The 491,314-nt window shown below is 45.1% G+C and overlaps 5 protein-coding genes, 5 long non-coding RNA genes and 1 pseudogene across 46 annotated transcripts; 6 read left to right on the forward strand and 5 right to left on the reverse strand.

Moving 5' to 3' along the window:
• Positions 1-25: 25 nt before the first annotated feature.
• Positions 26-14,904, reverse strand: LOC133381145 (uncharacterized). Its single transcript, XR_009761632.1, has 3 exons — positions 14,623-14,904; positions 3,820-4,188; positions 26-168 (listed from the first exon to the last, which is right to left on the reverse strand). It is a non-coding gene; the product is annotated as an uncharacterized LOC133381145 (long non-coding RNA).
• Positions 36-5,786, forward strand: LOC133381140 (uncharacterized). Its single transcript, XR_009761627.1, has 4 exons — positions 36-90; positions 2,036-2,092; positions 2,372-2,409; positions 3,851-5,786. It is a non-coding gene; the product is annotated as an uncharacterized LOC133381140 (long non-coding RNA).
• Positions 14,905-34,113: 19,209 nt separating the features above from the next.
• Positions 34,114-50,749, reverse strand: LOC133381143 (uncharacterized). The gene is made up of 3 exons (XR_009761630.1): positions 50,444-50,749; positions 39,640-40,008; positions 34,114-34,345 (listed from the first exon to the last, which is right to left on the reverse strand). It is a non-coding gene; the product is annotated as an uncharacterized LOC133381143 (long non-coding RNA).
• A 3,794-nt stretch (positions 50,750-54,543) lies between these two features.
• Positions 54,544-86,204, forward strand: LOC133381127 (uncharacterized). Of its 7 annotated transcripts, none has more exons than XM_061619718.1 (18): positions 54,707-54,888; positions 55,273-56,014; positions 57,582-58,940; positions 63,822-63,893; positions 68,586-68,657; positions 70,303-70,351; positions 72,300-72,368; positions 72,648-72,685; positions 73,686-73,734; positions 75,682-75,750; positions 76,030-76,067; positions 77,068-77,116; positions 79,064-79,132; positions 79,412-79,449; positions 80,450-80,498; positions 82,446-82,514; positions 82,794-82,831; positions 84,273-86,204. In XM_061619718.1, exons 3-18 carry the CDS (start codon positions 58,814-58,816, stop codon positions 84,317-84,319), a joined length of 942 nt encoding a protein of 313 aa, XP_061475702.1. In that variant the 5' UTR covers positions 54,707-54,888; positions 55,273-56,014; positions 57,582-58,813; the 3' UTR covers positions 84,320-86,204. The 7 variants fall into 7 exon arrangements, with proteins under 7 accessions (XP_061475706.1, XP_061475702.1, XP_061475703.1 ...); XM_061619719.1 differs by lacking the exon at positions 54,707-54,888 and adding an exon at positions 63,567-63,681 and having other exon boundaries at positions 55,235-56,014; XM_061619722.1 differs by lacking the exon at positions 57,582-58,940 and having other exon boundaries at positions 54,544-54,888; positions 55,273-55,324.
• Positions 86,205-135,435: 49,231 nt separating this feature from the next.
• LOC133381141 (uncharacterized) lies at positions 135,436-156,783 on the reverse strand. Of its 2 annotated transcripts, XR_009761628.1 has the most exons (5): positions 156,397-156,783; positions 155,188-155,249; positions 152,204-152,284; positions 151,202-151,329; positions 135,436-140,694 (listed from the first exon to the last, which is right to left on the reverse strand). It is a non-coding gene; the product is annotated as an uncharacterized LOC133381141 (long non-coding RNA). The 2 variants fall into 2 exon arrangements; XR_009761629.1 differs by lacking the exon at positions 155,188-155,249.
• On the forward strand, positions 155,654-166,021 carry LOC133381098 (zinc finger protein 883-like). 4 transcript variants are annotated; one of them, XM_061619655.1, is made up of 5 exons: positions 155,654-155,697; positions 156,657-156,931; positions 159,915-160,650; positions 161,556-161,652; positions 163,431-166,021. In XM_061619655.1, the coding sequence occupies exons 3-5, from the start codon at positions 159,937-159,939 to the stop codon at positions 164,651-164,653; spliced, it is 2,034 nt and encodes a 677-aa protein (XP_061475639.1). In that variant the 5' UTR covers positions 155,654-155,697; positions 156,657-156,931; positions 159,915-159,936; the 3' UTR covers positions 164,654-166,021. The 4 variants fall into 4 exon arrangements, with proteins under 4 accessions (XP_061475639.1, XP_061475640.1, XP_061475642.1 ...); XM_061619656.1 differs by lacking the exon at positions 155,654-155,697 and adding an exon at positions 156,170-156,346; XM_061619658.1 differs by lacking the exon at positions 155,654-155,697 and adding an exon at positions 159,467-159,508 and having other exon boundaries at positions 156,364-156,931.
• LOC133381139 (uncharacterized) lies at positions 158,327-171,514 on the reverse strand. The gene is made up of 3 exons (XR_009761626.1): positions 171,333-171,514; positions 161,506-161,690; positions 158,327-160,611 (listed from the first exon to the last, which is right to left on the reverse strand). It is a non-coding gene; the product is annotated as an uncharacterized LOC133381139 (long non-coding RNA).
• A 142-nt stretch (positions 171,515-171,656) lies between these two features.
• CENPA (centromere protein A) lies at positions 171,657-192,993 on the forward strand. 8 transcript variants are annotated; one of them, XM_061619763.1, is made up of 7 exons: positions 171,761-172,050; positions 172,744-172,937; positions 176,579-176,770; positions 182,070-182,179; positions 188,680-188,757; positions 190,527-190,574; positions 191,276-191,358. In XM_061619763.1, exons 3-6 carry the CDS (start codon positions 176,584-176,586, stop codon positions 190,572-190,574), a joined length of 423 nt encoding a protein of 140 aa, XP_061475747.1. In that variant the 5' UTR covers positions 171,761-172,050; positions 172,744-172,937; positions 176,579-176,583; the 3' UTR covers positions 191,276-191,358. The 8 variants fall into 8 exon arrangements, with proteins under 8 accessions (XP_061475745.1, XP_061475747.1, XP_061475739.1 ...); XM_061619755.1 differs by lacking the exon at positions 190,527-190,574 and having other exon boundaries at positions 191,276-192,993; XM_061619757.1 differs by lacking the exon at positions 190,527-190,574 and having other exon boundaries at positions 171,761-172,014; positions 191,276-192,993.
• Positions 192,994-196,602: 3,609 nt separating this feature from the next.
• On the forward strand, positions 196,603-239,489 carry LOC133381117 (steroid 21-hydroxylase). Its single transcript, XM_061619702.1, has 10 exons — positions 196,603-196,862; positions 201,072-201,161; positions 211,154-211,308; positions 213,249-213,344; positions 215,236-215,337; positions 217,265-217,351; positions 221,982-222,185; positions 223,592-223,761; positions 236,457-236,560; positions 237,148-239,489. Exons 1-10 carry the CDS (start codon positions 196,640-196,642, stop codon positions 237,408-237,410), a joined length of 1,494 nt encoding a protein of 497 aa, XP_061475686.1. The 5' UTR covers positions 196,603-196,639; the 3' UTR covers positions 237,411-239,489.
• Positions 239,208-397,612, reverse strand: TNXB (tenascin XB). 20 transcript variants are annotated; one of them, XM_061619530.1, is made up of 46 exons: positions 397,443-397,612; positions 354,789-355,239; positions 352,311-352,985; positions 350,225-350,337; positions 345,197-345,350; positions 341,739-342,020; positions 339,625-340,332; positions 336,337-336,666; positions 333,496-333,777; positions 331,410-331,685; positions 324,422-324,721; positions 323,404-323,715; positions 321,321-321,614; positions 319,690-319,983; positions 317,803-318,102; positions 316,328-316,624; positions 312,904-313,191; positions 310,519-310,806; positions 309,029-309,316; positions 307,712-307,999; positions 307,279-307,557; positions 305,143-305,427; positions 303,325-303,624; positions 301,198-301,512; positions 298,465-298,791; positions 295,485-295,811; positions 292,505-292,831; positions 289,524-289,850; positions 286,544-286,870; positions 284,319-284,618; positions 282,359-282,655; positions 278,930-279,229; positions 273,738-274,025; positions 272,990-273,274; positions 255,786-256,100; positions 254,284-254,406; positions 252,488-252,631; positions 252,111-252,230; positions 249,802-249,945; positions 249,171-249,301; positions 248,752-248,884; positions 246,328-246,479; positions 245,296-245,392; positions 243,819-243,980; positions 243,126-243,289; positions 239,208-242,083 (listed from the first exon to the last, which is right to left on the reverse strand). In XM_061619530.1, exons 2-46 carry the CDS (start codon positions 355,228-355,230, stop codon positions 241,988-241,990), a joined length of 12,276 nt encoding a protein of 4,091 aa, XP_061475514.1. In that variant the 5' UTR covers positions 355,231-355,239; positions 397,443-397,612; the 3' UTR covers positions 239,208-241,987. The 20 variants fall into 20 exon arrangements, with proteins under 20 accessions (XP_061475514.1, XP_061475512.1, XP_061475513.1 ...); XM_061619528.1 differs by having other exon boundaries at positions 307,279-307,560; XM_061619529.1 differs by lacking the exon at positions 397,443-397,612 and adding an exon at positions 362,512-362,563 and having other exon boundaries at positions 307,279-307,560.
• Positions 397,613-443,542: 45,930 nt separating this feature from the next.
• On the forward strand, positions 443,543-443,661 carry LOC133382470 (5S ribosomal RNA; annotated as a pseudogene).
• Positions 443,662-491,314: the final 47,653 nt, after the last annotated feature.

The raw sequence follows: 491,314 nt of genomic DNA on the forward strand, positions 1-491,314 counted from the left end.
TAGTATGTGTTTTAAGTTGTCTCCTCATTATTTTGTTGTAGGTCAAGGTGGATCCCCGGCAGTTCCGTATTTTACTTTTCAGAGTCGATGGTAAGTCTTAGGATGGGCAGTAGGGATGGTTCCATCAGTTTTTCATGTATCCAATCTTAAATTCAGCTCTCCTCATTTCTGCAGCAATTTGTGATTTAAAAAAATCCTTATGAAAATTCTCCAGAATTTTAGTGCGAATTTATCCTAATAAACACATTTCTGTACTCTGTTTTGACTAACATTTGCAACAACATAAAAATCCCAGCAGAATGGGAGAGAGAGCCAGATGTTTCTCTTTGGCCCTCAGGAATTGAAATGAATGAAGGGAGGAGGGGAGGGAGGGGGTGTGGAGAGGGGAACGATTCACACACCCACCTAAAAGCATTGGAGCAAAGCATCTGCAAGCACTAGAGATCCGGAGTGAAGACATTTGTTCCTTCCCTTTTCATATTATCAGAGGATTGGCTTAGTACAGATATACAGCGGGAAAACTGTGATAGCTTCTGTTTGCCAGTAACGTCATGTGAACCGTGCAAATTAAAAGGGGATGTGAGTAGCACCAGACCCACAGTAAATCCCCGTGTAGATGAGCCCTATGTTTCATTTCGCATATTGTTTCAGAAACTGCAAATTTGATAATTTGGCTTGAAATACGAACTAAATTTAATTTCTCCTCCATCCCTAGTGGGCAGGGGTGATGAATCCATTAAGGTTTTTAAAAATGCCTGCCAACCCCCAATTGAATTGACTGCCACAGCCACCAGCATCAGGGAGGGGTAGATTGCAGCACTCTCTGCTCTGGTGTCCTAGGACGTTGCTGTCTTCTCTGGTCTAGCAATTTCCCTCCCCGCTGAGGAGCAAAAAGCAGGAAGGAGCGCTCCAATCTATTCTCAATGAGGAAGTAATTTTTTGTGGGGAGGGGAGAGAAAATCACAAGAGCAGGCCAGCGGGGGGGGGCAATGGAGGCTGATGCCTTTTGGTACTGATGGGACAGTTAATGGTAGGCAGAGCCAGGGTTCACAGTAGAAGAGCCAACCAGTCACAGTTTTTCTCCCCATCCGCCTTCCTTGCAAATACGCAGGATAGAAGGCTGCAGGCCTGTGCCCACTTACATGGGAGTAAGCCTCACTGAACTCAGTGGGGCTTGCATATACGTAGGGCTACATAGGATTGTTCTGCATGCACACACATAATGAATGAAAGCAGTCTTCTTTAAACAGTTGACAATTCAGTTCAATGTTGTCCCATCATGGTTCCTAAAATTGACCTCTTATATGGATTCACTGAAATACTACATTTTTAAAACAGTCCTTTTAACTTTGTGCATACACTCATTAAATAAAAGGTCAGTGCAAACAAACAGCCCTTCCAAACAGGCCAGTTTTGTTTGCAGCTACCTGGCAACAAGACAGAGGTTGACCCGCATCTCCCCTTTGACCCACACCAGCCAGGGCAGGCAGTGTGTGTGTGGAAAAACTTCCTCTTTGCTCTGCCTGCTCCCGGCTGGTGCAGCAAAGAGGCCCAGATCAGGCTGATTGCAAATAATGTGAAGGCAGCAAGGCTGGCTCTGGATCCAGATGATTCTGTTGTAGCCTAGCTCTGCCTACTCCCAAAATGCCCCATTTCAGGGGTTCCTGCTGATTATCACTGGTGGGGATACCGCTGGTGGTAAAGCCCATCTATCATTTGGGCAAGCACATTGGGGCACTCTTCACTGGCAAGGCTCCCCGTAGAACCAGGCAGGGCTGGATAGAGTGACACCTCTGCCTATACAACACCCCCCTCCACACAATGGATTGGGGGATTGAACTGCTCTGCCCATCAGATGTATTAATATATTCCATTTGGCTTTGGCTCCACCTACTTTTGCACTTCAGCCACACCCACTTTGGCATGTGGTCCTCAGATCAAAAAAAGAAATTTTGAAGAAACCTTTTAAGCAGTTTTTGTTTCAGTCCGAGAGATGTCCAAGAACCTCAAGTCTTCCCCTCTTTTCTTGTTGCAGGCCAAGATGGATCCATTGCATGTTTTACCATGCAATCAGGATGTTTCACTGTTGGTGGTAAGTCCTAAGGAGCTGCGGTCTTGGGCTTACTCCATTTTGTGGCATTTGCCAAGTCTTTGGCAGAATATTACTTGATGCTACTTGATATCCCGATAATCTTGAATTGTTTCTGTAGCTGACCAAGGCGGGCCCCACCATTAGACCTACCATTAGTAAGATGGCTTCCTCAGGCAGTAGATTTTGGCTGCCACAAAACTGAAATTCGTTTCAATGCTAGCCAGAACTAGAGACCTCCAATGTGCCTCATCTTGTCTCCTTTGTGTTTCCCCCCCACAGGGCATCTTATAATCTCCAAACAAACCTCAGATTTATTGGTAAGTATTCTGGAAATTAAAATGGCAGCTACACAACTACCTGGCCGAGTTTGGAAAGCTTTGGAGTGCTCCCTCCTCTGGAATGCTGTTGAAAGTGCTGCTGCCACCACCACTGCTACTCTCCACCAGATAGGCATGCCAGAGTTTGATGTGGATGAGGGGGTCCATCAGAGGTTACCTTGCCCAAGGCCCCTCAAACCTAGAGCCAGCCTTGGTGTGTATGCAGATCGAGGCGGGCTTCATTCTCAGTGGCCCCCACTGGGTTCCATCAGACGAAATAGTGTGATTGCAACCTAAGATATAGGTTGGAAGAGCATATAGGCCACATCCACACCATGCATTTATTCCACTTCACAGTCCTGGCTTCCTTCAAAGAATCCTGGGAGCTGTAGTTTGTGAAGGGTGCTGAGAGTTGTTAGGAAACCCCTATTCCCCTCACAGAGCTACAATTCCCAGAGTTCTCTGGGAAGAGGGATTCTGTTAAACCGCTCTGGCAATTGTAGCTCTATGAGGGGAACTGGGTTCTCCTAACAGCTCTCACCATCTTTCACAAGCTACACTTCTCAGGATTCTTTGGGCGAAGCCTGGACTGTATAAAGTGGAATAAATGAATAGCGTAAATATGGCCCATGTCTGGGAGAATCCGTGTGTGTGTTGCTGTGAACTCTTAGCGGGAAGTGTGGGATATAAATGCTATTTATAAGACTGGATTGAAATCTCCACCTTCTTCCTGTATATTCTCCCTCTGTGAAAATGTGGACTAGTTTTCTTTGGGGGCAAGGAGAGGAACCATTTCTCTGAATTTTTTGGGTTGAGGTTTACTATTTACTTTTCTGGGTCTCAAGAAGAAGTGCAGATGGCAGAAACCTGTGCGTTAATCCTCACCCCACTTCCCACCAGCCATACTTCCCAAGATGCTTTGGGGGCAACATGGTGTGGCATGATTTGGCGTTGCTGCCAAGGGTATTCCAGGAAGTGGGAGTAGTGGGAAGTTATGGAGAAGGACTGCCTTGTGCCACTGTGAGCGGCATGGGAATTTTGGCTGTGAGTGGCACAGGGAAAAACCCTGGTCAAGGTGTAAGGATCCATACACTAAGCCTCTGCCCCCTCCCCAGAATTATGGAGAAATCCACCCTGAATTTTGTGATGGGTTTGTTTTGCTCCCACCCACCCAAAGAACTTCTGAAAAATAATTTTTTGAAATTTTTGGCACAGCCCTAGCTTTCTGTTAACTTAAGCCTGCGATTCTATGCATATTTACTCAGATGTAAATCACACTGAACTCAATAGGGTTACTCCCACCCACGTATCCCACAGCAGACCCCAGATAAGGCTAACATAAAACTTAAAGTTATAACCAGTTAGAAGAAGTGGTCTTATATATCTTTTGGTATAAGCTCTCTTACTTACCCTATATGACTCTCTCGGATTGTACTTTTAGGAAGTTCTGCTCCTGTCCAGGCCGAGATCCGGTTAGAGATAAACTGAGCCCCTTCGGGAGAGCTTTTGGAAACCTTGGACCAGAGCAATGCCAATGAAGAATCAACTTTATGCTGAAATCAATGCTTTGCTTCTATTACTTGTTCAATCCACAATGTCTGAGGCTAAGCAAAGAGGAAAGCTGCAAGCACTTCTATGCAAAGTCTTTACCATTCTCCTTCCAAAACTCAGGGAACTCCAGGAGCAATAGAATCATGTAACGTTGCCTTATCGTTATTTTGATGGTTATTTCAGTCCATTCCAATTCAGTGGGATTTCCTCGAGTCCTGTATAAAAGGGCTTTTAGGGGGGGAAATAGAAATGAGACACATTATTTATCCCAATCCGGGTGCAGGTCTGGTTTGGGGACTACCTTAGTGGATGACTTGTGGAGGTGCATCCTTTTTGGACTTAGTGGATTCCATACCATTGGCCAAAGCGTCCTTCTTGGGCATCTGTCTGGAAGAGGAAATGGAAGGAAATAGGAAGCTACCTTATACCGAGTCATACCATTGGTCAATGTTGTCTACGGTACACTGACTGGCAGCGGCTCTCTGGGGTTTCATACAGGGAGTCATTCTCAACCTTACCTGGCGATGCCAGGACCAAACCTGGGACCTTCTGCATGCAAAGCAGCTGCTGTACCACTGAGCCGTGGTGGTTCCATCTGACAGATCCCAGAAGATGAGGCCCCGTGGCCAATGCCCTCGAGGTTCATTTGGGTTCCATACTGACCCCTGTACTATTTAACATCAACATGGAACCACTTGGAGAGGTCTTTTGGGGATTTGATCCCATGAACATGTTGACGACACACAGCTCTCCTTTTGCTTTCCATTCTATGCAAAGAAAGCTGTAAAGGTTCAGATTCTATGTTTGAGCACAGTGGTGGGATTGTGCGTTGGCTAACAAACAGACTTAATTCATACAAGACATACAAGACAGTTGGTCCGTAGGAAAGCTGATCCAGAATTAAGCATACAACCTACAGTGGATTGGATTGCACTCTCTTTGAAGTTTGGGGGGGGGGGTTTACAATTGGATCTGTCTTTCTGTTTGAAAATAATGAGTCAGAAAAATAAACTCTGGATGGGTTATGTGTGTATGTGCCCACTCCTCCCCCAACTCATATTTAGCAATAGACCAAAGCAAGCTCACATGTGGTCTTTCCACTAGGTGGAGACAGTATTCTGTATGTTCATGTGATGCAAATGGAGTGTGTTGTTGCCCAATTGTATGTCATGATCGCTGCTTTTTACAACCAAATCCCAGTGTTAATACACAGCCTGAACAACTGCAATGTAACATACTGAATTTGCGCTATTGTAGTTTCTATGAGTAAGTAAAATGATGTATGTTAATATTTATATCTTATATTCTCTACTTGCAAACGCTGGATTTTGCAACCCAGCCCCCCCCTTTATTGGGCTCTAAGAAAATTCTTGCTCTTAAAAGAGGAATTATTTTTCAAAAACCTTTATTGCTGGAACTTCTGCTGACCTCAGTGACCCAGAGATGGTGGTGGGTCTGTAGCAGTTCTTGGTCACTTAGATTCTGTTTTTCTATTGTGGTTTCTTTTTATATCTTTAAGCTCAGATGTGAATTTTCAGTGGACCTTAGTGTGTGTGCGGATAGATGCAATGTGGTTATAAATTTCTACATGCCAAGGTTGCTCCTTAGGATATATACCACTGGAATGTTACAAACACTTTATGTTGTCCTTCTCATCAAATAACCTGTTTCAACGTTTACCTTCTTGGAGGGGGGTTTACATCTGTGCCCTTTCATGGAAGGAGCATTAATACTGTGACAGAACACTTACGGGGCAACATTGCAAAATATAATCTTTTTGTCACATGCTTTTTCTTTACAAAAATAAAATGGTTCTCTCTTGCCAACCTTTGTTGTCCTGCACTTTTTTTCCTGCCAAGTTCTGTATTTCTCTCTTGGGCATTACTTGGTCTCTCTCTCAATTGACCTTAAGGCCACACAGTCCCTTCTCTCAGTCAAAGAGGGCCCAAACAGGTTCTCTGAATGACATGGGATTGGAACAGCAAGGACTCCCCGTGTTATCATCTCTTCTTTAGCCCACCATTAGCAAAGCTGATAGGATCTGTCGCAGAGCTTGGAAAAGTTACTTTTTTGAACTACAACTCCCATCAGCCCCAGCCAACATGGCCACTGGATTGGGCTGATGGGAGTTGTAGTTCAAAAAAGTAACTTTTCCAAGCTCTGCTCTGTGCAACACCAAATAACTTCTAAAATAAAGAGACAAATGAAAGACAAGCAGGCCTAGAAAAACACACCTGGATTCCCTACCCTTTACAATCCTGGTTTCTCTCCCCCCGCTTGCCCTCCCTAAGGATCCTGGGAGATGTAGTCAGCATAGTCAGACTAGCGCTAGAGGAGTCTCTGTTGCAACAGAAACAACTCAGATGTGTGGAAATTCGCCTATTTATTTATGTAGCAGCATCAGTGCATGATGCTCTGTCAGAATGGTGGGACATCTGTTTTGGCCCGAGGGCCACATTGCCTTCTGGGCAACCCTCGGGGGGCCATATGCTATGGTGAAGGGGCCAGAGGCAAATGTGGGCAGTGCAATGAATGTAAATGTTATTTGTGCAGCAGTTTCTACACGCACCCCTCTCTAACCTCCATCCAGGCAAGCAAGAGGCATTATCAGAGTTCAAGATCACATCCCAGCCAGACAAAAACACTGGAGGTGGGCCGATGAGGGGTGTGGCTGGGGAGGGGGTTTCATCTGGTGAAAGTCCAGAGGGCCAGACAGAGAGGCCTGGAGAGCCACATTTGCTCCCCAGCCTGAGGTTCTCCACCCTTACCTTACAGAGTACAAAAGAGAGCAGGTCCCCGCCCAGAGGAGCTTACAACCCACAATGCAATGCTGGGTAAACAGCGAAGGCAGCGGCGCCAAAGGTCAACAGGGAAGCAAGGCCTGGTTATTGCGGTTGCATATGCTTAGGCTTGGTTACAGGTGCAAAACCACCACCATGTGAGAGCCTCCTCATCTGGCCACAGCCTCCCCTCCTTGGCTCTGCCCTGCTTTTAAAAAGCTCGTATTGAAATCAAGGGGAGTCTCTCTCCCCACAAGCCTAACTGTTGAGGCGATGGTGGGAGAGGCTGTGTATGTGGGGGGTCAAAGCTGGGGAATGATGGGGTAGTGGCAGACAGGTAACCTTTTGCCCTCCTCTGTTGCGACTCCCCCTTACCTGCTGAAAACACAGTCACATTTAAGCTTGAAAAAACCCTCCTTTTGGCTCAAGCCTATGCCATGGGGGGGGGGAGGATATGTGCTTGTGCTAATTGTGTGTGCGTGTGTGTGTGTGTGTGTGAGAGAGAGAGAGAGACTGCTAAGTGGCTGTTTGTTTATGATTCAATTCTATGTCAGAGGCAGTATATACCATCTGCTTCTAAAGGCCAGTTGCTGGGAATCGCAGGTAGGGAGAGTGCTCTTGCACTCAGGTGCTCCTTGTGGGCTTCCCATTGAGGCAACTGGTTGGCCACTGTGAGAACAGGATGCTAGACTAGGTGGGCCACTGGCCTGATCCTGCAGGGCTCTTCTTATGGCGAGATGGTCCAAAGATCAGACTCCAAAGCATTAAAACCACAGAGTTCTGGCTCCTAGAGATGGCATCAGAGGGCATGAAAACTGCTGTGATGACCTCTTCCTAACTGGTGGGGAGGGTGGGATTGGAGGTCTGTTCTTGCTGTAGAATAGGTGCTGCATATTCCCAGAGAGAAGAGCTGCAAGTGGAAGACTTCACAGCGAGTTACAGCAAGGAAGGGAAGAGAGAAGCACCAAGAGAGGCAAGGAATCCATGGCTGGAGAGGGGAAAGAGGGCGTAAGGAGTGAGAGACGTCCCAGACCTACTCCTCCAAATCAGGAGGCTTGTGCCTATCTAGCTCCTTCCAATTATGCACAGTCGAATGTAGGGATGTAGCTCATTGGTGGAGTTCATGCTTTCCATGCAGAAAGTCTCATGTTCAGTCCTGGTCCTTCCAATTTAAAGCATAAGAAGGTACCAGGGGAAGAAGGTATCCAGCCCTGCTGGATCAGACCAAGAGGCAATTCTAGTATTCCTTTTCTCCTCTAGGATGCACTCCTTAACATGGTGAGGGGGTTTGAGAGCATCAAAGAAGCTGAGAACAATGCCGTCAGGAGTCTAGACCAAGAGGCTAGACTCCTAGCAGGGGCACCCAAGGTGAAATGGTCAAACCTGAGATACCAGACTAAAATGCAACCAGATTCAGAGGATGGCAATGGTAAACCACCTCGGAATGCCTCTTACCACGAAAACCCTATGAACAGAGTATCCAAAATGCAACACGAGATAGTGCTGGAAGATGAGACCCCCAGGACAGAAGGCACTCATCAACCTACTGGGGAAAAACAACAGACAAGTACGTATAGCACTATGACTAATGATGCAGCAGGGTCAAAGCTGAAAGGAAGCCCAGAGGCTGATGTGCACAGATGCAAAAGGAGAGTCCAGAGTTGTACAATGTACACAATAGGAATATGGAATGTGAGAAGCATGAACCAGGGAAAGTTAGAAATTGTCAAGCAAGAAATGGAACGTATCAACATTACCATACTTGGTGTGAGTGAATTAAATGGATGCAAATGGGACATTTTCAATCAGGCAGATAGAAAACATTTTATGCAGGAAATGAGAAATTAAGAAGAAATGGGGTTGCTTTAATAGTGAGAAGTGATGTAGCAAAAGCAATTAGGAACTATAACGCAAGGTCTGAGTGAGCTATATCAATGAGATTTAATGGGAAACCTATTAACATAACCATCACCCAAGTCTATGCTCCAACGGCAAATGAAGAAGAGGAGGAATTGGAGAGATTTTACACAGAAGTACAGGAAGAAATTCATCACACACCAGAACAAGATGTTCTGATAATCATGGGGGACTGGAATGCAAAAGTAGGGAACAGAGAAGAACTAGAAATTGTGGGGAAATGGGCTTAGGAGATAGAAATTAAGCAGGAGAAAGACTTATTGAATTCTGTGAAACCAATAATTTGTTTCTCGCCAACACATTTTTTGAGCGACCAAGAAGACAACTGTACACGTGGACATCACCAGATGGTCAAATTGATTCTATAATTCCTAAATTGATTCTATAATTGGTAGCAGAAGATGCGAAGTTCCATACTTTCTGCAAAAACAAGACTAGGAGCAGACTGCGGTACAGATCATGAACTGGTCGTATCGAAAATCAGAATAAAGCTAAAGAATGACAACAAAGCACTCATAATGCCAAAATACAATTTAAATAATATCCCAGAAGAATATAAAGAACAAATAAGGAACAGGTTTCAGGCTTTAAACTTAGTTGATAAAGAACCAGAAAAACTATGGATTGAAGTCAGAGACATTATCAGGGAAGAATGCAAAAAGAAAATACCTCTAGTTAAAAAGAGAAAAAGACCTCAATGGATAACTGACAAAGTTCTTAAAATGGTTAAAGAAAAGGGAGGGAAAAGCAAAAGGAGATAGAAACACGGTCAGAACCCTAAATGCAGTAATACAGTAACTAGTACGTAGGGACAAAGAGAACTATATAATAGTTATTGTATAGAAATAGAAGAGAACAACAAAAAAGGTAGAACAAGAGCCCTATTCCTAAAGATTAGAGAAATTAAAGGGAAATTAAAACCAAGAATAGGGATGTTGAATAATCAACAGGAAAACACACTGACTGACCGAGATAAAATAAAAGGAAGATGGAAGCAATACACTGAAGAACTATATAAAAGAGATGCAAGGATGACAGATTCATTCACCGAGGAACCGTATGATGAGGAACCAGAAATTTTAGGATATAAGGTGAAAGCTGCTCTTAAAATTCTTGGAAGAAACAAATCACCAGGAACAGATGGCATTCCAATAGAGTTGCTACAAGTTACTGAGACTGAATCTGTCCAAATTTTGACAAAAATGTGTCAACAAATATGGAAAATAAAACAATGGCCCTCAGAGGGGAAGCGTTCAATATACATCCCAATTCCAAAGAAAGGGGATCCCAGGGAAGGCAGTAATGATCAAACTTAATATCCCATGCAAGTAAAGTAATGCTCAAGATTCTACAACAAAGGCTCTTACCATGTATGGAGTGAGAAATGCCAGATGTCCAAGCTGGATTTAGAAAGGGAAGAGGTACCAAACATATGTTGGATAATGGAATGGCCCAAAGAATTTCAGAAGAAAATCACCCTGTGCTTTATAGATTACAGCAAAGCGTTCGGTTGGGTAGATCATGAAAAACTATGGAACGCTTTAAAAGAAATGGGGGTGCCACAGCATCTGATTGTCCTGATGCACAACCTATACTCTGGACAAGAGGCTACTGTAAGGACAGAATATGGAGAAACTGATTTGGTCCCAGTCAGAAAGGGTGTGAGACAGAGGTGTATTTTTTCACCCTATATGTTTAATCTATATGCAGAACATATCATACGGAAAGCAGGAAAGCGGAAAGATGAAGGAGGTGTGAAGATTGGAGGGAGTAAAGACTAAAGTAATGATAACAGGAGATTAATGTAACTTTAAAGTTGACAATGAGGACATTGAACTTGTCAAGGATTATCAATAGCTTGGCACAGTCATTAATCAAAATGGAGACAACAGTCAAGAAATCAAAAGGCGGTTGGACTGGTGAGGTCAGCTATGCAACCACTAGAAAAGGTTCTCAAATGCAAAGATGTATCACTGAATACTAAAGTCAGGATCATTCAGACCATGGTATTCCCATCTATATGGATGGAAGTGAAAGTTGGACAATGAAAAAAGCAGATAGGAGAAAAAATCAATTCATTTGAAATGTGGTGTTGGAGGAGAGCTTTGCGCATACCATGGACTGCGAAAAAGACAAACAATTGGGTGTTAGAACAAATTAAACCAGAACTGTCACTAGAAGCTAAAATGATGAAACTGAAGTTATCATACTTTAGACACATCATGAGAAGACATGATTCACTAGAAAAGACAATAATGCTGGGCAAAACAAAAGGGAGCAGAAAAAGAGGAAGGCCAAACAAGAGATGGATTGATTCCATCAAGGAAGCCACAGACGTGAATTTACCAGATCTGAACAGGGTGGTTCACGACAGATGCTGTTGGAGGTCGCTGATTCATAGGGTCGCCATACGTTGCAGTCGACTTGAAGGCCCATAACAACAACAACTACTGCCCCACATGCCCCTGTTGGTACATTTTGGTGGGTTGCCAACTTAGGGTGACCCTATGAAGAGGGTTCTCATGGTAAGCAGTATTCAGAGGTGGTTTACCATTGCCTTCCTCTTGGAGCCCTGTTAAGCCTATCAAAACCATCCCTATGTTCTGAGTGAGGGCAGGGCTCTTTCCTTGCAGGCCATACATACGTATATGGCAGCAAAGCATATTCTGGAAGCCGAGCAGTAGGACAGCAGCCTTACATTTTGCTTCTTTTATTTTCTTTATATTATGTCACTCCACTGGCTTGTGTCATGATCTGGTCTGAGACTTTGGCTTACTGGACCTCAAACAGCTCTGAGTGAGTAACTTGCTCCAACAAAGTTGGGAGCGGACTGAGGTATTTTGTGCCTCTGTCTCCAGACTGCCTCCTCCAGGTTCCACCCCGTTGTAGAGAACTCTGCAGAGCCTTAAAGGGCCAACCCTCTGGCATGAAGATGGGCACTCTTCCTCTGTTCCACAGTCTCTCTCTTGGACCACATTCACACCATACCTTTATTCAGGACTGGTGCCAAATGGTGGCCAGGTTGGGCCTTGGCCGAGGTCCCCTGAAGAACCCCTCCTTAGGGTGTGGGGGCAGCACTCCCCTTCTGTGATCCTTGGCAGGGTCGACTCCCGACCCTGCCGCAGATTGCAGAGATGGAGCTCCCAGCCCTTCCTATAGATTGCAGGCCTGCAGCGCCTGCCAACTCTACCTCCCTCCCTTTCTGTGAATGCCCTGCATGCTGTGTGTGCAGCTGCCATCAACCGAGATGGCAGCAGAGGCTTCTCTAAGGGGCTGATGCCCCTCCTGCCATCTTGATTGATGGTAGGCATGTGTGCCATCAATGAAGATGGCAGTAGAGGTATCAGCCCCTTAGAGAAGCCTCCACCGCCATCTTGGTTGATGGCAGTAACCTGCACGCCCAGTGTGCAGGGCATTCACAGAAAGAGACAAGAGGTAGGTGGAACAGTCCCACACGGTCTGTACGGGAGGGGGGGCTGGGAGCAGGGGGCCAGGGCAGGCTGTCACCGGCCCTGCCTTTATTTCACTATTATTCCACTTTAATCATGGTTTCTCCCAAAGAATCCTGGGAACTGTAGATTGTGAGGGGGGTGAGAGTTGTTAGGAGACCCCTATTCCCCTCACACAGCAACAACTCCCAGAGTTCCTTGGGAAGAGGGGTTGATTGTTGAACCACTCTGCTGGATCCCAGAGTCATGACAACTTGGACCGATTCGTGTGTAAGACTACAGAGTGTGAACGTCAGTGGACACAGAATGAGCCTGTTGTTTCAGTGTTGCCCTGGGCTGCTTTCGGGGAGAAGAATGCGATATAAATTTAATAATAAACAAGTGTCTATCTTTAGCTTTGCCTGCGTACACACCATATATTTAAGCCACATGGTTTCCCCCCCAACGATCCTGGGAACTGTAGTTTACCCATCACAGAGCTACAATTCCCAGCACCCTTAACAAACAACAGGTATGGTGTGACATGTTGTGTCTCCAGTTGGCCCTGCTCCAACTTCCCCCCCCCTCAGCCCCCTACCTACCTCCCCTACCAGTGCAGAGACCACCATTGCTATCTTATGGATAAAAAGAATTATTCTACTACCTCTGTATGTGTGTGTTTATTTTTAATGTTGTTTTAGACTACTTAGATGCGCAGCAGCCAAAGCCAGCACCTTGTAGGCGTTTTTTTAAAAAGCAACTGAAATGTAATTGTAGTGATTACTTTTGAGAAAAAGCAATCCGTTACTTTCAGAGCAAATGCAATTGTAACAGTAGTTACTACTTTTTTGGGCCATGTAATTGTAACTGTAATTTATTACTTTTTAAAATTAATCTTCCAAGCTCTGAGTATAAGGCAACTTAAATTCTCTCTGTGACATTAAGGAAGCTCAGCCAATGGCTGACACTTTAGGAAGAACTCAGCCCCAGTTTTAAACTATTACCCCAGATATTTCCCCCCTAGTTTAATTGCTATTTGATACATTCCTCTGCCCAGCTGCTTTTTTAACTTCAGCAACAAAGATGCCCGTCTGCATTACCATCTGTCTACAGCTTTTGATGTATTAACCTCTGCTCCTGAAGAGTTCCAGCTTTTCCTCAAAGCACCCTCCCCACCCCACAGTAATATAGCTGGTCTCTTCCAGATCTCATCCTGTTTATCTAAGTCTTTCGTTTATCTCAGAGTCACGGAACTGGAAGAAACCCAACTGCATTCCAAGCTGAAGCTGAGACAGGATATCATCTAGAGAATCCTCAAGAGAAGTCGCCAAGGAATGACAAGAGATTCTATCCACAAGCTCCCCTCCCCTCAGCTGCTTGGTCCGCAGCTGAGCGGGTCCTACAGGGTGCTTCCAGACAATGTGTTTATTCAGAATTCGTACTGATTTGTCTGTGAGGATGTTAGACGAGGTTGGCTATTTTGTGAGCATTCCTCCTGATTTGTCTGTGGGGAGGTTAGACAATGCGGGTTATTCGATGAGCATTTGTCCTGATTTGTCTCCGGGGAGGTTAGACAATGTCAGCTATTTGACAAGCATGTATTCTGATTTGTTTGTGGTGAGGGATGTTGTGTCAAAACAAGTGTTATCCAACACTTTCCAGTGCATCTGCCCATCACTTTCCTTATCACGAAAAGTCTGATCTTTTTACAAAGTGGGTTTGCTGCGCAAGTCTTCGCAATCAACTATAACCACACAACTTGAATTTGGCGGTATGTAACTGAATCCCACTCTGAAAACAGTGACTGTCTGGAAGTGCCTATAGCTATTTTTTATTTTGTTAACTTAAGAACATTTATAGACCGCTTAATAACACAATAAATAGTTTAAGCAGTCTACAAAAGAAGAGTATAAGCATTGATTTAAAAATGCAGATAAAACCAACATTGAAAAACAGGTAGATGTAATAAAGTTATAAAAAATATCGAGAAGATCAAGAGAATTTAAAAAGAAGCATACATAATAAAATTACATCCGTAATTTTTTGCCAAGGCAAAGAAGTTTTTAGCATGTGTCTAAAACATCACAGCAAAGGAGCTTGCCTGATGTTAACTCCTAGGGATAGCTTTGGATGGTGTCTAACGGGATTCCCCTCTCCTCCGAAAATGTGGTTCTCCCTATGCAAAGTGTGCAATAGGATCACTAACAAACTCCATCTAAAATGGAATATGGAGCTGTGCTACTGCAGAATCAGCTGCTATCAGCGGTATCTTTCATCAGGGGTTTTGTTCAGCAGAAATATCCTCCTCAATCCAATTAAACAAAATCAGCGTTGGAGAGAGTCTGAGGAAATCTTACATCCAGGAAGGGATATTTGGGACTGAAAATACAATATGCTACATGATCTTAAAGGGGCCCATGGGGCAACTAATCTGAGCAAAGCCATCGTGAGGTTGCACCTGTAATTCCAGCATCCATAGCACCAGTGGTGGCCGGTGCCCATTGAGACTGGTAGGGAGGCAGGCAGGGATACTTAACCGTAAGTGAAGCCAAAGCCAATGACAGGCAGAGATACTTCCTGATTGGTTGCTGTACGTGAGAAGGCAGGCAGGCAGGCAGGAGGTGGGCTGATGTAGGTGAGGCAGTGCCCCACTTTTCCTAGTGGACCATCCTCCGATGCTTAGCACTTCTAAATCCTTCTTCCTAGCTGGTCAGCTCCATCTTCATATATTTTGTTGCAATGCCTGCCCAGAAATCACGTGGAACTGCTTCCCCTTTTCTTTTCCTGCCTGGTGCTGCTTCCTTTGGCTTTTTGGGAGTTCCAGCAGTTCCCAGTGACTCTCCTTGCACTTTGACATTATTAAAAAGTAGGCAGCAATTGTGCTCTTGCAAAAATAGCTTTTCTAATTTTTGTTTTGTTTTGTTTTGGCACAGCTGTTTCTTGCATCTTTGAAATATTCTGAAGCTTCTTCAGGTTTTACGAAGAACCAAAAACCAATCCCATGACTGCCACCTACTGTGCTGCTTAGGCAATTGCCCGCAAGTTTCTTTAGTCTTGGGGTCACCAGCCACTGTGGTGTAGTGGTGAAGGTGCTGGACTACGACCTGGGAGACAAGGGTTTGAATCCCCACACAGCCATGAAGCTCACTGGGTGACTTTGGGCCAGTCACTCCTCCTCAGCCTCAGAGGGAGACAATGACAAACCACCTCTGAATACTGCTTACCAAATGAAAAACCTATTCATAGGGTCACCCATAAGTCGACTTGAAGGCAGTCCATGTCCAGTCTATGCTATTTTGTGGGACAGCTTCAAGTACATGCTGGAACTTTAGGTTTGGATTAAAGCGAGCCACACACACGCAAAGGCTATCTAGTCCAGCATCCTCATAGTGGCCAACCAATTGCCCCCAGGAAGCCCACAAGCAGGACCTGAGCGCAAGAGCACTCTTTCCTCCTGCAGTTTCCAGCAACTGGGATTCGGAAGCATACTTCCTCCAACAGTAGAGGGAGAACATAGGCATCATGGCTAGTAATCACTGATAACATCCTCCATGAATTTATCTAATCTCGTGACAGCTGTTTTTATTAGGGCTGCAGGTAACCGTGTTTCCCAGCAGGACAAATAGTGAGAGAGGGATGGCAGCACTTTAAGTCTTTGGCTGCATATATACCATACCTTTAAAGCACATTTAGAACACATGGCTTCCCTCAAAGAATCCTGGGAACCGTAGCTTACCCATCCCTGAACTACACTCTTTAGTACCCTAAACAAACTACAGTTCCCAGGATTCTCTGGGGGGTGCCTCTGAGGATATGAGGAGTGAATTTCCCCTTCATCACCAGAAATGTGGAGCAGCCCCAGATTGCAAGTAAATATCTGGGTTTAAAAAGCAAAACTTTCTGAGTTATAAAGTGCGACTTCCACAAAGTCTGATGCCTTGCTTTTCAGCCTGGGTGTCTGAAGAAAACATCTGGAACATGTTAAACTGAAGTTTGAACCAGGTTGGTGAAGGCTTAATTCAAACCTCCCAGGACAGTCTTTTTTTGCATAGCTATGTTGATCGGACAATATTTTTTACTGCTTAAAATCTTGATTCGGGGGGTGTCTTATTCTGCGCCCAGTACTTCTCATCGTAGCCACAGCTGCAATAAGAGATAATCAACAATTAGAGCAAGAAATGCAAGAGTGATAAAAAGTATTCCCTATTTAGGATTTAAGTGGTAGATTCTTTCTGCTCACACAGGATTCTGCCTCAGGCAAGCGCAAGAGTCCCTCACAGAAAATAAAGTTGGCAACCGTGCAAAATGTAGCTCAGGCGTGGGGAACCTTTGGTCTGCCAGATATTGCTGAACTACAATTCCCATCAGCCCTAGCAAGCATAGCCAATGGCAGGGATGATGGGAACTGTAGTCCAAGAACATCTGGAGGGCCAAAAGTTCCTCATCCCATATGTAGATATATGGGCATGTGGGCCAGAAGAGGCCACCTCTCACTTTTTATTTTAAAAAAGAGAAAAGCTTTTCATTTCTATAAAATAGAGGGCAATTAACAGCCACTGCTGGGAGGTTCTTTGAAATCACACTGCAGTAGAGATGTAAAATTTGCAGAAAAGTTGAAGCCATGGGAAGAAACAAGTTTTTTTCTAGTAAAGAACGTTTTGGAAAATTGGAAAGACACTACATATATTTTTCAGCACCCTTACAGGTCAAAATTCACTTTGTTACTTTAGGAACATAAAACGTATTATATATAATTTGGTTTGTCCATGAAATTATCATGTCTGGTATATTAAAAGTACATTCAAACAATAATTACAAATCAAAATTACTTTTCAAAAATGTTTAGACTTTTGTTACAAATGGAACTACAAACTGCTAAACCTGGCATCTCTTTGATTTTGCCAGTTTATGAGGAGCAGGCAAAAAAAACCCGCAGAAGAAACCATCAATATTACATTTATTTACTTATCTATTCCTTAAATTTATTTAATTATTAAATTTATATCCTGCCCTTCCTTCCAAAGGAGCTGAAGGTGGCAAACACACAAACATCTAAAACATATCTCGAAAAGTAAAACAAAGAAAATTATTGTGTCTTCTGAAAATTATATCTCCTCCAGTCCTCCGTAGTGTCAGACCTAAAACACTCATTTCCAAAGAAACGAGGAAGTTTCCTTCTGGGGCTAAAGATGGGCATTAGGGAGTGATTTTCCTCAGGACTACACCAGGGATGATGAAATGAAAAGGATTAGAGAGATTCAAGAAAGATCCCAATGGCTACTAGTCCTGATGATTGACTATTATCTCCAGAGGCACTATGCCTGTCTGGATACCAGTGATGGGGATCAGGAGCCAGAGAGGCCTGTTGGGTTCAGGCCCCGTTTATGGGCTTCCTATAAGGATCTGGTTGGCCACTTTGGGAAACAGTGCTCATCTAGACGGGCCTTTTGCCTGATCCAGCAGTGCATTTCTTATGCTCATATATGCTTAAGTGGTTAACCCTCCCCTCCATTGGATGGCTGACATCTTGTGCTCCCCTTGCTGGTGCCTTGCTGTGGGTTTCCCACTTGCTCCCTTGTCAGCTTGTTTCTCAGTGCCCCTTGCTTATGCATTGTCTGATTGGTTCCCTGCCCCAATCCCCAGGCCACACCCCTCTCTGTCCTCCTTGTCACCCTCCTTGAGTGTTTTGGTTTGGCACGAATGTGACCTTGAACTCTGATAACGCCTCTTGCTTGCCTGGATGGAGGTGAGAGAGGGGTATGTGAGTATGTGCATAAACTAGCCTACTGCACAAAGTGTACATTCATTGCTCTGTCCACTTTTGCGGCTTGCCCCACTCACCATGGCATGTGGCCATGAAGGGAATGCGGCCCTCAGGCTAAAGCAGATCCCCCACCATTCTAATAGAGCACCATGCACACAAATGGTGCTACAGAAAAAGAAAATAGCCAAAGTGCCACTGATCTCTTAAGTAGTTGTTGCCTGCAACAGAGACTTTTCTAGGAGTAGTCTGACTCTGTTGACTACATTTCCCAGGATGCTTGGCGGGGGTAACCAGGATTCTAGGGGGTAGGTATTCTAGGTGTGATTTTTCTCTCCAGATGTATTCTGATCTTGAGGGTAAACTGAGAGGAAGACCAAGTGGTACCCAAGAGAGAAATAGAGGTCCTAGCAGAGAGAAAGAAATACAGGACAACAAAAGTTGGCAAGAAGGAGCCATTTTATTTTATTTTTGTCAAGAAAAAGTGTCAGAAAAAGCATCAGGTAATTGATTTAAAAATAAATACTCGGAGAAGCTTTTCAAGTGACAAAAGACCATGTTTTGCAAAGTTGTCCCTGTAAGTACTCTACTACAGTATTAATGCTCCCTTCTCGAAAGAGTGCGGATGTAAACATGTTACTTGATAGCCCTCTGCGACTAACAGGTCAGCCCGCTGGCAATAGTGCTCTGCCTTTCCCACGGCAGCCTTTTGGTTGGTGAGAGGGAGAGAAGGAGAAGGGGATGGCAGAAAGGAGGAGACAGAGAAAACAGGCGGCAGAAAGACAGAGAGAAAGGTGGTCTTGCCTACTTTTTATTAGGCCCTGCCCACTTCCAGCTTCAGTCCTGCCTACCACTGACCCCAGCCCTGCCCAGCGCCAGCATGTGACTCTTGACATATATTCTGTAGGGAATGTAGCCCGGGCCTTAACAATAAAAAAAGGTTTCCCTGCTCCAGGCCTTACCACAAACTGTGTAACGTTCAGATTGCATTGCAAGATCTGCACAAGCTCAGAACCCATCTTCACGTGAAAGAAAACAATAAGGAGACAGCCTGAGACATCTGAAGATTCCCAGGGACGTGAGGTAACGTATGAATATGAATGTAAGAAACAGAGAAAGGCCTGGGGGGTGGGGGTTTAGGGGGGCAGTGCCCCACATGCACTTAGAAACCATAGGAAGAGAGAGTGCTCTTGCGCTCACGTCCTGCTTATGGGGTTCCCAGGGACATATTGTCGGCCACTGTGAGAACAGGATGCTGAACTAGATAGGCCACTGCCTTGACTGATCGAACAGCCCGACTGTTCTTATGATCAGACAGCCCAAATGACAGCCTCCAAAGGGTTAAAACCATAGAGTTCTAGTTCCTAGAGATGACATCAGAAAGAATGAAAATAGTTGTGATGACCTCATCCTGTCTGGTGATGTTGAGAGAAAGGACGGACTGATTTTTTCCCTTTTCTTTCCCAGGTTTGGAGTAGTTGCTGCCTGTTCCCGAAGAGGGGAGCTGTAAGGCTTCAAGGTGAGTTAAAGCAATGAAGGAGAGACCTGAATGCAAAAGGGGCGAAGAAAGAGAGAAACGGCAGGAAAGGCAAGGAATCCGCGGCTGGCTGGAGAGAGGAAGGAGGTTGGAAGGATTGAGAGACGTCCCATCTGGTTCCTTTCCATTATGTGCAGTCAACTGTGAGGATGTAGTTCATTGGGGAGTTCATGCTTTCCATGCAGAAGATCTCAGGTTCAATTTTGGCCACTCCAATTTAAAGGATAAGAAGTGCCCTGCTGGATCAGACCAAAAGGCGATTCTAGTCCAGCAACTTGTTCCCACGCTGGTCAATCAGCAAGCCTCTGAGAAGTCCACAAGCAGGACATGAATGCAATACCTCTCCTCCCCTCCGAAAATATGGGGTCTCAGTGCAGTGTGATTTCAAATAACTTCACAACATGGCTGTTAACTGCCCTCAGTTGTGCTTGCCTGTGAGAAGCTTTTGTGCTTATCTTGAGTCCTGTGTTAGCACTGCAGAAAGCAGCTACTGCCTAAAATGCTGATTGCTCCATTTTTATCACTCTTGTGTTTCTTGCTCTGAGGATCTAATACGGGAACTGTGGATATGATGAGAAGAAGGGCTCATCTACAGATCTCTCTCAAAAAGCAGGCACATGCCTTTGGTAAGGTACATTCCCGGAGAGGAGAACCGCAACTGGAAAGCTTCAAGGTGAGTTATTTATGGTATCCTTCTCCTCCATTAAAAAGTCAGCCTGTCCTCCAATCTCCTACCAACCAGTCTTACCTTCACCCCAGATTCGATGTTCCCCAACTGTGGTGCATGGACCACCAGTGGTCCGTGAGCTTCATTCAGGTGGTCCGTGGCATGCCCACATTAAATATTCATATTGATTTTTAATTGAATTCCATGGAATGCAAACTATAATGCAACAAAAGAGAATGTAAGAAATAAAAGCAGTAATAAAAATACTGTTAAAAACCACACTACACCTAGCCACAGCACATGACAATTGCTACACCAGCAGAAAAATCATTAAGTGGCCCACCAAGTCCCTCAGCAATTTTCAAGTGGTCTGTGGGGGAAACAAGTTTGGGAATCACTATCTTAGAACAGAAAGGCTTGTTGTGGTTAAATAGATGTCCAAGTGCCTGGAATCCGTAAGTGGATGGATGGGAGAGAATAGGCTGAAGCTGAACCCCGACAAGGCTGAGGTATTACTTGTGGGAGATAAAAGGAAATTAGGAATTACTGACCTGATGCTTAATGGGGTAAATTTGCCCCTGAAGGACCAGGTCCGCAGTCTTGGGGTCATTCTTGACTCCCAGCTGTCCATGGAGGCTCAGATTACAGCAGTGAGCCAGGCAGCTTGGTATCAATTACATCTGATACGGAGACTGCGACCCTATCTTCCTGGTCATCTGCTCCCCCAAGTGATACATGCCCTGGTCTCCTCTCGCTTAGACTACTGCAATGCGCTCTACGTGGGGTTACCCTTGAAAACGGTCCGGAAATTACAGCTGGTACAGAATGCGGCGGCACGCTTGATCACGCATAGCCGTCGCTGGGATCACATTACCCCAGTGTTATTAGATCTTCACTGGCTACCAGTTGTCTACCGGGCCCAATTCAAGGTGTTGGTGCTGACCTTTAAAACCCTATACGGGTTCGGCCCAGTATATCTGAAGGAACGCCTCCAGAATCACCGATTATGCCGCCTGACAAGATCAGCCTCGCAAGACCTTCTCTCGGTCCCACCTGTGAGAACAGCCAGGCTGGTGCGAACCAGAGAGAGGGCATTTTCTTTGTGGCCCCCACTCTCTGGAACTCTCTCCCTTTTGATCTCGGACATGCTCCCTCCTTGTCCAGCTATCGCCGAGCCTTGAAGACCTGGCTGTTCAGGCAGGCCTACAAGATTGAGACAGAGTAATTTATGAATTAAAGCATGGTTTTTTAATTTTAAAATTTGATGATGTTATTATATATATATGTATTGTTTTATTCTTGTTGTTCGTCATCTAGAGTGTCCCTAACCCGGACAGATAGGCGACTGAAAAATAAAATTTATTATTATTATTATTGTTGTTGTTGTTGTTGTTGTTTGTTGTTATTATTGTTGTTGTTGTTGCTGTTATTATTATTATTATAAATATTGTCTCCAATCTCAAAGCGATCATCCTTTGATTGATGGAAGCTCTGAAAAAGGCTATCACAGCATTTTTTCTGGGGAGGGCATCACTTGGCTCTTACTAACATTTTGAATTCCTTTGCCTTTCAGGATCAGGAATAACAAGGGAGGACCTGGCGGGAAGCAAAGTGGAGGAGAATTTGGAAGCAGGTGGAAGAAGAGACTTCCATGTTGCTTAGTTTGGGACCATTTGATTGGGACAGATCCACAAGAAATTAAGCAGGAACCAGATGAGGGGCTCCAGCAGGGTGGGAAGCCTAGTGGCAGGTGTTCCTGGAGACAACATAGGGCCCTAGGCACAGAGACAAAAACTCATCGCTGCCTCGATCCCAGTCAGGATTGAGAACACTAAAGACTTCCTGTCCACCTTGATAGGAGTAGCTGGTGCCAGGCTGCGGCCTAGGGGGGAAAAGGTGACCCAGGCCTTGGAAGGCATCAGTGGAGAAACCCAAGAGGCCCATGAAAAGCCAGATTCTATGGTGGAAGTGAAGAAAGAGAGTCTGGAGGAGGAGGAAGACTCAAAGATGGAACATCAGCATTCCAGGCACTTTGGATACCATGCGAGCAAGGGATCCCATTTGGACAGGAACTTTGGGTATTTGGGGCTGAAGCCAGGGAGATCTACAAAGCAGAGCCTGGGGGATGCTGAATTCTGGACCGGTTCAATCTCGCTGTCCATCTTGAGCCACTACACTAGCTACACCCAAGGGCCTCCATTTGCATTATGCCAGGATGCCCATCATGTAGAGCCTCCCACACATGATGTCTCAACGCAGTGGGAATCATAGAATAGTAGAGTTGGAGGGGGCCTATAAGGCCATCAAGTCCAACCCTCTGCTCAATGCAGGAATCCAAATCAAAGCATTCCCGACAGATGGCTGTCCAGCTGCCTCTTGAATGCCTCCAGTTTCGGAGAGCCCACTACCTCTCTAGGTAATTGGTTCCATTGTTGTATGGCTCTAACAGTTAGGAAGTTTTTCTTGATGTCCAGTCGAAATCTGGCTTCTTGCAACTTGAGCCCATTATTCCATCTCCTGCATTCTGGGACAATCGAGAAGAGATCCCGGCCCTCCTCTGTGTGACAACCTTTCATGTACTTGAAGAGTGCTATCATATCTCCTCTCAGTCTTCTCCAGGCTAAACGTGCCCAGTTCTTTCAGTCTCTCATAGAGATTTGTTTCCAGTCCCCTGATCATCCTTGTTGCCCTTTTCTGAACCTGTTCCAGTTTGTTTGCATCCTTCTTGAAGCGCGGAGAAATGAACTGGACTCAGTACTTAAGATGAGGCCTAACCAGTGCTGAATAGAGGGGAACTAATACTTCATGTGTATGAGTACTCTGTTTGCCCAGAGGGAGAGGGTGCCCCAGACCTTGGCAGGTGTCATTGGAGAACACCAAGTGGCCTATGAAAGCCTGGATTTTACTGTGGAAGTGAAGGCGGAGACTCTGGGTGAGGAACTAGGACACTAGGGTTGCAGTCCACTTGCTGGTCCCAATCCTCTCACATACTGTCAAGCTAGAATTTAGTTCAATGCCATCTTTGTTTATTTTAGCTAACTTCTGCTTTCTTTCAGTTCTATTAAAGTGTTTAACAAGAAGGTGGGAGGACATTTAAAGGGTAAATATAACAGAAATTAACAGGGAAGCTTGGACTCGCCTACATTAAGGAAGGATTTGCTTTGCCATCGTGAAACTGAGCAGGTGAAAGTTGCTTTAAATTCTACCCATTGGATAGCATTGCTTGGAATAAAAAGAGAGACTAGAGCAGCACTGAGCTCACAAAAAATACATTAATTTCTTGCCTGATATATGAAAGGGCTCTGACAGGAACCTCAGGTATGTGTTGTATAGATCCTTTTATTGCACATCTCTTTAGATGCCTAAGCACAACAGATACTGCAGCTGCGTGAAGAGTCTGAGTCGTACCTTGTTGCTACAGCACTGAGTAGCAGCTGTCAGGGTGCCCCTTTGTCACTACCGGAGTCTGTGAGGAGACAGCTGAACTCCTTCAGCGGTTACAGGGATGTACTTGGCCAGAAAACAGAAAGGGGACTGTTGAACAGTTTTCTAAGATCACATTTGATGCCTAAGGCGTGTGACTAAACCAGAGGTTTTACATGTGGCTGCAAGGGCTCACCAGGAATCTGTCAGGATGTGCTCTGACATGACAGAGAAGAGACAGAGTGACCCCTTGCTTTCTCATGCCACGGCGGGGGAGAGGGGTTTGCGAACATGAAAGCAACTCTTCTTGAGGAGGCGGCGGTGGTGAGGGGGGGATTAGAAAGTATGGCATTTAGAGGGTTAATACTAGAGAGGCCTCTCTGTAGCATTAACCCTTTTAAATAGGGAGCACAATAATACTCAACAGGTTTTTATGATGTTTTTAAGTGTTTTTAGTGCTTTTGTTTGCCGGCCTGGGCTCCTACTGGGAGGAAGGGTGGGATATAAATCAAATAATAAATAAATAAATATTCAGACAGGATCTTTGGCTGTTTCCTCAGAGGAGGCATCCATTGTGCCTTGATAGTTCATGCTGTCTGCATACCCATGGTATGGATTTCTCCTCAAGCTTCTCTAATGGCCATCCCCTCACAGCCAGCTGGGAAGATGGGCAAGAACTGGGTCCTTGGCTGATGCTGTGGTAATATTCGCAGCATGGAGGGGGGTTCAGGGAATGACTCCAACAGCAGGGGATGCATCAACATCAGCAGAAAGGAGAGGGGGCGGCTGGCTCAGCACAGGCAATGCAATTTCTAGGTCCATATTGCAGGATGTATTCATATAAATTCAGGAAAATCATCCACCGGAACGTGTGGAGATCACATTTGAGGAGTCTGCTGGTTAAGGGCCTGTCTCAGGTGAAGCCGTGTAAATGCGCACATAACAGCTAAGGTTTTCTGAGGCTTTATTTTTGGCTGCTGCTGTGTGTTGTTGAGGACAGTGTGGTGGAAGCGTAATGCCCAGTCTCTTGTGAGTTACACATACTGAGATTCCACCTGCTCACAAGCAGTGGCCCCAGCATCTCTCTTCTTTTGCAAGGGGGGGGGACAGAGAGAAAAACTCTTCTACAGTAAAGCAAGCGTGTGTGGAGGAGTATTATTTATGAAAACTGTTCCCACATCCCTTTGAAACCACATTTTGAAAAAAACCTGCATTCACTTAACTCTCACAGCTAACAATTTCAAGGTTGCCAAGAACAGTATGATTTTTTAAAAACTGATGTAGGGCTTGTTCACGCTGGTTTACTGTGCGTTTGCAGCTGTTTGTATTCCCATTTAATCTATACAGTCTACATGACATTATTTATCCTCAAACAACGCCAATCTTTTCCATTGTAAATTCAGGTTCACCCAATATGGGGCTAAGCTAATAAATTGAAGGAAATGAAGCTCCAAACTGCTCCACTCGGGGTCACATGATTTGTTCTGCTTCTCCCCTTTCCGTGCCCACCACTTCCTCCCTGCTTTCATTTCATTTCCGGCAGTGTTTGCAGCTATTTCCGGTGCTCCTGAAAGGAGGAGCGTCACATGATTTGTTCTGCTTCTCCCCTTTCTGTGCCCACCACTTCCTCCCTGCTTTCATTTCATTTCCGGCAGTGTTTGCAGCTATTTCCGGTGCTCCTGAAAGGAGGAGCGTCACATGATTGGTTCTGCTTCTCCCCTTTCTGGGCCCACCACTTCCTCCCTGCTTTCATTTCATTTCCAGCAGTGTTTGCAGCTATTTCCGGTGCTCCTGAAAGGAGGAGCGTCACATGATTGGTTCTGCTTCTCCCCTTTCTGTGCCCACCACTTCCTCCCTGCTTTCATTTCATTTCCAGCAGTGTTTGCAGCTATTTCCGGTGCTCCTGAAAGGAGGAGCGTCACATGATTTGTTCTGCTTCTCCCCTTTCTGTGCCCACCACTTCCTCCCTGCTTTCATTTCATTTCCGGCAGTGTTTGCAGCTATTTCCGGTGCTCCTGAAAGGAGGAGCGTCATATGATTTGTTCTGCTTCTCTCCTTTCTGGGCCCACCACTTCCTCCCTGCTTTCATTTCATTTCCGGCAGTGCTTGTAGCTATTTCCGGTGCTCCTGAAGGGAGGAGCGTCACATGATTGGTTCTGCTTCGCCCCTTTCTGTGCCCACCACTTCCTCCCTGCTTTCATTTCATTTCCGGCAGTGCTTGTAGCTATTTCCGGTGCTCCTGAAGGGAGGAGCGTCACATGATTGGTTCTGCTTCTCCCCTTTCTGTGCCCACCACTTCCTCCCTGCTTTCATTTCATTTCCGGCAGTGTTTGCAGCTATTTCCGGTGCTCCTGAAAGGAGGAGCATCACAGGATTGGTTCTGCTTCTCCCCTTTCTGTGCCCACCACTTCCTCCCTGCTTTCATTTCATTTCCGGCAGTGCTTGTAGCTAATTCCGGTGCTCCTGAAGGGAGGAGCATCACATGATTGGTGCTGCTTCTCCCCTTTCTGGGCCCACCACTTCCTCCCTGCTTTCATTTCATTTCCAGCAGTGCTTGTAGCTGTTTCCGGTGCTCCTGAAAGGAGGAGCGTCATATGATTTGTTCTGCTTCTCCCCTTTCTGTGCCCACCACTTCCTCCCTGCTTTCATTTCATTTCCGGCAGTGTTTGCAGCTATTTCCGGTGCTCCTGAAAGGAGGAGTGTGACATGATTGGTGCTGCTTCTCCCCTTTCTGGGCCCACCACTTCCTCACTGCTTTCATTTCATTTCCGGCAGTGTTTGCAGCTGTTTCTGGTGTGCTCCTGAAAGGAGGAGCATCACATGATTGGTTCTGCTTCTCCCCTTTCTGTGCCCACCACTTCCTCCCTGCTTTCATTTCATTTCCGGCAGTGTTTGCAGCTATTTCCGGTGCTCCTGAAAGGAGGAGCGTCACATGATTTGTTCTGCTTCTCCCCTTTCTGGGCCCACCACTTCCTCCCTGCTTTCATTTCATTTCCGGCAGTGCTTGTAGCTAATTCCGGTGCTCCTGAAGGGAGGAGCGTCACATGATTTGTTCTACTTCTCCCCTTTCTGTGCCCACCACTTCCTCCCTGCTTTCATTTCATTTCCGGCAGTGTTTGCAGCTATTTCCGGTGCTCCTGAAAGGAGGAGCGTCACATGATTGGTTCTGCTTCTCCCCTTTCTGGGCCCACCACTTCCTCCCTGCTTTCATTTCATTTCCAGCAGTGTTTGCAGCTATTTCCGGTGCTCCTGAAAGGAGGAGCGTCACATGATTGGTTCTGCTTCTCCCCTTTCTGTGCCCACCACTTCCTCCCTGCTTTCATTTCATTTCCGGCAGTGTTTGCAGCTATTTCCGGTGCTCCTGAAAGGAGGAGCGTCACATGATTTGTTCTGCTTCTCCCCTTTCTGTGCCCACCACTTCCTCCCTGCTTTCATTTCATTTCCGGCAGTGTTTGCAGCTATTTCCGGTGCTCCTGAAAGGAGGAGCGTCATATGATTTGTTCTGCTTCTCTCCTTTCTGGGCCCACCACTTCCTCCCTGCTTTCATTTCATTTCCGGCAGTGCTTGTAGCTATTTCCGGTGCTCCTGAAGGGAGGAGCGTCACATGATTGGTTCTGCTTCGCCCCTTTCTGTGCCCACCACTTCCTCCCTGCTTTCATTTCATTTCCGGCAGTGCTTGTAGCTATTTCCGGTGCTCCTGAAGGGAGGAGCGTCACATGATTGGTTCTGCTTCTCCCCTTTCTGTGCCCACCACTTCCTCCCTGCTTTCATTTCATTTCCGGCAGTGTTTGCAGCTATTTCCGGTGCTCCTGAAAGGAGGAGCATCACAGGATTGGTTCTGCTTCTCCCCTTTCTGTGCCCACCACTTCCTCCCTGCTTTCATTTCATTTCCGGCAGTGCTTGTAGCTAATTCCGGTGCTCCTGAAGGGAGGAGCATCACATGATTGGTGCTGCTTCTCCCCTTTCTGGGCCCACCACTTCCTCCCTGCTTTCATTTCATTTCCAGCAGTGCTTGTAGCTGTTTCCGGTGCTCCTGAAAGGAGGAGCGTCATATGATTTGTTCTGCTTCTCCCCTTTCTGTGCCCACCACTTCCTCACTGCTTTCATTTCATTTCCGGCAGTGCTTGTACCTGTTTCTGGTGTGCTCCTGAAAGGAGGAGCATCACATGATTGGTTCTGCTTCTCCCCTTTCTGTGCCCACCACTTCCTCCCTGCTTTCATTTCATTTCCGGCAGTGTTTGCAGCTATTTCCGGTGCTCCTGAAAGGAGGAGTGTGACATGATTGGTGCTGCTTCTCCCCTTTCTGGGCCCACCACTTCCTCACTGCTTTCATTTCATTTCCGGCAGTGTTTGCAGCTGTTTCTGGTGTGCTCCTGAAAGGAGGAGCATCACATGATTGGTTCTGCTTCTCCCCTTTCTGTGCCCACCACTTCCTCCCTGCTTTCATTTCATTTCCGGCAGTGTTTGCAGCTATTTCCGGTGCTCCTGAAAGGAGGAGCGTCACATGATTTGTTCTGCTTCTCCCCTTTCTGGGCCCACCACTTCCTCCCTGCTTTCATTTCATTTCCGGCAGTGCTTGTAGCTAATTCCGGTGCTCCTGAAGGGAGGAGCGTCACATGATTTGTTCTACTTCTCCCCTTTCTGTGCCCACCACTTCCTCCCTGCTTTCATTTCATTTCCGGCAGTGTTTGCAGCTATTTCCGGTGCTCCTGAAAGGAGGAGTGTGACATGATTGGTGCTGCTTCTCCCCTTTCTGTGCCCACCACTTCCTCCCTGCTTTCATTTCATTTCCAGCAGTGCTTGTAGCTGTTTCCGGTGCTCCTGAAAGGAGGAGCGTCACATGATTTGTTCTGCTTCTCCCCTTTCTGTGCCCACCACTTCCTCCCTGCTTTCATTTCATTTCCGGCAGTGTTTGCAGCTATTTCCGGTGCTCCTGAAAGGAGGAGTGTGACATGATTGGTGCTGCTTCTCCCCTTTCTGGGCCCACCACTTCCTCCCTGCTTTGATTTCATTTCCAGCAGTGCTTGTACCTGTTTCCGGTGCTCCTGAAAGGAGGAGCGTCATATGATTTGTTCTGCTTCTCCCCTTTCTGTGCCCACCACTTCCTCACTGCTTTCATTTCATTTCCGGCAGTGCTTGTAGCTGTTTCTGGTGTGCTCCTGAAAGGAGGAGCATCACATGATTGGTTCTGCTTCTCCCCTTTCTGTGCCCACCACTTCCTCCCTGCTTTCATTTCATTTCCGGCAGTGTTTGCAGCTATTTCCGGTGCTCCTGAAAGGAGGAGCATCACATGATTGGTTCTGCTTCTCCCCTTTCTGTGCCCACCACTTCCTCCCTGCTTTCATTTCATTTTCGGCAGTGTTTGCAGCTATTTCCGGTGCTCCTGAAAGGAGGAGTGTGACATGATTGGTGCTGCTTCTCCCCTTTCTGGGCCCACCACTTCCTCCCTGCTTTCATTTCATTTCCGGCAGTGCTTGTAGCTGTTTCCGGTGTGCTCCTGAAAGGAGGTGTGTGTGTGTGTGTGTGTGTGTGTGTGTGTGTGTTTCATCATCAACAACAACCAAATACGAGGGTGAACTGAACAGCAACTCTGCAGAAGAAAATCTGTGTTCTAAAGGTGCTACTCTGTAGTTTAATAAAACTAAGCAAACATCAGTATTTGTTTCCTTTACCTTAAATAATATTCACTTAATAGTTTTGCCTGACGATATTCTGGATTAGACATCAGATGCCTAAATTCATAACAAGAAGCAAAAACTCTGAATTCCTGACAACTAAATTGTAGTCCACAATTTGTCATAACAGTATGTGAAATGCCCTGTCTTGCAAAACATTGCTTTCCTAGCAAGACTAATATATGCAAACCACTGGCTCAGCACTAATGGGGATGAGAGCTGCTGCTGCCACCATCTGGTGAGTAATCACCATCATTTTTTCCAGATGATATAAATAGAGGTGCAACATGCATCAGTATGTACACATTCAATAAGACGTTGAGAGTGGAGGCTGTGGGAGCCCAGTGTTAACAGGAGAAGAAATATGCAAGGACTTAATGGTAAGAACTCCAGGGGCTGTAGAAGAATATGTCCCCATTCAGAGAACATTTGTGAAGAAAAGATAGAAAGGAAATTTTGGGGACCAAATTTTTTGGGGTGTCCATATGCCTCAGATTGTCTCATTATTATTTTATTGTAGATCAAAGGAGATTCCACATCCGAAGTATGCAACCTGGCCCTCATAGAGTTGGTGGTAAGTTCTCAGAAGCACTTGTGTCTTGGGGATATTTGTACTTCTATTCCTGCTGTTTGTCACATCAAGTTGGGTGGTTGAGTAAGGTTTAAAAAAATCAGCATGCTGGGGAGATATACACTCCTTGGCAAAGCCAGAGATGACTTCTTCAAGTAGAGAAAAGCAGGAGGAAAAATAAATGATTTATGAACTATAAAGCCAGAGAAAAGCAGAAGGAGGAAGTACCATTTTTATGAGACGTTTTACTCAAGCAGAGGAAAGCAGAAAGAGGAAAGATGATTTATGAACTATAAAGACAGAGACTTTTTACTGAAGCAGAGAAAAGAAGGAACAGTGATTTATGAACTATAAAGATAGACTTTTACTGAAGCAGAGAAAAGAAGGAACTATGATCTATGAACTATAAAGACAGACTTTTTACTGAAGGAGAGAAAAGAAGGAACAATGATTTATGAACTATAAAGACAGAGACTTTTTACTCAAGCAGAGAAAAGAAGGAACAATGATTTATGAACTATAGACGGGCGAGACTTCCGGGAAGGGTGATTCGCCTGTGCTGCCTCTGAGACAAGCTCTTGTTTTAGATGAAATTTTTTCAGCTTTAATCAGTCAGAATGTTTTTTTTTTGACTGGTTAAGATTTTCTCCCGGCCAGGGAGAAACGTGAGATTAACCACAAAGCCTGTTTTTGTTGGGAGGACTGGATTTCATTAATTTATGAGAGAAAGTTCAGCCAGCGAATGCCGGACGGACTTCCATCAAAGCTCTTGCTGATTAAGCGACACGTTTATCTTTTCTTCAAAGAAAAACGAACTAACAGGCAAGCATCCTTCTTTCCATTTTTTTTTACTTGGTTTAAATTGTTGCACCAAAAAGAGATTTGTCAATGAATCAGCTATAAAGAACTGGGTGAGTTAAAAAATTTCTCTTTCACTCACGAAACTAAGGAGGAAAGAAATCGAAAAAAGCTTATCTTTGTTTTTATTGCAAAAAGCGGGCCTGGAAGTGCATTCTAAAGATATTAACGGAAGAGGGATTTTTATTTCAAGGAGGGAAAAAAATAAATTTGATTTATGAACTTTGGAGTATCATGTCTGGAACTATTTTTTTTTTTGGTCTATTTCATTTTGACGAATCTGCTTACTCACGACGCCACTAACTGTTTGAAGCTGGGAACTAAACTTGTTTTGTTTTCCTGAATATATAAGAGATGAGACAGGCTGTATTGATGTCTGCAAGCCTGAAACATTAACCCAATTGTGGCTGAAATAATTTTTTGTTTTTGTGGTTTTAAGAATGACAACCAGGAAAGTGACTGAGACCATGGAAGAAATTATGTTTCAGAAAATAATGAGTGAGATTGTGATAATGAAACAAACCCTGAGACAGGGCAGACAGGAGATGAAAATTGAACTTAGCAAAATGATGCAGGAGTTTAAAAAAATAGGGGATTCTGTGAAAGAGGATTTTGATGGGATTAGAGATGAGAAAAGAAAAATTAAAGGGAAGATACAAGCCATGGAGACTGGAACAAATGAGGAATTGGAAAAAGATCTGGAGTTTACGGATGTTAGAAATAAAGTTTACTATTTGGAATTCAACGTTGTCTCTGAAGAAACTAATGAAGATATTAGTGATAAAGTTATCAACGTCTTGGATAATTTTCTTGACTGGAATGATGTGATGGAGCTTGACATAGAAAAAATCTATGGAATTAATTACAAATATGTGACAGTGGAAAAACTCTTAAGAGATGAGCCAGTGCATTTTGTAAAAAAGAAGAGCAGAGAAGTGACTTTACAACAATATTTCAGCAACATATTTAGAATTGATGGCAAGGACATATTTGTGAAGGGGGAAATTCCCATCAGACTCTTGTTATATGACTATGGCTATGACAGCAAGATCATCATGAGATACTGATAATGGATGAGTGGATACTGAAACCACTGGATTTAACAGGACTATTGAAGATGGAAGATGGAATTAATATTGGTAATGGAAGAATGGTTATGGAAATTATTGGACCTAATAGATTCGACGAGATGGATTAATCGATATGTTTATTGGGATTATGGCTATGACAACAAGATTATTATGGGATACTGATAATGGAAGAATGGCTACTGAAATTACTGGATTTAACAGGATTATTGAAGATGGAAGATGGAATTAATATAGATAATGGAGGAATGGCTATTGAAATTACTGGACCTAACAGATTTGAATCAAGATGGATTAAGCGACATGTTTATTTGGAGAAAAATTGAAAGATATATCTCTCAAGGAATTGAAATCTCTTTTGGACTTTTTGTGGAAAGAATAAAGTAATGTTTATGAGATTTGATGATTAATTAAGATAACTACTGGAGGAAAGTGATTTTGTAATATAATTTTAGAGACAGGATTGTTATATATTGTAGACCTATGGTTGATCTGCGACAAATCGGAAGTCAACATTTTATTTTTTTTGTATAATTGTTTTTGTTTTGTTTTGTTTTGTTTTTGAAAATTTGAATAAAAATTAATAATAATAATAAAAAAGATTTATGAACTATAGACAGATACTGTTTACTCAAGCAGAGAAAAGAAGGAACAATGATTTATGAACTATAAAGACAGAGACTTTTTACTGAAGCAGAGAAAAGGAGCAATGATTTCTGAACTATAAAGACAGAGACTTTTTACTCAAGCAGAGAAAAGAAGGAACAATGATTTATGAACTATAAAGACAGAGACTTTTTACTCAAGCAGAGAAAAGAAGGAGCAATGATTTCTGAACTATAAAGACAGAGACTTTTTACTCAAGCAGAGAAAAGAAGGAACAATGATTTATGAACTATAAAGACAGAGACTTTTTACTCAAGCAGAGAAAAGAAGGAACAATGATTTATGAACTATAAAGACAGAGACTTTTTACTCAAGCAGAGAAAAGAAGGAACAATGATTTATGAACTATAAAGACAGAGACTTTTTACTGAAGCAGAGAAAAGAAGGAACAATGATTTATGAACTATAAAGACAGAGACTTTTTACTCAAGCAGAGAAAAGAAGGAACAATGATTTATGAACTATAAAGACAGAGACTTTTCACTCAAGCAGAGAAAAGAAGGAACAGTGATTTATGAACTATAAAGACAGAGAGTTTTTAGTCAAGCAGAGAAAAGCAGAAAGAGGAAAGATGATTTCTGAACTATAAAGACAGAGACTTTTTACTCAAGCAGAGAAAAGAAGGAACAATGATTTATGAACTATAAAGACAGAGACTTTTTACTCAAGCAGAGAAAAGAAGGAACAATGATTTATGAACTATAAAGACAGAGAGTTTTTACTGAAGGAGAGAAAAGAAGGAGCAATGATTTATGAACTATAAAGACAGAGACTTTTTACTCAAGCAGAGAAAAGAAGGAAATATGTTTTATGAGATGTTTTACTCAAGTAGAAGAAAGCAGAAGGGGGGAAATGGTTTATGAACTATAAAGTCAGAGACTTTGTACTCAGAGAAAAGCAGAAAGGGAAAATATAATGATTTATGAGTCGTTTTACTCAAGCAGAGGAAAGCAGGAGGAGAAATAATAATTTATGAACTATAAAGCCAGAGAATTTTTATTCAAGCAGAGAAAAGCAGAAGGAAGAAAAGTAATCATTTATGAACTATAAAGTAAACCAGAGAGTTTTTACTCAAGCAGAGAAAAGTTGAAGGACACAAAGGATTTATGAATTATGAAGCTAGAGGATTTTTATTCAAGCAGAGAGGAGAGCAGAGATTTTTTGCTCAGAGAAAAAGAAGAGAGATTTTTTACTCAGGGTGCGGGGAGAAGAGTTTTTGAGCAAATGTCTTTCAACTCTAGTGAGCACTAAGGGTATAAGGGTATTCAGGTACCTCATTTATTTCCTTATTTTCTTGCAGGTCTACCTGAATCCCATACTGTGGCATATTGTAATACGCACCTAGGACTTTCCATAGTTAGCGGTAAGTCTGGGGAAGCTGAGATCAGGGGCAGGCCTTTCTTCATGCTGTTTATTAAGTATTTTACTACTGTGCTAATAACCACAGAGAGCCAGTGTGGTGTAGTGGTTAAGGTGTTGGGTGTTGGGTGAGACCAGGGTTGGAATCCCCACACAGCCATGAAGTTCACTGGGTGACCTTGGGCCAGTCACTGCCTCTCAGCCTCAGAGGAAGGCAATGGGAAACCCCCTCTGAATACTGCTTACCGTGAAAACCCTATAGGGTCATCATAAGTTGGAATCGACTTGAAGGCAGTCCATACTTCCATACTTCATAATAACCACAAACTCACCTTTGGGTGGTAATAGTTTTACAACCAGAGAATATTTTTTATAATAATTGGAAAAGAGAACGTGTAGAACAAATTCATTCCAACTCTGGGGTCTTTTGCATGTTTCAAGTTGTCATCCTCTTGTTTTTATTTAGATCAAGATGGATTCCAGGCTTCTGTATATCTTCCCATACAATCTGGACATTGCACAGTTTGTGGTAAGGCCTCAAGAAGGGATGGAAGTCCTTTTTACCCAAGGGCCACATTCCCTCAAGGGTAATATGCCAGGGGCCACATGCTGGCAGTGGGCAGAGCTGGAGCCAGTGGTAGGCTCTTTGAAGACTCTTTGAAAAAAAATTAAAGGTTTTGCTGAGACTTGTATTTCCTGCATATCTTATGATGCAGTCTTTACATTCCACAATTGGTAGCAAGGTCTAGGGAATTAGGGAACCACTCTAATGAAGGACGTTTCCACGACTCAGATGTATTTTCTTTCTTTCAAAATTCTGGAGCTAATAGGTTTGAAATTCACTGTGATTATTGCATTATCAGGTGTCAGCAGTCAGTGGATCTGGTGCCCTTGGGGACTGGTGGGGCGGAAGGCAGGGAGCCCAAGAGTAGGCGGAGCCAGAGCCAGTGACAGGCAGAGTCCACTAATTCTCATCTTGTCCCCCATCCTCCTCCCTGATGAGTTCTACAAGGGCAACACTGGGGCAGAGGAGGAGGAGGAAGGTGGCAGCCAGGGCCACCCCCTGGACTGGCTGTAAGCGAGAAGGGCAGGCAGGAGGAGTCTGGGTGAGGGCAGGCTGAGGCTGGTGGGGCAGAGCCCCATTTGCCCCAATGGAGCAGTCTCCCCTGAACACTGGCTGACCTGATACTTGAGAAGGCTGTCTCTCCTCCTTCCACCCCTGCACCCATTTTGGCTTTCCCCACCTTTTCCTCACCTCTCCTTGACCTTATCTCCCTCTAGACTCCCCTCACTCATATTAACTTATTCCAATGGATGCAGGATCCTTACCCCCGGCATTGAGAATTGGGCTGAAGACACACTTGTGGTTGTATTGGTTTCAGCACGTCTCCCAATTGTGTTTTGTGAAATGGGAGACACACGACATTAGTCAAACTCCACCCGTTTTTACTCCAAAACCTGGGAAATTGGAGATCGATTACATTTTACCTTGAAGTCAGTTTTGCACAGGCTTCAAAACTGATTGGTCATCAACCCCCATTGCCATTTCAGGTGTGTCCAATGGAAACACTTTGCAGTAGGCTCAGGCCAAGACATTAATTGGCCCAATACTTTGCTGTGAACAGTCCTAAAAGGTCTGACATCAGTAGTGGGGAAAGGAGATGTGTCCAGCCGTGGGCAAATACATTTCAAACTGCAGCCAGACAAGAGCAGTCTTGCTGCTTTTGAAACAGCTAGTGTGCACATAGCCCTAGATATTGCCATGATAATACCATTGCATATCCGTTGTCAGCACCGTCAAGTACTAAATGTTATTGCGTGTCAACAGTTAAATATTGCAAAACATCCATAGCCAGCTAATAAATAGGGAAATGACTGAGCTCTGGGGGTTAAATGGAGAATCCATTATTTATGTATTTATTATTTGATTTATATCCCGCCCTTCCTCCCAGCAGGAGCCCAGGGTGGCAAACAGAAACACTAAAAACACTTTAAAACATCATAAAAACAGATTATTTGGAGAATATATGAGTCCTTAAGAGAATATTGCCTCCCAAAATCTGCAAAGGAGAATTTTGATGAGAATATTTTTGGAACAAAATCATTCCAGCTCTACAGATGAGTGTGTGTAGTATGTGTTTTAAGTTGTCTCCTCATTATTTTGTTGTAGGTCAAGGTGGATCCCCGGCAGTTCCGTATTTTACTTTTCAGAGTCGATGGTAAGTCTTAGGATGGGCAGTAGGGATGGTTCCATCAGTTTTTCATGTATCCAATCTTAAATTCAGCTCTCCTCATTTCTGCAGCAATTTGTGATTTAAAAAAATCCTTATGAAAATTCTCCAGAATTTTAGTGCGAATTTATCCTAATAAACACATTTCTGTACTCTGTTTTGACTAACATTTGCAACAACATAAAAATCCCAGCAGAATGGGAGAGAGAGCCAGATGTTTCTCTTTGGCCCTCAGGAATTGAAATGAATGAAGGGAGGAGGGGAGGGAGGGGGTGTGGAGAGGGGAACAATTCACACACCCACCTAAAAGCATTGGAGCAAAGCATCTGCAAGCACTAGAGATCCGGAGTGAAGACATTTGTTCCTTCCCTTTTCATATTATCAGAGGATTGGCTTAGTACAGATATACAGCGGGAAAACTGTGATAGCTTCTGTTTGCCAGTAACGTCATGTGAACCGTGCAAATTAAAAGGGGATGTGAGTAGCACCAGACCCACAGTAAATCCCCGTGTAGATGAGCCCTATGTTTCATTTCGCATATTGTTTCAGAAACTGCAAATTTGATAATTTGGCTTGAAATACGAACTAAATTTAATTTCTCCTCCATCCCTAGTGGGCAGGGGTGATGAATCCATTAAGGTTTTTAAAAATGCCTGCCAACCCCCAATTGAATTGACTGCCACAGCCACCAGCATCAGGGAGGGGTAGATTGCAGCACTCTCTGCTCTGGTGTCCTAGGACGTTGCTGTCTTCTCTGGTCTAGCAATTTCCCTCCCCGCTGAGGAGCAAAAAGCAGGAAGGAGCGCTCCAATCTATTCTCAATGAGGAAGTAATTTTTTGTGGGGAGGGGAGAGAAAATCACAAGAGCAGGCCAGCGGGGGGGGGGCAATGGAGGCTGATGCCTTTTGGTACTGATGGGACAGTTAATGGTAGGCAGAGCCAGGGTTCACAGTAGAAGAGCCAACCAGTCACAGTTTTTCTCCCCATCCGCCTTCCTTGCAAATACGCAGGATAGAAGGCTGCAGGCCTGTGCCCACTTACATGGGAGTAAGCCTCACTGAACTCAGTGGGGCTTGCATATACGTAGGGCTACATAGGATTGTTCTGCATGCACACACATAATGAATGAAAGCAGTCTTCTTTAAACAGTTGACAATTCAGTTCAATGTTGTCCCATCATGGTTCCTAAAATTGACCTCTTATATGGATTCACTGAAATACTACATTTTTAAAACGGTCCTTTTAACTTTGTGCATACACTCATTAAATAAAAGGTCAGTGCAAACAAACAGCCCTTCCAAACAGGCCAGTTTTGTTTGCAGCTACCTGGCAACAAGACAGAGGTTGACCCGCATCTCCCCTTTGACCCACACCAGCCAGGGCAGGCAGTGTGTGTGTGGAAAAACTTCCTCTTTGCTCTGCCTGCTCCCGGCTGGTGCAGCAAAGAGGCCCAGATCAGGCTGATTGCAAATAATGTGAAGGCAGCAAGGCTGGCTCTGGATCCAGATGATTCTGTTGTAGCCTAGCTCTGCCTACTCCCAAAATGCCCCATTTCAGGGGTTCCTGCTGATTATCACTGGTGGGGATACCGCTGGTGGTAAAGCCCATCTATCATTTGGGCAAGCACATTGGGGCACTCTTCACTGGCAAGGCTCCCCGTAGAACCAGGCAGGGCTGGATAGAGTGACACCTCTGCCTATACAACACCCCCCTCCACACAATGGATTGGGGGATTGAACTGCTCTGCCCATCAGATGTATTAATATATTCCATTTGGCTTTGGCTCCACCTACTTTTGCACTTCAGCCACACCCACTTTGGCATGTGGTCCTCAGATCAAAAAAAGAAATTTTGAAGAAACCTTTTAAGCAGTTTTTGTTTCAGTCCGAGAGATGTCCAAGAACCTCAAGTCTTCCCCTCTTTTCTTGTTGCAGGCCAAGATGGATCCATTGCATGTTTTACCATGCAATCAGGATGTTTCACTGTTGGTGGTAAGTCCTAAGGAGCTGCGGTCTTGGGCTTACTCCATTTTGTGGCATTTGCCAAGTCTTTGGCAGAATATTACTTGATGCTACTTGATATCCCGATAATCTTGAATTGTTTCTGTAGCTGACCAAGGCGGGCCCCACCATTAGACCTACCATTAGTAAGATGGCTTCCTCAGGCAGTAGATTTTGGCTGCCACAAAACTGAAATTCGTTTCAATGCTAGCCAGAACTAGAGACCTCCAATGTGCCTCATCTTGTCTCCTTTGTGTTTCCCCCCCACAGGGCATCTTATAATCTCCAAACAAACCTCAGATTTATTGGTAAGTATTCTGGAAATTAAAATGGCAGCTACACAACTACCTGGCCGAGTTTGGAAAGCTTTGGAGTGCTCCCTCCTCTGGAATGCTGTTGAAAGTGCTGCTGCCACCACCACTGCTACTCTCCACCAGATAGGCATGCCAGAGTTTGATGTGGATGAGGGGGTCCATCAGAGGTTACCTTGCCCAAGGCCCCTCAAACCTAGAGCCAGCCTTGGTGTGTATGCAGATCGAGGCGGGCTTCATTCTCAGTGGCCCCCACTGGGTTCCATCAGACGAAATAGTGTGATTGCAACCTAAGATATAGGTTGGAAGAGCATATAGGCCACATCCACACCATGCATTTATTCCACTTCACAGTCCTGGCTTCCTTCAAAGAATCCTGGGAGCTGTAGTTTGTGAAGGGTGCTGAGAGTTGTTAGGAAACCCCTATTCCCCTCACAGAGCTACAATTCCCAGAGTTCTCTGGGAAGAGGGATTCTGTTAAACCGCTCTGGCAATTGTAGCTCTATGAGGGGAACTGGGTTCTCCTAACAGCTCTCACCATCTTTCACAAGCTACACTTCTCAGGATTCTTTGGGCGAAGCCTGGACTGTATAAAGTGGAATAAATGAATAGCGTAAATATGGCCCATGTCTGGGAGAATCCGTGTGTGTGTTGCTGTGAACTCTTAGCGGGAAGTGTGGGATATAAATGCTATTTATAAGACTGGATTGAAATCTCCACCTTCTTCCTGTATATTCTCCCTCTGTGAAAATGTGGACTAGTTTTCTTTGGGGGCAAGGAGAGGAACCATTTCTCTGAATTTTTTGGGTTGAGGTTTACTATTTACTTTTCTGGGTCTCAAGAAGAAGTGCAGATGGCAGAAACCTGTGCGTTAATCCTCACCCCACTTCCCACCAGCCATACTTCCCAAGATGCTTTGGGGGCAACATGGTGTGGCATGATTTGGCGTTGCTGCCAAGGGTATTCCAGGAAGTGGGAGTAGTGGGAAGTTATGGAGAAGGACTGCCTTGTGCCACTGTGAGCGGCATGGGAATTTTGGCTGTGAGTGGCACAGGGAAAAACCCTGGTCAAGGTGTAAGGATCCATACACTAAGCCTCTGCCCCCTCCCTAGAATTATGGAGAAATCCACCCTGAATTTTGTGATGGGTTTGTTTTGCTCCCACCCACCCAAAGAACTTCTGAAAAATAATTTTTTGAAATTTTTGGCACAGCCCTAGCTTTCTGTTAACTTAAGCCTGCGATTCTATGCATATTTACTCAGATGTAAATCACACTGAACTCAATAGGGTTACTCCCACCCACGTATCCCACAGCAGACCCCAGATAAGGCTAACATAAAACTTAAAGTTATAACCAGTTAGAAGAAGTGGTCTTATATATCTTTTGGTATAAGCTCTCTTACTTACCCTATATGACTCTCTCGGATTGTACTTTTAGGAAGTTCTGCTCCTGTCCAGGCCGAGATCCGGTTAGAGATAAACTGAGCCCCTTCGGGAGAGCTTTTGGAAACCTTGGACCAGAGCAATGCCAATGAAGAATCAACTTTATGCTGAAATCAATGCTTTGCTTCTATTACTTGTTCAATCCACAATGTCTGAGGCTAAGCAAAGAGGAAAGCTGCAAGCACTTCTATGCAAAGTCTTTACCATTCTCCTTCCAAAACTCAGGGAACTCCAGGAGCAATAGAATCATGTAACGTTGCCTTATCGTTATTTTGATGGTTATTTCAGTCCATTCCAATTCAGTGGGATTTCCTCGAGTCCTGTATAAAAGGGCTTTTAGGGGGGGAAATAGAAATGAGACACATTATTTATCCCAATCCGGGTGCAGGTCTGGTTTGGGGACTACCTTAGTGGATGACTTGTGGAGGTGCATCCTTTTTGGACTTAGTGGATTCCATACCATTGGCCAAAGCGTCCTTCTTGGGCATCTGTCTGGAAGAGGAAATGGAAGGAAATAGGAAGCTACCTTATACCGAGTCATACCATTGGTCAATGTTGTCTACGGTACACTGACTGGCAGCGGCTCTCTGGGGTTTCATACAGGGAGTCATTCTCAACCTTACCTGGCGATGCCAGGACCAAACCTGGGACCTTCTGCATGCAAAGCAGCTGCTGTACCACTGAGCCGTGGTGGTTCCATCTGACAGATCCCAGAAGATGAGGCCCCGTGGCCAATGCCCTCGAGGTTCATTTGGGTTCCATACTGACCCCTGTACTATTTAACATCAACATGGAACCACTTGGAGAGGTCTTTTGGGGATTTGATCCCATGAACATGTTGACGACACACAGCTCTCCTTTTGCTTTCCATTCTATGCAAAGAAAGCTGTAAAGGTTCAGATTCTATGTTTGAGCACAGTGGTGGGATTGTGCGTTGGCTAACAAACAGACTTAATTCATACAAGACATACAAGACAGTTGGTCCGTAGGAAAGCTGATCCAGAATTAAGCATACAACCTACAGTGGATTGGATTGCACTCTCTTTGAAGTTTGGGGGGGGGGTTTACAATTGGATCTGTCTTTCTGTTTGAAAATAATGAGTCAGAAAAATAAACTCTGGATGGGTTATGTGTGTATGTGCCCACTCCTCCCCCAACTCATATTTAGCAATAGACCAAAGCAAGCTCACATGTGGTCTTTCCACTAGGTGGAGACAGTATTCTGTATGTTCATGTGATGCAAATGGAGTGTGTTGTTGCCCAATTGTATGTCATGATCGCTGCTTTTTACAACCAAATCCCAGTGTTAATACACAGCCTGAACAACTGCAATGTAACATACTGAATTTGCGCTATTGTAGTTTCTATGAGTAAGTAAAATGATGTATGTTAATATTTATATCTTATATTCTCTACTTGCAAACGCTGGATTTTGCAACCCAGCCCCCCCCTTTATTGGGCTCTAAGAAAATTCTTGCTCTTAAAAGAGGAATTATTTTTCAAAAACCTTTATTGCTGGAACTTCTGCTGACCTCAGTGACCCAGAGATGGTGGTGGGTCTGTAGCAGTTCTTGGTCACTTAGATTCTGTTTTTCTGTTGTGGTTTCTTTTTATATCTTTAAGCTCAGATGTGAATTTTCAGTGGACCTTAGTGTGTGTGCGGATAGATGCAATGTGGTTATAAATTTCTACATGCCAAGGTTGCTCCTTAGGATATATACCACTGGAATGTTACAAACACTTTATGTTGTCCTTCTCATCAAATAACCTGTTTCAACGTTTACCTTCTTGGAGGGGGGTTTACATCTGTGCCCTTTCATGGAAGGAGCATTAATACTGTGACAGAACACTTACGGGGCAACATTGCAAAATATAATCTTTTTGTCACATGCTTTTTCTTTACAAAAATAAAATGGTTCTCTCTTGCCAACCTTTGTTGTCCTGCACTTTTTTTCCTGCCAAGTTCTGTATTTCTCTCTTGGGCATTACTTGGTCTCTCTCTCAATTGACCTTAAGGCCACACAGTCCCTTCTCTCAGTCAAAGAGGGCCCAAACAGGTTCTCTGAATGACATGGGATTGGAACAGCAAGGACTCCCCGTGTTATCATCTCTTCTTTAGCCCACCATTAGCAAAGCTGATAGGATCTGTCGCAGAGCTTGGAAAAGTTACTTTTTTGAACTACAACTCCCATCAGCCCCAGCCAACATGGCCACTGGATTGGGCTGATGGGAGTTGTAGTTCAAAAAAGTAACTTTTCCAAGCTCTGCTCTGTGCAACACCAAATAACTTCTAAAATAAAGAGACAAATGAAAGACAAGCAGGCCTAGAAAAACACACCTGGATTCCCTACCCTTTACAATCCTGGTTTCTCTCCCCCCGCTTGCCCTCCCTAAGGATCCTGGGAGATGTAGTCAGCATAGTCAGACTAGCGCTAGAGGAGTCTCTGTTGCAACAGAAACAACTCAGATGTGTGGAAATTCGCCTATTTATTTATGTAGCAGCATCAGTGCATGATGCTCTGTCAGAATGGTGGGACATCTGTTTTGGCCCGAGGGCCACATTGCCTTCTGGGCAACCCTCGGGGGGCCATATGCTATGGTGAAGGGGCCAGAGGCAAATGTGGGCAGTGCAATGAATGTAAACGTTATTTGTGCAGCAGTTTCTACACGCACCCCTCTCTAACCTCCATCCAGGCAAGCAAGAGGCATTATCAGAGTTCAAGATCACATCCCAGCCAGACAAAAACACTGGAGGTGCGCCGATGAGGGGTGTGGCTGGGGAGGGGGTTTCATCTGGTGAAAGTCCAGAGGGCCAGACAGAGAGGCCTGGAGAGCCACATTTGCTCCCCAGCCTGAGGTTCTCCACCCTTACCTTACAGAGTACAAAAGAGAGCAGGTCCCCGCCCAGAGGAGCTTACAACCCACAATGCAATGCTGGGTAAACAGCGAAGGCAGCGGCGCCAAAGGTCAACAGGGAAGCAAGGCCTGGTTATTGCGGTTGCATATGCTTAGGCTTGGTTACAGGTGCAAAACCACCACCATGTGAGAGCCTCCTCATCTGGCCACAGCCTCCCCTCCTTGGCTCTGCCCTGCTTTTAAAAAGCTCGTATTGAAATCAAGGGGAGTCTCTCTCCCCACAAGCCTAACTGTTGAGGCGATGGTGGGAGAGGCTGTGTATGTGGGGGGGTCAAAGCTGGGGAATGATGGGGTAGTGGCAGACAGGTAACCTTTTGCCCTCCTCTGTTGCGACTCCCCCTTACCTGCTGAAAACACAGTCACATTTAAGCTTGAAAAAACCCTCCTTTCGGCTCAAGCCTATGCCATGGGGGGGGGGGAGGATATGTGCTTGTGCTAATTGTGTGTGCGTGTGTGTGTGTGTGTGTGAGAGAGAGAGAGAGACTGCTAAGTGGCTGTTTGTTTATGATTCAATTCTATGTCAGAGGCAGTATATACCATCTGCTTCTAAAGGCCAGTTGCTGGGAATCGCAGGTAGGGAGAGTGCTCTTGCACTCAGGTGCTCCTTGTGGGCTTCCCATTGAGGCAACTGGTTGGCCACTGTGAGAACAGGATGCTAGACTAGGTGGGCCACTGGCCTGATCCTGCAGGGCTCTTCTTATGGCGAGATGGTCCAAAGATCAGACTCCAAAGCATTAAAACCACAGAGTTCTGGCTCCTAGAGATGGCATCAGAGGGCATGAAAACTGCTGTGATGACCTCTTCCTAACTGGTGGGGAGGGTGGGATTGGAGGTCTGTTCTTGCTGTAGAATAGGTGCTGCATATTCCCAGAGAGAAGAGCTGCAAGTGGAAGACTTCACAGCGAGTTACAGCAAGGAAGGGAAGAGAGAAGCACCAAGAGAGGCAAGGAATCCATGGCTGGAGAGGGGAAAGAGGGCGTAAGGAGTGAGAGACGTCCCAGACCTACTCCTCCAAATCAGGAGGCTTGTGCCTATCTAGCTCCTTCCAATTATGCACAGTCGAATGTAGGGATGTAGCTCATTGGTGGAGTTCATGCTTTCCATGCAGAAAGTCTCATGTTCAGTCCTGGTCCTTCCAATTTAAAGCATAAGAAGGTACCAGGGGAAGAAGGTATCCAGCCCTGCTGGATCAGACCAAGAGGCAATTCTAGTATTCCTTTTCTCCTCTAGGATGCACTCCTTAACATGGTGAGGGGGTTTGAGAGCATCAAAGAAGCTGAGAACAATGCCGTCAGGAGTCTAGACCAAGAGGCTAGACTCCTAGCAGGGGCACCCAAGGTGAAATGGTCAAACCTGAGATACCAGACTAAAATGCAACCAGATTCAGAGGATGGCAATGGTAAACCACCTCGGAATGCCTCTTACCACGAAAACCCTATGAACAGAGTATCCAAAATGCAACACGAGATAGTGCTGGAAGATGAGACCCCCAGGACAGAAGGCACTCATCAACCTACTGGGGAAAAACAACAGACAAGTACGTATAGCACTATGACTAATGATGCAGCAGGGTCAAAGCTGAAAGGAAGCCCAGAGGCTGATGTGCACAGATGCAAAAGGAGAGTCCAGAGTTGTACAATGTACACAATAGGAATATGGAATGTGAGAAGCATGAACCAGGGAAAGTTAGAAATTGTCAAGCAAGAAATGGAACGTATCAACATTACCATACTTGGTGTGAGTGAATTAAATGGATGCAAATGGGACATTTTCAATCAGGCAGATAGAAAACATTTTATGCAGGAAATGAGAAATTAAGAAGAAATGGGGTTGCTTTAATAGTGAGAAGTGATGTAGCAAAAGCAATTAGGAACTATAACGCAAGGTCTGAGTGAGCTATATCAATGAGATTTAATGGGAAACCTATTAACATAACCATCACCCAAGTCTATGCTCCAACGGCAAATGAAGAAGAGGAGGAATTGGAGAGATTTTACACAGAAGTACAGGAAGAAATTCATCACACACCAGAACAAGATGTTCTGATAACCATGGGGGACTGGAATGCAAAAGTAGGGAACAGAGAAGAACTAGAAATTGTGGGGAAATGGGCTTAGGAGATAGAAATTAAGCAGGAGAAAGACTTATTGAATTCTGTGAAACCAATAATTTGTTTCTCGCCAACACATTTTTTGAGCGACCAAGAAGACAACTGTACACGTGGACATCACCAGATGGTCAAATTGATTCTATAATTCCTAAATTGATTCTATAATTGGTAGCAGAAGATGCGAAGTTCCATACTTTCTGCAACAACAAGACTAGGAGCAGACTGCGGTACAGATCATGAACTGGTCGTATCGAAAATCAGAATAAAGCTAAAGAATGACAACAAAGCACTCATAATGCCAAAATACAATTTAAATAATATCCCAGAAGAATATAAAGAACAAATAAGGAACAGGTTTCAGGCTTTAAACTTAGTTGATAAAGAACCAGAAAAACTATGGATTGAAGTCAGAGACATTATCAGGGAAGAATGCAAAAAGAAAATACCTCTAGTTAAAAAGAGAAAAAGACCTCAATGGATAACTGACAAAGTTCTTAAAATGGTTAAAGAAAAGGGAGGGAAAAGCAAAAGGAGATAGAAACACGGTCAGAACCCTAAATGCAGTAATACAGTAACTAGTACGTAGGGACAAAGAGAACTATATAATAGTTATTGTATAGAAATAGAAGAGAACAACAAAAAAGGTAGAACAAGAGCCCTATTCCTAAAGATTAGAGAAATTAAAGGGAAATTAAAACCAAGAATAGGGATGTTGAATAATCAACAGGAAAACACACTGACTGACCGAGATAAAATAGAAGGAAGATGGAAGCAATACACTGAAGAACTATATAAAAGAGATGCAAGGATGACAGATTCATTCACCGAGGAACCGTATGATGAGGAACCAGAAATTTTAGGATATAAGGTGAAAGCTGCTCTTAAAATTCTTGGAAGAAACAAATCACCAGGAACAGATGGCATTCCAATAGAGTTGCTACAAGTTACTGAGACTGAATCTGTCCAAATTTTGACAAAAATGTGTCAACAAATATGGAAAATAAAACAATGGCCCTCAGAGTGGAAGCGTTCAATATACATCCCAATTCCAAAGAAAGGGGATCCCAGGGAAGGCAGTAATGATCAAACTTAATATCCCATGCAAGTAAAGTAATGCTCAAGATTCTACAACAAAGGCTCTTACCATGTATGGAGCGAGAAATGCCAGATGTCCAAGCTGGATTTAGAAAGGGAAGAGGTACCAAACATATGTTGGATAATGGAATGGCCCAAAGAATTTCAGAAGAAAATCACCCTGTGCTTTATAGATTACAGCAAAGCGTTCGGTTGGGTAGATCATGAAAAACTATGGAACGCTTTAAAAGAAATGGGGGTGCCACAGCATCTGATTGTCCTGATGCACAACCTATACTCTGGACAAGAGGCTACTGTAAGGACAGAATATGGAGAAACTGATTTGGTCCCAGTCAGAAAGGGTGTGAGACAGAGGTGTATTTTTTCACCCTATATGTTTAATCTATATGCAGAACATATCATACGGAAAGCAGGAAAGCGGAAAGATGAAGGAGGTGTGAAGATTGGAGGGAGTAAAGACTAAAGTAATGATAACAGGAGATTAATGTAACTTTAAAGTTGACAATGAGGACATTGAACTTGTCAAGGATTATCAATAGCTTGGCACAGTCATTAATCAAAATGGAGACAACAGTCAAGAAATCAAAAGGCGGTTGGACTGGTGTGGTCAGCTATGCAACCACTAGAAAAGGTTCTCAAATGCAAAGATGTATCACTGAATACTAAAGTCAGGATCATTCAGACCATGGTATTCCCATCTATATGGATGGAAGTGAAAGTTGGACAATGAAAAAAGCGGATAGGAGAAAAAATCAATTCATTTGAAATGTGGTGTTGGAGGAGAGCTTTGCGCATACCATGGACTGCGAAAAAGACAAACAATTGGGTGTTAGAACAAATTAAACCAGAACTGTCACTAGAAGCTAAAATGATGAAACTGAAGTTATCATACTTTAGACACATCATGAGAAGACATGATTCACTAGAAAAGACAATAATGCTGGGCAAAACAAAAGGGAGCAGAAAAAGAGGAAGGCCAAACAAGAGATGGATTGATTCCATCAAGGAAGCCACAGACGTGAATTTACCAGATCTGAACAGGGTGGTTCACGACAGATGCTGTTGGAGGTCGCTGATTCATAGGGTCGCCATACGTCGCAGTCGACTTGAAGGCCCATAACAACAACAACTACTGCCCCACATGCCCCTGTTGGTACATTTTGGTGGGTTGCCAACTTAGGGTGACCCTATGAAGAGGGTTCTCATGGTAAGCAGTATTCAGAGGTGGTTTACCATTGCCTTCCTCTTGGAGCCCTGTTAAGCCTATCAAAACCATCCCTATGTTCTGAGTGCGGGCAGGGCTCTTTCCTTGCAGGCCATACATACGTATATGGCAGCAAAGCATATTCTGGAAGCCGAGCAGTAGGACAGCAGCCTTACCTTTTGCTTCTTTTATTTTCTTTATATTATGTCACTCCACTGGCTTGTGTCATGATCTGGTCTGAGACTTTGGCTTACTGGACCTCAAACAGCTCTGAGTGAGTAACTTGCTCCAACAAAGTTGGGAGCGGACTGAGGTATTTTGTGCCTCTGTCTCCAGACTGCCTCCTCCAGGTTCCACCCCGTTGTAGAGAACTCTGCAGAGCCTTAAAGGGCCAACCCTCTGGCATGAAGATGGGCACTCTTCCTCTGTTCCACAGTCTCTCTCTTGGACCACATTCACACCATACCTTTATTCAGGACTGGTGCCAAATGGTGGCCAGGTTGGGCCTTGGCCGAGGGCCCCTGAAGAACCCCTCCTTAGGGTGTGGGGGCAGCACTCCCCTTCTGTGATCCTTGGCAGGGTCGACTCCCGACCCTGCCGCAGATTGCAGAGATGGAGCTCCCAGCCCTTCCTATAGATTGCAGGCCTGCAGCGCCCGCCAACTCTACCTCCCTCCCTTTCTGTGAATGCCCTGCATGCTGTGCGTGCAGCTGCCATCAACCGAGATGGCAGCAGAGGCTTCTCTAAGGGGCTGATGCCCCTCCTGCCATCTTGATTGATGGTAGGCATGTGTGCCATCAATGAAGATGGCAGTAGAGGTATCAGCCCCTTAGAGAAGCCTCCACCGCCATCTTGGTTGATGGCAGTAACCTGCACGCCCAGTGTGCAGGGCATTCACAGAAAGAGACAAGAGGTAGGTGGAACAGTCCCACACGGTCTGTACGGGAGGGGGGGCTGGGAGCAGGGGGCCAGGGCAGGCTGTCACCGGCCCTGCCTTTCTTTCACTATTATTCCACTTTAATCATGGTTTCTCCCAAAGAATCCTGGGAACTGTAGATTGTGAGGGGGGTGAGAGTTGTTAGGAGACCCCTATTCCCCTCACACAGCAACAACTCCCAGAGTTCCTTGGGAAGAGGGGTTGATTGTTGAACCACTCTGCTGGATCCCAGAGTCATGACAACTTGGACCGATTTGTGTGTAAGACTACAGAGTGTGAACGTCAGTGGACACAGAATGAGCCTGTTGTTTCAGTGTTGCCCTGGGCTGCTTTCGGGGAGAAGAATGCGATATAAATTTAATAATAAACAAGTGTCTATCTTTAGCTTTGCCTGCGTACACACCATATATTTAAGCCACATGGTTTCCCCCCCAACGATCCTGGGAACTGTAGTTTACCCATCACAGAGCTACAATTCCCAGCACCCTTAACAAACAACAGGTATGGTGTGACATGTTGTGTCTCCAGTTGGCCCTGCTCCAACTTCCCCCCCCCTCAGCCCCCTACCTACCTCCCCTACCAGTGGAGAGACCACCATTGCTATCTTATGGATAAAAAGAATTATTCTACTACCTCTGTATGTGTGTGTTTATTTTTAATGTTGTTTTAGACTACTTAGATGCGCAGCAGCCAAAGCCAGCACCTTGTAGGCGTTTTTTTAAAAAGTAACTGAAATGTAATTGTAGTGATTACTTTTGAGAAAAAGCAATCCGTTACTTTCAGAGCAAATGCAATTGTAACAGTAGTTACTACTTTTTTGGGCCATGTAATTGTAACTGTAATTTATTACTTTTTAAAATTAATCTTCCAAGCTCTGAGTATAAGGCAACTTAAATTCTCTCTGTGACATTAAGGAAGCTCAGCCAATGGCTGACACTTTAGGAAGAACTCAGCCCCAGTTTTAAACTATTACCCCAGATATTTTCCCCCTAGTTTAATTGCTATTTGATACATTCCTCTGCCCAGCTGCTTTTTTAACTTCAGCAACAAAGATGCCCGTCTGCATTACCATCTGTATACAGCTTTTGATGTATTAACCTCTGCTCCTGAAGAGTTCCAGCTTTTCCTCAAAGCACCCTCCCCACCCCACAGTAATATAGCTGGTCTCTTCCAGATCTCATCCTGTTTATCTAAGTCTTTCGTTTATCTCAGAGTCACGGAACTGGAAGAAACCCAACTGCATTCCAAGCTGAAGCTGAGACAGGATATCATCTAGAGAATCCTCAAGAGAAGTCGCCAAGGAATGACAAGAGATTCTATCCACAAGCTCCCCTCCCCTCAGCTGCTTGGTCCACAGCTGAGCGGGTCCTACAGGGTGCTTCCAGACAATGTGTTTATTCAGAATTCGTACTGATTTGTCTGTGAGGATGTTAGGCGAGGTTGGCTATTTTGTGAGCATTCCTCCTGATTTGTCTGTGGGGAGGTTAGACAATGCGGGTTATTCGATGAGCATTTGTCCTGATTTGTCTCCGGGGAGGTTAGACAATGTCAGCTATTTGACAAGCATGTATTCTGATTTGTTTGTGGTGAGGGATGTTGTGTCAAAACAAGTGTTATCCAACACTTTCCAGTGCATCTGCCCATCATTTTCCTTATCACGAAAAGTCTGATCTTTTTACAAAGTGGGTTTGCTGCACAAGTCTTCGCAATCAACTATAACCACACAACTTGAATTTGGCGGTATGTAACTGAATCCCACCCTGAAAACAGTGACTGTCTGGAAGTGCCTATAGCTATTTTTTATTTTGTTAACTTAAGAACATTTATAGACCGCTTAATAACACAATAAATAGTTTAAGCAGTCTACAAAAGAAGAGTATAAGCATTGATTTAAAAATGCAGATAAAACCAACATTGAAAAACAGGTAGATGTAATAAAGTTATAAAAAATATCGAGAAGATCAAGAGAATTTAAAAAGAAGCATACATAATAAAATTACATCCGTAATTTTTTGCCAAGGCAAAGAAGTTTTTAGCATGTGTCTAAAACATCACAGCAAAGGAGCTTGCCTGATGTTAACTCCTAGGGATAGCTTTGGATGGTGTCTAACGGGATTCCCCTCTCCTCCGAAAATGTGGTTCTCCCTATGCAAAGTGTGCAATAGGATCACTAACAAACTCCATCTAAAATGGAATATGGAGCTGTGCTACTGCAGAATTAGCTGCTATCAGCGGTATCTTTCATCAGGGATTTTGTTCAGCGGAAATATCCTCCTCAATCCAATTAAACAAAATCAGTGTTGGAGAGAGTCTGAGGAAATCTTACATCCAGGAAGGGATATTTGGGACTGAAAATACAATATGCTACATGAGCTTAAAGGGGCCCATGGGGCAACTAATCTGAGCAAAGCCATCGTGAGGTTGCACCTGTAATTCCAGCATCCATAGCACCAGTGGTGGCCGGTGCCCATTGAGACTGGTAGGGAGGCAGGCAGGGATACTTAACTGTAAGTGAAGCCAAAGCCAATGACAGGCAGAGATACTTCCTGATTGGTTGCTGTACGTGAGAAGGCAGGCAGGCAGGCAGGAGGTGGGCTGATGTAGGTGAGGCAGTGCCCCACTTTTCCTAGTGGACCATCCTCCGATGCTTAGCACTTCTAAATCCTTCTTCCTAGCTGGTCAGCTCCATCTTCATATATTTTGTTGCAATGCCTGCCCAGAAATCACGTGGAACTGCTTCCCCTTTTCTTTTCCTGCCTGGTGCTGCTTCCCTTGGCTTTTTGGGAGTTCCAGCAGTTCCCAGTGACTCTCCTTGCACTTTGACATTATTAAAAAGTAGGCAGCAATTGTGCTCTTGCAAAAATAGCTGTTCTAATTTTTGTTTTGTTTTGTTTTGGCACAGCTGTTTCTTGCATCTTTGAAATATTCTGAAGCTTCTTCAGGTTTTACGAAGAACCAAAAACCAATCCCATGACTGCCACCTACTGTGCTGCTTAGGCAATTGCCCGCAAGTTTCTTTAGTCTTGGGGTCACCAGCCACTGTGGTGTAGTGGTGAAGGTGCTGGACTACGACCTGGGAGACAAGGGTTTGAATCCCCACACAGCCATGAAGCTCACTGGGTGACTTTGGGCCAGTCACTCCTCCTCAGCCTCAGAGGGAGGCAATGACAAACCACCTCTGAATACTGCTTACCAAATGAAAAACCTATTCATAGGGTCACCCATAAGTCGACTTGAAGGCAGTCCATGTCCAGTCTATGCTATTTTGTGGGACAGCTTCAAGTACATGCTGGAACTTTAGGTTTGGATTAAAGCGAGCCACACACACGCAAAGGCTATCTAGTCCAGCATCCTCATAGTGGCCAACCAATTGCCCCCAGGAAGCCCACAAGCAGGACCTGAGCGCAAGAGCACTCTTTCCTCCTGCAGTTTCCAGCAACTGGGATTCGGAAGCATACTTCCTCCAACAGTAGAGGGAGAACATAGGCATCATGGCTAGTAATCACTGATAACATCCTCCATGAATTTATCTAATCTCGTGACAGCTGTTTTTATTAGGGCTGCAGGTAACCGTATTTCCCAGCAGGACAAATAGTGAGAGAGGGATGGCAGCACTTTAAGTCTTTGGCTGCATATATACCATACCTTTAAAGCACATTTAGAACACATGGCTTCCCTCAAAGAATCCTGGGAACCGTAGCTTACCCATCCCTGAACTACAATCTTTAGTACCCTAAACAAACTACAGTTCCCAGGATTCTCTGGGGGGTGCCTCTGAGGATATGAGGAGTGAATTTCCCCTTCATCACCAGAGATGTGGAGCAGCCCCAGATTGCAAGTAAATATCTGGGTTTAAAAAGCAAAACTTTCTGAGTTATAAAGTGCGACTTCCACAAAGTCTGATGCCTTGCTTTTCAGCCTGGGTGTCTGAAGAAAACATCTGGAACATGTTAAACTGAAGTTTGAACCAGGTTGGTGAAGGCTTAATTCAAACCTCCCAGGACAGTCTTTTTTTGCATAGCTATGTTGATCGGACAATATTTTTTACTGCTTAAAATCTTGATTCGGGGGGTGTCTTATTCTGCGCCCAGTATTTCTCATCGTAGCCACAGCTGCAATAAGAGATAATCAACAATTAGAGCAAGAAATGCAAGAGTGATAAAAAGTATTCCCTATTTAGGATTTAAGTGGTAGATTCTTTCTGCTCACACAGGATTCTGCCTCAGGCAAGCGCAAGAGTCCCTCACAGAAAATAAAGTTGGCAACCGTGCAAAATGTAGCTCAGGCGTGGGGAACCTTTGGTCTGCCAGATATTGCTGACCTACAATTCCCATCAGCCCTAGCAAGCATAGCCAATGGCAGGGATGATGGGAACTGTAGTCCAGGAACATCTGGAGGTCCAAAAGTTCCTCATCCCATATGTAGATATACGGGCATGTGGGCCAGAAGAGGCCACCTCTCACTTTTTATTTTAAAAAAGAGAAAAGCTTTTGATTTCTATAAAATAGAGGGCAATTAACAGCCACTGCTGGGAGGTTCTTTGAAATCACACTGCAGTAGAGATGTAAAATTTGCAGAAAAGTTGAAGCCATGGGAAGAAACAAGTTTTTTTCTAGTAAAGAACGTTTTGGAAAATTGGAAAGACACTACATATATTTTTCAGCACCCTTACAGGTCAAAATTCACTTTGTTACTTTAGGAACATAAAACGTATTATATATAATTTGGTTTGTCCATGAAATTATCATGTCTGGTATATTAAAAGTACATTCAAACAATAATTACAAATCAAAATTACTTTTCAAAAATGTTTAGACTTTTGTTACAAATGGAACTACAAACTGCTAAACCTGGCATCTCTTTGATTTTGCCAGTTTATGAGGAGCAGGCAAAAAAAACCCGCAGAAGAAACCATCAATATTACATTTATTTACTTATCTATTAATTAAATTTATTTAATTATTAAATTTATATCCTGCCCTTCCTTCCAAAGGAGCTGAAGGTGGCAAACACACAAACATCTAAAACATATCTCGAAAAGTAAAACAAAGAAAATTATTGTGTCTTCTGAAAATTATATCTCCTCCAGTCCTCCGTAGTGTCAGACCTAAAACACTCATTTCCAAAGAAACGAGGAAGTTTCCTTCTGGGGCTAAAGATGGGCATTAGGGAGTGATTTTCCTCAGGACTACACCAGGGATGATGAAATGAAAAGGATTAGAGAGATTCAAGAAAGATCCCAATGGCTACTAGTCCTGATGATTGACTATTATCTCCAGAGGCACTATGCCTGTCTGGATACCAGTGATGGGGATCAGGAGCCAGAGAGGCCTGTTGGGTTCAGGCCCCGTTTATGGGCTTCCTATAAGGATCTGGTTGGCCACTTTGGGAAACAGTGCTCATCTAGACGGGCCTTTTGCCTGATCCAGCAGTGCATTTCTTATGCTCATATATGCTTAAGTGGTTAACCCTCCCCTCCATTGGATGGCTGACATCTTGTGCTCCCCTTGCTGGTGCCTTGCTGTGGGTTTCCCACTTGCTCCCTTGTCAGCTTGTTTCTCAGTGCCCCTTGCTTATGCATTGTCTGATTGGTTCCCTGCCCCAATCCCCAGGCCACACCCCTCTCTGTCCTCCTTGTCACCCTCCTTGAGTGTTTTGGTTTGGCACGAATGTGACCTTGAACTCTGATAACGCCTCTTGCTTGCCTGGATGGAGGTGAGAGAGGGGTATGTGAGTATGTGCATAAACTAGCCTACTGCACAAAGTGTACATTCATTGCTCTGTCCACTTTTGCGGCTTGCCCCACTCACCATGGCATGTGGCCATGAAGGGAATGCGGCCCTCAGGCTAAAGCAGATCCCCCACCATTCTAATAGAGCACCATGCACACAAATGGTGCTACAGAAAAAGAAAATAGCCAAAGTGCCACTGATCTCTTAAGTAGTTGTTGCCTGCAACAGAGACTTTTCTAGGAGTAGTCTGACTCTGTTGACTACATTTCCCAGGATGCTTGGCGGGGGTAACCAGGATTCTAGGGGGTAGGTATTCTAGGTGTGATTTTTCTCTCCAGACGTATTCTGATCTTGCAGACAGCCTTATCAACATCTTAAGAGGTGGACTCAAAAAAAGAGAATGCAATTTCTAATTGTGTCATTTATGAATCCCTTCTTTGACTGACACAAGAGTCTATGTGGCCTTTGTGGCAATGAGTTGCACAATAATTGAGGGTAAACTGAGAGGAAGACCAAGTGGTACCCAAGAGAGAAATAGAGGTCCTAGCAGAGAGAAAGAAATACAGGACAACAAAAGTTGGCAAGAAGGAGCCATTTTATTTTATTTTTGTCAAGAAAAAGTGTCAGAAAAAGCATCAGGTAATTGATTTAAAAATAAATACTCGGAGAAGCTTTTCAAGTGACAAAAGACTATGTTTTGCAAAGTTGTCCCTGTAAGTGCTCTACTACAGTATTAATGCTCCCTTCTCGAAAGAGTGCGGATGTAAACATGTTACTTGATAGCCCTCTGCGACTAACAGGTCAGCCCGCTGGCAATAGTGCTCTGCCTTTCCCACGGCAGCCTTTTGGTTGGTGAGAGGGAGAGAAGGAGAAGGGGATGGCAGAAAGGAGGAGACAGAGAAAACAGGCGGCAGAAAGACAGAGAGAAAGGTGGTCTTGCCTACTTTTTATTAGGCCCTGCCCACTTCCAGCTTCAGTCCTGCCTACCACTGACCCCAGCCCTGCCCAGCGCCAGCATGTGACTCTTGACATATATTCTGTAGGGAATGTGGCCCGGGCCTTAACAGTAAAAAAAGGTTTCCCTGCTCCAGGCCTTACCACAAACTGTGTAACGTTCAGATTGCATTGCAAGATCTGCACAAGCCCAGAACCCATCTTCACGTGAAAGAAAACAATAAGGAGACAGCCTGAGACATCTGAAGATTCCCAGGGACGTGAGGTAACGTATGAATATGAATGTAAGAAACAGAGAAAGGCCTGGGGGGTGGGGGTTTAGGGGGGCAGTGCCCCACATGCACTTAGAAACCACAGGAAGAGAGAGTGCTCTTGCGCTCACGTCCTGCTTATGGGGTTCCCAGGGACATATTGTCGGCCACTGTGAGAACAGGATGCTGAACTAGATAGGCCACTGCCTGGACTGATCGAACAGCCCGACTGTTCTTATGATCAGACAGCCCAAATGACAGCCTCCAAAGGGTTAAAACCATAGAGTTCTAGTTCCTAGAGATGACATCAGAAAGAATGAAAATAGTTGTGATGACCTCATCCTGTCTGGTGATGTTGAGAGAAAGGAGGAACTGATTTTTTCCCTTTTCTTTCCCAGGTTTGGAGTAGTTGCTGCCTGTTCCCGAAGAGGGCAGCTGTAAGGCTTCAAGGTGAGTTAAAGCAATGAAGGAGAGACCTGAATGCAAAAGGGGCGAAGAAAGAGAGAAACGGCAGGAAAGGCAAGGAATCCGCGGCTGGCTGGAGAGAGGAAGGAGGTTGGAAGGATTGAGAGACGTCCCATCTGGTTCCTTTCCATTATGTGCAGTCAACTGTGAGGATGTAGTTCATTGGGGAGTTCCTGCTTTCCATGCAGAAGATCTCAGGTTCAATTCTGGCCACTCCAATTTAAAGGATAAGAAGTGCCCTGCTGGATCAGACCAAAAGGCGATTCTAGTCCAGCAACTTGTTCCCACGCTGGTCAATCAGCAAGCCTCTGAGAAGTCCACAAGCAGGACATGAATGCAATACCTCTCCTCCCCTCCGAAAATATGGGGTCTCAGTGCAGTGTGATTTCAAATAACTTCACAACATGGCTGTTAACTGCCCTCAGTTGTGCTTGCCTGTGAGAAGCTTTTGTGCTTATCTGAGTCCTGTGTTAGCACTGCAGAAAGCAGCTACTGCCTAAAATGCTGATTGCTCCATTTTTATCACTCTTGTGTTTCTTGCTCTGAGGATCTAATACGGGAACTGTGGATATGATGAGAAGAAGGGCTCATCTACAGATCTCTCTCAAAAAGCAGGCACATGCCTTTGGTAAGGTACATTCCCGGAGAGGAGAACCGCAACTGGAAAGCTTCAAGGTGAGTTATTTATGGTATCCTTCTCCTCCATTAAAAAGTCAGCCTGTCCTCCAATCTCCTACCAACCAGTCTTACCTTCACCCCAGATTCGATGTTCCCCAACTGTGGTGCATGGACCACCAGTGGTCCGTGAGCTTCATTCAGGTGGTCCGTGGCATGCCCACATTAAATATTCATATTGATTTTTAATTGAATTCCATGGAATGCAAACTATAATGCAACAAAAGAGAATGTAAGAAATAAAAGCAGTAATAAAAATACTGTTAAAAACCACACTACACCTAGCCACAGCACATGACAATTGCTACACCAGCAGAAAAATCATTAAGTGGCCCACCAAGTCCCTCAGCAATTTTCAAGTGGTCTGTGGGGGAAACAAGTTTGGGAATCACTATCTTAGAACAGAAAGGCTTGTTGTGGTTAAATAGATGTCCAAGTGCCTGGAATCCGTAAGTGGATGGATGGGAGAGAATAGGCTGAAGCTGAACCCCGACAAGGCTGAGGTATTACTTGTGGGAGATAAAAGGAAATTAGGAATTACTGACCTGATGCTTAATGGGGTAAATTTGCCCCTGAAGGACCAGGTCCGCAGTCTTGGGGTCATTCTTGACTCCCAGCTGTCCATGGAGGCTCAGATTACAGCAGTGAGCCAGGCAGCTTGGTATCAATTACATCTGATACGGAGACTGCGACCCTATCTTCCTGGTCATCTGCTCCCCCAAGTGATACATGCCCTGGTCTCCTCTCGCTTAGACTACTGCAATGCGCTCTACGTGGGGTTACCCTTGAAAACGGTCCGGAAATTACAGCTGGTACAGAATGCGGCGGCACGCTTGATCACGCATAGCCGTCGCTGGGATCACATTACCCCAGTGTTATTAGATCTTCACTGGCTACCAGTTGTCTACCGGGCCCAATTCAAGGTGTTGGTGCTGACCTTTAAAACCCTATACGGGTTCGGCCCAGTATATCTGAAGGAACGCCTCCAGAATCACCGATTATGCCGCCTGACAAGATCAGCCTCGCAAGACCTTCTCTCGGTCCCACCTGTGAGAACAGCCAGGCTGGTGCGAACCAGAGAGAGGGCATTTTCTTTGTGGCCCCCACTCTCTGGAACTCTCTCCCTTTTGATCTCGGACATGCTCCCTCCTTGTCCAGCTATCGCCGAGCCTTGAAGACCTGGCTGTTCAGGCAGGCCTACAAGATTGAGACAGAGTAATTTATGAATTAAAGCATGGTTTTTTAATTTTAAAATTTGATGATGTTATTATATATATATGTATTGTTTTATTCTTGTTGTTCGTCATCTAGAGTGTCCCTAACCCGGACAGATAGGCGACTGAAAAATAAAATTTATTATTATTATTATTGTTGTTGTTGTTGTTGTTGTTTGTTGTTATTATTGTTGTTGTTGTTGCTGTTATTATTATTATTATAAATATTGTCTCCAATCTCAAAGCGATCATCCTTTGATTGATGGAAGCTCTGAAAAAGGCTATCACAGCATTTTTTCTGGGGAGGGCATCACTTGGCTCTTACTAACATTTTGAATTCCTTTGCCTTTCAGGATCAGGAATAACAAGGGAGGACCTGGCGGGAAGCAAAGTGGAGGAGAATTTGGAAGCAGGTGGAAGAAGAGACTTCCATGTTGCTTAGTTTGGGACCATTTGATTGGGACAGATCCACAAGAAATTAAGCAGGAACCAGATGAGGGGCTCCAGCAGGGTGGGAAGCCTAGTGGCAGGTGTTCCTGGAGACAACATAGGGCCCTAGGCACAGAGACAAAAACTCATCGCTGCCTCGATCCCAGTCAGGATTGAGAACACTAAAGACTTCCTGTCCACCTTGATAGGAGTAGCTGGTGCCAGGCTGCGGCCTAGGGGGGAAAAGGTGACCCAGGCCTTGGAAGGCATCAGTGGAGAAACCCAAGAGGCCCATGAAAAGCCAGATTCTACGGTGGAAGTGAAGAAAGAGAGTCTGGAGGAGGAGGAAGACTCAAAGATGGAACATCAGCATTCCAGGCACTTTGGATACCATGCGAGCAAGGGATCCCATTTGGACAGGAACTTTGGGTATTTGGGGCTGAAGCCAGGGAGATCTACAAAGCAGAGCCTGGGGGATGCTGAATTCTGGACCGGTTCAATCTCGCTGTCCATCTTGAGCCACTACACTAGCTACACCCAAGGGCCTCCATTTGCATTATGCCAGGATGCCCATCATGTAGAGCCTCCCACACATGATGTCTCAACGCAGTGGGAATCATAGAATAGTAGAGTTGGAGGGGGCCTATAAGGCCATCAAGTCCAACCCTCTGCTCAATGCAGGAATCCAAATCAAAGCATTCCCGACAGATGGCTGTCCAGCTGCCTCTTGAATGCCTCCAGTTTCGGAGAGCCCACTACCTCTCTAGGTAATTGGTTCCATTGTTGTATGGCTCTAACAGTTAGGAAGTTTTTCTTGATGTCCAGTCGAAATCTGGCTTCTTGCAACTTGAGCCCATTATTCCATCTCCTGCATTCTGGGACAATCGAGAAGAGATCCCGGCCCTCCTCTGTGTGACAACCTTTCATGTACTTGAAGAGTGCTATCATATCTCCTCTCAGTCTTCTCCAGGCTAAACGTGCCCAGTTCTTTCAGTCTCTCATAGAGATTTGTTTCCAGTCCCCTGATCATCCTTGTTGCCCTTTTCTGAACCTGTTCCAGTTTGTTTGCATCCTTCTTGAAGCGCGGAGAAATGAACTGGACTCAGTACTTAAGATGAGGCCTAACCAGTGCTGAATAGAGGGGAACTAATACTTCATGTGTATGAGTACTCTGTTTGCCCAGAGGGAGAGGGTGCCCCAGACCTTGGCAGGTGTCATTGGAGAACACCAAGTGGCCTATGAAAGCCTGGATTTTACTGTGGAAGTGAAGGCGGAGACTCTGGGTGAGGAACTAGGACACTAGGGTTGCAGTCCACTTGCTGGTCCCAATCCTCTCACATACTGTCAAGCTAGAATTTAGTTCAATGCCATCTTTGTTTATTTTAGCTAACTTCTGCTTTCTTTCAGTTCTATTAAAGTGTTTAACAAGAAGGTGGGAGGACATTTAAAGGGTAAATATAACAGAAATTAACAGGGAAGCTTGGACTCGCCTACATTAAGGAAGGATTTGCTTTGCCATCGTGAAACTGAGCAGGTGAAAGTTGCTTTAAATTCTACCCATTGGATAGCATTGCTTGGAATAAAAAGAGAGACTAGAGCAGCACTGAGCTCACAAAAAATACATTAATTTCTTGCCTGATATATGAAAGGGCTCTGACAGGAACCTCAGGTATGTGTTGTATAGATCCTTTTATTGCACATCTCTTTAGATGCCTAAGCACAACAGATACTGCAGCTGCGTGAAGAGTCTGAGTCGTACCTTGTTGCTACAGCACTGAGTAGCAGCTGTCAGGGTGCCCCTTTGTCACTACCGGAGTCTGTGAGGAGACAGCTGAACTCCTTCAGCGGTTACAGGGATGTACTTGGCCAGAAAACAGAAAGGGGACTGTTGAACAGTTTTCTAAGATCACATTTGATGCCTAAGGCGTGTGACTAAACCAGAGGTTTTACATGTGGCTGCAAGGGCTCACCAGGAATCTGTCAGGATGTGCTCTGACATGACAGAGAAGAGACAGAGTGACCCCTTGCTTTCTCATGCCACGGCGGGGGAGAGGGGTTTGCGAACATGAAAGCAACTCTTCTTGAGGAGGCGGCGGTGGTGAGGGGGGGATTAGAAAGTATGGCATTTAGAGGGTTAATACTAGAGAGGCCTCTCTGTAGCATTAACCCTTTTAAATAGGGAGCACAATAATACTCAACAGGTTTTTATGATGTTTTTAAGTGTTTTTAGTGCTTTTGTTTGCCGGCCTGGGCTCCTACTGGGAGGAAGGGTGGGATATAAATCAAATAATAAATAAATAAATATTCAGACAGGATCTTTGGCTGTTTCCTCAGAGGAGGCATCCATTGTGCCTTGATAGTTCATGCTGTCTGCATACCCATGGTATGGATTTCTCCTCAAGCTTCTCTAATGGCCATCCCCTCACAGCCAGCTGGGAAGATGGGCAAGAACTGGGTCCTTGGCTGATGCTGTGGTAATATTCGCAGCATGGAGGGGGATTCAGGGAATGACTCCAACAGCAGGGGATGCATCAACATCAGCAGAAAGGAGAGGGGGCGGCTGGCTCAGCACAGGCAATGCAATTTCTAGGTCCATATTGCAGGATGTATTCATATAAATTCAGGAAAATCATCCACCGGAACGTGTGGAGATCACATTTGAGGAGTCTGCTGGTTAAGGGCCTGTCTCGGGTGAAGCCGTGTAAATGCGCACATAACAGCTAAGGTTTTCTGAGGCTTTATTTTTGGCTGCTGCTGTGTGTTGTTGAGGACAGTGTGGTGGAAGCGTAATGCCCAGTCTCTTGTGAGTTACACATACTGAGATTCCACCTGCTCACAAGCAGTGGCCCCAGCATCTCTCTTCTTTTGAAAGGGGGGGGACAGAGAGAAAAACTCTTCTACAGTAAAGCAAGCGTGTGTGGAGGAGTATTATTTATGAAAACTGTTCCCACATCCCTTTGAAACCACATTTTGAAAAAAACCTGCATTCACTTAACTCTCACAGCTAACAATTTCAAGGTTGCCAAGAACAGTATGATTTTTTAAAAACTGATGTAGGGCTTGTTCACACTGGTTTACTGTGCGTTTGCAGCTGTTTGTATTCCCATTTAATCTATACAGTCTACATGACATTATTTATCCTCAAACAACGCCAATCTTTTCCATTGTAAATTCAGGTTCACCCAATATGGGGCTAAGCTAATAAATTGAAGGAAATGAAGCTCCAAACTGCTCCACTCGGGGTCACATGATTTGTTCTGCTTCTCCCCTTTCCGTGCCCACCACTTCCTCCCTGCTTTCATTTCATTTCCGGCAGTGTTTGCAGCTATTTCCGGTGCTCCTGAAAGGAGGAGCGTCACATGATTTGTTCTGCTTCTCGCCTTTCTGGGCCCACCACTTCCTCCCTGCTTTCATTTCATTTCCGGCAGTGTTTGCAGCTATTTCCGATGCTCCTGAAAGGAGGAGCGTCACATGATTTGTTCTGCTTCTCCCCTTTCTGTGCCCACCACTTCCTCCCTGCTTTCATTTCATTTCCGGCAGTGTTTGCAGCTATTTCCGGTGCTCCTGAAAGGAGGAGCGTCACATGATTTGTTCTGCTTCTCCCCTTTCTGGGCCCACCACTTCCTCACTGCTTTCATTTCATTTCCGGCAGTGTTTGCAGCTATTTCCGGTGCTCCTGAAAGGAGGAGTGTCACATGATTGGTTCTGCTTCTCCCCTTTCTGTGCCCACCACTTCCTCCCTGCTTTCATTTCATTTCCGGCAGTGTTTGCAGCTATTTCCGGTGCTCCTGAAAGGAGGAGCGTCACATGATTTGTTCTGCTTCTCCCCTTTCTGGGCCCACCACTTCCTCCCTGCTTTCATTTCATTTCCGGCAGTGTCTGCAGCTATTTCCGGTGCTCCTGAAAGGAGGAGCGTCATATGATTTGTTCTGCTTCTCCCCTTTCTGGGCCCACCACTTCCTCCCTGCTTTCATTTCATTTCCGGCAGTGTTTGCAGCTATTTCCGGTGCTCCTGAAAGGAGGAGCGTCACATGATTTGTTCTGCTTCTCCCCTTTCTGGGCCCACCACTTCCTCCCTGCTTTCATTTCATTTCCGGCAGTGCTTGTAGCTATTTCCGGTGCTCCTGAAGGGAGGAGCGTCACATGATTGGTTCTGCTTCTCCCCTTTCTGTGCCCACCACTTCCTCACTGCTTTCATTTCATTTCCGGCAGTGCTCGTAGCTGTTTCTGGTGTGCTCCTGAAAGGAGGAGCGTCATATGATTTGTTCTGCTTCTCCCCTTTCTGTGCCCACCACTTCCTCCCTGCTTTCATTTCATTTCCGGCAGTGTTTGCAGCTATTTCCGGTGCTCCTGAAAGGAGGAGCATCACATGATTGGTTCTGCTTCGCCCCTTTCTGTGCCCACCACTTCCTCCCTGCTTTCATTTCATTTCTGGCAGTGTTTGCAGCTATTTCCGGTGCTCCTGAAGGGAGGAGCGTCACATGATTGGTTCTGCTTCTCCCCTTTCTGGGCCCACCACTTCCTCCCTGCTTTCATTTCATTTCTGGCAGTGTTTGCAGCTATTTCCGGTGCTCCTGAAGGGAGGAGCGTCACATGATTTGTTCTGCTTCTCCCCTTTCTGTGCCCACCACTTCCTCCCTGCTTTCATTTCATTTCCGGCAGTGCTTGTAGCTGTTTCTGGTGTGCTCCTGAAAGGAGGAGCGTTACATGATTGGTTCTGCTTCTCCCCTTTCTGTGCCCACCACTTCTTCCCTGCTTTCATTTCATTTCCAGCAGTGTTTGCAGCTATTTCCGGTGCTCCTGAAAGGAGGAGCGTCACATGATTTGTTCTGCTTCTCCCCTTTCTGTGCCCACCACTTCCTCCCTGCTTTCATTTCATTTCCGGCAGTGTTTGCAGCTATTTCCGGTGCTCCTCAAAGGAGGAGCGTCACATGATTTGTTCTGCTTCTCCCCTTTCTGTGCCCACCACATCCTCACTGCTTTCATTTCATTTCCGGCAGTGCTTGTAGCTGTTTCTGGTGTGCTCCTGAAAGGAGGAGCGTCACATGATTGGTTCTGCTTCTCCCCTTTCTGTGCCCACCACTTCCTCCCTGCTTTCATTTCATTTCCGGCAGTGTTTGCAGCTATTTCCGGTGCTCCTGAAAGGAGGAGCGTCACATGATTTGTTGTGCTTCTCCCCTTTCTGTGCCCACCACTTCCTCCATGCTTTTATTTCATTTCTGGCAGTGCTTGTAGCTATTTCCGGTGCTCCTGAAGGGAGGAGCGTCACATGATTTGTTCTGCTTCTCCCCTTTCTGTGCCCACCACTTCCTGCTTTCATTTCATTTCCTGCAGTGCTTGTAGCTGTTTCTGGTGTGCTCCTGAAAGGAGGAGCGTCATATGATTGGTGCTGCTTCTCCCCTTTCTGTGCCCACCACTTCCTCCCTGCTTTCATTTCATTTCCGGCAGTGCTTGTAGCTGTTTCTGGTGTGCTCCTGAAAGGAGGGGTGTATGTGTGTGTGTGTGTGTGTGTTTCATCATCAACAACAACCAAATACGAGGGTGAACTGAACAGCAACTCTGCAGAAGAAAATCTGTGTTCTAAAGGTGCTACCCTGTAGTTTAATAAAACTAAGCAAACATCAGTATTTGTTTCCTTTACCTTAAATAATATTCACTTAATAGTTTTGTCTGACGATATTCTGGATTAGACATTAGATGCCTAAATTCATAACAAGAAGCAAAAACTCTGAATTCCTGACAACTAAATTGTAGTCCACAATTTGTCATAACAGTATGTGAAATGCCCTGTCTGGCAAAACGTTGCTTTCCTAGCGAGACTAATATATGCAAACCACTGGCTCAGCACTAATGGGGATGAGAGCTGCTGCTGCCACCATCTGGTGAGTAATCACCATCATTTTTTCCAGATGATATAAATAGAGGTGCAACATGCATCAGTATGTACACATTCAATAAGACGTTGAGAGTGGAGGCTGTGGGAGCCCAGTGTTAGCAGGAGAAGAAATATGCAAGGACTTAATGGTAAGAACTCCAGGGGCTGTAGAAGAATATGTCCCCATTCAGAGAACATTTGTGAAGAAAAGATAGAAAGGAAATTTTGGGGACCAAATTTTTTGGGGTGTCCATATGCCTCAGATTGTCTCATTATTATTTTATTGTAGATCAAAGGAGATTCCACATCTTCCTGCGTATTGCTATCCGAAGTATGCAACCTGGCCCTCATAGAGTTGGTGGTAAGTTCTCAGAAGCACTTGTGTCTTGGGGATATTTGTACTTCTATTCCTGCTGTTTGTCACATCAAGTTGGGTGGTTGAGTAAGGTTTAAAAAAATCAGCATGCTGGGGAGATATACACTCCTTGGCAAAGCCAGAGATGACTTCTTCAAGTAGAGAAAAGCAGGAGGAAAAATAAATGATTTATGAACTATAAAGCCAGAGAAAAGCAGAAGGAGGAAGTACCATTTTTATGAGACGTTTTACTCAAGCAGAGGAAAGCAGAAAGAGGAAAGATGATTTATGAACTATAAAGACAGAGAGTTTTTACTGAAGCAGAGAAAAGAAGGAACAATGATTTATGAACTATAAAGACAGAGACTTTTTACTCAAGCAGAGAAAAGAAGGAACTATGATTTATGAACTATAAAGACAGAGGCTTTTTACTGAAGCAGAGAAAAGAAGGAACAATGATTTATGAACTATAAAGACAGAGACTTTTTACTCAAGCAGAGAAAAGAAGGAACAATGATTTATGAACTGTAAAGACAGAAACTTTTTACTGAAGCAGAGAAAAGAAGGAACAATGATTTATGAACTATAAAGAGAGAGAATTTTTACTCAAGCAGAGAAAAGAAGGAACAATGATTTATGGACTATAAAGACAGAGACTTTTTACTCAAGCAGAGAAAAGAAGGAACAATGATTTATGGACTATAAAGACAGAGACTTTTTACTCAAGCAGAGAAAAGAAGGAACAATGATTTATGGACTATAAAGACAGAGACTTTTTACTCAAGCAGAGAAAAGAAGGAACAATGATTTATGGACTATAAAGACAGAGAGTTTTTACTGAAGGAGAGAAAAGAAGGAGCAATGATTTATGAACTATAAAGACAGAGACTTTTTACTCAAGCAGAGAAAAGAAGGAACAATGATTTCTGAACTATAAAGACAGAGACTTTTTACTCAAGCAGAGAAAAGAAGGAACAATGATTTCTGAACTATAAAGACAGACTTTTTACTCAAGCGGAGAAAAGAAGGAGCAATGATATATGAACTATAAAGACAGAGACTTTTTACTCAAGCAGAGAAAAGAAGGAACAATGATTTATGGACTATAAAGACAGACTTTTTACTGAAGCAGAGAAAAGAAGGAACAATGATTTATGAACTATAAAGACAGAGACTTTTTACTCAAGCAGAGAAAAGCAGAAGGAGGAAAGATGATTTATGGACTATAAAGACAGACTTTTTACTGAAGCAGAGAAAAGAAGGAACAATGATTTATGAACTATAAAGACAGAGACTTTTTACTCAAGCAGAGAAAAGAAGGAGCAATGATTTCTGAACTATAAAGACAGAGACTTTTTACTCAAGCAGAGAAAAGAAGGAACAATGATTTCTGAACTATAAAGTCAGAGACTTTTTACTCAAGCAGAGAAAAGAAGGAACAATGATTTATGAACTATAAAGACAGAGACTTTTTACTCAAGCAGAGAAAAGAAGGAGCAATGATTTATGAACTATAAAGACAGAGAGTTTTTACTCAAGCAGAGAAAAGAAGGAACAATGATTTATGAACTATAAAGACAGAGACTTTTTATTCAAGCAGAGAAAAGAAGGAACAATGATTTATGAACTATAAAGACAGAGACTTTTTACTCAAGCAGAGAAAAGAAGGAGCAATGATTTATGAACTATAAAGACAGAGACTTTTTACTCAAGCAGAGAAAAGAAGGAACAATGATTTATGAACTATAAAGACAGAGACTTTTTACTCAAGCAGAGAAAAGAAGGAACAATGTATTATTTATGAAAACTGTTCCCACATCCCTTTGAAACCACATTTTGAAAAAAACCTGCATTCACTTAACTCTCACAGCTAACAATTTCAAGGTTGCCAAGAACAGTATGATTTTTTAAAAACTGATGTAGGGCTTGTTCACGCTGGTTTACTGTGCGTTTGCAGCTGTTTGTATTCCCATTTAATCTATACAGTCTACATGACATTATTTATCCTCAAACAACGCCAATCTTTTCCATTGTAAATTCAGGTTCACCCAATATGGGGCTAAGCTAATAAATTGAAGGAAATGAAGCTCCAAACTGCTCCACTCGGGGTCACATGATTTGTTCTGCTTCTCCCCTTTCTGTGCCCACCACTTCCTCCCCGCTTTCATTTCATTTCCAGCAGTGTTTGCAGCTATTTCCGGTGCTCCTGAAAGGAGGAGCGTCACATGATTTGTTCTGCTTCTCCCCTTTCTGTGCCCACCACTTCCTCCCTGCTTTCATTTCATTTCCGGCAGTGTTTGCAGATATTTCCGGTGCTCCAGAAAGGAGGAGCGTCACATGATTTGTTCTGCTTCTCTCCTTTCTGGGCCCACCACATCCTCACTGCTTTCATTTCATTTCCGGCAGTGTTTGCAGCTATTTCCGGTGCTCCTGAAAGGAGGAGCGTCACATGATTGGTTCTGCTTCGCCCCTTTCTGTGCCCACCACTTCCTCCCTGCTTTCATTTCATTTCCGGCAGTGTTTGCAGCTATTTCCGGTGCTCCTGAAAGGAGGAGCGTCACATGATTGGTTCTGCTTCGCCCCTTTCTGTGCCCACCACTTCCTCCCTGCTTTCATTTCATTTCCGGCAGTGTTTGCAGCTATTTCCGGTGCTCCTGAAAGGAGGAGCGTCACATGATTGGTTCTGCTTCGCCCCTTTCTGTGCCCACCACTTCCTCCCTGCTTTCATTTCATTTCCGGCAGTGCTTGTAGCTATTTCCGGTGCTCCTGAAAGGAGGAGTGTGACATGATTGGTGCTGCTTCTCCCCTTTCTGTGCCCACCACTTCCTCCCTGCTTTCATTTCATTTCCGGCAGTGTTTGCAGCTATTTCCGGTGCTCCTGAAAGGAGGAGTGTCACATGATTTGTTCTGCTTCTCCCCTTTCTGTGCCCACCACTTCCTCCCTGCTTTCATTTCATTTCCGGCAGTGCTTGTACCTGTTTCTGGTGTGCTCCTGAAAGGAGGAGCGTCACATGATTTGTTCTGCTTCTCCCCTTTCTGGGCCCACCACTTCCTCCCTGCTTTCATTTCATTTCCGGCAGTGCTTGTAGCTATTTCCGGTGCTCCTGAAAGGAGGAGCGTCATATGATTTGTTGTGCTTCTCCCCTTTCTGTGCCCACCACTTCCTCACTGCTTTCATTTCATTTCCAGCAGTGCTTGTACCTGTTTCTGGTGTGCTCCTGAAAGGAGGAGCGTCATAAGATTTGTTCTGCTTCTCCCCTTTCTGTGCCCACCACTTCCTCCCTGCTTTCATTTCATTTCCGGCAGTGTTTGCAGCTATTTCCGGTGCTCCTGAAAGGAGGAGCGTCATATGATTTGTTCTGCTTCTCCCCTTTCTGTGCCCACCACTTCCTGCTTTCATTTCATTTCCAGCAGTGCTTGTAGCTGTTTCTGGTGTGCTCCTGAAAGGAGGAGCGTCACATGATTTGTTCTGCTTCTCCCCTTTCTGGGCCCACCACTTCCTCCCTGCTTTCATTTCATTTCCGGCAGTGCTTGTAGCTATTTCCGGTGCTTCTGAAAGGAGGAGCGTCATATGATTTGTTGTGCTTCTCCCCTTTCTGTGCCCACCACTTCCTCACTGCTTTCATTTCATTTCCGGCAGTGCTTGTACCTGTTTCTGGTGTGCTCCTGAAAGGAGGAGCGTCATATGATTTGTTCTGCTTCTCCCCTTTCTGTGCCCACCACTTCCTCCCTGCTTTCATTTCATTTCCGGCAGTGTTTGCAGCTATTTCCGGTGCTCCTGAAAGGAGGAGCATCATATGATTTGTTCTGCTTCTCCCCTTTCTGTGCCCACCACTTCCTGCTTTCATTTCATTTCCAGCAGTGCTTGTAGCTGTTTCTGGTGTGCTCCTGAAAGGAGGAGCGTCATATGATTGGTGCTGCTTCTCCCTTTTCTGTGCCCACCACTTCCTCCCTGCTTTCATTTCATTTCCGGCAGTGCTTGTAGCTGTTTCCGGTGTGCTCCTGAAAGGAGGGGTGTGTGTGTGTGTGTGTGTGTGTGTGTGTGTGTTTCATCATCAACAACAACCAAATACGAGGGTGAACTGAACAGCAACTCTGCAGAAGAAAATCTGTGTTCTAAAGGTGCTACCCTGTAGTTTAATAAAACTAAGCAAACATCAGTATTTGTTTCCTTTACCTTAAATAATATTCACTTAATAGTTTTGCCTGACGATATTCTGGATTAGACATCAGATGCCTAAATTCATAACAAGAAGCAAAAACTCTGAATTCCTGACAACTAAATTGTAGTCCACAATTTGTCATAACAGTATGTGAAATGCCCTGTCTTGCAAAACATTGCTTTCCTAGCGAGACTAATATATGCAAACCACTGGCTCAGCACTAATGGGGATGAGAGCTGCTGCTGCCACCATCTGGTGAGTAATCACCATCATTTTTTCCAGATGATATAAATAGAGGTGCAACATGCATCAGTATGTACACATTCAATAAGACGTTGAGAGTTGAGGCTGTGGGAGCCCAGTGTTAGCAGGAGAAGAAATATGCAAGGACTTAATGGTAAGAACTCCAGGGGCTGTAGAAGAATATGTCCCCATTCAGAGAACATTTGTGAAGAAAAGATAGAAAGGAAATTTTGGGGACCAAATTTTTTGGGGTGTCCATATGCCTCAGATTCTCATTATTATTTTATTGTAGATCAAAGGAGATTCCACATCTTCCTGCGTATTGCTATCCGAAGTATGCAACCTGGCCCTCATAGAGTTGGTGGTAAGTTCTCAGAAGCACTTGTGTCTTGGTGATATTTGTACTTCTATTCCTGCTGTTTGTCACATCAAGTTGGGTGGTTGAGTAAGGTTTAAAAAAATCAGCATGCTGGGGAGATATACACTCCTTGGCAAAGCCAGAGATGACTTCTTCAAGTAGAGAAAAGCAGGAGGAAAAATAAATGATTTATGAACTATAAAGCCAGAGAAAAGCAGAAGGAGGAAGTACCATTTTTATGAGACGTTTTACTCAAGCAGAGGAAAGCAGAAAGAGGAAAGATGATTTATGAACTATAAAGACAGAGACTTTTTACTGAAGCAGAGAAAAGAAGGAACAGTGATTTATGAGCAGTCAGTGGATCTGGTGCCCATGGGGACTGGTGGGGCGGAAGGCAGGGAGCCCAAGAGTAGGCGGAGCCAGAGCCAGTGACCGGCAGAGTCCACTAATTGTCATCTTGTCCCCCATCCTCCTCCCTGATGAGTTCTACAAGGGCAACACTGGGGCAGAGGAGGAGGAGGAAGGTGGCAGCCAGGGCCACCCCCTGGACTGGCTGTAAGCGAGAAGGGCAGGCAGGAGGAGTCTGGGTGAGGGCAGGCTGAGGCTGGTGGGGCAGAGCCCCATTTGCCCCAATGGAGCAGTCTCCCCTGAACACTGGCTGACCTGATACTTGAGAAGGCTGTCTCTCCTCCTTCCACCCCTGCACCCATTTTGGCTTTCCCCACCTTTTCCTCACCTCTCCTTGACCTTATCTCCCTCTAGACTCCCCTCACTCATATTAACTTATTCCAATGGATGCAGGATCCTTACCCCCGGCATTGAGAATTGGGCTGAAGACACACTTGTGGTTGTATTGGTTTCAGCACGTCTCCCAATTGTGTTTTGTGAAATGGGAGACACACGACATTAGTCAAACTCCACCCGTTTTTACTCCAAAACCTGGGAAATTGGAGATCGATTACATTTTACCTTGAAGTCAGTTTTGCACAGGCTTCAAAACTGATTGGTCATCAACCCCCATTGCCATTTCAGGTGTGTCCAATGGAAACACTTTGCAGTAGGCTCAGGCCAAGACATTAATTGGCCCAATACTTTGCTGTGAACAGTCCTAAAAGGTCTGACATCAGTAGTGGGGAAAGGAGATGTGTCCAGCCGTGGGCAAATACATTTCAAACTGCAGCCAGACAAGAGCAGTCTTGCTGCTTTTGAAACAGCTAGTGTGCACATAGCCCTAGATATTGCCATGATAATAGCATTGCATATCCGTTGTCAGCACCGTCAAGTACTAAATGTTATTGCGTGTCAACAGTTAAATATTGCAAAACATCCATAGCCAGCTAATAAATAGGGAAATGACTGAGCTCTGGGGGTTAAATGGAGAATCCATTATTTATGTATTTATTATTTGATTTATATCCCGCCCTTCCTCCCAGCAGGAGCCCAGGGTGGCAAACAGAAACACTAAAAACACTTTAAAACATCATAAAAACAGATTATTTGGAGAATATATGAGTACTTAAGAGAATATTGCCTCCCAAAATCTGCAAAGGAGAATTTTGATGAGAATATTTTTGGAACAAAATCATTCCAACTCTACAGATGAGTGTGTGTAGTATGTGTTTTAAGTTGTCTCCTCATTATTTTGTTGTAGGTCAAGGTGGATCCCCAGCAGTTCCGTATTTTACTTTTCAGAGTCGATGGTAAGTCTTAGGATGGGCAGTAGGGATGGTTCCATCAGTTTTTCATGTATCCAATCTTAAATTCAGCTCTCCTCATTTCTGCAGCAATTTGTGATTTAAAAAAATCCTTATGAAAATTCTCCAGAATTTTAGTGCGAATTTATCCTAATAAACACATTTCTGTACTCTGTTTTGACTAACATTTGCAACAACATAAAAATCCCAGCAGAATGGGAGAGAGAGCCGGATGTTTCTCTTTGGCCCTCAGGAATTGAAATGAATGAAGGGAGGAGGGGAGGGAGGGGGTGTGGAGAGGGGAACGATTCACACACCCACCTAAAAGCATTGGAGCAAAGCATCTGCAAGCACTAGAGATCTGGAGTGAAGACATTTGTTCCTTCCCTTTTCATATTATCAGAGGATTGGCTTAGTACAGATATACAGGGGGAAAACTGTGATAGCTTCTGTTTGCCAGTAACGTCATGTGAACCGTGCAAATTAAAAGGGGATGTGAGTAGCACCAGACCCACAGTAAATCCCCGTGTAGATGAGCCCTATGTTTCATTTCGCATATTGTTTCAGAAACTGCAAATTTGATAATTTGGCTTGAAATACGAACTGAATTTAATTTCTCCTCCATCCCTAGTGGGCAGGGGTGATGAATCCATTAAGGTTTTTAAAAATGCCTGCCAACCCCCAATTGAATTGACTGCCACAGCCACCAGCATCAGGAGGGGTAGATTGCAGCACTCTCTGCTCTGGTGTCCTAGGACGTTGCTGTCTTCTCTGGTCTAGCAATTTCCCTCCCCGCTGAGGAGCAAAAAGCAGGAAGGAGCGCTCCAATCTATTCTCAATGAGGAAGTAATTTTTTGTGGGGAGGGGAGAGAAAATCACAAGAGCAGGCCAGCGGGGGGGGGGGGGCAATGGAGGCTGATGCCTTTTGGTACTGATGGGACAGTTAATGGTAGGCAGAGCCAGGGTTCACAGTAGAAGAGCCAACCAGTCACAGTTTTTCTCCCCATCCGCCTTCCTTGCAAATACGCAGAATAGAAGGCTGCAGGCCTGTGCCCACTTACATGGGAGTAAGCCTCACTGAACTCAGTGGGGCTTGCATATACGTAGGGCTACATAGGATTGTTCTGCATGCACACACAAAATGAATGAAAGCAGTCTTCTTTAAACAGTTGACAATTCAGTTCAATGTTGTCCCATCATGGTTCCTAAAATTGACCTCTTATATGGATTCACTGAAATACTACATTTTTAAAACGGTCTTTTCAACTTTGTGCATACACTCATTAAATAAAAGGTCAGTGCAAACAAACAGCCCTTCCAAACAGGCCAGTTTTGTTTGCAGCTACCTGGCAACAAGACAGAGGTTGACCCGCATCTCCCCTTTGACCCACACCAGCCAGGGCAGGCAGTGTGTGTGTGGAAAAACTTCCTCTTTGCTCTGCCTGCTCCCGGCTGGTGCAGCAAAGAGGCCCAGATCAGGCTGATTGCAAATAATGTGAAGGCAGCAAGGCAGGCTCTGGATCCAGATGATTCTGTTGTAGCCTAGCTCTGCCTACTCCCAAAATGCCCCATTTCAGGGGTTCCTGCTGATTATCACTGGTGGGGATACCGCTGGTGGTAAAGCCCATCTATCATTTGGGCAAGCACATTGGGGCACTCTTCACTGGCAAGGCTCCCCGTAGAACCAGGCAGGGCTGGTTAGAGTGACACCTCTGCCTATACAACACCCCCCTCCACACAGTGGATTGGGGGATTGAACTGCTCTGCCCATCAGATGTATTAATATATTCCATTTGGCTTTGGCTCCACCTACTTTTGCACTTCAGCCACACCCACTTTGGCATGTGGTCCTCAGATCAAAAAAAGAAATTTTGAAGAAACCTTTTAAGCAGTTTTTGTTTCAGTCCGAGAGATGTCCAAGAACCTCAAGTCTTCCCCTCTTGTCTTGTTGCAGGCCAAGATGGATCCATTTCCAAGGCTACAGCATGTTTTACCATGCAATCAGGATGTTTCACTGTTGGTGGTAAGTCCTAAGGAGCTGCGGTCTTGGGCTTACTCCATTTTGTGGCATTTGCCATGTCTTTGGCAGAATATTACTTGATGCTACTTGATATCCTAATAATCTTGAATTGTTTCTGTAGCTGACCAAGGCGGGCCCCACCATTAGACCTACCATTAGTAAGATGGCTTCCTCAGGCAGTAGATTTTGGCTGCCACAAAACTGAAATTCGTTTCAATGCTAGCCAGAACTAGAGACCTCCTATGTGCCTCATCTTGTCTCCTTGGTGTTTCCCCCCCACAGGGCATCTTATAATCTCCAAACAAACCTCAGATTTATTGGTAAGTATTCTGGAAATTAAAATGGCAGCTACACAACTACCTGGCCGAGTTTGGAAAGCTTTGGAGTGCTCCCTTCTCTGGAATGCTGTTGAAAGTGCTGCTGCCACCACCACTGCTACTCTCCACCAGATAGGCATGCCAGAGTTTGATGTGGATGAGGAGGTCCATCAGAGGTTACCTTGCCCAAGGCCCCTCAAACCTAGAGCCAGCCTTGGGGTGTATGCAGATCGAGGCGGGCTTCATTCTCAGTGGCCCCCACTGGGTTCCATCAGACGAAATAGTGTGATTGCAACCTAAGATATAGGTTGGAAGAGCATATAGGCCACATCCACACCATGCATTTATTCCACTTCACAGTCCTGGCTTCCTTCAAAGAATCCTGGGAGCTGTAGTTTGTGAAGGGTGCTGAGAGTTGTTAGGAAACCCCTATTCCCCTCACAGAGCTACAATTCCCAGAGTTCTCTGGGAAGAGGGATCCTGTTAAACCTCTCTGGCAATTGTAGCTCTATGAGGGGAACTGGGTTCTCCTAACAGCTCTCACCATCTTTCACAAGCTACACTTCTCAGGATTCTTTGGGCGAAGCCTGGACTGTATAAAGTGGAATAAATGAATAGCGTAAATATGGCCCATGTCTGGGAGAATCCGTGTGTGTGTTGCTGTGAACTCTTAGCGGGAAGTGTGGGATATAAATGCTATTTATAAGACTGGATTGAAATCTCCACCTTCTTCCTGTATATTCTCCCTCTGTGAAAATGTGGACTAGTTTTCTTTGGGGGCAAGGAGAGGAACCATTTCTCTGAATTTTTTGGGTTGAGGTTTACTATTTACTTTTCTGGGTCTCAAGAAGAAGTGCAGATGGCAGAAACCTGTGCGTTAATCCTCACCCCACTTCCCACCAGCCATTTTGATGAGAATATTTTTGGAACAAAATCATTCCAACTCTACAGATGAGTGTGTGTAGTATGTGTTTTAAGTTGTCTCCTCATTATTTTGTTGTAGGTCAAGGTGGATCCCCGGCAGTTCCGTATTTTACTTTTCAGAGTCGATGGTAAGTCTTAGGATGGGCAGTAGGGATGGTTCCATCAGTTTTTCATGTATCCAATCTTAAATTCAGCTCTCCTCATTTCTGCAGCAATTTGTGATTTAAAAAAATCCTTATGAAAATTCTCCAGAATTTTAGTGCGAATTTATCCTAATAAACACATTTCTGTACTCTGTTTTGACTAACATTTGCAACAACATAAAAATCCCAGCAGAATGGGAGAGAGAGCCGGATGTTTCTCTTTGGCCCTCAGGAATTGAAATGAATGAAGGGAGGAGGGGAGGGAGGGGGTGTGGAGAGGGGAACGATTCACACACCCACCTAAAAGCATTGGAGCAAAGCATCTGCAAGCACTAGAGATCCGGAGTGCAGACATTTGTTCCTTCCCTTTTCATATTATCAGAGGATTGGCTTAGTACAGATATACAGGGGGAAAACTGTGATAGCTTCTGTTTGCCAGTAACGTCATGTGAACCGTGCAAATTAAAAGGGGATGTGAGTAGCACCAGACCCACAGTAAATCCCCATGTAGATGAGCCCTATGTTTCATTTCGCATATTGTTTCAGAAACTGCAAATTTGATAATTTGGCTTGAAATACGAACTGAATTTAATTTCTCCTCCATCCCTAGTGGGCAGGGGTGATGAATCCATTAAGGTTTTTAAAAATGCCTGCCAACCCCCAATTGAATTGACTGCCACAGCCACCAGCATCAGGGAGGGGTAGATTGCAGCACTCTCTGCTCTGGTGTCCTAGGACGTTGCTGTCTTCTCTGGTCTAGCAATTTCCCTCCCCGCTGAGGAGCAAAAAGCAGGAAGGAGCGCTCCAATCTATTCTCAATGAGGAAGTAATTTTTTGTGGGGAGGGGAGAGAAAATCACAAGAGCAGGCCAGCGGGGGAGGGGGCAATGGAGGCTGATGCCTTTTGGTACTGATGGGACAGTTAATGGTAGGCAGAGCCAGGGTTCACAGTAGAAGAGCCAACCAGTCACAGTTTTTCTCCCCATCCGCCTTCCTTGCAAATACGCAGAATAGAAGGCTGCAGGCCTGTGCCCACTTACATGGGAGTAAGCCTCACTGAACTCAGTGGGGCTTGCATATACGTAGGGCTACATAGGATTGTTCTGCATGCACACACAAAATGAATGAAAGCAGTCTTCTTTAAACAGTTGACAATTCAGTTCAATGTTGTCCCATCATGGTTCCTAAAATTGACCTCTTATATGGATTCACTGAAATACTACATTTTTAAAACGGTCTTTTTAACTTTGTGCATACACTCATTAAATAAAAGGTCAGTGCAAACAAACAGCCCTTCCAAACAGGCCAGTTTTGTTTGCAGCTACCTGGCAACAAGACAGAGGTTGACCCGCATCTCCCCTTTGACCCACACCAGCCAGGGCAGGCAGTGTGTGTGTGGAAAAACTTCCTCTTTGCTCTGCCTGCTCCCGGCTGGTGCAGCAAAGAGGCCCAGATCAGGCTGATTGCAAATAATGTGAAGGCAGCAAGGCAGGCTCTGGATCCAGATGATTCTGTTGTAGCCTAGCTCTGCCTACTCCCAAAATGCCCCATTTCAGGGGTTCCTGCTGATTATCACTGGTGGGGATACCGCTGGTGGTAAAGCCCATCTATCATTTGGGCAAGCACATTGGGGCACTCTTCACTGGCAAGGCTCCCCGTAGAACCAGGCAGGGCTGGTTAGAGTGACACCTCTGCCTATACAACACCCCCCTCCACACAATGGATTGGGGGATTGAACTGCTCTGCCCATCAGATGTATTAATATATTCCATTTGGCTTTGGCTCCACCTACTTTTGCACTTCAGCCACACCCACTTTGGCATGTGGTCCTCAGATCAAAAAAAGAAATTTTGAAGAAACCTTTTAAGCAGTTTTTGTTTCAGTCCGAGAGATGTCCAAGAACCTCAAGTCTTCCCCTCTTGTCTTGTTGCAGGCCAAGATGGATCCATTTCCAAGGCTACAGCATGTTTTACCATGCAATCAGGATGTTTCACTGTTGGTGGTAAGTCCTAAGGAGCTGCGGTCTTGGGCTTACTCCATTTTGTGGCATTTGCCATGTCTTTGGCAGAATATTACTTGATGCTACTTGATATCCTGATAATCTTGAATTGTTTCTGTAGCTGACCAAGGCGGGCCCCACCATTAGACCTACCATTAGTAAGATGGCTTCCTCAGGCAGTAGATTTTGGCTGCCACAAAACTGAAATTCGTTTCAATGCTAGCCAGAACTAGAGACCTCCTATGTGCCTCATCTTGTCTCCTTGGTGTTTCCCCCCCACAGGGCATCTTATAATCTCCAAACAAACCTCAGATTTATTGGTAAGTATTCTGGAAATTAAAATGGCAGCTACACAACTACCTGGCCGAGTTTGGAAAGCTTTGGAGTGCTCCCTTCTCTGGAATGCTGTTGAAAGTGCTGCTGCCACCACCACTGCTACTCTCCACCAGATAGGCATGCCAGAGTTTGATGTGGATGAGGAGGTCCATCAGAGGTTACCTTGCCCAAGGCCCCTCAAACCTAGAGCCAGCCTTGGGGTGTATGCAGATCGAGGCGGGCTTCATTCTCAGTGGCCCCCACTGGGTTCCATCAGACGAAATAGTGTGATTGCAACCTAAGATATAGGTTGGAAGAGCATATAGGCCACATCCACACCATGCATTTATTCCACTTCACAGTCCTGGCTTCCTTCAAAGAATCCTGGGAGCTGTAGTTTGTGAAGGGTGCTGAGAGTTGTTAGGAAACCCCTATTCCCCTCACAGAGCTACAATTCCCAGAGTTCTCTGGGAAGAGGGATTCTGTTAAACCTCTCTGGCAATTGTAGCTCTATGAGGGGAACTGGGTTCTCCTAACAGCTCTCACCATCTTTCACAAGCTACACTTCTCAGGATTCTTTGGGCGAAGCCTGGACTGTATAAAGTGGAATAAATGAATAGCGTAAATATGGCCCATGTCTGGGAGAATCCGTGTGTGTGTTGCTGTGAACTCTTAGCGGGAAGTGTGGGATATAAATGCTATTTATAAGACTGGATTGAAATCTCCACCTTCTTCCTGTATATTCTCCCTCTGTGAAAATGTGGACTAGTTTTCTTTGGGGGCAAGGAGAGGAACCATTTCTCTGAATTTTTTGGGTTGAGGTTTACTATTTACTTTTCTGGGTCTCAAGAAGAAGTGCAGATGGCAGAAACCTGTGCGTTAATCCTCACCCCACTTCCCACCAGCCATTTTGATGAGAATATTTTTGGAACAAAATCATTCCAACTCTACAGATGAGTGTGTGTAGTATGTGTTTTAAGTTGTCTCCTCATTATTTTGTTGTAGGTCAAGGTGGATCCCCGGCAGTTCCGTATTTTACTTTTCAGAGTCGATGGTAAGTCTTAGGATGGGCAGTAGGGATGGTTCCATCAGTTTTTCATGTATCCAATCTTAAATTCAGCTCTCCTCATTTCTGCAGCAATTTGTGATTTAAAAAAATCCTTATGAAAATTCTCCAGAATTTTAGTGCGAATTTATCCTAATAAACACATTTCTGTACTCTGTTTTGACTAACATTTGCAACAACATAAAAATCCCAGCAGAATGGGAGAGAGAGCCGGATGTTTCTCTTTGGCCCTCAGGAATTGAAATGAATGAAGGGAGGAGGGGAGGGAGGGGGTGTGGAGAGGGGAACGATTCACACACCCACCTAAAAGCATTGGAGCAAAGCATCTGCAAGCACTAGAGATCCGGAGTGCAGACATTTGTTCCTTCCCTTTTCATATTATCAGAGGATTGGCTTAGTACAGATATACAGGGGGAAAACTGTGATAGCTTCTGTTTGCCAGTAACGTCATGTGAACCGTGCAAATTAAAAGGGGATGTGAGTAGCACCAGACCCACAGTAAATCCCCATGTAGATGAGCCCTATGTTTCATTTCGCATATTGTTTCAGAAACTGCAAATTTGATAATTTGGCTTGAAATACGAACTGAATTTAATTTCTCCTCCATCCCTAGTGGGCAGGGGTGATGAATCCATTAAGGTTTTTAAAAATGCCTGCCAACCCCCAATTGAATTGACTGCCACAGCCACCAGCATCAGGGAGGGGTAGATTGCAGCACTCTCTGCTCTGGTGTCCTAGGACGTTGCTGTCTTCTCTGGTCTAGCAATTTCCCTCCCCGCTGAGGAGCAAAAAGCAGGAAGGAGCGCTCCAATCTATTCTCAATGAGGAAGTAATTTTTTGTGGGGAGGGGAGAGAAAATCACAAGAGCAGGCCAGCGGGGGAGGGGGCAATGGAGGCTGATGCCTTTTGGTACTGATGGGACAGTTAATGGTAGGCAGAGCCAGGGTTCACAGTAGAAGAGCCAAGCAGTCACAGTTTTTCTCCCCATCCGCCTTCCTTGCAAATACGCAGAATAGAAGGCTGCAGGCCTGTGCCCACTTACATGGGAGTAAGCCTCACTGAACTCAGTGGGGCTTGCATATACGTAGGGCTACATAGGATTGTTCTGCATGCACACACAAAATGAATGAAAGCAGTCTTCTTTAAACAGTTGACAATTCAGTTCAATGTTGTCCCATCATGGTTCCTAAAATTGACCTCTTATATGGATTCACTGAAATACTACATTTTTAAAACGGTCTTTTTAACTTTGTGCATACACTCATTAAATAAAAGGTCAGTGCAAACAAACAGCCCTTCCAAACAGGCCAGTTTTGTTTGCAGCTACCTGGCAACAAGACAGAGGTTGACCCGCATCTCCCCTTTGACCCACACCAGCCAGGGCAGGCAGTGTGTGTGTGGAAAAACTTCCTCTTTGCTCTGCCTGCTCCCGGCTGGTGCAGCAAAGAGGCCCAGATCAGGCTGATTGCAAATAATGTGAAGGCAGCAAGGCTGGCTCTGGATCCAGATGATTCTGTTGTAGCCTAGCTCTGCCTACTCCCAAAATGCCCCATTTCAGGGGTTCCTGCTGATTATCACTGGTGGGGATACCGCTGGTGGTAAAGCCCATCTATCATTTGGGCAAGCACATTGGGGCACTCTTCACTGGCAAGGCTCCCCGTAGAACCAGGCAGGGCTGGTTAGAGTGACACCTCTGCCTATACAACACCCCCCTCCACACAATGGATTGGGGGATTGAACTGCTCTGCCCATCAGATGTATTAATATATTCCATTTGGCTTTGGCTCCACCTACTTTTGCACTTCAGCCACACCCACTTTGGCATGTGGTCCTCAGATCAAAAAAAGAAATTTTGAAGAAACCTTTTAAGCAGTTTTTGTTTCAGTCCGAGAGATGTCCAAGAACCTCAAGTCTTCCCCTCTTGTCTTGTTGCAGGCCAAGATGGATCCATTTCCAAGGCTACAGCATGTTTTACCATGCAATCAGGATGTTTCACTGTTGGTGGTAAGTCCTAAGGAGCTGCGGTCTTGGGCTTACTCCATTTTGTGGCATTTGCCAAGTCTTTGGCAGAATATTACTTGATGCTACTTGATATCCCGATAATCTTGAATTGTTTCTGTAGCTGACCAAGGCGGGCCCCACCATTAGACCTACCATTAGTAAGATGGCTTCCTCAGGCAGTAGATTTTGGCTGCCACAAAACTGAAATTCGTTTCAATGCTAGCCAGAACTAGAGACCTCCTATGTGCCTCATCTTGTCTCCTTGGTGTTTCCCCCCCACAGGGCATCTTATAATCTCCAAACAAACCTCAGATTTATTGGTAAGTATTCTGGAAATTAAAATGGCAGCTACACAACTACCTGGCCGAGTTTGGAAAGCTTTGGAGTGCTCCCTTCTCTGGAATGCTGTTGAAAGTGCTGCTGCCACCACCACTGCTACTCTCCACCAGATAGGCATGCCAGAGTTTGATGTGGATGAGGAGGTCCATCAGAGGTTACCTTGCCCAAGGCCCCTCAAACCTAGAGCCAGCCTTGGGGTGTATGCAGATCGAGGCGGGCTTCATTCTCAGTGGCCCCCACTGGGTTCCATCAGACGAAATAGTGTGATTGCAACCTAAGATATAGGTTGGAAGAGCATATAGGCCACATCCACACCATGCATTTATTCCACTTCACAGTCCTGGCTTCCTTCAAAGAATCCTGGGAGCTGTAGTTTGTGAAGGGTGCTGAGAGTTGTTAGGAAACCCCTATTCCCCTCACAGAGCTACAATTCCCAGAGTTCTCTGGGAAGAGGGATTCTGTTAAACCTCTCTGGCAATTGTAGCTCTATGAGGGGAACTGGGTTCTCCTAACAGCTCTCACCATCTTTCACAAGCTACACTTCTCAGGATTCTTTGGGCGAAGCCTGGACTGTATAAAGTGGAATAAATGAATAGCGTAAATATGGCCCATGTCTGGGAGAATCCGTGTGTGTGTTGCTGTGAACTCTTAGCGGGAAGTGTGGGATATAAATGCTATTTATAAGACTGGATTGAAATCTCCACCTTCTTCCTGTATATTCTCCCTCTGTGAAAATGTGGACTAGTTTTCTTTGGGGGCAAGGAGAGGAACCATTTCTCTGAATTTTTTGGGTTGAGGTTTACTATTTACTTTTCTGGGTCTCAAGAAGAAGTGCAGATGGCAGAAACCTGTGCGTTAATCCTCACCCCACTTCCCACCAGCCATTTTGATGAGAATATTTTTGGAACAAAATCATTCCAACTCTACAGATGAGTGTGTGTAGTATGTGTTTTAAGTTGTCTCCTCATTATTTTGTTGTAGGTCAAGGTGGATCCCCGGCAGTTCCGTATTTTACTTTTCAGAGTCGATGGTAAGTCTTAGGATGGGCAGTAGGGATGGTTCCATCAGTTTTTCATGTATCCAATCTTAAATTCAGCTCTCCTCATTTCTGCAGCAATTTGTGATTTAAAAAAATCCTTATGAAAATTCTCCAGAATTTTAGTGCGAATTTATCCTAATAAACACATTTCTGTACTCTGTTTTGACTAACATTTGCAACAACATAAAAATCCCAGCAGAATGGGAGAGAGAGCCGGATGTTTCTCTTTGGCCCTCAGGAATTGAAATGAATGAAGGGAGGAGGGGAGGGAGGGGGTGTGGAGAGGGGAACGATTCACACACCCACCTAAAAGCATTGGAGCAAAGCATCTGCAAGCACTAGAGATCCGGAGTGCAGACATTTGTTCCTTCCCTTTTCATATTATCAGAGGATTGGCTTAGTACAGATATACAGGGGGAAAACTGTGATAGCTTCTGTTTGCCAGTAACGTCATGTGAACCGTGCAAATTAAAAGGGGATGTGAGTAGCACCAGACCCACAGTAAATCCCCATGTAGATGAGCCCTATGTTTCATTTCGCATATTGTTTCAGAAACTGCAAATTTGATAATTTGGCTTGAAATACGAACTGAATTTAATTTCTCCTCCATCCCTAGTGGGCAGGGGTGATGAATCCATTAAGGTTTTTAAAAATGCCTGCCAACCCCCAATTGAATTGACTGCCACAGCCACCAGCATCAGGGAGGGGTAGATTGCAGCACTCTCTGCTCTGGTGTCCTAGGACGTTGCTGTCTTCTCTGGTCTAGCAATTTCCCTCCCCGCTGAGGAGCAAAAAGCAGGAAGGAGCGCTCCAATCTATTCTCAATGAGGAAGTAATTTTTTGTGGGGAGGGGAGAGAAAATCACAAGAGCAGGCCAGCGGGGGAGGGGGCAATGGAGGCTGATGCCTTTTGGTACTGATGGGACAGTTAATGGTAGGCAGAGCCAGGGTTCACAGTGGAAGAGCCAACCAGTCACAGTTTTTCTCCCCATCCGCCTTCCTTGCAAATACGCAGAATAGAAGGCTGCAGGCCTGTGCCCACTTACATGGGAGTAAGCCTCACTGAACTCAGTGGGGCTTGCATATACGTAGGGCTACATAGGATTGTTCTGCATGCACACACAAAATGAATGAAAGCAGTCTTCTTTAAACAGTTGACAATTCAGTTCAATGTTGTCCCATCATGGTTCCTAAAATTGACCTCTTATATGGATTCACTGAAATACTACATTTTTAAAACGGTCTTTTTAACTTTGTGCATACACTCATTAAATAAAAGGTCAGTGCAAACAAACAGCCCTTCCAAACAGGCCAGTTTTGTTTGCAGCTACCTGGCAACAAGACAGAGGTTGACCCGCATCTCCCCTTTGACCCACACCAGCCAGGGCAGGCAGTGTGTGTGTGGAAAAACTTCCTCTTTGCTCTGCCTGCTCCCGGCTGGTGCAGCAAAGAGGCCCAGATCAGGCTGATTGCAAATAATGTGAAGGCAGCAAGGCTGGCTCTGGATCCAGATGATTCTGTTGTAGCCTAGCTCTGCCTACTCCCAAAATGCCCCATTTCAGGGGTTCCTGCTGATTATCACTGGTGGGGATACCGCTGGTGGTAAAGCCCATCTATCATTTGGGCAAGCACATTGGGGCACTCTTCACTGGCAAGGCTCCCCGTAGAACCAGGCAGGGCTGGTTAGAGTGACACCTCTGCCTATACAACACCCCCCTCCACACAATGGATTGGGGGATTGAACTGCTCTGCCCATCAGATGTATTAATATATTCCATTTGGCTTTGGCTCCACCTACTTTTGCACTTCAGCCACACCCACTTTGGCATGTGGTCCTCAGATCAAAAAAAGAAATTTTGAAGAAACCTTTTAAGCAGTTTTTGTTTCAGTCCGAGAGATGTCCAAGAACCTCAAGTCTTCCCCTCTTGTCTTGTTGCAGGCCAAGATGGATCCATTTCCAAGGCTACAGCATGTTTTACCATGCAATCAGGATGTTTCACTGTTGGTGGTAAGTCCTAAGGAGCTGCGGTCTTGGGCTTACTCCATTTTGTGGCATTTGCCATGTCTTTGGCAGAATATTACTTGATGCTACTTGATATCCTGATAATCTTGAATTGTTTCTGTAGCTGACCAAGGCGGGCCCCACCATTAGACCTACCATTAGTAAGATGGCTTCCTCAGGCAGTAGATTTTGGCTGCCACAAAACTGAAATTCGTTTCAATGCTAGCCAGAACTAGAGACCTCCAATGTGCCTCATCTTGTCTCCTTGGTGTTTCCCCCCCACAGGGCATCTTATAATCTCCAAACAAACCTCAGATTTATTGGTAAGTATTCTGGAAATTAAAATGGCAGCTACACAACTACCTGGCCGAGTTTGGAAAGCTTTGGAGTGCTCCCTTCTCTGGAATGCTGTTGAAAGTGCTGCTGCCACCACCACTGCTACTCTCCACCAGATAGGCATGCCAGAGTTTGATGTGGATGAGGAGGTCCATCAGAGGTTACCTTGCCCAAGGCCCCTCAAACCTAGAGCCAGCCTTGGGGTGTATGCAGATCGAGGCGGGCTTCATTCTCAGTGGCCCCCACTGGGTTCCATCAGACGAAATAGTGTGATTGCAACCTAAGATATAGGTTGGAAGAGCATATAGGCCACATCCACACCATGCATTTATTCCACTTCACAGTCCTGGCTTCCTTCAAAGAATCCTGGGAGCTGTAGTTTGTGAAGGGTGCTGAGAGTTGTTAGGAAACCCCTATTCCCCTCACAGAGCTACAATTCCCAGAGTTCTCTGGGAAGAGGGATTCTGTTAAACCGCTCTGGCAATTGTAGCTCTATGAGGGGAACTGGGTTCTCCTAACAGCTCTCACCATCTTTCACAAGCTACACTTCTCAGGATTCTTTGGGCGAAGCCTGGACTGTATAAAGTGGAATAAATGAATAGCGTAAATATGGCCCATGTCTGGGAGAATCCGTGTGTGTGTTGCTGTGAACTCTTAGCGGGAAGTGTGGGATATAAATGCTATTTATAAGACTGGATTGAAATCTCCACCTTCTTCCTGTATATTCTCCCTCTGTGAAAATGTGGACTAGTTTTCTTTGGGGGCAAGGAGAGGAACCATTTCTCTGAATTTTTTGGGTTGAGGTTTACTATTTACTTTTCTGGGTCTCAAGAAGAAGTGCAGATGGCAGAAACCTGTGCGTTAATCCTCACCCCACTTCCCACCAGCCATACTTCCCAAGATGCTTTGGGGGCAACATGGTGTGGCATGATTTGGCGTTGCTGCCAAGGGTATTCCAGGAAGTGGGAGTAGTGGGAAGTTATGGAGAAGGACTGCCTTGTGCCACTGTGAGCGGCATGGGAATTTTGGCTGTGAGTGGCACAGGGAAAAACCCTGGTCAAGGTGTAAGGATCCATACACTAAGCCTCTGCCCCCTCCCCAGAATTATGGAGAAATCCACCCTGAATTTTGTGATGGGTTTGTTTTGCTCCCACCCACCCAAAGAACTTCTGAAAAATAATTTTTTGAAATTTTTGGCACAGCCCTAGCTTTCTATTAACTTAAGCCTGCGATTCTATGCATATTTACTCAGATGTAAATCACACTGAACTCAATAGGGTTACTCCCACCCACGTATCCCACAGCAGACCCCAGATAAGGCTAACATAAAACTTAAAGTTATAACCAGTTAGAAGAAGTGGTCTTATATATCTTTTGGTATAAGCTCTCTTACTTACCCTATATGACTCTCTCGGATTGTACTTTTAGGAAGTTCTGCTCCTGTCCAGGCCGAGATCCGGTTAGAGATAAACTGAGCCCCTTCGGGAGAGCTTTTGGAAACCTTGGACCAGAGCAATGCCAATGAAGAATCAACTTTATGCTGAAATCAATGCTTTGCTTCTATTACTTGTTCAATCCACAATGTCTGAGGCTAAGCAAAGAGGAAAGCTGCAAGCACTTCTATGCAAAGTCTTTACCATTCTCCTTCCAAAACTCAGGGAACTCCAGGAGCAATAGAATCATGTAACGTTGCCTTATCGTTATTTTGATGGTTATTTCAGTCCATTCCAATTCAGTGGGATTTCCTCGAGTCCTGTATAAAAGGGCTTTTAGGGGGGGAAATAGAAATGAGACACATTATTTATCCCAATCCGGGTGCAGGTCTGGTTTGGGGACTACCTTAGTGGATGACTTGTGGAGGTGCATCCTTTTTGGACTTAGTGGATTCCATACCATTGGCCAAAGCGTCCTTCTTGGGCATCTGTCTGGAAGAGGAAATGGGAGGAAATAGGAAGCTACCTTATACCGAGTCATACCATTGGTCAATGTTGTCTACGGTACACTGACTGGCAGCGGCTCTCTGGGGTTTCATACAGGGAGTCATTCTCAACCTTACCTGGCGATGCCAGGACCAAACCTGGGACCTTCTGCATGCAAAGCAGCTGCTGTACCACTGAGCCGTGGTGGTTCCATCTGACAGATCCCAGAAGATGAGGCCCCGTGGCCAATGCCCTCGAGGTTCATTTGGGTTCCATACTGACCCCTGTACTATTTAACATCAACATGGAACCACTTGGAGAGGTCTTTTGGGGATTTGATCCCATGAACATGTTGACGACACACAGCTCTCCTTTTGCTTTCCATTCTATGCAAAGAAAGCTGTAAAGGTTCAGATTCTATGTTTGAGCACAGTGGTGGGATTGTGCGTTGGCTAACAAACAGACTTAATTCATACAAGACATACAAGACAGTTGGTCCGTAGGAAAGCTGATCCAGAATTAAGCATACAACCTACAGTGGATTGGATTGCACTCTCTTTGAAGTTTGGGGGGGGTTACAATTGGATCTGTCTTTCTGTTTGAAAATAATGAGTCAGAAAAATAAACTCTGGATGGGTTATGTGTGTATGTGCCCACTCCTCCCCCAACTCATATTTAGCAATAGACCAAAGCAAGCTCACATGTGGTCTTTCCACTAGGTGGAGACAGTATTCTGTATATTCATGTGATGCAAATGGAGTGTGTTGTTGCCCAATTGTATGTCATGATCGCTGCTTTTTACAACCAAATCCCAATGTTAATACACAGCCTGAACAACTACAATGTAACATACTGAATTTGCGCTATTGTAGTTTCTATGAGTAAGTAAAATGATGTATGTTAATATTTATATCTTATATTTTCTACTTGCAAACGCTGGATTTTGCAACCCAGCCCCCCCCTTTATTGGGCTCTAAGAAAATTCTTGCTCTTAAAAGAGGAATTATTTTTCAAAAACCTTTATTGCTGGAACTTCTGCTGACCTCAGTGACCCAGAGATGGTGGTGGGTCTGTAGCAGTTCTTGGTCACTTAGATTCTGTTTTTCTGTTGTGGTTTCTTTTTATATCTTTAAGCTCAGATGTGAATTTTCAGTGGACCTTAGTGTGTGTGCGGATAGATGCAATGTGGTTATAAATTTCTACATGCCAAGGTTGCTCCTTAGGATATATACCACTGGAATGTTACAAACACTTTATGTTGTCCTTCTCATCAAATAACCTGTTTCAACGTTTACCTTCTTGGAGGGGGGTTTACATCTGTGCCCTTTCATGGAAGGAGCATTAATACTGTGACAGAACACTTACGGGGCAACATTGCAAAATATAATCTTTTTGTCACATGCTTTTTCTTTACAAAAATAAAATGGTTCTCTCTTGCCAACCTTTGTTGTCCTGCACTTTTTTTCCTGCCAAGTTCTGTATTTCTCTCTTGGGCATTACTTGGTCTCTCTCTCAATTGACCTTAAGGCCACACAGTCCCTTCTCTCAGTCAAAGAGGGCCCAAACAGGTTCTCTGAATGACATGGGATTGGAACAGCAAGGACTCCCTGTGTTATCATCTCTTCTTTAGCCCACCATTAGCAAAGCTGATAGGATCTGTCGCAGAGCTTGGAAAAGTTACTTTTTTGAACTACAACTCCCATCAGCCCCAGCCAACATAGCCACTGGATTGGGCTGATGGGAGTTGTAGTTCAAAAAAGTAACTTTTCCAAGCTCTGCTCTGTGCAACACCAAATAACTTCTAAAATAAAGAGACAAATGAAAGACAAGCAGGCCTAGAAAAACACACCTGGATTCCCTACCCTTTACAATCCTGGTTTCTCTCCCCCCGCTTGCCCTCCCTAAGGATCCTGGGAGATGTAGTCAGCATAGTCAGACTAGCGCTAGAGGAGTCTCTGTTGCAATAGAAACAACTCAGATGTGTGGAAATTCGCCTATTTATTTATGTAGCAGCATCAGTGCATGATGCTCTGTCAGAATGGTGGGACATCTGTTTTGGCCCGAGGGCCACATTGCCTTCTGGGCAACCCTCGGGGGGCCATATGCTATGGTGAAGGGGCCAGAGGCAAATGTGGGCAGTGCAATGAATGTAAACGTTATTTGTGCAGCAGTTTCTACACGCACCCCTCTCTAACCTCCATCCAGGCAAGCAAGAGGCATTATCAGAGTTCAAGATCACATCCCAGCCAGACAAAAACACTGGAGGTGGGCCGATGAGGGGTGTGGCTGGGGAGGGGGTTTCATCTGGTGAAAGTCCAGAGGGCCAGACAGAGAGGCCTGGAGAGCCACATTTGCTCCCCAGCCTGAGGTTCTCCACCCTTACCTTACAGAGTACAAAAGAGAGCAGGTCCCCGCCCAGAGGAGCTTACAACCCACAATGCAATGCTGGGTAAACAGCGAAGGCAGCGGCGCCAAAGGTCAACAGGGAAGCAAGGCCTGGTTATTGCGGTTGCATATGCTTAGGCTTGGTTACAGGTGCAAAACCACCACCATGTGAGAGCCTCCTCATCTGGCCACAGCCTCCCCTCCTTGGCTCTGCCCTGCTTTTAAAAAGCTCGTATTGAAATCAAGGGGAGTCTCTCTCCCCACAAGCCTAACTGTTGAGGCGATGGTGGGAGAGGCTGTGTATGTGGGGGGGTCAAAGCTGGGGAATGATGGGGTAGTGGCAGACAGGTAACCTTTTGCCCTCCTCTGTTGCGACTCCCCCTTACCTGCTGAAAACACAGTCACATTTAAGCTTGAAAAAACCCTCCTTTCGGCTCAAGCCTATGCCATGGGGGGGGGGAGGATATGTGCTTGTGCTAATTGTGTGTGCGTGTGTGTGTGTGTGTGAGAGAGAGAGAGAGAGAGACTGTTAAGTGGCTGTTTGTTTATGATTCAATTCTATGTCAGAGGCAGTATATACCATCTGCTTCTAAAGGCCAGTTGCTGGGAATCGCAGGTAGGGAGAGTGCTCTTGCACTCAGGTGCTCCTTGTGGGCTTCCCATTGAGGCAACTGGTTGGCCACTGTGAGAACAGGATGCTAGACTAGGTGGGCCACTGGCCTGATCCTGCAGGGCTCTTCTTATGGCGAGATGGTCCAAAGATCAGACTCCAAAGCATTAAAACCACAGAGTTCTGGCTCCTAGAGATGGCATCAGAGGGCATGAAAACTGCTGTGATGACCTCTTCCTAACTGGTGGGGAGGGTGGGATTGGAGGTCTGTTCTTGCTGTAGAATAGGTGCTGCATATTCCCAGAGAGAAGAGCTGCAAGTGGAAGACTTCACAGCGAGTTACAGCAAGGAAGGGAAGAGAGAAGCACCAAGAGAGGCAAGGAATCCATGGCTGGAGAGGGGAAAGAGGGCGTAAGGAGTGAGAGACGTCCCAGACCTACTCCTCCAAATCAGGAGGCTTGTGCCTATCTAGCTCCTTCCAATTATGCACAGTCGAATGTAGGGATGTAGCTCATTGGTGGAGTTCATGCTTTCCATGCAGAAAGTCTCATGTTCAGTCCTGGTCCTTCCAATTTAAAGCATAAGAAGGTACCAGGGGAAGAAGGTATCCAGCCCTGCTGGATCAGACCAAGAGGCAATTCTAGTATTCCTTTTCTCCTCTAGGATGCACTCCTTAACATGGTGAGGGGGTTTGAGAGCATCAAAGAAGCTGAGAACAATGCCGTCAGGAGTCTAGACCAAGAGGCTAGACTCCTAGCAGGGGCACCCAAGGTGAAATGGTCAAACCTGAGATACCAGACTAAAATGCAACCAGATTCAGAGGATGGCAATGGTAAACCACCTCGGAATGCCTCTTACCACGAAAACCCTATGAACAGAGTATCCAAAATGCAACACGAGATAGTGCTGGAAGATGAGACCCCCAGGACAGAAGGCACTCATCAACCTACTGGGGAAAAACAACAGACAAGTACGTATAGCACTATGACTAATGATGCAGCAGGGTCAAAGCTGAAAGGAAGCCCAGAGGCTGATGTGCACAGATGCAAAAGGAGAGTCCAGAGTTGTACAATGTACACAATAGGAATATGGAATGTGAGAAGCATGAACCAGGGAAAGTTAGAAATTGTCAAGCAAGAAATGGAACGTATCAACATTACCATACTTGGTGTGAGTGAATTAAATGGATGCAAATGGGACATTTTCAATCAGGCAGATAGAAAACATTTTATGCAGGAAATGAGAAATTAAGAAGAAATGGGGTTGCTTTAATAGTGAGAAGTGATGTAGCAAAAGCAATTAGGAACTATAACGCAAGGTCTGAGTGAGCTATATCAATGAGATTTAATGGGAAACCTATTAACATAACCATCACCCAAGTCTATGCTCCAACGGCAAATGAAGAAGAGGAGGAATTGGAGAGATTTTACACAGAAGTACAGGAAGAAATTCATCACACACCAGAACAAGATGTTCTGATAATCATGGGGGACTGGAATGCAAAAGTAGGGAACAGAGAAGAACTAGAAATTGTGGGGAAATGGGCTTAGGAGATAGAAATTAAGCAGGAGAAAGACTTATTGAATTCTGTGAAACCAATAATTTGTTTCTCGCCAACACATTTTTTGAGCGACCAAGAAGACAACTGTACACGTGGACATCACCAGATGGTCAAATTGATTCTATAATTCCTAAATTGATTCTATAATTGGTAGCAGAAGATGCGAAGTTCCATACTTTCTGCAAAAACAAGACTAGGAGCAGACTGCGGTACAGATCATGAACTGGTCGTATCGAAAATCAGAATAAAGCTAAAGAATGACAACAAAGCACTCATAATGCCAAAATACAATTTAAATAATATCCCAGAAGAATATAAAGAACAAATAAGGAACAGGTTTCAGGCTTTAAACTTAGTTGATAAAGAACCAGAAAAACTATGGATTGAAGTCAGAGACATTATCAGGGAAGAATGCAAAAAGAAAATACCTCTAGTTAAAAAGAGAAAAAGACCTCAATGGATAACTGACAAAGTTCTTAAAATGGTTAAAGAAAAGGGAGGGAAAAGCAAAAGGAGATAGAAACACGGTCAGAACCCTAAATGCAGTAATACAGTAACTAGTACGTAGGGACAAAGAGAACTATATAATAGTTATTGTATAGAAATAGAAGAGAACAACAAAAAAGGTAGAACAAGAGCCCTATTCCTAAAGATTAGAGAAATTAAAGGGAAATTAAAACCAAGAATAGGGATGTTGAATAATCAACAGGAAAACACACTGACTGACCGAGATAAAATAAAAGGAAGATGGAAGCAATACACTGAAGAACTATATAAAAGAGATGCAAGGATGACAGATTCATTCACCGAGGAACCGTATGATGAGGAACCAGAAATTTTAGGATATAAGGTGAAAGCTGCTCTTAAAATTCTTGGAAGAAACAAATCACCAGGAACAGATGGCATTCCAATAGAGTTGCTACAAGTTACTGAGACTGAATCTGTCCAAATTTTGACAAAAATGTGTCAACAAATATGGAAAATAAAACAATGGCCCTCAGAGTGGAAGCGTTCAATATACATCCCAATTCCAAAGAAAGGGGATCCCAGGGAAGGCAGTAATGATCAAACTTAATATCCCATGCAAGTAAAGTAATGCTCAAGATTCTACAACAAAGGCTCTTACCATGTATGGAGTGAGAAATGCCAGATGTCCAAGCTGGATTTAGAAAGGGAAGAGGTACCAAACATATGTTGGATAATGGAATGGCCCAAAGAATTTCAGAAGAAAATCACCCTGTGCTTTATAGATTACAGCAAAGCGTTCGGTTGGATAGATCATGAAAAACTATGGAACGCTTTAAAAGAAATGGGGGTGCCACAGCATCTGATTGTCCTGATGCACAACCTATACTCTGGACAAGAGGCTACTGTAAGGACAGAATATGGAGAAACTGATTTGGTCCCAGTCAGAAAGGGTGTGAGACAGAGGTGTATTTTTTCACCCTATATGTTTAATCTATATGCAGAACATATCATACGGAAAGCAGGAAAGCGGAAAGATGAAGGAGGTGTGAAGATTGGAGGGAGTAAAGACTAAAGTAATGATAACAGGAGATTAATGTAACTTTAAAGTTGACAATGAGGACATTGAACTTGTCAAGGATTATCAATAGCTTGGCACAGTCATTAATCAAAATGGAGACAACAGTCAAGAAATCAAAAGGCGGTTGGACTGGTGTGGTCAGCTATGCAACCACTAGAAAAGGTTCTCAAATGCAAAGATGTATCACTGAATACTAAAGTCAGGATCATTCAGACCATGGTATTCCCATCTATATGGATGGAAGTGAAAGTTGGACAATGAAAAAAGCAGATAGGAGAAAAAATCAATTCATTTGAAATGTGGTGTTGGAGGAGAGCTTTGCGCATACCATGGACTGCGAAAAAGACAAACAATTGGGTGTTAGAACAAATTAAACCAGAACTGTCACTAGAAGCTAAAATGATGAAACTGAAGTTATCATACTTTAGACACATCATGAGAAGATATGATTCACTAGAAAAGACAATAATGCTGGGCAAAACAAAAGGGAGCAGAAAAAGAGGAAGGCCAAACAAGAGATGGATTGATTCCATCAAGGAAGCCACAGACGTGAATTTACCAGATCTGAACAGGGTGGTTCACGACAGATGCTGTTGGAGGTCGCTGATTCATAGGGTCGCCATACGTCGCAGTCGACTTGAAGGCCCATAACAACAACAACTACTGCCCCACATGCCCCTGTTGGTACATTTTGGTGGGTTGCCAACTTAGGGTGACCCTATGAAGAGGGTTCTCATGGTAAGCAGTATTCAGAGGTGGTTTACCATTGCCTTCCTCTTGGAGCCCTGTTAAGCCTATCAAAACCATCCCTATGTTCTGAGTGCGGGCAGGGCTCTTTCCTTGCAGGCCATACATACGTATATGGCAGCAAAGCATATTCTGGAAGCCGAGCAGTAGGACAGCAGCCTTACCTTTTGCTTCTTTTATTTTCTTTATATTATGTCACTCCACTGGCTTGTGTCATGATCTGGTCTGAGACTTTGGCTTACTGGACCTCAAACAGCTCTGAGTGAGTAACTTGCTCCAACAAAGTTGGGAGCGGACTGAGGTATTTTGTGCCTCTGTCTCCAGACTGCCTCCTCCAGGTTCCACCCCGTTGTAGAGAACTCTGCAGAGCCTTAACGGGCCAACCCTCTGGCATGAAGATGGGCACTCTTCCTCTGTTCCACAGTCTCTCTCTTGGACCACATTCACATCATACCTTTATTCAGGACTGGTGCCAAATGGTGGCCAGGTTGGGCCTTGGCCGAGGGCCCCTGAAGAACCCCTCCTTAGGGTGTGGGGGCAGCACTCCCCTTCTGTGATCCTTGGCAGGGTCGACTCCCGACCCTGCTGCAGATTGCAGAGATGGAGCTCCCAGCCCTTCCTATAGATTGCAGGCCTGCGGCGCCCGCCAACTCTACCTACCTCCCTTTCTGTGAATGCCCTGCATGCTGTGCGTGCAGCTGCCATCAACCAAGATGGCAGCAGAGGCTTCTCTAAGGGGCTGATGCCCCTCCTGCCATCTTGATTGATGGTAGGCATGTGTGCCATCAATGAAGATGGCAGTAGAGGTATCAGCCCCTTAGAGAAGCCTCCACCGCCATCTTGGTTGATGGCAGTAACCTGCACGCCCAGTGTAAAGGGCATTCACAGAAAGAGACAAGAGGTAGGTGGAACAGTCCCACACGGTCTGTACGGGAGGGGGGGCTGGGAGCAGGGGACCAGGGCAGGCTGTCACCGTCCCTGCCTTTATTTCACTATTATTCCACTTTAATCATGGTTTCTCCCAAAGAATCCTGGGAACTGTAGATTGTGAGGGGGGTGAGAGTTGTTAGGAGACCCCTATTCCCCTCACACAGCAACAACTCCCAGAGTTCCTTGGGAAGAGGGGTTGATTGTTGAACCACTCTGCTGGATCCCAGAGTCATGACAACTTGGACCGATTCGTGCGTAAGACTACAGAGTGTGAACGTCAGTGGACACAGAATGAGCCTGTTGTTTCAGTGTTGCCCTGGGCTGCTTTTGGGGAGAAGAATGCGATATAAATTTAATAATAAACAAATGTCTATCTTTAGCTTTGCCTGTGTACACACCATATATTTAAGCCACATGGTTTCCCCCCCCAAAGAATCCTGGGAACTGTAGTTTACCCATCACAGAGCTACAATTCCCAGCACCCTTAACAAACGACAGGTATGGTGTGACCTGTTGTGTCTCCAGCTGGCCCTGCTCCAACGTCCCCACCCCTCAGCCCCCTCCTCCTCCTCCTGGGTCTCTTCCTTCTCTCCCCTCCCACTAATAACTGCCTCTTTCAGCCACCATGTCTTTTTGTGACATCACAGGCATCCTGTATCCAATGGCAACAGCTGGGAAGGCATAAGCACAACCTCCCTCGACTGACAATTGTGCAGGCACCTCAGCTGTAATTTGTTTTATTAAAAAGTCTACCCCTCATGTGTGTTGATACCAGGGAGGGTTGTGCCCTAACACCAGAGTATTTGATCCCTTGTTACCTATCCTAAGAAAAAAAGATGGACACACACTTCTTTAAAGATAGTTTTATTTTTTACTTTTTAAATAAAAGTCCAACTTGTAACAATAACAAATCACAATCTCCTTTATAATAATTACATAAAATAACAGCAAAAATTAGTGATAATTTGAGCCTCTGATCATTACTAACAACAAACATCGATTTCAGGGGAGCCATACTTTCTCAACAATTTGTTATAAGATTATAGTTAATGGTCTCTCGTTCACTATTCCATAATTCCTTAAACTTTTGCCAGTCTTGTTCAAATTTCTCCTCTTTTCCCCATTTCCAGTACATTTATTTCTAAGGTCATCTCAGCTGGCTGATGTCAATAGATGGACCTGGCAGAAAGCAGCAGATGGTTGCCAAATGATTGCCTGCTTCCATCCGCCAGTTCACTGCCTCCATGTGCTGGCCGCCATGGAGCCTGCCTGTGAGAGGAAAGTAGAATAGTTATTTCGGTGTGGCTCAATATGGGCTCATTGAAGAATTGAGCAGGGGCAACCTCTCTCTCTCTCCACCAGATGGTGATGGGACTCATGAAAAAGAGCTTTCTACGACTTAGAAGTTCTTAGAGATTTCCAGCTTGGAAAAGACCAAGCGATGTTGAATGTCACAGCTGTGTTTTGTTGAGGAAGGGTGGAAAGGGGACCCGGGGTGAACGAGGAGAAAATGAAACTGCCCTCACTTTGCTTAAGCTCTGCAGTCCTCTTCATAGCTTTCCAGGGAAGTCTTCAGAAAATCTTGCCAGCTGCAGACATCCCTAGGAGGAAAAAATGCAGGGACAGTGAGTGGGATGGCCACCATCCGACAGCATGACCGAGGCACCTCCACTGGCTTCTGCCTGCCAACTTCATCCACTAGCTTCAGCCTGCCAACTTCAACGGGTTTCATCTATTCATGAATATTCCCCGGTTTCTTTTCACACACCACATACACACACCATTCACCTCAATTACTTTCAAAACCTCCACACATAAAACATACACCAGCAAACATCCATGCAGAACACCCATAGACACATTCACTCTTCATTCCCTCTGAATTCACATTCATGCCCTGGCTTCAATCCACAAACTGACATGTTTTCTGTCACACATCACATTCATTCTGCATCCTGACTCAGGGCAGCCTCTGAATGTGCATAAGTACACCATACGCCTCAATTCTTCATCAACTCCATTAATTTACATTCATGCCCCACTTAAGTCCAACAGACATCCATGAAGAACACCAGTCGTCACTTTCGCTCGTCATTCACACTCCATTTGTTTACATTCATAGCCCAGTCCAACAGACATCCATGAAGAATGCCAATGGACACATTCACTCATAATTCCCTTTCAATTCATCCACATTTGTGGCCAAGCTTCAGTCCAACAGACATCCATGAATGCCAGTGGACACATTCACTCATCATTCACTCTGTGTTCGTTCACATTCGTGGCCAAGCGTCAGTCCAACAAGCATCCATGAAGAACGCCAGTGGACACATTCACTCGTCATTCCCTCTTCATTCATTCACATTTGTGGCCTGGCTTCAGTCCAACAGCTATCTATGAAGAACGCCATTGCACACATTCCCTCTTCGTTCCCTCTTCATTCATTCACATTCATGGCCTGGCTTCAGTCCAACAGGCATCTATGAAGAACGCCAGTGGACACATTCACTCGTCATTCACTTTCCGTTCATTCACATTGCCAGTGGACATTAGTGGCCAAGCGTCAGTCCAACAAGCATCCATGAAGAACGCCAGTGGACACATTCACTCGTCATTCCCTCTTCATTCATTCACATTTGTGGCCTGGCTTCAGTCCAACAGCCATCCATGAAGAACGCCAGTGGACTCATTCCACTTGTCATTCACTCATCATTCATTCACATTCATGGCCTGGCTTCAGTCCAACAGCCATCCATGAAGAATGCCATTGTACACATTCACTCTTCATTCACTTTCTGTTCATTCACATTCGTGGCCTGGCTTTAGTCCAACAAGCATCCATGAAGAACGCCAGTGGACACATTCACTCGTCATTCACTCCCTATTTATCCACATTTGTGGCTAAGCTTCACTCCAACAGACATCCATGAAGAATGCCAGTGGACACATTAACTCGTCATTCACTCTTTGTTTATTCACATTCGTGGCCAAGCATCAGTCCAACTAGCATCCATGAAGAACGCCAGTGGACACATTCACTCATCATTCCCTCTTCATTGATTCACATTCGTGGCCAAGCATCAGTCCAACTAGCATCCATGAAGAACGCCAGTGGACACATTCACTCGTCATTCCCTCTTCATTCATTCACATTTGTGGCCTGGCTTCAGTCCAACAGCCATCCATGAAGAACGCCAGTGGACTCATTCCACTTGTCATTCACTCATCATTCATTCACATTCATGGCCTGGCTTCAGTCCAACAGACATCCATGAAGAATGCCATTGTACACATTCACTCTTCATTCACTCTCTGTTTATTCATATTCGTGGCCAAGCATCAGTCCAACTAGCATCCATGAAGAACGCCAGTGGACACATTCACTCGTCATTCCCTCTTCATTCATTCACATTTCTGGCCTGGCTTCAGTCCAACAGGTATCCATGAAGAACGCCAGTGGACACATTCCCTCTTCATTCATTCACATTTGTGGCCTGGCTTCAGTCCAACAGCCATCCATGAAGAACGCCAGTGGACTCATTCCACTTGTCATTCACTCATCATTCATTCACATTTCTGGCCTGACTTCAGTCCAACAGGCATCCATGAAGAACGCCAGTGGACACATTCCCTCTTCATTCATTCACATTTGTGGCCTGGCTTCAGTCCAACAGCCATCCATGAAGAACGCCAGTGGACTCATTCCACTTGTCATTCACTCATCATTCATTCACATTTCTGGCCTGGCTTCAGTCCAACAGGCATCCATGAAGAACACCATTGCACACATTCACTCATTCACTTTCCATTCATTCACATTCATGCCCTTGCTTAAATCCACAAATATCCAACAGCTTCTGTCGACTGGCTTCTGAAGGAGAACTTCAACCAGTATACATCCACAAATATCCGCCTGTTTCAGCCTTACGACACACACAGGCTTCCAAATGCGAACTCTACCATCTTCCACCCACCAACATCTGCCAGCTTCCACTAGGTCCGTTGCCAGGCATCAGCCTGCTTCCGGCCATGGGTATCAGCCGCCATCAAGCAATAAAACACGCCACCCACTCAGCAAGCAAACTTGCCTTCTCATCTGCTCCACACTGTGTCCCAATGCTAAATGGTTGCCTCACTCCAACCGCTAAGTCACCTCTTCCACATGGAAGATGACCAACCAACACTGAATGGCACAGCCATTGCCCACTGCATTCTGTTGGAGAAGAAAAAGTCCTTCCCCCCTTGGTCCACTGGCTTTCCCCACTTTTATAGCCAGTCATCTGCCATGTCCTTTTGTGACATCATAGTCAGTCCACAGCCAATGGCAAGAAATGGGGAGATGCTGCCATAACATTCCCAGACCTCACAATTCTGGCTGCACCTCAGCAGTGATTTCTTTGTTTGCTTTTTTATTATTAATAACAAGAATAAACCATCATTGACCACCAGGGTGCAGCACACCAACTGGGCTGTTTTATAAAGCTAACTGACACTTGCTACTGTAGCAATACGGGGGATTTTCCCACGTACGTAAAAATATTTATTTTCTTTTTTTCCCTTTTCTGTGTTTATTTATTTAGAAGTTTTGAAAAACATATATATTCATCAACAATCTCAACAATACTACTTTACCCCATCCCCCCCCTATAAATCTTCCCTCTTCCCACCTACTTAAAAATAGTTCTATGCCATTTTTCAGGTGAAAATCACAAGGCAGTGAATGTAAAAATAGTAAAGCAACAGGCATCAATTAACCCTATAGACTAGAAAAGGCGAGTAAGAGGCGACATGACAGAAGTGTATGCATGGCATGGAGAAAGTGGGTAGAGAAAAGTAATGCACTCTACGTGGGGCTACCTATGAAGACGGTTCGGAAACTTCAGCTAGTGCAAAATGCTGCGGCCAGAGTTCTCACTGGGACAAAGAAATTTGACCATATAACACCTGTCCTGGCGCAGCTGCACTGGCTACCGATATGTTTCCGGGCCAGATTCAAAGTGTTGGTTCTTACCTATAAAGCCCTAAACGGCATCGGACCGCAATACCTGATGGAGCGCCTCTCTCGCTATGTACCTACCCGTTCACTACGCTCGACGTCGAAGGCCCTTCTCCGGGTTCCAACCCATAAAGAGGCCCGGAGATCAACAACTAGATCTAGGGCCTTCTCGGTGGTGGCCCCCGAACTATGGAATGCCCTCCCAGACGAGATACGCCTGGCGCCTTCTCTGTTATCTTTTCGGCGCCAGGTAAAAACTTACCTTTTCGCCCAGGCTTTTTAAATTTTGTAAATTTTTAAATATTTTAATTTAACATTTTAAACTTAATATGATCTTAATTTAAATCTCAATGGCAATTTTATTAATGTTTTATAATTGTACTATATATATATTTTTTTCCACACTTGCTCATATTTTAATTGTGATTTTATTTGTTGTACACCGCCCTGAGAGCTTTCTGCTATAGGGCGGTCTAGAAATGTAATTAAATAAATAAATAAATAAATAAAATATCTGGTTGGCCACTGTGAGAACGGCATGACGGACTAGATGGCTCACTGGCCTGATGCAGCTGGCTCTTCTTATGTTCTATATAATAATCAGGGGTGTAGTCGTGCAGAGTCTTGTGGGGTCTTAGACCCTTTATGTTTTGGGGAGCAGGGTCCCAGCAGGGTCCCTACATCTCAAGCATCCTACAAGCCAATCAGCATGAAAGGGGAGTGTGAAAGTACAAGGTGGGGAAACTTTTTGAAAACAAGATCTGTCCACCCTTTGGGATAAGATGGTGCTCAGGTAGCCCTGTGGCAGTGGTGGGCAGGAGGAAGGGACCACCTTAACACGCACACTTACGGAATTCCCTCTTTGGTGCTGTGCACCTGCCCCCCTCATTATTAATCTCTCAGCAGAATTTTAAAACGTTCCTGTTCACCCAGGTATTTTAAAATTGAAATATATTGTTTCGGGGAACTTTTGACTTTATGTATTTATTTGCCTTCAGTTTTTTGTTGTCTTAATAACATACATCAGTCTATCACAAAGAAATAAAATTATTAATCATAGGTAAAGACACAACAAACCCATAATCACACAATCCAGAAATAATAATGGTGCAAGACATACACTTAAAAGAAGGATAATTTAATCTTGAAATGATTTAGCTAAGAGGATAATTGATTATTTTAAATGTTTTTTTCAAGTCTAATTTTTTGATCGTTGTATTGTTTGCAGCTCACGGCTCCTTTGGGAGGGAGGGCTGGATAAAAAGCCCATTACAGGTGGCTTGAAGTATTTTTCACTATCTGAAGCAGCCTTCTCCAACTTTGGGGGGAATGTCCCACAAGACCTGGAGGGCTGAACGTTTTCCTCGCTTGTAAACAGATTACCACGTCTGAGAATTTCTCAACGAGGAACTCAACGAGTTAAAGCGACAGAGTTAGGATGGGTAGAGAAGCCAGTAGGACTATTGGACCGCCCTGATTCTCCCCTCTCTGTCAAAAAACAGCCTTTGGGGTTGGTCTGAAGTTGGACTTTTGGAATGCAGGATCCCAGCGGGGGCTGAACATTTGAGAGAGGCGAGAAAACATGGAGATCAATAGGAGCGGGAGGGTGTGAGAAATAAGAAGCTGTTTTAATTCTGTAGTCAGACGAGTGGTCCACCAAATAAAATCACTGAGGTGGTAATGCCTCTGAACAGAGACAGAGTGCTTTTCTCCAGGCACTGAAAAAACACTAGAAATAGGGCCTGTCTAAAATGTGACAGGAGCAAATTCCAAAGAGTAGGTGCCACCACACTAAAGGCCTTCTTCCTCTATCGGACGGAATGGACCTCTGGATGGTGGCTGCAGGAGTCCCTGTCTTGCAGAGCGCAGTGATCGGTTGGTCCAGAGCTTGGAAAAGTTACTTTTTTGAACTACAACTCCCACCAGCCCAATCCAGTGGCCATGCTGGCTGGGACTGATGGGAGTTGTAGTTTAAAAAAGTAACTTTTCCAAGCTCTGCGGTTGGATATATAAGGGGAGACAGGAATCAAAAGAACTGAATCCATGCCACCTTCAATGTGATTTGCGTTTCTGTGTCAGCTGCAGGGGCCTTTGGAAGATGAGGCTGTGGCTTCCCCCAAGTAAGAGGAGGATCTGTTTCATATGAGGATACAGCTCTCCACGGAGGCCAAGCAGGAAGTCAGCTTGCTGGGTAAGGATCAGGATGGGAGCAACTGCCTGGGATGTTATCAAGGCCAGTTGTTTCTGCTGCCTGGAGATTGGAGAGAGCCGGCGTGGTGTAGTGGTAGAGTGTCAGACTAGGACCTGGGAGACTCGGGTTCCAATTCCAATTCAGCCATGAAGCTCATTGGATGACCTTGGGTCAGTCACTGGCTTCTGTCAGCCTAACCTACCTCCCAGGGTTATTGTGAGGATAACATGTGAAAGGGAAGAACTTTGAGCTCCTTGGAGGAAAGGTGGGGATATAAATGTAAGTCGTATTTTTATTACTGAAGTGTTTGCCACCCCAGGTTCCTTAGGGAGGAAAGGTAGGATATACATTGAATAAATAAATTTAAACAAAGAATAAAAAAGCAAATTCACCAATAGAAAAAAGTGGAAACTGCAACAATATAGCTTTAACATTATTTATAAAAGCATTTATGTACTGCTTAATATTTCAAAAATTTCCAAGCCATGTCTCCTGTCTCCTCCCTGCTGAATTCTACAAAGGCAACACCATGACTAAGGAGAAGGAGGAGACTGTCAGCTTTGCCACCTCCTGGACTGGTTAGGAATCAGAGGTAGGCAGCTGGGGACTGGCTGAGGGAAGACTGAGCTTGGTGGGGCAGTGCCCCATTGGACCTAATGGACCAGCCTCCACTGGGGGCAGTATATGCCTCTGAATGCCAGTTGCTGGGAATCACAAGTGGGGAGAGTGCTACTGCACTCAGGTCCTGTTTGTGGGCTTCCCACTGAGGGCCCTTGGACACCAGATGGCGACACACACCCCAGGGCGCTCATGTGCATGCTTTAATGCACCTGGTCGCACTACCTTTGCATTGCCACATCAGCGCACATGCCTGCCATTAACCAAGATTGTGGCAGGGGTGTCAAAAGTCTCCCAATGCCGTTTTGGGTGATGGCAGGCGTGAGCGCTGATGAGGCCATGCCCCTGTTGCCATCTTGGTTGATGGCAGACATGCGACGATGCAACAGGAGGTGCAACTGGGCTATTTAAGTGTGTGCCGGCTGCACACGCCTGTGGTGATAGTGTTGCCTGGGACAGTGGAGGTCCTACTCCACGATCCGCTCCAACATCCAGTTGTGCCCCACAACCTGATGCTGGCGGGGATTGTAGAGCAGGAGCTCAACCCTCATAACTGCAGGGGCCCTCGGCCAGTGCCCAACCTGGCGACCTGCTGGTGCCGGGCCTGGATCTGGATGGTCATTGTGAGAACAGGATGTTGGACTAGATGGGCTTTTGGCTTGATCCAGTAGGGCTATGAATCACTCAGCAACTCACCTTTTTTAAAAAAATTAATCTTCTGCTGGTCAGTTTGCTTTGTTTCTGTGGTTTGAGTATCTGTTTTTCCCTTATGGGGTTTTGATTCATGCAGAGATTCTCTGTTTGTTCCAATAGACAATAAACAAATGCCACAGAATGAAGAAGGAATTCTTGAGCTAAAAGTATGCAGGCAAGCTGATGTTGATGGAAGCCCAGTGGAAAGAGCCAAAGGGCAGTATTCCCAGGGTCATGGGATAGAAAAGATGCCTGGAAGACAAGAGGCATCAGAAAATAGCCAGGAAAACCACCTAGGGAAGGCAGTCTTGTGTTCTGCAAAGGCTGATGAAGGTTTAGATGAGCAGACATCACGGCAGGAAATCTACACATGTCAGGGAGAAAATACCTTTCAAGTAGACAGAAGTCTCATCAGAGCTTTGACCTTGCTAAGAATCAGAAAATGCAAATGGAAGAAAAATCACATCAGTGCCCATATCGTGGAAAAATCTCCAGTAGGAGAGTACACCTACTAAGCATTCACAGGGCAACCCATGGACCTTACGAATGCAGTGAGTATGGGAAAAGCTTCAGTGGGAAATCGCACCTTTTTAGGCACAAGAGAAGTCACACAGGAGAGCGGATGCATGGGTGCTCTGAGTGCGGGAAAGGCTTAATTTTTAAAACAGATCTTTTTAGGCATATGAGAATCCATACGGGAGAGAAGCCATACGAATGTTCAGAGTGCGGGAAATGCTTCAGTCGGAAACAGAATCTTATTACACACAGGAGGACCCACACGGGAGAAACCACATGAATGTTCTGAGTGTGGGAAAAGATTCAGCCACAAAGGAAACCTCATTACGCACACAAAAACTCATACAGGAGAAAAGCCCTATGAATGTGTGGATTGTAGGAAAAGCTTTACGCAGAGAATACATTTTCTTAGGCACGAATCAATCCACCTGAGAGAGAGAACCATCAAGATTGTCTAAACCGTGGCAGACATTGATTGGTGCTTACCAAACATAAGGGAATATACCCATGCACCAGAAAACAAAAGAATGGTTGGCATGCAAGAAAAGATTCTTCAGTTCTTCTGGTTTTTGTAAACATCAGGAAGTGCACATCAGATTATCCACACCAGAATGAAACTTTAGGGATGTTCAAACTGTAAAAAAAAGGTTGCAGCTCAAAACCTAAGCCCTGTAAAACTTTGGACAGTTAAACTATGGAATTCACTTCCACAGGAGGCAGTGATGACCACCAACCTGAATGGCTTTAAAAGAGGATTAGACAAATTCATGGAAGATATGGCTATCAACGGCTACTAACCCAGATAGCTGTGTTCTACTCCCACCAGATAGGGTGGGGAACCCTGTGGCCCTCCAGATGCTGCTGGACTCAAACTGCCATCAGCCCCACACAGCATGGCCAACAGTCTGGGATGATGGGAGTTGTAGCCCAGCAACATGTGAAAGGCCACAGGTTCCCCATCCTTGGGGTAGAGGCTAGCCACACGATTAGCAATTTTGCTGAACCAAAGAAGAAAGCAGGTGGGATATAAATGTGCAATGGTAATAATGCCAGTGTTGAATGCAGTACATATGCCATCTGTAATGTAAGAGTAGCCAATGTGGTGCCCTCCAGCTGTTGTTGGGACTCCAACTCCCATCTGTCCCAGCCAGCATGGCTCAATGATCAGGGATGAAGGGAGTTGTAGTCTAGCAACTACTGGAGGGTGCAACATTGGTTAGCCCTGGGGTAATGAAAGAGACAAACTGCACTGACTCCTGTTTCTATGTATGTCTGCACACACCTCATTGAATCCAGTATAATTGCCAAAAGGAGCTTCAGTTCCATTTGTCAAATGCTTTTGAAACATTAGTTCAGCTCTTGCACAGGCCTGTTACATCAATGATTCATCCAGGGATCAGTAAATAATTTTTGACATGTAAAAATGAGAAATATAATTCAATGCATGTGGTAATTGGAATAAGTTGCTTCTTTCACTGGATTTTACATTTTCCACATGTCATGTTGCACATAACTCTGTTGAGTTTGGGATAGTGGGCTCAGCAAGGTGCTGTTGGCCAGTTGCTGTGTTGCAGTTGGTTGGTTTGGTTAGCCAGGAATGGTGGTGGTAGTGTCCAGAATGTTCCTTCAGCTCCTGTCTGGTATGTCCTCATTCAGAAAAAACAACAGAGAGCCTCAGAGCCATTTAAGAACTAGTAGATTTATTGGCCCATTCTGCACATAGCTAAACCATGGTTTAGTGCTGTGAGAACAAACCTTGGCAAACCTCATGTTCACATGCTCCCCGCTTCCCTCCTTTGCCATGGCTGCAAGGAAGAGATTGGAAGCGTCTGCTTTTAAGCTTCCTAGAGTTCCCCATTACGACTGAAGTGGGGGGACTCTCATTAGTTTAAATAACTATGGTTTGTTAACAAACCAGGATCATAAGCCATGGTTTGTTTGAACAAACCATAGTTTAACCGTAGCTCTCCCAAGTTTGGATATAACAGTGAACTCTGGTTTAAAAACAGATGCTTCTGATTTCAGCAGCCACATCAGAGGGGAGGGGGGAGAGTATGAGTCTGTCGCTTGTTGCGATAAGACTAAAGCGCCTTTGTGTCATAAGTTTTCATGGATAACAACTTCCTTTGTCAGATTCGTGATGCGTTGTTCTCAGTTGGCAGAAGAGGCCTTCACATGCTTGCTTGGATAAAGTTCTTTATCTGATATTTTCTCCTTCATGCCACAAGAAAAGTGTTAAAACAAATAAGTGAAGTCTAAGAGAGGGATGAAGAAAACTGTGGCCCCTCCAGATGTTAGACTCCAACTCCCATCAGCCCCAGCCAGCATGGCCACCAGTTAGGGATGATGGGATCTGTAGTCAGGCAATTTCTGGAGGGCCACAGATTCCCACTCCTTGGTTTGAGACAATGAAACACTCTGCCGGCCTAGGACATTGATCTTCAACTGGTGGGTCAGGACCCACTATTGATCTGAGGTGGGTCTCAACAACGGAACTACCACTGTGCAAACGTATGATAAAAATTAAGAAACGAATACGATTTTTAGTTTGAGTTAAAGTTGTGTCCTGGGTCTGAAAAGTACTGGACTGGGGCATGGCTTGTGGAGCTGCGTAATGGCTGCCTAATCTCCCTGCTCTGCTTCCCCCTGGAGTAAAACAACCCCGGCACTAAAGACTCTAAATATTCCCATTGAAAACTCTGAAACCCCTCGGGGAATGATTCCGACCCCTCCTAGAAATAAAGAAGGAGATTTAACGGGCTATTTTAAGCCACTAGACAAAGACGGCCCAAGTGCAGCTAAGAAGCCTGCGTTAGATAATATGTTTCCAGGCCAATGGAAGACGACGCCTCAGGAGGTAGGAGCTAATGCCCCACTTTCAAAAGAAGACTTGATAGCTCAATTAAAATTCTTTAAAACAGATATGGAAGATAGCTGGAATGTTGCCCTGAAGCCTTTACAAGATAAAATTGAGGCATTTGGTGAGCGACTTGATAACATAGCAGCCTCAGCATCGGAGGCTTTAGATTTGGGCCTAACATGCAGCGGACATTTCAATTCTAAAGCGGGAAAATCTAATTATCAAAAATAAGGTTGAGGAATTACAAAATCATGCAAGTCGCTCGAACATTCGTTTTAGAGGAATTAAAGAAGGAGCAGAAGAACATTCTCCCTCAATGGCATCATTTATTACCGCATGGTTGACTACCGTCATCCCAGAATTTGAACTCGTTCCTTCGGATTTGGAACGTGCACACCGGGCAATAGCAGCCAAACCTTCGGGCAAAGCCCCCCCAAGGGATATCATAGTATGCTTTGCAAGGTACATCAAAAAAGAAGAACTCATGCAAAAAGTAAGAAAAATGAAGGAACTGTTTTATGACAATAAAGCAGTCATGGTGTTACAAGATCTATGCCCAGAAACTTTGCAGAGATGCAGGGACTTTCGACTGATAACAACTGCTCTTCAAAAAGCAAACGTTAAATACCACTGGGGCTTCCCATTCAGGCTGCTAGTAACAGCCAACTTCTTTCGGCATCTACATTGGGAGAAGCTCGGGGTTTGCTCACAGCATGTAACATAGAACAGCTGGATATCGCAGAATTGGAAGAAACAACAGGACAACAAGGCTCCCTCACTGTTAGAGGAACGAGATGGGAAAAACAACACACAAGGGGAACGCAGCGTAAGCATGACACTCTGCAAGAGGAATAATCACATCCACTTTTACAAAATCGTGGCTAAAGTCAACACACTGTTCCTTATATGAATGACCCCTTGTGGCTTTCATCATAATTTCTACTTTCTCTTGGGGAGACAGAGATCGCAGGAACAAGAGATTATTAAAAAAAGAGAGAGAGATAACTTTAACTATTTTCATATATATATGCTTTAGTGCTAAGGGGTCAGACTGAGGGTTCATGGGGGGGGGAATAACTTCTTATACCATGGAACTGAATCTAGTTTTATTGAATGATACTCTGGGGGGGGGATAGGAAGATATTGACAGTATTTGTTTTGATCTTCTTGTAGTCATTGCCTGGTAATATAGTGCTTATAGCACCTTGGGCCAAAAAGCTTGAGCCAGTTGGCACAAGCACTAGCCAGGCTATAGTAATCTGGGCTAGCCTACTTTGGACCCTCCTTTGGAAGGGAAATTTGTTAAGATTTTACTATTTTGAAGAAATGGCTATTAGTGAAGTTGTGGAGGGGGGGAAGGACTAGGGGATGTTTGGGGGCAGGGGTGGGTACTTTGCTGCCGAGGGAAATATTTTTTTAGTCAATCAGTTGCATCATTTTAGGTGTGGTTAAACTGCAGAAAATCTTTTGATGAAAGCCCAGTAAGATGAACAATACAAAAGTAGTGACCCTGAATGTTAAGGGTTTAGGAAATGTAATTAAAAGAAGGCACATACTTTCATATGTTAAACAAATGCATCCTTCTGTTCTGTTTCTACAAGAAATTCATAATCCCAAAAAACCAGAGACTATTAAAACATGCCTATTTTGGAAATAATAATAAGAGCTTCAGTCAAAGGGACACCCTTAGTAAACATGAAAACTCATACAGGGGAGAAACCTTATAAATGCCTGGAGTGTGGAAAGAGCTTCAGTCGGAGGGACACCCTTACATTGCATCAAAGAAGTCACACGGGACAAACCTTATAAATGCTTTGAGTGTGGAAAGACCTTCAATCGGAGTAGCAGCCTTAGTTTGCATCACAGAACTCATACAGTGGACAAACTTCATAAATGCTTGGAGTGTGGAAAGAGCTTCAGTCACAATGGCCACATGACTTTGCATCAAACAACTCACACCTTATACATGCCTTTAGAGTCAAAAGAGCTTTTGTCAGAATGGTCATCTTCAGGCACATCAAATGATCCATAAAATGCTTGGAATGTGGAAGAAGCATTAAGCTATGTTCCACTTTTTCTGTGCATCAGAGGATCCATACAGGGAAGCAGGGCTATCAACAGGATTTTCTGGGCTTGGTATACTGTATGTGGATTGGGACCTCTACTGCACTCCCCAAAGACACAAATTTGCATAAAATTTGCATACACTTTATGTCAAATGCAAATTTGTAGCCTCTTTTGCAAATGGGAGTGGAGCACCAAAAATAATCCAGGGGTCACACTCAAATAATAAGCTATCCAACAGAAAGAATATCAAGAGGTGACGCTTTCACTATAATACTATACTATTAAAAGGCAGACGTTAATCTTTCTGCCACATTATAGCTATTCAAGGCATGACAGCCCTGCTCTCTTGCAATACCAACCCTAAACCATGCAAAGAACTCACGTTTCATGAGTTATAAGTGAATTGTGTTACTGTAGGTTTTTCATGTGCTGATCTTAGGCAAGATCAGGTTTGGTATTTCCATTGGAGGGAATCAAAATTGAGTTAAGATATCTAATAGTATCCCCATGGACTTTTTATCTCTAGATCAGTGATTCTCAAACGGTGCACCCAGGCACACTGGTGCGCCCTAAGAGGTGGCTAGGTGTGCCTCAAATATTATGAAAGTACATTTTAAAAATGAGAAGAAACCCATTTGTATAGGGTAATAGTTTTCTATAGTTTAAGTTATTTTTATTCATAGTTTAAAATATATTAATATATTTTTAATTTTGTACACAAAGTGCGCCAGAAATTTTTATATGTTTTACAGTGCGCCGTGAACCAAAAAAGTTTGAGAACCACTGCCCTACACCAATGATGGGAAGCTGTGGCATTCTAGATATTGCTGGAGTCTAGACTACAACTCCCATGATCTGTGCCCATTGATCATGCTGCCTGGGGCTGATGAGAGTTAGAATCCAACAGCATCTGGAGAGTCACATGTTCTCCATTCCTGCCCCACACCATTTAGCAAGTGCACTGTTTCCTATGCCAAATACAGTTTCTCTCATCAATCCACAGAATATCCAGTGTTTCTGCCCCATAGCTTCTGACAATACAGAAGGCATGGTACGTACATGACATCTCATGGGATATTTTTTCATATTTCCATGAGGCACAGATGGTTCAGGTCTCTCATCCTGTCCAAGGTAATGGACAATTACTCTGCCTACACTTCCATCAGGCACTTCATATGCATATCTGTGGAACAACACTTGCTCTGCGTTAAATAGTCTTTGAAAGTATATCTTTCGTACCCCTTGGCAACAAATGCCTTCCTTTTTGAATCCATTTGTACTGATCACATCTCCATTCATCTTTTTTATGTTTGTGGCCTCCGTAGCTATAGACAAACAGCTGCCCACATTTTGGCTTAGCAGCTGGGAGAGTTGATATTTTCCCTGCTACTGGGTTTTCCAAAATCTCAAGAGCTTCAAATGGTGAAAGTTGCTCAAACGTACGCATGTATACTACACTCATGGCTTTTCTGCTGTAGGTAATGAGAGAAGACACTACTTGCTGCCACTGAGGCACCTCCACAGTATAAATATAGCATACCTGGGCTGCTGCCTTTTTGGTCTGAAAAAAGGGATCATCCTGTCTCTGCAGAGACCAACAGATCTTATAGTGCCCCTAGTGGGAAGAAGAGTAAACTGCAGCTATTCTATAGCACCAAAAGCTATCTGTAGTTGCATTCAATACTAGTATAGCTTACTACAAAAACCTTGCTAGGAAAGAAAAACAACAATATACCATATTGTTTATAGTATTATAGCCCGGAACAGGTATCGGAATGTGGTCTGCGCAGAGGTTTTGTGTCTGAGCCCAAGCACACAAGAGCACTTCTTGGGACCCGTTTTTTTCCTGTGATAGCACATCTATTTCACAGAAGGCAAATTCAATTTCTCTCCCCCTTCTGCCAGCCGACTTGCCCCTCCAATCTCTCTTTCTCTCTCTCTCCCCAATTCACCAGCCATTCGCAACCTGGTAGCAGCACCAATAGTGCTGCTTAGAGGACCTACAAACAGCAAGAAAGGGTATTGCTGATCACCCCAGAGGTTCCTGGGTCATCCTGTGTTATCTCCCATTTCCCAACAAAAGGAGAGGCAGCAACACGTGGGACTGGTGAATTTGGTGGGTCTGGCTCGGTGGGAAGTCACTGTTCTGGGCTGTTTTACGTAGAAACGTATAATAGCCCGGAACGGGTATCGGAACGTGGTTTTCGTGGAAGTTTTGTGTCTTATTGCATGAATCTCATGTAGTCGTGTGGGACTGGTGAATTTGGTGGGTCTGGCTCGCTGGGAAGTCGCCGTTCTGGGCTGTTTTACGTAAAAGCGTATTATAGCCCGGAACGGGTATCGGAACGTGGGTTTTGTGGAAGTTTTGTGTCTTATTGCATGCATCCCATGTAGTCGTGTTGGACTGGTGAATTTGGTGGGTCTGGCTGATTGGGAAGTTGCCGTTCCAGGCTGTTTTACGTAAAAGCATATTATAGCCTGGAACGGGTATCGGAACGTGGTTTTTGTGGAAGTTTTGTATCTTATTGCATGCATCCCATGCAGTTGTGTGGGACTGGTGAATTTGGTGGGTCTGGCTGATTGGGAAGTCGCCGTTCCGGGCTGTTTTACGTAAAAGCGTATTATAGCCTGGAACGGGTATCGGAACGTGGTTTGCGTGGAAGTTTTGTGTCTTATTGCATGCATCTCATGGAGTCATGTGGGACTGGTGAATTTGATGGGTCTGGCTGATAGGGAAGTTGCCGTTCTGGGCTGTTTTACGTAAAAGCGTATTATAGCCCGGAACGGGTATCGGAACGTGGTTTTCATGGAAGTTTTGTGTCTTATTGCATGCATCCCATGTAGTTGTGTGGGACTGGTGAATTTGATGGGTCTGGCTGATTGGGAAGTCGCCGTTCCGGGCTGTTTTACGTAAAAGCGTATTATAGCCCGGAACGGGTATCAGAACATGGTTTTCGTGGAAGTTTTGTGTCTTATTGCATGAATCCCATGGAGTCACGTGGGACTGGTGAATTTGGTGGGTCTGGCTGATTGGGAAGTCACTGTTCCGGGCTGTTTTACGTAAAAGCGTATTATAGTCCGGAACTGGTATTGGAACGTGGTTTTTGTGGAAGTTTTGTGTCTTATTGCATGCATCCCATGGAGTCATGTGGGACTGGTGAATTTGGTGGGTCTGGCTCGGTGGGAAGTCGCCGTTCCGGGCTGTTTTACGTAAAAGTGTATTATAGCCCGGAACGGGTATCAGAACGTGGTTTTCGTGGAAGTTTTGTGTCTTATTGCATGCATTCCATGTAGTCGTGTGGGACTGGTGAATTTCAGAGGTCTGGCTCACTGGGAAGTCGCCGTTCCGGGCTGTTTCATTTCATTCCGGAGGGCATTTTGGTTGTTAAAGGGTTAATCAAAAATACTATCGGAATGGTTTTTGTTCCTAAATGTTGTTCTCAAGTGTCTCTAACACATCCCAGTGTTTTTGGCATCAATTTATTTTATAAAGGGACTGTTCCGGCCTGTTCCGTTCCGTTCCGGCTTTTACACCGTTCCAAAAAAAGCAAGTGTTCTGTCAGAGAAGCTACAGCTAGGCAAGGACTTACGTTGATGCAGGGGGTGTCAATAGAAGAGGCGAAAACAGCAGCAGACCATCCAGCCTCTCACACTCCCTCTCTTTTTCTCTCTTCATTTCTTTATAAGTGGGATGATGGAAGCCAAAGTTAAGGCGTATGATTTAAAGTGACGGGATGATGGCCAGTCACTGCCTCGGCTCATCCAGATGACTGCAAAATGTGTGACACGCCCGCTATGTGTGTTCATTATTTTTCGGTCGTCCAAATGACGTCTGGTGCTGTTACGCATTTTCGCGGGTTAAATCCGCTCCTTGCAATACCGGCAAAAATGCGATTTGCTGTTTAAAATCAGGAATCATCCGCTGTGCCTTCAGGAGTTAGGATGCAATACCGCGGACTTTACAGCTGATGGATGGTTCTTGGGTGTTTCCCCTTGCCCCTTCTCCTCATTCCAGCCAATCACGTATCTGCACTTTTGCACATGTGCGAGAATAAGCCCAGAAAAATTGAACCAATCATCGCAATGGTGGGGTGTTGGGGGGCGGTCTGCAACTACTGCGCAGATGCATTTTATTTTTTGCCAGCCTGCAAACTGGGCAGCCGCTCTGGGTGGGATCTGCAATGCACAGCAAACGAGAAAGGGGGGATGGTCGGTTTCAGCGTGCCTCCAGGAAAGGCTTGTCAATTTCATTCTACTTGCTGGGGTTTTTGCTTCAAATCAGAAAAGCATACATTGGTTTAAGTGTAATATTGCAAATGCAAACAAGAAAAGAGCTTCTGGTTGGTTTCAAGCCTGCTCCAGAAAGCTTTGTCAATTTCATTCTCTGTGGGAAGGAAAGGGAGGAGGGGGGGACACATGTTTCTTGTTTTTCTGGAGAAATAAGTGCATTGCCAGTGTGTGTATCTCCTTAAATATCAATAAAGGCAGAAAAGCATACATTTGTTTAAGTGTAATATCACAAATGCAAACAAGAAAAGGGTGTCAATTTCATTCTCCGTGGGAAAGCAGGCGTGAAACCGACCAGCAGCCTTTTCTTCCCAGGCAAGAACTCCTTTACAGCCATATTGTGCTTCGTTGCAAAGGGGGAGAGGAGCATACGTAATTTTTTTGCTGACCAATTGGTTGATAGGGGGAGGTTTTAGAGGCGGAGCTTGGAAAAAGCAAAAAGAATGTAGGGGTCTTACCGCTGCGGGTGCCGGTGCAAAAAAGCATTTTTTTTAATTGGGAAAGAGCGAACTAAAAGGCAAAGTGAGGACTATCAGATGACAAACCGAATATGGAAACCGTGGATTATCCTGCTCCGTTTGGATAAGCCCTCAGCCTCATGAAAACCCTATTCATAGGGTCGCCATAAGTCGGAATCGACTTGAAGGCAGTACACACACACAATCTTTACAAAACAGCTCTTAGTGGTGCTCCAGTTGTGGATTGCTCTTTTTCAGAAAGTTTTGTCTGGCATCTGCCTGTCGTTTTGATGCCTGGCAAAGGCCTTCTTATTTTCCCAAGCTTTTTTTAGATACTATTTTAATGCTGCTGACGGTTTTATACTGTTTTTGTGTGTTTTAGGTTATTTTTCTTTTCTGTATTTACACTTTAATTGACTTAATCTTTTTGGAAACCACCCTGGAAATTAAGTGAAGGGTGGTATAAAAATAGTTATAATACATAATAAGCCTAGTATTATTATGTTACATAGTGGTGATAGAAGCACTGACGCTAGAGGAAGTGGCTTACCAAGGGAGTTCATGGCAGAGGTGAGATTTGAACCAGAGACTTCCTGATTTGTAGCTCAGCTACACTATACTAGTTATCAAATGTCTCTAAATTGTGCCAATACCAAGAAGGGCTAGTGAAATAGCCACAGTACTTGGGTACTGCTTTTAGCATGTTTGTTGCTATTTCACACTGTTTCTTAGGATTCACTTGTACATTTTATTTGTATGTTAGCAGCGGCCCCTTCTTTTAGAGTACTATTACTGCTAGGTGTGGTTTGTACAAATATATCTTGGCAAGCAGGTAAACACTCATAGGAGCATAAGCTGTCTTAAACAAGATCAGATTATCAGTCTGTCTAGCCCAGTATTATCTGCTGTAACTGGCAGCAGCTCTCCAGAGTCTTAGCCAGACGTCTTCCCTGTCACTAATTACCTTTTTTCCTTTCTGATTCTTTTAATTAGAGATGCATGGATTTGAACCTGGAACCTTCTGCAGCCTCCCCATGCCATGCCAAAGCAAGTGGCGGTAGGTAGACATTTCCATTTTGTAGAGTTGTCCAATTGACTAAGGATTGAAAATCCCAAGGATGCTTTTGTTTTGCTTTTGGGCTAGTTCCCACCCTCATATATATGTCTGTGTACAGTAGGTGAATACACAGTTTTTGTGCTAGGGTCTGACCCAGGGTGGGTTGGGGGAGAAATGCTGGATGGCTTCACCAAGGTATGAGAAAAGTTAATTTCAATGGTTGGCAACTTTAGCAGATACATGGACAAGTGTCAAAACAGTGATATCGAATCTTCCAGAATACTTGTTTCCTTTGCAATCATCCTGTCATAGAGCCTGTGAAAATTGAAACACCGATGGGTGGATATAGTTTGCATGTAGTAAAGTGGTGATTTTTAAGCATGTAGTGGCTAAGGCTGCAATCCTGTATGCACTTACTTGAGAGTAAATCCCACTGAACTCAGTTGGACTTGCATCTGAGTAGGCATGCATAGGATTGCACTGTGCATTTTTTTACTATTGACTTCTGCTTTGATGCTCCTTTAGAAAAGAGGAATAAAGCCATTATGTAATCACGTTCTGGCGGAGGTCTCTTGAAAACAAAGCATCATACTGCTGTGATAATACTAAACAGTTTTTCTGTGTTTTCCCTACATAATTAAACTAAAGAATCAATATGTGTGGCTACAACACACATTGCAGTTTCTAGATTTAACAACATGCCAGCACAATTGTTTGTATGTGTTAAAAGGCCAGAGAGCTTCAGCTATGTGACAGTATACAAATGCTATAAATAAATAAATAAAAGTAAACTGCCATACAGTGGTGTCAGTGTAAATTCTGAAGTGCAGGCATTCTTTCTGACAACCCTGATAGCCCTCCTTCCTTAGCCATGCCCCTTCTAAAATTGTACAACAAAAATTAATTTTTGACCAATGCAGACATTATGGCTTTAATACCAAACCAGCTTTTTTCCCACCACCCTCTTGCTTTGCTTAATTTTCAGCCTAAGGAAGACTCCTGGTGGACTCACTATTTGGTGACATTTTGGTTTGTCTTAATAAAGGGGGTTTGGTTGTTTTTGTTTTCAAAATAAAAGTAGCGGTTTAGCCATACATGCTAATATCTGCTTAGCTTACGTGATGGATTTCTGTTTGAGAGAAGCTTATTTATTTGGCAAATAGTGCTCCAGAAAATGATATCATTGACCCTGCTCCACCACACCACTGCTGCAATATATCATCCCATTGTGGCAGCCATAGGTGGGAGGAAGTGCAAGGAATTGCCACTCTGTCTCCAGGTCTAGAATAAATGGTATGATCCTGGCTACAGTAGGCATGAAGGGGTCCTTTTTCAATGGAACTGTGGCCCTCCAGATATTGTTGGAGGCCAGCATAGCCAATGCTCGAGGGTCTTAGGAGTAGTAGTCCAGCAATATCTAGAAGGCCATAGGTTCCCCACCCCTTGCTGTGGGACACACAGAGCCTGGTTGTCTCACCTCCACATTTGACATCCACATGAAGGTACTCAGCAGGCCAGAGATTTATGGAGAGTAGATATCCCTGTCCAGCCCTAACCTCTCTGCTTAATCAAGGACAAGTTTCTGTTCCTAGACTAGGTAAAGGTGCCATCTGGACAGGAATATGGGATACACATTCTTTCTGTTTTCCATAATGGCCTGGTATTGAATTTTCTTTCTTTTGTGTGCTGTACCAGTGCTGGACTATCTTGTTATGACTGGAAAGCCTTGTCTATGAATTGGGGGTGGGAACCTTTGAGCTTCCAGATGTTACTAAACTACAATTCCCATAATCCCTAGCCAGTGTAAATGCACCATGAGAGCAGTAACTGAATGTGTAACCTCTTTGCTGTTTCTTTAAGCATGTGCTTACAGGGCACAGTGATAAATGTATTAACATCTCTTTGTGCATTTGATTTTTGGTCAGATTTTACAGTTAACTAACAGGGCATTATGCTGTTAATGTAATTTATATCTGCTAAATTTGTCTTCTGCTGAACCAATTTCTTCCTCGTATAGGAGTGTGTAAGGTTTGGAGTGTCGAGAACTTCTTTTTATAGAGTATGGTGAAGAGTTGAGTGTAACTCGCAAGCCTGAAGAGTCTTATACCAGCCAAACATTGGTCGAATGAAAGATGATGAAATACACAGTTTGTATACCACCTCTGGGACAGATCTGACAAATCTCTCGTGAATCTGTGATATACTGACATTTCGGTAGAGTGTGGTCATCTCTGTTGATCTTTTTGCCTGTGGGTTTGTTTGTTTATACCATTTATAGGTCATTCTATAACAAGTTCTTAGGGTAGGGGCTCTGCCTTTTTTATTATGCAATCATTTGTTTAAATTCTCTCAAGCATTAGCAGCTGGTGTAGATAATCTTTAACTTGTATAACATCACAATCTTACCTTTCCTACAGTTTCTTAACTGTTAATGGCTTTGCTGGGTACGCCAATGCAGGCGTCCATTCCTCTGCAAATAGCAACTTCAGGAAGGCAATTTTCATCATGATTATGGTTGGTGTGTGTGTGCAAATTAAACTTTCCCCATCCATCCCAGCTGCTACTTTCAACCCCCAAAGCTGCTATTTATGTTTTTTAAAAAAATAACTTGCACATTAATTGTATTCACTCAGGTAAAGTTGCATCTAGCTTTGCCCTTTAATTGGTCCATTGAAAATTAGGATGGTTAACCTGTATCTGTGGGACTGACAAAACACAATCTTATGGGTTTGTCTTCTCTGATCAAGAAGTAATATGTCAGGGGAAGCAGGGTAGTATTGTACAAATTAACAGTTGAGACTTCACTATTTTGTCATCAGGGTTTTCTTCAGAATCGACTCTCCAAAATATTTTATCAACAGCTCTTCAATCCCTGTGTAATATACCCCACGCATACCAACTTTTCTGTGTTTTTATTTAAAACAAATGGAACTCTTTCTGTTTTATTGCCTCGATTATTTTAGCCATAATAAGGAGTTGAAATAGCAGAAACAATTGGCCCGGAATTACAATTCTCAATTCTCTCGTGGAACATAATGGGTTGGGCCAGCAAACTCAGGGAGGCGGACCTGAGCTCCTTTTTTAAAGATTTTAAGATTGTATGTTTGCAGGAAACCTGGGTAACGAAAGATTATTCTTTATCCCTTAGGGGATTTCAAACCTTCTTGAGCCTGGCAGTTAAACTTAAACCCAAAGGCCGGGACAGAGGCGGTCTTAGCTTTCTTATATCAGTGGATTTGCCGGTAAAGACACAAGTATTGAATACGAACTGCGCGCAATACATACAGGGGCTGAGGCTAGGTGGATCTCCTGTGGGCCCCCTTATTATTCTAAATGTCTACTTCCCACCTGCTTTAGCAAGGGGGGTTGATGCAGGGTGTGTTTGGGACCACTTAGCAGAATGTCTAACCCAGTTGGAGTGCAAGTTCCCTCACGATAGACTAATTTTATGTGGTGATTTTAACGCCAGGATGGGGGGGTTCAGGGATGGTGGAGGGGATCTCGAATCAGGGCCCCGCTAGCATGATGCCCGTGCGATAGAGTTTCAAAGGACCAAACCTCCAACAAGCAAGGCTACAAACTTGGGGACCTTACTCGGCAGCATCAACTGGTGTGTTTACATGGTTCCCCGATAGATGTTTCCAAAGGTGCTTTTAAGTTCCATACTGTCAGGGGGGCTAGTGTGATCGATCATATATTTGTATCATGTGCCCTGTACCCAGAAGTGTGTAAACTGGAGGTGCTAGACAGAATCGAAAGTGACCATTTTCCCCTTCTGGTCATCATGAATCAGAGTCAAGAGCCCCCCGCTGATCCTTTACTAAATTTGGAGGGAATTCAAGTAGCCGAACGGAGGGTGTCTTGGTCACTGGTATTACACTCGTTTGTCTCTCAGCTGCTGGGCAGCTCTGTCCTACTCGCACTTAGGCACAAATTCTTGGAAACAGAGACTAATGTTATTGTTCGGTATTATAAAAATACACACACAGAAATAGGAATTAATTTGGTTGGTCCTATTTCTTAGCAGAGTTGTAAAAAATACAAGCAGCGGAATGAGAATGTAAACCAGCCCACCTTTCTCTATATAAATAACAACAGACACAAACCTTTAGGTAAAAGAAAAAAGAACGTTTACTTACAACCTCATATGTTTAGAAGAACATAGGCTTTAGCTTAGAAGAAAGAAAATATAGGTCTCAGTCCATCTTGGTGTTGGTAATGGATGCTCTTAGAGAGAGCATCATGCCATGCGGCCTCTGTCAAAGGTAGGAAGATCAGCAGTGATGGAGAATATTCAAAAACCCCAGGACAAAGGAGAAGGAAGTCAGGTAACTAAACCCCACCCATTAGGAAGTTACATTATGGTAAACAGGTACATGGGATATTCCCCAAATATCCCTTAAAGTGACCATGCAATATTTGTTTACTCTAACACTCCTCCTCAAATTTGCATGCATTAATCTAACAAGCCCATCTTGACACGAAGTCTCTGGAAACAGTCTCTTGGTAACGGCTTTGTCAAGATGTCAGCTGTCATCTCTGCAGTTGGACAGTAGTTCATCTTGATGAATCCTTTCTCTGTCAACTCACGTACAATATGATATTTTATAGCTATATGTTTAGTACGTGGAGTGATTCTCTCAGTCTGAGAAAGTCTAATACAACTTTGGTTGTCTTCCATCACCTGGATAGGTCTGTGCACCTTTATTCCAAGGTCCTTTAGTAGTCTGTTGAGCCAAATGGCTTCTTTGCAGGCTTCTGCAGCAGCTATATACGCAGATTCTGTGGAAGAAAATGCTATTATGTCTTGCTTGTGACTAGCCCAGGAGATAGGTCCATCTCCATACATGAACAGAAAGCCACTAGTTCAAGCATCACACAAGCTTTGGATCACAGCTGGCAATCTCAGCTTAAAGTCCATAGTCCCTTTCAAGTATCCGGCCACCCTTTTACAGCAATCCAGTCCTCTTGTGTGGGTGTGCTAGTTTTCCTACACAGGATCCCTACTGCACTTGCTATGTCAGGTCTGGTGTTTGTGGTCAAGTACAAAAGCTTCCCTGTTGCTGTTCTGTACTTGTTATTATTTGGTAAAGGTTCACCTACATCATTGTCTTTAAGAAAGTCTGTTGCCTTAGGCGTTGCTACAGGATAGGCATCCTTGAGTTCTAGAGTCTCTAAAAGATCAACAATCTTTTGTTTTTGGTTGAGTAGGTAGGAGCCATCTGCTTCCCTTTCAATCTGGATGCCTAGGTAGTATGTTGCAGTGCCTAGCGCTTTGATTTCAACTTCTTTGTTCAAATGATGTACAACTTCTCTGTAGTCTTGATCTCTTTGAGTTGCCACGATCAAGTCATCGACATAAATCAGAATATATGTCAAATGTCCATCTTTGCTTCTGGTGTACAGGCATTGGTCTACATCACCTTGCTTGAAGCCTAGCTCCTTGAGCATTTTATCCAGTTTCTCGTTCCAGGCTCTTGCAGCTTGCTTGAGTCCATACAGGCCCTTTTTAAGCTTGCATACAAGATGTGCTTGCTTCTGGTTCACGAAACCTGGAGGTTGTTGCATGTACAACTCCTCTGTTCTCCATGCAGAAAGGCAGTCTTGACATCGAGGTGTCTGACGTGCATCTGTTTGGAGGCTGCCACACTTAGTAACATTCTTATTGTGCTGTGTCGGACAACAGGAGCAAAAGTAGCATCGTAGTCCTCTCCGTATTTCTGCAGGAAGCCTTTGGCAACTAGTCTTGCCTTGTAGCGTTCAGTTTCTCCTCCTGCATCTTGCTTCACCTTGAACACCCCTCTGCATCCTATGGCTTTCTTGCCTGGTGGAAGTTCTGTCAGGGTCCAAGTCTTATTCTTGTGCAGTGCATCCATCTCCTCCTGAGCGGCTTTTCTCCACTGAGCGCCCTTGGATGCTGGCATCTGCTTGATCTCCTCCCAAGTTGATGGTTCTCTGGGTAGCGCCGACCTTGCGAGGCAGGACAGGCGTAGAGGTGGTACACCCTTGTTGGCTCGCGATGAGGATCTGGGAGCTTGTTCTGGAATCTGGTCTGGCTCTGCAGCATCTTCCAGTCCAGTCATCTCGTCATTCTCATCTGCGTCTGTACCTCGCTCAGCTTCATAATCACTTTCTGCAGTCTCTGCCTCTTCCTCTTGTTTAAGGCTTGGATCAGGTTGTGCAGATCTCTGTGATGTCACTGGTATTTCGTATGTGGGTGCTGGGATATCTATAAGAGATTGGACGTGGTGTTCTTGCTCTTCGGAGAAATCTAGCACAGTCCCTCTTTTGTCAGCTCTGCTTCGTTCATCGAAGTAGACAACGTGTCTTGTGCTGACTTCACCTGTCTTTAGGTTCATAACTCTGTAGCCTTTGCTACCAGGAGCATATCCTATCAAAACAGTCTGTTCTGTTCTAGCAGCTAGCTTCTGCCTCTTTTGTTTTGCTATGTAGGCAAAAGCAATGCTTCCAAACACTCTGATATGTGCCAGGTTTGGAATCCTGCCATGCCACAACTGGAATGGGGTGTGTGTGGTGCCCTTGGTTGGCAATCTGTTCTGGATATACATTGCAGCCACGATCGCGTCACCCCACAGCCTTTTGGGTAGATCAGCGTCAGCAAGCATGCATTTTGTCATTTCCAGAAGAGATCTAAATCTCCTTTCAGAAATCCCATTCTGCTCTGGAGTATGACTGACAGTCCTCCTGTGCAAAATGCCTTGTTCCTCCAGGAAACTTTGTGTTTGGTGCGATATAAACTCACCACCGTTGTCACTTTGTAGAGCTTTCGGCTTCCTTTCAAATTTTGTGCTCACCATGGAGATGTATTTCTTCAGCATCTCATGTGTTTGACTCTTGTCCCTCAATAAGTAAGTCACACAGTACCTTGAAAAATCATCCACAAAAATTAGAACATATCTATTCTCCCAAGTGAGGGTACATTAAATGGTCCACAGAGGTCACTGTGTATGAGATCTAGCACCTTGGTGCTTCTCTTTTCAGTCCTTGGTGGAAATGAGGGCCCAACACCCTTTTCCTCAATGCAATTTACACACCTGCTTGCTTTATCATGGTTCTGTTGGTTTACCTTGATACCTGTGGCAAGGTTCTGCTTTTGTAGCTGTAGGATCGCCTTTGGATCACGATGTCCCATTCGCCGGTGCCAAAGTTCTAGGCTGGTCTCTTCCTTGTCCACCATGGCTGTGTTTGCTTGTTCAGCTGTAAGACTCAGTTCATAAACACCATCATTTTCATAAGCTAGTGCAAGCAATTCATCATCTTTGGTCGCTGTACACTTTCCATCCTGGAAATGTATTGCAAATCCTTTCTTGTCTAAAGCTGAGACGCTCAGCATAGTGCAATTTAAGTCTGGGACATATAAAACATGATTTGCCACATTTACTATGGTTTGATCGGATACCTTGCACCTGAGAGCAATGGATCCAGATCCATTAATGTTCATATATTGACCATTGGCAGTCTGGATTCTTCCTTCAGTATCACTGTTTATTTCATCAAATAAACCTTCATTGTAACAACTGTGATTTGTACATCCACTGTCTAAAATCCAATTGTTTGATTTTTGTTTGTAATTATTAGCCACAAGGCTTTTGTGCGTTAAAAGGAAATTTCTTCCTTTGGTTTCTTTGGATTCCTTTCTGCGAGGTCCCTGCTTATCCTTAGATGAAGCATGCTGCCTTTGTTCTCTTTGTTTAAAATTGGGAAAGCTGCCACTGGCTGTTGAACTTTTGGGTGAGTCACAGTCCCTGGCCAGGTGGCCACGCCTCCCACATGAAAAACAGCATTGTGATTGGCTCTTGGGAGGGCTTTTCCCTTCCCTTTATCCCTGCTAGCCAGGTAATTTGATCCATTATCATTTAAGTCTCTCTGAATCAAACATTCTTCTCTGAGTTTCGCAAGAGCTTGTTCAAAAAGAATCTCAGGATCATGGTTTAGAAGAGAAAGGATCAAATCTCTTTCCAAGGGATCCCAAAAGAAAACCCAACTTCTGTTGATGGTTAAAATCAAGCCCAGCCAATTTCAATTTGTTAAAAATAAGCAACAAGGAAGTGATATGTTTTTCACAATTTTCCTTTGTGTGCAGTTTTAAATTCACTATCTCTTTAATCAACATGGTTTGGCATCTAAAGCTTTGAAATCCAAAAGCTGTTTGAAGTTTATCTAGCATCTCTTTGGCACTTTTACAGTCATTTAAATAAACAAGTTGTTCATCCTTCAGAGAATCATATATTATAGCTTTTGCAAGAGAATCTTTGTCCTGCCAAGCACTAGCTTCTTGGTCATTCCCTTCTGGTTTAGGATCTTGAATACAGCAAATGACTTTCTCTGCTGCTAAAATAATCATTATTCTACTCTTCCACTGGTCAAAATTAATAGCAGATAGTTCAGGCATTCTTTTTGAAAAACCTCTATTGCTTTGCTGATACGTTCTTCCTGGTCTGAGAAGAGCTTTTTTGTTATGCTAAACAACTCAAGGAAGTAACAGCAGCAAAAATAGTCTCTTTTAAAGTTGGTGCCTGACACAGAGCAAAGGGGGAAAACAAAATACGCAAAAAATGCTTAAAATAAAACCCGAAAAATCTGGTTTAATTCTCAACTATTTCTGGGCAACATAACCTGTTCGGTATTATAAAAATACACACACAGAAATAGGAATTAATTTGGTTGGTCCTATTTCTTAGCAGAGTTGTAAAAATACAAGCAGCGGAATGAGAATGTAAACCAGCCCACCTTTCTCTATATAAATAACAACAGACACAAACCTTTAGGTAAAAGAAAAAAGAACGTTTACTTACAACCTCATATGTTTAGAAGAACATAGGCTTTAGCTTAGAAGAAAGAAAATACAGGTCTCAGTTCATCTTGGTGTTGGTAATGGATGCCCTTAGAGAGAGCATCATGCCATGCGGCCTCTGTCAAAGGTAGGAAGATCAGCAGTGATGGAGAATATTCAAAAATCCCCCAGGACAAAGGAGAAGGAAGTCAGGTAACTAAACCCCACCCATTAGGAAGTTACATTATGGTAAACAGGTACATGGGATATTCCCCAAATATCCCTTAAAGTGACCATGCAATATTTGTTTACTCTAACAGTTATCGAGTCCTATCAGTTAATTTCTGCCCAAATGAGACCCACACTGACTCAGAAAAAACAGTTTAAGGCCTTTTGGTGTAGAGGCAATAGATGGTTTGACCAGGATTGCAACTGTGCCAATAGATGTTTTGTGAATTATGCTCGGTTGGCTATTAGGAATCCTGGGGCGTTCGTCCAAGACCGCTTGGTGCACCTGCAAGCTGCCTACAAATCACTGATAAAAAAGAAAAAAGACATCTACGCAAGATCACAATGGCTTCAATTAGAACTAGCGATTAGGGATTGAAATGAGCGGCTCTTTTGGGACCTAGTGGCTAAAGGGATGCGGGCATACAACCAAGTAGTAGTTGGCCAAATTCCGGCATCGGTCTGGTTTGAGCATTTCAGTAGGCTCTACACGGATGCGATTGCCAGGGACGAACCCAGACTTCCCCTTGAGCTGGATGACCTCCCGTGGTGGCCTCCAGTCACAGTGGAGCAAATTGGTTCTCTTATTGCTACATTAAAGCTGGGTAAGGTGCCAGGGGAGGATATGCTACCGCCTGAACTCTTTAAAAACTTTCCATCATGGTGGGAGCCCATCCTGGCCAAGCTGTTTACTTTTTGCAATACTACTGGGATATTCTGTGAGGGATGGAAACAGAGTATTGTTATCCCTATCTATAAGCAAGGGGAGAAACAAGACCCGAGTAATTATTGACCCATTAGCTTATTGGATATTGGTGCCAAATTATACAACAAACATTTGCTGATCAAACTAGAAGAATGGGAAGCAACAAATCAGGTCATTTGTCCGGAACAAGTGGTGTTCAGAAAAGGGCAAAGCACCATCGACCACTGCTTCACCCTCTACTATGTAGCCAGACAGAGCATCCAAGATCCCACAACACATCTTTATGCTGCTTTTGTAGATTTGGCGGCCGCCTTTGACTCGATTGACAGATCACGAATGTGGGCCAAGCTCGCTAGAACTGATATCGATAAGCGGTTGGTGTTCTTAATTAAGGAACTGTATTCTAACACAAATGCTAGAATTAGAGTAGGCCCATCTGGCTCTCTAACCGATCCAATAGCGGTTGACAAAGGGGTAAAACAAGGCTGCCTTCTAGCCCCGGCCCTATTCAACCTCTATCTCAGTGATTCTCAAACGGTGCGCCCAGGCACACTGGTGCACCCTAAGAGGTGGCTAGGTGTGCCTCAAATATTATGAAAGTATATTTTAAAAATGAGAAGAAACCCATTTGTATAGGGTAAGTAATAGTTTTCTATAGTTTAAGTTATTTTTATTCATAGTTTAAAATATATTAATATATTTTTAATTTTGTACACAAAGTGCGCCAGAAAATTTTTATATGTTTTACAGCGCGCCGTGAACCAAAAAAGTTTGAGAACCACTGCTCTATCTTAATGATATAGTCTCGGAATTAGTGGGACCGACCTTTTTCCCGCCTACGGTGGGGAATAGGAAAGTCTCACTGCTTCTATATGCAGACGACATGATCCTGCTATCAATTACTTGCGTCGGTCTGAGGAGACTGCTGCTGAGTCTAAATGAATACTGCAAACAGGAACATCTTCAGATCAATTATGCAAAAATGAAGGTAATGGTCTTTGGGAAACACCACCAGAAATTTAAATAGTCCATTGGGAATTACCCAGTTGAACAATGCCGTACCTTTAAATATTTAGGTATCCAGTTTCAGGATACTGTTTCCTGGAAACAACAGCTCGCCTCCATGAAAACCATACCATTAAGAACATCTGGAGCGGTCCTTAGATTCTATAGGTCTACTGGTGGTAACCTGGTGGCACCGGCACTGAAAGTCTTCCAGAGTAAGGTCCTGGTGCAGATCCTGTACGGGCCTGCAGTATGGGTCTGGGAGGAGTCTCTTTTAGCCAGTATTGAGACCATCCAAAATAGCTTCCTCAAAAAGCTCTTACAGCTACCCTATGGAACCCCCACGGCGTTTCTCTGAGCAGAGACCGGGCTGCCCCCAATCAGTGCGCGCATCCATAACATCCTGCTTACATTCTGGGGACCGATAATAAACGCTCCATCTAAGATAATTCTGAAAGCCTGCTATATGTCAGCTTCGTCTGACAGAGGATGGCTTAACAAACTCTTGTCTGTGCTCCACAGATATCACATCTCGGACCAGATTATACATTCACAGAGTAGAACTAGGTTCTGGGAAGCTATCGTCTGTCACTGTCAGTGGTTGGACAGATTAGCGATTGCCAACTCTAGGTTTTCTAAGTGGTATGGCTTAAGTATGACCAGCAGAGGGCAAGCTATTTAACTTACCCCATATCAGTCCAGCTGAGGCAAGCCTTTACAGCACTTAGGATGCAATCGATGCCTAGCTTGGTTCTGACCAGATGCTACCAACAGGTGCCTTGGGAGCAACGCCTATGCATATGTGGAGCTGCGGTGGTTGAGGATTTGCCCCACTACCTTTTGGACTGCCCTCCTTACGCACATCCAAGGGAGAAATTTCTAGGTGACTTGATTAAACAGCAGAGAGGCAACCAGGACGCAATGTTATTTCCTTTCTTTTAGCTGACAATGATCATTTGGTTACTTATAGGGTAGCCCATTTTGCCTTGGCGGCGCAAAAGCTACGGGTTAAGCATCATGCCATGCTAGAGTTTCGAGGGTAACCAGACGGCTCCCCGTCTATTGTGTTAAAACCTACAATATCAAGTGTAAGTGATCTTCCTTTCGTAGAGTTTTACCAAATATATGTGTCTGTGATGTTTATAATGGTTCTATTTTTAGTATAGTATTGTTAGTATTCTACTGAGCGATTTTAATAAGTGTGACGACTGTTTGTTTGTACTTGCGATGGCCTATGGCCATGCAATAAAATTTACCAATACCAATACTACTTTTTGAAGTACCAAAGTTTGCCCGATTCAGATGCCATGGCATACTATAATTCTCACAAAGGAGGGAGTGTGGGAACTGGAGCATGCAAAGGAAATGAGGCAAGTCCCAGACACAGCCCCAGTAGCCAAACCAAACCATGATCTCCTTCATTTCAGCACAGGTATCAGGTATTATGAAGTACTTCACAGGGTCTTTGTTCTAGTCAGCCAATCACCGGGCACAGAAGTGTCTGCTCATTTGAATATGTAGCCTTATATAAGAGTACATATTCACTGTAGATTCATACATTTACAGGCAACTTTGTACAACAAACAAAATGGCTTCAAGGAGACCAATGTGCAGGAGGCCACGATATAGGGTAAAGGCCAGACGAAGGCACACTGTTTGAAAGAGATCTGTGAGATCTGTAAAAAGATACAGAAGGCGAAAGCCACCAGTGAGAAGGATTGGCAACAAGTCTACAAAAGGACTCCAGACTAGGAAGATCAAAATGACCAGAGAAGCATGGAATATGTTGAATATGTACGTTGATGGAATCCACAAAAAAATGTCTGAGGAAGCAGAGCGTCTCCGAAGTATTTCTTTGGATGTACAAACTGCTTTGAAGAAAGTCATGCCAAAGAAACATACCAGGTGAAATGCTTCTAGCAAGACTCATTAGAAAAGATATCCTTTCCCTTCTCTATGGCTGGTTTTAGACAGAAGAGGAAGAGAAGGGAAAAGAACAGACACCAGCCTGAGAGAAATAACAATCTTCTGCCTGCCTAAAAAAAAAAGATCAAAAGGCCTTCAAACTGCCAAGGAATCCTATAACCTACTACTTTTTTTAAAAAACCAGCCTCACTACCAACTATTATTTGATGAAGAAGAATGTGGGAGAGACCGAACCCATCACCACAACAACATTGCCATCATAATAAAATCAACCTTCTGTTAAGGTATTTTCTGTTACGCATGGAAGCGACTATCAGACTATGATAAACAGATATCAGAAATACCAGAGACTTTCCATCTTTGTGAATCTGAGTCACCAGGAGAGGGAGGGAGAGGGAGAGAGAGGGAGAGAGAGGGAGAGAGTGAGAGAAATGGTTTCATGGAATTGTACCACCCCTGACTTTGATTCTCCAAATCATTTCACTGATACTTCTTGACAGTAAGTCCTAATGAACTCATGGGGCTTACTTCTGATTAGATCTGCACAGGACTGCATTAGTACTTTGATATCTCCCCTCCCAGTCATTACACTTGCATTACATTTCTTGACTATAATGAGCTGGAGGAGCAATCTGCTGGCTTTGTAAAAGTGTTTTGTTTGTAAAGATTCATTGCTGTTTACTATAGTGGTGGCCCCCAGTGAGTGGTGAAGGAGGAGGCCATTTTGATTTTTTCTAAATTGAAAAAGCATATCAGAATAGAGATACCTGGGAAAACAAAATAGTGGCCACTCCAATTCTGTTTTATCCCACAAAAGAATTCCAACTCACCCCACAAAGCAGCTAATTTTGATGTGAGTGAATGGCTGTCAGTTGATCCAGCCTATCTCTGTTTCTGCTTTATAAAATCATGAAGGATGATAAGCCATCACTGATAAGACGTAATTCACACATTATTTCTGATCACAAAAATAGCAAATTGATAACATGGTTGTATGAAACAGCTTTCAAATTTATTTCTCATGGACTGAGGGTTTTTAATGTGAATTCTGTGAAAATGAAAAGATTCTATTAAGGACCAACAGGCTTCATGTTACCATATGCTGAACATTCCATTTTTGTTATTCCTGTACGCAAATAAAAACTAGGAACAATGCAACAACTGAAGACTGTAATTGGAATCTTCAGTCTACAACAAACAGGGGAACTTTTTTGGCTTGGTGGGTCATGTAAGAAACGTGGTTTTCCTTAAGGGAAAAACCCCCTATGAGACCCCAAAATGGTCCCCTGTGGAAGACCCACAACAGAGACAATTGTGAAGCAGTTTCAAAGCTTTATTTCGTTCTTGCAAGAGCGGGTGTCAACCACAAGGCAGACACACCCAAATGACATTGGTACAAATCTTTTATCCTCTAGCCCAACGCTTCATGCCCTCCCCTGTTTCCTCATTGGACAGAGTACTTCAGGGTTCACAGCCTATCAGAGCCACCTGTCCCTGTCACATGAAACTCCTCCCCTGTTGACATCTCCCACTCCTCAGTTTTAGGCTACCTTATACCCTTATTTATTATTTTCCATATAAGGTATATTGCTCCCCCTCCCTTCCTCATTAACTAAGCATAAAAACTCCCTTTACGTCAAGCAAAGTAATGAAAGAATAAAAACCTTATCTGAATCAGCCAAACGTGAATCCCCTGTCTATATTAGAACAGATTTTAACCACAAACAGATCTCAACTGTCTGTGTCCAAGATGGTCATCTTACCTCATTCTATCTTTACAGGAGAAAACCCCCCTTTTTGCTTAGCAACACTCATTTAAAACATTAAGCAAAGCAATTAAAGAATGGAAACTTCATCTAACTCAATCAAGCGTGGATCTTGTTTTCTATTTTAAAATGAACTCTATCTAAAAGACAAACAAAGCAGCTACAGCTTGATCGGTTATGTCCTGTTTAAAGAAAAAGCCCCTTAACTTTAATCTCTATAAAATATCTACTATAAGCAGTCTATAATCCTTATTAACTATTTATTCGTAGCAATAAAATCACATATTTTATTTATCCTTAGAATATTCTGAAAAACCAAATATTACATTTCTCACAATTCCCCCTCTTTTATTTTATTCTTTTTGTTGTCTTTTTCATAACAAATTTCTTAGATTTCTGATGAACTCCTCTAGCATGATTTCACATTGATTTTCCTGGGAAAATGGAGGATCTTCTTCTGGTTCTGCTAAGAGTAACATATTTTCGTTATAAGGAGGGGGTTCCATAGGCATTTGTTTGGTCACAGCTGTTTCTATTACTCTTTGTGCTAACCCACGTATACATGGTATGATGCAACATCCCACAGCAGTCAATACTCCCGCCGCTACTATTAGTGAGGTGCATAGGGATATGATCCATCCTTTCCATTTCCCAAACGTGGATTCTAACCATCCAGTGAGTGGGTCGTCTATCCCTGAGTTTTCTGCTAACTCTTCAGCTAGTGTGGTAAGGCCCTGTAATGCTTTAGTGATGGTTCCATCTGGTGCAGTATTATTCGGGATGAATGTGCAACAGTTACCCCCTAACATTACACAGACCCCTCCTTTTTCTGCCAGGATCATATCCAGCACCATCCTGTTTTCCCAAGTCATCCTGCTTGTGGCATCTAGTTGTTCTGCGATTCCTTTTACAGCATCTCTAGTATAATTAATGAAACGCTGCTGATTATAATATATATAATTGATCCAGTCCATATTTTTGTTTATGGTTGCCCACCAAAACAGAGTTGACTCAAATCCGGCTGCAATCTGGTTCCTAGCCTTGAATTCATTAGGGACCCCTCGTGGGACTCCAATTGAATCTATATAGATGTTTTTGGTCAAAGGAGGTGCTCATGGCTTCCCTCTTACTCCTTTTGCTGGGGTTTCTTTCTCTTTTAAATGCAAGGGTGAATGGTATTGCCAATTGTACAATAGCACATATCCCCGTCCAATTTTCAGGGAGAGTGTTTCTCAACGTTCTTCCTCCACAGTACCACCATAAGTCTGCCCTAGCTACCGTTAGATGAGAATAGTTGCCTGTCTGATCTCCTGTCACATTTAGAGTGTTGACACAGGTACTCAGCGTTCCTACTCGTCGATTCAGACCACTACCTTCTCTCAGGAGGCAGGAAGAGTGGTTCTGATTAACTTGGGGGAATTACGCAGTAATGGCGTCCTGACAAGTAAGCTCCGTAACAGCTCCAGAGCTCTGAGGTTATTTTGCCTATTTTCTCCTTTTTGCCATCTTCTCTGAACTTTTCTTAGTCTCAGTCTTATCATAGACTCTTGATTAATGACTTTTGGCTCCTTGCCCTGTGCTGCACTTAGTGGAATTGTGTCGTCTTTTAAGAACCAACCTTTTATCAGCCAAGGCCGAAGCTCGAACGGCTAAATTCTCTCTTTATGTTTTACTCATTGACTGTTTTATTTACTTTAATCTTTTTAACCTTTTTATTGTTTCGGCTGGACCATTTTCCATGCAGTGACATTATTAGATATTTTTATCATTGTTTTACTTTGGAAAGACTCTGCACTCAAAGATACCCCACACTTAAAGGGATACACTCATCTCCAAACTCTCAATTATTCGTGCTAATTTTGGACTTTGAATGGCTTTGACGAGAAACCAAAGGAAGGCACTTGGGATCCCCCTTCAAACCCAACCTTTGAAGAAAATACAGAACAAACAGGAAAAGAAAAAGAAAAAGGGAAAAGCTAAAGCTCCTAATCTACCACATCTTCATATACCTCCTGATATCCAACATACGCCACAACATATGAGGGATTTAAAGGGGCAATTACAAATTACTCAGTTCTTTCTCTCTCCTAAGTCAGAGGATATATCGAAGATCCCTCTCCATGATTTTCCTATGAATCACGATTGGTCCATCTTACACCCTTTTTTAAAAGACGCTAGTGAATTTATTTCTAATTCCTCCTCGGCGTTAACTCTGGCAGAAGAAATAGCTTTTGTGGAGTCAGCCTTCGGTAAGAGCTCTACTCCACAGGTTTTATCCATCGAGCCATCCAAGATACCAATGGACGTAAGTGTTAATAACGCCGAATGTTCGACACAAAATACTGCTGACACCTTAACCTCCGGGCCAAATGTGGGCAGCCCATGCATGACATTAAGATCTACTGGAAACAACGAGGGGCAATGCTGACCTGGCGCGATTGAAGATCACCCCCCTGATGTATCTAAGGATCCCACTCACAAGTCGGTAAACGCAAGTCAGTTAGCAAAAGAAATTAGCCCAGCAGTATTAGGCTGGCTATTTATGCTTGCTTTTGACCTTGACTCCATCAAGTCGTCATTACTCGAAAGTAATCGTCTACTATCACTGTTACTTAACTCACTTGGGAGTAAGGACTCTGTTTCGTCAGTTGCCCACCCTTCAGCTCCTACTCTTCCCTCTCCGTCAATGACACAAGAGATGCCAGTAAATAATAAACCTAGGGTTAAATCTGGTTGCTCCAGGAAAAATAAACCCAAACGTAGGCAAAGTCGTGCACAGAACTGTAAGAAAAAGGAACCCTGCAACGTGAAGAACTACAAACATTCTATGGGTATGAAAATGAATTTTAAGAAGTTATTTGCCCTACTGGAACAACCCCAAATCTCCATCAAACACTCTACCTTGTCAAAACCTTCAGCTCCATTACCTCGGAACGCCAATGCCGTACGGATCACTACGGATAGGGCATATATAGGAGATAGCCCCCTACCCTCTCAACTAAAGAAATCTTCGATCGAGAACCACTCACCGATCTCCGATTCTTTTGATATATCTTTTACTTTTCAGAAGCAGGCTTCTTCACAATCTGCTCTCCCGCAGGACCCGTGGTCCGATGTGCTTTTAAGACCTCAACCGCCTCCTTTACATAGGACTAATCAATGGAACCTAGTTCTGGACCCTTTACAGTTAATATTCAAAAATTTCCCAAAACCCCCTGGTCTACAATCACAATCTGAACGCATTACTTACTTTTGCAATTTTTTCAAACCAAAATTGGCACTTTTCCCTTCAGACATTCTTCAAATTCAATACTTATTTTTTAATGGTATCAAAGCTCGTGCCTTGGTTCATTTTTCCTCTTGCCTTACAGCTCATAAAATGTTATCCATTAGATCTTCATCAGCTAATCTAGGAATAACTATTCATAGATTCTTTAAAAATAGAGCAGTGCCTGTTCCCCTGCTTACTAGTTCCACACTACTTAGAAATTCTCCCCACTCACGGTCTAACTCTTCACTCCCATAGGAACCTCTAATTGACCTTGCTTATGTTTCTTCTCGCCAGGACATGGCCCCTAAAGCTATTCAGACATCAGAACCAACTTTGTTAAAGCAGTTTTCTAACCACTCGTTTTCTGCGGAAGAGCTAATACTCATAGATTCTTTTAGCTCACTACCGGTGGTAAATCAGAATGAGATACTGGATAGACTTGATCGTTTAAAAATCCATCTTAACGCCCTCATACAACGAACCTTATCTCCCTTAGAAAGATCTAAACCTACTGTTAACTTAGAGCCAACGATTAGGATCTTAAAAATAAGACAGCCTCCGATTCTTAATGTTCAACAGGACGTTCAATCAGTTCCGGTGAAGGGCTCTTCACCCCCCCAGTCCTCTCTTCAAGAGAAAGACACGAGGAATATGGAGAAAGCTGTCCTTTTCCCTATTTTAGATAGAATTATCCCAGAAAACTCTTCCTACGAGCTTGCAAAACGCGCGAAAATTGATCCCCCAGGGCTCTGGGCTAAAATGCGCTTTCTGTCACCTGAGGAAAGGGGATCTCCCAATCCCATTCTTGTCACTAACTTATGCCCACCTCTTAATCATAATGCTCCCCCAGTCACTCTACCACATTTAGCTGACCCTCTAATGCAATCCCCAATGGTACCTTCAATCCAAAATGGGTGTATTGCCCCCTCATCACTTTTCAATGAGATTAGTTCCATCTGACCCATCTCTATTATCTCCTGGAATGTAAACGGCTGGGAGAATAAATGTCAAGACACTGATTTTACAGAGTTTTTAAAGAGCTTTACAATCATTTGCTTACAAGAAACGTGGGCTACTTCCCCGGATAGGATGACTCTCTCAGGCTATCTTTCCTTTTCTAGCCCTGCGATCAAGCACTTTGTGAAGGGTCGCCCTAGTGGGGGTCTTACCACGTTTATCTCAAACACCTGGGATGTATCAATTGAACATCTCTCCTCAACTCTTTCTAATTTCAGTTTGGTGCTTAGGATAAGAGGCCTTTGGGACGAACCCATGATTTGCTTTAATGTTTATTTTCCTCCTTCTTATGATACACCCTCTGGTTATACTATTTTATGGGACAAGTTGGAAGAGGCCCTTTCTCAACTTGAGGCCCAGTTCCCGAATAACAGAATTCTCCTGTGTGGAGACTTCAATGCAAGAATAGGCAACTCTTGGCCCTATAACATCAACTCCTCTAATCAGGATCCCCTCTCTCAAAATGTCTCTCATCATAAGTGCCTGCAAGACCTAAAGTCAAATAAACAGGGCCCTTTGCTGATCGAACTTGCCCTATTACACACACTGGAAATTTTGAATGGCTCCTCATTTGACCTTTCTTTTGGTTCTTATACCTACTGGTCAACTCACGGAGTAAGCCTAATTGACTACATGTTAGTGTCCCAAACGCTGTTATTGGATATCACTGATTTTAAAGTCGAACTCAGGACAGAGAGTGATCATTTTCCTCTCCTTCTAAGACTTAAGATTTCCAAGAGTAATATTTCCCTCTTGCCCCTTGCGGGGGCTTCCATGGTAGAGAGAAGAGTTTATTGGTCAGAGAAGTTAAGTCCTTTTCTTGCATCCTTATTTGGGAGCAACACCCTTCAATCAATCTGCCAGGAAGTCCTCGACGAATCTTTAGACCCCTTATTAGCCTTTCAAACAGTTCTCTCTATACTTAGGCCTTACCTTACCTATAAAAACAACGCCCCCCCTAGAAAAAACCACACACGCTCTTGGTTTGACCAAGAGTGCAGAACAGCAAAAAGAAAGCTTAAGGCCTCTCTCTCCCTGTCCCTTAAATTTCCGACTCAACAATCTCTCTCTCTCTTTAAATTAAAGAAGGCCTCTTATAGAAGCCTTCTCAGACAAAAAAAAATAGATTTCGCAGAATCCTGCTGGCAGCGATTAATCAACGCTATTTCCGAAAACCAAGAGCGCCAATTTTGGCAATTGGTAAAGGCTGGGTCTCATTTTATTACTTCCTCTAAGGTGGAGCACATTCCGGCCTCAACTTGGTATGCCCATTATCTTGGACTTTTTTCTCCACCCACGACACCGCATAACATCCCTTTTGACCTGGACATTACGAACACGCTGCCGTGGCCCCCTGTGAAAGCTCAAGAAATCAGACTCCTCATTGACTCACTGAAAATCTCCGGGAGAAGATTTTCTTCCCCTTGAAGTTTTCAAACAATTTCCTGAATGGTGGGCCCCCTTCTTGGCAAGTTTATTCACGAGAATAAACGACTCTGGTATAATACCTGAAGGGTGGAGATGTAATATTATTATCCCTATTTATAAAAAAGGTGATCCCTCCATACCTTCAAATTTTCGTCCGATCAGTTTGTTGGATGTTGCCTCCAAACTCTACAGTAAATTTCTTCTCAATAAGCTTGTAGACTGGGTGGAATCTTACCAGATTATCCACCCTGAACAAGTCGGCTTTCGAAAAGGTTCTTCCCCAATTGACCACTGCCTAACTCTCCACTTCTTGGCAAAACAAAGCATCACTGGTCCCACAAAACATCTATATGCTGCTTTCGTCGACTTGGCCGCAGCTTTCGACTCGGTAGACAGGAATGCCCTATGGCTTAAACTGTTCAACTTGAATATTGACCCTCATCTTTTATTCCTTATTAGAGCTCTATATAATAACACCTATGCCTTAGTTAGAACAAACCATTCTGGAGCTCTGTCTGAACCGATAGCAGTAGAGAGGGGTGTTAAGCAAGGTTGTCTTTTAGCTCCTCTGCTTTTCAATCTGTTCTTAAATAACATCATCCCCGCTCTATCTGGCCCTCAATATTTTCCACCTTCCATTGGGCAAAGGAAAGTGTCGGTGTTGTTGTACGCCGACGATATGGTCCTTCTTTCCTTAGTTCCCATTGGACTACGGAAGCTGCTGAGAAACCTACAGTCCTTTTGTATTGGAGAAAAGCTGAAAATAAATTACGATAAAACGAAAGTCTTAGTCTTTGGGAAGAGATTCGAAGGCCACCGTTGGCATATGGCAGATCATCAGATAGAGCAGTCCCGAGAGTATAAATATTTGGGAGTATACTTCTCGGATACTCTCTCGTGGAAATGCCATCTTCAAGATATTAAATCATTAGCGGCAAAAACAGTGGGTGCTATTCTAAAATTTTATCGGTCTACAGGCGGTAATCAGATCCTTCCAGCCTTAAAAATCTTTAAAGCTAAGGTGCTCCCACAGATAATGTACGGAGTCTCCGTTTGGGGATGGGACAATAGGAATATAACCTTCCTAGAGTCTATCCAAAACAACTTTCTTAGGCGCTTATTGTCCCTTCCCCCGGGTACATCAGCAGCAATGCTACGGGCAGAGACAGGCCTCCCCCCGCTGTGTGCACATTTACATCTTACCCTCATGAAATTCTTTAGATCTACCTATGCACTCCAAGTCAGGGAAATCCTAAAACTCTGTCTTGATCACCCCTTTTCCTTCAATTTATGGGGTTGTAAATTAGATGATCTGATACATAGATATCATATCTCTCTACAGGAATTTACCTCAATTCCAAATAACAACTGGCTCCGTTAGGTTGTCTTTCTCCACTCTATGAATTTAGACAGACTAGCTTTAATCAACTCTAAGGTTGCCCCTTGGTTTTGGAGGTTTAAGTTTGACTACCAATGTTCCTTATACCTTATACATCCCTCCCTCTCGCACTTAGACAGGCTTTTACTGCTCTACGTTTTTTCTCTCTCCCTAACGCCGATAGAGAGGGCCGGATCTCTGGAATCCCCAAGGATCAAAGGTTCTGTATTTGTGGCTCTAATAAGGCGGAGGACCTTCCTCACGTAATGTTTTACTGTCCAATCTATAAAAATCCCAGATCCAGATTCCTTTGGAAATGGACAGATACCTACTTGCTTAATTCAGTAGAGGACAAAATAACCTTCCTATCGTCTGACTCCAATTTGGAGGTGACCTACAATGTATCCTTGTTCGCAATTGCTGCGCGAAAACTTCGAGCTAATTATAATCCGTCTTATGAAATAGATGGGTTGTATTCATGTAATAGTTAGGGATTCGTTGTTGTCTGTTTTAACATTTTGTTTTAAATCTATATAAATTTTACTGTACCTGTTTTATGCACTTGTGTTGGCCTATGGCCCTGCAATTCTTAATAAAGTAAAGTAAAGATTAACTTGGGAAAACGCCGGAGGTGTTTTTATGTCATTATGGTTTAAAGCTGGGAAGCGTATAGAGAGTTCCTGACATGTCTCATTTCCCCAGGCATTCTCATGTTGGTATAAGTCTAACAGGCAACTTATTTCGATGGTACTGTCCTTCTCTCCTATAGGAAAGGGAGTTATCTGTGCTATTGGTTTGCCTGCTGCACAAGCATAGCAGTTCGACTATATATTTTACCCATCCTACCCAGGCATTTTATTTCTCCATATCCTGTCTCTATTTTGAATATAAGCACACGGGCTAGGACTGTCCTAACCAAACTGCAATTTAGACTCCCCCTACCTTCTTATGAACTCCCTGTCTCGCCCCTCTACCTCCCACCAAGCTTCTGCTGGCTGCCTTCCCCCTTCTTCCTCTGTTTGTTAAGGCAGAATATGCATATGTTCCTAGCCTGTTTGTCTTCCATCTCGCCCCTGGTGTTATAGAGGGTGTTGAGGCAGGGTTGTCCTTCCTCACTGTCCTCGCCTAACAACAGGACATTGGTCAAGTGAGCGATGTAACTGGAAGCCAGGCGCAGTGTCTCAATCTTGGAGACGGGCTTAAGGGGAATGAGGGTGCGGAGAGCCATAAAGGCCATATTAATTTTCTGGGTCTGGACCTTCTGGCGGGCATTGGCTGCCTGTCGCTGCCTCACCATTGCTTACAGCAAAAGAGATATAAGAAAATGATTACAAGGCAGATACTTATTATAAATCCCACTATTTCAAAGAGGATGGAAATCATAGGGACTACAGTAGTATTATACATTCCACCCAACTTTTATTTCTACTGATATGGTACCAGTCGCCAACCTGGAAATATAGGAATCCCCAAAAAGAAGAAGAACAATCAACAGCAGTCCAAGGACACCTCTGGCGGGAGAGGAAAGTTAAAGCAAACTAAGAACTTAAAGAAATCTAAAAACTATAAAAATTCTGAGACTGTAGCACCTAAAAAAATGAACTTTAAACCGTTATTCAAATTGCTTGATTCACAAAGATCGGATTCCAAGTTAAAAGAGGAAGCTTTCCATCTTTCATCTAAACAAAACAGACAGCAGATCACTCCCACTAAACATTCCTTGGGAGATTCATTTAATGAAACTACAACAACATTGGGGGAAGAGAGCTTTATCACAGAGGATACACAAATGGACAGGAGGACACGTCTCATTAAAACGCAACCTCGACCTTGGAAACTGGTTTTGCAACCAGGGAAACTGGTAATATTGTACAACTCTAAGGATTCAAGAAGATGGCCCCCCTTTCCAAGTGTGCCTTTATTGGATAAGTTTTTTGCTCATTTTTTACATCCTGGACAAGCCATCAATTACATTAAATCCATGATAAACATATCTACTAAAACTGGAGTGTGGCGGCTAATAGTGACATTTCACTCCCCGGTAATAGCTAACCAGATATTTCAGATAAGAGAGGAGCTACATTTCAGAGGCCTTTTGATTCAACGCTACTATATTAATTCTTCTGCCCCAGAACCCTTATGGTCTTATTTTGGGAGAGCAGAGAGTTCTTCCCACTTAGAGTCTGAGATAATTGTGAATTCTGATCACTCTCGGGTTGAGGAACGAAATCCATCGTCTTCTGTTCCGACCTTGTCGCTGTCGTCCTTGCTGGTTGAGTTGGAGCCGGAGGAGGCTCAACTTGCCTCTCTATACTCCCAACTATCAGATCTGGAAAGAGACATGGTGATTCAAAAGCTCTATTATTTGATACAACGTCTTACAAACTCGAACCAACAAATGTGCTCCATTGGGGATATGTCTTCTTCCTTCACCTCTGAAACAACCTCCATTTCATCCATGGCACCCCAGGCCCAGGTTACAACTTTGAAAGCAGGACCATCCTCAGGAGCAGTCTTCAATGATAGCCGAGGTATACTCAATCATATTGAAGAGATACATTGACCTCCCCAATCTAGGTTACTCCAGTCAGATGAGGTAACCCAGCCTACCTGTAAGCGTTCTACCTCATTGAAGACGGATTCTCCATTACATATATTATCCTGGAATATAGCAGGATGGTCATCTAAACAAAATATTCCAGACTTTATTAACTTTTTAAATCATCAAGATGTAATCTGCTTACAGGAAACCTGGAATACCACGGAGTTGAACATAGATGGCTTCAACTCTATAACTTTACCAGCTGTCCACCAAATAGAAAAAACTAAGGGACGCCCTAAAGGAGGCCTGGCTATCCTTATCTCTACAGCATTAAATGTCCGTTGTAACAAAATTCCAACATGCAATAACTTTGCCATGGCTGTTCACCTGACTTTTGATAAAATGTCTCTTCTATTAATCAATGTATATATCCCCCCTGCTACTTCTAGGTCACTTACGGATCAGTTGTGGGAAGACTTTATTATACCACGGAGTTGGAGTCCCGATTCCCTGGAGCCTTGGTAATTATCCTGGGAGATTTTAATGCTAGGATAGGCCAGAACAATGAGACCCTTCTAGCTTCTAAGTTGTGGAGGGGGGAAACTAACACACATCTAGTTCCTGAGCTAGTGAGAACCTCCAAGGATTGTAGCGTCAATTATCAAGGAATTTGTTTATCCCGTATGGTTGGCAGCCATAATCTTACCATTTTATATGGATTAAAGCCCCTTGACGCTTGTGCGGAGTACACATACATATCAAATAGAGGAAGCAGCGTGATCGACTACGCGATCACGTCCCCCCATCTTTTGAATTCGATTACGAATTTTTCGGTTGGCATGAGATTGTACAGCGATCATCTACCCATTTCTCTCTCATTGCATTTAAAGGTGAACTGTAGGTTAGCGGCAGAATATAATCCGGCCATTAATCAAATGTATTTTAAATACAAACGACCCATGTGGACCTCATTAGTTGCCTCTAAAGTAGCGGAATTTATAGCATCTCCCTTGGCTAAGAACATACAGGAGTCTTTTGGAAATTCTTCCGATCTCACTCAATCTCTAAATGCATTGGACTCTCTGGTTGAGTCATTTCAACCTTTGCTAATACCGAATAATGTGCCCACTCGATCAAACGTGTGGGATGACTCGCATAAATGGTTCGACCAAGAATGCCTTAATGCAAAGAGACAACTGAGAAACATATATCTATGTTATCGTCATCAAAATGCTAGAGTCTTGCCAGAGATATATTATATAACTAAAAGGAACTACAAAGCCCTTATAGTGACCAAAAAACGACAAGCAATACAATCGGGGTGGGAGTCCTTAAGACAGGCAGCCAAAGATAGCAACTCCAAAAGGTTTTGGTCTCTAATTAATGGCTCCATTAGACCTTCTAATTTTGCCCCTTGTAACATCCTTCCAAATGTCTGGGAACAATATTTCATGGATTGTCAAAAGGATTTTTATCGCTCGTCCCCAAAGATTCCGTTTGTTGACTATGAATCCTTTCCCTTTTGGCCACCGGTTACACAATCAGAAATACTTGATTTGATTAAAAACCTAAAACTGGCCAAAGCTCCAGGTGGTGATAATCTTCCCCTGAGCTTCTAAAAACACACTCAGAATGGTGGGCGCCTATTTTGGCCAATCTTTTCACTCTGATTAATAATAAGGGACATTTTCCTCAGGCATGGAAGGAAGCCATTGTAGTGCCTATTTATAAGAAAGGTCCCAGGACTGAGCCGGCTAGTTATAGACCAATTAGCCTACTATCGGTGATCGGGAAATTATATGCTAACTATCTAAAGAACAAACTATCCAACTGGATGGAGGAGGAAAATGTACTGGGAGTGGAACAGGCAGGTTTTAGGAGTGGTAGATCGGTCATGGACCACTGCCTGTTACTAAGTCATCTTGCCGAAAAATATAGAAATCAGGTAGGGAGTGGTCTATACGTTGTTTTTATTGACCTGAAGGTGGTGTTTGACTCTATTCCACGGGATATACTGTGGGCCAAATTGGCTAAAACAACTATCGATAAGAGATTGTTGTTCTTGATTTATAAGCTGCACCTGAACACTCCCCTTCGTGTCCGCTGTAGCCAAAAAGGAGATCTCTCCAACTCAATTATCATGTCAAGAGGGGTGAGACAAGGCTGTGTGTTGGCCCCGCTCCTTTTTAATCTCTTTCTAAATGATTTGGCCCCCAAATGTTTTTCACCTGACTTCCACTCGCCTAAAATTAAAGGAAGCAGTTGTCCTATTTTGCTTTACGCTGACGACGCGGCCTTGCTCTCTTTTTCTAAAGTTGGCCTCAAACGCTTGATTAGAGTTTTTATGGATTATTGCTCAGAGAACGCATTAACAATCAATTTCTCAAAATCTAAAATTCTAGCGTTTACAAAATCTTCCTTAACTCCCATGTGGAAAATTAACGGCCACTCTATTGAGCAAGTTAGTGCTTACAAATATCTAGGTATTTTATTCCATTCCTCCCTTTCTTGGATGCCACACATCCGTGCGGCAGTTGCGACGGCCCGAACATCGATGAAGTGCTTAGTACGCTATTTTTATAACAAAGGGGGGCAATATATCCCGGCAGCTATACAGGTATTCACAGCCAAAATTCTATCCCAACTATTGTATGGTGTCCAGATCTGGATACATGCGTTCAATCCCATGGTTGAGTCAGTGCTGTCCATCTTCTTACGAAGAATCTTTGGAGTTCAAAGATGTGTTTCAAATGCTGTGTTAAGATTGGAAGCGGGATCGTGCTCAGTAGAATGCCAAGCATGGTCCCTAGCTTTTAATTTTTGGACTGAAATTTCTTATATATGCCTGTCAGGTTACCTGTCAAGTCTTGGAGAAGACGGGCTCCTATCCAGCTGGATGAAATGCTTTTTAGACAAGCTGCCCTACTTAGGCCTTTCATTAGAATTTCTTTCCTCCCAAGACCTTGATAGGGCTAGGCAGATTATTAGGGATAGGCTCCATGACACTGATAGACAATCAAGAATTCAGGCCGCATCCAAAGTATGTTCCCCCCTTCATCATAAACTGGACTTCCACTTTTTAAAGTACGCGGCATATCTAGATGTCTTAACGAATCCCAAATACCGATTAGCCTTTTCTAAGGCCCGCTTCAATTGTCTGGAGTCTGCGCTCCTGGAGGGTAGATTTAAGGGCAAGCCCTTAGTGCAATGCCTCTGTCTGTGTAGGGAAGGCTTAATAGAATCTCTGCCCCATATCCTCTTTGCTTGTCCACTATATGCTGAGGAAAGGGATCTATATATTGTACCCTTTATGCAAAATCATCCCAATAGATCTCCTGAACATTGGATGTCATGGCTTCTATCTGGCAATAATAGCTCTCATTTGATTTCAGTTGCTAAGTATTTTTATGCAGCCCAACGTAAAAGACAGTTATTTACTATTAACCCTTCTATGTAATTGCTTAATATTACTAGTACTAGTTTAGTGTTAATTTTAACAATATGTTTGCAACTGGTTGTAAATTTTATTCTCCTTGACGGGTCGTTGACCGTAATAAAGTATCGTACGAATCCCGCTCCCGGGGTATCCTATCAAGAGTGGGTCCAATTTGAAGGGGTATTATTGCCAAAACTTGTGGTTTTATTTGTCCAAGTTTTCTGTATGATAATACTATTGGTTGTATTCCTAATTCTCTGATAGGAAGTGTTTTGGTCTATAGTACTATGGATACCCTGCTTCCCATCTGCTCATTTCTTCTTCCCTCCTTACTTCCTCTGGAGTCCAGGAGCTATTTTGTAGTTCGTCTGTGAAATTCCACTCCTTTTCACACTGATTACACTTTAAAGTATTTCGATGTTCCCTTATTCCTAATTTTCCTATGCTTTGCCAACCCCAACCTTTTTCTCCCCACCTGAAATTATATAAGGGGAAGACTAGGTTTTGCCCTTTATGATATGTTATCCAATATCCTTGGTCCCCCTCTCCCCACAAGACTATTAGCTGTTTCTTTTGGCAATATTCTGCCTGATATATTTTAAATCTTACGTGTGGGCACGGGGTCCTAAACCAAGTTTCCTTCCATTCCCACCCTGAACTCCAAGTATCTAATTCTGGAATTAGTAAAGTCTCAAATCTCTCCTTATCTGTCCAGTTTTGATCCTCTGACTCAATCCTCCAGTGGTCTTCCGCAGGAGTAGCCGTGGTGCTTGTCCTGGGATTTCCGTCTGTATTGTACTGGTCCACGTAGTGGGTAAGGAACCTGGTTTTACTCTAGTGTAATGAGTCCAGCCTTTTTTAGGAACACCCAGTCTCCTGGCTTTGTCTCATAAACAGCGCTCTCCCTTTTTCCTTAAAGAAGATATAGAAGAAAATAGTGCCAGTACATAATTTTTCATAAACTGATCCTTAGTTCCAAAGGTTAGTGCTTTTGCCACACCCCTAAATATAGTAGTCCATAATCTCCAACTCATATATACAGTAACAGTTACAACATGTATAACAGCCATAATATATGAACATGCAAAAGGAGGGTCAGACTATAATGAGTCCTGAAACCCTGGGCCATGAAGTGAATGTCCACCATCCTTGTCATGACCCAAAACAAAACTGAAATGTTCTTTTGCCCAATACTTGTTGTTTATCATTATGTATTGGGGCAATAAATGTGTATTATTCTTAACATAAAAATACAAATAATGTTAATACCATGATTATTTCTGATATTATCCTAAAGTACCCCTTTAACTATAAGAGAGTAATCTAAATACTCCATTTTACCTTATTTCTTAGTAAAACAAAGGAGAGAATTCCCCTAGAGTGAAATTCTCACATAAATAACCGACACTGTTTTGCCATGAAATTTACATATAACCCCCTTTTCCTGGCAAAACAATATGAGCATAAGAATCCATTGAATGGGTAACATCAGTCTAGGTCCACTGGTCCAGGCAGTTGGCCACCTGCCACATCCATCGGACCAGACACAATAACTTTTCCCCCTACAAAGGACTCCAATATTTAACACTTATTATTATCAAACTTAAAACCCACACTGGTTTTATAATTATATTGCCCCTTATTCTATAACGTTGTCATAAACAGGCACTTCCTCCTGGCTCTATAGATAGAAATCCGTCTGTGTTGGCACAGAAGCAGTTCTTTTGTGGGCAGTTTCTAAAAAGTTGGTCTTTTCAGCCTGTGCTGGAACAATTTATCAAACTACTAGTTTCTCCATATTAAATATTAAAAAGTAGAGGTTGTGTTTCAGGTTCTTTCTCTCAAGCCAAATATCAGGCTGTAGTAAAAAAATAACGCACGCATGTGAACCTTCCCCCGAGCGATCTGCTCAGCTGGGAAAGTCCCTGCCACTCAATTGAGAGAGAGAGAGACTGAAATGAAGTAATCTCTTCAACTGGATGTTACCCTAACAGTCCATTCAGATCTGGACTTTCCAGATGACTGTTGGACTGGATTTCAAGGAAACTGGCACAGCTGAAAGTCCACTTCAGTAGACGCCCAGGTGTGAAGTTTCTACGGTAGGAATACCTTTTAGTTTCTTAAATATCTCTCCTTTACTTTTTATAAACTAACATTAATATGATTTTTATCCTATCAAATGATTCAAGTATACACATGTGCCAATTCTGTATACAGAATTTCTCAATGTTTTTCATCTAACAATTTACCTTAAAATTGTGTTTGATTTAGCAATATTCATAACACTATTTCCTAATTAAATCAGTCAAATTCATTTATATCTCATTCTCCTTATATGTGTTTACTATAGTCATGACTCCCCTTTCTCTTCTCATGACATTGTTCACTTTCCTGGGAGTATGTACTTATAACCAAATACTGCCTATCCCAATTATTTTTAATCTTGAGTGAGTGTCCCCACTCAGGCACTACTTCACAACTACTGAGAAACATTCCAAGTTTTCCTAAGAACCTGAATATTTATACATAAATCCTTACTCATTAGACAACAAAGGGGTAGGATAGAGTAATTTCCCTCAAAAGGGATATACATGTAAAATCATATGGCAGTTCCAATTTTTTTAAAGTAATTGGCCCTACACTAATAACCCAAATAAAATTTATATTCACCCTATAACTTATCAGAAGTTTAATAGGCTCTCTTCTCATTTAGGGGGACCTAGTTGTCAAAACTGGAAAACCAAGTCCTACCTTCCAAAGCCATTTTAATGATTTTAATTCTAAATCAAAGATTCTTTCTTCTAGGAACTGTTGCTTTTTGCTTTAAGTGCTTATATGAGTATGCCACAAAGATAAGAATTCTACTGGAAACATGCCATATTTCTCATCGGCCACACAAGGCCTTCTCTCAGTCCCGCCAACCAAATCAGCTAAGTTGGTGGGAACTAGAGAGAGGGCCTTTTCAGTGGCGGCCCCCACCCTCTGGAACTCCCTCCCACAAGATCTTCGGCACGTCTCTTCCCTGAATATGTTCTGCAAGGCCATAAAGACCTGGCTTTTTCAACAGGCTTTTGGGACTTCTGGGGAGGCTTAATGTTCTTATGTTTCAAATGCCTCCTACTCTGTATTCTGCTGTTATTATAATTTATAATTTATATTGTTATAGTGTATTTTAGTGTATTGTATTTCGCTATATTTACTATATGTACGTCGCCTAGAGTGGCCATTGGCCAGATAGGCGACACACAAATTAAATTTTATTATTATTATTATTATTATACATTTTGGACATTTTACTTTCTTATTTTCTGCTGCAAAAATGACAAGTGGGTAAAACTGACCACCTTTATACACATTTTACTTCTTTTTGCTCTCAGTTTATTTTTCTCCACAACAAATCCTCGATAATGTTTGGGATATCCTTACAAAATCCAGAGGATGGGTTGTGGGGCTTATCTTAACTTGGGTGCATTAATCTTGGTCTGAATCCTAATATGACCTCCTGCACTTGGTTCTCATTTTCAAATTCCACTCTTTATCTAACAACTTTCTCCAGCTCTCAATTGAAAACACTGGAGTGAAGGGAACAGCCTTCTTCTAAATTTTCCTTTTCTTCCTTTTCCTTATTTAATTCGTTTTCTGTGGTTGTGGACATTACCTATCCCACACCACCCTTTCTAACACATGTATAATGTCCAGACCACAATTCTCACCCTTATTGGATCCTTAAATTAATGGCCTTGACTTAACTTCACAACATTGTCCATCTCTTTTGTCACATCCTTAATTCCCAACACCCACAACACCAAATGATTATTTAAACCTACTTTTCTAATTGTTTTATTTCCTGTTTGATGAAACTGGGGACAATTTCTATAATTGGTACTGATGGAACTAATATATTAATTGTGATTGGTTCTGACTATAAGGCAGTTTCTCTTGCCTTTTTAATTAACTAACTTGTTTAGTTACTGTATAAACACTCATACATCCATAACTTGTATCCCCCAGTGACTTCCTTTGTGTAGAATAGTCATTAATATTGTATCAGGCTCTGTTTGAGTTGTTGCAACTTTACTGGAAGTTGATGAGGGGCCAGAGGGAGCTATGGATGGACTGAGGGAGACCATCAATTTATCCAAATTAATCAGGTCTACTCCAGGCAGTTCCCTCAGTTCTATATTTCCTGAATAGGGTGGAGGGTCCCAGGGAGGACTTTTAGATTTCTCTACCTCCCTTGTCTTTTTAGTTGGTTTATTTGCACTTGAGTCTCTTCAAATACTGGCACATCAAAATGCTTCACCTTTTACTCCTGTTCCTGATAACTTACAAGGTGACAGATTCATACCTTTGGGGATGCAATTCAATGATGATCTGGCAGCTCCAGTGTCTATTAGAAACACTACTTCTTCCTCCCAGGGTCCCACTTAACATTTGTCAAGATTTCCCGGTGGGGCCCAGTTTTAGGGAATCCCTGACTTCCCTATTGTTCATCAAAGGCCATTAGTGATGCGTTATTTTCCTCCTTCTTTAAGTCAGGGCATTCTCGTTAGAAGTGTCCAAATTTCCCACATAACCAGCATCCGGCCTGTGGGCCTATCCATTTCTGATTGGGCTCTATGCCTGATCTGTTGGTTCTACCCCTCCCTCTGCTTCTGAATCCATGTTTAAGTTCATTTTGATTCATTGTTTTAACCTGGTTCTTTGTGATCCTTAAGAACATAAGAACATAAGAAGAGCCTGCTGGATCAGGCCAGTGGCCCATCTAGTCCAGCATCCTGTTCTCACAGTGGCCTACCAGGTGCCTGGGGGAAGCCCGCAAGCAGGACCCGAGTGCAAGAACACTCTCCCCTCCTGAGGCTTCCGGCAACTGGTTTTCAGAAGCATGCTGCCTCTGACTAGGGTGGCAGAGCACAGCCATCATGGCTAGTAGCCATTGATAGCCCTGTCCTCCATGAATTTGTCTAATCTTCTTTTAAAGCCATCCAAGCTGGTGGCCATTACTGCATCTTGTGGGAGCAAATTCCATAGTTTAACTATGCGCTGAGTAAAGAAGTACTTCCTTTTGTCTGTCCTGAATCTTCCAACATTCAGCTTCTTTGAATGTCCACGAGTTCTAGTATTATGAGAGAGGGAGAAGAACTTTTCTCTATCCACTTTCTCAATGCCATGCATAATTTTATACACTTCTATCATGTCTCCTCTGACCCGCCTTTTCTCTAAACTAAAAAGCCCCAAATGCTGCAACCTTTCCTCGTAAGGGAGTCGCTCCATCCCCTTGATCATTCTGGTTGCCCTCTTCTGAACCTTTTCCAACTCTATAATATCCTTTCTGAGATGAGGCGACCAGAACTGTACACAGTATTCCAAATGCGGCCGCACCATAGATTTATACAACGGCATTATGATATCGGCTGTTTTATTTTCAATACCTTTCCTAATTATTGCTAGCATGGAATTTGCCTTTTTCACAGCTGCCGCACACTGGGTCGACATTTTCATCGTGCTGTCCACCACAACCCCGAGGTCTCTCTCCTGGTCGGTCACCGCCAGTTCAGACCCCATGAGCGTATATGTGAAATTAAGATTTTTTGCTCCAATATGCATAATTTTACACTTGTTTATATTGAATTGCATTTGCCATTTTTCCGCCCATTCACTCAGTTTGGAGAGATCTTTTTGGAGCTCTTCGCAATCCCTTTTTGTTTTAACAACCCTGAACAATTTAGTGTCGTCAGCAAACTTGGCCACTTCACTGCTCACTCCTAATTCTAGGTCATTAATGAACAAGTTGAAAAGTACAGGTCCCAATACCGATCCTTGAGGGACTCCACTTTCTACAGCCCTCCATTGGGAGAACTGTCCGTTTATTCCTACTCTCTGCTTTCTGCTTCTTAACCAATTCCTTATCCACAAGAGGACCTCTCCTCTTATTCCATGACTGCTAAGCTTCCTCACAAGCCTTTGGTGAGGTACCTTGTCAAACGCTTTTTGAAAGTCTAAGTACACTATGTCCACTGGATCACCTCTATCTATATGCTTGTTGACACTCTCCAAGAATTCTAATAGGTTACTGAGACAGGACTTTCCCTTGCAGAAGCCATGCTGGCTCTGCTTCAGCAAGGCTTGTTCTTCTATGTGCTTAGTTAATCTAGCTTTAATAATACTTTCTACCAGTTTTCCAGGGACAGAAGTTAAGCTAACTGGCCTGTAATTTCCGGGATCCCCTCTGGATCCCTTTTTGAAGATTGGCGTTACATTTGCCACTTTCCAGTCCTCAGGCACGGAGGAGGACCCGAGGGACAAGTTACATATTTTAGTTAGCAGATCAGCAATTTCACCTTTGAGTTCTTTGAGAACTCTCGGGTGGATGCCATCCGGGCCCGGTGATTTGTCAGTTTTTATATTGTCCATTAAGCTTAGAACTTCCTCTCTCGTTACCACTATTTGTCTTAGTTCCTCAGAATCCCTTCCTGCAAATGTTAGTTCAGGTTCAGTGATCTGCCCTATATCTTCCACTGTGAAGACAGATGCAAAGAATTCATTTAGCTTCTCTGCAATCTCATCATCGTTCTTTAGGACACCTTTGACTCCCTTATCATCCAAGGGTCCAATTGTCTCCCTAGATGGTCTCCTGCTTTGAATGTATTTATAGAATTTTTTGTTGTTGGTTTTTATGTTCTTAGCAATGTGCTCCTCAAATTCTTTTTTAGCATCCCTTATTGTCTTCTTGCATTTCTTTTGCCAGAGTTTGTGTTCTTTTTTATTTTCTTCATTTGGACAAGACTTCCATTTTCTGAAGGAAGACTTTTTGCCTCTAAGAGCTTCCTTGACTTTGCTCGTTAACCATGCTGGCATCTTCTTGGCCCTGGCGGTACCTTTTCTGATCTGCGGTATGCACTCCAGTTGAGCTTCTAATATAGTGTTTTTAAACAACTTCCAAGCATTTTTGAGTGATGTGACCCTCTGGACTTTGTTTTTCAGCTTTCTTTTGACCAATCCCCTCATTTTTGTGAAGTTTCCTCTTTTGAAGTCAAATGTGACCGTGTTGGATTTTCGTGGCAATTGGCCAGTTACATGTATGTTTAATTTAATAGCACTGTGGTCACTGCTCCCAATCGGTTCAACAACACTTACATCTCGCACCAGGTCCCGGTCCCCACTGAGGATTAAGTCCAGGGTTGCCGTCCCTCTGGTCGGTTCCATGACCAACTGATCTAGGGAATAGTCATTTAGAATATCTAGAAACTTTGCTTCTTTGTCATGACTGGATATCCTTAACGGATAACAATTCCCCTCATAGTTTCTCTTCCAACATAATGCATAATCTGATTCTTCCTGTGAGAACGGTTCTTTATTGTTCACAAAGAAATTTAAACGTTGACAAAGCCAAGCCTCAGAGGCTCCAAATTTGGGCCAAAATATGGCTGGGGGTTGTATGGGTTGGCTTGGCCATTCAAAACAACAATATCTAATCATTTTCTTCTTGTCCTTGTCTTTTGTACAAGGCAAGTCTTCCCATACTCTCAACATTAGTCCCAATGGACTTTCAGGTGGTATTTTAATATTCTTTGTACTTGGGACTGGACTTTTGGGAGAAACTTTCTTAGTCTTACTCCCCATTTTATTCCTTAATCAGATCTTCTTTCACTCTTTTCTTTTCACTCACTTCGTCTCTCTCCAGACGTTTTCCTCGAGGAAGTACCGAAACGTGAATTGAGACTCCGGACTCACTTTTGCATTTAAAACGTGTCTCAGTCACTCACATTCAGGTCTGACACACACTCACACCACACTCACACCCTATTACCAAGGTCAGGGAGACTTGAACTCCTCACACCCTATTACCAAGGTCAGGGAGACTTGAACTCCTCACACCCTATTACCAAGGTCAGGGAGACTTGAACTCCTCACACCCTATTACCAAGGTCAGGGAGACTTGAACTCACACCCTATTACCAAGGTCAGGGAGACTTGAACTCCTCATACCCTATTACCAAGGTCAGGGAGACTTGAACTCCTCATACCCTATTACCAAGGTCAGGGAGACTTGAACTCCTCATACCCTATTACCAAGGTCAGGGAGACTTGAACTCCTCATACCCTATTATCAAGGTCAGGGAGACTTGAACTCCTCATACCCTGGCTTTTGACCACCAAGATAATACTTGCACCCTTAGTAGTGGTTTTCTTACCTTAGTCCATCGACGGAGTCTGTCTGGTCACTTCTACGCGTATCTAGGCGGCGTGCCTACCGTTCCAGGCCTTTACTTTCAAGGGACTCACACCCAAAGAATTTCCCCGATTCACAATGTCTGGTCTATCAAATTATGTCCTGGGATGTTTTGTCAGTGGAGTAGTCGGACAGTCCTTTCGTCCCCTAGGACCGTTGAAAAGGTCAACGGGACGCATCTTCCTATAGGGCAGTCAGGACCCCCAGTCACCCCAAAAATAAGGTTATCCCGGACAAGCCCCCATTTGTAAGAAACGTGGTTTTCCTTAAGGGAAAAACCCCCTATGAGACCCCAAAATGGTCCCCTGTGGAAGACCCACGACAGAGACAATTGTGAAGCAGTTTCAAAGCTTTATTTTCGTTCTTGCAAGAGTGGGTTGTGATGTTCCTATATTAATGTATATATGGTAAGTGTTGTTGTTTTAGAAGATACATGGTAAGTGGAGTGAAAGAGGAGGGGGAGTGACTGGGCAGTAGAATGCGAGATGATTGGCTGAGTGTTTAAAATGGCTGAATGTATAAAAGGAAGAGTGAGAGTCGAATCTGGGGGGGAGAAGAGAACTGAGTGGATTGCTTGGTGGGGTTTAGAGAGTTGTTTACCAGGAGGGAGGTGGAGTTCGGATTAGTATTGAGTAAAACCATATGCTTATGTGCCTTAAGAAGAAATCTTGTTAATCTTGTTAGCTTTGTTATCTTTAATAAATACTTAATTTGGTTTACCAAAGGCCTGATCCTTGGCTGGAGTTTCACAGACCAGAAGGGAGGGTAAGGTAATGACCAAGGCTGAAGGGGAACTGTAACAAATGGTGGCAGCGGTGAAGAGAATAACAATACCAGTATTCAGAGTCTCTGGGAATACTAGTATTGGGACGTTACTGGTGGTTGCCTAGCAGGGGGATCTGTTGAGATCTGTGCTAGAGCGGATAGGTAAACCATAAGAGAGTGCGGTCCGGACTGGTGGAGTCCCTGGTGGTGCCTAGAGACAGGCAGTAACCACGCGCAGGTAGGAACCTGACAGGGAGAGCCAGGGAAGGACGCATCACACGGGTGTCTACCAAAGGGCGGACACACCCAAATGACATTGGTACAAATCTTTTATCCTCTAGCCCTATGCTTCATGCCCTCCCCTGTTTCCTCATTGGACAGAGTACTTCAGGGTTCACAGCCTATCAGAGCCGCCTGTCCCTGTCACATGAAACTACTCCCCTGTTGACATCTCCCACTCCTCAGTTTTAGGCTACCTTATACCCTTATTTATTATTTTCCATATAAGGTATATTGCTCCCCCTCCCTTCCTCATTAACTACGCATAAAAACTCCCTTTACGTCAAGCAAAGTAATGAAAGAATAAAAACCTTATCTGAATCAGCCAAGCGTGAATCCCCTGTCTATATTAGAACAGATTTTAACCACAAACAGATCTCAACTGTCTGTGTCCAAGATGGTCATCTTACCTCATTCTATCTTTACAGGAGAAAAAAAACCCTTTTTGCTTAGCAACACTCATTTAAAACATTAAGCAAAGCAATTAAAGAATGGAAACTTCATCTAACTCAATCAAGCGTGGATCTTGTTTTCTATTTTAAAATGAACTCTATCTAAAAGACAAACAAAGCAGCTACAGCTTGATCGGTTATGTCCTGTTTAAAGAAAAAGCCCCTTAACTTTAATCTCTATAAAATATCTACTATAAGCAGTCTATAATCCTTATCAACTATTTATTCGTAGCAATAAAATCACATATTTTATTTATCCTTAGAATATTCTGAAAAAGCAACATATTACATTTCTCACAGTCAGATCCTTATTGCACCCCACCTCCATGGGTTAACTTTGACAAGTGGGTGGGATAACTCACATGTCAACATTATGATGTCACATAATTGACAGGTGAGTTGCCCTGGCCACCTGTCAAAGTCTGTTGCACAGAGTTTCGTGAGCACCCAACAGCCACATGGTTATCAGGCACATAGGAGCAGCACGGAGCTGATTCCACTGAAACCACTGCTAGCAGTGAGCGGATTCAGTGGAAATTGCTTGTTGTTACTGGAGCAAGGCGTGCTCACCACACCAATCGGGTGGCCTTCCTCCAGCAAGGAACAATTGGGAGCTCACTTTGAACTCCAGATTGTTCCTTTGTAGCCACATTAGTACATGCCCTACACCTGATGTCACATATGTTGGAGGAAGAATGTTGGAATTGCTTTTTAATATATATATTTTTAAACAGTATTTTTTTAAAACCCTTTTTAAAGATGTTTTTAAAGTTGTTTTGTTTTGGTGTATTTAAAGGTCTGTTTTTATGATGTTTTGATGTGTTTTTAGCGCTCTTGTTTGCCACCCTGGGCTCCTGCTGGAAGGAAGGGTGGGATATAAATAAAATAATAAATAAATAAAATAAATAAATATGTAACGTCAGGCTAAACGGAGACGCCTGGCAAGCTAAATTTGACCTGTGGACCAGAGGTTTCCCACCCAACTTACAGCATATTATAGGCATACACACATTGCTATACAGGTAAGAAAACAATAGTTTGTGGCTGGGCTATATATAAATAATCGCTTCTTAAGGACAAAGCAATCTGAAAACTGGAGTCCAGCAAACATGCAAGTGACATTTCTTCCCATAAAATATATGGCCTAAATCAGCACTGAACTGTTTTCTCTCAGATCAAGTTACTGAGTTGCTTCCTAACTGATGCAGCTTTCCATGACAAACTGTAGGGGTGGATCCAAGAAAGATTCCCCAAGCAGGTTATTTGATTCCCAGGATTTTAACATTTTACATGAACACCCAGTTTTGATACTATACTTTTATCATGTATGCTTCTATAGTAATCACTCCAAAAACATTTCTAGAAGACCATAATTAGTAAGTCCTATAATTCTGAGGAATTGATTCCCGATTTTGAGCCATAGAGGTTAGTCCTGGTTCCTGGGCATTAGTTTCAGCTCAAAGGGAAACTGACACATGTTCCAGTTTACCAGGAAATACTTATTTTGATGTAATGCTAAAAACAGATCATATGTGTGAACCTGATCTGTTAAACGTGCATCAAGAAACAGGTTAAACCCTAGATATATACAAAGCATTTGATTGTGTACACTGGCCCCTTTTAACAGAGGGAGCAAAAAGAGTGAATTTTGGAAAGCGATTTTTAACCATTTTAAACCAAATTTACTCACCTTCTACAGCAGTGATTAGGATAAATGGTAGAAATTCTCCACTATTTACAATCTATGGAGGAACGAAACAAGGATGACCTCTCTCTACTCTCCTGTTCTTGATGGTGATGGAACCTTTAGCACAACATCTGAGACAAAACCAATATATTAAAGGAATACAAATAAATCAGGATACACATCTTCTCCGTATGTATGCTGATGACATGGCATTGACAATGACCAATCCTTCAGAAGCTGTACTCCCATTAGAGACAGAATTAGAGCAATTTGTGGGGGTTTCTGGCCTACAAGTTAAACTAACAAAATCGGAAGCAATGTGCTTCCACTTATCTCCAGAGACTCAGCGCTAATTCTCAGCTGCTCTGGGCATTTGTTTGTGCCCAAAGCAGCTACGATACCTGGGAGTGCAAGTGCATAGAAATAAACTATTTATGGTTAACTACAGACCAATTTAGTATGTATTAAAAGCTGAAATGAATAAGTGGGCTAAATTACAACTTTCACTATCAGCAAGGATCTCCGCAATAAAAATGACATTTTTACCTAAGTTAACCTTTTTATTTCATGCACTCCTTGTTCACATCTCGGAAAAACAATTAAAGATTTGGCAAAAAGAAATCGAACAATTTATTTTTAATAAAAAATTACCCAGAATTAAAAAAAAATTATATTGACAATTCAAAAAGGGGGGTGGGTGGGGAATTCCACACTTAAAACACTATTTTGATGCCAACCAATCATATCATCTTATTTTTATAATATTGGATAATAAAACAAAAAGATGGGTTCAACTAGAAAATATTTTAGTGAAAAGTATTCCATTAGGGATAATACTCTTCAGAAAACCCTCAAAAACTTTGTTACAACAATTAAAAGAAAATCCATTCACTAATACTTTACTACAAAGCTGGAAAAGATGGGGAAAATATCTTTTATCTAAGACATCATCTATGACACCACTCTTTTTTCACCCAGAATTTTATAATACCAATAGATACTTACCTTGGCAGCAATGGAGAGAGAAGGGGTTTTATCGTCTTCGTGATTTTTATGTTGGTTCCCCAATAACACAGCAGGCCTTTACTGGAGGGACAAAAACGTCAATGGCTACACTGGAGACAGTTAGCAGACTTTATACACCGTCCCAACATTAAAGAAGCAGGAAGGACAAGTTTATCCCCCCTTGAAAATATTATATTGGCAGCAAGAGACAGAGATAGGGGTATTGTGAAAAAAATTATCAACTTTTATTAGATAAAGAAGGAGAGAACTTATCTGGATTAAAGAAAGTATGGGAAGGTGATTGGCAAGTAGAAGTTGAGGAGGAAGAATGGAAAAAGTTTTGGAATAAATCTGGTGAAAACCCTTCCAACCAAATAAGAGAAACCATGTTAAAAATAGCCCACAGATGGTATTTGACACCAACACATCTGTCTCGAATTAATCGGATACACTCCCCCAGATGTTGGAGAGGATGTATAATGGCTGGAACGTATCACCACATGTGGTGGGAGTGTGCCTCAGTGCAAAAATTTTGGACTTTAATCTTTAATGAAATTGAAATAATCATCTCCAAACAAATAGACAGAACACCACAATTGGCATTTGAATCTATTTGAAGGAGCAAACAAACGTATAATCTACAAAACTCTATTAGGCCATTTACTGCTGGCCGCCAGAATTACTATAGCTACGCACTGGAAAACATTACAAGGAGCTACAGTAGATTATTGGTATAGGCAAACATGGTATCTTGCTTTCTTGGAAAAATTAACGATCAAATTGAGAGTATCCCAAGGTATCACCAAGAAAGACAATTTCTATGAAACTTGGTATCCATTTATAGTCTATGTAAATCAAAAAGAACACAGTAGAGAACCTCTACCACATTACACTCGAATCTGGAAAGCCTAACATTGTATGTGAGTTAATTTTGTCTTTTTTGTTTCAGTATTTATAAGTTGATAAGACAATGATAGGTGCTTTAAAAACTCATATTGATATATGTATGTGACCTATATTTGTTTTTTGTTTTTAATTTTATCTTAAGAATTTTCTAATCTCTATTATATATGGGCTTTAAATTCAATATTCTGCAGCAAATGGGAGGGAGAGTTTCAGGTTTGTTCTGGTTATATAAATTTTCTTTTTATGTCAGGCAGCACTCGTGTTTGGAGGCTGTAATTAATGTGTAATTCTGTATAAAAAAGTTAATAAAAAATGAAAAGTACTGGCCTAGGAGACTTCTCCTTCTCCCAGGTGGAGATCTCCACATTTGAGGGCCAATGTCATGCAGTGTCTCAAGACACTGCAACAGCCATGTGATTTCCCCCTTCATTCCAAAGTAAAGCCTGTACCCTCTTGTCAAATACCCTCTTTTTTAAAAATTTTAAATGTTTATTTAAGCAAATAAACTTAACGTGTATACATTGTTTCTATGTTCCACTTCTTGATTAAACAAAGATGCACATTGCACATCCATACCCAGGCCCGCCCTTAGCATGTGCAGGGCCTGGGGCAAAAGCATAGTTGCCCCCCCCACATTCTTTCTCTCTCTATATATATATTTAGAGAGAGAGAGATTTTATTTACGAATATATGTAATTATAATATTTACATATGAGGCTAACAACCTATTAAATACAAATATGATTACCTTCACTTCAGGGAATAGGCCTCTAGTCTTTAGATAATAATTGGAGAACAATCTAGTGTAAATGTTCCCTGCCTGAAAACCGTTCACACACAAGGAGATGTGAGGGCATGAGAGGAAACCAAAGGGGGAGAAGCCCAACGGTTCCTCAAACAGAAAAGTTGGGGAAAAAGGACAAAACAAAATGGCGTCTGCTGAAAAGAGCGGGAAAATTTAAAACAAAATGGCGGCCCAGCTGAAGAACTAAGGAGCAATGGTGGCCGTAACGTTGCCAGAGGCTTCCAATGGTTTTTTGCAGAGAGGGAAAACCACCTACGTTTTCCTAAAATTAAGCAAAAATAAGCCACCACTGCAAGAAAAACAAAAGGCAAAAAGCAGCAGCCGCGTCCTCCTTACAGCCGTAGTAGCAAGCCGGGAGGGGGCACCGCCGCGGACTCCAACGGCGGGAGAAAAAACGAGTCAGGAGGCGATGGCGCAGCATTGGACATCTGACGGCCGCAGTAGCGAGCCGGGAGGAAGAAAACCTCACTACAGAACGCTCTAAGCGATCCGGTAACAAAGGCTGCAAAAAGGGAACCTAGATTCCCTAGCGATCAAAAAATACAGAGCCGCCACCGCAGCTGGAGGAAGCTCCTAGCAGCCAGAACAAAGCAAAATTGCCCCTGCAGCCTGAGTAAAAGTGACGACAAGCAGGGCTGGGAGGAGGAAAAAACATCTCTGCCTGATGGGGAACAGCTGCCGCCGCTGCCCCCAGCGCAGAAAGGGCGAAGGAAGGGAGGGCAGAAAAACCAATAGGGAAGACAAAAACAACAACAACCCCCCAAGACGCTCCAGTCAAAACCCAAAAGCTCGAGAGAGAGGGGGGAAAACAAGTGGAAACACAACCAGTCCCAAACACTCTCTCACTGACAACATACACACACAAACTTAACTTTTGGCTTCTCACTCTATATATGCAGATCACCAAGTGCAGGTCGCCCAAAGTGCTGGGCCGAGGACAACTGCCCTGCTTCCCTTTGCCTAGCACTCTTATACCCATCATGGCTCCCGCCCCAGCATCCTGGGAACTGTAGTTTCCTAAGGGAGCTGAGAGTTGTTAGAAGGCCCCTATTCCCCTCACAGGGCTACATTTCCTAGAGTAGCTTTACAATCAATCCCTCTTCCCAGGGAACTCTGGGAATTGTAGCTCCGGGAGGAGAATAGGAGTAGCCTAACAGTTCTCATCACTGTGAACAAACTACAGCTCTGAGGATTCTTTTTGGGGAAGCCGTAACTATTTAAAATGATATAAGAGTGCTTTGAATGGATGGTGTGGGTGAGATCACACACATACCCTTTTGACTGGCCTCTGTCAGTCCCTGCAGCCCTTCCTCTTCTTTCCAACCTGCTCCTCTTCTTAGGGAATAAAAACAACAGCAACAAACAAGTAAAAAACCAGTTATTTGGACCAATAAAATTTCCTAAAGTAGTTGGCAAGCTCTTGAATTCTCCAGTCTTCAAGTTAGATGTTAAGCAAAAGAGAAGTGTTGGGAGGGGGAGTGTGGAAAAAGGAGCTAGGCATGATTTTTAAAAAGCCCTAAACTGTGCAATTCTTAGCAGCCTTTAAGAGACCGTGCTGGAGATCTTAAACCAGATGTATGGGACCTCACACCTGGAGGTTGAATGCGGCCCTCCAGGCCTCTCTATTTGGCCCTTTGGAACTCTCCTCCTGCCCATTCCTCGCTGTTTCCCCTCTCCGTGTTTTTGTTTGAGTTCTGATAATGCATCTTACTTGTCTGGATGAAGAGGGGGATTGAAGCGATAGTTGTCTAAGTGTATGTAGAAACTAGGCTACTGTACCAAGGTAAAAATGGCATTTATTGCTTTGCCTATGTTTGCATCTGGCCCTGCCCACCACTGGCATGCGGCTCTTGGAAGGTTGCCCAGAAAGGAATGTGGCCCTTGGATCCGAAATGGCTCCCTATGACTGCAAGTAGCCAAGGCAGGCAAGCAAAATATCTTCTTTCCTTCTCCTTCACAACTCAGTTACCTAAATTCAGCTTCTGAACCTCTCCAGGTACACTGCCTGGAGATTTTGTTTAAAGTATTAAGAGGTATATAAATGCTTTGCAATATATAAATAATATGAGGGAGCTCCCTGTGTGTGTATTTTTAATAATCTTTTTGAAGCCTGCAATCCAATATGCTCTTAAAGGTAAAGGTGTCCCCGCACTTATAGTGTGAGTCGTTTCTGACTCTTAGGGTGATGTCTTGCAACATTTACTAGGCAGACCATATATATGGGGTGGGATTGCCAGTTCCTTCCCCGGCCTTTCTTTACCCCCCAGCATATGCCAGGACGGTACTCATTTTACCGACCACGGATGGATAGAAGGCTGAGTGGACCTCGACCCCTTTTACCGGAGATTCGACTTCCTCCTTCCATTGGAATCGAACTCCGGCCATGAGCAGAGCTTTGGCTACTTCTGAGTAGCCATGCATAGAGTTGAACTGTAGGTTTATTATTTTTACTACTACTACTACGGCAACGTTAATATCCTACCTTTCCTCCAAGGAGGTCAAGGTAACCTACATAGTCCTCTCCTCTCCGTTTTACCCTCACAGCAACCCTGTGAGGTAGGCTAGGCTGAGAGATAGTGACTTGGGCCCAAGACAGGTCCTGCAGTGAGTTTCATTGGCTGAGTGGGGGTCCCAGTCCACCATTCTGACCACTTCCTAGATAGAAAGTACCGCGAAGCAACTTCATAAGAAAAACATCACGAGCCAATCTCATATACGAAAACGAATTCTCTTCCTTTGCAGCTCTCTTCGTGAGAAGCTCAAGGGGTTAAGGGCACCGAGCTGTCTCTTCCTAGAGGAGAAGGAGCCAGCACACACGTGGCTGAGGAAAGGATGTGAAAAGAGAGATCGAGAGAAAGCAGTGAGGTCACTTTCCTGCTCCACCTTCTCCCCTTCCTGGGGTGAAGCTTCCTTTTTGGGCTGCCGGCCTTTCTCTCCCCATCTTTTGTAGGAGCAGTTGTGGGGAGCTGCAGAATACCAAAGGCTGAAAAACCTGCCAAGGACGGTGGAAGGAACCGGTGAGTTAAAAAGAGGAGGAGCTGATAGGATCCAGATTCGTGGGTGGGAGGGGAAAAAATCAGGAGAGCCGTAGCTGTTGAGAATGAAGTGGATCAGCAGGGGGGAAATCCAGATGTTTTGTTAGTCTTCTTGATGGAGGATTGTATTGGTACTTAAATTGGCCGACATCATACGGGGAAACGTTCTGACTATCGATTATTGCCCTAGATATGCGAATAGGAAACTCGATTCTGGAGAAGAGCAGTGGCTCAGTGGGCACAGGATCTGATTTGCATGCAGAAAGCCCCTGGCATCCCCAGGTAGGGCTGGGAAAATATTCTCTGCCTGAATCCCTGGAAGTCCTCTGCCAGTCAGTGAAGACAGTAATGAGTAGATGGACCCATGGCCTGACGCGTTGTAAGGCAGCTTCCTGTATTCCAACACTACCGCAGCAAACGGGGGTCATATAGATCGATGGGTAGAGTGTCTGCTTTGCATGCAAAAGGTCCCAGAGTCCATCCTCCGGCATCTAGGGCTGAGAAAAGATCCTCTGCTTGACCTGGAGAGCTGCTGCCAGTCAGTGTAGACAATACTGATGGACCAATGGTCTGACTTGGTATAAGGCAGGTGTGTATGTATGTCCTCTGGATCTTAATGGAGACAGGAGTGGCCCTTAAATGCATCTTACAGTACACTCTTAGCTATGTCTACTCAGAACCTAGTCCTGTTGAATTCAGTGGGCCTTACTTCCTGGTTAGGACTGCAGCCTTAGACGTTTACCCAAGCTTTCCTGGAGTCTTGATGTACAGTTTTTAATTTCTTGTTGTATACACTGCTCAGTGTTATTTGAATATACAAAAATTTCATTTTTTCATTTTGTTTTTATTGAAACCTTATTGAATGCTGCTGTTGTATTTTTATTGTTTTTATGTAAACTGCATAGATATTTTTATTATATCAAGCCATATAAAAACATTATAAATAGGCCTAGCCAGCATTGGCAATTGTCAGGGATGATGGGAGTTGTAGTCCAGCAACACCTGGAAGGCACCAGGTTGGCTACCCTTGCTTTAGACCAGTGGTCCCCAAATGTTTTTCCCCATAGACCACTTGAAAATTGCTGTGGGTCCTGGCAGAAAATTTGATTTTGCATTCTGCCTGTTGTAGCAATTGTTATGTTCTGTGCTAGATGTTGTGTGATTTTTACTTGGAACTGATTCCATAAAGGAAGCCACAGACCTGAACTTACAAGATCTGAACAGGGTGGTTCATGACAAATACTTTTGGAGGTCGCTGATTTATAGTCGTAATCGACTTGAAGATACATAACAACAACTATATTTTATTGTATTACAATTTGATTTCCATAGAAATACAATATAGGAAATAAAAGAAGCAATAAAATTACTGTTGGGGGCCTTCTTGGTAATTCCGCCGCCCTTAGCAGTTTGGGGGATGGTGTCCTGGAAAAGGGCCTTCTCTGTGGCAGCCCCAAGTTATGGAATTCCCTCCCCACAGAGGTGCGTCTGGCACCTTCACCTTACAGTTTTCAATAGATGCTGAAGATGCACCTCTTTGCCCTGGCCTTTCACACCTAAGGTGCATGTTTTCAGGACTCGCCCTATTCTTGTGATTGTAATTTGTTTTAATTGCTCTAAATATTGAATTTTAAACTGTTGTAACCTGCCCTGTGACCCCTTGGGTGAAGGGCAGATAATAAATTAATATATATATATTAAAATTCGATATGGCTATGTAATGAGGTGGATGTGCCTGTTGTCTTAAATAAAGTTCAATGTTTAGTGTAATATTTGTCAGCTGGAGTCTTAGGTCAGATTCAGCATTCAAGGCTCTTTCTGGGAGGAAGGGTGGGATAAAAAATTAATAAATAAATAAGGCTTTACAACGCATTAAAAAGAACTGTGCATGCTGTTCACAGCTGCTGCTCCCACCAATCTCACAGGCATGCTGTGGACCACGTGCACAGAGCTTGTGAACCGCCCATGGTCCTAGACCACAGTTTGGGAACCCTTGCTTTAGACCACAGGAAGCTGCCTTATACCAAAGCAAGTGGTTGGTCCATGCAGCTCAGTATTGACTATACTACTGGAGGTGGCTCTCCATAGTTTTGTACCGGGGACATATCCTTTCTTACCTGGAGATGCCAGGGACTGAGCCTGAAACTTTCTGCATGCAAAGCAGCTGTTCTACTGCTGAGCAGTGGCCCTTCCTTTCTCCATTGCCAGCCCTTCTGCCATTAGCTTCACCGTTAGCTCGCACACCTCCTTTCTCTTTTGTTCTTTGCCAATAATACAATGTAAGAAAAGTATTACAATTTGGCAGAATTCAAATTGCAATACAATACAAGAAATAAAAGATGCAATTTTTAAAATGAATATTTAATGCATCCACTCTGTGGACCATACTTTGGAAACTCCTGGAATACAGAGTTGGGGCAAGTTAGATCTCAGTGGGAGGGTCATTCCACAGGTACAGAGCCACCATCAAAAAGACTCTTCCACAGATGCCCACACTATGTGCTTCATTTAATGCAGAATCCACCAGGAGATCCCCTTCTGTTGATCTTAATTACATGGGTAAGTTGATACGGGAAAAGGCATTTTCTCAGATACTTGGGACCCTAGGCTGTTTAGGACTTTAATGTGAACCTGAGTGCCTTGCATTGGGCCCAGAAAACAATTAAATAATTATGACTCTTGCAAAGAAATAACACTCACTGAAGTGTCAAAGCAGTTTCCCAGAGCAGCACAGTTTTAATTATCTTAACTGGCTGTTTAATGATCTTGTGGCTGCAAGGGCTGTTTTGAGGGAGACATAGCTCCAAACATCAGCCAGATCCTGGCTTTTCCCCTCCAAACCCAGTGGGAACTGAGAGGGATGCTTTGTGTGTTTGAGGGAGACCGTTATTTGGGGGGGTGTCCCAAACTTATATTGCTTTCCATTTTTAAAATTTAAACTGTTTGAATTTCTCTTCCCATCCAGGAGCCGTAAGCCCGGAGTCAAAATGGAGAAGCGGGTCTCGTCAGGACCCAAATTGGGGGCCAGATTGTCAGCGGGAGAAAAAGATATTCGCATTGTCCAAGTTGGGCTGATTGGGGAAGTGCTCACTGGGGTTACTCCGCCTCAGATTAAGCAAGAACCAGAGGAGGGGATTCAGGATCACTGGGAAGCCAGCAGGGAGGAGGAATTCCTGAAGAGGGCAGCACCATCCCTGTATTCCGGGTGGGGAAACTCACAGTTGCCTCAGTCCCTGTCAGAGGATAATACCACACGATCCCGGACCTGTTTCAAGGGAGTCCAGTGGTCCAGGGGAGAAGCTGCAGCCCAACCCCTGCTAGGCCTGAGTGGCAGAGAAGGCCACGAGGTCTATGAAATCCCGGATGCCTCGGTGGAAGTGAAGGAGGAGATCCTGGACGAGGAGGCTCTCAACATGGAGATGTGCTGCCAGCGCTTCAGGCACTTCTGCTACCGGGAGGCAGAGGGCCCCCGCAAGGTCTTCTGCCAGCTCTGGGAACTTTGCCATCGGTGGCTGAAGCCCGAGAGGCACACCAAGGAGCAGATTCTAGAGCTGGTGATCCTGGAACAGTTCCTGATGATCTTGCCTCTGGAGATGCAGTGTTGGGTCCGGGAGCGGGGCCCGGAGACTGGCAGCCAGGCGGTGGCTCTGGCAGAGGATTTCCTGTGGCAGCCAGAAAGCAGGGAGAGATCGGGACAGAAGGTGAGAACAGATTATTCAGTTGGAAAGGATCCTAGAGGTCATCTAGTCCAACCCGCTGTTAAACACTTCTGGTGGACCTTCTGATACCTTCTGCATGCAAAGCAGTTGCTCTACCACTGAGCCATGGCCCCTTCCTTGGTATAACTAACTTAACTGCCCCCCATTTTGCACCTGGTTCTGATTGGTGGGAGCTGGGAATTGGTGGCCAATGACTTCAGACGAGTGTTTGGCTCTTCAGCTGTAGACAGATTTTAGTGAATGGTGTGACGAATTTGTTGGGATGGTGGAGTCCTAATTAAATTTGGCTTTAGCCGCCTCATGTTAGGCCAACAGTGTTGTCTTTTGTCTACATACTTTGGGGATCGTTGGGATCGGTAATTTTTGAGAATGAGGGAATGTTTGAGTGTAGGTTGATCGAGGAATGGACGTGTGAAATATTGAGTGATTTTGATGTATACTATAAGACTTAATTTTTTCTCTTTTTTTCTTTGCAAACCTATTTACAATGTTTTCTGATGAAAAAGCAGTATATAAATACTTGAAATAAATGAATAGTGGACCTCATGGGGTTCTTGTTAAAAACAAACAAAGAATGTCTCATAAACCATATAGCTCACTGGGTAACCTTGGGCCAGTCACTGCCTCTCAGAGAAAGGCAATGGTAAACCCCCTCTGAATACCGCTTACCATGAAAACCCTATTCATAGGGTTGCCATAAGTCGGAATCCACTTGAAGGCAGACTGTTTCATTTTTTCATGTGTGTGTGTAGATAGATAGATAGATATAAATTGCTTTTTAGTATATGTGATTGTTTTAACTGTTAATAAGTGACATAAATAATCACTCACACATACATTTCTTTAAAAAAAAAACATCCTCTGTGTTGTCCTCTTTTCTGTTGCAGCCACCGGAGGATTTGGATGGTTCTGTTCCTGGTTCCCCGAAATCAGAGCTAGATCCATCGGACATTGTGAAGATTGAGCTCCCCATGGATGGTGATGGTGAGGAGTCCATGGATGGGCTTCAGGGGTTCAGTGAACTGGGCACACACAAAAAAACAATTTCCAATGCAATAAAATTTAATTTAATACAATTTATGTATTCATTCATAGGGGTCCATAACTTTCACCAAATTCTTAGAGGGATCTGTGCCACAAAAAAGGTTAAGAACCAGTGATCTAAGTCAATACTGTCTGTGCTGCCTCGCAGCAGCCCTTTGAGAACTTTTGAGAAGTTGAAGATGACCGAGGTTTGAACCCTGGACCTTCTGTAGGCATAGCATTGTTGTTGTTGTTATTATTATTCTGCAGGCATAACAATAATAATAATAATAGTAATAATAAATATTAGTTGGTTGTTACCAAGGTCTCCAAGTGACTTACGTTTAAAATAAACTCTGGGTAGTATTCAACTGTTTGTGCTAGTGCAAAGATTAGTGGTAGTGCAACAGGATTTTCCAACTCTCCGCCCTCCCCCGTGTACACCCTGTGCCACCCCAAATCTGCTCCAGAGGGTTGGGGAAATCCCCAGAACATATTTAGGGGGTGCACAGAGGAGGAGAGGGTGAGATTGGTCCATCGTGCAAGGAGAAATCATTACGCTGACAGAACCTTAGCCTTAACCCATAAATATATTTCACGCTTATAAGAAATCACTCTTTTAGTGTGTCAGCACCTACACTTTGGAACTCCTTGCCTATGGACATCTGGCAGGTGTCTTTGGTGTACTCTTTTCGGGGCCTGCATCAAACATTTTTGTTTAGGCAAGCTTATCCAAGTATGTAGACGTTGACATGTGTTTTAATTTGTAATATTGGCATAACTGCTGATTTTAACTTCTGAGTGTTTTTTGAATACTTGTTTATAACTGTCTTTTATTGATAATTTTTATTTTTTAATTTTTTGTAAACCACGTAGAGGTTCTATTTATAATCAAGCAAGATATATATTTTTGTTAAATACATGGCTGGTATTCAGCTAAGTCTTACTCAGAGTAGAAATTAATGAACCTAACTTAAGTCGTATCTATTCAGTTCTAGTATTGGATACCACCCGTACATTAACATTTACATACAAATACTTCACATTTTATACATAAACTGTCTGCAAAGCCACAAGAAGCTTTGGCAGCATACCAACAGCAGAACAAAATCATTTCAGTCCATCAAAAACCTGGGGGAAAACGTAAATGTTTTAACTGGCACTGGAAAGGTATCAGTGAAGGTGCCAGGCAGGGCTCCCTGAGGAGAGCATTCCACAGATGGGGAGCCACCACTGAAAAGACATTTTCTCCACCACTGAGCTACAATTTAATGCATGGAGACAACTCCCATAAGCAGCAGGAAAAGTAGCATTGCACACAACATGCACGTCATTTTTGGGAATTAGATGACAGCTCTTTGCAAAGAGAATTTGTGATAATGGGAAGGAGTAGTATCCAGTGGTTAGACCTTGCAGAATGGTCCTGGGTCCAGTCTCTGACATCTTTAGTTAAAGAGGTGAAAACAACTCCAGTTGGGAAATATCCTTCTCTGCCTAAGATGCTGGAGAGCCAGTCAAGGCAGACCAGGGATAGGGATCATGTGGCCCTCCAGGTGAGATTGGACTCTGTCTCCCATAAGCCCCAGCCAGCATGGCCAGTAGTCAGGAAAGATGGGCTGACGAGAGTTGTAATCCAACAAAATGTGAAGAGTGGCAGGCTGGGGAAGGATGACAGAGAGCCCCCTTTCCCTGTAGTATGCAATATAACTCCTGTCGTCATTGTTTGCTTGTTATTCCAGGAGGCAGTGACCAGTATATTCTTGGGGAAGCAGCTGGTTTGCAGGAGGGAATGTACAGCAGTTCAGCGGAAAAGGCAGGCCTAGACCATCTTCCCAAGAGCCAGAAGACGCAGCTGAAAGAGAAGCTGCACAAATGCCAATATTGCGGGAAGATCTCGGATTGCCGAGCCCACCTGGTTATCCACGAGAGGACCCACACTGGCGAGAAGCCACACAAGTGCTCAGTCTGTGGCAAATGCTTCACCCGGAAAGAGTCTCTGATTATACATGAGCGATTCCATACCGGGGAGAAGCCATACAAATGCTCGGTGTGCGGCAAAACCTTCAGCGATAAGATAGGCCGCCTGATCCACGAGAGGACCCACACCGGCGAGCGACCATATAAATGCTCCGAGTGCGGGAAGAGCTTTGGCACTCGCTGTAACCTCCTGAGGCACAGGAGGGTGCACACAGGAGAGAAACCGTACAGGTGCGCAGATTGTGGGCAAAGCTTCCGGTATAGGCCGCAGCTGGTGATCCATGAGGGGACCCACAAAGGGGAGAAGCCCTACAAGTGCACAGAGTGTGGGGAGAGCTTTAGTCAGACCCGGCATCTGGTCATTCACAAGTGGACCCACACAGGGGAGAGGCCGCACAAATGCTCTGTGTGCGGCAAAAGCTTCAATCAGAAGTCGGACCTTATTACACACACGAGAACCCACACGGGCGAGAAGCCATACGTGTGCACCAGCTGTGGGAAGAGCTTCATATCCAGCTGTCAGCTCAGAAAGCATGAAAGGATCCACACGGGGGAGAAGCCATACCAGTGTTCCGAGTGTGGCAAGTGCTTCACTTACAGCTCCCACCTTACAACGCACAAGCGGACGCACACAGGGGAGAAACCATACCAATGTCCGGACTGTGGGAAATGCTTCATTTCCAGCTCTCATTTCACTGCCCACAAGAGGACCCACACCGGCGAGAAACCATATCAGTGTTCATACTGCGGGAACAGCTACATCCAGAGATCGCAGCTTGCGAAACATGAGAGATCCCACACAGGAGAAAAGCCCTATATATGTTCAGAGTGCGGGCAAAGCTTCAGGTGGAGCCAGGGGCTTAAAAAACACATGCGGACACACACTGGCGAGAAGCCGTACAAGTGTCCAAAGTGTGAGAAAACATTCTCCAGTTCCTCTAACCTTTCCAGACACCAGAAAATCCACACAAGGGAAAAGCCATGAAGGTTGCTTAGGAGATAGAAAAGACTGCACCAGGAGAAGCCTTTAAGGACAATGTTATCACCTGGCCCTCAGAAAACAATACAGAAAAGAAAGTGTTTGCATGTGGTGTGGTGCAAAAATATTACAGAGAATTTACCCTGTAAATACAGTCTCCGCAAACCTTGATTGGGGCCCAGCTGCTGTGGTAACTCCCAATAATAGTCATCAGAGAATCCAGTGCGATTGCTGAACGTGGCTTCACCACGTTGCCAGCCTTTCATACCTACACATAGGATTGGGCACTGAGCAGTTTGACACCAGCACTTACAGCCAGTTGCTGAACAATTGCAGACATCTGGGGAAGGACGTTCTGGCTTCTACCACAAGCTAGGCTGCCACTAGGAAATTATGCTGTCCCTCCCTCCCTCCCTGCCGTGGCCAGGGGAAAGCCAGCGTGGCCTCTGTTGCTTCTGTAGCCAGAGGACACTCTGTGCTCCAATGGCCAGCTGTCCTCTGACTGCAGGAGCAAGGGGAAGCACACTTTGACCTTCACCAGTGGAACAAGGGCTGCTGTTGGCTTTTTTATTGCTTAAGGTTAGGGATGGTGAGCCTGGTGGCTCTCCTCAGATGTCCCTGGACTCTAATTCCCATCAGCCCCAGCCAGCATGGCCAACGGTCAGGGATGATGGGAGCTGTAGTCCGACATCTGGAGGGCTCCATGTTCCCCCATTTCTGATTTAGGGTGCAATCCTTATCTGCACTTACCTGGAAGTAAGCCCCCTGAGCCCAAGCAGACTCTGAACAGACAAGTATGGAATTGCACTTTTCAGTGTGTCACAAGCTAGCCTGGAAAGATAGCTTAACTGAAAAGTGTGTGCGATAGTAAGGGATCTGAGAGCTTTAGACTGCAATCTGAGCCATGTCTACTTAGAAGTAAGTCCCATAGAATTCAGTGGAACTTACTCCCAGGTGAGCTGGGTTCAGATTGCAGCCTTCACTTAGCTTGTTCAGCACTGGTATCTAAGAGGTTGTTGCTGGATTTAAAAAAATAAAAAGTGGTGGTGGTAAGGAACTGGAAGGTGTTTTTTTAACAGTTCTCTTGATGAATGTACACAACTGCTTTGTGGGACGGAGTGGGGGGGGAGACAATATTCCATGCCATTGTATTATAGTGGGACATTTTACAGTTTGCCATTTGTATATGCTTACATTATTGCAAATGTTTGTTTCTCAGCCGCTGTGATCTGCTCAGAGCTGAGGGCTGAATGAAGCTAGGAGGCTGTATGTACAAACTTACAGCACTTCTAGATTTTAGCTTCTGCAGCTGCATTGACTGTAGGTTTTGTGTTAATATTAACTCCAGATCCTCATTAAACGCAAGAAGCTGTATCATGTGTCTGTCATGGAGTGGGATGCTTATTGCAAATTTTAAAATCTGTCCCTACCTCCAAGGGGCTCAAGGTGGCATCTGTGCTGTTCCCTCCATCCCCATCATATAATAACCTGGTGAGGTGAATTTGGTTGAAAGACACATAGGAAGAGCCCCCCTGGATCATGCCAAAACACCCATGAGCACAGGTCTTCCTTGTTTGGTTACCTTTGTGATAGCTAGTTGGCTACTGTGAGAACAGGATGCTTGCCTAGAGGGGCCTTTGACCTGATCCAGCAGGACTCTTATGTTCTCCTTTACATTCCATGAATGGAGAATGTGCTTTTTGGGAGCAGAATTTGTTTTGGTCATTTTCAATATCTTTTTAAAAACAAGCTTCTGGCCCTTGCGGTCACGATCATATTCTTGAAAATGTGTGGGTTATTTTCATGTTAGTGCTATTGTGAGAGTCAACTTGGTGTAATTGTTAAGAGTGTTGGATAAGGATAAGGGAGACCTGGATTCAAATCCCAGCTGGGCCAGGAAGGAAGTGCTCACTCTCAGCCTAATCTACCCTGCAGGGTTGCTGTGAGGATAAAATGGAGGCAGAAGGAGAGAGGAAGGATGGGATTAAAATGAAATAATAATAATAAAAACCCGGCCTGGGCATAAAGGCAACAGCCCTTTCCCTACTGTTGTTTCCACTGGAGATGATACACATAGCTCAATGGATGACATGCTTTAAGACAGGTGTAGGAAACCTTTGGCCCTCCAGATGTTGCTGAACTACAACTCCCATTAGCCCCAGCTAGCATGGCCAATGGCCAGGGATGATGGGAGTTGTAGCTCAAGAATATCTGGCAGGCCAAAGTTTCACCGCACCTGCTTTAAGAACGCAAGAGCCTTCCTGGCAGGCCAGTGGCCCATCTAGTCCAATATTCTGTCTCACAGTGGCCAACCAACTACCTAAGCAGGACCTGACTGCCCTCCCCACTAGTGACTGGGGGAAGGGCCTTAGCTCAGTGGTAGAGCATCTGCCTTGTATGCAGAAGGTCCCAGGTTCAATCCCCAAGGGCATCTCCAGGTAGGGCAGGTAGAGACCCCCTGCCTGATATCCTGAAAAAGGCTTTGTTGGTTATGGGGTCAACATCTTTTCTAGGAAAGCCTTTGCAGGGAAGAAGTGTTCTACAAGTCATTATTTATTAACGACTTGGATGAGGAGGTACAGAGCATGCTAATCAAATTTGCAGATGATACAAAATTGGGGGGCACAGCTAATACCATGGAAGACAAAACAAAATTCAAAGGTACCTTGATAGGCTGGAGCATTGGGTTGAAAACAACAGAATGAAATTCAACAGCGATAAATGCCAAGTTCTACACTTAGGAAAAAGAAACCAAATGCACAGTTATAAGATGGGGGATACTTGGCTCAGCAATACGACATGTGAGAAGGATCTTGGAATTGTTGTTCATCACAAACTGAGTATGAGCCAACAGTGCGATGTGGCTGCAAAAAAGGCAAATGCTATATTAGGCTGCATTAACAGAACTATAGTTTCTAAATCATGTGAAGTATTATTTCCCCTCTTTTCAGCACTGGTTAGGCCTCATCTTGAATACTGCGTCCAGTTCTGGTGTCTGCACTTCAAGAAGGATGCCAGCAAACTGGAACAGGTTCAGAGGAGGGCAATGAGGATGATCAGGGGACTGGAAACAAAGCCCTATGAGGAGAGAGTGAAAGAACTGGGGATGTTTAGCCTGGAGAAGACTGAGGGGAGATATGACGGCAGTCTTCAAGTACATGAAAGGTGGTCACACAGAGGAGGGCCGGGATCTCTTCTCGATCATCCCAGAGTGCAGGACGTGGAATAATGGGCTCAAGTTGCAGGAAGCCAGATTTCGACTGAACATCAGGAAAAACTTCCTGTTAGAGCCATATGACAATGGAACCAATTACCTAGAGAGGTAGTGGGCTCTCCAACACTGGAGGCATTCAAGGGGCAGCTGGACAGCCACCTGTTGGGAATACTTTGATTTGGATTCCTGCATTGAGCAGGGGGTTGGAGTTGATGGCCTTATAGGCCCCTTCCAACTCTACGATTCTATGATAAGTCAGTGCTACAGCTGAGAAGATCCTTTCTCCAGTTGTCACCTGCCTTAACTTGGATGGCAAGGCACCTGGAATGAGGCCTCTGAAGATGACCTCAGTGCATGGGAAGATGGATATAGAGCACAATCCTCTATGAAGTTTGTACGGTCCCTTCAGTAGCAAACTTTTACAAAAGTCCCACAAGACATTTTTATTTCAATCCACTTTTTATTAATTAATTGCTGTGCCTTACTGATGTTTCAACTGCCCATTTTAAAAAGGCGTCATTGTAGATTTTAAATGGTAGATTTTATATGTTTTTATGGCTGTTTCTGTACTTCGCCTGGTCAAAGGACGATTGTGCTGAAAGGCACGATAGAAACCTTTTAATAAGCGAAGGCTTATCAGGAGTAACTCCCACTGAGTTTTAATGGGGCTTACTCCCAAGTAAGTGGAGTATAGGATAGAGCAGCGGTTCCCAAACATTTCCCCCCATGGACCACTCGAAAGTCATGGATGGTCTTGGCAGACCACCTAATGATTCTTCTGCCCTTGTAGCAATTGTAATGTGCTGTGTTAGGTGTTGTATGATACTTAATTGTATTTTTATTGCTGCTTTTATTTCTTATATTGCATTTTATTGTAATTAGGGTTGCCAGGTTCTTGGCCTGAGACTGATCCTGTATCTTTAGGAGAAGAGAAAGTCAGCCAAGTGCAGGTGTTCTTGCAACCCTGTAATGGGAAAAACCACAAGGTGGAATTCTCCCTTTCCCCTCCACAACTTTTAAAGATACAGAAGACCTCTGGGAGTCTGGGCCCGGCCTCCCAGAGGTCATCTGTATCTTTAAAAATTATGCAGGGGGGAAGGGAGAATTCCACCTTGTGGTTTTTCCCATTACAGGGTTGCAAGAACACCTGCACTTGGCTGAATTTCCCTTCTCCTTTTTTTTTTAATTAATTTTTATTCAAATTTTCAAAAACAAAAAAAGACAAAACAAAAACAATTATACAAAAAAAATAAAATGTTGACTTCCGATTTGTTGCAGATCAACCATAGGTCTACAATATATAACAATCCTGTCTCTAAAATTATATTACAAAATCACTTTCCTCCAGTAGTTATCTTAATTAATCATCAAATCTCATGAACATTACTTTATTCTTTCCACAAAAAGTCCAAAAGAGATTTCAATTCCTTGAGAGATATATCTTTCAATTTTTCTCCAAATAAACATGTTGCTTAATCCATCTTGATTCAAATCTGTTAGGTCCAGTAATTTCGATAGCCATTCCTCCATTATCTATATTAATTCCATCTTCCATCTTCAATAATCCTGTTAAATCCAGTAATTTCAGTAGCCATTCTTCCATTATCAGTATCCCATAATAATCTTGTTGTCATAGCCATAATCCCAATAAACATATTGATTAATCCATCTCGTCAAATCTATTAGGTCCAATAATTTCCATAACCATTCTTCCATTATCAATATTAATTCCATCTTCCATCTTCAATAGTCCTGTTAAATCCAGTGGTTTCAGTATCCACTCATCCATTATCAGTATCTCATGATGATCTTACTGTCATAGCCATAGTCATATAACAAGAGTCTGATGGGAGTTTCCTCCTTCACAAATATGTCCTTGCCATCAATTCTAAATATGTTGCTGAAATATTGTTGTAAAGTCACTTCTCTGCTCTTCTTTTTTACAAAATGCACTGGCTCATCTCTTAAGAGTTTTTCCACTGTCACATATTTGTAATTAATTCCATAGATTTTTTCTATGTCAAGCTCCATCACATCATTCCAGTCAAGAAAATTATCCAAGACGTTGATAACTTTATCACTAATATCTTCATTAGTTTCTTCAGAGACAACGTTGAATTCCAAATAGTAAACTTTATTTCTAACATCCGTAAACTCCAGATCTTTTTCCAATTCCTCATTTGTTCCAGTCTCCATGGCTTGTATCTTCCCTTTAATTTTTCTTTTCTCATCTCTAATCCCATCAAAATCCTCTTTCACAGAATCCCCTATTTTTTTAAACTCCTGCATCATTTTGCTAAGTTCAATTTTCATCTCCTGTCTGCCCTGTCTCAGGGTTTGTTTCATTATCACAATCTCACTCATTATTTTCTGAAACATAATTTCTTCCATGGTCTCAGTCACTTTCCTGGTTGTCATTCTTAAAACCACAAAAACAAAAAATTATTTCAGCCACAATTGGGTTAATGTTTCAGGCTTGCAGACATCAATACAGCCTGTCTCATCTCTTATATATTCAGGAAAACAAAACAAGTTTAGTTCCCAGCTTCAAACAGTTAGTGGCATCCTGAGTAAGCAAATTCGTCAAAATGAAATAGACCAAAAAAAAAAATAGTTCCAGACATGATACTCCAAAGTTCATAAATTTGTTTATTTTTTTCCCTCCTTGAAATAAAAATCCCTCTTCCGTTAATATCTTTAGAATGCACTTCCAGGCCCGCTTTTTGCAATAAAAACAAAGTTAAGCTTTTTTCTATTTCTTTCCTCCTTAGTTTCGTGAGTGAAAGAGAAATTTTTTAACTCACCCAGTTCTTTATAGCTGATTCATTGACAAATCTCTTTTTGGTGCAACAATTTAAACCAAGTAAAAAAAAAATAGAAAGAAGGATGCTTGCCTGTTAGTTCGTTTTTCTTTGAAGAAAAGATAAACGCATCGCTTAATCAGCAAGAGCTTTGATGGAAGTCTGTCCGGCATTCGCTGGCTGAACTTTCTCTCATAAATTAATGAAATCCAGTCCTCCCAACAAAAACAGGCTTTGTGGTTAATCTCACGTTTCTCCCTGGCCGGGAGAAAATCTTAACCAGTCAAAAAAAAAAAACATTCTGACTGATTAAAGCTGAAAAAACTTCATCTAAGACAAGAGCTTGTCTCAGAGGCAGCACAGGCGAATCACCCTTCCCGGAAGTCTGAATTTCCCTTCTCCTAAAGATACAGGATCAGTCTCGGGCCAAGAACCTGGCAACCCTAATTGTAATACAGTTTGCATTCCATAGAATTCAAATTGTCATGGCCAGCACCAGGTTTCTGGGGGCCCATGGGCAAAGGCTATCAGAGGGCCCCTTGCTCTCTTGCTTTCCTCCTCAAACCACCTCCTCCCGCTTGGCCTCACCCTTTTAAAGCAAAACAAAACCTGAACAGAAAGACGGGTGGCAGAGGAATCAGACAGGAGAGACAGAGAAGGAATGCCAAACCTCTGTGTGTAAGTTCATTGGGGGCATTCCTGCCATGGCTCCAGAGTGTCTGCTGCTTGCCCTGCAGCAGAGCACGCCATGCAAGGAAGCCTCCTCTTTCTCTGCTCCTTCATGATCCAGCCTGGCTTGGAGCTGCTGCCACTGCTTTTTCTTTCTGCCCTTCTCTTGGAAGGCATTTAAGGGGTTAATATCACAGAAATTAGGAGGCAACTAGCCTAAACAATCTCAACATCCGCAGTGAATGAGACAGTTGCCAAGTTGAGGAGACACTCTGGGCTCAGCTTTTCAACTCTATGGTATCAACCTCTCAATTTCCCCCTCCACTCTTGTGAATCAGAGAAAAAGAGAAGCGGGGGCGACACTTCCTGTCTATTGGAATAGGATAGAATCGGCAACAAGCAGCAGCAGATCCCATTCCGCTGGTAAATACAATTAAAAATTAACATGAATATTTAATATGGACATGCTGCAGACCACCTGAAACTCGCGGACCACTGGTGGTCCATGGACGGCAGGTCAACAACCTCTGGGACAGAAGTCGCAGGCTGGAACTCGAACCATTATATTATACCACCCTGTTGCTGCTTAGAGGCCTCTGCTTGGGTGCAGTTGGAAAAAGAGAGCCCTAGACTGATGGGACTGTAGTGACAATGCGACCTCCAAGCCTACTTCCTCCTCAGAAGTAAGCCTCACAAAATTCAAGGGGACTTATTTCCAAGTAAGCATGCACAGTGAGATGGCAACTCTTGCATCCCAATCCCATGCCTCTGTACTCCGGAGTGAGAGGCACTGAGTGTAACAAGAGCCAGTGTGGTGTAGTGGACTGGGATGTGGGTGCCCTAGGTTCAAATCGCAACTCAGTCACGAAGCTCACTGGGTAAACTTGGGCTTGTCTCTCAGCTTAACCTACCGCACGGGGCTGTTGTGAGGATAAAATCAGGAGGGGGAGAACCATGTTTGCATGCCACCTTGAGCTCGGAGGAAAGGCGGGATATAAACTTAATAATAAATACAATTAAAAATATCACCTATCAGCCTATTGAGATCTACCTTTCCATTCTGAGAAGTTTTTTTTTCATTCAGAATATTCGGCCTATTAAGAGAGAGAGAGAGAGAGAGAGAGAGAGAGAGAGAGAGAGAGAGAGAGAGAGAGAGAGAGAGAGAGAGAGACCACTCAACATTCCAGCTCCTTTCCTCACGTTCTAATTGGCTCCCAGGAACCCAATCAAAGGCATAGAGCTTGGAGGCAGTCCGGCGGGCGAGGGAGAATAAAAGGTTTCTGTCTTGTCCGTCCTATTTTAGCTTCGATTAGACCAACTTCCTGCCCCTCTCTCAAAATCAACCAATCACTAGGAGCGATCAAATGACGTAACAAAGCCTTCCTTATCCCCCATTCTCATTGGCCATTTAGTCTGCACCGCCCGCCTACTTCCCACCCCTCGCTCGGTTCGAATGACTTTGCCGATTCGAACGGCGCCGTTCGAGGACTGGATTGGTGGACGGCCCGGAGAGGGGCGGGGGCTTGAGACGTGGCGCGTTGTACGAATTTAGCGGAAGAAGGCGAAGGGGAAGAAGAAGCTTTTGTCAGAGTCGCTACCGCAGGAGGTGAGGAGCTTTGCTTTCTTTCTTCCCGCTCTCCCGCAAAAGGAACACTGTGACGTCACAGCCACTATTGTTATAAGCTCCAGCGTCGTCCTGACGTCCAAGTGGCGGCTTTTCCTTTGGCCACTTCGGAGACCCCCTACCCCTCTTGGGTTGTGACCAGCTCGTGAGAGTTCATGCACGATGATGTCTCACATACCATTTCCAGAGGAGGTTCTTTGTGTTCCCACCTGACCTGGCAAAATACTTAGGAAACAGAATTGTGACATAATTGGTGTGTGTGCGTGACACCTAATATAGTTTAATTTTGCTATAATTTAATTTTACTGTAGTATATTGTATGGCTACAATGTGGTTATATTAATGATAATAATGATATTTCAGTTTCGTTGACATACAGTTCTGTATCTGTGTGTGTGTGTTTGTCTCTGTATTGCTGTATTAGGGCTTGTCACCAGATTAGAGAAATCTTGGCTGGTTTACAGTGCAATTCTAGCAGCCTGTCTAGATTAGGAGTATGTCCAACTGAATCAAATGGAGATTATTCCCATGTAAATGTGTACAGAGTTGTAGCTTTGCTGTATGCAGCCATAATCAGCTAAAACTTGTAAACTTAGGTGATAGTGCTATGCAGTTACCTGGAATTAATGCCCATTGAAAACAGAGGGATTTACTTCAGAGTAAGCTGCATGTGAAAGAAAACAATTGTTCTAATGGGAAAAAACACCCTATCTTCCTTTAGGTCAGAGTTGAGCAGAAGGTAGACTGGAATGTTTACAAGTTCTCTGGGTGATTTGAAGTAGATTGGCAAGAGATCTTGACTCATTATCTACTAAAAACAACAACTAAAAAGCTTAGTTGTTAACATTTAGTTGAGAGCTAGCATGGCAAAGTGTTCAGAGTGCTGGATTGTGACCTGGGAGACCAGAGTTTGAATCCCCACCCTGGGCAAGCCACCATGTTTCTGCCTAACCTACTTCACAGGGTTGTTGTGAAGATAAAATAGAGAAGGGGAGAAAAATGCACACCTTGAGCTCCTTGGAGGAAAGGTGGGATATAAATTGTTTTAATGTTTTTAATTGCTGTAAACCACCTCGAGAGCTTCGGCTATGGGGCGGTATACAAGTGCAATCAATCAATAAATTCAATAATAAATAAATATAAATAGAACAAAAAAGAACTCTGTGTGGGAAATGGAACATAGAAAACTGCTTTATTCTGAATCTAGTTTAGTATGGTCTGTTCTGACTAGCAGCAGCTCTCCAGGATTTCAGACAGTTGACTCCCCTAGCCCTACCTGGAGATGGCAGAGATTGAGCCTTGGATTTTCTGCATGTAAAGCAGATGCTGTACCACTGAGCTTAGTTCTATAATAATAATAATATAATAATTTTAATTTATAAGTCGCCTATCTGGCCGATGGCCACTCTAGGCGATGTACACTTCAGTTAAAAATATATCATAATAAATACAGTACAACAATAAAACAGTAAAACAGTGACAGTTCAGAGTAGCAGGCAATTAGTCAAAAAGATTAACCCTCCCCGGAAGTCCCAAAGGCCTGTCTGAAAAGCCAGGTCTTCAAGGCCTGGCGGAATACATTCAGGGAAGGGGCATGCCGAAGATCATATGGGAGGGAGTTCCAGAGAGTGGGGGCCGCCACTGAGAAGGCCCTCTCTCTAGTTCCCACCAGCCTAGCTGTTTTAGTTGGTGGGACTGAGAGAAAGCCCTGTGTGGCTGATCTTGTCGGGCGGCATAATTGGTGGCGTTGGAGGCGCTCCATCAGATAAACTGGGCCGAGACCGTGTAGGGCTTTAAAGGTTAATACCAACACCTTGAATTGGGCCCGGAAAACAACTGGGAGCCAGTGCAGATCGAACAGCACTGGGGTGATGTGCTCCCGGCGACGACAGTTTGTGAGTAGTCGAGCCGCCGCATTTTGTATAAGTTGTAATTTCCGGACTGTTTTCAAGGGTAGCCCCACGTAGAGCGCATTACAGTAGTCCAAACGAGTGGTGACCAGGGCATGTACCACCAATGGGAGCTGATGAACAGGGAGGTAGGGTTGCAGTCTACGTATGAGGTGTAATTGATACCAAGCCGCCCGGCTCACTGCCGAAATCTGAGCCTCCATGGACAGCTTGGAATCAAGGACAACCCCTAGGCTGTGGACTTGGTCCTTTAGGGGCAATTTCACCCCGTCAAACATCAAGTCAATATCTCCCAACCTTCCCTTGTCCCCCACGAGTAGCACCTCGGTCTTATCAGGATTTAGCTTCAACCTGTTCCTTCCCATCCATCCAATTACAGATTCCAGGCACTTGGACATGGTCTCCACAGCCAACTCTGGTGAGGATTTAAACGAGAGATAGAGCTGAGTGTCATCTGCATACTGGTGACACTGCAGCCCAAATCTCCTAATGATAGTCCCCAGCGGCTTCATATAGATATTAAATAGCATGGGAGAGAGGATAGAGCCCTGTGGCACACCACAACTGAGAGGCCAAGGGTCTGAAACCTCCTCCCCCAATGCTACTTGTTGATGCCTATCGGAGAGAAAGGAGCGGAACCACTGCAGTACAGTGCCTCCTATTCCCAGTCCCTCCCAGTTCTGGTACTGATAACACATTCCTGGCTGGAGCTTGTGCTCAGAGGCACCCTGATCCTGCACTCTGTGTCTGTTCTCTCCCACCATTGCTTTGCACATGGCTGCAGTTAGTGGTCCTTAATTCTTAAGAAACTCAGGTTATCATACTTTGGACACATAATGAGAAGACCTGATTCACTAGAAAAGGAATGCTGGGGAAAACAGAAGGGAGTAGAAAAAGAGGAAGGCCAAACAAGAGATGGATTGATTCCATAAAGGAAGCCACAGACCTGAACTTACAAGATCTGAACAGGGTGGTTCACGACAGATGCTATTGGAGGTCGCTGATTCATAGGGTCACCATAAGTCGAAATCGACTTGAAGGCACATAACAACAACAACAACAATTCTTAGCATATGTCCACCTGACTGAGCCATTGTTTTGTGCCTGACTCTGGGTGGTGGATCTTGTGGGATCCTAATAAGTAGATCATCCAAAGCCTGAAGCCATCATACTTCAGTTCTAGGTGATATACGCATGTGTGCGATCAAGCATTTTTGCACAAAGTTTTCCTTGCTCTTCCTTCTATAGCGGTGGTGGTGATGGGATACTTCTTCTGTGATAGTGCTTGCTGTTTGCATTTTAAAACACTTGTCAAAAGAGAATTCATGGTGGAGGACAGGGCTATTAATGGTTATGATAAGGCTGTGACGGCTATCCTCTGCCTCCAGTGTCAGAGGCCCCTGCCTCTGAATGCCAGTTTCTGGGAATCGCAAGTGGGGGAGAGTCATGCTGTTGTGCTCAGGTTCTGCTTTTGGGATTCCCAGAAAAAGCATCTGGCTGGCCACTGTGGGAAAAGAATTCCAGACTAGGTGAGCCATTGGCCTGATCCTGCAGGGCTCTTCTTAAGCTTGTATCTGGTGGGCTGCAGAAACATACCAACAATCAATCCAGACCAACATCCAGCTGCTGCTCTTCCTATGTATGTTTGTTTATGTCCCCCAAATCCTTGCCTGCTCACCGAGCCGAGCTTAAGATTATTATTGTCCTTGTTAGGCACCATGCGGCATTCCCCAGCAGCCGGCCCCAGTTCCAGGCGAACCCCCTCAACCCCTCCACGCCGGGGACGACGTCCTGGAACATCTCCACGCTGGGGACAACGTCCTGGAACATCTCCACGCCAGGGACGGTCACCCCGAGCTTCTCCACGCCGTCCTCGCCGGGAGCAACCCCGAGAAGAAGAGGCAGGTAAGAAGCGATGAGTCCTAACATTTCCGGCAAAGGTCAGCTGACATGCAGAAGAGAGTGTTGAACGTCCTCTGCTTCAGGGGTGGTAAACTTTCTTCCGAGGGGCTCATTCCCTCTTGGCTTCTATGTTAGTGGTAGGCAGAGCAATGGATGCAAATTGAACCTTCGTACACAGTAGCAGCTAGTGGCTCCATGGCAGTAGAATCCGCTCTGGGTTTCAGTCCGAACTTTCAAGGAGCTGACCAAGGTAGTGCCTTGCACAGCTCCTTGAAAGTTGTGGACTAAAACCGGAGTGGATTGCACTGCCCCACTGACATGGAGCCACCAGCCGCCACTGTTTGTACAGTAGGCTAGCTCCATCCTCCATCCAAGCAAGCAAGAAGCGTTATCAGAGTTCAAGGACATATTCCAGTCAGGCAAAAACATTTGAGGAGAGTACAAAGCAGGACCGGTGAGGGGGTATGGTCTGGGCAGAGTGGGGAGAGTTCTGAGGGCCAGATAGAGACCCGGAGGGCCACATGTGGCTCCCAGGCCTAAGGTTCCCCATCTCTGCTGTACTTCATCTGGAGCCAGCCCTAGGATAAATCCTACCCTTGGTGAGAAGTATGTGAGTGTGTGTGTCCCCTGTAATCACTTTTGCAACTTTTGGCAAGTTGTGTGGCTTGTGCAAGATTGCAAAGCCGAGCAGCATAACAAGATTTCATTATATCCTTTCATAATAGCTTCCAGTCCCTCCCCCTGCATCCCCACCCCTGTTTTAAAAAAGAAAGGTGATATTTAGTTCAATTCTGAAAACAAAACCGGGGAAAATCCCCTCATGTCCTTGGTGGTGCAAGGGAACAGGAAGACCAAACTGAAACTTGCCTTTCATCGAGTAAACATTTTGAGAACATGGAATCCCTAGGGATTAGAAGTCTTGGATGGTGGGCTGAGCCTTTAAAGTAAGGCTAGACAAGCCCCCACCCCGAGATCTTACCTTGGCTTTGGGTATTTTGAAATATTTTCTGGATCTTGATTAAAGGGACTCTCGTTGCTGTTGGCAGCTGCCACCTCTCCTTCATGTGGAATAAACCTGTAAGATGAGTTAGGAGGATTGATGAAAGTTGGCGACAGATCATACGACTGGCGATGCATTGGTGTTTTTAGTGGGGTTTATTTCCAAATTATGTACACGCGGGACTGTGGCGGGATAATCTTGATTGGAATGGTGCCTGCAGTCTGGGAGTAATTAGCACTGGGTTTTAACTCAGATAAACTCTCAGCTTTCAGTGGCTTTCCAGGGTCCTAGGCAGAGAGGTCCTCCAGCCTCTCCCGCTACCTCACCCTGGCCTGCTATTGGAGATATTCTAGCTCGGGTGGTATTGAGGTCCATGTTCCTTCTGTTGCAGGGGGTGGAGGGTAGTGAACATAGAGAGCCAGTGTTGTGTAGTGATTAGAGTGTCAGACTGGGGGTTTGGGAGGCCAAGGTTCAAATCCATGCTCAGCTATGAAGGTCACTGGGTGACCTTGGGCCAGTCACTATCTTCCCTCAGCCTAAAATACCTCACAGGATTGTTTTATGGATAAAATAGGGTGGGGGAGGACCATGTTTGTAAGCCATCTTGAACTCCTTGGAGGAAGGGTGGGATAGAAATGTATTAATAAATAAGAAGAACCTGACTGATCAGGCCAGCATCCTGTTCTCACAGAGGCCAACCAATTGTTCATGGGAAGCCCATAAACAGGACCTGGAGAGTGCAAAATGCACCCACCCCTCCTGCAGTTTCCAGCAACTGGTATTCAGAAGCATACTGCCTCCACCTGTGGAGGCAGAGCATAGTCATCATGGCTATTACTATTATTATTACTATTATTATTACTATTATTACTACTACTATTATTATTATTATTATTATTTGATTTATATCCCGCCCTTCCTCCCAGCAGCAACCCTGGGCCGCAATTGATAGCCTTATGCTTCATGAAATCCTCTTTTAGATCCGTCCAAGTTAGTGGCCATTTCATTGCCTCATGTGGGAGCGAATTCCATAGTTTCAGGCATCCTATTCTTACAGTGGCCAACCAGACGTTTCTGGGAAGCCCAAAAGCAGGACCTGAGCACAAGAACACTGTCTACACTTGTGATTCCCAGCAGCCAGCATATATTGCCTTTTATAGTGGAGGTAGAACATAGCCGTAGTGGGTGGGGCCATAAGTGGGCGGAGCCATGCCTTCCATCTCTTTCTCTCTCTTTTTTTTCTAACATCCCTTTCACTCTTTCTCTTTGTACAGTGAGGTGCTGTGGGAGGTACATATTGCTCTTTACATACTGAGGTCTACTTCATCCCAGAAGATGGAGTGATGGCCATGAAAATGGATAGCTTTAAAAGAGGCTTAGGGGTGGGGGACCTTTGGCCCTCCAGTTGTTGCTGAACTACAACTGACATCATCCCTGGCCATTGGCCATGCTTGCTAGGGCTGATGGGAGTTGTATTTCAGCAACATCTGGAGGGCCAAAGCTCCCCCACTCGCAGCTTAGACAATTTCATGGAGGATGTCATCAAAGGCTACCAGCCTTGACAGTTATGTTTTCCTTCTACTGCCAAACACAGTAGGCCTCTCTAAGCTGGAATTGCAAGTAGGGGAAGCGCTGTTGTGCTCAGGTTTCTGCTTTTGGGCTTTCTGTAGGCATCTGGTTGGCCATGGCGAGCACATTATGGCTGGACTAGATGGGCCTTTGATCCAGCAGGGCTCTCCTTATCTTCTCATGTCTGAACTAATAACTTGTGGAAGGCTTATGAAATTGGGCCAAGGGCCATAACCTGGCCACTTTTATCCTAACTGGAGATGCTCGAGACTTAACCTAGTTCCGTATACATTGCTACACCTCTACTTTTGCTGGATAACTACAGTAATAGGCACATCCTGCCTTCACTTGTGGTTTTCAAACCATATTTCTATGACATCTGGGCTGGTATCTTGTAAATAAGCCCCCAGATGTTATCTTGCAAATATTTTCCCTAGCCTGTGTTTCCTTGTGGCTGCAGAAGAGGGTAGGGGGAAAAAGCCTTCTTACAAACGGCCTGGTGGAGAAAGGATGGGGCAACCTGTCCCCACTCTGCCAGAAGCCGCGTTTTCATGCTGCTGGAAGACGAAGAGTGACTCTCCTTCCTCCGCAGCTAGTCCAAAAAGGGGAGGTGTCTGTAGCTCAGTGGGTGGAGCATCTTCTGTGCACACAGAAGGTCCCAGATTTTGCCCATATCATCTTCAGGTACAGCTGGGAATGACTTCTTGTCTGAATCCCTAGAGAATTGTTGCCGGTCAGTGTATACCAGCCTTTGTCAACCTGGCTCCCTGCATCTGCTTGAACTACGGCTTCCATCAGTCCCAGCCAGTGCTGGCTGATGGCAGTTGTAGACCACAACAGCTGCAAGGCACCAGGTTGGTGAAAGGCTGGTACATACAATGCGAAGCTAGATTAACTCTGTATAGGGCAGCTCTCTCACTGTTCCTGTGTAAGTGAATGGATGGAGTGATCCGTGCCTCCTCCACCAGCCTGCTTACTCGTCTGCATCCCCTCTATTCAGCACTGGTTAGGCCTCATCTTGAATACTGTGTCCAGTTCTGGTCTCCGCACTTCAAGAAGGATGCAGACAAACTGGAACAGGTTCAGAGGAGGGCAACAAGGATGATCAGGGGACTGGAAACAAAGTCCTATGAGGAGAGACTGGGCATGTTTAGCCTGGAGAAGAGAAGACTGAGGGGAGATATGATATCACTCTTCAAGAACATGAAAGGTTGTCACACAGAGGAGGGCCGGGATCTTTTCTCGATCATCCCAGAGTGCAGGACATGGAATAATGGGCTCAAGTTGCAGGAAGCCAGATTTCGACTAGACATCAGGAAAAACTTCCACGACAATGGAACCAATTTCCTAGAGAGGTAGTGGGCTCTCCAACACTGGAGGCATTCAAGAGGCATCTGGACAGCATACTTTGATTTGGATTCCTGCATAGAGCAGGGGGTTGGACTTGATGGCCTTATAGGCCCCTTCCAACTCTACTATTCTATGATTCTATGAATTATTGGTCGCCCATGGTTACCAGGTGAGCTGTCAAATACAAGACAGCCTCATAAGGTTATCAGGGGTTCTTCAATGGGGTTCTTTAATTTTTCCTTGAAAGGCAGCAGGCCAACCGCTACCAATTCCTCCCCACCCCCAGAATATGCAGACCCAGGTGAATTATGCGATGCACTCTCACTTCTCCTAGGGCAACAGTGAGGCCTTGGACCAGCACTCCACATGAACTCCACATGAAAATTATCTTTGCTCCAGCAGAAATCCAGACTTGACTACTTCAGTGCATTCTGCGTGGTCTACCCCTGAAAACTGCTTTGAAATATGGCTGTCAAATTAACTGGAGCTCGCTGGAGTAATCTTGTCTTGCCAATACTAGAAGATCTGTGACTGTGAAATTAATAGGAGCTTGCCAGAATGATCGTAGCTTTCCAATACTAAAATATCATTGTTGGTTTCCAATTTGATTCCAGGTGCAATTGCAGGCCGTTCCCTCTGTTTCCAATTTCCAGGCATGACTGCCATTGCTTTTGTAGCATCCCATTCGCATAAGAGGTATTGGCAAACTTGGAGGAACCCTGAGGTTTGCAGAAGCACAAAAACTCTTTAGAAAAGAAAACATAAGATACTGCTCCACCCAAGAAAACCCATCCCAGCGAGGACTGAGTGCTCAGTTGCATTGGAATGCTGGCGGAATGTGTCGCTGGGGCAGGGGGGCGACAGAAAATCAGGTGGGAAGGGGAATGCAATGGTGCGTTGTGGAAGAAGGCGTGGCTGGCTGAAACAGTGAAGAGAAGCATTCCGCACTGCAACCTTTTATTGCAGGTCCCACTTATATTGCCCGAAGCATCTTCTGGGGCCAAGGGACCTCACTTCTGAGTAACCACAGCTCACCCTTAGACATCAGGGATTAAGGGGCAGAGCTCCTGAGCTAGAGAGTTTGATCTTTCAGGACCCTCAGCACCACTCTGAGAACCTAGTGGGGAAATTAACTTCTCCCGGGCACTAGATACTCTTTCTTGGTATCCCTACTACTGGTGCACCCCCCAAACTCACAAATCTCTATTCCCTTCACATGCCTTCTTGGGCTTGTCTACGCCTTCTTTAGTACAAAAAAAAAGAGAGCAAAGATAGCCATGTGGGCCCATAAGAAAAAAGTTACAACATCTGTAGTTGAGCAACACTTTTCCTTTCCGGCAATTGACTCTGCATGCTCTGTTTAATCTCCTACTTTTTCTGCAGGCCGCCGACGTCGGCGAAGGTACCGACCTGGCCAACGGGCTATGCTGGAGATCCGGAAGTACCAGAAGACCACCAATTTGCTCATCCGGAAGCTGCCCTTTGCCCGTGTGGTGAGTCTGTCTGCCAGTATAATGGTGGTGGTGGTGGTAGTGATGGGGAGCCTGGTGCCCACCAAATGTTGTTGGGTTATACCTCCCATCAGCCACAGCCAGCATGGCCAATGGCGAGGAAAAATTGGAGTTGTAGTCCAGCAACTTCTGGAGAGCCACAGGTTCTCCATCCCAGTGGCATAGCATTGCCCCAGGCCTGCCTCTGGCATCCTTTTTGCTTTCCCTTGCCTGTGGGGTTCATAGAACAATAGAATGGTAGAGTTGGAAGGGGCCTATAAGGCCACTGAGTCCAGCCCCCTGCTTAACACAGGAATCCAACTTAAAGCATACTGGACATGTGGCTGTCCAGCTGCTTCTTGAAGGCCTCCAGTGTTGGAGAGCCCACCACATCCCTAGGTCATTGGTTCCACTGTCATACCACTCTAAGAGTTAGGGAGTTTTTCCTGATGTTCAATTGAAATCTGGCTTCCTGTAACTTGAGCCCATTATTCTGTGTCCTGCACTCTGGGATGATCGAGAAGAGATCCTGGTCCCCTTCTGTGTGACAACCTTTCAAGTACTTGAAGAGTGCCATCATATCTCCCCTCAGTCTTCTCTTCTCAAGGCTAAACTTGCCCAGTTCTTTCAGTCTCTCCTGATAGGGTTTTGTTTCCAATCCCCTGATCATCCTTGTTGCCCTCCTCTGGACCCATTTCATTTATTTGTGCGTGTCTGTGTGTGTCACTAGGTGCTTTATTTTTTTGAAACGGGCGAGGACCCCATGTCCTCTACATGTTGGACTCCAGCTCCCATCAGCCCCAGCCAGCATGGCCAATGAACAGGAATGATGGGGAGTTCTAGTCCTGCAACATCCGGAGGGCCAAAGGTTCCCCAGCCATACTAAAACATTTATTCCCCGCCTTTCCTCAGTGAGCTCAAGGCAGCTAACAGAATGAGTTAAAACAATGGCTTCATACAGCCTTCTCTGACCTGGCGCTGTCCAGATATTGCAGGACTGCAATTCCCATCAGCCCCAGCTGTGTGCAGGGGGGGAGAGGACGGGTAACTTCCATTGCGTGTGTGGAGGTCTGTTGCATGACTGGAACAGCAACGTCGGAGACAACTAAGGTACCTGCTCACTATCAATGGGCAGGGAGTTCCAGAGTATAAGTGCCACCACACTAAAAGATCGATTCTTCACAAGTGTGAGGGTCTCGCTCCTGTCATCAATTGTGCTGCAGCATTCTGCAGTTCCTGGGCCAAGTGCAGGGAAACCTCACAGATTAGATCTTTGGATTCTTTGCCACCTTCTTAGTGAGCCTGTCCTTAGGCATGTTTGAGTGGGCACTGGCCCAGAAAAGCAGCCTAAAAATATTTGCTTGTTGTTATGTGTCTTCAAGCTGATTACGACTTATGGCGACCCTATGAATCAGTGACCTCCAAAACCATCTGTTATAAACAACCCAAATATTAAACATTCCTCATCCTCAGCTTTCCCAGAAAGATTCCTTCCACATTTACCTGTACCATTTTAGACGCAAGACATCTCAACTGGGATTACTTTAAAGTTGACAATGAGGAGACTGAATTTGTCAAGGATTATCAATATCTTGGCACAGTCATTAACCGAACTGAAGGCAATAGTCAAGAAATCAGAAGAAGGCTAGGACTGGAGAGAGCAGCTATGAGAGAACTAGAAAAGGTCCTCAAATGCAAAGAAGTGTCACTGAACACTAAAGTCAGGATCATTCAGACCATGGTATTAAATTTATATTCCACCCTTTCAACATGGTAAGCACTAAAAAATCTTAAACAAAACATCAGAAAAACGTCTTAAAAATGAAACATTTTAAAAGCATATTAAAAATATTTTTAAAAACATCTTAACCAATTCCAGCACAGATGCAGACTGGGATAAGGTCTCTACTTAAAAGGCTTGTTGAAAGAGGAAGGTCTTCAGTAGATGCTGAAAAGATAACAGATATGGTGCCTGTCTTATATTTGGAAAATGGAAATGGGCTGCCTTCAAGTCGCTCCCGACTTATGGAGACCCTACGAATAGGGTTTTCATGGTAAGTGGTATTCAGAGGGGGCTTACCATTGCCTTCCTCTGAGGCTGAGAGACAGTGACTGGCCCAAGGTCACCCAGTGAGCTTCATGGCTATGTGGGGATTCGAACCCTGGTCTCCCAGGTCGTAGTCCAGCACCTTAACCACTACACCACACCGGCTCTCATCTTATATTTAAGGGGAGGGAATTTCAAAGGGTAGGTGCCACCACACTAAAGATCTGCTTCCTATGTTGTGCGGACAGGACCTCCTGATAAGATGGTATCTGCACGAGACCCTCATCTGCATAGCGTAGCGATCCACTGGATATATAGAAAGGGTGAGACAATCTTTCATGATGCAGCCCTCCAATTAGATCTTTTTCCTTCTCATCCCCCCTGCTCCGGTTTCCCCAACTTTCAAGAAGTGAAGATTTACATTTTGTCCACATGGTGGTGCCATTTGTTTGATAAGTAGTCACAGGAGCTTTGCAAAGTGTTCTAGCCCTTGTCCTTGAAAGCTTTTTTAATAAAATAAAAAGTGGTACAATCTCTGGCTGGTTGCTGAGTTGCTGATGCTTTCACCTTTAACCTAAATCTCTCTCTTTCTCTGTAGTTCTAAAGCCATTCTTTCTTGCCTTGGGCTTTGTGGATAGGAGCGAAGAGCTGCAGGTCCCTTTTTTACTTCTTCCATTGTCCTGAATATTTCTAAATAGTCCAGCATTTTTCCATCCACCTCTTTCGTCTCCTCTTATTTTAAACAGAATGTGTCCGATTCCTTCAATTTCTTTATTCCTCATAGGATCTGTTGTCTTGATCAGTGCCTTTTCAAACTGCTCCAGGGAACCATTTTGGTGATTAATGGGTTAAAAGGAAAATCACTTACTTAACTTTTTTTAAAAAACCAAAAAAACACACCAGCAGATCATTTCATCAACTATTTTTAAAATGTTGTTAACCCAGATTTCTTTGTGAGAGGAAGAAAGTTCCCCAGATGAGGAGTTCTATCTTCTCAACAACCCTGTGAGGTTGGTTTAGGCTGAGGGGTGGTGAGGTGGCCAAGACCACTCATTGAACCACATGGCTCTGAGTGAAGATTTGAACTCTGGTCTCCCCAGCCTAATTCGAGCACTCTCTCTGTGGGCTAGTTCTTCTTTTTCCAATTTTTTTTTTTGTTGCTCTTAAAGTGTGATGTAGGCATGCATGTAACTCTGCCCCTTTCCTTCTCTCTTTGACCTGCTTGCCTGTGAGAGAGAGCCAGAGTGAAGTTGGGTAAGCGTGAATCTTTTCTATTTCTACCCGTTTTTGCGAAGAGTTACTTCCTGCTTTCTTGAAGGCTTACTCTGATAAAGTACTGGAACCTCTGGGGGTATCTGGTTTGTTTGAATGTATAGTTCATTCTGTCCCAAAACTTCAAGGTAAGTGATAATTTGAAAAACCCATTGTGTGTGTGTGTGTGTGTGTGTGTGTGTGTGTGTGTGTGTGTGTGTGTAGAAACCCACCATAGCTGTCATATTTATTTTTATTTTATATAAAATGTTCAGGCATAATCATAGCAGTTGTTGATTACCTCCATCGATGATTCCCAAACTTTTCTTTCCCCACGGATGACTTGAAAAGTGCTGAGGGTCTTGGCTTGGTGCTTCATTATTTTTCTGCCTGTTGTAGCAATTGTGAGGCTCTGGGCTAGATGCTGTATGATTTCTAATTGTATTTTTACTGCTTCTTTTATTTCCCATGTATTGTATCTTATTGTGTATTGAAAAATGGAAATGGACCGCCTTCAAGTCGATCCCGACTTACGGCGACCCTATGAATAGGGATTTCATGGTAAGCCGTGTTCAGAGGGGGTTTACCATTGGCTCCCTCTGAGGCTAGTCCTCCCCAGCTGGCTAGGGCCTGCTCAGCTTGCCACAGCTGCACAAGCCAGCCCCTTCCTTGTCTGCAACTGCCAGCTGGGGGCAAGTGGGCTCCTTCAGACTATGCAGTTTGCCCACGGCTGCACAGGTGGCAGGGCACGTAACCCCTGAGCCACTCACTGTGGGGGTGATCTTTAGCTGGCCCTTGACACCCAGGAGACACGAGCGGGGATTTGAACTCACAGACTCTGGACTCCCAACCAGGCTCTCCTCCCCGCTACGCTATAAGAAAAATACAATTAAAAATCAATATGCATATGTTAATGTGATGGATGTGCTGTCTCCCATCTTCAACCACAAGTCCACAGACATGGTGCAGACCACCTGAATGAAGTGTGCGGACCATAGGTAGTCCATAGACCACATTTAGGAACCCTGACCTCTTAATAAGAGAGAAAATAAATGATTACACATATACACATACACACACACACACAGACATTATCATGACATGTGTTAATGACATTCTAGCAATTCAAAATATCCTGTAATCCCAATAAACAGCGATTGATCAATAACATGTTTAACCCAGTTCATTCCAACTAAAGTAGAACTTTTTCCCTGCAAATAATGAAAAAGTGTATCCAGACAACTGATGTTCCCTACAGTTTTTGCTCCTTCTCCGCTGTTGATCCAGTGAGTGAATTGGCCACTTCGTACGGTACAATCCTAAACTTGTTGTCACAGAGGTTAAGCCCCGCTGAGGTTATAAGGAGGGGCCTTGCACCATAGTAAATGTGCTTAGTACTGCACTTAGTCTCTGCCCTCTCTTTATTTCCATTCCTGATTCTTGTAAACACTTGGCATACTTTAGGGTACAGGCTGCTTGGACTGTGCTTTTTAGCTGTTGTTGTGCTAAGTGGTGTGTGCAAGGGGAACCCCATTACTCTGCTAGCTGCTTTTGTGACACTTGGTGTTTTTGTTTTTTGGCCAGGTTTTATTCATGATCTCTTTTGTCATTGCATACCAGGGATAGCCAACGTGTTGCCCCTCCCCCAATTCTTAACACTGCAACTCCCCACATAAACCAACCCGGATCCTGCAACTATCATCTGAGTGTGCCTCCTCCAAGGGAGATGAGGAGGGTGCTTATATGAGAACGAGCCTTCTCAGTGGTGCTTATTCTCTCCCCAGGGAGATACACCTAGCACTATTATTTTCAATTTCTAGGCACCAGGCAATAACATTTTTATTCATACAGGCCTTTGGACCTTAATTTTTGCCTTATCTATATCTGTGTTACTGATGAGCATTTTGGGATGTTTTTTCTTGTTTTTAATGTTTGCTTTGTAAGTTGCTTTGGGTTCACCTTTCTGGAAAAAAGCAACTAATAAATGCAATTTATCATCATCTCTGACCATTGGCCATGGTGGCTAGGGCTGATGGGAGTTGGGAGTCTGACAACATCTGGAGGGCATCATGTTGGCTACCCCAGTTCTACAAACAAGTCTGAGCCCACTTGCCTAGATATAAATTGCATTGAGATCTGCAGGGCTTCCTTCTAAGTCAGGGATAGCCAACATGATGCCCCCCAAGTGGTGTTGCATTATAGCTCTCATCGAACACCTTGGGCTCCTTTTCGGGAGGGAGGGACATAAATGTAACAATAATATCTATATTCTGTCCTTCCTCCCAGAAGGAGACTGGGGTGGCAAACAAAAACACTAAAAGCACTTTAAAACATCATAAAAAACAAAAGACTTTAAAACATATTAAAACAAAATATCTTTAAAAAAACAACTTTAAAAGCAATTCCAGCACAGATGCAGCCTGGGATAAGGTCTCTACTTAAAAGGCTTGTTGAAAGAGGAATGTCTTCAGTAGGCACAAAAAGATAACAGAGATGCCGCCTGTGTAATATTTAACAGGAGGGAATTCCAAAATGTCAGTGCCACAATACTAAACGGTCATCCTAGTAAGATGGTATCTGCAGGAGGCCATCACCTGCAGAGTGCAGTGATCGACTGGGTATATAAGGGGTAAGACAATCTTTCAGGTACTGAATCTTGGTCCCAAGCGCCAGCACAGCCAATGGTCAGGGATGATTGCAGTGGAGGCTAATACCCATTTGAATTTGTTGGGTGGAAATCAGGGAAGCCAACAGTAGGGGGTGACAGAAAAATAGCTGGTGAGGCTAGAGCCAATGATAGATGGAGCGAACTCATTCTGGTTTGGTTCCCATCTTCCTCCCCCCGGTTGAGTTCTACAAGGGCAAAACTGAGGAGGAGAATGCTGACAGCCAGTGCCACCCCTGGACTGGTTGTATGTCATGAGGCAAACAGGTATGGGCTGGCCATGACCAGACTGAGCTTGGTGGGGCAGTTCCCTACTTGCCCTAAAGGACTAGCCTCCACTAGGTGATGGGTGTGGTAGTCCAGCAACAACTGGAGGACACCACATTTGCTATCTCTGTTCTAAGCAGGCATGTACCGGATTGCACTGTAAGTATTGTTCCATGGTGCAGGCTTGTATATCTGGAAGAGAGAAGATCATTTTGTGGATCTGCTGCCCTGCTGCGTTTCTGATCTTTCTGCTGGTTTCTCCCCACCCTGCAGGTGCGTGAGATCTGCCTGGATTTCACCCGTGGGGTTGACATGCAATGGCAGGCTATGGCTTTGATGGCTTTGCAAGAGGTAAGTGCCGAGACGGATGAGAAGGAAGGGGAGCAGTCTGCGGCTGGTTGGCCACTGTGAGAACCAGATGCTGGGCTCGGTGGGTCTTCGCCCTGATCCAGCTGTGGGGCTCTTCTTGTGTTTTTGTACTACCTCCTAAATTTTGCATCCTTAATGGCACATGACACACAGTGAAACCATGGGATTTGCTCCCACAAGAAGCAGAGGGCCTGCAATGTGGATGGCTTTAAAAGAGGGTTAGACAGATTCATGGCGGATCAGGCCACCAGTGGCTACTACCCATGATGGTTATGTTCTGCCTCCATGGTTGGAGGCAGGATGCCTCTGAGTACCAGCTGCTGGCAATCACAAGTGGGGAGAATGGTGTTGCACTCAAGTCCTGCTTGCGGGCGCCCCAGAGGTATCGGGTTGGCCACTGTTGAGAAAACAGTGCTGGACTAGATGGGTCTTCTGTCTGATCCAGCGGGGCTGCTCTTTCGTTCCTGTGATTTGGAAAGTAGCTAGGTTGATCTACGTGGTTTTTGCCAGTTTGGCAATAATAATAATAAAAACCTCCCACCATCCACCTGTTGTTTGTGCTGCCATCTCTGCGTAAGGAGATCTAACAAAGTGCCAAGCAAACATGACCCTCTTCCTTTGCACAAATAACAGGGGCTGGGAGAGGTGGGATGAGGAGGATGGACTAGGAACACTGACTTTGCAGGATCTGAGATGGGAAATCTTCCCCAACCCTTCCTGGAAAGGCCAGGCTTTGAACCTGGGACCTTCTGCATGTGAAACAGGTGCTCTGTCCACTGAGCTACAGCCTGTCCCTGGAAGGACCTGTGAGCTTGGTTCCGATATTGATCACACACACTTGGGCTGAGCATGTGCTCAGAGGGACATGGGCCCTTAATTCTGTGCCTACCCCTGAGCTACGGGCCCTTCCATGTTGCTTCCACCATTCCTGGGGTCCTGATCAAAGTGCCCCCCTCCCCTTCCAGGTTGCTGTGCAGCATATAGCAGTGGAGACGGGAGGTTGCCATGGAAGCATGACCCCCTTTGCTCTGTGTAGAATCCTTGGGAAGGAAGGGAATGGCACAGCCGTCTCCATTCCCAGGAATGTAAGAACATCAGAAGAGCCTGCTGGATCAGGCCAGTGGCCCATCTAGTTCAGCATCCTGTTGTCACAGTGGCCAACTCAGTGGGAAGCCCACAAGCAGGACCTGAGCGCAACAGCACTCTCCCCTCCTGCAGTTTCCAGAAACTGGTAGTCAGAAGCATACGGCCTCTGACTGCAGAGGCAGAGCATAGCCATCACGGCTAGTAGCCACTGATCGCCTTATCCACCATCAACATAAGGCTCGCGAGGACTGTCAGCTGATCGTTGGTGTTTGCAAAGCCCTATGCTTTGCCCACATGGATTTGTTTCAAGCTGTGCGGACAAAGGAAATCACTGCACCTGGTGATGTCATGTGATTGGCAGGTGTGGCCCTGCCCACCTGTCAAAATGTCCCATGGGTCTTAGGAGGATCTCTCTGTGCAAAAAGGCTAATAGTCTTGCATTTTACATTCGAGCTATGAAACCCTCCTCTCCAGCCAGCATACAAGTGGTGGCTTCTATCCTTTTAGCAGGCTATTGACAAAAATGGCCTTCTGTCAAGCACACTGCTGGAGGAAGAGGTGGCCGCCTTAGAATCATAGAAAAGTAGAGCTGGGAGTTTCTTATAAGGCCATTGAGTCCAACCTGCTGCTCACTGCAGGAATCCAACTTCATGCATCCCTGACAGGTGCCTGTCCAGCTGCTTCCAGTGTTGCAGAGCCCGCCACTTCCCTAGGTAATTGGTTCCATTGTCGTACCACTCTAATCATTAGGATATTTTCCCTGATGTTCAGCTGAAATCTGGCTTCCTGTAACTTCTTGCTCCCTCCTTTCTCCACACCATACATGATTTTATGTTTGCCATTTTCTGGTGCCATTCAACATGGTTCCAGTTGGGGGCAGGGGCATGGGGCAGGGGCCCTTTCCTCATGTCACTGTTGCTGGTATTCTGTCCCTCCTCCCCCATAAGAGCTGTGGGCTCAACCTCTTTAGCAGGGAGCCTGACCCACTTGTCCAGGGTCCCCACATAGTTTAAAACCCTGCAAGACCAGCATTCTACTCCATGTAGGCTCCTCTTGTGATTTAAAGCAGTCTCCCCACTGAACTTCCACCCCTATCTTGTGGAGGACTGTGAGGCTGCCAGTTGTGACACAAGGGAGTGCACCTGACTTGGACCTGGAATTGGTGGTGGTGGTGAGACAGCCTGAAAAGCGCTGTTGGGGGCAGTAAATTCCCTAAGCCAGGGATGGGCAACCTGCAGCTTTCCTGATGCTGTTGGGCTCCAACTCCCATCAGCCCCAGCCAGCATGGCCAATGTTCAGGGATGATTGGAGCTGTAGTCCAGCAATGCTGGGGGCATGCACAGTTTTCTAGTCCCTGCCATAAAATCGATAATAGGATGCCCCCCCCCTCTCTCTCTCCCCCCCCCTCTTCAAGGCCGCTGAAGCGTTTCTCATCCACCTGATGGAAGACGCTTACCTCTGCGCCATCCATGCCAAGCGCGTCACCCTCTACCCCAAGGACATTCAGCTGGCTCGGCGGATCCGTGGCATCCAAGAGGGCTTGGGTTAGCTCCCCTCTCCCTGTCTCCCTGAGCTGAGAATGCCTCTCCCAGGAACCAAAAGTCACAAGGAGCATCCCAGAAACCACAACACACTCCGGGACCTGCTTCGGAGGAGGATTGCCTCACTTGGGCCCAAAAGCACCTGTGAGGGGGAAGAACAGCCCTGATTCTTCTTTTTTGCCTCTTTGGAACTCTGAGGAAAGTTGGGCCTTCCTCCTCCGCTTTCATTATTCCCCCTTCCCCACCCCTTAATAACTAATATGGGACTCTGTATTTGTTGGTGGGGAGAGGAAGTTCATTGGATTGATGTCAGCTGTGTGAAGGGGGCGTAATACTGACTGGGCCCTATTCAGCCCCAAGTGAAGTACTTTAAAAGCCCCATTTGACTTTCGTGAGGGAATGATAAAGCACGTGATTTTAAATGGAGTGTGTGGTGTTTGTGTGCACCAACCTGTGGCCCTCCAAATGTTGCTGCACTACAGCTCCCATCATCCTTGACCATGCTGGCTGGGGCTGATGGGAGTTGGGAGCCCAGCAACCTCTGGAGAAGCAACACAGGTCCCTCGCCCCTGCTTTTAGATCTTTCTCACAGAAACCACTGGGGCTTAAAGTTTCAGTGAGATTGTACCCATAGTTTTTACTTAGGCCCCATCGGCACTATCCATTTATAGCATTATCATGCCACTTTAAGTAGCTATGGCTTCCCCAAGGAATCCTGGGAATGGTAGTTTGTGAAGGGTGCTGTTAGGAAACCTCTCCCTTGACAAAGCTACAATTCCCAGAGTGGTTTAACAGTCAATCTCTCTCTTCTCGGAGAACTGTAGCTCTGTGAGGGATTTCCTAATAACTCTCAGCACCCTTAATAGACAACAGTCCCCAGGATATTTTTTTGCGGGGGGAGGCATGACTGTTTAAAGTGGCATGACACTGCTTTAAATGTATAGTGCAGATGGGGGCTTAGAGTTTTAAACAATTGCTTTCCTTTTCTAACATGAGATTTTATCTTGCTGCCAATGAGGGTTTTTCCATGTGCTGCTGTCTCTCCCACCCCAGTGGACTCTCTAAGTACGCCTTCGCCAACCTAGTGCCTCTCCACCGAGGTTTTGGACTACAACTCCCATCAGCTCTAGCCAGCATGCTGGCTGGGGCTGATGGGAGTTGTAGTCCATACCTGGGCGGGGGCACTAAGTTGGTGAAGGCAGTTCTAGAACCTTCCATCGTCATCCTGCTGATACTCCGCCACCCCTGTTATCCCCTCCCTTCTCAGCTTTCCATTTCACCTCAGAAATGAGAACGTTAACAGGAGAGGGATAGGAGAAGCTCTCTCCCCAGCCAGATGTGAGAGGTAAGCAACCTCGCCTCATGGCTCATCCCTGCTTGGAAACTGCAGAGTGAAAATCCTGTCACCAACCTTGCAGGTGACTCCTGTGCAGAACAAAAACATGCAGGCTCTTTTGTAAATGTACAACAAACACTCACCTGGCAAGGGGGGAGAGAGAGATACACAATGGGCGAACTGAAACTGTTTTCATTCTATCTTTTGTTAATGTTTTGTGTCAAATTTTGAATAAAATGGGTTTGAACATTTCTACATCTTGCCTGTCCTGCGTGTTTAGGGTGGCAAGGAGACCATAAATGTGCTTGATTCACTGGCATAAGAACATAAAAAGAACCTGACAGGGCTTTGTACACCAAAACCAGAACCTTGAACTTAGCCCAGTAGCTAATGGGCAGCCAGTGCAATTCTTTCAGCAGTGGGGTGACATGTTGGCGGTACCCTGCCCCAATGAGCAGTTGTACTGCCACGTTTTGCACCAACTGCAGCTTCCGGACCAACCTCAAGGGCAGCCTGACATAAAGCGCATTGCAGTAATCCAGAATCGCCTTCCTCTTCCAACAAGCCTTTGAAGTAGAGATCTCCCAGTCTGCACCTGTAATTGGATTGGTTTTAAGTTGTTTAAATTGTTTTATCACTTGTGTGTTTGCTGTCCTGGGCTCTTTTGGGAGAAAAGGTGGGATATAAATTTAATATAATGAATAACAGAATCAAAAGGCCATCCTGAAGTGCAGAAACCCCAGACCGACAGCTTGCCCTCAAGAGCAAATAAAGGCCAGCTGAGCCCTTAAATGGCTGCCCACTGAGCTCATCCGGAGGAGTGCTGTTAGTTGTCCCCTGTGTTACAGAGTCCTGATTGGCCTCAAATAGAAGTTGGGCATTTAGTGTAGCCAGTCGCGTGTTGTGGAACACTCTTCCAGCAGAGATTTGGCAATCATCCCATTGCTTTTGACTTGCAGGCATGTTTAAACGTTCTCAGAATGAGCCAGTCATTCTTGCGATTACTGTTTTTATACCTTATAATTTATTGCACTTGAGTGTATTGTACTTTGATATTTTATGAGTGGGCGGTCTATAAATATTTTTATAAATAAAAGAGTTCAAATACCCCCCAAAATTAGGGGAAAATACTTTTCCCCCTCCCTAAAGAAAGCGCCAAAACACTTGGCAAATATTCTCTAGGGTGAGGGAAGACAAGCTCTTCCTCTTTTCAACAACTTTTATTTTTATTTATTTCATTATTACATTTATATCCCATCTTTCCTCCAAGGAGCTCAAGGTGGCTATAAACATGGTCCTCCCCCCTCCTGATTTTATCCTCAAGCACCCCTATGTGGTAGGTTAGCCTAAGAGACAAGGACTGGCCCAAGGTCACCCAGTAAACTTCATGGGGAAGCAGGGATTTGAACTTTGGTCTTCTAAGCCCTAGTCCAGCACTCTAACCACTACACCACACTGGCTGTCCCATCTTGATTTATTTTTAAACCAGAAGGCTTACAGGGGAAATTATAATTTTAATAGATTTTTTTCTAGACCATCTTTTATGGTGTACATATGCCCCCCCCCCGCTAAAACCCTGAAATTATTCATGGCACCAACACTTCATCTTCAGAGGGTGTGAAAAAAAAGCTTGCTCTTCTCTGACATTTCCCAAGGTTAAAACCATGGTGAAAAGTGTTTCTGAAGTGATAACCCTTTGTTGCCATGTCAAGGGCAATTGCAGGAGGCCATTTGGAAACTCTCTTGCGTCCATGAAATGTTAAGTCTTTATTGAATGGGTTTTGTTTTGAAAAAGAAATAGTGTGCTTATCTGGCCATGAGAACTCAAGACTCAGGTGATTTATTTGAACCAAATTTGGTACGTAGGACTCCTCTAGGACAAGGTGCTTTTAGCTGGATAGACACAGCAGGAAGTTGGGGAAACTGGGGGTTTCTGGGCTAATATGGGGGAGGAATTGGTACCCATCTCTGCGACTAATGCTCTGATTGACATGAAATTTCATACAAGATAACATAAGCAGAGACTTGCAGGATCAGGCCAAGGCCTATCATAGCACAAAATCCTGTTCTTACTGTGGCCAACCAGACGCCTCTTGCAAAGGCCCTCAAGCAGAACTTGAGTGCAACAGCACTACTCTCCTTACTTGCAATTCCCAGCAACTGGAAATTGCAAGCAAGGCATCCTGCCTCCGACAACGGTGGGAGAACATTGGAAGCTGCCTTAAACTGAGTCAGACCACTGATCAGAACTGTCTACACTGACAGCAGCTCTTCAGGGTTTCAGACCGCGGACACTCCCAGCACTGCCCGGAGATGCCAGGTGTTGAACCTGGGAGGACCTTCTGCTTGCAAAGCAGATGCTGTACCCCTGAGCTATGGCCCTTCCATTATGGTTAGTAGCCATTGATAGGCCTTATCCTCCATGAGTTTGTCTAAACGTTTTCTTTCTAAAATTATCCCGGTTTGATCTCAAAACACTGGTGTACATGTCATTGGAAACATCTCACTAGAACACTCTTCTTCAACCTTGGGTCCCCAGATGTTGGATTACAACTCCCATCATCCTTGGCCATTGGCTAAACTGGCTGGGATTGATGGGAGTTGTAGTCCAACAACATCTGGGGACCCAAGGTTGAACGACACTGCTCTAGAAGGTATTGAAAAGCCCCTGTTCTGAACACTGCATAGTGAGTACACATTTTCTATTATTATTTGATATGGGATTAAGATGGTGGCCATGCATCTAGGCTACTAACTGCAGAGTTTTGTCCCTTCTTGCATGAACATTTGATCACAAGTAGGGTGGATTGTGGTGATGTGGAATCGAGACACCACACTGCTGCATCACTTCCCTCCTGGTGTCAGCACATGTGCCAGAGCTCTGTGGTATGGCTTATGAGCATAGGCGGGCTTAGAGGACAGTGGGGCCGGAGTTTTTTGTGGGGCTCAGAATGTTGGGGCTCTACCTTGCAAGGGTGGTGGTGTTTTCTGAGCTCCTGCGGAGCAGTGCTTCTGGAGGATTGGCAGTGGCCCAAAGCTGATTTGGGGTGCACATTCCTAGCTCTTAATTAATGTCTGCATTCATTGGGTGTTCTGGCATGGAAGGGCCGTGATTGGCAGTGCCTTGCATCCAAAGGAAGCATTGGGCCAGAGGCAGTTGTAGAACGCACTCTCCCAAATATGAGGGTGCACGATAAGGGGTGACCCAAAGCTTATTAGGAACAGAGGAAGCTGCCTTATACTGAGTCAGACCCTTGGTCCATCTAGCTCAGTATTGTCTACACTGACTGGCAGTGGCTCCCAAGGGCTTCAGGCAGAGGGGCTCTCCCAGATCTGTCTGGAAATGGTGGCGATTGAACCTGAGACCTGATGCCTGCAAAGCACATACTCCACCACTGAGCTCCAGCCCTTCCCCAACATTCACACCCCCAATTTAAAGGAGAGTGTTGGGGAAAGTGTCTAATTGGATGACAAAGCCAGTAAACCTCCCAAATGTCAGAATAACAACCCCACCTCCCTTTTTCTCTAAAAGAACCTACTACGCAAAGCATTTCTGCAGGACAGACATTTTTTAAAATCTTCCCATGTACACGGAACCCAAATAACGGGCTCAACAGCCCACACTAAGGCCCTGAACCGGCTGACTTGACAGTGTTTTTCCCTTGACTGAAGAGGAGGAGGGGGGTGCTATTTATGGAGGGGGGGAGGTCTCTTGTATGGCCTGGAGATAACCTTTGCCCCAGATGCGCAGCAGAGGTTTCTGTTTGCGGGGGTTGGAATGACTGCAGTCTGTGGGTGGAAAATATTGTGTGGGGTGGTGCTTTCTGTCCCTCCCCGCCCCCAAGCCTCCATTCATGTCCCTGGATATATATCCGTTAGGCCTCATTGCACCCACATAGCAATGCTTACCGCTACACTCCTCCTGCTTCTGCTGGCTATAGCGGTGCTGAGCAGGCGGCATGTGGGCCTCTGCTGGTGGAAGGACTCGAGGGAGCTGCCTGGCCCTTGGGCTTTGCCCTTTGTTGGCAATCTCTTCCACATGTTCCATTCCGACCTTCCCATCCACTTCCTTGACTTAGCCCAGCGATATGGACCCATCTATCGCCTCCGCCTTGGGAACAAAGGTGAACCTGAGGACCTGGCGGGTGGCAGGCCTGGGATGGGGGTGGATGGGCGCTGCAGTCGGCAAGGGTCAAAACCTGTTCCCCAAGGCACTGAATTAAGTCCTTTACCATTTTATATTATCTGGCAATGTTACTATCTTGCTGCTGCTGGGTGGTGGTGGTGGGTTGTCTTTCTTTTTTGGCCTTCTTGTTTCTACATTTTAATTTTCAAAGATCACATTTATTTTCCTGTTTTTGTGGTTGTTACTCCTTTTTTTTAACGATTAGCCAATATATTTAGACATATTCATATAAGAAATTTTTACACATAAAGGTGATAACAACACAAATATTGATTCTTGTTTTAAAAATCTGTAAGTTTTTATATTCTTAATTCTACATTTTAAGTTTTAGAAGATAACATTTACTTTCCTTTTATTTTTTTTAATTAGCCACTTTATTTATACATATCCATAAATGAAAATACATATGACATTGCAATAATGCAAAGTATTTTAAAAAAATGCAATGATTTCTATTATTTTCATAAAACAGGGAAATAGAATGAGAATACAGAATTCCTTTTGCCCAAATCAAAGAAAAATGGTAATTTAATGAGTTTTAAGAAGATGAAACAATACCCTGCATTTCCTGATTTGATTTTGATTTAATTGGAGTATATTACAAAAAACTTCCAGTTATCTGTGTGGATTATCTACTGTCCCAGAGTGTATTTGAAGTGAATGATTTTTTAAAAAATGATTAAATCTTGGCTTTTTTATTCTTGTTTTGTATGCCACTTTTTGAATAACTCTTTAAATAGAAATGTAGCTTTTTGTATTAAAGTCAACAGCAATGGGGAGCCTATCCATTAGAACAGACCCATTAAAATCAGTGGACATCTATTGATTTCAGTGAGTCTATTGTGAGTATGATTAATGCTGGATATTACCCATAAAGTTTTGTGTTAAGCAAGATCCCTTTTCTGAGCAGAGCCCTTGGTAAGCTACTTATTTGTTCCTTATTTCCGTAGTAATTATAGCTTCTGAATCTAAGAAGCTGCTTTATTATACACTGAATTAGTTCAAAATTGGCTGTTCTTTAAAAAAAAAAATTGAAATATTTTTATATTATCAAGTAAATTCAGTGTAACATTTACAAGAATATGTCAAAAATACTTCTTGTTTGTAATATATGTAAGAAGAAAACTGAGCAAGTTATAGCAACATATAATCAATACCCACGCATGAAATACCTAGGTCTCCCTTAATATACCAGACCACACAATCCTAATTATTTAAAAAACAAAGAGTCCTGTGGCGCTATAAAGAACTGTTATGGAATAAGCTTGCATAGATTACAATCCACAAAAATTAATGCCATAATAAATGTAAGTCTTTAAGGGACCACGAGACTGTTGTTTTTGCTGCAAACCCCCTAGAATGTGGCTGCCCCTCTACACATTGTTCCAATTATTTAAGTTTTCCGGATATTCTTCTTAATTCCATAGCATGACTATGGAATATTAACAATTCCAAATGGCTCCTGTCCTTTCCCAATCAGATCTTAGTGTTCCAATTTCCTTCAAAGGACAGGCAAATAAAATTCTGGCCAGTGTTAAGTAGGTATGTTTCCTGTGGTTGCATTTTTGTTTTGTTTGGAATATTAGCGTCATTAACATATATCAACCAACTGGGTGCCATTCTAACTGGGTAAGTTAAATTAATGATCTTGAGCCAATCATTTCTTAATCATAATGAGCCAATCATTTCTTGCTTTTCTGTGGCAAAACTACCTATTCTGCCTCTGCAGGGGCTCTCCACGGTTTCAGGCAGAGCACCTTATTCTCCTTGTCCCTGAGAGCATGCCATTGATGCTGCTGACCCAGGGTCCTTTACCAACTGAGATAGCAGGGATTTAACTTTGGATCTTCTGCTTACCAAAAAAAGGTTTTATACCTGAGTTATCACCACTCTGTACATTCAACAATCTGTCTGCACTTTCCGGAAACAACTGAGGACATTTTTGTTGTGATAAACTTTCCCAGCTGGACGAAAAGGTTTCTGGGTGCCCACTTGGTATTGTTTTTGTTTTGTTTTGTTTTTAAATGACATTATTGGAGTTACTATATACTACGAATATCAGTATAGGACACAAAATATGCATTTAATACAAATGTTAAAACATTTAACCATGAACAGTGGTCAAGGCATTGTTAAGAGTGTTAAATATACAAATAATGAAATATCAACTAAAGAGTCGGGTCAGGCGCAAAAAGAATAAAGAAAAAAAACTTTTTGAGAAAATCAAAGTTTTCTGTTCTATTTGCAGAGCGTGCCAGACCACTGAGTCCATATTTATTGCCTGGGAGGCGTATCTATATTTTTAGTTGCAGTCATCCAGTTGTTATAATTTTCATAAATTCAAAAAAAAAGTGTATTTGTCCAGTTAGATATTCTGTGTGGTTGCCTCTGTTTCACCCTAGATTTTTTCCCTCCTGACACACACACACACACACAAACACACACTCACTCACACGGTACTGTCTCTAGTGCAGAGATTACCTGAAGTGGAATAAGGATGATGGGGATCTATTGTAACACATTTTATTTCCACTATGTGGCATTCTTTTTATCTGCTGCTTTCTGCATTGTTTAAAACTTTTTAAAGCTATTTTATTGCATTTTGTACATCGCTTGGAGACGTGTGGAAGGTGATTAATAATAATAATAATGTTGCATGCCACCCCAATCTCTTGAGTGGTGAGTTTTCTAGGGGTCCCTGCGCTTGCCCAGGGTTTGGTTGCCTTGGGAAGAAGATCAGCGGAGACTGTGGTGTCTTTATGAAATATGGTTTATTTATTTACACACATTCCAACCCGAGCTTAGGATGGAGGGGTTCAAGGCATCAGCAGTCCAATATCCAGCTTTTCCATCAGGGTTACAGGAGGCATCCTACAGCCATGGTGCAGAGAGCCAGTCTCTCTGCCTGCCTCCAGTTCCCAGCCTTTCTTAGACACAACTCACTACACAAGCCACTACTAGGCTCCAGAGGGGTGGGGGGAGGCTCTCCTGAAGAGTTTCAATGACAAAAGGGTCTCCCTGGCCCATTCACCAGTTGATGGGCACCTGATAGACCCATTAACCCACCTGGCCACTCTATTAGATTAACAAAAGAAACTCATCTGACCAGCAGAGCGGGTTTCTCAACCCCAGGCACAGGATTCCAAATAAGAGGCTGGAAGGGGACTCATAGAAATTATCCATCTCAACCCCAAACCCATAACAATAAAGATGATGATGATGATGATAATACAAGGATTTGGGGGTTTGATCATTTCATTAAAACGATCTGCCCTGAATGTCTCACAGCAGAAGCATAAGAGACATAGAGTGGTGCAGTGGGTTAGAGGGTTGGACTAGGACCTGGGAAACCAGGGTTCAAATCCTCACTCAGCCAATGAACCCCACTGGGTGTCTGTTGTCTCTCAGCCTAATCTACCTCACAGGGTTGTTGTGAGGATAGCATGGGGAGAGGAAGAACAATTTACATCTTGAGCTTCTAGGAAGAAAAGTGGGATAGAAATATAATGGTAAATACATTTTAAAAATTCCACCACCACTCATGTAAATTTGGAGGGTGTGTGTTACATCTCACACATTTTACTCTTTAGAGTGTGTACAAGTAGAGGAAGAGACTATATTTCCAGGAGGGTTTTAAGCAGAATTTGTATAAAACTGGGGTGTTGCTAGAAACTAATAAACTGCATTATACAAAACAGACAAAAGAAAGGTACTTCTTCACACAGCACGCAGTTAAACCATGGAATTTGCTCCCACATAAGACAGGAACAGTCACCACCGTGGATGGCTTTAAAAGAGGATTAGACAAATTCATGGGGGGGAAAGCTATCCATAGTCGGAGGCGATATGCTTCCGAATACCAGTTGCCAGTAGCCGCAGGAGAGACGAGTGCTCTTGCACTCAGGTCCTGCTTGTGGGCTTCCCATGGGCATCTGGTTGACTACTGTGAAAAGAGGATCCTGGCCTAGATGGGCCACTGGCCTGATCTTCTGATGTTCTTATGTATGTCTTTTGCAACTGGCTGTGCTATTGCGGGTTGTAGTAAAAACTGGAAAAAAGAAAACACCAAAGTTGATTTGACAAACCTGCCCACTCGATATAAGCAGCTTTTCAACCTCTCTTTCTTTCTGCCTTTTCTCTCTGTTAGACATTGTGATTCTGAACAATTCGGATCTAATCCATGAAGCGCTGGTGCAGAAATGGTCTGACTTTGCCGGACGGCCTCACGGTTTTGTTGGTAATCTTGGCTGGATGGAGAAGATGTGCATATAAAAGCTGTTTGGAACACAGCAACAAACCATGGCTGCTTAAAAACAAACATGATTTTATAGCCTAGTTTGTTTTTCTCCCCTATATGTTGTTAGTAAACAATTTCCTGAGTTTGAAGATAACAGGAACCACAGTAGGGTTGCCAGGTTCATGGCCTGAGACTGATCCTGAATCTTTAGGAGAAGAGAAAGTCAGCCAAGCGCAGGTGTTCTCGCAACTCTGTAATGGGAAAAACCACAAGGTGGAATTCTCCCTTCCCTCTGCACAACTTTTAAAGATACAGAAGACCTCTTGGTTGCCAGGCCCAGCCTCTAAGATGTCTTCTGTATCTTTAAAAGTTGTGTAGGGGGGAGGGAGAATTCCACCTTGTGGTTTTTCCCATTACAGGGTTGCCAGAACACCTGCACTTGGCTGACTTTCTCTTCTAAAGGTACAGGATCAGTCTCAGGCCATGAACCCGGCAACCCTAAAACACAGTATATTCAATCACCTTGTCTCCTGAACGGGGATGACCCTTAGGCTCATGCTTGTAACAACAAGCCTTGGCTTATTGTTACATCTGAACCTGACCATAGAGTCAAGGAGAGAATGCTGAGAGTTGTTAGGGGACCCCTCTTCTCCTCACAAGGCTGCAATTGTCAGAGTGGTTTCAGTCTCTCTTCCCAGAGAACTCTGGAAATTGTAGCTCTGTGAGGGGAAAAGGAGTCTCCTAGCAAGTCTCAGCACCCTTAACAAATTAACTTCCCAGTATTAGCCATGACAATTTAATATGGAATAATAATGGAATAAATGTATGGTGTGAATGTGGTCACTGTGCCAATGCCCCCCCCCGGAACAATATGTTTATTGTAAAGTTTTCAAATGCATAGAATGACAGAATATAAAGTCCAACAGCTGAAGAAAACGACCCCAATTCAATCAACCAATCTAATAATAACATTAAGAGAGAAGAAGAGAGAGAGAAGAAAAAGGGGGAAGGAGAAGCAGAAGAGAAGATGGAGAGCAAATTGCATTGCAAATGTTGAAAGTCACTTTCTTTTACTGTGAGGGAGTTCTGAACCAGTTTTGAACCATAATCCTCCTCTTCCTCCTCCACCACTATGAATTGACTTTGCAAATCAGAGAGAGCAATGTGCGTTGAATACTTATCAGCCACAAAAGAAATACAATTTAGTGCTGAGTGCAGAATACAGCTTCCTAACAATTTTGGATGCCAAGCTTCTAGTCCTTCAGCTACCCAAGAAAGTACAGTGGGGGTTGTAGTGGAATAGAAACATACAGCTCTGGGACTTTTTTGACAGCAGGAGCAACAATGTCATTTGCCCTGAGATGCAAATTGAGGCTATGGCCCCATCTGTACTATATATTTTGTTATGTGCCTTCAAGTCGATTCCAACTTATGGCGACCCTATGAATCAGTGACCTCCAAGAGCATCTGTCATGAACCACCCTGTTCAGATCTTGTAAGTTCAGGTCTGTGGCTTCCTTGATGGAATCAATCCATCTCTTGTTTGGCCTTCCTCTTTTTCTACTCCCTTCTGTTTTTCCAAGCATTATTGTCTTTTCTAATGAATCATGTCTTCTCATTTTGTGTCCAAAGTATGATAACCGCGGGGAAGCACCATGTTGCAAGTCAGTTCAGGGAACACAACATCTTGGCCTGTCCCTGTTCCCCGGGAGCCTTCAGCAACAAGAAGCAGTCAAACAATAGCCAAGGACTTGGATGAGATCTATGGGGAGGATTTATCATTTGACACAGCATCAAGCACTCTTAACTTTTCTAAAATGCCATGCAACTGACCTCCAGTTGTCTTTTTTTGTTTTCTAAATCTAGTTCCCTTTTTCCAATTTAATCATCGTCTTTGCTGATAAGGATAGCCTTTCTTTCTTTCTCTTTTGACTAGGTCTTATCAGTTTACATGTTTCCCAAGGCGTTTTGGGGGCCCCAGGTGGAAAATCCAAAGGGCATCCTCTCCCTCTCCTTCCTCCAGCACTCACCCATTCCTCACATTTAATTTGGCCCCCTGAACCTCCGCCTCTTTGCCCTCCATATTTTTTACCACAGCACCTCATGTTGCTCGCCTTTGGCAATTAAGGTCTTTTTTGTGGAACCTATGCCCCTTCTGTTTTGTTTAATCTCGACGTCCGCTTGGAGTTGCTTTACTTGCTTCTATCATTGTATAGAAATTGTTTTTACTTGTAAGGTTATAACAGGGGTAGACAACGTGGTGCCCTCAGATGTTGCTAGACTATAACTCCCATCATCCCTGGCACTTGGCCATGTTAACCAAGGCTGATGGGAGTTGGAGTCCAGCAACAGCTGGAGGGCACCACATTGGCTATCCCTGGATTATATTATAATAAACTGCCACATGACTTTATAGGGAAGGTCAGGTAAGTCATCGTAGAATAAATTAATTGATTAATTATTGCACCACTAAAAATAAGAGTTGTAGGTACAGAATTTCAGCCTGAAAGATAGAACAGGAACACTCTGCACTGCAACACTGTGCAGGCCAGACTTTTTAAAAATATACCTGTCTAAATCAGGGGTTCCCAAACTTTCCCCCCCCCACAGATCACTTGAAAATTGCTGAGGGCTTTGGCAGACCACTTAGTGGGTTTTCTGCTGGTTTCAGCCATTGTAATGGGTTGTGCTGGATGCTGTATGATGTTACTTGTTACTTGTACTGTATTTTATTTATTTATCTATCTATTTATTAAATTTATATCCCGCCCTTCCTCCCAGGAGGAAACCAGGGTGGCAAACAAAACACTAAAAACACTCTAAATCATCTTAAAAGACTAAAATATATTAAAACAAAACATCTTTAAAAACACATTAAAAAAATCTTTATAATATTTTTTTAAAAAACACTTTAAAAACACCTTAATAAGCAATTTCAGCACAGACGCAGACTGGAATAAGGTCTCAACTTAAAAGGCTTGTTGAAAGAGGAAAGTCTTCAGTAGGCACTGAAAAGATGACAGAGATGGTGCCTGTCTAATATTTGAAAATGGAAATGGTGATCTTTAGCTGGCCGTTGACATCCAGGAGACACGAGCAGGGATTTGAACTCACAGACTCTGGACTCTCAGCCAGGTTCTCTTCCCCACTGCTACACCAGCTGCAGGTCTAATATTTAAGGGGAGGGCATTCCAAAGGGTCAGTGCCACAGCACTAAAGGCCTGCGTCCTATGTTTTGCAGAACAGACCTGATAAAATGGTATCTTCAGCAGGCCTTCACCTGCAGAGCTTAGTGATCAAGTGGGTATATAAAGTGTAAGACTATCTTTCAGGTATCCTGATCCCAAGCAGTATAGGGCTTTGTTAACCAAAACCAGAACCTTGAACTTGGCCTGGTAACTAACAGGCAGTTGTTGTTGTTATGTGTCTCCAAGTCGACTACGACTTATGGCGACCCTATGAATCAGTGACCTCCAAGAGCATCTGTCATGAACCACCCTGTTCAGATCTTATAAGTTCAGGTCTGTGGCTTCATTTATGGAATCAATCCATCTCTTGTTTGGCCTTCCTCTTTTTCTACTTCCTTCTGCTTTTCCAAGCATTATTGTCTTTTCTAATGAATCATGTCTTCTCATTATGTGTCCAAAGTATGATAACCTCAGTTTCATCATTTTAGCTTCTAGTGATAGTTCTGGTTTAATTTGTTCTAACACCCAATTATTTGTCTTTTTTGCAGTGCATGGTATCCGCAAAGCTCTTCTCCAACACCACATTTCAAATGTTGATTTTTCTCTTATCAGCTTTTTTCACTGTCCAACTTTCACATCCATACATAGAGATCGGAAATACCATGGTCTGAATGGTCCTGACTTTAGTGTTCAGTGATACATCTTTTCATTTGAGGACCTTTTCTAGTTCTCTCACAGCTGCCCTCCCCAGTTCTAGCCTTCTTCTGATTTCTTGACTGTTGTCTCCATTTTGGTTAATGACTGTGCCAAGGTATTAATAATCCTTGACAAGTCATGGCTTCTGTCAAAGAATCCCAGGAACTGTAGTTTGTGAAGGGTGCTGAGAGTTGTTAGGTGACCCCTATTCCCCTCAGAGAGCTACAGTTCTCAGAGTGGTTTAACAATCAATCCCTCTTCCCAGGGAACTCCAGGAACTGTAGCTCTGTGATGGAGTTAGGGGTCTCTTAACAACTCTCAGCATCCTTCACAAACTATACTTCCCAGGATTCTGTGGGGGAAACCATGACTGTTTAAAGTGGGATAATAGTGCTTTAAATGTAGAGTGCATATGGGGCCCAACCTAACAGTTAAAAAGCATGGGGGGGGAGAGGGGAAAGGACAGATCTCAGGCCCTCTTGGCCACCCCCTAGCGATACCCCTGCCTGTGCCCCTTAAGCTAGCACTCAGGTGCTGTGGAGGTCCTTCCTCCATTGCCAGCATTGAACATTGAGAACAAAGTATTGGCCTTGCAAATCTATTATGACGGTAAAAGCAGCATCTTTAGTACAAAGGTATGCTCCGGTATGGATAAGGATAGCCTTTCTTTCTTTCTCTTTTGACTAGGTCTTATCAGTTTGCATTGTCTCCATTTTGGTTAATGATTGTGCCAAGATACTGATAATCCTTGACAAGTTCAGTGTCCTCATTGTCAACTGTAAAGTTGCATAAATCTTCTGTTGTCATTACTTTAGTCTTTTTGACGTTCTGCTTTAGTCCTGCTTTTGTGCTTTCCTCTTTAACTTTCATCAGCATTCGTTTCAAATCATTACTGGTTTCTGCTAGTAGTATGGTATCATCTGCATATCTTAAATTATTGATATTTCTCCCTCCAATTTTCACACCTCCTTCTTCTTGGTCCAATCCTGCTTTCCGTATGATATGTTCTGCGTATAGATTAAATAAACAGGGTGATAAAATACACTCCTGTCTTACACCCTTTCTGATGGGGAACAAATCGGTTTCTCCATATTCTGTCCTTACAGTAGCCTCTTGTGCAGAGTATAGGTTGTGCATCAGGACAATCAGATGCTGTGGCACCCCCATTTCTTTTAAAGCATTCCATAGTTTTGCATGATCTACACAGTCAGAGGCTTTGCTGTAATCTATAAAGCACAGGGTGATTTTCTTCTGAAATTCCTTGGTCCGTTCCATTATCCAACGTATGCTTGCGATATGATCTCTGGTACGTCTTCCCTTTCTAAATCCAGCTTGGACGTCTGGCATTTCTCGTTCCATATATGGCAAGAGCCTTTGTTTTAGAATCTTGAGCATTACTTTACTTGCATGGGATATTAAGGCAATAGTTCGATAATTTCTGCCTTCCCTGGGATCCCCTTTCTTTGGAATTGGGATGTATATGGAACGCTTCCAGTCTGTGGGCCATTGTTTAGTTTTCCATATTTCTTGACAGATTTTAGTCAAAATTTGGACTGATTCAGTCTCAGTAGCTTGTAGCAACTCTATTGGTATGCCGTCTATTCCTGGTGATTTGTTTCTTCCAAGTATTTTAAGAGCAGCTTTCACCTCACATTCTAAAATTTCTGGTTCTTCATCATATGGTTCCTCTGTGAATGAATCTGTCATCCTGGCATCTCTTTTATGGAGGTCTTCAGTGTATTGCTTCCATCTTCCTTTTATTTCATCTCAGTCAGTCAGTGTGTTCCCCTGTTGATTATTCAACATCCCTACTCTTGGTTTAAATTTCCCTTTTGTTTCTCTAATCTTTTGGAATAGGGCTCTTGTTCTACCCTTTTTGTTGTCCTCTTCTATTTCTATACAGTAACTATTGTAATAGTTCTCTTTGTCCCTACATACTAGTCGCTGTATTGTTGCATTTAGGGTGTTTCTATCTCCTTTTGCTTTTGCTTTCCTTCTCTCTTTAACCATTTGAAGAGTTTCTTCAGTCATCCGTTGGGGTCTTTCTCTCTTTTTAACTAGAGGTATTGCCTTTTTGCATTCTTCTCTGATAACGTCTCTGACTTCATTCCGTAGTTCTTCTGGTTCTCTGTCAACTAAGTTTAAAGCCTCAAACCGGTTCCTTATTTGATTTTTATATGCTTCTGGGATGTTATTTAAATTGTATTTTGGTGTTATGATTGCTTTGTTGGTCGTCTTTAGCTTTACTCTGATTTTCGATACGACCAGTTCATGATCTGTACCGCAGTCTGCTCCTGGTCTTGTTTTTGCAGAAAGTATGGAACTTCTCCACCTTCTGCTACCAATTATATAATCAATTTGATTCCTATATTGACCATTTGGTGATGTCCATGTGTATAGTTGTCTTTTCGGTTGTTCAAAAAATGTATTCACAAGAAACAAATTATTGGCTTCACAGAATTCAGTAAGTCTTTCTCCTGCTTCGTTTCTGTCTCCTAGGCCCCATTTCCCCACAATTCCTAATTCTTCTCTGTTCCCTACTTTTGCATTCCAGTCCCCCATGATTATCAGCACATCTTGTTTTGGTGTGTGATCAATTTCTTCCTGTACTTCTGCATAAAATCTCTCCAATTCTTCTTCTTCCGCATTTGCCGTTTGAGCATGGACTTGGATGATGGTTATGTTGATAGGTTTCCAATTTAATCTCATTGATATCACTCGCTCAGACCTTGCATTGTAGCTCCTAATTGCTCTTGCTACATGACTTCTCACTATTAAAGCAACCCCATTTCTTCTTAATTTCTCATTTCCTGCATAAAATATTTTGTAGTTGCCTGATTGAAAATGTCCCATTCCCGTCCATTTTAGTTCGCTCACACCAAGTATTGTAATGTTGATGCGTTCCATTTCTTGGTTGACAATTTCTAACTTTCCTTGGTTCATGCTTTTCACATTCCATGTTCCTATTGTGTGTGTTCTACAACTCCGGACTCTCCTTTCGCATCTGTGCGCATCAGCCTCTGGGCTTCCTTTCGGCTTTGACCCAGCTGCGTCATTAGTCACAGCGCTACTCGTACTTGTCCTTTGTTCTTCCCCAGTAGCTCGGTGAGTGCCTTCTGACCTGGGGGTCTCATCTTCCAGCACTATCTCGTGTTGCATTTTGGATACTCTGTTCATAGGGTTTTCGTGGTAAAAGGTATTCAGAGGTAGTTTACCATTGCCTTCCTCTGAGTTTGGATGCATCTTAGTCTGGTGTCTCAGCTTTGACTATTCCGCCTTGCATGCGCCTGCTAGGAGTCTAGCCTTTTGGTCTAGCCTCCTGACGGCATTGCTCTCAGCTTCTTCAACACTCTCAAACCCCCTCACCACGTTAAGGTGCGCATCCGAAGAGGAGGAGAGGCAGTACAAATTGTAAATCAATAAAATATAGTATAAGAAGTAAAAGAAACAACAAATATCAATATGAATATTTAATGTGGTGACGTGATGGACCACCTGAATGAAGCTCACAAACCACTGGTGGTCCATGCACCAGAGTCTGGAAACCCCTCATCTAGATAGCACACACAGATACACACAACGCAGTTACAAACTGTTAGCGTTTCACAGGAGGGTTTCAAGCATATACAGGGAAATTTAGGTTTGTGCAATTAAAGTGGATTAAAGCCCTCGTATCGCCCTAGCACAACAAATCCACTTTTTAAAAGAAACAAACGTTTTGTGGTTAGGAAGTGATGGGGAAATGGTCATATAAGCTAAGGGCCCATCCATACCTTACCGCAAAATCTGCATTTTCCACATTCGGTTGGTGGCTTTGAGATCCATACATGTCCTGTTTGTGGTTGGATTATTGTGAAATCTACCTCAGATTTCTGCAATTTCCTTGCACAGCCATTTCTCCAGGCGCTGGCAGCTCCTCTCGCACACACGCCTCCAACCTTTCCTCCTGCACTTTCTCTTCCACAGCTGGCACACACGGGGCGAAGAAATCCATCAACAGTGGCTGTTCTCCAGTCTGTAGTTCATCTTTCCCAGGACCCTTTCTTCCTCCTGCACTGCTTCTTTAACAGCAGACACACATGGGGCAGAGAAATCTATCAGCAGCATCTCTTCTCCAGCCTCTACCCCACTTTCTTCCAAGGCATCTTCCTCTTCATTTTCCAACCTGCCCTTCTTCAACTCTTGGGACTTCACTTTCCACTTTCTGCTGTCTTCCCCCCTGGCAGGCTCCTGGACAATCAAGGCCTCTTTGCCCTCCTCCGCTACTGACTGCAACTCCTCACAGTCCAAGCCCTCCAGCTGCCCATCCATTCTCTGGATCTCTTCAGCCAGCCCAGTCTGGGTGCTCTGCAGCTGGACTCCTGGGTCACTCTCAACCCCTTGCAGAGACTGATCAGGCAGCGCTCTCACCTCCTCACATGGGGTCTCCTTTTTCTCTCCAAAGGGGCTTTCCATTCTCCCTCCAAATCTCTGGTCTTCCTGTTGCTCTCGTTGCCTTTGCTGCTGATCTTTCTCAATCTGTTCTGCTTGCTGCTGGAACATCAATTCCTTCTGTTTCAGGAGTGCTGCTAGTTCTCCCTCCATCTTGAGTCAGGCACACCTTGCTCCCAATGCTTCTTCCAGGAAACTCAATCCCACTCCGACACCAGTGCAGCGCACCACCCCAATCTCCGAGCGGTGAGAGATCTCCAGGGGTCCCTGCACTTGCCCAGGGTTTGGTTTCCTTGGAAAGAAGGTGAGCAGAGACTGTGGTGTGCTTTAGGAAATACGGTTTTCATTTACACACATTCCAACCTGAACTTAAGATGGAGGGGTTCAAGACGTGAGCAGTCCAAAAGAGCTTGCTTTTCCATTGGATTAGGAGGCATCCTGAAGCGATTGTTAGGGAGCAGGCCTCTCTGCATGTCTCCAGTTCCCAGTCTTTCCTCTAACTAGCTAAAAACACAGGCCTCTCTTAGACCCCAGGAAGGTGGGGGGTGGGCTCTCCTGAAGAGTTTCAATAGCAATAGGATCTCCCTGGCCCATTTTCCTGTTAATGGGTACTTAACAAACCCATTAGCCCACCTGGCTATTAGATTAAGAAAGGAGACTCATCAGGCCAGCGGAGCAGGTTTCTCAGTTGCAGAGCCCACCTCCAGGTGCAGGGTTCCAAATCAGAGGCTGGAAGGGGACTCATAGATATAATCTATCTCAACCCTCAAACCCATAACATTTTATCTGAACCCCTTAGAGTTTTTCACGATTAAGCAGTATACCCATTCTCTTAAGTAAAACATAAAATAAGAGCCCCAAATCAATTTTAATTTTGCAACCTGAAGTTGCCGATATGTGATTGAATCCCACCCATAAGATGGTGACAGTATTGATAGAAGAATCTGTCCATTTTGGTTCTCTCAGTTTCTCTTTTTTCTAGTCTGAGGCTATAAGCACACTAGTCGCCTACAGCAAAGTGTTTCCATTGGCCACACCTGGATGGGAAATGGGTTGATCTGCCAATCAGTTGTGAAATCTCTTTGAAGTGAATTAAAAAACACTCCAGCTGCTCACATCAGGTTTTACAGTAAAAAGGGGCGGGGTTTGCTCCCATTTTCAGAAGAGGGAAGTAGAGATGCACTGAAACCTGCAGAACAATGTGTGTCTCTACCCTTAAATTCAATTCTCTCTATTTCCACACATTGCAAATTTTGTTTTAAAAATCCTCATGAAAACCTCTTGCAACATTTGAGTGTGAATTTCTTCCAATACCACCATTTTTGTATGCAGTTTGGACTAGTACACATATTTTTGTAAGCAATTTCCCCTCACATAATTCGCATGCTATTTTCCCTAACATATTTGTTTATTTAAAGTCATACCCCACCCTTCCTCATATAGGAGCCCAGGGTATGTATTAGGGTAAAGTATGCGTAGAATATATATATATGCATTCATACGCACACATTTACCCTAATATATTTACTCATCATTTGGCTGGAGAACTGCAATGCAGAATTTGGAGACGTGCAAATTGGGGAGCAAGGCAATGTTTTGCACGGTGTCAGAAAGTGTGAATTAGTTAGGTTCACCTTGGAAAGTGAACTGAAGTGCTTCCCCAATCCCTCCCTGCAGGAAACCTTATTTCATATGGAGGCAAGGATCTTTCCTTGGGCAACTATACCCCAGCCTGGCGCTTGCAGAGGAAAATGACCCACGTGTCTTTCCAGCGTTGCCTGCGGGGAAACATGGAGCAGATTGTGCAGACCCAGGCCCGGTACCTCTGCAAGGTGAGTTGCAAGGCAGGAGTTGCGTCTGTTCATCTGTATGTTTTAAAGGCAGGTGAGTATTATTTCCCCACCTATTGCAGATGGTGGTAGGGTTGCCAGGCTCAGGGCCTGAGACTGATCCTGTACAGGCGGGCCCCACTTGTATGGCAGCTTCTGTTCCGGACTGCAGCTGAAAAGCGGAAACCGCCGAAAAGCGGAACCCATAGACAATAATGGTGCGCGTTGCGCGAAAATGATACGAAAATGGCGCACAACGAGAAAAAACGCCGTAAAGGCGGAACAAGCGCGTTAAAGCTGGGACTTTCCGCATTTGCGCAACACCGCATTAGCGGAACGCCAAGAAGCGAAGCACCGTAAAGCGGGGCCCGCCTGTATCTTTAGGAGAAGAGAAAGTCAGCCAAGTGCAGGTGTTCTCGCAACACTGTAATGGGAAAAACCACAAGGTGGAATTCTCCCTTCCCCCTGCACAACTTTTAAAGATACAGAAGACCTCTTGGAGTCTAGGCCCAGCCTCCAAGAGATCTTCTATCTCTTTAAAAGTTGTGCAGGGGGAAGGGAGAATTTCACCATGTGGTTTTTCCCATTACAGTGTTGCAAGAAAACCTGCAATTGGCTGAATTTCTCTTCTCTTAAAGATACAGGATTGTTCTCAGGCCCTGAACCTGCCAGCCCTAGATGGTGGGAATTGAGGCTGAGGGAAAGTGCCTGGCCTGGGGCCAGCTAGCATAGCATTGGCAGAGGTGAAATTCGAACCAGGCCCCATCTGTGCTGTACATACATGAAAGCGGCTCTATACCGCTTTAAATAGTCATGGCTTACCCCAAATAATCCTGGGAACTGTAGTTTGTGAAGGGTGCTGAGAATGGTTAGAAGTCCCTGATCCCCCTCAGAGAACTACAATTCCCAGAGTTCCCTGTTTGTTAAGCCACTCTGGGAATTGTAGCTCTGGAGTGTTCTCCCCCTCTCTTTCTCTGGTGCACCCCCTAAATCTGTTTGGGGGCTTTCCTCCCAACCTTCCGGAGCAGCTTTTGGGATGGCACAGGGGGAGGAGAGGGGGAGGAAAGTCTTGTTATGCTAGCCGTAATCACACAACTATTTAGTTGAACACCGCCTGTGGTTACTCATGTTCATTGACTTCAGTCGGCCTACTCTGAGTAAGACTACCATCCAGAGATTTCTGCACGCTGCAATCAAGGCGAACAAAGGGCATTATCGACATTCAAGGGCACGTTCCAGACAGGCAAAAATCCTCCAGAAGGGCACGGAGAAGGTGGATGGTGTGGCATGGGGTGGGGAGATTGCCTAATGATAATCCCGAGGGTCAGATAGAGAGGCCTGGAGGGCTGCATTGGACCACAAGGTCCCACTGTATTTTAAGTTCAGAGTGATATCTCCAGAAGGCTGGGTTCGTGTAGCGCAAAACTTCCTTATATCCAGAGCTTGGAAAAGTTACATTTTTTGAACTACAACTCCCATCAGCCCCAGCCAGCATGGCCACTGGATTGGGCTGATGGGAGTTGTAGTTCAAAAAAGTAACTTTTCCAACCTCTGCGAATATCTCTTGGCTCCCTTCTGATGATGTATGTTCTAAGCAGCAGAGGCTGGTCCATCAGGGCAAATGGGGCTCTGCCCCCACCAACCTCAGTCTGCCCTCAGCCAGCCCCCACCTGCCTGCCTTCTCACTGGCAAGCAGCTGGGGGGGGGCACTGTCAGTCAGCTTCCTCCTCAGTTTCAGTGTTGCCCTTGTACAGTTCAGCAGGGAGGATGATGGGGGATAAAACAAGAATTAGTTAGCCCTGCCTGTTATTGGCTCTGCCTCTGCCTGTCATCAGCTCTGGCTCTACCTCCTGTTGGGCTCCCTGCCTTCTGCCGTAGCCATCCCAATGGGCACCAGCCGCCACTGATTCTAAGAGATATGTTTCGCTTTTGGCTCTTGTCAGGTTTTCCACAGTTATGACGGGGAACCTGTGAATTTGGCTCGAGATTTTTCCTTGCAAGCCTGCTGGATCATCTGCACTGTGTTGTTTGGGCCTATGGTGAGTAGGAATGGACAAATCTGTCAGTTCTGGTTCCTCTCAGTTTCTCGTTTTCACATCAAGGAAAGTACTTAAGAGAATTCATCAGGATTGTAGTGTGTGTTTCCATTATATATAAATTGCCTCTTACACATGTGCCAAGGTGATTTACTAACATATAAAACAGCTGAAATAGTTTTTAAAGTGGAAGAAAAAACAGTGGAAGGTAGTACAAAAACAGTACAAAATGAACAAAAATGGCAGAGATTTTTTCATCTTGGAAAAATTTCTTGAAATAAAAATGTTTTCAGGTGTTTCTGGAAAGTATAGATGTGCGTGTCACAAGTTTGCCTAATACATACATTTTTGTAAACTCTCAATGTGATGCATTTTGGAGGTTATTTTAACAAACATATGCATTTTTATGTATGTTTGCCCCCTAATACATGCATTTTTGTACACCTTATTTGTTTGGAGAACTGTGTCATAAAATCTTGAAGGTAGTCCCCTGTCCCTATGGCTGGTCATCTCCAGGGATGTTGGAGAATTCCGAAAAAACGGAAATGGAAGTTGGAATTGCTAATGTTTCCATATTTCTCCCATGTTAGGAACAAAAATCAATCCAGTGGATACAATCGATATTCACTATTGGTGTTGCTTTCAATCTGCAAACAATACAACACTGATTACATTCTGGGAGGAAGGGTGGGATATAATAACATAATGACAACGTAATTTAATTAGTTATGTAAATTATGCGAGCGGCGTAATTCTGCCACAGCTGACAGCATGACGAATAATGTCGCTTTTGGCAGCAGACGAATGGAAACGGTGCTGCACGTGACAACTGCAGAGCAGAACAGAAAATGACCCCTTTTTGTATCCCTAGTCATCTGGTGCACCAGCAGGGAATGCGCACTTTCCCTCTCTTCCCACAAGGTCGCCTTCCCTATTAAACCACTTTTGCTGTTGAGAGACAACCCTGCTGACCCCGCCTGCTGCTGTTCCTGCCATTTCTGGCAGGAAGGGCGGGATATAAATCTAATTAATTAATGTGCCTTCTCCAGTAATGAGAAGACATGATTCACTAGAAAAGACAACAATGCTGGGAAAAACAGAAGGGAGTAGGAAGAGAGGACATTGAACTTGTCAAGGATTATCAATACCTCGGCACAGTCATCAACCAAAATGGAGACAATAGTCAAGAAATCAGAAGAAGGCTAGGACTGAGGAGGGCAGCTATGAGGGAACTAGAAAAGGTCCTCAAATGCAAAGATGTATCACTGCACACTAAGGTCTGGATCAGAGCTTGGAAAAGTTACTTTTTTGAACTACAACTCCCATCAGCCCCAGCCAGCTGCTGGGGCTGATGGGAGTTGTAGTTCAAAAAAGTAACTTTTCCAAGCTCTGGTCTGGATCATTCAGACCATGGTATTCCCGATCTCTATGTATGGATGTGAAAGTTGGATAGTGAAAAAAGCGGATAAGAGAAAAATCAACATTTGAAATGTGGTGTTGGAGGAGAGCTTTGTGCATACCATGGACTGTGAAAAAGACAAATAATTGGGTGTTAGAACAAATTAAACCAGAACTGTCACTAGAAGCTAAAATGATGAAACTGAGATTATCATACTTTGGACACATAATGAGAAGACATGATTCACTAGAGAAGACAATAATGATGGGAAAAACAGAAGGAAGTAGAAAAAGAGGAAGGCCAAACAAGAGATGGATTGATTCAGTAAAGGAAGCCACAGACCTGAACTTACAAGATCTGAACAGGGTGGTTTACGACAGATGCTCTTGGAGGTCACTGATTCATAGGGTCGCCATGAGTTGTGATTGACTTGAAGACACATAACAATTTAACAACAACAACTCCATCCTGACCCTGCTCTTTCCTCCATTGCAGGATGCTTCCACTGTTGAAGAACTGCTAGACTGCATCTATAAGCTAGTGGAAAAGTGGAGTGCAATTTCTGTCCAGGTGGTGGATGTGCTGCCCATCCTCAAGGTAAGGGGAGGGCGTTGAGCTAACCGGCTGAAAAAAGCAACACTGAAACCTTGTTTTGCCTCAGGTCAGTTTCATGTTCCTTGTGCTTTCTTAAAACAACATTATTGACAAGGAAACTGTCCGAGAGATGAGCCAGGAAGTTCTAGTCGAAACACGTCACTGTGCAGCTCGGGCGAGAGAGCACCTTAGCAATTTGCAGAGCACTTTGCTAACACGGCTCAGGCTCCTCTGGAAAGTGCAGTTTGGTGTTAGAACAAACTTTTGGAGATCTGAGCTTGCCAGATCAACCCAAAGCGTTTGGCAGAACTAGCCTGGCCCTTTTGACAAGCTTATTTATTTATTTGTGACATTTAACAAAGAAGGGAGTGAGAGAAAGAGGAAAAAAGACAGGAAAAAAGCACGATGAATACATATTGTCTGCTCACACTGAAAATACAACAGCATCAGTAGTTCCATCTAAAATTGAGCATATACTGTAAGTCGATATAAGTCTCCCAGATGTCCAAATAGGTATCCACGTGAAACTGATGTTTATATGTTTAAATGTAGCAATTTAATGAAATGTAGCAGTGAGGCCCTCGGACCATTGCATATTAGCTGGCGGGTGTTTATCCGTCCAGGCTTGAAGTATAGGTCTCTTGGCAACCAGAAGGGCTCACAACATCCACTTTTGTTGTCCTTTTGACAAGCTTTGCAAGACCTCATTGATTTCCTGAGATAAATGCACTGGTATCTGAGCTCCTGAGAGACCTCACATCTAAAGTCTGCTTGCAGAAATTTAGATCTGAGCTGCTAAGTGGCTTGTTAGCTGTGACATTTGCTTCTCTGTCAGCAAGTTAAGGAGACAATCCCTGGGTTATAAGATCATAGGAATATAAGACGAGTCCTGCTGGATCATAGAGTCATAGAATAGTAGACTTGGAAGGGGCCTATAAGGCCATCAAATCCAACCCCCTGCGCAATGCAGGAATCCAAATCAAAGGATTCCCGACAGATGGCTGTCCAGATGCCTCTTGAATGCCTCCAGTGTCGGAGAGCCCATTACCTCTCTAGGGAATTGGTTCCATTGTCGTATGGCTCTAACAGTTAGGACTTTTTTCCTGATGTCCAGTCGAAATCTGGCTTCCTGCAACTTTAGCCCATTATTCCATGTCCTGCACTCTTGGACGATTGAGAAGAGATCCTGGACAACCTTATCATATTTCCCCTCAGCCTTCTCTTCTCCAGGCTAAACATGCCCAGTTCTCTCAGTCTCTCCTCATAGGGCTTTGTTTCCAGTCCCCTGATCATCCTTGTTGCCCTCCTCTGAACCTGTTCCAGGATCAGGCCAAAAGCCCATCTGGTCCGGCATCCTGTTCTCACAGTGGCCAACCAAAGGCCTTTGAGAAGCTTGCAAGCAGGAGCAAGCTCAAGATATTCCTGAGCACCAATGATCAACTAATTGCTAGTACTTTGTGGACTGTGGTCTTGCCCGCACTTTCAAGCCCTGCTGGTTAAAGCAGGTCACCTGATGTCATTGGCAGTTGACTGACAGGTGGGCAGCCCTGGACCCTTTAGATGTCACTGCTGAGCACCCTCATCCCCTTTCATACTCCTCCTGATTCCCTTTTCGTGTCCCTCATGTAAGTGGTATGGTTTGTTAATGTTCTATGGCAAATCCTTTCCCCTCAGAAAATGGAATGCATACATTTTACAGGAAATGGAAGAGGGGCTTCTTCAAGGTCATGGACACTGTTTGTTCCTTGGCATTTACAACACTTGGGAGGTGTGAGAGCGTTTGCAACACATGTTGCCTCCTGTGATGTCACATAATGGCCAAACACTGAGAGGCAGGAGTTGTGACTCAGAGATATGACGAGTGTGTATTGTGCATGTCTGAATGTTTTGTGTTGAAAAGCAACCACATTCCAAGCCCCTTGCGCTCTAGGTATTCCCCAACACCAACTTGCGGCATCTACTCTCCTATGTCAAAGCTCGGGATGCCTTTGTCCAGCGGGAGATGAAAAAACACCAGGTGAGAATTTGGATGCTGGGAAGTGGGGTTGTGGAGTCTCTCGTGGGGATCTCTAGCAGGTGGCTTAGAAGGGGGGAATGCTAAGAACAGGGACCAATTTTGTTTGCTTTGAAAGGTAAATATGTTTCTTTCACACTTTCCAAACCAGTATGAAAACAGAAACACAGCCATCCTTCAAAATTCACACTGCTCCAGATTTTGCCATGGAGTTCTCCAGTCGAGAATTGTGTACAAAAATGCATAGAATGGAGTGAAAATAACATAGAAAAATGCATTATATTAGGGGACATTGGCTTGCAAGCACAGGCAAATTCTTCAGAACTGCATACAAAGATGTCTATATTAGGAGAATTGCTGACAAATTTACATGAAGGTTTTTTTAAAAAAAATGTGAACAGATGTTGAAATGCGGAGCACTGAGCATAAGACTGGAAAAATGAGAAACTGAGATTAAGCTGAAATCGACCGATTCAGCCATCCCTAACTTGGAAGCAGGACTCCTGGGGATTCTGGAAAAAGGCATCGTAATTTTTTCAGGTGGAATCAAATTGTCCCCCTTGCCTTTGATTTAGCAGATGCCTCTGCTAACAGAAGAGGGTGGGAGGGGATTTTTGGCCATATCTTTCTCCCCGCCTGCAGCCTCCTGAAAACTTATGCCAGAGACCTGAGGGGCCCATGCCTCTGTTAGCAAATGCCTCTGCTGGGTCAAAAGCCCTTCTGTATGAATCATGCCAGGCTGTCAATCCTGAGGTGTTGGTAGCTGTTGATAGTGAGAACCAGGGATGGAAATCAGAGCCAAGTAGGGCCACATTATGGGTTGTTATCGCTGTGGGGAGTTATGCTGGGAGGTTAGAACAAGCCAAAGTCAGGAAAGGAAAGGTAGCAAATGTTCCATTCCTGGGCAAGGTCCTGGAACGAGTGGTTGCAGGCCAGCTCCAGACCCTCCTGGATGAGACCGGTTATCTGGATCCATTTCAGTCGGGTTTCAGGCCTGGTTTTTGCACGGAAATAGCCTTGGTCGCCCTGTATGATGACCTTTGTTGGGAGAGAGACGGGGAGTGTGACTCTGTTGATTCTCCTTGATCTCTCAGCAGCTTTCAATACCATTGATCATGGTATCCTCCTGGGGAGACTGGCTGAGTTGGGAGTGGGAGGTACTGCATTGCGGTGGTTCCGCTTCTACTTGGCAGGTCGCCTCCAGAAGGTGGTGCTTGGGGAACATTGCTCGGCACCCTTGACTCTCCAGTATGGGGTTCCGCAGGGGTCAGTTCTGGACAGGGATAACCTGGCTTCAGTTGTCCATGCTCTGGTAACCTCCAAATTAGATTACTGCAATGCACTCTACGTGGGGCTGCCTTTGAAGACGGTTCGGAAACTGCAGCTTGTGCAAAATGCAGCAGCCAGATTGGTAACAGGGACCAGACAGTCCGAACATATAAAACTGATTCTGGCCCGCTTGCATTGGCTGCCTGTATGTTTCCGAGCTGAATTCAAGATGCTGGTTTTGACCTATAAAGCCTTACACGGCTTGGGACCACAATACCTGATGGAACGCCTCTCCTGATACGAACCCACACGTACACTACGCTCAACATCTAAGGCCCTGCTCCGGGTGCCTACTCCAAGGGAAGCTCGGAGGGTGGCATCAAGGGAGAGGGCTTTCTCAGTGGTGGCCCCCAAATTATGGAATCACCTGCATGACGAGGTGCGCCTGGCGCCAACACTGTTATCTTTTCAGTGCCAGGTCAAGACTTTCCTCTTCTCCCAGGCATTTTAGCATGTGTTTTAAATTGTTTCAAATTTTTAAATTGTGTTTTAAATTGTTTTTAAAATATGTGTTTTAAATTGTATATTTGTTTTAATGTTTTTGGTTGCTGTAAACCGCCCAGAGAGCTTCAGCTATGGGGCGGTATACAAGTGCAATCAATCAATCAATCAATCAATCAATCAATATTGCTGCCCAGGCAAAGTCCCAGAATGGTCAAGAGGTCTTTGTAGCATTTGCTGTTGGAGAGAGCCAATGGCCAGCCTGGGTGGGCAGAGCCACTGCAGGACCTGGAAACACTTGAGGGCTGGGGGAAGTTCTTCCTGCACGTAGGCTCACCCCACAGGACAGAAGCATGCAGAGCCATGGGTCTCCCAGCTTTAGCCCTGGAATCTCCTCATACAGTCTTCTTGAGTGCCAACAGTGTTCCCGGTGTCTTGGGAAGGGCACATCCCCCCTTGCCAAGAGGTCTGATCATTTATTTATTCATTAAATATCTCTCCCGCCTTTCCTCCCAAAGGAGCCCAGGGCAGCCGACAGCACCGTAATGAAACAATACGGTTCAAATAAAATGAAAATGTTTAGGGCCCCTCCAGACTGGTGGGTTCTTTTGTTGGATTTGCTTTGGTGAGTGTCTTCTGCAACATGTCCTTGGCACAAGAATAGCACATTAGTGGTGGATATATACTGGACCGTCCACACATCGTTCTGCTTGATTAGTTGTTCTGTGATGCTTCCCCAGGGTTGCCTCATTATTGCTGTCTGGAGGGGCACTTTTGCGCTACAGCACAACAAAAGCAGGACCGTCCACACACCCTAGAGCAGCCTGTCCCAACTAGTGGGCCACCAGATGTTGTTGGACCACAACGCCCATCTTTCCTGACCATTGGCAATGCTGGCTGAGGCTGATGGGAGTTGTGGTCCAACAACACCTGGTGCCACTAGTTGGGAAAGGCTGCCCTAGAGCATGTGCAGTATAAAAAGTTACAGAATTTCAGCACGAAGCTAGGAGGGATGTGCACTGATTGGAAATGAAACCGTATGTGTGCCCCAAAACTTTTGCAAGCACAAAGAGTATTGAAAGCAGGATTGCATGTAACCGCTCCAATACCCTCATGAGTGCAAATCATCATGAATGCACAATAAAAACGACCTCTGGGCCCTTAAATCATTTAACAACTTTGTTTGTTTGTTTATTAGATTTGTATCCCGCCCTTCCTCCCAGTAGGAGCCCAGGGCTGCAAAAAACCTTACAAACAGCTAGAAACATTTAAAAACAGCCAGATACCCACACCACTGATAATGTCAAGGGTACAGAGAGTGGAATCTTTCAGCCATCAAATTCCCAGGTGAACAGGAGCGGTTTTAACTTCCTCCTGAATTGTGAATAATGTGGGAGACAGACTTACCACACTAGAGAGAGCATTCCACAAATGGGGAGCCCCCACCGAGAAAGCTCTGTCGTGGAGGTAGAGATTGGATTCCGCTGGGGATCTTGCATCCCTCAGAGAATGTGTAGATGAAGTCTTATGTCAGAGGTTAGACGTCCTCTGCGGGTGAAAAACCTTTATGTGGAAACTTGAGAGACCTCCAACACAGTAGGGGTGCCTCAGACTTCCCTAAAACAATAAGCTCTAACCCAGTTAGGGTGGCTCTTTGCACGCGTACCTAGACACAGTGGCAGCTGGTGGCTCCATGTCAGAATAAAACCCGGAGTGGATTCCACTGCCCTGGTGACATGGTGCCACTGGCCACCACTGCCCAAAGTAGACAGTATAAGGTTCAAGTTTCTTTTAGTTTTACTCTTTTACGGTTTAACAAAAATAGTTATTAGTGACTGGATTATTACAAGTAATAAAAATCAGAAAATGACTGTAGTCTACAGTCAGCTTTTATATCCATTCCCTCTTCTTAACCATATCCCAGATTGATTTGCTGGCAGGCAAATGCACACTCTAAAAAATTAGTGCAAAAGAAAAGCCTTTTTCTTTCTTCCAGCCTCAACCTCCCTCCCACCCCCCGTCTTACTCACTGATTCCCCATCTCCAAGACTCGCTGAAGCCTCGGCTCGGTGTAAGTCATAATAAATTAGGCTTCCATGGAAAGTTTCCAAGGAAACAGTGCTTTGATAAAGTTCACACTGTCCCAGTACTGGCTCCATTAACAAAAGTTCACGGCAAACTCCCAAGCAATACAGACAGGGCCGCCTCTGCGAAAAATAATGCCTTCAGTGCCCCCCCAGTCAGCTTTGCAGGACTACACAGAGGGTTTATGGGGCCCGATGCGTGTGTGGACTTTATTATCATTATTTATATACCGCTTTAGTTAATTATTACTTACATAGTGCTTATGGCGTTCATAGTGTTCGAAGTGCTAAGTGCTTGGTAACGTCTCAAAGTCAAGCTCTGTTCCGCTGATTTTTACCTAGTGGAAATGACATCAAAGTGGCAACTGAGAAAGAAACATACTTGGAAGCTAACGGAAGGAAGATAATTTTTGTAGTTAGTACCCAAACAATCTGTGGAACCTTGACAAGATGGTTAGGGATGCTTGTTGCCACCCTAGCTCACTGCAGACAGTACGTTCAAAAAACACAGCCGCTGAGCTCAGCTTGGCACTCCCCTCAGCTCAGCGCCCCAGGCGGCTGCCCAGCTCATCCACCCCGAGGCCAACTCTGACTATGAATGCGCGTCTGCTTGTTTCCACATGGCGTAAATACACGACATTTAATTTAGCCAGGGCAGTTCAGGCCTGTAATACTTGGTTGAGCAGAAATGGAAGTGGTCCTAGCAGTCGAGTCCCTCTGGTTTTGCTTGGGCATTAACTGACTCCTTTTGTCATGCCGCGCACCCTTCACTCTCCCAGGAGTCCCACCATCCCTCAGAGGGACAGGATGTGGTAGACCACATGCTACAGTTTCTGCGAGACCACGGAGCCGGCAAGTCGAGGGACGCTGGCCTTGAGCCGGATCATATCCACATGGCCATTGTCGACATGCTCATTGGCGGAACCGACACCACGGCTACCTTGCTCACCTGGGCTGTGGCCTTTTTGGTGCATCACCCGCAGGTAGGACCCAGGGCTGGGGGTAGGGGTGGGGCAGAAATTCGATCCAGTTCACATTTAAAGGCAAATCTACCTAATTTAAATTTGTATATTTGTTTTTAATGTTTTTAATTGTTGTAAACTGCCCAGAGACCTTCAGCTATGGGGCAGTATACAAATGCAATAAATAAATAAATAAATAATTCTAACTTTCCAAAACAATACTTGGACTGAAACGCAGCCATCCATAGAATGTTACAGTGCAATTCTTCAGCCAGAGAGTTGAAGAACTGTACAGAGCACCTTGAATACTCACCTTGAATATAAGATGAATTCTTCTTGCTCATGTCCAGCTTTCCCATTACGCAACCCAGGACACTTGTCTGAAGTGATGTGCCAGGGGATGTGATGAAGCACCACCCCCATCCTTGAATAGCCACCCCATTGCTTGTCTGTGTGACTCATGGCACCCCAGTGCCTCACTCTAAGGTGGCCCTTGACAGGACCCATGCTGCCACAAAACCTGTTTAAGCTTTAGACAGTGTTTGCCAAGCAGCTGGGGGTAGCCATTTTGCCCTGGTTATGTCTCAGTCTGAAGAAGGACCCTGTGGATGGAGAGTCCTTCCTCAGAGTGAGGCATTGTAGGCTGAGAGCCTGTAGGCCTGCTCTGTGTTGCAGCTGAAAACTTGTGGATGAGGGAAGAGGAGGAGGAGGAGACAGTGAGTGGCATTTTCTGGGCTGCCTTGGGCAGCTGGTTGCCTTTAACAGGTGCTGTACTTGCTCAGATTAAAGGTCCACCTAACCCAGAGCTGTGGAACTTGTGGCCCTCCAGATGTTGTTGGATGGCAATTCCCATCAACCCCTGCCAGAATGGGCGACATTCAGGGATGGAGGGCATTGTCATCCAACAGCATCTGTATAATCCATTGATGTAATCCATTATCTATGATTTGTTTAATCCTCTTTTAAACCCATCCAGGTTGGTGGCCATCACTGCCTCTTTTGAGAGCAAATTCCATAGTTTAACTAGGTTGGAGCTGTGTGAAGAAGGTCTTTCTTTTGTCTACCCTGAATCTTCCAACATTCAGCTTCATTGGATGTCCACGAGTTCTAGTTTTCCAAGAGAGGGAGAAAAACTTTCGCCATGCCATGCCATGCATAATTTTGTACACCTCTATCATGTCTCCTCTTACTCTCCTTTTCTTTCAACTAGAGAGCTTTGAGTGCTTTTGTCTTCCTAGAACTTGCTCTTGAATGTGATAACTTTTGTTACAAATTCATTCACATGTGAATTTGCACAATTAAGGCCTAAGATGTTGAATTTGCAGGGAGTGGTATATCTCAAGTTGTGAGGGTCGAAAAATCTGCGGAAATGCTGAGTTCTGCTTCCTTCCCCACCCATTGATTTGTTCCCATCTCTGCCATTCCAGATCCAGGAACGAATCCACAAAGAGCTGGCGACAGTTGTAGGAACCGATCGTGACCCCACCTATAGGGATCGGGAGCATCTGCCCTACTTGAATGCCACCATCCTGGAGACCTTGCGGATGCGCCCCTCGGCAGTCCTTGCTTTGCCCCACATGACCATCCGTGACACAAGGTACCAGATTTCTACCAAGCCCTATCCAGGAGTAGGGATGGGACCCATTGGCCAGTGCCACTTTGAAAGCATTCCGTCGACCTAACAGGCAATATCGATTCCAGTTCGTCCTTTGTCCGCTATCCACTGCTTTTACTGATTCATTTTCCCCTCCCCAGAAATATTGATATTTTAAAAGGATATATGAAAGAAAATATCAATTTTTGGGGGGGAGGGGTAATCAATATTTTGAAAGAAATCCTCCTTCTCCTCTGTGGTGAGTCTGTGACTGTGGCTAGTCAGTTTTCACGTTAGAAAGCAGAGACTGACTCTTTTCCTTTCGGAAAGGAAAGGAGGAAAGCAGATTTCAGTGCCCCCCACCTCCTACTCAGTGAGCCCTGAGTCCTTAACATGGGCGAGGCTTGACTTGCTTCCTTCTGCTTGGAGGGGATGAGAGAGAGAGAGAGAGAGAGAGAGAGAGAGAGAGAGAAACCTGTATTGCTGTGATGTACTATGAGTAAAAAAAGAACTTCATGTTCGAGGAAATATTTGAGGGTGAAAATCCAGTGTTGGAGGAAAGCCGCTGAAGTTCAGAGCAAACAGGATCACTCTGCAAAGATGGAGAGTATGCAGACCATTGAAAAATCTGGCACTAAATCCAAATTCATTGGAATTCTTGCCCATCCCGAGAAGAGAGTTGCCAGGGAGGGGTTCTCATTGCTGGCCCACCTCTGGCACCTTGCATGTCTCTGTTTACACCCCACACTCCCTGGATACACATCCATTTGTGTGGGTAGGGACTGGGGAGAAGTTCGATTCAGGTCACACTTAAAGCTGAATCTATCAAATACACACTTTCTGAAACAATATGAGAATCAAAAGCTCCAAAAGGATCTCTCTCAGAACTGAATGAATGGGTGGTAAAATGGCAAATGCAATTCAGTGTAAAGAAGTATAATGTCAGGCATAATGGAGCAAAAAAACATAATTTCATATATACAAGCATGGGATCTGAACTGGTGGTGACTGATCAGAAACTGAGACCTTGGGGTCAGAGTGGACCCAGTGTGTGGCAGTTGTGAGAAAGGCAAATTCCATGTGAGGGATCGATAGGAAAGGTATTGAACATTATTTATTTATTTATTTATTTAATATGTCACCTAATGGGAGCTAGTGCAGTTCTTTCAGCAGTGGGGTGATATGTTGGCGATACCCTGCCTCAGTGAGCAGTCTCGCCACTGCATTTTGCACCAGCTGCAGCTTCTGAACCAACCTCAAGGGCAGCCCCACATAGAGCGCATTACCATAATCCAGCCTGGAGATTACCAGTGCATGGACAACAGTGGTCAGGCTATCCCTGTCCAGAAACTGCCGCAGCTGTCTTACCAGCCCAAGCTGGTAAAAGGCACTCCTAGTCACTGAGGTCACCTGGGCCTTTAGCGACAAAAATGGATCCAGGAGCACCCCCAGACTACAAACCTGCTCTTTCAGAGGGAGTACAACCCCATCCAAAGCAGGCAACTGACCAATTATCCAAACTCAGGAACCACCAACCCACAGTGTCTTCGTCTTGCTAGGATTCAGACTCAGTTTATTGACCCTCATCCAGCCCACCACCAGGTCCAGGCAGCGGTCCAGGGCTTGCACAGCCTCTCCCATTCAGATGTTACAGAGAAATAGAGCTGAATATAATCAACATATTGCTGACACCTCACCTCAAATCTCCTGATGACCACTCCCAAGGGCTTCATATAGATGTTAAACAGCACGGGGGATAAGATGGTACCCTGTGGCACCCCCCAGCATAGCTACCAGGGTGCTGAAAGACAATCGCCCAGTGCTATTCTCTGAAAATGACTCTGGAGATGGATCGGAACCACAGTAAAACAGTGCCTCCAATACCCATCCCACCACATCAGCCCTGAAAGATACCATGGTCAATGGAATCAAAAACCACCAAGAAATCAAGTAAGAATAACAGGGTCCCACTCCACCTGTCCTTCTCCCCATAAAGGTCATTATCAGGGGACCAAGGCCGATTCAGTCCCATAACCAGGCCTGAACCCAGACTGGGATGGGTCAAGATAATCTGTTTCATCCAAGAGTACTTGCAATTGCTGCGCCACAACCCTCTCAGTCACCTTCCCTAAGAAGGGGGGGATATTTGCAACCGGTCGGTAGTTGTCGCAAACCAATGGGTCCAGGGTGCGCTTTTTCAGGAGCAGTTGGATCACTGTTTCTTTCAGGGTGGCTGGAACCACTCCCTACCACAACAATGCATTAACCACACCCTGGATCTATTAATTTATTGGATTTCTTAGTCGTCCACCTGGCTGGCCATCCAGCCACTCTGGGCGACGTACAAAATGAACAAAATAACACAAAATGACACGCCAATACAATAACATTAAAATCTAAAAGCGATAATGATAAAATCTAACCCACCCCAAAGGCCTGCCTGAAGAGCCAGGTCTTCACGGCCCGGCGGAAACTCATTGTACAGGAGGCCTGGCGGAGATCATTTGGAAGGGAGTTCCATAGGGTGGGAGCCACAATTGAAAAAACCCTCTCTCTAGTCCTCGCCAGTCTAGCTGTTTTGACTGGTGGGATAGAGAGAAGGTCTTTTGAGGCCAATCTTGTTAGGCGGCATAGCTGATGATGCTGAAGGTGCTCCTTCAGATAGACTGGGCCAAAACCGTGTAGGGATTTAAAGGTCAAAACCAACACCTTGAATTGGGCCCGGCAATCAACTGGTAGCCAGTGCAACTCTCTGAGCACTGGAGTGATGTGATCTCGCCGGCGGCTGCCTTTAATCAGTCATCTACTCAGTCATCCCCCCTCGGCAAGCTTTAATAAGCCAAGAAGGGCAAAGGTTGAGAGGACACATTGCCGGCTGCATCATCGCAAGCACCTTGTCCACATCATCAGGCCGCGTCAAATGAAACCGTTCCCAAGAAGTTTCAGCAGATGTTGCACTGGACACCTCACTGGGGACTACAGTAGATGTGGATGGGGCATCAAGACTGCTATGGAGGCGAGCAACTTTACCCTCAAAGTGCCTTGTAAACAATTCACAGTGAGCCTCCGAAGGGTCTAAAGCTCCATTTCCTGGAGTTGATGTCAACAGACACCTGACAATATGGAAAAGCTCCACCAGACAGCTACTTGAGGATGCGATGGAGGCAGAGAAGTGGGCCTTCTTTGCTGCCCTCACCGCCACACAGTAGGCACACAGTTATGATGTTTTACTTCAGCCTGATCAGCCTCACAGCAGGTCTTTTACCACTTTTACTCTAGCTGTCATCCAGCCTGTTTCACTGCTGTACCAAAGTGCAAACCAGGCTCCACAATGCCAGAGGGCAATGTGATGCTTCCTTCCCTGGCTCTCCCTGTCAGGTTCCTACCTGCTCGTGGTTACTGCCTGTCTCTAGGCACCACCAGGGACTCCACCAGTCCGGACCGCTCTCTCTTATGATTTCTCTCCCCGCTCTAGCACAGATCTCAACAGATCCCCCTGCTAGGCAACCACCAGTAACGTCCCAATACTAGTATTCCCAGAGACTCTGAATACTGGTATTGTTATTCTCTTCACCGCTGCCACCATTTGTTACAGTTCCCCTTCAGCCGTGGTCATTACCTTACCCTCCCTTCTGGTCTGTGAAACCCCAGCCAAGGATCAGGCCTTTGGTAAACCAAATTAAGTATTTATTACAGATAACAAAGCTAACAAGATTAACAAGATTTCTTCTTAAGGCACATAAGCATATGGTTTTACTCAATACTAATCCGAACTCCACCCCCCTCCTTCTTCACTCTCTCCTGGCAAACAACTCTCTCAAACCCCACCAAGCAATCCACTCTTTCTCTTCTCCCCCCATTCCACAATTTACCACCTCACATTCACCCAGATTTATCTGTCATCCTTTCATTTATACTGTCAGCCATTTTAAACATTCAGCCAATCATCAAGCATTCTATTGCCCATTCACTCCCCCTCCTCTTTCACTACTTACCATGTATACTCTAAACAACCAGCACTTACCATATATACATTAATATAGGAACATCACATTTCCCCCCCCTTAAACAACAGCAGAGTATTATTCCTGTTCCAGGATTTATACGTTGTGTTAACAAATAAAAGTCTCTATGGGGAAAATGTCTTTCTTTGTTCCTCTGTCTGGTCACGTCACTGCAGTCCCAGCCACTTGCCTGGAAAGTCCATCGGCCAGTACATTGTCCTTGCCTTTGATGAACTGGAAGTCCACTTGATAGTCCTGTAGGGCCCAGGACCACCTCTGCAGCATAGTGTTATGGCTTTTCATAGTCTGCAACCATAACAAGGCCCGATGATCCGTAGTCACTGTGAATCTTCGTCCCCACACGTATGGGCGCAACTTGTTCAGTCCCCACACGACCGCTAGGCACTCCTTCTGGACCGACGAATAGTTTTTCTCCCTCGGCGTCAGCTTGCGACTCAGGTACGCCACTGGATGTCTGGTGCCTTCTCTCTCCTGCAGCAAGACGACTCCCAGCGCCAGGTCCGACGCATCTGTAGCCACGATGAATGGTTTCTCATAGTCTGGTGCTATTAATATGGGTCCTTGGCACAAGGCTTGCTTCAGTAGATCAAAAGCCTTCTGACATTCATCCGTCCATACCACACGCTCAGAACACTTCTTCTTTGTTAATTCATGCAAGGGGGTTGCTATTTCCCCAAAATTTCTCACAAACTTCCTATAAAATCCAGCCACACCCAGAAATGCCCTTACTTGTTTTTTGGTTAAGGGGATCGGCCACGCTTGTATTGCCTCCACCTTGCTCCATAAGGGGGTGATTTTCCCACTCCCCACCTTATGTCCTAAATAGATTACTTCCTTTCGTCCAAACTGGCATTTCTTAGCTTTTATTGTGAGGCCTGCTTTTCTTAAGGCCTCCAATACTGTTGTCAGGTGTTGGACATGCTCAGGCACCGACTTGCTAAAAATGGCCACGTCATCGATATAGGCCACTGCAAAATCTGACATGCCTCGCAACACAGTATTGATTAGCCTCTGAAATGAACTTGGTGAGTTCCTTAGTCCCATGGGTAAGGTCACAAACTCATATAACCCACCCGGTGTACTGAAGGCAGTTTTGGCTCTGGATTGCTCATCTAGTTCCATTTGCCAAAATCCTTTACAGAGGTCTAACGTAGAGATAATGGTTGCTGCCCCCAATAACTCTAACATTGCGTCTACCCTGGGCATAGGATACGCATCTGGGACAGTAATTTTATTGATTAGCCGATAATCAATGCAAAACCTTGTCGTTCCATCTTTTTTCGGAACCAGGACAATACTTGAGGCCCAGGGACTGATGGATTCCCTGATCACTCCTAATTCCAGCATATCTTCCACCTCCTTTTTGATCTCATTCAAAACTTTCCCATTCACACGGTACGGAACAGATCTGATTGGGGCATGATCTCCAGTATCAATGGAATGTATAACTATACTGGTTCGGCCAGGTTTGTTGCTAAACAGATTCCTATAGGTTTTCAAAACTCTCAGAATCTCCTCTTTTACTTCCTCCTTCACCTCCTCTGATCATTCCACTTGATCTACCCCTCCTTTGTCTTTGCTTTCCTGTACCAAATCTGGAAGTTCAGGCCCACCCCTCAGGGAATAAGGTAACTTGCAACACCTGTACATTCCTGGTATGGTAAGGCTTCAACATATTTACATGAACCACTTTGCTTTTGTTTAATTGGTCTGTGGTGATTACATACGTCACTGTGTCAAGCCTTTCTCTGATGGTATATGGTCCTTCCCAGTTAGCCTGTAATTTGTCATGTTTCCTGGGTATGAACGCCATAACCATATCTCCCACATCATACACACGTTCCCTGGCTGTTCTGTCATACCAGTAACTTTGTTTCTGCTGAGCTTGACTGAGATTCTCTTTCACCACTTCCATCATTTGTTTCACTGGTTCACATTCATCCTTTCTCTCAGCAGGCATCCACATTCTATATAAAATCCCATTCCCACACACTACTTGATTCCTCAGTTTGTCAGTGAAAGGAATCTGTTGGGTCAGAGCTTGTTCCTTTATTTGATTCAAACTGATATCTTTATGCAGCTCTTCCCTGAAATGCTCTGTCTCTTCCCCAGAGACCAGCTGATACAGTTTGTCTCCTTCAGCAGGCCTGCTAGTGGTTGCTATGGTGACCTGAGGCTGGTTAACAGATTCCACCCTGTTTGTTTCAGCCCCCCTTAATATGGCTTCTTTTTCTCTGCCAATTTGCTGTCTGGTCACTACATATATCTTTCCTTGGGCTCCCATTACATCTCTTCCCAGTATTACTGGTTCTTGTTGCTGGGCATTAATGCCTACTTTATATCGGCCCTCTCGGCCTCTCCAAGTCATTTCCACCAGGGCCACAGGCAAACTTTCTGGTTGACCCCTCACTCCTTGGATAGTCACAGTTTCCTGAGGTAATATTACCTCAGATTTTATTAAATCTGGCCTCAGTAATGTCTGAGCAGCACCAGTGTCAAGCAATGCCCAATAATTTGCCCCTTGTACACTCACTTCCTCTCTCAGACTTGAATCAAGGTCTGTTACTTCTGTCCAGTTTATCTGGCAGAACTGAACCTTTTTCGCTGTTTCTAAAGCCTTGGGCTCTGTTTTCACTGCCCTTGTCTGAGCAGGATTACTACTGGGGTTGGCAACCTCACATTGAAAACATAGGTGCCCCTGTCTACCACATTTGTAGCATAATTTCTCCTCACTTTTAGGGTACACAGATCCACTCTGGGGTGTCCTGTGCCCTTCAGATTTTACTGGAGGACTCACTCTCTGTGGTACCACATCCCTTCCGCCAGCGTTATATGGTCTGGGTTTAAAATCTCTTGATGTTTTCCCCACCCAGCCAGTTCTGTTGGAGGCGAAGTGATCCGCCATCTCTGCGGCCTCCTGCACAGATGTAGGGGAACGGTCCTTGACCAGGAGCCTTATTTCTGGTGGTAAATGATGGTATAATTGATCCAATATCATGAGGTCTTTCACCTCCACAGACTGAGCTTTTGCAGTTGTCAGCCATTTCCCAAATATGTCCATCAGTTTTGCCCCCAGCTCCACGAAAGACCTCCCTGTCTGTATGTGGCAGTTTCTGAAAAGCTTTCTAAAATAATCAGGCCCCAGTCTGAATCTTTTAAACACTGCTTCTTTGAATTCAGCATAGGTGACGGGCCTGTCTGAGGGAAAATATTGGTATACCTCTGCCAATTCCCCTTTGATCAGGTTTGATAAATACTGCATGCATTTATCTTCAGGTAGCCCCCACAACTGAGCTGCTTTTTCAAAGGTGCTGAGGTAAATTTGAGGATCTTGACCAGGTTCATAGACAGCAAAGTCCTTTGGAGTAATTTTTATTTTTGCTCCATCTCTGTCTTTCCTTGCCTCCTCAGAGTGAAATTTCTCTCTATCAAATTTTAACTTTTCTACTTGTAATTCAGCATCCAATGCTCGTTGCTTCTCCCTCTCCTCAAACCCCAATCTCATTCTGTCAACTTCCAACTCCCGCTGTTTATCTTTTTCCTCAGCCTCAAAAACCTGCTGCTTTTCTTTCTCATCAGCCTCCCTCCTCAATCTCTCAGCTTCCAACTCCCTCTGTTTGTCTTTTTCCTCAGCCTCCCATCTTAACTTCTCTCTCAAGTACTCTATATAAGCGGGATTGCTTAAATATCCTTCTGGGGTCTCTTCCCTGACAGGTTGTTTTTGCTGGGCAGTTGCAAATCCTATAAGTGCTACCCTCAGTTCATCTACCTCTTTACCCTCGTGAGGTAAATTGAATGTTATGCACTTCTCCACCAGCTCCTCTCTTTTCATTTTTATATATTCAGCCATGGTCACTCACTCTTTGCCACACACTCTTTGCCAGTCACTCTCACAAGTAATCTTGTTTTGTTATTTCTGTTTGCCACACCACTGGTAGGGATTCTCTAGTATTCATATCTCACTGCTACAGACAACACCTGTGACGTATTCTGTATTCGTATCTGGATTCTCTGTTGTTCGTATCCCACCGCTACTGCCACCACCGGTGAGGCGTCCTTCCCTGGCTCTCCCTGTCAGGTTCCTACCTGCTCGTGGTTACTGCCTGTCACTAGGCACCACCAGGGACTCCACCAGTCTGGACCGCTCTCTCTTATGGTTTCTCTCCCTGCTCTAGCACAGATCTCAACAGATCCCCATGCTAGGCAACCACCAGTAACGTCCCAATACTAATATTCCCAGAGACTCTGAATACTGGTATTGTTATTCTCTTCACCGCTGCCACCATTTGTTACAGTTCCCCTTCAGCCTTGGTCATTACCTTACCCTCCCTTCTGGTCTGTGAAACCCCAGCCAACGATCAGGCCTTTGGTAAACCAAATTAAGTATTTATTACAGATAACAAAGCTAACAAGATTAACAAGATTTCTTCTTAAGGCACATAAGCATATGGTTTTACTCAATACTAATCCGAACTCCACCTCCCTCCTGGTAAACAACTCTCTAAACCCCACCAAGCAACCCACTCAGTTCTCTTCTCCCCCCCAGATTCCACTCTCACTCTTCCTTTTATACATTCAGCCATTTTAAACACTCAGCCAATCATCTCGCATTCTACTGCCCATTCACTCCCCCTCTTTCACTCCACTTACCATGTATCTTCTAAACAACCAACACTTACCATATATACATTAATATAGGAACATCACAGGCAACATGCCTCATTAAGAGCCCATCTCATCGTTCCGCAGCATGACAAGGTTTCATCAGGGAACCTGCTCTATCTACTGGGAATCAATCCAGTGGATTCCATTAGTCTCCGGGGGCAGACCATCTTAATCTGTTCACTACCCCTGCAGGGGAGGATCGGAGCCATAAGTCTAAACTTCACCAGGAAGTGGTCTGATCATGACAACGGGGTGACATCCACCCCCCCATCTCCAGACCATCCCGTCCTCCACCTGGAGCAAAAACCAAATTGAGGGTGTGTCCTGCCCCATGTGTCAGGCCGGTGACAACTTGGGACAGCCTTATGGTCATCGTGGAAGCCATGAAGTCCCGAGCCGGAACTCTAGAGGCAGCCTCAGCATGGGCATTGAAATCACCCAGGGCTATCATTCTGGGCTCCTCCAATACCACAGCTGAGATGACCTCTGTCAGCTCAGTCAGAGAAGCTGCTGGGCAGCAGGGTGGACGGTACACCAGCAGCAACCCTAGTTTCCTGTCTTCTTGGCCCGACACCAGGAGCTGGACCTCACAGCCAGCTTCAAGTCAAAGTGGTTTCCTGGTGACAGAGATGGAAGTTCTGTAGACCACAGCAACTCCCCCCCCCCATCCCTGCAGCCTGTGCTGGTGCTGCACCGAGTAACCAGGTGGGCAAAGCTGGATCAGATCAAATTTATTTATTTATTTATTGCATTTATATACCGCCTCATAGCCGAAGTTCTCTGGGCGGTTTACAACAATTTAAAACATTAAAAACAAGTATGCAAATTTAAACCATACCAAAATAAAACCCATAAAAACCGATAGGCGAGTTAAAAAAAATTCTTCACTGGAGGAAAAACCACTGAACTGCCCATCACTTCATGTAGTTTGGCCCTACATGTTTAGTTTTTATTGGCCTGTTCCATGTGTGTATGTGTGGAACTTCAATTCCAGATAATTATGATACAAATAAAACATTTCCGCACTGGAGTGAGGAAAATGTGTCAACTGAGACTCGAGGCAGTCTTGTCTAATGCTATTTTGATATACAACAGGCCCAGAGTCCCTGTTTTTATTACCTGTAAAAGACTATCAGAGAAAGCATCAGCTGTTCTTACACTTCTGAGGTTTGGCCCCTTCACTTGCTATTCCAGAAAGAGCAGTTTGATTGCAGTTTCTCAGTCATTATCATTTCAAGATGCTGTTTCCAGGACTGGGCAGTTTCATTCAGGCTCCATCTTACAAACATCTACACACGCAATCCACTTTGCTGAAGAGAGCAATGAAATACAAAGGAACAACTTACATGAACAACAGTAGCCAGACATGTGCACGCAGGACCAGGCTAGAACCATGTCAAACTTCTAATGAATTTTAAGAACAGGTGCATGGGCTCTTACCTAAAACACCTGAAGGCCAAAGTCGATGAGATGTTAGCTCCAAATCTGTGCCCTTAAGTGCAGGATCTTTAAAAACACAAATTGCCAGTATGGTGGTGGTGATCATGATGGGGGCTTTAATCCTTTGCTCCTCTCCCCGCTGTATGGCCCCAATCAGGATCAGGCCCCCATACCAAAATTTGCAAAGGAAAATAACCCCCTGTTGAAGTGAATGCGAGTTCTACCTCCATGTGCTTGTAAATATTGGAGGGAAGACAAACCGGGGAGAACAAAGGGTTAAAGTCCCTCTACCCTCATGTGGGGGTCTCAGTCCAGTGCAGGCAATTTGGGCTCTTTAAAAGACCTGCAGTTAAGGGCACAGATATGGAGCTAATGCTGTCATCTAGTTTGCCCATAGTCTTGAAGGCCCTGGTTTAAATAAAGAAGAGCCAATTTTAGACATTTCCACAGCGGAGACCACAAGTTAATGGGTTGTATTCAACTATGTCCTACTCAGAGAAGATGCACTGAAATGAATGAACCTAACGTAATCATATCTGTAAACTTCTGAGTAGCACTAGCATTGAATACCAGCCAAACGTTAGATAATAAAGCAACACATAGTGTTGTCGATTTGTACCCAGCCGATCACTGCACTCTGCAGGTGAGGGCCTCCTGCAGTTACCATCTTATCTGGAAGTCCGTTCCACTCAACATAGGAGCAGACCTTTAGTGTTGTGGCACCTACCCTTTGGAATTCCCTCCCCTTAAATATTAGACAGGTGCCATCTGTGTTATCTTTTCTGCGCCTACTGAAGACCTTCCTCTTTCAACATGCCTTTTAGGTAGAGATCCCAGTCTGCATCTGTGTTGGATTTGCTTTTTAAGATGTTTTTAAAGCTTTTAAAAATATATATATATTTAATATTTTGTTTTATGTTTTTAAAGATGTTTTCTTCCCAGCTCACCCACCCAGGTCTTGGTAATACACACCAAATCGGCATGATTAAATCATGGGTGAATGTGGTCTTACTGTGTAAAAAATAGACACAGACCAGTGGGCACAGCAAATGATCAGTGAGGAACTTGTCCATGGGAGGAGTGGGAGTGAGGAACAAGCCGTATATAGCCTTGCCCTTGTCTTCTATGGTAGTTCACCACCTCCCCATGGCTATACCTCCCTCTACCCATGATCACTGAAATTGGGGTGGCATCGCCCATGTGCCTCCTGACTAAGACTCCTCCTAAATAACTGGTATGGACCCGACAAGAGCCCACCAGCAAAACCTGCCTGAACCAGTTATCCCAATAGGCCTCTGAGAGAATTGGGAACAGTCAGACCCACTCAATATCTTTCATACTGGGCACATCTACTCCCCCCCATCTCATACCCAGGGAGGGCCAGCCTTCTGCCAGTTGCAGACTCTCACACTGAAGGCATCTGGCGACTTTTTCCTATCATTCAGTTCACTGCACAGGCCTCCCCACTACCAATCTCCTCTACATTGTTTTTTTTAAAACAGAAGGTGGTAATGCCCTAACCCTCAGGTCTCCCCAAGGGATGACTCCCTTTGGTGTTGCCCCTTCAGTGGAAGCCCTGCCAGCAGCCCTGCCGCCCAAAAGCAGCCGGGCTTTTATGCCCCCTGATCCAGCCAGGAGCTGCTGCAAGAGGCTGCAAGATTGGTTGCAGCCTCTGTCTGGATTCAGGGTCAGGCAGAGGATTCTAGTCCTTACAGCACTTACCAGGGACATCAGCTGTCTCAAGAGACAGCAACCCAGAGCAGTGAGCAAGCAAGCAAGCACCCAGATACTCAGGTACTCACACCCCAGGGCAGGTCTTCTCCAGTCCCCCTAGAGTTCCAAGGACCCAAAGGGCAGCTGGGCTTTTATGCCCCTTGACCCAGCCAGGAGCTGATTGCTACAAGATTGACTGCAGGCTCTCTCTGGATTCAGGGTCAGGCCAATATCATAACACCATTATACAAATCAGCGCGATTGCATTTGGAATTGTGTATAGTTTTGGTCCCCACACAGCCATGAAGCTCATTGGGTGACCTTGGGCCAGTCACTGCCTCTCAGCCTCAGAGGAAGGCAATGGTAAACCCCCTCTGAATACCGCTTACCACGAAAACCCTATTCGTTGGGTCGCCATAAGTCGGGATCAACTTGAAGGCAGTCCGTTTCCATTTTTCTGGTCACCTCGCCTCAAAAGGATACTGTAGAGCTGGACAAGGTTCAGAAAAGGGAATGATGGCATTCAGAGTCTGTTGCACTTTCAACAGCATCACTGGAAATGTGACAAGGTCTAAATTTCAGAATTTAGCTCAGGACAAAAAAAGTTATGGGGGGGTGAAGGGAAGGGGAAATGCTCAGTTTGCCGGTTCCAAATCTGGTAAAGGGGAGTTCACCCATCACTATGCATTATACAATCAGGACTGTGCAGCCTTGGTGTTATATACAGATAGTACTGGATGTCTAGGCTCTCTCTGAGCAGATGGTCCTGGCAGAGGGGAAAGAAAGGCAAGCCCCTGAATCTCGTAAGATGACGTGGGCTAATTCAATTTTTTTCCTTCTCCCTCCACCCTCAAGTTTGTCGGGGTTTTCCATTCCCAAGGGCACAACAGTCATCGCCAATCTCTATGGGGCCCATCATGCTGAGAGTACATGGAATCGCCCCCTGGAGTTCAGACCAGGTATTGCTGTGTGTGTATGTGTAGCTATAGGTATATGTGTGTGTGAGAGAGAAAGACTGTGTGTGACGAAGCGAGAGAGAGAGACTGATGAGAGAGAGTAGAACTGTCATAGGTAAGAGGAACTGGGAGGGAGGGAGGGAGGGAGAGACTTATATCTGTGTGACTTGAGGGGGTGGTGTGTGCATGCCTGTGTATGTGAGACTGAGGGAGAGGTTGTGTGTAATGAGAGAGAAAGAGACTGTGCCAGTGACAGGGATGTGAGAGGGAGACTCAGTGTTGGGGTGTGCTACTGAGGGAAATAGGCTGTATGAGTGAGTGAGAGAGACTGTGGAGACTGCAAGAGAAAGTGTATGCAAGAGAGAGACAGAGAAAATAAGTGACTGTGGGGGACTGAAAGCGATTGTGGAGAGGGATCAAGAGAGAGACCACATTCTGGATATGTGCGCATGTGTGACAGAAATTTTATGCAGATTTGTGCATGTGGGGCCCATGCGCGGAATTATTTAAGTACCCAGCAACACCCCTGGTGGATCCTTTCCCTGGGTTGGCAGCGCCCTTTCTGACATGATCTGTCTCTTCTTTCCTAGAGAGATTCCTGGAGGACGACACTTCAGGGGAGGCCCAGCGGCATCTGGTGCCGTTCAGCTGTGGGGCACGGGTCTGCCTGGGGGAAGCACTGGGGCGCATGGAGTCTTTTGTCTTCCTTGCACACATCCTGCGGGATTTCCAGATACTGCCCCAATCCCCTGGATGCCTCCCTGACCTCAAGGGACAATTTGGGATGATTGTGCATTGCAAGCCATTCATGGTGAGGCTGGTGCCCTGGGTGGTGGCTGATCCTGCAAAATGAGGCCTCTCATTGTGGGAGAGTGAAGGCCCCTCCCTCACCTGCCCTGGCCCTCTCTTTCCATGCCCAGTGCAACTCTCCTAACGTACAGCCAGTGTGGTTTAACACTTAGGGCATCAGACCTGGGAGAGCAGAGTTCAAATCCCACTTGGCCACTAAGCTCATTGAGTGACCTTCGGCCAGACACTGTCTCTCATTCTAACCTACCTCACAGGGTTGTTGTGAGGATAATATGGAGTGGGGAGAACCAAGTAGACCGCCTTGAGCTCCTAGGAGGAAAAGTGGCAAATAAATGCAACAAATAAGTAAGCTCTAACTAAATTTAACCCAAACAACATGTAATGTATGTTATACTAGCTTTTTATCCTGAACTTTTTATTCATCCAAGTCTTTTAATCTTGTGTTTTAAACCAGGATTGAGGGTCTCTGTGGCCTTCCAGACGTTGCTGGACTCCAACTCCCAACATCCGTGACCGCTGTTGTTCCACACTGACTAGGGCTGACGGGAAGTGGAGTCCAGCAATATCTGGAGGACACCAGCTTGGCGAAGGCTGCCTTCAGGCTTCACTGTTTTAAAGTGGTTTTAAATAAACCATATGCCATCATCACTCTCTTATTGTGCTTGTAAGCTGAGCTGCAAATTGTTTTGGTCCGTCTCTGCTAGAAAGGAAGATCTTATGTTATTATTTTTTGTCAGTCCTGTATTTTTAAAATAATTAAGATTTTTTTATGTTGTTAAAAAAAATAAAGGTGTCCCCGCACTTGTAGTGCGAGTCGTTTCCGACTCTTAGGGTGATGTCTTGCGATGTTTACTAGGCAGACCGTATATATGGGGTGGGATTGCCAGTTCCTTCCCCGGCCTTTCTTTACCCCCCAGCATATGCCGGGTACTCATTTTACCGACCACAGATGGATAAAAGGCTGAGTGGACCTTGACCCATTTTACCAGAGATTCGACTTCCTCCTTCCGTTGGAATCGAACTCCAGCTGTGAGCAGAACTTCGGCTGCGTTACCGCCGCTTACCTCTCTGCGCCACGGAGGTTGTTAGCCACCAGCAAATTTTATTGATTTTATTTTATTATTTTATTTTATTGATGGGTAGCCTTATCAATTTAATTAAATAACAAGAATAATAGAGCTTAATGTGCCCCAAAAGATACTCCAAAGTTGTGTCTTCAAACCTGCTTTGTCCCCAGACCTTTCCAACGTTGCTCCCCAGATGTTTTGGGCTCGCCATCTGTTCCCAGGGCCAATGGCTGAGATCAGCAGGGCCAGGCACTCACACCTCTGCAGGGAAACCACCACCAAAAGGCCCCATCCTAGCTGCTGCCAGTGCTGCTTCTGACCATTGCCACCCACTCATTCACACACACCCTCCCTATGGCCCAGAGGGGAGAGCAAGTGAGCAGTGACAGTGGCCCATGCCCTGCTGCATACTGTGAGGAGCCACCCCCTTTCCACCAGGCTCCTCCCTCCAAGTCTCAAGAGACCAACCATCGTATTTGTTTCTCAAAATACTGCACAAGCCTATACAAGTTACATAAGAGCCCTGTTGGATCAGGCCAAAGGCCCACCTTGTCCAACATCCTGTTCTCTCAGCGGGCAACCCGATGCTCCAATGGGAGGCCCAAAGTAGGACCTGGACACGCAGTACTCTGGGTCTCCACCTCCCACCCTGCAATGTGCAGCAACTGGTATTCAGAGGCGCATTGCCTTTGACAGTGGAGTTGTGAGCCCCTGAGCCAAATGCCCCTTTCACAAATAGAAGAGCAGCAAAAGAAAGACATGATTCTCTCTCCTTTTAATTTTTTTATTTTAAACATTTTCTCACAAGGATCTAAAAATAACTTCCCCCCCAAGCGCTTTGTATAGAGAATTTTTTTACCCCAACCCCCTAAAAATTAACACTGTACAGCCTGCCCCTCCCATCCCGTGCAGATACCCTGCCCTACTTTAAATGGAGTTAATGGCCGCTTCTGCCCCATCAGGAAAGGAAAGGAGGGGGGTGGAGTTCAGATTAGTATTGAGTAAAACCATATGCTTATGTGCCTTAAGAAGAAATCTTGTTAGCTTTGTTATCTTTAATAAATACTTAATTTGGTTTACCAAAGGCCTGATCCTTGGCTGGGGTTTCACAGACCAGAAGGGAGGGTAAGGTAATGACCAAGGCTGAAGGGAAACTGTAACAAATGGTGGCAGCGGTGAAGAGAATAACAATACCAGTATTCAGAGTCTCTGGGAATACTAGTATTAGGACGTGACTGGTGGTTGCCTAGCAGGGGGATCTGTTGAGATCTGTGCTAGAGCGGGGAGAGAAATCATAAGAGAGAGCGGTCTGGACTGGTGGAGTCCCTGGTGGTGCCTAGAGACAGGCAGTAACCACGAGCAGGTAGGAACCTGACAGGGAGAGCCAGGGAAGGAGCGTCACATGTGGCCTCCCTGCCTTGCTGCCCCATCAGGGGGAAAAAACACCCTTTCCTGTGACCTGTCCCCCTCCCCTGCTCCTGTCTCCAAAGTGCTAAGGGCAGGTGCTACTATTTAGAGGGCCTTCAGACACCGTATGCACAAGTCCACTTGTCCCATCTTTCTTCAGATCTTGGCCAAGGAGCTACTGACGATGATGGTCAGAAAGGTGCAGAGTGCACAATGTGCGCAGCTGGCTTTTTACAACGAGAGCAAAAAACAGACAGCAAGAACTGAATATCCTGCCAGGGAGATTGGAAACATCTCCTTGCCTGCCCTCCTCATACTCTTTCATCTCAGTTGCCTAGGAGTTGGATGAGGCTTGTGCTCCCATTTTGAAGGGAAGCAGCTCAGTGGTAGGGAGCATCTGCTTTCCCTACAGGAGGACAGGTCCCAGGTTCAATCCCCCATTCAGTCCCCAGGAAGAGCTGGGGAAAGACTCCTGCCTGAAACCCTGGAGGGCTACTGCCAGTCAGTGTAGGCAATACTGAGCTAGATGGACCAATGGTCTATCTCAGTATAAGGTAGCTGCTTCCATTCCTAGTAACCAAGATGGGCTCTCCAGCGTCTGTGTGGGGAGGGAGGCAGAGGTGCAGGAGGGCTGAGTTGGTTGTGATCTGGGGCCAGTTTTCAATGGCAGTGGTGGAACAGAGGACCCTGACCCCTTTATAGTCTGCAAAGGCTCCCTCAACTACTCTTTTTAGAAGGCGACAGGGGAGGCACAGTTCGGCTAAAAATGAGGGGAGGGGATACGGCAGTGGGGCTTGTGGAGTTCAAGATCCCCCCCTATCTTTGCACATACAAGTCAAGCAGTGCTGTAGTTTGCTTCAGAACTGTTACACAACTAATTTTTTAACAAATCCTAGTATTCTGACCATGGCTTTCTGTTGTGCTCTTGCTGGCTTCATCTCATTCATTAAAAAGAAACACTTCGAGAACAGATTTCCACTTATCACTTCATCTGGAGCTTTATCAGAATGTTTAACCCAGGGCTGTGGACACCTGTAGCCCTCCAGAAGTTGTTGGACCACAACTTCCATCATCCCTGGCCCTTGGGCTGATGGGAGCTGGAGCCCAACGAGAGCCAAAGATTCCCCATACCCGATAGGGACAGCAGAATCATCCTTGCCTGCCAGCTGAAATCAGTTGATGGTTGGGGGTGTCTCTTCAATCCACATTGGTCAGCTCTGTTTTCATTCTGTGATCTTTTAAACTGACTTCTTACCTCCTCATTCCGTTCTTCTATTTCTGTCCATTCTTTACGAAGATTAGTTTAGGGGAGGGATTGAGAGAGGGGACAAAAGAGTCAAAAGCTTTAATGTGGAGGTGAGGGGTGGGCAGGGTACATAGCTTCAGTTCACAAGATTCCCGGGAGGGGCAAAATAAATGCCTAAAAATAAAAAGTGCTTTTAACGTTAACCTGCTTTCAGCAACTGTTTATGAGTTTATCTCCTTTCTGAATAGTATTTGGGGGAGAGGAGATGTGGACCGTTGGTGAAGCCGAAGAGGGAAGGCTGGCTGGGAATGATTATGAGATACAACTTCTGTGGGAGCAGGAACCTGGGCAGGAGTGGGGTGTGTGTGTGCGTCAACAACTGGAGGATCCTGGGCCAAAGTCCACCCCTTTGAAGGATATGAATTGGCCTAGCTAGTTTTGCTAGCTGAAAGAAGCATCGTAGAGGAGAAAATGGTTTTGCTGCCAACCCATTTTAGGGACTGGGGCGTTGGCCAATCTGCCCTCACTCCCTTATCAGTGGCTCTCTAGGAAAACTAGTTGCTAACCAGGTTGCTGTACAGCTATTCTGCAACATGATCCAAACGATTCCAACCCGCTCAATTCTCTTTCTTCCATCGTCGTGGACTCCCTCTGGGTTCTGTGCATCCACGTCATCTTGTGGCCGGTCAGCAGGAGAAGGGAAAAAAGAATACTACCAGGTGCTTTTTAGAAACATTTGTCCCTTTTCTTTGTTTTGCTCCATCCATCTTCTTTTCTCAGGGGAAATTAAGGCAGGGTGTGAGATCCCGTTGTGGAGGGGTAGTTGCTAGATCTTGCTCCTGCTTCTCCCTCCCTCCTCTGCTCTCCCCCTTAGTCAGTTCTGCAGCCTCCTTCCTTTGCTCACGCCCGCCGCAGCTGGAAGCCCCGGGGTCGTAGTTTCATCTCGGTGAAGGGGATGGAAAACTCAAATCCTTTCCAGTTAAACCAGCTGACGCCCTTGGATAAGAGGCAAAGAAAGAGAGTGAGAGGGCAGCAACAGGTGGGAAGCAAGGAGTTGTACACAAATGTAGGAATAGCCTATCTCCTGATAAGAGAGAATCAGTGTGAAGAAAAAAAGGCAAGACTAACGGCTCTATCTGCACCATGTATTTAAAGCACTATTACAACCATTTTAATCAATCATGGCTTCCCCCAAGGAATCCTGGGAACTGTAGTTTCTTAAGGGTGCTGAGAGTTGTTAGGAGGCTGCTGTTTCCTATACAGAGCTACAGTTCCCAGAGTTCCCTGGGAAAAGGAACTGATTGTTAAACCACTTTGGAAATTGTGGCTCTCTGAGAGGAACAAGAGTATCCTAAGGTACTCAGTACCCTTAGCAGTCTACAGTTTCCAGGGTTCTTGGGGGAAGCCATGACTTTAAATGTATGGTGCAGATGTGGCCAATTATGTGTGCCTGAAAAGAATTGGAATGAAGAACTTAACCTCTGGCCCTCCAGATGTTGTTTGACTACAACTCCCATCATCCCTGACCATTGGCCATGCAGGCTGGAGCTGATGGAACTTGCAGTCAAGCAACATCTGGAGGGCCATAGGTTCCTCATTCCTGTTATGTGGAATTAATTTCTGCAGGCATGGGGAACCAGTGGCCCTCTGATTATGTTGGATTACATTTCCCATCAGCCTCAGCCAACATGGCCAGTGATCACGAACAATGGGAGTTGTAGTCCAATGTCACAGGCTCGCCATCCCTGACCTAGAGGGCTGGTTGTCCACTGTAAGATGATCCTGGATGAGATATGCCTTTGTTTTGATACAGGAGGGCTCTTCTTATGTTCTTAAATTTTTAACAAAGGCCCCATGCTTTTTGACAACTCCACAGGCGGTAGAAATTGGGAAAGTGATGCTTCCCCATTCTACATTAGGAACGGCTTCACCTGTTGAATGCCTGCCCGTCTCTCAACAGTTCAGAGCATGTTTTTTAAATAAGATGTAACTGCCCTTTCCTCCTCCCCCTGCGCACACTTGCCCATCTTGCGGATACCTGGTGGTCGCGGCTGTTCCCATACAGCCCGTTGAGGTTGGTATAGTGGCAGTTGCGGTACCACCATGCACCGCGATAAGAGACAGCACATGGGATGATGAGCCTGTTAGGGTCGCGGTCCCGGGCGGAGAAGACGCTGCCAGAGTGGTAGGTGAGAGCATCGCCTGTACAAGTGAGAAAGGGGAGAGAAGGGAAAATGGAAAACGGAGGATGAATCTTCTACCTTAGGCCTGTGCCCAGCCTGGGATTATTTAACCCTCTGTTTTTGCCTTGTGGGTCTCCTTGACTCATGCACACTCAACCCTCCCCCACACACACACGCAAATCTATGGAGCACATTGGCAGGTATTGTTATGTATCTTTGAGCAGCAGCCAGAGCATCTAGGGAGAGGGAGAAGACTTGTTAAAAGCCTTTTAACCATGTTGGAAGATGCAGGACAGCCAAAAGGAAGTCCTTTTCCACACACAACACAGTTAAAGCATGGAAACTCACTTCCAGAAGAGTCGGTGATGGCCGCCAACTTAGATGGCTAAAAAAGGATTAGGCCATCTATGACCACTAGCCAAAAAAGGCTGATTTTGTTGCCAAAGACTTCCCAGTCAGGTTTAACTGTGCGATCTGAATTTGCTAGTATGTGATCGAATCCCACCTGAAAATAGAAACAGTCTGGAAGCACTCCCAGTCCCACTCACCAGCCGTGCCACTGTAACCACCCACGTGCAGGCGGTAATAATCGGCAGGGGGATCCACGCGGAAATTTTGGTAGGTGGCATAGACAGACTCATTCCTGGCACGGAGATCCACGCGCAGCTCAAAGTCCCTTGATGATGTCAGCTGGTGCAGAGCATCATTCCCTGGAGAGCAAGCAGAAGAGCCGGATGGGTCCTGTTTTGCCCCTCCTTCTCCCCTCCCCCTGCAACACGACGGTAACTTAGCCTTTGCATGTTTCATTTCCTTTGGAAAAGAGGCTGATGGTATCTTTGTGCAAATGAGAATGGCCCTTTTCAGTGGTGGCTCCCTGTTTGTGGAGTGCTGTTCTGAGGGAAGCACATCTGGTGCCATCCATCATTGTCAGCCTTTAGGCACCAGGCAAAAATATTCTTATTTGCTCAGGTTTTCATTTTTGAATCAAGAGGGTTGTTACATATGTCAGTGGCCTTTGTTGTGCTCGTTCTTGATTGGGCTGGGTAGGACTTGTTCCTTTTAAATATATTTTCGGAAGATTATTTTAGTCTTTACTTACTGTTCTTTTTAGACCTGATTTTAATGTTTTTGTTATTTCTATTTTTATTGTGTAAGTTGCTTTGAGATACCTAAGTGCAAAAATGTGACTAATATAATAAATAATAACAAATGACTCAATTTATAAATAATTAAGTCACTAATGCTATGAGAGACAGCGGCTTGCCTGAGACCACCTATTTTATCTCTCTATATCCTGCATTTCTATAGTGGAGCCTAATAATACACCGAGTGAGTTCATGGCAGAGGTGAACTGTGAACCAAGGGCTTCCTGCTGACAGCTCCGCCTCTCAGCCACCGGGCCGTTAGCTCTCTGGAAGCTTGGGGTGGTGGGGGGTAGGAAGCAAGGCAGTGTGGTTAGCCTACTGCAGGGCTGGGGGACATATTTTTAACCCAAGAGCCACATTCCCTTCTGGGCAAACTTCTGGGAGCCACATATCAGTGGTGTGTGGGGCCAGAGGCAAAACTGGGTGGGGCAAGGAATGTAGATGTTACTTTTGTATTGTAGGCTAGTTTTTACACAGCCTCACACGCACACCTCTATCCTTCATTCAGACAAGCAAGAGGCATTGACAGAATTCAAGGAGAAATTTCAGTCGGGCAAAAACACCCAAGGAAAGTGTCAAACAAGGCCAGTGAGGGATGCGGCCCAGGAAGTGGAGGTGTGGCCTGGGGAGAATCTCAACAGCCAGAAAAAGAGGCCTGGAGGGTCACCTTTGGCCCTCAGGCCTAAGGTTCTCCATCCCTGGTCTGTTGGCTCATGTTTCAGAGGCCTGGTTTTAAATCCCAGCTCAGCGCTAAAAGCCTTTTCTCATGCCATGTGCTCGCAGCCTCTTCCCAGTTTAAAAAAGACAGTAGCAACAAAAGGGCAACAACATCCTGTGATATGGATGGAAGAAATATAATCCAGCATCGCGAAGTACATACCTAGCCAAAATTCCCGGGTAAGGTTGCCAAAGCCGGTGGCATAATCCTGCCAGTCACGCCAGAAATCGGTTTCGCCATTCATCCGACGCTGAAAGACCTAATGAGGAGGAGGAAGAGGAGGTGGTGAAGGAAGAGCAAAATGGCAGGCAGTTTGTGCATGTGTGTCAGCAGACATCCTTGCTGCCCAAATGATCTTTTGATGTGTTTATGTCTGCTGTGGGTAAATAAATAAATTTCACATCAGGGTTGTCCAAACATTGGAATTTCTCCTCCTCCATAGATTATTCAATCCAAGCCCTTTAGCGTATATTTGTTTTGCATAATTTATTCCATTAGTCACAGGGACTGGCAAAGGGCTACGTGGAGCATTGACGTCATGCCCCTGGCTTGAAATCTGCTCAGCTCCCATCAGCTTCTGAAATGTCCACCAGCCGTAAGTTTCCAAGCTTTGTTTTGCAGTCTTAGGGGCTAGAAATTTTATTAATGGAAACAAGGATTCTCAAGGTGGTGTATTCTGCTTCCAACACAATCTTGGACAATACAAGTTGTAGAAATGCAGAAACCACTGTGGGATGGGTGAATCTATTTCTGAAATCTATTTTCTGTGCCACTTTTGAGGGTTGTGGTGATGATGATGATGACTATATATACACACACAAACATTAAAAACTATATCCAGTTCTACATATTTTGTTGGATATGTTGTATCCAACTAAAAAAATGTACTGCCTTCAAGTCGATCCCGACTTATGGCGACCCTGTGAACTGGGTTTTCATGAGGCTGAGAGGCAGTGACTGGCCCAAGGTCACCCACTGAGCTTCATGGCTATGTGGGGATTCGAACCCTGGTCTCCCAGGTCGTAGTCCAACACCTTAACCACTACACTAGACATGCTGAAATTAATGGACCTGAGTTAATCATGTCCATTCATTTCAATGGGTCTATTCAGAGTAGGATTAGCATTGAATACACGTCTGAATATGTTTACCCATAATTCCATTCCCCCCTCCAGCCACACCCTTCATACTTACTATCCAGCCTCCTCCATCAGTCTCCATGTCACAGTACACCTGCAAGGGGCGGTCCTGCTTGCCCCCAAGATAAATTGTCGTCGTCCTTGAGGGTCCTGGCCCATTCAGGCTCTCCTCTGCGCAATCCCGAGGAAAGGGGTATATCAGATGTCCTGCCGTGGAAAGAAAAGATGACCTGTCAATGGCTGTTCTATAGGCTACCTGCATACTCATTCTCAGATTGCTGATCCTTCTGTAGCCAAAATGGTGCTATCCATGTGCACAAGCAGGAAGTATCAGGAGGCTCTAGGGAATCCTAAGGTTTGCAGAACTTTACGGGGGGAAATTCAGGAGCCCTCCCCCAAAAAAATCTCACTGAGGACTGATGGACAGAATGATGACTTGCTGTTGAGAGGTGAACAAACAGGAAACTGGGGAGGAGGGTGGTGGTGGAATGGAGTATTCTGGAAGAGAGCATGGCCAGTTGGCTTGAACCCTGAAGAGAAGTACTCCATACTGCAACATTTTATTGTATATCCCACTTGTCAGCCATAGAATATAACAGAAGAACCTCCATTTTCAGGAGTAGTACCCCTCTGAACACCAGCTGCTGGGGACACACATTTAAGGGCTGGCTCGCATCTTGCTTATGAGCTTCCCAACGGCTTCTGAAGCCTTGCTAATGTTCAAGAAAAAGTTAGATGAGACGGGCCCTGGGTTTTACTTAGCAAGACAGTTCTTAATCCAGATGGACTATGAGCTATTGTGCTGTCAAAATAACATCAGCAGAATCTTGCAGCACCTTAAAGACAAATTTTATTATGGCATTAGCTTTTTTAAGGTGTCACAAGACTATGTTGATTTTGCTGCAACAGACTAACATGGGTACTCCTTTGAAAAGGTAGCCCTTTAGAGGCAAAATGCCATAGATGCAAGGGGAGGGCTTCTAGGGATGAGCCTAAATGTTTCAGAAAAATAATTTTCTGACATTTTTTCAAGTTCCTCCTGAACTGTTGGAGAATTTCATCTTCCTCTGGTGAACATTTGGCGAATTAACATAAGAAGACTCTGCTGTTTCAGGCCAGTGGCCCATCTACTCCAGCATCCTCTTCTCACAGCGGCCAACCAGTTGTTCATGGGAAACCCACAAGCAGGACTTGAGTACAAAGAATACTCTCGCAAATTACGCCATCTAATAATTTTGGGTGCAACCGTTGATCCAGTTTAAATTTTGCTCAGTATTATTTTAATATTGTTGAAGGAAGCAATGGGCTGAGCCCCTCCTCTTTACTTCCATTGCTCCTCGGCTTATCCCACTGCTGCCTTTGTCTATCCATATGAAGGAGCAATAGACTTTGATTCAATATAAGTAAGCCAAAATGTTCCAGAAACTGTGGAATGGGGGAATGGGCCCGGTCCTGCCTTTTTACAGACAGGGCAGAGGGTAGCCCCGGTTGACAGCCTCCTCGCCCTCCACCTTAGTCTCAGGGTTGCCCTTGTAGAACTCAGCAGGGAAGAGCAAGATGGGGACATAACGAGAATCAGTTGGCTCAGCCTCTCATTCACTCTGGCTCCATCTACTGTTGGGCTCTCTTCATTCTGCTCTGCCAGTTCCAATGGGCACCAGTCAACACTGCTCAGAAGAGATTTTCGGATAAAAACTGTCCTCACATCAGAATATTCAGCAAATTGCCCCCATCCCCAATTTCACAACCCACAAACAGTGCAGAGACTTTTGGGAGCCCATTTTTGCTCAGCCCTAGAATCTTTCCATTCTGCAACATAAAGGGATTGAGCGTGTGGCACCAGTTTCTAAGAACGCAAGAGTGCAGCCACTTGTTTCAGAAAATATAGCAGTCCCTTCTCCTCTTCTAGGAGTGTGTTCACATGTGAGGCTTAAAGTAACGGTTTATTTATTGTACCTAACAAATTTTGTATACTAGTTGATTGTCAACAGAACTTCTAAACGGTTTACAAAAAATAAAGCAAACATTAAAGCTGACAATAAAAGAAAAAGTTAAAAACAGGAATTAATAAAAGTTAAAATCAACAGTTAAGCTAAAAACAGATTAAAACAGACGTCAGCTTCTATATGTCTGAATAAGCTTGCTTGAACAAAAATGTCTTTAGAAAAGAGTACAACAAATGTACCTGTCTAATGTCAATAGGCAGGGAATTCCAAAGTGTGGGCCTTGCCACATTAAAAGGTCAATTTCTTACAAGTGGCAGAATGAATATTATGTGGCACACCTGTAACATTTTTGACCTTTATTTTCACATTTGAATTTCATCACTGCACAACAGAAACTGGGAGAAGAGGCATTTGCGTATTCTTTCCAGTGCTGGTTTTGCAAAGCAATTGAAGCCTCATGTGTGCAAGCACCCTAGGAGGTTCTATAAGCTGCTTGATGACAGGAGACTGCAGGAAGCTGGAAGAGCTATTACCGGTGGTGAAGGAAGTGGAGGTGGGGGCTGTTGGTGTGCCTCTCCTCAGCGCCTGGACTTGAACCTGGTACCGGCTGGAAGGAATGAGGTTCTGGAGTTTGTGCGAGGTGACAGAAGCATCCAAGGGGATCTCCTGTGGAGCAGATAATAATGGGCAAGGAAAGACCAAACCAGCAATAAATAAGATGTGAAACATACACAGATCATGACCTACAGTCTTGTCCCAACCGTTCGTGCTTCTACCATAGCTGGGAGCATTCCCAGCACCAATATCTGACAGATGAATGGGCCAATGAGTCTTGACACTTCATATATTCTTGTTGGGGAATTGTTTGGGAGTGTATTCCTATCCCTGGGAATTCTCACCTCTCGGGGAGCTGTGGAGCACATAACAAGAGCAATGCCACATGGCCAGGTACCTTTGATTGCCCATACGGGGTTTTATAACTTAGCAGATATCCCTCAGGAGGAGCGCGGGGTGGTGACCAGACAAGATGAGCACTGCGGGGCGAGATGTCAGTAGCCTGGAGATCCCGGGGTCCATCTGCTCCTGGAGAATGAAGAGGTAAAGGGTTAACAATACCCCAAAGCAATAAAGAAGTATGCACCTAACGTGAGGAAAATTTCTACCTCTCCTAGTTCATCATGTCCCTCCCAGCGGTATAAGCCAGAGGGACCGAAGAGGAGCCCTGTTGGATCCATTAGGTAGCAATGAAATGCCCCCTTGCGATTCCCAGTAACTGCTGTTCAGAGCAGTGGAGACTGGTGGCACTGATGTCAGTGGGGCGGTGTATCTGCACTGGGTTTTAGTTCAAACTTTCCAGGAGCTGTCCACAGCAGGATGTGGATTCACTGCCCCACTGACATCAGAGCCACCAGTCTCCAGTGATACAGAGGCATTGTGCCTTTGTCAGTGGAGGGAGAATATGCTCAGAATGCGTCTCCCTCCCAAATTAATTTCATTTCTTCCAGTCTCCAATGGCCGCTTTTCATTCCCCCTTTGTGAACCTCTGAATTGACCCTCTCTCCTCCCCAGCCCCATCCACATACCGGTGGTGAAAGTGGCGCTGATGGGAGAGCTGCGGTTTCCATCTCTCTCCCCGTAGACGCTGGCCCGATATTCTGTGTCCAGACGCAGGCCTGATAGTGGCAGCTGGTTCCGGTTCCCTGGCACTGACTCGGAGACCCTCGTGCCTGGCAGAAAGAGAGAAGAGGGTGCATTATACAGGAAGGCCCTTTGTCAAGTAGGGAGAGGCCAATCTGTCCGTGACAGTTTCTCTCAGTTCCTCATTTGCCATTATTAGGTTCAGTTCCTCAAGTCCCCCAATCGCTTTGTGATATTTTTTAAAAAAAACAGAAAGTCCTCATGAAAACACATTGGCATTTTAGTGAGAATTTCTCCTAATATACAGTATACGTTTGCATGCAATTTTGCCTTAAAATTCACCGTTTTGCAAAGCATTTCCCCCTGAGATAATGCAGTTTTGCATGTTATTTTCATGAATATTCACATGTTTATGCACACTTTATCCTAATACATGCAGTTTTGAACACATTACTTGGCTGGAAAACTGCATTGCAAAATTTGGAGCAGTGTGAATTTTGAAGGATGGCTGTGTTTTGGTTCATGTATTGGTAATGTGGAGTTTGGTTCATGCGGTGCTAAGTGTGAAGTGAGTAGATTTGCCTTTCAAAGCAAACTGAACTGAATTTCTCCCCCATCCCCAGTTTCCTACCTCCAGGAAGCCCATAAGAAGGGCATGAAGGCAAGAGCCTTCCATCACTGCCTGCCCCCACCTAAACTGGTATTCAGAGGTGCACTGCCTCTGAATGTGGAAGTTCCATTTGGAGCTGCAGACAAACTTGTCATCTGTGGTTTAATTTCTAACCCTTTTAAAAAGCTTTCTAGTTTTGGAGTGGGCAAAAACGTACCACTTCACAACTTCCATGGCAAGCATGGGGCTATCTCAGTTTGTCACTTATCCAATACACAGGGGCAAGGCACACACTCAGTCTAGTCTTTGACCCAGGACTGGATGAGGGTAGTCTGGATGCTGGGAGGGAGGGGTGGGGTTTGAAATTGCCTTGTTGTCATGGTCAGACCACGTCCTGGTGTAGTTTGGTATGATGGCACCAATTCCTCCGCCACCTATTAACATGGTCCACCCCCAGAGACTTATGGGATCCAATGGACTCCTGGATGCTCTGAGGGATGTTCCAGTAGGCAGCGCTGGCAATCTTGCCCAGGCCCTAGTCTTGCTACGGAATGGTGAGGCACAGTGGACTATCAAATCAGTCACACCGGACTCCCCTCTTGGCACAAATGCACCTGGGAATCTACCTCTACTAGTGGATCTCTGGGTGATTTATGGTAGATCAGCAAGGGTTTCTGACTCCCAATTGTGTAACAGCAGCAGCAACAAAAAGCCCCCCACTCTCTAAATTAGGCTGCTAAAATGAAGAGCCTTTTTTGGGGGGGGAAACAGAAGTGGGTTTTTTAATGTGTGAAATGTTTTAATGTGCAAGCTCAGTTCTGATACTGAAAACAAATTCTTAATCTGGACCATGTATTAATATTAGTATTATTTGATTTATATCACACCTTTCCCGTAAGGAGCTCAAGGTGGCATGTATGGTTTTGTCCCTCCCAATCTTATCCTCACAGCAATGCTGTGAGGCAGGGTAGGCTAAGACATGGTCACTGGCATGTCATGTGAGCGTCATGGGCAGAGTGGGAATCTGAATCCTGGTTTCCCAGGTCCTAGACTGGCACTCTAACCACTACACCCTGTTCCTTAATTATGAACCTCTTTCTACCTCCCTGAGCCACTATTTTGCATCCAACTAAGTTAGAAGTAAACTCATTGAAATTAACGAACCTAGGTTACTTATTATTTTAAATGGGTCTATTCTGAGTAGGGCTGACATTAGATATGATCTTCTGACTCCACTTGGTGGACCTCGAGCATCTAGTAAAAACAAGCTACTAGCCATGATGGCTGTGCTCTGCCACCCTAGTCAGAGGCAGCATGCTTCTGAAAACCAGTTGCCGGAAGCCTCAGGAGGGGAGAGTGTTCTTGCGCTTGGGTCCTGCTTGCGGGCTTCCCCCAGGCCACTGTGAGAACAGGATGCTGGACTAGATGGGCCACTGGCCTGATCCAGCAGGCTCTTCTTATGTTCTTATGTAATGCAGCAGACCCAGGAGCCCAAGCGCTGCCCACCCTTACAGTAGCTTAGCAGCCATTATCACCACATCGCATGGCCACAAATATTATGAACTAGCAACATGCTCAGCTTTGTCCTTCCTGGATGGGACAAGGAACATCATTCCCACCCCTGTGCAAATCCCCAAAGCTCACCCCCAGCCGGTCCATAGGTGACAATGTAGTTGTTCATCTCAGCCACAGCAGGATGCCATGTCAGCACGGCTGATGAGTCAGTGACGCTGACAGCGCGCAAGTCAGCAGGACCGTCTGGAACTGGGAGGAGACAGGAGGCTACTGAGGGAGGTGCAAGCTCCCAGCATATCCAGGCAAAAGGATCCCAGGAAAAAAGGAAGGGGAAGATAACCTTTTCCTTTACCCTGAAACCCTGGAGATACACTGGCATACCAGGCATGATAGACCAATCGGTCTGACTTAGACGTCATATAAGGCTGCTCCCCAAAGTGGGTTCCTGCTTCTTGGAGGAGGCTAAAAGTGATTGAAGAGACTGTCGTTGCATAACAGTGACATACCTGTGGTGACGTAACCCACCAAGGGCTCGCTCTCTTCAAACCCACGAAGAGACATCACAGTGACCTCATAGCTGGCGCCAGGGGTCAGATCCTCAATGGTTGTTTTGAGCTTGGATCCATCCACAATTATGCTTCTCGGCTCACCTGCAACAGAATGACTAGATCTCAAATCTCTCCACGAACCGGCAGGACAGCTTTTGCCCTCCGGATTCAGCTCCCATCAGCCAGCATGCTGGGTGGGCAAAGGCCAAGACTGCTGGCCTCGGGTGGGTGGATGGCAACAGCATGACTGTCACTAGGGACAGGCAAGTCTGACAACTGATTTCTCTCAGGTTCTTATTTTTCCAATCCTAAATTCAATTCTCCACATTTCCACATCAATTTGTGATTTAAAAAGAAAAAAAAATCCTCCTGAAAATGCATTAGCATTACTTAGGTGGAGAACTGCTTTGCAAAATTCTGAGTGTGGATTTTGAAAAATGGTTGTGTTTCAGTTTGCTTATTTTTTTGGAAAGTGCAAATGAGGCAGATTTGCCTTTAAGTGTGAACTGAATCAAATCTCTCCCCCAACCCTAACTACCATGAGAATATCTGGTAAAAATGTAAGCAGTGGGTTGAAAAGACTGAAAACTGGGGCACAATTCTACCCACGCCGTTTATTGGACCATTGATTCTCTACCAAAGCAGGGAGATTTCAGGGACTTGCATGGGCCAATGGGGCAGCCATATATTATCCCCAGCAATACCTAGGAAAGTAGGAATGATGCTATGACGATGTAGTGTCATTCCTAGGGACGTGCCAGCCTTCAACTTCACACTATGTGCCAGCTGAGCAAGCAGCTCCTTGGAGCAGTGGTTTGGCACTTGAAAAGGTTAAAAAATTGGGCTCCTGCTGGGAGTAAGGGTGGGATATCAATTAATTAGTTAAATAAATAAATAAATAAAATGGTGGACATAGGAAGCTAGGAAGCCACCTTATACTGAATCAGACCACTGATGCATGCAGCTCAGTTCTGTCTGTCTGTCTGAGAAAGAGAGAGAGAGGTTATCCAATGAATAATCATGAAAGAGAACTGCCATGTTAGGGGGCAATGTGCCTCTGCTTGTCAAGTGCTGGGGACAGTCATCAAGAGGGATGGGGTCCTTGCCTCAGGCATCCATAGGTATCTGGCTGACCACAGCTAGGAGCTGGCCACTGGGCCAGATATACCTTTTGGGCTGATGCCAATTCAGCATGGCTTATGGTACCCCAGCCCACAGAACCAAGTTTAGTTAGGAACATAGGAAGCAACCTTATACTGAGTCAGACCGTTGGTCCATCTAGTTCAGCACTATCTACACTGACTGGAAGTGGTCCTGTAGAGTCTTAGAGAGAGGGCATTCTTAGCCCTAACTGGAGACACTGAGGACTGGAACAGGGACCTTCACCATGCAAATCAGATGCTCTACCTATCATGAACCTTCATCCAAGTGACCTCACTGTAAATATCCACCCCGTCTAAACACTTGCCCCTCAAACTTTGTTTCACACCCTGCTTGATATTCAGACAGAGTTTGTGCCTCCTTCACCCTCCCAAAGGTTACAAAAGCAAAAAATAGCCCTCTGAAAATTGCTGATGGACTGCAGAATTGGTGGCTCTGATGTGCTGCACCTTGAACAGCTCCTTGAAAGTTCAGACTAAAACCCGGAGCGGATTCACTGCCCCACGGACATCAGAGCCATCCGTCTCCACAGGCAGGATAGCGAGAAAGCTGGTAATGCCAGCCCCCCAGGAACACAGGCTCCAGAGCCTCACCTCCATCCGAGGGCTGGAAGGAAACTTTGTAGTGATCGATGCGAGAGGACGGTGGTCTCCAGTTGGCCACGACGGAGGTCTCGCGGATGTCACTGAACCGCAGGTCCCGAGGACTCTCCAGCTCTGGAGGGAGAGAAAGAAGGGAGCCGATCATTTTGTTACAATTGCAGCTGAGCAAGGTTGGAAGGAGCTGTCAGTTGTGGTTCTCTCAGTTCCTCATTTTTCCAATCTTAAATTTGATTCGTGACATCTCTGCAGCAACTTGCGGGGGGAAAATTTAAATCCTCATAAAGATTCTTCAGCATTTTAGTATGCCTTTCTTCTAATAAACACATTTTTGCATCAGTTTTGACTAATGTACACAGTTTTTGCAAATAATTCATTCTAATATGATGTATTTTTGTATGTTACTTCCATGAATATATTCATTTCTATGTACACTTTCACCAATATGTGCAGTTTCGTAAACACTGCTTGGCTGTCAAACGGCATCACAACATTCAGATCAGTTTGAATTTCCAACGATGGCTGTGTTTCAGTTTTTATATTGTTTCAGAAAATGGAAATTTGATAGATTCAGCTTGAACTGTGAACTGAATCGAATGTCTCCCCCCCATCCCTACATGTGAGGTTGGAGTTCCACAATCAGAACTCTTCATGTAATGTTTTTCCTTTAAAAAAGAAGCAAAAGTGAGGAGACTGAGTTGGTTTTGGGGTGCTGCTGCAGCATGGGAGAAAGGGTTGGATGAGCCCCCCCCCATGCTGTGACCCTGAGCCAAATTGGCTGTTTTTTTTCAGAAGAAACTAATGCTGGGATTTCCAGTTGTGGGATTCCAACATAACACATACTTTGGCCCTCGGAGTACAAAACAATACCCACGCTTTGGCACCTGCCTCTCTCTTGCTCACTGCCCCCCTCTTGAAATCCTCCTCCCTTTCTCTTGGGATTCACTGTGGCCAGTTGGGCTGACCACAAAGGAAAGAGAGAAATGCCAAAGATTAATTCCTTGGGTCTCACAAAGGAAACCACAGCTGGAAGCCAGCCGAATTCTGTGAGCCAAGCCAGGGCCGCAGCTGTTGGGTTGCTTGCTGCTGTTGCTGCTTTCCAAAAGATCAGTCCAGATCTTTCAACACATGGCTTCTGCATTCACCCCTTGCTGGCCCTTGTAGCACCGGTTAACTGGTGCAGTTTGATAACTGCAGCTGGTTGCATTGAGTTTTGGTGGGGATATGTGTGACTGAACTCTGTACTTTTTGAAAGCATTATGAAACAAAAAAAGCTGAGCCAACTTAGGCCACATCTGAACTATACATTTAAAGTAGTATCATGTGATTTTAAACATTTATAACTTCACCCAGAGAGTCCTAGGAAGTGTAGTTTGTGAAAGGTGCTGAGAGTTGTTAGGAGATCCCTGTTCCCCTCACAGAGCGACAATTCCCAGAATGGTTTAACAGTCAGTCCCTCTTCCCAGGAAACCAGGTGTCATGTCTGACTTTGTTACCTAGCCCACTTGTCCTTGCCACTGTGTTGATATTGGCCACTTCTGACCCATTTCTGACGCCAGAGACTGCAACGCTGTATTCAGTGTTAGGTGTAAGGCCTCGAAGCAAGGCTGAGCGGTCATGCCCAGGCACATTCATTTCCTTGGCTGGTGGAGGGCTCCTCCCACTTCCCAGAAGGGAGTCCTTGTATCGGATCTGGAAGGAATCAAACCCTCCCTCTGGAGCGTCCCATGTGAGTTGCAGCGTAGTGGGCGTCACCTCAGAGACAACCAGGTTTTCAAGCACAGGCTGTTCACTGGGCACTTCTGAGAAAGCTATGGGAGAGAGGGTAGAGATAAGTGAACGGGCAACTAAATGGCAAACAAAGTTTACATTAAACATACAGCAGGGATGGATTATTATTATTATTTATTATTATTTATTGCACTTTTAGACCGCCCTATAGCAACAGGCTCTCAGGGCGGTGTACAACAGGATAAAAACACATTTAAAACCAGCGAATGTGAATACAACATATAAATATAAAACACATTAAAAACAGATTAAGACAAAATTAATAAAAATTACAATTAATTAACTGTAACATTAAAATTAAAACAAGACTAAGATGAATCTGTCCATTTTGGATTTCCTCCGTTTCTCATTTTTCCAATCTTAAATTAAGCTCTCCACATTTCTGCAGGAATTTGGTTTTTTTTAAAAAAATCCTCACAAAAATTTGCTAGCACTGTTGTGCAAATTTCTCCTGATAACCACAGTTTTGTATGCAGCTTTGACTTATACACATTTTTGTAAGCAATTTTCCCTAATGTAATGCATTATGGTATTTTCACTCATCTATGCATGTATACACTTTTCGCTAATCTATGCACTCTTGTCAACATTAGTTGGCTGCAGAACCACACTGCAAACTTGGACAGATGCATATTTTGAAGGATGACTATGTAAGGCTCCATACATACCAACCGTACACTTAAATTCCATGGCTTCCCCCCCCCGAACATCCTGGGAACTGCAGTTTACCCCTCTCAAGGCTACAAAGCACCCTTAGCAAACTACATTTTCCAGGATTCTTTGGGAGAAATCAAGAGCTTTAAATATGCTTTCCATGAACAGTGTGTCTGCAGCTGAAGATTCAATTGCTAGACTGATCATTCTTGGCTCTTGGGCCAGCCCTAGAAAAAGGACTCCAGTCTTTGATAATTGAAGGTTTGGGACAGAAAATGTAACACTTCTGTTTCCAGATGAAAGCTTTGGGCAGAGCTAGAAATGAGTTGCATGAGAAGGATCTCCTATGGATTAAAAACAAACAAAGCAGGTACAGGGCACAGGCTAGAGATGGGGGAGAAATTCTGTAAAATTAATACTTTCTGAAGCAATATGAGAACTGAAACACAGTTATCCCTTGAATTTTGCACTTCTCTGAATTTTGCAATGCAGTTCTCCAACCAATGTTTACAAAAATGCATATACTAGAGGCAAGTGTGCATTAAAGTGAATATATTAGCAAAAATAACAAACAAAAATGAATTATATTAGGAGAAATGGCTTGAAAAAATGGGTATGTTAGTCAAAACTGTACATTAGGAGAATTTTGCACTAAAATGTTGAAGAATTTTCATGAGGATTTAAAAACAATTCAGATTGTTGCAGAAATGTGGGGAACTGAATATAAGATTGGAAAAATGAGAAACTGAGAGAACTGAAATGGACGGAACATTCCATCTCTAGCGCTGGCAGGATTCAAATCCAGACCTTAGTGCTGCCTGTCTTCCCAAATGAAATGGCCCCTTTCCTAATAATCCTCACCCTGGAATTCACCTTTTGTACTGCATTGTTTTAAAATGTTTTTATGTTGCTGTACACAGACCAGATGTTTTGCGAGAGGGTGGCATAGAAATACTTTTATATCAAACATGGGGACTAAAACACCAACACTGGTGAAGGGTCAACATCCTCCACCATACTTGAGGGCAGCAGGTCTTTTTAGGTCACTTCATGTGGAACACATAGCTCTGTCCTCCAACACCCTGTCACAATTCCCTGTCCCTAAGCATCTGCCCACTGAGGCAGGCGCCTCACTCTGCCTAATAATAGAGCCAGCCCTCTTCTTTCCCAGTGTATCCTGGGAATGATTATTTCAGACAGCTGAGAGGATACATGGGTGAGAGAAGTGCAGAGCCCTCCCCACTACTTGCTTGCAGCTTACCTGCCCATAGACCCTTTCCCCTTCCGCCAAGCTCCATTATTGGAAGTGACCTCAGCTGGGGTAAAAGCAATTGGTGGTGGTTGGTGCCTGCAGGGAGCTAATCAGTGGGCAGGCCTGGGAGAGTGTTTTGCATTCCTCACCCCCCCATGCCTCTTGGCTGTTCAACACAGAGAGAGAGAGAGAGAGAGAGAGAGAGAGAGAGAGAGAGAAGGGCAGATTTGTGCTTTAACCTGCTGGAGCTATATGTCTAGGTTGTCCCTGGGTCAGTCCTGTCTGCAGCTAGCCTAAAAGGCATGGCTGATTCTCCAGCTGTGCCTCTCACCCCATTCCGTCCTTCTGCTCTGCAGCAGGGCTGGCCTTGACAAAGGAATGTATGGATGAAGACGCTTGCCTTATTTTTCAAGTGCACAAGCAGAATGCACACGGTCAGCACATTTTTTTCCTTTGCGTAAAAACCAAACACAAAGTCTGCTGCTGTCAGCTCATTAGTAAGTGGCTTGACTCGTTTCACCATTAATCTCTCCACACATTTCTACATTTTGCGTGCATCCTGCCCCTTTGATGAGCACAGGCTGTTTGCTCTGAGTCAGTTCTTTTCTTTTTGAAGATGAGGAAACGGAGCCAGATCCAAAGTCAAATCTCACCATCACTCTGCCGCATGAGCACATTTGCAGTGAGGATTGCTTGTCAAGGGGCATAGAGAGAAAGAGAAATCTCTTGCCTCTCTGGGCTGTGGGAAGCCTTGGAGAGCTTTTAGGAAGGGCCCATCATGCTGTGGTAGAACAGCAGCTTGCATGTAGAAGGTGATCACATGGAAGATGATTGCCTTCCCCCCATATGTTTAGGAGAGGCTCTTCAAGTGGTGCCTCATGCCCCCAAGGTCCACTCCATGGTAGGGATAGGCAAATCTGTCCATTTTGGTTTTTCATTTTTCAAATCTTAAATTCATTCTCCACATTTTCACATCAGTTTCTGATTTATTTTTTAACTTTTTTAAGTCCCCTGTCTGTTAGTTTCATTGGATGACATTTCACCCCCTGACATGTTCTACTATCATGACAAAGGACTAAAACGTTTTTCTAAATATACCATCTGCCACATGTAATTTTCTGAATCTCTGTCATATCCAGTTTTAGTCATCTTTTTTTCTAAACTGAAACATCTTTCCTTGTAAGGAAGAAAGAAGATCCCAAGTCCAGTCTCTAGTTAAAAATAGATCTCAGATACCAGAGTTAGATGGACAATGGTCTGACTCAGCAGAAGGCAGTTTCACATGTCCAAATGTTTTCCTTGGACATTATCACTGGTATAAAACCATGAAGGTCATGAACAAGGCCACCAAAATCACCAAGGGGTGCCAGAGCAATAGGAAAGGTTGCAATGCTTGGGGTATTTAGAAAGAAGATGAGTAGGGCAGAGCATGCCACTGTCCCTGGAAAACTGGTAGAAAGTATTATTAAAGCTAGATTAACTAAGCACATAGAAGAACAAGCCTTGCTGAAGCAGAGCCAGCATGGCTTCTGCAAGGGAAAGTCCTGTCTCAGCAACCTATTAGAATTCTTTGAGAGTGTCAACAAGCATATAGATAGAGGTGATCCAGTGGACATAGTGTACTTAGACTTTCAAAAAGCGTTTGACAAGGTACCTCACCAAAGGCTTCTGAGGAAGCTTAGCAGTCATGGAATAAGAGGAGAGGTCCTCTTGTGGATAAGAAATTGGTTAAGAAGCAGAAAGCAGAGAGTAGGAATAAACGGACATTTCTCCCAATGGAGGGCTGTAGAAAGTGGAGTTCCTCAAGGAGCGGTATTGGGACCTGTACTTTTCAACTTGTTCATTAATGACCTAGAATTAGGAGTGAGCAGTGAAGTGGCCAAGTTTGCTGATGACACTAAATTGTTCAGGGTTGTTAAAACAAAAAGGGATTGCGAAGAGCTCCAAAAAGACCTCTCCAAACTGAGTGAATGGGCAGAAAAATGGCAAATGCAATTCAATATAAACAAGTGTAAAATTATGCATATTGGAGCAAAAAATCTGAATTTCACATATACGCTCATGGGGTCTGAACTGGCGGTGACCGACCAGGAGAGAGACCTCGGGGTTGTAGTGGACAGCACGATGAAAATGTCGACCCAGTGTGCGGCAGCTGTGAAAAAGGCAAATTCCATGCTAGCAATAATTAGGAAAGGTATTGAAAATAAAACAGCCGATATCATAATGCCGTTGTATAAATCTATGGTGCGGCCGCATTTGGAATACTGTGTACAGTTCTGGTCGCCTCATCTCAAAAAGGATATTCTAGAGTTGGAAAAGGTTCAGAAGAGGGCAACCAGAATGATCAAGGGGATGGAGCGACTCCGTTACGAGGAAAGGTTGCAGCATTTGGGGCTTTTTAGTTTAGAGAAAAGGTGGGTCAGAGGAGACATGATAGAAGTGTATAAAATTATGCACGGCATTGAGAAAGTGGATAGAGAAAGGTTCTTCTCCCTCTCTCATAATACTAGAACTCATGGACATTCAAAGAAGCTGAATGTTGGAAGATTCAGGACAGACAAAAGGAAGTACTTCTTTACTCAGCGCATAGTTAAACTATGGAATTTGCTCCCACAAGATGCAGTAATGGCCACCAGCTTGGACGGCTTTAAAAGAAGATTAGACAAATTCATGGAGGACAGGGCTATCAATGGCTACTAGCCATGATGGCTGTGCTCTGCCACCCTAGTCAGAGGCAGCATGCTTCTGAAAACCAGTTGCTGGAAGCCTCAGGAGGGGAGAGTGTTCTTGCACTCGGGTCCTGCTTGCGGGCTTCCCCCAGGCACCTGGTTGGCCACTGTGAAAACAGGATGCTGGACTAGATGGGCCACTGGCCTGATCCAGCAGTCTCTTCTTATGTTCTTATGTTCTTATGTTCTCTCTGTCTCTGTCTCTCTGTCTCTCTCTCTCATAATACGAGAACTCAATGGGGTCTTCCAATGACGCTGGATGGTGAGAGATTCAGGACCAACAACAGGATGTACTTCTTAACACAGTGCAGAGCTTGGAAAAGTTACTTTTTTAAACTACAACTCCCATCAGCCCCAGCCAGCATGGCTACTGGATTGGGCTGATGGAAGTTATAGTTCAAAAAAGTAACTTTTCCAAGCTCTGACACAGTATGAAGTAATGGAATTTGCTGCCATGAAAATGGCTGGGCAGCTTTAAGCAGAGCCTGATGGATCAGGCCAATGACCTCTCTAGTCCAGTATCCTGTTCTCACAGTGGCCAACCAGATGTCTCTGGGAAGCCCACAAGCAGGACCTGAGGCACAGCAGGACTCTCCCCTCCTACAGTTTCCAGCTACTGGTATTCATAGGCATGCCACCTTCAACTATGGAGGCAGAGTATCATTGACAGCCTTGTCCTCCATGAATTCTTCTCACCCTCTTTTAAAGCGCTCCAAGAGAAAGGCACATGATGATCCAGGGAGTGGTTCTTTTTTTAATTATTATTACTGAAAGTTAAAGAGAAAAGCACAAAAGCAGGACTGCAGCTGAACATCAAGAAGACTAAAGTAACGACAACAGAAGATTTATGTAACTTGGACTTCCGGGAAGGGTGACTTAGCCTGTGCCTGCTCTTGAGACGGGCTCCTGCCTCAAAAGAAGCTTATTCAGATATATCAGTCAGATTTTTTCTTTTTTTGACTGATTAAACTTCTCCCGGGTAGGGAGAAACGAAGAGATTAACCTCAAAGCCTATTTTTGTTGGGACGACCAGATCTCATTAATTTATGGGACGAGGTCCAGCCGACGAAGGTGGGACGGATTTTTAACAACAAGCTCTATCTGGAAAAGCGAACGTTCATCTTATCTTCTAAGAGAGAACGCACTAACAGGCAAGCACCCTTCTTTCTATATTTTTCTTTTACTTGACTTAAATTGTTGCTGTTTAAAAGAGATTTGCCAGACTGATCGGTTTTTGACATCTCACTGGGGAGCCATAACTTCTCTCTGCTACTCACTAATTAATAGCTTATCTCTGTTTTTGTTGCAAAAAGCTGTCCTGGATTTGCATTCTAAAGATATACACAGAAGAGGGATTTCTATTCCAGATTTTTATTTTGAAGAATATTATATTGTCTGAGACTACTCTCTTTTTGGTCTATTTTATTTTGACGAATCTGTTTTCTGACGACCGCCATTAATTGTTTCGATCCTGGGAACTGCATTTTGTTTACTTTAGCATGGAGAGATAAGGCTGTCTGCTCTGTTTATACTGTGATGTCACCAAGTTTGGAGTATTAACCCAATTGTTGCTGAAATAAGAAGTGGTTTTCCTATATTTTTCTTTTAAAATGGCAATTAAGAAAGTGGCTGAGAAGCTGGAAATAACTATGTTTCAGAAAATAATGGATGAGATTGAGATAACGAAACAAAACCTGCGACAGGGTTGTAAGGAGCTGAAAATTGAATTGAGTAAAATGAAGCAGGAGATTAAAGATATAGGGGTCCCTGTGAGAGAGGTGACCCTGGAAGGGGTCCCTGTGAGAGAGGAGACCCCGGAGATTGGAACAAACGTGGAACAGGAAAAAGATTTGGAGTCTATGGACTTTAGAAACAAAATTTATTGTTTGGAGACACAGGAGACTGGAACAGGGGTCCCTGTGAGAGAGGAGACCCTGGAGACTGGAACAGGGGTCCCTGTGAGAGAGGAGATCCCGGAGATTGGAACAAACGTGGAACAGGAACAAGATTTGGAGTCTATGGACTTTAGAAATAAAATCTATTGTTTGGAACTCAATGTTATCTCTGAAGAAATTAATGAAGATTCTAGAGATAAAGTTATCAATGGCATGGATAATCTTCTGGACTGGAATGATGTGATGGAGCCCAATATAGAGAAAATCTATGGAATTAACTGCAGCCATGTGACAATGGAAAAACTTTCAAGAGATGACCCAGTGTATTTTGAAAAAAAGAACAGAGATATGATTTTACAGCAGTATTTCAGCAACCTATTCAGAATGGATGGCAAGAAAATATTTGGGATAGAGGTAATTCCCATCAGACTCTTACTATATGACTATGGCTTTGACAGCAAGATTATTATGGAATACTGATAATGGAAGATTGGATACTGAAATTACTGGACTTAACAAGACTACTGAAGATGGAAGATGGAAAATGGAACTAATAGGGATAATAGAACAATGGCTACTGAAATTACTGAACCTAACAGATTCTGATGTGATGGATTAATTGAAATGTTTATTTTGACTATGGTTATGACAACAAGATTATCATAATTAGTAATGAGATGGATTAATCGATATGCTTATCTGGAAAAAAAAAATTGATAGATATATTTCTTAAAGAATTGAAACCTTTCTTTGACTTTTTGTGGAAAGAATAAAGTAATGTTTATGAGATTTGATGATTAAGTAAGATAACTACTGGAGGAAAGTGATTTTATAATATGACTTAAGAGACAGGATTGTTATATATTATAGACTTATAACTGATTTGATCTTTGACAAATGGGAAGTCAATATTTTACTCTTTATTTTTTATTTTTGTTTTTTTTTTCTTTTTTTCTTTTTGTTTAACTATTTTTGATTTTGTTTTTTGTCTTTGAATGTTTTATGATTTTGTCTTGTATGTTTTATGAAAATCTGAATAAAAATTATTGAAAAAAAAAAAAAAAAGATTTATGTAACTTTAAAGTTGACAATGAGGACATTGAACTTGCCAAGGATTATCAATACCTTGGTACAGTCATTAACCAAAAAGAAGACAATAGTCAAGAAATCAGAAGAAGGCTAGGACTGGGGAGGGCAGCTGTGAGAGAACTAGAAAAGGTCCTCAAATGCAAAGATGTATCACTGAACACCAAAGTCAGGATCATTCAGACCATGGTATTCCCGATCTCTATGTATGGATGTGAAAGTTGGACAGTGAAAAAAGAGGATAAGAGAAAAATCAACTCATTTGAAATGTGGTGTTGGAGGAGAGTTTTGTGCATACCATGGACTGCGAAAAAGACAATTTTTTAGAGAACAAATTAAACCAGAACTGTCACTAGAAGCTAAAATGATGAAACTGAGGTTATCATACTTTGGACACATAATGAGGAGACATGATTCACTATAAAAGATAATAATGCTGGGAAAAACAACAGGGAGTAGAAAAAGAGGAAGGCCAAACAAGAGATGGATTGATTCCATAAAGGAAGCCGCAGACCTGAACTTACAAGATCTGAACAGGGTGGTTTATAACAGAGGGTATTGGAGGTCGCCGATTCATAGGGTCGTCATAAGTCATAATTGAGTTGAAGGCACATAACAACAAGAACAGCAATTTTCTCTTTAATTGGTGACCTTGTGACAAATGGCAAATCATCAGGAACAGGGAGAAGATCATTCATTCATTGGCGATCACCCGTGGCCGAGTAAGATTGTCATCCAAGATAAGGTCTTTGCTTGGAAGATGCCTGTGCCTGAATTTGTTTTATGTGGGGAGATCGGTGCACGACGATCAACACACAATCTTGACAGAAAAAGGCTGTGATCCAATGGCATGGATACCACGACGATTGGAAGTCTTTTATCTGCTGCAGCCTTCATCCGCCTTCACAACCATTGTAACATACACATTGTTATCCTCCACCTGTTCTGCCGTTAAGGACTTTCTTGGATCATTCTTTGTCTGGTTCCTCAGCCTTGACCTTACCACCTGCTAGGAGTACATGACTCCTGACGGCATCGCTCACAGGGTTCATTGGAACACGCAAGCCCACTCACCACTACAAGGTAACAATCCAGCGAGGGGAACAGGTGAAAGGGTGGGGGGTAGAGGTAGGGAAGGGAAAAAGGAATTGTGTGGAAAAGCAGCGAAAAAGTGTGAAACCACAAAGGGGAAACAGAGCCTTGGGAAATCATGAAACCAGTATATCTGAAGGAACGCCTCCAGAATCACCGATTATGCCGCCTGACGAGATCAGCCTCACAAGACCTTCTCTCGGTCCCACCGGTGAGAACAGCTAGGCTGGTGCGGACCAGGGAGAGGCCTTTTTCTGTTGTGGCCCCCACCCTCTGGAACTCCCTCCCTTTTGATCTCAGACATGCTCCCTCCTTGTCAAGCTTTCGCCGAGCCTTAAAGACCTGGCTATTCAGGCAGGCCTACAAGATTGGGACAGATTAATTGTATGTTATATGAACTGAAGGATGGTCTTTTAGCTTAAATTTGGTTGTGTTGATATATATATGTATTGTTTTTACTTTTGTTGTTCGTCACTTAGAGTGTCCCTAACCCAGACAGATAGGCGACTGAAAAATAAAACTTATGATGATGATGATGATGATGATTTAGCTCAGGGCCAGCTCCAAGATTAAGGGGCCCAAGAGCAAACTGCAGTCTGGTGAGCCTCCTCCTCTATTGGTGATCCCAGATGGGATTACTTTGAATCAGAGATAGCTGCCAGTGGCAGCACTGGATGTCTGATGCCCACCATTTGGGGGAAGTTCCATGGCTCAGGAGTAGAATGCATGTTTTGTGTACAGAAGGCCCATGTTCAATTCCTGGAATCTCCAGGAAGGCCTGGGAGAAGGAGGCTACCCCACACCCCCATCTGAAACCCTGGAGAGATGGTCTGACTCAGTATACAGCAGCTTCCAACATTCCAACTTAATTTTCCCCAGTTCTCGAGAATGATGCTACGTCAGAGGCATTGTGGGAAATTGTGCGAAATATTCTTTCTTTCTAACTGATAATCTAAATGAAAATCAGATGCTGCTGCTCTGAATATGGGGCTGGGGGGGAAGGACAGGTGTAGGTAGTGGGCCTTGTCAGGGTGCTGATGATAACCCTGATTTAACTTATTATCGTAGTGTTCTTTCATAAAACTGGGCTGGGTCTAACATTCGGCACAGTAAGGCGGCCCACCTCAGACAGCAGGTTTGGAGTACATGGAATTCAGCTTTAAAGCCACTTGGTCTGCTGCACACATCTCTCTACCGCTGCTTACAAAATAGTATGATGAGATGAGGGGTTGGTCTGAATTATCTGTCAGAGATCCCCCTCAACCCAGTGACTGGTTATAAAAAGAGATTGCTGAAGAAGAGGTCAACATGGTTGGGACAAATTTAGTCTGGCAAATTGCTTTTTGTTGGGAGGATGGGACTTTGCTTAGTTAAAGAGATGGGCAAGTATGAGTGATTTCTTGCCATAGGAGATAATAGCCAGAGATCCTCTGGAGGGGGCATTGTGATGTTCCTATATATTAGTGTATATATGGTAAGTGCTGGTTGTTTAGAGTATACATGGTAAGTAGTGAAAGAGGAGGGGGAGTGAATGGGCAATAGAATGCTTGATGATTGGCTGAATGTTTAAAATGGCTGACAGTATAAATGAAAGGATGACAGGTAAATCTGGGTGAATGTGAGGTGGTAAATTGTGGAATGGGGGGAGAAGAGAAAGAGTGGATTGCTTGGTGGGGTTTGAGAGAGTTGTTTGTCAGGAGAGAGTGAAGAAGGAGGGAGGTGGAGTTCGGATTAGTATTGAGTAAAACCATATGCTTATGTGCCTTAAGAAGAAATCTTGTTAATCTTGTTAGCTTTGTTATCTTTAATAAATACTTAATTTGGTTTACCAAAGGCCTGATCCTTGGCTGGGGTTTCACAGACCAGAAGGGAGGGTAAAGTAATGACCAAGGCTGAAGGGGAACTGTAACAAATGGTGGCAGCGGTGAAGAGAATAACAATACCAGTATTCAGAGTCTCTGGGAATACTAGTATTGGGACGTTACTGGTGGTTGCCTAGCAGGGGGATCTGTTGAGATCTGTGCTAGAGCGGATAGGTAAACCATAAGAGAGTGCGGTCCGGACTGGTGGAGTCCCTGGTGGTGCCTAGAGACAGGCAGTAACCACGAGCAGGTAGGAACCTGACAGGGAGAGCCAGGGAAGGACGCATCACATGTGGTGGCAGTAGCGGTGGGATACGAACAACAGAGAATCTAGATACGAATACTAGAGAATCCAGAACAGTGGTGTGGCAAACAGAAATAGCAAAACAAGATTTCTTGTGAGAGTGACTGGCAAAGAGTGTGTGGCAAAGAGTGAGTGAACTCAAACACCATAGCTGAATACATAAAAATGAAAAGAGAGGAGCTGGTGGAGAAGTGCATAACATTCAATTTACCTCACGAGGGTAAAGGGGTAGATGAATTGAGGGTAGCACTTATAGGATTTGCTACTGCCCAGCAAAAACAACCTGTCAGGTAAGAGACCCCAGAAGGATATTTAAGCAATCCCGCTTATATAGAGTACTTGAGAGAGAAGTTAAGATGGGAGGCTGAGGAAAAAGACAAGCAGAGGGAGTTGGAAGCTGAGAGATTGAAGATGGAAGCTGAGAGATTGAGGATGGAAGGTGCAGAGAAGGAAAAACAGAGGGAGTTGGAAATTGAGAGAATGAGATTGGGGTTTGAGGAGAGGGAGAAGCAACGAGCATTGGATGCTGAATTACAAGTAGAAAAGTTAAAATTTGATAGAGAGAAATTTCACTCTGAGGAGGCAAGGAAAGAGAGAGATGGAGCAAAAATAAAAATTACTCCAAAGGACTTTGCTGTCTATGAGCCTGGTCAAGATCCTCAAATTTACCTCAGCACCTTTGAAAAAGCAGCTCAGTTGTGGGGGCTACCTGAAGATAAATACATGCAGTATTTATCAAACCTGATTAAAGGGGAATTGGCTGAGGTATACCAATATTTCCCCTCAGACAGGCCCGTCACCTATGCTGAATTCAAAGAAGCAGTGTTTAAAAGATTCAGACTGGGGCCTGATTATTTTAGAAAGCTTTTCAGAAACTGCCAGATACAGACAGGGAGGTCTTTTGTGGAACTGGGAGCAAAGTTGATGGATATATTTGGAAAGTGGATGAGTAGTGCCAAAGCTCAGTCAGTGGAAGAGGTGAAAAGCCTCATGATACTGGATCAATTATACCATCAGTTACCACCAGAAATAAGGCTCCTGGTCAAAGACCGTTCCCCTACATCTGTGCAGGAGGCCGCAGAGATGGCGGATCACTTCGCCTCTAATAGAACTGGCTGGGTGGGGAAAACATCAAGAGAGTTTAAACCCAGACCATATAGTGCTGGAAGAAGGGATGTGGTTCCACAGAGAGTGAGTCCTCCAGTAAAATCTGAAGGGCACAGGACACCCCAGAGTGGATCTGTGTACCCTAAAAGTGAGGAGAAATTATGCTACAAATGTGGTAGACCGGGGCACCTACGTTTTCAATGTGAGGTTGCCAACCCCATTAGTAATCCTGCTCAGACAAGGGCAGTGAAAACAGAGCCCAAGGCTTTAGAAGCAGCGAAAAAGGTTCAGTTTTGCCAGATAAACTGGACAGAAGTAACAGACCTTAATTCAAGTCTGAGAGAGGAAGTGAGTGTACAAGGGGCAACTTATTGGGCATTGCTTGACACTGGTGCCGCTCAGACGTTACTGAGGCCAGATTTAATAAAATCTGAAGAAATATTACCTCAGGAAACAGTGACTATCCAAGGAGTGAGGGGTCAACCAGAGAGTTTGCCTGTGGCCCTAGTGAAAATGGAATGGAGAGGCCGAAAGGGCCAATATAAAGTTGGTATTAATGCCCAGCAACAAGAACCAGTAATACTGGGAAGAGATGTTATGGGGGCACAGGGGAAAATATATGTAGTGACCAGACAGCAAATTGGCAGAGAAAAAGAAGCCATATTAAGGGGGGCTGAAACAAACAGGGTGGAATCTGTTAACCAGCCTCAGGTCACCATAGCAACCACTAGCAGGCCTGGTGAAGGAGACAGACTGTATCAAGTGGTCTCTGGGGAAGAAGCAGAGCAATTCAGGGAAGAGCTGCATAAAGATATAAGTTTGAAGCATAGAAAGGAACAAGCTCTGACCCAACAGATTCCTTTCACTGATAAACTGAGGAATCAAGTTGTGTGTGAGAATGGGATTTTATATAGACTGTGGATGCCTGCTGAGAGAAAGGATGAATGTGAACCAGTGAAGCAATTGATAGTACCTAGCAAATACAGAACCCGATTTAATGGAGTTTTGAAGGGCATGATAAGAAGCTATGTTCAAGATCACCCACAAGACTGGGATGAACGGTTGGGATGCTTCTTATTTGCATACAGAGAAGTCCCTCAGGAGTCAACAGGCTTCTCACCCTTTGAACTAATGTTTACTAGAAAAGTGAGGGGACCTTTGGAACTGCTAAAAAATTCGTGGGAAGGAACTCTGGGAGAGTACAAAACTTCTGTAGTAGATTTTGTATTGGAATTCCGCAATAAATTAACATCAATGATGGAAGTAGTGAAAGAGAATTTGAGTCATGCACAGGAGAAGCAAAGTTACTGGTATGACAGAACAGCCAGAGAACGTGTGTATGATGTGGGAGATATGGTTATGGCGTTCATACCCAGGAAACATGACAAATTACAGGCTAACTGGGAAGGACCATATACCATCAGAGAAAGGCTTGACACAGTGACGTATGTAATCACCACAGACCAATTAAACAAAAGCAAAGTGGTTCATGTAAATATGTTAAAGCCTTACCATACCAGGGATGCAAAGGTGTTGCAAGTTACCTTATTCCCTGAGGGAAGTGGGCCTGAACTTCCAGGTTTGGTACAGGAAAGCAAAGACAAAGGAGGGGTAGATCAAGTGGAATGGTCAGAGGAGGTGAAGGAGGAAGTAAAAGAGGAGATTCTGAGAGTTTTGAAAACCTATAGGAATCTCTTTAACAACAAACCTGGCCGAACCAGTATAGTTATACATTCCATTGATACTGGAGATCATGCCCCAATCAGATCTGTTCCGTACCGTGTGAATGGGAAAGTTTTGAATGAGATCAAAAAGGAGGTGGAAGAGATGCTGGAATTAGGAGTGATCAGGGAATCCATCAGTCCCTGGGCCTCAAGTATTGTCCTGGTTCCGAAAAAAGATGGAACGACAAGGTTTTGCATTGATTATCGGCTAATCAATAAAATTACTGTCCCAGATGCGTATCCTATGCCTAGGGTAGACGCTATGTTAGAGTTATTGGGGGCAGCAACCATTATCTCTACACTAAATCTCTGTAAAGGATTTTGGCAAATGGAACTAGACGAGCAATCCAGAGCCAAAACTGCCTTCAGTACACCAGATGGGTTATATGAGTTTGTGACCTTACCCATGGGACTAAGGAACTCACCAAGTTCATTTCAGAGGCTAATCAATACTGTGTTGCGAGGCATGTCAGATTTTGCAGTGGCCTATATCGATGACGTGGCCATTTTTAGCAAGTCGGTGCCTGAGCATGTCCAACACCTGACAACAGTATTGGAGGCCTTAAGAAAAGCAGGCCTCACAATAAAAGCTAAGAAATGCCAGTTTGGACGAAAGGAAGTAATCTATTTAGGACATAAGGTGGGGAGTGGGAAAATCACCCCCTTATGGAGCAAGGTGGAGGCAATACAAGCGTGGCCGATCCCCTTAACCAAAAAACAAGTAAGGGCATTTCTGGGTGTGGCTGGATTTTATAGGAAGTTTGTGAGAAATTTTGGGGAAATAGCAACCCCCTTGTATGAATTAACAAAGAAGAAGTGTTCTGAGCGTGTGGTATGGACGGATGAATGTCAGAAGGCTTTTGATCTACTGAAGCAAGCCTTGTGCCAAGGACCCATATTAATAGCACCAGATTATGAGAAACCATTCATCGTGGCTACAGATGCGTCGGACCTCGCGCTGGGAGTCGTCTTGCTGCAGGAGAGAGAAGGCACCAGACATCCAGTGGCGTACCTGAGTCGCAAGCTGACGCCGAGGGAGAAAAACTATTTGTCGGTCCAGAAGGAGTGCCTAGCGGTCGTGTGGGGACTGAACAAGTTGCGCCCATACGTGTGGGGACGAAGATTCACAGTGACTACGGATCATCGGGCCTTGTTATGGTTGCAGACTATGAAAAACCATAACACTATGCTGCAGAGGTGGTCCTGGGCCCTACAGGACTATCAAGTGGACTTCCAGTTCATCAAAGGCAAGGACAATGTACTGGCCGATGGACTTTCCAGGCAAGCGGCTGGGACTGCAGTGACGTGACCAGACAGAGGAACAAAGAAAGACATTTTCCCCATAGAGACTTTTATTTGTTAACGCGACGTATAAATCCTGGAACAGGAATAATACTCTGCCGTTGTTTAAGGGGGGGGAAATGTGATGTTCCTATATATTAGTGTATATATGGTAAGTGCTGGTTGTTTAGAGTATACATGGTAAGTAGTGAAAGAGGAGGGGGAGTGAATGGGCAATAGAATGCTTGATGATTGGCTAAATGTTTAAAATGGCTGACAGTATAAATGAAAGGATGACAGGTAAATCTGGGTGAATGTGAGGTGGTAAATTGTGGAATAGGGGGGAGAAGAAAAAGAGTGGATTGCTTGGTGGGGTTTGAGAGAGTTGTTTGTCAGGAGAGAGTGAAGAAGGAGGGAGGTGGAGTTCGGATTAGTATTGAGTAAAACCATATGCTTATGTGCCTTAAGAAGAAATCTTGTTAATCTTGTTAGCTTTGTTATCTTTAATAAATACTTAATTTGGTTTACCAAAGGCCTGATCCTTGGCTGGGGTTTCACAGACCAGAAGGGAGGGTAAAGTAATGACCAAGGCTGAAGGGGAACTGTAACAAATGGTGGCAGCGGTGAAGAGAATAACAATACCAGTATTCAGAGTCTGACGTTACTGGTGGTTGCCTAGCAGGGGGATCTGTTGAGATCTGTGCTAGAGCGGATAGGTAAACCATAAGAGAGTGCAGTCCGGACTGGTGGAGTCCCTGGTGGTGCCTAGAGACAGGCAGTAACCACGAGCAGGTAGGAACCTGACAGGGAGAGCCAGGGAAGGACGCCTCACAGGCATGTATTTTTTCTCCCTTCCCTGACTGGACACAATGTCATCAAGATGTCTGTGTGTGTGAAAGAGGACAAGACTGACCATCCTGGACTGAGTCTGAAAAAGACACGGAAGTTTGAATTGCTCTGAGTGAGAATCCAATGCTACAATGTTGAAGGCTCCTTCAGAAATCTGATGAGAAGTAATTATCTGTTGATGTTAATGCTGTGAAAATGGCCATCTTATGCTCAGCGTATATATGTGCGTAAGCAAACTTCATATCACAGAAATGCTGTAAGTGAGGTCTCGGTCAAAGGAAAGCAACCCTAGATACACACTGGTACCCCTGAAACCTCTCACTGCTTGAAGATTGTGGTGCAAGTTAACAATAAGACACCCCTGCAACACAAGTTGCAAAGGTACCTCTACAGCAACAAAGCTCACTACCTATTTGTACAGTTGTCATCACACTATTGTCGCAAGATCAGGGACAGCATCACCGTAGCCTTCCCTTTGCTTGGGAGGAAAATGTAACGTGTATGAACCCTTAGTAGCTGCCAGAGGATCATCTGCTGCCTATAATGAGATTAAATGAATACCACAGGCTGCTAGTCATGATGGTTTAATGCAGAGATGAGGAACCTGTGGCTCTCCAAATGTTGCTGGACTACAATCCCCATCACCCTTAACCATTGCTCATGCTGGCTGTTAATGGGAATTGGAGCTCAACAACATCTGGAAGTTCCCCATCCCCGGCTTAATGGCTCTTCCCTGCTCAGAGGCACCCGGCTGCTGTATACCAGCCACTGGGGAGAAACAGCAGGAGGAAGTTATTGGCATCATGCCGTTTGGGGCCTTTGCAGGGGCATCTGGTTTGCCACTGCGGGAAACAGGATTAGATGGAGTTTTGCTCTGATCCAATGAAGCTTTTCTTTTGTTCTTAAAATTAAACAAGGATGGGATTAGAAGAAGCAGTGAAGTGGGAAGGAGAAAATAAAAAGAAAGGACACAGAGAAGAGGAAATTGATACAAATGTGAACATAAGAAGGCAGATCTATAAATGGTTCTGGAATGGAAGATGTAACAACAGGACAGCGATTCAGACAATGTACCTGTGACAGCATCAGTAGAGATGGGTCCAATCTGCTTCTTCCCAGAGATGCCGTAGAGGTTGAAGTTGTATCTGTGGGAAGTCATCAGGTCAGAGATGACAACTGTGCGGGAATCAGCATCAACTGGTATTGTCTGGAGCTTTTCTTCAGCATCCTTGTACTGGATGAGGAAGGAGTCAAATTTCCCAGCAGAGATGGTCCATGAGAGGCGGACAGAGTCCTGGGTGACCTCAGAAATGGAAAGGTCCCCCAGTTTGGGCCGGATCTCTGGTTCCTTCATCCGAGCTAGAACAAATAAGATATTTATTATTAATTATTATTATTATTATTATATACTACTTAAATGCCAAAATGGGTGTGAATCATGCTGTTCTGTTATGCAAAGCAGGTGATAAGCCCTGATACAGGCCATTAAACAGAAGAGCAGTAGTGGAATAAATGATGGGAAATTATAACAATTGCAGAGTAAACAACGCAAGACAAGGAAAACTATGTGAGTTTGTTCAACTTCTTTAACTGGTAAAGATATGAGAATCCAGCTCTTGGTGAACAATTTGGATTCTTTGGGTAAAGGATTTTAATTTCTTAAGAATATATCCAGTCCAGCCAGATATATCCATAACTATTCCATAGATATGCATAGGCATTGGGAATGTCAAACAGAAAGGTTCTCAAGGGGGACTACAATAAAGGGGGGAAATCAGGGTGCTGGCAGTAATACCCTTCCCAGGAATTCTGGGTCTCTGACCTGTGACTGCTTCAGTGGAGATGGGTCCAAGGCGCTTCCGTCCGGAGATACCATAGAGGTTGAACTTGTATCTACGGGAAGGTACCAGGTTGGAGACTATGATGTCACGGGAGCTTCCATCCACAGGCAATGCCTGAGGCTTGCCCTCTGCATCTCGGTACTGAATGATGAAGGAGTCAAAATTCCCAGAGGCGACACTCCAGGACAGATGGGCAGATGTGCTGTTAATGTCAGAGGCTGAGAGCTCCCCCAGGGTGGGCTTTGGAGGGACTGGTTGTACGGGAGTGGCTGGGGGTAGAAAAGAGAAAAGCAGAATGTGTCATCTGCTGGGCTTTACTGGGAGCCTTTCCCTTACCTTGACAATCTCGTTTGTCTAAAAAGTAACAGCTGTGTTAATCTGTAGCAGCAAAGATTGCAAAAACCGCAGACAGCCATGCAGGTCCATTGGGAAAACTCCAAAAGTGACAGATACCTTTCTGAGATGTGCATACCGCAAATCAGAAAAGATACCGCCAGGGCCAAGAAGATGCCAGCATGGTTAACGAGCAAAGTCAAGGAAGCTCTTAGAGGCAAAAAGTCTTCCTTCAGAAAATGGAAGTCTTGTCCAAATGAAGAAAATAAAAAAGAACACAAACTCTGGCAAAAGAAATGCAAGAAGACAATAAGGGATGCTAAAAAAGAATTTGAGGAGCACATTGCTAAGAACATAAAAACCAACAACAAAAAATTCTATAAATACATTCAAAGCAGGAGACCATCTAGGGAGACAATTGGACCCTTGGATGATAAGGGAGTCAAAGGTGTACTAAAGAACGATAAGGAGATTGCAGAGAAGCTAAATGAATTCTTTGCATCTGTCTTCACAGTGGAAGATATAGGGCAGATCCCTGAACCTGAACTAACATTTGCAGGAAGGGATTCTGAGGAACTAAGACAAATAGTGGTAACGAGAGAGGAAGTTCTAAGCTTAATGGACAATATAAAAACTGACAAATCACCGGGCCCGGATGGCATCCACCCGAGAGTTCTCAAAGAACTCAAAGGTGAAATTGCTGATCTGCTAACTAAAATATGTAACTTGTCCCTCGGGTCCTCCTCCGTGCCTGAGGACTGGAAAGTGGCAAATGTAACGCCAATCTTCAAAAAGGGATCCAGAGGGGATCCCGGAAATTACAGGCCAGTTAGCTTAACTTCTGTCCCTGGAAAACTGGTAGAAAGTATTATTAAAGCTAGATTAACTAAGCACATAGAAGAACAAGCCTTGCTGAAGCAGAGCCAGCATGGCTTCTGCAAGGGAAAGTCCTGTCTCAGTAACCTATTAGAATTCTTTGAGAGTGTCAACAAGCATATAGATAGAGGTGATCCAGTGGACATAGTGTACTTAGACTTTCAAAAAGCGTTTGACAAGGTACCTCACCAAAGGCTTGTGAGGAAGCTTAGCAGTCATGGAATAAGAGGAGAGGTCCTCTTGTGGATAAGGAATTGGTTAAGAAGCAGAAAGCAGAGAGTAGGAGTAAACGGACAGTTCTCCCAATGGAGGGCTGTAGAAAGTGGAGTCCCTCAGGGATCGGTATTGGGACCTGTACTTTTCAACTTGTTCATTAATGACCTAGAATTAGGAGTGAGCAGTGAAGTGGCCAAGTTTGCTGACGACACTAAATTGTTCAGGGTTGTTAAAACAAAAAGGGATTGCGAAGAGCTCCAAAAAGACCTCTCCAAACTGAGTGAATGGGCGGAAAAATGGCAAATGCAATTCAATATAAACAAGTGTAAAATTATGCATATTGGAGCAAAAAATCTTAATTTCACATATACGCTCATGGGGTCTGAACTGGCAGTGACCGACCAGGAGAGAGACCTCGGGGTTGTAGTGGACAGCACGATGAAAATGTCGACCCAGTGTGCGGCAGCTGTGAAAAAGGCAAATTCCATGCTAGCAATAATTAGGAAAGGTATTGAAAATAAAACAGCCGATATCATAATGCCGTTGTATAAATCTATGGTGCGGCCGCATTTGGAATACTGTGTGCAGTTCTGGTCGCTTCATCTCAAAAAGGATATTCTAGAGTTGGAAAAGGTTCAGAAGAGGGCAACCAGAATGATCAAGGGGATGGAGCGACTCCCTTACGAGGAAAGGTTGCAGCATTTGGGGCTTTTTAGTTTAGAGAAAAGGCGGGTCAGAGGAGACATGATAGAAGTGTATAAAATTATGCATGGCATTGAGAGGGTGGATAGAGAAAGGTTTTTCTCCCTCTCTCATAATACTAGAACTCGTGGACATTCAAAGAAGCTGAATGTTGGAAGATTCAGGACAGACAAAAGGAAGTACTTCTTTACTCAGCGCATAGTTAAACTATGGAATTTGCTCCCACAAGATGCAGTAATGGCCACCAGCTTGGATGGCTTTAAAAGAAGATTAGACAAATTCATGGAGGGCTATCAATGGCTACTAGCCATGATGGCTGTGCTCTGCCACCCTAGTCAGAGGCAGCATGCTTCTGAAAACCAGTTGCCGGAAGCCTCAGGAGGGGAGAGTGTTCTTGCACTCGGGTCCTGCTTGCGGGCTTCCCCCAGGCACCTGGTTGGCCACTGTGAGAACAGGATGCTGGACTAGATGGGCCACTGGCCTGATCCAGCAGGCTCTTCTTATGTTCTTATGAGATGACCAATTAAAGGCTGAAACAGACATAGAAGACTTGAGGGGATCTCCTAAGATCTTCTCCCATGCTTTAAAGGCCATGTTGTGGTGGTGGTGAGTTATTTTATTCATGTAACAAAATTCATATACTCCTTGATTGTAAATAGAACCTTTAAGCAGTTTACAAAAAGTTCCAAACTTTATAGAACCATTAGTGCTGGGGGAAGAGGACATTTCACCTCTTCTCCCATGCCATCTCCCTCATCCATATTCCTTCACTGCGTCAAGCCCACTGACAAAGGAGGGGGCTCACCAGTGCCCCCTCAGACCTGGAGGGATCCGGAGCCAGCTTTGTTCTTGGTAGCTGATGCCTTTTCCTAGTTTGTTTTTATTTTGCCCTTGGGGGGTTGCTGGGGTCACCTTCACAATTATTAGTCTGAATGGCAAAAGTTACCAGTCTTCAGATTTTAGACCAAGTCCCTAGAGGGTAAATCTATGAGGGGGTAGGGGAGAGGTTGCCCCTCCTCACCAGTGCATAACATGCTAGTAAACGCACACACATGAACATTAAGGCTACTTTTGAGTAGACACGTACAGGTGCACCATGTTGTCCACAGAGCTTGACCTCTCACATGTTCTGGCTGGTATGGTTCATTCTAAACTCTTGAAAACATATTAAGGGACACATACTTTTTTTTCATGGAGTGTATCTTTAACCAACAGAACAACTTCTTCATTTCCTTTAAAATCATTGCAACACGGGCTATACTGGAGAGTAAATGAATATCATGCAGCAGGGGGAGCAGTGTCTTCGCAATGGTGAAGCAGAGCATGTGTGTGTGTGGGAAGCATTCAAGCAGTGATCCAGGGTTTAGAATAAAGAGGAATATTATAAGTAGGTAAGAGTATCCTAATGAAGTGTTGAATCTGTGAAAAGTTCTCAAAAGGACCATAGCTCAGTGGCAGAGGGTCTTTTTCTTCACACAGAAGGTCCACGGTTCAATCCCTGGCATCTCCAGGTAGGGGTCAGAGGAACCCTTGTCTGAAAACCTGGAGGGCTGCTGTTAATCAGTATAGACAATACTGAGCTATTGTCCTGATAGTATAAATCAGATTCCTATGTTGATAATTATGCAGGTCAGAAAAAGCTGAAGACGAGTCAAAAACAAAAGTCATAACATCTCCAGTGCCCTCATTGACTCCGTGACTCCGCAATGGCATCTGATTGGCTCAGCTCACTGCCTTGCTCAGTGAGCCCTGGGAGAAATGATTTAAATTAAAATGGTGGGCAAATTGCTGGAGCCTCAGCTGCTGGCACAGTGTTACTCTTGGCTTTTGTTTGTTTGCGAACCTCCTTGGCTTTTCTTCTTGAAATGAAAGGTGGTATATAGATTATTGCTACTGCTGCTGCTACTCCTCTTGCAGGGGTGCACCAGCAAGCACCCTTGCCTGCTTTCATGTTTGCGCACCTCAGGCAACCAGCTGGGAAAAATGAAATGTGCCATGCCCATTCTTGCTGACCACGGGACAATGGTGGCAGCAGGGAAGAGGGTTCAACTACTGCGTTCAACTAGTGGGGGCCAGCGTGGGATAGTGGTCAGAGTGTCAGACTGGGACCTGGGAGACCAGGGTTCAAATCCCTGCTTGGCCATGAAGTTCATACCCTACCTCACAGGGTTGTTGTGAGGATAATATTAGGAGGGGGACAACTGTGTTTGTATGCCACCTTGAACTTTTCTTGAAAGAAAGGTGAGATATAAACAAACAAACAAACTAGGGTAGTGGCCAGCTCAGAGAAGAGCCTCTCCCCCCAGAAGGCATCTTGCCTGGTTCCGCTTAGAACGTGGTAGTGCCTCTTTCCACCCCTAACCCAGTGCTTTTTTGGTAAAAAAATATGAGGTGCTGGTACTCATATCTTGGTAATAGTGTTGTGGGTGCCAGTACAAAATGGCTGCCATGGGCAGCAAAGAAAGCAGTGCCAGCACTCTGTACCGCTGAGTGCTGTCACAAAAAAAGCCTTGCCTTAGCCTAAGCATCCTTAAGGCAAGGCAGCTTGGGTATGATGATGTTTTGTAAAATCCTCCAACATTTCATGGATAAAAATGACATGTTTGTAACCCCCCTTGCAAATATGCCATTTTTATCCATGAAATGTTGGAGGATAATAATAACTGAATGTGTGGCCAGGAGCTAGGGAAAAAAGCAGGAAAATGAATTTCTGGAAGTGAAAAACAGAGCGCAAGGTTATAGGGGTGACAAAAACAGACTGGGGAAGTAAAAGTGATGGTACAGAGTTAAATTTCAAGGGGCCCTTTTTCTGTCAGCCCATGCTGTGGAAAGATCAGATGTCATGGTTGATCCACCTACTGTTTGTGTGTGTGTGTCCCCAGTGGCAATCTGAAATCAACAACAGGAAAAACTCATCAGAGCCCACAGCTCTCAAGATGTGCTATTGGGGAGCAGGCAGAGCCATTTTTGTGTGACCCTGAATGAAAAATCACAATGAGAAGGAGAGAAATGGTTGCTAGGTGGCCACTGAACTACCATGGCTGACCTGTGATGGCCTCTGTGGAGATGGGCCCAAGACGCTTGCTGCCAGAGACGCCGAAGAGGTTGAATCTGTATCTGTGAGAGGGGACCAGATCATGAAGCCGTAGTGAGTGCAAGCCACCATCCACGGGCAAAGCATGGGGTTTGCCGTCCGCATCCCGGTACTGGATGATAAAGGAATCGAAATTCCCAGTCTCCACAGTCCAGGAGAGGAGGAGCGATTCTGAGGTGATGTCATGGGCTGACAATTCTCCAAGCTTCAGCTGAGCTGTGGTCTTACCAGGTTCAGTGCTTGGAGCAGGGCCTGGAACAGAAATACGGGATGCTGGATTGAAAATGTTTTAACAATAGGACTTAGCTGTGGAGAAGGGTGACTAAGACTGTCACATGAAGGGATATCAGTGTTTGAATGGGGGTGGGGAACAAAGGGGGCCTGGCCCAAATACATTAAAAAAACATTGCCAATTTGTTTAGCTTAACAAGAATATAAAGAACAAGGAAACAATGAAAGTAATTGAAAAGAGAGGTTATAGGATTATATAGCATATCTTTTGTTAATTTTTGAAAAAACAAAAACAAAACTACACATCTACTTTAAACTGACTTCAGTTTCACATCGTAATATATTGTGAGCAAAATGGTTGACTGGAAGGATCTTGATTTACAAAGGAAATAAACGGGTGCCACTTTGTTTCAGTGTTTATGTCTGAATTTTCTCCATTTCTCTTTTTGCCTTTCACCTTCTTCTTTTCTCTCTCCGTCTTTTTCTCTTGCTTAACCCCCACCTTATCCCTTACCCCCCAATGGTGTTGGTGCTGCTACATTAATGGCCATGACTAACCCAGGTCCATTAATGTAAGTGGGTCTAATCTGAGTAAGTTAGTCACTACAACTCATTGTTTTTAGAAGGCTATCGGGGGAGGGGGGAGTTGGCCTAAATGGGGAGGAGGGGGGTCAGCTGTATTGTGGATTTCATTAAAACCCTCTACGTTTCCTCTCATAATTTGAGCTGTGTAGGATATTATTCAATTACTGACAAACAAAGAGATATTCCAGCCTTTCCCAACCGGTGTGCCTCCAGATGTTGTTGGACCACAACTCCCATCAGCCTCATGGAGTTGTGGTCCAACAACATCTGGAGGCACACTGGTTGGGAAAGGCTGAGATATTCGTTCACTGCGGATACATGATAGTTGGCCTCTGGTACACCTTGTCACGGACAAAAATTGAGATATACTGGGAAGTGATGGAACAGTTCCTAATATGGAGACATGAAGGTGGTGAGAAAACACTTCAGGAATTGGGATACATATTACTTTTTAAAGAAGCGTGACACACTGGGGGGATAACATCCCCTCTGGCACTGCCAGGGCCTCTCAGGAGAAGAGAGCTCTGAGGAGTTAGGCCTTTCTCAGAGCGCCCCTTAGGAGCTGAGGCGTCTGGCCAAGGGGGGAGGAAAACAGAAGACTGAGGAGGCATGCTGAGGCCAGCCTTCAAATGTCAAGCAAAATGGGTGTGGAGGAGAAAGGAGCAGATAAGTTCTCTCCTGTCAAGGCCCAAGAAACCAGGGAAAGGAATGTGCAGAGCTGTGGAGAGGCTGGAGCCAGTCACCGGTGTAAAAGATGCACTGCCATCTGCAGGAATTTCTCCAGGGAAGAGAAGTAAAATACTGAAAGGGGGATCAGGTTAGTTTCTCATTCACACAAAAATGAGAATAGTGTCAGGACATTTTGCCTCTTAGGCTCTACAAATGCTACAAACTTGCTCATTTTTTTAAAATGAAAGGTGGGGATATGGGGATTATGGTTAATCTGGAGAGGGAGTTTACCTCGGTCCCCATGGATGCCCATGAACACTGTGAGAAGTGTCTGTGAATTACGTGTGGGAGATGTTTGTAACTACAGATGGAAATTTCTGTCAGTTTCGATTCTCTCTGTTTATTTTTCCAGTGTTAAATTCAGTCCTCCACATTTCTGCAGCAATTTGTGATATTTTTTTTAAATCCTCATGAAAATTCTCCAACATTTTAGTGCAAATTTCTCCTAAGCAACACATTTTGGTAGGCAGTTTTGACTAATGTACACATTTGTGCAAGCAGTTTCTCATATAATGCATATGTTATTTTCACTCATATATTCATTTTTATGCACATTTCTCCCTAATATATGCATTTTTGTAAACATAGTATGGCAAACTGCCTTGCAAAATTCAAATAATTGTGAATTTTGAAGGATAGCTATGTTTCAGTTCTCATATTGTATCAGAAAGTGCAAATTTGATCGATTCAGCTTAACATGCAAACAATTGAATTTATCACCCATTCCTATTTGTTGTACAGGCTGAGGCCTAATTCTGACTGAGACCATAAACCCTGTACTACCTCAGGCCATGGGATAGTAGGCTCATGTGACTGAATGCTGCCCCATACAAAAAATATTGCCACAACTAGCACATGCAGGGACAAGGATCTGGGCCTAGCTGAAGAATGAATTTTCTACATGGAGGGAGCATTCCCTCAGGTGAGTCTCCTACCACTCATCACCTATGGACCCAGGCGTTTACTATTGCTGAGACAGGGTTACCACCCCAGGGAGAACTAGGCCAAAGCCTGCAAACAAGAAGAGGAAGTTTATATCAGGACCGGAAAGGACAGTGGCCAATCTCACAGCAGAGAGGCAGAGCAAAGCCAAGACTTGGTTAATTTTCTCCCTTCTGACAAAAGATGCAGTGGTTCATAGGGTAGTTTGTCTAGCTGATTCCTGGCAGAATGGTGGTTTGAATCCACCTGTGGCAAGATGGCCGTGGAGGAGAAAGAAGCAGATAAGCTCTCTCCTGTCAAGGCCCAAGAAACTAGGGAAAGGTTTCTTCCTCACCTTAACAGCTCTCTGAGTGGAGGGAGGGTTGTATCCAACTGAGTAGATCCGATTAAATTAATGAACCTATGTTAGCATGTCCATTAACTTCAATGGGTTTACTCTGAGTAAGATTACAATTGGCTACAACCCAGAGTCTGAAAAAGAGATACACTGGCATAGTTTTTAGACTGTTGGACTAGGATCAGGGAGAACCAAGTTCAAATCGCTCCTCAGGCTTATGGAGTTTACAAATCTATCTTAAAGGGTGGTCACCATCTTTCAGCCTAGCCTACCTCACAGGGTTGTTGTGAGGATAAAATGAGAGAGGAGGAACCATGTACGCAACTTGAGGTCCTCGGAAGAAGGGTGGGATATAAATGTGATTAATATACAGTGTAAGCATTTAACAGGAATGAATAGTTTGTTAAGCTGAAGTCACAGTTTCTGTGAGAGACACGCATTTTGGGGAATTAGATCTCTCATAATGCAGCCGCCACTCTCCTAAGGAAGGAAAAAAGGTTAGTCAGGGGAAAAAACGGCTCCACCAAGAAACCACCATAGTGAAGGTGCCATCTGACCTGTAACAGCATCTGTGGAGACAGGACCAAGACGCTTGTGTCCGTAAATGCCAAAAAGGTTGAACTTATATCTGTGAGAAGGAGCCAGGTTTGGGATTGTGACATCACGGGAATCGCCACTTAGGGGCAACACTTGAGGCTTGCCCTCTCTGTCTTTGTACTGGATCAGGAAAGAGTCAAAGTTGCCTGCAGGGACGCTCCAGGACAGACTGACAGAGTTGCTGGTGGTGTTGGAGACAGAAAGATCATCTAGTATGTGCTGAGGAACACCAGTTTTTATTGGAGCTGGTTCTGAGGCTAGAGGGGAAGAGAAGGTGCAGAGTGAAGAATAAAAAGAAGCAGATTCTTGTCACAAGTTGAAAGCCTAAAATGTTGTGTTATTGTTTTAAAACATTGTCAAGACACCTTAGCTGGGAGAACCTTGATGGATAAAGTCAACCTGCTGGAGAGAATCAGAAGAGGTAAGTGGGGTTGAGCTTGGGGAAGTGGAGGGAGACTTGGACCATAATTCCTTTCATCTGAGAGATGGGACGGCACTTGTGGCCTTTTAGAGGCCCCATCTGCACTATGCATTTAAAGCAGTATCATAGCACTTTAAACAGTCATGGTTTCCCCCAAGGAATCCTGGGAGCTGTAGTTTGTGAAGGATGCTGAGAGTTGTTAGGAGACCCCCTATTCCCCTCCCAGAGCTATAATTCCCAGAGCAGCTTAACAATCAATCCATCTTCACAGGGAACTCTGGGAATTGTAGCTGTACGAGGGGAACTGAGGTCTCCTAACAACTCTCAATACCCTTTACAAACCACAGTTCCTAGGATTCGTTGAGTGAAGCCATGACAGTTTAAAGTGGTATAAAACTGCTTTAAATGTATAGGTTTTTTCTCTGAAATTTCTTTTTTTCCTGGGCCTTAACAACTCTAGATGTGACAGAAAATCTTTGTTAGTATAGATTGCTGGCCACCATAGATTAGCTGCATTTCATGGTGTTTATGCAATGACCTAAACCAGGATGAAAATGTGTGGCCATCCAGTTATTATTGGACTCCAACTCCCATCGTCCCTTACCATTGGTTATCCTGATAGGGACTGATGGGAGTTGAACATCTGGAGGGCCACAGATTCTCCAATCCTGACTTAAACTTATATGCTCTAATAGGCCTGGCTTGTGCTTTATGTGAACTGACTGTGGTTCAACCAAAATGGGAGAGGCAGGTTTGCAAAAATGTTCATCAGAATAAAAAGTTCCCTTCCCCTCTTTTCATAATTATTTTAGGGATCATTGTAAAAGGTCTAAGAAATTGTTTGACAATCCCTGATTGGTTAGTATCACCATGTGATCAAACCCCAAAACATTCTGCTTCATTTGTCCATAATGTTAGCATGTACCTAATTATAATGTATGAATACATAGTGCCCAGGATGTGACCCCAATTGGAGGAGACCACTCGAGGAGGAATGAAACAGAAAACAAATGACTGCCAAAGTAGCAACAGAGGGGAAAGTGTGGGGAAAGGCTATCTGCAAACATCTGTGAACAGCCAAAAAAAGGGAGGGTTGGGAGTGTTTTCTTTCCCCATCCCATTGCTAGTTTTTAGGTGAAAATTTAACCTGGAGACATTCAGCTCAATGTTAATAGGTTCCTGGGAACATGTCTCAGAATTCTGTGGCAATCACTGAGGGTTTCTACAACAGAGCATGTCAATATGGAAATCCTGGAGAATGTTCTCTGAAGATAGACAGTTTGAAAAGCACTGCCTTAGACCAAGATGCCTTTCTGCTTTTCAATAGAAGAAGCTCCCCCTAACACATTCCTTTCCTTTCATGCACCTGTTACAGATACAGGGGCTCTGTCACTAAAAACACCAGGAAGCCATAAGGGAGAGCCATAGTCTTCATGAAAATAGTGTTGATGTGCTCAAGGAGAAGGGCATTCAGGGACCCAACAAAAGCCTCTGCTGACCTGTGACAGCATCAACTGAGACTGGCCCAAGGCGCTTATGGCCGGAGACTCCAAAGATGTTGAATTTGTATCTCTGCAATGGTGTGAGGTTGTAGAGGTGGAGGGAGCGCATGGTGCCATCCACAGGTAAATTCTGGAGCTTCCCTGCTGCATCCTTGTACTGGATGAGGAAAGAGTCAAAGCTTCCTTCCTGGATGGTCCAGGAGAGGAGAAGAGAATCTGGGGTGACCTCAGAGACTGTGGCGTCTCCAAGGCTGGGTTCCGCCTCCTTCACGCTCGGCTGAGTTGTTTCTGTTGCAGCTATAAAAATAGAGAGGAAGATGGTGGAGGAACTTGGGATACAATTTCTAGGAAGGAATGTGACCTTGGGGTCAAGGTTATGGTGCTAATTTTTCACCAGAGGCCTCTACAAGGTGCTTGTTTAGCATCAAGAGCAGGGAAGAGAAAATTTCAACATGCAGAAATCATGCAAATCCCGCCTGGTGTATGAATCTGTTTTTACTTCAGGGCAGCCTTGCTTTCTCCCACACACTTCCCGTTGAGAGCAATGGAATGTCAAGTCCAGTCTTTCCTAGGTACGGATGGGTGAATCTGTCAATTTATGTGTCTCTCAGTTTCTCATTTTTCCAATCTGAAATTCAGTTCTCTACATTTCTGCATCAGTTTGAGATTTTTTAAAATCCATTTGACGATTCACCAGCATTTTAGTGTGAATTTCTCCTGAAATACATTTTTCTATATAATTTTGCCTAATATATGTATTTTTTCCAAATAATGTTTTCCATGATGTTTATATTTTGCCCTAATAATGCATGTTGTATATTTCCACAAATATATGTGTTTTTATGCACACTTTACCATAGTATATTCAATTTTGCACATAATAGTTGATCACAGAACTGGAGTGCAAAATTCAGAAAAGTGCAGATTTCAAAGGATGGCTGTATTTCAGCTCACATATTGTTTCAGAAAGTGTGAACTGGGCAGGTCGCCTTTAAATGCAAACTGAATCAAATTTCTTCTCCATCCCTACTCCCAGGGGGGATTTGCTGTACTGTATTCAAAGTAGCTGCTCCAGGCTATGGGCAGCTCAATTACCTGCATTTAAAAAGTTTAAAGGACAGAAACAAAGGTAATGTTACAGCCCTCAGACCACATCAGAAGTTCTTTCTTTTTTGTTACCTTTGTGTTCCTGTGGAGATTTTTTAAGGATTTTCACTTTAAAATCCACATAGAAATGGAATGACATGGGCTTAGTCCTGTCCCCATTCAGAACTCGGATGGACAAGACTTTAATGGGCCCATCTATCCCTAACAAGATTGTTCTCTATCTTGTGATCAGAATGGTATAATTGTAGCTGTAATGGCAGCTAGATCCTATTTAGAACAGAACCACTGAAATTAATAGACCTTAGTTAGCCAGAGTTATTAATCTGAATGGGTCTCCTCTACGTAGGACTAGCATTGGAGGCAACCCAATGTGCTGCATCTCATTGGCTGGATTTTAGCATTTATTTTATTATTTTGTTTTATATTGTGTTTTTGTTTGTCGCCCAGAGAAAACATGCTTTGGAGGTGACCCATAGAAATGAATGATGGTCATTTCACTCCCAGTGTAGAAAGTGCTAGGTTCCAGAGATTCCAGCAACATAGGACACCAGATTGAAGGGAAGTTAGTTCCTCACTAAAGAGGGACTCTGTTTCTGATATTCCCAATAGCAAACTTTGGATTTACTATCCACCATTCTTTAAACCTATGTTAAATCATAAGGTCTAGAAATGTGCTTCTTTTTTTCTGAAGCTGGATTCTGTGTCCAATACTTCATTATGAACTTTTCATGCATTCTGTGGACCTGTGCCATACACTGAGCCCTACTGGAAGAAGGGAATGAAGAGATAAGTCCCAGGGTATGGTCTGAGGCACATGAGGCCAGCTCCCAGCTGAAGCTAAGCAGGGTCAGGTCTGGTCAGTGCTTGGATGGGAGACCACCTGGGAACCATATGCAAGCCGCCTTGGGTTTCTATCATGGAAAGAAAGGTGGGGTATAAATGTAATAAATAAATAAATAATAAAGAGGAAAAGGAGATAAGACAGGGAATGAGCCTTCCAGAGGCTTTCAGAGAAGAGAGGTTGACCTAGAACCTAATAAATAGAAAAAGCTGAGTTAAAGAGCAGCAAGGGTGAAATCCATTGTCCCCCCCCCTCCCCAGGAGTTGCTGCTGACCTGTCGTCACAGCATTGGCAGAGATGGGTCCGAGACGCTGGTTTCCAGAAGTACCATAGAGATTGAACTTGTATTTGTGAGCGGGGACAAGGTTGGGGACAATGACCTCACGGGAGTCTCCTCCGACAGGAAGCGCCTGGGGCCTTCCCTCTGCGTCCTTGTACTGGACAGAGAAAGAATCAAAGCTTCCCACGGGGACACTCCATGAGAGACGGGCAGTGTTACTGGTGACCTCGGGGACCGAGAGCTCCCCCAGGCGGGGTTCCGTTCCAGTAGGGACCTCCTGGTCCACCTCTCCTCCCGCTCCTGGCTTCTCGTGATCTGTGGCTAGTGATAAAATGAAAATGGTGAGTGAGAGAATGGTGCCGGGATATTATTGCAATATTGAGCATAAGATTGAGGGAGGAATCACATGCTAGCAGAGAAATTTGGGACACCAGGGCATGCAGTTTGAAATTTCTCATGTTAACATGCAAACTGCCACGGAACAGCTAGAGCAAGATGTGGAGTGTCTGTATGCTGCTTCCCCTTGCAGTGATCTATCAGTGCCATACGCTGGACCATGAAGTTCTCAGATCTGCGTAGGGATGGAAAGATCTGTCAATTTCAGTTCTCTCAGTTTCCCATTGTTCCAATCTTAAATTTAGTTCTCCACATTTCTGCAGCAATTCCCTTTTTTAAAAAAAGACATCCTCATTAGGCTCTGGAGCAAGTTCAGAGAACCTTTGTACTTCCAGATGTTGCTGAACTACAATTCCCAACTGCTCCAGCAAGCATGGCCAATGGGCAGGGAGGATGGGAACTGTAGGTCAGCAGCATCTGGAGAACCAAAGGTTCCTCACACCTGCTCACTCAGACCAAACATGGGCTCCCCCTCACCTGGAAGTTCTATGATGGTCAGGTTGGAACTTGCCCCTGAAGGAGCAGGTTCATAGCTTGGGGGTTCTCCTAGAACCATCTCTGTCAATTGAGGTTCAGGTAGCCTCGGTGGGACGGAGTGCCTTCTACCAACTTTGGTTGGCGGCCCAGCTACGCCCCTATCTGGACAGGGATAATCCGGCTTCGGTTGTCCATGCTCTGGTAACCCCCAAGCTAGATTACTGCAATGTGCTCTATGTGGGGCTGCCTTTGAAGACAGTTCAGAAACTGTAGCTTGTGCAAAATGCAGCGGCCAGATTGGTATCAGGGGCCAGACGGTTCGAACTAATAAAACCGATTCTGGCCCGCTTGCATTGGCTGCCTGTATGTTTCTGAGCTCGATTCAAGGTGCTGGTTTTAACCTATAAAGCCTTACACAGCTTAGGACCACAATACCTGATGGAACGCCTCTCCCGACACGAACCCACCGGTACACTACACTCAACATCCAAGGCCCTCCTCCGAGTGCCTCCTCCGAGGGAAGCTGGGAGGCTGGCAACAAGGGAGAGGGCCTTCTCAGTGGTGGCCCCCAAATTATGGAATGATCTCCCTGATGACGTGCACCTGGCACCAACACTGTTAACTTTTCAGTGCCAGGTCAAAACTTTCCTCTTCTCCCAGGCATTTTAGCATGTGTTTTTAAATTTGTATATTTGTTTTTAATGTTTTTAATTGTTGTAAACTGCCCAGAGAGCTTCGGCTATGGGGCGGTATACAAGTGCAATAAATAAATAAACAATCAAACAAATAACAGTAGGACTTCTGCATAGGTGGAGCCAGAGATAGAGTAGCTGAGAAGTATCTCCCCCCCCCAAGTAGCTAACTTCTACCTGCCTCCCCCCCCATTGCTGGACCCCTGTGGCTACTGGAAGGAAAGGCATTTTTCTCATGCTTCCTCCTCTCATTTTTCTGTGCTGACTTCTCTGCCACCTCCCTCGCCTCTCACCCTCTAGCTCTCGGTAAAGAACTGTGACCTGCCTGCTGGGAAACTAGCATAACTGTTCCGCCCCTCCTAGTGAACTATTTTTGACTAAGGCCCAGTGCTGATATGGGCCAAATATATTTATACAATACTGCCACTTTCAGCATGACAATCCGGTTTTCAGGCATATCTTCCATACCTTCCACCTACATAGTGCATCTGCTCCAGGTATTTCCCCTAAGAAGCACCCAGCTGGTGAGGTCTGCACCATTATACAAATGGGGCTTGTCAGTGGGGGCTGATGGCCCCATGTCAATGGGGCAGTGGAATCCGCTCCAGATTTGCTCAGCACTTTGGACAGCTCCTTTAGCTCAGACTAACACCCAGTGCAGATTCCACTGCACCGCTGACATGGAGCCACCAGCCCCACTGGTGCTTGTTCAGAACAGGGCTTCCGGGTTTTGCGGAAGGGAAGTTAGTTCCACACTGAAGAAGTCACTAATGTTTTTTGCTGATTTTTCAACCACTGCTTTTAAAATCAATCTTCAGACCCAGAAGGACTAGATATGTGCTTTTCCTTTCCATGTCAATGAATGAAATCCAAGGAAGCTGAATTCTGTGCTCATTATGCACTTTCTGTCGGCATTTCAGTGGATCCATGTCATGCACTCAGCCCTGCCTATCAAGCAGCGGTGGCTGGTTTCTGATGGGACTGGAAGGGTGCAACACAGGAGGCCAACAGTAGATGGAGCCAGAGACATGACAGGCAGAGCCCGCTAATTCTAATTTTGTCCTCATCTTCCTCCTTGCAACACAGAGACTGAGAAGGAGGGAGCTGGCAGTCAGCATCCCCTGCTGGACTGGTTCTAAGTAAGAAGACAGACAAATGGGGGCTAGCTGAGGCCAGACTGAGGCTGGTGGGGAACCACCCCATTTGCCCTAAAGGACCTGCCTCCACTGCTGTAAGGGGAAGGGAATGAGCAGATGAGGAGGAAAGAAAGGAAGACATACGGCGACTCCCAAAAGGTTTTACTGAACAGAGGCTGACCTAATAAAACCTAACAATGTGGAAAAGCTGAATGAAAAGGGTGAAAGCAAAAGTATCCCCCTCCCCCAATTTCCCCAGGAGTTGCTGCTGACCTGTCGTCACAGCATTGGCAGAGATGGGTCCGAGACGCTGGTTTCCAGAAGTACCATAGAGATTGAACTTGTATTTGTGAGCGGGGACAAGGTTGGGGACAATGACCTCACGGGAGTCTCCTCCGACAGGAAGCGCCTGGGGCCTTCCCTCTGCGTCCTTGTACTGGACAGAGAAAGAATCAAAGCTTCCCACGGGGACACTCCATGAGAGACGGGCAGTGTTACTGGTGACCTCGGGGACCGAGAGCTCCCCCAGGCGGGGTTCCGTTCCAGTAGGGACCTCCTGGTCCACCTCTCCTCCCGCTCCTGGCTTCTCGTGATCTGTGGCTAGTGATAAAATGAAAATGGTGAGTGAGAGAATGGTGCCGGGATATTATTGCAATATTGAGCATAAGATTGAGGGAGGAATCACATGCTAGCAGAGACATTTGGGACACCAGGGCATGCAGTTTGAAATTTCTCATGTTAACATGCAAACTGCCACGGAACAGCTAGAGCAAGATGTGGAGTGTCTGTATGCTGCTTCCCCTTGCAGTGATCTACCAGTGCCATACGCTGGACCATGAAGTTCTCAGATCTGCGTAGGGATGGAAAGATCTGTCAATTTCAGTTCTCCCAGTTTCTCATTGTTCCAATCTTAAATTTAGTTCTCCACATTTCTGCAGCAATTCCCTTTTTTAAAAAAAGACATCCTCATTAGGCTCTGGAGCAAGGTCAGAGAACCTTTGTACTTCCAGATGTTGCTGAACTACAATTCCCAACTGCTCCAGCAATCATGGCCAATGGGCAGGGAGGATGGGAACTGTAGGTCAGCAGCATCTGGAGAACCAAAGGTTCCTCACACCTGCTCACTCAGACCAAACATGGGCTCCCCCTCACCTGGAAGTTCTATGATGGTCAGGTTGGAACTTGCCCCTGAAGGAGCAGGTTCATAGCTTGGGGGTTCTCCTAGAACCATCTCTGTCAATTGAGGTTCAGGTAGCCTCGGTGGGACGGAGTGCCTTCTACCAACTTTGGTTGGCGGCCCAGCTACGCCCCTATCTGGACAGGGATAATCCGGCTTCGGTTGTCCATGCTCTGGTAACCCCCAAGCTAGATTACTGCAATGTGCTCTATGTGGGGCTGCCTTTGAAGACAGTTCAGAAACTGTAGCTTGTGCAAAATGCAGCGGCCAGATTGGTATCAGGGGCCAGACGGTTCGAACTAATAAAACCGATTCTGGCCCGCTTGCATTGGCTGCCTGTATGTTTCTGAGCTCGATTCAAGGTGCTGGTTTTAACCTATAAAGCCTTACACAGCTTAGGACCACAATACCTGATGGAACGCCTCTCCCGACACGAACCCACCGGTACACTACACTCAACATCCAAGGCCCTCCTCCGAGTGCCTCCTCCGAGGGAAGCTGGGAGGCTGGCAACAAGGGAGAGGGCCTTCTCAGTGGTGGCCCCCAAATTATGGAATGATCTCCCTGATGACGTGCACCTGGCACCAACACTGTTAACTTTTCAGTGCCAGGTCAAAACTTTCCTCTTCTCCCAGGCATTTTAGCATGTGTTTTTAAATTTGTATATTTGTTTTTAATGTTTTTAATTGTTGTAAACTGCCCAGAGAGCTTCGGCTATGGGGCGGTATACAAGTGCAATAAATAAATAAACAAACAAACAAATAACAGTAGGACTTCTGCATAGGTGGAGCCAGAGATAGAGTAGCTGAGAAGTATCTCCCCCCCCCCCAAGTAGGAACTTCTACCTGACTCCCCCCCCATTGCTGGACCCCTGTGGCTACTGGAAGGAAAGGCATTTTTCTCATGCTTCCTCCTCTCATTTTTCTGTGCTGACTTCTCTGCCACCTCCCTCGCCTCTCACCCTCTAGCTCTCGGTAAAGAACTGTGACCTGCCTGCTGGGAAACTAGCATAACTGTTCCGCCCCTCCTAGTGAACTATTTTTGACTAAGGCCCAGTGCTGATATGGGCCAAATATATTTATACAATACTGCCACTTTCAGCATGACAATCCGGTTTTCAGGCATATCTTCCATACCTTCCACCTACATAGTGCATCTGCTCCAGGTATTTCCCCTAAGAAGCACCCAGCTGGTGAGGTCTGCACCATTATACAAATGGGGCTTGTCAGTGGGGGCTGATGGCCCCATGTCAATGGGGCAGTGGAATCCGCTCCAGATTTGCTCAGCACTTTGGACAGCTCCTTTAGCTCAGACTAACACCCAGTGCAGATTCCACTGCACCGCTGACATGGAGCCACCAGCCCCACTGGTGCTTGTTCAGAACAGGGCTTCCGGGTTTTGCGGAAGGGAAGTTAGTTCCACACTGAAGAAGTCACTAATGTTTTTTGCTGATTTTTCAACCACTGCTTTTAAAATCAATCTTCAGACCCAGAAGGACTAGATATGTGCTTTTCCTTTCCATGTCAATGAATGAAATCCAAGGAAGCTGAATTCTGTGCTCATTATGCACTTTCTGTCGGCATTTCAGTGGATCCATGTCATGCACTCAGCCCTGCCTATCAAGCAGCGGTGGCTGGTTTCTGATGGGACTGGAAGGGTGCAACACAGGAGGCCAACAGTAGATGGAGCCAGAGACATGACAGGCAGAGCCCGCTAATTCTAATTTTGTCCTCATCTTCCTCCTTGCAACACAGAGACTGAGAAGGAGGGAGCTGGCAGTCAGCATCCCCTGCTGGACTGGTTCTAAGTAAGAAGACAGACAAATGGGGGCTAGCTGAGGCCAGACTGAGGCTGGTGGGGAACCACCCCATTTGCCCTAAAGGACCTGCCTCCACTGCTGTAAGGGGAAGGGAATGAGCAGATGAGGAGGAAAGAAAGGAAGACATACGGCGACTCCCAAAAGGTTTTACTGAACAGAGGCTGACCTAATAAAACCTAACAATGTGGAAAAGCTGAATGAAAAGGGTGAAAGCAAAAGTATCCCCCTCCCCCAATTTCCCCAGGAGTTGCTGCTGACCTGTCGTCACAGCATTGGCAGAGATGGGTCCGAGACGCTGGTTTCCAGAAGTACCATAGAGATTGAACTTGTATTTGTGAGCGGGGACAAGGTTGGGGACAATGACCTCGCGGGAGTCTCCTCCGACAGGAAGCGCCTGGGGCCTTCCCTCTGCGTCCTTGTACTGGACAGAGAAAGAATCAAAGCTTCCCACGGGGACACTCCATGAGAGACGGGCAGTGTTACTGGTGACCTCGGGGACCGAGAGCTCCCCCAGGCGGGGTTCCGTTCCAGTAGGGACCTCCTGGTCCACCTCTCCTCCCGCTCCTGGCTTCTCGTGATCTGTGGCTAGTGATAAAATGAAAATGGTGAGTGAGAGAATGGTGCCGGGATATTATTGCAATATTGAGCATAAGATTGAGGGAGGAATCACATGCTAGCAGAGACATTTGGGACACCAGGGCATGCAGTTTGAAATTTCTCATGTTAACATGCAAACTGCCACGGAACAGCTAGAGCAAGATGTGGAGTGTCTGTATGCTGCTTCCCCTTGCAGTGATCTACCAGTGCCATACGCTGGACCATGAAGTTCTCAGATCTGCGTAGGGATGGAAAGATCTGTCAATTTCAGTTCTCTCAGTTTCTCATTGTTCCAATCTTAAATTTAGTTCTCCACATTTCTGCAGCAATTCCCTTTTTTAAAAAAAGACATCCTCATTAGGCTCTGGAGCAAGGTCAGAGAACCTTTGTACTTCCAGATGTTGCTGAACTACAATTCCCAACTGCTCCAGCAAGCATGGCCAATGGGCAGGGAAGATGGGAACTGTAGGTCAGCAGCATCTGGAGAACCAAAGGTTCCTCACACCTGCTCACTCAGACCAAACATGGGCTCCCCCTCACCTGGAAGTTCTATGATGGTCAGGTTGGAACTTGCCCCTGAAGGAGCAGGTTCATAGCTTGGGGGTTCTCCTAGAACCATCTCTGTCAATTGAGGTTCAGGTAGCCTCGGTGGGACGGAGTGCCTTCTACCAACTTTGGTTGGCGGCCCAGCTACGCCCCTATCTGGACAGGGATAATCCGGCTTCGGTTGTCCATGCTCTGGAAACCCCCAAGCTAGATTACTGCAATGTGCTCTATGTGGGGCTGCCTTTGAAGACAGTTCAGAAACTGTAGCTTGTGCAAAATGCAGCGGCCAGATTGGTATCAGGGGCCAGACGGTTCGAACTAATAAAACCGATTCTGGCCCGCTTGCATTGGCTGCCTGTATGTTTCTGAGCTCGATTCAAGGTGCTGGTTTTAACCTATAAAGCCTTACACAGCTTAGGACCACAATACCTGATGGAACGCCTCTCCCGACACGAACCCACCGGTACACTACACTCAACATCCAAGGCCCTCCTCCGAGTGCCTCCTCCGAGGGAAGCTGGGAGGCTGGCAACAAGGGAGAGGGCCTTCTCAGTGGTGGCCCCCAAATTATGGAATGATCTCCCTGATGACGTGCACCTGGCACCAACACTGTTAACTTTTCAGTGCCAGGTCAAAACTTTCCTCTTCTCCCAGGCATTTTAGCATGTGTTTTTAAATTTGTATATTTGTTTTTAATGTTTTTAATTGTTGTAAACTGCCCAGAGAGCTTCGGCTATGGGGCGGTATACAAGTGCAATAAATAAATAAACAAACAAACAAATAACAGTAGGACTTCTGCATAGGTGGAGCCAGAGATAGAGTAGCTGAGAAGTATCTCCCCCCCCCAAGTAGCTAACTTCTACCTGCCTCCCCCCCCATTGCTGGACCCCTGTGGCTACTGGAAGGAAAGGCATTTTTCTCATGCTTCCTCCTCTCATTTTTCTGTGCTGACTTCTCTGCCACCTCCCTCGCCTCTCACCCTCTAGCTCTCGGTAAAGAACTGTGACCTGCCTGCTGGGAAACTAGCATAACTGTTCCGCCCCTCCTAGTGAACTATTTTTGACTAAGGCCCAGTGCTGATATGGGCCAAATATATTTATACAATACTGCCACTTTCAGCATGACAATCCGGTTTTCAGGCATATCTTCCATACCTTCCACCTACATAGTGCATCTGCTCCAGGTATTTCCCCTAAGAAGCACCCAGCTGGTGAGGTCTGCACCATTATACAAATGGGGCTTGTCAGTGGGGGCTGATGGCCCCATGTCAATGGGGCAGTGGAATCCGCTCCAGATTTGCTCAGCACTTTGGACAGCTCCTTTAGCTCAGACTAACACCCAGTGCAGATTCCACTGCACCGCTGACATGGAGCCACCAGCCCCACTGGTGCTTGTTCAGAACAGGGCTTCCGGGTTTTGCGGAAGGGAAGTTAGTTCCACACTGAAGAAGTCACTAATGTTTTTTGCTGATTTTTCAACCACTGCTTTTAAAATCAATCTTCAGACCCAGAAGGACTAGATATGTGCTTTTCCTTTCCATGTCAATGAATGAAATCCAAGGAAGCTGAATTCTGTGCTCATTATGCACTTTCTGTCGGCATTTCAGTGGATCCATGTCATGCACTCAGCCCTGCCTATCAAGCAGCGGTGGCTGGTTTCTGATGGGACTGGAAGGGTGCAACACAGGAGGCCAACAGTAGATGGAGCCAGAGACATGACAGGCAGAGCCCGCTAATTCTAATTTTGTCCTCATCTTCCTCCTTGCAACACAGAGACTGAGAAGGAGGGAGCTGGCAGTCAGCATCCCCTGCTGGACTGGTTCTAAGTAAGAAGACAGACAAATGGGGGCTAGCTGAGGCCAGACTGAGGCTGGTGGGGAACCACCCCATTTGCCCTAAAGGACCTGCCTCCACTGCTGTAAGGGGAAGGGAATGAGCAGATGAGGAGGAAAGAAAGGAAGACATACGGCGACTCCCAAAAGGTTTTACTGAACAGAGGCTGACCTAATAAAACCTAACAATGTGGAAAAGCTGAATGAAAAGGGTGAAAGCAAAAGTATCCCCCTCCCCCAATTTCCCCAGGAGTTGCTGCTGACCTGTCGTCACAGCATTGGCAGAGATGGGTCCGAGACGCTGGTTTCCAGAAGTACCATAGAGATTGAACTTGTATTTGTGAGCGGGGACAAGGTTGGGGACAATGACCTCACGGGAGTCTCCTCCGACAGGAAGCGCCTGGGGCCTTCCCTCTGCGTCCTTGTACTGGACAGAGAAAGAATCAAAGCTTCCCACGGGGACACTCCATGAGAGACGGGCAGTGTTACTGGTGACCTCGGGGACCGAGAGCTCCCCCAGGCGGGGTTCCGTTCCAGTAGGGACCTCCTGGTCCACCTCTCCTCCTGCTCCTGGCTTCTCGTGACCTGTGGCTAGTGATAAAATGAAAATGGTGAGTGAGAGAATGGTGCCGGGATATTATTGCAATATTGAGCATAAGATTGAGGGAGGAATCACATGCTAGCAGAGAAATTTGGGACACCAGGGCATGCAGTTTGAAATTTCTCATGTTAACATGCAAACTGCCACGGAACAGCTAGAGCAAGATGTGGAGTGTCTGTATGCTGCTTCCCCTTGCAGTGATCTATCAGTGCCATACGCTGGACCATGAAGTTCTCAGATCTGCGTAGGGATGGAAAGATCTGTCAATTTCAGTTCTCTCAGTTTCTCATTGTTCCAATCTTAAATTTAGTTCTCCACATTTCTGCAGCAATTCCCTTTTTTAAAAAAAGACATCCTCATTAGGCTCTGGAGCAAGGTCAGAGAACCTTTGTACTTCCAGATGTTGCTGAACTACAATTCCCAACTGCTCCAGCAAGCATGGCCAATGGGCAGGGAGGATGGGAACTGTAGGTCAGCAGCATCTGGAGAACCAAAGGTTCCTCACACCTGCTCACTCAGACCAAACATGGGCTCCCCCTCACCTGGAAGTTCTATGATGGTCAGGTTGGAACTTGCCCCTGAAGGAGCAGGTTCATAGCTTAGGGGTTCTCCTAGAACCATCTCTGTCAATTGAGGTTCAGGTAGCCTCGGTGGGACGGAGTGCCTTCTACCAACTTTGGTTGGCGGCCCAGCTACGCCCCTATCTGGACAGGGATAATCCGGCTTCGGTTGTCCATGCTCTGGTAACCCCCAAGCTAGATTACTGCAATGTGCTCTATGTGGGGCTGCCTTTGAAGACAGTTCAGAAACTGTAGCTTGTGCAAAATGCAGCGGCCAGATTGGTATCAGGGGCCAGACGGTTCGAACTAATAAAACCGATTCTGGCCCGCTTGCATTGGCTGCCTGTATGTTTCTGAGCTCGATTCAAGGTGCTGGTTTTAACCTATAAAGCCTTACACAGCTTAGGACCACAATACCTGATGGAACGCCTCTCCCGACACGAACCCACCGGTACACTACACTCAACATCCAAGGCCCTCCTCCGAGTGCCTCCTCCGAGGGAAGCTGGGAGGCTGGCAACAAGGGAGAGGGCCTTCTCAGTGGTGGCCCCCAAATTATGGAATGATCTCCCTGATGACGTGCACCTGGCACCAACACTGTTAACTTTTCAGTGCCAGGTCAAAACTTTCCTCTTCTCCCAGGCATTTTAGCATGTGTTTTTAAATTTGTATATTTGTTTTTAATGTTTTTAATTGTTGTAAACTGCCCAGAGAGCTTCGGCTATGGGGCGGTATACAAGTGCAATAAATAAATAAACAATCAAACAAATAACAGTAGGACTTCTGCATAGGTGGAGCCAGAGATAGAGTAGCTGAGAAGTATCTCCCCCCCCCAAGTAGCTAACTTCTACCTGCCTCCCCCCCCATTGCTGGACCCCTGTGGCTACTGGAAGGAAAGGCATTTTTCTCATGCTTCCTCCTCTCATTTTTCTGTGCTGACTTCTCTGCCACCTCCCTCGCCTCTCACCCTCTAGCTCTCGGTAAAGAACTGTGACCTGCCTGCTGGGAAACTAGCATAACTGTTCCGCCCCTCCTAGTGAACTATTTTTGACTAAGGCCCAGTGCTGATATGGGCCAAATATATTTATACAATACTGCCACTTTCAGCATGACAATCCGGTTTTCAGGCATATCTTCCATACCTTCCACCTACATAGTGCATCTGCTCCAGGTATTTCCCCTAAGAAGCACCCAGCTGGTGAGGTCTGCACCATTATACAAATGGGGCTTGTCAGTGGGGGCTGATGGCCCCATGTCAATGGGGCAGTGGAATCCGCTCCAGATTTGCTCAGCACTTTGGACAGCTCCTTTAGCTCAGACTAACACCCAGTGCAGATTCCACTGCACCGCTGACATGGAGCCACCAGCCCCACTGGTGCTTGTTCAGAACAGGGCTTCCGGGTTTTGCGGAAGGGAAGTTAGTTCCACACTGAAGAAGTCACTAATGTTTTTTGCTGATTTTTCAACCACTGCTTTTAAAATCAATCTTCAGACCCAGAAGGACTAGATATGTGCTTTTCCTTTCCATGTCAATGAATGAAATCCAAGGAAGCTGAATTCTGTGCTCATTATGCACTTTCTGTCGGCATTTCAGTGGATCCATGTCATGCACTCAGCCCTGCCTATCAAGCAGCGGTGGCTGGTTTCTGATGGGACTGGAAGGGTGCAACACAGGAGGCCAACAGTAGATGGAGCCAGAGACATGACAGGCAGAGCCCGCTAATTCTAATTTTGTCCTCATCTTCCTCCTTGCAACACAGAGACTGAGAAGGAGGGAGCTGGCAGTCAGCATCCCCTGCTGGACTGGTTCTAAGTAAGAAGACAGACAAATGGGGGCTAGCTGAGGCCAGACTGAGGCTGGTGGGGAACCACCCCATTTGCCCTAAAGGACCTGCCTCCACTGCTGTAAGGGGAAGGGAATGAGCAGATGAGGAGGAAAGAAAGGAAGACATACGGCGACTCCCAAAAGGTTTTACTGAACAGAGGCTGACCTAATAAAACCTAACAATGTGGAAAAGCTGAATGAAAAGGGTGAAAGCAAAAGTATCCCCCTCCCCCAATTTCTCCAGGAGTTGCTGCTGACCTGTCGTCACAGCATTGGCAGAGATGGGTCCGAGACGCTGGTTTCCAGAAGTACCATAGAGATTGAACTTGTATTTGTGAGCGGGGACCAGGTTGGGGACAATGACCTCGCGGGAGTCTCCTCCGACAGGAAGCGCCTGGGGCCTTCCCTCTGCGTCCTTGTACTGGACAGAGAAAGAATCAAAGCTTCCCACGGGGACACTCCATGAGAGACGGGCAGTGTTACTGGTGACCTCGGGGACCGAGAGCTCCCCCAGGCGGGGTTCCGTTCCAGTAGGGACCTCCTGGTCCACCTCTCCTCCCGCTCCTGGGCTCTCTGTCTCATCATCTGTTATTGGTAGAATGAAAACAAAAATGACAAGTGAGGGAATAATGCTGGGATAATATTGCAATAGCCTTTGGCCTTCTTGTCTTCTACTAGAAGAGGAGCAGGTACATTATATAAATCCAATAAATGAAATAAAATAAATACTATATGAACAAAGGATAGTGAGTGAAAAAAGCTTGTTATATTACAAAATTATTAATTGTCAAGCATATAATCTGTTATAATTGTCACAAGTTGTACTAAAAAAATGAAGTGTTTTCATTATGTACTGGCAGGGCCGGCACCAGACATGACTGGGCCCGCAGCACCCGCCTGCATGGCCCGCGTCTCTCTCCCGTTGCTGTGGATGCTGTGTGCACTGCATGCACATGCCTGCCATCAGCCAAGTTGGCGAATGGACATCAGCCCCTTAGATGGCAGGCATGTGCATTCAGCATGCATAGCACTCACAGCAACGGGAGAGGTAGGTGGGGTCTGTGCTTGGGTTTATTGAAGCCCACATGGTCTGTATGTGGGGTGGCTGGGAGTTCCCTTTCTGTGATCGGTGGCAGGGTCAGGAGTTGATGCTGCCGCAGATCGCACAATAGGAGCACTGCCCTCCTGCCCTAGGGAAGGACCCTTCAGGGGCCCCTCTGGGCTGCAGGGGCCCTCTGCCAGGGCCCAACCTGGCCACACTCTGGTGCTGGCCTTTGTACTGGTGTAACAAGGTGCAAGAAAATCTAAATCCATACACAGTATTAGGAATACTGTGAAATATTTGTTGAAGTAATCTGTATATTTTATCTGGCAGGGTATACAGATATGTTTTATTAATTATTTTATTCATTTACTTAATGCACTTAATGCTGTATATATTTATATTCAAATAAAGTGTCAGATCTAAATTTTTGTAAAAAATGGACTAGGAATGAATCTCTCAATGTTGGTTTCTCTCAAATTATTGTTTTTCCAATCCTGAATTCAGTTCTTCACATTTCTGCAGCAGTTTGCACTTAAAACAGACAAACAAATCTTTGTGACAATTCATCAAAGTTATAGTGCACATTTATCCTAATATAATCATTTTCATATTCACGCTTGTCTAATATTTGCTGCCCTGGGCTCCTTTTGGGAGGAAGGGTGGGATATAACATTTAATAAACAAAGAAATAGAATGCATTTTTGTATATTATTTTCAAGGATAAATGCATTTTAATGCAGACTTCCCTCTAATATATGCATTTTTGTACACATTTTTTGCTTGGAGGGTTGAATTGCAAAATGCAGAGAAGTCTGAACTTCAAAAGATAACTGTGTTTCGGTTCACGTATTGTTTTGAGAAGTACAGATTAGGTAGGACTGAATTTCCCCCCAGCCCTCCTAATGACACTATAGGTTGAATCCAGTGTTAGCTCTACTCAGAGTAAACCCATTTAAATTAATGGAGATGAGTAACTTAGGTCTATTAATCTCAATGGGCACACTCTGAGTAGAACTTAGTTGGCTATAACCCAGTAAGTTCCCAGTAGTCCCTCATTTGAAGGGGGCTAAAAGTATGACAACACTCTTATCACTCAGAGAAATCTATCCATCTATTTACCTATCTACCTATCTATCTTTAGACAGATCTGCTAACTAAATAACCCTCCATTCATATCTCAACCCTCCAAGAAAGCTGATGCCACAACAAAACTTGGTACCAGTTTACCTTACCGCATTTGTGCCCATTTGGCCACTTCAATCTGTGGAATATAATGTCCATTCCACATTTGTGGGGCATTTATTTATTTATTTATTAGATTTCTATCCCACCCTTCCTCCCAGCAGGAGCCCAAGGTGGCAGTTGATCTTTTATTGATCTTTTAGTATGGCAGCAACAATTCTCTGGAACCCCCTGCACATTGATGTTAGGCAGGCACTTTCATTGTACTTTGATGCCTGCTAAAAATGTCTTTGTTTCATCAAAACTACCCAGAACATGTCACTTTTTTATGTACATTTGTTTTTAAAATCTTGGTTTTAAAAAAATCTTTTTAAAAGGCTGCTTTTATCTGTATTTTGCTAAGTTTATTTAAAAGTCTCTTTCTATTGCTGTTAATGAATATTTGTTATCATTTTATGTAAAGTGTGTAAAGAAATTTTAAATTATTGTTATTAACTGGAATATGAAACAGTCTTTGTGCTGTTGCAAGGCTCTTGGTTGTTGTTCCCTATACCTTGTATGTCTCCACCCTGCTGGGCCTGATGCAAGGAAAGATGGACCTTTTTGCTGGCCCCTTTCCTTCAAATTAGAGCTGAAACCAAAGCAGTAAGGAAGGAGCAAGTGGAGGGAGAAAAGAGAGAAGTGGAGAGGACAGCTGCCTGTAGCCTTGAAAAGAAGGTGAAATTACAGAGAGAATGGCCCCAGTTTTTAGATCCTCTGCTGACCTGTGACAACAATGACTGAGCTTGGGCCAACATGTCTGCGTCCAGACACACCGTAGAGATTGAATTTGTATCTGTTGGAAGGCACCAAGTAGTCAATCAACACCGAGTTGGTCTCCTTGTCTATAGGCAGTGCCTGCAGTTTGTTATCAGCATCATTGTATTGGATCAGGAAGGAGTCAAAGGTCCCGGTGGGGATGTCCCAAGAGAGACGGACAGAATTGCTGGTCACATCAGAGGCAGAGAGTTCTCCCAGGTCAGGCTGTGGGGGTGGTGTTCCTGTTTCCTTCTCCTCCACTTCCTGTTCTGTCAATGGAGCTGTTAAAAAATAATGAGGAGAAAAGTCAAGAGTTTATGATGGTGGAGCACAACATCTGCCATCAATGAACTTCCAGCTGTGGGATGTGTATGTAAAGTAAAATGTACTTTAGGAAGGGGAAAAATACTCAGGCAGACGTGGTTTTGTTGATTTTGCTTGCAGGAGACTTAGGATAGCTATACCTCCACCAAACCCACTGGATTAGGGCTGATGCAGTCCTAATTCAAAGTAGCAGTGTGGATGAGAGGAAGGATCAAAAACAAAGTCAGACTTGGGCAAGGTACATGACTGGTTAAAGAGACAATGTCTTCTTTCCAAAAAGGCTGGCGGAAATTAATTGGTAGATGAGAAGCCTGCAGCAAGCTGGACTGAAAATAGCAACACAGGGTAGAGGTTGAGGTGAAATAAATTAATTTCAGGGGAAATTCCCTAGGAATGTAACACAAGGAGCACAGATCCCATAATAAACCCCTGTCTGGATGCACCCAAAATGTTGCAGTGTGTCTTCCCTACCTCCTAGCAAAGGTGCTCCTGTTCAGGTTCCAGCTAGCCAGCCATAACCTCTTTCAGCAGGCTACTCTATTCCCCTTTCCTCATTTTTTCTTTTCCACATTCCATGGCTACTGGGGATGCTCAGTTATCATTAAGATTTGGGGTGGGAAGTGCACCTTTTATTTTTTAAAATATCTTTTTATACTTCTAGAGAACTTGGGATTTCCTCCAGCATGCCACGTGAGGTTCTTGTTATTTCAGGTTGGCTGATGAAGGCCTTTCTATTCTAGCAGGCTTTTGGTAGTGTTTTGCTATGAAGATTGTTTTTAATCTGTTCTGTCTCCCTCTATTGTATTTCACTGATGGTGTAGCTTTATTGAAAGACTAGGCAGGGTAAACATTTGCTTATAAATGAATCAACAAACACATCAGTTAACCACTGGAGCCAATTCCTCATGCCGTGGAGATCTTTTTATTATTTATATATTTATTAAATTTATATCCCTTCCTTCCTCAAAAGGAGCCCAGATCTTCTCCATTATCTCACTGATCCCAAATTGCTACATGCAGCTTCTTGCTGTGCTGTTTAATTTCTCAGAGAAAATGTGCTCTGCTTGATTTGGTTTGATTTTTTAAAACAATCTCCTGTGTACCAAAATGACTCGAGGCTTGGTCCCAGCTAGGGAGGGGCAAATCTGCCAATTTTGATTTTTCTCAATTGATAATTTTTCCAATCTAAAGTGATTTGTCCAATCTAAAGTTTGTGATTTTTTAAAAATCCCCATGGAAATTAAACAGCATTTTAATGGGAATTTCTCCTATTCTTTGCAAATCAATTTTTCCTAATATAATGCATTTTTGTATGTTGCTTTCACTGATATATGCATTTTCATGCACTTTACCCCAGTATATGCATTTTGGTACACTTTACTTGGCTGCAAAATTCAGAGATGTATAAAGTGCAAGGGCTGTGCTTCGGTCTGTGTATTGTTCTGGGAAGTGTGACTTAGGTAACTTTGCCTTGAAATGCAAACTGAATCAAATTTCTCCCCCATCCCCAGCTCAAGCTTTTAAAAGCAAACTATTAATCCTCCAGCAGAGGAGCGAGCAGCCCATTTACTTTGGTCACATAAACACCATATATTTAAAGCACTGGGTGCTGGGAATGGTAGCTGTGTGAGGTCACCAGCTTTAACAAACTACAGTTCCTCAGATTCTCCATGACTCGGAAAGTGGCATAAGGGTGCTTTAAATGTACGGTGTGGACAGGAGACTTTTGTCTGCGGGAGCTGGGCAAATGGTGCATGTGCACTGCTGACCTGTGAAGGTGTCAGTGGACACAGGGCCAAGAAGCTTGCCCCCTGAGATGCCGTAGAGATCAAATCTGTATCGCTGGGAAGGAGACAGGTTAGGCACGATGACCTCATGGGAACCACTGTCCACAGGCATGCTCTGTAGCTCGTCCTCTTCACCTTCGTACCGCACAAGGAAGGAGTCAAAATTCCCAGTTGGGACACTCCAGGAAAGACGGACTGAATTGCTGTTGGCTTCTGAAACAGAAAGCTGCCCCAAGCTAGGCTCGTTCTGTCCATCTTCTTCTCCTCCTTCCTCCTTTTCAGCTAGAACAGAAAAGGTGGAGGGGAAAGGTCCCATTGGTTTAAGAAATATCCCACTTGGATAATTTTTCTATAAAGCACAGGAAAGAAAGCATGAACAGGCTAACCCATCCCAATGGGAGGAAATTCCTGCAAGATAACAGAGAAGCAAATAAGGCAGCCAAGATGTGGTGGTGCCTGGTGGTGTTCCTCCAGCACAGCTCCTTGTACCCCTGAGCAGGGCCGGTTCTAAAGGGCAGCCAGGTGGGGCACTGGCCTGAGGGGCCCTCCGCTCCCCTTCCGTGATCCGAGCACCATCCGCAGATCGCAAGGCAGGAGCTTCCGCCTGCCCGCCATTCCCTTGCCCCACCTACCTGCCTTTTAGCATTGCCCTTAATGAAGATGGCGGCCACGGCTTCCCTAAGGTACTCAAGCCGCTGCCGCCATCTTAGTTGATGGCAGAGATGCGCGCGCGTAGCACGCACGTGTGCCACCAACAAAGATGGTGGCGGAGGCTTCATCCCCTTAGGGAAACCGCGGCCACCATCTTCATTAAGGGCAATGGTAAAAGACAGGAGACAGGTAGGTGGGGGGCGTGGGGGGGCTGCGCACGCATGTGCACATGCACACACACCGGGGCCCAGGGCAAGCTGATGCCCAAGGGCCCCAGCATGCCTGGAGCCGACCCTGCCCCTGAGCAAGAAACCTGCCCATTATAGGAGAGAGGAAATGAGAAATTAGGGAATAAGGATGGCAGGAGCTGTCAGTTTTGGTTCTCTCAGTTTCTCATTTTTTCCAATCTTAAATTCAGCTCCCCACATTTCTGCAGTAATTGCCATTTTTAAAAAAATCCTCATGAAAATTAGCATTTTCTTGTGAATTTCCTTGCCCCAAAAACACACATTTGTATGCAGTTTTCACTAATGTGTATATTTTTGCAAGAAAAGTTTCCCTGATAATGCATTTTAATGTTGTTTTCACTAATAAATGCATTTTATGCACACATTTCCCTAATATATATATATATTTGTAGATATCGCTTGGTTGGAGAACTGCATTGCAAAGTTTGGAGAAGTGCCAGTTTCAAAGTATGGCTGTGTTTTGATTCTCATATTGTTTCAGAATAGTGTGAATGTCAGAGTTTTGCTTTGAAATGTAAAATGAATTGAATTTCTCCCCCATTCCTATTAGGGAATAGGGAAAACAAGAAAACTAGTTTCAGTTCTGCCATTTGCCAGTGCGCTGTCCCCTTGTATATTTGGTGTGTTTTTTTTGTTGCATAAATGCAGCAAGTCCCAAAGTATTGCCTCTTCACAAGGACAGTAAATTCTGTATAAAAACATCTTGCAAATGAGGGAAGCTTTTTTTAAAAAAATGCTGTAAGAAACAAAACGTTAGAGATTGTAAAACAGATGTGGGCTGCTGCAGACACAGCTTAGAAGACAAGAGAAAGTTATGGAGAGGATTTGCTTCTCTCTTTCCTTTTCCACCTTTTAGTTCCCTGGAGAAAAGGAAAAAAAAGAGGTCTTTGCTTCCGCTGACCTGTGGTGGCTTCAGAGGAAATAGGGCCAAGACGCTTCCGACCGGAGATCCCGTAGAGATTGAACTTGTATCTGTGGGAGGGAGCCAGGTTAGGGACAGTGACCTCCCGAGATGCTCCCTCCACAGGCAGTGCCTGGGGTTTGCCCTCTGAGTCCTTGTACTGGATCAGGAAGGAGTCGAAGCTCCCACTGGGGACAGTCCAGGAGAGAAGAGCAGAATTGCTGGTGACATCTGAGACAGAGAGCTCCCCGACGCTGGGCTTCATTTTGTCTTCCTCCTGCACTGCTGTAACCAGGAGAGAAAACAGGAATTAAATGTATGTATGACCAGTACACTAGGTTCAGAGGTGAGCAAATTAGATTTGACAGTCAGGGTGCTGAGTTTGAATTCCACCATTCTCTGCTGGGGATTTTTGTAAGTGACAGTTGAGGAACACGGCGAGTCAGATACAGGGCAAATGCATGCTAGAGCCTTAAATTGCTTTAATAGTCACTCCCTCTCCACTAGGGATGTTGGAGAATTTTTATGAAAACTGAAAAGAAAGCAGAAATTGATGCATTTTCCATGGCTGTCTGTGGCCAAGGATGGAAATCTGTCAAATGAATGTGATGGGTGTTCATTCATGCTGTTGTTGTTTTTAAGTCCACTAACAATATTTAATGACTTTTTAAACATTTTTGACATTTCCTTTACATTGAAATTAATGTAAGTGAAGTAAGTTACGTAAACAGTTAAATAGCAGACAGCGTGATGAATAATGTAGTATTTGGCAGAAACTGACTTGTAGCAGAATGAAAATAGTGCTGATTGTGACAAATACAGGTCAGAGCACAAATTGCTGCTTTTGTCCATCCCTACTCTTCACAGGGAATTGCATTTATTATCACAAATCTACCTGTTCAAATGCCACAGGAGGAAAAACAGCTGTAAGGGGGATATGAAACATGGCTGGCAGGCAATGGTGGCTGGTGGCTCCATGTCAGTGGGGCAGTGGAATCCGCTCCGGGTTTTAGTTTGAACTTTCAATTTGCTGCCCAAAGTGACATGGAGCCACCAGCTGCCATGGCTGGCAGGGAAGGGTCAAACACTTTCTCCCCTTGTCAATTTTCTGCTCAAAATGCACCAACATACAAACACCACCAAAACTGCTTTTTCCAGGGCTCGCAGCAGGATTCAGGGGGCTCTGGAAAACTCCTTTGCTTGGGCCCCCCAGCAGCAGTGGTCTGCTTCCCCTGACAGCAGCAACAGTAGCAGCAGGCCACTCTCCCCCATATGCCAAGCTCATCTAACTGCAGGTTGTACAGGGTGGCCCAGTGGTAGTGGGGGCACCCTAGCGAAGGCATCAGGAGTAGGGTTAGGCCTGATTGACTGGACCCGCCAGCATGGCAACCCATCATCGTCATCATCATCATATCCCGCCCTTCCTCCCAGCAGGAGCCCAGTGCGGCAAACAGAAACACTAAAAACACTCTAAAACATCTTAAAAACAGAGTTTGAAATATGTCCTAGTTTCAGCTACAGCAGTGGGACTTCCCAAGCTCTCAGACTTCCCTGTGCTAGCACCAGGCCTGATGCTTTTCTTTCTAAAAGAGACCATCAGGGAGGGTGGAGCCATTGCCTGTAGAGTCTCTTGTGGATTTCAGCCTGAAATGTGGGAAATTGCTTGGCATAGCCTTACTCATGCCTAGGGTTGGACAGCCTTGTCAATTTCACTTTCTCTCTTGTTTCTTTTCCCCCCAAATCTGAACTTCACTTTCCCCCCATTTCTGCATCAGTTTCTGATTTTTAAATTTTTTTAAAAAAATTGTCAGCATTTTAGTATGAATTCCTCCTTTTTTGTGTGTAGTTTTGCCTTATACATACTTTCATAGTATACTTCTGAGCAATTTCCCTAATCAAAGGCCTCTTTGTATGTTATTTTCACAAATATGCATTTTTATACACACTTTCCCCATATTTGCACATTTTTGGCTGAGCTACACTGCAAAATTCAAACGTGCAAATTGTGAAGGACGGCTCTGTTTCGTTTCAGTTACACATTGTTTCGGAAGTACAAATGTAGCAGTTTTGCGCAAAATGTAAGTGGAGCCAAATTTATGCCCCATCCCTGTTCATGCCAAAGGGCCACGTGCTGACCTGTGACTGTATCAGCAGAGACGGGGCCAAGGCGTTTGCGCCCTACAAGCCCATAGAGGTTGAACTTGTATCGGCGGGCAGGGGACAGGCCGGTGATGGTGGTCTCAAGAGTGCCTCCTTCCAAGGGCAGCGCCTGGGCTTTGCCTTCAGCATCCTTGTACTGAATTAAGAAGGAGTCAAAGTTTCCTGTTGGAACAGTCCAGGAGAGGCGGACAGACTCGCTGGTGACATTAGAGACAGAGAGTTCTCCCAAGGTGGGTGCAGCCCTTATTTCTGCTGCTGCTATAGTAGAAGAGAGAGAGAGAGAGACTAAGAATGATTCATTTGTAAGCACCAACTTAGCTTCTGTGATCAATCTATGAATCACTCAGTAAACGGTTCTTCCATAAAATGGACAGGAAGAGAAAGTTAAGGCACTTCAAAGGAAGCTCACCTGTGACAGCGTCAGTGGAAATGGGGCCAAGGCGCTTGCGGCCGGTGAGTCCATAAAGGTTGAACTTGTATCTGCGGGAAGGGACCAGATTGGGGACGATGGTCTCACGGAGGGCTCCTCCCACTGGAATTGCCTGAGGTTTGCCCTCTGAGTCCTTGTACTGGACCAGGAAAGAGTCAAAGGTCCCCATGGGGACTGTCCAGGATAGATGGATGGAGTTACTGGTGACATCAGAAGCAGAGAGCTCCCCAAGGCTGGGAGGAATTGGTGGTTCCTGCGGAGGTGATGCTGGAGGGACGAGAGAATGAGACTGGTAAACAAAGATTCTCCCAGGTGGGGCCAAACAGTTTAGATGATAAGAGAATTGAGGGGCTACATTACAGAGATTTATAATGCAATGCATGGTTTGGAGAAAATGTTTAAGAGAGAATTTTTTCTCACTCATAGGGATGGGTGAATCTGTCGATTTTGGTTTCCGTCATTTTTCTACTATTAAATTCAGTGCTCCCTATTTCCACATCAATTTGTGATTTGTTTTTTAAAAAGAGTCCTCATGAACATTCATAAGCATTTTAGTGCAAATTTCTCCTAATCTACATATTTGTATGTAATTTTGCCAAATATTTATTTATTATTCGATTTCTGTCCCGCCCTTCCTCCCGGCAGGAGCCCATTATACATTTTTACATTATACAATATACATTTTTGCAAAGCTATTTCCCCAAATATAATGCATTTTTGTATGTTATTTTCACAAATATATAAATTGATATGCAACATTTACCCCAATGTCTGCATTTTTGTACATTTTATTTGTCTGGAGAGCTGTATTAGAAAATTCAGAGAAATGTGAATTTCAAAGGATGCCTGTGTTTCTATTATGTTTCAGAAAACATGCTTTAGGTAGGTTTGCTGTTAAAGTGAACAGAATCAAGTTTCTCTGCCATCCCTGCTCTCTCATAATACTAACTTAGGGACAAAACGAATGAACTCAGGGGCATCCAGGGAAAATAACTGGGGAGACTCCGGGCAGATGCTCTACCACTGAGAGACCTTATACTGAATCATCATACTAATTTAAAGTCACCTTATACTTAGTCAGACCATTGGTCCATTTAACTCAGTATTGTCTACACAGACGGGCAGCAGCTCCCCAGGGTTTCAGGTAGGAAATCTCTCCCAGCTCTGCTTGGAGATGCGGGGATTGAACCAGGGACCTTCTGCATTCAAAGCAGCTGCTTTACTACTGAGCCACAACCTCATGGCCATTTATTAAGGATGAAAAAAGGTCTGTGGAACCCCCTCCCCCTTGCTGACCTGTGACAGTGTCCGCAGACAGTGGGCCAAGACGCTTGCGACCGGAGACTCCGTAGAGGTTGAACTTGTATCTACGGGAGGGAGTCAGGTTGGGGATGGAGACCTCACGAGAAGCTCCCTCCACAGGCACCACTTGGGGTTTGCCCTCTGCGTCCTTGTACTGGATCAGAAAGGAGTCGAAGCTCCCAGTGGGAACAGTCCAAGAGAGACGGACAGAATCGCTGGTGACATCTGAGACAGAGACCTCCCCGAGGCTGGGCTGAGGAGGTGGCGTTGTGGGTAATGGAGCTGAAAGAGAAATTGAGGATATACATATTGTAATAGAATTTGGGGGTTGAGATGGATGGTGACTTTGGGTCCCCTTTCCAGCCTCTGGTTTAGAGTCCTGTATCTGGGAGATGGGATCTGCAGTGGAAGAATCCTGCTCTAGTGGGCAGACTAGTTTTCGGACTAGTGGTCAGACAAAAAGTACAACCAGAAGTACTTTTTTCACACAACAAATCATTCCTTAGTGGAATTCAGTGCCACAAGATGTGGTGATAATGTCCAGTTCATTAGATGACTTTAAAAAGGGCTTTTGACAAATGCATTCCAATGTTCAGGCTGTGAGTGTTGATGCTTTTGTAGCCAAAATGGCACCACTCACTCACAAGAGAGAGGAACTTGCAGGTTTGGGGGAACCCTGAGGTTCACAGAAGAACCATTTTTTTTAGAAAAAAAACCCCTAAAAAGTAGAAGGAGGACCTTAAAACAGTCCAATGAGGACTGAGAGGGCCTGGAATGCTAACTGTTTGGGGGCGGGGGAATAGAATGGCATGGCTGGAATCCTGAAGAGCAGCTGTTCATACTGCAACATTTGGTTGCTGGTTCCAGTTTGTCGGCAGCTATTAGCAATTACAGCTAAATGGAGCATCCATGTTCAGAGGCAGAATGCCATTAAATGCCAGCTGCTGAGCAGCAACCTCAGGTGCTGCTTCAAAGCTTCCTGGAAGCATCTTGGTGACAAGTATGATCAACATTATGTTGAGCAAGATAAATCTTTACCTGTCCTAGCAGTGTGGTTCTCAGAAACATCGGAAGCTGCCTTGTACCGAGTGAGACCATTGGTCCATCTGGCTCAGTATTGTCTATACTGACTCGCCACAACTCTCTCCCAGCCCTACCTAGAGAGGCCACAGACTGAACCTGGGATCTTCTGCATGCAGAGCAGATGCTCTACCACTGAGCGACCTTATACTGAATCATCATACTAATTTAAAGCCTCCTTAAACCTAGTCAGACCATTGGTCCATTTAACTCAGTATTGTCTACACAGACGGGCAGCAGCTCCCCAGGGTTTCAGGCAGGAAATCTCTCCCAGCTCTGCTTGGAGATGCGGGGATTGAACCAGGGACCTTCTGCATGCAAAGCAGCTGCTTTACTACTGAGCCACAACCTCGTGGCCATTTATTAAGGATGAAAAAAGGTCTGTAGAACCCCCCCTTGCTGACCTGTGACAGTGTCCGCAGACAGTGGGCCAAGACGCTTGTGACCGGAGACTCCGTAGAGGTTGAACTTGTATCTACGGGAGGGAGCCAGGTTGGGGATGGAGACCTCACGAGAAGCTCCCTCCAGAGGCACCGCTTGGGCTCTGCCCTCTGCGTCCTTGTACTGGATCAGAAAGGAGTCGAAGTTCCCAGTGGGAACAGTCCAAGAGAGACGGACAGAATCGCTGGTGACATCTGAGACAGAGACCTCCCCGAGGCTGGGCTGAGGAGGTGGCGTTGTGGGTAATGGAGCTGAAAGAGAAATTGAGGATATACATATTGTAATAGAATTGGGGGGTTGAGATGGATGGTGACTTTGGGTCCCCTTTCCAGCCTCCGGGAGTTGAGATCTGCAGTGGAAGAAACCTGCTCTAGTGGTCAGACTAGTTTTCTTTGTTAAACTAATAGTACTGGCCAAGTTAATCTGTGAACAAATGGCTCCCCTTGTTAAAACAAAAAGGGATTGCGAAGAGCTCCAAAAAGACCTCTCCAAACTGAGTGAATGGGCGGAAAAATGGCAAATGCAATTCAATATAAACAAGTGTAAAATTATGCATATTGGAGCAAAAAATCTTAATTTCACATATACGCTCATGGGGTCTGAACTGGCGGTTACCGACCAGGAGAGAGACCTCGGGGTTGTAGTGGACAGCACGATGAAAATGTCGACCCAGTGTGTGGCAGCTGTGAAAAAGGCAAATTCCATGCTAGCAATAATTAGGAAAGGTATTGAAAATAAAACAGCCGATATCATAATGCCGTTGTATAAATCTATGGTGCGACCGCATTTGGAATACTGTGTACAGTTCTGGTCGCCTCATCTCAAAAAGGATATTCTAGAGTTGGAAAAGGTTCAGAAGAGGGCAACCAGAATGATCAAGGGGATGGAGCGACTCCCTTACGAGGAAAGGTTGCAGCATTTGGGGCTTTTTAGTTTAGAGAAAAGGCGGGTCAGAGGAGACATGATAGAAGTGTATAAAATTATGCATGGCATTGAGAAAGTGGATAGAGAAAAGTTCTTCTCCCTCTCTCATAATACTAGAACTCGTGGACATTCAAAGAAGCTGAATGTTGGAAGATTCAGGACAGACAAAAGGAAGTACTTCTTTACTCAGCGCATAGTTAAACTATGGAATTTGCTCCCACAAGATGCAGTAATGGCCACCAGCTTGGATGGCTTTAAAAGAAGATTAGACAAATTCATGGAGGACAGGGCTATCAGTGGCTACTAGCCGTGATGGCTGTGCTCTGCCACCCTAGTCAGAGGCAGCATGCTTCTGAAAACCAGTTGCCGGAAGCCTCAGGAGGGGAGAGTGTTCTTGCACTCGGGTCCTGCTTGCGGGCTTCCCCCAGGCACCTGGTTGGCCACTGTGAGAACAGGATGCTGGACTAGATGGGCCACTGGTCTGATCCAGCAGGCTCTTCTTATGTTCTTATTTAAGATGTGAAAGCATGTAGCTAAGAGAACATCTGTTGCCATAGTAATAAGGGCATCACTCTCCCTTCACCTGACTGGGGCCAGGATGTGGTCTTTGTATTAGTGTGAGTGTAGGTGAGGCTGGGAAGCTGGAAAGACACACAAAGAGGCTTGCTTGCTCTCTGTGTTTGAATCTCAAGCCATGGCTTTCGGGTGCCTCCCTGGAATCCTGATGGGGAAGCAAGATATTTTGGACTGTTAATGCTGTAAACCCCTCCATCTTATGCTCAGGCTGCATATGTGGGTAAATAAACCATAGATCGCAAAGACACCATAGTCTCCACTGACCTTCCTTCCAAGGAAACCAAACACTGGGTAAGTGCTGGAACCTTTGGAAGTGTCAGAGATTGTGGTGCATGCAACAATATTGGGGGAAGCAAGAGGTGGGGTGGAGGCAGAAGGAAGGGGAGAAACCTACCAATGGACACACATTGCTATCAGGCCCTCCTTATGGACTCTGTGTTATCTAGTTGGCCTTGAGATAATTGCTTCACCTTCAGATCAGGTGCTTTACTTTTTTAATAATTTTTTTAAAAACCCACATGCAACATCTGTCAAATACGGGCAAAGGTTTTGCCCTAATGATGAGCTGTGGGGTCATTCATCCCTTAAAAAGGGAAAGCATTTATTGAGACATTTGGGCAGGAGGTCTATTTTATTTACTTATTTAAGTATTTCTCTACCGCTATATAATATATTAGGGTGATGTACAACAATAAGACATTAAAGACACCATTAAAAACAATACAAATAATCATTAAAGTGACTGGCTAATCAAAATAAATAAATACAAAATAAACAGCTGCAAACGTCTGGAGTTGTAATCTAAAACATCTGGAGGCCACTATGTTGGAAGAAGTGCCATTGCTGACCTGTCTCTGCTTCAGTAGAGATGGGGCCCAGACGCTTTCGGCCTGAGACGCCATAGATGTTGATCTGGTATCTGTGAGATGGGGCCAAGTCATGGAGGTGGAGAGAGCGGAGGCCCCCATCGATGGGGAGGACTTGGGGCTTGCCCTGAGCATCTCGGTACTGGATGATGAAAGAGTCAAAGTCCCCATCCTCAACAGTCCAGGAGAGATCGAGGGAATTTGGCATGGCATTGCTAGCTGTCAGCTCTCCCAGTCTGAGTGGCAGAGTTGGTTTCTTTATCGGTGGGGCTGGAACAGAGAGATGACCAAGGACTCAATGAACACCATCAATGAACGCCATCCAAGAATTGCTCATTGCTACTTATCGCCTATGCCAGAGCGTGTTGTGCTCTGCCCAGGGCTGGAGTCACCATTTGGCATCCTTGGGCAGTTGCCAAGACCCTTACAGGCCCTACTGCTGATCGCCTGTCACAAAAATGTAAGAAGAGCTCTGCCTCTGACCATGGAGGCTTAGTAGCCACTGACAGCCTGATCCTCCATGAATTTGTCTAATCCTCTTTTAAAGGCATCCATAGATGCATAAAGCTACATAGAGAGCCTGCACCCCTTATTTGTTGCCTCCTGGCCTGGCACTCTGAAAAGCGCCAGGCAAATGGATCTAGCCAACTATTTAATCTGCACAGTGCCCCTGGCCTAGTAGCATTTGGGGGCTTTGAGGAAAATGTCAAGGGTAGCTAAAGCCTGTTCCTCCTCCCAGCACTGCTTGGAATGCTGCCTTTGTACTCGGATAAGCCCACCAAGGTCCATTTACAGAGGAGGAGGCCCACCTGAGGACACTTAGCCCAGTGCCCCCTCAAACCTGGAGATTGCCCTGCTTCTGCTTCTGTTAATATCTAGGACTGAAGACCTGGCTGTCCCTTTCTTTGTAGCTCTTCAAAAGTGATCGCTCTGTGACCCTTGTTTTGGATTGCTGCATTTTGTTTATTTAAATGAGGGGTGGTGTCCTGGCTCCCAACCAGAGAAGCAGAATCAGGACCTGAAGACTGGATTTTGCATAGATTTTATTCCAAAGGTTAGCACAGGAACGTAGCATCAGAACATACTAGGCATGAATCAGGATACAGAACAGCAGCAGGTGCAACTAGGCTGTGGAAGCAACAGAAAGTTGTCGCAACAAAACTCTCACCCAAGACACCCAAACAGAAGTGGGGGGGGTGGGCCCTCTACTAGCACAGGCTAAACATAGCACTTTCCAGACTTTGAAGCAAGGTGGGGCTTCTCCTGGGAAAAGAGGATAATTTCTCAAAGTTATAATCATCTCTTCTCCCATCTGCGTGACCTTGGGGAAATTGTCAGCTCTGACTCTGAGAGATTCCCCCTCCTTATGTCTCTTGAATTGTTCAGCAGATTCATTAAGGCCTGGCTGCTGAACAAATAAGTCTGGGCTAGGTGCCACAATAGACTACATTTCTCAGGTGAGGGGGGCTGCTCAGGCCTTCCTCAGCAGAAACACTAACAAGAGCACTGGCCACAGGGCTGACAGTGGTCTAAGGAAGCATGTCCTCTGTGGTCTCCACATACCCCTCTCCAACATCTGCACCCCCGTCCCCATTCTCCCATTCCTGCCAAATGTTCTTCATGGGTCCCATGACAGGTGGAGAGCCAAGGGCCACATTGTCTCATGGGAAACCTTTGGCTGCAAGCCAGTGGTGACAAGAGTGAGTGGAGCAATTGATGTGACTCTTACCCTTGTAAAGTAGACTACATTCTAGTCACACACAAGTCAGAAGTTTACACACACACACACACACGTAGGGTTGCCAGGTTCATGGCCTGAGACTGATCCTGTATCTTTGCCAGGCCCGGGCTCCAAGAGGTCTTCTGTATCTTTAAAAGTTGTGGAGGGGAGAGGGAGAATTCCACCTTGTAGTTTTTCCCATTACAGAGTTGCAAGAACACCTGCATTTGGCTGACCTTCTCTTCTCCTAAAGATACAGGATCAGTCTCAGGCCATGGACCTGGCAAGCCTAGCGCACTCTCTCTCTCTCACTCTCCTCCATCCAAGCAAGAGGCATCATCAGAGTTCAAGAATACACTGCAGCCAAGCAAAAGCAATTGAGGAGGGTGCAAAGCAAAGTGAGGGGAATGGCTTAGAAGACAGCATAGCCCAGAGCAGGGCTGCGGAACTGGATTTGGCCAGAAGGCCAGACTGTTATTCCCCCACCCCTCGTGGGCCAAGTTAGATAGGTGGGTGGAGCCACCTGTCAATCACAACAATGACATCTGATGGCCTTTTTTGCCTGCAGGGGTTTTGCCACTGCACAAGAGAGCACTTTGAAAGGGACTTGCGAAGATCCAACGATCAACTGATTGTCAGGTCTTCAGAAGCCCCTTTCAAAGCACTATCTTGCCCAGGGCTTTGCACAGGACTTTGCAGGCACCATTGATCAGTTGATTGGCTGAGTCAGGTTTTTACCTGCTCCACACTTGACATCATTGTCAGATGTAGGGCAGGTGGGTGTGGCTTGGACAAAATGACCTCATAGCCCAAATGAGAAAGCCTGGCAGGCCTAATTAGGCCTGTGGGCTGGATGTTCCCCACACCTGACCTAGGAAAAGTGCTGAAGGCCACATAGAGAAGCTGGAGGGCCACATTTGGTTCTTTGGGCCTGAAGATCCCCACCCTGATTTAAAACACGGCAAAACTGCTTTGGGGAGGTTTATGATGTCATGGGGACCAGCCAATCACTGCTGTGCACAGCTGGCTTATTGTGTCAGGTATATTTAAGAAATAATTATTTTTATTTATTAGTTTCATTTTGTACTCTGCCTTTCCACATAAATGAGGCCAAGGTGCCTTACAACAGGAAAGCAAAGAGCCCCAAAACACAACGAAAAAAATCCAGAATCAATACATCATCACAATAACAACTAGATGCTAATGCATTTCAAAACATAATATGACAAACCGAATAAATAATTCATTTTGATATTAAAAAAAATGTGGAAAATGCACTCCCAGAGCACAGCGGCCATTCTGCTTATGTATGTTTGTAGGCACACTGAACCTGCACGGGGGTCCCAGCTGCAGAGGCACCACCTCTCCTGAGACAGAAAGGAAAGGAGAAAACGGATTTTCATGGAGGACAGGGCTATCAATGGCTACTAGCCATGATGGCTGTGCTCTGCCACCCTAGTCAGAGGCAGCATGCTTCTGAAAACCAGTTGCCGGAAGCCTCAGGAGGGGAGAGTGTTCTTGCACTCGGGTCCTGCTTGCGGGCTTCCCCCAGGCACCTGGTTGGCCACTGTGAGAACAGGATGCTGGACTAGATAGGCCACTGGCCTGATCCAGCAGGCTCTTCTTATGTTCTTATGTTCTTACGGATCCCACCGTTAGATTGTGGTTACTGTGGCTGCAGCTGACCTGTAACAGCATCTGTGGAAATGGGGCCGATTCGCTTGTGACCAGAGACTCCGTAAAAATTGAACTTGTATCTATGGGAAGGCACAAGGCTGGAGACGGTGACCTCGCGGGAACCTCCATCCACCGGGAGGGCCTGCGGGTTCCCCTCAGCATCTTTGTATTGGATCAGGAAGGAGTCAAAATGCCCAGTAGGGACGGTCCAGGAGAGCCGGAGTGAATCGCTAGAAACATCATGGGCTGAGAGTTCCCCTAGGGTGGGCTGTGAGGGCAATACTTCTTTTCCATGCGGTGACAGTGCTGCGGTTAAAACAAAGAGGAAGAGGAAGAGGGGGGTGGAGATTGAAGTACAGCATGGTGATCTGAAACACTTCTGTTCCTGCAAAAACTAAGTTGTGATTAGAAGAACACAAAGGTTTCCCAGTCAGGTCCCCATAAACTTTAGGGCAACTAAGGCAGCGTGGGGACCCTTTTTTCAGCCCAAGGGCCACATTTCCTTCTGGGCAACCTTCTGAGGGCCACATGCCAGGGATAGGTGGGGCCAGAGGCAAAAGTAGGCAGAGCAATTAATGTAAATTTGATCTGCATATAACACACTTGCTCTACTAGAGTTACAGAGCTGGGGGGCTACATGGCATTATGGGGGGGATGCCCCCTCCCAGTTCTATGTTTAAGAAAAGAAAAAAAGCTGCCATCACCTTCCCAGGTTAGTCCCTTTCTCACCTCAACATTTCTACCATTTATATCCCCCTTTTCCAAACTGCCATGAAATGAGTGCAAATGGGGCTGCAAAAGTGGTGGTGGAAGCACTTTCAGCTCAACGTGGAGATAAATGTAATAAATAAATAAATATCCCTCTGCAGCCAGGTTATCACTCAGGCAGATGGTGGGGTGGGGGGGTAGGGGGAAAGCAGGAAACCAAGGGGTAGCAGGGGGAAAGTTAATACCCAACGTATTTTGGACCTCTCAGGTTCTTCAACAGGGAGTTTCAAATACAGAAATTCGTTCTTTTGTTACATGGTGGGTTGTATCCAATGCTTACCCTACTCAGAATAGACCCATTGAAATTAATGAACCTGATGCCCATTCACTTCAGTGGGTCTACTCTGAGTAGAATGTAGTGGAATACAACTCGCGAGCTCCTCTTTCTTTTTCTTGGTCCTGAGAGATCCGAAACTTGTTACATATTAAACTTTTCCCCATCACCCCTTTCCTTCCTTCTCCCCGGCCCTCACTTACTTGGGAATCCCCCTCCCATTTTGCTGCACATATCATTTAGGCAGAGAAGTTTTTCTCTCCCTCCCCCACCCTGCAAAGACCCTGAGGATGTAGAGGTTGAAAGGTATGCCTGAAAGATAATGGAAATTCATGTTAGGATGTATCTTCCTCCAATGTTGCAGTCATCCCCTGAGGAAGAAAGTAGAAAAGTGAGCCTAGAAATAATCGCAGCTCAACTGGCCAGTTCATCAGCTGCTGACCTGTGACAGCCTCCACCGAAAGGGGGCCATAGCGCTTGCCACCGTAACGTCCATAGAGGTTAAACGTGTATCTCTGGGAGGGCTCCAGGTTTGGGACAGTGAGTGTGCGGGAAGCACCATCCACGGGCAACCACTGCGGTTTCCCCTCAGCATCTTTGTACTGGACTAGGAAGGAGTCAAAATTCCCAGTTGGGACGGTCCAGGAGAGACGGGCTGAGTCACTGGTGATGTCAGAAACAGAGAGCTGGTCCAGGCTGAGCTGGGTGATGATTCTTTCCGTGGTCACCACTGGCGACGTTGCTGTAGTGGCCAAAATAGAGAGAAATTGTCACCCCATTGAGGCGGGGCAAGACTTAGGGCAGGAACCTTTGTCCACCGAAGGGCCACACTCAACTTTCTGAGGGCCATGTGTGAGTGGTGGCCTTGGCCAGAGGCAAAAATGGGCAGAGAAAGGAATACAAATGTTACCTTTGCAAAGTAGGCTTATTGCGATAGGCACACAGTTGCCCTTCTTTGTCCTCCATCCAAGCAAGCAGGGGCAATATCAGAATTCAAGGCCACATTCCAGTCAGGCATTGAGCAGGGGGTTGGACTTGATGGCCTTATAGGCCCCTTCCAACTCTACTATTCTATGATTCTAAGAAATACTTGGGTGCACAGCAAGGCCAGTGAGGGCTATATGGCCTGGGGATAGTTCCAAGGACCAAACAGAGAGGTCTGGAGGCCTGCATTTGGCCCGTGGACCAAATGAAGTTCTCTGACCCTGAGAACTCCAGTGAAGATGAATGTTGGAAGATTCAGGTTAGATAATGGAAGTACTTCTTCACACAGCGCACAGTTCTGAAATTGGCTCCTATTTGCCTTCTGCTACAAGCAGAAAAAGGTTGTCCCCTAAGCTCAGTCCTGCAGATAAGATGTTACATGAGTTGCATTGTTTCCATTGTTGATTCCATGCTGAATTTTACCCTAGCTCATAGGTAGGTGTAGGCCCAGCACCAGTGAGCTGGCACTGACCAAGAGCCCCTGTGGCCCAGAAGGGCCCTTAAGGGGCCCCTCCTTAGGCTGGAAGAGTGGAGCTCTTGCTTTGTGATCCACACCAGCATTGTGGGGCTCATCAAACAGGAGCTCCACCCTACCAGGAAACACCCCCATGCAGGCAGCGTGGCCTGAAATAGGCCTGCTCACCCCACCCACCTCCCATGTCGCTGTGTGAGCCCTAAGGGGTTGAGGCTCCCGCTGCCACCTTGGGTCATGGCAGGTGTGCTTGTGCACAGCGTGCTAGCATGCTGATGCAGTGACATGGGAGGAAGGTGGGCCTATTTAAGCCTACACCACTTGCATTGGGAGGGGGTGTTGGGGAGCATGACAACGCAGGCCCAGCCATGCCTGGTGCTGGCACTGGGTAGGTGCATCATCCTGTTGCTTGGAATGGCAGGCAGGCAAGGATCAGAAACAATATCCTTTACAACAGGTGTGGGGAACCTGTGGCCCTTCAGATCTTGTTGGACTCCAACTCCCAACAGCTCCAGCACGGCCGATGGTCGTGAATAATGGGAACTGTAGTATAACAAGATCTAGAGGAACACAGGTTCCCCATCCCTGCTTTACAAGATCTGTCCAGAAAGGCATTATGAGGAAATTAGTCCCTTTTTAATGAAGTACTAATTTGCCAAGAACAAACCCCAGAAATGGGTGCTTGATCAAGGGCACCACTAAGGGTTGCCCCAACTGTATGAGATTATGGTTTAGGGCCTGTCCCTTGAAAAAAGTTGACACTGCTGGTGAATTGTAAGTGTCTTCTTTTCTCCTTTAAGGAAGCAAAGAAGTTAAAAAGAGGGATTGTTCTCATTTCTCACCAAGCTGATACATGCTTTGGAAGCTGCTGACCTGTGGTGGCATCCGTGGATATGGGGCCTGAGCGCTTGCGGCCAGAGACTCCATAGAGGTTGAACTTGTATCTGCGGGAAGGAACCAGACTGGGGACTATGACCTCGCGGGCACCCCCCTCCATAGGCAGTGCTTGGGGTCTGCCTTCGGCATCCTTGTACTGGATCAGGAAAGAGTCAAAGTTCCCAGTAGGGACAGTCCAGAAGAGATGGACAGAATCACTGGTGACATCAGAGACCAAGAAGTCCCCCAGGCTGGGCTGAACAGCATCTCCCTCCGTCACCCTAGAGGATGCTGTGCAGAGTTAAATAGATAAAGAGATAGTGACTGGTTAAGCCAGTGGAGATGGTTCACATTGTGTAGTTCCTAAGAGATGTAAGGAAAAAATAATAACAACTAACAACTTTGAGAAAAAAGGAAGAAACTCTGGGCACAAACGTTCTTTGGTTTCATCCATGTTGTTGCCATTTAAGATATTGATTATCTAAATAATAGATTAGGTTTTGGGAGGGTTAGAACATTTTGTTAATGGGCACACATGTGCCTATGTCTAGTACCATAGGAGGTATTCAATACTAGTCCTATGTAGAGTAGACCAACTGAAGTTAATGGGCATGACTAACTTAGATTCATTAATTTCAACAGGTCTACTCTGAGTAGGACACAGCCCCGTGACTTAATTTTATTGGAATGGGATGCATCCATTGTTAGTCCTACTCAGAGTAGGCCCAAGGAACATAATGAACATGATTGAGCCCATTAATTTCAGTGGGTTTACTCTCAATAGAACTTGGTTGGATACAACCCAGAGTTAGGAAATATGAATAGGTTATATCTAAGTTCTACTCAGAGTAGAGTCATTGAAATGAATGGACCCAAGTTATATGTTCACCGCCCAGAGAGCTGTTGCTAGTCGGGCGGTATATAAGCTTAATTAAATAAATAAATAAATAAATATGTTAATTTCAGTGGGTCTGCTCTGAGCATTAGATACAACTCAGCATCACTAGCTTGACTACATAAATATCCATTTAGTTCAACACACTGCCAAGGACGCATGCTCACCCATCCTTCAGTTTGCCATCACATTTCCCCAGCAACAATATATTGCAAGTTGAGCACCAGGGTAATGCAATATACACATGACTGGAGTGTTGTTCTGAGTAATGACATCTGGAACCTCTGCAACAAGTGAGAAGCAACTGTGGAACCTATTGTTAATGGACAAGCACCTGCACATTTATTGCTTTATAATGTAATTGGCTGGAAAGGCTCTCCAGGGACTCACTGGCAACAAGCACAGTACAATCGAGGCAGGAAGGGAAATATGGAACACAAAGAAAGCACTTGTGTGAATTGGCCTCAAGGTGATGGATACAGAGAAAGGTAGGGATGGAGCAGGGGGTGGGGAAAGAAAAGCAAAAGATAGATAGGAAAGAGGAGGAACAGACAGAAGTTGGAAGAGGTTCGTGTCACAAGCACTACTATAAGACTAAGAGCTCAGCAAGAAATTCAAGTGTGAGGTGGTCATTATTTTCTGACACCACTGTTGACCCCTGAGGAAAGAAGGAAATTAAAATGGGAGTGCAATTTCTGGAATGCCTCCAGCCAAGTTGACTCTTCCTGCTGACCTGTGGTGGCATCCGTGGATATGGGGCCAGAGCGCTTGCGACCAGAGACTCCATAGAGGTTGAACTTGTATCTGCGGGAAGGAACCAGATTGGGGACGATGACCTCACAGGCGCCCCCCTCCACAGGCAGTGCTTGGGGTCTGCCTTCGGCATCCTTGTACTGGATCAGGAAAGAGTCAAAGGTCCCAGTGGGGACAGTCCAGGAGAGATGGACAGAATCACTGGTGACATCAGAGACCGTCAACTCCCCCAAGCTGGGCTGAACGGCATCTCCCTCCGTCACCCTAGAGGATGCTGTGCAGAGATAAAGAGATATAGTGACTGGTTAAGCCAGTGGAGATGGTTTGTGTTGCATGGTTCCTAAAGGACGCAAAGGGTAAAATATACATGAAGCAGGAACAGATTTGAGAGGAAGGAAGAAACACTGAGCAGAATGGTCCTTCGGGTTATCCATATTGTAGCAATTTCTGTCATTGATCACCAAAATGTGTGCGGCTTGGGGAAGTTTGGATCCTATTATTAATGGGCAAAGATATTCACAGTGTGCATCTGCTTTGGATGAAGCCCAGAATACTAAACTGAAACGCCCCACGCTTCATAAGGAATATAGGGAGCTGCCTTGTCGTGAATCAGAGTACAGATATACCTGGAGATGCTGAGGATTGAACCCGGGACCTTCTCCATGCAAAACAGATGCTCTACTACTGAGCCACTGCCCCTTCCCCTATACCTCAGGGCAGAGCTTGGAAAAGTTACTTTTTTGAACTACAACTCCCATCAGCCCCAGCCAACATGGCCACTGGATTGGGCTAATGGGAGTTGTAGTTCAAAAAAGTAACTTTTCCAAGCTCTGCCTCAGAGATATTTGGATCACCTCTGCAGTTAAGCAGCTCTTATCCAAAGCAGTCTGAAGTGAGGCAGGTTGTTCCTGAACCTTCAGGCCTACTCTGGAGGGTGGTTTTTCATTTCAGCTCTGTCATTCATTGGCGATCACTCGTGCCGGAGTAAGATTGTCTTCCAAGACAAGGTCTTTAAGAAATGAATACAGTTTTGAATATTCCACAGGCAAGCTCTTTGTAGAAAGAAAATGCCAGGGACAGAAGGTGTGTGTGTTTGTGTGTAGTTTTGTGACTGACATCTCTAGGTTCCAGTCAGAGTGTGACTTTGCCAGGAGGAGGAGCCAGCAGGGAGGGGCAGCACCATCGACCTGAACTCCAGGCTGTGGTGTCACTGCTGCCTACTGAGACAGTGAAGCAGCACAGGGATGAGGGAAGGCGGTTGGATCCTGTGCAACAAATAAAGAGCCCTTGGAGAGCTCCTTGAAAGTTCACACTAAAACCTGGAGTGTATTCCACTGCCCCAGTGACATGAAGCCACCAGCCCCTGCTGTGGAGCCACAAACTCAGGGAGTGTGTGAATTGGCCTCAAGTTGATGATGGATGCTAAGAAAATAGGGATGGATGAATCAGGCAATTTTGGTTTTTCTCAGTTTCTCATGTTTCTAGTCTTAAGTTCAGTTCTTTATATTTCTGCATCAGTTTATGAATTTTTTTGAAAATTCATCAGCACCAGTGCAAATTTCTCCTAATGTACACACCTTTGTATGCAAGTTTGCCTGACATACACATCTTAGCAGGCAATTTCCCCTAACATACTGCGTGTTTGCATGTTATTTTCACGAAAACATGCCTTTTATGCACACTTTCCCCTAATAGTCACATGTTTGTACAAGTTATTTTAATTGAGAGAACTGCATCAAATTCAGAGAAATGGAAATTCTGAAGGGCAGCTGTGCTTGGGTTCACACATTGTTTTGGAGAGTGCAAATGAAAATCCCAGCAACCAAATGTCTACTCCATCCCTAAGAGAAAAGTAGAGATGGAGGGGGAGAGAGGAAAAGCAAATGACAGGAAAAAGAAGAATGAGACAGAGTGTTGGCAGACCCATGGCAGCTACTGCAAAAATAAAAGACATTTAAACATCCGGCAGCTACTTCTGACACCAAAAATGCCCCTTGAAGTAACAAAAAGGTGGGAGCATAGTTTCTGAAAAGCGTCCAGATAAGTTGACTCCTGCTGCTAACCTGTGGTGGCATCAGTGGAGATGGGGCTGGAACGTTTGCGCCCAAGGACACCATATAGGTTGAACTTATATCTGCGGGAAGGAACCAGATTGGGGACAGTGACCTCACGGGAGCTTCCATCCACAGGTAGTGCCTGAGGTTTGCCCTCTGAGTCCTTGTACTGGACCAGGAAAGAGTCGAAGCTCCCAGTGGGGACAGTCCAGGAGAGACAGATGGAATCACTGGTGACATCAGAGGCCCAGAGCTCCCCCAGGCTGGGTGGAGTCAATATTGTCTCATCCGGCCTCTCTGTGATTGTTTCCTGAGATTCTGCTGCAAGGGTCAAACAAACGAGAACAACTGAAGTGAGCAACACTTATCACTTTTGTCTACCTCTTGTAGCTTACAAAAAGACCTTTAGGAAGAAATAGTAAAAACAATAATTGGACAAAAAATAAAAAAAGTTTTAAAGACCTTGGCTTCCCCCTCATATCCCCCAAAGGATCTTGAAATCTGTAGCTTTGTGGACACAGTGAAATTTCTTTTAGCTATCTCCAATACCCTCATAGAACTACAATTCCCATGGCTCCTTAGTAGTATTGTAATTCCCATGACTTCTTAGAATTGCTGCAATTCCCATGGCTCCTTAAGAGAACTACATACTTCCTTAGTAATACTGCAATTCCCATGGCTCCTTAATAGATCTACAGTTCCAATGACTACTTAGCAGTACTGCAATTCCCATGGCTCCTTAATAGAACTACAATTTCCATGGCTCCTTAAGTTAGGAGTAATGACAGTAACAGAAGCTTGCAGCTCATTTAACTTTGTAATGAGAAGACATGCCCTGTGAAGTAATCCCAAAACAGATCCACTACTCTGATGACATCACTGAAAGAGATGGAGTTTCAAAGTTTTAGGATTAAAATTGCGGTCCATCTTTTTCTGATCTTGCAATCCAAAAAGGAGAAAGAGGATGGGGTGCTCCACCATTCAGAAAAGGCATATATATGGACTGAATGCTTCTTAAGCTGCTAACCTGTGACGACATCAGCTGAGACAGGTCCAAGAAGCTGGGTCCCAGAGATTCCATAAAGGTTGAATCTGTATCTTTGGGAAGGAACCAAATTAGGAACGGCGATCTCACGAGAATCTCTGTTTATGCGCAGGGTTTGGTCATTGCCCTCCGGGTCTTGGTATTGGAGCAAAAAGGAGTCAAATCTGTCTGTGGGGACATTCCAGGTGAGACGGACAGTGTTGCTGGTGGCATCTGAGACAGAGAGGTCACCAAGGACAGGTTCTGGCATGGGCTCAGGCACAGGCTCTTCTTCCCGTGATGCTGTTGTAGGGAAGTAATGCAAACTATAACCAAAGATAGCAGCAGCCCTTCGTAGGCTTAGAGAGTCACACATTATGTTTCTAAGTTTGCAATCTCATGCCTGCTTTCCTGGGAATAAATCCCAGTGGATTTGGTAGGAATGATGCCTGAATATTTAGGATCACACTGTAAGTGTGCATCTTGAATGACAGCCTTATACTGGGGGTTTTGATTGTTTTTGTTTTGCCTGTTGGAAAGGCCCAGAGTGCTCATGTGGATAATTACTCAGCAGGAGATGCTGTTGGGAACAAATAGGCTTTGCACCACAAACACCGGCACTCTGTCCCCCTTTCTCTACTCCCCCCCCCGTTTTATCTAAGCCATTGGGGCAGTTTCATGTTTACATTTACAGTGCTATGACCTTTGGCAATATCAGGTCTATATAGGCTACGGATGCCCGAGTATGTCAGTTTTGATTTCTCTCTGTTTCTCATTTTTCCAAGTTCAGTTCTCCACTATTCAACAAAAGGTTTTTAAACATCCTCATAAAAAGTTGTCAGCATTTTTGTGTGAATTTCTTCTACCTATCTTATATGTAATTGTGCCTATTACACACATTTTTGCAAAGTGATTTTCCTTAATACAATGCATATTGTATGTCCTTTATGCTAATATATGCATTGATATGCACACTTCACCAGAGTAGGTGCATTTTTTGTTCGCGTTAATTGGCTGGAGAACAGCATGGCAAAATTCATAAAAGTGCAAGTTTAAGAACATAAGAACATAAGAAGAGTCTGCTGGATCAGGCCAGTGGCCCATCTAGTCCAGCATCCTGTTCTCAGAGTGGCCAACCAGGTGCCTGGGGGAAGCCCGCAAGCAGGACCCGAGTGCAAGAACCTCCTGAGGCTTCCGGCAACTGGTTTTCAGAAGCATGCTGCCTCTGACTAGGGTGGCACAGCACAGCCATCACAGCTAGTAGCCATTGATAGCCCTGTCCTCCATGAATTTGTCTAATCTTCTTTTAAAGCCATCCAAGCTGGTGGCCATTACTGCATCTTGTGGGAGCAAATTCCATAGTTTAACTATGCACTGAGTAAAGAAGTACTTCCTTTTGTCTGTCCTGAATCTTCCAACATTCAGCTTCTTTGAATGTCCACAAGTTCTAGTATTATGAGAGAGGGAGAAGAACTTTTCTCTATCCACTTTCTCAATGCCATGCATAATTTTATACACTTCTATCATGTCTCCTCTGACCCGCCTTTTCTCTAAACTAAAAAGCCCCAAATGCTGCAACCTTTCCTCGTAAGGGAGTCGCTCCATCCCCTTGATCATTCTGGTTGCCCTCTTCTGAACCTTTTCCAACTCTATAATATCCTTTTTGAGATGAGGCGACCAGAACTGTACACAGTATTCCAAATGCGGCCGCACCATAGATTTATACAACGGCATTATGATATCGGCTGTTTTATTTTCAGTACCTTTCCTAATTATCGCTAGCATGGAATTTGCCTTTTTCACAGCTGCCGCACACTGGGTCGACATTTTCATCGTGCTGTCCACTACAACCCTGAGGTCTCTCTCCTGGTCGGTCACCGCCAGTTCAGACCCCATGAGCGTATATGTGAAATTAAGATTTTTTGCTCCAATATGCATAATTTTACACTTGTTTATATTGAATTGCATTTGCCATTTTTCCGCCCATTCACTCAGTTTGGAGAGGTCTTTTTGGAGCTCTTCGCAATCCCTTTTTGTTTTAACAACCCTGAACAATTTAGTGTCATCAGCAAACTTGGCCACTTCACTGCTCACTCCTAATTCTAGGTCATTAATGAACAAGTTGAAAAGTACAGGTCCCAATACCGATCCTTGAGGGACTCCACTTTCTACAGCCCTCCATTGGGAGAACTGTCCGTTGATTCCTACTCTCTGCTTTCTGCTTCTTAACCAATTCCTTATCCACAAGAGGACCTCTCCTCTTATTCCATGACTGCTAAGCTTCCTCAGAAGCCTTTGGTGAGGTACCTTGTCAAACGCTTTTTGAAAGTCTAAGTACACTATGTCCACTGGATCACCTCTATCTATATGCTTGTTGACACTCTCAAAGAATTCTAATAGGTTACTGAGACAGGACTTTCCCTTGCAGAAGCCATGCTGGCTCTGCTTCAGCAAGGCTTGTTCTTCTATGTGCTTAGTTAATCTAGCTTTAATAATACTTTCTACCAGTTTTCCAGGGACAGAAGTTAAGCTAACTGGCCTGTAATTTCCGGGATCCCCTCTGGATCCCTTTTTGAAGATTGGCGTTACATTTGCCACTTTCCAGTCCTCAGGCACGGAGGAGGACCCAAGGGACAAGTTACATATTTTAGTTAGCAGATCAGCAATTTCACATTTGAGTTCTTTGAGAACTCTTGGGTGGATGCCATCCGGGCCCGGTGATTTGTCAGTTTTTATATTGTCCATTAAGCCTAGAACTTCCTCTCTCGTTACCACTATTTGTCTCAGTTCCTCAGAATCCCTTCCTGCAAATGTTAGTTCAGGTTCAGGGATCTGCCCTATATCTTCCACTGTGAAGACAGATGCAAAGAATTCATTTAGCTTCTCTGCAATCTCCTTATCGTTCTTTAGGACACCTTTGACTCCCTTATCATCCAAGGGTCCAATCGTCTCCCTAGATGGTCTCCTGCTTTGAATGTATTTATAGAATTTTTTGTTGTTGGTTTTTATGTTCTTAGCAATGTGCTCCTCAAATTCTTTTTTAGCATCCCTTATTGTCTTCTTGCATTTCTTTTGCCAGAGTTTGTGTTCTTTTTTATTTTCTTCATTCGGACAAGACTTCCATTTTTTGAAGGAAGACTTTTTGCCTCTAAGAGCTTCCTTGACTTTGCTCGTTAACCATGCTGGCATCTTCTTCGCCCTGGCGGTACCTTTTCTGATCTGCGGTATGCACTCCAGTTGAGCTTCTAATATAGTGTTTTTAAACAACTTCCAAGCATTTTCGAGTGATGTGACCCTCTGGACTTTGTTTTTCAGCTTTCTTTTTACCAATCCCCTCATTTTTGTGAAGTTTCCTCTTTTGAAGTCAAATGTGACCGTGTTGGATTTTCTTGGCAATTGGCCAGTTACATGTATGTTTAATTTAATAGCACTGTGGTCACTGCTCCCAATCGGTTCAACAACACTTACATCTTGCACCAGGTCCCGGTCCCCACTGAGGATTAAGTCCAGGGTTGCCGTCCCTCTGGTCGGTTCCATGACCAACTGGTCTAGGGAATAGTCATTTAGAATATCTAGAAACTTTGCTTCTTTGTCATGACTGGAACACATATGCAGCCAGTCTATGTCCGGGTAGTTGAAGTCACCCATTACTACCACATTTCCTAGTTTGGATGCTTCCTCAATTTCATATCTCATCTCAAGGTCTCCCTGAGCATTTTGATCAGGGGGACGATAGATCGTTCCCAGTATTAAGTCCCTCCTGGGGCATGGTATCACCACCCACAACGATTCTGTGGAGGAGTCTGCCTCTTTTGGGGTTTCGAGCTTGCTGGATTCAATGCCTTCTTTCACGTATAGAGCGACTCTGCCACCAATACGTCCTTCCCTGTCCTTCCGATATAGTTTATATCCAGGGATAACCGTATCCCACTGGTTTTCTCCATTCCACCAGGTCTCCGTTATGCTCACTATATCAATGCTCTCCTCTAAGACCAAGCACTCCAGTTCTCCCATCTTGGTTCGCAGGCTCCTAGCATTAGCGTACAGGCACTTGTAAGCAGTGTCTTTCTTCAAGTGTCTTTGGCACTTGTGGTTAGGCCTGTGGTAATTTTGCTCTTCTGTGTTCCAGTCATGACAAAGAAGCAAAGTTTCTAGATATTCTAAATGACTAGTCCCTAGACCAGTTGGTCATGGAACCGACCAGAGGGACGGCAACCCTGGACTTAATCCTCAGTGGGGACCGGGACCTGGTGCGAGATGTAAGTGTTGTTGAACCGATTGGGAGCAGTGACCACAGTGCTATTAAATTAAACATACATGTAACTGGCCAATTGCCAAGAAAATCCAACACGGTCACATTTGACTTCAAAAGAGGAAACTTCACAAAAATGAGGGGATTGGTAAAAAGAAAGCTGAAAAACAAAGTCCAGAGGCTCACATCACTCGAAAATGCTTGGAAGTTGTTTAAAAACACTATATTAGAAGCTCAACTGGAGTGCATACCGCAGATCAGAAAAGGTACCGCCAGGGCCAAGAAGATGCCAGCATGGTTAACGAGCAAAGTCAAGGAAGCTCTTAGAGGCAAAAAGTCTTCCTTCAAAAAATGGAAGTCTTGTCCGAATGAAGAAAATAAAAAAGAACACAAACTCTGGCAAAAGAAATGCAAGAAGACAATAAGGGATGCTAAAAAAGAATTTGAGGAGCACATTGCTAAGAACATAAAAACCAACAACAAAAAATTCTATAAATACATTCAAAGCAGGAGACCATCTAGGGAGACGATTGGACCCTTGGATGATAAGGGAGTCAAAGGTGTCCTAAAGAACGATAAGGAGATTGCAGAGAAGCTAAATGAATTCTTTGCATCTGTCTTCACAGTGGAAGATATAGGGCAGATCCCTGAACCTGAACTAACATTTGCAGGAAGGGATTCTGAGGAACTGAGACAAATAGTGGTAACGAGAGAGGAAGTTCTAGGCTTAATGGACAATATAAAAACTGACAAATCACCGGGCCCGGATGGCATCCACCCAAGAGTTCTCAAAGAACTCAAAGGTGAAATTGCTGATCTGCTAACTAAAATATGTAACTTGTCCCTTGGGTCCTCCTCCGTGCCTGAGGACTGGAAAGTGGCAAATGTAACGCCAATCTTCAAAAAGGGATCCAGAGGGGATCCCGGAAATTACAGGCCAGTTAGCTTAACTTCTGTCCCTGGAAAACTGGTAGAAAGTATTATTAAAGCTAGATTAACTAAGCACATAGAAGAACAAGCCTTGCTGAAGCAGAGCCAGCATGGCTTCTGCAAGGGAAAGTCCTGTCTCAGTAACCTATTAGAATTCTTTGAGCGTGTCAACAAGCATATAGATAGAGGTGATCCAGTGGACATAGTGTACTTAGACTTTCAAAAAGCGTTTGACAAGGTACCTCACCAAAGGCTTCTGAGGAAGCTTAGCAGTCATGGAATAAGAGGAGAGGTCCTCTTGTGGATAAGGAATTGGTTAAGAAGCAGAAAGCAGAGAGTAGGAATCAACGGACAGTTCTCCCAATGGAGGGCTGTAAAAAGTGGAGTCCCTCAAGGATCGGTATTGGGACCTGTACTTTTCAACTTGTTCATTAATGACCTAGAATTAGGAGTGAGCAGTGAAGTGGCCAAGTTTGCTGACGACACTAAATTGTTCAGGGTTGTTAAAACAAAAAGGGATTGCGAAGAGCTCCAAAAAGACCTCTCCAAACTGAGTGAATGGGCAGAAAAATGGCAAATGCAATTCAATATAAACAAGTGTAAAATTATGCATATTGGAGCAAAAAATCTTAATTTCACATATACGCTCATGGGGTCTGAACTGGCGGTGACCGACCAGGAGAGAGACCTCAGGGTTGTAGTGGACAGCACGATGAAAATGTCGACCCAGTGTGCGGCAGCTGTGAAAAAGGCAAATTCCATGCTAGCAATAATTAGGAAAGGTATTGAAAATAAAACAGCCGATATCATAATGCCGTTGTATAAATCTATGGTGCGGCCGCATTTGGAATACTGTGTACAGTTCTGGTCGCCTCATCTCAGAAAGGATATTATAGAGTTGGAAAAGGTTCAGAAGAGGGCAACCAGAATGATCAAGGGGATGGAGCGACTCCCTTACGAGGAAAGGTTGCAGCATTTGGGGCTTTTTAGTTTAGAGAAAAGGCGGGTCAGAGGAGACATGATAGAAGTGTATAAAATTATGCATGGCATTGAGAAAGTGGATAGAGAAAAGTTCTTCTCCTTCTCTCATAATACTAGAACTCGTGGACATTCAAAGAAGCTGAATGTTGGAAGATTCAGGACAGACAAAAGGAAGTACTTCTTTACTCAGTGCATAGTTAAACTATGGAATTTGCTCCCACAAGATGCAGTAATGGCCACCAGCTTGGATGGCTTTAAAAGAAGATTAGACAAATTCATGGAGGACAGGGCTATCAATGGCTACTAGCCATGATGGCTGTGCTGTGCCACCCTAGTCAGAGGCAGCATGCTTCTGAAAACCAGTTGCCGGAAGCCTCAGGAGGGGAGAGTGTTCTTGCACTCGGGTCCTGCTTGCGGGCTTCCCCCAGGCACCTGGTTGGCCACTGTGAGAACAGGATGCTGGACTAGATGGGCCACTGGCCTGATCCAGCAGGCTCTTCTTATGTTCTTATGTTCTTATGGACAGCCAACATCAGTCAACTTTGCCCTGCCACTTGGCCAGTCTCTCCCTCCCTTCAGCCAATCAGAAGGTGACTCAGGGAGGGCTGATGATCAGCTTGTGGGCACCAGAGAGGGAATGCCTCCCCACTAGCCTCTCACTGACTAGACACAAAGACAGATTTAACTCCACATACAGTCATGCCCCGGGTGAAGCAAAAACCAAACATTATCTCCTGGTGAAGTAAACAGGTTATAAGGGGAGAGAGAGACCACTTTTTTTCTCCAAAGCAATATTATACAGTAGTTGGTGGTAGGTCCTCTGCTGACCTGTGGTGACGTCTGTTGTGGCTGGACCGAGACGTTTGCGATTGGAGATGCCATAGAGATTGAACCTATATCTGTGGGAAGGAACCAGGCTAGGGATGGTGACTTCGCGGGAATCCCCCTCCATGGGCAGCACTTGGGGTCTGCCTTCAGCATCCTTGTACTGGACCAAGAAGGAATCAAAGCTCCCTGAGGGGATGCTCCAGAAGAGACGGACAGAATCGCTGGTGATATCTGAGGTGGAGAGTTCTCCTAAGCTGGGTGGGGCTGTCCGTGGGGCTAGGACGAAGAGCAAAAAGAAAAGATTTTGGTTTTGTTTTTTTAGAACTGAGCTAAGCATGGACAAATGGATCCATTTCAGTTTATCTCAGTTTCTCATTCTTCCAGTCTTAAAAGTTCAATTCTCCACATTTCTATATCACCTTGCAATTCTATAAAAATGTCCTCACAGAAATTTGACAGCAGCTTAGTGCAAATTTCACCTAAGTAAAAGTGTGGATTTCTGTTATAATGCCAGCTCCCAGTGAGTGGCAGATGAGGCAGCCATTTTGAATTCCATAAAATTCAATACCTTCAAACATAACCATTAAGCCTAGAAACTTGCCAAGACTAGGGATCTCAGAAGGCATAGCTTTCAGTTGTGCCTGGTATTCATCACATGCAGCACTGTTTCCATTCTGCTGCATTCACCTTCTGCCCCAAACTATGTTATTTGTATCACTGTCCACTGTGGGAAAATTAAGTAAGTTATGTAATTAATTACATAAATTAAATTGTCATGATGTTATTCACCCCATTCATTCCAATGCAAAAGAAATACAATGCAAATATGTGGTGGTGGGGGAATGTAATCAATTGCATATCATTTGCAGACTTGTTTGATTTCCATTCAGGGCATGGGATGAATAAGCAAACTTCTGCAATTTCCACTCCCGTTTCTGTTTTCACTGGAATCCTTCAACATCCCTAGCTGAGATTTACAGTATCCTGTGCTCAGTGCCACATTATGTGTGTGTGTGTGTTTGCGGGTTTTTTGCAGAGTTACAGTCCTGTAAAGGTTAGAAAAGCCCAGAAATTGCAGGAGCATTTGAGAAAACACAGAGATTCCAGCAGACTGGGCTGTCTTCAATTAAAATTAAATTTTGCACACTTTACAAAAGTGAGGTGTGACAGAATTCACAATCTGAATATTACTTCTGAAATTCTGGAGATGTTCATGCTTTCATTTTTGACATCTGACCTTGAAGAATTGTTTATAAAAGTAAAGTTGATTAGAGTTAAGATAATAATATATCATTTCAAACACTCTGTAAAAGAAAAAGAAAAAATGGATTCAACAGCATCCATAACTAGCAATGCTGAAGTACACAGTCTTTTTAAGAGAAATCTCACTGTAACAATCTATAACATAATGTAATATAATCGTCATCAACATAACTTGATTCAGCAAACTTGGCAAGGCATTGTTATTGTTGGAAAAACCTGCCTCATTTGTTTTTGCCCAACAGTAGCATTGCCCCAGGTGCGTATTTGGCTTTGACATAAAAAAGGGTATATAAGCAAATGGGACCCACAATGAAATGTTGTGGTGTGGAGTGTCCTGTTCTGTGTTTGGTTAGTCAGTCAGCCAGCCAGCCAGCCAGCTATACCCCTCATGAAAATTCCATTCTTTCCCCCTTCCCATCCAGTTTTCTATTCCCCCCCCCAGTCAGCATTCCATTTGTCCTATTCAGGCTGGTTTGGGGGTTTACCCTTCAAGTTTTTTCCTAAAGGTTTTTCCTTTTTTTACTTCTTCCCCCAAGCCACCTGACACCTCCTCCTTTTGCATGGATGGTGCCGGTTTGGCTACATAAGCAATGGCATTCATGCCTGAACAGTGGAAATAGAAATGGAGAATATTATTTACTTATATCATAAAATTTTATATCCTGCCCAGGATTTTGTTGTTGTTGATTAATATTTGCAAGCCAGTTTTTGCTTCTTCCAAGCCAGTTTGAGTTAAGAGTATTCACTTGGGATTCCCCGTCTCAAATTCATTTCAGCTCTAAAATGCAAGAGCATGCCGACATTCTGGAGATCCATTGCTCACCTGTGACTGTCTCAGTGGAAACCGGGCCAACACGCTTGCGGCCTACGAGTCCGTAAAGATTGAACTTGTATTTTCGGGAAGGTGCCAGGTTAGAGACAGTGACCTCCCGGGAGCCCCCATCCACAGGCAACCCCTTTGGCTTGCCCTCTGCATCTTTATACTGGATCAAAAAGGAGTCAAAGCTGCCTGTGGGGACGTCCCAGGAAAGGCGGGCAGAGTTGTCTGTGACTTCCGAGACGGAGATCTTTCCCAAGGTGGGTTTCTCTGCTTCCGGTGCTGGGGCTAAAAACGAATCAGAGGAGAAGAGGAGGATGGCTACTGAACTCTTAGGAAGAAGAGAAGTTGATGGGGAAAATATAATTGGCCAAATTTCCAAGTTCTTATTTTTCTGCCCAGTCTTCCCAAAATTCTTTTATTTCTGCTATTTTTAATTATCGGGGGGTTTTATGTTTTAATACTGTTTTATTATCTGTGTTATGTTTTCTGTTCTCTTTCAGTATACTGCTTGGTTATTCTCTGAATAAATTTTTGAAATAGATAAATAAATTAAATACAGGCGACTAATAAAACAAACTCCATTGCACAGGAGGGAAGGGGCGTAGCTCAGTGGTAGGCAGGGGTGGAAAGATCTGTCACTTTCAGTTTTCTCAGTTTCTCATTTTTCCAATCATGAATTCAGTTCTCCAAATTTCTGCAGAAATTTGATTTTTTTAAAAAAAAATCCCCATGAAAATTCTCCAGCATTTTTGTGAGAATTTCTTCTAATAAACACATTTTTGTAGGCAGTTTTGACTAATGCATACATTTTTCAAAGCCATTTCTCATTGTATCGCATTTTTGCACAATATTTACACTCATATATTCATTTTTATACACACTTTCCCCTAATATATGCATTTTTTAAACACTGGTTGGTGAACTGCAACGCAAAATTCAAATAAGTGCAAATTTTGAAGGATGGCTGTGTTTCGGTTCTCATGTTGCTTTGGGAAGTGTGAATTTGGTAGATTTGGCTTGATCATACCCAAAAAATTAAAACAAAAAAATCTTTAAAGCACATGGCTTCCTCCCAAAGAATCCTGGGAACTATTGTTAAGGGTGCTGGGAATGGTAACTTTGTAAGGGGTAAACTACAGCTCTCAGGATTCTTTGGGGGGGGGAGCCATGTGCTTTAAATGTGTTTTAAATGTATGGTGTGTAGGCAGCCTAATTTGGGACGGGATTGGGAGAAAAGGAAGGTTTTCGACATACAACATACGATGAAAACATAACCATGTTGCTTCACTTCTAAGGGAAGAGGATTCCACGGAAATGGTGCCCCAGTGCTAAAGGCACGTGCTCAAGTTGCAGCATGCTTTACCCCAGGGGCGTGTGGAACCATCCCTCGTCACAGCCAAGTACTCTCATATCATATATAAAAACACAAAACTAAAATACAGTAAATGAGACACTGAGAATAAAAGCCAAATGATTCACTGTAGCAACACAGAGACCAATTGCAGCGGCAGCTCTTGTTAGGTCACCCCTACAGCAGGGTTAGTTAAGACCAGCATGGTCCCAATTCCCACTGCAAGGCCGTTTCCCACACACCATGCCCACCTGCTCCTCAGGATGGAAAGATCTGCCAATTTAGGTTCTCTCACTTTCTCATTTTTCCCGCCTGAAATTCATTACTTAATAGTTCTGCAGCAATTTGCATTTTTTTAAAAAAATCCTCATGGAAATTCTTCAGCATTTTAGTGCGCATTTTTCCTAATACACACATTTTTGCATGCAGTTTTGACCAATGTACACATTTTTGTAAGCACATGTCTCCTAATCTAGTGCGCTTTTAGGTGTTTTCACTCATACATTCGTTTTTATGCACATTCTCCCCAACAAATGCATTTTTGTAGACACTGTTTGGATGGAGAACCGCATCACAAAATTTGGATAAATGTGAAGGATGGCTGTGTTTCGGCTTTCATACTGTTTCAGAAAGGATTTGAAAAATTAACTTTTAAATGTGAACTGAATCGAATTCCCCCCATCCTTACCTGCCCCACACCTGACATCATGGGGCTGATGGGAATGGTAGTCCAATGACAACTGAAGGGCACCAGGTTGGCTACCCGTGAACCAAGCCAAACCGGTTATGCACTTTATTTACAGCAGTAGCCAACCTCACATCCCACAGAAGCTCACAAGCAAGACAGATGGAAGCAGCCATGCTCTGTTGCTTGACACTCCCCCCCACATCTCATAATCCTGAGAAATGGAATAGAGACTGGAGTTCACCATGCCAAAACACAGAAGCAGGCAGCTGTACACCAACATATTTATCTGGAAGAAACATAGGAGTAAGTGGATCTAGTGGTGCTCCATATCAGTGGGGCAGTGGAATCTATTCCGGGTTTTAGTCCGAGCTTTCAAAGAGCTGTCTAAGGTGCTGAGCCCTTTGGATAGCTCCTTGAAAGCTTGGACTAAAACTCAGAGGGAATTCTACTCTGCCACACAGGGAGCCATCAGTGGCCACTAAATGGGTCAGAAAACTTCCTGGAAGACGTATTATATCTTCTTTTTGCAGATTCTGAAATGAAGTATGGGAGGCCTAGAAAAAGAAAGGTGATCAGACATAGCTGGGTAAACTAGGACCATGGCTCAGTGACGGAGCACCTGTTTTGCATGCAGAAGGTCCCTGATTCAATCTTTGGCATCTCCAGTTAAGGCTGGGAAAGAGTCGCTGCCTGAAACCCTGAAGAGCCGCTGCCAGTCAGTGTAGACAATACTGAGCTAGATGGAGCAATGGTCTGACTCATTATAAGGCAGTGTCTTAAATCCGGGGAGCACAGAGTGATGTACCTGTGGATGCTTTTGTTGTGACAGGAGGACTGTAGATCCCGTTAGGTTTCTCCCCACTTAACTCCAGTTCATAGTCTGTATTGGGACTCAAACCCATCACGGCGACGCTTCTCTCCGTCCCTGGTACTCTGATTTCCCTCGGGGGCGCACTGGATTTGGGGTCCCTATACTGAAGGGAAAAGCTGCTGAAGGAACTGGGTGGGGCTGACCAAACCATGCGGAGGCTGTTTGGAGAGACGTCAGTCACCGTTAGGTCCCTCAATGGCACTTCTGGAGTTAGCGTGGGACTAGGGACGGTTTGGATCTCAGCAGCTGAAGGCGATCCTGGAGCTGAAGGGAGAGAGATGTGGGGTGAGAGAACCTCTTTTCCAGCAGCTTCCTTCTCCTCCTGCCTGGCTTTATACCAGCTAGCATACCTCTCCACCCCCTAGACTTTAAAATAAGAAGGGATGAGAGGATCTGCCGGTTTTGGTTCTCTCCAATTCTCCTTTCTCTAGTCTTAAATTCAGTTCTCCACATTTCTGCAGCAATCTACTATTTATTTATTTAAAATCCTCATGGAAATCAGTACAAATACCCGTGGAAATCAGTACAAATTTCTCCTAATAATGCAGTGCAGTGCAGTTTTGACTAAAGTACACACTTCTGCAATCCATTTCTTCTGATATAATGCATTTTGTATGTTATTTTTCACTAACATATTCATTTGTATGCAGACTTTCTCCTAATATATAGTAGGGCCCCGCTCATATGGCGGGTTCCGTTCCAGACTCCCGCTGTAAAGCGGAAATCGCCATAAAGCTAAACCCATTGACAATAATGGGACGCGTCGCACGAAAATGACGTCAAAATGGAGCGACGGAAAAAAACCGCCATAAAAACGGAACAAGCGCCTTAATGCAGGGACTTTCCCTCATTGAAAGCCGCCGCATTAGCGAATCACTGTAAAGCGAAGCGCTGTAAAGCCAGGCCCTACTGTATGCATTTTTGTAAACATTCTTTGGTTGGAGAACTTTATCACAAAATTCAGATACGTGCAAATTCCAAAGGATGGCTGTGTTTCAGTTCTCATATTGTTTCGGAAAGTGTGAATTTGATAGGTTTGGCTTTAAATGCGAACTGAATCAAATTTGTCCCCCATCCCTAGTCTTGACTTACTGTAATACATTATACTGGGGAGTACACTTCAAGGCTATCTTAATACTTCAGCTGGCAAGAAATATGCCAGTCCATACCCTTCAAGATATGGATCACTGACTGCACAGCCCAAGAATTTCCTGTACATTCCCTTCACCCAGGCAGAACGCCTTCTTGAGAAGAACCCTGCCCCCTCCACACACACACACACACACACACACACACACACACACACACACACACACACACACACACACAAAGGTATCTCAGTTAATTTCAAGGCGGACACTTAGAAAGGCTGAGCTGTGGATGGTGGGAATAGCAACTGCATGGACTGGTTTGATGGATATGTGGCAGAAGCTGACATTGCTGCAAAAGAAAGTGGGAGAAATACAAATCTTTCAGCGACACAGAAACAACACGATGGAAACAGCTTGGGAGGCCTGCTTTGCCTAGAGGAAGAATGGAGCAGTTAAACACACAAAAGTATGTCCAGACACTCTTGACCAAAGTCCGTGTGTGACTGTAGCTGGGGGAAAAAGGGAGGGGGAAATCACATGACAGGGAGGAGTTAGTGCTGAAACAACTTCACAGAAACATAACATTCAGTGAAATTTCAAAATTCAGAGGTGAAAAAATTGAAATTTCATTTTTGAGGGTCACTTAAAATAACAAGAACTTTTGGGCTTCCTACTAAACGTTCAAGGTGTGGTCTTAAGCTAAATAGCAATACTTTGCCAGTGTTGAGGCATGTTTAGAGTACTAGACCTAATTATACAATTATTTATAAATTTCATAGAGAAATATGGGTTTCACAAGGTGATGTTGGGCTAGTTACTATCTTTTAGTTTAACTTACCTCACAGAGTTGTTGTGAGGATAATAGGGGGTGGGGATCTGTTTTTTAGATGGAAAGGCAGGATAAAAATGTAATAAATATATAGGATTACAGCTGAAGCTAGTTTTACTCAGAGTAGACCCACTGAATATAATGGACACTGCTAACTTAAGGCCATTAATTACTCTGAGTAGAACATAGTTGGACACAACCCACAAATTAAATACTTTACAGTCACCCTATTTTTCTTTCTAAATATCATTTAAACCTAACATTGTCCACGATTGGGATTGTTATAAACAATTTTAGCAATAAGTGTTTTCTTGCCAGCAAATTCATAGGATGTGGGGTGCGGGAATCTGTAGCCCTCAAGAAGACCTTGTTGGACTACAGCTCTCATCATCCTCAACACCATTGGCCAGCTGGCTGGGGCTGATGGGAGTTGGGAATCCAACAGTATCTGGAAGAATGCCACAGGTTCCCCACTCCAGTTTTGTGGCTTGAGAATCCCACCACAATCTGTCATAGTTTGTCTCGTAGACTTTCAAACGATGTTGTGACAACACAGAACACAGACCAAAGGCAGACACATCGGCTGCAAAAAGCGGAGCGTGTGGAGCACAAAAAACAGACTGGACAAAAACTGTGGGAGCTGTGAGCGATTGTATTATTCGGCTGGAGGAAGAAGGAGATAATTAGTTGGTGGACACTGTGACATCCGTGGTGAAGAACAACGGAGGTGAGAGGTAAAACAAAGCTGTTGTTTAGGGGGAAAAAGAGAGAAGACAATTAGCCGGCCGGTGTCTGAATGACTTTCTGGAGCAGGGGTGGGGAACCTCCACAGTTCTCTGTCCAGCCCTTGGACTCTCCCAGGGCCACACCTTCTCTCCCAAGGCCACAACCTTCACCAATTGTGTTCCAAACCCTCCTCAAGTGCTTTTGCCTGCCTGGAATGTGTCCTTGAACTGTGATAATGCCTCTTGCTTGCCTGGATGAAATGTAGCCAATGGTAGAATAGATACCGCATCAATATCTCTTCCTACTTTTCTCCTCTGGCCTTGCCCATCATTGGAATGTGCACCTCCCCCCAAAAAAAGGTTGTCTATTAGGGAATGTGGCCTTCAGGCTAAAAGAGGGGGAGGGAAGGTTCCCCACTCCTGTTCCTGAGAATGTGAAAGCGGCACACGTCTTTGTGGCACTCAAGTTTGATTTGGCGGCAACACAGATAAGGCATGTGATGGTATACAATAGTTAAAGGCAAAAAAGGAGATAGCGAACCACCCTAGGAGCTGGACATCCTACCAATCCTGGTACCTGTGGAGGTTATAAAAGAGTATGACTTGGAAGAGTGTCCTTTCACCACCCCATGGATTTCCACATGGTAGGTTGTGCCAGGATCCAGTCCAGTGATAAGTGCTGTGGAAGCATCTCCAGGCACCATAAACTCCCCTCCTTCTCCACTCCCTGTATTACGGTAGCGGATAACCACATTGTCAGAGACCCCCCTCACACCATCCAAGGACACCTCAATGCCATCTGAGGAGCTGGCTACCACTGCTGGTTTGGCATGATCTGGACGGGAGTATCCATCTGAGTAGGCACTGTCTGCTTCCCCAATTGGGAATTCCCTTTTTGGAAGTGAATCATCCATCTCTTTATCAAGGAGGTCCTTGACCTTCTCTATGACTTCTTCTGGCTTCCGGAGGATTAGATAGAGGTATATGTCCCTGGCCACAGTCTGTATGGTCCGATTGCCATGGAGAGGGAAGTTTGTGGCCCAGAGATAGCTCTCCAAACGCTCTAGGAGGGTCCCATTGAACGGAGAAAGCTTGGCTGAGATGTTTTCCGTCATTTTCTTCATGAAAAGCTCCCTAGCTTTGGTGGTGTTGGAAAGGGCACTGCCTGGGTGTGGCTTGATGCCTGGCTTCCTGGATCCAGGCCTGGTGAAGGAATTGTCAGGCTCTAGATGGGAAGAGGGGGATGGTGTTGAGTAGCGGCGGATGGGTTGGCTCGGAGCTGGTGCTGGTGGGATCAAAAACGGAGGCAGTTAAGGCAAAGGAGGGTATGGAAATGAACAACAAAGGTGGGATGCATAGGAAGTGGGAAATCAAGTGGAGAGGTAGAGACCCCCACGTGGTCCAACTCCCCAGTTCCCCCCCATCTCCAAAGCAGCCCGTACTGAGAGTTGGTACCCCACAGAAGGGACATGCTTGCTATCCCGTTCTCCAGTGCCTGCCTTGAGCTTTCATTCACATCAGCTGTAATAAAAGAGATGGAGTTAGTTTGCGCCCTCATGGCCCTTCCATCTGTTAGATCTTCAGAGACCTGTGAGCTGTAAAGAGAAGGGACAAACAAGGGATGAAATTTGGTGGGGAGGGACACCATTGTAAGCCACTGCAGCTGTAGAAAGAAAGGAATGAGATAATAATTATTGGAGAAAGAAGAGAAAAATATACCATTATGCTGAAAGACCAAATGTCTTTGATCTGCTTCCTTTGATTACCCTTTGGCACTCACTCAGTTTCCAGGCAACCTACTGGCATGCTGTTTCACCAATCTGGACTCCAGGTTTTGGGCAGGGCACCCGCCACACACCCCTTTCCTTTAGTGAGTCTACCTCCTCACGGCCATTATCACCAGCTTTAGCGGTTCCCCATTGTTGCTACCGCTCTCTTACTTGCTTGGTAGATACCCAATGAGCAAGCAAGCAGTGGCATCTACTGCTCCTCAGTGGTGGTTGGTGCCCATTGAGACTGGCAGAGTGGAAGGCAGGGAGCCCAAACAGGAGGTGGAGCCAGAGCCAATGACAGGTGGAGCCAACTAATTCTATTTTAGTCCCCATCCTCCTCCCTGCTGAGTTCTACAAGGTGCAACACTAAGGAGGAGGAACTGGACAGGTAGGACCATCTCCTGGACTGGTTGTAAGGAAGAACGCAGGCAGATGATGGCTGGCTGAGGGCAGAATGAGGTTGGTGGGGCTATGATATGGAACCCTATGATTCCGTGATTCAGGGGAGCTGTTTACTTTTGTTTCAGGTTTTTTTCCCCCTCATGTTCCTGCGTAAGCATCCATTCAGTGCTGTTTCAAAACAGTCTTTCCTTTGTTTTAACACTTTGAAAAGTGCTCTGAGAAGGCGACAGTGGCTTTGAGACTGATAATAGATCCCAGCCAATCAGTGTTGTTAAAAGTCCTGCACTGAGAATGGCAGGGGACTGACAAAAGGGCTGGCCAGTGAGCAATGTTCACAACCTTGCTCTGAGAACTCTGCTTCTCTTTGTCCTTCCTTCTTTCCAAATCACGTCTTGTTTTGGGAAGTGCAAATTAGGCAGGATTCACCTTGAAATGCAAACTGAATCCACTTTATCACCCCATCCCTAGTTGAGACAAGAGACAACCCCAGCTCCCGGTCATCATCCCAGGGCCCTACCAGTAGTGCTGACAATGATGCTGCTGCCTCGGCTGTTCTCGCCATTCTGGCGGGCAATCAGGGTGATGCGGTATGGGGTGTTGCTTTCCAGATCTTCCAGGGTGACGCTTTCAGGCTCTGCTGGCAGCTCCACACGCTTTGGGGCTTGGGTGGGCTGAGTGGCAACCAGAGGCACGTAGCTTAGGATGTAGCCATCGGGGCGGGAGGCAGGTGGTTCCCAGTCCAAGGTCACAGTGTTTTCTGTCACCTGAGATGAGTGCAGGTCAAGGGGAGGAGCCACTCCTGGGAGGGAGGGAGAGAGAGAGAGAGAGAGGAGAGAGAGATGTGCATGGCACACAAAGCACTAATGTGGGAGAGGAGGACACATAGAGTCAGCAGGAGATGAGTTTTTGCAGATTGAAAGTAGCAAGTTATGAGCAGCAGGGGTGTGGAATGGAGCACTTTGTAAGTGAGGACTAGAACTTTGATTTGTTGATCCAGGGTGTAACAGGAGGTACAGGTGTATTTAGTGCAATTAAAGATGTGAAATGCAGGAAAAGGTGGTATAGGAGAACATAAGGAGAGCCCTGCTGGATGAGGCCAATGGCCCAGCTAGTTCAGCATCCATTTCTCACAGTGACCAGCTGGATGCCTCAGAGAAGCCTGCAAGCCAGACCTGAATGCAACAGCACTGCTCTCCCCACTTCTGATTCCAGCAACTGGTATTGAGAGGCATTTACTGCCTCCAACAGCAGAGGTAGAACACAACCATTATGGCTAGATCCCATTTTCATAGAATCATAGAATAGTAGAGTTGGAAGGGGCCTATAAGGCCATCCAGTCCAACCCCCTGCTCAATGCAGGAATCCCAATCAAAGCATTCCCGACAGATGGCTGTCCAGCTGCCTCTTGAAGGCCTCCAGTGTTGGAGAGCCCACTACCTCCCTAGTTCATTGGTTCCATTGTCGTATGGCTCTAAAGCCATCTGCATTGGTGTCTGTCTCTGCATCTTGTGGATGCCCATTCCATCATTTAACTACGCACTGTGTAAAGTAGCACTTCCTTTTTTCTAGCCTAAATCTCCCACCATTTATTGGATGACCCCCATTGGGTCCTAGGACTTATCCACATGGGAGCATAACTTCGCGTTAAAGACGCTGTTTTTACCTCCGTTTTCTGTTTGCACAGTCTACAGTTAGGGATCAATGCCAGCTGTAAACAGGGTGTTTTCTAGTCACACTTGAGAGAAAGCATCAATCATGCAGTTTCCTAAAGACCACACCCTCTAATTTAACATTTCCACTCCCCTCTGTTCACCTGGCAACTGAGCATGCTCAGTTTGTTCTACCATAAGTTTCATTTTAAAAAAACAACAACCCGGAAGTGCGATTATTTGTATTACAGATGAAATACAAATCTTCGTTTGAGCAGTGTTATCCTTTTGTGCATAGGTAAGGGGGGGGAGAAAATAAAGACACCGTTTGCAGCAACGTAAAAGAAGCTTGCAGAACAGGAGAGAGAAGTGGAAGTTTCTCTTCAGCCCTCAGGAAATGAAATTAAAAACGGGAGGAGGAGGGAGTGGGAGTGGAGAGGGGAATGACTGACACACCCACCTAAAAGCATTGGAGCACAGTGTCTGCAAGCCCTAGAGATACAGAGTGAAGACATTTTTTCCTTCCCTTTTTGGATTACCAGAGGATTGGGTTAGTATGGATTTATAGCGGGAAACTGTGTGATAGCTTCTGTTTGCCAGTAATGTCATGTGAACCATGCAAATTAAAAGGGGATGCAAGTAGCACCAGACACACAGTAAAACCCTGTGTAGATGAGCCCCTAGTGTTATGTGAGAGGGAGAAAAATGTATCTCTGTTCACTTTCTCCACGTCATGCATAATTTCAAACACCTCCATCATGGTTCATGCCTCCCCAGAACTTTTCCTCAGAGGGGAGTTGCCCCAGATCCCTGATAATTTTAGCTGCTCTTTTCAGCACTTTCCCCAATTCAACAACATCCTTTCGGATGTGTGATGAGTTGATCAGTTCTGGACACAAGTGCTGCATACATATATATCCTGGCTAGACAGCCAGTGTGGTGCAGTGGTTAGAGTGCTGAACCGTGGGAAGGGCAATAACACAGTGGGCAGAGCATCTGCTTTGCATGTAGACAGTCCCTGGTTCAATCCCAGGCATCTCCAGGTAGGGCTGGTAGTGCCCTCTGCCTGAAACCTTGGAGAGCCCCTGCCAATGTGTACAACACTGAGCTAGCCGGACAGTTAATCTGACTTGGTATTAGGCAGTTTCCTATGTTCCTAACCTGAGATACCAGGGTTCAATCCCCGCTCAGCCATGAAGTCCACTGCTTGACTATGGCCAGTTATTGCCTCTCACTCTAACCTACTTCACACAAGTGTTCTGAGAACAAAAACAGGTGTGTCCATGAATACCATCTTGAGCTCTTTGAAGGAAAGGCGGCGTATAGGAGAGCCAGTGTGGCATTGTGGTTAGACTCCTGGGCTAGGACCTGGGAGACTAGGGTTCAAACCCCCACTCAGCTACATGAAGCATCACTGACTCTCAATCTATGGATAAAATGGGGAGGGGGATAACCAAATATACCCCCTCGAGCTCTTTGGAAGAAAGGTAGTATATAATAATAATAATAATAATAATAATAATATACCCACATACAGAAATTTACACCGAACGTAAAAGCATGGGTAAATCCTGCTGTCCTGTCTTTCCCAACCTTTGGGTTGCCGGATGCTGCTGGACTACAATTCCCATAATTCCTGACCATTGGCCATGCTGGCTGGGGCTTATGGGAGTTGCAGTCCAACAACATCTGGGCCCAAAGGTTGAGAAAATCTGGCCCTATCTAGTCCAGTATCGTGTTCTCACAGTGGCCAACCAGATGCCTCTGGGAAGCCTGCAGGCAGAAACAGAGCACAACAGCCCCCTCCATACTTGTAATTCCCAGCGCATGGTATTCAGAGGCGTGCTGCTTCCAACTGTGGAGGCAGAGCATAGCCATCTGGGCTAGTAGCCTTTATCCTCCATGAATTTGCCTCATTCTCTTTTAAAGCCATCCAAGTTGATGGCCGTCACTGTCTCCTGTGGGAGCCAGTCCCATAGTTTAACTGTCCGCTGTGTAAAGAAGTCCTTTCTGTGATGTGTCCTGAATCTCCCAGCATTCAGCTTCACTGAATGTCCACAAGGTCTAGTGTTGTGAGAGGGGGAGAAAAAATTTCCCCTATCCGCTTTCTACACCACATGCATAATTTTATATATCCTGCGCATGTACACTCCCATACCTGGATTGGGAACATGCTGCAGTGCGTAAGCTAGTGTTCTTAGGCATGAACAAAAAAAAGGAAAATACAGGCACACCAGCAAGGCAAAGTTAGAGACGAGAGAGAGAGAGAGAGAGAGAGAGAGAGAGAGAGAGAGAGAGAGAGAGACATGCTGCTCAGGTTACATACGTGTACGCACGGGCTGGGTAACGGGGGGTCCGTAGCTTTGCCCCTTTTCTGCCCGGATAGTGACAAGGTATTCCTCCCCCGGTTTCAACCCTCGGCGTTCGAAAACCGTCTCAGTGCTGGGCAAGCGTACAGATTCACCTACCACCTGATCATGCTGTACATTGGAGGAGAAAGGGGCAGTGTAAACTCACTGTGCCAATAAGAAATGGCCAAAGACACCTCCGAGTGCTCGACTGAATTGCTGCACTGCCCGCTACCTCATGCTGTCTCATGAAGCCACAATTCCCAAACGAGCCAGGCCTTATCTGGAGTGCCACCTCCAGTTCTCGGCACTAAAGTTTTAAAAAGAGTGCAGGTGAATTGGATTGGGCTCAGAAAAGAGCAACAGAGATGGCCAATGGTAAGGAAATCAAGCCCTAGGAGGAAAGGTTGAAGGAACTGGGCATATTTAGCCTGAACAAGAGGAAAGACTGAGGATGGACATGATGGCACTCTTCAGATACTTGAAGGGCTGTCAAAAAGAAGAAGGCAAAGTCTTGTCCTCTGCTGCCCCAGAGGGTAGTACTACACAGCTGGTGTTGTGTAGTGGTTAGATTGTCAGACTGGGACCTGGGAGACCAGCGTTCATATCCCCGTTTGGACATGAAGCTCACTGGGTGACCTTGGGCCAGCACAGCCACTCAGCCTAACCTACCTCATAGGGTTGTTTTGGGGATAAAATCAGGAGGAGGAGAACCATGTGTGTACACCACCTTGCACTCCTTGGAGGAAAGCTGGGATATAAATCTAATCATCATCATCATTATCTAATGGGCTTAAGCCACAGACAGTACTGGCACATCTGGTGGAGCAGAGCCAACCTCCTGGCCCTGGCATCGCTGCTGCCTACAATGGGAATGAAGTGAGGTGAGTACGAGGCAGCACAGTTCCACTGGCAGGACTGCTGCCACCAATCTGGTGCTCCCATTGCTGCACCCATCCAGCCCCACTCCGCCCCAGCACTGTCCATATACGCAGCAGCAATGACAATGTCGAGAGGGCAATGCCACCCCACCTCAAGCACCACTACTGGGTTCGCAGGATGGGAGATTCCACCTGAACGTTAGGAGAAACCTCTTCATGGTAAGAGGAGTTGAACAATGAAAGCGATGACTTAGAAGGGGTGGGTGGGACATCTCCCTTACCAGATGTCTCCAAGCAGTAGAGATGGGAGAGAAATTAATTCCGGTGGCGGAAATCTCGCTCCGAAGACGATCGGAGACTGGTTAGAGCAGCAATAGCGGCCTACCAAGTGGCAATAAAGACAGCAAAGAAAGATTTCTTTGCTGCCTGTATTGCATCCGCAGAATGTTGTCCCAGGAGATTGTTCCAAGTGGTCCGTAGCCTGGTCGGTCCAGTTGCTCAGGACCCCATGGAGCACTCTAAAGCCTCCTGTGACGCGTTTGCAAAACATTTTGCTGACAAAATCGACTGTCTGAAGAGCTCAATTCCGTACGCTGTGGACACAGGAAGCAGGCCAGAGACGGCCAGTTGCTATCCGGTCCAATGGGATCGGTTTCAGCCTCTTCCCTCTGAGGAAGTGGACAAGGTGCTCTCTACTGTGAGACCAACCACCTGTTTGTTTGACCCTTGCCCTACATGGCTCATTGTGGGCTGTAGAGAGAGACTGAGCGATGGGATCAAGGCGGTGGTAAATGCTTCCTTGGAAGAGGGTGCATTGCCATCTGCCCTCAAGGAGGCGATAATAAAGCCCATCTTAAAAAAGCCCTCCTTGGATCCCCAAGATTTGAATAACTTTCGCCCAGTCTCCAATCTACCATTTCTGGGCAAGGTGATCGAACGTGTGGTGGCCAAACAGTTACAGACACACTTGGAGGAAGCAGATTACTTAGATCCATTCCAATCGGGCTTCAGGACTGGTCATGGAACTGAAACAGCCTTGGTCGCTCTGGTGGATGATTTGAGGAGGGCGTTGGATAGGGGAGAACACTCATTCCTCGTCCTCCTTGATCTCTCAGCGGCTTTTGATACCGTCGACCACGGTATCCTCCTGGGTCGCCTGGAGGGAATGGGAATTGGAGGCACTGTTCTACAGTGGTTCCGTTCCTATCTCTCTGACAGGCACCAGCGGGTGGCATTGGGAGAGGAGGTTTCAGACCCTTGGCCTCTTAATTGTGGTGTGCCACAGGGCTCTATCCTCTCTCCCATGCTATTTAACATCTATATAAAGCCGCTGGGAGCTATCATCAGGAGATTTGGTTTGCAGTGCCACCAATATGCAGATGACACTCAGCTCTATCTCTCATTTAAGTCCTCACCAGAGGTGGCTGTGGATACCATTTCCAAGTGCCTGGAGTCCGTAAGTGAATGGATGGGAGGAAACAGGCTGAAACTGAACCCCGACAAGACCGAGATACTGCTTGTGGGAGATAAGAGAAGATTGGGAGATATCGACCTGGTGCTGAATGGGGTGAGATTGCCCCTAAAGGACCAGGTCCGCAGCCTCGGGGTCGTTCTTGACTCCCAGCTGTCCATGGAGGCTCAGGTGCTAGCAGTGAGCCGGGCAGCTTGGTATCAGTTACACCTGATACAGAGGCTGCGACCCTATCTTCCGGTTCATCTGCTCCCACGAGTAGTGCATGCCCTGGTCTCCTCTTGCTTAGACTACTGTAATGCGCTCTACGTTGGGCTACCCATGAAGACGGTTCGGAAATTACAACTGGTACAAAATGCGGTGGCACGGCTGATTAAGAATGGCCGCCGCAGGGATCACATCACTCCAGTGTTAGAAGACCTACACTGGTTACCAGTTGTCTACCGAGCCCAATTCAAGGTGTTGGTATTAACCTTTAAAGCCCTACACGGTTTCGGTCCAGTTTATCTAAAGGAGCGCCTCCAGCATCACCAAATGTGCCGCCTTACAAGATCAGCCTCACAAGACCTTCTCTCGGTCCCGCCAGCGAAAACAACCAGGCTGGTGTGGACTAGAGAGAGGGCATTCTCGATTGTGGCTCCCACCCTCTGGAACTCTCTCCCATATGATCTTCGCCATGCCCCCTCCTTGGTAAGCTTTCGCCAAGGATTAAAAACGTGGCTATTTCAGCAGGCATACAGGATCCCTAGCAAATTTTAGTATATAACGTACAGATGTGGGTGGGTTGATTAGTTGAAGATTGTATTTATATGTTGTATTTATATTGTATTTACTTGCTGTATCTATTTTAATTATGTGCGCCGCCTAGAGTGGCCATTCATTCGGCCAGATAGGCGACATAAAAATAAAATTTTATTATTATTATTATTACTATTTCAATGCAAACCCATCCCAAAGCAAATATATGAACTGAAGCATGGCTGTCCTTCAAACTTCACACTTTTTTGTATTTTGCGATGAGCTTCACCAAACAAAAGTGTGTAAAGAAATGTGCATATTATGTCATCAAAAATGTGTATACTGGTGAAAGCAATATGCAAAAATGTGTCCTCTTAGGGAAGATGGCTTGCAAAACGTACATATAAGGCAAAATGTTGTGTATCAGGAGAAATGCATGAAAATGCATATTCATTTTTGTATCATTTTTTTTTTTTAAAAGCAAACTGGTGCAGACATGGAGTGAACTGAACTCAAGACTGAAAAAATGACAAACTGAAATTGATGGATTTCTCCATTCCTATAAAGCAGAGGCTGGTCAGCCATTGCAGATGCTCAAGCTCTAGGTTTCCGGCATCACACAGGAAGCTGGACTAGAAAGCCTAGGAAACCTCTTCCAATTCTATGATTCTATCGTTCTAACTGTGTGCCACAACATGCAAGGAAACTGCTACTGCACAATGAGACATTAATTAACTGACTGATCACAGCGTCTGTGAACCTAATGCAACTACCCAGAAGAGGGTGCTTATTGTGTCTCTGCCTGATTTATTGTTCTGGCCTTGCCTCTTTCCAATTAGTAGTAGAGGAAAAAGAGGGTTTTGCTGTAAAACCATAAATATCATACACCAAAAATAATGAAAGTTGTTGTATTTTCTTTTATTTCTTTCTTCATAAAAAAACTTTTTCTTCATAAAACTGCCCAACGCGTTTCGGCTTTGGTTAATAGCCTTCGTCAGGGGACTTCACTTCTCCTAGTGACATCTCTTTCTTACTGTCATTCACTTTGTTCTTCTAGGAGAAGTGAAGTCCCCTGACGAAGGCTATTAACCAAAGCCGAAACGCGTTGGGCAGTTTTATGAAGAATAAGTTTTTTTATGAAGAAAGAAATAAAAGAAAATACAACAACGTTCATTATTTTTGGTGTATGATATTTATGGTTTTACAGCAAAACTCTCTTTTTCCTCTACTACCATTTGTTCTTTGACCACCATCTGCACTTTTTCATCCTCTTTCCAATTAGACCATGCTGGGGCAATAATCCTGACACTTTTCTGTATCAGGTGTGATTGAAGCTTTCCCTCACTCATGATGCAAAGAGAGAATTATACATCCTCAGCGAAAATAGCTTGTTCCATTTCTGCAAGAGTCAGTACTCTCTCTCTCTCTCTCTCTCTCTCTGTGTGTGTGTGTGTGTGTGTGTGTGTATAACAGAGGCAGACACTTGGCAATCATCTAGAATGATCTAAAGCTGAGGTATGATTTTGTTCTTAATAACACTCAAGCTGCTAGACCACAGTGACACCAGCAGGTTCAGTGAGAGGTGTTTCTACCTGAGTCAATCTTCCATTTAGGAAGAGCACCCAGCATAAAAATTCAGGCAGAAATACAGCACATGTGTGTCTGTGCACATGTGTGAATGGGTTTTTGACCGGGAGGACAAACAATTCTTAGCTTTATAAATTTTAAAAGTACATTTTAAAGGGGTTGCACAAAGAAACTAATCAGCCAGAGATTCAGGACCAACAAAAAGAATGTCCTCCTATACACAGTGGTTAGGTATATATTTAATTTATGGAAATTGCTGCAACAAGATGTGATTTCCACCTCCCCCCTGTTTCCCTGGAAACACAATATCCCAAGGGATGGCTGGTTACCGTGGGAATCACATTGATTTCATAACCATCCACAGGTATGCCCGGGCGGTTCCATTCCAGGCGGAAGGATGTTTCATCTCGATTTGACACACGGACACCAATGGTTGGAATCTCTGTTTAGGCAAGGAGAGAGGGAGAGGCAGAGAGAGGGAGAGGCAGAACAGAGTAAGAAACTGAAATATCTAACTAAAATAAATAAATAAAAATATATCTACCCATCATCTTCTCACACACATCCTCCCTGAAGCTTCGCCCCAAGTGGTGTCCACCTGAACCTCAGGAGGCCTCAGCAAGAGAAAAGGCCTGCTGCCTATGATGGCATGGATGTGCATGCACTGATTTCTATGTATAGATGTAAATTTAGAGAAAAAAGTACAGGATTGTAGTCCCCTAAATCCTACTCAGAATAGACCCACTGAAGTTAATGATCCTAGGTTAGTCATGTCTATGAACTTCAGTGGGTCTACTTTGAGTAGGACTAGTATTGAATAACTCCCCAAAGCAATTGAAATAGAAACACAGTAAATCACACCATAGAAGGAAAGATTGTGACCAGGGAATCAGTGTGCCCTGGTCATAGCCTTTTATGTTCATCTCAAAGTAATTTACAACATACCATAAAAAGCTAAAAATATAGCTTTAAAAACAATATAAAAGACCACTATGGATAAGTCCAAAAACAAAGCAAAGTGAACACCTCAGGTGTTCCACCAGTGGGAAAAGCTTGTTTAGTGTGCTGTCCAGACACTAACTATTGATTAGCAACTTCAAGGCCCCTGCCCCGCTCTCTCTTCTTAGGGTTCTATATCTTTAAACCAGCATTGGATTGGACAGCCCAAATAAAGGACCTCTTCAAACAGAGCAGCGGTAGCTAATTTGTGGCCCTCCAGATTATGCTGAACTACAGCTCCCATTATCCCTGACCATTGGCCATGCTGGCTGGGCCTGATGGGAGTTGTAGTTCAGCAACATCTGGAGGGCCACACAGGTTAGCCATCCGAGATAGAGGACTACCCTCTGTAATGCAGGCCACACGGCCATCCTAAGGCTGCTCCTCCGCATGCTTAGTCTGAACAGAATCTGCCCAGTTTCCAAAGAGCAGCCCTTTTATTTACTTAGCCTGACTATGTCTACTTAGAAGTAAATCCTGCTGAATTCAATAGGGCTTACTCCCAGGAAAGCAGGGCTAGAATTGTTGCCATACTTATTTGTAAAAAAAACAACACATTCAACTTTTCAGTCTCAAAGAATCTCAAGGCGCAACAGTTCAAAGCTAAGCAATAAATGCTGAAATGGAAATCTACAATTCAGTACATAAATCACTCCATCTTTCACCACACAGCTGCTATATGGGCTAAGGCTCTTAAATGAAACGAAATAAATAAATAAGTCAAAAAGCTTGGAGGAAGAGGAAGGTTTTCATCTGGCACCGAATGGTGACCAATGTTGGTGCCAGCTGAACCACAGGGGTATTACCACTGAAGAGGTTCTTTCCTGATCCCCAGCCCCAAAAACCCCAAGAGGGGGACTTGCTTATTGCAGTATGAGAAAGACAAAGGTCATATCCATACCATACATTTAAAGCACATGTTTTACCACGTTAACAGTCATGGCTTGCCCCCAAAGAATCCTGGGAACTGTAGTTTGTTTGTCACAGGGCTACCATTGCCAGCACCCTTAACAAACTTCAGTTCCCAGAATTCTTTGGAGCAAACCATGACTGTTAAACTGGTATAAATGTGTTTTAAATGTATGATGTGGATGTGATAAAAAAGTACAGGTACTCTTCTCATCTTTTGTGAGAGAACTTAGCCTGCTCCCCCTTTTCAGTGTTTTATTCCCCCCCCCCCCTTGCTGCCTGGAAAAATCCCTACAAATGCTCATGCCGACAGCCACTACTTCCTTGTAAAAACAAAGGTTTCCTCTCACATTGACAGACTTCAGGGTTTGACCTGAGGTATCAGGGGGTTTGTCTCCTCTTCGCATTCTGTCAGGGAACCAGTAATATACCTTCAGGGTGAGAAGCTAATCCAACGCTCAAGTTGCTAGGCTATAGCGATTTTAGCCTGAGGTGTTTTCTACCTACCTATGGAACAATCATCTCCAGAAAAACCGTCATGGCAAAGACACACTCCGTTCTGGCACTCTCCGTGCCCGTTGCAATCCTCTGGACATGCCAGCTGGCTGCAGTCTGGCCCAGTGTATCCTTTGAAGCAGGCGCACACTGCTCCCTTAAGGCAGCGCCCTCTCTGGCTACAATCATTGGGGCAGGTCTTGGTGCCACAGGCCGGGCCTGTAAAGCCTGTTTCGCACACACAGCGTCCATTACGGCACTCTCCACGCCGGTTGCAGTTACTAGGGCAGGCCCGGGACCCACAGTCAGGCCCAGAGTAGCCTGGGTTGCACACACACCTCCCTGACACACACTGGCCATGGCCCTGGCAGCCCTCGGGGCAGGCCGGATCAGCACAGGAAGGACCAACGTATCCCGGGAAGCAGGTGCAACGCCCGTCCACGCAGCGGCCTTGGTCATTGCAGTCGTCTGGGCAGGTAGGTGGCTCTTCGCAGTGGGTACCCGAGTAGCCAGGGCGGCACTGGCAACGCCTGTTCACGCATTTGCCACGCTGGGGGCCACCACACCCTCCTGGGCAAGCTGGCTCAGCACAGGTGGGGCCGCTCCAGCCTGGCTCACATTCACACACGCAGCGAGAGACGTCGAAGGAGCCATGGTGTGAACATAAGGTGCGGATGTCTGTTTGGCCTAAAGGAGGGAATGGGAGAAATAGGGAGGGAGAGAAGGGGGAGTGATTGCACATAAAGTAGGTCACACATAAACATCTAATTGGTTTGTTTATGTTAATGTATTATATTTATATCCTGCCTTTCCTCCACGGAACTCAAAGTGGCGTACATGGTTCTCTCCTACCCTAATTTTATCCTCACAACAACCCTCCAAGGTAGGTTTATCTATTTTTATGTATTACATTCATATCCTGACTTTATTTGTATTTATTTATTTGTCAAAAGTATTTATATACCTCCCTCTCATACAAGACACCAGAGCAGCGTACAGCCACATTAAAAAAAATTCAAACCAGTACAGAACAATCATTAAAATGACTCACTACACAAGAAAATTTTAAACAACTGCATAGGCCTGTTGACATAAAAAGAGACATCTGAAGACTTGCAGTGAGGATGCCTGATAAATCTCTGCTGGAAGAATGTTCCTCAGCGTGGGAACGGCAACACTAAATGCTGGACTAGGGACTGGTCCAGGACTAGGGATAGGATCCATTGGCTGGTGCCAGATTGAAAGCATTTTTCAACCTAACAGGCCAGTATCAATTCGAGTTTGTTGTCTGTCCACTAGCTACTGCTTTTACTAATCAATTTTTCAAATACATGTACAGAAGCTGATCAGACTGGCAGCTGAAATTAAATACTGGCAACAGGGCAGTGCCCTTTGACACAGCTGAAGGTAGCAGGCTAGCTTATGAGGAACAGCGGGTGGCCTGCTTGGTAGTCACATAGAGCTCTGACCTCCAACACCTTGCTGATCTTCCCCTCAGCGTCTGCTGCTTGAGGCGTCTGCCCCACTCTGCTTAATGGTTGGGCTGGCCCTGTAGAGGAGGCCTTCAAGTACTTAACTTCTGTTAAGTAAGATACTTGGCCACCCTAACCTCAGGAGAAGCTGAAGGTGAGAAGAAGAGAGTGAGAGAAGGAACGTTTCCGTTTCTATTCTACCACTCTTCTTTCCACACAGGCCATTTGTCTGCTAAAGATCCCATCCCTGCCCCAGGAACTTTTCTCTCACATGGGAAAAGATATGCAGATCTGGCACCTCCCCTGCCCCTCAGTAAATAAATGGGCAAACAGCCCAGGATAGAAGAATCAGAAAATGGGACAAGGATAAAACATTGCAGGGTCCCCCGTTGCTACAGTAAAATATAAAAAAGGGAGCTGAGAGACTTTTCCCATTACGTGATGTCTAGTTTGTCCAACAAAGGAACATAAAAGGCTCCCTTGTACTAAGCTAGACCAGGCCATAGGTCCATCTACCTTAGTATCATCTGGCAGTGGCTCTCTAGGACTTCAGATCGAGTTCTCTCCCATCTCTACCTGGAGATGCTGATCCTGGGACCTTCTGATGCAAACATATTAAGCTGCCTTCTACTGAGTGAGACCATTGGTTCATCTAGCTCAGTACTGTCTACACTGACTGGCAGCGGCTTCCCAGTTTGCAGGGAGGAGTCTCTCAGCATTACATGCAGATGCCAGGGATTGAACCGGGGACCTTCTGCATGCAAACATAGGAACATAAGAAGTCGCCTTATACTGAGTCAGACCATTGGCCCATCTACCTCCATATGGTCTACACTGACTGGTAGCAGCTCTTCAGGGTCTCTGACTGGATTCTGTCTCAACCCAACCCAGAGATGCTGGGGATTGAATATGAGACTTTCTGCATGCAAAGCAGGTGCTCTGCCAATGAGCCAAGGCATTTTTGTCAGATAAAAGTACTGTACTTATCTTCGTGCACTTTCTTCTTCCGAGGCCTTACCTGTACTGGCCTGGGAACTGGCAGTCGCAGGGCAGCATCCTCCCCCAGCTTGGCAGGTGTCCCGCAGTGCCCGCACTTCATTCTCTAGTGCCTGCAGCCGTCTCAAGAGGTCCTGTGTGTCCTCGGTGCCAGGCGGGCACCCGCAGGCCTGCGTGGGCAGATTGATGCGGTGGGTGAAGACCACATGCTCTTGATCGGGCCCTTCCAGAGTGTGCTCGTACAGGCCTCCTCCCCGGGAGGACCCGGGAGGACCCAAGGCCTCTTGTGGTGCAGGGGAGGCCCCCTCGGCCTCGGGGCCCTCTCCTGCCAGCTTTATAGTGTAGACATGGGAGAAAACAGTCGCGTTGGAGCGGATGAAGGGATGGGGCAAGTGTGCTTCCCAAGAGGTCCCCAGCCAGAAGAGGAACAGAAGGAAGGAGAGTGTTCTTGGTGGCCTCCTCATGTTCTAGACCTGTGAGTGAAGGGACCACAAAAAAGAATAAGAGTGGATGAAGACCCACCAACTTGAGTCTGAATCCCGTCAAGATGGAGGCACAGTGGGTGAGCAGTTCCCACATCCGGGTAATTGAACAATGTTGCCGGAGTTGTACTCCCTCTGAAGGAGCAAGTTCATTGTCTGGGATGTTGCTGGGCCCATCTATGTTGCCAGGGGCACAAGTGGTCTCAGTGGCTAGGAGTGCCTTTTACCAGCTTCAGCTGGCAAGGCAGCTACGGCTGTTTCTCTACCGGGATAGCCTGAACACTATTGCCCATGCACTGGTAACCTCCAGGCTGGAGTTCTGTAATGTGCTCTATGTGGGGCTGCCCCTGATGTTTGCCTGAAACCTGTAGCTAGTAGAAAATGCAGCCGCACTACTGCTCACTGAGGCAGACTATCACCACCACGTTATGCTGCTGCTGCAAGAATGACACTGGCTGCCATTGAAGACGGCTGATTAAGTTGAAAGTGCTGATTCTGGTTTACAAAGCCGTATACAGCTTGGGGCCAGGATACCTAAAAGATCACCTCACTCTCTTATATATCCAACTGATCACTGCGTTCTGCAGGAGAGCGCCTCCTGCAGATACCTTCCCATCTGGAGATCTGTTCCATACAATGTAGGAATTTATACTTTTGTGCGGGGGCACCGACCCTTTGAAATTCCCTTCCAGTACATCTCAAGACAGGAACGGTCTCTTGTTTATTCAGAACTTCTCAGACTTAAAAATGGAGGTGTCTGTATCCAGAGTATGTATCGGTATTGGATATGAAATTGTTTGTATTTTATTTTTATTGCTTTTTAAATTGCAATTTCATTAAGAAAACAAAAAAAAAAGGAAAGGAAATTATATTCAGTCTTTGGCCGCATCCACACCTTACATTTAAGGCACCATTATACCACTGTACAAGTCATGGCTTCCTGCAAGGAATTCTGGGAACTGTAGTCTGTGAAGGATGCTGAAAGTTGTAAGGAAACCCCCTATTCCCCTCAGGGTAGTTTAACAACCAATCCCTCTTCCCATGGAACTCTGGGAAGTTAGGGGATGGGGCATGGTACTGTAGCTCCCTAACAACTCCCAGCATTTCTCTAACTCTCAACATCTCTCTAGAGATTGGTCCATCGGTCAATACAAGCATTTCTGCTTGACTGATGGAACAATCTCCTTTCTTCCTCCCCACATGCTCTTCTGGAGTGTCTCCCAACCTTCTGGAACAGGGGGTGCAGGGATGGGGGGGGAGTCCTGTTGCACTAGTGGGAATCCTTCTGCTACCTTCCACTAGTACAACAAGTTAGTTGAATATGACCCAGTATTATTACACAAATGGTTGAGACAGGCGAAATTGCTGATTCGCAGCTGCTATACTTCATTAGCTCTCATTTAATAGCCAAGAGAGTGATGGTTCTTTTGACTAAAGCTACAGCGGGAAAATATAATTGTCCTACAATAGGTTATCAACAGTTCAAAATATATGTTTAAGGTTTTTTTTCAATAGGCTACTCTTCTGCCCAAACTTCCAGGGTGGCTTAGAAAGATAAAACAGAATAAAAACAGCAAACAGCAATGTCAATAAAAGCACCAGTTTTAAACATTCAGCATCAGTAGCAGAATCCATTCTGAGTTTTAGTCCGAATTTTCAAGGAGATGTCCCAGGTTGAAAGTTCAGACTAAAACCCAGAGTGGATTCCTCTGCCCCACTGACATGGAGCCACCTGCCGCCGCTGTTCAGCATAACATATCCCCCAGTAGCTGCAGTGTGTGAAATGGCAGGGTGTGTACAATGAATAATGCATGCCTACTTAGTAGGGGAAGGGCCATAGCTCGGTGAAAGAGCATCTGCTTTTCAGGCGGAAGGTACCAGATTCAATCCCTGACATCTCCAGGTAAGGCTGGAGAAAACCCGAAGCACTGCTGCCTGTCAGTGTGGACAGTACTGCGGCAGATGGACCAATGGTTTGACTCAGTATAAGGCAGCTTCCTCTGTTCCTAGCAGTTGATCTCACTGCGTCCAATGAGGCTTATTCCCTAGTTGTGTGTGCTTACGGCTGCAGCCTTGCGCCACAATCCTAGGCAAGTCTACTCACCATCAGAAGTATCCAATTAAGTTCTACTCAGAGTAGGCCCATTGAAATGAATGGCCCTAAGGTAGCCATGTCTATTAAATTCAATGGGTCTACTCTGAGCAAGACTAGAATTGGATACCACCCACTGAGTTCAATGAAATGTACGGATGGGGGAGAAATATTCTGGGCCAGCCCTGGATGCAACCAGGAATGGAGAAAAAGTGTGATTTGCTTTGCATTTTAATGAGAAACCACAGAATTTGCACTTCTTGAACAAATACATGGAACAAAACACAGCTGCCCTTCCAAATTCACATCTCCAAATTTTGTGATTCAGTTCTCCAGCCAAACAATGGCTCAGAGTAGACCCATTGAAATTAATGAGCCTAAGTTAGTCATACCTGTAAACTTCACTGGCTCAACTCTGGGTAGGGCTAATGCTGCACACCACCCAAGGAGTTCAGAAATACGTATGTTAGGGGAAAGTGTGCACAAAAAACTATGTATTCATTTGGGTGGAATCCATTTGATTCGGTTCTTATTCCACCCACCTTCCAGGCGCTTCTAGTTGGGGTTCATTCAATTTCTGCTTTCCCCATTACCGAATCACTTTTTTCCCTCCTGAGAAATAACACTGGTCCTACTGTTCTTTCACTGAAATGCCCAGGTGGGCGCAGGAGCAACCCAAGCGCCTCTCACTAAAGTGTTCCTTTTTTCTCTCAACCCCCAATTTCCCCTTCTCTTCCCCCCTCTCTGCCTGCCCCCTTCCTCTCTGCAGATTCCTCCATTGTTTTGTGCCTTTTATGTTTTCTCTCTCCTCTCCAAGTGTGTGTGTGTGTGTGTGTGTGTGTGAGAGAGAGAGAGAGTGAGGCTTATCTCTCCCTTTTCTGACCCTTCCTTCCTCCTCCTGCTGTTTTGAGGCTCTGCAGAGAAAGAGAAAACCTTTCACACAGAGACACAAGAAAGGGGAGAAAACCGATCACTTGAGGTTGCACATCTCCTAGTGGTCCTGTTTATCTTTGGATGCCTCTCTCATCAGCTCCTTGGCTAGGGTAGCCCTCTCCTATTCCTGTTTATCTATCAGTAAGCAACTCCCTGTGATTTTGCTATGATTTCTTTCTGGGTTAAGTGTGTATAGGATGACAGCAGTGCAGTGAAAGGTCTGTGCATTTACTCAGAAATCAGTCCTACCAGGTTCAGTGGTATCTGTATAAGATTAGGATCATATCCTTAATTTGATGTTACACTTTAGACTCAAGTCCGACCCCTTTTCAGTCTTTGTGCCTCGCACTCTGCAACTAATTTCCTCACTTGCCTGACATTTCTGTGGCTGCTGCTGCTGTTCCCTATAATACAATTTATAATGGCTTTTAATGCATCTCCCAGCTTTATTGATCTCTGGCCCAGGATCCAAAGCAGAGCAGCACAGAAGCCCATGGGACTTCATGTGTAAGTTTGCAAAGGGGGGGCTAATAGCAGAGGCAGAGGCATCAGTCGGGCAAAGGGAGAGCCTGCCTGCCTAGGTGATATTCAAAGTAGTGGTTTACAATCCGGAGTTGGGAAAATCTGCAGAGGTTGCAGGCAACAAAGTCGCTCCATTAAGCTTGCCCATGTGTGGAATGGAACAAACTTCAGTGTCAAGTTTGAAATTTGAGAAATTCTCAGCCATCCCTAATATTCATGAAAATAACATACAAAGTGCATTATGTTCAGGAGAATAGCTTGCAAAAGTGGGTACTACATATTAGTTAAAACTTCATACAAAAATGTGTTTCTTCAAAGAAATTGGCACTAAAATGCTGACAAATTTCCATGACAGTTTAAAAACACAATAGCAAATTGCTGAGGAAATGCGGAGAGCTGAATTTAAGACAGGAAAATTGAGGAACTAAGAAACCCAGATTGGCAGATTCATCCATCCCTAGATACAACCCCATTTAAAAAAAAAAATCCCCAGAAGATAAAAATAGAGGGTGTTTCTTTTAAGGAAAGAAGTTTACCAGAGACAAGTAAACAGCAGATAGAGGCTGTTCCTACTAAATAGGGGCAAGTGTGTAGTTGAGGCCCAGCCAAATTCACATCTGTTAACAGGTATTAAAATTTTTCTCCCTCCCTTATACATACACAATCATACACACAATCACATACACACAGAGGCTGTGCCTTAATGCAACTGTGGCTGGAGTAGCCTAACAAGGGCTGGTTTTCAAGCTTGCTCTTGCAGAGCCTCAACTGCTGGATAGCCACCAAGGGAATTATTGAGCACAACGTGGATATCGCTTGTCATATTGATGTGAACAGCAGAAATGCAAACAAAGGCCTGACAGAGATCCCAGAGTACTCGCCAAAACTGGCAGTTGAGAAGCAGGAACAGCAGCGGAAAAAACAAGCCATGGGGTGCTCTGAAATGCAAGCAGAGACATGGCTGAGAGTTGGAGATGGTGGAGGAAGCCAGCAGGGAGGGAGGGACGGAGAATGGATTAGATAAGAACAAGCCAGAGCAAATGGAGGGAACAGAGTCTTATCCTCTAAACTTCCTTATGACAACAGCCGCAGCCGCACCTTATGCAGCAACGGACTCAGCTGCTTCCTTATGCAGAGCCACTTCACATGCTTTTATTCACTGACTGATTTAAAATATTTCTAAACTGCACTTCCCATCTAAAATCACAAGGTGATGTACCGACTAAAACCACAGTGTTACGATAAAACCACCAAAAATGTCAGTAAGGGTTAGTCGGCAAAGGATGTTAGATTTGAAAAGCCTATCTAAATAATAACAGTTTTTAGAAGACATCTAAAAAGCAAATTGAGACGACTCCAGCAAGGAGTTCCACAGGGCAGAGCCAGCCACACTAAAGGCTCAGCCCCTGGTAAAGTCCAGTGGAACCTCAGGAGACCACCAACAATGCCCCATCAGAAGACCTCAGTGATCAAGGAGAAGCATAAGGAATCAGATGGTCTTTAAGGTCCTTTGAGCCCAAGTTATTTAGGGCTTTGTGAATTAACATTGAAGCTGGCCTGTTAGCAGATTGGTAACCAGTGCAGCTTTCTCAGCAGTGGGGTAATGTATTACCAGCAACCTGCTCCTGAGAGTAGTCTGGACATTGCATTCTGCACTAGCTGCAGCTTACAGACCAGATGCAAGGACAGCCACACATAAAGCACATTACAGTAACTGAAGCAGGCTCTCCCGATCCTGGATCCGTCATTGTCACTGGCGGTTCAAGTGGCCTCGCTCATCTGGAGTGCCTGTTCCCAGCTCTGGCTGGTTCACCAGCTACAGCCTCTTTGGGGCAGAAATGACTTGGCCACTTTGCTCCATGCTCTGGTAACTTCCAGACTAGATTATTGCAATATGCTCTATGTGGGGCTGCCCTTGAAGATGACTCAGAAACGTCGACTGGTCCAAAATGCTAGTCCCGATTACTGGCTGGGGTTCCATATGGAATTCACATAACCCGTTTTAAAATATCTGTACTGGTTGCCAGTTCATTTCTGGGTCCATTCAAGGTGCTCATATTAGTATTTAGAGCCCTAAATGACTTAGGTGCCAAATATCTGAAAGACTGCCTCCTTCTCTACAGACGTCAGGCACTCAAGTCCTACTTGCGGGCTTCCAATGTGCATCTGGCTGGCCACTGTGAGAACAGGATGCTGGACTAGATGGACCACTGGCCTGATCCAGCAGGCTCTTATGTTCTTATATTCGTGTGACCTTCTTGAGTACTAAGATCAGCAGAGGGAGTCCTTTTGGTAGTTCCACCAGCCCCGGATGTTCGGGGATATGTGTGTGGAAGCCCAGGAGAGGGCATTCTCTGTGGCAGCCTCCAAGCTGTGGAAAATATCTGGCAGCTTCATTGTATAGTTTTTGTCATACATTGAAGATGCACCTTCTTACCCTGGACCTAAGACACCTGAGATACGTGCTTTTAGGAGCCACCCAGTTCTTCTCTGTAATTTGCTTTTAAATGATTTTCAACAGAGGCATTGCTGGGGGGGAAGGCATCACAGCACTCTGCAGTATTGACCCCTCCGGTGAACAGCTGATCAGCAGACGGGGCAATCCTGTGTGGGTAATACCCTGCAAATTGCTTTCCTAAGGAAAGTGCCTTGCAACCCCCCCCCCCCCGGGATTGCTCCCTGACCTCAACAGCCGAAGAGCCCGGGGAGCAAACCTGGATGATTCAGGTTTGCAGTGGGCTTTCCTGTAGGAAGTCACCTTGCAAACCACCACCTTCAGGATTGCTCCATGGGCTGTTGGCCAATGAGCCAAGGAAGCGAACTTGGGCAATGCAGGTTTGCAAGGTGCTTCCCTGCAGGAAAGTGCCTCACAAACCAGCACCCACAGTGAGCCTGTGGGTTGGTGGTGGAGCTCAGGCAGAAAGAACTGTGGCTGCATCTTTGCCCCGCCTGATGCCCTGCCTCCTGACAGCTGCAGGTCACTCTGGGTCATCAGTCCAACCAGGAGCCATACATGGCTGTCAAAACCCTATTCGGCCAAGGTCCAAATGGGCCCGATTTGGCTCAGGCCTCGGCCAAATCTGGGTGCACATCCCTACCATCTAGCTCAGTACTGTCTACACTGACTGGGAGCAGCTCCCCAAGGTTCCAGGCAGGGCTGCGAGAGACCCCTGCCTGAAACCCTGGAGAGCTGCTGTCAGTCATTGTAGACAATACTGCGCTAGAAGGACCAATGGTCTGACTCAGCATAAGACAGCTTCCTCTGTTCTTACATTGCTTTCGAATTGCCACCTGGTTTTCCCCAGTTGGGCTAGTCTGGCTTTAACAACCACATGACAGCATGGAATTGAGCAGCTGAAGCTTCCTCCACAGCTACAGCTCTGTGCCAGGGGAGGGGGGAAGAAAGCTTAACCAATAGAATTTCTGCCTGCTACACAGCTGTTCAAGAAACTGGAGTCCTGCCAAGGGAGGGGGGAAATGGTGTCGACCCTATCCTGAATTAACCTTGCTCTACAGAGAGGGAATTAACATTTCCCCTCACAATTCGGGTCAACGCACTGCTGGAATCCATGTGAGTTAACAAACATCTGAGCTCCAGAGAAAGCCTGCACCAAATTTATTATTATTCCAGCTGTTGGCCTGAAGTGCTGCTATTTTCCAATAATTTTTTTTCTGGACTTCCCTTCGTTCCCTCCAGGGGCTGCTCCCTTACTTACTGCGAGTAAATTAAACGCCTGTTCTCCTCATGTTATATGAATAGCCTCTTACAGAAGGACCGAGCAAGGGAACCAGGCATTGCGCGTCTTCCCTCCATTTCCTCCTCTCCCCCACACCCGGCCATCATCCCAAAGCCCAGCAATTAGTCCCCAATCCTTTCTGAGAGGATTTGACAGCCTGGCCTGCCAGCCACTCCCCTCAGCCTTCAGTTTAACAAGCGCTTCTTTACCAGAGTTATTTCAACCGATGCTGTAAGCAAATCCACACATTCTTCCCACCCCCATGTACTGGGTGGGGGCAGGAGCATTCCTGCCACAAGCCAATTCTGTCACCTCACCCCACGCCCAGCCTGAAGGGGAATTAAATAAGACTCTGAACTGGGACAGAACGGGAGAAGGCCTCAGTGCCAAGGGACTCTTCTGAGGATACAGTTAGTCTGTCTAGGGTTGCCAGGTCAGAAGCATCCCAAAACCTGAGATTTTAGGGGCGGGCCCAAGTGATGTCACGGGGCGGGCCTGAGTGATGTCATGGGGTGGGCCCGAGTGATGTCATTAAGCATGATACATTAAGCATCAGTCACAGTTGCTTGGGCGTACAATTAAAAGAAAATCTGTCTGGAAATTAAGCTAGACATCTTAGCTAAAACATGGAGCCTGGGTAGGGAACATTTAATCTAGTCTACTTGCTTTCGGCAAGAAGGGTTGAAGTGCCTTCAGGCCAGGCCAGTCACCAGAAGGCCACTGTAGGAAGAAAGGAGCCTAGTGTTGTGGAGATGTTAGATGGGAGCATTCGGGAGTAAAGATGAATGCCCCTGAAGGCTGCAATTCTAAACACACGTACTAAGGGACTAAGCCCAATAGAACTCAACAGGACTTACTTCTGAGTAGATAGAGTTTGGATTGTGCTGTTGGTAAAGCTTGACTAGAGATCCTCTGCAAAGACATCCATATCCAAGCAGGGTTGGCAACCCCCTGCCTGGAATGCACTACCCTTATCTTTTAATGTGGCTGCTTCAAACTTTACAGATTTGACCCTTCACTTCAGAAAGAGGTCTGAGAAATGAGTAAGAGTAAGAAGATTCTCTACCCTTTCTGTCTGCATAGATGCCCTCATCCTTCCCCTGTGCCCAGCAGAAGCTCTGGGCCAGGTGGGATGCAGTGGCATCTCATAGAGGACACCCTCCCCTTTCATGGGGTGTATGATTTGTCCTGGCCCAGAGCAGATTTTGGGGTGGGCACCCCCAATTACTTATTTTTCCTGTATGTCTTTTTCTGCTTTGATTTTGTATAGATGCCCTCATCCTTCCCCTGTGCCCAGCAGAAGCTCTGGGCCAGGCAGGACACAGTGGCATCTCATAGAGAACACCCTCCCCTTTCATGGGGTGTATGATTTGTCCTGGTCCAGAGCAGATTTTGGGGTGGGCACCCCCAATTACTTATTTTTCCTGTATGTCTTTTTCTGCTTTGATTTTGTATAGATGCCCTCTTCTGTACCCTGCGCCCAGCAGAAGCTCTGGGCCAGGCAGGACACAGTGGCATCTCGTAGAGAACACCCTCCCCTTTCATGGGGTGTATGATTTGTCCTGCCCCAGAGCAGAGTTTGGGGTGGGCACCCCCAGTTACTTATTTTTTTCTACGTGTTTTTGTCCATTTTGATTCTGCATAGATGCCCTCTTCCGTGCCCTGCGCCCAGCAGAAGCTCTGGGCCAGGTGGGACGCAGTGGCATCTAATAGAGGACACCCTCCCCTTTCCTGGCGTATATGATTTGTCCTGTCCCAGAGCAGAATTTGGGGTGGGCACCCCCAGTTACTTATTTTTTATGATTTTATGACATTATGTATTTATGATAATATTAGAAGCCTGATGATTTTGATTGCATAAATGTATTGTTATTCTTGACGGGGAGAGTCCCCCGATCACAGTGATATATCATACAGGGTATCCCAACATATATTTTGGGGTTCAGAGACATGTTAATTTGGTTTGAAGTTGCTGTAGTTGTCAACTCTTCTTTTTTAGTGTTTTGAACTTTCAAGCAAATAAGGAACTGGGAACTAGGAACCAACTTCAGCGTCGTTATCAGTTAAATAGATTAAACAGTTGTGGGGGGGCCTGACATTTTGGTGTATATCTCGGGAACCAGACCACCTAGAAACTTAATTTTTTTTTAAATTGAAGCTGAGAGTCCGGAGATTAAGGGGTGTTAGCCGGAGAGCCGGGGGCCCCCAAAAACCGGAGACTCCAGCCAAAAAATGGAGACCTGGTAACTCTAAGTCTATCAGTAGTGTATGGGGGATGCACTCTTAGTATGATCTGAAAGGCCTTGCACCCTGCATGTAGGATTGTCACCACTGAATTTATGTTTATTTGTTTATTATCACCAGATAGTACAGTTGGAAGAGGTCTATGAGGCCACTGAGTCCAGCCCTCTGCTCAGTGCAGGAATCCAAGTGAAAGCACATCTGACAGGTGGCTGTCCAGCTGCCTCTTGAAGGCCTATAGTGTTGGAGAGCCCACCACCTCCGCAGGTCATTGGTTCCATTGTCGTACTGCTCTAGCAATTAGGATTTTTTTCCTGATGTTCAGCCAAAATCTGGCTTCCTGTAACTTGAACCCATTATTTCCTGTCCTCTGGGGTGAACGAGAAGAGATGTTATTACATTTAGATGCCACCTTTCGTCCAAGGAGCTCCAAGTGGCATACAAACATGTGTGTCCCTCCCCTCTTGATTTCATTCTCACAAGAACTCTGTGAGATAGGTTAGGCTGAAGGATGGTGACTGGTGCAAGGTCACCCAGTGAACTTCACGGCTGAGCAGGAATCTGAAGATATTTTTATGGTCTATAGCTGCCAGGGAGGTTGGAGTATTCTGTCAGAAACAGGAGAGGAAATTTCCTGTAGGTCACATGTTCGTAGGTCAAGAGTGGAAATCACACAAGCAAATACGAGCTATCTTTTTTTAATCCACAAATTAACGCTATTTTCTGCATTGCTTTTTGGCATTGTCCTTCCACTGAAATGCATTAAAATTGATTAAGTTAACCTCACAATGAATTCCGTTAACTTTGGCCGTAGCCAACAGTGAGATCAACAATGTAGGTTTTAGCAGAAGCTGAACTGTAGCAGAACAGAAACAGCGTTGATTGCGACAAACACAGGATAGGTTGGAGATCCCTGCCTCCTTACATCCCTGTTAGCAGCAGCCCTGTAAACCAAATTTTCAGAGGCGAGGCTTTTCTTGGAATGGAAATAAGTGATGGGGAGTTGACACCTGCTACATTTCATGGCACAGGAGCAGGACAGTGTGTGTGTGTGTGTACACACTCCAGCTTATATTATTATGGGGAAAAGCATCTCCATCTGTACACCTGCTTTCCCCAAACTTCACATAATGATATAAACCTCTGTCATCTTTTTTAAAACCAAGGGGGGAAATCCACAAGGTTTACTTGTTTTTAATAAAAGCTGATGTGCCCCCCCCCAATTATATTGGCAAATTAAGTGGTTCATCTACTCCAGGGGGAGAGGACCTGTTTCAGCCCAAGGGCCACATTCCCTAGGCAACCTTCCACGGGCAATGTACCAGTGGAGGGCAAGGAGCCGGGGGCAGAGGAATGCAAGTACATTCTACCTTTGTGCAGCAGGCTCATTTCAACACACATGGACATGCCCCTCTCTTATCCTCCATCCAATCAACCAAAAGGCATTATCCAAGTTCAGTGACCCATTCCAGTCTGGCAAAAACACTCAGGGAGAGTGTGAAGCTGGACTCGTTGGGGATGTGGCTCGGGAGGGGGCATGGCATGAAGAGGACCCCAGGGCCGGACAGAGAAGCTTGGGGGGCTGCATGTGGCTGAGGTTCCCCACCATTGTATCTATTTCTAAGTCACCTATTCTTGTGTCTTGTCTGAAGGTCCTTCCCTGTCTCAGTTCTTTTTCGGTGGAGATACCAGGGATTGGATTTGGGACCTTCTGCCTTCACAGAATGGTAGTGAGAGAGCAGAGCATGTTCAGGCATCCACTCGGAGCCCACAACCCAGCAGGGAGGACACTGACAAGAGCCCCCGTGACCTTCTCCTTCTTTCCACCATTCAGCCGCTTGCCCATCCGCCTCTCTTTCTGTCACAGAGGGGACGAGCGAGCAAACGATGGTGGAGTGTTGGGGGAGGAATTGTCACTACCTGCTTGCTCAGTGGCTCTGTCTGGCAAACAAAAGCAAGAATGAGGCAGAGGAGCAGCAACAGCTGGCAACAGTGAGGGGGAGGGGGTGGATCAAAAATGGGGAAACTCAGCCTGACGGAGACAAAGGCACCCAAGCTCTCTGTGTCTGGCCCTCAGGACTCTTATTTTATTTATTTATTTATGATACTTATTAGTCGCTTTTTCCCCAAAATGTAACTAAAGCAACTTACAAAAAAGAAAAATATATATCTCAAAAACATATACAGAATAAAGATAAGAGTACAAAAGCATACCAACCAAAACTCAATACCATAAATAGAACAATACGATAAAAATCGCAACACACAATACAACTCAAATATACATTTTCTGCTACCCCCCTTCTGTCCCCAAAACTCAGAAATTACTAGTTCAACCATCGTAGCCAAGAACACCACCACCACCCCCGGCTAAGGCTAAAGGGAGCCCCACTTCAGGTATGTTTGGGGGCAGAAGCCAACCTTGGAAACAATCAAACAGGGCGCTGCCGCGTTGGAGATGGAGCCAGGGCGTCTCCGCGTGCCAAGCAGGGGGTCTTATTTTATTTGTAAAAGAGAAGAGATATCCTTTTTATACATATAAAAGCCCTCTAGTTGACTCAATTAGCACAATTTTTAAAAAGAAAGGGGGGAAATAGATATTCCACAGCCAGAGTTTGCTTTAGAGACATTATTTTGTCTCTTGGAGACCAGAGGCAAACACACGCAAGTAAAGGAAGATAATGTCTCATTCCAGAAGCCAAGTTTGGATTCTCCCCAGGCCACGTCCCTTGCTGGCCCTGCTGTGCACCAGATCCCTGAGCTCTGATCATGCCTATTGGATCCCTGGACAGAGATGTTTGAACTTGTGTAGAAACTAGCCTAGTGTACAAAAGGAAATTTTACATGTGTTTCTCCACCCACTTTTGCCTCTGGCCCTGCCCACTACTGGCATGTGGCCCCCTAGAGGTTGCCCAGAAGGGAATGTGGCTCTTGAGCTGAAAATGGTTCCCCATCCCTGGGGCAGACACACTGAGACAGGGGGGCATTGAGTTTGCCCAAATGCCCCCCCTCAGTTCTAGAGTCAGTGTTGAAATAGGACTGGGAAAGAGCCCTGGGTTCAAATCCCCATTCTAGCCACGTAGTTCCCTGAGTGATGTTAGGCCAGTCATTATCTCTCACTATCTTTCCACAAGGCTTTTAAGTAGAGACCTTATCCCAGTCTGCGTCTGTGTTAGAATTGCTTTTAATATGTTTTAACGCTTTTTTTTAAAGATGTTTTTATACATGTTTTCTCTTAATAAGTTTTAAAGCATGTTTTGTTGTCATATATTTTAAAGTATGTTTTTATGATGTTTTAGAGTGTTTTCAGTGCTTTTGTTTGCACCCCCTGCGCTTTTACTGGGAGGAAGGGTGGGATATAAATCTAATAATAAACAAATAAATAATCAACTTCACAGTGTTGTTGTGAAGATAAAGAGGAGAAGGAGAGCCCTGAGGCGCTTGGAGAAAAAGCAGGATATAGATAAATAAATGGCCACAGAGCAATGGCCCCTTTGTTAAATGCACATAAAGACAATACAATATGGATATTATTCCCATCTGGCTGCGTATTAACAATCAGCTAGATTAGCACAGCTGTTACGGGTGAAGACACACTGTAACATTTTAAGTGGTTTTAAGCACACAGTACGGGACCCAGAAGACAAATGCCTTGAAATGCAAAAAATGTGTATCCAAGCCACTCTGACCGCACTTCAAACATTATGTATGTCTTCATCCTCAGGGAGCAAATGTGTAAACCGTAAACCTCTGGTTCAAATCTTATCTCTGTCAAGCACGCCCTGTGTGGCCTGAAGGAAACCGCAATTACATCGTTTAGTTTTTCTGAGGTAAAAAAAAAAGAATGCCCCAGTGCTTTAGACTTACCTCATAAGGGATTCGATCCAACTCCTTGATCCCTGATTTCTATAACATTACAACATGCACATCTGGGATTTGGGGGGGGGCTTCTCAATCTGCTTGTGTAACTTCCAAGAGGAGTTGGACCCTGGTTGGGGGCACATCTGGAGCCCATGTGGTGTGAATCTCTTTGGGTGCATCTCTGGGTTTAATTAAAAGGGCCCTCAATGTGTTAATTGTCTTTAACCTGCTGTGGCACACACAGGGCCCATAAAAATGGCCACTCCAAGCCACCTATTCCTGTGGTAATGCTTTGATACCTCCTGCTTTAAAACAACAACAACCAGGATTATGAGGTTCCAATTCAGAGTTTACAGTTTTCCCAACCTGGTTCAGGAAATTCTGCCATTGTTACTAGCTGTTACTCCTCTGCCTTCATCATTGCCTTTGTTTGCCACGCAGAGCCAAAGAGCAAGCCAGGCATTGACATTTCTATAAACAGGCAGAGTATACATATTTGTAGGCAGGTTTGATTAAAGTACACGTCTTTTGGAAGCAATTTATCCTAATATAATGCATTTTTATATGTTACTTTCACCAATATATTATTTCACTGGTATAGTGAGGGAGGGCCAGTTAGGGATGGGGGGGAAATTCAGTTGTCTGCATTTAAAGCTGAATTTATCAAATTCCCACTTTTCAGAACAATATGGGAACTGAAACACAACCATCCTTCAAAATTCGCACTTATCTGAATTTTCTGATGCAGTTCTCCAACCAAGTAGTGTTTACAAAAATGCACATGTTAGGGGAAAGTGTACACAAAATGAATATGTTGGTGAAAATAACATACAAAAATGTATTATATTAGGATACATTGCTTGCAAAAATGTGTACATTAGTCAAACCTGCATACCAAATTGTGTTTATTAGGACAAATTTGCACTAAAAGGCTGGAGAATTTTCAAGAGGATTAAAAAAAAAATTAGCAAGTTGCTGCAGAAATATGGAGAACCAAATTTATGATTAGAACAATGAGAAACTGAGAGAACCAAAATGGCCAGATCCTTCCGTCTCTAGGCCCAGCACAGCTTGATCTGTCTGGGCCACTCCCTAGCAACACTCCTCTTCCTGCCAGAGACCTCTGCGCTTCCTCAGAAGCTTCTCAGTGGCTCCTCAGATAGAAGTGTGGCAACAGCTTGGGGAAGGGCCATAGATCAGTGGGTAGAGCATCTGCTTTGCATGCAGAGTGACCCAGGTTCAGTCCCCAGCAGCGCCAGGTAGGGCTGGGACAGACAGACCCCCTGCCTGAAACCCTGGAGAGCTGCTGCCAATATGTGTAGACAATACTGAGTTAGATGCACCAATGGTCTGACATAGCTTTAAATTAGTATAATGGCTCAGTGTAAGGTAGCTCAGTTCTTGAGCATGTGCTCTGCATGCAGAAAGTCCCAGATTCAACCTTTAGCATTTCCAGGTAGTGCTAGGAAAACCCTGGCCTGAAATGCTGGACCACTGCTGCCAGTCAGTGTAGGCAATACTGAACTAGATGGACATATGCTTCGACTCATTACAAGGCAGCCTCCTGTATTTTACATAGAATGGCTGCAGTTTAGCAACAGAGCATCTGCTTTGCCTGAAGAAGGTTCCAGGTTCAATTCCTGGCATTTCCAAGTAAGGCCAAGAATGTCCCCTGCCTGAAGCCCTGGGGAGCTGCTGCTAGTCAGTGTAGACAATACTGACCTAGATGGGCCAATGATCAGGCTCAGTACAAGGCAGCTTCTTATGTTTCTTTATTACTTTTCATCCGTACACCATTTAGTATTCTAAGTCTTGGGAAGGTAGGGGGAGATCCAAATAGCTAGCCTTGAAAACATGACAGGGAGTGAAAGTACATGCAAACTACATCCAGACAAACTGTAAAATAAAATAAAATAAAAAACTTCAGGTTGCCTGAATGCCCCTTTGGGCAGCAGTGGCTGTTCAGGTGGCTCCAACCTCTGGTTCATCATCTTGAGAGGGCCCCACCTGTGCACCCCATCTTTGCTCGAGGGGTGCATGAAATCCATCCCCTCTGCAGTTCACCATCCTCACTCTGTCCTCCAAAAAAGCCTCCTCTCGTATTTGCGCAAACACAGCTCGATCTTTGAGCAAAAAGGAGAAAATCCCAGACCCAGATTAAACAACCACAGTCTTAATCCTCCTGTAAACAATCCTTTGGCTCGGGAAACAGAGATCTCTTAATGAAGAGACCCTAAGCAGCCAGCTCTAACGGTATCCTTCAGATCAGTGCAAACAGCTTCGGATTCTGCCACAGATCTCCCTCCTCTCTTAATCCCAGTGTAAAATTAGAACCACCCCCTCCCCTCCAAAAAAAAAAAAAATCCGCTTGAGAGCCCCTCTGTCCAAGGGACTTTAGGTGTCCATAAGAGGGGCCAGCTTGGCTGTTAACATGATTGCAAATGGGCTCGTATCATATCCAACTTGATGCAGTACAAAGGAGGCTTTCAAACTGTTTCTGGAGATTAACAGCAAAGGCTGGCCCACTAGGGCAAATGGGGCACTGCCCCACCAATCTCCGTCTGCCCTCATCCATCCCCACCTCCCTACACTTATCCTTACAACCAGTCCAGGGGGTGGCAGCAGTGCCTGTTCCCTTCCTCTTCCTGAGGCTTAGAGTTGCCCTTGAAGAACTCAGCAGGGAGGAGGAGGAGGAGGGCAACACTAGAATTAGTTGGCTCTGCCTGTCACTGGTTCTGGGTTCACGTATGGTTGGTCTCCCTGCCTTTCACCCTACCAGTCCCAGGGGGCACCAGCCACCGCTGTTGAAGAACTTAAGATTCCTTAAAAGCTAAGTGGAGGATCTCAAAGATAATGGATAGCAGACAAGATTCTCCAAGACAGCAATCCAGGAGTGATTTCTCTACCCCTGCAATGTGCAGTCACAGAGGAGTGTGTGCAATCTAGGACAGCGGTTCCCAAATGTTTTTCCCCACGGACCACTTGAAAAGTGCTGAGGGTCTTGCCAGACCACTGAATGATTTTTCTGCCTGTTGTAGCAATCGTAATTCCATAGATTTCAAACTGTGATGCACTCAAAGGCAACATAAGGAATAAAAACAGCAATAAAAATACAAATACACATCAATATGAATATTCAATGTGAAGGATGTGCCATTTCCCTTTTTCAACCACAAATCCACAGATACGCCACAGATCACCTGAAGGAAGCTCACGGACCACTGGCAGTCCACACAGACCACAGTTTGGGAACCCCTGATCTAGGATACTCTTGCAGTTCATCCAATGGAAGGCCCAAACAGACTCACTAGTAACCATCATAAACTGAGTATGCATACAGCCCTAGAGCAGGAACAAGCAGACTAAGATGATGGAGTGAAGACGGGTTCATCTAGCTCAGTATTGTCTACACAGACTGGCAGTGGCTCGCCAGGAAGGTGGCCATTTACACACTGCCAAAAGAAGAAGACATGCATCACCACAAGAGAGGACAAAGACTTGCATAAAATGCGCATGTGTCCATTTTTAAGCAAATTTAGAAATCATTACTATAATTTAAATAGAAATACAGTACATCTCACCTAGCAGGAAAGACTATAACAAGGGGACCTGCGTGCCTGCTCAGTCTCCTGTCAGGGAGTTAACTGTTGATGGGCAGCTTGATGGCCCTTCTTTCTGCTCTTGATCTTTAAACTGGGCTTGGACTGGGCAGCCCTTCAAATAGAGGACTATCCTCTGTAGAGTAGGACATATGACCACCCTTCTCTGAATATGGGACCTTTTGTATGGAAAGCTCGTGTTGAGCCACTAAACTATAGACTCCTCCCCTTCATGCTTATGGGATCTACTTTGTCTCCCACCCCCAGTCATAGTAAACCATATATTGGCTCTGCAAACCATGGTTTGGTGTGACATGTGAACCATTTCAATGTGGAAAGGATTTTTTGATGGTAGCAAGTGTGAAAATCACTGGAAGTTGACCTTAAGAGCCACCTTGTGGTATTCAACCCAGGAGCCCATCTAATCAGGCGCTAGGGTTGCCAAATTTTCCAACAGCCATTGAAGGTGTGCCTTTAACACCAATAGACACTAGAAGAGCATAATGCTGTGAAAAACGTCAAACTGCCAAGCCAGTGAAAAAGCCAGTAGTAGAAATTTAGTAGACATTTAAATGGACATTTATTAAAAACATTCCTGTTTCTACTACTGGCTTTTTCATTGGCTTGGTGCTTTGAGGGCCCCCCCTTTTTGTTACTGTTGTTTTTGGGTGCCTCCCCCCTCACCTCCTTGTGTGAAAAACGTCGCCAGCTGTCTTCTGCAGCTTAGGAATCTTATGAAAAGCACGAAAGCAGGTAAAGCCATTTGCTGGGTCAGATGGCAACCCTATCCAACAGCCTGTCTTAGCCAGAAATATATCACCTGGGAAGCTGGCACATGGGGCATAATTTATTATTTATTTAATTAATTAATTTGTACCCCGCCCTTCCTCCCAGCAGGAGCCCAGGGCAGCAAACAAAGCACTAAAACACTTTAAAACATCATAAAAACAGATCTTAAAATACATTACAACAAAACAGCATTAAAAACATTTTAAAAAACAACCTTAAAAAACGGGTTAAAACATTATTTAAAAAACATATTAAACAATTCTGACACAGATGCAGACTGGGATACGTCTCAACTTAAAAGGCTTGTTGAAAGAGGAAAGTCTTCAAAAGGCGCCAAAAAGATAGCAGAGATGGCGCTTGCCTAATATTCAAAGGGAGGGAATTCCGCAGGGTAGGCGCCTAATGAAAAGATCCATGCCTTAGGGCAGAAATGGGGAAGCTGTGGACCTCCCAATATTGCTGGACTCCAACTCCCATCAGCCCCGGCCAGCATGGCCAGTGGTCAGGGTTGATGGGAGTTGTAGTCAGCAACATCCAGGGGATCCACAGGTCCTCCATCCCAGCCTTAGCATGTCTCTGCAGTATCACCAGTAATTAGGGATATACTGCCCAGAACATGAAGGTTCCATTCTTAGCTGCTGTACATATCAGCTATCAACAGACCAGGTATTTATCCAGTCACTTTAATTTAAAGCAGAGCTGAACCAAAATGTATCTGCAGACATTTTTCTGAGTTTTTTAATATTTTTCTCACATCCCCAGAAAAAGTCCACTCTGCAATTTTTTTCTCTGAACGCTATTTTTTTTTCTTTCATTTATGAAGGGCACCCTTCCCCCACCTCTACCCCACAATGCCCAGGAATGACACCAGGTCTGGGGCCCTGCAGAGGATGCAAAACGGTGGGCCAGGCAGCCAACGAAGTTGTGCAGCAACTATGAACCTCAGGAGAAATGGAAAGCTGTGGTAGTGCCGCTGCGAATGGTGGGCCCCATACCTCTTGGCAGTGGAGGCTGGTGGCTTGCTTTGGAACTTGGACAGCTCCTTGAAAGTTCCAACTAAAACCCAGAGTGGATTCACTGCCCCGCTGACATTGGAGCCACCAGCCGCCACTGCCTGTTGGAAAAAACCCAGTGAAATGGTCTCTACAATTTCTCAGTTCACAGAGTGGAGAATTTTGGGAGTCTGTTTGAACACAACTCTAATGTAAAGCTATCAATTTGTCACATATAAGAACATAAGAAGAGCCTGCAGGATCAGGCCAAAGGCCCTTCATGGTCCAGCATCCTGTTCTCACAGTGGGCAAGCAGATGCCCATGGGAAGCCCACAAGTAGGACCTCAGCGCAAGCGCACTCTCCCCTCCTGTGGTTTCCAGCCACTGGTCTTATTTATTTATTTATTGCATTTGTATACCGCCCCATAGCCAAAGCTCTCTGGACGGTTTACAACAATTAAAAACATTAAAAACAAATATACAAATTTAAAAACACGTTTTTAAAAAGCAATTTAAAAACACATGCTAAAATGCCTGGGAGAAGAGGAAGCCACATTCCCATCTGGGCAACCTTCCAAAGGCCACGTGCTAGTGGTGGGTGGAGCCAGAGGCAAAAGTGAGTGGAGCAACAAAATTTACATTTAACCTTTGTGCAGTAGGCTACACATATTCGCACACTCCTCTCTTATTCTCCACCCAGGCAAGCAAGAGGCATTTTTGGAGTTCACAGACCCATCCCAGTCAGGCAAAAACTCTCAAGGAGGGTACAGTGTGGCCTGGGGAGACGGGGTGTGGCCTGGGGAGAGTTCTGAGGGCCGGAGAGAGAGGCCTGGAGGGCCGCATTCAAGCCCCAGGCCTGAGGTTCCTCACCCTTGCTATATATCTATAGCAAATCTTAACATTTCAAATGCTAGTCCTTATGGAATCAAAACAACAACACCGAGCATATTCAGGGGAACCCCGAAGTTTGCAGAAATATGAAAATTCTTTAGGCAAAAAAACCCTCACGAGGCAATCTCCCCACCTACAAATAACACAGCCCAGTAAGGACCAGGGATGCTCAGTGGGCACAGAAAGCTGACTGACCACTGAGGGGGAGGCACAGAAACAGAAATAGGGGAAATAGAATAGAGCATCCTGGAAAGAGGGCATGGCTGCCTTGCTGGCCAGAACCCTGCACAGGAACACTCAACACTGCAACGTTTTGTCGCAGGCCCCCACCTGTGTTCCAGTGGCCATCATGAGATCCTGCACTGCGCATGATTGACTTACTCCTTATTTATTGTTTTATTTCAGTCAACTCCCTGGGACAGCTGCCTGTCCAGGCACTGAAAAAGCAGGCGGAAAATGTGAGTCAGGCCAGGCACCACCTCTTGCCCTGGCTAACAGGCCCCTTTCACAGCAGGGGCGGCTGTTGCCAGGAACATCAAAACATGTGCATGCCGTTTGGTACTTGTGCGTGAAGATGCCCGGGGGAAGGAGAAGGGGGGCCCACATTGTCCAGGCCAGCAAACCCACACGTTTCCAGGGAATTTTTCCCATGTGGCCAAAATTTCCCAAAACCACATATTAAATTAATTATATTATTATAAATGACATGAGGAGAGGCAACAGAAACTCTCCTCCCCTCTCTTACAAAACTAGAACCCGGGCAGTGGTAGTTGTGTGGGAAGGTGAGGTGTCACCCAGTGAAAATGACTAGGGTTACGTTTGACACGGGGAAATGCAAGTACTTCTTCAGACAACATGTTGTCAAGCTTATGCTGGCACAAGATACAGTGACGACTACATAAAAAGAGCCCTGCTTGGTCAGCAACCTGTTCTCACAGTGGCTGACCAAATGCCTCTTGGGAAAAAGCCCACAAGCAGGATGTCAGCAGAGGAATGTCAGGCATTCCAGATTAAAAGGGCAACAGGAGTAAAAATTGCCAATGTTCCCTTATTTGTGCCATGTCCAGAACAATCCAGTGAATATGATCAGTATTTGCTATTGTTGTTGTTGCTTTCAGTCTGTAATTGATTGCTTTTTTTCCCATTTGGATTACATTTCTTTGGCACTGAATGAGGTGGAATGATGGGATGATAGCATAACTTAATGTTACGTTATGTCAGTTATGTCATTTTGTCACAGCAGAGACAGAGAGAGAGAGAGAGGAAGAATGTCGTTGTTGGCAGAAGATGAGCTGCAGAGGAACAGAAACGGTGCTGCAAGCGACACAAACCAGGCAGAACAGAAAATGATGCTGTTTTACATCCCTCTGTTAGCGCAATGGTGTCCTCCCCACGCACAATTCCCAGCAGGTAATAATCAGAGGCATATACCACCTCTGATGCTGGAGGTAATGTATAGCCATCATGATTAGTAGCCATGGATAATATAGCCTTATCCTCCATCAATCCCTGTTGAAACCCCTTTTTAAGGCATCCAAAAGTTTCTTAAAGCTTCTAAAGGCTGTTAGTTCAAGGAGAGCTTTGAGGGGGGGAAAGCATGCGTGTTTATTTATAACACGCTAGATTAATAAATCCCATGGTAATGCTGAATCATACACATTATTTTCTCCTTTTGTAAAGATTATGTCATTGCATTCCTTTTCTTTTTCCTGCTTCTTTAGTTTTATAATAATTCGCTTCAAAACAAATTTATGTAGGAACACAGGAAGCTGCCTTACATCAGGTCAGACCATTTGTTCATTTTGTCTACACTGACTGGCAGCAGCTTTCCAGGGTTTCAGAGAGAGTTCCTACCCGGGGAGATACCAAGAATTGAGCCTGGGACCTTTTGCATGCAAAGCAAATACTCTACCACTGAGCTATGACCTTTCCCATCACCTGCTATCTTGTTTTTTCCCTAACTGGAGATGCCAGTTAGGCACCTCCTGCATGCAAAACATGAGCTCTAACACAGAGCTATAACCCTTCCCTTGGAGGCAAAGGCTATCAGTGGCTATTAGTCACAATAGCTAAATGAACTCTCTGTGTTTAGAAGCAGGATACTAGAGCTGTACACTGGATTTGGCCAAAGCCTGAACTCAACTGGACGGATTCAGGGAGTATTTGGGCTTGGGCTAAATCAGGTCAAGAAAGGCGACTCAAGATCGTCCTGGATCGAGTTGGGCTGCCCAGAGTGATCCAGGGCTGTCATGGGGTTGGGGCATCTGGCAGGAAGGCTGCATGGAATGTGCTGGGCAAGCAGACCCCAGCAGGAAGACCCGGGGGAAGGACTGGCATTATTAAAAAGGGAAATATAACAAGCTTAGGCTTGAAACCTGCCCCCCTCTTTAAAAAAAAAAAAAAAAGAAATGTAACTACAGCTGGACGATCAAGGGCCTCACGTTGGGGCCATTCTGCAATGCACCGGGGTGCCTTACGGCCTGCATGCTTCAGCAGCTGCTGGACTGACTCCCAGCTGCCTCCAGCTCTAGCCAGCTCCAGCCCCTACGAGCTGTTTACTGTGTGTGCTAAATTCTTTTGTGAAAAGACAAGGTCCCCACCCAAAGCCGTCACTTTCTCCAAGGACAGCAACAAGGACGGGAGAAAGGATCCTGACCCTTTACATGCCAAGGGGTTGCTGGTTTGGGGCAAACTCAGGAAGACCTGGAATTGGGGGGGGGAGAGAGAGAGGGATGGGCACATCTGTTGATTCTGGTTTCTCTCCGTTTTAGTGCAAATTTCTCCTAATTTTCACCTTTGTGTATGCAATTTTGCCCAATGCACACATTTTTGCAAAGCTATTCCCCCAGAATAAAATGCATTTTTGTATTTTTTTTCCACCACTAATATATGCATTTTTATGCACACTACCCTAGTGTATACATTTTTGGATACATTATATTTGCTGGAGAACTGCATTGCAAAATTCAGGGAAGTTAAAATTTCAAAGGATGACTATGCTTTGCTCCACATATTGTGTCAAAAAGTACAAAATAGATAGGTTCAGCTTTTAAGTTTGAACTGAATTGAACTTCTCTCCCTGTCCCTAGTGAGAGAGGATGGCATCAGCAGACCATAGGATGTGAAGTCTGCTTCTCTTCCCACTGCGGGGTCAGCAACTCCGTTGCAGTATCGACTGAGTTAATGATGATCACATATACCCCAGGCTTACATGGCATCCCCTTGATCTCGTATCTCTTCCTCTCTCTCCTCACCCCCATCAGCTAGAAGCTGGTTGTAGCTTACAGCTTCACACCAACAACGGTTGCAACTTGCAAGGAATAAGTCTCATCCTGCATCCAAGACAGCCTCTGTGCCTGTAAGGGCTGCGTCAAAGAGAGGATTCCAACAAGTGGCTTTTCCCAACATGAAACTGGGGGCGAAGGGAGAAGATGCACCTGGCTGACCTCTCTCTGTTTACATTGCTCTGAACATGGATCACTTCTGGATGGTCAGAGCAGCTTCCCAGTGGAGCCAATTGCCAAGCTTGGTGGGCTGCCCCTCTCGGCAGGCCCTCCATCAGAGGCTGGGCAGGTGTGCGTTGGGGATGCTCTAGTCTGGGGTTCCCTAGATGGCCTTCAAGAGCCCCTTCCAATTATATGGGAAATTTCGCTCTGTGAGGGGGTCTCCTAACTCAGCACCCTTTACAAACCACAGTTCCCAGGATTCTCTTGGAGGAAGCCATGAGAGTTTACAATGGCATTACATTGCTTTAAATGTAAGGTGCAGGTGGGGCCTCGTTCAAATTAGCCTTTGCCCCCAATTTCAAATACTGAGGGGGAAGGCCTCCCTCTCCACCACTGTTACCACCTTCCCTATAATGACACCCCTCCTTCGACTCTCTCTCTCTCTCTGTCTGGCTGCCAAGTGGGTTCCAAACACAGCAACATGGAGAGAAAGGCTCTTTCAGGGCCTATTTCCTCGGGAAGCAAAAAGGTTGGACTGACGCCCTGAACCGACAGCCTGCAGACAAGAGGCTTCTGTCTGCTCCACCTTCTACTTCAGTTGCTCTGTTACTTTCCCTCCCCCCGGCTCATGTTCATGCCTCCTTCCCACACAGACATCCCCAATGTGGACCCTGGAGGAGGCCTGGAACTAGGGATGGGTGAATCTTGTCAGCACAGGCTTCTCTCAGGGTTGTCTTCAACTAAGTCCTACTCAGAGTAGACCCATTGAAATTAAAGAGCCTAAAGTCATCTTGTCCATTAACAGCAATAGGTTTACTCAGAGAGTAGACCCAGCATTGAATACAACTCTATGCTTCTCATTTGTCCAGTCTTAAGTTCAGTTCTCCACATTTTTGCAGCAGTTTGCAATTTTTTTAAAGTCCTCATGAAAATTTGTTGGCATTTTAGCAGTCCCCGGACAGCAGACTGAGGAGCAGGCACACACCACTTGTTCACTGTATTGTTCTCCACTATGGAGAGATGTGTTACTAATTATTTCTAAATGTGTGTCTATACATCTCAGTTAGGATTGTGCAAATCACATATTGACAAGGTACCTCACCAAAGATTCCTAAGTAAGCTTAGCATTCATGGAAGAAGAGAGGTCCTCTTGTGGATCATGAATTGGTTAAATAGCAGGAACCAAAGAATAGGAAGAAATGGACAGTTCTCCCAGCGGAGGGCTGTAGAAAGTGGAGTCCCACGAGGATCCGTATTGGGACCTGTGCTTTTTAACTTGTTCATAAATGATCTAGAATGAGGGGTGAGGAGTGAGGTGGCCAAGTTTGCTGAGGATACTAAATCATTCAGGATTGTTAAAACAAGAAGAGATTGTGAAGAGCTCCAAAAGGACCTCTCCAAACTGAGTGAACGGGAAGTAAAATGACTAATGCAATTCAGTGTAAATGAGTGTAAAGTTATGCATATTTGAGCAAAAAAAATTAATTTCACATATAAGCTCATGGGGTCTGAACTGGTGGTGACTGACCAGGAACGAGACCTTGGGGTCGTAGTGGATAGCTCGATGATGATGATGCAGTGTGCGGCAGCTATGAAAAAAGGCAAACTCCATGCTTGGAATCATTAGCAAAGGAATTGAAAATAAAACTGCTGATATCATAATGCCATTGTATACATCTGTGGGGCAGCCGCATTTGGAATACTGTGTACAGTTCTGGTCACTTCACCTCAAAAAGGATATTGTAGAGTTGGAAAAGGTTCCGAACAGGGCGACCAGAATGATCAAGGGGATGGAGCAACTTCCCTCTGAGGAAAGGTTGTAGCATTTGGGCCTTTTTAAGTTTAGAGAAAAGGTGAGTCAGAGTTGACATGTTGACATGTTGTGCATGGCATGGAGAAAGTAGATAGAAGGAAGTTTTTCTCCCTTTCTCATAACACTAGAGCTCGAGGACATCCAATAAAGCTGAACATTGGAAGATTCAGGAAAGACAAAAGAAAATACTTCTTCACACAGTGCATAGTTAAACTATGGAATTTGCACCCTTAAGGGACAGTGATGGCCACCAATTGAGATGGCTTTAAACGAGGATTAGGCAAATTCATGGAGGATAAGGCTGTATCAGTGGCTACTGGTCATGGTGGCTATGTTCTGCCTCCACAGTCAGAGGCAGCTTGTCTCTGAATACCAATTGCTGGAAGCTGCAGGAGGGGAGAGGTGCTCAGGTCCTGGTTCTGAGCTTCCCATTGAGGGATCTGGTTGGCCACTATGAGAACAAGATGCTGGACTAGATGGGCCATTGGCCTGATCTCGCAGGGCTCTTCTGTTCTTATCCTCTTTGTCCTCTTTTATTTTTGGCAGTGCAGAAAGGGCCACCATAGTTAAATGGCAGAATATAAATAATTCCAATAAACATGTAACTAAATTAAATTAGGACCCATAATTTGTAGATACTGCCCTCTCCAACCTGGTGCCCTCCTGATGTTTTGAACTCCATCAGCCCTGGCCAACATGGTCAGGGATAATGGAAACAGAAGTCCATCAACTTTGGGGGGGATATCAGATTGGTGGGAGGCTATAACAGAAGACAAGACAAGGTGCAAAAGTAGGTATCTACACACCTGTCACCTAGAGGTCACCTGAATGGTCCTCCAGTCCATCCATCCTCCATAATTACCTATAGGAGCGACTATACATTTCCTGGAGTTGGTAAGCAAGGAAGTACTCTACTCTTATGCTAGGCAATGAGAATATAGGAAGTTGCCTTATACTCAGTCAGATAATTGGTCCATCTGGCTTGGTATCATCCACACTGACTGGCAGCAGCTTTTCCAGGTTTCAGACAGGAAGCCTTTCCCAGGCCTATCTGGAGGTGCTGGGGATTGATCCTGGGACCTTCTGCATGCAAAGCAGATGCTCTATCGCTGAGCTATGACCTGTCCTCTGAGAATGGGTGGCAGCATTTACCAGGGTAATTAGACAGCTAGAGCAGAGGTGACAAGTCATCAAAGGTTCACAGGTGATATTTTAAAGTGGCTTTCAAATCAGTTGGGAGAATGTTCTGTGGCCTGAGTTCAAAGCCGTGACTATTTTGGGTGGCTTTGCAGTCTCTCTGCTCCTTCCCTTGTAAAACGGGCAGTATTAAATGTACATCTGTGCAGGTGGCATGAAATCTGGGGGAAATTAACATGTGGAGGAGGGGCTATATAATATCCTTGCTTATGTTTGGGTTCAGGAGAGGTTTGCTGTCTCTATAGCATCCTAAAGCCTGACATGGTGTCATAGGACTGTCAACTTCCCAGAATCAAAACTCTTATCTATGGGTAGGGATGAGTGAATTGTCAGTTTTGGTTTCTCTCGCTTTCTCATTTTCCCCCAGTCTTAAGAGCAGTTCAAGTTTCCACATCAGCTCACCATTTATCTGTTGTTAAAGCCCTGATGAAAATTCATCCACACATTTGTGCAAATTTCTTCTAATACGCGTTTTTGTTTGCAGTTTTGCCTAATATACACATTTTTGCAAACCAGTGTTCTCTAATATAATGCATATTTATGTTATTTTCACCAGCATATGGATATTTATGCACACTTTACCCTAGTAAATGCATTTTTGTATACATGACTTGGCTGTGGAATTGCATTGCAAAATGGGAAGAAGTACAAATTTTGAACTTTGTTTGGGTTCACATACGGTTTCAAGAAGTGGTAGATCATGAGGCTTTAAGAAAAACTCATGTGGAAATGTGGAGAATTAATCTTAAGATTGGAACACAGACAATTTGAAACTGACAGATTTGCCCATCCCTACTGGTCACCCTCCAAAATAGCCTATTTGGGCAGCCATGTGATGGTGGTGCAGAGCTTGTTGCCAGGGATCATCCCCAGAGCCCATTTCTCTTGCCCACATTTGAGACCAGGAGCATAACAACTGTAGAAAGAATACTTCCGAGCATGCATGAAGTTCCTTTCCTTCCTCTTGGAAACAATAAGCAACAAGATACAAGTGGAAATTTAAGGGGGAAACTTTCAGAGGAGAGGGTGCGGTTGCAAGGTGGGCCTGTGCAAAGGAAACTCTTATGTTTAAAATAGGAAGCAAGAACCACCCATGATCCTTGCCAAATAACCTTTGCATTGACCCAAACCATGTCTATCCTCCTAGTGTGTTCTCTATATCAAAAACAAATCCTTCTAGACTTTACATGTGAATTTGTATCCATTCGTGCCCCACAACCATCTGCTTTAAAAAACAAAACAAAGCCCCAAAGTCCTACTGAGTTCAATGAGCCTCACTTCTGAGCAGACATGGATAATTAGGAGTGCATCGCAAGGACTGCAATCCTAGGTACATGTAATTGGGAGACATCCCCAGTGAACTCAGTGGGAATTTCTTCCAAGTAAACAGGCAGAGGATTGATGGCAATTAATCACCTGCCCTTCTGACTCTGTCTCTGCAATCACATCCCCAAAGTAAGTCTCTAAAAGGACACTGTAGAGCTGGAAAGGGTGCAGGGGAACAAAATGCACATCCAAACTGGTCGGGGGGCTAGCGCACTCTCCCTTAAGAGAGTTACAATTTGGGGGGCTGTTCAGGGTTTTTTTTAATGCAAGTAAGAGAGGGGACCTGCATATAAAATTATGCATGTTGTGGATCAAGTGGATAGAAGTCCTTTTCCATCTCATAATACTAGAGCTCAGAGTTATCCAATGGGAGAGTCAGAAGACAGAAAAGGAATGAGTGCATAGGGCAAGGGTGTGGGATCTTTTTTGGCTTCATTCCCTTCTGGGCAAGCTCCAAAAGCCACATGCCAGGGGTGGGCAGGGGCTGGAGGCAAAAGGATGTGGAGGAATTAATACAAATTCTACCTTTGTACAGTAGGCTAGTTTCTATACATACCTCACTATCCTTCAGCTGGGGAAGCAACCAAAATCTTTGTGCTCCTAGCCTGGTCCTGCTGCTACTGCACTGCCTGGGGCCATGGTTTGGATGGTAAGCCAAGAACAAACCTTGGTTACAGCTGATGGTTTGCTTGGAGCTAGACAAACTGCAGTTTGGATGACACACTAAGCCAAACCATGGCTTAGCCCTAGGTAGTGCAGGTTGTGATCTTCGGTCCAGGAAGCTGCATGCCTGCTCATTCACCCTAAGCCATAGTTTAGTGTTACACAGGGTTTTTTGGTTAAAAAAAAGAAAAAAGAGGTGCCACCAGTACTCATATCTTAATAAAAGTGCCATAGGTGCCAGCACAAAATGGCTGCCATAGACATAAAAAAGTGCCAGTACATATTGGTGAGGAATATCACACACATACAGAAAAGCAGTGGCATTGCATATGCATTGGGTCAAAGTATTTAATGTAATATTTAGTTAGAATTATTTAAAAGGGCGAATCAGGCAAATTCTGGAGGATAAGCTAAACAATGGCTACTAGTCAATATATTGCCTCCAGGATCAGAGGCACTATATGTCAGGGAACATGAATTAGTAGGGAGCAACAGTGGGGAAATCTGTTGCGCTTGCTTGCGGGCTTCCCATCGGGTCATCTGGTTGGCCACTCTTAGAAAGAGGGTGCTGGATCAGACGGGCCATTGGCCTGGACAAGTAGGGCTCTTCTTACGTTTGGAGAAGCCCACTGAGGCTGTTTCCAAGGGGTACTTTGCCTCTCTGGATCAACAGAGCCTGTGGGAGCGGAGCGGCCACAGGCACCACTCACACGCACGTGGCAGTCTCACATCCTCAGCAGCTGAGCTCAGTTACCTGGAGCCTTAGCGAACGTGCTTGGCTAGTCAGCTGAAACATGCATGCATGCTAAATGAAACTCTCCTTCTGACTTCACAAATAATAAAATCCTGACTTCACTCAAAAATATGTTTTGGAAGCCAGCCCAGATAGCTTGCTTTTACCAAACGAAATCAAACAAAATTGATGATGCAGAGAGTTTTGTGTCTATATGTGTGTGTATGTGTATGTTTATTAAAAAGAATTGGTTGGGGGATTTGTGTGTGTGTGGTCAGTTGGTATTCCTAAGCGCTTCAACCATTCCTTTCTCACGCATATCCATGCTCCGGCCATAAGTCCATCTCTCCACCATTCCATCCACACATTGATCCGTGCACCTAGCAACTTTCATAACACATGAGAGCTGAAGGCCCATTGGAACATTCTCATTTCTTTTGAAAGACCACAATGTACAGCACTGCATAAAAAAATGTACAGCAGTTTCCCCAAAAACTGTCACACACAGGACCTCCCTACCAAAGAATCCTCAGAACTGTAGTCTGGGAGGATGCCCTACAGCAGCCTTTCCCAACCAATGTGCCTCCAGATGTTGTTGGACCACAACTCCCATCTTTCCTATTTATTTTAAAAGTGCATTTGTTGCTCTAGAGTGATTTAATTGGTCGGTAATTAATGCTTTAATTATCTGTCAGGAATGCTTTGATTTGGATTCCTGCATTGAGCAGGGGGTTGGACTTGATGGCCTTTTAGGCCCCTTCCAACTCTACTATTCTATGATTCTAATTGCACAAACCTAAATTTACTGCTGTGCGGCTGAATCCTTCCCTGCAAAACAGTGGCAGCCTGAAAGCATCCATAAGTTAAGTGTCATGTGTTCCTTATACCCAGAGAGTTTTGAAAGTTCTGGAATTTATACAAAGCTTTTAAGGAGATGCATGCTGGTTGACAATGTATTTAAAAAGGGAAATTTATGATATCCAAAATATGTGATGTGTGTGTACTGGGTGGTAAAGAAAGTATGCTTTTCAAGTGTGTGTTTCAAAAAATAAGCCTTTAACCGGCCATGAAGATGAAGGACACCTTAGAGACGCATCAAAATGATTAACGGGCAGATCCCCCTGATTAAACTTAATCCAGTTTTGTACTCCTATGCTCTGTCCCTGGTTTGAATTCTTGCAGTCGCCCCTGATCCACATTGAAGGGGCATGCTGTTATTATGGCTAACCCATGGCGTCTGTGCCAATGAATGGATGAAGCCAACAGCTCCTGTGTGAGAAGGCTGGCTGCTTTCGTTGTGGCTTGTCTCTTTGCCAGAAGAGCTTCGCTGAATTTGGTATCTCCTGTACTGCCAGTGTGGGTTTGGGAGTTGCATCACCTTTAATGCAGGCTGACTGGCTGAAGACAAGGCTATAGGATAAGGCAATGATAGGGAAGCTGTATGGCCCACCCGGTGTTGATGGGTTGCAACTCACACCAGCACCACCAGCCAGCATGGCCAATGGCCAGCGATGATGAGAATAAATGTCCAGTAATTAGGAATGGGGGAGAAATTTGGTACAGTCTGCATGTAAAGGCAAACCTATGAAATTCACACTTTCCGAAACAATCTGGGAACAGACATACAGCTGCCCTTTGTAGGAATTGGCACTGCGTTGGATTTTGCAGTGCAGGTCTCCAGCCAAGTCATGCGTACAGCAATTCCTATACTAGGGTAACGTGGGCATTAAAATGCATATATTACTGAAAATATCATATGAAAGTGTTATGTTAGGGCAGCCTTTCCCAACCAGTGTGCCTCCAGATGTTGTTGGACCACAATTCCCATCTTTCCTGACCATTGGCAATGATGACTGAGGCTGATGGGAGTTATGATCCAACATCTGGAGGCACACTGGTTGGGAAAGGCTGCCCTACAGTCTAGGAACAGCTGCCTTGCTCCAAGTCAGACCAGTGGTCCATCTAGCTCAGTATCTTGTATATGGACTGGCAGTAGGCATGTGCTAGAATTCCACCCAGTTTGGATCAGTTACCAAATTTTCCATTAATTTGCTTATTCTCTATTGCTGCATATCAGATGTTGATGAAGTGATTTTTCCATGGCTATTTTCAAAAATGGATGTTTTGTTTTTTTAAAGCCTCTGAAACATCAATATTAAGAATGATCGTTTTACTGATTTCTTTTCATTCATTGATACTTCCTTTCAAAAGATCGACATTTCCTCTAAAATTGTCAAAATAATCCATATTAATATCAATATATTTTGAGGCTAGCAGACAAAATGTAATTAACACTGGCCTGTTAGGTCAACAGGATGCTGTCGAACCAGCACCGGCCACCAGATCCCATATTTAACCGGAAGCGGCTCTCCAGAGTTTCAGGCAGGAAGCCCTGCCTGGAGATGCCGGTGATTGAACCTGGAACCTTCTGCATGCAAAGCAGATGATCTACCACTGAGCTATGGCCCTTCCTGTATTAAACATCTCCACACGCACAACTGCTGTGGTACTTCCTGGGGAGAGGAATGACTATTAAACCAGCTGGTGCAGCCCCGTCTAAACTTACTTCGAGGTGAAGTCCCGCTGTGTTCCTAAAAAAGTGTGCACAGGATTACAGCAAAAGCCCGTAGTGCAGACTTATGGCTCTGATCAGCCCCAAGTTTCCCGAAATCCGTAGAAATTCATTAAACAAAACAGGACTGACTGCTTATAAGAAGAGCCCGTGCTGGACCAGGCCATGGGCCCATCTAGTCCAGCATCTTGCTCTCACAAGTGGCCAACTAAATGCATCTGGGAAGCCAACAAGCAGGACTTGAGCTCAACAGCACTAGTCTCCCCAGCTGTGATTCCCAGCAACTGGGATTCAGAGGTGTGCTATCTCCGAGGGAGATCATAGCCATTGTGGCTAGTAGCCATTGATAGTCTTAATTTTAATCCTTAATACAGAGAGGTCTGGAGGACTGCCTTTGACCTCCCCTGAGCATGAGGTTCCCTACTCTTCCGGGATCTCTTCTCGATCGTCCCAGAGTGCAGGACACGGAATAATGGGCTCAAGTTGCAGGAAGCCAGATTTTGACTGAAAATCAGGAAAAACTTCCTAACTGTTAGAGCCATATGACAATGGAACCAATTACCTAGAGAGGTAGTGGGCTCTCCGACACTGGAGGCATTCAAGAGGCAGCTGGACAGCCACCTGTCGGGAATGTGTTGATTTCGATTCCTGCATTGAGCAGGGGGTTGGACTCGATGGTCTTATAGGCCCCTTCCAACTCTACTATTCTATGATTCTACTCCTGGTCTACACTGACTGGCAGCAGCTCTGCGGGGTTTCAGGCAGAGGATTTTTGCCAGCCTTACCTGGAGTTAAGGAGGATTGAACCTTCAGGGCAAGGGTCGTAGGTCAGTGGTAGAGCATCTGTTTTGCATACAGCAGGTTCCAGGTTCAATCCTTGGCAGCATCTCCAGGTAGAACTGGGAAAGACACTCTGTCTGAAACCCTAGAGAGCCGCTGCCAGTCAGTGTAGACAATATTGAACTAAATGGATGAACGGCCTGATTCAGTGTAAAGCAGTGCCCTGTGTTCCTATGGCCTTCTGCATGCAAAGCAGATACTCTGCCACTGAGCTACCCAGGGCCAGAGACAGGTCTGCTGTCATATTGTTTTTGAGTTTGTAACGTTTGTGTGTGTTAGTATTAAATTGGAAACTGTCTTGCCTGCCTTGGCAGAAAAGCAGTATATAAATGAACTAAACATAAATAAACACTCAAGAGCAAATATTATAGTGTTTTTCCCCCAGGGGAGGAGATAGAAGCCCTTTGTTTAAAGTGAATGGTATAACCCCTAGCAAACGTAGCAATAGCAGTGCAATGCTGTCCAAATTAAGGAAAATCACAAAACACCCATTGATTTAAATGGGGGAGGGCTGTAGCCCATGCCTGCAAATTAGGCCACCTTGAAGTCAGCCTTTTGGTCCTAAAACAAGAGGTCCCTGGTCTCCCACACTCACATACCCTTTTACCGATATAGTCTGCTCTTTTGACTTCAGCTGAGTATGGAAGCAGTTATTCAGTGGAAGAGGCACTCTTCTTTTACCAAGACTCTCTTCTCTTTTGATGGATGGAGTTATTCAGGTGGGAAAGGAAATACACTTTGTATGTGCTCTGAGGCACTTACCGAGATGCTCTGCTCTTTTAACCTCAGCTGAGCAGGGATGGAATTATTCAGCAGGGAGAGAAACAATCTTTGCATGTGCTCAGAAGCACTCTCCTTTTATCAACACTCTGCTCTTTTGTTCACAGATGGATGGGATGGAGTTTTTCAGGAGGGGAAGGAAGCACTCTCTGCATGCGTATTATTACATCCACAGTTTCCTGATCCTGAAACTACATTCCTGGAGGGTAATGCAATCCCTGCCCACTGCAGCTCCTGGTTCTAATTAAGCTCTGCTCAAAACCTTTTCATCCTAACTGATGTTTTTCCTTGGAGTTTCGTATTTGGAGATAAACTGATTGGCACACACCCCTATTTACACAATTGCATTTCCTCTTGTGTATCTTTTATTTATTCCTAGGCCACTTTTTGGGGCAATGCCTAGTGGCATCTGTATCTTATTCTGTGCAAAGCTATCTGTAAACTATGACTAATTATCCCCCACTCTGCACCTTGCCTCTTGTGGGCTGGCATAACAATAGAACATTTCCTCTTTCAACAAGCCTTTTAAGTTGAGACCTATCCCAGGCTGCGTCTGTGTTGGATTTGCTTTTTAATATGTTTTTTTAAACAAAATGTTTTTAACCCTTTTTTAAAAAGATGTTTTTCAAGCTTTTAAAAAAAATGTTTTTAACGTTTTGTTTTTAATGTATTTTAAGGTCTGTTTTTATGATGTTTTAAAGTGTTTTTAGCACTTTTGTTTGCGGCCCTGGGCTCCTGCTGGGAGGAAGGGAGGGCGGGATATAAATAAATAAATGGCCAAGAGTGTTTCCCCATTTTGCTGTCATTTTGTTTTTTATGACCTTATGAAAATTCGTCAGCATTTTAGTGCCAACTTCTAATAGACATGTTTGCGTGCAGTTTTGCAATGCAATCCCCCTCCCCCAAACAATGCGCTTTTGCACATTGTTCTGGCTCATTTTCACATTTTTATGTATACTTTGCCCCAGCTTATGCATTTTTGTACACATTTCTTGGCTGAGAAGTGCATTGCAACATTCAGAAAAGTGCACATTTTGAAGGACGGCTGAGTTTCAGTTCGCGTATTGTTTTGGACAGTATGAATCAGGTAGGTTTGCCTTTAAAAGCAAACTGAATTGGATTTCTCCCATTGTCTCCCACTGGAGGTAAATTTGGCTCCGTAGGTCTCTCTGTCTGGTCCTGAAGACTCTCCCTTGGCCTCACCCCATCCCTAGGCCATGTCCCCTCTCCACAGGCCACAACCCCTCACCGGTCCCTCAGCTCTACGATCTTCTTTGGGTGCTTTCGCCTGGCTGGAATGTGCCCTTGAACTGTAACGATGCCTCTTGCTTGTCTGGATGGAGAGGTGTCAGGTGTATGTGTAAAAATCTTTGATCTTTGCATGGCTGGGATGTAGCTCACTCTACAAAACAAAAAAGGCACATCCAGTGCTCCACCCACTTTTACCTCTGGCCCCGCCCACCACTGGCATGTGGAAGGTTCCCCACAAAGGCTGGAAAAGGCCCCTCGCCCCTGCTTTACGCAGAATCATCAGGTCAGAATGTGTGCTGTAGGGAGGGAGGGAAAGGTCTGTCTGTTTCGGTTCTCTCAGTTTCTCATTTTTCCAATGCTAAATTCAGTTCACTACATTTCTATAGCGAGCTGTGAATTTTTTTTTTAAATCCTCATGAAAATTCTCCACCATTTTAGTGCAAACTTCTCCAAATAAGCACATTTTTGTAGGCAGTTTTGACAAAGGTGCACATTTTTGCAAGCCATTTCTCATCATTTCATGCCTTTTTGCATGTTATTTTCACTCATGTATTCATTTTTATGCACACTTTCCCCTAATATATGCATTTTTGTGAATGTTGTTGAGTTGGCAAACTGTGTCCCAAAATTCTAAGAAATGCGAATTTCAAAGGATGGCTGTGTTTCGGTTCTCTTACTGTTTCGGAAAGTGCGAATTTGATAAATTCTATTTGAAATGTGAACTGAATTGAAACCCTCACCCACCCCTAGCCGCAGGCTTATCGCGAATAGGAATCCTACCTAAAACTGCTTTGTAATTTTCTCTAAAAAGGAACAAAGAAGGACCGGGTGGAGGAAACTCTCTGGTCCAGCCCTTCCTCTCCAAGGATGGCTAACAGGGATTGGAAGCAACCTGATTGCTGCAATCTCTTGTACACTGCTTAACTGGGAATAATTGAATTCACTGGAGCTTACTTCTGTGTAAACATTGGATCCAAGCCATCCCCCGGACTCAGGAGTGAGTCCATCAGCATGAAGCCCAGCCAACATCAGTCCCTCCAAGCTACTTTCAACACACAGCACTGTATGCAGGGATGAGGGAGAGATCTGATTCCGTTTGCATTGAAAGGCCGACCGACGTAATTTGCATGCTGTAAAATAAACGCAAGAACTGAAACGCAGCCAGCCATCGAAATTCACACTTCTCCCAATTGTGCAGCCAAGTCACGTGTACAAAAACTTTTTTTTGCCTGCGTTGGGGTAAAGTGCCCATTAAAATGCCTATATTAATGAAAATAGCATACAGAAATGAGTTGTTTTAGGGGACATTGCTTTGCAAAAATGGGTACATTAGGCAAAATTGCATACAAATGAATATATTAGGAGAAAAAAGGAACGAAAATGTGGATGATTTTTGTGAGGACTCTTTTTTTTTTAATGCAAACTGATGTGGAAATGTGGAGCACTGCAATGAAGATTGTAAAAATGGGAAGCTGAGAGAAACTGAAAGTGGCAGATTCATCCATCTGCAGAAGGTCCACAATATAATCTCCAGGCCCAACAGCTAAAAAAAGGGTCTCAAGCAAAGCATCAGGGAGTAGGAAAGACTCCTCCCTTCCCAAGCACCTGGAGTATCTGCTGCTTAGCGTCTGAGTGACTCAGTAGAAAGCAGGAATGGGAAGCTGTGCCTCTCCCCACGATGCTGTTGGACTACAACTCCCTTCATCCCTAACTGTGGGCCATGCTGGTTGGGGCTGATGGGAGTTAAGAGTCTAGCAACATCTGAAGGGCTATAGGTTCCCCGTCAGTGGTGTAGTCATCCAGGGTCTCAAGGGGTCTTAGACACCTTTTTTTTTTTTTAGGACCAGGGTCCCAATGTCTCCAGCATCTATGAGGCAATCAGCATGAAAGGAGAGCGTGTTAGCCACTGGGAAAAGTCTTCTAACATGCTTTCTTGTCCTTTCCTGCTGATTGGAGCCAATCAGAGTGAAAGGAGGTGAGTCAGCCACTGAGAAGACTCTTTTAAATAGCTAGCACTCTCCTCTTTCGTGTTATGGGCTCCTAGGGATGTCTCTTGTGGGAAAAGGCATTAACAAGGATCTCATTCTCAACGCAGCAGCAAAAGGAGGGCTGTGGCTATGACTATCATGAAGGGAACCTGCACTTCTGAATTTGCCACACTACTGTTCCCCATCCTTTTTATCTATTATTTCTTTATTTGTTTGTTTGTTTGTTTATTATTATATTAGATCTATATCCCACCTTTCCTCCAAGGAGCTCAAAATGGTGTATACTGTTCTCCTCCTCTCCATTTTATCCTCACAACAACCCTGTGAGGTAGGTTAGGCTGAGAGAGAGAGAGAGAGAGAGAGAGAGAGAGAGGCAGTGACTGGCCCAAGCTCACCCAGTGAACTTCATGGCCAAGCAGGGATTTGAACCCTGCTCTTCTAGGTCCTAGTCTAAAACTTTAGCCACTACACCATGCCAGCTCTCCAAAGGGCTGAATGAAACAGGAACTGAGGAGGCCAAGTAAGATGGTTGGTTTACCTACTTGATTGTTGTCCACCCTCACTGTCAGTGGCTCTGCAAGATTTCACTTTCCCAGCCCTACCTGGAGATGCCGCGGATTGAACCGGGGACCTTCTGCATGCAAACCAGATGCTCTGCCATTGAGCTGCGGCCCTTCCCGTGAAGTTGTTTTGCATAAAACAGTTTCAGATGTTCCTCTAAGGCCTCCGCTGAGTGATGGAATTCACAAAGCAATACCCTAAACAGCATCCCTTCAATTATATCTCCACACTTAATAATTAGAAAGTTGTATTTTTTCTGCATCCAAAAGCAGAAGACTTTGGACCCAAGCCCCCCATCTCCGTCCCACAACCTGCTTCTCAGTTCCTGCCTTCCCTTGGGACCCTCTGCTCACAGATGTTAATTCACTTACAAATGCTGGAATGTCTGTGCAATCATCAATTACTGTTGCTGGGAACACAGGAAGCCGCCTTATACTGAGTCAGACCATTGGTCCATCTAGCTCAGTATAGTCCACACTGGCTGGCAGCCGCTGTCCATGGTTTCAGGCAGGGAATGCTCCCAGCCCTAACTGGAAATGTCGGGGATTGAACCTGGGACCTCCTGCACGCATAGCAGATGCTCTACCCCTGAGCTAGGGTCCCTCCCTTGCTGGCATTGGTCACTATAATGATTTTGCATAGGGACATTAGAAGCTGTTCATCTAGAGGCAAAGCCCGGGCCAAAACTCAAGAAATCATCTGCCAGTCAGTTCAGACAAGCCTGAGCTAAATGGAATACTGACTCAGTGTAAGGGGGCTTCCTAATCCTGTGAAGAAGCCGAGGCTGGAGAGTTTGCTCAGAGCCATCCAATGAGCACCAAACTAAACACCCCAGCCATCCAATGGAGGCTGCTCTGTTAGGGCGAATGGGGCTCTGCCCTCAACCAGCTGCCGCCTGCCTGCCTTCCTACTTAACAACCAGTCCAGGGGATGGCCCTGGCTATCAGCTTCCTCCTCCTCCGTCTCATTATTGAACTCAGCAGGGAGGAGGATTGGGACAAAACTGGAATTAATTGGCTCTGTCTGTAATTGGCTCTGATTCCGCTTACCATTGGCTCTAGTTCTGCCTATCATTGGCTCTGGCTCCACCTACTGTTTAGGTTCCCTGCCTTCCGCCCTACCCGTCCCAAAGGACACCAGCTGCCACTGCCACGGGCATAGAACTGCCTCACTGAACTAGGCCAGAGGTATAATAAAGGGCGAAGAACCCGAGGGCCACGTTTCCTCACAGGCAACCTTCCAGGGGCTATATTCTAGCCGTGAGTGAGGCCAGAGGGCAAAGCAGGCAAATGAATGGATGGGACTCTTCCCTTTGCTGCATTTCAGTGAAACAAAAGTCAGAGGGTTCTACCAACACACGCAGCACCTCTCCATCCCCTATCCAGGCAAGCAAGAGGCATTATCACAGGTCATGGACGTATTTCATCCAGGCATCCCATTGGGGATGCTGCTGCAATGGCTTTCCTGCGTCAGCAATGGGTTGGACTAGATGATCTCTTGGGCACCTTCCAACTCTATGATGCTATCTAATTAGCCATCATTCCTCACTAACCTGTTCCTCTCCCTCCCTCCCATCTCCTCCCTTCCTTCACCCCTCTCTCTCCCTCTTGCTCACATCTGTGCTCTTAGGCAGGTGGGGCTGCGTTGCTTTCCTGACTTCCAACACCGTGGGTCACTGCTGCTTGCCAAAGGGGAAGGGCAAGGTGTGAAGAGCTCAGGGCAGCGTGGAGAGCAGCAGCGAAGCCAATCCAATGCTCCGAGGGCCCCCTGTGGCCAGGGCCAGATTACGCTGAGGAGGCCCCCTAGGCTTGGTGTTTGGGGGTCCTTCTCCTTTTAGGCAATATTTTTCTCAAACCCCTTACAATGAACCCTGCCTATACATACAGTATGCACGCCACAAACCGCGAAGATTAAAAACAGCAATCAATACTAAATATCTGCGCAGTGCGCAGGCACAATGAGATTATGGAACATAAAATGCTTAATGGACCGTTTTTATTTGGCTGGTGTGCATTATGTCTTTTAAGCCATCCTTTTAGAACATTATGCAAAGTGCAAACATTTTCTTTTTGTACATAATGAAAAATCAATAATTTTTTTTAGCTTATACACGGGCCCCCAAGAGCTCCGGGCCCCTAGGCTTCAGCCTACTAAGCCTAATAGATAATCCGGCCCTGCCTGTGGCATCATGCTGAGTTCCCCATGCCTCCCCCTCTCCCTCTCGGTAAGCTGAAGTGATTTGCAGTGTTGGGAAGCCCAGAGAGCGACACAGCCCCATCTGTGCTGTCCTGCCAGCAGCTACTGCTCTCAGGTGATGTCTGTCTCTCCCAGCACGATCTGATTAACCACTTCCCCACTTCCCCTGCTGTCAGTCTCTCCAGTGCTCTGACCCAAACAGTAGCTTGTTACAAGGGTGACCAGATGCGAAAAAGGACGGGGCTCCTACACCTTTAATAGTAATGTACCTGCTGAAATCCCCTCCTCTGCACAACTATTAAAGGTGCAAGAGCCCGGTCCCCTTTTGCACCTGGCCACCCTATCACCAACTCTTCCATCCACCTTTCTGACAGATCCAGCCACCATATTTTATCTAACCTTTACCCTACCCCTACTTGATTATCTAGGCTTCCCTATATCCCTGCATCTCTGCCCCCCCCCCCTTGCTTTCATCCTTCCCTCCTACACCTTCAACTCAGAATAACACTTCAGGCATTAGATGAAGCAGACTGTAGTCCACAAAAGCATAGGCCATTACACATTTGTAAGGTGGCACAGGGCTCTTTCTTGTTTGTGCTGCAACAGACTCTGACGACTGCCCCTCTGGAAATTATCCACTCTTGTAATTCACAAGAACGTGGAAAACTGACTTATACCAAGGCAGATCATCGGTCCATCTAGCCCAGTGTTGTCCACACTGGCTGGCAGAAGCTCTCCAGAATTTCAGTCACAGGACACTCCTGACCCTACCTGGAGATGTCATTGGGGATTGAATGTGGGACCTTCTGCATGCAAGGCAGATGCTCTACCCACTGAGCTATGACCCCTCCCATAGCTACTTATCTTCTACTTATCTATTATTCTAATACAGTATAAGTACCCTTCCCCGCCCCAGCTCTCCCTTCTTCTCCTCCTCCTTTAGCATGTGTGCTGTTTTACTTTCCCTCCCTCTTCAGTTGCATCAATCTGAAATTATTCTGCCCAATCCTAATTTCAGAACATAAAAAGAGCCCTGTGACTAAACGTGGGGTCCCAGCCAGATGCCTCTGAAACCTTAGCAAGCTGGACATGAAGGGAACTGCCTGCCCCTCACACCAGCATGTGATGTCTAGGGCAGACTTCAGGCCTGTCAGATCTAGGGATGAAAGAATCTGCCACTTTTGGCTCTCTCAGTTTCTCTTTTATCCCAATCTTAAATTCAGTTCTCCACATTAGTTTGTAATTATTATTTTTTAAAAGCCCTCATGAAAACTCATCTGCATTTCCGCGTGAATTTCTCCTAAGACGGAACACATTTTTGTATGCAGTTTTGACAAGCATACATATTTTCGCAAGCAAACTTTCCCTAACACAATGCGTTTTGGTATGTTATTTCCACTAATAGATATATTTATAAACACTATTCCCCCCCCCCCAGATATATATGCGTTGGTGCACACGTGGCTTGGCTGGAGAATGGCAATGCAAAATGTGGAGAAGTGCCAATTTCCAAGGATGTATTTCAGTTCATGTATTATTTAGGAAAGTGCAAATTAGGTAAATTCACCTTTAGGTGTGAACTGAATCGAATCTCTCTCCCATCCCAGTCAGATCTACTTTGTCTCTTCCTAGTGCCCCAAGATTATAGATGAGAGACAGATGCAAAGGACGTAGCTCTAAAGAACTGGGTACCTCTGAGAACATGCCACAGGAACCTAGGACACTGTCTTATTCTGAGAGACCATTGGTATTGTCTACACTGACTGCCAGCAGCTCTCCAAAATTTCAGGCAGGGTTCTCTCGCAGCTCTACTTGGAGATGCCAGGGATTGAACCTGGGACCTTCTGCATTGCAAAGCAGATTCTTTGCCACTGAGCTATGGCTTCTCTGAGCTTGAAGGTTTGTCTTCAAGACCAAAATTGAACCAAACTGACACTCCTTTCATACTAAAGTCCATGCCTGCTTACCTTTCTTCATTTCATTGCCCCAATTAAAGGGGGAAAAGTGGGCTTGCTGTTGCTAATGTTATTGAACAATTGGTATTCCAACCCCCTTGCCAATGTACTGTAAAAATCACCCAGAGATCTACATGTAGATCCTGATCTACCTTCTGCCCACAGCAGGCTTAATGATCCCCATCTCTGGGTTTGGAATGCCACTTTGCTCTCCTGGGTGATGGTCTTTGATGAAAGAGGTGTTTCCCCAACATATTCTCATAAGCTGTCTGACTACACCTGAGGAATTATAACTTTATAGATAAGACACAACTGTTCCTGATCTTCTTGTCACTGTAGAACTTTACTGAGATTATGGACACCCAGTGACACTTCTTTCATGACTATGCACATGACATTTCTTTCATGACTATGTTTTAAATTTTTGTCTATGAATTTAAGCTTTATCTATAACATAGTTATGCATGCAGTAAACACCTTTTTTTAAGAAAAGCCATCTGTCTACACTAGAGACCATCATGATGGGCTAGCCTGCATCTAATGCTTGTCCTCCTCGGAGTAGACCCACTGAAGTTACTGGACACGGTGACTAACTTTGATTCACTAATTTCGGCAGGTCTGCTTTGAGTAAGACTAGGCACGGGATACAACCAGTTGTTGCAGTAGTAAACTTCATGCATTCACTATGTCCCTGTGTCCAACAGTGCTGTCTTCTTTTGCCTCCCATTTCTGACCTCACTATAAACCTTCTCTGGGTGACCCTACTAAATCTCTCCCCCTCCCCACTCATCCATCCATCCACCCAGTCTCTTTCTCTCCATCTGTTGATTCAGTTATCACTTTCTCTCTCCCCCCGATTAATTCACACAAAATTCCTGTGTAGAGACACATTTATGGAGGTTAACAAACATGTCCGCACCAGTGTCAAGCATCAGACTTGCTCATCTGCCCCTCTCTCTTGCCTGCCTGTCAGTCTCTCTCACATACACTCTCTCTCGTTATCGCTGCACACACATCCTGAAATCCTCCAGTTTCCCAGCGTGCCCATTCATTCTCTGCACAAAGTCCTTCCTTTACCATTGCAGCTGCTCAGCAATCCTTTTAGGAAAGGCCAATACTTTTCCCAGGTCTGGTGCTCTGCGGAGCATCTGTCACCACCGCCCTCCCCAGAACTTCCCCATGTCAGCTCCCTCCAACACGGAGATCCCTCCTTACTTGCAGAAGTTTGATGCTCAGGCTGCAAAGGAGGGAAGAGCTGCACTCGTCCGCTGCCTCTCTGCTTTGCTCCCTCTCTCTGTCTGTCTCTGTCTCTATCTCTCCTGCCCTGGAGAGAGGAGGCGAGAGAGTGTTGGCCGTTGGATTTCCTGGCTCAGGGCAGCACTGGGGTGTGAGCAAGCATATGTGCATCACTCACACACACGCACACTCACACACAACCGTGCACACACACACACACACACACACACACACGAGAGACTCATTGACTCCTTTGCTTCTGCCTGGTTTGGAAACAGAGGCAGTCAGACACAAACGCCATGAGATCATAGTGGGAATCGCTGATAACTATCTTGGCACTGAGCTTCAGATGCCTTCAAAACCCTCCTGTTCCAACACACTTGTTCTTGTCTTGTTCTTTTGCACTTTGTCTCCCCCTGCCCAAAAAAATCTCTTTCACCTTCTCATACTTCCTCTCTCTCTGTGATGCATGGCCCCCAACCATTCTAGCCTTTGATCCTTTTCACGGGAACCATCCCTCTCTCTGTCTGTTCATCAGTCTCTCTCACCCTTGTCAAGGCTCCACACCATGCCTAAAAGCTCCTTCACACGCAAACACAATCTCCTACAGAGCTCTTGCTTCCATGTAGAGAAGATCCCAGGTATAGCATGTCACGCAATGTGTAGTACATGCGTTATGTACGAACATAAGAAGAGCCCTGCAGGTTCAGGCCAAAGGGCCATCTAGTCCAGCATCCTGTCCTCACAATGGCCAACCAGATGGAACGCCTGCCAGAAGGACACTCTCCCTACTTGCGATGCCCAGAAGCAACCGGTATTCAGAGGCACAGGCCGCCACGACAGTGGAGACAGAACACAGCCATTGTGGCTAGTAGCCACTGAAAGCTGTATCCTTCATGAATTTGCCTAAACTCCTTTTAAAGCCATCCAGGCTGGTGACTATAACTGCACCCTGTGGCAGTGAATTCCACAAGTTAACTATTGGGAAGCTTCCACTAAACACAGCTTCCCATTTCATGTACACACAGCAAGATAAATATGGGCACACACCTGCTGGGAGGAAGGGCAGGATATAAATCAAATAATAATAATAATAATAAATTTATTCGTTTATTTTGAAGTCTGAAGGTAGCGGGGTTATCCCACTTTTCAGATGAAAAGAGGCTCCAGGGCACTTGCACACCGTCACTATTTTGGGGTGGGATTCAATGAAATAATGCCAAATTCAGATGGTACAATTAAAGTTGATTTGGAGCTCCTGTGCTTCTCTAAAAAATTAGACTTTTTTTTCAAATTAGGAAAGTGATGGGGAAGAGGTTGATCAGTGTTTATCCTCCAGGTTTGAAGTATGAGTCTCTTTGCAACCTTAAGGGCTTGCAGAATCCACTTTCATTGTCCACCTGTTAGTTCCTACGTCACAGGAATATAATTTAAAAGTGTTTGTGAGCATCAGCAAATATCAAGGTTTTTTCCACAACAAAGTTAATATGAACAATCATTCCTGACCAGAAAGATGATACCATGTCTTATGCCTCAAAGAGGCATTATCAACTTTACCTCACCAGCATTTATCTGAACTAGCCAAATCCTTCCTATAAAGGCATTGTGGAGTCCAGTACACTTGGAACATCAATTTTTGTTGAATCAATCTCCATTTTAAATCTAAAGAAATACTAAATATAATGCTTACACAATTTTCCATTGACTGAGCTGAATGGAACACACTAACTTCCGATTCCATCTGTCTCTAAGATCCTGAATATCCAATTTACAAAATCCCAAGAAACATTTACAAACAACTACTATGGCTTTAGCTTTCTGCAAAGATCCAGTTATTTCCTCCAGCAGCACAGGAGATGCTTAGGCACTCAAAACTGACAGTCCATAAACAGTCAACAAAAGGTGCTGTAGTTAAAGATATTGTCATTCAGCACTAGCAGGTAAGTGGTATGTAAACCGCAAACATGAAAATGATTAAAAAATCTCTATCAGATCCTGTTAACTGATGCAATGTACAAATCCCACTATCAGCTCACTTTTTCCACAAAAAGGATTCCCTCTCTATTTTCAAATCCAAGTCACCCTACAGAGTTAAATTAAATGGGTCAAAGTGTATCTTTATATGTCACACCTCCCTAGGCACTTAAATTGTAGGTGGAAATAGTCCTTTCCTTTTCGCTAATGCTATTCATGTACGTAGACCACAACACTATTCATTCAATCTTGCCAAGCTTATATGAACTTCAAGCTTGTATGAGCTAAAAGTATACACTAAGATCTGGACAATTAAATCCTTCTCCCATTATTGATAACTGCATATTTTTCAGTGAAAAATGTGAAAAAGGAGGTAGAGAAGTTCCCTAAATAAATGTCCGAAATGCCACATGAAGTTTTTGAATATATAAAGCAATACCATGAAGCACATAAATGATCCCAAATACTAAGTTGAGAGAGATCTCTGTCATCAATCTACTTAAATTCAGTTTCATCTCCACGCTGGTGGAACAGTTTGCTTACAGCTACATTAAATTCCGCCCACAGGGCCAGATGCACCTCAGTAGGGAAGGATTTCCACATACAAGGAACCATAACTGAAAAGGCCCTTTTCCAGACCTCCACACTACATACTTCATACCGTACAGAGGCCACCAAATGGGCCTCATCTGTTGATCTTAGAGCATAGACAGGTCCATTTGGCATATTCAATGCTAGTGTTGAAGTAAGATTCAGTTGCCAGTCCAGTTGGCTTATGTATAGGGAATGGGTATGGGAGGCACCATCTTGTCCATTGCCTCAGGTGGCAAAATGTCTTGGGTTGGCCCTGTTTGTAGATGGCCTTCTCAGCCTGCTGTGTTATGCCAGATTTGGTATAGAGATGGGGACATTTGGCATACTGTAGCTAACTGAGGAAAAGCAAGACCCATCTATACATACACCACTAATAAACCTACCAGTAGGGATGAGAGAGAAATTCAGTTCAGTTCGCACTTATTTGCACTTTCCAAGATAATAGTCAAACCAAAAACACAGCCATCCTTTGAAATCCAGACTTCTCTGAATTTTGCAATGCAACCCTCCAGCCAAATAATGTATATAAAACCACATATACTAGGGTAAAGTGTACTTATAAATGCATACATTGAGGAAAATAACGTACACGATGCATTATATCCAGGGAAACTGCTTTTAAAAAGGGTGTATATTAAGCAAAATTGCTTGCAAAAATGTGTATAAGAAGAAATAGGCAGTAAAATGCTGAGGACTTTTTTAAAAAAAATCACGGATATGGAAATGTGGAGAACTGAACACTTAAGACTGGAAAAATGAGAAACTGAGAGAAAGCAAAACTGACAGATTCTCCCATCCCAGCCTGCAACATCCTTCACCAACCTGGCACCATCCAGATGTTATTTGACTACAGCTATCAGCCCCAGCCAGCACAGCTGATGGGGGACCTATACTCCAACATCTGGAGGGCACCAGATGAATGAAGGCTGATCAACACAGAGAATTATCCAGTTATGATACAGCTGTTACAAATAACAGAGACAGGTCACCAAGCTGCTGTCACTGACAGGTGGCTGTCCAGCTGCCTCTTGAATGCCTCCAGTGCTGGACAGCCCACTACCTCCCTAGGGAATTGGTTCCATTGTCGTACCGCTCGAACAGTTGGGAAGTTTTTCCTGATGTTCAGTTGAAATCTGGCTTCCTGCAACTTGAGCTCATTATTTCGTGTCCTGCGCTCTGGGATGATTGTCTTCTGTGTGACAACTTTTCAAGTGCTTGAACATATCTCCCCTCACTCTTCTCTTCTCAAGGCTAAACATGCTCAGTTCTTTCAGTCTCTCTTCATAGGGCTTTGTCCACAGTCCCCTGATCATCTTCATGGCTCTCCTCTGAACCCGTTCCAGTTTGTCTGCATCCTTCTTAAAGTGCGGTGTCCAGAACTGGACGCAGCACTCAAGATGAGGCCTAAAAAGTACTGAATAGAGGGGAACTAGTACTTCACACAATTTGGAAGTTATACTTCTCTTAATGCAGCCTAAAATAACATTTGTCTTTTTTGCAGCCACATCGCACTGTTGGAGATTCAGCTTGTGATCAACAACAATCCCAAGATCCTTCTCATATGCAGTACTGCTGAGCCAAGTATCCCCCATCTTGCAACTGGGCATTTGTTGTTGTTTTTTCCTAGGTGTAAAACTTTGCACTTAGCCCTGCTAAATTTCATTCTGTTGTTTTCAGCCCAGTGCTCCAGCCTATCAGAAATTTGAATCTTGTTTCTGTCCTCCAGGGTATGAGCTACTCCTCCCAATTTTGTGTGGAGTAGATCATCTGTAGTGATGAATGTTTTGGGTGGCCTACAGGCCAAGGCAATAGCAAGTCCTGGAGAGGCACTCCTGCAGGTGGAAAATACTGGTGGTGGAGGAGGATGGTGGAGAAACCATTGTTATCACTGGAGCACGTTTCAAGCAGGTCAACGTGAGGCCGTTCCCAAGTTGTGTGAAACTCATCCCTTTTAGAAACATTTCTTGCAAAATTGGCCTTAAAATTCCTGTTGCTTTTTGTTCTCTTGCCGTTGCATATGACGAAAGAAATACAAGATACACACACACATATACAGTATATGCAACCCCCCTAAGGTTTGGGGGCCCTAGGCAGTGGCCATGGGATGCTGATTCGCTGTTCAGGATGGGGAAATAAAGAACAGCAGGGAAAGGGGGAATGGAAGAGAGTATCCTGAAGGAGGGCTGGGCTGACTGGGTGGCAGTGCAATCCTAATACATGCTGACTCAGTAGTAAGCCCCATTGAATTCAATGGGACTTACTCCAAGTTAAGCAGGTATAGGATTGCAGCCTGAAACACGGAACAGGAATACTTCACAGTGCAACATTTTGTTGTAGGTCCCACTTTGAGCCCCTTCACGCTGCTTTTTGGGGGATGGGCAGGTCTCTTCTGCAACATGTCGTTGATACAATAACAGTGCATTAGTGGTGCGTTTATACTGGACCATCTGCACATCGTTCCACTTTATAAGTTGCTCTGCTATGGCTTGTTCTGCAATTGCATTGTTGTCATCTGGAGGGTCACTCTTGTGCTCCAGTGCTCCAAAGCAGGACAAAGCAAACCCCAAAACTTCTGTGGTATGCAAAGTTAAATTTTACTGCAAAATTTGGAGAAGTGCATATTTTGAAGGATCTCTGTTTCAGTTCATGTTTCAGGCAGTGCCAACGAGTTTCATATTAAAATGTGAACTGGACCAAATGTCTTCCCCCTCCCAGTGAGAGCACTGCTTAATTCCCCTAGATGAGGTGAACTCTCCTTTAGTGTCTCCCATTGACTGGTCAGGCTTCTAGCCCCTAAGCCTGTGGGCTATAAGGTTTATAAGAGCACTCTTGAATCCCTCAGGTTGAGAAGGCTTTCTGTTATTCCTGCCTCCACCCTGCTGTTTCAAATGGTTGTTTTGATTGTTTGGTCGTTGATTTATTGTAATTTTATTGGGAGATATCTAGCGTTAATCAAACGCAGAGCTAGGGATGGGTGAGAATTTCGATTCAGTTCGCATTTCAAGCAGAATCTATCAAATTCGCACTTTTCAAAACAATATGAGAACCAAAACACAGCCATCCTTTATAATTCACATTTATTCGAATTTTGGGATGCAGTTTGCCAACTAAACAATATTTGCAAGTGTGTGTGTACTGCCTTCAAGTCAATTCCGACTTATGGCGACCCTATGAATAGGGTCTTCATGGTAAGTGGTATTCAGAGGGGGTTTACCATTGCCTTCCTCTGAGGCTGAGAGGCAGTGACTGGCCCAAGGTCACCCAGTCAGCTTCATGGCTGTGTGGGGATTCGAACTCTGGTCTCCCAGGTCATAGTCCAACACATTAACCACTGCACCACACTGACAAAAATGCATATATTAGGGGAACGTGTGCATAAAAATGAATATATGAGTGAAAATAACATGCAAAAAGGCATGAAATGATGAGAAATGGCTTGCAAAAATGTGCACCTTTGTCAAAACTGCCTACAAAAATGTGCTTATTTGGAGAAATTTGCACTAAAATGGTGGAAAATTTTCATGAGGATTTTTTTTTAAAAAAAATTGCAGATTGCTGCAGAAATGTAGAGAACTGAATTTAACATTAGGAAAGTGAGAAACTGAGAGAACCAAAATTGACAGATCTTTCCATCCCTACTCAGAGCAGACTCACTGAAATCAATGGAGTTTGAAGCTACTTTCAATGGGTCGACTCTGACTTAATAGTAATGTCATGCATTGTCAGGAGTGCAGTCCTCCAGGGTCCTGTGGGAGGGTCTTAGATACCTTACGGTTTTTGGGAGCAGGGTCCCAGAAGGATCCCTTTGTCTTCAAAGTCCTTTCCCGCTGATTTGGAGTCAATGAGAGTGAAAAGAGGTGAGATAACCACTGAGAAGACTCTTCTTAGTAGCTAACACACTCCCCTTTCATGCTGATTGGCTTCTGGGGATCTCTGTTGTTGTGGCAGAAGGTGTGCATGGGAAGGACTGAGGAGTGTGGAGACGACGAGGGAGGGCAATCAATCAAAGGAAAGTGGAAAAAGAGGTAAGGGAGAGAAGAATGTGGGCTGAAGATCTCTCTCTCTCTCTCTCTTTCTCCTGCATGGCCTCCAGCTGTTTGTTAGCAAGGATCTTATTCTCAACCCAGCAGCAGAGAAAGGGGGGTGGGAGAAGGGGGTGGTTTTGTTTCAGCCCAAAGCCAGGAGAAGGGTAGGAGGAGGGAAACAAAGAAAAAAACATGTTGAGGGGAAGTGTTTGCACGTGCGTGAGGGTGTTTCAACTTTTAGTGATGTTGTATTTATTTGTTTGTTTGTTTGTTTGATTCATATGAAATAAGCATGAAGGCACCCCTCCCGCTTTTTGTTCACTATATCAGTATTCAGAGGTATACTGCCATTGCACATGGAAGTTTCATTTGTTATAATTGATAATAGTCTTCCATTTGCTTTCCAATTATCTGAGATAATAGTTGATAAACCTAGGGAAAGGATGTGGGCGAGGAGGGCTATGGCCTGGGGAGCATCCCAAAGGCCAGAGAGAGAGGCCTGAGGTTCCCCGTCCCTGGTATAGGTCTTTTTGTAACCACCAAAGATGTGACTGGCTGTGTCAAATCAGTATGTTTAGTTCAGCTGCCTCACCATTCCTGGCCTTAAATACTTCTCCATCTCTTTCCTCTACCTTCCTTTTCCTATATGTGAATTTCCCACCCACCATGGCCAATCTAGACATCCATATTTCCCATGAAGATTTGTGCTGAAGTTCAGCATTCTGCAATGGAATTTTATGTTAGAATGTTTGTGAACATTCCATGGCAGGGTGCTAGTGGTGGTAAGGGGCTGACAAGCTCATTTCTGTCCACTCAGGGCCTTTTAAACAACTTATGTAGTCTAGGCTTTTCAATTTTTTTAATCTGTGTTTTAACTTTGAAGATGTGGTGAGTTTCCCCCTTTTTTCTTTTTGTATTAATGTAAATTTTCATTTTGTATGCAAACGCTACAATTAACTTAATTTGGAAGGGTTCTTGGAGGTCATCTAGTCCAACCCCCACCCAGGGCAGGATCTGCAGTGCAGGATGCAACTGCAGCCTCCCTGACTGACTGCTGCCCACCCTCTGTTTAAACACCTCTAATGAAGAATATGTCACCATCTCCCAAGGCAGTCAGGTACACTGTTAAACAACTGAGCTTGTATCATTAGGGAGTTTCTTCTAAGACTTAGCTGAAAACTGCTTCCATGCAATTTCAACCTGTTGGTTCTAGCTGTGCCCTCTACAGCAGCCTTATCTCAGCCTTTGGGTCCCCAGATGTTGCTGGACTACAGTTCCCATAATTCCTGACCATTGGCCATGCTGGCTGGGGCTGATGGGAGTTGTAGCCCAACAACCTCTGGGGACCCAAAGGTTGGGAAAGGCTGCTCTAAAGTAACAGAAAACAATTCTGCCCCTGCATCTTAATACAAGCTCTGGTGGATCAGGCCAAAGGTCCGTCATAGTCCAGTATCCTGCTCAAAGTGGCCAACCAGTTGCTTCTGGGAATCCTGCAAGCAAGACCTGAGCGCAATAGCACTACTCTCCCCACTAGTGATTCCCCAGCAACTGCCTCCAACAGTGGGGGCAGAACATAGCCATCATGGCTAGTAGCCACTGAGAGCCTTATCCTCCGTGAATTTGTCTAATCCTGTTTTCACCCTATCCAAGTTCGTGGACACCACCACATCTTGTCGGGGCAAGTTCCACAGTTCACCTGATCAATGAAGTTCATGAAATTCAGGAGAAGGTGGCATAAAAACAGAAGAACACAAGAAGAGTCTTGCTGGATCAGGCCCATGGCCCATCTAGTCCAGTTCTCACAGTGGACAACCAGGTGCCTCTGGGAAGCCTGCAAGCAGGACCCGAGCGCAACTGCCACTCTCCCCGCTTGCGATTCTCAGCGACAGATACTCAGAAGCATACAGCCTCTGACACTGGACGTAGAACATAGCCATCATGCCTAGTAGCTATAGACAGCCCGCAATATCTCCTGCATGACAGCCCTTCCAGAAAGCCTGCTTGTTCGCCTACGTCATACAGCTGACTGGCTTCGAGCACCATCCGGGAAACAGATCCACAGCCTTTTCTCCTCAAGGAACCGTTGGCTCTGATCTCGGTCTCACAATGAAAATGTGTTCCTTTCTTGTGAAGAATGTATCGGGTCTTGTAGTAATAAGCAATGGAATGAGCTGGGAAGGAAGAGAGAGATAGAGGAATCTGGCTTCCCTCCATCATGTTGTTCAGTCTCCGCTTGTCTCTCTGTCCAAACCTGTCTTCCCCCTCCTGAGTCTTTCACTATTTCCTTCCAATATGTGACCTCATCCCTTTGTCCAGGAAAAATCACGACAAGCACCACTGGGGGCGGTAGGGCGGGGCAGTCTGCGGGGAAGGAGGCCAGCGGTAAAGGGTAGACGGGGGGGGGAGAGCAAGTCACAGAGAGGGCAGGTGTGAGGTGCAAACTGTGGCTAAGGAGGCGGGAACTATTAAGTCCCGTTCACCTAATTCACAATTCCTGAAAGGATACACCAACCAGTACTCACCTTTCCCCATCAGTATGCAATTTTTTAAAAAATCCTCGCAAAAAATCAGTTTAGTGCAAATTTCTCAAAAAAATGCATATTTTTGTGTGCAATCTTGCCTAACATACACATTTTTGCAAAGCAGTTTCCCCTAACATAACACTTTCATATGATATTTTCAGTAATATATGCATTTTAATGCCCACGTTACCCTAGTATAGGAATTGCTGTACGTATGACTTGGCTGGAGACCTGCACTGCAAAATCCAACGCAGTGCCAATTCCTACAAAGGGCAGCTGTATGTCTGTTCCCAGATTGTTTCGGAAAGTGTGAATTTCATAGGTTTGCCTTTACATGCAGACTGTACCAAATTTCTCCCCCATTCCTAATTACTGGACATTTATTCTCATCATCGCTGGCCATTGGCCATGCTGGCTGGTGGTGCTGGTGTGAGTTGCAACCCATCAACACCGGGTGGGCCATACAGCTTCCCTATCATTGCCTTATCCTATAGCCTTGTCTTCAGCCAGTCAGCCTGCATTAAAGGTGATGCTACTCCCAAACCCACACTGGCAGTACAGGAGATACCAAATTCAGCGAAGCTCTTCTGGCAAAGAGACAAGCCACAACGAAAGCAGCCAGCCTTCTCACACAGGAGCTGTTGGCTTCATCCATTCATTGGCACAGACGCCATGGGTTAGCCATAATAACAGCATGCCCCTTCAATGTGGATCAGGGGCGACTGCAAGAATTCAAACCAGGAACAGAGCATAGGAGTACAAAACTGGATTAAGTTTAATCAGGGGGAACTGCCCGTTAATCATTTTGATGCGTCTCTAACGTGTCCTTCATCTTCATGGCCGGTTAAAGGCTTATTTTTTGAAACACACACTTGAAAAGCATACTTTCTTTACCACCCAGTACACACACATCACATATTTTGGATATCATAAATTTCCCTTTTTAAATACATTGTCAACCAGCATGCATCTCCTTAAAAGCTTTGTATAAATTCCAGAACTTTCAAAACTCTCTGGGTATAAGGAACACATGACACTTAACTTATGGATGCTTTCAGGCTGCCACTGTTTTGCAGGGAAGGATTCAGCAGCACAGCAGTAAATTTAGGTTTGTGCAATTAGAATCATAGAATAGTAGAGTTGGAAGGGGCCTAAAAGGCCATCAAGTCCAACCCCCTGTTCAATGCAGGAATCCAAATCAAAGCATTCCTGACAGATAATTAAAGCATTAATTACCGACCAATTAAAGCACTCTAGAGCAACAGATGCACTTTTAAAATAAATAGGACTGCTTGCAGTAAGGAAAGTGATGGGGAAATGGACTAGAAGGCGGGATAATGATTGACTGACAGGAAGTCATATGACCTCCATACAAGCAAATCAGGATGAATGCTGAAGAAATAATGGAAGTTGCATAACCTTTGCTCAAACTTTCTGAAAAAGGATCAGGACAAATGCTCAATAAACAGGCAATCTGATCTACGTCAAGCCAGACTGTTGGTCCCTTGTGCTCGGTAAAGTCTACATAATGGGCGGGTAAACGTTTGCATCCCAAGGGCAGCATTCCCTTCTGGGCAACCTTCTGGGGGCCACATGCAAGTGGTGGGCAGGGCCAGAAGGAAAAACGGGTGGAGCAATGAAAGCCAATTTTACCTGGGTCCAGTTTCTACACACCCTCACGCACCCCTCTTTATCTTCCATCCAAGCAATCAGGAGGCACGATCAGAGAACAAGGACACAGCCCAGCCAGGCAAAAACACTCAAAGAGGGTGCAAAGCAAGGTCAGGAGAAAGGGTGTGGCCTGGGGAGAGGGTCAGCCCCCTCCCCAGTCTACACTGATTGGCAGTGGCTCTTCAGAGTTCCACACAGGGGGCTTTCCGAGCTCTGGCTGGAGATGTCAAGGACTGAGCCTGAGCCCTTACGGATGCAAAACATGTGCTCTACCATTGCGCAATGGCTTCTCCCCAGCAATGTGCTGAGATGCAATTCCATACACCGATCGTCGCCTTCCGCTTCACGGTAGCTAACCTGGGACCGGGATAACTCTCACCCCCTGGTTTAAAGGGTCACAGTCACTACATTGAGGCAAGCTGGTTCAGTCAGTAAATCTGCTGATCCACGTGTACAAAGAAAGGGGCATGCAGATGAGCAGTGTAAGATTGCAGGAACATAAGAAGAGTCCTGATGGGTCAGGCCAAAGGCCCATCTGGTCCAGCATCCTGTCCCCCGCCCCTGCCCCAGATACTTCCAGAAGAAGTACAAACACACCAGCAGGGCCTGAAGGCAATATACCTCCCTCTCCTCTTACTCATGTGTGTGTATATACATATGTATATATATATATATATATGTATGTATTGTTTTCCACCAGAAAAAGTCCCCAAGATTTACAACCAAAGTAAAACCACAATAATAAAAAATCATGTAAAAATGTTTCAGTCATAAGAACATAATCTAATCCAGCATCCTGTTCTCACAGTGGCCAACCAGATGTCTCTGGGAGGCCCGCAAGCGGGACCTGAGCGCAAGAGGGCTCTCCCCACCTGTGATATCTAGCAACTGGTACACAGAGGTATATTGCCTTCGACAGTGGAGGTAGAACCAGGGGAGGCTGGTGCCCATTGGGACAGGTAAGGTGGAAGGCAGGGAGGCCAACAGTAGGGGACGCCAGAGCAAATCGGTGGTGAAGCTACAGTCAATGACAGTTGGAGCAACTTTTTCTGATTTTGTCCCCATTCTCCTCCCTGCTGAGTTCTACAAGGGCAAAACGGAGAATTAGGAGGAGGAGGAGGAGGCTGACAGCCAGTGGCGTACCAAGGGTGGGGTGGGGGTGAGGCGGACCGCCCCGGGTGCCAGCAATAAGGGGGTGCATCCGGCTCGGACTCCTGGGTCTGACCTCTCTCACTGCCGAGGGGAGGGCTTCTGGAGGAGCACCCCCGCCCCTCCAGGGCTGCTGTCCTAAGGCGAGGCGGCTGGGCGTGGAGAGTCCACGGGGCAGAGAGGAAAGTGCCCGGTGCGCACGTGCCCCCTTGGGCATCTAGCTGCCGGCCGAGGCCTGCGCTCCTGGGTCTCTCTTTCTCTCTTTCTCTCTCTCTCTCTGGAGAAGGGAGGCTGGGAGCCTTCAGGATCACCTCGGAAAGAAGCGGCCGGGCGAGGACGCTTTCTCGCGGGTTGGATGAGCCCGGCAGGCAGGAGAGTCGGCAGGTCTGGCGGTGCTTGGCGGAGCAGAAGGGATGCCCTCGGCGCTCTCCTCGCCGCTGCGTCGCCCTTTCCTTCCTGCGCGTTGCCCTGGGCGCAAGACAGTGCGCAGGGATTCCCCTCCCCGCCGCGAATGACGAAGGATCCTGCAGCGCCTGCAAGCCTCGTGCATCTGGCGTGGCACCGGCTTCCCCACAGGCCGCTTCACCAGATGCACGAGGTGTCCTTCCTCAGCCGGCAGGTATACGTAGGGTACAGGAAGCTGCCTGACACCCAGTCCAGGCGCTGGTCTATCTAGCTCAATATTGCCTGCACTGACTGGCAGTGGCTCGCCAGCATCCCAGACAGGGCTCTCTCACTGCCCCACCTGGAGATGTGGGGACTGAAGGTGGGACCGCCCTTCCCCTGCACAGGAGATGCTCTGCCTTTCCCAGGGGTGCCCCTTCCCAGATGGTCTGCCATGGCGGTAAGGGTGCTCCTGATGGACACAAGGAGCTGTTGTGGCCTGAGTCGGACCACTGGGCATTCCAGCTCAGTATTGCTCACACAGGCTGGCAGCAGCTGCCCAGGGTTTCACGTGGGATATGTCCCAGCCCTAACAGGAGATGGCAGGGATTGAGACTGGGGCCTTCTGCATGCAAAGCAGGTGTCCTGCCACTGAGCAACCACCCTTCCCCCCCCCCAGGGTGTACACATTTCTTTTCCCTTTGCACTCTCATGTATATGTACCTGCTGACTCAGGGTAACATTGATGAAGTGGACTCCAGTCCATGAAAGCTTATCCCCCTCAAAAACTCTGGAGATTTTTAGGGTCCCACAAGGCTCTAGATTGCTTTTGCTGAACAGACTCACGGTTACCCGTTTGGAAGACTTTAACATTGTGACTAGAGTAGCTTGCATAGTCAGGAAAGGCTCCTGAGGGACAGCCATTTGCACCCCAGGCGAAAAGAGCCGCTGTGCCAGCCTGACACTTTTTGTGCTTGGAGGACAGGCCTGGGGGCGGGGGCAGGGCAGAAGAGTTGGAACTCCGCAGATGGGGAATGTTTTTGCCCCATCTTGATCCCCTGTCTTAGGTATGGTGAACCTTTGGCAGCCCTCCAGAGGCTGCTCAACTGCAACTCCCATCAGCCCCATCATTTCCCTTGCTGCAAATTCCTTTGGAAAAATCTGTTTCTTCTCTCATAATGGTCCACTCTTTAGCAGAGCTTGGAAAAGTTACTTTTCTGAACTACAACTCCCATCAGCCCAATCCAGTGGCCATGCTGGCTGGAGCTGATGCGAGTTGTAGTTCAAAAAAGTAACTTTTCCAAGCTCTGCTCTTTAGAGAGCCTCTCTTCCTGTTAGGGTGGTGGGGAGAAACCATTTATATAGTGACTAAACATAGCAATGTGTATCTGTTGTATGATACACTCTGAGTTCTTGATTGATTGATGGGAAGCTTTCTCCATCTCTCTCTCTCTCTCTCTCTCTCTCTCATCTCTTTAAGTGGTAGTTGGTACTACACATTCCTGTGTTTAAACAGTAGATTCGAAATAAACAATGATAGCACATTGTAAAGACAAAGAAACAGAACTTGAGTTACTTCAATTCTGTCATTTATGACCGCTTGGAGTGTTTATTTGTGTTTAAAAAGTAAAACAATACGAACTGCAAAGTGTAATATTTTTGTTTGGTAAGTGCAAATTTTAGTTCATACATGAAATATTTTACTGAATTTGAATAATGTCTTTAAAACTGAAATTTATTCTTTTTTAATTGTTAATTGTTTGTTTTAAAACTAAAGAACAAATCAAGAAAATAAAACATTGCATCAGGGGTACGATTTAGTAGTTAGCTAAATTGTACCTTTTGCAGATGTTTCGGTTTTATTAAAATTCACTTATTAGTTACTGGACAATTATTTACATAAAATATTATTATATCAGACTGTAACCAAAGGATCAAAGTTCAAACTGTTAGGTAGATATAAAAACTATTGAATAAATGGTTGTGCTTTTTTCTGCAGGAACTTGGAGGAAGTTTTTGTCGTATAGAGGAGGGGGGTGTTAAAAAATTATCCGCCCCAGGTGTCAAATACGCTAGGTACGCCACTGCTGACAGCCACAGCCACCCCTGGACTGGTTGTAAGTAATGAGGGAAGCAGGTGAGGACTGCCAAGGACAGACAGTGCCCCACTTGTCCTGAAGGATTAGCCTGCAATGGTGAGAACATATGCATTATATTCCTATGATCCTTGAGAAACATATTCAAGGATACAATAAGAGGGTTCATCCCCAGCAAAAACAACGCACCCAACCGAAGGCGAACACCAAAACAAAACATTCAGTCATTGGTGCCACTGAAATGCTGTCCAGCCAGCCTTTAAAAAGCCATCTAAACGCATTCCGATCATCACATCTTGTGGCTGTGAGTTCCATAAGTTCATTGTGTGTTGTATGATGAAGCATTTCTTTTTGCCTGTCCTGAATCTACTGCCAATCTATTTTATTGGGTGATTCTCAGCTTCTATCTTTTTAGAGAAGCCTGTCACATGTCCCACCCCACCCCATCCCACCCCCATTGGCCATCTTCAGTTTAAACTTTAGTTTCTCATTATAGGTGAATTGTGTGAGAGAGTGTTGAGACTTAGAGGAGGAGAGGTTTATGGCAACAGTGCTATTTCAAAACTTTGTGGTACAGATTCAGAACATTTTGAAAGGAGCTTGTGCTTTGGATATATTCCTGGTGGGAGGAAGCAAGGTTATTTTAAGAGTATTTGTTGTGGTTACATTTTCAACATCAGAATAACTATAGTCATAATGCAAGCCAAACAGTCATCACTCAGTCCACCCTAATTTTTGCCTTCAGCCATACTTAACAAATGCCCATTTAACTGTTTATCACAATCGCCACTTATAGCCAGATTAGATGCAATGCTTAGGCAGCCATGTGTTATTTATTTATTAATTATTAGATTTATATCCCACGTTTTCCTCCAAGGAGCCCAAGGTGACGTTCATGGTTGTCTCTCCACTGCAATTTATCCTCACACCAACCCTGTGAAGTAGGTTAGGCTGAGAGGCAGTGACGGGTCCAAGGTCACCCAGTGAGCTGAGTGAGGATGCAACCCCCGTCTCTCAGGTCCTAGTCTAATACTCTAACCGCTACACCACATTCAAGTATTTGTCCTGTCCATGAATAAAGCAGGTGGTGGTGGGTCTACTTTTTACCATACAGGCTACATGCAGTTAAGGTGCTCCTTTATGCATTGCTCAAAAAAGGGGACAAAAGTGGACTATAATTTGCATACAACTTGCATATTCTGTTTTTTATATATGGATGCAAATATAGAAATAATTACTATAATTTACAATACATGTCACCACCATAGTGGGGAACAGGACTGTGGCCAGGTGACCAGTGTGTGGCTGCTCAGTCTGCTGTGTGCCGGCATTGCTAAATGTTGATGGGCAACCTCAAGGCACCCCCTTCTTAGGCAACCTTTATCTTTAAATCAGCGTTGGGCAAGGCAGCTCTTCAACCAGTAGCTGCTTGACACTGGGTGTCCACCATGTTTTATCTTCCACAATGCAATGCCCAGGGAATGCTACTGGACACAGTGGCTGCCAAAGGGAAGGGCTAGCTCAGCAGCAGAGTGCCTGCTTTTGCATGCAGAAGGTCCCAGGTTTGACCCCTGGCCTTTCCAGCCTCCTCTCTGAAACCCTGGGGAGCTGCTGACAGTCGGCCGACCCTGTAGCCACCTTTCCTTGTTAGGTGGGGCAGCCACATTTCTAGGTGGGGCATGGGGGGGGCGCATAGTCCCAGCCAATCAATCCCTCCCTCACTGGTGGAGAGGATGTGAGGGCCAGGCCAGAGGAAGGGAAAGGCAGTGACCTTCCCTGTCACTCCTTCTCCATCCATAGATTGTATCAATTTACATTCATGAAGTTTAATCCGTTGGATTGCCGTTTTTAGAGAGATCCCTGGTGATTGGAGGGAGTTATCAACAGAGGGCAAATTATGTCCCCTGAAACTTGCGGGACGGTGTAAAAGCCGGAACGGAATGGAACAGGCCGGAATGGACCCTTTATAAAAGATATTGATGCCAAAAACACTGGGATGTGTTAGAGACACTTGAGAACAACATTTAGGAACAAAAACCATTCCGATAGGATTTTTATTAACCCTTTAACAACCAAAATGTCCTCCTGAATAGAATGAAACAGCCCGGAACGGCGACTTCCCAGTGAGCCAGACCCACCAAATTCACCAGTCCAACATGACTATATGGGATGCATGCAATAAGACACAAAACTTCCACGAAAACCATGTTCCGATACCCATTCCAGGCTATAATACGCTTTTACGTAAAACAGCCCGGAACGGCGACTTCCCAATGAGCCAGACCTCCCAAATTCACCAGTCCCACATGACTACATGGTATGCATGCAATAAGACACAAAACTTCCACATAAGCCACGTTCCATGCAATAATACATCTTTCTGAACAGAGCCCAGAACAACACCTGAACCAGCCAAGTCAATCAAATGCACCAGTCATGTATAACTGTATGAGTCAATGCTCTGGGCCACAAGCTTTCACAGCAACCACTTTCACTTGCATACACACAAGCAAAGATCTGTGCTATGCGCTCCAATTGTTTTCAATGGTATATAGCCAAATATAACTTCAGTTAATTTAACAACAGAGACAAATTTCATTTGATGTCAAATTTAAATTGGTACTGCTGAAAGTTAAGGGCACACTTCTGTATTTTTGTGAATACTTTGATTCTCTTATGTTATTGTAATATATATTAAATATGACCTTTCATTCCAACGAGCGGTAGTGTTTATTTATAAATTATACAGTCATCTACACAAAACATCCTGAATGAAATGTTGATAGCATGCAAATTTAACTGCAAAACAAATTGCTCCATTAAATATTGTTACTTAGTTGGCAGCTCTAGTAATGATTAATGAGGTATGTGTGTGAAAACAATATAGTACATTGTTGTTTTTCTTTCCTAGCAAGGTTTTTGTAGTACACTATACTAGTATTGAATGCAACTACAGATAGCTTTGGGTGCTAGAGAATAGCTGCAGTTTACTCTTCTTCCCACTAGGGGCAATATAAGATCTGCTGGTCTCTGCAGAGGCAGGATGATTCCTTTTTTCAGACCAAAAAGGCAGCAGCCCAGGTATGCTATATTTATACTGTGGAGGTGGCTCCGTGGCAGCAAGTAGTGTCTTCTCTCATTACCTACAGCAGAAAAGCCATGAGTAAAAGCCAGCTGACTTGCCCTTCCAATCTCTCTTTCTCTCTCTCCCCCCAATTCACCAGCCATTCGCAACCTGGTAGCAGCACCAATAGTGCTGCTTAGAGGACCTACAAACAGCAAGAAAGGGTATTGCTGATCACCCCAGAGGTTCCTGGGTCATCCTGTGTTATCTCCCATTTCCCAACAAAAGGAGAGGCAGCAACATGTGGGACTGGTGAATTTGGTGGGTCTGGCTCGGTGGGAAGTCGCTGTTCCGGGCTGTTTTATATTGAAGTGTATTATAGCCCGGAACGGGTATCGGAACGTGGTTTTCATGGAAGTTTTGTGTCTTATTGCATGCATCCCATGTAGTCATGTGGGACTGGTGAATTTCAGAGGTCCGGCTCACTGGGAAGTCACCATTCCGGGCTGTTTCATTCCATTCCGGAGGGTATTTTGGTTGTTAAAGGGTTAATAAAATCCTATCGGAATGGTTTTTGTTCCTAAATGTTGTTCTCAAGTGTCGTTCTCAAGTGTCTCTAACACATCCCACTGTTTTTGGCATCAATTTATTTTATAAAGGGCCCATTCCGGCCTGTTGCGTTCCGTTCCAGCTTTTACACCGTCCCGAAACTTGCACCATCATTTCAGCTTGGCCCAAAACGAGAACTTAAGTTACTGAGTGTTTGCCTGCTTCGGATTGGTTACCTTCTGTTGAGCAAAAGATAATTCTTCTGAGCATGTGCTGAGTATCTCCCCCTGTTCCTCCAACCTCTCTCTGCGAATGTGCATTTGAAAAGGCAGTACTTTCCTTACATGCAGTTTGGAAGCTGGGGCAGGGTCACACTCCCGACATTGTTATATTCCAACTGTGTACATTCCTATGGGCCAGTTCTAAGCACTGAGGGTCCTGGCTGGACTCCCCAGCTTCTGCTCTCTGTGGGGCCAGTGTGAAGGGATGAAAGGCCCAAGTGAAAGTGGAGAAAAGGGTCTCTCTGTCCCCAGTGGTCTGGAAAGCCCATCGCCACAGCCAGGCCTTCCAGGAACAGCCCTTCAAAGAGGAGTGGCGTTTGCTTTGGCCAGGAAAAGGGGTCAACACAGACATTTGGGGGCCTCTGATCCCAACATCACGTCAGACAGGGGCCTAGAGAGGAACCTGGGAAAAGGAAGGGTGGTATTAGTGGGCCAAGGATAATTACTGGGGGAAAGTGAAAGGAGAAGGAAACAAAATTTGAACGAGGAAACTGAATAAAGTTCTTTGATTCTGTTTTGCCCTCCTCCCCCACCATCCCTGCCAGTTCTCAACCTACTTTAGGCCACCTTGTACCAAGTGTAGGATCCATACCTCGAGACAAGATTTAGCGTTGCCTTTTTTATTAATTAGCAGCGACAACAACTCATTTTCGGCTGGAGCGTCTTCAGCCAGTAACACCACGCTCCAGGGATCGTCTCTAAATTCCTGTCCCAATGCTTCTTCTCAGGAAATGTCTCCAAATTGCCAAAATCATCACAACCTCTTTCAGGGGAACCCAGGAGTTTTGGTGTCCAGTTTGCCATTTCTCCCCTCTAGCCCGTACAGACCCCGACACCCTGCCAGAGAAACTTGTCATGTTGAGTCTCCTCAGCCCACACACGGTTCTAATGTTTCATTCTGTCTTTCCAGGATCTCCCCCCTTCTCTCTCTCTCTCTCTCTCTCTCCACCTCATTTTCATTCTCTCCTTTTTGCCGTGGACGTGGATCCAGCTGGACCCCAGACAACTGGATGCAGGACGCTTTCTCCTGCTCCAGATCCCAGGAATATACAACGGGAGCTGAGCTCATGGATAAAAATATGTCTGCGAGTCTCCAAGGGAAAGGAGAGCAAGAAAACAAGAGTGTGAGAAAGGGAAAGTTCAAGTGCAGGCTGGAGCTGGGGGTCAGGGATGAGGAGGGATTGGCTGACGGGGGCATGGTTGGGGTAGGGGGGATGGGGTGGTCAGACAAAGCAGGGTGGAACTGTGCTTAGTTTCCAGGTGCCAGGGTTTTAGAATGTATCTGGTAGCAACATCCTCTTGCTGCTCAATTCTGTAGGAAAAGCACTTTACACACGCTCAGAGGCACACTTTGCTGTGTTCTTGACTGACACATTCTTTTTTTTCTTTTTTTTTTATGGACCAAGAATCTGCTTAAGCACTGGGCAGCAACAGAAACACAACAGGTCACATTTTCCTCATCAGCGCCAGCCAAAGAGTCTCCTTTGGATTTTCTGCTTCTCAGGCAGCTTGTTCAAAATATTGCCTGTTCCTTAATAGCCAGAGTGTCTGCGGTGGTTCAAAGGTTGTACCAGGACCAGGGAAACCCAGGTTCAAAGTCCCCTGTCAGTCATGAAGCTCACCAGGTGATCTCGGGCCAATCATTGTTCTCTTAGCCTAGCCTACCTCATAGGGCTGTTGTTAGGATAAAATGGCAGGAGTGGGGGTAGAGAATCATGGACACCACCTTAAGCTCCCTTGGGGGAAAGTGGGCTATAAATTGAGTCAACAACTGAAAGAGGTAGCAATCCGAACTTCAGCCAGAATGGCCGAAAGCTGAGGTGAAGAGAGTTGCCCTGCCTGTTAGGAAGCAACTGAGGGCCGTTGTCAGAGTAAACTCCTGGTATATGCATGTGGGGGAACCCACCATCAAAATGTCATCAGACAAGGCCCTTAGGTTTCCAAGCTTGTTTCCGTGGCAACCCAAAGGCCACGAGCCAGTGTGGAAGGGAAGGTCTGTTTGTCCAGACGGCTGTTGCCGAGTGACCTTTTCCGTCAGCTTGTTGTAAGCTCAAGCATGTCCCTGTGGGAGTCTTGTCTTTGGATTTTTGACACAGAAAGCTGAGGGAAGGCTCATGTTTTACTGGTCTTGGCTTGGCCTGGGTATACAACCTGGGGTCTCTCTCTCTTTGAGGGGATACCCGCGCAGCAAGGGAATGGGGTTGGAGCCAGCATTCCTGGCTTGTTTTCCAGGGAGCTGTCAAAGCATGAGCCTAGCCAGAGGTTGCCAGGAATTGGCGGAGCCAGAAAGATAATAAACCCTGCACCAAAGACCCTGGGAGTTGCCATCATCTCTGGCTGAGCCCGAAGAGACAAGGGAGGTGTGTGTGTGGGGAAAGAGATGTATCTATTTCTCTGTGCAGCCTGAACAGGGAGCTACTCCAGCATGGGAGAGGCTCCCTCTAGAGGTCAGACACTTAGGCCACTGATCCCAAGCTGTGCTTCAGCATGCCAAAGCTTTGAGGCAGTGGTTTGGAAGAGTTTCTCCCTTCAGGGAGCTTTTTAGTGTTATTTATTTGTTTATTTTCGCTAGGGTAGCCTCTGAGTTCCCTCCATGGGAAAACAACTTGTCTTCCAGGGACCTCTGAGCTTCCGCAGAAGCTTTTCAAGGCCTCCTCAGGAAGATGCAGCCTGGGAAGGGCCGTAGCTCATTGGTACAGCATCTGCCTTGCTCTGTTATCTCCAGGTAGGACTGGGATAGACTCTTGCCTGAAGCCCTAGAGTACAAGGTGCCTTAGACTGAGTCAGACCCGCTGGTCCATCTAGCTCAGTATTGTCCACACTGACTGGCAGCAGCTCTCCAGGATTTCAGGCAGAGGTCTCTCCCAGCCCTACCTGGAGATGCCGGGGATTGAACCTGGGACTTTTGGCATGCAAGGCAGATACTCTGCCACTGAGCCGTGGCCTTGCCCAGTCACGAAGTGGATCTGGTAAGAAGGCACCTGAGGAAGTGACCTCATTCTGCCTAATGTAGGGCTTCTCCTGATGCCCTTCCCCCAGCCTCTCTTTTGCCCCCAACCATAGTCGGAGGCAGCATCTTCCAAATATCAAACCGCAGGAAGGGAGAATGCTCTTAAACTCAGGTCCTCCCTGTGGGTTTCCCATGGGCTACTGCCTGGTCACTGTGAGAACAGGATGCTGGACTAGATGGGCCATTGGTCTGATCCAGCAGACACTTCTTATGTCCTTATATTATGTTCTTATGATTCCATGAGAGCCAGTGTGGTGTAGTGGGTAAGGTGTTGGACTATGACCTGGGAGACCAGAGTTCGAATCCCCACACAGCCATGAAGCTCATTGGGTGACCTTGGGCCAGTCACTGCCTCTCAGCCTCAGAGGGAGGCAATGGTAAACCCCCTCTGAATACCGCTTAACATGAAAACCCTATTCATAGGGTTGCCATAAGTCGGAATCGAGTTGAAGGCAGTCCATTTACATTTTTATGACTCCACTTGGTAGTTCTAGCGAGAAACACATATAGCCCTCAAACTTGATCACTTTTGTTCTAGAGGGCAGGACAATTATGAGTTCCAGTCAGATTAGCCAACACATTCAGCATGAGCATATGATGTTACAGTGCCCCAGAAACCTTTATCATAGACAGATCAGTGGTGATGGGGAAAGCTATCCAGAGTCAGTTTAAAAACAAACAAACATGTCAGCCTACTGACAACAGCTTGCCTGTTGGCCTTCCATATTTTATTCATTTAAATAATTTTTATTCCATTCTTCAGCCAAAAAATGCTCCCAGTGCACCTTACACAAGATCAATAAAATCTAAAAGGCACAACAGAAAAGGAAAAAGAAACCCTGGTGACTGGAGAGCCAGGGTTGTTCCACTGTACCCCATGGTGGGAGCTTCAGCCCTCCCTATCTGGCCATTAGTGCTCCACCCTAAGCCATGCCCACTCTACCCAGACCACGCCCCTCACCAGCCCTGCTCTGCCCTCTCCTTGAGTGCCTTTGCCTGGCTGGAATGTGACACTGAACAGCAGTAATGCCTCATGCTGCCTCAGCAGAGGATGGAAAGATGTGTGGGCCTAGAAAGCCACAATTTTTGCATGGCTGGAATGTAGACTTCTGTACAACGGTAAGAATCTGTTGCTCTGCTTACTTTTGCCTCTGGCCCCACCCACTCCTGGCATGCGGCCCCCCGGAAGATTGACCTCGAGGAAATGTGGCCCTTAGCCTGAAAAAAGGTTCCTCACCCCTGTACATCTTTTCCCTTGCATGGTGATACATTAGTCACAGCAGTAAGGACTGTGGTGCAATTGCTAGGGGGGCTGCGTATATGTTGGCGAAAAAGAGGAAAGGTGTTTCCAAATAGAGAGGGTGCTGATTTGCATCCAGTTTGCATATACTAATTCCTATGTATTAATGCAAAGCTGGAAATAATAGCAGGGAACAAGACTGTGACCAGGGTGCACCTGCTCAGTCTGCTGTCCAGGTGCTGCTAACTGTTGATGAGCATCTTCAAGGCTCCCTCCCATCCTACTCTCCCTTCTTAAGGGTTCTTTATCTTTGAATGGGACTTGAACTGGAGGTTGCCTTCAAAGAATCCTCAGCAATGTAGGACATATGACCCACCTAGCATTTGGTAAGGATAAGCATATCTGCCCATTTTGGTTTTTCACGTTTCCAATCTTAAGTCAGTGCTGTTTTCGCTAAAAAAAATGAGGTGCTGGTACTTGTGCCTTCATAAAAGCTCTGTGGATGCCAGCACAAAATGGTTGCCGTGGGCAGGGAAATAAGAGGTGCCAGTACTCCGTACCAGTGAGTTCTGTCACAAGAAAAGCCCTGAGTTCAGTATGCTTCCATATGAGCAGAGCTTGGAAAAGTTACTTTTTTTGAACTACAGCTCCCATCAGCCCAATCCAGTGGCCATGCTGGCTGGGGCTGATGGGAGTTGTAGTTCAAAAAAAGTAACTTTTCCAAGCTCTGCTATGAGTCTGTGATTTTTTTTTTAAAAGCACTCATGAAAATTCAGCAGCACTTAATGCAATTTTTTCTCATATATACACACTAGGCGGTTCACCCCTGTGCACTTTGTGTGCTACCCCCACCCCAAGTGCTCCCAAACCACACCACCCCCAGCGTTCACAAACCACTACCACTCTGGTGCTCCCAACCCTCCCAAGGCACTCCACTCTCCTCGCCAGCCTCCTTGCAATGCCCCCAGTGCCTCCAGGCATTGGTGCATGTCAACCACGCCATGGGCCTGTTCGTGCTCCCTGGCCACTTGCCTCATCTGTTCTGCTGCCACCCCATGCCACCTCCTCCCCTAGACAAACTCCACCACTGTGCAGTGTGCTTAGGCCGCATACCAGCTTCCTGCCCAGGCGATTGCTCCCACCTAGGTCACTTGCCCACTAAGGCCTTCACCACCACCTTGCCTGCTTGCCGAGGTGGGCGGAGCAAGCGGCATGCAGGTGTGGGAGGCAGAAGTCTCCATGCTGTAATTTCCAGTGCCACCTTCTGGGGGGTTGCAAACTACACAGCATGACACATTTTTATTGTGTGTGTGTATCTATATATATCTTTGTATGCAATTTTGCCTAATATACACTGTTTTTTGCTTAGCAATTTCCCCCAATACAGTAGGGCCCCGCTTCCCAGCGCTTCACTTCCCGGCGTTCCGCTAACGCGGCGGCTTTCGTTTTCTATTTTAAAACTGATTTTTGCTCTTTTGCGACGTTTTTGCGTCGTTTTTGCGTGACAGCCCCATTATAGTCTATGGGTTCCGCTTTACGGCAATTTCCGCTTTACAGCGGGGGTCCGGAACGGAACCCGCCATATAAGCGGGGCCCTACTATATAATTCATTTTTAAATGCAAACTTTACCATAGTATATGCATTTTTGTACACCTTACCTGGCTGGAGAACTGCATTGCAAAATTCAAAGAAGTGCGAATTTCAAAGGATGGCTGTGTTTCGGTTCAGGCATTGTTTTGGGAACAGCAAAATAGGCAGGTTCATCTTTAAATGCAAACTGAATCAAATATTCTCCCCCATCCTTGGCATTTGCTGAACATTCTAACAGACACTGGAGGAATCAGCAACTCTGTATTTTGCTGCTTTGAAGGAACAGAGTGTTATGTGTGTGTTTGGAAACATGGCAGTCGAAACAATGTCAGTCAGGCTCGTTGAAAAAACAGCTTAGCCTTGCATTTGTCAGAAGCTGCCTGCTTTTTAAATCAGGACCCAAATCGAGGCCTCTGTAGAAGAGGCCAGTTTTGGAAATTGCAGCACGATGGAGCTTGGGAAGGAAAAAACAGACCCAAAATAACAACAATAACAATATGGAATCCCACCTTCCTATCCCAAAAAAGGATCCTTCTCTTTTTCCTCCAGGCCTGACATCATTCCAGAGGGAAGGATAGAAAGATCTGTTGGTTTTGGTTCTCTTCGTTTCTCATTTTTTCCAATCTTAAATTCAGTTCTCCGCATTTCTGCAGCAATTTGAGAATTTCTTGTTTTTAAATCCTCATGAAAATTTATCAACATTTCAGTGTGAATTTCTCCTAATAAACACATTTTCGTATGCAGTTTTGACTAACATGCACATTTTTGCAAGCACGTTCTCCTAACGTAATGTATTTGTGTATGTTATTTCCACTCACATATTCACATTTTCCCCTAATCGATGCATTTTTGTAAACGTTCCTTGGCTGGAGAACTGCACTGCAAATTTGAATATGTGCAAATTTGGAAGGACGGCTGTGTTTCAGTTCTTTTGTTTTGGAAAGTGCAGATTTAATAGATTTGGCTTTTAATGGAGACTGAGTTGAATTTCTTCCCCATCCCAACCCCCAGATAAGCCATACATATTCCAAGCCATGATTACATGGCAAAAAGAGCATGTTTGTTGCCTCAGAGCCATTATCACTGGTAATTTACACCACAGATGGATAACCGAAGAACATAGGAAGCTGCCTTATGCTGAGTCAGTCCATTGGTCCGTCTAGTTCAGCTGTGGTAAACTTTTGGCCCTCCAGATCTTGCTGAACTACAACTCCCATCAGTCCCAGCAAGCAGAGCTTGGAAAAGTTACTTTTTTGAACTACAACTCCCATCAGCCCCAGCCAGCATGGCCACTGGATTGGGCTGATGGGAGCTGTAGTTCAAAAAAGTAACTTTTCCAAGCTCTGCCAGCAAGTATGGCCAATGGCCAGAGATGATGGAAGTTGTAGTTCAACAACATCTGGAGGACCAACGGTTCCCATGCCTGAGACAGCTCAGTATTCTCTATGCTGACTGGAGTGTGTGCCTTTAGCTCACAGGAACTGCTTCCCATATGACTGATTGGAACACGGGAAGTAGCCTTATAACAAAGTAGACCTTTGGTCCTAAGAACATAAGAAGAGCCCTCCTGGATCACGACAGTGGCCCATCTAGTCCAGCATTCTGTTCTCACAGTGGCCAAACAGACGCCCATGGGAAGCCTGCAAGCAGGACCTGAGTGCAAGGGCACTCTCCCCTCCTGCGGCTTCCAGCTACTGGTATTCAGAAGCATACGGCCTCCGACCATGGAGACAGAGCATAGCCATCGTGGCTATTAGCCATTGCTAGCCTTATTTATGAATTTGTCTAATCCTCTTTTAAAGCCATCCAGTTTGGGAGGCATCATTATATCCTGTGGGACTGAAGGCCATAATTTAACTATGCTCTATGTGAAGAATATTTTTCCTTTGTTCTGAGTCTTCCAACATTAAGCTTTGTTAGATACGAGTTCTAGTGATATGAGAGAGGGAGAAAAACTTCTCACTCAGGCCAGATTATTTTATTGCAGGCACCAACCAGCTTTTCTCTGAAGGGTTTCCCCTGTTTTATTTCATTTTCTAACATGGCTGATCGCTGTACCAAGAAAACCCAAAGATTGACCTCAGCACATAATGATGGAGGCATGAATTTAACAACAACAAAAAACAACTTGACTTGCCTAATTTATTCTCACAACAGCATTTGGCCTTTTGCAAATCTCAGAAGAATTTGGCTAAACCCACAAATTTGCTCTCAGCCATAAATTACGCGAGGCATGTAACAACCGAGAACATAATAATAATTTTGATCTGCATAATTTATTCTGACAGCAACATTTTCAGCAACCGTGCCAAAAAGAATAAAAAAGGGCAATGAATTAAAAAGGGTCTGTGGGGGAGAAGAGGGAAAGGGGCCTGCCCTGTGGAGCAGAGATGCGGAAGGCAAGAGGGAACTATTGCACAGAGCAGAAGCCCACGCCCCAAATGAAAGCCCTGCTCTAGAAAGGCTGCCTTCTCAGTTTCTGAACTTGCAGCAGACACTGCCTACAGCAGGTGGGAGGAACCTCAAGCCAAGGGGCCAAAAGCAGCCCTCCAGAGCTTTCTGTATGGCCCTCAGGAGAACTCTCTGCAGGCCACACTCCTCACTGTTTCTGTACTGCAGAAAAGCAGTATATAAATAAACTGCAATGACGATGATGACGACGTTGCGGCTCCCATTCCAAAACACCCCAACAAGGCTTCTCATTCAAATAAAATGGAAAATGGATTGCCTTCAAGTCGATCCCGACTTATGGCGACCCTATTGTGAGCAATAAAAACAATCAATGCCTTCCTGTTAAACATTACCTCGCTACTCGTGTAGACTGACTTTGCCTGTTAAACTGGTTTTACAGGTCATAAAATGGCGCTGGGCAAGGAGACAACGCCCGAAGGGAGAAGGGTGGAAAAGTGCCAAACAAGCCTTATATGGAAAAGTTTGGGAATGAGGAAATGGGCTGGCTAAATAGATAATGTATGCATGAGGCATGTGGTGCAAAAGGTATAAAGCCTGGCTGCGTCCAGGAAGTGGCAGACTCGGCCTGGTTCGTTTCTCCACTTGCGCAAGTGTTTCAATAAAACTTGGTTTTGCTTTTTAAAGTCGTTTCGTCGTTCCTTGAGTAATATTGGAACACTGTACTTGGGAGCGAACCCTCGCCTAACAATCAAAGTAATATTGTGGGCGTTTATTACAAGTGGCGACCACGAAGGGACAGGTTTCTGTGCGCCGCGGCGTCCCGGGGCAGCCCCCGAACAGAAAAGAGCGCTCCGGACCCCGTTGAGATCCGTTCCAGGAGGGAAGCGATTGTGCTGGGGCACCGGGGCTGGCACCGAGCCTCTCCATAGAAATCGAAACGAGCAAAACCAAGTTTTCGGGAAGGGTAAGTCGCCTGGAAGGGCTGAAGGCTTTGTGTGTGTGAAAGGGTGTGAGTGGATGTGCGCATGAGACGGGAGGTATCCTAACGGTTATCCCAAAGTGAATGTGGACCGGCCAGTAGTGCGGTTCCCACGTCCTCGTGAGAGGCTGGGCCACGACAGCAGGGAAGCAAAAGTCATCTGTTCAATTGTCTGTTCTGTGTAGGGTCGGGAGGAAAAGGGATTGAAAATATCACCTGTACACCGACTGGGAGAAGGGAATAAGGATACAGACAGACGAGGTGGTCACCTGTAGGGTTGGCTTTGTCTCAGACACCAGTACCACGGAATGGGTCAGGGTGCATCAAAAGCGACTGGCAAAGGGGCCCCTCTTAAGACCAAACGCAAAAACCAACAGACACTGGCAGTGTGGTCCAAGACGCCACTAGAATGTATTTTGGGGAATTTTCTACATTTTAAGATTTCTGTTATTTCTTCTGGGGGGCCGGTGCCTACCCCAGAGAAATTAGAACAACTTTGTATGATTGATTGGGTGGAGTTGGGAATTTTCTGGCCGCCGGGAGGAACATGGGATCAAAAGAAAGTTAATCGCCTTGTCTCCACTCTGTATGATGCCTTACCGGAAGCGGCCGATTCCTGGCATTATGCAGAGGGCTGGCAGGCGATCAGTCATCACCCCCCTGAAGAATGTGCGCTGGAGATGGTCGGGACTCAGTGGAAGGGGAAGGCTACAAGAAAGCCGGTCCTTAATGATACCAAGGATTTTCAGATCCAGGGAATGGTCGGTAGGCGCCCACCTCCACAGGATGGGGGTGCGGGGGGCCCTCTGGCGGTTATAGAGAACCCTCCCCCTCCGGCTATTCCTCCCCCTAATCCACCCCCTTATTTGGTTCAGCCAACCCCGACGGCGCCCCCTAGCCCGTATGATGACTTACACCGCACTTTGGAAGAGATTGCAGCGTCTCAGCGGGCCCGGGATAGGGAGACTGAGAAGATGCTAGATTTATACAAAAAGCTGGCAGAACAGAAGAAAGATTCCTTGCCAGAAGCAACGGCAGAAAAACGCCGTGAACTTTTTGAATGATTGAGACAGCCTGATGGCCCTATGCAGTTAAGGTGTGGGAAGCAACTCCCAGAGTATCCATTTACTTCCCTAGATTGTGACCGGATGGGCCCTCGAAGGTATAGGTCCGGCTCTGTGTCGGATCTACCGACTTTCCTGGCCCCTATGTGGGAGGTATTGGATGCAAATGCACAAGTCGCATTTGTACACGCACCCTTTTCGACCTCTGATTTGTTTAACTGGAAAAATCAGATGCCAGGACTGAGAGAGGATCCGGACAAGCATTATCAAATGTGGGATTCCATTTTTGTTAACCACCATCCTACTTGGGCGGACATTCAAACCTTACTGAATATGCTGCTAACCCAAGAAGAAAAGGGTCTGGTTCTGTCCCAAGCCCAAACAGAGGCGTTAAGAACCCAGCGAGCGGGAGCAAATGCAGCTGATTTAGCTCCTGCTGTGGTACTGCCCAGAGAAGATCCTGGTTGGCTTCCCACCCCGGGAGTGCCACACCCACAATTAAATAACTATAAGCGGCTGATTTTGTATGGAATTCAAAATGCCATCCCAAAACCCATGAATATGGCAAAGCTGTATCAGGTGCAACAGGAATCCAAAGAAACCCCCTCTCTCTTTTTGGAAAGACTGACAACCGCCATGCGGAAGTTTACCTCCCTTGACCCACAGGCACCTGAGAACCAGCGCTTGTTGGTCACCCTGTTCATTGGCCAGAGTTGTAGTGACATTAGACGAAAGTTGCAGAAAGTTGAAGGTGTCATGGGAATGGAATTAGGACAAATCGTGGAAATAGCATACAAGGTGTATGTGAATTGCGATGAACAAGTTAAGATGGAAGAAGGCAAGGTGATGAAGAAGCAATATGGAATGATGGCTGCGGCCATAGCAGAAGGAGTGAACCAGGCGACCCAAGGGGGGCAAAGGAGTCGTCCCCCTCCAAATAGGCCAATGGGGCCTAGACCCCGTTTGGTCCAGGACCAGTGTGTATGGTGTTTGAAGCGTGGACATTGGGCAAAGGATTGCAGGGGGGATAAGGCTCGAACCCCGGTAGAATTCCGGAATGCGGAACATAAGCTGTGGCAGGAGGGAAAAGCAATGGAACAACCCTCAGGAAGATCCAAAGAGGTTCCAAGGGAATTGGCCCAATGGGAGGATAGGGAGGACTCAGACTGAAGGTGGACGGGATATAAGGGGGGCCCGAGGGAAGAACCCATGCTAAAATTAATGGTTAATGGAAGCCCCTTAAAAGGACTAGATACGGGAGCTTCATTTTCAATGATACCTCGAGCCTATTCCCGTCATAAGATACCCCTTACCTCCCAAGTTACCACCGTGATGGGAATAGAAGGAAATAAGCAGAAGATACCAATGTCACGGCCCGTAAAGGTCGCCTTTCATGATCAAGGGGCGGAATTCAGCCATCAATTTTTGATTTCACCAAATTGCCCCCTCCCCATTTTCGGCCGCGACGTCTTAAGCAAGTTATAAATTCGTATCGAATTTGAGAATGAGCTGCATGTGCAAGTTCCTAAACGAAATGAGTGTGCCTTTCAAATGGCACTAGCAGGAATACAGGAAAAACACCCCCAGCAAGAGGACTTGAGGATCCCGGGCGTACATCCAGATGTGTGGGCAAGGAAGGACAATCCGGCAAGGGCAAAAAACGCCATTCCAGTAAAGGTGAAGCTAAAGCCCGGGACCGCTCCAACACCAGTGAAGCAGTTTCCTTTGAGAGCCGAGGTTCGACAAAGTCTACACGAAATGATTACCTTGTTTCTAGAATATGGATGGGTGTACCAAACGACCAGTCCCCATAACACCCCAGTATTTGGAGTCCCAAAAGAAGGACAACCAGGACAGTATAGGCTGGTCCAAGAGAATAATCAACGAAAAGATCCTCGAAGACGTGCCTGTGGTTCCCAACCCCCATACCCTCCTATCACACGTTCCAGCCACATCAACTACATTCACTGTTCTGGACCTGAAAGACACCTTCTTCTCCATCCCACTACATGAAGAGAGCCAGAACTTGTTTGCCTTCCAGTGGGAAGACCCAATGGGGCCACGAACCAGCCAGCTCACGTGGGCCGTGCTCCCTCAAGGGTTCATAAGTTCTCCAAGTGAATTCACAAAAGCACTGCAGAAGGACTTGTCAAAATGGTACGCAAAAGGAAGACCGTCCACCTTGTTGGTTTATGTGGATGACTTGCTGATATGCAGCCCAACGGAAGAAGCCTGAGAGGAAGATGGGAAGCATTTGTTGAATTACTTGCATGACTGCGGGTACCGAGTATCGAAGGAGAAGGTCCAGTGGAACCTGAGAGAAGTGACCTACTTAGGATACCAAGTCTCGGCTCAAGGTCGCCGGCTGTCTACCGAACGGAAGCTGGCTATCTGTGCTGTCCCACCACCACAAGATATCAAAGCATTGAGATCCTTCCTAGGATTGACGGGGTTCTGTCGACAATGGATCCCGGGGTACAGCGAGTATGTTGGGCCGCTGTACGAGTTGCTCAAAAGGGAGTCTAAGTGGCATTGGACTAAGGAGTGTGAGAAGTCATTTCAGAAAATTAAGAACGTTTTGCAACAAGCCCCTGCCCTTGCCTTGCCAAACGGAGGTAAGCCCTATAGGTTATATATTGCAGAATGAAAAGGCATGGCAATGGGAGTGCTGACACAGAAAATGGGACCCGATCATCTCCCAGTGGGGTATTACTCATCCAAATTGGATCCAGTAGCTCAAGGATGGCCTGCTTGCTTGAGGACCATGGCAGCTGCAGCAGTGATATTAACGAAAGCTGAAAAGATCATGATGGGCGCACCAGTGACAGTTCTTGGCCCTCATGATCTCCGAAGGATCTTAGGAGAAGCAGCTTCAAAGGTCTTAAGCCCAAGCTGCCTGACCCAATATGAACAGCAACTACTGGGTCGCCCTGACCTAACGTTAAAAACCTGTAACACCTTGAATCCAGCAACGCTCTTGCCAGAGCCGGGAGAGCTCGAACATGATTGTATTGAGGCCCTGGAAATCATGTTGTGTCCAAGAACTGATCTAACAGACCAACCAATAGAGGGAAGGCATGTGTTTATTGATGGCAGTTCCCGTGTGATAGAAGGGAAACGCAGAACAGGATATGCAGTGTGCGAGGACATGAAGATTCTAAAAAGTGCCCCTTTGCCGTCAACATATTCAGCCCAAGTCGTGGAATTGATGGCGGCCATAGAAGCATTAAGGATGATGAAAGGGCAGAATGTGACCATTTATACGGACTCTAAATACGTATTCCAGACGGCCCATGCATTTTCAATGATTTGGAAAGAACGAGGGTACGTAAAAAGCGGAGGACAACCAGTGGAACACCGGGAGCAGATTATTCAATTTTTGGATGCTATCCAGGAACCCAAGAAGGTGGCGATCGTGCATGTATTAGCTCATGGAAGGGATAAGAACCCGGTATGGAGGCAAGGAAACCAATACGCGGACCAAAAGGCAAAGGAAGCGGCACCTGAAGGTGATAGTGCCAAGGTAGAATTGTGCGCAATCCAATTGCCTCTCCCCACACGAGCACCGGAGTACTCTCAGAAGGAGGAGGAAAGAGCACGAAGTCAAAAGGCTATCCAGTTGGAAGCTGGATGGTGGCAATTGCCAACGGGACAAATCGTTATCCCGCGGCAAATCCTTCGTCAATTGGTACAAGACCTACACGCGCAGACGCACCTGGGAGGAAATGCACTAGGGGATCTTCTAATTCGCCAGATCATTGCGCCAGGATTATATGAAGAGACGAAGAGAGCTGTGTTAAGTTGCGCTATATGTGCCGCAGTCAACCCGGCACCGAAGCCCCCTGCACCGATGGAAGGGAGACAATGGGCATATTATTCTTTTCAGAGGTTGCAAATTGACTTTGCGGAATTGCCTCGCAATCAGGGCTACAAGTACTTGTTGGTGATTATCGATCAATTAACGGGATGGCCAGAGGCGTTCCCCACCCGTAATGCCACTGCAAATACGGTCGCTAAAATCTTGCTGAAAGAAATCATCCCAAGATATTCTTTGCCAGAGACTTTTGAATCCGATCAAGGCCCCCATTTTGTGAGTCAAATTATCAGAAACATCAGTTCCGCTCTGGGGTTCGAATGGAAGCTACATACCCCTTGGCGGCCTCAGTCATCCGGTCAGGTGGAACGCGCTAATAGGACAATAAAGACATTGTTAACCAAGATTTGTCATGAAACATCATTGAAGTGGGTGCAGGCTCTACCTTTGACTTTAACCATTATGCGGAATACTCCCCGGGGAAAGACTAAATTGACACCATTTGAGTCCCTTTTCGGACGACCTCCCCTTGAGTCTCGGCCCCAGACAGGAAGGGCTCCCAAGACAGGGGATATAGGCACAAAGCAGCTGAGAGGATATGTAATTGCCTTGCAGGATGTTCTCTCTTCTCTCCACAGGCATGTTCGAGAGTTCCAGAGACTTCCGTTGAATTTGGCCATTCACGAGTATCGACCTGGTGACTGGGTTCGGATCAAGCAGTGGAAAAAGGAACCACTCCTACCAACTTGGGGACCCGAGAAGCAAGTCGCCCTGGTGACGGAGGCAGCAGTAAAAGTGTTTGGAAGCGATAAATGGATCCACGTTTCCCGCGTAAAGAAGGCTTTTGAACCACTTACTGTGGAGGATCCAAAGGAGAGGGTAGCGAAGGACCCTCCAACTGGAGGGGTGAAAAATCAAGAACCCGAAGATAAGAGGTCTTCGAGGGCCATACCAGGCTCTGACCTGAAACTCCGGCTGAGACGACAGAAGAGTGTTTGATTATAGAGGCGGCCCAGTTACCCTCCGTAGTGCTCCGTCGAATTCGCATTTATGAGTAATTTATCACGGAAAGTGATATTTAAAGTAGTTCCAAATCCCGCAGCTATAAGATTAAATACAGGACAGTCTGTTATTGTATATTGTCAAGGTACCCTCCCAATTCAAATCTATCAGTGGATCATAATAATTAAGACTTTCTTGTTCGCAAGATGAATGTGGATAAGATAATAAGATTTGTAATTTTGGGAATACTCTTAAGTATAACATTTCTATATTGGCATCACAGGATGGATAGTAATTCAAAATCTAAACGGGACAACCGGTCAACACTCACAAGCAATTTGTTTATAAGTATGGCTCAGCAAGTATCTCGAACTTTCAATTTGTCCAGATGTTGGGTTTGTGGGAATCTTAAAGGTTTTGCTAAATGGCCTTGGATGGCAATTCCTCTAAATCCAAAGTGGTTACTCAGTAACAAGAGTGATGTCCATAATGGAACTGGAGAATGGTCTACCAATCATACCTGGGATCTGACATGGGTTCCAATTGGCAGATATTGTCTCCAACAAAACATCTCCACAGGCAATTACATTGGAACTAGTAGATGTAATTGGACGCTGGGATGGCGTGAGTACTGTGCCATTGGTAATTGTCCGGTTACAAATTGTACTACATTCGCCTCCCAATGGAATAACACACATGTCCAACTCATAAATGGGACGTGGTGTTCATGTATCCCTGATGCGCGTAATTGGAGTTCGTGTAGATCCAAGTGTGAAGACACAGATATTCAATTGAATGAGTGCCAAGAAAGGAACCTAACGGTTCCTATGGTCTTGAAAAATCAAGGTTGGCTATGGAAGCACCTTAATGGAACTGTTATTATGGGATTTCCAAACTATTGGGCAGCATGGAATCAGACCAATAATGATACTACATGTACTTACAGAAGTGAATCCCGATTATGGAAGTGTGACTTTATTTTAGGACAAGGATACCGCATTGTCAGAGGCCCTCTTGGCTCAAGGGATACGTATTATATTCCCTATAATAAAAAGTCTCCAAAATTACATACGGTCCCCATGCCAGCATTGAAAGGCCACTATTGGATTTGTGGTCAAAGGGCCTATGCAATCCTTCCCTTGAATTGGACTGGCATTTGTTACGTTGGAGTTATACAGCCACTGTATAGTATAAAAGGTGGAAATGTTAGTCCATTGATCCCCGTGTTCGATGAGGAACCGTCACAAAGAGAAGGACGGTCAATAGATGTTAGTCTAGCAAAAGGACAGGGTAATGGGTGGGGCGATACATGGCCACCCGAAAGGATCATTGCGACTTATGATCCTGCCTCTTGGGCACAGGATGGTACATATGGGTACAGAACTCCAATCTACATGTTAAACAGATTAATTCGATTACAAGCTGTGGTAGAAATGATTACAAATCAGACGGCAGAAGCTTTAACATTGCTTGCTGATCAGTCAACCCAAATGAGAGAAGGAATCCTCCAGAATCGGTTAGCCTTAGACTATTTACTGGCAAAAGAGGGTGGAGTCTGCGGACTCCTAAACCTAACTGAATGCTGTTTAAAAATAGACAACAATGGAGAGATTGTGATGGACATAGCAGATAAAATAAAGAAGCTCGCACATGTACCAATACAAACGTGGAAGGGAATTGACTTGGGTGCTTGGAGTTCTTGGTTCAACTGGTTTGGAGGAATGAAAACGATGATTGTATTAATTGTTTTGATTTTATTAGGATGTATGCTTTTGCCTTGCTTAGTGCCAATAATAATGAATGGCATTCGTAGTATAGCTGATAATGCAGCAGCCAGAAGTAGTATGCAAATGTATGGAAAATAATGTATCAAAGGGTATATGGTGAAGAGCGTCTTCAAGATGCCAACATGGAAGAATCCATGTAATTAAAATTCCATGGGTTCTTAAGGGGGGAATTGTGAGCAATAAAAACAATCAATGCCTTCCTGTTAAACATTACCTCGCTACTCGTGTAGACTGACTTTGCCTGTTAAACTGGTTTTACAGGTCATAAAATGGCGCTGGGCAAGGAGACAACGCCCGAAGGGAGAAGGGTGGAAAAGTGCCAAACAAGCCTTATATGGAAAAGTTTGGGAATGAGGAAATGGGCTGGCTAAATAGATAATGTATGCATGAGGCATGTGGTGCAAAAGGTATAAAGCCTGGCTGCGTCCAGGAAGTGGCAGACTCGGCCTGGTTCGTTTCTCCACTTGCGCAAGTGTTTCAATAAAACTTGGTTTTGCTTTTTAAAGTCGTTTCGTCGTTCCTTGAGTAATATTGGAACACTGTACTTGGGAGCGAACCCTCGCCTAACAATCAAAGTAATATTGTGGGCGTTTATTACACTATGAATAGGGATTTCATGGTAAGCAGTACAGTAGGGCCCTGCTTTACAGCGATTCGCTAATATAGCGGTCTCAATTAGACTAAAGCCCCACTCATACGGCGCTTGTTCTGCTTTTATGGAGGTTTTCGGGCATATCATGCCATTCTATTCAATGGGTTCCACTTTACAGCAGTTTTTGCTTTACAGCGGGGGTCTGGAACGTAACCCGCCGTATGAGTGGGGCCCTACTGTATTCAGAGGGGGTTTACCATTGCCTCCCTCTGAGGCTAGTCCTCCCCAGCTGGCTAGGGCCTGCTCAGCTTGCCACAGCTGCACAAGCCAGCCCCTTCCTTGTCCGCAACTGCGAGCTGGGAGGAAACTGGGCTCCTTGGGACTATACAGCTTGCCCACGGCTGCACAGGGGGCAGGGCACGTAACCCCTGAGCCACTCACTGTGGGGGTGATCATTAGCTGGCCCTTGACACCCAGGAGACACGAGCGGGGATTTGAACTGCCAGGATGGCATCAGGAAGGCTAAAGCTGAGAATGAGCTGAGGCTAGCGAGGGATGATATAAGCAACAAAAAAACTTTCTTCAGCTATGTCCATAGTAAAAGACAGAGAAAAGAAATGGTGGCTCAGCTACTCAATGAGGATGGCAAAATGATAACAGATGACAAAGGCAAAATTGCTCAATTCCTACTTTGGCTCAGTCTTCTCCCAAAAAAGGGTCTATGACCCTCCTGGGAAACAGAAGGGGCAGGATTAGAACTTGAGATTGATAGAGAAATGGTCAAGGAATACCTAATCACTTTGAATGAGTTCAAATTTCCAGGGCCCGATAAACTGCATCCTCGAGTATTGAACGAACTGGCTGAAGGACTCTCAGAACCGCTGTCTATTATCTTTGCGAAATCATGGAGGACTGGTGAAGTGCCGGATGACTGGAGGAGAGGTAATGTTGTCCCTATCTTCAAAAAGGGCAAAAAGGAGGAACTGGGGAACTACAGACCAGTCAGCCTAACATCAATCCCTGGAAAAAACTCTGGAGCAGATTATAAAGCAGTCAATCTGTAAGCACCTTGAAAGCAATGCAGTGATTACTAGCAGCCAACATGGATTTATGAAGAACAAATCCTGCCAAACTAATCTTATCTCATTTTTTGATCGGGTAACCTCCTTGTAGACTATGGGAATGCTGTGAACATAATATATCTCGACTTCAACAAAGCTTTTGACGAAGTGCCCCATGATACTCTGATTAGCAAGCTAGCTAAATGTGGGCTAGATGGAACAACTATCAGGTGGATCCACAGTTGGCTCCAGAATCGTACTCAAAGAGTGCTTATCAATGGTTCCTTCTCAAACTGGGCAGAAGTAACGAGTGGGGTACCACAGGGCTCGGTCCTGGGCCCAGTGCTCTTCAACATTTTTATTAACGACTTGGATAAGGAGGTACAGAGCATGCTTATCAAACTTGCAGATTATACAAAATTGGGGGGGGCATAGCTAATACTGTGGAAGACAGAAAGAAAATTCAAAGGGACCTTGATAGGCTGGAGCACTGGGCTGAAAACAGAATGAAATTCAGCAGGGATAAATGCAAAGTTCTACACTTAGGAAAAAGAAACCAAATGCACAATTATAAGATGGGGGATACTTGGCTCAGCAATACGACATGTGAGAAGGATCTTGGAATTGTCGTTGATCATAAGTTGAATAAGAGCCAACAGTGTGATGTGGCTGCAAAAAAGGGAAATGCTATATTAGGCTGCATTAACAGAAGTATAGTTTCCAAATTGCGTGAAGTACTAGTTCCCCTCTATTCAGCACTGGTTAGGCCTCATCTTGAGTACTGCGTCCAGTTCTGGTCTCCGCACTTCAAGAAGGATGCAGACAAACAGGAACAGGTTCAGAGGAGGGCAACAAAGATGATCAGGGGACTGGAAACAAAGCCCTATGAGGAGAGACTGAAAGAACTGGGCATGTTTAGCCTGGAGAAGGGAAGACTGAGGGGAGATATGATAGCACTTTTCAAGTATTTGAAAGGTTGTCTCATAGAGGAGAGCCAGGATCTCTTCTCAATCATCCCAGAGAGCAGGACACAGAATAATGGGCTCAAGTTGCAGGAAGTCAGATTTTGACTGGACATCAGGAAAAACTTCCTAACTGTTAGAGCCATACGACAATGGAACCAATTACCTAGAGAGGTAGTGGGCTCTCTGACACTGGATGCCTTCAAGAGGCAGCTGGACAGCCATCTGTCGGGAATGCTTTGCTTTGGATTCCTGCACTGAGCAGGGGGTTGGACTTGATGGCCTTATAGGCCCCTTCCAACTCTACTATTCTATGACTCTGGACTCCCAGCCAGGCTCTCCTTCCCACTGGGAGAGGAGGAGATGATTAATTCAGGAAAGCTCAATACAGATTTTGGCAGGTTACTGGGTTCATAAATCAAGAGTCTAAGAGTAGGATCTGAAACATGACCACATTTCTTTGGATGCCTGAACTGTTCAAGAGTGGACAGGTCTCCTTGCCTTTCCCACCTAGCTTTAAAAGGGCAAGGTGTGGCAAGCTCATTCGCGGGATTCTCATCCCAAATAGGAAGGCCGGTACTTCAGCGTGGAGGAAGCCAAAACTGCTGGTGCCAGTGGAAGTGGCGCCAAGTCCTGGGTGACAAAAGAGTGAACTGCCCCTGGGCGCCTCCTCCTTCTGCTGTGACACCCTTCCCATCGACTTGGTGTCTTCCTCGGTACCCAGTGATGCATCTTGCTCTGGGGGCAGGGCAGGGACAAAAGCCGTCACCTTCATTGCCCCATCCCTGAGGCAAAGAGGCTGGGTTCTCATCCTCCCCCCGGGCTAACTCCAGCTCACTCATCTCCTCTGCATCCTCTTCCTTATACTCATCTGTCAAACACTGCCACTCCAATCCAGACCCTGCTGGCACTGAGGGGCTCATCAGGACAATAATTACAATTAAGTTGTTGTATCCAGTGTTACTGTTGACCTGTTAGACATAAGAACATAAGAACATAAGAAGAGCCTGCTGGATCAGGCCAGTGGCCCATCTAGTCCAGCATCCTGTTCTCACAGTGGCCAACCAGGTGCCTGGGGGAAGCCCGCAAGCAGGACCCGAGTGCAAGAACACTCTCCCCTCCTGAGGCTTCCAGCAACTGGTTTTCAGAAGCATGCTGCCTCTGACTAGGGTGGCAGAGCACAGCCATCACAGCTAGTAGCCATTGATAGCCCTGTCCTCCATGAATTTGTCTAATCTTCTTTTAAAGCCATCCAATCTGGTGGCCATTACTGCATCTTGTGGGAGCAAATTCCATAGTTTAACTATGCACTGAGTAAAGAAGTACTTCCTTTTGTCTGTCCTGAATCTTCCAACATTCAGCTTCTTTGAATGTCCACGAGTTCTAGTATTATGAGAGAGGGAGAAGAACTTTTCTCTATCCACTTTCTCAATGCCATGCATAATTTTATACACTTCTATCATGTCTCCTCTGACCCGCCTTTTCTCTAAACTAAAAAGCCCCAAATGCTGCAACCTTTCCTCGTAAGGGAGTCGCTCCATCCCCTTGATCATTCTGGTTGCCCTCTTCTGAACCTTTTCCAACTCTAGAATATCCTTTTTGAGATGAGGCGACCAGAACTGTACACAGTATTCCAAATGCGGCCGCACCATAGATTTATACAACGGCATTATGATATCAGCTGTTTTATTTTCAATACCTTTCCTAATTATCGCTAGCATGGAATTTGCCTTTTTCACAGCTGCCGCACACTGGGTCGACATTTTCATCGTGCTGTCCACTACAACCCCGAGGTCTCTCTCCTGGTCGGTCACCGCCAGTTCAGACCCCATGAGCGTATATGTGAAATTCAGATTTTTTGCTCCAATATGCATAATTTTACACTTGTTTATATTGAATTGCATTTGCCATTTTTCCGCCCATTCACTCAGTTTGGAGAGGTCTTTTTGGAGCTCTTCGCAATCCCTTTTTGTTTTAACAACCCTGAAAAATTTAGTGTCGTCAGCAAACTTGGCCACTTCACTGCTCACTCCTAATTCTAGGTCATTGATGAACAAGTTGAAAAGTACAGGTCCCAATACCGATCCTTGAGGGACTCCACTTTCTACAGCCCTCCATTGGGAGAACTGTCCGTTGATTCCTACTCTCTGCTTTCTGCTTCTTAACCAATTCCTTATCCACAAGAGGACCTCTCCTCTTATTCCATGACTGCTAAGCTTCCTCAGAAGCCTTTGGTGAGGTACCTTGTCAAACGCTTTTTGAAAGTCTAAGTACACTATGTCCACTGGATCACCTCTATCTATATGCTTGTTGACACTCTCAAAGAATTCTAATAGGTTACTGAGACAGGACTTTCCCTTGCAGAAGCCATGCTGGCTCTGCTTCAGCAAGGCTTGTTCTTCTATGTGCTTAGTTAATCTAGCTTTAATAATACTTTCTACCAGTTTTCCAGGGACAGAAGTTAAGCCAACTGGCCTGTAATTTCCGGGATCCCCTCTGGATCCCGTTCTGAATATTGGCGTTACATTTGCCACTTTCCAGTCCTCAGTCACGGAGGAGGACCCGAGGGACAAGTTACATATTTTAGTTAGCAGATCAGCAATTTCACCTTTGAGTTCTTTGAGAACTCTTGGGTGGATGCCATCCGGGCCCGGTGATTTGTCAGTTTTTATATTGTCCATTAAGCCTAGAACTTCCTCTCTCGTTACCACTATTTGTCTCAGTTCCTCAGAATCCCTTCCTGCAAATGTTAGTTCAGGTTCAGGGATCTGCCCTATATCTTCCACTGTGAAGACAGATGCAAAGAATTCATTTAGCTTCTCTGCAATCTCCTTGTCGTTCTTTAGGACACCTTTGACTCCCTTATCATCCAAGGGTCCAATCGCCTCCCTAGATGGTCTCCTGCTTTGAATGTATTTATAGAATTTTTTGTTGTTGGTTTTTATGTTCTTAGCAATGTGCTCCTCAAATTCTTTTTTAGCATCCCTTATTGTATTCTTGCATTTCTTTTGCCAGAGTTTGTGTTCTTTTTTATTTTCTTCATTCGGACAAGACTTCCATTTTTTGAAGGAAGACTTTTTGCCTCTAAGAGCTTCCTTGACTTTGCTCGTTAACCATGCTGGCATCTTCTTGGCCCTGGCGGTACCTTTTCTGATCTGCGGTATGCACTCCAGTTGAGCTTCTAATATAGTGTTTTTAAACAACTTCCAAGCATTTTCGAGTGATGTGACCCTCTGGACTTTGTTTTTCAGCTTTCTTTTGACCAATCCCCTCATTTTTGTGAAGTTTCCTCTTTTGAAGTCAAATGTGACCGTGTTGGATTTTCTTGGCAATTGGCCAGTTACATGTATGTTTAATTTAATAGCACTGTGGTCACTGCTCCCAATCGGTTCAACAACACTTACATCTCGCACCAGGTCCCGGTCCCCACTGAGGATTAAGTCCAGGGTTGCCGTCCCTCTGGTCGGTTCCATGACCAACTGGTCTAGGGAATAGTCATTTAGAATATCTAGAAACTTTGCTTCTTTGTCATGACTGGAACACATATGCAGCCAGTCTATGTCCGGGTAGTTGAAGTCACCCATTACTACCACATTTCCTAGTTTGGATGCTTCCTCAATTTCATATCTCATCTCAAGGTCTCCCTGAGCATTTTGATCAGGGGGATGATAGATTGTTCCCAGTATTAAGTCCCTCCTGGGGCATGGTATCACCACCAACAACAATTCTGTGGAGGAGTCTGCCTCTTTTGGGGTTTCGAGCTTGCTGGATTCAATGCCTTCTTTCACGTATAGAGCGACTCCGCCACCAATACGTCCTTCCCTGTCCTTCCGATATAGTTTATATCCAGGGATAACCGTATCCCACTGGTTTTCTCCATTCCACCAGGTCTCCGTTATGCTCACTATATCAATGCTCTCCTCTAAGACCAAGCACTCCAGTTCTCCCATCTTGGTTCGCAGGCTCCTAGCATTACCGTACAGGCACTTGTAAGCAGTGTCTCTCTTCAAGTGTCTTTGGCACTTGTGGTTAGGCCTGTGGTAATTTTGCTCTTCTGAATTTATATCCTGTGCCCCTGCTCTCACAATGCCTACTTCTAGGCCTACCCCTTTTAAAATTTCATCATTTCTTTGGTTTTTATCCCAGGGGGGAGGCTTATTCCGAACCGGACCTTTCTCAGCTCCTGTCGGGTTTCCCCCCTCAGTCAGTTTAAAAGCTGCTCTGCCACCTTTTTAATTTTAAGTGCCAGCAGTCTGGTTCCATTCTGGTTCAAGTGGAGCCCGTCCCTTTTGTACAGGCCTGGCTTGTCCCAAAATGTTCCCCAGTGCCTAACAAATCCAAACCCTTCCACCCGACACCATTGTCTCATCCACGCATTGAGACTGCGAAGCTGGGCCTGTCTGGCTGGTCCTGCGCGTGGAACCGGTAGCATTTCAGAGAAAGCCACCTTGGAGGTCCTGGCTTTCAGCATCCTACCTAGCAACCTAAATTTTGCTTCCAGGACCTCACAGCTGCATTTCCCCATGTCGTTGGTGCCAACGTGCACCACGACCACTGACTCCTTCCCAGCACTGTCTACCAAACTATCTAAACGACGGGCGATATCCGCAACCTTTGCACCAGGCAGGCAAAACACCTTGCAGTCTACACGCCCATCACACACCCCACTGTCTATGTTCCTAATGATCGAATCACCCACTACAAGGATCCCTCCACCCCCTGGAGATATATCCTCGGCACGAGAGGATAGCTGCTCATCCCCCAAGGAATGGGTCCCTTCTAAGGGATCGTTTCCCTCTTCCTCAGCTGGATGCTCTCCTTCCCCGAGACCATCGTTCTCCATGATAGCAGGAGAGCTATCATCGTTGGAGTGGGACGCAGCTATAACGTCCCTGAAGGCCTCCTCCACACACCTCTCTGCCTCTCTCAGCTTTTCCAGGTCCGCCACCTTGGCCTCAAGGAAATGAAGTCGTTCCCGGAGAGCCAAGAGCTCATTGCACCGAGAGCACACCCACGACTTCTGTCCAACAGGCAGATAGTCGTACATGCTGCAGGTGGTGCAAAACACTGGAAAGCCCCCACACCCCTGCTGGCTTCTTACCTGCATAGTTTTGTTTAAGGTTTATTACGTCAATGGGTTGGAGACTGCGGTTTAGTTGAGGTCAGGGAACAGACGGGCAGAGTGGGGGGCCCTGGCCTCCTCACCCTGCTGCTGAACTCGCTCTGCTGCTGAACTCGCCTTGATGCTTTGTCAGCTGGGGCTCCCTCTAGCTCGTGGAGCAGGCTCCCTCGCTAGGGTGCTCTGACTTTATATGTGTGGCTGGTTCCTCCCAGCTACTGCTGCCAGCCAATGATGTGTTACTTGAGGCTGATGGCTATCAGCTGGGGCTTAACTCTTTAGTATTCTCTCAGGCTTCCTTCCTGAGCGAGGGGCGGGGCTGTTTAAGCTTTTGGCTGCTTTTAATCTCAGCAAGGGGCTGCGCCTTCCAGGCAAGTCTTTTGTGTTTGTTGTTTTCCCACCTAGAACAGCCTGACCTTTCTTTAACCTAGGGAAACAGAGCTTGTGGTTGTGTTTCAGAAAGGCTGAAGCTGCCCTTTTTAGCAAGGACTGAGCTGACTCTCTCCCTGTATGTGTCGGTGGAGTTTCCTTTTCCCCCTTCTCTCCGACTGGAATTTAGCCTTGTTTACAGTGTCCCCTGAAGCTTTCCTGCTAGGGTGGTGTTGAAACCTAGCTTTCTATAGGCTTCCTTCTCCTAGGATCTGTCTCCTAAGATATAGGTTCTTTCAGGATTTGGCTCCTAGCTCAGGGTGACCTTGGGCTGCCCTTATTAGTTATTGCTCTGAGCTGTTTTACTTCAATTAAATAATGGAATAAATGGGAGCTACTTACCCTCTTTTCACTCTGCTGCTTAACTCGCCTTGATGCTTTGTCGTCATGAGTCATGCTTCGGGCACATGGGGGAATAATAATAATAATAATAATAATAATAATAATAATAATAATAATAATAATAGCATTCTTTCTGGTGGGGTGACCAATGCAGAACCCACAGGTGTCACTGTGCACAACAGTAACTCACAGCACCTTTAATTGGTCTAAGTAAATATCCCCCCCAACCAAAAAAACCCAAAGGTCCACAGTGCACAGGAGACTGCTGTTCCTACTTAGTTCCTCTTTGGACTGGCTCAGCCTCTCTTCCGCTGAGCGTGCCCCCTTAACCATGACCACGTTTCTTTGGATGCCTGAACTGGACACCCACCTTCCCTTCCGTTCTGAATAGAGGAGAGGGGCAAAGAAGTTCTCCCTGTGAGCCAGCATAGCAGTGGCTGATGTAGGTCTCTTTCCCCCCATTGTTGGGGATTCTGATGGTATGGGGGGCAGTCATGTCTGCATCGTTTTGTGGACCTGTCCATGCGTATCCGTGGACATTTTTTTTGGCGGCGGGCAAACTGAAACACTGAAAGAAGTCCGGAGCAGGCTAATTTCTCACATGCAAAAAATGAGAGCAGTGTCTATCGATTGGGTGACCTTGGGCCAGTCACTGTCTCCCAGCCTAACCTACCTTACAGGGTTGTTGTGAGGATAAAATGGGGGGCAGAACCATGTTTGTACATCCCCTTTAGCTCCTTAGAGGAAAGGTGGGATATAAATGTGATAGTAATAATAATAATAATAATAATAATAATAATAATAATAATAATATATTTCCCCCCTCATATCTCAGGTTCTCCAAATGCTTGAAACTTAACTTACCCTTTTTTTTTAAAGAAAGCTGGGGATCCGGGGAGAGCAACTGTCCAACTCCACACACACCCTCCTTGGATGACCATAGTCCCATCAGCAGTGGAGGCTACTGCTTCAGGGCTCACGGGGCACTGCCCCAGCCACCTCAGCCTGCCCTCACCTGCCTGTCTTCTTACTTACAACTAAGGAGGGGGGGATTCAATTCAGTTCACAATTACAGCCAAATCTATCAAATCTGTACTTTCTAAAACCATGTGAGAACCACAACACAGCTATCCTTCTAAATTCTCACTTGTCTGAATTTTGCAATGCAGTCCTCCAATCAAATTTACAGAAACGCACATATTAGGGGGAAGTGTGCATAGAAATGAATGTGAGTGAAAATAGCATACACAAATGCATTATATTTGGAGAAATTGCTTGCAAAAATGTGTACATGAGTCAAAACTATGGTCCCAGGCTATGGTCCGAAGGCACATGAGGCCAGCTCCCAGCTGAAGCTAAGCAGGGTCAGGTCTGGTCAGTGCCTGGATGGGAGACCGCCTGGGAACCATATGTAAGCCGCCTTGGGTTTCTACCATGAAAATAATAAATGGAATAAATAAATAAATAAATAAAACTGCATACAAAATTGTGTTAGGAGAATTTCACATTAAAATGCTGTAAGATGTTCATGATGATTAAAACAAAAGATTCTCAAACTGCTGCTGAAATGTAGAGAAATGAATTTCACATTGGGAAAATGAGAAACCAAGAGAACCGAAATTGACAGATCTTTCCATCTCTACTTACAACCAGTCCAGCCTGTCAGCTGCCTCCTCCTCCTCCTCCTCCTCCTCCTTTGTCTGTGTCACCCATGTAGGGATGGGGTTCGCTATCTGATCCCATTCCATTTTTCAGATTGTCAAATGGGCTGCCCATTTCTATTCACTATAAATTTTGTTCCGCTAGTTATGATTCCTGGTTCTCCTTTTTTTTGGTCGTTATTTTTTCCTGAAAAATTACGTAATTTTCTCTGTTTCTCTGCCAGGCCCAGCCTCCAAGAGGTCTTCTGTATCTTTAAAAGTTGTGCAGGGGGAAGGGAGAATTCCACCTTGTGGTTTTTCCTATTACAGGGTTGCCAGAACACCTGCACTTGGCTGACTTTCTCTTCTGCTAAAGGTACAGGATCATTCTCAGGCCCTGAGCCTGGCAACCCTAACCACAATATATAATACAATCATCATATTCAAAATCAAAACTGTATATATTTACATTCCTTTAGTTCTGCACTCATAGATGTATATGAAATCTATAATAAAGCACAAATTACAAATTACAAATAAATAAATATTCATAAAATATCAATATGTTCAGTGTTGGCTGGTGTCCAGCTGGGACTGGTAGGGCAGAAGGCAGGGAGCCCAACCGGGGTGTAGTCTGGGGTCTCGGGGGATCTTAGAGCCATTATTTTTTGGGGACTGGGGTCTCAGCAGGGTCCCTTTGTTTCCAGTGTCCTATGAGCCAATTGAGCCTACTGCCATACTACCCTCAACATGTCCGATCGCATCTGATCTTGGAAGCTAAGCAGGCTCAGGCCTGGTTAGTACTTGGATGGGAGACCACCTGAGAATACCAGGTGCCGTAGGCTTAGAGGAAGGCAATGTAAACCACCTCAGAATACCTCTTACCATGAAAACCCTATGAATATATCCAAAAAAGATTTGTAGGGTCGCCATAAGTCGTAATTGACTTGAAGGCATATAACAACAACAATGAGCAAATCAGCATGAAAGGGGAGTGTGTTAGCCACTGAGAAAACCCTTCTAAAATTCTTCCTTGTCCTTTCCTGCTGAATGAAGCCAATCAGAGTGAGAGGACCTGAATGAGCCCTAGAGAACACTCTGCTCAGTAGCTAACATGCTAATTGGCTCCTAGGGGCGTCTGTTGCAGTGTGAGAAGGCATGCGCAGGAAGCACTGAGGAGTGTGGAGATGATAGCGGAGAGCAAGCAAGCGAGTGAAGGAGGGTGTGTGGCATGACTATCATGAAGGGACCCTGCACTTCTGGATTTGCCACCACACTACTGGCAGCCGAACAGCAAGTGGAGCCCGATCCAATGACAGGCAGAGACCATTCATTCTAGTTTTGTCCCCATCCTCCTCCCTGCGGAGTTCTACAAGGGCAACACTGAGACTGTGAGGAGGAAGCTGGCATGCAGGGGCACCCCCTACACTGGATGAAAACAAGAAAGCAGGCAAGTGGGGGCTGGCTGAAGGCAGAGGGAGCATGGTGGGGTAATGCCCCATTCACCTCCACTGAATATGTTACAGTAATCATTTGATCGCTTATTCTTTCAGTGGAGAGAAGGTGTCGGACGATTGTAAATTAAACTCTTGCTTCATTTGGCTGACAAAGGGGAGCCCTGCCTTTTCAAATTGCTCTTTTTTTACAGCTTCCCGTCTCTTAATTTCACTAACTCTGTAAGCTTTGCTATGTTTGCAACATACCACACCTTTGCTGAGCCATTCTCCTTCAGTGGCAATTTGAGCAGATTGCCATTTTGCAGCCAGCAACATTTTGGCTACTCTCAATACATTTCCAGCTGAAGGAATATGATTTAGTTGAACCCCATTTCCTAGATATCCCCACAACACTTGCATGGGATTTAACGATCCTTTCGCTACCTGCGGGATATCAGAGCAATGCTCTATCCAGTACTGTTGAGGCTGCAGCATAAAAATAATAAAGCAACATAGAGTTCCAGAACCAGCCCTGCCATTAGGCAGAGGGAGGCAGCTTCATTATGCAGCAGATGCTAGGGGGACAAGGAATGGCAAGATATTGGGGGACAATGCTTTATGTGCTGTGCTGGCCTCTTGCCTTCAAGTGCTGGGGCGTGGGTGTGTGGCTGTTCCATCACCAGTGTGATCCCATGTTTATCCATCTATTTAGTACTGCAGAGAGCCAGTGTGGTGTAGTGGTTAAGGCAGCCTTTCCCAACCGGTGTGCCTCCAGATGTTGTTGGACCACAACTCCCATCAGCCTGGCTGAGGCTGATGGGAGTTGTGGTCCAACAACATCTGGAGGCACACTGGCTGGGAAAGGCTGGGTTCAGGTGTTGAACTATGACCTGGGAGACCAGGGTTTGGATCCCCACACAGCCATGAAGCTCATCCTCAGAGGAAGGCAATGGCAACCCCCTCTGAATACCGCTTACCAAGAATACCCTAGTCATAGGGTTGCCATAAGTCGGGATCGACTTGAAAGCAGTCCATTCCATTATTTACTACTGCCACCCATCCAACCAAATTAACATAAACAATAAAATACAAAATACAATTTGCAATAAAAACATGAAAACCAAGAACAAATGAATAACATCTGTCAGTCTGGTTGGCTACTGTATGTGGAAGGGAAGGGGCACCATCTTGGCTGAGTGCATGGCATATATTTAAAACACATTCACACACACATACAGAGAGAAAGAAAGAGAGAGACAGAGAGAGTATCCTGGGGACAATAGTTTGTTAAGGGTGCTGGGAATTGTAGCTCTGTGAGGAATAAACTACAGTTCCCAGAATTCCTTGAGGAAGAAATGTGCTTTAAAGTGGAGAGCCAGTGTGGCACAGTAGTTAGAGTGTTGGACTGGGAGCTGGGAGACCAGGGTTCAAATCCCCACTTGGCCATGAAGCTCACTGGGTGACCTTGGGCTAATCATTGTCTCTCAGCCTAACCTTCCTCACAGGGGTGTTTGTGAGGATAAAATCAGGAGGGGGAGAACCATGTTTGTACACCACCATGAACTCCATGGAGGAAAGGTGGGGTATAAATCTTCCTGTATAATAAAAATGCAAGACGTTACAACATCACGGTGTAATAATGTGACATAGTGTAATGACATGACATAGTATGACATCGGAGCATGTGCAGAGGATGGTGGCAGGGCTGCAAATGAGTCATCAAGGAAACAAAGATGGCTGGCATGGGAGCGAGGTGACCAGGTGGCTATGGAGTGGACGAGCGAGGCAAGCGCTCTGGGGTAGACAAGCGAGTGAGGCAAGCAGCTGTGGGACTGATGAACAAGGAGTGGACAAGCAAGGCAAACAGGAATGAGTGAGTGAGGTGAGTGGCTGTGGGGCAGAGGAGTGGTTGTGGGGCAGACAAGCAAGATGAGCGAGGCGAGCAGCTGCAAGGTGGATGAATGAGGCAAGTGGCTGTAGGGCAGACGGAGAGGTGGACAAGTGAGACAAGCAGTTGTGGGGTGGACAAGCAATACAAGAGAGGTGATCAACTGTGGGGCAGATGAATGGGGTGGACGAGCCAGGCGAGAGGCTGTGGGAAGGATGAGCAAGGCGAGCAGGGGGCTGTGTACCAAGCAGGTAAGCAGCTAGGAGACAAGTAGAGAGGCAGCCTGGAAGGGTTTGTGTGTCTGGGAGGATGGGGGGAAAGGTTTAGGAGTGTGCCTGAGAGACTGGGGAGGAAAGATTTAGGAGAGTGCCTAGGAGGACGGGGGGGGAGGTTTGTGAGTGTACCTGGGGGGATAGTTTGAAAGTGCCGGGCGAGTGGTTTGTGAGTGCTTGGGAGAGGGATGGCTTGAGAGTGCCTTGGGAGGGGATGGTTTAAGGGGGCCTTAGCAGGTGCAGGAGATTAAAAGGGAAGGGCCAAGGGGCTACCATGGGGGGAGTGTCAGCTGGTGAGGGGTATAGAGAGTTTGGTAAGTGGTGAAGGTAGGTGGGATTGGTAAGCGAAGCAAGCAGGGGTGTAGCCCCTAGTGTAATAACAAATAAATATATATGCTTTAAATGCATAGGCAGCAAAATGTGTTGGGCTGGCCCTGTAGACAGCCACAGCACAGAACAACCAGAAAGCAGACTCAGAATGAAACTGGACATAATGTTAATTGTGTGAATATCATTAACCTGCATTTATTTGGTTATGGAAACAGTAGCCAAGGGAAAGCTTCAGGCCCAGTGGAGGGGAAGTTTAACTCCCTCCCTGCCACGGTCCAGACCAAAAAAACAAACTCTTTCCGAAGATGCTATTTGCATTTCAAGGGAAGCCTGATTCTCTCAGGAATGTGTGAAGAATGTCCCGTCATCCATTGCTATGAGACCTTCAAGCACTGCTGGGTGTAAGTAAGTAAGTGACCTCAAATTTGTATCCAGCTGTTTATTGGTTCAGAACCTGGAAGGGATCATCTCAGGGCCAATCCAGAGATGCAACAAGGTAGCCATCCAGATAAAGATAGGTGCTCTTTTCTCTGCATGAAACAGCACTTGGGGAGGAGGGGAGCAGACCTGTCCTCCTGCTCCTGTCTTACAGAAGCGGCTCCTCAGGTGCGGGGGAGGGGCAAGGCGTCAGGAAAGCCAGCCCCGTGCAAGCACACCAGCAGGAGTTCCAGACTGGCTCTGCCAGTGGATTTGCACCGTGCCAGCCTCTCCGCCACCTTGTCCCTCCCTGGCGATCCACCTGTTGAGAGGACAGGAAAGCCTCTCCGCCCCACCTCACCATCTGCTCCTGCCCTGAATGGGAAGTGGGATGGGTAGAAACCTCTAACTATTTTCAAGGATGCATCCCAGGCAGGCAAACGCACTCGAGGAGGGCACAGAGCACTGCTAGCAAAGGGTGCAGCCTGGGGAGAATCCTGAGGGCTAGACAGATAGTCCTGGAGGACCACATTTGGTCGCTGGGCCTGAGGTTCCCCACCACCCCACGAGAACATTTTGTTGCAGCTCCCACTCATGTAAAGTAATAGACCCCCCCTCCTGTTTTCTATGGGCACGGGGCAGGCACGTGGATCGGATGCATGTGGCTGCCTCACCCCGTCTCGTTTAGTCTTTGTGGAGGCAAGGCAGCTTAAGGCCACCAAGGAGGGTGGAAACTGTCGTCCATGACAAGCAGCTCTCAGAGTTTCCTGGCCACCGAAGGGCGAACGACTAAGCCTCTTTTGGAAGCAAAGGCTCTCCTGTCACTTCCACCCTGGGGAGCCCTGGCGAAAATAAGATGGGATTAGATCACCCGGAAAATATCCGTAGCTGGCAAACCGCAAAGACTTCACAGCCTGGCAGATGATGGCAAGGTAAGGCCTGCAGCCGCTGTATGGAAAGAACAGAGCCCAGAGTTTCATATTCCCTTTCCTCAAGTGTCAGGAATACCCGGAGCATCTGAATCAGAGCTTGGAAAAGTTACTTTTTTGAACTACAACTCCCATCAGCCCAATCCAGTGGCCATGCTGGCTGGTGCTGATGGGAGCTGTAGTTTTAAAAAAGTAACTTTTCCAAGCTCTGATTTGAATATAGGAAGCCACCAGTCACATCACTGGTCCATCAAGCGCAGTATTTCAGGAAAGGGCCCTGGCTCAGCAGCAGAGCATCTGCGTTGTGTGCAGAAGGTCTCAGTTTCAATCCCTGGAACCTCCAGGTAGGACAGGGAGGGACTCCTGCCTGAAAGCCTGGAAAGCCACTGCCACTCAGGGTGGACAGAACTGAGCTTGATGGACCCAATGGTCTGACTCGGTATAAGGCAGCTTCCTGCATTTCATTCAATCATAACAGGAAGCATTTCATGTGATATAAAGACACCCCACAGAGGAGAATGCCCCTTGCTTCTCTGCTGTATTTAGTTATTTATTCACAGAAGCATTTCTATACCAGGATACTGGGATAGTCTGACCACTGTTGTCCACACACTGGTAATCTCCAGGCTAGATTACTGTAATGTGCTCTATGTGGGGCTGCCCTTGAGGTTGGTAGCTGCAGTTGGTGGAAAATGTAGCAGCGAGACTGCTCACTGGGGCAGGGTATCGCCAACATGTCACCCCACTGCTGAAAGAATTGCACTGGCTGCCCATTTGCTACCAGGCCAAGTTCAAGGTTCTAGTTTTGGTGTACAAAGCCCTGTACAACTTGGGACCAGGATACCTGAAAGTTATCCCTTATAAACAGCTGATCACTGTGCTCTGCAGGTGAGGGCCTCCTGCAGATACCATCTTATCAGGAGGTCCTTTCTGCACAATATAGGAAGTGGACCTTTAGTGTGGCGGCACCTACCCTTTGGAATTCCCTCCCTTTAAATATTAGGCAGGCGCCATCTCTGCTATCTTTTCGGCACCTGTTGAAGACCTTCTTCCTTCAACAAGCCTTTTAAGTTGAGACCTTATCCCAGTCTGCATCTTTGTTAGGATTGCTTTTTAATATGTTTAAAACCTTTTTTAAAAAAAAATGTTTTTAAAGATGGTTTGTTTTAATGTATTTTCAGGTCTGTTTTTATAATGTTTTAAAGTGTTTTTAGTGCTTTTGTTTGCTGTCCTGGGGTCCTGCTGGGAGAAAGGGTGGGATACAAATCAAATAATAAATAAATACACCGCCATATCGTAAAATATCTAGGCAGCGTACACTGTTAAAACATAAAACATCTTTAAAAAAAATACAGATAATTATATTGAAATGATAAATTGGGGGAGCATTGCAGAGCAACAAATAAAAGTGGAATGATGTGTCGATGGGCCAGTACAAATGCACCACTAATGCACTATTCTGGCTCCAGCATTGGGCCAGGTAGGGCACTAACCAAGGGCCCAGGAACTCAGAGGGGCCCCTCAATAGCCCCAGCCCAACCCTGCCGGCTGATCCAGCTGATGGATATTGTCTTAATATCAAACATAATTTATTTACTGTATAATTTATTTATCTGTAGAGAAAACATAATGCTTTCATCTCCAAAAACAGAAGTATGAAATGGGATTATAGTACAGAGACCCAAGGGTTCATTTTAGCTGTGTGGGATGGTCTTGTCCATTCAGTGATGAAGAAATGGCATTTATCATTCCAAAATGTTGTACTGTTTTTCTTTGACAATAGGGGGTTGCCATATCAGTCAAGAGTTGTTTTGGTTTAAAGAGGGCCAAAAGGGAGTAGGAGTGTGGTTTGCGGGGGTAACCAAGGAGAAAAGGGCCCACTGATAGCCTGAGCCCAAGGACTCCCAGAAACCTGGAGCCAGCCGCACGCACACTTCAGAGCAGTCTGAAGGGGCCCTAAGTGGTGCATGTGAGGTGAGAGGCCTAACACTTGTAACGATGAAACTTTAGCTACCAGGCTTACAAAGGGTGTGGAGAACTCAGAAGCCGTGCATTACAAAGTTATGAAAACCCTCTTGATTTGATTCCCAGCACATAAAACCAGGAGCTTTGGCATGCTTCAATCCAACACCCCCACAAACACACACACACAAAGACTTCTGCAGCTCTCTGGATGCCTTTGCCCTTTGCCCTTGAAGCCAAGAGTCTTGCCAGGAAACGAGGACTTTTGAGTTTGTTTTGCTGCAAACGGGAAGGAAAGATGACAGGAAGGAAGGAAAAGCCCCCCTCCCGCAGCATTTATTGACCAACCAGCCCGTCAGTTGCTAGGGCAACCAAACATCTGCATCATGACTCCAGATGTTGCTGCATCCAGATGCCATAGCGATGGGATGAGGCAATGCACGAGAAGGCTCCCTGAGTTAATAGGAAATTAATGAGCAGCACATGAAAAGGAAACGGACAGAGACAAGGGGGAAGGAGATGAAGGGGAAATGGGGAGACTGAACATCCCCAGATCATGCCTTCATCGCCCTTTCTCACCCAGGCATCAGGTTTTCTACTTGTTGTGTGATATTTCCAAGATTCAGGCTGGGATTGTTCTCTATAATTAGGGCATATGGATAAGTGCTAACTTGCCATCTTGTTATCTGTGAAAAATTTTGTTTACATGGGAAGGAATATGGAAGACCACCAGTTTGTTTTTTTAAGTGAACATAAACATAATCGGGGGGGGGATCCAAAAGTAACAGCAGACTGATGCCTTGATAATGGTCAACTACTTGGAACTGGTCCAAAATGCAGCGACCAGGTACCTGGCTGTGGTTTCATTTAGAGCTCATATAACCCCCATATAAAAAAAGCTGTACTGGTTGTCAGTGTGTTTCCAGGCCTAGTCAAGGTGTTCCCATTGGTGTTTAAAGCCCCAAAAGACCACCCCCCATCTCTACAGGCCCACTTGGGTGTTAAGACTGGCAGAGGGGGTTCTCTCAGTAGGAAGACCTAGCTGGATCAGGCCAATATGTCCCATCAAGTCCAGCATCCGTTTCTCACAGTGGCCAACCAGATGCTGTTGGGAAACCTGCTAGGTGGACCTGAGTGAAATAGCAACTTTCCCTGCTGGTGATTCCCAGCAACTAGCATTCAGAGGCATACTGCTCCCAGCCGTGGAGGGAAAACATAGCTATCGTGGCCTGTTCCACCACCCTCAGAAGTGTGAGGAAATGGTGGCTTGGGAAAGGACCTTCTCTGTGGCAGCCCCTAAATTGTGGAACTCTCTCCCCACAGAGGTGGTGCCACCATTATTCAGCTTCTGCTGCTGAAAATGCCCCTCTTTGGAAGGGCCATAGCTCAGTGACAGAGCACCTGCTTTGCATGCAGAAGGTCCCAGGTTCAATCCCCAATGGCATCTCCAGGTAGGGCTGGGAATGTCCCATGTCTGAAACCCTGGAGAGCTGCTGCCAGTCAGTGCAGACAATACTGAGCTAGATGGGCCCATGGTTCATTCCTATGCATCTGTCATCAGGGACAACTTTTGAGGGAAGGGCCGTAGCTTAGTGGTAGAGCACCTGCTTTGCTTGCAGAAGGCTCCAGGTTCAATCCCCGGCATCTCGAGGGCTGCCTAAAATCCTGGAGAGCTGCAGATCTACTTTGTCTCTTATTAGCAGGGCTGGGGGAGAAATTTGATTCAGTTCATGATTAAAGGCAGACATACCTACTCCACACTTTCCCAAACAAGATATGGACCAAAACACAGCCATCTCTTGGAATTTGCACTTCTCTGAATTTGGCAGGGCTGTTCTCCAGCCAAGTCATGTGTACAGAAATACATATACTAAGGTAAAGTGTGTAAATAAATGCATTTGTTAGTGAAAATGACATACAAAAATGCATTATAACAGGGGAAACAGCTTCACAAAACTGTATTATTTATTATTTTATTTATTTATTTATTAAATTTATTAGTTGCCCATCTGGCTGGTTGTCCAGCCACTCTGGGCTACGCACGACATAAAAACATACGGTTCACATTAGAGCCTTAAAATTCCAACAATATTAGGCAAAACTGCATACTAACGTGCAGGTTAGGAGAAATTCACACTAAGGCTGTGTGCACATGTAGCCTTTGAAATGTACAGGGGTCGCTTTCTCACTACGCGCTCTTTTGTACATAGCAATTTGTAGTTTTACACATCTTTGCCCAATAACATCATCTAAAGCGGCAGCTAGGGATGGAAAGATCTGTCAATTCAGTTTCTTTCCGTTTCTCATTTTTCTAATCTTTTATTTTCCATTTTCCCAATCTTAAATTTAGTTCTTCACATTTCTGCAGCAATTTGCCGTTTTTTAAAAAAAGTTATGAAAATTTTCAGCATTTTACTGCAAATGTATCCTAATAAATACATTTTATATGCAGTTTTGACTAATGCACACATTTTTGCAAGCAATTTATCCTAATACAATACACGTCTCCATGTTATTGTCACCAATATATCTTCCTTTTGTGCACACTTTCCCCTGATCTGTGCATTTTGGTAAACATTGCTTGGTTGGAGAACTGCATTGCAAAATTTGGATGAGTGCAAATTTCAAAGAATGGCTGTGTTTCGGGTCTCCTATTGTTTCAGAAAGTGTGGATTTTATTGCTTTGACTTTGACTTCAAATCCAAACCGAATTGTAATGCTCCCCGGTTCCTAGAGCGAACAATATCGAGCTCTGATTCTGCTTCCTATATTTCTAACAGGCCTATGTTACAATTATGGATTGCTCCACTCTAGATTGCATTTGAAGGGATGTCACTTGGAGAACAACTGTACCTCCGTCATGGAGCACCTGCCTTGCATAAAGAAGGTCCCAGGTTCAATCTCCAACGAGGGCTGAGCAAAACTCCCATCTGAAACCCTGAGGAGCTGCTGCCAGTCCGTGTAGACAGTATTGAGCTACATGGACCAACGTTCTGACTCGGTATAAGGCAGCTTCCTATGTCAGCTTTGTTCCTAGGATCTGGCACAGCCATATAGACAGGAACTGCTTCTAGGCAGACAAATATGGAGCCCACATTACAGCCGCTCCCTTTTTATCCTGTGCTTCCTCCACAGAAGCCTAAATTGGGATTACCTCTTTTCTTCCTTCAAATACCAGGATTTTAAATTATGGTCTTTGGCCACGTAGCATTTTCTGGAGTCTATTAGAGTCTGGTCCAGTCAGAACTGTCCTGCAAAACCCGATCCTGGCCTCTTGGGTAGAGTCGAAAGAGTTCTGGAGGAAACAAGCTCTCAATGTGATCAGCAAGATGACTTGTGACGCTACTGAATGTGAGCCAACATTTTTTTACTTGGGGTTTATATAAAGGGTTCCATTGCCAGCAAATATTTAGAGCTGATTATACAGCCACAAGAGTGGCTGTATAGTATAGTCAGCATAGAGTTTTTGCATTCCGCAATGTTAAATTGAAAATACCCCCAGTGCCATTCTGATGCTTCCCATAAGCTCATTTCAAAACAAAACCTTACAAAACATATAGTCCTGAACTCAGAAACCCTTGCTAAACAACCCACTCAATTTTCATGGCAATGCACAAAACAGTCAGAGAGAATCGAGAGTTCAAAGTGTAAAAAGGGAGAGAAAAAATCAGACCCCATTTGGACTTTTTTCTGTCAGAGTTCTCATAATCTGTTGAAATTCATTAAAAATCAGCCATGTTCACAGCGTACCTGTAATCTTATTATTGACCTTGCCCCATGCTCTGACCTTCATTTTCTGCAGTTTAAAAGTTAAAAAAATGTCTCGCTGATTTTTAATTAATTTAAGAACTTTTGGCTTGAACTCAATGATAATGTCAGGCATGCTCAGTAAGAACCAACTGTCAGTGTTCTAAAAGCCAGACTCACAGCGCTGGGCTTGGCTAATCAGGGGGACACACCTATGCCAGACCTTTATTTCACTTTAGACAGTCATGGCTTCCCCCAGAGAATCCTGGGAAGTGTAGCGTGTGAAGGGTGCCGAGAAGATACTCCTATTCCCCTGACAGAGCTCCAGTGGCCAGAGTGGTTTAACAGTCAGCTGCTCTGATTGAAGCTCTGTGAGGGGAACAGGGCATCTCCTTGCAACTCTCAGCACCCTTCACTAATTACACTTCCCAGGATTCTTTGGGAGAAGCCATGACTGCCTAAAGTGAAATAACAGTCTGGTGTGGATGTAGCCAGGGACAGCTTTCGTTTAAATTTGGGTGGGAGGCTACATGTGACTGCTGTAGAATAAAAAGGTGGGGGAAACCCTGAAAAAGAATGATACTGTTCATAATGTTTTCCTTTTGGAAAGGAAAGGGGCTTCCCCTGTGCCCAGTGCCCACCCACCCAATCTCCTCCCCTCCCTCTCCCCTCCCTGCCCTCCTCCCCCTACCCCTCTCCCAGGTCAGTAACCCTATCCTAAGCATGATTGCACAGGAGTAAATCCCACTGAACTCAAAAAACATGCAAATGATCAAACCTGCCCTTCCCTCCTCCTCCCTTCTGCCCCCTCCCTCTTACCCCTTCCCTCTCCCTTCCTTCACCCCTCCTTTCCCCTCCTCTTCCTCCTCCTCCTTCCCCTCTCCTCTGCCCTCCCCCTCCTCCTCCCCCATGGTCAGTTTTACCTATCCTAGGACTACGACCTGGGAGACCAGGGTTCAAATCCCCACACAGCCATGAAACCTGTCTTGTTTCTGTTATTTGGGCTGACTGCAGGTGTTGCCACCACTCACCATATGCTCAGAGGCACATGTTACCAAATTCTTCCAAGCTACACAAGTGGATTGGACTGTGAAAGACCAACCCAAATTGTGTTTTCATTTGACAAATTTGTAGGGCAGTACAATATCTCAGAGAGGAGGTCAGGTCTCCTGCTCCGCTGGTGCATTCACGATAGCTGCCCAATTTCCTTGACAACTCACATTGCTTCCTCTTGGAAGAAGCCCCATTGCTGGGGAACCGCATAGCACAACCAGGAGAAGTGCAAATTTTGCATGATAGCCATATTTTGATTTACATATGGTTCAGGAAATTGTGACTTAGGGAAATTCGCCTTTGAAAGCGAACTGGATCAAATTCCCCTCCCCTTCTTGCACCCACTGAAATTATGAAGAGATTCTAAAGCAGTGGCTCCCAAACTTATTTCTCCCCCATGGACCACTCGGAAATTGCCTATGGCGTTGGTGGTCCACTTAATATTTTTTCTGCGCTGTTCTAGATGCTGTGTGATTTTTAATTGTATTTGTGTTGTTTCTTTTAGATCTTATGTCGTATTTTATTGTATGGGGGGCTTTAATCCAGCAGTTGGCAGACAACTTGAACACTCGACAGGACACGGTTTACAGAATCTAGCATCACTATCAGGCATAAACTGGCATGGTTACTCAAGCAAAGACATAGTCATGACACTTGACATGCCCCTGAATCCCCTTAATAAAGGACACAGTGGGCACAGCTACGTTTGCAGGGCTTTCCTCTCAGCTCAGGGCAGGGCAAGCAAGTGGGTATTCCTATGGATAGGATGGCTAATGGGGTCGATTTGTTTGTACCTGAGCTACTGATGGCATGTCTGTGGTGATGGAGGTGGGAACAACCCTTCTAGACCACCTCCAGCTCCACTTCTGGCAACACCTCCTGAACTGTGGGTGGACCCACAACAGAGCTCCTGAGCTGCCATGGGCAGTGCAGCTAAAGAGGCTGGCAACTTAACCCCATCACCCACATTGGCATCAACCTCAGACACAGGGATGTCAATGGACAGACTGCTGGGCTCCATCCCAACATCCTCATCCACTGTGCCTAGACCACTGGGCCTCTCCCCTGGATCCCAAGCCTCCTCCTCCTCCTCTGACAAGTCCTGCCAAGAATTCTCCCTGGGGCTCATGGCATTCTTGGCTACTCTACAACCAGTTTAGCTGTCATGGCATCCCTCAAAGAACCCTGGGAACTGGAGATGGGTAAGCATGCTAAGAACTCCCGGAGAGATGGAATGTCTATGAAACCAATATTAGTGTATAGGAATGGGAGAGAAATTTGATTAAGTTTGCATGTTAAGGTGGGCCTACCTAATTCACACTTATTGCAAACCCAAACACAGCCATCCTTCGAAATTCGCCTTTCTCCATATTTTGTAATGAAGTTCTCAAGGCAAGTAATGTGTACAAAAATGCATATACTGGCATGAAGTTTGTATAGGAATGTAAATATTAGTGAAAATAGCATACAAAAATGCATTATAGTAATGCAAAATCGCTCTGCAAAAATGTGTATATTGGACAAAATTGCATACAAACATATATATTAGGAGGAGTTAGCACTAAAATGCTGATGGGTTTTCATGAGGCCTTTTTTTTGGTTAATTGCAAACTGGTGTGTGATGTGGAAATGTGGAGAACTGAACTTACGATTGGAAAAATAAGAAACTGAGACATCCCTAGCAGTGCAGGTATATTTTGTGGGTTGGATCTAGAGTTTACATGAGTGTTTCTAGATCTGTGAGGTGGATCTAGAGTTCCCATGGGACATTCCCACTAAAGGAACAGGAAAGGCATTTTTTGCTGATCTGTCCTTCTTCCTACAGCCCACTGTACCTCTCAAAACTCTTCTCTGGAGGGTTAAGGAATCCTCCGGAGGAGTGTAAGAGGTAGTACAGAGGAGAGGGAACATTGGCCAGTATCACAGTTTGCATTCCATAGAATTCAGACTGTAGCACCATAACACAACACAAGATATCAAAGAACCAAAGCAACTGCAATTAAAAATCAGTATGTTCTCCTTTCCTGTGAGTTGTATGATGAATTTAGAAGGAAGTTAATCTCCCCTTTGTAAACTGCTTTGCCTAAGGGCAATCCTGCCAATCTGGTGTCGATCTGTTTAAGTGATGTGTCATCTTATGTCACCACTAATGTTGCAAAGTTTTTTCTCATTACAATGCAAATTAGGAAATGTTGCCAGCCCGCTCCTTAAAGAATTATCTATGGGCCTCAGGAATTCTGGTGGTTTTGTCTCTTAAGTATTTTAATCTTTTATACTGTATGTTTTAATATGTGGTCTGTGACCGTAATAAAATGATTCATTCATTCAAAAATCAATATGAACCTTTAATGTGGACATGTTGTGGCCTGTGAACCATCTGAATGAAGCTGGCATGACTGGTGGTCAATGGACCACAGTTGAGGAACCTGTGTTCTAAGTTGTTATGTACCTTCAAGTTAATTATGACTTATGGCTTCCCTATGAATCAGCAACCTCCAATAGCATCTGTTATAAACCACCCCGTTCAGTTCTTGTAAGTTCAGGTCTTTGGCTTCCTTTATGGAATCAATCCATCTCTTGTTTGGCCTTCCTCTTTTTCTGCTCCCTTTTGTTTTGCCCAGCATTATTGTCTTTTCTAGTGAATCATGTCTTCTCATTATGTGTCCAAAGTATGATAACCTCAGTTTCATCATTTTAGCTTCTAGTGAAAGTTCTGGTTTAATTTGTTCTAACACCCAATTATTTGTCTTTTTTGCAGACCATGGTATGTGCAAAGCGCTCCTCCAATACCACATTTCAAATGAGCTGATTTTTCTCCTATCCGCTTTTTTCACTGTCCAACTTTCACATCCATACATAGAGAACAGGAATACCATGGTCTGAATGATCCTGACTTTAGTGTTCAGTGATACATCTTTGTATTTGAGGACCTTTTCTAGTTCTCTCACAGCTGCCCTCCCCAGTCCTAGCCTTCTTCTGATTTCTTGACTATTGTCTCCATTTTGGTTAATGACTGTGCCGAGGTATTGATAGTCCTTGACAAGTTCAATGTCCTCATTGTCAACTTTAAAGTTACATAAATGTTCTGTTGTCATTACTTTAGACTTTTTGACGTTCAGCTGTAATCCTGCTTTTGCACTTTCCTCTTTAACTTTCATCAGCATTCATTTCAAATCATTACTGGTTTCTGCTACTAGTCTCAAGGAGGCAGTAGTGAGACCTCTTTTGAAGAAACCTTCTTTGGACCCAGATGTTCTGAACAACTACAGGCCGGTGGCGAATGTCCCTTTTTTGGGCAAGGTCTTGGAACGGGTGGTTGCCGGCCAGCTCCAGGCGCTTTTGGATGAAACCGATTATCTGGATCCATTTCAATCCGGTTTTAGGCCCGGTTTTGGCACCGAAACAGCCTTGGTCGCCCTGTATGATGACCTTTGTCGGGAGAGGGACAGGGGGAGTGTGACTCTGTTGATTCTCCTTGATCTCTCAGCGGCGTTTGATACCATCGACCATGGTATCCTTCTGGGGAGGCTCGCGGAGTTGGGAGTTGGGGGCACTGCTTGGCAGTGGCTCCGCTCCTACTTAGCGGATCGTCGCCAGAAGCTAGTGCTTGGGGAACACTGCTCGACACCCTGGACTCTCCATTGTGGAGTCCCTCAGGGGTCGGTCTTGTCCCCCATGCTTTTTAACATCTACATGCAGCCTCTGGGTGCGGTCATCAGGAGTTTTGGAGTGCGTTGCCATCAGTACGCTGATGACACGCAACTCTACTTCTCCTTTTCACCTTCTTCAGGTGAGGCTGTTGATGTGCTGAACCGTTGCCTGACCGCGATAATGGACTGGATGAGAGCTAATAAACTGAAACTCAATCCAGACAAGACTGAGACACTGTTGGTGAGCTCTTTACCTGCCCAGATGGTGGATGTTCAGCCTGTTCTAGATGGGGTTACACTCCCCTTGAAGGAACAGGTTCGTAGTTTGGGGGTCCTTTTTGACCCTTCCTTGTCGCTTGAGGCTCAAGTGGCCTCGGTGGCGCGGAATGCGTTTTACCATCTTCGCTTAGTAGCCCAACTACGCCCTTATCTGGACAGTGACGATCTCGCCTCTGTTGTTCACGCTCTGGTAACTTCTAGATTGGACTACTGTAATGCGCTCTACGTAGGGCTGCCCTTGAAGACCGTTCGGAAACTTCAGCTAGTGCAAAATGCGGCAGCCAGGTTGTTGACGGGGACCCATTGGTCCGTGCATATAACACCTGTCCTGGCCCGTTTGCACTGGCTACCTATTCGTTTCCGAGCCAGATTCAAGGTGCTGGTTTTGACCTATAAAGCCTTACACGGTGTGGGACCGCAATATCTGATGGAACGCCTCTCCCGCTATGAACCTACCCGTTCACTTCATTCAGTATCTAAGGCCCTCCTCCGGGTACCAACCCATCAGGATGCCCGGAGGATTGTTATTAGATCTAGGGCCTTTTCTGTGGTGGCCCCCGAACTATGGAACAGCTTACCTGAGGAGATACGCCTGGCGCCTACGGTACTTTCTTTTAGGCGCCAGGTTAAGACCTGGTTATACTCCCAGGCATTTTAACGTTCATGTTTTATATTTAATGTTTTTATTCTACTTTGTTGTGATTTTGTATGTTTTATTGTAACTTTGTATTTTAACTCTGCTGTTCACCGCCCAGAGAGCTATTCGCTATGGGCGGTCTATAAATAAAATAAAATAAAATAAAAATAATAAATAGTATGATATCATCTGCATATCTTAAATTATTGATATTTCTCCCTCCAATTTTCACACCTTCTGTTCTAAAGCACCGTGCAGATAAGGCAGAAAAAATGGAATCCTCTTTCGAGGATGGGTGGGGAGAGCTTTCTGGAAATTTGAGATATGTTTTATAACATTTATATCCTGCCCTGCCTCCCAAGGGAGCCCAGGGTGGTAAACATACAAACGATAAAACAATTAAAAGGTCTCAAAACAATTCCAAGACAGATGTAGACTGGGAAAGATCTCTACTTAAAAGGCTTGTTGGAAGACAGGAAGGTCTTCAGCAGCTGCCAAAAAGAGAACAGCAATGGTGCCTGATTTGTGGACAATGCTAGATCATAACAGCCACGTTGGTTTCTGTGGATTCTTAACCTAGGATATGGTCTAAATTCATCTCCACCTCTGCTTATATAAGGACTAGTACGACATTTCTCTTTATTTGTTCTTTCTGCTTACTGCTGGAGACAGATCTGAGAAAGTGCAAGTGTTTATGTGTTCAAAAAGGTTGAGGAACAGCCATGACTGCTTCTTCATCCCAGCAGCCCAGAGTCACAGTGTGTCCCGACATCTGATTCAAACCTAGCACAATCTGTTTGAATTGAATCTGTCGGCAGCACACACCTCCATCGCCAACATTGTTGCAAGCTGTAGACCAGGGGTGAGCAGAAGGCAGATCAGGAGCTACTGGTACATCATGGGGTGATTTGCAACAGATTGGCAAGAGATTTTGACTCAAAACATTTAAGGATAGCAAGAACGAAAAGGCACCTCTCCCTCCCCCCCCCCCGTTCTAAATTAGGTTGCTGAGATATAGAAAACTTGGGGGGGAAATAGGAATGGGTTTCTGCATGCAAGGACTGAGAGGTCAGTTATGGCCCTGAAAACAAATGGCTGGGCTGAGCATAGAGAAGGGGGAGAAATGTGATTCGGTCTGCATTTCAAGGGGAACCTACCTCATTTGTCCTTCCGAAACAATATGGAAACTGAGGCACAGCCATCCTGCGAAATTTGCATTTCTCCCAGTTTTTCAATGCAGTCCTCCAGCCAAGCCAGGTAATATAAAAATGCATAGACTAAAGCAAAGCATGCATAAAAATGCATACATTCGCAAAGCTTATAAAAATGCATGATATTGGGGGGCATTGCTTTGCAAAAAATGTGTACAGCAGGCAAAACTCCAGGCAAAAATCCACGCAGGAGGAGTACTTTGCACTAAATGCTGAAGATATTCATGAGGATCTTTTTTTTTTTTTTTTTAAAGAATTTTCAAACAAATGGAAATGTGGAAAACTGAACTTAAAGACTGGGAAAATGAGGAAGGGAGTGAAGATGAAATGGACAGATTTACTCATCACTAGCTTCACAGGTGTGCTCAGAGGCATCCTGGTCTTTAATTCTAAGTGGAGAGAAGCCTACTTGGGTCACCAGTTCGCATCTGGCTTTGCTTGGTGGTTCTCAAGGTTCTAGAGAAAAAGAAAAGCAGATCTATCTAGCCCGAGCTCTGCATAGGTGAAGGCTTTTCCATTCGTCTCTATTACACCCACTTTTGTTGTTTAAAAGATTTCTGGAGGATTCCAAGGTTTGTTTGCAACTTTTCGTGACATTTTCTTTGGTTTGTTTATAAGATTTCTTACCTGCCCCTCACCGTAAGGACCCAGGGTGGGGTACAGCAATCTGATCATGCCATTAAAATCAAGCAAAAGAAGTAAAATCAAGCAAAAGAAGAAGTAAAATATTTATTTATTTATTTATTTATTTTATTACATTTTTAGACCGCCCTATAGCAATAAGCTCCCAGGGCGGTGTACAGCATGATAAAACAGGTTAAAATACAAAAACACAATAAAACATAATTAAAAATTTTCAATTTTAAATTCAAAATACAGTTATTTTAAAAATTCAAACAATTGCAAGCAAAAGCAGTACAGTATAAGTTAAACAAAGCAAAAGACGTGGGTCCCACATACATTCCTTAAGTGTCAGAGGACAGGGTACAACTTCCTTATACCAAGTCAGACCATTGGTTTCTCTAGCTCAGTATTGTCTACGCTGACTGGCAACAAACCTGAAGCCCGCCGCAGACATCAGATGCTGGTGTGTGTGAGGAGGGGGGACTGTTGCCTTCACGTCTGTCTTGTAAGTTTCCAGAGACATCTTGGCCACCGTTTCAGGCAGAATGCTGGAATAGATGGACCCTGGGTCTAGTAGCAGGACTGTTTTGTTTATGATCTGAAATTACAATTGTATGTGTACTGCCTTCAAGTCGATTCCGACTTATGGCGACCCTATGAATAGGGTTTTCGTGAGGCTGAGAGGCAGTGACTGGCCCAAGGTCACCCAATAAGCTTCATGGCTATGTGGGGATTTGAACCCTGGTCTCCCAGGTCGTAGTCCACTACCTTAACCACTACACCACACTGGCTCTGAAATTACAGTTAGATAGGATCATTTAGGACGGGTATGGGAGGGGCTGAGAGCCAGCATGGCATAGTGGTTTGAGTGTTGGACTATGACCTGGGAGACCAGGGTTCGAATCCCCACACAGCCATGAAGCTCACTGGGTGGCCTTGGGCCAGTCACTGCCTCTCAGCCTCAGAGGAAGGCAATGGTAAACCCCCTCTGAATACTGCTTACCGTGAAAACCCTATTCATAGGGTCGCCACAAGTCGGGATCGACTTGAAGGCAGTCCATGAGAAGGGCCATAAGGGCTCAGTTGCATTGCAAAATTTGGAGAAGTGTAAATGTTAGCCTATATTTCAGTTATCGTCGCGTTTCAGAAAGTGTGAATTAGCATGAACTGAATCAAATTATCTTCCCCATCCCTACTTGCAGGTTAATGGCCCTGACAGAAATAAAGGTTCCCTACCTCTGCAGAAGGTAGTATTACCTAGTTGGGCTTCTGGGCAGCCTCTTGCTGGAGAAGGAGCGCTTCGAAGGTGCTGCTCCAAGCAGCCACCTCTACTGTGAAACTATGCGCCTTAACCACAAGCCCCACAATTCCCTGCAGGAAATGGGGCTCCGCTCATCGTTTGTAGCCTATGACCTATGGGCACCGTCAGTCACTTCTGGGAAAGGTGCATGGCTTAGTGATTAGGCAGCCTTTCCCAACCGGTGTGCCTCCAGATGTTGTTGGACCACAGCTCCCATCAGCCTCAGCCAGCATTGCCAATGGCTGAGGCTGATGGGAGTTGTGGTCCAACAACATCTGGAGGCACATCGGTTGGGAAAGGCTGGATTAGAGCATTTTCTTTGGACGCGGAAGGTCCCAGGTCCAATCCTTGTCTAGGGAAAAGACCCCTGCCTGAAATCTTAGAGAGTCTCTGCTAGTCAGTGCAGACTAATAACCAGTCAGTTTCACTTCTCTCCCTTTCATAGTTTTCTAATCTTAAATTAAACGTGGGTTCACCACATTTGTGCAGCAATTTATGCATTTTGTTTTGAAAATTCCCTCCCCTACATTGCCCCTTGGAACGTCACTGCAACATGACATACAATCATTGCAAGGCATTATGGGGATTTCAAAACGGCAGCCACCAGGACAAAAAATGGCTGTTAGTCAGTTTAATGTCCCTGGCCCACCAACTTCACCACCCTGAAAACAGCTAGAATCCCCTCTCTGTAATTCATAGAGTCACAGAATGGGATAATACAAATTGTGAGGGGGGGGGGTTGCTACAGCACTAGTGATAATTCTTAGTATTCCTAGAGTGCTTCCAAATAATTAAAGTGCCTTATGTACATCAGTCTGCCTGTGCTTTAAGATCAGCAGGTGAGGCCCTCTTAGAATCACAGAATAGTAGAGTTGGAAGGGGCCTATAAGGCCATCAAGTCCAACCCCCTGCTCAATGCAGGTATCCAAATCAAAGCATTCCCGACAGATGGCTGTCCAGCTGCCTCTTGAATGCCTCTTGGTGGTCCCTATGCCAGATGAAGCATGGGGGTGGGCCGGTGGGGGCCCAGGGAAGGGCCCTTCAGTGGTAGCTCCTCAGGTGTGGACCTCCTTCCCTGCTGAAGTGCCTCTGGCCCCCATCTCTTCATAGTTTTAGGCAGTTGGTTAAGACACAACTTTTTCAGCGGGCGTTTGGAGGAGGAGGAAGCTGATTAGACAAATGGATTGGACGTTGCTGCCATTAGTAAATGGCTATTTAGTGATCTGTTGTGACCTGTTGTTTTGTTATTGTTGTAAGGACTGTGTTATTTTAAGAATTTTATGTATTATTTTATCTGATTTGACTTTGCTGCAAGTCGCCCACTCAGTGGCTTGTGCAAAGGGTGGTATATAAATCACCTAGAGCCACCGTGGCATAGAGGTTAGAGAGTTGGACTAGGGCCTGGGAGACCAGGAGTTCAAATCCCCACTCAGCCATGAGGCTCACTGGGTGACTTTGGGCCAGTCACTGCCTCTTAGCCTAACCTACCTCACAGGGTTGTTGTGAGGATAAAATACAGAGCAGGAGTATCATGTATGCCACCTTGAGCTGCTCAGAGGAAAGGTGGACTATATAAATGTCATTAAAAAAAGATTCCCTGTAACCCTTACAATAGCCCTGTAAGTCAGGACAGCATGATTTCTTGTAAACCGCCCAGAGGTTTTGTTACGATACGAACGGTATCAACATTTGGTTAAATGAATTAAAGAAATAATTATCCTTGGGTTCTGTCCACTTGCGATTCCCAGCAACAGGTGTTCAGAGGCATACCGTAGAGGTAGAATGTAGTAGCCTCCATGGCTAGTAGCCACCGATACCCCTTAGCTAGCCACTGCAGAATACCAGCTCTGTTTGGGCCCTGCTACTCTCCCCCCCCACACACACACCCCTTGGAAATGAAAGCACGCCTCTCCTCCTCTTCTTTCATGCCCATGCAGGTAAACCTGAGCCAGGGCTTGTGACTCACAGAACAGAGAACATGGAATCAGAAAGAAAAACAGGGCAATAAAACCCTCGCCTCGCCTCACATTGCACCGTATGTGGCCCATAGGGCTTGGATGTCTTTTCGCAGAAGGGGCCTGCCCTATGGCAAACTCACAGAGAGGGAGAGGCAGCTGGAGAGGGGGACGGGAAGATGAGACTGAGATTTATTTATTTTTTCCATTATCTTGTCCAGGGTGTTTGTGTTGGGGGTATGTGTGTGTGGGGGGGAGACAGTGTCATGCAAAAGGTCCCTAAGGGCGAGTTAGTCACACACTGCAGGGAAAAGAGATGAGATCAGCTCCTGAAGCAGAGTGTTTGTGTATGGGGAGGAGGATATTTGGGGGAGTCAAGGAGAACGAATTGACTGCACCTCTTTGCCAGCTAGGAAGGCGACTTGCTAGATTTGGGAACAAAATAAACATAGCTGTTTGCCTCGCTGGCCAAAATCAGAGTGAGGGACCAGGCTCCAATCTATCCCCTTGCCAACATGAGCTAGCCAGAGGCCTCCGGGAAGGAATCTCACTTTACCACAAGTGTGGCATGAACGCCAAGGGCGCCTCTCCCGTCCGCCTTTGGTTGATTCCTCAAGAAATGTCAATTGCACATATATATTTTTGAGATGAGGTGGTGGTTTGAAAAGAAAGGAAAGGATAACGGGGAAAAGAGGGAGGTGATCCAGACTTAGTCATGTTTCGAACAGTAGACCCATTCATAGCTGGAGTCCCATTTATTTCCATGGGTGGAATCAAAGCAGGAAATAAAAGAATTTATGTATGTGTACGTATATATGTGTGTATGTATGTTATGTATACACACACACCACAGTCATTCAGGTCTAGATGAGCAGGAAAAGGGTGGATTAGGAAATGGCAGAGGAAGGTGCCCCCCTTTGTGGAGCGCGCACACACACACACTTGTGATTTTTTTTAGGCCACTTGTGATCCCTCTCCCCTCAGAACCAGAGTGTTGTTTTGCTCTGCACATTTTTTTAACACTTAGTGCTTTTATGATTTAACAAGTGTCTGGAGAGTTGCACTTTCCCCCCTTTTTTAGATGGTTGTTCAGCACTGTGAGGATTATGCTGTGGGAAAGTGTGTTGTTTTTCTTTTAAAAATGCATACATTTTAATAATAACCACCAACAGTATTTCTGGCCACATAAGGAGAGCCCTGCTGGATCAGGCCAAAGGCCCATCTAGCCCAGCATCCTCTTCTCACAGTGGCCAACCAGATGCCCCAATGGGAAACCCCCAAAGAGGGCACGAGAGCTACAGTCCTCTCTTATTCACGTTCCCCAGTGACTGGCACCACCTAGGCACAAGAGGGAGGTATAAAGAGGCTTGGGGGAACCCTGAGGTTTGCAGAATAATAATAATTAAAATCTGGGGTGGGGACTAAGTGGGGACCCCTCCAAACAGCCCAGTAAGGACTGAGTGTGCTCAGTGGTGATGACTAGTTGGGGAGGGGAGGAACTGGAAAACTGGTTAGAAGGGGAATGGAATGGAGTATTGTGGAGGGGAACATGGCTGGTTGATAGGAACACTCCACGCTGCACTACTCCCTTACATCGTTTTCTGAGGAAAGGTATATCGCTCTCACCTGCAAGATTTGATTCAGGATCGCTCTTGCCCTGCCAAGCTTTTGGGGGGTGGGCTGGCACTACCTTTCCAGGCATTCATCTGAAAATGTGATGCATGTGTGTTTTAGTAATGGAAAAAATGGAGAGTTCCTAACATGTAGGTTTTAGAATCAAGGCCAAGGAATTTGGAACACTAGCCTCCTGGGAAAAATATATGGGAAGGGCCGTAGCTCAGTGGTAGAACATCTGCCTTGCAAGCTGAAGGTCCCTAGTTCAATCTCTGGCATCTCCAGGTAGGGCTGGAAAATGCTCCCTGTCTGAAACCTAGAGCTTAGAGCTGCTGCCAGTCTGTGTAGACAGTACAGAGCTAGAGGTACCAATGGTCTGACTTGATATAAGGCAGCTGCCTATATTCCTAAATCTAGAAGAGTCCAATTTAGAAAACATCTCATAATTTGACTCCTAATTATGCTTTGTGGAAATGGGTTCAGGGACCAGCTACTGGTCAGCCAGCTATCAACCATTTTGGTCCTCACTGGACCCTGTGGACTTCCAGATCTAATTGTTTCATTTTTTGGCAGGAATCAAACCAACTGGGGGACGGGGGAGGGATGTTCATATGATGTGTGAGTTTGTACGATGCAGATTCTCAACAATGTTGTGGAGTGCACAAGGTCCTATAAATATCTGACTTCCAATTTTGTAGCTCAGCTGAACACGTCGTTCCACTTGTTAGCTGATGTTGGGGCTTCCCCCCCCCTCTCTCTCACACACACACACCTACCTTTTGGGGTTTCGCTCCTGTTGAACACACCAGGCTTCCTCAATCACATTTACTAATCAGACATTACCTGGAGCAGTATGGCCAGTTCTGAACAGAGGAAGCTGACTTACTGAATCAGACCATCCAGCTCTGACTGGCAGCAGCTCTCCAGTCTTTCAGACAGGGAGCCTTTCCCCCAGGCAGCCTACCTAGAGATGCCATTGGGGACTGAACCTGGGACCTTCTGCATGTCGCTGAGCGAAGGCCCTTCCGCGAGTACCAAGAGCCGGATGAAAAGAGTTGGAGAGATGCGTTTAGGCCCCAGGCTTGAGGTACCTCATTCCTGGTTTATGTGATAACAGTGTAGGCCAGCCAGGGCCTCAGGCAACCCTAGTCCTGAATAGACATCGCTGGCTGGTCCTCGAAGGCTGTTCCTTCAGCTTCTGTTTGGGCCCCATCTTGCCCCAAGGGAGGCGTTAACATTGCCTCCCCATAGGGGGGGAGGGAGATCGCCTTGGAAGAACAGGGTGTACTGTCTGACTCTTTCTAGTGTGACTCTCGGTAGAGATCATCCGTCAGGCAAAAGAGGCCGAGGTGGCGCTGAAGAGAGTAGGAACCTCATCAGGGTGAGTCAATCTTTGGCTGAGTCCTCCTGTTCATTCCTTGCTTGTTTGTTGTTTCTCTAACAACACAGACAAATTCCATGTGCTCCCAAATTGCATCGCACCAAAAATTAGGAAGAATTCAAAAGAGGATTCCCAAGTTCTTCGGTAATGGGAGAACGGACAGGGTGGGGCAGGAGTTGAGGAATGAGAGTTCACTGGGAAGCAATTTAGACTGGGGGCATTTGCTGCCGTTGCAACCTTTAATTTTTTTTTTCCTGACAAGGATCCCGTGCCTTCTGCAGGTGCAAGCCACAGACAGAAATGCAACAGGTGTAGCATTCCCCCTCACCCTCTGCTGTGATCCAAACTTCTCCTGTTGAGTTTCTGCCTGCGAAAAGCACATGATCTGTTGGAGTTGGAGGAGAAAGGTTTTGACAGGAAAGCCAGCAGGCCGAGCGGAAATAAGATTTATGTAGTTGCAAGAGAGGTTTGCGAAAACAAACCGACATGGATCATCAGGTAATAAATTTAGTTTGCAGATCAGACAATGTTCTCCAGTCTTCTGAGGAATTAGATTTTGGCGCAAATGTGCTGCAGTACAGCTGCACCAGCAGCGGACCTAATTATCTCTCTATAAAAGTCAATTGCTAACATCCAGTCCCACACTTCCAACATTCCGTCACACTTTAGTGTGACCAATAAACAGCATCCCAGTATGGGCCTCTATGTAAATGGGAGCAGGTTTGAATCTTATAGGCTGAGGGCACCAATGTGAGGGAATAGGTTTGGCCACCCCAGCCTAATGAGATCCTGAGTGCACCCAGTTTCGTCCTTCCCATATAATGGCTACTGTTAAATCCTTTGGGGAAATGGGGTGCCTGTATGTTTTGACCCATTGAGGGTGTGCAAATAGCATGGAGAGAAAGAGTTAAACTCTTTTCATTGCCAGGACCACAATTGGAATCTGGGCCTCCATTGCTGCACAGGAGATCCAATGACAGCTCTCCTTCCGTCATGCCTAATTTAACCCTTGGTCACTCTAAAGTGTGACGGAATGTTAGGAGTCAGGATGGAATGTTAGCAACTGACTCTTGCATGGAGAGACGAGGAGCTCTGTTGCCACCACAGCTGTGCCGGAGCATAGTTATGCCAAGTTTGGCTGCTCGGATAACTGGAGGACATTGTCCGATAGATATATGTACGTGCTCACAATTTCGCACATGAAACATAGTGTAGCCCACAAACCAGCAGTGACATAGAAAAAACCGTCCCTCTCCTCCCAACATCATGTGAGCCTCAATCCGATTAGCTGATAAATTATTCTCTGTCTTTCCCTGTGAAGATAGCTCGGGAAGCATCTGGATTGGTTTTTTACAAAATGTTAAAGATGAATTTCTAGCCTTCCCTGAGCAGTTGAGCCCTAGGTCAAGCCGCCCTGGGAGGCTACTAAATCTCCTACCTGGGCCGCTGTCGAGGCAAGATTGAAAAATGCCTGTCTGGTTTAGGCACAGACTATGCCTGCTCTGAACAAAACCCACCCATAATCCATTAGAACATAATATATAAGAAGAGGCTGCTGGATCAGGCCAGTGGCCCATCTAGTCCAGCATTCCGGCCTACCAGATATCTCTGGGAAGCCTGCAAGCAGGACCTGAGCGCAAGACTACTCTCCCCTCCAGTGGTTTCCAGCAACTGGTATTCAGAAGCATACCATCTCCAACAGGGACCAGACGGTCCGAACATATAAAACCGATTCTGGCTGCCCGCTTGCATTGGCTGCCTGTATGTTTCCGAGCTCGATTCAAGGTGCTGGTTTTAACCTATAAAGCCTTACATGGCTTGGGACCACAATACCTGATGGAACGCCTCTCCCGATACGAACCCACCCATACACTACGCTCAACATCCAAGGCCCTCCTCCGTGGGAAGCTGGGAGTCTAGCAACAAGGCAGAGGGCCTTCTCAGTGGTAGCCCCCAAATTATGGAATGATCTTGTTGACGAGGTGTGCCTGGGGCCCACACTGTTATCTTTTCAGCGCCAGGTCAAGACTTTCCTCTTCTCCCAGGCATTTTAGCATGTGTTTTAAATTGTTTTAAATTGTGTTTTAAATTGTTTTTAAAATATATGTTTTTAAATTTGTATTTAATGTTTTTAGTTATTGTAAACCACCCAGAGAGCTTCAGCTATGGGGCGGTATATAAATACAATAAATAAATAAATAAATATGGAGGCAAAGCATAGCCATCATGGCTAGTAGCCAGCCACTGATAGCCTTTTCATCCTCCATGAATTTGTTTAATTCTTGTTTAAAGCCATCTAAGTTGGTGGCCACCACTGTCTCTTGTTGGAGTGAATTTCATAGTTTAACTATGTGATGAGTGAAGAAAGTACTTTCTTTTTTCTGTCCCGAATGTTCCAACATTCAGCTTCGTTGGATGTCCACAAGTTCTAGTGTTATGAGAGGAAGAAAAACTTTTCTCTATCCACTGTCTCCATGCCATGCATAATTTTATATACTTCTACCATGTCACCTCTGACTTGCCTTTTCTCTAAACTAAAAAGCCCCAAATGCTACAGCCTTTCCTCGTAAGGAAAAGGTTATCCAGGCCAACTACATCTTGGAACCATAGAGTTTAGCCACATTCACATCATACATTTATTCCGCTATTATTCAAAAGTTATTAAACTGCTTTTAAATTGCTTTTTAAAAATGTGTTTTTAAATTTGTAAATTTGTTTTTAATGTTTTTAATTGTTGTAAACCGCCCAGAGAGTTTCAGCTATGGGGTGGTATACAAATGCAATAAATAAATAAATAAATAATTCCACGTTAAGCAGTCATTGCTTCCCTCAAAGAATCCTGGGAACGGTAGTTTGTTTGGGGTGCTGAGAGGTATTAGGAGACCCCTATTCCCCTCACACAGCTACAATTCCCAGAGTGGTTTGTCAGTCCCTCTTCCCATAGAACTCTGGGAATTGCAACTCGTGAGGGGACTAGAGGTCTAACAACTCTCAGCACCCTTCACAAACTACCCTTCCCAGGATTCTTTGGGGGAAGCCATGACTGTTTAAAGTGGAATAATAGTGGAATAGATAGATGGTGTGAATGTAGGCATGGAGTCCAACTCTGCTGGATAAGAGAAATCCAGAGCTAGAGTGTCCTCAACAAATGGCTGTCGAGCCTCAGATCAGTAAGGGATTGCCCAGCCAGCCACCCCTCTAGGCAATTGGCTCCGTTGCTGATCTTACTGTTAACACATTTTTCCTAATGTTCAACCAAAATCTACCCTCCCATAATTGAAGCCTTTCCAGGTGCCTGTCCTCTCCACACCCCTGAGCATCTGCTGCCTGATGGGAGGGCCAGACCTGTCTCCCAGCTAGGAATAGACAAACCTGTCAATTTCTGTTCTCTCAGTTTTTCATTTTTCCCATCTTAAACCCCAGTTCTCTACATTTTCACAGCAATTTGCAATTTTTAAAAATCCACATGAAAATTCACCAGCGTTTTAGTGTGAATTTCTTCTAATTTTTGGCCCAGTGTGCCACAATTTAGTTCATTTGTGTATGTTATTTTCACCAAGATACGCATTTTTATGCACGCTTTATCCTAATACATGCATTTTTGAACACCTGACCTGGCTGGAATTCTGAAGTGTAAATTTCAAAGGATAGCCGTGTTTCAGCCTGCATATTGTTTCAGAAAGTGCACATTTGGTAGGTTCGCCCTTATGTGAGAACTGAATCGAATTTCTCCCCCAGCCATGCGCCCAGCCCTACCTGGAGATGCTGCAGACTAAACCACTGACCTTCTGTATGCAAAACAGATGCTGTCCTCTGAGCTACAGCCCTCCCCCGGCTAGCTTCCATTAGAAATTATTCTGAGAATCTAGAGCTAAAGAGTGTTTTAATGGCTAAACTGAACGCCATTCCATATTTCAAATGCACTTTAACTGCTTTCCCATGTTGTGCTGGCCTCTGCATCGTTCTTTAATGTAGTAACCAGCCTGCGGCTGCAGTCCTAAGCACACTTACAGGAGAGTAAGCCTCATGGAATTCAGTGGGGCTCAGTTCTAAAGGTTGCGTTTCTCTGAGCTGCATCCAGCTGTGTCCCCTTTCCACTCACTGAACGCTCTTCAATCCAGAGGAAGTGTTCCATGAGCGGAAAAGGAAGGAAAGTGATTTTGGCTGATTCCTCTGAAGCACCCTGGGACATCCCCCCCCCATCTGCTTCAGAGGGCTGGAGGAGCCCTTGGGAAGAGTGTGGGTGGTGATGGGAGGAGCCCTGTGTGGAAAGAGGGAACTTGCAAAAATCACCTCCCATAAGAACGTAGGAAGAGCCAAATGGATATGTTTAAGAGGATTTCTGAGTTTGGTAGGGCCCCTAGAGCCTGTGGGCCCTCATGCCCCACACTCCCTATGGCTGCTGCCAGTGAGGTTGGACTAGATAGACTCTTTGGTTTGAGGATCCAGTAAGCCTCTTCTCAATGCTCTTATGGCCACCGGTTAGGAATGATGGGAGTTGAAGTCCAACAACAACTGAAGGGCACTCTGTTGGCAACCCTACCTTACCCTGAGGCAGTCTGTAGATCCCATCTAGCTTAGCATGATTTCTGTGGGTTTCTACAGTTTCTATAGGTTGTATCCAGGGATTGGGGGAGAAATGTGTCAGTTCACATTTAAAACTGAATCGATCCAATCGGCACTTTGCAAAACAATATGAGAACCAAAACAGACCTTTAGTGTGGCGGCACCTGCCCTGTGGAACTCCCTCCCCTTAAATATTAGGCAGGTGCCATCTGCTATCTTTTCGGCGCCTTTTGAAGACTTTCCTCTTCCAACAAGCCTTTTAAGCTGAGACCTATCCCAGTCTGCATCTGTGTCAGAATTGCTTTTAATATGTTTTCTTTAATAATATGTTTTTAACCCTTTTTATTGTATTTAAAGATGTTTTTAAAGCTTTTTTAAAATGTTTTAACGTTGTTTTGTTTTAATGTATTTTAAAGTCTTCTTATGTTTTAAAGTGTTTTTAGGGTTTGCCTAAAGTGCCAGTTTCAGGATGCACCCAGATTTCAATGTCAAAAGATCTCCAAAGGGCGTCAGGGTTGCACGTGAGAAGCGAAGGCTTGCGGGCAGATTGTACGCTTCATTGCAAGCATTAAATCTCCCTCTATAGCAGCATGGCTTGAGAACGGAAGGGGCAGGTTCCACTATCTGACAGAGTTAAGGGCAACATCATGAACCCCAGTTATGACTAATGACGAGGCCCTATTTTTAGAATATGGTTGCTTTTTATTGTCTTGACTAAAGCAAAACAGAACTGACATTCCAGGCCTGGAATGGTTTAACATATTATGTCAACACTATATTTATTATTATAGAGTTGGCATAATATGCCTGCTTTTGTATCTCCCTGGCTATATAATCTCCTTGGTATCTGGCTTTGATGAATTATTCTCCCTGAATTGGACTTGTTATTGTACAAGTCAGTTTCTGCACCTTTTCCTGTGTAGTCTGAAGGTGTCAGTGATTTCAATGAGTTCTTTTCAATCAGTTTTTTTCCTCCCTGCAGTGTTGTAATTTATTGTTTTTTTAAAAAAAACTTTCTGAAAATAAGAAAAATCCATAAATAAAATAAAATATCAGTTCCAGGGATGAGGGGAAATAACCTGGTTTCTCTTAGAGGTGGAAAGAGTGCAGGGAAGGGCAACCAAAATATTTAAGGGGGCTGGAACAACTCCTTTACAGGGAAAGGTTACAATGTTTGGGTCTTTTTAGTGTAGGGGGGAAAGGAAGCAACTGCGGGCAAGACCAGTAGTATAATGGTAAATTCAGAAGTACAGGGTCCCTTCATGATAGTCACAGCCACACCCCCTCCTGTCATTTTTAAAGCATGAAAGGGGAGAGTGTTAGCTACTGAGAAGAGTCTTCTTAGTGGCTGACTAATCTTCCTTCACTCTGCTTAGCTCCAGTCAGCAGGAAAGGACAAGGAAGCATATTAGAAGGCTCTTCTCAGTGGCTAACACACTCCCCTTTTGTGTTGATTGGTTTGTAGGATGTTGGAGACATAGGAACCCTTCTGGGACCCTGCTTCCAAAAAGGTAAGAGGTCTGAGACCTCTGGGCAAGACAGAGGTGTATGAAATTATGCTCAGTGTGAGAAAATGGATAAAACAGGTGGGGAGCCTGTGGCCCTCCAGATGTTGCTGGACTACAACTCCCATCATCCCCCTGGCCTTTGGCCATGGTGGGTTGGAGCTGATGGGCATTGGGAATCCACCAACAGCTCCACAGCCACAGGTTCCTTACTTCCTGGGTCAGAAGGAGGTTTTTCTCCCTCTCTCCTAATAAAAGAAACCAGGCCCATCAATGAAGCTGAAGGATGGGAGATTGGGGAGGACAGAAGGAAGGACTTCTTCACAGAGTACCTAAACCACAGGTAAGCAGATCCCAGTTCCCATCGGCCCCAGCCAGCATGGCCAATGGCCAGGGGGATGAGGGGAGTTTTGTCATTTTATGTATTTATTTTGGCTGTTTATATACCGCTTAATTACCAAAGTTTCTAAGCGGTGTACATAAAAATTAGAAAAGGCATCTAGTGGATAAAAAAATAATAATTTTCAACATAAAATCAGAAAACTTGTTTTAAAATGTTGCTGGAATAGCCTGAAATTCAGCAGGGAGGGGATCTCTTTGATCTCAGCTGGGAAGCAGTACTACAACACTGAGCCCACTATACTGAATGCACATCTTCGGTTGGATACAAGCCATGCCTCTGAGCCAAAGGGAACCACTAACAGAGACACCCTTGAAGATCTCAGTGCTCTTCAGTTATCAGTTTGTAGTCCAGTAACATCTGGAGGGCACCTTGTTGGCTATCACTGGCCTAAACTGTGGGGTTCTCTTCCTCATGATGCGGTGATGGACACCAATATGGACAGCCTTAAAAGGGGTTTAGAGAAATTCATGGAGGATAAAGCTATTAATGGCTACTAGCTTGATGGCTGTATATTACCACTAGTATCAGAGGCAGTACGTGCCTTTAAATACAGTTGCTGAGGAACCCAAGTGGGAAGATGCAGCTGAGCTCTACGTCCTGCTTGTGGGCATGTGGTTGGCCACTGTGAGACAGGATGCTGGATTAGATAGGCCTTTGGTCTGACCCAGGAGGGGCCTTCTTATGAACTCAAGATGCATGTATTGACGGGTACTGTATCCGTAATGTAAACTGATCATTTATTTATTAAATTTTATTTTATTTATTTTATTTATTAAATTTATTAGTCACCCATCTGGCTGGTTGTCCAGCCACTCTGGGCGACGTAAAAGATAAAAACAATACATTAAACGTTAAAATTTAAAAACCTAACAATGAAAACCTAACCCATCCCAAAAGCCTGCCTGAAGAGCCAGGACTTCAAGGCCCAGCGGAAGCTCATCATGATTTATTGTTATTAGTAGTAGCATTCATATATTGTTGTTGTTGTTAGGTGTCTTCAAGTTGATTACAACTTATGGCGACCCTATGAATCAGTGACCTCCAAGAGCATCTGCCATGAACCACCCTGTTCGGATCTTGTAAGTTCAGGACTGTGGCTTCCTTTATGGAATCAATCCATCTCTTGTTTGGCCTTCCTCTTTTTCTACTCCCTTCTGTTTTTCCCAGCATTATTGTCTTTTCTAGTGAATCATGTCTTCTCATTATGTGTCCAAAGTATGATAACCTCAGTTTCATCATTTTAGCTTCTAGTGACAGTTCTGGTTTAATTTGTTCTAACACCCAATTATTTGTCTTTTTCGCAGTCCATGGTATGTGCAAAGCGCTCCTCCAATACCACATTTCAAATGAGCTGATTTTTCTCCTATCCGCTTTTTTCACTGTCCAACTTTCACATCCATACATAGAGATTGGGAATACCATGGTCTGAATGATCCTGACTTTAGTGTTCAGTGATATATCTTTGCATTTGAGGACCTTTTCTAGTTCTCTCATAGCTGCCCTCCCCAGTCCTAGCCTTCTTCTGATTTCTTGACTATTGTCTCCATTTTGGTTAATGACTGTGCCGAGGTATTGATAGTCCTTGACAAGTTCAATGTCCTCATTGTCAACTTTAAAGTTACATAAATGTTCTGTTGTCATTACTTTAGACTTTTTGACGTTCAGCTGTAATCCTGCTTTTGCACTTTCCTCTTTAACTTTCATCAGCATTCATTTCAAATCATTACTGGTTTCTGCTACTAGTATGATATCAACTGCATATCTTAAATTATTGATATTTCTCCCTCCAATTTTCACACCTTCATCTTGGTCCAATCCCACTTTCCGTATGATATGTTCTGCTTACAGATTAAACAAATAGGGTGGTAAAATACACCCCTGTCTTACACCCTTTCCGATTGGGAACCGATTGGTTTCTCTGTATTCTGACCTTACAGTACCCTCTTGTGCAAAGTATAGGTTGCTCATCAGGACAATCAGATGCAGTGGCACCTCAATTTCTTTTAAGGCATTCCATAGTTTTTCATGATCTACACAGTCAAAGGCTTTCTTCTGAAATTCCTTGATCCGTTCCATTATCCAATGTATGTTTGCGATATGATCTGTGGTGCCTCTTCCCTTTCTAAATCCAGCTTGGACGTCTGGCATTTCTCACTCCATATATGGTAAGAGCCTTTGTTGTAGAATCTTGAGCATTACTTTACTTGCATGGGATATTAAGGCAATAGTTCAATAATTTTCTTTTCTTTGTGACCTTTGGTATTTTTGTTTATTATATTTTATTTCCTTGTTTTCCCTTTGTTTTCTTTTTCTTTCCTTTCATTGTTAAATGTGCAAAAAAATTTTTTTAATGATTATTACTATCATCTTCATCATTCATTCTTTGGGTTGAATGCTAGTCCTACTCAGAGTAGACCCATTGAAATGAATGAACTTAAGTCATGTCTATTAACTTCAGTGAGCCTCCTCTGAACAGAACTAGCACTGAACGCCACCCTTTTTATTTAATTTTCCATAAACAGATAGGTACATATACATATTTATAACCAGACATACCAACAGCCATTATAAATTAAAATAATAGAAAGTGTGTGTGTGTGGGAGAGAGAGAAAGAGAGAGGAACAATCAATGGTTACCTTGTGAGGAAAACAAGAAGCTGCTGCCATAAATTTTTATTTTTAAAAAAGTCAGTTTGTTCTACTGTAGATTTTTGCAGGAGGCCCAGGGTCCAGAGTTTCATCCTCAATCATCAGTGCTGGTTGACAGGCACCAAACATTCCAAACGTTGGCATATCTTGCTGGAATAGTCTGGATATTATTATCCAGCCCAGTGGTCCCAATCCGACTCATCTTCCCCATCCTCCCCCAGCCACATGGCTCCTATTAACTTTTTTTAAAAAAATTAAGTCAGCCTGTTTGTCATCATTCACATCATGCCTTGTTTGGACCCCAGGGGCACAGTGCCCTTTAGCAGTCATGGATGAAAGTAACCGACAGTCCTTGATAAACGTGACAAACACATTTATTTGTTGGGGGGGGGAGTCATCTGAGTGAGTAACATCACATCTTGCCAGAGTTAATTCCATCAACTAATTACACATCGTATGAAAAAGAATTTCCTTTTGTCCATCCTAAAATCTGTTGCCAAATAATTTTCCCTGGCCGACCACACCGCTTTCTGGTATTACTGGGGGGAGGGGATCTCTTTCTGTTCACTCTCAAGATTCTGTAATTGTTCATGTTCATTATCTCATTAGTCATCTCTTTTCCCCCCTTTTTTCCTTTTTTTTGCAGAGCTAAAAAGTTACAGCTTCTTTACTCCTCAAGGGGGTACTCAAGTCATCAAGGAGGTACTCAAGGGTGCTGTCAGGGTCGGACATTAGGGCAGGTGTTAGGGGTCCCACTCTGCAGAATGAGCAGGGTGTGTGTCCCTAAATATTGCCGGGTTGGCTTATTAAAAATGTGAAGTGAGTGAAGATACACATGGCCATGTAAATAGGGGGTGGAGTGATGGTGTAAGAAAACAATTAAGTCCAGAATCTAAAATTACCTAACTGCACCACTGAAAGGTGCTTCCACCTCCTTGACCACGTTGCTGTAGCTGCTCCAGCGTAATGATATCATTCTGGACAAGGGGAGGCCAGAACTGCACAACCTTTTCTAAATGTGGTCACATGATAGGTTTATGTAATGGAACGATGGTGAGGTTTGCTGTGCAGTTTTTCAGTCCCTTTCCCTAAATATTGCTCTTTTTCATATAGATCATGGCACGCTTAGCTGACTTTTCCACTGTGGCACCCCCCCCCAAAGAATGCAGCCAGTTTGGATTCACACCTGTGAAGATGATACATTTTTATTTTTTATGCTTTTTCCCAACAGGGATCCCTCCTCACTTCTTTACGCTGAACCTCTTTTGCTTTTCTGGGGCCAGCATGTTCAATTTGGAGAGACCTCGGAGGGAGGTCTTCACAATCTGCTTTTGGGATTTCACGATCCTGGCTAATTGACTGCCGTTCTTGAAATTTGGCTACCTTTCCTGCTTACCCAAATAGTTTATGACCAAATTAAAGAGCCCAAAAACAAAGAGAGAGAAAAATCTCAATATGCTGCAGAAGATTTCTTTTTTCTAGAAACAGCCCAATGCGTTTTGGCCTGTGGTTACAATCAAGTTTTTAACCTTTGCTGACAACTTCTAGGTGAAGGTTAAAAAGTAATTGTACTATCAGAGACCTCTGCAGAAGGTTTTCACAGTCTACTCTGACCCGTGAGGCAGGCCTAAAATCAGGAGAAGCCAGGGATTAAACCTGCGACCTTTTGCATGCACAGCAAATACTCTAACACGGAGCTATGGTCCTTCCTCAAATATCGCAATATATATATTTTGGACAGTAGCAACTGGTGGCTCCATGTTAGTGGGGCCGCGGAATCCGCTCTAGGTTTTAGTCCGAATGCTGTCCAAGGTGTTTCAGCACCCAGAACAGCTCCTTGAAGGCTTGGAATAAAACCCGATCCCATTTTGACCAAGGCAGTGGCAGTGGGGCAACAGGGAACATAATTTGGCCAATGGAGGACAGAAGAAGCTGCCTGATACCAAGTCACACCATTGGTCCATCGAGGTCAGTTTGCTCCGCACAGACTGGCAGCAGCTCTCCGGGGTTCCAGACAAGGGACATTCCCAGCCCTCCCTGGAGATGCCACTGGGGACTGAACCTGGGATTTGTTGCAAGCAAAGCAGATGCTCTACCCACTGAGCTACAGCCCTTCTCCAGTAACCCCTGCAACATTTTCTCAATCTGAGGGCTAAACAGCGTGTAATTTTAAATGCAGCTTTGCATTTCACAAGCAGTTTTTCTAAAGAAAACATGCTAATCACATCAGCTGAGAGCTCACAATTGTCAGGGTTGCAGTAAGCACTGGGGTTTTAACCACCTCCTCCCTTGCTTTTTCCCTGAGGGAAAAAAATCCTTCCTCTGAAGGCGCTGCTTGCATTGGAATGAAATCCCTCATTGCCCCCCTCCGTGCCACACCTCAGCATCCACTGCCTGGGGCAGCTGCCCCACTCTACCTCAAAGGTGAGGAACGTGTGGCCCTCCTGATGTTGTTGGACTCCAACTCCCATCAGCCCCAGCCAGCATGATCAGTCGTCAAGGATGATGGGAGTTGCACAGGATCTGGAGGGCCACACGTCCCCTGCTCCTGCTCTGTCAAATGGCAGGGCCGGCCCTGTTCCCAGCATGGCTCCGATATTTGAAGCCAGCAAGGCTGCAGAAGACTCTTTAAAGGAGCAAAGGGCAGAGAGGTAATATGGGGAGAGGTGGAGACTTCAGTCCTATCCCCCGCATGCTTTTGTTTAGTTGAAATGTTAACTCCACTTCCACATCGTAGCCAGACTATTTAGTGGAGGCTGGTCCATCAGGGCAACTGGGGCACTGCCCCACCAAACACAGTCTGCCCTCAGCCAGCCCCTCACCTGCCTGCCACCTCACTCACAACCAGGGGGTGGCAGCACTGGCTGTCGGCTTCTCAGCATTGCCCTTCTAGAACTCAGCAGGGAGAAGAATGGGGACAAGACTAGAATTATTTGGCTCCCCATCCTTGGCTCTGGCGCCACCTACTGCTGGGCCTCTCTGCCTTCTCCCTCCCACTCCCAATGGGCACCAACCGCCACCGAGACCACTGACTGCTTGTGTGACATCCTCATATGTCACTCATGTGACACAGAAGTCTGGATTTACCATTAGGTCACTTCCAAACGACCTGTTTATTGAGCATTTGTTCAGATTTGTTTGCAGAAATTAGACTTACGTTGGCTATTTACTGGATCATTCTCATTTGCTTGCAGGGAGGTTAGACAATATTGAGGCAAACCAGTTCTCAGTGCACTTTGCTGTCTCCTTATCACAAAAAGGCTGGTTTTTTTTTTGGGGGGGGGACGGGTTTGAGCCCCAAATCAACTTTAATTGTGCAGCCTGAATTTGTCGGCATGTGATTCAGGCTGCGTACACACCATATGTTTAAAGCACATTTAAAGCACATGACTTCCTCCAAAGAATCCTTGGGAGTGTCGTTTGTTAAGGGTGCTGGGAACTGTAGCTCTGTAAGAGGCAAACTGCAGTTCCCAGGATTCTTTGGAGGCAGGCATGTGCTTTAAATGTATGGTGTTGTATGCAGCCTGAGTCCCACCCAGAAATGGAAGCCCCCTTAGTATCACCACAGCAGAGATGCCTCGTTTTCTGTGTGGGATGTTTTTTAATAATAATAGTAATAATGATGCAAATATATATATATATATTGCTCTTTGGCATCCACAAAGAGAGCTGTGGTGGTATTGTTTCCTTTGCCCCCAGATGACTCCCCCAAGGATTGCAATATGGGGGGCCTGCAGAAAGACCCTAGTTTTTGGTGTGTTTTGGAAAACAATACAAAGGAAAAAACAGGTGTTGATCTCTTCAGTCTGATGTGATCAGGCTGAGGTCATTGGAAACTTTTTTTCATTCAGATCCTGAGAGATTTCTACTTCTCTTCCCCCCCAGCTCCCCCCTTTATTTATGCACTCCTTTCCAGCACGGAATTCTTTGTTTTTATTAAAAAGCCATAAATTCAAGAGAGCGCTGACTGGAACGAGGAGTCTGATGTGCATGGGTGGAGGACTGACGCGAATCATATTCAGGAATAAACAGGACAAACTCCCCAAGTCTCCCCCCCCATGCGCTGCTTTACACTTTGCCCATTCAAAGTATTAATCACTCCACTTAACATCACCTCATGCAGACCAGCTGCATTGTGTAACAAGCTGGCCTGGGCAGGAGGCCAACACTTATAGGACACTGAATGAAATCTGTGAGTGTGTTAACTCCCTCGCTGTTATTCACTGAACCCTCTCCTCCAACCCAGAGGACTTTTGGCTTCTTTTTTACCCCTCCCCAAATTTACCACTTCCACCTCCTCTTTAAAAGTCCTTTCCCTTCACTCTAGCTACAAGGTCCAATTATCCCTATTGATCAGCAGCTAGTCATAGTTCCTCTTGTGTCTCCGTTTTTGGCCTTTGGGAGATTACCTTATTAATGTGTTAGTCTGAGTTGGAATCATAGAAATGGAATCATCGAATTGGAATAATAGAATCATTGGACTGGAGTCAGAGAACAGTAGAATAGGAATCATCGAATCATGGACGTGAATCATACAATTGGAATCATAGAGTTTGAAGGGATTTTGGAGGTCATCTAGTCCAACCCCCTTGCTTGGTGCAGGATCTACAATTTAGCATGCAGTTTCTTTGTTGCATGTTGCCTACTTAGAATACTTTATCTAAAAAAAAGTGGGGTGTATGTATATCAAAATACATAACTAGATAATAAAGCTGATCAGACTCTATCTCTGAACTATAATGAGTCTCTGTCTTATACTTTTGTTTGTGTGTATATGGTCACATCCACACCATACAGTTAAAGCACATTTGAAGCACATGACATCCCTTAAAGAATCCTGGGAGCTGCAGTTTGTTAAGGGTGCTAGGTATTGTAGCTCTGTGAAGGGTAAACTGCCCACTAACAGAATCTCAGTCTTATCTAGATTGAGCCTCAGTTTATTGGTCTTCATCCAGCCCATTATCACAACCAAGCACCAATTCAGCACATCCACTGGCTCACCTGTGGAAGATGAAAAGGAAAACTAGTGCTGGGTGTCATCAGCAAAGTGATGATAACACGCTCCAAAACTCAGTGTGAACCCACTCGGCAGTTTCATATGGATGTTAAACAACGTGGGGAACAGAACCGATCCCTGCAGGACCCCATACTGGAGAACCCATGGATCCAAGCGATACTCCCCAAAAACCACTTTCTGGAGCTGACCATCCAAGCTGGAGCAGAACCACAGCAATGCAGTGCCCCCAGTAGCCAACTCAGACAGTGGCCCCCCAAAAGATACCATGGGTGATGGTATCAAAGCTGCTAAGAGATCAGGGGCAGATCCACACCATGCATTTAAATCACACGATCCAATGCACATTTAAAGCACATGCCCTTCCCCAAAGAATCATGGGAACTGTAGTTTGTTAAGGGTCCTGGGAAATTGTAGTTCTGTGAGGGGAAAACCACAGTTCCCAGTATTCTTTAGGGGAAGTCATGTGCTTTAAATGTGCATTGGAACATGTGATTTAAATGTATGGTTGGGATCTCCCCAAAGGAGGATCAACAGTCAAGCTCCCCTTGTCTCTTTCCCGATACAAGTACAGGGCGACCAAGGCAGTTTCCATACCAAAACCTTTTGTGAAGTACCTTAGTGTGGCTGGTCCTGCCCTGTGGAACTCTTTGCCACTAGAAGTCTGGTGTAAGTCATCACTGCTTTCTTTCAGACACCTTTTAAAAACTGTAGGATTTAGAGTTTAGACAGGCCTTTGGAACCTTTTGTTTGTTTGTTTTAACCAAGCAGTTTTTATTAGTGGATTATTGATGTTTGTACTGCTATTGTGTTATTATGCTGTAAACCACCTTGGTGTGTTTTATCTGGAAGCGTGCTTTATAAATATTTTAAAAATTGTACACACCACTACTGATTCTAGAAAGGTGACGACCCCCCCTTCTCTAACCATTAGACAACCCTGCCTTTCCATTCGAACATGGATTCCTGGCTCCCAAGCCTTGTCCTCTACTCAACCGGACTGAGAAGAAAGGGGAAGGGAAGGTCTTTCATTTGTCTGGTTTGTTTGAACAGCAAGGTCTTTATCGCACAGTATCACTATAGGAGTCAAGGGGGGAGGGGGAGGGAGAGAGAGAGAGGGAAGGAGAGAGAGATCATCCCTGGCCTTTGGCCTTCGGCGCGTCTGTCTCCTTTGGCCGTCTCGAGCCCCTGTCCGTCCTGGGCCTCACATCTGGCTCCCATCATCTCCCGCACAGCTGCAGAGATTCATGGGCTGGCATCTGCTTCCAATCCCGACACAGAGCATGACTTCATTCATGGCGGTGCTGGAGGTGGCTCTTCAGAATTGCTGAGTCACCGCTGATGGCATCCCACCTGAATTCCCACTGCTGCGCCGCACTCACGCCAAGTGCCTGAGTGCGGGTTCGAGACAGAGACAGGGCGATGTGCAAACTGGGACCAGCAGCTGTGTCCATTCTGTTGCCATCTGTGTAGGCTGTGTACGTGCACCATACATTTAAAGAATGTTTCCCCTCCCCAACCAAAAAATCTGGGGAACTGTAGTCTGTTAAAGGTGCTGGGAAGTGTAGCTCTGTGAGGGGTAACCTACAGCTCCCAGGATTCTTGGGGGGGGGAGCTTTAAATGTATGGGGTTGTAGTCAACCAATGTTTACTGAGAGTAAACACATTGTGACTAACTTAGGTCCATCATAGCCATGGGTCTACTCTATGGAAAGATCTGTCGATTTCAGTTCTCTGTTTCTCATTTTCCCAATCTTAAATTCAGTTCTCCACATTTCTGCAGCAATTTGTGATTTTTTTTTTCAAAACTCTCATGAAAATTCTCTAGCATGTTAGTGCAAATTTCTCCTTATAGATAGTTTCGTAGGCATTTGACTAACGCACTCATTTTTGCAAGCCCTTTCTTGTCATATAATGCATTTTTGTCTGTTATTTTCACTCATATATTCATTTTTATGCACATTTCCCCCTTATACATGCATTTTTGTGAACATTGGTTGGTTGGTAAACTGGATTGCAAAATTTTATTAAGTACAAACTTTGAAGGATGGCTGTGTTTCGGTTCTGGTATTGTTTCAGAAAGTGAAATTTGATCAATTTGGCTTGAAATGCAAACTGAACTAAATTTCTTTCCCCTCCCTAACCTACTCTGAGGAAAAGTTAGTTGAATGCAACCCATGGTGCATATGCAGCCCTAGGCCTGTGTTGTTTGTTGTTGTTATGTGCCTTCAAGTCGATTACTACTTATGGTGACCCTTTGAATCAGCGACCTTCAGTAGCATGAACCACCCTGTTCAGATCTGGTAAGTTCAGGTCTGTGGCTTCCTTTATGGAATCAATCCATCTCTTGTTTGGCCTTCCTCTTTTTCTACTCCCATCTGTTTTCCCAGCATTATTGTCTCTTCTAGTGAATCATGTCTTCTCATTATGTGTCCTCAGTTTCAATATTTTAGCTTCTAATGATAGCTAATGATGGTTTAATTTGTTCTAACATGCAATTATTTGTCTTTTTTGCAGTCCATGGTATGTGCAAACCTCTCCTCCAACACCACATTTCAAATGAGTTGATTTTTCTCCTATCTGCTTTTTTCACTGTCCAGCTGTCACATCCATACATAGAGATTGGGAATACCATGGTATGAGTGATCCTGACTTTGGTGTTTAGTGATACATCTTTGCATCTGAGGACCTTTTCTAGTTCTCTCATAGCTGCCCTCCCCAGTCCTAGCCTTCTTCTGATTTCTTGACTGTTGTCTCCATTTTGGTTAATGACTGTGCCAAGGTATTGATAATCCTTGGCAAGTTCAATGTCCTAATTGTCAACTTTATAGTTACATAACTCTTCTGTTGTCTTTACTATAGTCTTCTTGATGTTCAGCTGTAGTTACAATGGCCAAATAAATAAATAAATAAATCTGTGAGGCCCATTAATGTCTTTTTGATCATGTTTAGCTTTTTGAGAAACAATGTCCTGGCACTATTTATTTATTTATTTATTTATTTATTTATTTATTTATTTCCAGAAGCTATACCCTGCCCTTTAACGAAAAACACCTTTCAAAGTAGCTTACCAAAAACAGGGGGGGGGGGGCATAAAGATGGTCCCTGCCCTTGGGCTTACAATCTAAAAAAGACAACACACAAGGAAAAAGGAATGGGAGGGAAGAGGGAAAAGCAAGCTCAAGCACAAGTTATAACTCTTATGGAGCAATTAAGAGCAGCAACGTCAGTGGCGGTTCTAGGCATGTTGTCCTTGATAAAGAGCCGCACCCCACCTCCGTCCCACCGCAGTACTCTCCTCCTCAGATCCGATCCAGGAGCAGAGGTGGTGACGGCATCCAGGCTCCTGCCATACAGTTCTTCCCTGAGACAGCATAAATGGGTGACATCTTTGATGGAGCAGAGGAATGTTGCCATCTGAATCCATAAGTGAACAGGCAAGACAGCTTTTAATAAATGCCTCTACGCAGAAAACATTCAAAGAGTTACAAACCAGATCCTCCACACAGTGATATTGGATTATCAGTCAAAAACATTTGAAAAATCATGACTAACGGAAGTCCCATTGATTTCAGTATTGGTTTGCTTATAAACAATCTCTCGCAACCTGGAGACCACTGCATGAAATAGTGTTTTTAACTGTAATTGTGTTTTTGTTGTTGCTAAAATTGTTTTGTTGATGTGTTTCCCAGCCTGGGGTCCTTTGGGAGGAAGTGTGGGATATAAATCCAACATTCGTTTGCTTCTTTGTTTCTTCGTGGCCTTTATATCCCGCATTTCAGGCGGCTCTCACCAGGCAGTTTACAGTAAGCATGGGAGGGAGGAGGTACAGTCACAGTGGTTTCTGTAGTAAGAGTGCCTCTTTCTCCTTCTCTCCGCTCAGAGCAAGATGGCCCCTCAGAAACTCCTGAGGTGGCAGTTGGTAGCTGGTGGAGGGAGACGCCACTAGTGGGAGTTGGCTGGTGGCAGCTCACCAGGCTGTTCCTGTCTTCTCTGCTTCCCTTGGGGCAAGATGGTCCTTCAGTGGGTCTACACCATGCATGACTAAGTCTGAGTCCAACCCTGTATGTTTTATTCTCCCACTCCCATGGACAGGGACCACAAAACCATAAAACGGACCTTCCTATAAAAAAAAGTCCACCTCACGGAGGCTGCTCTAAATGGGAAAATCTTCAAAATCATGCTAAAACCTTCTCTGTGGCGACACCTCTGTTGTCCCAGATGATCTGCCAAAAGACATGATGGAGTTCTTTCCACAGGCTAATCCAGCCCACCTTTTCTTGCAAGGCCTCTTAACAACCGCTTAATTTGAATATGTCTTTTTTCCTTACTGCTCCTCTGTTTTGGTCAGCTTTGCTTGTTCCTAATGTTTCGTATTTAATGTTTTTTCAGATTATTATCCCACACGTGCACATTTCTCTCTCTCTCTCTCTGGTCAAGGATGCCCTGCTCCAGATGTTGTTGGACTCCAACTCCCATCAGCCCCAGCCAGCATGGGCAATGGTCAGGGACTATGAGATCTGTAGTCTAGCCACATCTGCAGAGCTACAGGTTTCCCATTCCTTATATCATCTTTCTCCAATCTGGTGCCCGCCTGATATCGCTGGACTCATTAACCCCAGCCAGAAAGAGGCAGTAATGGCCACCAACTTGATGGCTTTAAAAGAGCATTAGACAGATTCATGGTGGATAAGGATGCCAGTGGATACTAGCCATGATGGCTCGGCTCTGCCTCCATGGATGGAGGCAACTTGCTTCCAAATACCAGTTGCTGGAAACCGCAGGAGGAGAGAGTGCTCTTGTGCTCAGGTCCTGCTTATGGGCTTTCAGCAGGCATCTGGTTGACCACTATGGGGACAGGATGCTGGACTAGATGGGTCACTGGCCTGATCCAGCAGAGCTCTTGTATGTTCTCAAAGGCCAACGACCAAGGGTGATGGAGAGCACCAGCCAGTGGAACGCTGCCATATATGATAGGGGCATTCACGCCTGTCATTTTGATTACAGGCTTCCTTTAGAAAGAAAAGAAAGGAATTTAAATGAAAAACAACAATTAAACCTTGGCAGCACCAGGGCCAAGCCAGGGCCGATGGTGGTCTTCCCTAGATCCAGACCTGGAGTCGCTTATATCTGCTTGAGTGGGACAGAAGAACTGGGAGCTTAAAGAGTAGCAAACAAAACATTTGGCTCCGCTGACCAGGCAAGGACAGAAGGCACGGCGCCCAGAAATTTATAGCTGCCTCGGCCAATCCAGAGGCCTCCAGCTGCCTGTCTGTCAAGGAGCTGAGCCTCACCTAATTCGGAGGCTTCTAGGAGCCTGACTATCAAAAGAAGCTGATGTTCATATCTATCAGCTGCCCCCCCCCCAAAAAAATTCTGAGGTCTGACCACGTTACAGGGATATGCATTTCTGTCATGCAAGGTTCCTGGTTCTAGGCTGGCTCTGTAGCTCCTGAGGGAGTTGGTCTGTGCTCTAAAAACATCCCATTTCACAAGCTGAATTGACAGTTTAGGCTTGCCTACATCTTCATGTTTTGCATCAGCGTATCTTCCCGAGGTATTTTCAGATAAGGGGAATCTTCCAGCGTCTTGGACTTCATTAAACATTGCATGGCTTTCCTCCAATGTCACCAGAACCAAACACTTAAGAACATAAGAAGGCCCCTGCTGGATCAGGTCAAAGGCCCATCTATTGGTCTAGGCACACGCAAACTAGCCTACCTCATAGGTAGAGCAGCCTTCTGCAACTTGGTGCCTTCCAGATGTTTTGGACTACAGCTCCCATGTCCGTTTCCCCAGAACAGGAAGGCTGGAGTTTTGATGAGAGATGTGAAGACATAAGGAGAGCCTTGCTGGATCAGACCAGTGGCCCATCTAGTCCAGCATCCTGTTCTCACAGTGGCCAGCCAGATGCCTCAATGGGAAGCCTGCAAGCAGGACCTGAGCACAAGAGCACTCTCCCCACTTGGGATTCCCAGCCACTGGTATTCAGAGGCGTATACTGCCTCTGACCATGGAGGCAAAGCATAGCTGTTGTGGCTAGCAGCCACTGATTGCCTTATCCCCCATGAGTTTGTCTAATGGTCTTTCAAAGCCATCCAAGTTGGTGGCCATCACTGCCTCTTGTGAGAGAGAATTCCATAGGTTAACTATGTGCTGCGTGAAGAAGGACTTTCTTTTGTCTGTCCTGAATCCTCCAGCATTCATCTTCCCTGAACAGCACCAGGTACTAGTATTATGAGGTGAGGGGGCTATTTGCACAGACCTGGTGTGGGCAACCTTTTTGGCCCCCGGCGCCACATGTAGCAGCAGTGGGGTGGTTGGGAGCCACATGCCAGTGGGCGGGGCTAGAGAAGGGCAGTGAGGCGGGGCCTAGTTTGTTGATGGGTGGGGCCATTCACATACGCATTTGTGCTCATTCACGCACACCCTCATGGGGAAGTGGGGAGGGTTAACCCCTCGTGCTGACATCGGTATCGCATTTGTCAAATAGCTGACTGACAGACTGGGCCGTGGTGGTGCACAATTTACATGGACAGGACAGTGCACAGGGACAACCAGGCCTGCTGCCATCTCCCCCATCACAACTGTCCTCCTCTCTGCTGCTGTGAAGTCTGCAGTGACGGATGATCCCTGTTTGTTTGCTTTAGAGCAGGAGTGGAAACTTTTTCAGCCCAAGGCAAACATGGAAGAGGCCCACGGAAGAGGCCTTAGCTCAGGGGCACAGCGAGGCCTTTGCATATGTGTGTGTGTGTAAGATCTCCATTATCAGAGCTGCAAAAGACCTTTTAGCCAGAGACCATGGAGAGTTTTTGCCAGTTTGAGTAGACCGAACAGAAATCACACAGTTGAAGCTTTCCCCCCAACACAGACTTGAAGTGATGGGGAGAACCAGACCTCCACTCTGGATGGAGAGATTTCAAGTGTCCACTCAGAAGGACTGAAAGCCCACTCATTTAAAAATGAGCGTCATTATTTTTTTCAGCCTAACATTGACAGAGCTGTAAAAATGAGATGGCACAGCCTCACATCATGCGTCTTAACTGCCCTTGAGGTCCTTGAAGGAAGAGCGAGAGATCCAACGGCAATGCGTCAATTCGTTCCAGTGCTGTTTGCGTACGTTCTTGTTTCCAGAATTTAAGATACCTTCCAAAAACAGTTGGGTCAGTTTGTGTTCTTTAGCGTCAGTTTCTAGCTTGCGCAGTCCACATCAATTACATGGAAAGTGAGATAACAAGCTTGTTTATGGAAAATGGAGAGCTGTCCTTGATTTCTCTGCTAAGCGGACTCTTGTCCCTGGTAGATCTCGTTTCCTCCCTTTGAGATTTCAGCAGTAAGATTTTTGCCTATATGATACAGGCTGCATCCGCACTAAATCTGCTCCCCTCACAGAGCTACAATTCCCAAAGTGGTTTATCAATCAGTGCCTCCCAGGGCACTGAGAATTGCAGCTCTGGGAGGGGAACAGGGGACTGCTAACAACTCACAGCACCTTTTACAACTTGGATGGTTTTAAAAGAGGATTAGACAAATTCATGGAGGGTAAGGCAATAAATTAGTGGTACTAACATGCTGACAATTTTTTTTAAAAAAATCATAAATTGCTGAAGAAATGTGAAGAAATTAATTTAAAACTGGAAAAATTAGAAACAGAGAGAACCGAAAATTAATAGATTCGTCCAATCCCATCTGCCATTCGGAGGATTGCCTCTGATGATGACCTCAGGGGAGACTCATGGAAAGAGGAAACCCATAAGGGGGGTCCTGAGCCATGTAAAGCTTTATAGTTTAAACCCAGCACTTTAAAACTGGGACTGGAAATGCATTGGAGGCCATTATAGCTGAGCCAGAATCAGTGCAATATACCCAGACTTCCTGCTTCTTGTTAACAATCTGGTCACTGAATGTTGCATCAACCGCAGTTTCCCAATGGTCAAGGGCAGCCCCATGTATAATGCATTGCAGTCATCTAACCGTGAGGTTCCCAGTGCATAGACTACTGAAACCAGATTATCCACATCCAGATGTGGTAGCAGCTGGGCCACCAGCCAAGGCTGGCAGAAGGCATGCTACGCAGAGTAAATGATGCAGGAGGGCCCCCAAGATACTAACCTGATCCTGCAGGGGGAATGCAGTCCCATCCAGAATTGATTGAGCCTCAACTTATCCAGGCAGAGGAACCCCCTATTCACAGCATCTTTATCTTGTCTTCTCTGGGATTGAATTTCAGTTTGTATGACTGGTTTGATGTTGGATTTTATGCTATTTATTTATTTATTTGTCGCCCATCTGGCTGGCTGTCCAGCCACTCTGGGCGACGTGCAACATAGGCATATAATACCTAGACATTGAAAATCTAAAAACAATGAAGATAAAGTCTAGCCCACCCCAAAAGCCTGCCTGAAGAGCCAGGTCTTCAAGGCCTGGCAGAAACTCATCATAGAAGGGGCATTAAATAAGCAAGCAAGCAAAGTGGAATTCAGATGTAAATACAGCCTCATAAATGGAGATGGACAAATCTGTCTGTTTCACTTTATCTCCATGTATTTTATTTTATTTTTGTTTAACAAGATTTATTTACCACTTGATTGTAAAAAGCCTCTAAGAGGTTTAGGAGAAACATTAGAATTATCAATAAAAACAGTTACAAACAAGTAATTTAAAACATTTTCAAAAATGATTAAAACAGCAGTAGACAAGAAAGAGACTAAACACATCAACATTTATGTGTCTTGATAGGCTTGCTGACATAGAAATGTTTTAAGCAGGTGCCAAAAAAGAACACAACGAAGGCACCTGCCTGATGTCAATAGGCAGGGAGCTCCAAAGTGTAGGTGTTGCCACATTAAAAGAACAATTTTCTTACAAGTGCAGAATGAATATTGCGAGTTTCTCATTTTCCCAGTTGTAAATGCAGTTCTCCTAATTTCTGCATTTGAGGTTTTTTTTTAGTCCTTATGAAAATCCATCAGCATTTTAGTGCTTCTCTCTCCTAATATACCCTTTGGCATATGCCATTTTGCCTAATATATACATTTTTGCAAGCCATTTCCCCTAATATAATGCATTTTTGTATGTTATTTTTCCTAAAATACATAGTGTTCTGCACATGTATGTGTTTTTGTACACATTATTTGGTTGGAGGACTGTATCACAGCATTGAGTACAGATTTCAAGGGATAGCTGCGTTTTGGTTCACATATTGCTTCAGGAAGTGCGAATTCAGTACGTTCATGTTAAAATATGAAATGTAACACATTTCCCCCTCACCCATCCCTACATATAGCTGTCACAATTGACCTTTTTTTTTTTAGGCCCAAAATCTGTGCCAGGCCAGCCATAGTTCTGCCATGCCTGGGATTCAGCCTTAAACTCACGTCAGGAAGTGGCTACGGACTTCCCCCATGACTACTACCACCATTTCACATGAATCAGACCAGAATCATATCCTTCCAAGGGGCCCTTCCTTCAAGACCCTCAATTCATTCATTGAAATAGCTTGCTGCTGCCATCTTTTGACCAAACTCAGTATCACACCCCATAATTACTCATCAATTTAGAGATGGGGAAATGGAAATGGACTGCCTTCAAGTTGATCCTGACTTATGGCTACCCTATGAATAGGGCTTTCATGGTAAGCAGTATTCAGAGGGGGTTTCCCATTGCCTGAGGCTAG

The sequence above is a fragment of the Rhineura floridana genome, chromosome 3 (assembly GCF_030035675.1).
Source record: "Rhineura floridana isolate rRhiFlo1 chromosome 3, rRhiFlo1.hap2, whole genome shotgun sequence".
Taxonomy (NCBI): domain Eukaryota; kingdom Metazoa; phylum Chordata; class Lepidosauria; order Squamata; family Rhineuridae; genus Rhineura; species Rhineura floridana.

Excerpts from the sequence above, each read along its gene's own strand:
- CENPA (XM_061619761.1), top strand. The coding sequence starts at position 176,584 with ATGCGGCATTCCCCAGCAGCCGGCCCCAGTTCCAGGCGAACCCCCTCA. Across the intron at positions 176,771-182,069 it reads ACCCCGAGAAGAAGAGGCAG|GCCGCCGACGTCGGCGAAGG; the intron begins GTAAGAAGCGAT and ends CTTTTTCTGCAG. Across the intron at positions 188,758-191,275 it reads CTTTGATGGCTTTGCAAGAG|GCCGCTGAAGCGTTTCTCAT; the intron begins GTAAGTGCCGAG and ends CCCCTCTTCAAG.
- LOC133381127 (XM_061619718.1), top strand. The coding sequence starts at position 58,814 with ATGTGTATGAGTACTCTGTTTGCCCAGAGGGAGAGGGTGCCCCAGACC. Across the intron at positions 75,751-76,029 it reads AGGATGTTTCACTGTTGGTG|GGCATCTTATAATCTCCAAA; the intron begins GTAAGTCCTAAG and ends TCCCCCCCACAG. Across the intron at positions 79,133-79,411 it reads AGGATGTTTCACTGTTGGTG|GGCATCTTATAATCTCCAAA; the intron begins GTAAGTCCTAAG and ends TCCCCCCCACAG.
- TNXB (XM_061619528.1), bottom strand. The coding sequence starts at position 355,230 with ATGAGGAGGCCACCAAGAACACTCTCCTTCCTTCTGTTCCTCTTCTGG. Across the intron at positions 305,428-307,278 it reads CTCTGCTGATACAGTCACAG|CAGTGCAGGAGGAAGACAAA; the intron begins GTCAGCACGTGG and ends TCCTGGTTACAG. Across the intron at positions 246,480-248,751 it reads CTCCACTTCCTTCACCACCG|GACATCTGATATACCCCTTT; the intron begins GTAATAGCTCTT and ends TTTCCACGGCAG.
- LOC133381098 (XM_061619655.1), top strand. The coding sequence starts at position 159,937 with ATGGAGAAGCGGGTCTCGTCAGGACCCAAATTGGGGGCCAGATTGTCA. Across the intron at positions 160,651-161,555 it reads GGGAGAGATCGGGACAGAAG|CCACCGGAGGATTTGGATGG; the intron begins GTGAGAACAGAT and ends TTTCTGTTGCAG. Across the intron at positions 161,653-163,430 it reads GCTCCCCATGGATGGTGATG|GAGGCAGTGACCAGTATATT; the intron begins GTGAGGAGTCCA and ends TTGTTATTCCAG.
- LOC133381117 (XM_061619702.1), top strand. The coding sequence starts at position 196,640 with ATGCTTACCGCTACACTCCTCCTGCTTCTGCTGGCTATAGCGGTGCTG. Across the intron at positions 211,309-213,248 it reads AGGCCCGGTACCTCTGCAAG|GTTTTCCACAGTTATGACGG; the intron begins GTGAGTTGCAAG and ends GGCTCTTGTCAG. Across the intron at positions 236,561-237,147 it reads CCCCCTGGAGTTCAGACCAG|AGAGATTCCTGGAGGACGAC; the intron begins GTATTGCTGTGT and ends CTTCTTTCCTAG.